This window comes from Myiozetetes cayanensis, unplaced genomic scaffold (assembly GCF_022539395.1).
Source record: "Myiozetetes cayanensis isolate MyiCay16 unplaced genomic scaffold, myiCay2020 scf43, whole genome shotgun sequence".
In the NCBI taxonomy this organism is placed as follows: domain Eukaryota; kingdom Metazoa; phylum Chordata; class Aves; order Passeriformes; family Tyrannidae; genus Myiozetetes; species Myiozetetes cayanensis.
Window position 1 is genome coordinate 120018 of NW_026087665.1, and position 576716 is coordinate 696733.

The window sequence follows — 576716 nt, forward strand, 5'->3', positions numbered from 1 at the left end:
TGTAAAATACTGCAATATTTCACAGCCACTGTGACAGAAACTGGCACAGGGGAACATCTACAGAGTCTTCGTTCACCCCTGTGCAGAACATGATTTATTGAAGGCTGGAGCTTCACGAGGAGCATCTGAACACACGAGCACCACAAGTAAGAACTCACTTTAAAGTTGAGTCATTTCCTATAAATACACTGAACATAACAAGGATTTAGGCATGAAACTGTCTGTACTAGTGTTTTAAGAACCAATTTTGTATTTTTTTGTACACTTGAAATACGTGCCAGGCTAATCTTAGAATGCCTTTTCAAGCTTAGCAAGGTCAAGTAAGTGCTTTGTGCAATCACACACCTAAGTTGTATTTAACTTTTCATTAACTTTTCAGTGGGCTAAAAAATATGCATAATTCATTTCCCTGCTGGTTTTATGTAACCATAGGATAAATGAATAGGAGAGGGGGAAAAAGATGAGAGATTGGTGAAGTTTTGTCATGTGTTCCTGCCACTGGGAAACCACTACCACTGCCAACTCAGAGCACACACTCTGTGGCTTCATTTTTATTCAGATCCCAGTAAGTTATATAATTAAAGGAATATTAATCTGTACTAAGTACATCTGCTCCAACACCCCCTTAGAATTGTAGAACTTTGCCATAATTACTGCTTTAGTATAGACTCTGATTAATATATGGCATTGCAGCCCATTAAAAGTAAGTAGTGAGTGTGTGTAGTCTGTGAGAAGTTTTAAGCAGTGGATGAAGGTCTCCTGGTGTCTTTTTGCTGGGCTATGAAAGATGTTTGTTTTCCTTGATGGGTTTACTCTTGTACAGTAAAACAGACTTTTTTTTTTTTATTATTCTTCAAATATTGTATCTCCATACCTGGGTTTGCTTTCTTTGTTTTTAAATACCTGAAAATACACTTAGGACTGCCCTCATCTAAACCTTTAGCATTCACCTCAGTGCAGAAATCCCTGGGTTTTCCTTGCTGCAGCTCCCATAACTCTGATCAAAAGTGCATTTTCAATTCTGCCAGTTGTTGGAGACTAAATGCAGACACAACTAATGAGCATTGGTTTAACCAGAAATAAAGCAGAGACAGCAGGGAACTGAAAGAGGAAGCAGCGATAACTTAATTTCCAAACCCAAGCCCTGCGTGGCTCCTTCCGCTGTTCCCAGCACACTCCATCTCTGGAACCTCCACTCTGGGCAAGTAACTCCCTCCTTTCTTCATCTCAGAGAAAACAAGGGAAGAGTTTGGAGTAGCCAGAGGTATTAGGGATAAAGCAGTGATGCTCATCCCAACCTGTTAATTCCTGGTGAAAACGTGCCGTGGAACTGCAGATGGGAGGGATTCTGGAAGGCTCAGGGACTTTTTTTAGGCTGACCAGTCATCCCAGAACTGCTGTGGCGAGTCACAGAAGGCCTGACAAGACCACCCACCATGAGCTTTTCAAACCTTGTTCCAGCTTTTGTTTCCCAACACATCCCAGTTCATTCCTGCTGCTGAGATCCCAGCTTTCCAGGCATAACTAGGACAGCTGCCTGTGTGTAGTAACCCTTTTATTTGCCACACACCCAGGAAAGATGGGACATTGGATAGTATATATTTTTTTTTTAATTCTGCTATTCAATCAGAAAATTGGGTTTTTTTGGTAAGAGATATAAATCATAATATATAAAATAATTACTTCTCTCGTTAAGAAGTGTTTGTAAACAAGGACAGAGTTTGCATCAGCCTGGGAGCAAGAGCAGACTAACAGGAAAATACTGTTTGCAAAGGTGTTGCAGAGAAACTTAAAATATGTAAATGCCATTAGAGGAGAATAACACTTCTCCCAAGGACTTGTTTGTGTGAGGGTTTCACTCACATATAACAAAAAGTTTAAACCATCTCTAAGAGGTAATTAAATCTTAAAGCTTCAGGGGCTGGAGGGGAATATTTCTGTATGATGCATTGGTATGCTGTGTCAAACACTATCCCCAAGGTAGTTTTGATCCAATTATTACTGGAAATGCTAAAGATGAGGTAGTATTTTCAGGATCAATAAGTCTGCAAGAATTCAGATCATTCCAGAAAAGCATTTTAAAATGAAGTTCATCCCTATGTCGATCCATGATTAATTAGAAGCTGTGTGGAAAGTTATACTGAGAGAAAAACTGTGGTTTGGATGCTCCTTGTCAGCATCTTGCTGTTGAGAAAGGTCAGGTTTAAAACTTTAAATGGCAATTTTCCTAGGGAATAGGAACAAGAAAGAAACTTCAACAGCTGTGTTTGCTCAGGGTGGTGGAGGAGAGGCTGGTTTCACTCCTTGGGGTGGATTCAGCAGAGCTGAGGCTGGAAGGCACCTCCAGCTTCCCTGCTCAAAGCATGTTCAACTCCAGCAGGTTACCCAGGACTGTGTCCTGTTGGGTTTGAGTGTCTCCAGGGGGTGAAGAGCCCACAACCTCTCTGGGGAATCAGATTTCAAAAAAAAAGAACCACCAAAAAACGGGGCTTTTGGTTTTGAGGTTTTTAGATGGAATTTCCTGGGATTCAGTTTGTGTCTGTTGCCCCTTGACCACTGGGAAGAGCCTGGCTCTTTATTCCCTGCCATTGGGAATTTGGCCACATGAATAAAATCCCCTTGGTTCTTCTCTTGCCCAGGATGAACAGTCCTGGTGCTCTCAGCCTCTTCCCATAGGACAGATGTTCCCATCCCTGCTCCCTCCCTGAACTCCAGTAAGTCCCTGTCTCTCTTGCACTGGTCCCTGCACCCCAGATGAGCGTCCCCCAGCTGAGCAGGAGGGATGGATCATCTCCCTGCCCTGCTGGAAATGCTCTGCCTGATGCAGCCCTGCCTGTCTCTTTTGCCAATATTGAAGAGCATTTTAGATTTTTTTTTCCCCTCTCTTATCTGAGGCAATGAGCTGACACTATAAATTTATTCTGATGCAATTAAAATCAGAATTTATTGGCTGAGAAAAAAAAAAGGCAAGTAGTTTGTAACTGGGAGTAATTTTTTTGTCTCAGAGGTCTAGATCAATTTAAATCAATGTGTTGTTGAAATACTACAAGGAAACAAAAAAAGCTGAATGAAGAATAAGAAAAGGGTTGTAATTTTCTCATCTATAATGTGATCTGTGTCCACATTTTTTCCTTTGTGCTGTTTGCAGTCATCACTAGAATATATGCCCAAGATCATTAGACAGATATACGGATTTAATTCTAAAACAATGTGAGAGATTAATTCTCAATTAATCCTTACGTGTGTAGTCACCTTAAATTCCTCTCCAGACAGTGGAAAGATGGAAATTATGATTCTGAAGAGATGGCTGAGGAGATCTGGAATGCCATCTGGATGTACTTTTCCTTGTGTCAGATTTATATATATATATGTGTGTATATATATGTATGTGAGGGCACACACCCCAGAGTCTGAGAATGCTCCAAACTTCAGCACCATGATCCACTCTAACCAGTGCAAGCCTCTGCAATCCTGACATGATATTAAATGTACAGGGAAGATGCTGGTAAGAACTTCTTTTAAGGATTAAAACCTGCAGGAGGGACCACGTGCAGTGTCAGGGCTGGCCATGCCGAGGCCACAAACTGCCTCCCTGCTGCTGTTAAACCTCCCCAGCTCCTGGGACAGCACATCCCATCAGGCACACGGGGAATTGTGGGGTTAATTTGGGAGTCCTTCGCTTGCAGCCACCCAGGCCCATCTGCATTTGCCAGGGATGCCTGTGATCACCTCACCTCGGAGCTTCTCTGTTGGAACTGCTCAGAGTTTCAAGGTGACTGTTTACAGAGTGCAGTGGAGAAATGAGCACAACATTCATTAGCAGAAGTTTTTGGCTAGAAGCTGGGAGAGTGGAAAAGCAGACTTCAGTGTTGATAAATGGCAGAGCAGTGTAACAGCATTGTTAACTTCCTTTTGCAGGGACACGGGTCTCCTGAGTGCATCCAAGGGCTTCCTGATTGTTTTTCCTGGCATCTCTGACTGAAAGCAATCACTCACTTAAAATGCACGCTGGCAGATTCGCCTTGCCCTGGTGCTGCTTTTCATTAAGACTTTTGAAGTCTGAAAGGTAAGTGGGCTTGCTGAAAAAAAATAGCACAGATGTCATTTACAGCCTTCAACCCAAAAGAGATGCTGTAAGATGTTCTTGTTCTCAAAGCATGTGAATTCCTCTTACCCAAAGAGCAGCAAATTCAATCTGGTATTTATAAAATGTCCGCCAGGACCACGTTTGGATTCCGTTTGCCTCGCTAAATTCACTTTTGTTTGCAACATGAGTTCTGTGTTATTGATAAATATTTTCTTTTAGGTATTTTTGTGGAGTGTTTTTGCTGGAAACTTCTCCTGAAACCCTTGGTGACAACTAGTGTTTTAAATCAATTATTCTGTTTCCCCTTGGGAAACTGCTGTAGACAGCAAGACTGACTTTTAAATTTATAGGAACATTGAGACAAGTTTGCCAATACTCAGCTGGTTTTCCAGCACTGACCTTTAGCTGCTGCTTTGTTTTCACTGGGGTTTTTTTTGGATTTTAGTCTTGCTTCTGAAATGACCCACATCCCATGTCCAAGGATTTAATGCCTTCCACATCCAGGAACTTAACTACTTGCACTAACAATTTTGCAAACTGGTACCTATTTTGTTCTATCAGTATTTTTCCTTGGAAACCAAAGTAAAAAAAAAAAAAAAAAAAAAAAAGTTGAAAAATCAAAAAGGAAGAACTATGTTTGTGATTATTTTTGATTATTATAAAGCTAAAAGTTGCCTTCTTTTTTTCTGAATTGTAAACCAACTGTGCAATGACTTAACACTCAGTATTTCACCATGTTTTGTTTCTCACAGTGTTTTCAGAGTTTTTAATTCAACACTCATGTCCTCTTTAGCATTTTCCTTTGTGTTCTTTCTTGTGGATAAATACATTCAACAAAATATGTGAGTTCTTCTTAAAATGATGTCATTCATTCTAAAACTTTAAAATTTGCCAGCTGATTTCCCCCAGTAATCTGTGGAATGCGTGTTATATAGGATTTGGGATTTTTTTAAAGCAAACTTTGTGTAACTTAAGAGGATCCTCTCAAAGTGTTGCAAAAAAGGTCTGAATTTTGCAAAAAGCTTTCCCATAATTACTCTATGCATGTAAAAGGTCTTTGTGACTGTGAATGAGTTCAGGGGTCAAAAAAGTTATTCTGCCCCCGCTTACACACATATATTCAGTAGATTCTGACAAAAAAGATCAGATTATTCATCTGGTAAACTAACTTGTGGCCCTTTCTGAAAATATATAATCATAATATTATGATTCTCTCCATTCACCGTAGTCTTCTGAGTTTTATTGTGGTGGGTTTTGTTGATTGTTGAGGGGGGGTTAATGTAATTTTTTTTTCCTTTTTTTCTAGAATAAAGGTGCTGTGGACACCTCCACTGAGTTCTAAATGTGGCAGAAAATGGCCTTTTATGTTGTTTCTGACTTGACTACGTGCTTCTGGTTGCAAGACCATCAACTTTATGCCAGGTTCAACAAATTACAGCTTGAGAATTCTTTTTGTCAGGGAGGAACCAGATTTATTTGGTAGAGAAATCAATTGGTAACTTTCAGTCAAGCATATTTCTAGCCAGGGTCACTGGTGCCAACAGCACAGGAAGGTTGTTGAGGCCCTATGTCTGTAAAATTGCTTTGAACATCAGATGCAATTTGAATTCCCTCTACTTTTTGCCTGGCTGAAGCTGGGCCACGGCAAGGTCATTTCATGCAAGTGCAAACATAATGTGTGCTTTGCACCTGACTATTTTTGCTTTCATGTTGAATTAGAACAGTGAAATGATGCTTGCAGAATGTCCCAATGTACCTAATAATCCTCTGGTAAACGTGGGGTTTTTTTGCTTGTTTTTTTTTGGTTTTGTTTGGGGTTTTTTGTTTGTTTGTTTGTTGTTTTTAAAATAACAAAAGGGGCAGATTTTTGTTATCTTCTCCCACAGTGCAGGTGATGTTGAAACATTAAATGCAGAAAGCAGCTTCCCCATGCTGAGTGCTGTGAGACATCCTGGCAGCGTCACAGAGTGTGTCCCTGACACAGCCTTTGTCTGTCGTTCCCTTTGCTCCTAAAAAAGCAGAGGTTTAGGACTGGTTGGCTTCTTCCCTGGGAGACTGTGATGGGAGGGTGTGAAATTACTGCAGGAGATCACAGTGGCCATTCACAGGGATATGCTTTCGAACTCTATCAGATGCTGGACTCGTGCCATAGTTTGGTGCCATATGATACCATGGGAGTTCTTTCCTAACAGCAACCAGGGCTAGGACTGGACAATCAGGTAATTAAATGTCCAAATTTGTTACGAAAGAGTCAAAACTTCACACCTGCAAGTCCGATACGGGCACTCCAAATATCCTTCCTGCTGCTCCTGTTCCACACACGTTTGTACCGCTCCTCATACAACATTTCTGCCTGCTTGGTGAGGAATTTTGACAGGTTTTACCTCTGCTCTTTGCTCTGCTGAACCGTGTGCTGCCACATTTTTGGCAGATCAAGCATTCTTCACTTCCATTCTCAGTGTTGCCATTTGGTACCCACACCACTTCAGAGGTAAAGTCTGTAAGAGCAAAAGGGTTCCACGGGATGGAAGAGGTTACATTTATGTGGTATCAGAACGTCACAGTTATGTGCTTTGATGCACTCATCTATTTTTAGAAGTTCCATAAAGGATGCTGAAATAAAAATAGCTATTTCATCCTAACATAATACAGCCAAACTATAAGTTGCTGAACTGGCCTTTCCCTGAAATTCCTCCTCTGTTTTGTTAGTGTGGAAATTAAGCTCCAGGTTGTGGAAATGATGTGAAGCTCAAACCTGAGAACCGTCTAACAAGGATAATTCACTATTAGCTTATTCAAACTTGAGGCAAGCTTAGTGCCAAAGTGTTTTGTGCTAACATGATCTCTTTCTCTACATTCTTTTGACCTCCACTATGCATATATTCCCCCATTAACCAGGAAAATGAGGAAGAATTCAAAAGAATTGCTAAAACTCACCTTAGAGAGATGCAATGAATTTAGGAAAAAACACAGATGGTCCTGATCTCCAAAACATGAGAAGTATTAAATTTTAGTATTTAGTTGATGCTGTTATTGTTGACATCATGCTTTAAGTAATCTTAAACCTGTACATAACAGGTTGAGTTCCTAAAAGTACTGTAGTAAAAGAAGGAGATCTTCAAAGGAGAAAAAGAAGTGGTGAGACCTCTGTCATGTGGTCTGTAAAAATATAAGGACAACTTCTAAAGCTGGCAGAAACGTATGAAATTCTACTTCACTGTTTGCATGGGGAAAGATTTCCATAGGCAGAAGGTATTAAAATGAAGAAAGCTGCCCTGTCATTGCTTATCTCAAGTGATAAATGGCCAGACACTTCTGCTATCTCACTGGGGTTGACAAAATCAGCCATAGGGGCTGAAGATGAAGAGGAAGCAAGGAAAGTAATAATTTGTACTGCTCTGGTGTTATGAATGCCAGCTGCAGTGGCTGACCCGCTGAGGATGTTATGATGGGAGGAATCACATGCTTGGAGACTGTCCTTCTGTGTAATATTTAAATCCCGAGCTCTGCACTGTGATCCTCAGTATTTAACAGGTGTAGTTGTGTGTGGAATTAGCATTTCTGGGAAAACAGTCTGCAGGATGTAATGTTTTTATGCAGCACGGAATTACCAGCCAAGTGTGTTTGCAGGCAGCCAGTAGGAATGCACATCTAATGCTTTTCAAATGGTGCTCCAATCATCTGCTTTAAATGATTAATAAGCACAGGCTGAAAATAGCACCACATTTACCTAATGTTTGCAGGATTATTTTTGTAAACATTTCATTCAGGCTTTCTCTGCTATCTTTCTAAGCATTGTCAAAACAGAGATGCTGCTACCCTTGAGTAGTTTTTCTCAGTTGGTTTGATCTTTGTCATGACCCAGGGAGATGTAGCAGGGGAAAGCACCAGAAATGTTGATTCTCAGTTGACAGTAAGCATGTGGTTTAAGATCAAATGGGAAAACTAATCTAGATATTTGCAGAATAGTTACAGGTTTCTGTTTTTCATTCCAAAGCTGATAACTGAGCTTGGTGAGAACTGTAGGTCTGGATTTTGTTAACGAGCTTGTCTGAAAGCGCTACAAAAATATGGTCACAGCTTCTCCTGGTTTTAAATAAGTCAGAAATAGGTTTTAAAGATGTGGAGGGAATTGCACTTTTGTTACGTTGGCTGTCCTACTTTTTCCTGAAGTCCTTGCTGAGATAAGGTTGAGACTGGAATTTAAATGGTGTTAAGGAAGAAGCCAAGATAGCAATCAGAATATAATTAACAGTGTATCATCTCTCCAACACGCAGGGCTGGCCAGCGCTGCTAGTCACCAATAAAAAGTGGTGGAAGATTTCCAGTATTCCAAGTAAGACACTAGTGTTGTTTGCTGTAGCAGTCTACAGGTGTTGTATGATGTGTGTGTATCCTTTACACCAAAAAAAAAAAAAAAATCCCCATCCTATCTGCCAATTATGTTTTTCTGCTCTTCAGAAGTCGCTCTGTTTCAGTTCAGCCTTGGAGACATTTGGTAACTGGTTTTAACTCTCATGGTGAAAAGATTATGTGGCACAAGAGAACTGTTATGAAATCAACTTTAAGCATATGTGTAAAACCAGGATGGTTTAATTAAACACCCAATATGAAGTGCTCTGGCAATGTTTCAAAGGTGACATCCTCTTTTTAGCAACGTTGTGAGCAAAAGTAGTATTTTCAAATCTAAGTTGTGGGGTTGAGTTTTATTACTAATTTTCCAAAAGTGGGGTGTTTAGTTGCTTAGTCTGTTTAATGCCCATCACCTGTACATTGTACTTCTTTCAGCAAGTGAAAACACAGATACGTTTTTCATTTTCCCACAGCTTCTGTGTCCCAGGGCGGGACTCTCCATCTGTCGGAATCAAGGTCAGGCCTTCCCCTTGTGATTTTTGGAGAATTCGGACTGAAAACCCGTGAGAAAAGCGAAAGAAAGGTGACGGTGTCAAACCTCTGCTACCGAACGGGTCGCGGTTGAGCCCCTCCGGCCGAGGCGGGCTCAGATCCGCCCTCACCTGCGCGGCATCACCTCTCGGCATCCTGCGAGCCCGCGGAGGGTCCGCACAGCCCCTGTGCGGGGGTCGCGCTGCCCGGAGCGGAGCGGGGCGCGGCTCAGCCCGTCCCCGCTGAGGGGAGCCCCAGGCCCGCCGGGGGAGGCTCGGCTCGGCTCCGGCACCTCGCGGGGTGGGGAGAGGCGCTGCCCGGCCCCCCTCCAGGGCTTTCCCCGCTAAGTCTGACGGAGCCGCCGCCTCCCCGCCCAGCGCAGCGGCCCCGGCGCAGGAGGAGGCGCCGAGCGCGGCCCGGACTCCCCGGGCGCCGCCGGCAGGGACAGCGGCGGCTCCGCGCTCGGCGGCTCCGCTCGGCTCCGCTCGCCGGCTCAGGTAGGAGCGGGAGCCGATGGGGTTGGGGGCAATGGAGCGGCGACCCCCGCGGCTGCCCCGCGCTGGGGTGTGACCTTGAGGGGGGCGCGGGGGGCGGCGGGGCCGAGCCCGCCCCGGAGCGGCGCCGGGGGGCAGCGGGGATGCGGCCGCGGGATGTGCTGGGGCGGTGGATGGATGGATGGATGGATGGATGGATGGATGGATGGATGGATGGATGGATGGATGGATGGATGCAACGTGCCGGTCCGCTTCAAGCTCGCAGGGGCAGGAGAGGGTCGGGAGGCGGCGGTGGCCGCGCTCTGCCCTGCCCCAGGGCTGGGACTGCCGATGCTGGAGCCCCCCTCGCCCGCCTGAGGCACCGCGGTCCCCGGAGCGCCCGCGGCACCGCGCCCGGCGGGAGCAGGAGCAGCGCCCAGTGCCAGAAGGTGATGCTCCCCTTAGAAATATCAATTTGAGAGGGTCAGGAGGGAGGTTATACCCCTCAGCCCTGCTCCCTCGGCGGGGCTGATGGAAGGAGAAGCCCGCCCGGGAGCGCCGTCCCCGGCGCTCGCCCAGCGCCTACGGCTGAGCTCTGCCACCACCGGGGCTTTTCCCCCTTCTTTTTCACGAGGGGATTTAAACGCTGTACGAGCGGCAGTTTTCAAAGCCTCGCAGTGCTCCGGCGGGGCGTTACGGGCACCTCCGAGCCCGAGAAGTGCGGCGGGAGGTAACTTTGCCCCGGTCCCCGGCGCACCACGCAGAGGTGCCCCTGGACGCCCGCTGAGGTGGCCGCTGTAGTCCCGCTCGCCACCACCTTTGCGTGGATGTCGTCAAGATGTGCTTTCCTACTGTCACTGAACATAATGGGCGCTTTTTTTTTTTTTCCCTTTTTTTTTTTTTTTTTCCCCTCTCTCTAAAATCTTGATTTGGGGACCGTACTAGAAATGGGAAAGAAGGAACACTGTCTTCCGTTATGTGTCTTTGAAAGACCTCTTGACTTGTAGGTGGAGGAAACCTCTCCTTTGCTGAATTAAACTGTCCAAAAGTTTACTTCTTTCCGTGTGTTTCTTGCTGATCATTTTTGCTTGTGGGTGTTTTCTTCCCCATCTTATTGTGCCCTTTTATCACATTACACCAACGTAATCCTGTGCTAATACATTCTTTACTTTCTTTTTATTTAAAGCGTATTTTGTAGTAAAGTGATATTTGAGAAGCATGGATACCAAGATAAGGTGCTGGGAAGATAGGCAAGCTGAAAGCAATGGTGTAGAGTAGGACTTCACTGCTGCTGAAATAAACTAAAATGTAAGTTTTTGAACGGTGTGAAAGTTGACACTGCTGAAACTCAACTCCCAAAGAGTAAAAAGATACCTTTTTAAAGAATACTGGTGTATGGCTGGTAGATACTGCGAGCCCTTAGTTATGTAAGCAGTTCTTTGAGTGGGACTGCATGCATACCATCATGTTCTCAAGTAGCACTTCGTTTCTGATCCTGTCCCCTCATCTACATGTGACTGATTTTCATGAGGTGACTCAAATAGGATTCAGCATTTTCATGACTTTAATGTGAAGAAGTGGTTGCTTGCCTGTGTATATCTGTGTATCCTGCTAATAAACTCAGTATTGTTTTTAATGACTTCATGACCTAATACTAAGCTCCATTTTCAAAGTGAAGATTGCAGTAAGTTCTTCCTAAAGTGAAAGAATATGTATTAAATGTTCAGTTTAGGGTCAGTATGAACATCTTCACTTTAACATTTAATGGAGTGAATGCAGAGTTTTATGCTACCTTGAATTCCTATCTGATATTATGACCAGCATTGTCCTTTGCTCACATGCTGTAAATCCAGGACCTCCTGATTATCCAGGCTATTGGATGTGATATTGATCCAAATGCCTGGCACGTTTCTCTCTCCAGACCACGTCTTTTAACCATTCAGTTCCCAATTTCCTGATGATGCCAAGCACATTTCTCTTGGCTTTGACAAGTTCCATGGGGAGATGATGGGTACATTTCTATGGTGTGCTGTAATGCTGTCACCCTGATAGGATTCATTTTGGGATAACACGGTGGGGGGACCACTATCATAGCCAGTGGGTTGGGTTTGGTTTGGTTTCCCCCAAATGGCCACTTGGAGATGTCTCAGGGTCCCCCCCAGTTGTGTGAGTAGAAATTAGGGCTGTTTGTCTGAATATTGATAATCCTTTAAGTGCTTGCTTAGAGTTTATCTATATCAACAAACACTGCATATTCTGGTTATTATGGGCAGTTTAAGGTACAGTAAGTGAGGTTGAAAAGAAAGTTCTGCTACTCAAAACACCCTGAAACTTGCATTGTAACTTCAGAAAAGGTGCAGGATATTGGCTGCAGTTGGGGAAAAAATAACCTCTGTTAACCACGGAGAAAAAGCAGAGCAATTATACAAGAGATAAGTGATTGTTTTAGTGACAGTCTGATGGGAGATGATAGTGGAGGAGATAATTGGGAACAGGACGAATGTTTACATTTAAACAAAATTGTGTGACTGCTGAAATCTTTTAAAATAAACATTTGAACAAAGTTCAAACTTCTGATGAAGCTAACCACTGGAATGTGTGTGTCAGACTGAAGAATTCTATTTAAAACCAGCTTTACATATTATGTATACTGTGCAGTAAATGTCAACAATTCACAAAGTTCAAAGTGGAACTTGAGCTGTCCTTTGAAAGGAAAAAAAAGTAAAAACTAGATAAATATATGTGCAGACTCTTTTTAAGTATAGAAGTGGCAAATGCAAAAGGATAGAATAGTTACAATTATCTGAAAAGAAAAAAATCCAAAGTATGTGAGAAAGGAAAAGTGAGCATGAACAAATAATATTAATGTATAATAAGATGGTAGAAATGACAGTAATGTATGTCACAGTGGCTGAGATACATTTTGGTCTCATGCTACAGAATTATCAGTTAAATCAGAAAGGCTTATTTTTTGCCAAAGCCTACTCTGAAAAAAAGTGTCCTCTTCATAAATGGAGTTATTTTGTAGTGAAATATTTCAGGCTTCCATTTTACAGGTGTGACCGAGTCTTCACATTTATGTGATCCAGTACAGCACATCCTGAGGGATGTGTAGCTGGCATAATCCTGAGTCACTCCATATGCATCAGCATGGATTTATATCTAGAGGTCATCACGTAAAAGGCCTTATTTTTACATATTTTGAAGGTTTTGTTCAGAATTCTTGGATATTTTGTGACGTATATATAAAGTAGCTGGTGTGCTGCGGGGACACCCTCCACACTCTGGAGTGTAAAGCAAAAAAGGTTCAAATATTTCATATTTAACACAATGGGAAGGGTGTTTCGGAGGGTTCATTGTTTACCTTTAAGACTGCAGAGAAGACATTTCTGAAGAGCCTTTTCCTCCACTCTGAATGCTCAGGTCAGTGCCCTCATGGCCTCAATAGCAATTCCCTTGTGGGAGCTGATTTATCTGCCTTCAGCTCTCTCTCTCCTCTCATCTAAAGGCCTTTCATTGCTGCCAGCTTTTGCAGTCTTCCCATCACTCCTATTCCAAGGCCATACATCCCAAGAACTGCTCAGCTCCCCCAGGTTGCCACTTTTGGGGTGCCAAAGGCTTGTGAAGGCAACGCTGTGGTGCAATGGCCGAGCATCCATGAGAGAGCAGCAGCAGCAATATTGTGCATTAGGCAGTGCAGTTGTCATAATAAAAGCATCTCTGTTTGCACAGTGAATTTATTGATTGTCTAGTGGAGCACCTTTAAAAAGTCATAGCACTGGGTTTTTCAGAACCAAACCTGCCTGCTTTCACTGGTGCTTTTCCTGCCTGCAGGTCGCAGTGGGATGATGTGTGCACTGTATGTGTATATGGAAACCAATCACATGGGTGTGCAGATTCCCCAAGGGGAAGGGGAATTCGTTGAAGGGACAGGATCTGGAACTGCAAGGCCAAATTACATTTCCCTCTCACACCCACCAAACCCTGCAGCAGGGTGACCTTGGATGCACATCTCAAGTTTTGAAAACCTTTGTGCATGGTGAAGCCAAAATGCTGCAGCTGTCTCTGTTCAGCATTTCTGTTTCTAAGATTAATAAGTCATTAATTCCAAAGTGTTTGGGGAATTGCCTTTAGCCCAATTTATTTTTTAATGTGCCTTAAATAACTTCTGTTGAACTTTATGAAAATTATGTCTACTTTAAAATCCTGGAGCAGGGATGAAGATTGCTTAAATGTCCTGCAGCTGCTGATGTGTGCTCTGTACCACCTGTATCTCTTCTTGAAATGGATTAGATTCAGGAGTTCTTTATTGAACAGGAGCTTTTCCTTGGTGGTTATCAGTGAAACAAACACCAAGCATATTCCTTTAGTTATCTCATTATGAGCAGGAGATTCCAAGCCTCTGGACAGCTTTCCTGTGCAAAAAGTCACAGTGTCACCTTGAGTGTATTTGCTGATCATCTAAATTCTGTCCTGCTTATTGAATAGCAATTCTTCAGCAGTAGAAGTTATTCCCACTAATGGGAAATCTTCCATCATGGAAGGTGTGATTGGATTCAGCAGAGCATACAAAATAGGGCCATATATCAGGCAATCCAGCATTTCATTTTTTGTGACTCAGGTGCTTTCTTGGTATTATAAACCTTTCTGTAATGTAGTTATTGTTTAAAGAGGCAAATACTGTTTAAGAGGATTGAAATAACAGGAATTTTGTTTTCAGGGAATGTTCCCTGTACCCCAAACTGAAAACTTCCAGTGGGCTGATGGGTTCCTAGAAAGTATTTTAATAGGGGTCTCAAAATATTTTTAAGCAGCAGTATAAATGAGGAGATTTATGATAATCAAGCAGAAACATATTCTTTGCTATCATCAGATTTCTCAACAACTACTGAAGCTTAAAGTAATTACTCCAGAAGAATTAACATTTATATTCTGTCATCTGAGGAAGTGGATCTGTGCATTTTTAGGTGCTGACCTACAGTCACAGAAAAAACAAAATGGTAGTTTTGACAAAAAACTTACACAATAAAAACTAATTGGTGGCAATATGAGGTGTATGTACAACTACTTTGCTGCACTGAACTTGCAGTCTTAACTTCAAATGCAGTGTTAATGCATTACTTTATTCTACAGTCTGCATGTTCTAATGTGTGAAGTGTTTTACAAGCTTTAAATCAGTTTATGTGAACTAAAAAAAAAAAGACTGGCATGAGTTTTGGCCTATAAATAGTAGAAAGTAATTGCTTGAAAGGGAAATGTCAAAATTTTATCTGGAAAAGATCTATTCCACGTTTGTTGTTTTTTTTTCTTAATTAAAGTGAGTACCAAGTGTCCAAAAGCCCTGGCAAAAACTGGGCCCACTTTTTGGTTAAACATACAAATGCTACAAGGACCTATCTGGAAGAGGTACAGTGATTCTTCCCGAAAGGTTAAATACTTTGAAAAATTAATGTGCTACACACTGCAGCCCCGGTGATTCTGTGTCAAGTGCTAAAGACTTTGAGAGCAATAGGAACAAGAAAATGCCATTATGGCCTGTGAAGTTTGGTGTTGATGGGTGTGTTCCCTCCAAAAGATACAGTATTACATTGCTTTTTGTGTGACCCAGCAGTGTTCCCCTCATATTTTCCCTTGGCACTGCTGACATTTATTGCTCCCTGGCTAAATAAGATGACAAGACAGAGTTACATTTACTATGAATTTTTCTTGTGATTTTTTTTTTTTTTTTATCCCCCACTCAGGCTTTGCTAGTTTCTGGACAGTAGAGAAAAATGGAAAGGTTACTCTGTGTGTGGCACTCCTGTTAGACATCCTGGCGTGACAGATGCCTTTTTAAAAATACCATTATACTGTTTGTTACTCACAGTCCACAGTGGCTTCCAGATCCCTTTCAGCAGAACTCAGCTTATCTCTATTTTGTGTTTCCACCTGATGTCTAGATTTGTACTTTGTCTGCTCACACTTCACTTTTCAACAACTTCTTCAATGCAATAAGTTTTATTTTGAATTTTGGTGTTGTTTGTTTGTGGACTAAGGTGATCTGTTTACATCGCAAACATTTTTCCCTACTGGAATTTTCTAATGTGTACAGTGAGTTGTGAATGCATTCCACTGCCAGTGAGTTTTGTGATCACTTTTAATGTGGGTGCTGGTTTGCTTGGTTTTCTTTGAGAAACTGTGCACCCACTAAGCTGCAATTTCATATCAGCCCCCTGCCAATCTGCAACCTCATATCAGTCTTTACACTCCATGAAAATATCATGGCCAGTTGCTGAAAGCCTTACTGTAGACAGTCTAACCTGCCTGGTACTGGGCTGTCCTTCTGCAGGGGCCCAGTTACCATATCAAAAAGGAAATGTCATTGGTTTGACACCCTCATTATTTTCAGGCACTTAATCCTTCAGGTGATGGTTGAACTTGTTTCAGCATTTTCCTCAGTATAAAGGGGAGGTGGAGTGGTTTGTGATTCCTTGAGTTAGACCCTCTTGTCCTTTTGAAGCTGCACACTGGTTTTGCCTCTCCATTGTCCTTTGGGAACTTCACCCTCTGTGCATTATTGAATATAATAGCTAATGTTTGGGGATGGCTTTAGGGAATTCCCTAAGTACTCCGTAGTGAACTTCATCATTCTCTCTCAGACTGAGTATGTCTGGCTTCTTTTGATACTTTTTAGCCTATTCTTTTTTTTTTCTTCAGGCCTCTAATCCTGTCCTCTTGGTAAAAATCACGTTGGAAAATTTTTTGCTTTTCGTTATCCTTTAGATGGAGACATTAAAAGAATACGAAGGAAGTACTGAATACTTCAGCTTTCTCTTTGCCATCTGTTATTTTCTCTCCTTTCCTATTAAATACTAGAGTCTCTGCTTATCTTTGTCTCCCACTTTTTTTTTCTGTTGTATTTATACATCCTTTTCCTATTGCCTTTTTATGTCCCTCATTAGTTGTTGATCCTTTTGTGTGTTGGCCCATCTGGATCAGACCTGAGACGTTTTTTCCATTCTTTTCTCCTTGTCCTTTGTTAAGTGCACTTGTTTCACCTTCTGTACAATCTCTACTGAGAGTCAAAGCCTTGAAAGACTCTGGGTGTAACAGTAACAGTCTCTTACAATGTTCCTGTATTCCCTCTGCACTGAGAATAATCTGTTGCACTATTTTATACGTGCTTTGTCGGTAATTATCAGTTTCCTGAACTCCTTGATCATCTCTTCAGGAGACATTACAAATCATTTGAGGGAGTTTGCTGAAGTTGTTACCCTGAATTGCACTTCTTTTTTTGTGCTTCCTTCACATCTTCCTTTCAAGGTACAAGTGAGTTCTCTTGACTTGTGATAATGCTTACTTGAAATGTATTGCTGCCCTTAAAAATCTCAGCCAACGTTTTCCCATTCATCAGAATAAAATACAGCTGCAGTGTTAGTAATGACTTCCATGTTCATACCTTTATCTTGTTAGCACAGCTCCACTTTCATAATATCCCTTGTTTCCTCCTCCAGGCAGCGTTATGAAAAAATGCATGTGTGTGGTGGGATGGAGAACTAAGACTCTGAGTGTTTTTATTTGCTTTCTTAAGGGGAATTTTCTCCCTTCACACAAGCTGCTTGTCTTTGCTGGGCTGTTGTTTTAGATTTATAATTAAACTGCTACAATGTGAACCCAGCCTGCATGTTTCAAGGGTTAATTCATCCCTGCTTGTAAAGCTCCTGGGAATTTTGGGTGGAAAATGCTGCTGTAAGTGCAAAAGCACTGTTTGTGTCTGACAGATATTTGTGATGTTATACATCAAGAGTATTAAAGCCACTTCCTTAAACAGAAGGTTTTTGCTGTTCTTCTTGAGGGCACCATTCTGAGAACCTTTGCATTTCAAATAGAAGAACCTGCCTGGAACCGAATACCCTGCGTTTACAATTCATCCTGCTCCAGGGAGGGAAAATAGCATTTGTAAACTTAGCACTAAACGTTGTATTCTTGTAAAGTAACATCTATGGCCTGATTGTCAAATAGGTTACAGATAATGCAGCTGAAAGGTTTGATGTATTAACAGCAGGATTTTTAAAAAGGGGAGGAATGGAAGCCAAATGGAATTTTAAGTCCTGTTGGCTTGTCAATGGAATTTGTGCATCCTTAAGGTGGATGTTTTTGAAAACAGTACTCTAAATTGGTGACTAATAGAGATCTTCCCATGATAATGGCTTACAAGTTACCATTAATAATGCAGCTGAAGGTTATTGCAGTCTGATTCAGTACCTCCTGAAAATGGTGAAAAGTTTCTCTGGGTGGTTTTGGTGGCTTTGTTGTTAGGGTGCCCTGATGAAATACTGTGCTTTTTGGGGATGGTTTTGCCCATCTTGGTAGCCAGAGGTGAAAGTCCTGAGTTAGAGGAGAAAAGGATGGTGGAGCCTTTGCTGCTGTTTATGTGCAAGTATTTACAAGGATACACAAGATCCTGTTCCCCTCAGCGTGGGAAGCACCAGGCAAAGTGAGTCTCCCTCTGCCAGCTTTCCACAGCGAAAGCTCAGGGGTGGATTTCCTTGGGAAGGGGAGTGGGAAGGGGGCTCTGCAGCGGCTCTGCTGTGCAGCACAGGCTCTGCATCAAGCACCAGCAGCAGTGCCTGCCTTCCCTCCCTCCCACAGGCACGGCCGGTGCCGCAGCCGCTGCTGTCACACACCAGCGAGGAGCTGGAGCTGCCTCTTTTCATCACTCCTTCTCTTTCTCTGCCACCTCTCGTTTTAGCTCTCTCCTTCCATTCTCAAAAAAAGTCAGGAAGAATCCTTTCCCCTTGAACCGTTTGAATTCCTAAACAGTCTTACATTTGCTGTCACTTTGGATGGAAAACTTGCCTTTTCCAGGGATGTCAGTTAAAAACCTAACAGTTTGATCCAACCAGATTTTCAAGCATCCCAGAAGCACAGCATTGTCTTTGGGTAATCTGTGTATAGATAGTATATATCTGTAGGGGACATGAGGTCTGTAAAAGAACATCACTGGATTGCTTGTATTGTCAGTAAAACAGATAAAATATTTAGAGATTTTTAGGGAGATGTGGATTTTTTTTTTGTTATCATACCAATGTCTGTGAAAAGACACTGGTTAATCAAAACAAAGACTGGTGAAAACATGTTCATTAACACTGAAAGATGAGTTGATAGGTCCAGATCCCTCTGCAACAGAGTTGTATTTTTTAAAAAATGAAAATACAGAGGTGCTAGTGTTGAGCTGGAAGTCATTCAGAAGTATTTTTGTCTCCTCACAACACCACTCAATGCTCTTTGCAATCTGCCTCTGCAGAGAAACGAGTGTACAACACTGATGACTTTTCAAGAGGAATAAAATTCTACTTCAGCCACAACTCTGCCTGAATTCCTATGTGGAATGGAGCATTGCACATGGAAGGACTCTGGAACAAGTTGGATTGAGCACTTGTGGGTGCAAATGTTGTTTGGTTCTATGTGAATGCTTCAATGCTTGGGGTGGAGTGGGATGGGATTTTTCATCATACAACTTTTGGCTTCAGAGCTTTCCTGCCATTCAGCCTCTTTTTTTTTTTTTTTTTTTTTGGTTATATTTCTGCACAAATATGATTAAAAAAATGTTATTGGAGGAGCTCAAGATGTCCATTCTGATTTGAAACCTGTGACATCTGGAAGAAAATCGTAGCCCTAAAAGCTTTGCTGTGTGAGGGGAAGGTATACAGAAGAAAAAGCCATGGGATGACTTTCAGTGTTGAACAATAAAACCAGAACAAAAAGCTTTCTATAAATAGTAGCCTGGTCCCAGTTCAGTGAAGTACTTAAGCATATGCCTAAATCTCTCCTTGTTCAACAGAGCACTTACATGTGCATTTGGATTCTGCTGGAATGAAGCATTAAACATCAGGCCTAAGTGCTTTGTTGAATTAGGGGCTGCATCTGCACGGACAGAGCTGGTGAGAAGGATGATTTTCTCCACAGACACAGGGTGTGTTGTGGGCCTTTGTGCTGTAATCTTTTCTCTTAGATTTCTGATGTTGTGCACTGACCGGTTAACGTGGAGAGCTACTGGATGTGAAAGTTTCAGGCAGCGATTGTGTTCCGATATTCCGGAAAAATTGTGTTCTTTTGTTGCTTGCAGATTGATCAGACTTACTGACAACTGCTGCCCTTGTAGGACCTGTATTATCTACCAAAGTTGAAGTTCCAGTTTCTCAGTACGACGTCTAGAGTGAGGATTTTCCTCAAACATCAGAGAAGCAGTTTGTGCTCAGCAGTTCAAAGCACGGGCCTCTAGCCCCAGGTACCCCCAGTGACACTGCCAAGGAGTTTTCAAGTACATGTAGAAACCACCTGGCTCTCAATTTTAGGGTTACCTACATAAGATCTCTTTATTTTCTTAGAAAATATTTAGCCCCTCTTTTCTTGTAATGCAATTTAGTTGACCACTGCATTTTCCCCAAAGTTTTAGTCCCTTTTAAAACAGAGCTCCTAACTATTTTTGGTCGTCTTGTCTCTGGAAAGGCTTCACATAGAGTTAGTAGTGGTTGTGGTGGCTGGATTGATCAGAAATTGATAATTAGAAACTGTGATGAGGCTGAAATAATGAAAATATAGTGCATCCTGTTTTTTTATAACATGGACATACACAGCTAACCAGGCATTTTTTTTTTCATTTGTAGGAAAATGGAGTTTATAAAATGTACATTTCCACTGAGATGGAAACTTGAGTGTGTCACTCCCTTGTCAGGGATTTTGAGATAGAGATTGGCTTTTGAGAAATCTACTCCCAGTCCCTGCTCTGATTGACAGCACAGCTTTCACATCTCAGATCACTTAAAATTAATCAGCTCAGGATTCCCCAAATGTATATTACTTATGAGACTCACCTTCACAGCTAAGGGTACTTATTAAAATTTTTCTTTCCAATGGAAATCTGGGTGAAGTAGTGAGTAGTTGGACTGCTGATAAAACAGAGTTTTGACTGAAAAATATTCTGATATTTTAATGAAACAAAATTACCATGGTGATTTGGTGTATATATATATATATGTATATGCATGTATACATATATATATATATATGTGGCAAGTGGATCTAGAAGACCACTTTCAAAACCAGTCTTTGAAGTACTGGGACTGCTTAAAAAGAAGTCTGTAGGGCCCAGGTCATCCCCAGTGCTAACTGCCTGTCAGTCCTAGACACGATTCCTTTGCTTTGTTTTCTTCATATTCTTCTGCTGAACAAGTCTGTTCAACACCTATTTTGTGTGGGTGTATTAAGTCCCCACCAGGAAAAGCACACTGTAAGAATGGTTAATTCAAATGTTATACATTTGAGCTGATTAAAGAAACTCTAATCTGGATCCTTATGTAGGAAGTTATAAAGGACTTTCATAATTTAAACCAGATCAAGTCTGTAAAGTCATAATAAGCTCACGTAAATCTCCCCAGTGTAATAGTTGAAATATTTCAGTTGTATAATTAAAAACACCCCTCTGTAAATATCTGAGTGAAGATCCCTTGTTGCTTTACACTATATTTGATTAGAGCAGAGGCAGCTTTGAAGAAGGGCCATTTTGGTCTGATCCAAAGGTTGGCTGTTACAGGTCCTGGTGACGTCGTGGTGGTCTCTGACTTCATGGGCTGCATTTGGCACTCTAAGTTACACAAAATGTGCTTTATCTTCCTGAACTTGGTGCTGAGTGAAGGGCAATTTCTACAACAAGGGTCAAAATATCTACTACAGATGGGATCAAAATACAAAACTCAGTCTGCAGAATGACTGCTGTTAAAATGACTGAAGTTTCACTGTGTGATGTAATTAAGCAGGTTGGTAGACAAGGGACTAATGAACTGCTCTTTGTGAAATTTGCAGATTGAGTAACTTCCAATAGGATATTGCTGGGGAAACACTGGATTAGACTGGAAGTAAACTGATGAAGTGTTTGATGGTCTAATGTTGGAACCACAATGAGCCAAACCAGTTCTTTTAAATATAACTCTCTATCAAGCTTCCTCTTCACTGAGAAGAAGTTCAGCATTTTAATAAAATATTCCAGAGCTATTTTGTTAAGGTTGCATGGCAAATAAATTCTTAATTATTTAGTCATTGAAGGTGCCAGAGGCCTTTAAATCTTGCTTCCAGGAGAAGGAAAAATATTTTATGCTATATATGAAGTACCAGTAGTAATTTTAAACACAAAAAAAATTTATAATTTTTGATCAAGAAAAATAATCCAAGAAACAGAATCAACTGTTCCTATTAGAAAAAAAAAACATTTTCAAAAAAAGGATTTTGTGTGTGTTAGGTGATATTGTGAGTAAAGTTGAACAAAATGGTCATGCTTATTTAGTTAACAAAAATATTTAATAAAGGAAAAGGTAGTGGGGGAACATGAACAGTCATTAATTCCTTTGCAGTGCCTTCTGTGCATTTTCCTGCAGAGAGCTTTCAACAGATTTTAACCTAAGCGTGGCTTCATCAGCTGGGTACATTCTCCTCTCTCCCTTCCTCCACCTCCTTGGGAAATCGAAATCAAATTGCATTGTGCAGCAGATTAGCAGAGAGTTGAGTAATCAACTTGCAGAGGCAGTGATGACCTGGAAGCTTGGCTGAAAGTCCCCCCTCCCCCAAATCCAGGGCCGTGGCATTTTCCTGGCTGCTTCCTTTCTGTTTGAGATGACCTACAAGTGAATATGGAAATGGGTACAGGAGAGAAAGGGTGGAAATAAGGGAGGAAAAAATGTATCTGTCAACTCAAACCAATTTATCCTCTCATTTCAAATTCTTCCTGAATGTGGAAGGCAGGTTTCCTTCGGCTGCATTCGTGGATCAGCTCCTGTGTGTCTGTGCTGCTCTCTTGCTTTAGCACGATGGGGTTGATGGCAGCTTTTTGTATTCACTGTTCTCGTTCTTACACAGCAGGATCGGGGATGTTAAAGGGACAGTCACAGTGCTCAGAATAGCTTTGCTCTGAGAAACTCAGAACAGTTTCAAATTGTGGGGTTTTCTCTTTCTTTTTCTTTTTTCTTTTCCCTTTTTTTTTTTTCCTTTTTCTTTTCTATCCCCAGTCTATTATCCAAGATAGTTTTTTTACCACCACAAGGCTTGGTAGGAATTGAAGTTCTTCCCAAATCAGTCCAGCTGTTGTAATCTTTGCTGGATTCATAGAAATAACACAACACTCTTATTAATTCTATGAATGGTTGGTTGAGACCATTCTAAGGTAAAGGCTTATATTTAAATACAACATACATTAAAGATGCATACTATGTATTTATTAACATGCACAATCATGTCTTAGCTTTCTGAGGGACAAACAACTTCTCCTGTATGTAAAACTGGGAATTACAAGGAACTTCTTGTGAAGCACTTTCTACCTACAAATATTTGTGAAACCCTGTCCAGCTCTAAATAATAAGGCAGGCTGCAGGTGGAGATGTGATCTTAGAAGACACCAGATTCAGTGAGGATGGTGCTGGAATTCTCTAGCCAGGGAGACACCAAAGAGGTGTGCTTTTTATAGGTGAGTGTGGGGCTGTGATGTTACTCACACATTATTAAATTAATTAACTTTCTGTTTCTGGCACAGGTTTTTCTGTGCATCATCTCTATTGTATGTGATGTTTCCTTGCAAGCTGTAGCTCCTGGAGTTAGATAATACTGCAAAAACATCCTTTTTGTTTAAAAAAAAATCCTTCATAACTGCACAGAAAGATATTTAAAACTGCCTCTAATGCTGCTTTAAAAAGGAACAAACCCTTAAATTTGTTTATTTCTTCCTCATTTCTATAAGGAATGAGCTGATTAGGATTTGGTTTTGTTTTTGTTTTTTTGTTTTTTTTTCAATTTCTTGCTAATAATGTCCACAAGATAATTCTAGGGCTGCTTTGGAAGCCAGTTCTCTGCTACAGGAGGACTCAGCATTAGTACAGCTGCAAGAAATTCCTGGTGTGTAACGTTGCCCTTTTAATGTTCAATTGAGAGTGTAAAATAGCATTTAAACTCACTGGGGCAGGAAGTGCACGGAAAGTGGAGTATCCAGTTGCCACCAGGTTTACAGACACAGAGTCACTTAATGAACTTGAGAAAAGTGGCTTGAAAATGAAGAAACTGCCCATCTGAAGTCTGAGCCTTGATCTGCTCTGGGGTGCCGTTGTACTGGAATAGATTATAGAAATTAAGTTGTAGCATTTGGCATTTTCCTGTGCTTGAAAAAAGAAAAAAAAAGAGAGCTAATTCCTCTAGAAATTAAGTCCAAGTTTTATCAGATTAGTATCTATAAACTTAGTATTGAAGCCCTACAAACAAGACATTTTTATCAGCTGTGTTACATGGGGCTCCACTGTGGTTATGGTGAGGAGAAACTGATGTTGGAATAAACCCTCCAAAGAATAATTCTAATTGTAGGCTTAAACTTTCAGAGGATTCACCTTTCCTGGTAGGCTATTTTAAAAAGATAGATATATTTGATATATATCAAAATACTTTTTAGGGATCAGCAAGGTTATAAAACTAGGTAGTCCCAGATTAGGATATCCTATAATCTGTTTTCTGGGCAGCCTCAGGAGTGAAGGGGATCCTGTCTGAGCTCGTTTTTCAGCACAGTGGGGCTGACTTGTGTGTACTCTTGTGCTACAAACATGACAAGTATCTCTGCAGACAGCAGAGTTTGGTGTATTGTGTGTGTTTTCACTGGGAGAAGTTTCAGGTCTGATGACGGTGTGAAGTGGATGAAGGCATAAAAAGTGGATTGTATTCCCAGGGCTCTCTCAAAAGAGCATGCAGGGAAATCCTTGGCTGAGTCTGCAGTTCCTCTCAGGTGGGGAAGAGCGTGTTTTGTGTCTGCCTTTCTCAGCATCCATCTCTACTTCCCCTGACTTGCAGCCCTGGAAACTGGAGGAAAATTAGCATTTAGAAAGCTGGGCTTGCACAGGCCACTGGAGCTGACAGAATGACCTGGGGCAGCCAGGCAGGACAAGCAGAGGAAATGCCTCGACCAAGAGAAAGTTTGTGGTTTGTGGTGTGAGATGGGTGCAAAAGTGTCACTGCCTCAACTCCCCCAAAAACCTGCACAGAAGCAGAGGGAAGTGGCAGAGCTTTATCTACAGGTGTTTTGTGTTGTTTTTTTCCCTGTTGGACTGAAGATGGGCCACTGCTTAAGAGTCCTCTGTGGGGAAAATGCCCAACAGACCTGAAGTGTGTGTGTGTTGGACCTGCTCTCCTGTCTGAGTGTCCAGACTTGCTCCAGGTATGGTTTTCCATTTCCTCGGTGTTCTGTTAGCTTCAGGCTAAATGCAGATAAAGGCAAATTCCTGAGTGCATTTGGATGGGGAGGGCTTGCTCACTCCTGAAGAGAGCACAGATATGTCCTCATTGTTTATCTGCTTCTGCATTTCTGATAAATCACTGCTTTGCTTCAGTTTTTCTGATCTGATAGTTCAGGAAGTTTCTCATGTGGCCGTCACTGGACCAACAGAAGGGGAATAGACTGACAATCTACTGCCATGTTATTACATTACAGAAATTATTATGAATAAATATTACCTTTTACAGATAATTAGTGCAGAAAATAGGTAAAATACTTGAAAATAAGCACTGTTACCAGGGGCAATAATACTGCTAGGCAGAGATATTAGTAATGTGTGTCAAAAATCACATTTTAATTACAAATGTTTTTAAGAAAACATTGGTAAGTTATTCTTCTTTTGCCTCCCTACTGATGAAATGATGTCTTGTAGTTCCCCTGTAGAAACAGAGAAGAATACAACTTTTTCAATAATTGTAGGGTAGGAAAATGGCAATTAAGGCTGAATGTGATTCCAAGCTATTGAATATATAAACAAAATTGTCCATACATCTTATTTCTAATGGTCACCTAATCTCTGAGTCTGTATAAACAGACAGCAAGTTTCTCCTTCCTCTACAGGTCTTACAAAAATAAGCTTTCCTTTCAGTTTCTGCCTTTTAGTGTGCATTAAGTACTTTTAATTTTCAGTACAGTTCCTCTTTGTGTAGCTGTTAAGAAAGATGATCCATAAAGATTTATAAAAAATAATTATGGAGACATTTAATTGCTGTTTAAATTCTTTTAACATAGACACAAGAATTCTCCATGGAGTCATTTGGTTGTGTCTGTTAACTCTAAAAATTCACTTTCTGCTGAGAAAGTGCAACTGGCTCGGAAGTGCAACCAGCACCAACCTGGCAAAGCTTTAGAGCTTGTTGTAAATCTGTCAATGCCTTTCAGCAAAGATTGTAACCTCAGATTTGTTTAGTGCCGTTCGTGTCACATTTGGAACCCCACGCCAATGAGTCAAAACGTTTCATGGGGTCACGGTCAAATTTAGAAACGCCAAGTTTTAAAGTAAATGATGTGCATGAGAAGAAGAATGACTTGTGGGAGCAGAGAAGAGAAACCTTTATGGAGCTCAAACAAGCCAAAAGCCTCATGAATTCCAGGCTCCAGGACAGGGCTGTGCTGTTTGCAGGGTTACCAGGTATTAATTACCAGCTCTCCATACATGGCAGATTTAGGGAAGCCAAGACCCCGATGCATTCTGCCTCACTCTCGGCCGATTTTCCTGTTCTGGTTGATCTGGTTTTCGGTGCTCTTTGATTTGGCAGAGATGAGTGTGTGTGTGTACAAACACAACATCGTTTAGTTACAACTGGGGGTAGGTGGGGAGTGTGTGAATGCACATAAACACTCACAAGCTGCCCTCAGTATCATTTATTTAATACCCAGAGCAAATAATATTTCTGTTTTATTTATCCTGGGGGTGCAAAGGGAATGTTTTCTTCTCTTTGTTTGTTTTAGGGGCAGTAGGCTAAATAGTTTTCTGAAAGATGCCATTTCATGACTGACTACTGAACAGAGCAGAGAAACATAGCAGAAGTGACTGAGGAAATTAGCAATACATCACATTTTCTTGGCATTTAAATATTTTGTATTTTATGAGATTGTTTCGTGTGTCTCCCTTGCCTCTTGCTAATATGTTTGACATTTACATGCACACCACGATAATTAAAGTGTTTTTTTCTGGCCTAGATGTTGTAGAAATATAGTGCATATTTATTCTTTGCATGTGGACATAGACTTTTATACATGAGTACTTAGATTTCTGTTTTTCTTCTCTGTTTTGGGTTTTCACGTTTTGGTTACGAAGGTATTAAGAGAAAGAATAAATATCACATAAATATCACATAGCTCTCAGGGGCTGAGATGTTGCTTGGACCATTCTGTGGGCAAAGGGACCTCGGTCAGTTTAGCAGTAAATAGATGTTTAAAGCAGAGGGCTGAAAATAAAATTAGAAAGTGATCACTAATTGGCATCCTGTTGGTTGGCTCAGCAAGGGACTACTGAGATAGAAATAATATTTACACAGGGCCTGGGTACCAGTGCAATAAAAAGGAATAATGACTGAGCTACTTTCTCATCCTTGGAAGTGGCCCTTCCACTCCTGGGCTGGAGGTCTGTTTGTGTGACCCCTGCCCTCTGGGACTACCTCTGCTCCAGGTAAGTGAGTGACTCCACAACCTTTTATCCTTGCTGAAATATTAATTATTTTTAGCATTCCAAACTAGGAGGAGGCAAAGTATAAATGCTAGTTGTTGAGGAAGGGAGGAGTCTGTAAGAGAAGACCTCAGAATTCACTATACCAAGCAAACTTACAGCAATTTTGGTTTTTTTTCTGCCTCTTTCTTAACTGTTTCCTTGGCCCATCCTCTCTCTGTATTCCTAGGTAAGAGCTTAGAGGAAGTTACATTCATGTTGCTCTCACATTTTTTCCAGCTCAGCCTCTTGGTCAAATATGACTTAAAGAAGAATTGGTTTTAGTCACGACCTCTTTCTCTTACTCCTGCACTGCCCAGCTCTCCCCAAGACACCCTTATTTTTTCCTGCTGGCTGTATTATCACTGATCCCATTGACTTCTGCAAAATATTCCTCTGGTAAGTGAGTGTCATTTGGAGAAATGACATTCTCTTTACTGAGGTTTTCAATCGACTGCAATTTGACTGGTTTCTCAAGAAAACTCAGTCCGTTTACTTCCAGACTGCTGCCTGATAAGTGATATGGACAACCCCCTCCCTAAGGACTGAAAGTAGGAAAATCTAAGATGCCTATACTTGTTTGATCATAATCTAATTCTCCAAATGGATTAAAAATCTAAAGTGGGTATTATTTTTAGGCTTGTCAAGAAAAGCACACATGCATAATTCAGATTAGAGTGTTTCCACGCTCTATGGCAGGGGCTTTCATCTGAATAAGTGCAGCTATTTCTTCATCCAGGGCATTTCCCACCATCTGATTATTGCAGTAGCTGTATGTGCTGTTTACAACGTGTACAGTAAAAGCAACACATGTGCTTTTTATCTGACAAGTGGTCTAAAAGCTCTCTTTGTTTGTTTTACTGTAGTCAGAAATTCTGCTGTTGCAGACTTGGATTAAAATGGTTTGACTTTGCGAGAAATACTTAACGAGGAGTTGCTGAGATTAAATTCAGGCAGGGAGCTGTCAGTGCAGAGGATGAGGAGAGGTGCAGTGCAGAGCTGTTGGTCAGCTTGGGTAGGTTTTCCACAGGCCACATACTCTTTGTCAAAAAGAACCCAAAAAACCAACCACAACAACAACAAAAAAAATCAGGAGAAAATGTCTACCCACAAATTTCTTATTTGCATATTCGTCTGGGCATAGTCCTGGCTCAGACTTGGAGTCTTTGTTCCTTAACTTTCATTAAAATCCTGTGCTGCTCAGTGAGCTCATGGCAGCACTTCTCCTCTCTGCACTCCTCCTGGAGAAGGATCGTCTGTAAATCACGGAAATGGCATCGCTGATTGCCACAGACTCCTAATGGAGCTGGAACTCTAACAGTGATTCATCTTGGGATCTGCTCAAGGTCTCCAGATATGAAAGAAAGGAGAAATAGTTTGAATTGTAAAGAGAAAGTTTTGCTGAGGATTCTCAACACTCCTTGAAGCCCACTGAGCAACTACTGCAGATGATCCGTATTGTCTGTCTTGTGTTTTTTTTTTAATCTGGCTTCCCAATTAACTTTGTCTCCCAGTGATACATGGGGAAAATAAGACCAGAGTTTTGCTGGTACATTCAGGCCCTGCAGGTATGTTTTGCACCAATATCCAGAGGTGCAATATACAGAGGATTTTCTTTTTATTTTTTTCAAATTTGAACTCTCACAAGAAGAACGGCGAGGGATAAATGACTTATCTAGAAGATCGAATTAGAATTTCCTTCAGGAAATGTTTTCCAAACACCTCTAAGCCTGTCAGAGAGGAGGAATGACTACCAGCTCTATCAGATAACCCACAAAATGTCATGGCAAAATGCTACCTCTGTGTTGAAAGGTGGTTACAAACTAAGAATGGAGCAACTGAATTGCTGTAAGGGCAATGTAACGAGAGTTGTGTAATCTTCACAAACCTCACAGTCAAAGAGTGAAAGTGGGAGCTGTCAGAAAAAAATCCCTGACACAAGTGTGTGGTGGGCAGTGTCTGCTCCCCTAATGCACCACACTTTTGGAAGCAAGTCATCTCCAAACCACAGCACCTACGAGACAGATTCCAGGATGTACAGTTCTCATCAGGGCTATAACCAATGTCCTCTACTCCTTCTCCAAAAGTTTTTAAGAGATGTAAATGTATTGCTCTGCCTGCAAACTGAAAAGGCTCCAAACTTCCACTGCCGGTGAAGGAGAGAGAGGGGAACTGGACCTGAGGCAAACAAAAATGTTTTGGTGAAATAGGATTAGTTCTTAAATCTCAAAAAAGCTTGTGGAGTCATGCAAAACAGAAAAGAGAGGTTTAGCCTGCATAGAAACAGAATCACATGAGTGCAATATCATTCAGACTTTCGCTCATGTGACATTTGGTTGTTGTTGGAGACAAATCTTTGAGAAAAGAAGTACAGGAGTTTTTATAGATAAGGAGCTCAGTTCCCTTAGGTTTCTGCAGGACGTGAAATACAACTATTGCCAGGGGGCTGACGTGGCAACATGGCAAACACTCTCCTAATTTGTCTGCACGTGTGTTTCCTTTAAACAGTGAGTTGTTATTTTCTTGTTTAGGGGAATATGTTTGATTTGTGGGCTGGAACAGCACAATGTGTCGCTGCGAGTTTCGAGAGAGAACGACAAGGCATGGGGAAAATTGTGAAGAGCTGCCACAGTGAGATAAGTTTGAAGAGTCTGATCCTGGGCAGAGTGGCTGGAGAGGATGAGATTTATTTGTGTGTGTGCAGGAACCGCACAGTTTCTTGCAGACCTCTTTGAATAATTGTCCACATCCAGAGAGCACACTGAAGGCTGGAGTCTCCATGGCCATCAGCACCTGCAGAGTGCTCTGTTTATTATGCTGTGCACAAGAAGGCATCGAGGATATAAAACAATTCCTGGGGCTCAGCTCCTCTCAGCTGCTTCCCTCTCCAAATGAGTGCTCTGTGCATTTGGACTGCACGAGTGTTTTGCCTTAGCAGGTTGCTTGTTAGTTTTTCTTAGTGTTTTTAAAAACCTGGGGCTTGCCTGGAATAAAGTTTACTTCTTCAGCTGATTCAAAGGAGGGATAAAAAGTTATCATTCTGTTTCCTGGGGTAATGCTGCACCTCCAGATTGCTCAGCACAAGACAGAGGCTGTCAATTGTGTTGGAGCCAGTCTAGATAATTCACACAAATATGGCAGAAGTCTGAGGGAGTTCAAATGGCAAACCCTCCATAAAAAGGCTCCTTTAGAATGAAAATTCTCATAGTGCTGCCTACACTGCCTCTTCACTGAGGCCTGTGGCAGCTCTTGAAGGCACTTACATTATGTAGAGGGCCAAAGACCAGAGAAAATCCGGGGTCAGTGTCACAGGTGTCAGAACAGGCGTTTTGTTCCCTTCTTTGCACTTGATCTTTCTCCAGCATCACCTGGCATCTGTGCTGCCTATGTGGGGTTTCTGCTGTGACTCCTTCACCTCTTCAGCACCTTTCTGAGAAGAAATGAATCAATGCCAGCACTTTGAGACCTTCCAGACCTGGTAGTTCTAAGGAGGGTCTGCAGTGCACACTTATCTCTTCTTCGGTCTCTTGTCTCTGTAATTTAGAGACAGTGGAGCTATGGTGGGAATATTTTGTTCTGTTCATGATCCTTGCTCACAGTGTGAGTTTCTAAAGAGCATTCTGATCAAAACATGGCTCAGACTGGTTTCAGAAGACACAGGAAAAAATGAGGGGCTAAGGAAAAATGAAGTAAGGAGCATTCGAAACTCATTTTAAATTCTCACATTAAAAGCACTGCTGGGAAAAGAAGGTTGATAAGTTGCTGAGTGTGTCTCTTGTAATTAAAATTTGGTTTCTTGGTATTAGTTTATAAAAAACCCTTCCTCAGTATAGGAAAAAATAAACCTGCCTAAATCCCACTGCCCCATAAGCCAAATGATGTGCTAACCCCCAGATGAGAAATGGTGATACCAGTGTGGAATGCTTCCCAGGTACTCTTCCTAAGAGGCTGGCACATCCTCTGGCAAGGGGACGTGAGTCATAATGACTCCTTTCCTTTGCCTAATAGGTTGTGCTTGGTTTTTCAGTCCCCTTCCAGTGTGACAAAACTCCAGGTTCCAAAAAACACCCTGTATGCCTTCTCCTGGCCCAGCTACAATTTGAACTTCACCTGAAGGAAATAATATCCTGGTGAGGAGGTGATTTTGTTTTTCCAAGCGCATCTTACCGTGTTCTCCTAAACTAAATGAAGCTCCTGAGCACAGCTTCTTGTAGTTTCCTGGTTGTTCTTAATAATCTGTTGCCTTGCCTTGTGTCTGGTGCTGAGGTAACACCTTGGCCCATACTGGATGGAGGGTTGATGTCTTCTCAGGCATACACTCAGTTTTCTACCAGAGGCAGGGAAAGTTAATATTCTTAAGTTCCTCTCTTATGAAACCCATGCTTGAAGGGGAAAAAAACCATGTTTCCTCTGCTTAATAATTCTTGCAGATAAGTAAGTCGGCTCAAAGGGGTCCCTGTTTTGATATTAAATGAATGTTTTATTTAAGTGAAGTAATGTCACCAGCTGTGGATCACTTGGTGGCTCTGCCTTGAACATTTTCCCCTTTGGGTAGACGTGACTGACTTTTAATGGCAGGAAGGGTTTATTTGCATTGATCCCACAGTGCTGACCTCAGGCTAAGTGCCATCAGCTGTGAGTTTAATCACATCTGTTTAGATGGATTTCACATGGTCGATGGGAAACGTTTTCACACCTTAACAAATACTGAAGCTTTCCTTACTCTTCCTATAAAACCAGATGGCACCACAACAGAAGCTGAAGTTAAAATGCCTTTTTTTTTCTTTTTTAGTGAAGAAGTAACCTCTTATTTCAAGCATGAGCTACCCAATCTTTGGAGCCACCCAGTGTTTTTGGCTCCTCCTGGGCTGTGCATGTTTGCTGCAGGACAGACCGGTTCCCTTCCCTGCCTGTCCCAACAGCCACAGGTGGAAGCTGAACTCGAGGGAGACACAGGTGGAGGTGTTTCAGAGTTCAAGCCTGGGCAGTCACACCCTCACTGCTCTGGAGGGAGGGCACAAACCAAAATGGGTTTAATTTGGCTCTCAGGACCATGTTGTGCACTCGACTGATCCTGTTATTTGGAAACAGAGAATGCTGAGGGAAAAAAAAAAAAGGAATGCTAATTAAGATATTACAAATGAGCAGTTTTTCTATACAGCAGATTAAAACCGAAGCATGGCCAGCAATAGGAGCAGAGGGAAGAAAACTGCAGGCAGGTATACAGCAGTGAATTTGCAGGTATTCCTCTGAAGTTGCTGCCATAGTGGGCTGGAAGCTGGGATGGTCTCTGGGATGTCCTTTCAGAGGGGAAACAGGATACGGTTAGAGAGCAGCAAACATTTTCAGCCCCCTGCAGATGTCAGCCAGGGCTCTGAGAGCCAGGAACTAAAGCAGAGATTATCTGAGTGTGGTGGGGAATTGCCTGTATGTCTCCAGAACAAGAATTTTAGTTATTTTAGCCTAGTCAGGAGAAACAACCCTGGTGAGCAGTTGGGGTCTATCAGATGAGTGATTGGTCAGAACAGGGAGAAATAACTTTTAAAAAACCAGCACAAACCCACTGAGAAAGGGGACAACCCATTGTCAGGCTGTGTGTCTAATGGCCAGAGCTCACCTCACTAGTATATGAACAAACACACCAGTTGTTGGCTTCTGAGGGCAGGAACTGACATGAAAAATCAAAACAGTCCAAAAATTATTCAAATCAAAATGGTAAAAGAAGATTTTATTTCACGGAATCATCTAGAACGGGAGGCCAGGCTTCTTGTTTTCACTCATTAGTGATTTAAATCAATCACAGCTGACTTGAATTAGGTCAGAATATCACCCCAGCTGCTTTTCCCTCTCCTATTTGCTCCCTGGTTTCTCCCATTTCCAGTGGCTCTCGGCAAGTGCTGGTGGTGAGAGGGCACTGACACCCAGCAGGGGCTTAACTGAGCCGCTGGAAACCCCAGCTGGTGTGCTGAGCTCACCGGGGTGCCATTTACAACGGGGAGAAATTCGAATTTGCAGGCAGTGATGGGCATTTCTTGCAAAACTTGGAGCTATTTGGACGTTCTTGTGCCAAGCTGCGAAGAGGAGGAAAGAAGGATGTGCAGAAGTTCCCTTTCTCTGTTCCCCAAGGGATGGGAAGACCATCAGTGAGGAGGTAGGCCCAGTGGAAATGTTAAAACTCTTGAGACTGAACTTGTTTTGTTCTCCTCTGGTCTAGAGGCTGCTGTTCGTGTCTCTCCTCCCCTCTCTGTTTGCAGAATGTTTTATGGGACTGCCATTGTTGTTCTCTGGCAGCTGATGTTGTAATTTCTAGCTGTTCTCACAGTATATTCAATATGTTTCCAGTCAGTGGGTTTCAGCTAAGGAGATTAGTTGCTCTTATAGAATGCTACTGGACAACATTAATACTTGAGAATTATTGTGTAAAATAAGGTTTAGGCTCCCTGGGTCGAGGGTGGTAAGCTGTACTTTTTTTTTTTTCTCAAGTGCTTAATTTTCTTGTTTGCTCCAGATGGATGGTTTCAATTGGTTTCAGGCAAAGGTGTTTCTACTGGGCATACATAATGCAGAAGCTTTATCTAGAAAAAAATATTTTTTTTTTTTACTTTGCATGGTTATGGATGCCACAAAACCCTCTAATTTAAAACTATTGCAGGTATTCTCTGGTGTTTTATTTCTGTAAAATGATTTAAATGCGTACTGTAGGTGACAAAAGGGATATCTTGGTATTTTATGCTGTCTTTTAGTGCATTGCTGTGAATCAGTTTAACCAAATATTTGCTTGAAAACCCTAAAATAGCACCTTATATTTCCCTTTTGGTGTAAATGGATATAATTTAATTTGAGTGAATCCCTTATCCTAAAATTAGCCCACATTTTACAAGGGTAGCTCCAGGTTGCCTGTTGGTGTAATTTCTGGCGAGCAGGATTAATACTTTGGGAATTTTGCTTGCAAAGAGCAAGAACATGGATAGAAATAAAAGCTTTTTTCTGTCTTGACTCTCCCCCCCACACCACCTTTTGTACCTTTTTCCCCAAATACCTTGCTCAGCACACAGGTTTTCAGTGTGTGTCTGCACTGGGTGGGAGCTCCCTTGCAGTCCTCCAAGGAAATCTGATTTTGCAGTAGTGGAAAAGGCTGGGTTTGAATTTTTTTTATACTTTCAAGGGGTTACCTCACCTCCTGGTTTTTGTTTTGCTCAATATATGCTTTAAATGAACTTTTCTGTGTGCTGTGGTGGACTTGAGTGCCTGGGTGAAACCTGGCAGTGATTGATTCGTGGTGGCTGAAATGGCTGCAGGTTCAGGAGGAGCAAGATTTGTTGGGAGGGGGAATGAATTTTATCAAAGCTGCTGATATCACTCTAAGTGGTAAATTTTAAAGTGTTGTGTGTGAGTGGGAAGGCAGAACTAAATAGAGCATAGGGGTGGCCTTAAAAAACCCGTGCAAAATTTAACTCTCAGGAATATAGTCCGTGAAACACTTGCTTAAAGTAATTTTTCTTATAAGAGTGGGGCAGAGTAAGAAAGAAGATGAAAAACTCAGTTGTGTAGCTTTGAAATGTCTTTAAATGCTTCTTTTTAACTTCTGGCTATAATCTATCTTTTTAAGTTTTTACTTTGGACCAAAAATTTTTACTTATAGTGCAGTTTTGCTTCTCTTAGAATTCAAGACAAAAAAAAAATAAATTAGAAAGTGTGGCAGTTAAATGTTCAAGTGGCTGTTAAAAGGAGCAAAGTATCACTTGTATGAGTTTCCAGTTCTCTGGTACCACACTTACACACATGGCTAGTCAGAGTTTTTGTTGAATTTTGCTGGGGAGTGATAACATACCAACTTTGCAGATGAAAGGTGCAATTAGAGACTTTTTCCCCTTACTGTTCTTGCCAGCATGGGAAATTCTGGTGCTTGTGCTGTCACTTATCAAGGCACTGCACTGAATTTGCTACTTTTCCAGTGTTTTTATGGTGCCCAGAGAAGGTACAGGGTGAGCAGGAGAGCGTGGCCAGCAATGTTTACACGTGCACTGAACACTCCCAGGGATATCAGTGATATTTTGCTCTTTCTGTGAACAGTTAATGTAATATTATTGTTGTATTTGCACATTAATACTTTTATCAACCATCGCTGCCTGTCTCACAGGGGATATAAACCACAATGTGTTTGAAGAGGTAAAACATTTGTGTTGATCTCTAACCCTTCAGCACCACTGATTGTTTATACAGTAACCAAACCAGCTGTAAACCCAATCACTGCCGATGTGGGAGGCTGATTTCTGTGCAGTTGTTAGTGTGAAATACTCACTGGTGGTAGCTGATGCCCAGAGAGTGAGACAACAGCAGAACAACCTGATATTATGGCATATATCAGGGAAATTTTTTACACTCACCTGCACAGAACTATGTCACCAAACTTGTTCTCATATTTGAGATGGACAGATAACCCTGGACATTCATCTGGCCAGAAACACCATGTGTTCTGCTGTCACTCTTCTTGCAGCCAAGGAACTGGCATTGTTGCTTGTAATGCTGCTTGTTCTCTGGCAGTGCTGGGCTCTGCACTGTGGCTTTAGGCTCTCCTGCCTGAGCTGGCACCCAAAAATACATCAATGTGTGCCCAGACAAAGCTCACTGTGCGTGTGCTGACGCAGGAGGCCGAACACTGTGGCACTGAGAGCAAGCTGAGATTATTAGACCTGTACTGAACTGGGCAGGTCTAATCTGTGTTGTAGCACAGGCAGCATAAACACTCCTTTGATTATGAATTGTTATGTAGAGGTGCTCAAAGCTATGTGAAAAATTCTTTCTTTACAACAAAAAGCCCACCCCGAGGGAGAGACTGGTGCCACCCAAGCCAGTGCTTACATTGGCTCAGTCCCTTCTCAATGTCTGGTTTGTTTCCGTGCTCTCTGTTTGCTGAGAGACTCAAGACATCCTCTTTCTGCAGTGGGAAACGAACACATGGTTTTTTTTTTTTTTTTTTTTTTTTTTTTTTTTTTTTTTGAGGCTTCAAGGAATTGAACGCCTTATCCAAACAGAGGTTCCAAATCCCTGTTAGTGATATTCCAGTCTTGGCATTTCTCTGCTAGCCATCACTTGTCAGTGGTGAAGTGAGTACGTGTGCGCTGTGCGATCGCACTCGGGGCTACGTAGGGCTTAGTGCGTGTTTGTCATTCCTTTAACCTGAGGATAGAAGTAGGTTTGTCCCTGAGCCTGGTAGATAGATTTTTCTGAGTTGTTAAACTTTTCGTTTCTTCAGCCAAGTATTCTCTTTATGTTTAGACGTGTGTATGAGTTCTCATATATCTGTCTCGCTCCCTCTTCTCCACTTAATGGCGTTTTGTTAAGTGTGTGTTGTAGAAAGCCCTTGGGTTGTAACAGGGCACTCACAAGGGGAGGGGATGATCACTTCCCTCATCCTTTGCCTTATCTTCACTTCTGAATTGTCCCCTATTGAAGACCGTGTTCAAGCTTCAACTATTGAGTTGACATCTACTTAAGATACAAAGAATATGGTTTTTTTTTTTAGCTATTATTGTTAAAAAGGGGTTTTAAGATCCAGGACAAAAGAGGGGATGTTAAACATCCCTGTCTTGCAGAGAGCTCATTCAGTACTGATAACGCGCGATCAAACGAAGATAAGATGTCCACGCTCTGTCAGCAACCTCAGCCTCCCGGACTGGTCGGAGATAGGGTTTTTAAACACTGCTTGGGTTTGCAGCGCTTAGGGACGCAGCTCCTCACAGGGCTGCAGCAGTGGCCTCACTGCTCACATGGGGGTGCCTGCGTTTGGCTCGGCGGCGTTTGAGTTATTGAACAGAGATACGCGATGCTGTTGGTGCGGGGTTTGGGGGAACGCAGAGAGCGCGCTCATGGTTGGATGGGGGAGCTCCAAATGACGCCAGCTGGCCTGGGTGGTGACGTCCCCATGGCAGCAGGACCCCAGTGAGGAGGGTCTGTGGCCAAAAACTGGACCTGTCTCAGAAGTTTGGGGGTCCCTCCGAGCCCTCCGCTTGCCGCGGCCGCCAGAGGGGGCCGCTCGCCCGGGCGGGCCTCGCTGGGCGGGGATGGACGGGACGGGACGGGGGATCCCCCCGGACCTTCTGGGACCCCTCGCTTCCCACGCCCAGAACCCGTCGGTCCCCCCGGTGCCGACCCCTTTCAGCCCCGCCGGGCTGCGCTGCCCCCGCTGCTCCAAAGCCCCGCTCCGGGTCCCGCGGCGCGGCGGGAGCATCTCCCCCCTCTGCCCGCCGTGTCCACCCCAAACACCGCCGAGCTGCGAGCGATGGGTCTGTCACTCCCCATCGTGGCTTTATGTCTGCCCTTCCCGCAGCTCCCCGAGCTGACTTTGCTGCCGGAGCCTCTGCGGTCCCCCCGCAGCACCAGCGCACCCCGAGCCGCGACCCGCGGGGGGTTCGGGTGCCTGGAGGAAGGAAAGCCTTGCGAGGAAGCCAGAATCAAAGCAGACATTTCAAGGTCCCTCCTGCCCCGTTTATAAATCTTTTTTTTGGCACCGTCTTAATGGTGTTTTGTGTCGGTAATCTCCGAGTTCCCAGATACCCGGTTTTCACGGTGTGTAATAAAGCCCTCGGTGCTGAGCGAAGAGCTTCTTATTCGTCTTTTAGAATGCAAACTGCAGGATGATGTACCCATTGAAAAACAAAATTTGCACTGCTCCGTGCTGCCATTTATTTAACGCCATATGGAAGGAAGAAATTTGACCTTTCTGATTGTTGCACGGTCTCCTTGAAGCAACTCAAGTCACCGAGTAAATACACAAGGTTTCTTTTTCCATAATCTGTTTTCTAGCATAAAACTGCAAGTGAAAGCAGCTGATTATATTAAATCCAGTTACAACTTAATAGCTTTGTGGAGTTTTCTTTGCATTTCTTAAAAAATTCCACATGCAGGGCACATACTGAGAGGAGATGATGGCAGTGCAACACCTGTATCCTTCGTATAAGTATTCTTATTATGAAACTTAAAGCCAATCTTTTAAATATGTTTTTTTGGTTTTGAATGTTATTGATAAGGGTGCATCACTATGTTATTAGTTCCCAACTAAAATGGGAGGACTATGACCACAATTTTATTTTTTAAAATATAAAATAACTGTTATTCAAAAGAAAACTATAGGGCTGAAACTAAGCATCCTACTGATATAAAACAGTGAGTGTGTTTCTTATGGGGAGAGAAAAGAGAATATATTGGTTCTCAGCTTGCTCTGTTTCTGTAACCACTGCTGCTGTCCTGTCTGGAAACATCAGACTCTCTGCTACACAGAGTTTTTGCCATCCACTGCTGATTGTATATTGATGAGCATAAACATTTCTTATAATCTGGGCACCTTTCTATTATGTGCAGCATTACTGGGTAAACAAACTGGTGAGTGGCCAGAGGAAGGTGGAATTCTTAATTTTTTTTCTTTTAAAGTTGTAGCCAGAACTTGAAAGCTTTCAGACAGATACTGTGGTCCAAAATCTGAAAAGTTCATCTGAGGTTTTTGAGAGATGTTCACAGCACTTTTTAGAGGAGACAGTTTAAAATTTCTCTGGCTCTGGGAAGCATCTGTAACTGGGCATCCGAAGCACTGGCCTGTTTCAGAATCAGAACATGACTGTTCTTTCCAGTTTAACTGTGATGCATCTGCTCAGCACACTTAAATTGCTGCCTCATTACGTGACAATTAATAGTTTTGTTGATGTTTATGTACATATGTTAATGTTTTCCTCAATATCGTCAACCCCATATGCATATTATCGATGAAATGAATTTTCCTCCCAGTTAACATTTCTAATGTAGCATAAACATAACTGTTTGTTTAAGTTTAGGCACATTCTTCTTTTACATCACTACAGCTCCTGGTTTCACTGAAGGCTCTATCAGTAAAAATGTGATGGGAAGCTGCCTCCAAAAATGTGAGTTACATAACAGGTAGAAATCCTCTTTGGCTATAAAATATTTATTCAGTATTATGTAAGAAAATGGAAAAGCTTGGAGGAGGAGAAAGAAAGGGGGGAAAAAATCTAATATAAGATTTGAGTGGGAAACCAAAGCAGATAAAATCTGAGAAAGTGAGCCTGGTGATGGTGGAAAGAGTCTATTTAAAGTTTCCTTCATGACTTCATCATTAATTCCCAAAGTTTTCAGGCTGATGGGAGAAAACAAGTGCACAGGATCTGAGCTTTCTGGTGCGCAGCTCTCACGTATCCTCAGGCTTCAGGTACAGTAAGAAAGGCCTTTTATTTCCTCCACAAAGCTTTTGTCACGTTATGTGGAGATCCAGTGAGACTTTTTTCCAGGGAAGCGTGACTGAAAGCTCCCTGCCCTCCACATCACCATCCACCCACCTGGCCTTGAGCCTGCTGGAGGCACCTAGGGATGTTTGAATACCTGAAGAGATCCTTCTCCCGTGGGGCAATTAACACTTGCAAAAAAGGACCATATACTCTGTAAAGTAGATACCTTTAAATCTGGGGTTAAGGAAAGCAAGTTCTTCAGCCTGTGAGTGAAGTCACAATGCTCTCTGCTTTCTGTGACTGGGCCAAGGCTTTCCTGCTGGCTGTTTTCTGGATATCTTGGAGCAGGAAGCAGCTCCTGAGTTTGCTTTCTCTCGAGACGGAAGATTTGTACATAGGTCTGTCTTTCAGTGGATATGCCCAGGTTTTCCCTGTGTTGTGCAGGCAGCTGAAGAATATTGGCTTCAGTATTTGCAAAGCAGACATTGACCTTTTTTGTCGTTGTTCTGATTTTTTTTGTTTGTTTGGGGTTTTTTTTGTTGTTTTTAATTGAGAGAGTCATCCTATTTTTCTTCACTTTTAAAACCTTGTTGGTTTAATTAACTCTTCAATTTAAATCTATGGTGTAGCAGGAGGAAAAGCCTTCGTGGCTTTAGCAGTATTTTTCCTTCATAGTTGAGTTTGCTGCAAGAATTACAGTGTAAAGCAGAGGTAAAATATGTCCTACCTGTTAACTTTGTACGTGATTGTTTTTAAATATTTGTCCAGAAAAGTAGGGCTGAGCTCAAGTGGATTGGATGCCTTGGTTTGAGTTGCTGCATGAGCAAAGGATTCTCACTGGGGAAAAGCTTTGATTCTCTTTTCTTGCTGTCGAAGCACATGATGATGAAAATGAAATTAAGTTGTCACAAGCAAAGTTTGGTGAGAACTCATCTGCGTGCAGAATAACTCCTGTAAGCATGACATCTTCATTTAAACATGTTTCTGACACTGCACGGGGAATTTGTCATGCAAATGAGATCCTCATTAGGAAGTAATATTTTTAGAATGCTTTAAGCAAAAATAAGCATGTTTTCCTAGAGGCTTTCTATACATACATAGAACAACTCTTTAAAAAGGGAGATCAGACTGGACATGGTTGTGTTAATGTGAGACAAATGTTTTCCTAGGTCATCTCATTAGGAGATCTAAATTTGGAGTTCTTACATGATCCACCTTTCACAAAATGTTATGCTTTAAAGGCCTGGGCTTTAATGTCTACAATTCAACCCTACCTGTGCAAGATAGCAAGGGGCTGTTGCTTTTCTGCAGTGCACCACTGGATATCTTTTCTGATCGTTTCAGACAAGAAGAAATAGGTCTATTTTCTTGGTTTTGAGCAGGGTGACATACAGGTTCTCTGGCTGCTGAGAGCCACACATGGATTCTTCACTGGCTTTGTGCTTCCCTCAAAGGCTTGACTAAGTCGAGCGTGGCTCTGCATTCGCCTTAATTGTGTTTCTGTTTGTCTTGTTTTGTAATGTAGGTACTTTTGTGGGTAATTTCCAGTCAATTCCAGAAGTTAAGGAAGTTTTCTGTGTGTCAGCAGGAGGAGATTTGACTTTGCTGATGACATAAAATACATGGTGTCAGTGCAGTCCCCTGTGGTGTGAGCAGCAGCGAGCGGGAGGTGATAAGAGGTTTTGCTCAGTGAACTGTCCTACCCCACTGCAAGAGCCAGAGAAATCCTTTGCTTTGTGAGGCACTCAAGCAGTGTGAGGGACAGAGATGATTAAGGTGTATGGGAAAAGTGGTGATAGAAATCAGGAATTCAGGGCACTGGATGGTAAGAGTGACAAAGAGCAAATTAATTAGTGCTCACATCACATCATTTGCTGCTCTGACTCCCTTGTTGATAAGACCAGATAGTTATTATTAAGGAGAAGCAGTTTGGGTGAACTTATAAAGCTATAAAGAAGGGCAACTGATTACCATGAGTGTTCAGGGTTGGTGTCAGTCTCCTGTGAAACTGATAAAGTCTCAGAACTGAGATGATCTCTGGCTTCTGTCAGCCTGGACGCTGAAGTATCGGAGTGTGTGAGCCCTTCTGCTCTGTGTGCTTAGAAAATGGATGATTGATTAATGTGGACACCTCTCCTCAAGTGAAGCAATCAGAACTCTTGTCAGGTGGATTTGGGTTCTCCTGTTCACCTGGAAGGCTTGAGAGGGAAAACCTGGGAAGTGCCGTTCCTGGCCAGAATGCCTGGTGAGCATGTATTGCACCAATTCCACTGTTGATCCATGTCTGTGTGGAAAAGCAGTACTTTTATTTTCTTCCAATATAGATTCTGAAATTACTGGATTGGCAGGTCGTTGGTTTTTATTGTAGTCATCTGAAAAAAACCAACTGTGAAACTTCTAGCTTGAATAACGTAATAGTTTCTTACTACTCTTATATTCGGTTTCATGAGGTTTTAGGTTTGCTTTCAAAAGATGAGGTTTGGGTTTGAGTGTGTGCTTTCACCAAGAAAAGCAACACTTCTTGCAGCTGCTTAGATGGCAAGGAAACAAATGCAGTTACTGTTCAAGAGGGTGACATTCATTATAAGCTGCACTCCCTCCTTGTTTGAGGAGTGCTGATGTCAGAGGTGGATATTGCACTTGAGTGGAGCTCTGCATGCAGGGAGGGAAGCAGCAACTGGACTGGGGAATCTGGTGACCCAATGGAAATGAGCAGAGAACTGCATGAAATAGGCTCTGCTCTCTACACGCAGTAATTTTCACCTGGTGTGGTTTTGATTTTGTTCATGGAAATGGAGCTTGTCTGTGTGCTTTAAATAGCCACTTTTTTTTTTTTAAAGGAAATCCATCATTAATTCCCCCTTCAACTAAAATTAAAACCAAACAAGCAAACAAACAAACAAGTCAAAATAAAGTAAATCCCTCAACCCCAAATAACAACCACCCAACCACCCCTTCCCAAAAAACAAACAAACAAAAGAACTGCCTAAGCAAGCAAAAAAACCCAGTGAAAAATCCCAGTGCCCCACTCCCTGAATTTGGCTAACTCCAGGCACAATGTAGTAATAGGGATTTTAATTGGTGGAGAAGAAAAATGGAAAGTTTATCATCTTGTTAACTCATTTCCCGTGGAGGAAAATACTGGATAGCACTTGTTACAGGACCAATTTAGCATTGTTGAATTAAATATGCATTTAATATATTTATATTTGAGAACCCAGAGGTAAATGGCATATATATGAACAGAGTAGCAATGCACACTCAGTCAAATCAAGGCATTATCCAAAGCTGGATTCCTGATGAAGGCAGGGAAAACGGAACAGAAAAGGGACTTTAGGGTAGATAGAAACCCTGATATGAAAGGAAATGAGAGGTTCAGGCAGGTATTTGTGTGTGTCCATGGGAAAACACATCTCAGCGTGGTACTCTAGGACCACGTGCCACCTGAGCGCTGCTGTGGATTCTCACGCTGGTTAATGAATGTACTTTCCTAGAAAAGTTATTGCCTTCTGAGGGGGCCAAGCCCGTGTCTTTGAGAATGTGATGGGAGAGATACAGAGCAGTTGGGACCGTAGGTGCTGCATTCCAGGCTGCATTCCAGCTGGCAGGCACCTGACACCACCATTTAACTTACCTGCAGTGTTGACAAAGGTAATTGCAGCATTTCTGAAGGGACAAAAAACCCCCATTGCTACGGCAGTGAGCTCCAAGGGGATTCCTTCCTGAGCCACCTCAGTGCAGGTGGGACACAGAGCTTGTCCCGTGTAGCCTGGCTTTGTCACCCGTGGTCTGCTCAGGTCCTGCAGGCAGCAGCAAGAACAGGGTGGGCTATTGGAGGTGCTGCAGAGAACATAATGATTGTGCTGTACAGAATCACAAAGGTTTCCTTACTCCCCTTGCTTGTGGTCTAGCACATGAGGGGCTGCACGAGCAGGTGCTGATGTCACCTCTGTTATTTTAGATGAATATCTGATGCCAGACTGTGCAAGGGCAGCAGAAAGCTGCCTTCAGAAATGGTGAGCCTTGGAGGCCTTGGAGAATATGCCACTCTGTGGATTTACTGTTAAGATTCAACTTTGGTGATTGATTATCCTGAAAGGATGAAACCAAAAGCATGTATTTATTGAAGGAAAATTGAGAATGAATGTGATCCTGAATAGAAAGGTGCTATTTCTTTGAGGGTAATCAAACGTTCTGAGATGTGGATGACTCAAGTCTGGTAGCATTTCTAAAGACTGTCAGAAGTCACAAAGTGTCTGTCCAGCTAGAAATGTATTGACAGCAAAGATCTTCTCCCTCCAGTTATGGCATCGAGGGGGACAGAGCTGCCTCACTGACACCAGTGCAGCAGCAGGTGAATGACTGGCCTTGGAAGAACACAAACTGAACTGGGACAGGATCATTTCTTCAAGGTCAACGGCTGTCCTGGGGTTCAGGCTCGGTTCCTTGGTGCTTTGGTTGTGCTGTTGCACTCTGCTGATGCAGTGCTCAGAATAAACAGCTTTTCAGACTGGGAAGCACAAGTGACAGAAAATGAATTTTGTTGTTATGCAAACACCTGACAGCAGGAAGTGCACAAGAAACACATCCTCTTGCTGTCAGGGGTATTTTTGGGATAAGGGGTGCTGCTGATACAACTAATTTAACAGCATGTACAGCAAACTTCTATATAGGGGCTACTCAATCAAATTTTAGTGATTGCTTTTATTAATTAAAAGCAGTAATCTTATAATTTTTTCTTGTAAAATATGATCATTAAAAATAATATCTTAATCATGCAGTAATTAACCATGATCACAGACTTCAGTCTGTAAACACTCCAGATGCAGGTACTCTCAGTAAACAGTAGGTTACCACAATAATTTGTCCTGGGTACTCCAGGATTTACATTTTCCTTCATGCTCGCTGCTTAATGAGCGTCAGAAAGTACAAATCATTTTGAGCAAGGACACTCAGGTGTATTTGATGAGAATTTAAACTTTCCCATAGCAGTTCATTCTTTGAATTCCCATACCAAAACTAATCTGGGAAGCTGTATTTTTTTTATATTTCAGGACAGATTTCCCACGACCCTGACTATAAATAAAACAAGATTATTATTTCTGCAGGCTGATTCTTTGAGTAGCCTGAGTAGTTTTCATGGATGCTTTCTTAAAATTAAAGCAAACCAAAAAGAAAGATTAATTCAACTATTTTTTCCCTCCTGTTTTCACGCATTCATTGTCTTTCTGTGAACTGAATCTTAGCCCTCCAACTGAGGCTGTGCTGACACAGCATAACATTTGGTTTTGATTGCTTGCTCTTTGGAAAAATTGATGGTAAATAAGAGGAAGGGTAAGACTTACAAAGTCAGAAACAAAGATGAACGAGGCTATTTAACATTCAAGACCCGAGGCTGGTCCATGCTGTATATAAGTCTGCAATTCCTATTTCTCAGCAAAAAAGCTGAACTGTGGCCCATGTACTCGTAGCTGGACACTCTGCTAAGCTGGCCACAGTTAAATTTGGACAAGGTTAAATGCAGGTAAAATACAGTCTTAAAGAGATATGCTTTCTGTCATTTGTCTTTGATGCATTTTCAGGGGAAAGGTTAGATTCTTATTGCCAGCAAGATACTGGGGAAAAAAATAAAACAACCGAAACCAAAGGAGGAAGCTTTCTGGACTTGCTCAGAAATGATTTATACTTATGGTGTTAATCTGTAGATTTAAACCTACACGACAGATCTGTGTGGGATGTCTTTCTGTCCCTGCTGGCTGTCGGGAGGAGGAAAAAGATCTTGTGCTCTGAATTTACTGACTCCTTAATGGAAAAAGGTAACACAGTATGATTAGAATATTGCATAGAATCATAAGTAATACAAATTCTTTAATGAGAATTTTAAATTGGAGGATACTAACTGCAGCAATACTTCTGATGCTGCAATCCCCTTAAGCAAAGGACTTGACTCTATTTTTTATTGCCTTTTTTTTTATTGTTTGTTTGCTTTTGTGTTTTTTTTTTTTGTTTTGTTTTTTTGTGTTTTTTTTTTAAGCGTTCAAAAGTAAACAAGGCAACCAAGTGGGGGGATTTGATGACATTTTGTAGAAGCTGGTGGCCTTGCTTGAAACCTGTTCTAGGTGACCCTGCCTTGTCAGGGGGATAGGACTTAGATGATCTCCAGAGGTCCCTTCCAACCCTGACTGTTCTGTGATTTTATGGAAGCTTTGAGCTGAAGATGCATTAAAGGCAAAAGTTTTAAGTCCTGTAAGTAACATTCATTGTTGTGGATTAAGGTAAACAAGGCAGGATTCAGGCCTTTGCAAATACTTCAGTGCAGAGGTTGGGCAGGGGGAAGGACTGGAGTTCATGTGACCAGACCCTCCGCTCCTTCCTGGCAGCAGTGAGATGTTGCAGGAGGATGAGGAAGCAACTGCGTGGTTGGGATCTTCTTATTTACAGCAGTAAACCCTGGGGATGGGAAACCAGTCAGCCCAGAGCAAAGAGGAGCAGTGCCAGTGCTTGTTTAGCCTGCATGAACACCAGGACCGGCAAAGCAGCTGTCCTGTTTCACCCCAGCACGTTGATACCCGAGCATCTATGAAGGGAAAGAGCCGAAGGATTCCTTCCTCTCCCTCAGCTCCCCGTGGTGTGGCAACTGGGATGCAGCTGGAGCAGCCAGCAGTGCCAGCTGCCTTCCTTGCAGCACTCTGTGAGGCAGGAGAGCTGCTGGAGACTCGGTGGTTTTATTTAGCCTGTTCTTGGGCTGCAGGAGCCACCAGGAGTAGCAGTGAGGCAGGTGGGGCACAGCAGTGTTTGTGTTCCAGAGCTGGGTTAGAAGAGTTTTGAGAACCACCAGGTTGTCTGCAGAGCACGGTTTGGTCGTCCTTGCTATGCCCTAATGAGGGGTTTTTGTTCCCAAGAAAAGCATTTTTCTTGTTGGTTTCCCGGCCTGTCATCTTCTCTGGTCGGGTTTGATCTCACTGATTGCTTTCAACTTGCGTATTTTGTCAGACATTCTGTGGCAGATGTTGGTCAGACCTCAGGGGTAGGAATAGGTGGGAAAAGGACACTCCTGTCTTGGGCTTTGCCATTTCTTCTGAACTCCTCCTGTTAAAATTGGAGGGGAGTAATTCTTTTCAAACGTGTTCCTCTCCATAGATTTTGTGTTGCTAGGTGGTCACCAGAAATATTTTCAATGCCACATTTCAAAGTATAATTGTTACTATTTGCTTTATTAAACTGGTTTTGTCCACCCCCAAATGAGTCCAATAGTATTTCAAAGGCTTTTTTTCTTTCTAGTTACGATCTTGTGCTTGGACTTAAACTAGAACTGCCCTGCTAATGAAAACTATGTGATAAATACATCACTGCTTTGGACACCTTTTGTTCTAAGGACCATGGCAATTACTCCATCTCCAGAGCCTTAATCCATAGAAAATGCTGTTTTCTTTGTGCCACTGACATTGTGAGGCTTGGAGGAGAAACCCAGTGATTTGTTGGCACAGAGACATTGTGATTCCTGAGTGCAGGTGAAGAACAAAAAGGAAGTGTTTAGAAGTTTCTATGTAATTACATTTCTATAACTTAGATAATTTTCTGTTATTTAATTCTATATTTTCTGCTGCCCATTTGAATGAGCTTTTCCTGTGTTTGATTGTAGATTGTTGGTGTTTCAAGGTCAGGAAGTTTGAGGTGCTCCAGCCTTGTAGGTTCTAAAGGAAAATAACTCGCAGCAAAACTGGCCTTGACTACAGATGCAAACACACAATAAAACAATCCCCAGGATCTGCAAACTTAATTTAGAATGCATAATATTTCCCAAGGAGCATTTTATTGTTTTGCTGAAGTGGAAGAGCATATTGTTTATGTCTTTTAATTTTTAAGAGCATTTATAAATTTATTTTTTAACTGGTACTTTGTTTTGTTTTTCAGAGGTTTGGTTGAGTTCCAGTTTTTAATTCCTTATCAGGTCATGTTAAGATTGACATCTCACCAGGCTTGTTTTTGATTCACCTGGTTATTTTTTAACAGTGTTTTCTGTTATACTTATTTGCAACAGAGAAAACAAATAACTACTTAGTGGAAATTGTGTTTTGTGTTTGTCATGTCACCTCTATTGTATCATGTTTACGGTTTTGTTTTCTTCTTCTGTTCTTTTGATTAGCTTTTCTCCAAAAGAAAATACTTCAAAGTTTAATTCTAAACCACAATTTTCTCATAAAAATACCCATCTTGTTAAATATTAGTATATAAGATTTAGGCAAACTCTATAACCAGTGTTGTATAGCCATTTTCTGATTTTTTTTTTCTGAAGAGATTTTTCCATTAATAAAAAATTAATGTATTTTCTCACTTTATTTTTTCTGATTTGCCACGTTCATTTTCATGTATTACAAATATGTTCATTTGGAAAAGCTAGCAGTTATTAAAATATTGTAACAGAAGCTGATTTTGGCAGTTAAGTTGCCTTTTTTTTTAGCCATTTGTTTGCTAACATAGTTCGTTTTCCTTTGCCTTGGGCTAGAGAATTAATTTTGTTGTGCTGGGGTGAGGAGTCATTTGCTTAGGCTGTTGTTCTATCAAAAGAGGTTATGAAAGCAATGAAAGATAGTGAGTTTGGAGATGAAAATAAAAACCTGAGCTGTGTCTCCGAGCGTTTTGTGAAGCTCTGTAATGCAGAGCATCTGTAACGTGGCACTAAACACTGGCAGTCTGAGATGAGTCCAGGGCTTTAATGGGAAAAAAGAGCCCGTGCTTTGGTGGAGGGAATGGGGGGGTTGTGGTCTCATGGGATCATTCACTGGTGTTGACTGGGGATAACCAAATGCCTTTCTCTGAAAGGCAGAGGTTTTTGTAGGCAAAACATTGAGATGTGTGAGGGTTTTTGTCTTTTAAGTTGCTGTTCAAGTTGCCTGTGCTGGAACAGCGTGTTCTGCTTTGCTTCCCACACACTGACCTGGCTTGGAAGGGACCTTAAAAATCATCCAGTTCCACCCCCTGCCATGGGCAGGGACACCTTCCACCAGCCCAGGCTGCTCCAAGCCCTGTCCAACCAGCTCTTGGCCCCTTCCAGGGATCCAGGGTCAACCACAGCTTCTCTGGGCAACCTGTACCACCCTCACAGGGAAGAATTTCTTCCCAATATCCATCTAACCCAGCACTCTGTCAGTTTGAAACCATTCCCTCTTGTCCTGTCACTCCAGACCCTTGTCCAAAGTCCCTCTCCAGCCCCTTTGGGCCCTGGAAGGGACTCCAAGGCTTCCCTGGAGCCTTTTCTTCTCCAGGCTGAACAGCCCCGTCTCTCCCAGCCTGTCAAGATCAATTGTGAACTCCTTGATTTAATTTTTAGTGCCAAGAGTGACTGATAGAAACCAATTTCTTTCAGCCAAGCCTGTCCTGATAGACAAATTGTACTTCTGGTGTTTCTGCAGCAGCAACTAACCCCACCACTGTGCATACAATAGTTTTGTTGCTGTATTGCAGTAGGTGTGATTTAGTTGTTTGTTGTTGTGGTGGTTGTAAGTCACAAATGTAGATTAACATCTGTTTGCAGGCCTTTTGTAATACCCAATTTTGTAATACCCTCTTATTGAGGCTCTGGATTTTGTCCACCATTTTCTGAATGAACCTTTTATCCAAATAATTTCGTTATGTTTTTTTTTTTTTCTTTTTTTTCCATTTAATCTTGGTGTTTAAAAATAGATAATTTTCAGACATCATTCAAGCCTCTGACTCCATGAAATTTTAACAGATGTGACAGTTGAGAGGCTCTGTAGTGGACAACGATCATTTATCAGGCAATGCTTTTTAAGACCTGCATTATTATTCAATAATTAAAAATTCACAGGGGTGAAAAGATACCTTCATAAATATTTTATTCTCTTTTTTTGTTGTTGTTTTGGTTGTTCTGCCCCCCAAGATTTAAGATGGTAATACTTCTTATATAAAACCACTACCAACTATGGGATGATTTGCTGTGGACAATTCTTGTGCCAAGGTAGGCAGTGGGAGACGAGATTTAAGGGAAGGGCTTAACATGCTGAATTGTTTCACAGACTGCACATGGTCATATTTTTTTGAGAATGAGCAAAGAAGGAAATACTTACAGTAATGTGCATATTTTTCTTATATTTGTTGAGAGTCTGGGAAAGCTTTGCCATTGAGTGGAGTTAGGAACTGCTGGAAGAAAATGCATAACATCACCATAAAATAATTGACCAATGTGCTCTAACTCTTTGGAGATACAACTGGCTGAAGTTCTGTGTGTTGTTTGCTTAATTTGCACTTCTTTATTACTTCTGTTTCTACCACAGAATACTGAATATTCTTGGGGTTTTTACGTTTGAATAAAAATCTTCATCTCTTCCTTACCTTCCACTGCAGAGTTTTTAGCCTTTTGTGTGTGTTATTAAAAAGCTGTTTTAACATAAATTCTTTGGGAGGGTGAAGCTGCTGCCTGTACTTTTCTGTTCAGGGACCATATAGCCACAATGTTGTCAATGGGAAGAAAATGCCCCAGTCAGCTATGGCTGGAATACCTAGAATTCCAAATCACAAGCCAGTAAATATCCAACTGGTTTACACTTGGTTTGTTGTGTCACTGGAGAAGTTGGATCACCTTTGTTGTTTAGAGTTTTGCAAGTTCTGGCTTGAGCATCCTTGGTGCTTTGTTGATTTCTATGCTGGGACAGTGAGAAAAACAAATGGGGAACTGAATTCTCCACTGTGCTTGGGAGATTAAACAGGAAAACTTGTTGAAAAAGTTCTTTTGGCTTTCTCTGAGAAATACAACTCAATAAAAGCCTTTTATTCCTGCATCTGAATATAACACTGTAAGCTACTCAATGGAACACCATATACAAATGTAAGACTTGCAGTATATATATCTGTTTAGGTTAGAAAGATAAAGTAGATATTAGGAAGAAATTCTTGGCTGTGAGGGTGGTGGGGCCCTGGCACAGGTTGCCCAGAGAAGCTGTGGCTGCCCCTGGATCCCTGGAAGTGTCCAAGGCCAGGTTGGATGGAACTTGGAGCAATCTGGGATAATGGAAGGTGTCCCTGCCCATGCCAGGGGAGTTGGAACAAGATGATTTTTAAGGTTCCTTCCAACCCACACCATTCCACGATTCTGTGATCTATATTGACATAAATTGGCAGTAGAACATTTGTGTACAGAATTCCAAGTTTCCTTTGATTCAAAAAGATTATTTCAATATTTTGTTTCATCCAGGAGAGCTGACTATATCTTGGTAGCTTGGGGAAAACAGCTGCTGTTTTTGGATGTGTTTGTGTGTGGTTTTTTTCTTAGTTTTTGCTGTTTGACAAGCTCTTTCCTTCTGCTTACAGCCTTCTAGTCCCATTTTGCCTTCTGCTGTTGCCTTTCCACTCTTCAAGAATCTTCTGGTTTCTTCCCAGGTGGTGATCTACAAGTGACAGTTTGGTTTGGTTTTGACCAGCTCACAGTAATCACTATTGGTGTGCAGAGCTCAAAATCTTTTAATTTCTGACCTCATGTCTTAGAATATTGACTGAGTCATCTGCTTTTACTGTTTTATGTGGAAAACCCCCCATTTCTTCAACATCTGCTGTAGAAAGGAACATATGTATAGAAAATTCCTGAGAGTGTGCATGAAGTATGACAAGGCAATGGCTTAAAAATCTCTCTTCACAATTTAATTGGTAAAAACATTGAGAACAGAAAAGACTTCTTATGAATGGGAAAGACTGAAGAGGAGTGGACGTGTACGTTGGATCAATAGCTCTGCCATCTCCTCCCTTGTCAAAATCTACTTATTCCTTTTCTAAAGCACAGTGGAAGTTAAAAAATGAATGTGGGTGAATAATGCTTTGTCAGACGTGTAGAACAAATGGGTATTTTCAGCAGTGTATGAGAGTCAGGACTAGTGAGACAGGACAGAGTTTATAGTCAGGGAACTAGATACAAAAATTCCAGTAAGATTTTTAAGAATGATCTCTCAGGTTATTTTTCTCCTGTTCCCTTAGGGGAAAAAAAAAATCAACTCTTGCAGCAGTGGAGCAGCAGATGAGAGAATTGATGTGGCATCTTGCCAGAGAACAGAGCTTGTTGCATTGACAGAATATATATTTCAGCTGAATGATTGATTTAAGCTGCTTTCTTCCTGGAAATGTCACATTTTAGTAGTAGTACATTTTGGGGATGGTAACTGATACTTAAGATAATTGTGCTACATGGGTACTGCTTTCTTTTTTTTCCCTAAATGTCACAGATGAATACTTAGGGGAGACCTCAAGCCAGACCTCTTAGGTTAGAACAGGCTTTAGCTGGATCCTGTGTTTCACTGGATGTTGCATTTGAACTCCTCTCTCTGGTCTGTGTGAACTGTGAATATTGTAGATGGACCACTGTTACATTGTGGATCCTGCTTTTAGTCTGGAAAGCAGCATTCTAGTTTTAGAGCAGGTGTGAGAGAAGCTGCAAACGAGTGATTAGTGAAGCTTTGTCTTCCAAGAGTATCCACTTCCAAGTGCAACCACTTAGGCTCTGGTTTCCTTTTATTCCCTGTATACTTGCTGCTCCAAGTGGCACCTCCTTGTCAGCTGCCCAGTTCTGAAAATGAACATTTACTGTGCTCATGGTTTTTTTTAAAATGTACTTGCTTTGTTTGCTGGAAGATTCCAAGTGGCAAGAGATTGTCTGGATCTCGACCTTGGAGATCTCTTTTTCCTGGGATGAGAATGATGCAAACCCAAGTGCTTGGTTTTTTTTTTCCCCTGGCAGTTTGGGGCTGTGGAGATTGGATCTCTGATATTCTGGGCTTTCTCCTCAGATGGAATAGCAAGGCTCTATTTCAGGGGTACTGCGGGGAAAGTGTGATCCTCAGAAAGCTCTTCTTGAGGAAGGAGGAAAATTATTTTAGAAAGCTGATGAGGCAAACTGGTAGAAATTAAGTTGGCACACACCATGTAAAGAAAAACTGATCAGTTGAGAGAGAAAATATGCCAAAAAATTAGAAAATAGTTTTGTTTGGTTAGATGTAATGTCTGTTGTCAAATACTAAAATTTTTTTTCATCTTGCAACCTTGAGTGAATGAGTGGCAGAAGAATGCAAAAACAATTGACATGTTTATTACGTTCTTGTGAATTTTGGCCTGGTATTTTCTTCCCTGTTCGTCCTTCAAAGACTTCTAATAAATTTAATGGTCCCAGTTGTAGAGGTTTTAAAATTGAGAGGAGGTTTTTTACTGCTTTTGTTGAATCCACCTCAGCCAGAAAAGCTAATGCCTGCTGTTTTATGGGATTGGTTTTTTAAACTGTGCATGCTGGCAGAATAAATATTCAGGAGACAATCTAATTTTGTTTGTGTGTATATATGTGTGTGTGTGTATATATATATATACATACATAGGCAAGGTTGGTTTTTTTTTTTTCCCCAGTTGATTTCTTCTTGGTAGAATAGTTCTGGTAACTGCTGTGGGATGGGGATGTGCTGTGCAGTGAGAATTTCCTCTTCAACCTCTCTACTGGTGAATGTAGAGAGCAATGTTTGCTCTGACAATGCATTTGTGTGTCTATGAAAGAGGTACTGAATCGTCCTCATTGTGCTGCTGTTCCTCTGAACCTATTCACCACTCAAACACTAACAAAAAAAAGGCATTGTGAGAGGCAAACACTTTTATGCCAACATGACAATATTTGAAGAAGATCATCAAAGCTGTTTGTTCTGCTTTACCGCTTTCACTTTGCCTGCAATTCGGGTCTTCATTATGAAGCAAGATGGTGTCTGAAGCATCGACTGTAAAAGAGGTTAAAAAAAAAAAAAAAAAGCCAAAATAGATTTGGGACTAAAACAGCAAGGGGATTGATAAGGGCTGGCTGGAATATTGTTGGCTGTGCAGTGTGTTCTGTGAGTGTTCATGAGCTGTTGTGTGTGTCCTGCAGGCTGTGGCTGTTGGATTTGGAAAAGAAACATCCTGAAACCTTGAGCTGGGAATGTGTCTTTATATATAAAGACACATATATTTAATAGTTGGTTTTGCTTGGACTTACCCTTCATAGGAACAGCCTAGGGATTTTTGTATTCCTTAGAATAGTGCCTTCATGTAAAAGAATGATGCCCCTGCTTTGTCTGTAGACCCAGAGTTGTTATTTAAACAGTGCAATTATAATGCTTGGTGAAACCTTCAGAAGAGCAGAACCCCAAAAATTGTTTATATGGCAAAAAGTAGAAGTAACAGTGAAGTACCAAGAGAGAGACTTTACTAACAGTAGAACTCCTTATGTCATGTTTTTGGGAGGTTTTTTTGTTGGTTTGGTTTTATTTTTGTTGTTGTTCCTTCAGCCTTTTGTTTATCTGTCAAAATCATAGGTCATATGAAAATTAAAAGTACCAATAAAAAATGGCCAGAGCATTTGCATGAGCAAGAAAGCAAATAAAGCGTATTTATAGGACATGATTCTGAATCCTAAATTGAAAGTTGTCTTGATTTCTGATGGGCTAGGGAAAGGTGTGTATATATAGAGAGAGGTGGGCTGGTTGGTTGGTTGGGGTTTTTTTTCAGGCTTAAGATTCTGATTTTCCCAAGAAATTTAATACAGTATAAGATCCTGTAACCACTGACACTTTGAATAAAATTGTATTGAAATAGATTTGGAGGACAAACAACCACAACAAAAACCCCCAAACCCAACATCCTAAGGCCCAGCCACAACCTGCCTGTGGGACACAAAGCTTTGCAGTTCCTGAACTTGTGTTTGGAAGGAATAACGATGATAAGAATAGTATCAAATCTCTGATTGATTATTGGGTTTTTTAAAATCAACTGCTTAATTAGTCTTGGAAATGAAGAAGTCAGCATTAAAAGAAATATTTTCCTGCAGGTGTCCTGCATGATTCAGTGTGATACACACAGGAGCTGAAGTCATGCTTAGCAATCGTTGGTCTTACACAATTAAAAGCTTTGTTGGATTAGAGCCATTTTGCAGGGTACAAATAATATGAGTATTTTCTACTTGTTTGTATTTTGTATATTTTTCTGCTGCCAATCTTCTAATCTTCGTGTCTTTGGGGATTTTGTGGAAGTTTTATAGTGGCTGCCTGACAAGCTGGACAAATAATTTATGATGTCTTTGTAAATGCCAGTTAATATTTGTGCTGTTAACACCTTGTTCGTTTGTTTGCAATTCTAATCTCCAATTCTCTTGGAAAGGAAAGGTATCAGTAACTGCAGCTGAAATTTTGATTTTGACCACATCCAGTGGGAAGTTTAAATGTTCTCATGTAAGTGGCTGAAGGCCCCAAAACAGTCTGGCTTTACAGACTATGAGTATGGGACACTTAAAATAAAAAGATCCCCAAACTCGACATTTTTAAACTTTTAATAGTGATTTCTTTGATCCAAACTATAATGTTTTTTTAGCAAAATAAAACTGGAGAGGAAGGATGGGGAGGTGTTTCTTTATTTGCTGCAAATGCTCCCTAAAATAGTCAAACTTTCTCATGAGACAGGAGGCTGTGTAAAAGCACTGGAGGTTCAAACAGGGAGTTTGATGGTGCTGCAATGTCTGACCAAAAGCCTTATACAGTTATTCCCAAATGTGGTAATAAATTCCATTATCCTACTTCCTTTTCAATATGTAACAATTGCTTCAGTTTTCACCAAACTAAGTGTATTGTTTAAATACACATAATGGCTACTGAAAAAACCTGAGATGGCAGGAAGAAAGGGGGAAGGATAAACACTCCAGGGGGGAGTGGTAATGATTTTGCTACTTTGAAAATGACTGCGTTTTGCCACTAATTTTCCTGAATTCATCACTGAAATTCTTTAACTAAAACATCCAATATTTCTTTTTTTTTGGGGGGGTGTGTTTTTGTTATAACTGTATCCAAAAAAACGGATTTGATGTGGAATTTTTGCCTGGGGAGAGCTTCATTTCAGCTGTTTGGTCTCCTGAGAGAGTTTACTTTTTCCTTGCACGTAAATTAAAATCTTCCCACAAAAAGCCACGAGGACACCCTGGGATGTGCCTGCTTATCCTGCTCAGGGAATGCTTGTCCCAGCCACTGAACTCCAGTGGGTTTGTGTCCCCTCACGTTCTGGTTTTGTTTGTGTATGTGTTTCCTGGGATGTTACGATGGATGTGGATAAGTCGGATGGAATCTGAAAACTGTAGTGAAAGGTTAGCTGGTCTCTTAGTGCTCAGTGGATGTGGTAAGTGGGATTTTAACACAGCTGTTCGAATGGAATATTTACCCAGCTTATTAGGAGGTGAATGGTTGTTTGAGCTGAACTTTGTCCCTGTGCTTCCAGGTTTCATAAAGCACTTAATGATTACTGATCCAGCCATTAAATCCAGATGATTTCAGGAGTTGAAAGGGAATGTTTTCCGATGCCTTTGTTTAGTCTGTGTTCAGCCCAGAAGGTGGAATGTTGCTGGACACGTAACCTGTGCTCTGTCCTTCCTTCAGATGTTCAGATTGCAGGTAACACATCTTCATTTCCACCCTGTGAGCAGTATCTGATAAATGGTGTTGAAACAGAGGTTACCTGAGGAGTGGATGAGTTGCACTGATGGTTGCTTGGTAGTTCCTTTGGGTTTAGATGCAGATGTGTGACCTGTGAGCCTTTCCCATCTGCAGCAGGGCAAATGCCTGGGGTGTTTAATATCTGTATGTGTCCAGCTCATCTCTTTAACCTTGACCTGTGTGAGACTGCAGGGCATTGTAGCTGGGCCACAGCAGCTCTGCTGCTGCAGGGGTCATAAACCACACGCTGCAGCCTGGATTGTGAGAGAATTCCATGCAGGAAAGGGAGAGGAGGATCAGAAATGTGACATAAACCCACGTGTCTTTGTATATCATGAGGGAGAAGTGGGGAATAAAAATTCTGTTCAGTACTGCTGCCTGATCTAATCCCACTGCAAACTCTGTGGGAAAGGTTTGATATTCCTGTCCAGAATTCATGCTTATATAGGTCAGAAATATTTCCTCTCTAGCCCCAAATTAACCAATTTATTAGTGTCAAGATCAAGACTTGAAATTATATTTCACTTAGGATATTTTCCCCCTGTTCTAATTACTTCTAAAAAGGAAGAAAATTAGGTGTAATTTGGAATTCAATTGCCAAAACATTCACTGGAAGAACAGTAAGATTTGAACATGCAGTTATGATGTACTACAAGAATAAATGTTAGACTAAACTTTTCACTTTTTTAGCTGTGTGGTGCTAAATTATTTATCTGCTACTGAAAGGTATTGGAGGCAATAGATTTAATGAAATTATCAACTGCATCTTAAGAAAATCAAGAAAATTTCTTCCCATGCTTCTGAAATCAAAACGAGAACATAAGTGTTCATTATTTAATAGGAGGTCAGAGATTATAAGGTAGATGAAAAGGGTGATTTTTATATGTTTGGAGTGATCAAGAAAATATTGCTGGTCACTCCTGTTTGCTTGCTTTGTTTTCTTGCAGAATTTAACCTGTAATAGGAACTAAGAGCACCCTCTCATCCCATTATGTTTTATTTAACAATTTTATGGTACTTTCAGCCATTGCTTGTTCTCAAAGTTGTATAAACTGAGAACTTGACCTTTCCTAAGTAAACAGTTGTTTGCATCAGTTGGATCATGTGTCAGTTTTGTTTTCCACATTAGTCTTTCTCACCATAGTTCTGACAAACCAGTAGGACTAGTTTGTTGTTTTTTTTTTTTTCTTTTTAAGAGTGTTCGGTTGTTTGTGCTAATTTGAAATAATGAGTTCATCAACACCCTGTGATTGACAGTGGTAACACAGATTATTTTCTGGTGATAGATGAAATACTGTCGCACTCTACTGCCCCCACCTCACAAAGGAAAACTGTGCTAGTTTGGAAAAGAAATCAACACAGTTTAACTTCCTGAGAAAGTCTGGGCTGCTTTTTAAAGTGTTTATTAAACTGGTTGTGGCTCTTCTGCTTGGGTTTCAGGCAATTTGTACAGTGATTTTTAATGAGCTGAATAATGCCTTCCTCCAAGGAAGGAGGTCTCTAGTCTCCTGGAGAATCTGATTCCTTTCAAGGTATTTTAATTTTTCTTCAAATGACTTTGGGAAAACTGAGTTCCTGTGTGTTCTCAGAGGTTTTCAACTTCTGTGCTATTTTGAGCAATGCCATGTGATTATCTAATAATGTTTAAAAAAACCCTCCACCTTCTTAATATTTTTCTATCAGAGAATCAGATACACAAAGTGTGACTTTTGGGCTCATTTTGGGCTGATATAATTATTTTCTTTAATCCTGAGTCATGAAGCTTTGGGATTAAAAATAAATAGTCACTGTTAGTTTGTTGTAGAAAATTAAGGTACTATTAATCTTACATGGAAATTATTTATTTGTAGAACTGCTGAGAATTAGGTTTCTTAAATGATCACTCCAAGAGGTGTTTCTGTCTCCAGAAGATGTGGAAAGGTTAGAGGTTTAAATCCCACTACTATGCTGGGGAGATGAATTAACTTGCATCTCTTGTACAGTGAAAAAGAGGGTTTTGTTTCCAGAACTACTCAGCTGTGGAGCAGATAATGAACTGAGCAACCAATGTAACATAAATAACTAAAAACCAAACCCCTTTAATTCGGGTAAATCTGCAGTCTGTGTTGTCAGGCCAATGATTGCACACTTAGTGTAACTTTACAGACTCATGGAATGGTTTTGGGTTGGAAGGGGCCATAAAAGATGATCTGGTTCCAACCCCCTGCCGTGGGCAGGGACACCTTCCACTGATGTCTGAACAAACAAAATGTCCTTGCTTGGAGAGCTGCATTGGCCAGAGAGGAACAAGGAGTCTGTTTATTGCTCCTGCATTAATTCAGAGGTTTTGCTTTTTGCATTAACAACAGGGACACCCTCCCTCTCTTCCCCCCCACACTCCCTTCAAGTGTGGTTCATAAAAGAAAGGATATTATCGTTGCCCATGTTGCCAGTGGTTCAGGTACCTGCAGCTGAGTCAGTTGGAGCAATAGGAGCTGATAAGCAGCTCTGAAGGTACGCCAGGAAAAGATCTTCAACACCTCTCCCCCCTCTTCCTTCTGCTGTAGCAGCACTATCTCTGTGCTAGATAAAGGCCTTCCCCCACAGATCGATTATCTTCATCCCTGGAGAGAAGCAGCCAAATCCATTAATTATTCCCAGTTCCTTTGCCAAGGGAAAGCAAGAGCAATAGTCAGAGAAGCCATCTATTCTAAAATTTATTTTTAATACATTAATCTATCACATTATTTTAAGAGGTTATCTACTGAACACTCTGTTTATTTGTTAGTTTCTTCTAAAAACATCCATCACAATACACGTAGCACTATTCAATGGATTTCATTCCTTCCTTATCACGTCCTTGCTCACAGATCTGTGTTTGACGTCCCTGAGCGTTGCTGTGATCGTGCTCCCACACTGCTAGGGACTTACAGAGAGAATTATGAGGTGATCAGGTAGATCAGGCAATTTTTTTTTTCTTTTTAATTTTTATTTCTGTAGCAGGAATTATTCATCAAGGTCAAGCGTTACACAGAGAGGAATATGGTTGGTTGCTTTGTTTTATTGGTTTAAATACAGAAGAAATAACCCAAGATGAAATTTCTTTCAGGCTTTACAGATATCTTATGATATTTTCCTCAGAAAAACCTGTTCATCTCCTGCTGCATTTTGATATATTGAATCTTCCTGATATGCATTTGCACTTAGTGGATGAGAGTCTAAACTGCAGTACGTGATAAGTTGCCACAGCGAAATCGCTGACATATTCACCGCTGAAGCAGGGTTTGTGTTTATTTCTCTGAGAGGGGAAAATGTGGCTGGAGTTGTTGTAATATGGTAATGCTGCCCTTTTCCTGACTACTGTATCAAACTTCTTCTCATGATCAAAATCAAAGCGAGCTTTGCAGCGACAGAATCTGCTCCTTTTACTGAGAACCTTCAGCCTGCTGCCAACACTGCAGTCGAGGTGGAGGAGGTTGCAGAGCTGTGCAGTTGATGTATCTGCCCAGAACTATTTTTTCAGGAGATAAAAAATAACTTTTTCTGATATACTTTTTTTTCCCCCCTCAAACAGATATGTCTGATTTATTCTGTCGTAATTAAGCTTATCTTTTGGTGGACAGTGATAAACCCGAAGATTGTACTCTGAGACTTGGCAGATGGCTGTGTGCAAGCAGTGGCTGCACACTGAAAAAAGAAAGGGATAGAGGAATTAATCCCCTGCATTTCTTCTTGTTTTATTTACCTAATTTAATAGTGCTTTTAATACTTAGTTCAAAATAAGTCTGAGAATTAGGATTGTTGAGCCTGGAGAAGAGAAGGCTTTGGATTGACCTAATTGAGACCTTTCTGTACCTGAAGGGAATGGAAAAGAAAGATGGAGAGAGACTATTTACAAGAGCCTGGAATGATAGAACAAGGGGCAATGGCTTCAAACTGACACAGGAGTTTTAGATTGAGTATCAGGAAGAAATTCTTCCCTGGGAGGGTGGGCAGGCCCTGGCACAGGTTGCCCAGAGAAGCTGTGGCTGCCCCATCCCTGGAAGTGTCCAAGGCCAGGTTGGACAAGGCTTGGAGCAACCAGGGCTAGTGGAAGGTGTCCCTACCCATGGCAGGGGGTTGGAATGAGATGAACTTTAAGGTCCCTTCCAAGCCATCCCATTGTAGGAGTCTATGACAAAACCAACTTGCCCAATAAGATCTGCCTAGCGAGAATCTCTGCCTCTTGCTAAATTTTAAGAATGACTTAAAACATGAAACACAATGCATTTCTGTCCCTTCTCCCACAGCTGATATTTCAGAGATCTCTGAGAGCAACAGCTGGCAGCCCTCCACGAAATACAGCAAAGCTGGCTGCTAAACCCCAAGTGGCAATACAGAGCTCCCCAAACCAAGATTGGTGCCTGGTGACAGCATTGCCACTTTCCATCCCACCTGAGTGGGTGAATGTTCTAACCCAGCCCCAGACTGGCAGCAAAGCTACCAAGAAGCTGTGGCTTGAGCAAAAGCAGGTGTTACCTTGGATCTGGGTGTTGTCCTGCAGCACTTCTCATTACTTTTAAATGTTGAGTTTTAGGGAGATGAATCTGTTCCAAAATAGGTGAAAAACAGGACTGTGTCAACCCTGCAACAGTTATTTCTCTTAACTAGTCTTAATAATTTGCATTAATTCCCCATCCTTCTATTTAAAAGTTGCCATTATATAGTGGTTTTCACCCTTTGCCATGCAAACCATAGTCAGACATTTCAAGGCTGCACTTACTCCCATTGCAGAGAAAGCTGCACTGCAATTAACTCCGCCTCACAGTGTTCAAATCTGAGGTTGCATCATGTAGTGTTATGGCTTCATATTAGTCTGGTAACTATTTGTAGAAGGAGATGCCAAGAGAGGCACGTGTGCAGTGTAAATGCTCTCTTTGTGGTGTTTAGTAAGGAGTGGTTTGCAATGTCACACCGAGGTCACGCAGTCTGAGCCGAGCGGGGTCCTGAGCACGACGCTGGGTGACATTTAGTGTTGTCTGAAGGTTGAGAGTGACTAAACATTGTTTGCCTTGCTACCCTGTCCTTCCTGGGGGAATATCTTCAGCTTGTTTCTGCTCCTTTTGTTGAAATGGATGGCACATACTGTGCTGCCTTCTGTGTTCAGCAAAGCAGGTGATGGGGAATGGCTCTGCTCCCCCTGCCCACACAGCCATTCGTTTTCATTAACATGCAGCCAGCTCTCTGCTTGCTGTATGATTTGTATAAATGACTGACTTTAATTTGACCTCCTGGAGTGTGAAGGGATTTTCAGCCTTCAGTTAAATGTTATAAGTTGCTGTCTTTCCTGGAGTGTACGGGGAGTGGGGACTGATGAACCATTGCCGCTGGAGAAACACCTGTTTGAGCTCAGACACGGAGCTGGGAGTGACAGAGCTCAGCTTCTCCATTAAGTGTAAAATGGAAATAATGGTAGATTTATAATAGTTAGAAGGAGCTATCTAGCATGGAGGCAGCCATTTATTATACCTGTTGTAATTATAAGCCTGAACTTTGATATAATTTCAACAAAACAGTCTTCCACTTGGATCCTCGGGATGTGTTTCTTGGAGATGTGAAGTGCTTGAACTCTTTCAGGTGCTACTTCCAGTGTGCTGCCCTCATGGAGATGTTTTACTGACTGATCCTGTGTAGATTGTAGTGTCCTTGAGGATGGCAGAGAAGAGTTGAAGTGCAATGCCAGCTCTGCAAAGGCCAAAAGAAAAACTTCAGTGGAACTGGGACGTTGCAGACACTGAGGGAGTGACAGGAGGGGAATGCCCTCAGGAATTGCCAACGTTAGGATGAGTGGGATCACCTTGTTTATGGAGGATTACAGGGATAATTCAGTGAGCCAGGCCAGAATGTTTGCAGGTGAAGGGGCAGAGGGCAGAAGGAGTTCCAGCTCTGCACTGGGAATCCTCTGAGTTCCAAACGGGCACGCTCAGGAAGACGGGAAAGTGGAGACAAGACTTGTCACTGGTGGTTGCTGAGGGACAGGGACACTAAGATGGAAAACATCATTCCTTTCTCATGGTAAAATATTGAATAGCTCTTAGAATATTGAATTACCTCTCAGAAAATGAGAGGTAGAGGCTCTGTGTGAACAGACAGTGCCTTCTGTTTCGTAAGGATTTTGTTTGCGTGTTGAGATGGTCCTGCCTTTGTCAGAAGGAAGACTAAAATTACAAGCTGATTTCCATTTTAAAGGGAGAGATAGAGGGCATGGAAAGAAAGTGAAACTCTTGGGAGCTTCTTGAGGGTAAAGAGTTGAAAAGCTGATTCCATAGGGAGTAAGAAGTTGTGACCTTAGTCACTTGGAAACCAACCTGGCAGAAAAACACCAAATGTGGGAGGAATCTATTTTGCTCATAGATGAGGTACTAAAAATCCCCAAACTCCCAACCCCAAATGTCTTTTATTATTTTACTAACTTTAAAGGTGGTGATAAAATTTTTTATTTATTTTCTTTGTAAAAATTAACTTATTTCCTCTCCAAATTTGATGAGTGAAGTGAAAAATTTTTGATAAATAGTGGTTCTTATTGCTCTTTGGACTGTACAGACACACATGGGAACATGATCCCCTGCTAAGTGTTAAATACAGCCCTGTGCCATCACTACTAATCTCTGTGGCCAAAAAGCAGAGTGTGTTATTAACATGAAGACACTGAACATTTTTAATTTGCTTAAATGTTACTGAACACTCTTACCTGATTTTCAGTTGGATTGTGAATGGTGGTGATTTGGAAAGCAGCCTGTGGTTATTCACCAGTGCCTGTGGTTGGTAGTTGTTATTTTTGGTATTCACTGTAGTGGATGTTCATGGAGAATATTTTGGTGAAATATTTCCAATCCGAAGGCATTTTTCAAATATAGTTTGAATCTCTAATTTTGAAACAGTCCAAAATAGATGCAGCCTATTTTTTCTACATCTCTCTGATATTCTGTGCTTTAATCAGGAAAAACTTTTCATTTTCTTGGGATGTCTCATGTGCTGGGTTGCTTTGTTTTGACTTTCTTACCTTTAAGTCCTCTCTTCAAGTGCTTCAGGTTCGATGAGACTTCAATAATGTTTAGAATGGTACCCAGGAATGAAATGACATTTCTGTCAACACCTGCATTTTCCTCTGGGTTTGTCCTTTGCACTTGGAATTGGATTGACCACCTCCAGTCTGCAGAATTTGCCTTGCTGGGAATTCTTCAGTTTATCTTCCTTGACTGCTTAAGATCTAATTGCATAAATCATTTTATATTAATTAAGAGCATCTAAACCAAATAGCTGCAACACACACTCCATTATTTTCAGCCATCTCTTTTGAAAGGACTGTAAACCAGTGTTTTGTAAAATGACTTTTCTCTCTGCTTTTGCCCCACATTCTCACATTGGGAAATACCTTACACACCTGGCAGATTTCCTAGATATTTTACTTAAAAAATCAATAAAAGAGGTTTAAATTCCTTCCCACAGAGTGCTTTAATCTGTGTTAAAATATGGTTGTTTTTTTTTTTTCACATGGAGGATGCTGCAACCTCCTATTCATCCATATGAAAGTTTTCTCCTTTTACAGCTGAAAATGGGATTTATGTGCTGGCTTTGCTTAGATATGAAGTGTTAATTGGAGGTTATAATTTGATGTACATATTTATGATAGGCATTTAGATACTGTGGTGTGATGAATGCTAAACACTGAGCACACACAGATGCTGATGTGAAGGCTCTTGGTGCTGTTCTGTCACATTTTTTTTTCCACTGGTTTTTTTTTTTTTTTATAAATATCTTTGATTCTGTAGAGCATCAGGGAAGGCTCACTTGCCATTTACTCCGTAATTCTTGGAAGAAGCTCAGTGTTACTGGAATGCTGAGGGAATATTACCAACACCTTGGGTTTGACAGAATGAGCAGTGACAGGGTTACAGGTGGTGGTGGTGATTTTCCTTCTGTGAACAATAGAGGATGATGCCTCTCACTAGAGAGAAGCTGACAAGCACATAATTTGTGTATCTCTGCTTGTATGTCCAATTACAGTGAAGAAAAAAGAGCCTTTTCACCCAGAATATGCTATAGGGATTCATTTGTTTAATGTGTGTTTAGTTCAATAATTCTGTGAGATCCATCTTGTGATGGGAAAGTTTCCCCCCATTTTAGTGGAATCTAAATTGAGATGGTGCTGAAGATCATATGCATGGAATTCTGTGTGGTTCATTAAAATAAGCTATTTTGGGAGGTTTTTTTTCCTGGGCTCCTGAAAAAATCTCCTGTCACTTAACAAACCTTAATGCTTGGCACTGCATTTTGCTAAGATTACATTAGTACTGTCTTTCCTTTTGTGCACTAACAAATTCTCTCAAAATGTGAGAAAAGTGCCTGTAATCTTCCTTTACCCTTCCCAAATGTATGCTCTGGTTCTTAATCCATCTGGAATTTTATAGCCACTGGTATCATTGTCTGTGAACGTTCTACATGGTCTCACCCAAACAGCCAAGAGATAACAAGAAACTTTTGTACTTTGAGATTCACTCCATTATTGCCTCAATTATTTTCAAGTACTGAGCTGATGTGAAGGCACCATTTGCACTTTTGAAGAAGAAAATGAAGAATTCTTGATTTGGGCATGATTAGCCAAAAACTGTCTACTGAAAACATAAGTACCTTGAAGGGTAACTGAAGTTATGGCTCCTTTTAAAAACATTTACTATATTTCAGTTGTCAAGCACTGTAATAGCACCATAACAGGGAGGATTATGGGATAGCTGGTTCAGTTAATACGTGCTCTGTTGCTGCACTGAGCAGCTCTAGTGATTTAATCTGCTGGGTTAAATCAGATGCTGCCAGATGCAATTACAGGTTTACCAGCACTGGTGGAAAACAGGGTTAAAGTGCAATGATTTCTATATGTTTTGTCCCACAGGTCACATTTATGTGCATGATATTGTGCTCTGGGCCTATCCATTCTAATAAACATTTTATATATTTTGTAATGTACAGCAGAGGCCCAGTTCCCATTAAGTTAAGCAGATTGTGACAGCTCTACCCTCTTGTGTATGATGTGTCTATAAATTTGTTTATTGTGACATTGGGAACCTTTGTTACCTTAAGGCATCACTGTCTCTCTCTCCTCTATTACACATTTTTCCTAATATTGCTGACTTTTATCCTGAGATCCTTTTCTTCCTGGGCAAAGGCTGTAGAGCCCGGCAAAAGCTGCTCACCAGAAAAAAATCTGTAGGAATATTTTCATATGCACATTATTGCTACAGCTATTACAAGTTTAATTTCCAGAGCTAACATAAAGTTAAGGAAGTTATGAATCAATGGGCTACTGTGTATTTTTATCATCTCCTATTGCTTGGTATGACTTCAAACCATCAATTCTTTATATTAATGCACTCAGTCAATTGTATGATAAGTCTTACCACTTAGCAGAAAGACTTGTCTAGATATTACATTTACTCTTTGTTTCTTAAAGCAGATAAATTATACTAGGATGTTATATATTATATTTTACACCTAGATTATTCTTGGAAGTTAGAACTTTGCTTGTCTTTCATATGTTTGGGAAACTGGTGCTTGACCCATTTCCTACTTGACACATTTTCCTACTTAAATTTCATAGCACGTTATGTACTGATTTCCTGGGATGATTTAGACATGACTCCGCTGCAGCTGATTAAATAATTTCTCATCTCAAACTTTTAAAAATGCAAGCATTGTATTTACTCTCCTTCTGGATCCGACAGTGCTTGAAAGAGTTTGGTCCTTCTTGTGGTGTTCCCGAAGCACCACTTGGAACTAATTCAGCTGCGGGCTCATCCCTCCTCTGAGTCTAAATGTGCTGCCTCCAAAACCTGGGTTCAAGGGAAGAGCTTTTGTGCTTTTATTTCTCCTGGATGTAGAAAACTTTCTTGCCATTTCTTGACTCTGTCCTGTGAGATTCACCTTTTCCCTCCTGCTTTTGCTGGAACCCCTTTCCCTTCACGGGCTCGAGTCCCTTCCTGCTGGGACACACAGAGTGTGGGCTTTAAAAATCCTTGGAATTGGGTGCTGTTGAACTGAAATATTTCAGGCTGCAAGGCCAGCAATATTTTATCAGGAAAACCATGCAGGTTGAGGTTTTTTCCAGCCTTCTGACAAGGCTTAGGGTTACGGGATTTAAATCATGACAGCCAATTTTGCCGACATTAATTCTAACAGTACTTTTCCTTCCTTCGTTACCAGTGAAGTTAGGGGGGCTTTGCTGCCTTTGCTTCAGATGCTTATTTTTTTGTTTCACAGCCTGTCATTTCAAATTGTCAAATATTTGCTTGTCTCCTGTCTGGCTGTAGTGCCAGGCTCTGTGTGTAATTTGTGTTTGTGTATAATTTACCCCTGATGCTTTGATGCTGTCACAATGTGTGTAACATGAGCCGTGGCTTCCCCTGCTCCTGCTTCACCCTTTAACTGCAGATCATTTGCTGTCACTCACTTGGCATCTCTGGGAACTGCAGGAGCATTTGGAATTAATCCTAAATATTATAGGCTGGCTGTGCTCTTTGTAACACTGCCTTAAACAAGAAAGCTGCAATCTAGCCTGAACTCGGCCTGTTCAGGAGAAAAGTATTTACTTGCCAAGAAATTAAGAATTTTTAGCCTTATATTCATCAGGTTTTATGATGATACTTGCTGACAATACCTGATTTTTATCATTGACTTGTGCAATGTTATGATGAAGTGAAACATGGTCTGGGAAGTCAGTTTGCACCTTGCAATGACCACAGGAGGGTGTCTGAACATCTGAGCTATTAATGCAACTCAGACTGCATAACTTGGTTTCTCCTGGACATTTGTGACTGGATCTTTGGGAGGAGGATTGGAGTATTTGAGTTTCAAATGCTTATATGTGTCAAAATCAGATTTTGAGTGTTCCATTCTTCTCCAGCCTGCAAACTCAAATCTCTCACTGACACTCAACTATTAAATGACTGAGGGTGAAATATTTGGGTGCCTGTCGTTGGGAATCAAATCATGAAGAGGTAGCCCATTTTTCTGAAGTTTTCTGCATCAGATTTGATTGATTTCTTTATTTGTATACAGTGGTGGAAATTGTGGCTTGCAATGACTGAGTATTTGTATTTGAGCAACAACAAAATATAAATGGAGATTTTTAAAGGACCTTCTGACTCTAGTCCTAAACAAGCACAGTGACTCAGTGTTCTGCACAGTACTGGTTTTCTTTGGAGGCAGTTCCATATCTGCAAGTTTATTATTTTTCTTTGTGCATTTTGAATGACTTTCAATCATCATCAGAAGGTTTATTAATTTTTTTTTTTTTGGGGGGTGGTGGTGGTGTGAGGGTGCCTTCTGACGCTATTTTCTGTGTCTGTGCTTATTTCAGTACAACTCTGAAATTCTGGAAGTTTTCTATGTATGTCAGGGCTAAACTCAAGTCAAGTTGGATGTTCTGGAATGTTTCCAGGTCCTGAGCCCACCTGGCACAGGTGCAAACTGCTCAGAGGGGACAGGCCAGGATCTCTCACTACATCCCTCTCCATTTCTCAGTGTTTCTTTTATCCAGCTCAGAACAGTGGTAAGAACAGTGTTTTCAGTGTCTTTTCATCCATTACAAGACATTAAAAGAATCAGTAGAATCCCAGTCCTACAGATCTTCACCCAAGATGACTGTGAGGTTTCCCTGTCGGATTCCGTCTTCTCAACGTCAGCTCAAGTGTTTTCAATCCCTGTTTCCATGTGTTGAAACACTTCTCTAACGTGTTTCCTCATTGGAATCATAAGATCTATTTTCTGTTTGCTATATATTTGGTTTTTTTCCTTGACCCTCAAGGCCAGGAGAAGGCATTTCTGTCCCTGCCAAGGCTTGGTTACTGGGTAATGAAGGAGAAGCAGTTCCTTGGGTTGGGGGTGGAAGGATGCCCTATTCTGGATTTGTGTTTCCAACACTTCCAGCTGCATCCCCTGTGAAGTTCCAACCCAGTGGTGTTCAAAAGGAAACCACATTATCACAGTTCCTGCTGTGAAGCTGTAGGGAAAGATCATAAAGTATTATAGTTTGTAGTCAGTCATGTATTAGACGGTTTTTATCCTGAAAATCTGTTTAGAGGCATTTCTTTTTCTTCCTCTTGTTTCTGGCAGTCTGGAAGAGAAAGCCCTAACATTTTTTATGTGCTTCTGGGAATTTCATGCAGCTGAAAATGATGAGCTATGGAAAGGAGCAAAGTTGAGAAACAGTATTTAATTGTTCCTTGTGTTACCCTCTCACCCAGTAAATGCTCGCCACGCATCCTCGGGATTGCTCAGCTAATCCCTCCTCCTTGATTTGTGGTGCTGATGGCTTGGGTTTCCATTTGCAGCATCTGTAGTGACACAATATGGGACTGTGGCCTTTTCCCACTGAGTTTTCCCTGCACAGGATTGCATTTCCCACCTGCTGGGCAGAGGGACCCACGGGCACAGGGAGCTCCTGAGCTCAGCACCAGCTGCCACCACGTCTGTGTGGCATTTATTGGTCTGTAGATGTAGAAATCTCTTCATTGGCTAAAAACCAAGAGCTCTTGGTTTGCTCCATACCAGCATCTTTTACCAGGATGTGGCATTTTTCAATTCCACATTCTAGAATATGAAATTTAAACAAAAGGGGTTTTCTCAGTGAGACTTGTGCCAGTTATTGGTTAAAAGCAGCTCCTGTATCCACCCAGAAGGAACCAGTAAAGGCATATAGAGCATGGATTAATCCACAGATTATTCCTTTTATATGCTCTAGATAAATACTGCATCTTTTAAAACTTTTTGACATCAGGAGAAATTTAATTCAAATTATTTATATCATAAAATCACTGTTGATAATAAATAATGATTTCTCTATAGAAATCCAGCTGCACAGGCTAAAATGCTCTAACAGATTTATAACGCTTTTGAAAAGAGGTTTTCTCGTCTTACTAAATGCTAAATGATAGTTTGATTCCGAATTTGAAGTTGTCCTCTTAAAAAATCTGCTGAAGTGAAGAGCCATCACTCTTTACTGAGCAAAGAATGCATTATTAGTGCACGGAACTTGGAATGTATTCTGGAAGATTTAACTTTAAACAAAACAATGACAAGGTTTGATTGTTTTTAATTTTTTTTAATTGCACATTTTAAAGGGCCCTACATATGTGGTGATGTGTTATATTCACTGTATATAAACTGAAATGAGATAACGTAGCTCAGGTTCATTCCTTAGCAAGGAAGTCAGCAAAAAATAGCTCAGTGGAAATTCAAAACCTCTAAAGGCAGTTAGGGTCCAAAACTTGGCATAAATCATAAACACTGTTTCTTTGAATACATTTTCAAAAATTGAGGGACCCTGGAATTTTAATCATTACACAGTCAAAGATCTACTTGGACGTTGGAACTGAGTTCCCATCCTTTGGAATCAAATAATTGTCTTAGTGGAGATTGAGGTCTGCAACTGGTGGTTTGTATGGGATATGAATTGAGTAGATGACATCATAGCACTGGTGATAGAACTGTTGACCTGAAGATTACCTGATAATTTAAAAATAATGGTCTGAACTACCTGTTTTTTGAGAATGCAGATGCAATTCCAGCTTCGTGAATAACAAAGTTTTTTGTGTTGGTTTTTTGTGGTTTTTTTTTTTTTTTTTTTTTTTCCCTCAGAGAGAGAAGCCAGCCTTTCTTGCATTGGGGGGAGGATCTGAGAGAGTTAACCTAAAGTGATCATAATTCAAAAAAATTCCATAGTATTTGGTAAATGATTTGTAACTAAAGTACAAGTGCTAGAGGGCTTGAGGCTGTAAATTCAGAAGTCAGATGTGTGTGTGCAAAACGCAGGCAGGAAACAGGCACGTCTGATTTTTATCTCTGATAAGAAATTGTTTGAAGTGCCAAACATTGCTAAAATAGCTCCATCTCTGTCCCACTGCTGGGAAAGTTTAGATCCTGGATCTGTAGCTTCCTGACAGATCCACTTACAGATACTTCTGTAAATGAATCAGCTGTGTTGCTGTGGTGCTTTTGCCTGGAATTTCTGTCTGTTGGGCAGTTTATCTGAGCAAAGAATAAGGCCTGTGGTGTTAAAAGGTCTGTAAATACCATCCGCATTACTGTAAGTTTTCTGTGGTTTTGGTTTATTTGGTTAGGTTTTTTTTCCAATAGAGTGGTGATATGAGCAGGTGAGGACTGTGGATTGTTCTGACCCATCACTCTAAATAATTACAGACCTTCCTGAACTTTGTCAGTGCTAACTTCATTAATTTCAATAATTTTTAGCTCCTTGTATTTTCCACTTGTAAGTAGGTCAGGAAAACTAAATTCTCTCTTGCTGTTGGCCATGGATAGCTTGTATTAATCCTGAAATATCTGCTTTGGTTTTATAAATACAAGATACTTTCAGCAATACCTGAGTTAGCACCGTGTTTTTCACGTGCCCAGCTGGGGACCTTTTGTCTTAGAACCTAATGGGGAACTGCTGCAAGATCTTCAACCCCAGAAATCCCAGATATCACCAGAATCCCTGTGTGTGTGTGTCAGCTTGTGGAAGGAAGAAACTAAAACTTCATATAGTCCTGTAGTGTAAATAGCTGTACACACTGTTTGCCAAAAGGCAAAATTAACATATTAGAGACACTTAACTGACAATGTGTTGTTCTGACTTAGAGTGATTTGCTTCAAAATTAGGCTCAACAGTTTTGGTTCTCTACAAGCTGTTAATTAACCTGAGAAAACTGTTCTCCAATTAAAAAGGCTGGAGATGGTAATTGGGACTTTTTTTTTTCCCATGGCCACTGTCTGGTCAAACCAGAATGGTTGCTATCTTTAGGCATGTGAAGAAGGAGGTGTCTCTTTCTTCCAGTGAGTGAGAGGAAAGAGCAGATGATTTGGAGAAAGCTGAAACATGTAATATCTTATTTTCCTTAGCCTATCCAGAGGAGATTATCCAGAATCAGATGCTTTATGCAATATCACAGTAGTACTGCAAGCCTGAAGATAAGAACTAGAGAATATTTAGGTAATTTGGATGAATTCAGCTTGGTTGGGTCCAATGAAAATACACTGTTTGCTATTTAAGGAGTTCTTTGAAGTGTGTGATTTACTGCCGTTTGACACAGAGAATTTGTCAGGAGGAAGAATTCCCAGAGTGCTGAATGGTGTGGGTGGGTGGGAAGCAATATTGCTTTGCTTTGTAGGAGGGTAACGAGGGCCTAACTGGGTATTTGGAAAGATGTCAGAATGGGTTTTTTAAAAAATGAGTTTACCAGTACAGGGAGGACAGATTTTAATAAAGAGTTCTCAGAATTTACTGAGAACCCACCTCCTTTATGGCTTTGAAAGGCTGGCTGGAATAGCAGAAGAGGGGAACACACAAATGTGGCTTCAGCAGGGCCTTTGACATGGTCTGTTTCGATATTTTCAGAAATAAAATCTGATATAGGGGGAATTACTGTGAAACAATTACACATTTTCAGGGGAACAGCCAGTTTAGAAGAATATTCAGAGTTCCCAGTTATTCACTGTGTAATTGAAATAGGTCACTCAAGAATATCTTCTGGGTCTGATTGTTCTGTATAATTTTTTTTAATTAACAAATTGACACCAGAATGAAAAAAAAAAGTGCAACTTGTAGTGCTCCCTGGATAGATGGGGATGCAGGCTTTTTGCACAGCAGTGCCAGAATTAAAATTGATGTTCACAAATAGGTGAAATAAATAAAAACATTGAACAAGTTGAAAAAAGGAAATGTATTAATTACTATTGCAGGTCAAAACCTAGAATAAGAGATCATTTGGTTAGCAGGTGGAGAAGGAATTAGGATTAAGGCAGAGAGCAAGATTAAAGTGAACTACAGAGATGACACTGTTCTGTCTTAAAAAATTATCAACCTGGGATGTTTGGAGTTATCCTTTGTCAGATCCACCCTCAGAGCTCAGGAAGGCTCCCTTGGCTTCTAATTTGGGCTCTTTAAAAAAGTGGAAGAGAAGGGAAAGCAAAGGAGAAATAAAATATGTGGGGAAATAAACCCTGAAAGAAATGGAAGAGTAAACTATCAACTGGCAACGTGAGAATCCTTGTATTTGAAGAATCACAAGAGGATGGTGACCCAAGAAGCAGAGCAGGAAAAGTCATCAAGAGTTAAGTGTGCAAGGAGGATTTAAATGGGGTAGGGTTGGGGGGAGGTGAGGGTTGAGCTGTATTTGGAGCTTGAAGCAGCAGAGTGGGAGTTGTGTGGGGGCTGAGTGAGGACTGGAACTGGGTCTGGGGCACAGCCTCAGGCAGGCACTCCAGGGCTGCTCCAGTCCATGTTCTGCCCAAGCTCCGGGGAAGGACAAGGACCTTCCAGCCTGTTGGCTTTTCCAGGGGAGCAAACCCTCACCTTGCACTTCCCATGTGGCCTCTTTGGCTCCCAATGTGAGAAATAAAAACACAGATTTTATCACAAACAAATTTTATAAGTCAGGAAACTTGTAGGTGTATCGTGAAGTTTTAAGGTACCCAGTGCTGCTTGAGCTCCTCGTGGCTGGGATAGGCAATTTTAGGCACATGTAAAGCTGGAGAAAGGGCCTCTTAAAAATTAAAACCTTTTTGGCCATTTTTGAGCACAGGGGCCTCTCCCCATGTGCTGAGAACAAAGGAGGATCCATCACTTTGACAGGGATTACCTTGCAGCCAGTTGGGAGGAGGGGAACATCCCCCCACCCCCCCTTTTAGAGAAACGACCTTTTAAGACAAAAATGAATATATTAAACTGACCTGAAAGTTGTAAAACTGTAAATGTGCAAAATTTAAACAAAGGGGGTCTTTTCCTCCCCGGGAGGTTGGTGGAGGCGGACCCAGCACACCCTGCAAATAAAACTTTCCCTGTCATTACAGCTCCCTTGTTTCGCAGGTAATCGAGTATTTCTAAATTCAATAACGAGACATTTCTCACTCCACTGCCTTAGTGGAGGGGTTTAAGGGAAAAGGAAGGGAATATTCCCTAAGGAAGGGCAGCAGCTCTTTTCCCACTGGTCTACACAAATATGGGCATCGTGTTCCTTTTTGGAATATCCCTGCATGGGCATAATGGGAGAACCTCAGGCACGCTCTGAATTTTACCCTTTGGTGTCTGGAATGTTCTTTGAAGCTCTGTGCAGCGCTGTTGCATCCAGTAATTTTATTGTTTTATTTTTGAAACTCCAAATGAGCCAACATAACGAGCCAGCATATCCACATGAAGTTTTATTTTTTGAGTCCTTTCATACTGCTGAGTCTCTGCTGCTGCATTGAAAGGTCAGAGGATTGAGCACTGAGATTGTCTTAGATTTAAAGGGGTTGTTTCCAGATATTGGGTTGACCAAAGGTGGCTCTGCCATTTTACTCAGATCTTCAGAGCTTGGGATTTAAGCACTGAACAACCCCCAGACCCCTTCTGTCATCTACAAGCTTAACAACTTCACATCACTTTTAACCTATTTGCTTCACCTGCACGTTTTTGAAGTCTAATTGTTTGAAGCTGTCAGAAGATGATGAATTTGTGATCTCTGCTGGGGGAAGGGGAGGAATATAATTATGTACCACTTACCAGAACGAAGAGGCATTTACAAAGCATCAAAGCAAACTGCAATGCCTTTTGGATACGAAAATTAGTCTGAGTAATAAAACAGGTTATATACTCAAAAAAAAAAAAAAAAAAGGCAAGCTGAGGAATTCTTTTTAATGTAAGTCTTTTCAAATGATGTCTGTTGAACAGCTTGTAACAACTTCACAATCTATGCTGGACTCACCACGTTTCATTTGATGCTCTCCCTCATGTGAATTAGCAAAGACACTTTTTTATTTCTTTTCTTGCTGCTTATTTCAGGAAGCCACACAGTTTTCTTGTGATCTGAGCATTTTTTTATTTAATTCATTCAGGAATGTTTAATCTAAATAAATATGCCATTCTTTCCATTAGCCCATGCTCATATATTTGTGTGATCTGTGTTTAAGCAGCTGCTTAAATCGCTGCTTGCTGCAATATACTAATAATGTCAGACAAAAATTAATTAGACAGCTTAACCACCCAAAGTAAACTATTTATTTCAAGTTACCCTTATGTTTACTACTTTCACATTTAAAATCTCTCATGTGACTGTGACTTGGACTTTTGCCTTTGCGTGTGGTGCATTGGGAGAAAGCGAAAAATTTATTTTCGGAGATTCTTGTTAAATTAAACCTAATCCTGCTCGTGTGCTGAATCCAAAACTAAGGAACTTCGGGAGAAAAAAGAGGCAAAGGAAGAATGACAAAGCAAATGTATCACTGATATTTTGAGTTATTCTTAAGGATCTCAGCTGGAGTGGTTGACAAAGGCAATGACTGGCAGAATGTTAACAAATAGCAAATTCTTGTTTAGTACTGAGCAAATTATATTAAAATCACACTGAGAAATGTTAAAAAACCATGTTAACTCGGGGGAAATGTAGCCTTAATGTCAACAGGATGGACAGGCACGCCAGATTTATTGCAATTCTTTATCAATATCTTTGCATTCCTGACAACCTGGAGGAAGGAGCTGCAGGGTGAGAGCTGCCTGTTGGTCTTTTGCTCCCGAGGCTTTTGTAATACCTGAAATAGTTGCCAAGTACAAGATTCTTGTACAAATCGTGCAGACAATGGTTTCTCAAGTTGTTTGCTTGACCTTAACCCATGGAGAATATTCAGGAGTGAGATTGGACTGGTGCTTGACACGTGAAGGGCTCAATTTCAGCTCCATTGAAGTTCTTTAGATGGTTCAATGTTAAGAGTTGAGAGCTCAACCTACCTAAGTAAACTGTTCTACTTTTCCTTTTTAATAGTTAAAAATGTATATAAAAAATGCATTTCTGCCTGTGGATTCCTCTTGTCCTTTGGAATTCTCTGAAGCAGCAATCCTGAAACCCTTTACATTTACAAGGTATTTTATTTTTTTTTTCTCCAGTCAAAATTTTCGGTGCTTTCCAAAGGAGGGAGCTCAGAAGAACCTTCAGGGTTTGGCTGTAACTTTGGAGTCTGACAGAATGTGTCTTCCTTAGTAATAATAAAAGTTGTGGATGGGATCTTTCAGGCTCAGTCAGGTATTGTGTTGGTTCACCATACAGGTGACATTCCTCCCAAAAGGGTTGTCAGAAATAAATGGCCAAGAATCTTGATGAAGGAGGGGAATAAAAATAAACAGTCCTAGATCATAAATATAGTAAGTAATTTACAGCTGGTTTAAAGTTGGTATCTCTAATTATAATTTTATATAAATAAAACCTACTGGTCTTTACCATCTGTGTTCTGAGGGAAGAAGGAAGCTTTTATAAGGTACTTCTGAAACAAGTCAGACTTGGGCAGGGTGTCTTTGCTTTACATGACCTTTCATTCTTTTCTGTGAAAAAAGATTAATAATCTGATGCTCAGCTAAAGGGGATTTGAATTTTATGGTTCCTTTGGTTTTTACCTCACTGGAATGTCACTTTAAGAACAGTAAAAATTATCTATTCTGTCAATCTTTCTCAAATGTGTGTGGGTTGTGTTTACACTTAGTTAACAACGTTACTATTTCTTACCATAATATTTATTAGGAACTGCACATATTAAAAAAAACCATAACATGGGGCTGGATCAGCATTATTCAGAATTAATGTTCTGTATTCAGAATTACTGTCCTGTAACATTTGCCATTTGAACCTGTCCTAACTGGTCTGCAAATCAGATAACATGAAAAACTCCCTGTTTCAATGAAAATAAATAATAGCAGAAACAGATAGTGTGGGTATTTCTCCTGAAAGTTTTCTGATCTTTTCTTTGGAATAATGAATAACTTCACTTTTCTCCCTAGCAGTTCTCTGCAAGCAATTGCAATAGTTTTCGTAGTGCTGTATTGAGTTTTCTTAAGCAGAGGAGCAACTTCTGTGTGATTTCCCCAGGCAGAATAGGAAGTTAAAAGTTTTTGATAAAGGTTTCATAAAATATGCAGATGAGTGGCTATTGCATTTTTATTTTTCAACTTGTTCTTTCTGAGACAAAACTTTTACTTTCTTTGCTGAAGCTTTGTTTAGTGGTATATGTGTTTATGGGTGCATGTCTACAGGTATTCTAAGTATTTTATGTGTGTATATATATACACATGTTCATAAATCCTTTATTTTTCCTTTATTTATAGCAGAATGTTTATTGCTATTCTTAAATTCTCTGTATTTGGGTTGGCTTCTCTTTTCCATGGCACAATTCCCAAAATCACTTGGGCAAACAAGTCAATATTGGCCTCAAAAGATTGCTTCTACTTCCACTATTTCACTGTCCAAGCAGAACAAAAAAGACCAACATCTGGTCGTCTAATTTGTTGGATTTTGGGTGGAAATGTGTTTTTACTTTCCAGCTGTGCTTTGAGGATCCTGTTGGCTCAGGTCTGTGAGCTTTAGTCAGCATTCCTGGTAGGAATGGACCTGCTGATCCCTTGTAGGTCACTAAAGAGGGTTTGTATCTCTGAGAGACTCAGGGACAGTGTTTGGTCATGGGGGTTTTCCACAAATGTAGGTTTGGAGAATAAATCTGAATTTGTACAGAGTTCAATTAGAAATTTGTATTAAGACATTGTTAATATCATTCTCATAAATGATTCTATGAGCAGCAGATGCAGTAGAAGGAATCATTGCTGCTCCTGCATTATCTGTTTTCTCCATTCTCTTCTGGTACATTTTGCATGTTAACACCATTTCTCATCCCAGTGCTTCGGGGCTTGGTGGAGGGAGATGTAAACACAGCCTGTCCCAACTCAAAGAACTCTGTAATTCTACAGGGCATTTATGTGAACTAAGAGAAACTTGGTCTATGGGAAACATTTAGAAGTCATTAATAAATTATTTTCACTTCTAGTGAATGTGTGAAAGAGAATGGGAAGGGGAAAGGATCTTTGGGAGGGGGAAAGGGTTTGTGGATAAGATGAGACTTATACTGGCTTTGCTTGACAGGCTGAGAGGTTGAGCTGAGTCTGGAAACTAGAATGTGCCCTCATGCTTAATTTTACTTTTTCTGGTCTCTAGACCTGGGGGTTGAGGGAGAAGAGCCAAGGAAGGCCAACCACAGGTTGACCTAAAGAGAAATGCTGAGATTTATGCCAATCTTGATGTGATCAGCTCTGACGTGTAGTATTGTACCTGTGTGTGTGAGGCACAGCAGAATGATTTTGCTATTTGTGCTGGGTTTAAAAACAAAACAAAAGCACTTCTAGCTTTGAAAGGTAGTGGGAAAACAGTTCCACCTCTGCTATATAGCATTAAATATTGTCCTTTCATGTAGTACTAATAGGGGTGGTTTTTCTGGACACAGACTTACAGGGCTGGGATAGAAGTGTTAGATCAGGAGGTGTTTTCTTCCTGTTTGAGCTGCTGCTCTGCAGCAGGAGGGAAATGTTGAAGGTTTTCATTGCTGGATATGTTTGCATTGCTTACTATTTGCATGTCTTTATTGTCTTTGGAGCAGAAATATTTTCATTATAAGCAACTTCTTGAAACACCAGTAAGGATCATGGTCTCATCTTCCCAAATGCTATTTTCATGCATGATGCTACTCAAGACTAATATCTTTAATATTGCTTAAAATTATTCTTGATTAAATATACTTTCTATTCTGCATTTACTATAGAATTCCTCAGATCCAGCCAGAAGGACTTGACAATATTAGGAATAGTTGCTGCTCCTTTCGATTTGTTTCTCTTTTCACGATTGCCTTGAAGAAAACATAACTGTGTAAAGACAATAAAGCTGTTTGTTCAGTGATAGTGGTGGGACTATTAATATGAATTTATTGCTTTTTTGGAGTGGTTCTTAAGGGCGCTTTTGGTTTAAATTGATTTCTTAACCGTTCTGGTGCTGTGATTTAGCAGAGTTCAACCCCCACCTCCCATAAAGGGTTTTTTTGGAGGATTTGTACTCGGCTACCTTCAGTGGTGTCAGCATTCCCACTGGAAGGTCATCCTTGCTGCACTGAAACGTTGAGACCGTTGTAGCTGCAAAGAGCCACAGTCACTGAAGGGTTTGTGGAGGGTGAAGCTTTGCTTTGGTTCATTCACACAGGGGATGGGAGCAGGAAATCACACAGTCTCTCAAAGAGGTAAGGATGTGCAGAAGTCAAAGAGGGAGAGAGTTGGTATTACTTAATTCTAGTAATAACTAATGCTAATTAATGCAGCTGAGATACTTTGTAGATGGAATTTTTCATATTTTTAAAAATACGCTGAATAGCATCCTGGAAAAGAGGGTGTAGGGTGGAACAGATAACTGTTGTTGGTATCCTTGGAAGGATGAAAATAAGTATCAGTAGTAAATATGAATTCTCTCTATTCAGTGATGGCATAGGGATCTGGTCATCCCAAAGGAGAAGTAGAATTACAGCAGAAATCATTTTCCAAAGACAGGATTTCGTTTGCTTGCTTGTATTTTTTTTTCTCTGCCATAGCTACAAAAGCAGGCACATTTTGTCTGATTTTTCAACACAGAGGGGAAGTTGCAGGGAGGGGACAGTGATAGAAAGTTTGCTTTCTTGTTTGGAGAACGTTCTTTCAAGACTTAATCACAGATGGATTCTCTCTGTATGATGGAATATTCCTCAGAAGTTTACAGAGAACGTGGATTAATGAGCGCAGGATGGCTTAGTGAAGGGTGTGCCCTCAGGAGGAAGAGGGGAAGTGGTACTTGCATATGTTGTGAAAAACATATGCAACTAAATTTAGCTCATACAAGCAGATTCTGCTTATTTTGAAGATTGTGGGATACTTCCAACCTTGGATCAAAAAGGGCATGGGAAGATTTTTTTTTCATTTCTATTTGGGCTCTTGCATCTCTTTTTTTTTCTTTCTCCTTCCCCCAAAGAAAGAAAAAAAAAGCCTCTGAACAGAAGATAAATTATTTCTCTGCCTACACTTGTATCTTAGTGGTCTGATTTTAGCTCTGTGTCGTCATGCTGCAAGATTAATTGACATATGCTGGTTTTTGTTTTTAACCTTCTCCGGTTTTATGCAGCAACTAATGCTTCTCTCCCAAATCTTAGATTTAACTGTGAAAGCTTAGCTTATTATCCAAAACAATTTCATCCCTGTTCTTTTGAAAAGCAGGGACTTTAGAAACTGCTGTTTATTGTGGGCAGTATATATTTTGTGTGTTTTGGTACTAGTACTGCTGAATAGAAAAGGGAAGGGATGGTTTAATATTTGTATGCTAGCACTTCAGAACTCTTGTTAACCCTTTTCAGTGGGTGTGCTCTGATTGTAGTTCACAGAAATACAGTGTCAAATTGACCTCTTCAGTCATTATTTTCAGAAATTATATTTCCCCCCTCTATTTTTGGTGAATTTGAACAATAAAATAGGATGTATCATGAATATCATGAACCTTGCTTTGATCTGGTTGGAAAAGCATTGATTGCTTTTCTTTTTGAGAAGAAAATATGATATTATAATTGCATGTCTCATCTTGAAAAGGAAAAAATATTGTACACTGATGCTCTTCCATATTCCAAAGTGTATAATTTCTTCCCATAAAAGATACTTTCTCTCCCTGCAAGTTTTGCTTTGCACGTGGTGAACTGCTGCCTTTTTGTCTTATGCTAAACAAATACCAGTTAGTTGAAACAGATTTGAAGATTTCTAATTGTTTATAACCTTCTTATAGAGTTGGTGACTATAATATCTTCAAATTCTCAGGGTTTGTACCTTGGATTTCCAAATGATAAAATAAGCTTGTTGGCTGTTCTGAAGGTTTAGAAGATACCCAAAGAATTCCCTTTCAGCACTTCATAAAGCTGTTGGTATTTCTTCCTTGACAGCATCTACCCTTAGGTGTTGAATTGAAAGATTTTTTGGCATCTGGAGCTAAAGGGGTTTCTAAGACACTTTTGAAGAAGGTCAGTGAGGAACGCTGAGTGGCTGTTTTTAGAGGTGACTCTCTCAGCTGCTTTTACAGCTTGTCCTTTGTCTTTGGAGTACCTTGTTTTACAGCGGGACTGCTGAAGGTTGAGTCAAGTTTGTTCAGAGCTGTATCCCCTGGAAACACACTGGCAGGCGTGATTTAGCACTGCTTGTCTTAATCCTGTACATTCCTGGCCATGGCAGGGCTGCACACTCAGTAACATTTCTTCCACGCTGTACTTTGAGCATTTAAAGTGTGCAAAGCCAAAGGCATTAAAAAGCTGATCCGAGAAATGAGCTTTTTTTTTTCCTTTTTCTGTATTGTAGAGAAAACCTTAAGAAGTCTCACAAAGAGATTATTACATAATATGGAACTATAGCTTTGGAAGAGGCTTAAGAATTAACCTGAAACGTGAAAAATGTATGAAGTGACACAACTATTTTCAGCAGCACTGGATTCTAGAAGTATTTGGGGCAGTTCGTGCCAACAGTCCTGGTACATGAAATTGGTGTGCAGATAAGCTTCTTCCAATGGCTGCTTCATTTAGGCAAAAGGACCTCTTTATGACCAACCTTTTTCTTATCAGGACAAGCTTCTAGACAAATTAAAAGGTTTCTAAAGCAGTAGTTATTCAGTAGGTCTGTAGAGATGAAGAGGGCACTTTCTTTTTGTATGGGTTTTAAAATATAAGGGCTTCAGGCAGACCTGCTGGCAGCAGGCACTCAAATGGTTGTCATGTCAATGTAAAAAGGAGTAGAATATGTTTTATGAGGGTCTAGTTATTGCTTTTAATGCAAGAGAATTGTAGCTGGACTCTGGCTTAGTAGAAAACCTGGATTTCATGGAGGTCAGGCCTGGTCCACACTGGACATCATTATCTCTCCAGTCCTGCTTTTTCAGGAATCTGGACTAAGTATTTCAGTAATTTAGATAACATTTCCTGCACCAGAGCTCTGCAGAAAACTGAAACTAATTCCTTAGGGAATTCTTCACCTCAGAGCTGGATGTTTTGGGAGATAGGGGAGTGGAAATGAGTGTTATCACTCTGTTGTATTTCGTGGTACTTACACTAGTATTTATGATGGTACTACCACAATATTATGACATGTTGTCTCAATAGCTCTGAGGAGAAGGGGAATCACTCCTGTCTACAAAGAGAAAATGAGTCATGCAATCACTTGAGAAATTGGGAGATCTTGTGGAGCAGGGTAGGGAGTCAATACGAGCAACACATCATCTGACTGAGTGCAGCTGGCCTATTTCTCATGTTTTAACCCATAAGCTGGTTTAATTTTCCATCAACTAAACAAAAAAATTGGTTCAATAAAACGATTATTGTTTAAAATTCTGAGTCGGTGAAAGGAAATATTCCAAATAGTGTTCTTTTCTTGAGACAGAATCTGTACTTTTAGAACTGGAATGAAGTGAGCAGAGGAGGAGTGGCTGTTCCTAACTCATCTAAAATGTTATTTAAGGTGGTTGGTTTTGTTTATTTCTGCTAATTACCAACGTTTTATTAAACGAATAAAACTAAAAATAGTTCTATTGTTATTTCTTCCATGGAAAAATGTTGTAATGGTTTGAGTACCACCACCCTTCTTCACTTCTTCCTTATGGCAGTGCTGGGCACTGTTAGGCTTTGGGAAAGCAGGGCCAGGCAGGAGGAAGGGAGCCCAAATTGCTGGGGAATGAGCACTTACAATAGAATCTGTGTAAAATCCAGTTCATAACATTTCTCAGTGTTCCTTCCCCCCAGATATTGAAGTTTGAACTGAAACCATCACGTCTTCACTGCTTGCAGCTGTTGCTCAGATGCCAAAACGTTCTCTAAAGGCTGTTTAGTTACAGAAAATGTGGGGTTCTGCCCATGAACGATTGGTTTCTCAGAGTTTCAGTAAATACACTTTTTGGAGAGAAATTTCCATTTTTTTTAAGAAGGTTTTTCCTTGCTATTTTAGGCCACCTTAGTTTTGGAATAAAGAAAAGTTGAGAGGTCTTTCAAGGGCAGACCCCTTTTGTTGCCAGATTGGTGTGGTGGAGTGTGAGGGAGAAACTTCTAGTTTGAGAGTAGAATCTAAAGCACCTTTTGCAGCAGGTCCCTAAACTCCTGAGCACAATCCTCAACCATTTACTCTGGTCTTTAGGTCTTGGCCATTTCAAAAGAACTGGCATTACATCAAAACACACTGTCTTGTTTGAAGGGAGGAATCAAATATTATATTCAGTATCCCTAGTGTCAGATTTGGGACCTAGACATGACATTATTGCATTTCAGATTATTAGTGTTGTATGCAAGTTTGTCTATTATTCTACTGTCATAACTGCATGTAAATTAGAGGGAAATTAGACTGAGGATCTGAAAAATCTCTGTTAAATCAAATTTTCTATATGTGAAGATTTTCCTGAAAGGAAGCGTTTCTACAACCTTTAAATCAATGGAGTTTCAGGGATAGCACACTTGGTATAAGATAAAGTTTAACTGCCAGTCTAACTCAGGCTTTAAAAGTTGTATTTGCTTTGAGAGAGAGATCCATTTAATCCCTACAGACATTGAGCATCTTGGTTTACAAATGTGTCACAGTTTTGTGTATCAACAGGAACTTCCAGCTGAAGTTAAAAAGTGTAGAACAGTTTGGGGTTTAAGGGACCTTGAAGTTTATGTTGTTCCAGCTCCCCTGCCCTTCCACTCTCCCAGGTTGCTCCAAGCCTCGTCCAGCCTGGCCTTGGACATTCACAGGGGTGGAACAGCCACAGCTTCTCTGGGCAACCTGTGCTGGGTCCTCCCCACCCTCACAATAATGAATTCCTTCCCAATATCCCATCTAGCCCTGCCCTCTGGCAGTGGGAAGCCATTCCCCCTTGTCCTGTCATTCTGGGCTCCTCTCCCAAGTCCCTCTCCAGCTCTCTTGAAGCCTCTTTAGGCACTGGAAGGGGCTCTAAACTCTCCCTGGAGCCTTCTCTTCCCCAGGCTGAACACCCCCAGCTCTCCCAGCCTGGCTCCATAGTGGGGGTGCTCCAGCCCTCAGAGCATCCTTGTGGACCTCCTGTGGACCCACTGCAACAGGTCCATGCCTTTCTCTTGCTGGGAGCCCCAGAGCTGGGTGGAGAACCCCAGGTGGGGTCTCACTGCCACCAGTGACACTGATACCAAGTAATTACACTGATCCTTCGTGCTCGCCAGAATCGAGACTAATCTTTGAAAATCCTTGTTCCACCAAACTGTTATGTGTCATAATGGTTTATATTCCACTTGACATCCTTTCCCTAATGGAAAAGCTGTTAGAGACTGAAGTAAATAGTTTGGGATAGGGTGGATTAAGTTTTTCTTCAAATAATTACTCCCTGTGTTTCCCCGTGCTCCTGGTTGGGTGGTGCATAAGGGGGGGCTGGGGAGGAGCAGTGAGAACATTTCTATCCTCTGTCTGGAGGTCATTGTGTGAAGCTTGATTTATACAAAATGCATAATCTAGAAACACGCTGCTACCCTGAGCTTGGCAAGTAATTACTCTTTGGAGAGTGAGTGAGTGAGCAGCTGAGCTCTTTCCACAGCTGCAAGTTGGTGTGTCACCTGTGACAGCAAAACCTCCACTGATTCCTCCTGCAAACATCTCATCTACAGTGTTAACTAGCCTTAGTTATTATTTTGTTTCTGAAACTGCTCCATTTCTTGCAGCAGCAAGGGATAATTATTGGCATTTGCAGTGAAACTTTCTCTAGCACGATTTGGGGGGGGGAAATCTGAGCTTGAAATTTTTCAGAAATAACGCACTTTGACGTGGCTCTGTTGTGTGGGTGTTGTGCAACATCAAAGCGAGGGAATCAGGCCTTCTGTGCTGAGATGTCAGTAGGTCAGTGATAGTACATTTCTCTTAATCTTTTAATCATGAGATAGCTCAGAAAGAGAATCTAATGTTTTTATGAGTCAGAGTAGTGTCACCTCGTCAAGAGCGTTAACTTGCAATGCTGTCAGTCCTTTGGGAAGTCTTTATGTATTAACAGAACTTTTTCTGTTCTGGATTCCAGCAGCCATTACCTTGTAGTTGTAGCTGTGAGGGTTCAGCACATCCAGCAGGTTCAGGTTGGGTGCAGAAAATGCACAGCACGGGATCAGGGAGCATCGGTGAGAAATTCTGTTGGCTCCAGGTCACTAAAGATTCTGCAATAAGTGCAGAGGAATGATCCAGCTGGCCAGGACTGCATAACAAATCCATTCTTTTTATGGCTTTTAATTTTGGTGGAGACTTGTGACAAAACTATTTTTGGCTGAAAAGTTGAAATTCATTGCAACCCCGAGTGTTTGTGGAAATGTGTCCTTTTGAAATCCTAAAGAAACAGACCTTTGGAAAGGGCTGGTTTCCTGCTGGCTCAGCTTGGCTTGGCAGGCTCAGGCAGAGCCTCCATGACATTGCTGTGATCCCCAGCCCCAGGAGGGCTGTGGTCCTTCCTTTGAAGGTGTCAGGCCATGGCCAGGGCTCCCTGTTTCCCAACAGGTCCTCACAAATCCCAGGTCCTCACCTCCTCCTCCTTCTGCCTGGCTCAGTGCTTGCCAGGTGTGCCCAGAAGCCACTGCTGACTCTTAGAAATCAAGCCTTGGTTGTCATATTTTTCCAAAATTATTTTGACTTCCTCTCCCTGTGGGAAGTTTTGCAATATCTGCCTTCTGTTTTCTGGAATTTCTTGCTAAATAAGTTTTCTGTTCCCATTTTTGCAAATGCTGTCATAGATGAGGGAGGGAGTGACAACTCTCTTGCTCTCAGAGTTGATTTAGCCGAGTTTTAAGTAGAGAAAAGAAGTTAAAGTAACGTGTTATTCGGTCACATGCACAGCTTTGGTTTGGATGGAGGAATGGCTGGAACAGGAGTGAAACATGGGGTGCATGGGGCACTGAATATGTGACAACCCCATCTTGGCACTGAATCACAATAATTCCACCTTAATATTTACAAACTACGTGACTGAAGTGCATAAAAGCAGCATTAATCCCAGTTATTCTAAATGTAATTATTTTGCAAGTGGTTTGACTCAATGAATAGTTTCTAAAGCCATAGTTTTGTAGAGTCATAGGGACCAGAGTCATGTCCCTCCCAAGTGACATTTTGGCATACATAAACTTGGTTCAGAGAAAGTAAAACCGTTTGTATTTGTGCACAGACACTCTTTTATCCTGGAGGGGCTTGTTGCTGGAATTTCTTGGTGAGCTTTCCACACACTCACTTGCTCAGAGAGCCCAGCACCTTCTGCTGTTTTAACTTTGTTTTGCACCATGCTCTGTGTAGCAGAGTGAGCTTCACCGCCCTGAATATTTGATGTTGTCACTGGAGAAGTCCCAACTGGAAGGTGCTTATTTAATGATTTGTTTGGACACTTCTTAAGAAAGGGACAGGTAGGGGTGAGTGTGACCTGCTTTGAGGAAAGCAAGAAGCTGGGAGGTTTTTATGAAATTTTTTATGTGAACATTTTTTTTAAACTTCAGACATTAGGAGTTCCAAGGTTTTTTTAGCACGTGAAGATTAATGTTTTTTTTACCAGGTGTAGAGTTTCATTTACATGAAATATTTTATAGCCTTGTTTTTTCCAGGTTTTTACAGAGGCAAAGAAGTGCAGACATGTCATAAGGCAGGTACCAAATACTTGTGCCTGACTGTAGAGCTCAGATAGTGAAGCCTTAAGTGCAATTATTGCTGATCTGAACAGAAATTGTGAAGCATCCTAAGATATGTAGAGGCTTGAACTGCTTTTTCTAAACTATGTTCAGTCATCAGTCCTTCATTATTATGTGTTCCAGAGGTTATAGTTCTGTTTGTGACTGTTTCTTTCAGTGCTTTACTAGATTTATTTTCAATTTTATTTTGGTAAATTAAATTTTAGCAGTTTCTTCAAAGTGTTCATAGAAATGCTTGAATGTTACACCTAGTTATGCACTTTGAAAAAAGGAGAGTCTGATGAAAGAAAAAACTAATGTGAATATCATGAAAATACTTCACAAAAGGTTGTTTGGATATACATTTCCTGGTGAATCAGCCTTTTTGTTACTTTTGTTTGGGTTCATGGTGGTTTTTTTGTTGCTGTTGTTTAAAAGCCTTGCTCACTTCAGTTAAGTCAGTTTGAAAACAGTTTTAAAAGCAATTCCACATCAGTTTTCATTTCCACCTTTAAAACTGAAGTGTTACCCATCTGTACTGCGATGGAACACAGAGGTTTTAGCCCAGGAAAAAAATAGCAGAGATGATAAATCTGAAGAGCTCTCATGAAAGAAGCAGTTTCTCTAGGACCTCTCAGAAATCCTTTTACCTCTGTGGTGCAGAGCACCTCTGCACTCAGCAGGCAGCTCTGCAATTTCACAGATATGTGTCTTATCAGAAAAGCAATAATTCTTATTATAATAAGGGGAAACATTAAGGGCTTTTTCCTTTGAAGTATATGATATTTTCTGTATGATCTGATACCCTGCGTCAGTGGAACTGTTGTACTCGCTTAGAAAAATGGCTTTTTGTTGAGCTGGCTCTTTCAAATTTAATAACACCTCAAGGTGTATCTGCCCTGTACCAGCCTCAACCCTTCTGCCCTGTTATTTTCCTTATGTCTCAAAGAACCTTGAGACAAATTGAGAGTGTTTAATATTATTAGCCTTTTAAAATAATGTATTAAAGCTTTCATTTTGCTTCAGAACTGATTAACTTTTCTGCTTTACTATTTGCAGACCATGTTGACTTAAACCCAAACCAAACAAAAACAAACCCAACAAACCAAGCCCACTGCCTTTTTTTTTTGAAGTTCAAACAGGAATTTGTTGTTTTTGCTGGGGAGGGTGGATGCAGTTCTGTTCTTCTGAGGAATCTTTGGTCAGCCCCTTATAGGCAGCTGAGGTGGTTATTGCTCTATGCTGACAGCAGTTTGGTAGCTGATTTTTTTTTGGCTTCTGGGAGGTTTGGCTTAAATGGCTGTGCTGTTTTATTCTACTTTTGAAGTCATTCATCTCAACTGTCCCCCAGCTCTAGAGGGGCCTCTTGGAATCAGCACCACCCAAAGTAAATCATTTAGCTCAGGTCAATCTTCAGCTCCATGGCTTGGAGAAGACAGGGAACACCAGTTTTATTTTATGAGGGTGCTGTGATGTAGCAAACCATCTCAAAGATGAGGCCAATGCTTTTCCCTGGCACTGGGAAAATACAAAACCAGAGAGATTTCAACTTCTCTTCCCCCTACTGCTTTGCTGGGACTGTCCTGCTCTGAAGATTTCTTTACCACAGCCATTTATTCCTGGCATTCTTTCTCCCAGATATTGCCACGATGGTCCATGGGAATGACCATTTTAGGAACCCCTTTGGAAAAAACAACTGATACATAAGCAGCTCTGAACCAGAGATTGAAATCCACAAAAACACCTCTAAAAGTGTCTCTTCCCTCTTATATCAATGCACTGTTTCCTCAAAAGACTTCAATTTTTATTTAGCCTGGAACTAAGTTTAATATTTTCCCTTCAATAGCGGGGAGTTGCTTGTTCTGTGCTAGTAATCCCATTTTCCTTGCAGTTGTGTAACGTGGCAGCCAAGGTATTCTTGTGACATTTATAATCAACAAGAATTCAGATGTGCTTTAGGGCACTGTTTGGTTTTTTCTTTTTCCCCCGAGTAAAGTTTTTTTCTTCACTGCATTTGCCATCATTTTTGGAAGAGAGAGGAAACATCAGTGTTTGACAAACAGCACTGTTATTTTTTCAGTGGGAGGCACTGCTTGAAAAATGTGAAATAAGTTCGGGCAATGAGTTCTCTTCTTATTCATGGATGAGAAGCTGTTCTACAGATCGTGCCTGTTGATGTAGAAGATCACTTAAGGGCTTTGTGATGTTCAGAATAGCACATCTTCATCCAACAAGTGAGGTATTTCTGCCTGCTGTCAATTTATTTTGGCTGGAGTGCAGCTGATCAAACTTCTCTGGGACTTAGGAATGTGTAACAGTTGCTGCAGGGAGATGGATGTTGCTCCTGGGTAGGAAACTTCTGTCAAACTTGGAAGAGGAAAGGTTCTGGCAGTAACAGGCCCCTACAGCTCAGGAATGGTGCTGGAGTAACAGAAGGATGATTTGCCAAAACTTCATTTTGGCCTTTATCACCAGAAGAGTGTGAAGGAAAGAATTTTCTTTCCACCCACCGACTGCAGCAGAATTTGTCAGCACAGCAAGGAAGTGTTCGTGCAAACCAAAGTTGTTGTCATGTCAAGAAATGCCAATAATGTGACACTTGTGCCATTGGCCTTATAAAGCCATCCCAGGATGGTAGCAATGGAGTCATCCCAAGCAGATGTTTCTGTACATACTTGCATTTTTATATTATAATGAACCCATTCCTTAAAGGTAGAGAAATAACAGTGTCCCTGTTAAAATTTTTTGTTGGCAGTATGGTGGGCTAATCAATTCATGTGTTCTAGAAAGCAGGGTTTCTAATTAGTCACTAAAAGTGGTTTGGTTTTCATTTTAAAATCCTTTGAAGGCCATAAATGGGCTTAAGGAAAAAACGTGTTATTTCCTCAAAGATGTATTTCTTGAGCTCAGTTATGTTCTCTCATCATTTATTTTGTGCTGCCCAGGTCTGGTTAGAGGCTGGATAATACCAGTCATTGGATAATAAAGCCCATTGCAGTGCCTTTAGCTCATTTTTTCAACAGGATAGGCATTTAGGATTTGAATCTCCTATTTCTCTCTTTTTTTGAGTCTGCAACTTTTCAATCCTTTCCCTTCCCTCTTCTACCACTCCTGTTCTTCTCCTTTCTTCTCTCCTTTCTTATGAGTAAGATTTTGCCAGAGCTCCAGAGGATTCAGCTCGGTGGGGTTGAGATACAGGTCAAATGTATGAATCAGATACTTAAAACCCAGGAATGATGAGCTCCAGGATAATACCTGGAGTACATCTCTATCTGTCTGCATCACAGCTGCTCATACAAGTATTGGTCAATAATGCACAGCTCCTTTTATCTCAGGTTTGATGCTGAACTAGCCAAGAAAAATACTGTTCTTGCTCCTTTCCCCTTCCTTTCTGTTTTCACTTCCTTGAAAATCTTGACCAAAATGAAGATGTTGCCAACAGGCTGTACCTGAAGTACTTCTCTATTATTAGACAATAATTCTAATGAAGTTATAGCTTTGGGTCATTTCCATACATTAGATATATTTAAAAGTGTATACTTATTTAATTTGCATAATTAATACTTATATGAAACTCTCCTTTTTTTGAGCTCAAGTCTGTTGAATGTTAATGGAGTTGCATTTGCAGTGTGCTGGGGGAGATCAGAACTGGGGCTTGCTTTGATATGTTGTGGAGCAAAATCCTCCAGCAAAAGCCTTTGACTTGCATGTGTGTCAGTGTTGAAACCCTACTGGGAAAATGAGCTTTGCCTAAGCCAGAAAAAGCTGCATTTCTAGACCTTGTAGTGTTGGTGAGGTCAAACAAAGAGCTGGGTGCTGCATATTGCAAAGTGTTCTAGAGAAATGTTTGACTGATACTGTGTTAAAATCTGAGCTGCTAAAACCCTTCAAAAAATGATGCTGGTCTAAAACATTTCCTGAATTATCTGAAGGCTTTGAGGAGTATTTAAATTTCCCTTGTCTGTTGTAAGACCTGAGGTGGGAAAACTGAGTGTTGGCTTTTAGATTGTCATTGTGTGGTACACTCCTAATGAGGCAAGATAGGTGATTTTGGTGATTAAAAAAAAAAAAAAAAAAAATTTTTCTTTATTAGATTTATCAAAAAGTGTCTCCCACCAAGCAAATTTTTGGTATAACCTCTCAAGTAATTCCTGTGATCTCAGTTAGTGAATAAGTGACACAGCCAACCAGTGGCAATGCCAGCAGAATTTTGAAATGATGTTAAATGGCATGAGAGCAAAATATTTACCCTCCTTCCTCTGGAATATTTTATGAAATAAATAATAAACAGTGTAAGTACTGAATGGGCGTCACTGGTGGGCAGAGCAGTTTTACTTTGCCTATAAAATGTTGCTTTGTGATCTGTTAAGATCCTTCAGAGATCTCTTTGGTAAAAAAACTCCTTAGTGAGACATGAAAAAAAGTGGACTAAAGTAGAAGAAACAATGATGCTTTTTATTTGTAAAATATGGGTATATTGTATTTATTTGTAAAAGATTGGATTATACTGTTCATCAGGGGGATGGCAGGTAAACATCAGTGCAAGAGTTCTCTCATGTCTCTCATGAATCAGCCTTGCTTCAAGAAGGACGTAATTTATCTTCCAGAGTGGCACTAAACAAAGCTGTGGGGGCTGAAATAGGAGGGGCTGAAGGCAACAGTGAGACCTTGCTCATTTTATGTGATAAATTAGCCTCAGGAGAGTCCCCTCAGGTGTGGAGGATATTACAAATCTTTATGAAAAGAAGTGCCTCCCAAGATCTGAAGAGGAACTCCATATCCATGGTGTGTTTTCCTGCTGGATGCTGTTTCTTGGTGTATCCTGATACATGTCCATGTGTCCCTAAACCTTTGGATCCAGCCTCCAGCTCTTTCTTTTCACAGCTGTAGTGGCTTTTCCCTTGGCTGGGTAGAGACTTGGAGGGTTAGAAGGAGAAGGGTTAACTTGCTATGCAGGTATTACAGGCACAGCCCTATTTGTAGGTGCTATTGTGAGAGTAAGGCTGAACTGTGATGAATTAGGTAATTCCCTCTCACATGAGAAGAAGAATGAATTCTTAATAGCTGGGAGTTGGAAGGCAACCTTATTTAACAGGCAGAGGGAAAACTGCCTCCCAAAAAGGCCCTGTCAGATTCCCTGGCTTGTCAAACTGTTTTGTGGAGGTGGGAAGCAGGTGAGAGTCTGATTGAGCAGCTTTTTATGAACTTAACCATATCCATCTTCCCTGTGACTTCAGTTCTCTGGCCTCAGCTTACTTTTAAAGAGAAATCATTATCGATCCACCAGAATCTTTCTTTGAAATGATTTTATATCCTTCTAATAAGGAACTTCTCTCAAGTAGGTTATTTTGCATTGATTTTTAAAGCATTGCAGAAAACACAAACTTGCACATCTCACCTTCTCATTTGGCAGTGGAGGAGACTGCTGAAGGTGCTGCATTTGCATGTGCTGGATGTAGGGAGAAACACTTTAATGCTGAGTTCCTCCTCAGGAAATTGGTCTGCAAAGAGAAGTTACCACCTTTGTAAATGTTGGTGTGTGTTGTTATTGGAATAGGCCCTGGGGGGTAATACAGATGTGGTAGAAAAACTGGAGGGGACATAAAAGGCTTTTAAAACCTGATTGGGGAGCCTCGTTTTTGTCTTGGAGCGACAAACAAGCCTATTCTTTGTGCATTTCTTAGGGAGAAATGAGTCTTGGGAGAGTGGCAAGTAAGAGCCAGGAAAAATCTTTTGCAGTTCTCTTTTTGCCCTACGAGTCTCCGTTCCAGCCCTTCAAAACTTCATGTTTATTTTTATCCCTATCTGGGACTTCCCATGCAAAGCTTTTCAAAGTTAATCCGTTGTTTTTTGCCTGCTGGGGCCTTGCTCTTGGATTCCTCCTCTGGAAAGCCCTGTAGCCTCCTTAGGAAATGCATCTTCTTTGTCTTGGGCAGGGTTTGTACAGTTTTAGGTGCTGACACGGTATAATTAAAATTGAAGAAAGTAGGGAAGGCGTTTAGAAACACTAATTACTGGTATGTCAGTAACAGAATTAGTGGGAAGTGAGTATGAAAAGATAAATCGTCCTTCTGTGAACAGCTTTAGTAGATGTCTCTGCCTATGGGCTTAAAATGTTTTATGTTTGAGCTGCAGGACCACAGATGTGTACCTGTAGCTGCCAGTAATGATAAAAATTCTCTTAATCTCAGTGAGGGATTTAGCTGACCTTTCCTTTCCATATTAAACACTCATTAATTAATTGATCACACATTGATATGCTGGTGCTTATCATCCCAGTCCAGCGTGGGTGGTTTCATCCTAAGAGGTGTGGGCCATGAAGGCATCTGGGAAGGTCTGCTCTGGGCTACCAGCAAAAGAGCCCTTTAGCTCTGCTGAATATGGATGAGCCTCCCTTGCTTTTTAGCCTTAAGCCTGCAGGGCTGTTTGAACATTTTGGCAGAACTTGGTTTTCCAGGATCAAAGAAACAGGAGCCAAAGCTTAGCTCTGCCCTGGATGCTGGTCCTGCAGGGTGGCAAAGGAAAACAAATAATATTCAGTTTGCTTTCAGGGTCTTTAAAGCTGCTTGTCATTTCAAAACAAGTTTATAGTCAAGTAGTGCAGGAGAATAAGTGAAGAGAGGGGTTTTTGCCTTTACTTCTTGGTTGGTTGGTGTTTTTTGTTGTTGTTGTTTGTTTGTTTGTTTTTTTAATGGAAGATATTGTGCATTGTCTACTGAGTTTTCTTACTTTTTTTTCAGTGTTTCAGTTGAGCTGGTTTGATCTCTGTCAGATGTGTATGATAATTATCTGAGGGTAGTTACTATGCCCTGATCATTCAGCTTTGGCAATCAACTTTCACAACCTAAAAATTACTATTTAGATTTCAAGAAATCTTTGAGACCACAGGTCCCCTCACTGAAGGCTGTTAGTCCCAAACAAGTGCAGGCCAGACTTAGAGATCTCACTCATTTATTGCTGCACAAAGAGTTGAGAAATCCCAAATTGCTGCCTTGCTGGTTTATCTCCTTCCTGCCTGTGACCTTGGTCTCTTTTCTAATGTGTTGGGTTTTTTTTTGGTGTTTTTTTTTTTTTTTTCTTTTGGTGGTGCAGATAGACTGGTGTGTTTGTTAGGAGCCCAGTGTTTGAACAGCATTAGGGACTAGTGTTTAAATGTCCATTTAGGTTTAAAAAAGCTTTATAAAGACATAAAATGCTCTACAAAAACTATGTACTTTGATTTTTGAGGACTATACAAGCCCCCAGTGCCACAACTCCCCCACAACCCAGTGAGTCAGGTGCCTGTACCTTGGGGAGGAGCTCAACAAACAGGTTAGAGAAACAAGTGTCACTGTGTGCAAACACAGCTCAGCCCAAATTCTGATTGTGTGAAATGGAATTGAGCGCTGGAAAGGTTTGAAACTCTGAGAAGTATCTGATCAGCATAATAAAGTCTTGGGAGCTGCAGATCCTTTTGCCTATTGGAACCAGAGTCGACGTGAACTTTGTCTGCACTTAATGATCCAAAGGGAAAGAGGGGGTTCTGACCCTGTAATGAGTTTTGCACGGGCTCATTACCATTTAGACAGATGGGATACATTAGACTCCCCATTTCTTGTTTCATTGTAGTAATAAATGGTGGCTTTTTTATTAGTGTATGCTCATGAAACACTACAATTTTTATTACGCTTCAGTGAGATTTTCAAGCTGTCACTGAAACGAAAACAACAACAAAAAAAAGGCAAGTTATTGTAAAACTGAAAGAAGATTTTAACCGTGTTCAGTTTGGATTATCTAAGATAATGTTTAATTTTGCCATTTCCCCTTCCCTGTTCAGCAGCTTTTCCCAGGATGTTGTGCTGCTCCTCTGTCCCTGGGCTGTGTGCAAACCTCGTGGGCTTTGTGCGTGTTGCTCTGCGAGTGAGGGTGGGGACACATGTAAATGTTAGTATTCTAAAAGGAGCTCCACCCCGAGGCTTCAGGTGGTCTCTTCTTTTCTTTGCCTTCTCCTTCACCGCCTAATCCATTCCTCTTGTGCAGTCCTTGCATCTGGTGTTGAGATCAGTAAATGTGCTGATTGTCTGGCAGCTGCTGTTCTCGGCAGTGAGATCTGGGGTTTGATTGCTCCATTGTGGTGCTGAGCACTTGTGAGCAGCAGCTCCCGGGGGGGGGGTTCGAGGCACTCGGGAGAGCTTCCATCTCATCTGGGCCTCCCCCCTGGCACATCACCTCTCCTTTGATCCGTGGCTCTGATTTAAACCCATTTGCTGCGCGGCAAAGGTGCTGCAGGAACAATAACTTGAGTGAATCAGTTCATAAAGCTGGAGGGGATCGATCTGTGTCCTACAGAATTAGAAATTACTGGCTTGGAGAACAGTTTGCTGCTCTGACAATCACCTGCTTTGTCTTCACATGCAGCGCTGAGGTTTTAATGCCTTAACGTGATAAATGCCCTCCTTGTCAGGAGGGTTTAGCCAGGTGGGGGTCGGTCTCTTCTCCAAGGAACGAGTGGCAGAACAAGAGCAAATGGCCTCGAGTTGCACCAGGGGTGGTTTATACTGGATATTAGGACAAGTTTCTTCACAGAAAGGGCAGTCAGACATTGGAACAGAGCGTCCAGGGAATCACCACCCCTGGGAGTGTTCCACACACGTGTGGATGTGGCACCTGGGGACACGGGTTAGTGGTGAACGTGGCAGTGAAAAGGTCAGACTATTCATTTTTATCCTCTGAGGGGGGGAGCAGTTCCTGTCACAAATAGCAGGTGTTGAGGAAGATGCTTCCCACAGATGTGCTGTGGTGCCGTTCAGCTGAGACCCCTGATGTCCTGTTCACCTCAGCTCAGGTTCCACCGGGGGTAAAAATCCCGGTTTGTTGGCTTTTTCTATCCTTTGTTTACACCAAAGTAAAAATACAACATATTATAATGAGACAAAGCTTCTTTAGATGCTACAGAAGAGCTCTCTGAGAAGGAAACATTATTGCATCTCACAAATTAGATACATGGACTGTAATGGAGCATTTCTCATGGAAAAAAGGAGGAATGCTTTTTTTACTTCCAAGGGAAAATGTCTGCTTCATGCAGAGTATTCTTTTGCAATGGGCTCCTGGTTGTGTGATATTACAATAAAATATAAATTTACCATTTGTCAGGAGTGGGTTTGGGTCACTTGGAAGCTTTTTATTTTGTTAGTTTATGGGGAATAAAGGCAAGTTAAAAAAAAAAAAAGATCAAGACCAAGGCTACTGTAAAGCTTGTTACTGATTTGAGGGGGTCATTCTGGAACAGTTTAAATAAATGGACTTGCTTGAAAAATCAAAACAATCACCCTCTTCTTCCTGGCTCATCCGAAAATTGGCCATTTAGTGCTGAGTGAGGCAGGCAGCTCCTTCTCAAGTAGTGAGAGAAAGAAGTGAGAGTGGAGTGGAGTAACAGTAAATGTTCACTACTCGGCTAAATGTATAAATACATAACATAGGAGCAGAGAAATGTTACTTAAAATTAATGCATTCTTGATTTGAAATGTGGAATATTGTTATATATGACTCTGGTGGGAAATTTTATATGGTTTTTTTTTTTTGGCCTGTGGAAAGAGGACTATTAAAAAAATATGTCTTTTTATGTCAGAATACCTGGGTCCTTGTTAACTATTTGACTCCATAAACTCATGCTGGAGATTGATCTAGAGACAAGGGCCATCTGTCCTCAGTAGGGAATAATCAAACTGCCACACAGGAATGTTTTAGGTACAATGGTTGAATGGACCATGATCAGCTTGGTCCCCTGTGGATGGAGAACGTTATGGCTTTTTATATGCTGGAAATAAATCCAGCCTTTTTTGTAACTATGTATTTAGTGTGCCACTATAAATGTATCAGTTAGTAAATATAAGGTGCTATTCATACCAGAAATATTTGGGGGAATGTGTTTCTTGGAGTCCTTGGCACTTAACACAATTTAGGAGGTACTGTTGGGAGGTGAGCTCTTACTGTTGAGAGGAAATGTCATTATAAAAGTGTGGTAAGATTGAAAATATTACAAAATTTTTGGGTTTTTTTTGCCTTGGCAATTTGTATTTATAGTTTTCTCTAAAACAACTTGAGCAGTTCTGTGCTTTTCTGCTTGTGGTAGGTTTTTTTTGTTGTTGTTTGTTTGTTTGAAGGTCAGGTTTTATTTGTTTGTTCGTTTTGTTTATTTTAAAATTACATCTCAAAACCAAACACAGAAGGCTTTGGGGTGGCCTAATTGAAGCCTTCCAGTGCCTGAAGGGAACTGAGAAGAAAGATGGAGAGAGACTATTTCCAAGGGCCTGGAGTGACAGGACAAGGGGGAATGGCTTCAAACTGACAGAGAGGGGGTTTAGATGGGATATTAAGAAGAAATTCTTCCCTGTGAGGGTGGGCAGGCCCTGGCACAGGTTGCCCAGAGAAGCTGTGGCTGCCCCATCCCTGGAAGTGTCCAAGGCCAGGTTGGACGGGGCTTGGAGCAACCTGGGCTGGTGGAAGGTGTCCCTGCCCATGGCAGGGGAGCTGGAACAACAGAATCTTTAAGGCCCCTTCCACCCCAAACCGTTCTGTGATTCTGTGAAACTGTTTATTTGAACTTATTCTCACCTTTTTATTTGAAGATGCTTCTTATTTTTGAAGACAAACTCTTGCCTAAACTCAACTACGTTGAGTCTATCCTGTTCCTAAGAAGAAAAGGGGATGGTAATGAGAGAAAAGTTATAAAATTAAAAACCAAACCAGGCAAGAAAAGCTGTTCCTGTGGTGCCTTCAACTCAGCTGCTGAAGGGCTTGGGCAAAGCTCGCGGTCCACGACCTAACTGCTGAACCGTGATATTTCCCCCCCGATACTCCTATTTTGGCTGAGAGCAGATGATTATTGTTGAAGTTTGTGTCTCTTTGGCCTGGCTGTGGAAGCAGAATTCACCAGCTGCTCTTGGGCAGTGTTGATTTTGTGAAACTGGTCATAGCTAAGGATCATGAACAGAGATGTTTCCCAGTTACCAGACGTAAATTGTAATGGAGTTAGAGAAAAGTAAATGACTTCTGGTGGAAGTGAAGAAAGGGTTTGCATCGCTTTTTAGTTGTAGCTTGTTAGTGGTGTTAGAGTTACTTGCTGGTTGGAAAAGCAGCTATCCAGGGTCGTTTTTGTAACCCTATTAGAAGATGGAGAAATGGCTTTTCTGGTACCTTAGTAGGTGTCTGAGGAGTCTTCTTCAGTTCAAGCAGTAAATTAAGCCAGACTGCAAAACAAACCAAAACAAAACATTGCTTGTGTTTGCACATTATATGTATCAGAAGTACCCCTGAGTAAAGCTTTTTTCATGGCTCATTAACTGAGGGAATGGTGACAGCAATGGGTAAAGGCCTTGAATTTTTATCGGGAGGGATCCATATGGGGAAACCTGGAATAATAATGATGCCATTACTTATAAATAATAGGTAATTCCTAGTCATACCAACCTAAGCAGTGTTTGTAGGGGTTCTAGTTTGAATTTTAGGGCCAACTATTGATTCCAGCCTATTTTACTTGCTGCAAGCCCAATTTCTACCTTTGCAACTAGTCACTAAAAAATGACTCTAATGTTTTGCCAAGCTTTTATTTGTTGTCTCATTTCTCCATGTTGTGAAGACTAATAATCCTGATTTGTATTTCTATCCAGCTTAGTTTGGCATGTGGGTGCTTATTGTATAAAGCTGAATATTTGGGATCAACTGGAATTTGCAGTAATCTTGAAGTATTTTCGTTATCCGGTAAACTGATGTGGTAAACTTGTCTGAGCATCCTGTGCATACCTTTGGAAGATTCTCATGCACTTGGCCACAGCTGTGTGTGTTGTAGGCACTGAGGATCTAGATGCTGATTGTCTCAAACAAGTGTCAAAAGTCTCACCAAAATTTAACACGTCCCTTACAATTAATTACATCCCATCTCGCAGTTTAATGTATCTTCATTTATTCTGTGAATGACACACTTTACAAAAAGAAGTTATTCATGGCCCCTGAAAGACTTTATGAATAACATTTTTGCATGTGTTTGCATTTAATGTCTAATCCCTGGTACAACTGAAATCACATTACACTTGGTTGATGGCACTGGTTTTATTCCCTTGGATCCCTCTTCCATTTTCCTCTTGTCACCATGCACGCTTTATCAGAAGAGGAAGACAAATATATTACAGAGTTATAACATTTAAAACAGTCTAATTTTATGTCTGTACTTCTTCAAGCACTTATTCATGTGCTTAGAAATTATCTTGAACAATAGCTTATGTTACTACCCACTCTAAACTAGTGTTGTTTCCCCTGCACAGAAACACAGTCAGTAAACCCCAAAATCTTTAATCTGTATTAAAGGAATTTTTTTTTTTTTAATCTAGAAATTTTACAGAGGTAAAAATAATAATAAAAATCAGCAACAACAAAAAACTCACCAGAAAATATTTAAGCTGAAATGTGTTCTAGTGCTTGTGAAAATAGTGGTGATGGACAGGTATCTTGAGATAAGGTAATTATTGGGAAACTAAGCCAGCATGGTCATCCTTTATGCTCCTGCACTGAGGAATAAAGTTGGTTTTGCCCTTTTTTGTCTTTCCTTTTGCAATATAGTAAAAAAACCCCCATTAAACCTCCCCCCCAGTAAGGGGGAAGCAGCACAGCTGGCTCAGTTTTGGCCTCTCGGAACACGTACGGAACAAACCTCCGGAGAGCAGAGCGTGTTTGGAGGGCAGGGAGAGGAACTGGAAGGGTTTGGAAGGCTCTACTCTGCTCCTGGAGCCCGTGGATAAGTGGGCTGGCACTGTGGCTGCAAAGTGCTTTCCGTGGGAGCTGGTGAGTCTCCAGAGGGGGATCCTGCCAGTGCCGTAGGAAGAGGTGACACGTCACGCCCAGGCCTGGCCGGGAGAAGCCGCTTTATCAAGGCAAGAATTTTTCTGGATCTGTGTGTGGGTGGCTTCCTGCTGGAGCCTGAAGAGCCGTCAGCAGAGCCTTTTTGTGACAATAGTGTGGGGGAAAGCTGTGCAGGAGAAGTCTGGAGAGCTAAGAAATGTTTCAAGACGCTTTCTTTCACCCTATGCTCAAAGACCAGTGTTTCGCCTTTGATAGAAGAGAGGTTACAATCACTTTGGTTTTAGGAGTAGTATTTGGTGGTGTGCTCCAGTGGATTCTTTTTTGAAGATCTTGCAGAGAATAGTTTTGTTCCTGGGAACAAAACAATATTCCTCCCAATAGCTCTTGTAAGGATGCTTTGGAAAGTCCATCCACGGATGGTAAAAGGAATAGTTTAGGAATGGAGTTACCTGTCAATCGCAAGGAATTTTTTCACTGGCATCTCATTAGATTTGAATAGATAAAATGCCCTTTTGTCTGCTTTTGAAGTAAAAGATTTCATCTTGAACCACTTTGATACATGCCATGACAATGATTTCTGTATGTTAGTTAATCAAAGGAAATTTAACTGATTGCTGATTTGAGTCATAGGCATTAATAAAGAGGCAAAGCATATTATGTCTGTATAAAAAGACAGTGGACTAGCTTACAGAGGAAGCTGTGTCAGATTCCTCTTGCCAAACAGAATGGTTTAGCATGAGGACATCTGACATTTTTGCAAATTGTCATTATGGTGCTGGCATTATTCACATACTCCAGAATACCTTGTTTAATATTGTTGTTGCTATTGAGAAAACAGCTGCTCTAACGCTGCAAGATCAGAGGAAGGATTCAGATACAGCTCATCTTCTGCAGATTTTTTCATATCTTTCTACAGTAGCAAATATCACCTTTCAGGGTTATAATCCTGTTCCTTGTAAGAACTGTTATTTTAAATTAGAGTGGAATAATTCTGCCTGTACTACTTTGGAACTCCATTAGGCAATTTTCAGTCTGCTCTGACTAAATTTTTGTTGATGACATCAAGACAGAAAAAAGAAGGGAAAGAAAAAAAGAAGAAAAGGAAAGATGGTGACATCTAAGTAAAATTCTTGTGGCTGGGGCTAGAGATGATTCATCAGGCTCATTTCCTTTTATCTGCACTGGTTTTCTGACCTGCATCATGAAAACTCAGGAACTCTTTCTTTAGAAAGAGACAAAAAAACAGTAAATGAGAAATGTTAAGGAAGATGTTTAAATTCTAATAAATCCAGGAACTCTGAGGTGGTTGCTGAAACCCGACAGTTTGACAGCCCCGTAGGCTTTACCTGTAATATTTGTTTACTTCCCTGGTAATTCTACATCTGTTTATAAACTCTGTGACATAATTCACATTCTTAATTGCCTGAATGTGCTGCAGCAGCAATGAGGGTTCCCTTCAAAGATGGGAAGTTGTTTTTTCAACTGAAAACTCTTTTGGAACTACCTGTGTGTGTGACAGTCACTGTATTTGTAACGTGGGATAGAAGGACAACACTCCTTGGGCCAGCAGAATTCACTATCTGCAGATTGCTGTGATGAAATTGGGATAGAACTGTGTGTTTCATTTCATTTCTGGAAGAACTCTAACACATCAGCAATCTTGAATGTTCAGTGTTTCTTCATGTCTAGGGACAGCAATTTATTTGGTGCAAATCCTGTTTCTTTTTATTTATTTTTTTTTTAAATCTCTGTAAGAGTGGGACTACAAGTGGCAAGATATCTTGCAATAGTTCAAATTGTAGCATGTGTAATTAATAACAATTTGTAATGAATAATAATTGTGTATGGTTACTAGAAGTGATGGGAAAAGCAGTTATCACAGCTACACTGAGCTCAGTTCGAGAAAGTGTTGGGAAGTATCTTTGCATAAATCATCTTTCCTGGAAATGTTGTCACCATACTTTTCTGCTGCTTTGGAAGACTTTAACAGAGTAAATGAAGTAATTTGTTGGTGAAACTTTGTCAGAAAAGAAGTTTAACCACAGCTGTGTGTACAGGGAGGTGTAAACCTGCTCTCAAATCCTGAATGTTTGGATGCACCCAAGGAATGCTCAAATGACTACCTAGGGACTCTTTTAATCACTTCTTCAGTGACCCTAAACTTTTGGTCCAGGCAGGCATCCCAATGTGATGAATCAACTATTATGAAAATCCTCCATTCTGTCTGGAATGCAAGTGGGATGGTCAGGGCAAGTGACTGACTGAGCCCCTCTGGATCCAGCAGTGATTCAGTGTAGTTATGGGGTGTAAATGACTCTGGATCAGGCACGTCTGGGCTTTGCCTGGCACTTGAGCTCAGACCTTCCCACAGCACAGTGCTGTGCCCACCACACAGGCACTTGGACCTGTGCCCCAAGCCATGTATAGGAGTAAAATAAAACCCCTTGGTGAAATGCTGGGGGTGCTTCTCATTCTCTAAATTCCCAGGAAGGTGCTCCTGGTTGGGATCTGCCTGCCTGGCAAATCTTGTCATTTGTGTTTTATAGCTCTTTCCTGGGAGAAGATGTTTAGCTGAGCTGCAGGTTATCCCTTGGCAGGCCTGGCCTATGGATATGACCTTGCTAGCCTAGGATTCACGCTCTGCCAGCCACCAAAACAAGATGAGAACAGAAGGGGAACCCCTTTTGTTTCTTAGGCTTGACTTGAAGTGCATGCATGGTTTTCTGTAGTGGTTGAGAGAACCTCCTTCTCTTGAATGAAGTTATTTTCCTGTGTTCATCAGCTCAGAATATTCCCAGTGATATTCAGGTAATGAAGAAGCAGAAGGAAGCACAAAAAAAAAAAAGAAATTTCCTGTTCTTTAATACTTGAAAAATAATGGCATGATCCAAACCCCCTGCTGGCATGGCCTGTGCGTGCAGGCAGAATCACGGATGGACTTGTGAAATTCTGCTGTAACAGCAAGTACAGCAAGGGCTTAAACCTATTTGTTTGCATTACTAAAAAGGTTAACACTCTTACCAGACACTTTGGGTTTAAGATTGATTCATCTTTCCTGCATGAAGGCTCGCAGCACTGGGAGTTTTGGAGATATGTCCAAGTTCAGTGCTTAGGCACAGGCTGAACTGTTGGGTTAAACTTAGTGCAGTCCTTTGCACCAGAAGAAGATTGCAGGAATTTTCCTTCCCCTGTGCATGGAGCAGTCTGGCAGCGTTCCTCTCTTGCAGTGTCATAAATGTATTTACAATAAACGTAGCTACCACATTCTCAATGCACATTTTCTGCCTGGGGAGGGGACAAGAGGGTGATGCATTGCTAAGGAAATCTGTGAAACCTCTAAAGAAATGTGCTTTAATCAGCATCATTTGAGGAGGGGACCTTCTTTCCCCCCTCATATTAATTCTCTCCTAAATGTGGATTTTAATGAAAAACCTTGAAAAATGCTTTTGGATATTTTTTTTTTTTCTCTTTTCCCTTCAGTCGGTCATTTATATTCTGCACAGACTAGAATAGCACTGTGGGGGGAGCACTTAAATAGGGAGAAGATATTTGTCATCTGTCACACTCTGAAATTAAACTTTTGATATCGAGTTATTGCCTTAGAAATAACTTCAAAAAATGTACAGGCAGAGAAAAGCACACGGTGGGGGAAGCTGTTGAACTAGTTATTGCATAACACCCTTTTAAATCCTCTGTCACTGAACAGAGTCTTTAAAAATATTTCTTCATGAATAAAAATAAAAATTACATTCATACAATACAAATTTTTATGATTCCTTGACCACTTACGTGGATTTTTTTTTTACTTTTAACAAAATCACAGAGAGGAGGCTGAGACTCCCAGAACTGCTGCAGAGATTTCTAATGAGAAATTGATATTCAGTTTTATTAAATGCCTTGGAAATTTTTGTAGTACATTTGCATATATCAAGAAATTAGAAAGGAAAGAATGAGTCCATGTTCATCAGACAGTTAAGGAAGTACAACTCAAAAGTACCAATGGTGAGTTGTACAGACAGAAAGCTCAGAGGAATATCTGCTTTTTCCTAATGCCTGCAAGTGGGAAGGGTATTTGGACTTTGGTGTGGCACTCCTGCTCTGGGGAAAGATTTTGGAGGATTATAAATGAGATGAAACAAAGGAGCAGCTTGTCCACAGGGCTGGGAGAATGGAACTGTTCCTTGCTGATGAGTTTAGGAGCACTGAGGGAGAATGATGAGCTCCTCTTCCCCACAACCAGTTTCATTTAAAGCTGTTGGGTGGCTCTGCTCGTTAAACCTGCCACTTGTTGAGATAGGAGAGCAGCCTTCAGAAACAAGAAAAAATGTCTTGGTTTTTTGTTTATTTGGTTTTTTTTTGTTTTTGTTTTTTCTTCCTAATAACTCCTCTCATCTTTCAAATATGATTTACATTTTTTCCAAATTTTATAAGACTTGAGTCTGATTTCTTTTTGAAGCAGTTTTTATAGGGTGTTTATTGTACAGCCTTAAACTGTCTAGAAGTATTATTGGATCACTGAACTGATCTCTGGGAGAAAACATTTGTGTATCTACATTGAATACAACTGTAAAGCTTTGTAATATCATATAATTTTTATTATCTCAGGATTCTTCTAGCCCAGATAATCTCCTAGAGTCAGCAAGTCAAATTATTAAAGGAATTGGTAATAACTGTAGTTTATGAAGTGCTGGCAAATAGAAACAGTGAAGGAGTTTGTGAATAAGCTGGGTCATAATTGTTTTATTTTCCTTGATATTGTTTGAGTTCTGCTACAAATCCAGCCCCATTTGTTAGAAATGAAATGGAATATTTAGAAAATATATGTCTAATACGACTGAGGTCAAGATATTACTGTGCCTTTTGAGCTAGTAAATGTTTTTATAACCAAAACAGTCTCAGAAGAACAAAAGTCTGATCTCCTGGGATGTGAGCAATGTTCAGGCAAATGAAGGTCGGACATCACCTTGAGTCTTTTGAAATATATGGCTTTGATTCCAGCAGTTAAAATCTTAAATCCCCGTTTCATTATTTATTTTAAGGCTGAATACCTCTGGGGAACAAAGATGTTTACTACTTGAAAGACCCCTACATGATGGGTTTTTTTTTTCCTGTTTTAAATCTACAGTAGATGGCCTTTGAATAAAATGCATGATACAGAGCAATGTCTTAAACTACCAACCATACCCAATATAGTATGAGCCAACATACAAAACATTTTTAACATCAAATTCATCTGGATCCATCGTATGATTTGGGTAAAGTTAATTCATGTTTGTTAACATATAAAATAGTCATTGGATGAAATACTTGCATACATAGTGAGGATTGAAGTCAGAATTAGTTTCTTATGTGTTGAATGCCTTTTTTTATCATTCTAACTCTGCCTTGAAAATAAGGTAAAGAAATACAGAAAAAGGGAAAAAAAACACCCAACATAAAACCCAAGCCAAAACCCAACCCCAAGCTTTTTCCCTCTTCCATCCAGCAGAATGACACCTCCACTGACAAAGCATCCCCCAGGAAGTCTGCAGCACTTTGTGATGTCTCAGTCAAGACTCTTGTGTAGCACTGGGCACAGTCACTGCCAGATGTGGCTGTGACATTGCACAGTAACACTTCTGTCCTCAGCTCTGCTGTCTTCTCCTTCCCAGCACCTCAGGTCACTAATGCAGCGAGGACATCAGTCCTCTCAGATCTCCAAGCAGAACAAATGGGATTTTTTTTAACATCCATAACTTTCATGACCAAGTACAGCAGTGTTGTCTACTTGGTGCCCACAAGCCGGTTCTGGCTTCAAGAGCAACTCAAGGTGCCAGAAATGTCACTTTTATTTTAATGTCAGTAATTTCACAGAATCTGCTGAGTTGGAAGCGATCCACAAATGTTGAGTCCAGCCTTTAGCCCTGCACAGAACCATCCCCAAGAGTCCCACCATGTACCTGAGAGTTTCATCCAAAAGCTCCTTGAGCTCTGTCAGCCTTGGTGCTGTGAATATTTCTCTAGGGAGCCTGTTCAGTGCCCAACCACCCTCTGGGGGAAGAACCTTTTTCTAAGATCCAACCTAAACCTCCTCGGGCACTCCAGGCCATTTCCTCAGGTCCTATCACCAGAGAGAAGAGATCAGTGCCTGTCCCTCCTCTTCCCCTCACGAGGAAGTTGTAACTGCAATGAGGTCTCTCCTCTGACTTCTCCAGGCTGGTAAATGAAGCACAAGGTCTGCAAGTTTCAAAATTAGGTTGTTATTAGTGTTTACAGCTTGCATTTCTAGCGAGGCTTTGTCTGAGCCCCAGAAGAAGCTCTTTAGAGGAACGTTTTTGACTCATTTTATAGAGCAAGGAAACCCATCACTTGTTGCTTTTGCAGTTTGTCACCTGCTTAGAGAGGACAGTAGACGTGCCACAGGTTTTGCTGCCTGTCTGTTTGACATCCTGAGCTCTCACGGTGCTGTCAGTTTTGGTTCCTAATGCTGTAATTACAAACACTGAAACCCCGGGGACTTCTAAGAGGAATGAGGTGAATTTTACAATGTAACTTGGAATAGTACTGCATTTGTGGAAGGTGGCAGCAGTTGAAGGTGTAGTTCAGGTCTGTGTCACTGTTGCAGGGGGGTGATAAGGGGAAGACAAATCCCTCACAATCACCATTTAATTAAAAAAGTAATAATTTCTCCTCCTTCCTTGGTGTAATGTATTTTCCAAATATCAGTGTGATTTCTTCCTCTTGTCCTCCCTGATTCTTAAATGCTGTGATTTCATTTCTCCACCAGCTTCAGTTGCAGATGGTAGTTCATTATGGGCTTTTTGCTAATGCCTTGACCTCATACTGTGTATATTTTCTGCTAAAGACATGGCATGTGGTGCTCTCTGGTCTAGTTTCATTCATTCCGTGTTCAAACATCAGTAAACTCTGTCCTGGGATAGAAGAACGGAGTGGAGTGGGGGTTTGAGGTCTCTGCCACTGCACAAGATGGATGCACAGGCCAACAGCACCCATTTCCTCCCAGAGACATCCTAACACAGCTTTTCTTTATCCCTGCCCCACCCAAAGCTCTGCCACCCTTTGTATAAACAACAACGTCATGCCTGGTTCAAAATCTACATCCATGACAACTTCAATAAATTCAATGTCTTTTCTTTTAAGAGATGTTAGTGTATAGAAGCAGCATTCAAGGACATTTAGAGAGGAAGCAGAAAGAACTCCACTGGTGCTGCAGTGAACCTGTTACTGAAAATTGTTGTAAATTGAAAAACACAAAGCATCTTCATACTGTAGCTTGGTCAGATCTAATTTTGTCTTTGTTTGATGTTATGCCTAATACTGATGTTATCTTTAGAATTTTAAGTTACATTTTTAGTTCTTGTGGTGACCGTTCTCTATATTTATATACATGTGTTGATGGAAAACGTAATTTTCAGCCTGATCCTCATGGATTTGTGCATCAGGATAAGATTCTCTCACTCTTGCCTGTGCAAATTCCATTTAAGCCATTTTTCGTGAGCTACATAGAACCACAGGATGATTTGGGTGGGAAGGGACCTTGAAGATCATCTACTTGCAACCCCCTGCCACGGGCAGGGACACCTTTTGTCCAGTGGCTGAAAAGGAGTAAATGAAATAAGGGAAATAATGGAAAATCTTAACAATCCAATTACAAGGGTGCACATACTGAGTAGTGGAAAATACTGCAAGTGGAAAAGCTCTTTTTAGGTGCTGGAATAATTGTATGTTGCTTGAAGTACACGCCTGGAACAGTTTAAACAGTTATTAGAGAGTGTTGCCAGATTTTATCACTGCAGTCATGCATAGAGATCAGCGATCCCCGTGCAGCGCTGCAGAATGTGTCAATGAGGTGCTCTTACTAAAAATAAACCTATTGAGTGCTGTTCCTAATTGCCACGGAATACTGGGTAAATGATAATGATTTTAGCAGTACAAAGTCGACTCAGAAAAATTTAACGGCAACATCACACGGGAGTTTTTAAGAGGTGATAAAATAGTTTCACGCTTTCTCCTCTTGCTTGAGCATTCAGTGGTTAAAATGTAAAGCAAACAAACAAGAACCCATCAAACAAAAAACAGCAGGATGAAAACACCGGCTGGAGGTGAGGGGAGGGACAGTGACTGCACAAGCTTGGAGAGCTCATGTTCAGGGTCTTGTAAGAAGGCACCGTGCAGTGTTTTACAGGTGTCACTTTGCATCAGGAAATCTGCAAGGGATACATCTCTGAGTGGCTGCATCCAGTGATTAATCACCCTCAGAGTAGTCTTGGAGCTGTTGTAGTTATGTTCTTGTATCATTTGCAAGAAGCAGGGATGGGTTCTGGTTGTGTGGAAACACCTGGTGGGGTTACAGCTCTTGGAGTCGACTTTAACTGCCCTGACTGATGTGTTAAAGCCACTTAAGCAGCCCAAAATATTAAGAGAAGTGTTTGGGAATTTGTATTTAAGAAAAACCCCAAAAAGTTTTCAGAACCTTTGGCAGCAGTTGAACATCCCAGAGGTGACTGATAGAGGGCCAAAGGAACCTTTTCCTCCACCACAACTTTTAGAAGGCTCCTTTTAGTGCTTTGAGTTTCTCTCATGCCCTCGCACCCCAGACAGAATCTGTTTGCTCTCTGGTAAGAGACTGGTTGTTGGTGAAGAGTCTGCCATTGCCACCTCTGCAGCAATCCCAGATTTTTAGGATACTGAATAAATGGGAACTCATACCAGTTTCTCTATAGTTCCATCTTCAGTTTGACTTGGGAAAGTGAAACCTTTTCCTCGGCAAAAGCAGCCTTCAAAATCAATAAACTACTTTTTCTTTTCTCTAGTAAATTCTTTGATTATCAGTTTCTTTATGGTTATTCATATTTTCATCGAACTGCAGCAAATGTCTGATTTGCAGGCACAGTGAATTTCTGCTCCAGCAAGGGTTTAAGCTATTTAGGGAAATGAATGAACCACAAAGGTTTTTTATTTAATGATAAATTTTGTATGAATATAATTTTTTTCATGAGTGACTGGCTTCCCTAGATCAAACTCCTTCACAGGGAGTTGTACAGCAATATGCAGTACCTCTGACAACTAAAATTTTCTAAAAGTCTGGGAATGCCAGTTCAAAGAATAAATAAATATTGGTCTGGTGGAGCCTTAAGTAATCCCTGATCAAAGCAACAATGCAGTTTAAAATTAGCTCTGATTACTGCTGGCCTATGGTTTTATCCTCCCCAGTCTGAAAATGGTGAGCCTTTACAGAGTGACAGAAACATACTGAGAATACTGATCAGACATCCATTTTAATTTATCACCCCAGTATTTGGGCCCTTTTATGTTGTCCTGAATTTATACTCAAAACCAGTCTTGTAGAACAGGAGGTTTAATTAAATCCTTTAACCATCAGGCAGAAAGACCCTTTTTGCAGTCCAAGCCTGCAGTAATAGGTGTTGGATCTGGGATGTGGACAGGACACAGCCCATATTCCCATCACTGCATCTGTGCTGCCTCCAGTCCTGCACTGGGAGTCGCCTTCTCACTCATTTAATTTACTTTCCATTGTTTTCATCCCTACTGGTAAAGTTGTTCTGACCTGCTGTACTTAAAACTCTTGTGTTTGGGTATTTTCCATCAGTGTTTCTTCTGATTTGCAGTTTGATTTTTTTGAGTTACCTGCAAATAATCAGGAATGGTATCCAGTGCCTGGATTGCACTGCCAGTTTATGGAGAAGGTGGACTTGCTTTTGCTTAGCTCCAGCTCTGTGTGTGCAATTCCAAGTGACAGAGCTCTAGTTTTAAGGCACTTTCATGGATTTCCACTGCGGGAAATCTCAGGGATAAATGTGCTAAAGTGATGTTGGTAGCCCGGGTGGTGGAACAACACGTTTGTTTTGGAACTACTGCAAGCATTTCTGTGAGCACAGGATGAAAAAAAGACATTTTTATCGCTTGTAGTAATTAGAGACCATGACACTTCTGCCAAATGGGTTAGGCTTTTTTTTTTTTTTCCTTCCAGATTTCAGTGTAATTCTTGATGTGTCACCTCCCTAACTTAGCTTTGCCTCTCAAAGAGGTGCCACTGTCCTTTGAATTTGTGGCAGTGTTCACAGCAAAACTCAGTGACTCAAAGAATTGCTTTTTGGCTGTTAATGGCACAATGTGCAGTCACTTTGGAGAGGAGCTGCTGCTGTTGGTGGATGTCTCTGTGCTGAAGCTCTTACAGGGTGTCACTCTGTGTTCCTGCACAAATCTCCCATCTTAGGGAGCCCATTCCCTGGGCACTGGGAGATGCTGTTTAACAACACTGACTGCTGGGCAAGTTGCATCTTGGCAAATACGCCCCACACGCTGTTAAGTCTCTGCTTACTTAAAATCATCTCCAGAAGGGTTTTAAATAGATTTTTTGTTGTAAATTCAATCCTGTCGTTAGGTTTGTGAACCAGAGGGGTACCTGTGTCTTTGTCTTGATGTAATTCTTGTAAGAGGTGTTTGTTTTCATCTCCAAAAGTAACAGAGTGAAACTCTCGTGTGCCCTGATTCATGCATATATTTATTTAGTAAACATATCCCTTTCAAAATATTTGATTCTAAGGAAAATGGAGTTTATCAGTCCTGTTTAAGGCTTACAGACCTGAGTGCTACTACAAAATAATTGTAAGTGGCAACAACTGTAATAGGTTTTGTGTCCATTATTATTTGGATTTTTCTGGAATTAGACAACTTTTAATGCTTCAGTTATATTGGAAGGTGTGTTAGATTTTGCTTTTTGAGAGTGTGTTATATTTTTATTTTTTTTAAGACTCACCTTTAAGTTTCCTGTTAGGGAGTAATAAAGAAGAGATCAGCTTAATTTTATTAATTGTGCAATAAAACCATTTGGTTCTAAATAAACCCAGATGTATTAAATGGCTGGACTGCTTTTTTTCCTTTGACTTTACATTCCTTATATTCAGTCAGAATTTATATTTCCAAAATGTAAACTGTTCTTTTTTTATTATTTTTCCTAGGTCTTGCATGCTGTGGCACAAAGATTGTGTCTCACTCTGCGCTATGTTCATGGTAAGCCTCGTTCCATCTTTTTATATTGCAGGGGATGTTCTGTTGTTTTATCAGTCATTTGAAATGAACATAAACACATGCACACGAATTTAGTCTCTGTGTTCTCTGCTGAGCTAGTGATGAATCTCCAACACGTTTTGTCCAACATCCAGGGCAAAATGAGTTTTAGGAGTCTCTGAAGGACCTGGTGGTGGCCTCAAAGTCTCGATGGCTGTGTTACAAATTGCAGGCAGCACAGGACAGGATAGATAACTTTTGTGGTTTTAAGCAATGCAGTGTCACCTTAATTCAGGACAGGCCCCCAGATGACAAGATATACAAACAGTAACACAAGAGGCCCATCTTGGGGTCCAGTGAATCCCATTTTATCCAAGCTCTGTGTCCTCAGGCTCTTTATCTATGCTAAGTAGTTCTCCATGGCTGCCAACTTTTTGGCACTTCTTAAAATAACTCGGTTAAAAATACTTCCTAAACTCATTTTATATAGGCAAAATAAGCTCCTGTGCTCCTCTGAAGCAGCACATGCTCCTTCTTTTTCCCTTCTCTTCCAAACATTAGCAAATTACCCCTTTTATTATGATAGGAGAGGAACCCAGCTTTTGGAATTAAGCCTCGCATTTATCAAATGGTTTCCTACTATGCTCTGCTCTTTTTTGAGTGGTTAAGCAGAAAACACCTTCTCTTCTGTATTTCTGGGTTTACTGGTACATATTTTTCAATTAATTATTTTTCCTCATGCTTTTTACTGAAGTAGCTGGAATCCTCATGGAGTTCCACTGCTTCCCCTGGGCCCCCCCATTTTTTTTATTCTCCCAAGTTCTCCCTTACCTGTCAAAGGATGTTTGAGCTGCTTGGTGACCTCTACCTCTGAGAGCAGAAGCTAATGAACAGCTTTCTCTGACTGATGGGATTGGGGATGTCAGAGGAGCGGCCAAGGCTTTAAGGGACACAGTCTTTTAATCTCCTTCCCTGGTTCACCGGAGTTCAGCAATCCGTTGAAAATGTGCCTTATTGAGCTGTCAGGGTAATCAATACTCCCCTTCAGTGAAGCTGATTGGTGTTTCTCAGAGTCCAGTCAGATTGATAAACGTGCTGCTGCCTTCATGTTCTTAAACATAAGAATGTTTAATCTCAGGATACTCGCTGACATTTTCATAATCATCCCCACTTCCCAGTGGGGCTCGTTTGGTTTGCAGGGTCTTGAAGAGCCCCTGGTGAGGGTTTATGGGCATCTTTGTAGATCTTGACCAGGGACAAGGCCCTTTCTCAGTTGCACATTAATTAAATTACTTATCACTCTGGAACAAAAGAGTTGATGCAAGAGCAAAAGCTTAACATCTGTCAGGTCTTTTAATGCCAAAATTTCTTTATTTCTTTTTTTTTTAATTTTTTTTGGTAGTATTTTATACACTTTTCCTGCATTCCAGCAGCTTTCCCATGAAATGCATGAATTTTTTCCATACTCTCCTGTACAGCACTGTGATATCTGGAGCAGTTCTGCTGGTGCTTGCTAGAGGTTTGGAAAGGCTGTGAGGATCTGAGCACTGACTCTGCAAATTTAATTAATCTGGGAGCCCCAGAGAGGCAGTTAATGGCTCCATTAATAATTTCACTTCCTTATATTCTCAGTTTTAAAATACTGAACCAATATTTTGTGCTCTGAGGTGTGATGAAAGCACCTTTCATTCTAGCAGGAATCCTCTGCAAGCTTTGCAGATGTTCTCTGAAGGAGAGGTTCATAATTTTCCCTAACACAGTTACTGCATAAGGCCCCAAACTTGGCATTGTTTAGCTAAAATATTTTTTACAACAAATCCAAGAGTCTGTTGTCATCTCGAGGGCTTATAGTTAAAGTTTACTAATGTAAATTGTTTTTGAGTCAGGCAAGCCTGACAGTATTATTGTCTGCCTTACTTTTTAAAACTCATTTTAGCAAAGCCAGCACAAAACCCCAGATGAATTGAACTATAACTTTTTCTGATTTTGATGGAAATAATCATTTTATGATGTCCAATTTGTCTTTAATGGTTCTGAGAGGCAGAAAATTATCATTAAAACAGAGTATTAAAACTTCTGCATACCAAATGCTTTTTGAAAGGGGATTGTAAATCCAGTCCAAAAAGTCTTCATAGCTAAAATTGTTTGGAGCTTCCTTTTGTTTCTAATTTATATTCACAAGAACAAATTAGGATAAAGCAGCAATGAGAAGGATAGATTTAAACTATCAGTACAACTAGTTTTAAAAAAGAATATCAGCTTACACTTCATACTTTTGAATCTGCCACAGCACAACTTTTCTGCTTGCACTCTAATGGCAAAGGGTTCTGTCCTGTATGAAGAACTGGTGCAAATATAAATGGCTTTTCAGCTGGGATTCAAGGGTAAGTCGTACATCTAGGTGCATAAATACAGAGTTCATCTTTTATTATCTAACATATGTTCACTCTGGATGACTTTGAACTTTTCAAAATAGTTTTATCAGTTTACCAGCAACTTCTGGTGTGACACAAACCCTTGTGAAGTGCCCAGTTCAGTGGGAGCTCCCCCTGGCACGTGGGTTGAGCCAGGCATTGTTATTCACCTCCTCATGGATGGCTTATCTGATTAGCATGGTTTGGACATTGCAATTACTGTGACTTGCTTGTCATCTTTTGTCCTCTGTGATGTCATTTTTTATTAGAATTCTCTAGAAGAGTGCAGTTTATGGTGCTGAATGCAGTGGGAATAAAGCCCTGCTGAGTGCAGGGAGTGGTTTCTCTGCTGCTCATGACCCTTGTTATGTTCCTTCCATCTACCCCAGAAAGGCCTCTTGTGGCAAGAAGGGGTTTAAAACCGACCTTTTGAAAAATGCTGTGTCTAAATAAGAGTTGTCTAACTTTGCAGAAATGGGGCTTTTGATTGCAGGTGTTCATAATTAGATTAATTTACAGCGCATATCGAGCTGATGGAGGAGGCATGGAAAACTGACTGAGAGCTTATCAAATTAGCCATTAGAGCAATTAATCAGACAGACCTGCACTGTTTGGTTTCTTTTTTTAATCATCATCCTGAGCAGTGTGCTTTCAGCTTCTATTAAAGAAGGCATTCAATGCAAAGCTGTGCTTGGTGAGGCAGTCCCTTGTTGTCTCCTTGTGCTGTCTCTGTGCACAGTGCCACAAAACTGCTTCCAGAGATCCACTGGCATTCCCAAGGCTCAGAACAGTATCTTGTAACTAAAATAATAACAATATTAGTAATAAAGTATTCATAATTTCCCGTGAAAGTGTCTGGGCTCTGCCCTAAATTCCTGTATGGAGATAATGCCCTCCTGCCTCACGGCGGTTGCTCCCTCCTTTGGCACCATCACACCAGCAGTTCTAAGCTGCATAAACTCTCAACAAAGGGATAATTTAGTATTGGTCTAAGTCAGAAAAAATGTAATTTTGGGAGTTTATTATTCAAAAGTTTTTCGAACTGGCTGGTGGAATTCCCATGTAATTATTTAATTATTATTATTATGGGCTGGGAACAGCACCTCTGCAGTGTGTTATCCTCTCCAGCACTAAGTGTGCAACATGGACATGGGATTTGATCTCAACAGTAACTTGCCAGTGAAAGTGTTCAACCAGAAAGTTCTTGTTGCAATGTGGTAACAAGTACCCATGGAGGTGTTTAAAAGCACCTGAAAATGATGCTTTTAGCAAGTTCTTTTCATTTCTAAGCAAGTTCATTCAGTGTGGGGAGTGTTGGGCATATTGATATAAATTTTTCTTCTTTCTGAATCCATTTGCAAATGATCTGGTATTTTTTAGATTGACTTTTCCTGCCTTTCACTGCAAGAAAAAAAAAGGGGTTTCGTAAGGTTATACCAAGAATGCTTTTTCTTTGTCTCATTTCACAATAAACCTCTCTGGTAGTTGTCAGGTTTGGCCCTGACAAATTGGACTGAGGCCCCATAACTTTGATGTGGAATATGGAGCAGTGATGTCTCTCTAGACATGACCTTCCCAGTTTGCTTTTCCTTCTCTTCAAGAGGTCAAATTATTTCCTTTCCCACATGCACAACGAATCCTAAAGCATGTCAGAAGAAGGGGAAGGATGAGAGTTAACACTTCTTCCTCCAAAGCTGAAGAAAGATTATTGATGAGAATAAGACTCTTTTAGGATCTTCCTAAATGCTAAACTGCCTTTTGTGTAGAGTTTAAATATAAGTTACTTATCTTAAATTCTTGTAAATTTTGAAGATCATTCCTCGTGTCTTGCTTGAAAAAATACCCAATGAATGCTCTACCACATGAACTTTGGGTATTTATATTCAGGAATTTTATCACAACTTAAAATGCTGCTGTAAAACTGGTTTCTCCTCTTTATAAATCCTCAACCATTTTATCTTAAATATCCAGAAATGAAAATCTTAACCAGGGTTATCAGCTTGGGTCAAGCTTTGAAATCCCTGTTAAACATTTGGAGTGATATTTTCATGCCATTAACACTGAACACTTCAAAAACCAAAATGTCCAGTGCTTAAGAGTTCTTTTGAAAATTGTAAAATCCTTGAACAGGTGAAGATTAAGAGGAGGTATTTGGGTAACTATTTTAGGATTTTGGTAGATTGATCATCACATTTGCCTTCAGAAGATAAAGGATAGATCTAAAACCTGATGCATGTTACATGTAAGCTGCACTTTGTTTTATATTTCTGGAAAAGTAGTCTCTCATTTTTTCTGATGAGTTTCTGCCCTTGCCTTGATTTTTGAATCACTGAAAATAAGTTACTACTTCAATTTTAAGCAATATGGAAAACTGCCAGAAGAAGCCTGTAAATAGGAGTAATTAACACCCATCTCCAATGTTCCCTTTCTCTGCTTGTTTAAATACAGGATTGCTGTATCTAAAAGCATGTGAAAATATTTTAGACAACATGTATGTGCTTTCAACGTGCTTGAATCCCATCAGCTGTTCCTTGGGAAGGTTGGAGGGCTGTACTAAACCTTATCCAAATTACTCCAGTACAAACCTAAACCAAGAACTTTTTCATGGTTTTTTTTGGTGTCTCTGAACAAGTGTAAGGTCCTGGATGTGGCTGGTAAATGGATCAGTAGAGATGAAGGAATGATGGATAGCTTGTGTAGCTAAACACGGCTTCTGAATAGCTTGTGCTTGTACAAACTCCTCAAGTATGGAACTCCAGGAGGGTATTTTGCTTTGTGGAGGCTCGAATGAGTTGGTTCTTTTATCACTGTCAAACAGAAACTGACTGTATTTCACTGGTAAAATACTGTGTTTGCAGCAAAATGTCCATTTGTTGTGGTGTTGGTGTCTAAAACCACTGATAAGACATGACTTAGCTCATAAACCATCAGTGTCACTGCTGGGGAGTTGGAAGCACCGTTTCTGCACTCACACACTTGGGGGTTCTCAGTTTATTGTGCCATTTTTTGAAAAATAAGCAGCATTTCTGAAGTGTGGAGACAGAGCAGCCTCCACTCTCTCTGAGCCTGCACACAGCAGGAATCCTGACAGCACAGTTTATGTCTCCAGTAAGAAGATGTCACTGAGAAATTAAGACACAAGATCAAAGATATCTATTTGTTACATCTTTGTGATCGTTTTACCACTGGTGATGTCAGGGTGTACTTGAAGCTCTGGTCCAAGAGAGCACCAGAACTCTGAGCTGTGCTGCAGGAGGAGCAGATCAGAGCCATAATGAGCTCTCAGCAGGTTTTTTTTTGGGGGGGGGAGATGAGAATTGCACTCTGCATAGAGCTGAGCTGTGTTGGTGCAGACTCAGCCACATGGGCTGGCTCTGCTTGTTTGGGGCTCTGTCAGCTCAGAAAATACCCATGTTGTGTAGGCAAAGGATCTCTCCCAGCTGTGAACCAACTTGTTTGGAGAACAGGGAGCTCTTCTCCACGTGGTTAAATGTTCTGAAACTCAGATTTCCCCAAGTGTTTCCCCATGGACATCTGAAGCAGCTCCCTGACTGCTGTTCCATGGGGCACTGCAGCTCTCTTTGATGCACAACGAGCCTGGTCATGAATCTGAAACTACTTCTGCCTTTTGATTTTTTTTTTATTTTATTTTCCAATGATGTAATAAAATGTGTAAAATATCAGCTTGAAAAAAAAAAAGGTTAAGGAGCCATAGGAATAGGGAGAGAACTCATATTCTGCATTAATAATTATATTTATGCCATTCTTTTCATTTCATTGACTCTGTTCCACTGGAGGCAATATTTTTTTACCATTCCAAGTGGTAAAGCTTGAAAAGAGGTGATACATTAATGGTAGTCAGGAGTTATAATCCTTCTCAGTCTTATTTCCTATAGGACATATGCCATTATTTGCAATTTTGTTTAATACTTATTGTAAGTTTGGCCTAACTATTTATTATCTTTCACAATAGCTTGTGTGTCACATAAAGGATGTATTTTGTCCAGGATGCTTAATCAAGGTCAATGTTATTTTTGGTTTGGCAATTGGGTTTTTTCCTTCCCTGTGAAGTATATTATTTTTCTTTGAGAACCTTGATGTTGTGGATGAAAAAGCTGTATCCAGTAAAAAGAAGGTGGAATAAATCCCCTTTTATAATGGTCTGAGGTTCCTGGCATGAATACATCTATTTTTATTTTTTTTTAAACTTACTGTTTTCTATCAAGTAGGAATACTTTTATATTTGCCTAAACACTGCATCAATATTTCCAGCAAAATAATTCTTTTCCTCAAATTTCCTTTTTAATAAAACCCAGCCTCTTTGAACTCCACAGACCTCACCATCTGTTACTCAATTTTCACTCCATAAAATTTTGCTGACATCTGTTTAATCAAAAATATTTTTTTTTTATAGTCATGGAGAAATTTAGTTCAAACTCGGTATTACACCCTTCCTATATGCCAAAGAGAAAATACGAAAATAATGAACTTATGGGAGAGGGGAGGAAAACATTAAAATAAGTCTGTTAGCACTTAGGGCAGCCCTGGGACCTGGCAGCGATGGGGGAGGGTTTGGCCTCTCTGGTTTGGTTGTTCTGCTGAGGGTTGTGGGTGCTGCCAGAGTCCCTGCAAGAGCTGGATTGATCATGAGGAGCAAGAGCTTCTTTCTAGTCTGTTTTTTTTTTTTTTTTTTTTTTGAAGGAAATGAGCAATATGCAGTTTGTGTCTCTCTGTCAGTCTGGTTATTTGGTTATCTGTCAAACTCCATTAGGAGATTTTCATCAGAGCTGTGCCCTGACAGACCCTTCCCCTCTCCCATATGGCATTAAAAAGTAACATATTTTTCAAGCAATAATTTATAACGTTTGATAATGAGGTAACTATAGATTTTTGTCACTGTGCCTCTTGGTTATCATAATTTCTTATCAATTGTATGGGTTTGTTAAGGCACGATATGTTGGACCATATACTCTTGATTGTGGAGAACTATCAGTATTGTGGCTTTTCAGTTGTTTATTTTCTCTGTTGTTATTGGGGTTGTTGTATAGGCAAACTTTCACTTCCAGAATGATTTAGCTGTTTGTTGCAGATTTATTTTGTTTTGCATGCAAACTGAATTGATATTTATGACTGACTAATACATTTAGAATAGTGGTTTTTAATTGGATCTGCAGCAGAATATGCTGATTAACTTGAATTTAATGATGAAGAGCAATGCTTTTTAAATTTTTCATGCAGATCCCATTACCTGCACAGGTCATATTTATTAAATTGAAATTATCTCATATTTTAAAATAATATTTTGTTCCCTTTCCTAAAGAAGAAAGTCAAGTTGCTGTCAATTTTACTGATTAGGGTAGACAAAATCAATTGAAATGAAACATGAGTATCATTTTGGAATGCTTAGAGCCCTTCCCTAATTCTTTATTCTCCAAGATACTATTTATCTACCTTTAAGTTTTCTTTATTCAGAGAGGTTTTTATTAAGATATGCTTGAAAGAAAAACATCTGGAAGCATTCTCTGGTTTGTTGAAAACCTTCAGATTATTTGGAAGGAAAACTTTTCAGCTGATCTTTCCAAAGCCTTGAGAGCAAAGTGAAAGCAAAGGCGAAATGCCAACGTTTATTTCTTTGGGGTTTTCTGATGGCAGATTACAAGGGATGGAGTTAGTTTTCTGGTCATTTTGCAGATGGTTTATGGTAATGAACAGGCTGTATAAGTTTAAACTCATATTATAACCAGAAGAGGTTTGGGCTGGATGTTAAAAACTGTTTGTTTTGTGGCCGATGAAATTAGATTGCCGTCGTCTTGGCTTGTAATGAGATCAGCAGAAAAGCGAAGCAGCCTCTCTCAGCATGATCTGTGTGTGCTGCTCTTTCAGAAAGCATGAACTGAACGAACTGAGCTTGATCTCTGCTGTTTGCACTGATGTGGAGGTTTGGTAGGACTGACAATGCAAACCCAGTGCTTTGGAACCTCCGAGGGGCAGGGCGAGGACTGGAGTGTGGCATCACCTGCCATCCCATCCAGGCACTGCTCTGTCATGGAGAAACACTCTCCTGCTTTTTTTTTCTTGCTCAGCTCTATCTTTTGCTGACATTTTGAACAAAACAAATTAAACTGAACCATGACAGGAACATAAGGCATGAACTCAGGCTTTCAATTGACGAGGAACCAGAAAAATAACATCTTACAGTGTCTTACTCCTCTCCCCAGAGCAGGCAGTTGGGAGGGTCCTGAAAAGCTTCTCCAACGACAAAAAGCAGGAGCATTTCCCAGGTGCAGCTGATGGCTCTCCCCCTCAGCAGATGCTGCTGCTGCAGCCAGAGCCACAGAGGGAGAGCTCAGTGTGCTGCATTGCAGGTGGAGGGGCACTGAGGAGAATTTGGTTCTATTCTGACTCCAATTTCACCCTCATCTTTCCCTTATTCTGTTCTAATCCAGCTCTTAGCCTACCCTTGCTCTATTCTGTTTAAGATCACAAAGAGCTCTAGGAGATAGATGTACCAGGCTGGGAACCTTCCCTGCTGCAGTAGAAAATGGAATAAGAATCACAAGGAAAAAGCAGCTGGTTTGGGGAGGAAGATTTTGGGTTGTTTGGTTTTTTTTGTTGTTGTTGTTGTTGTGTGGTGGTGTTTGTTTGGGCATTTTTTGGTTTGAAATAGAATCAGCTGTCCTGCAGAACCCTTTAGAGAGCCGAGTACTGCAGCAATCCATAGGTAGGAGAAATCCAAGCAGGATCAAGCCCCTGTTACCAGAACTTGTCTCCTCAGTGACAGGCAGTGGAACGAGGTGTTTATTCAGTGTTCCACGCTGAAGCTCTTAAAGACTGTTTTATGACAAGGTTCCTGTTACAGAGGACCTTTCTGATGTGGATTGAGGTAGCAATACATGGAATATCACCAACTCTTGCCTTAGAGATGAAGCACTTCCAAAAATCAAGTTTTGCCAGCTGAGAAGAAGCAGCAGACACGGGCAAACCAGAATGTTTTGATAATAAACACGTTGATTTATTTTAGAAGGGTTTGGAGGAGATGGTAAACAAGCATAATCCAGGAATCCTGACTGTAAAAACTTCAAGCTTAGGAAGATAAATTCCGATTTCCTTAAGGATATAGGCTATCACAATGAAAGGATAAGTTATACCATGAATTAAAACCTAATTAGAAATTAGAAATAAAGTGGGGGAATTAAATGGTCTATTACTAATGCTGCAAAAGTGCTTCTAAGATGCCCTGGGGATCAAGACTTTAATGATGATTTGTTAGTGAATTGCCGAAGTTAAGAAAAAACTTCAAGTTTGCTTGGGAGACTCTTCCTGACACTACAGAATTTTCCCTGAAACAGTGCATTTTCAAGGTTTTTGTTTTCACATATTCAAAACAGACACTTTAATGATTGGTTTTGTAATTAACTTATTATTCCTGCTTTTAATCTCGACCAGTTTTTAAATATACCCTATGAATTCCATATTCATGTAACCCATTTGCTTATTAAAGTCGATTTCCCCTCAACCTCTTAATTAACAACCTGTTTTTAGACTTGGTGAGTTTAGGGTTAAAAATGTGTAAGGATGTGCTTCCCATGGGATCCAGTCAGTGAAGGAATATATTCAGTGCCAGAGCATGATGCAAAAAGTAAATTGCTGTGAGAAATTGTTTCCTGGGTGCCACTGTCACTACAATCTTATTTTTTTTTTAATTTTTTTTTTTTTTAAATTTTTGCTTTGCCTTGACATCAAATGATCTCATTCTGGGCTTTGGTAGAAATTTGGCTTGAACTTCATTAGGCAAAGGGAACTGCTCTTTCACTGATGGAGAGATTTCATCTTGCTAAAATAGTGAAATTTTGACCCTGCACTGCACAGATGTTTCTGTGATACATCTGTGCCCAAAGGTGGCACTCTGTGACTTCCTTAGGAGCCTCTTGGAACTGTTTTGGTTTTTTTTAAAGAAACCAGTGGTAATACGTTGCCAAAATTGTTTGAGTAACAGAAACATATTTTTCTTCCCTCCTTCGATTTAAAAACAAAACAGGTGTCTTGATTTTCACACTCCATGCCTTTGCCAAGGTCTAGAAGTGTCTCCAAATAATGCTTCCAACATAAGAACTGTTGGAGCAAGTCCAGAGGAGACCATGAAGTTGATAAGGGGACTGGAACACCTCCCCTGTGGAGATGGGATGGAAAAGTTAGGGCTCTTCAACCTGGAAGAGAGAAGGTTCTGTGGAACCTCACAGCACCTTCCAGGACCTAAAGGGGTGACAGGGAAGCTGCAGAGGGATTGTTCACCAGGAACTGGAGTGACAGCACAAGGAGCAGTGGGTACAAACTGACAGAGAGGAGGTTTAGAGTAGGCTATAGGAAGAAATTTTTCCCTGTGAGGGTGGACAGGCCCTGGCACAGGTTGCCCAGAGAAGCTGTGGCTGCTCCATCCCTGGGAGTGTCCAAGGCCAGGTTGGAGCAACCTGGGATAGTGGGAGGTGTCCCTGCCCATGGCAGGGGGTGGGACTGGATGATCTTCAGGGTCCCTTCCAACCCAAACCATTCTGTGATTCCAAATAGGAAGAGGAGCAGTGAGTGTGGTTGTTTCCTGGTCTGTCTCCTGATTTCCACAAGGAGCTCCTTGATGGGAACTTTTCAAAAACATTCCAAGCTTGTGGACTGTAGCCCTATATCACATTTTGTGCATTGTTTGTTTCTTTTTTAAGGTCATTTTTCCAATCAAACTCACCTTTGCAATCGGATTCCTGATTTCCACCACTCCCCCAGGGCACTTCTAGAGCCTCCCTTTGTGAGCAGGTGAGGGAAGAACCAAACCACGTTCGAACTGAAAGTAACCTCTTTTCTCCTGAGACCACTCCCACGCAGTTCAGCCCTGAGCACTGGTGGTGGAGGATTCACAGGGAAGTTTACACCCACCTGCAGTTGATATTTCTGCATTCCCCCCTCATTCTCTGTTGGTTCATTGCTAGAGGTCCATGCTCAAGTGTTCATGGGGTGAACCACGCAGGGCAGCTGAACCATATGGCAATGCCATCTCCTCGTGGGATAAATCAGGCACAACTCTCTTATGATGGATTTTAATTTGGAGTATCAAAAAATTTGGAGGATAAAATGGCTTAGAAGTAAAATTTAGAAATTACTTTTCAGTTAGCAAATTTTACCTAAAAAAAGGCACTCTGTGTTGCTTTTGGTGTGTTGGTCTGTTGGTGTTTGAAGAACCATATGAGAAACTGTGTAGAAAAAACACAGAGAGAGAATAAGAAAGATAAATTAAGATAAGAAATTAAATAAATTACTGCTTTTGAGCTTATGTTGGTCTGTTTTTAAAACACAGAATTTTGCAGAATGGTCTCACATTTTTTTTGTGTTGGTTTTCCACCCCAACTTTGACCACAGCTTTTTGTCAGGTTTGACACAAATCCTTGATTCGTTTTAAATACAATAATTGTTTTCAGATGAACTTTTATTGAAAGATATTTCCAGTTTTTATTTCATGGCTGATTTTTAAAACTTTGTGTTAAAAGTGAAGTTAAAAATGTATGCAAAAATATTAAGTGTCCTTTTTCTTTATAAAGTTAATGGAAGGTATTCACTTTACTCTTAGGTATGGGAGAGAATGGGAACAGTTTTATTTTTTTCTATAAGTAGTAACTTCATGGGATTATAATGTCATATTTCTTGATAATACATAAGTGCTTTTACTCCTACATGTACCTTCACAAAATGTAAATTTAGTGAGTCACATTCAAAGTACAAAGGCACTGGGAGTTTGAAAGATTATTTTGCTTTATGCAGCAGAAACCATTATTTGGTATCAAGCCCCAAAACTTTTAAATCATCAAAGTTAGAGAAGTATTGCAATAATTATAGTAAATACTGTGAGTAAGCTACTCAGTTGATATCTAAATTTAGTTTATGAAGAGAATTAATGGACACTTTTGTTTTACATTTGTAGAATAATTTTAATTAGAAGCAATTAAATAAAATTACATTACTCCAAAGTAAATTGCTGCTTTCTAAATTTCTTTAAATCTACTTATATTCCATTAGGATGTGAAAGCTTACTGTAATTAAAGTTTGACTTGTTTATATTCTATAGGAAGAGCTAGAAAGGAGTTCAAGGAGTTGAACTTCCTTTCCAAGTGGAAGGGTTTTACTGGATTGCAGACTCAGACTCCTCTTAATTGCAGCATTTTTTTCTCCAAAGCATTTGTTACTACCCCTGTTCAAGCCAGGAGGCAGAGCTAAATGGACAACTGATTAAGCTCTGTTCCTAAATGTATGGTAATGCTCATGGTGTTGGTATCATCTTGATGTTTTATAAATTTGATATTTCAATTTAAGGAAATCCCTGAGCAGAAACGGCTCCTAAAAATGTATGCACAGGAAAGGTTTCCACCGAGACTTTTCAAACACCCTCGTAACAGTGACTGCGTTATGTCCCACATCAAATCCCTTCCTTCCCCATTAATATTTTAGCAGCTTGCTTTTGGCATAAATACTTGTTGGAAAAGTCCAGGGACAAAGTAAGTCCCTCTAAAGTGTCTTTCTTTATGTGCTTTGTGACTCAGCCATAGGTACTAAACAGAAAAGGGAGGATTCTGTTCCAGAACAGAACATCTGTGAGCAAGCACAATGAGCATAAAATAGGAGGTGGGGTGTCTGGAAGTCAATTTTATGGCCTGAACGATTTGAAGAAAAAAAAATAAAAAAAAAAAATTGCTTCTCCAAAAGCCATTCATGGACAGAAGGGAGAGAGCTTTCTGCTGCCAACAGTAATTACAGCTTGAGGAGGTCCTTGCCAGTCAAAAATGGAAGTGAACTGGCCCAAATGTGTTGGCCACCTCTTTTAGGAGTGTAAGAAAATGTTGTTTTGGCACTTCCATCTTCAATTGCCTTTCCACCTCCCTGAATGGGGACTGGCAAAGGAGCTCGTGCACGGCAGGCATTGTTGAGATGGGCAACAGCATTTAGTGCACCTTTCAACTTCTCTTTTGTGTAAGTTCTCAATTTTTTTGGAGACAAAGAATAGGTTTTCACACAAAGAAGTGTGGTTTTTCTAATGAAATTGTCACTGCTGTCCTGGCTTTTGAATATATTCTCTGTGTGTGCCTGCATGGACCAGTGGTAGTATTAAGATTCAAGTGCTGGTAGCTCCAATATGGAAAATGAATAATGCAAGTGTGGTTGTAAATAGGATTAAGTTGGCTTTTAAATGATGTTTTCAAAATTATTATTGTGGTCTTCTTTTTGTTTCATTTTTTTTGTCCTTTTCTTCTTTGTGAGTCTTGACTATCCAAAGCCAAGAAAGAAAAGAAGAAACAAAAACCCAAGAAGAAACAAGTTGGCAGCTTTTTATATAGTACAGAGTAAGGAACTTTGAGCTACATTTTAAGACAATTTAGATATTTTTTTTTTTCATCTGTTCCCCTTTGCATTCTCATACCTTTGTCTCCTTGGAACCCATCCATATGATATTTTTAATAATAGGATCAGTAAATTCTCTGCTGCCAAATTCTCCTTAGTCTGTAAAAGCTTTGGAAGTGTAGACCTGAGTCCACCTTGCTTTTAGTACAGAATAACTTGCTTCCCCTGGAAGGAGAGGACATACAGAACCAGCAAATTAACACACACCATATCTATATATAATATAAATATATAATGTATAAAATATATATTTACACTTAACCCCACCTGTTTTGCAATGTAATGGGCTGCAAACAACACAAAACAATTTTGAATTGTGACATCTGATGACGACCTCTGGTGTAATCATAATATGGCTGTAAAGAAAAGAATTTACTGGCATTTAGTCCTTGCTATATTTAAGCTGCAACAGGTCAAACAGCTGTTGTATTATAGTTTGGTTTTGAGGCTGATAATTAAAATGAGTAAAATTCAAGTCTAAGAAGTAGCTGGCAGTTAATCTATTAAAATAACTTGAAGGTAGTAGGCAGACATATATTTAAGTGCTCTGAATGATGTAGGTATTTTTCAAATGTTGCCATGGCTAGAAATGGACAAAAAAATGCCTGTTTACATCCTACTGAACATGCCTTTTTCCATGACAAGCTGTTACTCAGGAAGACAAAATTGGGGGATGATGTTGCTGCAGAAATCCCAGTGTGGAGGTTTGCTGTGGTGTCTCTTTGGTGTGTCATTGCCAGGTGCAATGGTTTTTCCACCTTCCTGTCAGGAAGGCAAATTTCCAAGTCTAGGAGAAGCAGCCAAATCTGATGGATGTTTTTATGGTTTGTGCTACAATCTCCATTACTGGACATAAAAGTTCAGTAGTGGAAAAAGTCTTAATGTTGTACTGCAGCGTTGAGTAGTCTCATTTATTTAATAAAATCAATGTAGTAGGAATTTGCCTCCTCCTCTGCTGACAAAGGATTGCTACATCAAAGACAGAAAAGCTTCTTATCAGAACTATAAACATCACTTCTCAATATCCTCTTTTACTCTCTTTTTCCCCACCCTTGGGAATGGCTTGTGCCAAGCTGCAGAAGAGCAGCAGTTCCAGAGATCTGCCCTCTGTAGAAAGTACACGAAAAAGGAGGTTTATTACCGGGACTATAAACTGAAACATTTTTCTAATGTGATCGTGGATGTCCTTTGTGTCGTGTATTTCCTGTACCTGAGTACATTTTGATATTGTAGTGAAGTCTACCACAGTTCAGACTGTTAACAAAATTTAATGCTTATTTTAGTCACTTGGCAGCAATACCTTTTTTTGCCTACTGATGGCTAAAAAATCTATTGCTCAGGATTTACTCTTTTAAAATTATTTTTTCTGTTCTTGGTAAGTAGAACGTTTTCCATGGAAACTTTGCCTTCCTTTCCCATCTTCAAGGATTAGGACCAGAAAGTACAATCTAAAGTATGACTTTTATTCTTATTACTTTTCTTCTTGTCGCGTCAAATTCGTGTTATAAATGAAATACAAGTAAAATAGAAAATTTTTAGCTATATTTTATTCCATATTTTTTTCTGTTGCATTTTGTGCGTGTTACATAACATGATATTAAGCAGACTGTGTTCACTTTGTATGAAGATGATGGTTACACGCCTATGCAAATGAAGATTTCAGCAGCTTTTATATACTGTAATTTAATGCCAACCTATTTACCTCTGGTTTTATAACCTGTAAAATAAGCACTATAACATAGGGTATAGCAGAGTGGATAATAAGAGAGGTTTTTTTTGTTTGTTTTCATTATTTAAAATTTCCTTTAATGGTTTTTTGATGAAATTTCCTCAAGCTTTATGTGAAGTCATCTGTCGTTGGTTTATGCTGTGCTGGTGACTCAGGTTAGCTTGAACTTCCAACTCCCACCTTGAGTTCTTAATGGTATTCAGTTTTCATTTAATCATAAATGAAACAAAATCTGCATATCAAGCATCCTTTTTGGGTCAGATAAAACCACTCCAGGCTTTTCTAATTTTTTTAAAATATGAAATGATGTAAACTTAATCATGTTGCTGCTAGAGCTTGATCATCAGTCCTGCAATCCTGAGAGCTCTGAGTCGTTATGAGCCAAGAGTATTTTTAAAAGAGGAAAAATCATTACAGGTGACCATCCTTCTATTTAAAAATTGAGCTTGGGGCACCTTCAAATTTAAGAGTTGTTTCTAATGTCTTGGTGAGGGAACTTAATTTAAAATTCCCGGGAGGCAGGACGGGAAGTTGCAGGTCTGTGCAGTGAAGGTGCTCAGCTCTTGTAATGAATATCACCAGTGTTGAACCTTCCCCGAGCAGAGCGTGGGGTTGTGACTCTGCTGTTTCCTGCACCCACCAGGCCCTGCCACCATCCTGGGCTGAGCTGGCCCCACAGCAGGTCGAAGAAACAGAGAGCTGAAAGAGTTTTTGTGTTTGCAGAAGTTTCTCCTGATAACTCAGCCAAGGACTCCGCTCGCTACTCCTTTAATAATCTCTTTTGTAGGCAGCTCACTGAGTGCTAAGAGAACTTGACGGTATTTGGAAACATTTCTGGGAAAATTCCAGCCACTCACAGAATGATTGTAATCAAAGGGTGTGATAGTGGCAATTAGAAATCAGAGACTGGGGGGGGGGGATCGTAGGAAATGGATGATGAGAGGACAACCTTCACTCTCAGGAGTGCTCATTCTGAGCCTCACCTTTTATAATTTTCCTGAAGACTGGTCCAGAATTCTTAACTCTTTTCATCCTTTGCCACATGTAGCGGTTTCTGAGCAAGGATCCTCTGAACTAAAGGCTCCTCCAATCTATTTCATTGTCAAGGTTATCCCTGCAAGTTCTCTTGGTAATGCTTTTATATCATGGTTTAGACTTCAGCCAGGAAGTGAATGTTAAAGGAAAATCCACTTCAGAATGATGGAGGAAAAATCTCTAACTAACCACATACTTTATACATCGAGGCACCTATAAAGCTATTCAAAAAGATTTAGGGAAATGAGGTAGACTGGTTTAAATTTTCTTTATGATGATACTGCAGAGCAGTTCATACAGATGGTACAAAACTGAACTTCCAAGAAAATAGATGCTCACAAAAAAGCACATTGCAGACCAGTCTGCTTCATTTTCTATCTGTAATTATTGGCAATTTAATCTGTTGCATTGTTTGTAGATAAATATCTCTCTTTGATTTGTTCAGTCAGTGCTTGTCTCAGTTGATGGTCTAATGAAATTCCAAGATAAAATGGTGTTTGATGCCCATGGCAGAGTTCTTGCTGTAGTGCAGTCTCTTTTATGTTCCCATTACGGAGCAAAAGAAAAAAAAGAGAAGAAATATCCTCCCACAATCACTCAACATTTAAGGAGGCAATTCAAGTTCTCTTTTCCATATTTCATCCAAATCCATGTAGATTTTTCGAGTCTGCAGAGGTTGCAGTTCCTTCCTGAAAGGGAGAAGATGCATTTAATTAGTTGATGTTCTTCTGACATCAATAATAAACAAACCATTATGGTGTATTTGTGGGTTTTGTTTTGCATACTTGGGGTATGTGTGAATATGTGTATTCATATTCTGTTTTTCTGCTAAGCACCTAGAATTCATTCAGAAATAATATATGGAAGCATTAATCCTTTCACTAAATCATTATCTTTTATTATTACAGGGTTTTATATATATATATTTATGTGTGTATATACACCCTGATAATTCTTACCCTTCTTAGAACTTGATTATTATCTTCACCCTCCTGTTTAAAAATCAGTCTTGCAATTCTGTGCCTGCCCTGGGAAAGGCAAACCTCCTTGGAAACATTCTCACCCTGGTTCCCATCCCACTCTGTTGACGATGACCTCTTTTCTTTTAGAGGAAAGAGAAATGGAAGCTTTTCACTTGAAGGAATATGCATGCAATTATTTTTTTTAATCCCTGTGTTCTCTCAGCTGGCTCATAAAATTGGAACTAAGGGGAAATCATAGAATCCTAGAATCATGAGTTGGAAGGGACACTAAAGATTGTCTCATTCCAAGCCCCTGCCATGGGCAGGGACACCTTCCACCAGCCCAGGTTGTTCCAAACCCCATCCAACCCAGCCTGGAACACTTCCAGGGATGGAGCAGCCACAGCTTCTCTGGGCAACCTGTGCCAGGGCCTGCCCACCCTCACAGGGAAGAATTTCTTCCCAATATCCAATCTAAACCTCCTCTCTGTCAGTTTGAAGCCATTCCCCCTTGTCCTGTCACTCCAGGCCCTTGGAAATAGTGTCTCTCCAATTCCATGTTGTTCCAGCTCCTCTGACACATGCATGAGTTATAAAGTCCAATATCATGAGATCTCAACCATCATAAATATCAGATTATTGATGAAGAAGCCAAGTTTGATATTTAGATTAAAGCCTGCCTATGATATTTCTCTTCATTGCAACTTTTCCAGTCTGGTTGTAGCTGGGAAGATTATAACTGTGTGGAGATTCCCTGAATATGTATCTGCTAATGCTAAGGACCTCAAGGCATTATTTGACTTAAATGACCAAACAAAAAGTGAATTATTTCATTTGAAGATGCCGCTTATCTGCTATAAGATCAGTGGAAGTGCTCAGCCTAGAAAATCTAAAATTTGTGTTGTGCAAATACTGCTCCTTCTTCCCTGATGTTCTGACACTTTGGGCAAGACTTGTGTTACCCACTTAGTGAACGTCAGCACTGGGGGAGCAAACCAGCCTCTTCCTACTCAATTTATTCAGTAAATCACTGACAGGAAAACGAAAGAATCGCTCCCAAACTCCCTCCTTTGGATTTCAATCTGAATTTCAACTTGAGTGTAGATAAGATGGTATGAATACTTCAGTGTTTTAGTGACACTATCTCCAAATTCTGTAGACATTTTTATGTAACCACATGAAAGGGGCACACGTGCAGGCACGATCACATCCAAATATAAATGGGATGTGCTTTGTCTTCTAGAAAATGATGACAAACCATGCTAAAAAAAAAATGTTAACACATTGTCCTTTCCAGCACTAGGTAAGCTTGAATTGATTTATGTTTTTTTCCCCCTTGAGTATTGCAAATGTTGCAGTTTAAAGATGTTAAGGTCAACTAAGTTTATGGGGGGAGGTTGTGTTTGGGTTTTTTTGTTTGATAAATATTCTCCTGTGTCCATAATGCTCATGATTTGTTTTGTTTTGTGGGTAGAAGGGGAAAAAAAAGTTAAGTGACTTAAGACTAATGATAGTTTTACTGTATCATCACAAGTTCTAGAAAACTTTGTGTCTCAATGGCAAAACCTACACTCCAGTGTGCATCAGAGAGCCCATTTCAGTACAATCACATTTGCTCTGCCGCTCTGTAATTCCATACTGTTCTGCCATTAGTGCCTCTCTGAGTTAGTGAAATCCTGACCACTTGGTGAAGAAACTAATCCAGACAGGAATTCAGGATTAAGGATTAGCCGAAATGTGCCGGGTCTTACAGAAAATACGTATTTTTCATTTTTTTTAGAGTACCAGGAAGCTTTTTTGATGGTAGAACTCTTTATGTTAGACATCTGGGGAACTATTTTCTTACTACTACTCCTGTGTGAGCACTGATGGATGATTAGGAAAATCAGCAAGGATAGAGAAGAGGCTGGAAGAGCTCAGCTTGGCATTGAGAACATGGGAAAAGTCTTTGATCCTTTGTCTTCCACATTTCCCCTCCCCTCCCTTAGTTTCTGAGGAGAAGGACAGTTGCTGATTTTTTATGTATAATTTTTTTTTTTTAAAGAATCTCCTGCTGAGATGATTTTTTTCCCCTCCCCTTGGTGCTAGGCATAAACTCTGCTTCTTTCTATCTTCAGCTCCCCATCTGTTAGCAGAAAGTGATGAGTCTGAAGAAAACTGCTCTGGAAAGTAGGGTAGCTTCCCTCACGAGGAGGTGCTGGGAAGGCTTGACAAGTTCACCATGACCATTTGCCTTCTTTGTCCTCATTGGTAATAATCAGAAAATGGCTTTTTTTTTTTTAATTACTTTTAACTTGTTCAAAATATTTGTCCCACTGGAAAGAATAAATTCTTTTAATTCCCGTTGCTGGGCTTATAATAAATGTAGTTTGTTGAGTTTTCTGTTGCATATGTATGATTTCTTGCTGAGTTTCCAAAGAGGAAAGGATCTCAGAAAGAGACGTGTTGAGAAGGTGATTCATTCCCAAAACCTAGATTTCTTCTCCTGACTTGGTGCTTCTGAGTGGGGGGAGGAGAGGGGAAAATGCAAAACTAGAAGCTGAAATGGCTGAGGAGGAGCTGCAAAGATCTGGCAGTTGTTACCCTCAGAAACATTCAGATCAAATCTGTTAGTGTGTCTCTGCATTCATTCCCCTTTTTTTTCCTCTCACATTTCAATAATTCTTGAATCCTGGGGCCAGTTTTAGTCTGTTTGGCAGGTGGAGACAGAACACAGGGAGTTCCTGCCAGCAGGGAAAGCAGATGACCAGGCTGAGGGGAAAAAAAGCCCTAAGAGAAAGGCTGATGATCCCTGTTGAATACCAAAAAGCTGCTTGGGAATAAGATCTTCTGAAATGTCACTAATTTGTGAAGAAAGCTCCATTTTAATCCTGCCGACTGTTCGACAGCAGAGAAGCAAGCAAGGCTTCATTAGCTTGGCCACTCACAGAGGGGGTTTCTTGATTTCTCCCTCTCTCAGTTGTGTAACCATTCCACATTCCTGGTGCCTTCTCCATGGCTTGTCAGTGCTGGCATTCTCCTCTGGCCCAACTTTTAACTTAGTTTTATTTAATTAATTTGAGCTCTTGCTGCTCTTCCAGCGATGTCCAGCCCTGTGCACCCTCAGGAAGCCATGGAAGGTTTGTGGCTTTCCTAACAATTAGACAAGAATCTCAACAATATTGGAAATCAGAATGTTACTTATTTTTTGCATTGAAAGCTTGGATCCTGTCTTATGTTCTCATGTATCTTTTCTGATTCCAGATCTCCTATTATCTTATCCATGGGCTCTAGAGGACACACTGGCCTTTAATTGCAAAAGCTTGTGTTCTGTACAAATTTGGATTTCTTTAATAATCCTAGTGTTACTTTTGTCTATCAGGGAGCAACTTTTCTTATTTCTGTAGTTTCCACTTAATTATTTTCAATAATAATGAAAAAATGTGAAGCCTTGTTATTTTTCATTACTTCAAGGCAGATACTTAATAATTCTTTTAACAAACCTGATTTGATTTCTTCTTGTATTGAAAGCTGATTAGCACCAATACATTGCTTAATAATAATAATGATAATAATTAAAAAAAATATTATGCTTTTATTTATGGATTAATTATTTTTAATTAATTGAAGAAGCAGAAAGCTCTATTTTTATATTCACATTCCTGACAGACTGGCAGTAGCTACACATTGTCCATGTGTGTGCTTTTCTTGCTCTCTGTTTACACCATTACTTCAATAGTGACAGGATGGTACTTGCTGAATTTCTCTTATACCCATTAAGCAAGTGCACAAAATCCTACTTGTAGGTATATTTTGCAGCCCCAGACATTTTCCAAGTTGCAGGATGCCCTGGAGTTTGTGGGGTGGCCCTTGTGCTCACACGTGGGATGTGCCTTTTGCTCGACAAGCTGTTTGCCTTTCATGTGGTTCCATCTCCAGCTTCCCAAACTGTCCTGATACTTTGCTTTCCATATTCTGGCTTATTGTTTTGTTGGGATGTTTAATGACCATGTAAAGGGTGGCCTGAAATATTTCTGAGTTTCCTCTTCAACCTTTTTAGGGAATATATAATCCTTCTTGGCACCTGACCTTGCTTGATATTTAATTCTATTTAGCAGTTCACTTGTAACAGCTGCTAAGACATCGTGGTGATTTCAAAGAAGACTTTAGACATTTTGTAAGGACCTCTCTCAGTTAACTTCTTTGGACACTCAGCATTTGTAAAATATCTCAGGGTTTAGGGGGTTGTGCAGTGGAGCCCCTGCACTGTGACAGGGACAGTGATGCAGTTCAGCTGCAGTCGCTGACGGCTGGTGGTTAGAATAAGAAACAGAGATATTTGAAGTGGTCATCAGTGCTCATTGGGGCCTAAACACATTCAGGTGTCCAGCAATGAGGTTCCTGTGGCCCACTGATAGTTCCTGCTGTGTAAATTCCTAACTGAAAACGTGACTCTGATTCCCTTGGGTGCGTTTAAAAGAATCCCCTTAAGCCGTGGTTTAGCTTCGTCCATTCCTTGCTGTCTGATGAGATAATTTAAAACTCTGATGTCCTGGGTCTTTCAGTTCTGGAAATGATGTTCCCACCATCAGCCTGCTCACCAGGAGCCCTTTTAGCAGGACATCAGCTGTTTTGGCAGGAGCTACCCAAGGCTTTACTCTTTCCTTTATGGATCTGGGTGCCCGGGGTGTGTTTGGGTTCCAGCAGGGAAGGTAAAGGTGCAGGCTGTTTGTGAGACCTCTGGAATCATTTCCATTCCCTAAATACAGCCCTGGGAAAAGCCTTGAGTTGTGCTAAAATTGAACTGAGTACTCTGGAGACAAGTACCTGACTCTGCCAGTGAGATTCACTCTGGGTTTCTTTATGTAATGGTGGATAGTTCACACATTGCTGTCAGGTAGTTATAAACCTGCTTTAGCTCTCTTCTACACTTGTTTTACATTTTCTTACTTTGTGTTTTGTTTGTCATGCTAAGCCCAGTGCTATAGAACACAAAATATTTGGTTTTAACAGGCATCGGGTACAAGACTTAATCCAGTTTCAGATCTTTAAGATATATTTTGATATACAGTTTAAAACAGTCCTCTTCTGAAAGTGGGATATTCACGTAACACCCAGGCTTGGGGTCATGTGAGGTTCTTATTGCCCTTTGTTATGTTTTTCATCGTTTGGTTGCAACTTTGTCACCTATGTCCCAAAGCCAACTTGCAGCAACCTTGTGTTCCACTTACATAAACTTCATTTCTATATTTAATGAAACTCGACGTCCTGCCCAGAGATAAATCTTTGATGCACTCTGACCTGCCTGCATTTCTATTACCTGTGTCTGTAAAATCACTGTCTAATAGTAGTAAATAAAAAAGAAAATCCTTGTTGAGAATATTTGCTCAGTGAGCAGGGAAATCACTTTTGACAGCTAGAATATGCATTGGACCTCAAGGCAAACAAACAGAAAAAGAGAGGAATATATATAGAAGGGCTTTTCCTTTCTTCCCAGTACTGTAAGGGAGGTTGATGGGGGAAAGTACAGATGAAAAATACAATTAGATGGCAAGATGCGTTATGTGGCCTAAAGCACATGTAAGATTTTCTCATAAGAAACAGTCGATTTAATTATGTTTATAGAAAGCCAGGCATGGGAGAGATAATGAATCCATACTGTGGCCAAAAGGAATTTCTGTGCCTGTAATCCTGAGTGGTAATTGATTTCCTTCTCCTAAATGATCCTGGCGAGCTACTACTTTATTCTGTAACTTTCTCTTCCTTGAGATGTTCCGAATTAGGAGGCCTGCAGGCTAAAAATCCCATTTTCGGTGATTGTTTTTTTCCCTTTGTTCCTTTCCTCCTTCCTGCCCCCTTCTGCTTACCTAACTGCAGCTCCCATCCCAGCCAGGTAGTCTGGCCAAAATAGCTCCTGCCATCTGGAACAGTCACTGTGAACCACTCGGTGACTTCCTCTCATTTCAAATGTCAGCTTGAATCTTTTCCCCCTTGCTTGCTGCTCCCTTCATTTTCTTTTCATTTCGTTATTCATTATTCAACAAGGTGACTGTGGTGGTTGATTGTGTTGATGTACAGTGTGCATGAAAAATGCTGTGCAGGAGAGAGCTCTGCTCTTCCTCCTCTGTCTTCCCCATTATCCTGATCCACATCAGGGTCTGGTTGCTACTGATATGTCATCTCTCCTGTGAGGATTATAATGATGTATTGCAATTATATTTAGATTCAATAGGAGTGCAGAGCTGTCTAAATTTTCTTTTAAAAGATGCAAAGAAAATAAAAATTCAGGCAAGCCATTATTTTTCAATTAAGATCATCTTTTTCCATATCATTCCCAACACTTTTTTTTTTTTTTTTTCATTTTCGGATGTTTGGTGGGTTGCTGAATTTTTTGATAAGCAAACTAAGCATTGCTTTCTTACCATGAAGGTTATTCCTGTCATTGTGCAATTAGACGGGAATGTTTTGTCAATTCTGACTTGTTTTTTAAATAAGCTACACTTGTATTTGTAGAGTGGTTTGAGATCATGCTCTAGGACTTCGATAAGGAAAAATCAGGAGTGTATTAAAATTGCACTGAGTTGGTTTAACAATGACTGTAAGGCAGTCTTCTGAATAACGATACAAATGTTTTAAGGTGCTGTTCTGGTGGGTGTTGGGGTTAGGACAGGGCCAGGCTCAGAGCTGACAGCACAAGGCTCTTGGTGCTGCGTTTGGCAGAGCAGGACAAAGCACTGAGGTCTGGAACTTCTCCACATGGCTCTGCCAGCAAAACTGAGTCCTTGGTTGCTTGGGGGCAGCAGTGACAGAGTCCTCGAATGTCTGGTTGTTTTAATGGTCTGAAGAGCAAAGTGGTTTTTATTAGACCCGTTTTCTTGAGCATTTGCATAATCTCTGAGTTAGAAATTAATAATTCATAACATGTACTTTAGAAGTTCTCGTTTTGTTGAAAATTAGGGAGTGACATGGGATTGCCTAATCCTCCTTTTAGGTATTTGTCCTGTCCTTTTGAGTTCTTTACACTTTGGCAGCATTCACACAATACATCCAATGCCTCAGACTGCAGCTATAGCTGTCTGACATTTTCCAAGAAGGATTTTTAGGGTGTAATGCATATCCATAATTTACAAAGGGCTATTTCCATTCCAGCTTTCACTCTGATGTGAAATCCATCTTTTCTGGGTCAAAGCTTTGATACCAGTATGGAGTTAGGGACAATAAATGATGATGAGGGAAGGTTACTAGTGAACAGAATTTTAGTTTCTAGGGCAACTTCTGGCACTGAGATGTTCCTGCTCAGGAGGGGAGTTTACACAAACACAGAATCCTAGAATGGGGCAGGGACACCTTCCACTAGCCCAGCTTGCTCCAAGCCCCATCCAACCTGGCCTTGGCCACTTCCAGGGATCCAGGGGCAGCCACAGCTTCTCTGGGCAACCTGTGCCAGGGCCTGCCCACCCTCACAGGGAAGAATTTCAGTTCCCCAGAGGTGACTTCATTTCTTTTCTCTGGGACCCAGATTGGTTGCTTTATGTCTATGTTACCTTCACCAGAGAAGACTTCACTAATGACCTTCCTATATTTTGTTCCCAGGTGTCTGTCCTTTTCCAGGGAAATGTAGATCTGACAACTCACAGTCAAAACTTACTCTGTAAAGAAACGGGGTTGCTTAAAGAATTGGGAGCGAGACCTTGAACTGCTTTTGGCATTGCCAGGGAGGTGCTGGATACCCCCCTGCCGTGTGCCAGCCCTGTGAGCCCTGAGCAGGGCAGGCAGTCACAGTCTGTACCCTTCTGAGCTGCTGTGGTGTCTTCCCCCCGTGCTCCAGCTGTGCTGCAGCGAGAAACACGGCAATCCCAACGCCCAGAGAGCTCTGGCCAAGCAGCTGCAATTTCCCAGGAGGCTGGAAGTGAAAGGGGAAAACTGTAAACTGTTTGCGACTGGTCTTGCTGCAGCAAGTGTACGTTCTGTGTGCCAGCTTGAAACAAACTTAACCTTATATTTTTTTTGGGTCTTTGTGTCTGCTCCTTGCACGTGGAGCTCCTGGCTGTGTCCTGCACTGGGCAGTGGAGACACTTCACTCTGATGCTCTCAGCATTTGGATGTATCTTTTTTTAACCTTTTCCTCCTGGAACAAGGTCAAGAGGGTTATTTTTTCATTTGCCCCAGTATTAGGCTCCTTCACCTCATTTACAGCAAACCCTTGGGGAGTTATGCAGACAAGGAAATCCTGCAGGATATGGAAGCTGCTTTTTTTAATTTTAAAAGGTGTTAATTTTAAAGGAAGAGACATTTGGGCAGTATTATTACTTGTATAGAGCCTCTTTCAAGTACTGGAAATCTGGAATAGTCTCTGTATTTCAGAGGCAAATAAAATTTACCTTTTTTTCTGTGAGCCATGTTGAATTAATTGGAAAGAAATGAACCTGTTATTTCTGACCGACTCAGATTGGCTTAGGAAGGCTGTTTGAAAGGTTGATAATTCTGAGTGGGGACTAGGATGGCATTTTGCATGAAATATCTAACTTGTTAGTGGTGATTACAATATCCAAGTCAAGCTGATGAGCTTTGTGCAAGGCCATCATTTAGCAATCTGCAGCAGCTCACTGAGTGGTTTTGGTTTTATTGGTGTCTTTGGGTAACAGTCTGAGGGAAGGGAAGATTGCAGTGTCCTTTTGCAAAGCAGACAGTAATGGCTGCAGAGAAGCAGGAGACTGTGAGAGCTGTCTTGGTCACAATGAATCTCTGAGGGGACTTTTTAAAATACCCATCTATCACATTTATTCGGGTATTAGTTCTGCTGCAGTGTCCAGGATGTGCTGCTTCAAATGCTCACAGAGAGTCTGTAGAAGGCACCACAGCCACGCTGCCTCTGTGGAGGGACTTTGTAGGGATGAGTGAGCAGTGGGCTCAGCTCTTTGGGAATGTGCTGCAGCTCAGGGCTGTGAAAGTGCCCTGCTTTTCCTGTGAAACAGTGTCAAACACCTCCTGCAATCCACAGAGCAAAGCGACTCGCGTGGGACTCCCTCCCCCAAGTGTCCTTTTCAATTAACTTGACTGAAATTGGAGTCAGTTTTGAACTCAGTGCCTTCCTCTTAAATATATATATAGGGATATTCTGTTATCTTTCTTTAGCTGCTATTGGGGGTAGATAAAAAGCAAAAAGTGTTGCATTTGTTATTTTTGAATCAAAAAGCAAAGAGTAAATATGTTATAAATAAGTACAAATACTGAATATAATGATTTGGGGGTTTTTCTTACAATTTCTTGACTGCAGTTAACAAAATGCCCTTCTCTTGGAAGGCTGAGATAGGGATGGTGCCTCAGAATGGTGCTGCCCCTCCTCAGCATAGTGCTACATTTTAATAGGTTGTGGCATTTTTGAAATAAATAAATATATATATGTACATCTGACTCACCTGCCCCATTTGTTTCCCTGTGTAACAAGTTGCTACATTAATTTCACGTTTATCCTTTTGATCGCTGAAAATAGGGACAAATATTCTCACAATCTTATTTACCTGTGGTATAAGACAGTGCTGAATGTACTGGTCTTCCTTCCGCCCTTGAACACTTACTGTGAGGTCTCATGCATCAGCTTTTCCCCCTGAAGTGTTTTCTCCCTTACTTTAAATATTCAGGATCCTCACTTGACTAAAGACGAGTGTCACTCTGCCCTGAGGAGCGTAGGTGTGCCATTGTGCTTCCTCCGGCTCCCAGCTGCAAGAACACGCTTGTCTAGTGAGCCATTGTCTTATTTTCCCACCTGCTCTTTCCTTAATTGCCATAAATTCCAGAATTACAATGGTACATGGAAGATTTGGCAATTCAGGGCAGGTCCTCAATCCACCAGCATATGCACATTGTTTTGATGTTTACCTGGCTAAGCAAGGAAGTGCCTTTTGAGTCCCATGAGCTTCTCGATCATCATGGAATGGTTGGAGTTGGAAGGGACCTTGAAGATCGTTTTCTTCCAACCCCCTGACATGTCAGGGACACCTTCTACTGTCCCAGGTTGCTCCAAGCCCCATCCAACCTGGCCTTGGACACTTCCAGGGGTGGGGTAGCCACAGCTTCTCTGGGCAACCTGTGCCAGGGCCTGCCCACCCAACAAGACCACTTGTATCTTGCTCACTATTTATGGTTTTGTTTCTCCATCAGAAATAACTCCCAGCTTTTATTTGATCAGGAGCTGAGACTCGTAACAGGCATGTGCTGGTCTCTGTCCTTAGGGTGCTGTGAGTAGTGTTAACCTCACACAGTTTGGGTCATTTCCTTGGGTATGGATTGCCTGGGAATGTTCATGCATAGCAATCCCTGCATTATTACATTTTTAACATTAGCACGTATCAGTGCCGCTTCAGTCCCACTGAGCACGAAGGCTAATCCACATTCCAAAAGCAAGTAAATGCCAAGAAAAAAAATTGACATTTACAACAGGATCCTCTATTCAAATTGTTTATTTCATCCAAGCGTGAAGCTGGATTAAAAATTGCTTAAAAATAGTGTTGCAGCCGGGTACTCAAATAATGCTTTGGTAATATTGACAAGCACTTGGGTGCTCAAGCAGTGCCTGGGGACATGTGGCCTTTGCTGTATGATGGGCTTCTTAAAATCACTTCAAGTTGTAAACTTGCATAAAGATTTAAGGATAAATGCACTGGCAGAGGTTGCCCCATCCCTGGAAGTGTCCAAGGCCAGGTTGGACGGGGCTTGGAGCAACCTGGGCTGATGGAAGGTGTCCCTGCCCATGGCAGGGGGTGGAATAACAGGATTTTTAAAGTCCCTTCGAGCCCAAACTGGGTTTCTATGATTTTGAACTGTGTGTAACTTTGCTGTCACAGTGCAGATAGTCCTGAGAAGAAGGTACTGATCAACAGCAACCCCACCCAGGGACCCCAGTACTCCCCAGTGCTGAACAATCAGTTGGGATTTTTAGTGTGGTGTTTGGTCTTTAGTTTTGTCCTGTGTTAAATTTGTCATGTGCTGGTGATGAGGTGATGTCATTTGCAGGTGATGGGGCAGGGAAAAGATCAAGCTGCTCCTTTATAAATGGTACATTAAGGGAAGGCCAACAGGAGACCCTCCTACCCATCACAGGAGATTTAATAACTTGGTGCTGCACAGCAATTTATGAATCTGTCTTACACATCTTTGTATGAGGTGGAGGCTGGATCCCAACCTCCCTCTTCTTTCCTTGGGTTTTTGGCATTCATTAGGAGCTCAGAAACAAAGCTCTTCTTTTGTCTTTACATTCTTTTTTCTTCCCCCTCTCATATATATTAAGAGAGTTTTCCTGCAGGACTTTACCTCCATTATTTCCATATATATTTAAATTTTTTGCCTTCCAGCTTCGATTTTTACAGTGCCTAAATAAAAATTGGTTCCCATTGTAAACTTACAGTCAGTTTGGTAATGTAAGAACTTAATATTATATAAACATGTTTCTTGCAAGACAATTTGTTTTGAGTGAAACCATATGCACATGTTAATGGGAAATATTTTTCACACTTCTGCTTTTTTGCCATTCTTTGTATTTGTTTCAATATTTATTAATAGCATCCTTCTGAAACTTCTCTGATGAGAATATATAGCAGATTTTTTTTTAACTGGAGTACAATTTTAAATGTCTTGGACGTGATTCCAAACAGAGCTGAACGAGAGTGAAATAATATGTACTCTCTGATTGGTTATGTAGCAATAATTACACTTAGTGACTTTCCTGATATTATATAAAGTCCATCAATAAATTAATTATCATTTACTTTTTTGTGTGTAAATCAATCCTTAGGTACTTTTCACTGGGGAACTTGATATATACTGACCTTTGGGTTCTCATCTCGTTCTTTGGAGAGGTTGCAGCACTCATTTGGACAGCTTCCCACCTTTTTCCTACAGCAAACAGTTGCATTAGAAGGGTAGTACTTTTGGGGGGGTTGAAGTTGTGAATTCTGACAGGTTTGAGGTAACCTCCATTGCCTTCCAACATGACACTGCATTTTGTTTATCCTGTAAGTCGTGTCTCTGGAGAAAAGCTGCTTGGCAAGCAGTGCTTGCTGTGCTGGGTGTCTCACACCTCAGTCTTCTGGGGAATTTGGTGTGGATGATTGTTTAGCTGTCAGCACTGGCTGTCCACTTGATTTACAGAATACTGCTTCACCCTCAGGAGATGTCTATCCAGCTAACAGGCAGCTGTGATTGATAATTAGGGTACACACCATGGCATGGTTTGGGTAGGACATTAAAGATCATCTCATTCTACCCCCCTGCCATGGGCAGGGACACCTCCCACTAGCCCAGGTAGCTCCAAATCCCATCCAACCTGGCCTTGGACACTTCCAGGGATGGAGCAGCCACAAGTTCTCTGGCCAACCTGTACCAGGACTTCCCTTCACCAAAAAGGAAACCTGACTTTCTTCCTTAATACAAGATATTTTTCTACATGTTTATTGCTAGGTTTAATATTTCTTTTTATTTTCCTGGTATAGGTGCCAGAATTACTAGTCTGAATTTACCTATAAAGCCACTATAATCTTATAAAATGGGAAAATGAATGACCCTTCCTTCCCCTCTCCCTGTTGCTCCAGTCACCTGCACTGGACAAATCCTCCCCTTTTCCTGTTCCTTGGCAGTTTCTGCCTCTGTGCAGCAACTTCTTTTAGACCAAGTTTGCAGGTTGCATGTTACACACAAACCTATTTTTATAAAATCATTACTGCAGCCCAAAATGTGGCTTCAAGCTTTAAAATATCTTTAGTTCTGCTTTAGTTCTTTTGGATTTTATGCTCTTGATACCTAACAGATTTTTTTTTCCCCCAAGTCCTCCTCCTCCTCTATTTCTTTTTAATCCTGCTTTTACATGCAACACTCCTTTGCATTTTATTTTTTTACTTAAGTTTCTGCCCAGATGGAGAGTTTTATATGTTCTTAACTGTCAGGTTTTACTGGGCAGGGTTTTTAAAAGCAAGGTCAGTCCATGGGAAGTTCTGTTATTCCTAATGAAGGATAGGTGGCACTCTTGTTATTTTTGTTTGGGCCCCTGAAATAAATTAGGTGTATGTACTCTCTCAGAAAGATTTCTTTTTATAGAGTAAGTGCTTTAAAGAGTGGTTTTTGAACATTGAAGAGGATTTTTTTTTTTTTTTTATATGAACATGTACTTCAACTGCCTGAGTTTGTGACTGGATCACAGTATTCTGTAGGAAGGGAAAGTGTTATTTTTATGAAGACCTCATGAAAAAGTGCTCAGCTACATGGGACTGGCTCGTTTGTCATATATAAATTTTGGGGTGTTTATATTTTCTTACTATTTCATTAAGCAGAGAAGAAAGTCAACAGAACCTTTCAAGTAATTTTAACTCCAGTTATGAATACCTTTACCCTTTGTACTTTTTGGTTAGTTATGTATTTGAAATATAGATTTTAGCTGGCATGGTGATCCTAGCACTGCTGAATGGAAGGAAATGGCAGGTTAGCAAGTGCTGAACAGTCTACAGAGCCTTTATTTCTTACACCAGGGAAGTAAATACGTGTTGCCCTAATTCTGTCAGTTGATTGGAGAATTTTTCACATTTGTGTGTTTGAGGCTTCTCTCTTAGGATGTAAAAATCCTGAAACATGGAGAGATACATGCTGGTAGAGGTATGAGTTTGTAGATGTTTTCTGTCACTTTAAAGGAAGATTTGTTTCCACTTTGTGGAATGTTTTTCCCTTCTCTGACTCCATGTGCAGCCAGAACGTGGTTCCATGGAGGTATTTTAACCTTGGTGCTTGATTGCTGCAAATCAAATCAATTTTCTTATTCCTGGGGGGTGACAGCTTCATCTGGCTGAGACCAAGTGATTTGGTGACCTCAGACCTGTTTCTCTTGATCCACTTGTCAATCAATTGATTCTGTTATTGCTCTGCCCATAAAGGTGCCCTGTGGTGGAAGGGAAAGGGGAGGAGTGGAGTTGGAGTGAGCAGAGATTAGAAAAGTTTCCATCCTGCCTCTGAAGAGAGTATGAATCTCTTCCACATGAATATCTAAATATTCAATATTTTGTGACAGGTTTTTGCCACGTAAAAACATCTCTGTGATGGGGTCACAGCTTGTCCAGTACCACAGGAATGTCTGCCCTCTAAGCAGAGCCATTCCCAAGTTCTGAACCTCCTGAAAGGCTACCTTGGCTGTGCTGTCCAAGTAGAAAATTAAATAGGTAATGTGGAAGGAAAGGAGATGCTCATTATAGACAAAAAGACAGGTTTGTGTGGTTTTCATTGAACATTTCCTGGTTGGTGTTACAACCTAATCAGAGCATAATGTGCTTTGTATGGTTTTATATGTTAGTACAATGCTTAAACTTTAGTTAACCACAGTTTAGATTTCTTGACACTGTGCTTTGCTGGTATGGCATGAACTTAGCTGAAAGGAAATCCTTCTTGAAAGAATTTCCAATCTAATTTAGGTTTTAGATATCTCCACTTTAAAATATTTAGTCGGTATGTATTCACAGGGGAAAGAGTGCTTGATTTTAATTTTCATAATGATTGAATTATAGAATTAAAAATTGATTGAGCAAGCTATTTTGTTTTAATGGGTGAAGAAACACATTGTAACTCGGCAGTTTTATTTTGCAGTTTGTATTTTTGGTGCCCTCCTCTCCCATGTAACACGGGCTCAGGTATTACTCATCCCTCCCTTCTTCTCCTGCAAAGTGATTTGGATTTTTTTTTTTTTAATCTTTTTTATTTCAATATCCTGAAGTGTTTGATTTGAAGAGTCTCCAAAGAAAAATCTATTTTGGGTCAGGAAGTTTTCTTGATGTTTTGGATAACATTTACTTTTACTTTCTAATGCCAAAACAGCTTTCAAGCTGATGCCCATTATGGCAAAGAATTTTGTGGTTTGTATAATAATACAAGTCCCAAATGGTGGCAGTTATTGAAGTTAACACTTTTTACCCAACTGTGGGAGTGCCAGCATCTTTGAGAGATTCCAATTTTGGTTCTTATTTATGCTTGACATTTAATGTGCTTGACATTCTGATTATTTTACACCTACCTAATTTCTTCTAGCTCAAGGGATAATGACAATATTTTAAGCATCTGTGAAGTGTAGCTGTGTGTTACTGAGCAGGTGCAACACTACAAATGGAAGGAAAAAGTCCTTAAACTATCTCTGGAATCATTGTTTTTTGTGTTGCCTATCTCAGGGTCAGTTAGATTAGTTATCAGTTTGGTTGCCAATATCAGCCTTATTAATATTTAACGTACTTTTATTTACCTATATATCTATTTGTGTGTGTATAGATGTGTATAAATGACACTTGGGCACAATACTGGACTGTGGGCTTACATTGTGTCCTTTGTGAGGCATTTGAGGGAGAGATTTCTGAGTAGTTACTGGGAACTTATACTTTTCCTAAATTTAGAATTAAAATGGTGCTGTAAAATAACAACCTCAGTATAAAATTCAGCCCATTAAACCAATCTCATGTGTCCATGGCAAATATTTACTACTGGCATGGTAGAACTTAGAAACAGCTGTCCTGTGCCTTGGTTTACAGATAACTGGGATATAACATGAGAAATACATGGGGGAAAAAAATTACCCAGTTGATTGTCAGTGTACTCTCTGTGAAGTCTTTGCTCTCTCTTTGTGACATAATTGTATTAGTCATCTTTTTGAGCTGTATTCCCATTTAATACTCAGTTCCCTGTGGTCACATCAGGTTTTAGGCTCTTTTTAAAAGGTTAAAATGGCTATCAGGGAAGAGGAAGCAGGAGGGGAACAGTGGGAAAATCAGGCTCTTCAGAGAAGTGCAGCTGGTGGCCACAATTTCCTTTTGTTTCATGTACTGGGGATCTTGTGCTGCATTGAACTGTTGTAGTTGTGGGAAAATCGATTACATGAAGAGTGGTGAAGAAAAGTTAAAATACTTTATTTTATAGACTCATGCAGGGACATTTTAAATACTTCCCCAAGTCCTCACAAAACAGTTGCCATGGCCCAGCTAGGGGGGTCCTTGAAGCAGCACTGACTGAATGGGTTATTGGAATAATTTTTAAAATTCCTTTATTTTGCAATCTTGCCACCTGCTGGTATACTCTGATAGTATAAAATTTGGTTAGAAACATGTCCCAAGAGTCATATTTTCTTTGGTAGGCAAGATCTTAAGACTGGATCATGAGTAGGTTCTTCTTTCCATCATGCAAGTTCAGGGTGTTCTTCTTTCTCTGTCAGTGCCCCATGTCAGGTGCAGTGCATCCCTTTGCATTAAATATAATGGAATCATATCCTAGGATCATGAGTTGGAAGGGACACTAAAGATTGTCTCATTCCAAGCCCCTGCCATGGGCAGGGACACCTTCCACTAGCCCAGGTTACTCCAAGCCCCATCCAACCTGGCCTTGGACACTCCCAGGGATGGGGCAGCCACAGCTTTTCTGGGCAACCTGTGCCAGGCCCTCCCCACCCTCACAATAAAGAATTTCTTACTGATATCCAATCTAATCCTCCTCTCTGCCAGTTTGAAGCCATTCCCCCTTGTCCTGTCACTCCAGGCCCTCATAAATAGTCCCTCTCCATCTTTCTTTTAGGTTCCTTCAGGTGCTGGAAGGCCACAGTTAGGTCATCTCGAAGCTTCTCTTTTCCAGGCTGAACAATCCCCATTCTCTCAGCCTTTCCTCATAGGAAAAGTGCTCAACTCCTCCAGTCATATTCATGACCCTCCTCTGGACTTGCTCCATCAGGTCCACACCCTTCCTTTGCTGGAACCCCAGAGCTGGATTCAGCTCTGCAGGTGGGGTCTCACCTGAGCAGGGCAGAGGGGCTGAATCCTCTCCCTCCTCTGCTGCCCAAGCTGTGGGATCAGCCCAGGGCATGGGAAGTTTCTGGGTGCTGGGCCATGTCCAACCTCTCACCCACCAGCACCCCTAGGTCCTTCTCCCCAGGGCTGCTCTCAATCCCTTCCTCTCCCTGCTGCCACTGATTTCCCCAGACATGAGGGAAGAGAAAGTCTAGAGATACTGTGTGGTCCTGGAACACTGCATTGTGGCTCATTGATCTTCAAAATATATTTGAAATGCAGTTTAAAAGGGAATGATGTCCATGCCCTGAAATTCCCAGATAAAATTAGGCAAACTGAATTGACCTAAGTAATGGTAAGAATGCTTAAGGGACGTTGTTATCCCAGAAACAAGTACTATAAATCCAAGCAATATGGAACTTAAACGTATTTAGGTAGTTTAAACTTTCATTTGGGCACAAGGTGGAGACTGAATCAAATCCATGACGTGCAAAACCTGACATTGTTTAACTTTTAGCAGCAGGAGCATTGGGAAGCTCACTCCTTTATGTTAATCCGAGATGAAGCAGATGTGGTCTTGCTGGTGTCTGCAGGGAAATCCTCATCTATAATACAAGATGTTTTCACATAGTGTTCAAAGGGCATTAAACAATCCAGTTTTTGCAAGCTGAATCCAAAGATGATTTACTGAGGGGTGTGATGAATTGATCATTAGCTGGAACTTACGAGTCAGAAGTGGATGTTTTCCTTACCCAGAGTATCCCCTCCGGCTCTGCCATATGCTGTTGTTTGACACAAGAGCAACTGAATATATTTCTGTGTCTTGGGTCAAAAATGGTATTTGTGCTGGAGCTCAGTGGTTCCCTTTTAATACAGAAATATGAAGAATTTATTTCCTTTGATTTCTCCTTATGGCACAGTGTTGGTGTGTTCCCACATGGAACCTTGCATCCAGTCCAGGCAGGACTCTTCCTCCTTGCAGCGCTGCTGCCTGTCATTTCAGTGCACCCGCTTGAGCATCTCTTATGAAACCAGTCACAGTGTCATTTATTCATGGTGACATCAGTATGGTGACCTCAAGACCTCTCAATTATTCACTTGCAAGTTCCTTTGTCATGCAAGGAAAAGCAGGGGAATCTCTCCCCTCTGCTGCCCTCCCTCTCTCTGCCTTTCCCTCTTGCACAGACACAGAACACACACAGACCCACAAAACCCTGACCAGCTGCACTGCTCCTCCTCTGCCCTCTCTGAAATGAGGCAGAGCAGCAGATACTGAAGCCACCACGATCAGCACTCCCCATTTTGGTTCCTGCTGCCTTCTCCTTCTTGGCTGTTTTCAGCCTTAAGACTTCCCCTTCCCACTTTCCACCTCCCTCTCCTGCTTCGTTTTCTGTATTTGTCCTCTTAGTACTGAATATTACTAATGCTGAGTAGCTGTTTTGGAGCAGCTTTAAGTCCTGAAGGTTTAGAGTTATGTTCTTCTAGCTATTTTTAAAGATGGTGGGAATTATGACCAGTTGTAAGTCTCCAAAGGACTGTGTGCATAAAAAGTAGCATTTATTTACATAAATGAGAGGCCAGAGAGGCTACAGCTCTGATAAATGGATGAGAACGAGAGGTTGTTGGGAATGAAGCCCATAGTTTCCAGCTTTTAATTCACATCTTTAGTCACAGAGCTAGAACTTTTTAATCACATTATTTTACTGCAGAAATGTCCGTAACTATTTATGACACTGGATGTTTGCTCTTGGATCTGTTTCTCCTGTGGGGTATCCTTTAGATCAATCCTTGTTTGTTCTATTAATTTGCTTAATTCTCTGGGGTTTGTCAAGTCTAATTATCTTCTTTCTTTCTTCCAGTTTTGAAATCAAGATTGATTAACCAACAGGAGAAGACCCAGCTGGTTATGTGACTTGGAACCCTGTTTATGAAGCGCTCGTTCGTTTTCACAACACGACAGCACTGTAAGTTGTTTTTATCTTTTTCTCCACAATTAAAAAGTTGTTGTTTTATCTCAGTAGAAATTCTAGAAAATTCCTGAGGAATTCAAGTCTGATTGGTTAAATACACTCTTAATTTTTGGCTTAGTGACACCAGGCAAGGAAATAGAAATGCCTTATTTACTTCACCATTCTACTCACCAGAGATTCACCTAACGATGCTACTTATGGTTTTATATCATTTATAGAGAGCTTCCCTCAGTCAAAAAGATCAATCTGCTCTCTCTTTACGCCGTGTTGAATGAAGTGTGGGATCAGTGGATGTGACAAATGTATATTTTGGACTGCATTGATGGTGGGTTATGTAAAGGCAGAGGCTGTAAAGCAGGTTCAGGAGGAGATGGCAGTGCCACTCAATGGCACTTCTGCAGCAGCTCTTGCAGAATTCTAGGCTCTCTCCCAACCCCCAGACCCTGAGGTTTTGGACAAAATTGCACTTCCTCTGTACTTGATTTAGGCAGTGTTTTCCCACAATTACAAATTTGTTCCTCATAAGATAAACCTTCAATTTTTACTTGCAAAATAGACCTGCACAGATAAAGTATCAGTGTTATAAAAGCAGGAGTGAGGATACCTGAATGAAAGTTCCAGCAGTAATATTGCATGGCTTAACTATGGTTTGGTATATATATCATGAACTATGTTTTATAAAGTAAAACTTGATAAAATCATGAGATACAGGTGGAGTGCTGACTTGTACATCACAATATATGTGGTATGAATCTTATCTTTGCCTTTTCCAGCTGTGTGAAAATGCCCTGCCCAAACAGTGAGGAGACTCTTGTGTCTGTAATTATGTGCTGGGGGTTTTAATTATTAAATTTTAGTAGCTTCCACTTCAGGTGTGGGGCAGCACCAGGTTACCTCAAGCTTTCCTTCAGCTCTAACTGCACTAGAAGCCAGGCAGGTTGAGTTGGCTGAACTTCATAACCATGTCAAAATGGCATTGCCCACCTTGCTCTGAATGTATAAAAATTCCATTATTTTGTAAGTGAAAGGAACAACTTATTTAGGTACTTATTCTGAATTTTCTGTTGAATAGCAAATGATTCTAGTGACTTGTAAATGGTGATACAATGCACATAAAATCTGTATTTTCATTTGTTGCCTCTCTTGTTACTGGAGGTTCATTCACCAAGAAGGGAAAATTAGGTATAATATTCAAACCATTATAGAAAAAGAGGAAATAAAACTACCTACTAAAATAAGTTTTGGGGTTATGAAATAGTAGAACCAATGAAGAAAAATGAATAAGTATTCACTTTTAAATAGAGTTTTGTACAGTGAAATATAAGCTTACTTCTGATTTTTATGATTGCAAGGAGATGTCTGAGCAAATTTGCTTTATGGCAACAATAAATACATTCCCAGTATGGTAATGAGATTAGTTAGCTTGTTATTAGGAAAGAGAATCGCATTTACTCTTTTTTTTAACAAATAAACATTGGAAACAAAAACACAGCAAGAGTACCCTGTTGCTCTGGGGTGTCTGTTGATAGAACCCTTTCTCTCCTATGATGTGTGTGGAAACAGACTTAAATCTTGATATGAAAAGCACAAAGAAATGAATGATACAGATAAAAAGGCTTTGCTGGTTTTCCATGAGTACTTAAGGAAGTTTTCCAAGGAATAGAGCTGTAAGGTCTGTGTAGCTGCTGTGGAGAAGACTGCACAAACTGCTTTTAGATTATTTATTTGCTTTGATACTGTATGCTATAAACATGAAGTAACTTATGAAGTTGTTATGAAGTTTATAAAAATAATGACTCAAGGGCTTGCCCTCTTTTGTCACTAATAATTTCCAGCTGGATTTCCACCGGGGTGATAAGTGTACCTGCAGTTCTCACCTCCACGTAAATGTTTGCTGGGCTCCTTTAGCTCAAACTAATCTAACTTAGATCAAAATGTTCTGCTCAGTGCCCATGTTTGTTTTTTTTCAGTAGAGAGCAGAATGAAAAGATGGTCCCAATGACTGTGTGTGGGCAACTGCAACATCCAACCACTGCAGGGTGCTCAGCATCACTTCTTGCTGACAGCCTGTGACTGCAGCAGTTTGGCACCGTTGCTTTAATGAAGGTTTTAATAGGTGCTACAAGCTGTGCAGACCAAACATTGTGCTTGTCTTTCAAAGTATTAGCGATTCAAGCTTTCATTTTATGCAGAAACTCTTAAAACAAGTAGTCTATAATCTATTTGTCAGACATTCAAATGTCTGTAAGAGAGTGAAAAGCTAAGACAGACTTACTAGAGAGGCGACTTCCTTAGTCATTCAGCTATTAAAAAACCAAAAGCCTCCTCGAGGTTTTGTTCTTTATTTCTTTTTATTTTTTTTTTTTTTTTTTTTTTTTTTTGGCAGAGAAATAAGTAGAGTTTGAAATACCGTAATTTTCTCTATTTCTGAGCATAATCCACAATAGTTTTAATTCCTGTTGTGGAAAGTAAGGTGCCAGGCACAATCACACAATTCAGCACACTTGTAAAAATAAAAAATTGTAACACCCTCCCCCCCCGCCCCAAAACAACCCTTCCTAAAGCACCCTCTGCCTTCAGCCTCTCACACCCTGTTCCAGAAGGATATAATGGGCTGACCCCCTGGATTTCACTGTTTTATTTGCCTCCCAGCCAGAACTGAGATTCTGTGTATGTAAAATGTTGCTTGTTCCCCCTGATGAACACACGGTGTCTGTTCTGGTTAGACCTTGCCACCAGCTTTAGATGACAGGAACCAGGAGGGGACACTGCTCTGGCTGTGGGAATGTGTCTGGTGAGGCCTGGAGTGCACAAGGATTGTTTCCTGCAGCTCTTGTCCTCTCCCGAAGATATTCCCGTATGAAATCCTTCCCGCTTTTGTTTTGTCATTCCCGTGATTTATCAGAGTTATTAAGGGAGATACTTCGGGTTGTGCAGTTATTTCTGTGCTCAGAACTGAAATCTCAGCTGGAACTGGGATGGGAGAAGCTGAAGAAATGGTTTTATCTCCAGCACCATGTGCAGCTCCACCTGCATTTCACCTGTAAATGCAGGGCACTGGGAAGCCACTGAAACTTTTGGCTTTTCCAGTAGTTGCAACAACCTTTGGCAAACTGCTTTTGTCACTTCTCCCACCTACACTGGAGGAAAGCAGCTGTACCAGCAAAGTGTGGGATTATGAGCCTCACTTGATTGCAACTCTTGGCACAAATTACACATCAGTTCATCCCCGAACGATGGCATCTCTGTCAGCAAAGTTGGGTTTATAGGGGTGAGGTGGGACAGTCCCATTCACCTGTTTCTATGTTACTTTTCCTGGGATTGTCCCCTGTGTTTTGAAGGGGAAGAGGAGCATGTTCCACTTTCTGTCACTTGTTAGATGTGAATATGATGATATTCATTCAGAGGAGCTGTGCAGAAGCAGAGTAGATTTGTAACTCCAATTACCTGTGCAGTCATTTTGCACAAGTAAATTAAATATATCTGTGAGTATATCTGAACTCGTGCTCCTTTGAAGAGCAAACTTGCTTTAATTAAACAATCTTTTCCTACCATCTGAAGTTAGTGACATTTTATAATCATACAATTGCTGCTTAATTTCAGTTCCACGTTATTTTAATAGGTCAGTAAGGGTGATATTACAACATAACTCTATTCAGTGAGAGGGTAACAGTGAGACAACAGTTCTTGCCTGGGGTTTCTCATCAGTAGATCTTGAAGTGCATTAGAAAAAGTATGAATTGTTCTCTCTGCTTTGGAGATGATGGAACCTGTGGCCCTATGAGGTCACCCAGCACGTCTGTGTAAACCTCTCTTCCTTTGTTCTCCTGACTAAACATCCCAGTGCAATGACTCTCCTGAGCAATATATTAAAATACAACATGGAAACATGAAAGCCAAAAGAGTTAATGGATCTTAATGGAATAAAATTAAGATTTTTTTTTAATTTGGAAAAAAAAAATGTATTCCTGCAGAGTTCTGTGCTGTGTGTGTGCTGTTCGAGTCATCCACTGGATTTGAATGCATTAAACATGAAGTTTACATATAATGTTAGTTTATTTTCTTATTATTGGCTGTTACCCTGGGATTTAAATATTTCTTATCTGTCTTGGTGTGAAATAGTTATTGAAAAATGATAAAAATCAGCAGTGCCAGTAGCTGATTTTCCCTTCCACACCAAATGCATTGCACTTGTCTGGTAAAAGTATAGAGGGTGTTGGTGCTCCATGGGGTTCTAAGGAATTGGGTAAGGTTGGAAACAGCAAATGTCAGATGAGACTTCACTAAATGCTGATTACTGATGTAATTATTTATTTCTTACTTACTTTTGATGCCCTTTTCTGTTCTAAAAGTGGTTTGGAATTGTTGAATATCTTTAAAAAGACAAGACCTTCACAGTAATAACAAAAATATTTTTGTAATATTAATTTTATTATTTTTTTATATGATGATTTTAACTTTGCCTTTCCTATTCATACAGTGGATTTGCTTCACTGCCAGCAAAATAGCTGCTTTGAGGATTGGCATTTGATAATTTGGCATTAAGTTGTTAATTACCTGTTCTGAGAGGCCTTTGTGTAGTGTCTGCTCTGGCCACATCTGAGTGGTGGAGCTCCTTACAGGTGCTCTTGGATATATTTTCCTTCTCTGAGAAAAAAATGTGCTCCAGAGAGTAGCTGCAAATGACCAGTTCCTCTTGACTTTGGAACAACCCTTGATAATACCAATAAATCTCTTGTAATCGATGAGCAGCCGCTGTCCATGAGGTGAAATTCACGTCTGTTCCTCGCTGCTTTAGGGTTTCTCTTGGTAGGATTTTGTAGGCACGTTACTGGATCATTTTACAGCCTCCTGGCTCTTCCCAGAGCCCAGATGAAGGCTTTTCTGCTGGTTTCTCCTTATCCAGAGCATATAAAATGTGAATTTTCTTAATGTGAGGGCTGAGTACAATTCAAATGCTAATATGTAGAAACCAAGCCTCACAAAGGAGTGTGTTAACATTTGTCTTTATTCGCTCTGTTTCAAAGGATATGTGCCAAGTCTTGCTTGACACCTATCACACACTACATTGTACAAATTCACCCTTAAAGGGAGAGAGAAGCATTTGCTTTCTGCATAAGTTTAAGTCTTATGATCCCATGGAAAAGTGAAGGTTTCCTTTCATGACCCCACCTGAGCCTGCTTTGCTGATTCCTCAACTTTCTCCCCCATTCACGTGTTAAATTTCCCTTTTTCAAGGAGAACCTGAAATGAGTACACCCAGCAGAGACTGGATCTGGGATTTACTTTCCAGCTGACATTGTTTTACTGTTTTCCTGGGTGCTAGAAAGTCTCTCATTTACTTTTGTGTTCTTTCCTCTCCTTTTCAAGTTGCCCTGCAAGTGCAGCTCCTTGCTGAGATCAGGCTTAGCTCAGTTTGGACAAAATACTCATCCTTTTTTTACCTAGTTATTATTACAATGTCTATTATGCTCTTAGATCTTGTTTAGCAGCTTTAAATTTTAAACCTGTGCTTTGCCTGCTGTTGTCCATGGCTGTCAGAATTTCCCTTGACTTCAGAAATTGTGCACTCTTACCCAAAGCAGGAAAATTCCCTGTTTGCTTTCAGTTTGATGATCCAATCCTTTCCTATTTCAATCCATTTCCCTGGGGGGTTCATCTAAGCCAGTGATATTAATACCTGCATTGAATGGGTATTTGATACTTTCCAGTTTTTGCAGGATTGTGTAATCCATTGCACTTCCTACACATCTTTCCCTGAGCTGGAGAGTCCTCCAGAACAGCAAAGGAAGCTCGAGAGGAGTTTGTGACCTCCCTCCTCACCCTCCCTTGGTCACCGTGGCCAACTTGTGCCCCAGGCTCAGCCCTGACTTCAGGCTCCTGCTGTCTTTGTTCCTCACTTCTCTCTTCAGTATTCCAAGATAGAGGGTTTAAATTTTTTGGCTTCTTACTGCCTATTTGGATGGACTGAGTGACTTGTTTTTAAATCTTGTTTCAGATTTCTCAGTAATCTCTCTCTGCAGATGTTGGTGCTTCAGCACTCAGTGAAGTGATGCTTTGCTTTTTGTGTGTGTAAGCAACACATGGTCTGCAGCCAGCTCCTCAAACTCACAAAATATTTAAGAATATGTTTAAATGCAAGGTCTTACAGAAAATGCAAATTTATTACTTATTACTTTTCACTTGATTCTCATGATAGATTTCTGGAGAGTGCTCTCAGGCTTTTTTTCTCGGTGCTATCACTACTTTGCCTTCATGCTTATGCTAATTTTCTTTCTTTGCCAGAACCCCATAGCACTTGTTATCAGTAGCTACAATTTCCTGCCACCTGTGGTGGAATATATTTCTTCATTATAAGCTTTTTGCTTCTTCCTCAAGTTTTGTCTTTGATTAGCTGCTGTGGAATTTTTACTTGTCCTGCAAAACTTAATTATCTGATAGATATGAAAATTGCTGCTTCTAGGTTGTATTGGCCCAGATCACTTAGTGGTGGCTCCTGGTACCAGTACTGAACTGAACTGGTATTAAATTCAGTGCAAGAGAGTGTGGTGGGAGACTGGGTTTTGTGGGGCTGGTTTTGGATTTGTGTGGGTGGGTTTTTCCCTCTTTTCCTTTAAAGTGAAAGAACACTGGAAATGCCAAGGCTCAGTTCAGAGTGACTTACCTGAACTGGGTTGGAATATAGTAGAGATTTATAGTAGAAACTCAGACTTTTTTGGTCTGAGTTTGGTGAACATTTTCTTAATCTTATTTGCAGCAACTTTACATCCCTATTTTGGGGGTTATGTTTTCAAGGATCTCTTCAAAAATGAGAATGTAAGCAGAGGTTTACCACTCACTATTAAATCTTAATGGAGTGATGTGCTGTGAATCCTTCTGCCCAGACCCAAACAAAAGAGGACATAAATTACACCAGCTACTGGCTTTATAAATGCAAACATTATATTGCTATAGTCCATTAAATGGACATTTCTGTACTCAGTTTGAAAAAAAACACAACCTTTTTATCTCAGGAACAGCTGCCCAGCTCCTCATCTGCAGTCCAGAGTTTCTCCTCTCCATCAACATCATCTGGAAGGGGGATAAAAACCACGGATTTGATAGAATGTGATAAAAAGCAGCATGTGTGTATATGAAGGAAAATGTAAATTACACTGAATTTCCAGCGTCAAAAAGGGGACTTGGCAAGTGCAGATGTGCAGCTTCAACACTGTAGGAGGAGAGAGAAGAAGTGGTTTTGTTTCTTTGTGCTGAGCTGTGGTGGAGCAGCTGCTGGGAGCTGAGTAGCAGAGATGAAGTGGCACCGTAGGTAAAACTGCTGCTGTCTGGGATGCAGGAATCCATCTGATGTTTGCTGGGAAAGGAGCTGCTGAGCAGCAACACTGAGGAGAAAAAGGGAGGAAAGAATAAGTTTCTATAATCTTTATTGATCTTGGCTCTTTTGAACCTTACCTATCCCTGGGATATAAATTACAGCTGGGAGAGAGTGAGTCCATTCTAGTCCATGCTAGGCTTTAGGAAATTGCTTGGATTAGTCACTTTAAGCCCATTTATGAGACAGTCCAAATACTGAAAAAAACTACTGGAAAAGCTGTAAGGATGACCTCATTGGGTTCCCCTGTGCCCACTTCTCCCAGATACTTCCATCAGCTTCTGGGCTACCACTCTCCCCTCAGGAGCTGGGGCTGATGGCCTTTTTTTGTTGTTGTTTGGTTGATTTGGGGTTTTGTTTGTGGGGCTTGCTGGGGGGAAGTTTGGGTGCATTTCCCCTCCTTCCCCCCAAACCTCACTGCTAAGGAATTCTTCCTTCCTTTTCCCATCATCCCACAGGTCCCCAGAGTCCCCAGTCCCACGGGAGCAAGTGATTCCCCACTGGGAATGTCTGTCAGTGTTGTTTGAGAAACCACACACTGAAATGAGAAAGAACTTGGTGCCCAGTGAGCACAAATGGAACTTTCAAGTAGTAAGCTCTTTCCTGGAAGCAGTTCTGTTTGTCAGTGGCCTCACGGCTGGGGTGACACGACAGCGGGGCACACATCTGGCAAGGTGGTGAGATTATGGGGGTGACTCAGTCTGTGTTTTCTCATAAACTCTTTTTTTCCCCCCCTCCAATCCCATGAATCCTCAAAATCAGGAAAGGCAAATAGTAACAAGGCAACTTGTTCTTTCTGTATCCAGTTCAAGAGGGGCTTTGGGGATCAGATATCACACCTGAACCGGAGTTTATAACGACCAGGAGTGGGTCATTTTCAGGGATGATTCAGGGAACCACGGAATTTTGATGCAAAGTTTGACAGTTTGGTGGTGGGTTTTGCATTTTAGTGGGTTTCCTTTCCAAAGAAAGGAGAAGGAAAAAACCCTACCTGATGTCTGGAAGTAAAGAACCGGCTCGATTTTCTTGGTATTTCAGAGCAGAATTAAAGAACAGCAAATTGGATTTGCAAAGGCTAAAGGAGGAGGTTGCAATACAGTTAAGCATGAAATCATTAAGGATCAGGGAATTTTCTGTCTTGTCTTCATGGAGTTTGAATTGATTTTGATAAAATATACACTAGGTAGAAGAAAAATTAAAGAAAGCGAGAAAGGAGGAGAAAGAGTCACCCTGCAAACTTGAAAACTTAATTTCATTGCAATCTGTTTTTGAAAGAAAAATGGCAGAAATTGAAGTCCCCCAAAACATCATAAGAATTTTGCATACTGAGAATATAAAAAGAGCTTTAAAGCACTGGTTTTTTTTGCAAATGCATGTGTGTGAGTACACATGGGGGTTAGTGTGCCTGTCCATACCCACACTGCTATAGTTCATCACCAGCCCCAAGATACAGTAAGATTTAAACTTGTGAAAAGCTTCAGTTGTTTCCCACCTGTAGCCTCAGTTTAATCCTTTGGCTTTGCTGCAGTAGCTTTGATCCTTGCAATGGTGTTATTTCCACTCCACCCCCCCCATAAACTCTGTGTGTGACAAAGCTTTTGTTACTTCTCTAGTCAAATTTGAGTAAAACATAGATAATTTTCACACTATAAATTTAAAAAAGAGGGTAATTTAGATTTTTCCCCCTTACTTTGCTTATGAAACGCTTGTTGTGCTCACAAAATGCTCTCTTTGATTGTCCGACATCTTAAAAAAATCTTGCAATGGTGGTTCAATCCTTCTTGAAGAAGAAGAAGAAGAAAAAGAAGTTGGCAACTTGCATGAATGATTCATTTTGAGCAGCTATTTTGGGGGTCTGGCATCATCTGAGATATGGCTTCACATAAAATAGGTGGGAAAAGGGTAGTTTATATACCTCCTCCACCCAGCTATTTAAATGAAAAATCCATAAAACTCCATCAGCAGACTGTAACTGGGATTTCTTTGGAAAGAACATACTTTAAAAATACAGTAGGGGAAAAACATGGAAGGATCCCGGGAGCGGGGAATGGTGGGTTAAGCGGGAAATGGAGGAAATCCTGTGGGCAGTATCCAGAGTCACACTTGGCTTTGAGCCACAGATGTTTGCCGTGCCTGCAGATAAAATCACCCAAAGCAGCTAAAAGAAAATTAAAACTGCAGCCAGGCAAAAGATGAGCTCTGCAAATGTTCTCACACACGAAGCAGAAGGAACCAACCGCTCTCGAAAGCGGTTTGGGGGCTGTTTTTTGCTAGTTGGGAAGGAGGGAGAAGGAAGGGAGAGGACAGGTCTTTCACTAGGGAATGAGAGCTGGATAGGATGAGCTTTCTGGGTAAAACATAATCAGAGAAGTTACTTCCCAATGAGAGAAGTTAAATGTTTCTAAAATGTGACCTTAAAAAAAAGAAAAATCCTAATATTTTGCTTTGGTTAACAGTCAAGTTATTTTTATTGCTGTGGCTACTGGCTTGAAGTTGCTGTTAGTCTGTTCTATACTGTGTAAAATTCGACGTTATGAGACAAAAAATACTATGATTATATTTATGACGACTGTTTGTAAAGCACAGAAACAAAAGCCTCCAATGACAAAGCACTTTTGCTCATATATAATCAAAATAAAGTAGTACATTGAAAAAGGTTTATTGCAGCTTTGAATGTGCAGTGAATGAATTTAGTGAAACTTCTGGTACACTGGGCTTGGTTATTGAGAAACTGGTTATTGAGAAATAATCTAAATTTCTCAATGCAGGAGGAAGTCATGTATAAAATACAATTGTATAAAACAGTATAACCCCACAATTTTAATAATAATTTTCACTCAAACTGTGAATAATATAGTTTTAAGGGTTTTGTTTAATCTCTCTCCCGTGCTGTTTTTCTTATTTATTTTTAGTCTTCAGCTGTAACTTAACTCAGGCAAAAGTCCTGAGATGTCACACTTGCAGAGTTTGACCAGTCAGCTATGAATATTCACTTTTTTTTTTTTTTTTTTTTGGTGAACAGGTGGGATGCCAAGTCTGTGCAGAAATACTGTCATAAGTATTTCCTTCAGTACTTCCTATGTTCTAGTCCTTTTCACAGCTCTCCTTCCATTTGGGACATGTTTGGTGTAGGAAATGTATGTTCTGACAAAATATTTGAAGGTGAACAAAAGGGAGTGTGTTCAGAGAAAGGAATAACTTTATCTTCTTCAAACTGTAGAAATGCCTGACATGCTTGGTGTGCTCCTGTGTTTTGAAGGGAGATTTATAGATGCAGCATTAATGGATGAAAGAAAGTTTGGATGTAGAGAAAATTAAGTCCCGTGTCTTTCCTGCACTCTTCCTTCTTATAGTATTGGTGTATTTGATTTCTTCATATAAATTACTGCTTCAAAGAATCCTCTATTTACCAGCAGGGCAGGATGTAAAAGGCAGCTACAAATACATCCTAACCAATTTGAAGTCCTGTGACCTCTGGTGGTGCAGGTGGAATTCACACCTTGCTGAGCGCTGTCAGAAAGCGGCCCGAGCTGGCAAAGGTTGGTCTTTCTGTTGCTCTTTAGAATTTTGGGTGGACAAGGATTAAGGTTTGCTGTCTGGAAAACAGGAACTGGTCTCAGTCAGGGTCAGTTTTGTTCTCTTAGGTTACTTTCCAGCTGGTGTTGGTGGTTTTCACCAGCAATCAATGAGCTGCCCCCACGTAAATCATGGATTGTTGTGTGAGAGGGGTTCTTTTCCCTAACAAAGCTATAATGAATCGAAGGGAATCTTGCCAGTAATTTTACAATGCCAGTCCCATGGAGTTCTGAGTCAGTGCTGTAATTCACAGTGCTTATAGAACTTCATTAAACATCACACCTGTTAATTCCCCATCAAACTGAGGGACAGCGAATCAAAGCAATTTAATAAGAAGAAAAAGGACTCTGCCATGAGACCTCAGTGATTCTTTCCATGTCTTCAGTACATTCCCTGGGATTATTCTGCTAATTTTCCACCTCTGGTTGTTTGTTAAATTGGTTTATAAGGTCATATTGTAAATTGGACTGTAAATTGTTTGGTACCAGAGTTGTCTTGTTGTGTGAATTTTACTAGACAAATCTCATTTGCCACAATACAATTAATAGATGTTGAGTTGTCCTGTAATCTAAGATTTAACAACTCTTTCTAATAGATCTTTAAAACTTCAATCTTGTGAGTTTTATTTTTTCCTGAAGTAGTGCTTTAACTCATATTCAGAAATAAAAGAAAAATCTCCTAGAGGCAATTCTTTAATACTTTATGCAAACTCCTGTTGCAAAATAATCTATATCTTTACTGCAACTGATTTGAAAGTGCAAAAGGTCAAAAGTGTCCTAATGTGTTTTTGAAATCCACGTGTCAGCACAGCACATTTCAGAAGGGCTGTTGGGGCTCTGCAGAAATTGCATTTTTCTTTTGATTTTAATTTTATACCTGGAAAGGATTAGGGGATATTCATTTCAACTGCTGGCTGAAGGGTAAAACAGAAAATATATTTAGAATGGAAGGTGCATATTGGAACAGATATGGACTCAGAGGGATGTAGTATAAGGAGATATTTATATAGTTTAATTATTTTATGTGAGTGATGTAAAAAAAAATTATAGCTATTTTTTTTCCACCTACTGTACCAAACCTCCATGTTTTACTTGCTACTGGTTAGTGCAGTATTATTCCTGACCTTGTTCTCAACTGAAGGGACATCTTACATAGCAGAATATCATCTAAACCTAAACATAATTTCCTAGAAAGCAACGTTGAGTCTTGATTTATTTACTCATTCTGCCTTTCCATCTCCTACCATTTTACCAGAGCTGCTCCCTGGTGATAGTGACCTTGCAAGATGACAGATTAATTCCAGTGTTTGGGAATTTGTGCAGGCTGCTACTCAGTCTTGCCTTTTACAATATGTATATGCAATATATAGTATTCTTTAACTCATTAAAACAGTTTAATTTGTACAACCCAAACTCAAATGCAGCAAAAGCTTTAAAAGCTCATCCACGTTTTTCCTGCTCTCCGTGAATCCTTTGCCTTGAATTTCTTCAGTAGCACAACGAAGCAGAATTCACAGGCAGATTATGGTGCCTGGCTGTGAGACACACCCAAAATGTGTCACAGTGAACGAGTCTGGGGGGTACAAATGTCACCTTCTTGCTGTGACCTGTCGGGAGGAGCTCCCTGTAGAAGGGGCCTCGTTGCAGGGCAGTGAAATTGGGCAGGTCCCACTGCAAAAGTCTGTTGTGGGGAGGTTGTTTGGTAGCCACATCATCTCCAGTCCTCCTGGCTCTCCCAAAAGTCTCTGTGATAGTTTAACTGCTTTGATTTTTAATCAGAATGGCTTTTGGGAAACTGCTTCCACTGACACTGATATTCAAGTAGCAATTTTAAAATGGGATTTTTTTAAAACAGAAGTTAAGGAAACTCTTTAACCGTTTCACAGCTCTGTTGAAAACCAGTGTAGAGTTTGCAGCTGACTTGGTTTGGTTTGGTTTGGTTTGATTTGTTTGTTTTCGTGATGGATCCATCTGGTTGTTATAAATACACGGTACAAAAGGTGCTGAAAGGAACATATCAACAACTGGGAGTGCATAACTTCATTAAACATTAACTTCAGAGTTGAGACTATGCCAATATACATTGTATTTGCCATTGTTGGAAATATTAGTAAAAAGCCTTGAGAACCAACTAGAGAAAGAGGCTAAAACTTCTGAGAGATACAGCAAACTCACTTTTTGGCACCGGTGCACACCACGTAGTCTCCTGAGCAGAAATGATTTATGTCTGATTTTTCACAGCAAGTGTGCACCATGTATAGATGTTCTCCCCTGGGACATTGCAATCGAGTTTAATAGCTTGAAATTGGAGACACTCTGTGGTCAGTGAGGAAGGATTATCGATGGCATAATTACCTTCCTGTGGAAGGGGATTATTTGCCTTGAGCACTGGCACGTGTGTGAGGTTTGGTGAGGTTGGGACTGATGAAAAAATGGGAGTTGGCCTTTTAGTTTCACCTTCTCTTGCAGTCGTGGTGCCAGTCCTGCCCTGCCCAGGCTCTTGCACTCGCCTTTGAGCTGATCTGAGTCCTGCTCAGGCTGCAAGGAGGCAACAGCTCCAGGCTGGAAGCAGCAGCAACCACCTAAAGCTGACTCTGAAGGAAAAGCACTTGGAGAACAGTTTCATTCCTCCCTTGCTGCCCATCTGAACTTCAAAAATTAGGGTGTGTAGCTGATTTTGGTCAAAGAACTACGTATGTAGCAGATGTGCTCCATTCCTTCCAGGGACAGCAGTCACACCATAAGATTCCATGTAATTTTAGCATTTGGATTAATATCCAGTGAATGTTCTGTGCTTAATGCACTTTCAATTACATTTGCATTAAAAGGAGAGGCTTCAGTTCTTCATAATTCCTCTCATCTTTTTTGGTTTTTTCTTTAAGAGAAGTCATTACTGCAGAAAGCAGAATCAAAACTTCTGTGTCATTGTGACCTTAAATTTGCATTTCAGCCATTGCACCAGTTGGCTTCCATTCTGGATTTTCTTTTTCCTGGAGCTGATGGGTATGACCCTGCTTTCCTTGGGCAGTGAGAATGGCCTGTAGCTGAAATGAAGATCCATGAAGGAATATTTGTTGACCAAAGTAGAAAAAGAATCCCATTTCCTTCTCCCTATCACTTCTTTCCTGCATTTAACCCTGTGGTGAGATGGGTAGGAAAGGGGGAAAAAAAGCAGAATTTTTTTTTTTTAAAATGGAGCTTCAGGAAGACTGAAATAAAATTTCTGTAAATACAAGTTTATGAAATATCCCTCCCTGAGGTCAAAACAAACTCCAGTGGTCTCACATGAGGAGCAGGGACCCTGAGCATCTGAGGAGGAGGAGGAGGATGTGGCACAGCTCTCTCTGGCAAGAAGCAGTTCTTGGGTCTGCTTAGATGTGCTCCATTTGGGCTAAAGGAGATGCTTAACTTCAAAATTGAAATACTTCATGCTTTGCATTGTAAAATAGTGTTGTAGGAACCTTTAGAACCTGTGTCCGAACAGAAAAATGAAAACAAACCAAAGATTCCTGCAGCTTTTCTGTTGGATAACGGAGCAGTGTTGACTCTCCCAGAGACAGAAGTTTGGATCAGGAGGGTTTATTTGTCACCCCTGAATGAGAAATACGAGTGTGGAGAAACTTCAGAGCAGGAGCAGACACACAGCTGTGCAGAGGTTAACTTTGGGAGTCTTGCCATGCCTCATCTAATGTGATAATTACTTTCGGCACCTTTGTGTCCAGGCCTAATTCGTCTTGCAAAGATGAGGTACTAATTTACCACTTAACCTAATTCTTCATGTGCCAAATAACACAATTGTACAACGGAAACTCAGAGAGGTGCAAGCTGGGAGTAGAGAATGGAGGCCAGTTTCTTGGGCAAAAGCAAGAATCTGAACAAGAAAATGTGCAGGAGTAGAGGGAAATTCTGCCTCAAAACAAGCTGGGCTTTAGCAAAGAGTCTTGCACTGGGATCCCAGATTTTTTACGAGACGAGTACGATTCTCCAGCAAACATTTGTGGATTTCCACAGAGGCCATGGTTCAGGCAGTATCTCCAGGCCATTGGGGGCATTTTATGGTAGGCTCTATAAAGTTACATGTTCCTAGTTAATTTTTAGTTTTGTACTATTGCCCAGACACGCTTTGTGCAAATATGCCTGGGTCCAGGCTTAAAAAAAAAAAAAAAAAGGCAAACTCAGACGTGAGACAGTGCAGTGTATTTGAAATAGGAGTGGCACAAGTTAGTCCAGATAAAGAGGGGAATATTTAAGAATTCCCAAGGTGGCAGAGACTGTAATTGCTCCTTGGCACCTGAAGAGGAGATCTAAAGTGTAGTCGATAGCTGTGTTGATGCTTTCTCCATTAACTCCTCTGTGTGTGAGTTATGTTTACAGTTGAATAATTGTTTATATGTAAATAAAGCTATTTCAGCTTTCTTTCCCTCTGTAAGGACAGTTTTAGCTTAATTATGTCGAAGAGTTAGTGTGGGGAGCTGGGGGATGTTCATCTTGTGATTCATTTTAAATTTGCTTCCTGTGTATCTGTGACTTACCACTCTTAATTGAGTTGTTTTCGGTTTTTTCCTTTCTGCATGGAAGAATGTGCACTTTTTCCTTCTGATTTTAATGTAATAGGTGACATTTTTAGTCTTTCTGGAGAATTAAGTAAGGGCAACTCTAGCTGCTTTTCCAGGCACCCAGGTGGGTTGAGATACCGCTGTCATTTTTCGCTGTGGATGTTTGAACAACTGCAGAATCGCTTTAGAGTTAATCGTATTGTGGCTTTCTAACGGCGTGAGAGAAGAAAAATCATGAATTAATCGCTTCAGTGGACCTTGGCTCCTCTTACAGCAAAGTTTCACTCTCCTGCAAATGCTCGGTATTATGTCAGTTCCCTCGAAGTCATTATCACCTACACACTGGGTGTCAAGTGCTGCTTTCTAAAGAGATTAGTACCTTTTCCTCCTCCTCCTCCTCCTCCTCCTCCCTCACGCTTGCTCAGCTAAGTAGAAGAAAATCCAAATTACCGCAACCGTACAGGATGGGAGATGGAAAATAATGCCCTGATTTGGTTGCCGTTTCAAGGAGAGGAATGAGATAGAGGATTTTATTCCTCCTCACTAACACTTTTATGCTGACCTAATTTCACCTGACGTCAGGAGGTTTAGCATGGTAGGTCAGAGCGGGGCTTTAAGTCTTTCAAACCCTCTCTGCGCACCCAGAGTGGTTAATTAAGGAAACGGGTGCTGAAAGCAAGGCAGAACAGAAAAGCCAGGTATTTGCTTTCTCTGGGATAGGGAGGGGAAGCAAAATGCAATCACAGTAACAAAAAACCCCAAATCCTAATCAAAGGGGACTGTGAACCAGGAAACGATTTCCCCCCCCCTTTCTTTTTTTTTTTTTTTTTTTTTTTTTTTTTTTTGTCTTTGTTGTTTCTATAATATAACTACCCCCGTGAGAAGGTTTGACTAATTAGACTCAGTTTTTTGCCAGCCACCTGGCAACAACCGCTCACACCTCTCTTGTTACAGCGTGAGTTTGCTGTTTTTTACCAAGCAGGAGTGGTAAAACCAGAAATCACAGATTAATTAGACAAAAAAACCCCAACCAACCAAACAAAAAAGGAGCAAAAATCCCATTTACTTTGTTGCTATCCCATTCCCTTGGAGATTCCCTGTGCAGACAGCGAGGATACCCAGAACAGGAAAGAGAGGATGACAATGGAAAAAGTTCATAAAAAGATCCCAAGCAAAACACATTTGAAACAGTGATGAAGGGATATACCTGCCTTTGTAGAACACAAAGAACAGCAGCGTCCTTTGATTTCAACTCTGTTTACAGGGGTGAAAGAGAGACAATAGAACAAGATGTTGGGAAATAGGACGAACGGGATGCCACGTGGAAAACTGGAGGGCAGGGGGAGGAGCGTTTTTTTTTTTTTTTCCTCATCTCTTGATTTGTTTTAAATTTCCAGCTAAGCACTGTCTGGATCTTCCTGCTGGAACCTGCACAACTGTAAAAGCTTTTATGTTGTCCTTTGCTTGCTATTTAGGATGACAGAATCATAAAGGTTGGAAAAGACCTCCAAGATCATCGAGTCCAAACTTTGTCAACTAGATCAGGGCATAAAGTTGTTTCTTGAACACTTTAGCATTCCTTTGAAAGAAATGGCTGAGATCAAGATTCCTGCCTTCTAACTATTCCTGCCTTTAAGCAGACTCGTGCAGCCAGGACTGAAAGATGTTGTGTTTGGATAATAGATCTTGCTAAATAACAGCCTGGGCTCCTTAGACTGCACATTCACGTTCTGTGGAGCAACAGGACGACAGCAGCAGTCTGGGCAATGGTGTTTCAGTGGAGTTTTCATTTCAGGGTGTTTAATAGGTCTGTTCCCCTCATCTTTTCTGGGGGAGTTTGATGGTTTTGGAGCAGAGGTTTTTAAACCGTGGTGCTCCTAAAGTCACTGAGCCAGTACCTTTGTGGGTGGTGGCTTTGCTGCTGTCTCTGCAGCCTCATCACTGTGTTCCCCCCTCACCCTGCACAGGACCTTGTTGGCAGGAAGGTCGACAGTTGTTGTGGGTTATTGGCAGCTCCTCCACACCAAGTGAGCCCTGGCAGTGGGACAGTGGGCAGAGACACAGGCACTGCACTGGGATTTGGGGAGCAAACAAGAAACAAAGCTGGATGTGCAGCCAGTGAGGTCCCATTGCCAGTGAAGTAAGTTTGGAAGTGCATCCCTACAGGAAGCAGGGCTGTCAGCATTGTTTAGTTTTTCGAATTTAGTTTGAATTTGATATGGAAAACATATGAGTTTTTCAAATTTAAATAGTGGCCATATAGGTAAACCAAACTCCTCAGATCAGTGCTTGTTACTAGGAGCTCCCAGAAGACAGGCTGCATAAAGATGGTATTAGAAAAAAAAAACACCTCAGCCTAATATTGGAGGATTTTTATGGCATTTCTGAAGCACTGATCTTAAAGGTTTTTTCCAACCTAAATGATTCTCTGTGTAGAGATTTGAGGAGATGCTCAATTCATACAGAAGTTCTACATTCCCTAAACAGAAAAATTGTGTATGCTCTGAAGTGTGTCAGGTTTTGTTTGTGGTGTTTTTTTTGTTTGTTTGGTTTTTTTTCAAGTGATACTAGTTGAAATCTGAGGAAGCAGCTACAATTTAGTTTTATCTCTGAAGAGATCTGGAAATATAATTTAATTAATAGGGGTAATTTTTCGTACAAGGAGCAAAGAAGATGGAATGTGGAAGGTAAGCCAGAAAAGCAGGAGTTGCTTCATAAGATCAGAGAGAAGAGCTGGGGTGGGGTTTCTTCGGACCTCACTCTTTATTGACTTCCATACTTGATAAGTCAGTTGTCTGAGAATTGACCAGAATGTGTGTAGGTTAAAAATTGGGCCAAAGGCCCCTTGAACAGTTTTGAGATTTTTTTAATCTATGAAGAAAAGAGAAAGTGTTCAATGTTTCACTGGAAAAAGTCTGTAGTCCTCCTCAGCTCTGTGTGGCTTTATTCAGTAAAACGTGGAAATTGAATTTACACCTCTGAATTTTTGCTGCAATGCAATTGAGTGCAATAAAATTCCCCAGTGCTTTGACTACTTAATATTTATTTATATTTACCTGGTAGATTGTATTTGTCTGTGAATGACCTTCAACCCTGAAATATTATCTGGGCATTTAGCAATCTTCTGTTTGTCCTCACTGTACATTTGGGAGATGATCTATCATGTACATGTGCAGGAAACGGACATGGTGAAACTAAATCACTCGGTCAAGGTTACAGGGAGAATTTGAGATGGATGTTGAAATTAAATCTAGATCTTCCTAGCCCTGAGCTAATCCTGTTGCAGCATGGTCACCCTCTATTTGAAATCCCCTCTGTCATCACTGGCTTGTTTGTGGCTTTGGTAAATTTGCTGCTGACACAAACTCTGGTACCCAACAGGAGACACTTTCACTGAGAAGCTTTAAACAAGCAACCCCTCTCCCCCACCCAATTTATTGAGCAGAGTGAATCCCTACTTCTTTAATGCTGTGAAGAATTTAGAGTTGTTAGGCAAGTGCAAATTCAGGGCTCAAAAGAGCCTCAGTTGATGTTTTAGATGAATGGAGAGGAAGCACTTTGTTTGAGGTGGTGTTTCCACAAAGTATCCTGGAGATAGTTTGAATATGAGGAGTAGAACTGAGCTCAGAATGGAAGGTGATGTCCTGGCTGTAGATCTTGGTGACAGCAGCTGCTACTGAAGGTGCAAACACAGGGGACACAATGCCTGCATTGCTTTTAGGAGACTGACCAAATAATTGGGACAGTGTGGAACTCAGCACAGATTAATTGCTCAGTTCTTCACTCCAGTATTTTGTCAGGATGATATAACTGAACATAAGCTGTGCTAACTTTCATTCTTTTACAGCTAAATATACATCTCTGTAGTCTTGTTGAGCAGGAGCCGATTGTGTGGTGATGGAGAGGCAACATTTTATGTAAGGCGTGTGTAGGAGATCTGAGAGATCTCCACAGGGATCTTATTAGAGCTTATAAATGTGGAAATGGTTATTTACAGACAAACTATAGAGTGAGAGAGGAAAGGAGTAAAGAATCTGAAGGTCACTCTTGCATTACCTCCAGAGAAGAGCTGAATATCACGCTGTTTGTTCCATATAATCTGGAATTGATGCCTGATTTCAATAAGTGCCATATTTATAAAAGATGGGCTGTTGGTTTGAAAATCAAACTTCTGACTAAGTTCATTCTTGAGGTCTCAAGCCTTTAAAAAAAATGAGGAATCCAAAGAGCTCTTTAAAGTCATCGCTAAATCTTTGCAAAATTGTATCACTTAACTGGGTTCTGGGTTTTGTGTGTCCAATAACAAATTTTTTAGTTCTTCTCGCTCAGTGCTCAAGTCACTAGTTGTGTTTTAATATAATTGCTTGGAAAACCGAAGTGTTAGGCTTCCATTGCCTTGTAATGGTTTGACATTCCTTTCAGAAAGATTGAAATCACTAACTTGCTCCTCTCATGCTGATTCTGCAAACACACAGAGTGTATTTCACTGGTGGAACACCATTGCAATCACTTCCCCTATTCAAATTGCCCAAATAAATCATGTGGTTAGGTTTTCTCATGAAACAGGAGAAAAAAAGCCGAATTTTCTTACAAGTGAGTTAATTTTCCTCTTTGCAGGCTGTGATTTCAGCATGTTTGCCCTTTGCTTGTGGGGATTATTATTTTTACATTCAAGGAAACATAGGATCCAAAGCTTGTATAAATTAAATATCCTGGTGTAGATCCTCAGCTTTATTTCTGTTATATCTCTGATTTGTATTACTCATGTTTTTCCACTGGATTCCACATCATAATGAGGGATTTTAGATGATTTCCAACATTATCCTTCATAAACCATGGTCATCCTTCCTTCCAGTTTATTCTTTCCTCAGTTGGTTTAGAAATCCCTTCTTTCCCACCCCTTGAAATTATATACTCTAAAAGAAATTATCTTATTCTGTTTATTAATAATGTGATAAGACCTTGAGTTTATTTCTGTGTAATTATATTTAAACTTATTTTTAGTTCAGACTGTGACAAAATAAGTGATGTCAAACAAAATTATGTTTTCAGAAGCATCAGAATTTTTTCACGACCCCGTAGGGAGGAAGAAGGGGCATCACAAAGACACTTTCTCAACTATTTTAGAGGAATAAAGGAAATGTTATTTTTAATTTTTAACTCCCCTAATAACAAACAATCCTTCTTATGTCTGTATATTTTCTCTGGAAACTATTGTGGACTCTGGAGGGCTTTGCTTTCTGCTGGAATTGGCAATAAGACTTCAGGTGACGTTGGTGAGGGGTGGGCTGCGAATCTGGCAGGGGATGGGTGTTTTGGCCTTTAGCATTTGCATAGGACACTTATTTGGCTGTAAAATGGTCTTTCTGACAACCAAGGGATGTACCATTTTCCTTTGGCACCAATTCCTTTGGACAATTACAGGACTCTGTAGGTTCATCAGCTCCAGGACTGGTTGAACAGTGCTCTTGTCCAGCACCGTGTGGAGACACTACGATTTTTTTCCCAGTAAAGCCTGGGAATGCACAGCCTGTTTCCTTCCTAGCAAGTTAAACAGCTTTTGGGAACAGAAGGTGTTGTAACTTGCTCTGCTGAGGGCACTGAACAGGAGGTGGATCAGGCTGCTGGAGGGCAGTACTTGGGCAGCTCAGTGGGGTCAGGGAGAGCAGGACAGGCAGGTCCCTCAGCTCGGGAAGGGGGACACTGGGGGTGCCCCCCTGGACTGCTGCCCATGCTGGGGGTATCCAGAGCGGTCATTCCTTAAGGGGGACCCCGGGATTTCTGTAAAACAGCAAATATCAAAGGCTGCCAGCCTCTGTAAAATGTTCCTTTGAGAAATCATTGCCTTTTTTAAAAGGATAGCTGAGCTTAGCATTCAGGCATTTCTTTTCACAATTAGTTACTGGAAAGTCAATGCTAAATCATCTTAGTGCTTTTCAGAAGTTTTTTATTTGAGTCTTCTTTCCCATTCACAGAAGTTACAAAAATTCCATGTTTTAAAAAGTAGAAAATGTAGAATTCTGAATTATGTTTCATTATATATTTTATTATTTTATCTCTTACACATAATTATGATCTTCCATTGTTGTTCCTGAACTAGAATTAATGAAATGGCAAGAGGGAAAAAAAGAAACCTCAGTGGGATTTAATTTTACAAATAATATGCTGAGGGTTCTCATCACTACTTTATCTAAATATAACACTGTAAGCATCTCTGTTGGTTGTGAATAAGAGGATGTTTGAAAGCTGCAGCAGCTCTCAGGAAACCCAATTTTCCTCTCCACAGATCGAAGTTAGGAGTATTAAATATAATTAATATGGAATAGCTGTGTTTAACTGTTTTATGGTATGTGAGCACAGAACATTTAGATGTCTTTAGTGAAATAAGTTGAGGACACGATGCAGGACTGCACAATTTATTTTTATCCTCAAGGTCAACTAACATCTTTGAACATTGTCATCAGTGTGCAAGAAATATAGGTCTTAATCCTAACCTTGAAGGTAATGGTGTAGTTTCCCTGTATACAATTATATTTACACACAAGTACATGCATTACTTACTGTCTCCTTTTCCTTGGGCTTTTGAAAATATAAGCTGGATATTTTTAGAGACTGGTATGTCTGACTCAGAGAGCTAAACTAAAAGATACATAACTGAGGCATGCAGTTCATTTTTGTGGGACAATGCTGGGTAGAAAAAAAAAAAAAAGGACTATTTGTATAAAGAAATTATTAGGGAATCCTTCCAAATATAGGAATGTCTACTAAGCAATGCGAATTCAAGTGGAATTTGAGTAGGAGCTGCTTCTCTGATGGTGCTAGACACTTTCAAATTATTAAGCTGAAATGGCAGATGAATGCTTGCTAACTCTAAATTATCAGACCAGCCCATGCATAAACCACCTTGTGACAGTTTAAACAGGAGAAAAGAATTATGCATTTCTGGCTTTGGTTTAAAAGTGCTTTGAATTCTCCCCCCTCACCTTCCCTTCCTTTGGAGTAAGTTAAGCAAACTTGGCCAATTTATTTTCTCAACCTTCTGGTTCATATTTATTTACTAATGATTTCCTTTTGATTATTGTTATTTTCACCCATTGTACATGTTGATGGAGATCAGGATGTGAGGCTGATCTTCACAGATTCATCAGGTAAGGGTATCCTCCTGGGCACAAGGAGGGTGGCACTTTCAGACAGGCAAAGGCTGTGGGGATTTTATTCCTGTAATCTGCACCTTTATGACTGGACATTAAGACATCCAACAGATTTTTTTTTTAACAAAAACCTTGCTAAGAGATCACCTCTATGAGTCAGCCCTAGAAAAAGGTGATGATGATGTTACTCATCCAGATGGACAAGTTCTGGACGAGGCCTTGAGTTCTGGGCTCCCAAATTTGCTTGCTGGTCCTGGAGCACTTCCTGGTGGTCTCTGTAGTCCTGTGGAGGGGAATGTGGCTGTAGTTGTGATGTGAGCTGACAAACAGCCCACAGGGAAATACAGCACCATACTTTTGTTTTCCCCTGCAAAACGCCACGTCCTGTTCTTTGTGCTTAAAACCGGTTGTTGCTGGTGCAGAAAAGAGCAACAATTCTGCCTCTGAAGAAAGGGAGTTAAAAAGGTATTCAATAAATCATTCAAACTTCATGGTCTGTGCTCAGAGGTGGGTTAAACCTGGCTGTGATCTACCACGGCCAGGAGCTGCATTCAGTGATCCTGGTGGGTTCCCCCCAACTCAGGATATTCTGTGAAGTAATGAGAGTGTTTTGGGGTTCTTTCTTGTTGATTATTTTGGTTCTTGTATCCCCTGCCTGCTTTATAGCATCCCTGGGGGGCAGAGGAGGGGCTGCCTTGCACTGTTTGCCCCTAAATCCTTTCTTGACCCCCATCTGACCAAACACAAGGAATTTTTTTAAAACTCTTTCTGAAGGAATAGAACTTCTCCTGTTAGTCTTGGCAAGCCCTAAGCTCATTTACTTTGAAAAATTCTGATATTTTGGTAAAATTGTCATAACTATTGTGTCATAGTATTGAATCTGGGGTTAAGAAACAGTTAACGGATCTTCATGACATGGTTCAGTCCAGAAAGCCAAGCCTGATTCCCAACCAATTTTCATTTGTAGTGCATTTTTATTTCGTATACTGTGTATATTTATTGCAATAACATTTGTATCAGATATTTATTTTAATATTTAAGTGTGAACAAATGTTTTTGTATGAGTTGTATACATAAATTTTCTACGCCAATAATTCTTTAAGCTTTTATACTGTAAAGCTCATTCTTTGCTAAAGGATTTCAAGCCTTTTTTCAAATCTATATAAATTGTAAATACACATTCTGAGTTCTTTCAGTAGCATATTCATGCATAAAAGCCACAAATTGCCATTGTGGTAATTTCAGATCAGGTTTGGCTCCATATATGTTTGAACTCTTGGAATGGCTGTTGTTAGAGGTATTCCCAGATACTCCAGTGGAACTGAAAGGAGAGATTTGTTGAAGTTCCCACATTTTTTGTGTTTGCTTTGGCTGAATTGCAGCCATTCTGTCAAATCCTGCCACGCCAGGGAAGGACAGGACTGCTATGAACTGCTTTGGAGTGCACCAACACATTCCAGCCAATTCCAGTGAAACCCTTGGAGGCTCTGGAGTTACCACAGAGAGAGGGTGGCAGTGCCAGCCCTGGTGACGTCAGCCAGCACAAACTGACTGTTTTATTTTCCAAGGTAGGAGGCTGTGGGACGGGGAAGAACACCTGAGGTTAATAGTGATTTATTTGGCAGGTTGGCTTCAGTTTCTTTTTTCCACGCAAAGGAACATCAAGAGCTGATGTCTTTAACTGGGCTTTGTGGCCCTGCAGCAAGGGGAGCCTTGGGGTGTTGGGACAACCCCCTGAAGAGCCTGGGCTGGCTGTGATTGCTGGGATGGGGCTCCTGGATGACCTGGGAGCTGCCCAGGTGTGCAGGTTCACCATGCAGGATGATTGCCAGCACCAGCTCACTGATACCTGCAGCTTAGCAAAGCTTAACAGGTCAGATTGCTTTGCCCACTAAGCTAAACATAGACTTTCATCTTGTTATATTGGAAAAACCCTCCACACAACACAGGTAATTCACTCAAGGTGACTAATTGCTAGGGATGATGTGGTTGTATCATCTGCTGAGCTATCAACAGTCCTTATTTCACAGCTTGCTAAAATTCTGTTAGACCTTTTCAATTGTCAAGAGTGATTGAACCTTGTCCCACTGTTATATCCCTTTGTGTTAATAATTTGCTTTTACTAGAGTAATAAATAAGGGTGATACAGGCTTCACTTCTTAGCCATTTGTGTCAGCCTAATGAGCTTTACAATGAGGATATCAAGGTATGTATGAAAAGTCCATATACTGAAGAATGAAAGCTTAAAGAATGTTTTAAAAGGAGGATGCATTTTCTTAATAATATTATTAACAGACCAGGTTTGTAGTTTAAGTCTGTGCTAATATTTCTTGCTGTCTAATCTGTCTGAAGAATGAGTGTAACAGTTGAGCAGTTGAAATGGAATAATGCTGGGTTTCTTTTTTAAGGTGCAATCCGAGGTCATAGCGTGGCCTGGCTATGGAAAGGGGGTACTTGACTGGAGATTCATATCCATATCACAGTCACACACAATGTCATGGTAGAGGATCCTCCTTCAGGTGCATCCTGGTCTTAATGTACTTTTCAAATGGCAGAGAAGTAGTTTCCTGTACAGAGGGTTAGCCAGTAAGAAGGAAAAACAACCTCTATAACACTGTGGTAGTATTTTGCATCAGTGATATCAGGAGAAAGTGTTGAGCTAAAATTCTGATCCAGACTTCCCTGGTTGTTTCTGGGAGAACAGTTTTGGTGTGATGCAGAGATGAGTCCACGTAACCCTCCTCCTCATGCAAAGTTTCACCCCTGTTTCCAACCATCCTTCAAAGTTAGGTCGTTTGAAATTTGTAATTTGATGGGAACTGATGTGATCCCTTTTAATTGTATAATCCTGTAATTTGACTTGAAATTAATTTAGATTAAATTTCTAATCTCCATCAGGACCAAAAAAACAATGTTATGAGACTGCAGGGGAAAAGTAACAGTCCCTTCCAGAACACAGAGAAGGGAGCTCATAAAGTGGAAAGCCATAAATGACTGGAGTGCCCCTGCTAGTATCACTGTGTTATATTAAGTAAAGTTTAATGCTAGAAGGCAGCTGGCACGAGTCCTGTTTTATAAACTGGCCCATTTGTGGGGTTTAAATGCATTCTAAAGGAAAGGGTGATTCCTAAGCACACTGACTATCTCAGTCTTCAGTTCCTAGAAATTGTGGCACCCTTGGAAGGTTGTTCTTCAACCTGCTCTTGTTAGGCCAGTCTCTGGGTCAAGATTTGTTCTGTGTGTCAACAGCTTCTCTCATCTACATGTGACATGGAAGATCCTGTCTTTAAACTGAAAAGAAGGTGGAATGCTTGTATAACAGTTTTGATATTCTTAGGCACATCTTAGACTGTTGAGATCATGGAGAAGCTGGTTACTTTGGTGGGTTTAGGTTTAGCTGTATCTGATGTTGCAGGTACAGATGCCTTTGGAGGAGGTTGTTGAGATGCTTCCCTGTCATTGCTGTGGTTAGGCTGTGGCAGTAAGCCAGGTTTATTTAAACTTTATTGTGAAGCTCAGGCTTATTAGTGCTTCTTCCAGCTGGCTCTGCTTTCCTTAGGCTTTGTTCTTCTTGGAGTGGCCTAATGGCTTTTCGGGTGATCCCGGGAGTCTGGTTTTGTTTTCCAAGCACTAGCACTGTGGCAGGGAAGGGGGGCAGCAATGCCAGCCCAGCCTTGCAGACATCTGTCTTTTTGGGCATAGCTTTTAGGTGATATGAGAAAAAAAAAAGTGTATTCATCAGATGGTAGAGATTGAAGGAGGGGAGGGAACTGCAGTGGTGGCTGCCTGGTAGTTTTCCTTTCAGATGTTGAAAAAGTTGGGATTCTGGTCAAGGAAGTGGGCATATCAGAACTGCAGTAATTTATCAGTCAGAACAAGTAATAATTTATACACTGTGGTAGATAAATAGTTCAAGGCAACCATGAGCTTATGGTTGAAATCTCACAGAGAATGGTTGGGGTTGGATGGGACCTGTGGAGATCACCCTGTCCCACCCCCAGGAATGCTGCTCATGTCCTGGGCTTCAGTACTTCCCTGAGCAGACTCAGGTGTGTCAAACACCTTCCCTCCAAGGTGGGAAAGAGTTAACCAAGCAAACAACTTCCAACTGCTGCAGTTTAAACCGGTGAATATACTTATTTTATAGTTAGGGAAATTGAAGCACAGTGGGATCAAGTGACGTACTAACATCTCATAGGCAAGAAGCAGCAGGGCAAGTCCTTGAATTTGAGTGTTCTGAGGTCCCTCTCCTCCACTTTTTTTATTAGGTCATGTTGCTTCCCAGGATAACAACATGTTTGCAGGGTTTGGAAATGCAAGCTGTTTCTTTGCAGAAATATTACTGCATGATGTTACCAAACTGGAGAAACACCCAGGCTGAAAACAGATTTAATTCTTGTTTTTAAAATGTAGCAAATGAGATTTAAAAATATGAAAGGCTGCCAGTCTGCTGTTCTAGTTTAAGTATCTGGGTTGTGATTAGGAAAATATTAGAAATCTGCTACTGCTTTCCAGTGCCATTCCTCTGATTGGACAACCTCACCAAAAAGGAGGTCTTGGTCCCCAAGATCCTGAAAGAGGAATTAAAATTATGTTCTTTCGTTTCCTGTCATTAATTATCTCGTAAAGACCTTGAAATGTGCTTATGATGTCTATCACCAACACATATGGGATTAGATTTTTCTCCAAAGAAATTAGGTAGGCTCTTTGTTTTGCCTCTGAATGTGAATTGTCTGTTGAACTTTTACTGAAGAAGCAATTTTTTCAAGTTGCAATTCAAACTCAACAGCTTGGGTCTCATTCCTTTCACATCCTGTAAGCGTTGTTGTGTTTTTTAAACTTAGTCCCAAGGATCATCTCTCTGTTTTCCATTCCATTTTTCTGCTCCATTTCCACTCCTTGCCCCCCAGTTAAGGTGTTAAATTGTTCTTCTACCAAAGCTAAATAATATGAGGCTGGATACTTTAATAGGCATGAAGATGCACTGACAAACCCTCATTTCAGGACAGGCACTGTTCAGATGGTTTGTTGCTTTGCAGTGCTTTGCTATTAAATCTGATGATGAGATATCTAGAAAAAGCATCAGCCACCACTGCAGCCATTTTGAGTTGCACCTGCTGAAAGCCAAGTGAATTGGAAAATATGACTCTTTTTCCCAGTTGTGCTCCAAAAATAATAATCAAGAAAAAACCCCAACCCCTTTAAGTTCTGAGCTCAGAATGTTAGAATTGGTATTATTTGCTGGATGGTCCATTTTTTGGGGGATGGAATTGCTGTTTTTAGCTTTGGTTGTAGGGTACTGGGGTATCTATCTGGATAGCAGGTGTTCCCTGGGATAATGATCTTGTAATTTTGAGGGTAGGGAGCATCGACCAAGCCCTGCAGCTGGAACCTCATCCTTATTGCAGCAACTGGAGAAGTTCCTGGTGTTTACCTGCAGCAGTGCTGGTGTCCTCTAGGATGGCCCTGCTTGAGGGAGGTTGGACCAGAAGACCCTCTGTGGTCCCTTCCAGGCTGACCCATTCTGGGATCCTGGGAGATTCTGTGGTGTTCAGCAGCACAAAGGGTTTGCAACATTTCTGAGGAGTTGGCATTAAGAGCTCAAAGTAGGGACATCCACAAAGGGTTTGTAGCATTTTTGAGGAGTTTGCATTAAGAGCTCCAAGCAGGGACATCCACAACTCGCCTCTTCCTTCACAGCTCCTTGGTTCACAAACAGGGCCAGCCTCCAGCGTGCTCCAGGACTTAGGAGCTCAATTCCTGCTCCAGAAAGTTCATCTTCTGGGCCTGAGCTCAGCATTAGTGGTTGGCCTCCTGCTGCTACAGGATGGTAGTGTTGGGATGGGCTTAGAACCAACTCTGTGGCAGTAAAAATACACACAAGGCTGTGAGCAGGCTCCAAACAGATGAGCCAGAATGAGTAGAAAAGTTCATGGTTTGCTCATCTCCCTGTGTACTCTGGTGTGTTAGAGGCCTGTGTTAAATAAGCACTGGGAATACCCATGTGAAAAATTGGGTGGATTTTGTGTATAATAATATATTCAAACTCAGGTTTTCATTTCCTTTAGAACTATTTTTTTTTAATTATTTTTCTCATTTTCTCATTCTTTTGCTTATTCTGTTAATAAAAAATTAGAATTAGAGTATTTTCTGGTATAGGAAGTAGGGTTCTGTATCTGGTCTGAAGTTTCTGTAGTGACACACAGTCTTTCAGAACAGCTCTCCTCAAACTGGCAGCAGCCAAATGTATGGAAAAAGTTTTTATGCTGTGTTTCATTTCTTTAAACTATTCCTCTCTTTTCTCAGGAAAGACAGCGTAAAGAAAAAAAGCCATCTCTCATGCATTTTGGTACTGTGTCAATCAACCTCTTATTGCTTTTCAAATTATCTTTAAAATTTGTACCAAAAAAAAAAGAATTTCAGTAGCCAGATAATTACAGATTATTTCAGTATCTTCCTGCTTTTCTGACAGAGCAGTAGAGGTCACCAACGTTTTTGGTCTGGGACCTAAGCACAAGACATTTAAATAGAGCACTTTTTTTGCTCTGTTACTGTTTTGTTCAATGCTAGAATTCAGTTTGTGCTGCACTGCACACTCCTTGCAGCTGCAGCTTGTACTGGAGGCTTGCTAAGGAAAAGGGGACACGTCTCTCTGCTTAATATAACCCAAAGTCACTGCATCCACCGTCCTGGCATGCATGTAATTGCCTGTAGCTTCCTAATGATAAAGGCAGTTTCACATGAGAAAAATCTGCATTGATCCTAGTCCAAATTTACATTTTACTTCATTAAAAAAAAAATTGATCAGCATAGATAAAACTCCTGATCAATGGCCTTAGCGCTCTCTCTCTTTTTTTTTTCCTTTTTATTTTTTTTTTTTTTTTTAAATAGCTTCCATTTTGGTGCAGTGCAGACTTTTGGTTTAACTGGCTGAATTGATATTCTGAGCAGCGAGTAAGGCAGGATGACAGAGCATCAGCACAGCTACTCCTATTATTGCTCAGGGAGGTGTGCTCACTTGCAACTGCCCACTCTGTCCAAGGCAGAGTGAAGTCATGAGCCACTGCTGTCCTAGGATGCTACAGAACAGATCCCAACTTTTATCTGTACCGTTTTATACGTTCTTTTCCAAAACCATGATATTTTCCCGTGTTTAGTCACTGTCAGGACTGAATGGTTTGAGGGAATGAATTGGAAGTTGAGGTTTGGACGTGATACATGTACTGATCTCAGTTTGCTTTGAAAGAAAGAAAATAATACACAGAAATGTTATTTTTGTGTATTATTGTTATATTTCTGTGTATTATGTTGTTGTTGCTGATGTTTCCGTCTTATTTTTAAGACTTGGGTTTATTTTGCAGTGCCATAACATGGTATTCCATTGAAATAATAGCCTTTTACATTTCTGAGTTCTGGATTTGCTAAGAACTCAAAATGACAGGTACATACATAATAACTCAGAATTAGGTGGTAAGGAGCTCTAAATAAAATGCAGTGATTCCTCGAAGTGTAGGGCTGGAAGGAAAAAGAAAGAGAAGAGCAGAGAATTGCTCTGGCATGTTTGTAATGTTTGTATGGGTTTACAGCGTATGCTGATGTGACCAGACCAGATAAACAGGGAGCTATTTAGTGTGTTCCTCCTGTATGGTTTTGGATTTCTGGAAGGCATGGCAGGGACACAAACACAGCACAAACGCCACAGCCCTGCAAGGATTTTTTTTTTTTTTTTCTATTTTCATTAGAATCAACATTGTTCTTATATAAAGAGAAAGCGAGCAAGGGAGGGGAGAGCAAGCTGTTATCTTTGCAGAAGGTGATTATGAAGCAATTTGCAGCACGGACATGTTGCCGTTGCTGTCAGGGTGGAATCAGTGATCGGGCACTGCGGGGTTTAAGCCCCCGCCGCATCCTGCGCCTGCTGGGGGGGTGCAGGGATGCGCCGCTCCCCTCGTTCCCCAGGCCCCTCTTCCTATCCAGCCTTTCATCCCCCCTCCCTCCCTCCCTCCCCAAACGACAGTGATAGGACTTGACAGCCCTTGTCCTTGAAGGTTTCTCCCGCTCCCGAGCCAAGTGGCATATTCCTGGTAGTTTGCCATCTTCCGTTTTTGTCATTATCCCAGGGGAAGCATTAAAACCGCAAAACAAACAACATGGTGGTTCAGTCCGTTTTTCCCCTCGCGGAGAAGGCTCCCCCGCGCTCTCTCCCGGTGCCGTAGGACCGGGGCCGTGCCGTAGGACCGGGGCCGTGCCGTAGGACCGGGGCCGTGCCGTAGGATCGGGGCGGTGGGGGCAGCGGCGGTGCGGGGATGCTGCGGCCGCGCCGCGCTCCCTCCCCGGCCCCCGCGGTGGTTCAGTCTGCAGAGGGGCTCCGCGCCCGCCGCTCCGCTCCCACCCCGCGCTGATGCCGAGCCCTGAGCCCTCCGCCGGGTAAACCCCAAACCGCGGTGGATTGGCGATGGTACCTTAGCCAAGTAAGTAGCGACATCCCCGGCATGGGAATTAACGATGATGAGGATGATGATAATAAAAGATCTTTCCCCCCCTTTCCGCTCTGAGCTTGTTTATTTGGCGATTTGCTGCTGGGGATGGGGCGGGGGGGGGAGAGAGGAGAGAGGGGGAAGGCGCCAAGCTGATGGGGGGAATGGTGTGGATGGAGGCTGAGTGATGCATTAGGTTTTGGTTCATGCCCTGGGAATCTCTGCAAAGGTAATGCTGCAACTCGTGTAGATTATTCTGTAAGGTCAAAGAGAAACTGCATAGCTAAAAGGCACTCTTGCATCAGAAAGCATTCGCTGGGCTTCGGTAGGTTGAAAATTCAGCATGATCTTGTTGTTTTTTGAAGCATATGGGCTTGATTTTGATTAAATCGGTGCTTTAGTGATGAGGAAAACACGTGGATGGGATTTTGCTTTTATCATTGCTGGTAAGAATCGGATGTGCCTTTTTTTTCTCTTTCAGAAGTGAGGTGCAGAAAAGACACTAAAATGTGAGCAGTACAGTTTGACTGTTGTGTTTTTTTCTAAGTTTAATGTTCTCTTATGATAGACAAAGGTATTTCTTGTCAGGAAAATCTGTAATCCTCAGCTGGGTTTCTGTAGGAGAGCTGCTTATAGTTTTTCGATGTGTTTGTTGGAAAGTAAAAGGACACACAGGTTAAATGCCCCAAACATTACCTTTCTATTGAGATGGGTTAGAAAATACTGTGGAAGAAACCGGGAATTTTCTGCAATTCCTTTTAAGCATGTATGACGTTTCCTATGGCAAGGTGGGGAAAAGCTTTCTGAGGTACAATAACTAAGAATTCTGACAGACAGACTTTTATTCTTTTATTTTCATTAAAAGAAGAATCAACCCTAAATCCCCTGAATGCCGCATGGAAAAGCTTTTGGCTTGTTCATGAAGCATCCGACGCTTTAAGAGAAAACATAAGATTACAGGAGTCATTTCCGATTATGTAAAGGGAGATTCTGTGCGTTTGATCCCTGCCTGCGGCGCTGGCAGCTCATCTGCCCCGCTCCGGGCAGCGCCGAGCTCTTCCCCAGCCTCCCATTTCCCGACTTGAAGTTGTCCTATCCAAGCCGGGGCAGTTCCCTGTGCGTTCCAAGTCGGTTCCCAGGGCTGCTGAGGCGATGGCTGTAGGCAGTCCCAGAGCACGGAGGCAGCCAGGAGCAGATGCTTAGCCCGGTGCTTCCCATACCTTCTGGAAGGTGAGTATGGAAGGGGCTGAAAGGGAAAGGTCTCTTCTTTCATGGTCAAACTGTTCATTTTGCATCCCGAGAGCTGCGTGCTCCTTAGGACTTCTGGTGGTTTGACCTCCGGATTGCATTCAGTGAGGGGCTCTGCTAAAGGATTGCAGGGATATTACACAAGTTGGGATGCCTGGAAATAGATGGCACGCTCCCTGTGGGAAAATTGTGCTTTTATTGCCGGGATTTGAGGTTAATATTACATATATGTGGTATGATTTTGATAATGAAGGTTTATTGCCAGTCTTTGCTTAGGAAAAGGATTGCAGATCTACTTCATAGTCCACATGTTTTATTTTTAATGCTGAGATGCATTCCTGATTAGCATTTAATTTGTGAGAGGTCATCCATATGCATGACTAGCTCTTGTACCTTGCTCTGAAATAACTGTTTGACTCAGGTATCCAGCAGGTCTTTGATCACATACAGGTTTCACTTTGTTCATGTTCCTCTCATTTTAATTGAAATTGCTACCTGTGAAGAACTGTTTCGTATTTTCCCTGTAGTGCTGCTAAAATGACTAAGTTTGTGAATAAGCAATAAAATAGGGTTTGTAGATAAGTTGTGTATAGCAATGCAGCATGAAGGTTTTTTCCTTTTATATTTGTTGTTGGTGTGTGTGTCTGCCCCCTTTTCAACCTTTTTGTACATCTTTCTGTGGAGAATTGATTTTGGCCCATATTAATGGTAAATACGCATTAATTTTCATGAAAAAGGTCTTTTTTTTTTATTTTTTGGATTGTTGCAAATCAAAACTGCTTGATACTTCTCACGCTTTCTGCATATATAAAAAGGTTGCATGAATGTATATTGGAGCAGCTTGGAAGAGTTTCATGCTTCTCAGTAGGATTCCAGCTTACAGAAGACATGGTAATGATGAACTAGGTATCATACTGCTCTTTTAAGAGCTTCCATGAAGTCACTTTTGTGAGTGCTTTTTTCTTTAAAATTTCATATCATGTATCCAGGAAACAGCTTTGAAGGATGATTTTTTTCCCTGTTTCATCTTCCCCCAGCATTTAAAATATGCAGCTTATCTTTTCCAGTGCTGTTGGATTTGGGATGCAACATTTCTGAATCGTACTAAATATATATTTATATATATATTCCTGTGTGAATGCTGCAAATGTGAGCATATACTCTGCTAATACATAAGAACATTACAAGTGTCTTTGCTTTTTTTTTTTTTTTTTTAATTTTCATCCTGCAGTTCATATTGTCAAATGTCAGTTGGGTATGTAGTAATTCCTTGGTACATTTTGGAATAAATGTAGAAGTCGTGACCTTGTAGCTCTCTCTCCCACTCACTGAAACCCCATTACACTGCAGTAGGACTCCAGCAGCTGGTAGTTCTGGAAATTCAACCCACCTCCTTTAATAAATGTAAATACTTTTACAGGTTGGACTTAAAATAACGTTCTGAAGGGGAAAAAGTGGTTTATTTGATTAACCTGACTGTGAAACCTTGTTGAGAATAAGCTTGCCTTTTGCCAGGTTTTTCATTATGTTTTCAAGGAGAGACAAAGAAGGATATTACAGTTCACTGGAATTTAGCAAGTACTGCTATGCCTTTCTGGCTGATTAATTACATTCAGATTATACATTATCTGATCAAACAACCCCCCGATTACAATGACACGTCTCCGAATAATTTCAATACGTCAGTCGAAAAAAAAAAGGGGTTAAAAAAGCGCCAAGGATTAAATCATCTGCTCCCAGAGAGCTGCTTTTGCTGAATTGCTACATTAAAACGTGTCGCTGGAGCTTCAGGCAGCCTCTCTCCCGTGCTTCCAGTGGGATTCTTCCCTGGGTGAGGCAGGAATGACTCCGCTCTGAACGGAGGCTCCTTGGCAGGAGGGCTCAGTCCAGCGAATGGAGCAACAGAGCTCTGTGTGACTGGGATAGTTCCGGAGCCTCTGCAGCACCTGCAGTCCGGGAACCTCAACTCACATTCCTCTTGCCAGGGCTGGATCATGCCCAGCAGGGATGCTCAGCGCTGGGAGGCTCCATAGGATTTATCCCTCTCTCTCCCCCTCGTATACGTCGTGTCCTAAGGTAATTTATCCTTAGTGGAACGGTTGCATAAGAGGACAGGATTTCTTCCCACATTCACTTCGTGTACTGGAATTTTTTTTTTTTTTTTGTATTCCAGTATTTCTAAATGATACGTAGGCTTAGGTGGGTTATATAAATATATAGGCTTTTAATTTCGTACATAAAGCCGTGAAGAGGATTAATAGCATTTTATTGTAATCTTTCTTTTAAAGTTTGGTGCCCTTTGGAAGGGAACAAACATATGGCACAGTTTTAAGGGCTGTGGGGTTTTGTGTTGAAGTTTTACTGGTTTTACTCATGTTTGGAGGGGAAAAAAAGCGTGCTTTTATTGTTATTTTTTCTTGATAGATGATCTTGGTTTTTTTGCCTTAAAGCTGGAGATTTGCAATTGAAGAAAAAGAATCAATTTATAAGGGAAGGGTTGGGAATGAAAGTGTATTTTAAAATGGCCTAAAATTAGGAAAATCATTTGAAGAGGCTGCCAGCACTGAAAAATGCAGGACATGTTTCTCCATAGCACTGCAGATGAGTGAAATATGGAGACTCAGAAGGGCTGTGGAATGCCTGCTTAGATATCCCAGTTTGCAGAGTTGGAAAATGGTAACCAAGTTACAAAATACTTCCCTTCTACCACATTGTTTGTGAACAAGTTCGCTCTGCTGGTGATACGTTTTTTTTCTCTGGTTTTAAAATACTGATTGCACAGTTAAAGCATCTCAGGACCATGCACCAGGCTCTCAGAGAATCCTAAAAGCAGCTAACAGGAAAACCTAGAATAGGACTGACAGGATGGATTGTTATTTATATGAAAGATTTTGTGCATTTTTTACCCTTTGTCTCCTTTCCACACATGGTGAGGGTGAAATGGGTGGAGAAGCCAGCTCATTTCAGAGCCATGGAATAGCTGAGATTGGCAAGCACCTCTGGAGTCCAACCCCTCCTGCCCAAAGTGGAGTCACCTATAGCAGGTTCCTCAGGAGAAATGTCCAGTCAGGTTTCAATTATCTCCAAGAATGGAGACTTCACCACCTCTCTGGGTAACCTCTGTCAGTGTTTGACCACCCTCACATTTTTCTATCTTTAAATGCATTTTTCTGTGTCTGTTTGCTCTCATTCCCTTTTTTGCCTTTCACTTGGCACCACTGAGAAGAGTCTGGCTCCATCTTCTTTCCTTCCTCCATCAGGTGTTTATACAAGGTCCCCCTGGGCTTTCTCTTCTCCAGGCTGAACAGTCCCAGTTTTCTTAACCTCCCACCTGCGTGCCAGGTGCTCCAGTGCTTTTGTCACCTTTGCATCCCTTCACTGGCCTGGCTCTAGGAAATCCATGTCTCTCTGGTACTGGGAGCCCAGCAGAGAGCAGAGTGCTGAGTGAAGGGAAGGGCTCCTGAGGCAGCCCAGGAGGAGCCCTTTGCTGTGAGGACACATTGCTGGCTCATGGTCAACTTTGGGTCCACCAGGAATCCCAAGGCCTTTTCTGCAGAGCTCCTTCCCAGCTGGCTGGCCCCCAACCTGTCCTGCCTGGGGCTGTTCCTCCCCAGGGGCAGAAGTTTGCACTTCCCTTTGCTGGACCTCCTGAGGTTGCTGTTGGCATGTTGCTCCACCCTCCGTGGTCCCTCTGGGAGGCAGCTCAGCCACCTGGTGATACCAACCACACCTCCCCATTTCATGTCATCTGTGGACTTGCACAAGGTGCTCAGTCTTATCATCCAGGTCATTAATAAGACACTTGGCTGCTGCATTGAGAGAAATTACTTGGCAGAAGAGGATTAGACCTTGAACTGCAGTTTCAAGATTTAGCCCAGAACTGAACCACTGTGTTACTACAAAATGCCAAAAAAATGGTCCGTATCCTGAGTATGTTTATGGTTAAGAGAGTGGAAGTTGCAATATTGAATACCCAACATATTGCATCAGCATCCTAGAGTTTGAGGATGAAACAGAAAAATCAGTGATTCAGATTTACCAAGAGCTTATTTTATGTATTAAAGAATGAAGACTCACAGCTGATGAAGTAATTTCAATTGATAATTTCGTTCACTGCATTTCAATTAAAGTGAGTTAAAAATAAAACCATATGAAATGAATTAAAAATAAAATGAGATTTAGTCCAATCTGATTTGGATCTTGCTGAAAAATCTGTCGCACAGAATAAGGAAACAGGATAGGGAAGATGCTTATCTGGTAGATGTTGGGCAAAGAGCTATTTCTGTAGTCACTGCCTGTCCAGTTCACTGACCTTCCCACATCCTGACCTCTGGAAATTAGTTAGGCACTTGGAGTAAATGACACTCCTCATACATACACTTCATCTGAGAAGGCTTTTACTTAGACAAGGGCTGTCTCAGTATGATAAGTTATCATCCCTGCTTTTGTTTGAATTGTGCTCCACAGCACAGTTCAGTGTAGGCTTTGTACCTCAGTTTAGATACAGCACTTTAAATGTCTTCAACGATTTCTCTCTCTGTATAAATGACAATTCCCAGCCCCTGCCACAGGTGAGGCAGGGAATGACAGCCCGTGCTGGGCTTGGGTACTGAGGTTCATTCAAGATCCAACAAGTTTAGAGCTTTTATCCTGCTTGATCTCACACACAAGCTGTCCCAGGCATCCCCCTGGCATCGGTCTCCATGCATCTCAGAATTCCAGGATCTCCCCTTACTTCCAAGGTCTTTTCTCCACTCTACACTGGTCATTCCTGATGACCTTTTGTGAGAGTCCACATCTTTGGGGAGCCCATTTGTTCAGCCTCCTCTTCCTTCTGGAACTCAAGGGGCCTCAATTTCCCAAATCTCTGTAGTCTGGGCAGAAACGCTGCACGTGATCAGCCTCTTTGGTGGTGCTTTCTCATCTCTCTTCACTAATTCCATGCTCCACTGTTATTTAATTCCAGGTATTATCAAAACTTGCAACCAGCCCAGTCAAGCTGTAACCAGCAAGGAGCAGGTTTATGCATGAGAGTCAAACATTTTGGGGCATATTTACACCCTCCTGCACATCCAGTTATCTGCTGCATTCTGCACTGAAAAGTTTTTCACCTCCAGCTGTACCAGGCTTCTCCACAAATGGGAACGGTGAGGATCTCCATTCCTGTTCCCTCGATTACCTCAGCCCTGGCTTTTCAAACAATCCACAATCTTTGTTCAGTAGCTTTCTGTGCATTGGTGGACCTCGAGAAAAGAGCGAGGCTTCCCAGAGGTGTGGTGGCTCTTTGTTTTGGCATGTGCAATGTATGGGGTGGATGAATACATTGTAATGGTCGTGCTCAGCACCTCACTAACCTTGACACCAAGGCTGGTGCTGATGAAGCACAATAAAAATACGCTGCTACTGTTACGACTTGTCTTTCAGAATGGTACACCTTGTGTCACACAGGTAATTAGAAGAGAACAGTGTTCCCAATAAACTGCTCCAGTCTCCTTGGGAAATGTGCAATCCCAGATGTCAGCAGGCAGCATTGATTTGTGTCCTTTGTTAAGTCAGTTTGAGAAGAAACTCTTGCCCTGGCTGAGGACAGCTATTTAATTTACACTGCGTGCTTGCCACGTTCCTTCCCCCTGCTTGAACTGCAAGGAAGATTTCACATGTTGTTCTAAAAATATATCAAAATGATGTTTGATATTAAGGGACCGGTGAAATGCAATTACAATGAAATAATGACTTCGTGTTGCTTTTCACAATGAAATGAGACTGTCATCCTCCCTCCCCCAGTGCTTGAAGCAATACCTATTTATAAGCAGTTCAGCTAACCTGGGACATTTGAAGAAGAATTGCACACGGCTTCTTAGATGCAATGCAAATTGTTGCAGTACCCAAGGAGGACATTTGCATTATGGTAGGAACTAGTTGCCTCTGTAATGCTGTAGTGGTGATTGTTATGCAGAGAACTGCAGGATAAAATGGTAGTGCTAAATCAGCATTGCTGAATAAGATGGCTGAAAATGCCATGAAAACAAACCATTGGAGCAGGAGGATTACACAAGGAATGATACGCCTGATTTCCATGCAAGACATCTCCCAGCTTTCTCTACAGGCCTGGGGACAAGCTCTTAGTTTTGCAGGTTATTTTCTTTGGTTCTTACAAAGTTTGGTGCCTCTCTCATCCCCCACCCTGCATCATTTTGCACGAAGCAGGACATATCCCTTGTCACAGAGGGGCTGCCTTGTGTGCCTTGGGTTGACCTGAAAGAACACGAAAGGGCTGCCCTGATATTTCTATTGCAGCATCAAGAGTTCCCCTTCAGGGCACAGAGGCTTGGATGATGATGTTTTATTCCCAAGTTTATGTGGGGAGCTGTTGGTCCTCAGGGCACTCTGTTGATGTGTTCGCTCCACTGTTTGCAGAATGGTCTGGTCATTTGATTTTAAATCCCATTTTGGTTCCTCCAAAATAGGACTGGGTATTTCTGTCTGTTCTGTGTAGTGCCTAAATATCAGAGATGGGTATAGGATGTGGAGGGGTGGGATTTATTTACATGCTTGGGCTGAAATGGGGAGATGGAAGAGGAGAGTATTTTCCAGGCCTGTGTGATATAACAAGAGGTGACAGGGATAGGGACCACTGGGCCCATCTCAGATGAAGTTCTCTGGATGTGCAGGTGGCACCTGGCTCGTGCCCAAGCTGGGGGGCAACCTGGGTGGGCCAGCTGCTGCCTGGGGCTGGCAACAGGCTTGACCTTGGGGAAGGGAGAACATGTGGATAGAGACAAACTGTGCTCAGGCTGTTTAAAAAAAGGTGCTCTTTGCTGCAAAGCTTGAATTGCTGCCTATTTCTTTGGTTATCTTTTTATGAATCTTAATATAGCTGTTCAATTTAAGCATCTAGAGTTAGTATGCCATTCTCCACCTTGTTATGGATCCTGCCCTCCAGCAGTGTTTACAAAATAATGAAAAAAGAACCAGCAGTCTGAAGAAGGGACATATAAAGTCTGCAATGCAGAAATAGGATTATATATTTATCTGAGTTCTCATGTAGACAGATGATTAATACAGTACCAGCTACAGGGTTTATAGCTTGGTGTATCATTAAGGTTCCCTGTAACTGTAATGTGAAAAGATAATAAATTAAGTGTCCTCTTCCCTGCCCTTGTCCTCCTTTTTCTAGTTTAGAAGTACACTTAGAAGTTTTAATCTGAAAACATGATTCTGATACCAGAACTGGGGATGGAAAGAAATGAAACAGAAAATGGGAGACATCTGAAGTGTTTTTTCCCTGGAACCTTTTTAAGAATTAAAATTGAGTGCACGACGTCTTAACATACAAGCCTCATTTACATATCTTCTTTTGGATTAAGAGAGTGTCTTTAAAAATACTGCAAGGAAAGTATTTTTTGGTTTTTTTTTTTCTTTTCCCCCCACTTGTTAGAGAAAACCAGAATATAATTTCTTAATCAGCTCCAACCTCCTCCTAAGGAAATCTTGTTCCCCTGCTTTATCTTATCTGGAGCAGATGAGAGCTGCAGATACAGGACAGGTTAAATTTTTTATTATCAATAAGGTAAGTAACGGTACTTTTAGAGCTTTAATTACCAGGCCCTGAGAGAAGAATAATTGTAATATTTAAAATAAATCTGAATTAGAATTCTGCGAAAGAACAAATGTTAAAGTAACTGGAAATATACTGGGAGACAGTGACTGCTGAGGTCCTCCTGTGGTCCATGGGAATCGAAGAAGATCAGGGTCTGTGACTCTCTAGAAAGCCTCTGTGCTGGATTTATCACGTGAGGTGAAGCAGAAAGCCTGACCCTGCTCTCTTTAGGCAGAGCAGGACCCAGGGGTTGTGACAGAGGTGAGCAAATCGAAGTGTACAATCAGTGCTGGAAGTGCTACCACTGACACTGGAAACTGCAGATGATTCCTGCAATTAGGGCGGTTTCCACTGTGCTTGAGAAGAGCTCTGACCATTGCTGGATCAGGGAAGGGATAAATCCTTCCACAGGGAAAAGAAAATATGTCTGTGTGTATGTATGTATGTATGCATGTATACATGTACGTCTCTGAAAGCACCCAAGGAGAGAGCAGTTGTTATGAAATCCTTTTTGTTGTTTAGTTTACTATGTAGTTTAATTCCATTCAAAGTTAATCTTTCAGTGGTTCACTTGAAAACAATACCAATTTTGTACTCCCTCCCACACACAAGATCCACTCCCTTCCTCAGTAATTCTTGTTTTGACCTTACAGCCAGTTCTTTAGAAACTTTCCTAACAGCTGCCAGATATTTCTATTCAGGAGTTACCCTCAGGAGCAGCACATTACCATGTTGGTCTGCTTTTTCTGTTCATTCTCTAGTGAACAGAGAGCCTCAAAGCTTGAGGCCTTGGTTAATTCCAAATTTTATATGGATTTGACTTTCTCTCCCATGATTCCACTTTTTTTTTTTTTTTTTTTTTTTATAGCAACCAAGTTCCACCACAGCAATAAGAAAACAAGTGTGGGAATACTTGTGGTTGCTTGAGATAAAAGTTTCTTGGGAGCTATGGAATTCATTCCTGCAGAAGATTGAACAGGCTGTGGAGTGAACCACGTACTCCATTAATTCAAATAGCACAAAATATCTGTGGTGATGCCCATAAGGGCTGGATGAAGCTGCTTTTAGTTCAGTTTTGGAAGGAAGAGGGAGTGGATCCTACTGCTTTCCACCTTCTGAGGAGAGCAAACCAAATAGAAGCATAGAAAGAGGGATTCCCTCCCCTTAACCTATTATTATATGACTTATAGTGAAGATTAATCAGCTCCCACGGGAAAGGCAGAAGGTGTGATGTTCTGTGTGTGTCCATGAGAAATAGCCTTGTAAAGAAAAAAATTACATAGATCAGTGGCACTGGTTTGGAGGCTTTTTGATCTGCTGTAGAGGATGGGAAAAATCTTGCTGTAATGAAGGTATTTCTGAGGATCTCTGTTATTGGTGGCCAATTCTATTGTTTGTCTTGCTGCAAACCGAAGTCCTGACCCTGGCAAGGCTCAGGGATGTTTGTGACAGGAGTTTGTGGCTCCAGCTGCTCGAATCTGCCGTGCTGGAGTTGGGAGCAGGGTTTTATGGCACAGCTCTGGTCCCTCTTCACAGACATCCCAGGAACAGGGAGGATCTTACCCAAGGAGTAAACAGATAAACAAGCAGAGAGAGGGAAATAAACCAACTGTGGTGCCTGAACATCTGATTTTACAACCTCTTCAGTGCCTCCTCAGCACACGCAGGGAGCAGCACAGCTGCTGGCGACCTGTCCTTCATCTCTCCACACAACCTGCACGTCCCCAAAGCCTTTGGCAGGGCTATGTCTCCCTGGAGCCTCATCATCAAAGCCCAGCAAGGTTGATTTTTAGCACTTCATCTCTCTTAAACATATACCCACAGGAGAAAGGTAATTTGCTGCGTGTCTTTGCCAGACTTTCTGAGATGAGTTATTGAGAATTAAGGTCGTGCTAGTTCAGCCTGGCAGCTGAGTCCCCGTGCTTGGGTTTCTCCATAACTGGTGTCTCCCCAGAAATCTTTTGTCTTGGATTTCTTGCCTGACTGTGTCGTGCAGTCTTTCCCTGCTTTTCAGACTGGTGGATGTATTGGTTGTTGTTGCTTGTTGATCTTCTTCAGCATCATCTGCCTTCATTAGCATTTTTGAACAAAGGAATGAATCAGGATAAATCACAACTAATAGAAATATAGGAACAGATTATCATTTTGCAAAGCTGAACTCTCTCAAAGGAGATTACGTATTTAAATTGAACAAATGCAACTTCATAAATAAACTAAATTAAACATCATCTAATTTTACTTTTGAAGCCAAGCAATTTTAATCCATACTCAGCTTCTCGTATAAATATTTCCCAACTCATTTTTATTCTTTGAAGCATTCTTATTCACATTTAAAAACCAAAAATGTGCCAAATTGAACCATAGTTGTGGATGCTGAATAAATGTAAAAGCTTGGGTATATTGCATAATAATCTGAGAGTTGGCAAGAGGAAGTGATTGCTTTTGTGAGTGTCCAAGTAGTAGTATAAAAATGTTTTTTTGAGAACCTGATATTTGTCTCCAAGGCTCTCTGACTGATGACACGCCTGAAAAATCCTTTTTATAAATCCCTTATGTATAGTTCAAAAGGAAGCAATAGATGACTAGAAATCTATCTGTTTCCCCAGGGAAAATTCATGCCCAAACTGTGGTGGTACAAGCATTACCCAGCTGGTCTGCACTGTGAACAAATTCCTCTTCATAGATGGAAGAGACTTTTTACTGTAGAACTAAGTCTTAGAACAGGGAGCATTGAAACACCCCAAATATGTTACTCTGTGATTAGAAATTCACTTTATCAATCATCTTATTAGACAGGAAAGAACCTTTTTAAAAAATATGTGGTAATAAGGGTCAAGAATTCTTGTTAAATGTTTCAGGTAGCGTTCACAAAGCTGAAATATAATTTCAGTCCACCCTATGTTCACTCTAAAAACCACAATCAAAAGCCATTTTCCAGAAATAGCCTTAAATGCAGTTCTTTCTCCCTGTTCATTAAATCGTTACGTGCAGTTTGCAGAACTGACCTGTCCAATGACTTTAGTGGCTGAAAGGGGTTGACAGTGGTTTTCAAAAATACCTCATTTCCAAGTAAATCAGATTTAAGATTACCAAGAACCTTTTTTCTTTTTGTCTAATAACTTGATGATTGAACAGAACAAAAGAAGTGAAACAAATCTGCATTTTTTTCCCTCTGGGTTGAATATTAACCCATTTATTTATGTAATTAATCTCTAGTGGCAGAAAACTTATAGGTAAGATTTATTTTCGTATTAAAAATCACTGAAATTGCTAGTTTTGGCAAAAAAAATCCCGATTTTCTTACTGCACTTATATTTTTCTGGGAATAGCTGAGTAAAACCTTTCCCAATATTCGAACTGAGCATTTGCTGCGTGTAGGAACAACAGAGCAGAGCTTCAGAGATTTGGAAATCATTGCAGATTAATGAGTTTCGTGGGGGAAATGCACAGGTAGGAAATACTTGACGCATAGCTGAGTTTTTCAGCCTTGCTGCTGAAGATGCCTTTGCTCTGAGTGCCCAGGGCCGAGCACAGACCCCTCGTCAGATGCTGCAGCCGTCGCATCAGAGGACTTTTCCTGCTGTAGATTTAAGCTGCTGTGCCAAATGATGTGAGCAAGAGCACTGCAAGGACACTGTGACTCATGCAGGCTGTGTCTGTGCTGAAGGTCTTGCTGGCAATAAAGCTGTTCCCAGTCTGTTTTTTCCCCAGTGCTGCTGGAGGGAGGGAGGTGCAGGCTCCAGGAGGAGAAGGGATGCTTTAGGCCAGTGCTCGTGGTCATCTCCAAAGCCAGCGGTACAGAATGGGAGCACTTTAATTACTGAATTTCTTCCTCAAAATGCAAAGCAGCCAGAAATGACAAGAGGAAAATGTAGGCTGGTGTTGTTTATTCCATCTTCCTTCACAAATGAGAGTTCTGGACAGGTCTCCTGGCCAGGAATTTTGTTGTGCAGCAGACAAAAAAAAAATTATCCCCTTGGTTTCTAAACACATGCAGTTCCCTCTGAAATCCAAGTGAATTGCTGGTTCCCTAATTAAATGTGCAGCCCTATATAGAGGAGGGTTTGTGAGGATGGTGCTGCATTAGTGCTGCTCCACATTTTCAGGATGTCCTTGAGAGTGTTTACAGGGCTGGGGAGATGAGGAGGGATAATTTCATTGGGAGAATGCAGCAAGAGGGTGGTTCAAGGGATGGATAAAGACACTTTACAAGTGAAATATTTTCCAAGTCCTGCATCTTGGAGATATCACTGATGTACAGGTACTTGTCCCTAAACTATGTGCTGTTGACAGGCATGGGCTCCTCAGGGTGGGAACAGTGGGAGATGTCAGGTGCAATTGGATATGTGTAAAAAAATGGGAACTATTAGTGTTTCCTGCCAGTAGTAGTTACTAGACAATTCTTTCAAAGCAAAGATTTGGCCTAATAGGTTTGGTATTTTTAGGTAGAACATTCACCTGCAGAGAAAGAAACATAAAAGGATAATTTAATGCAATTTGTCAAAACAATATTTTGCCTCTTCTTCTCATGTGGACTGTAATAGTTGTCTTGCCACTGAACTCCTGGATGCATTCCAGTCTTTATGAATATACCTGTTATTTTGGACATGATGAGGTTCTGTCCTTCATCTCAACTTAATTGCAGATTTTTGAATATTCAAAATCATCTAAACATATTGCTTACAACTAGAAAGGACTGATAACTCCACCTATTTTTAAATAGGCAAAATAGAACCTGATCTTTAATGGTTTAACCATCATCACACATAATCAGTGTATTAATCCTTTAAAAACTAATGCTTCTCAAATAGCTTTTTTTCAAATTTATTTTGGTAAGGATTTGGTATTTGAATAATCAAGGCATGGAAAGTGTGGTGCTGCAGAGGATTCAGGCTAAAATCTCACTTGGTCTAGAACATTAAATACTATCTTGGGCACAAAATATTAATTTTTTAATTAAAATCTGCGGGGATGAATCATTCCCTACCGCAAGGTAATGTACTTGGTTGCAACTCAAAATAACCTCATCTGAGCAAATGTTTCTAATCAAGGGGAAGTAGCCTGGTATGATGCTGCAGAATTGTTTGCTGGGGCTGTGCAAAAGAATATTTTCAAGTGTGTGTTGCTGGCAGTTGGGGGGTTCCCTGCAGTAACTCCGAGGAAGCAGCTGATTCTCTAAGGAAGTGGTGAGCGTGGGGTTGGGTGAGATTCCCTGGTGCCCTTTACTGGGATGCACGTGCACGAAAAACAGCTAGAACTGAACTTCAGGATTGGTGTCAGATGCAGGTTGTGTGAGGAGAACTGCTGGTAACTGAAGGCCTGTGACTGGTGATGTTATGGCTAGGAGCTGCCATCAGGAGATCTCTCGAGAGGGAAATATTTAAATCGAGGGACTGTGTGATTCTCCTCGCACAGATCTGCTGGACACGCTGGATCAGTGGCTGAGGCCAGTTGTGTGAACTTCAACAAGCACAAGCTCGAGCACAGGTGCTGTGAGGAGAGGCTGAGGGAGCTGGGGTTGTTTAACCCTGTAACTCCTGAGCTTCCTGCAGAAGAGGAGGCTCAGGAGAGACCTCACCACACTCTACAACTCCCTGACAGGAGGGTGGAGCCAGGTGGGGGTCGGTCTCTTCTCCCAGGAACCAGCAGTAGGACAAGAGGGCTCAGTCTTCAGCTGTGCCAGGGAAGTTTAGGTTGGATATTAGGAAGAAATTTTTTACGACATCGGAATGGGCTGCCCAGGGAGGGGGTGGATTCACCATCCCTGGAGGTTTTTAAGGTGAGATTGGAAGTGGCATCAGTGCCATGGTCCGGGAACCATGGCAGGATCAAGGGTTGGACTTGAAGATCTCGGAGTTTTTTTCCAACCCCATTGATTCTGTGATTCTAAGGCCAAGTGCCTTACACTGTTTTAACCTAAATTATTTCGTTCTAGTAGAGCTACACTAAATGAAGCAGTGCACATTTGTGTGTTGGGTGCATCTGGATTAAAATAGCCAAAATATTTCTGAGTGAAAGATTTGTGGGTTATCCATTAAAAAAAAAAATCCACATTAAAGAAACTGAATGGAGAGAGAGGGAACTAACTCTGTCTTTCTTTTAGGTTTATCTCTAGATTAAAGAGAAATAACACAGCTGGAATTCATTCCTTGTCCTTCCTAAAAAATTGGGTTTCACATCTTTCTCCGTTAATAGAGTCCATTGACTTTCACTGCAGATATTTTATAATAATTTTTAAAGTTTGTGAAGTGACTTGTTTTTGAATGGATGGTGCCTGTTTGAATATTTTTACAAGCCTCATTGTGCTGTATTTGAGAAGTGTAGTTTGACTGTGTGACACATGCAGTCTATATATTTTTAATTTTATTAAGTCAATCATTTTTATTATTAACTATTATTATTAAATATTTCCTGTAAATATATATCAAGAAACAGAAAGAGGAATGCTCATGTTGGGCCAAGAACAAACCAAACTCTGGTAGCACAGGATGTTGAAGATAAATCACAGACCTACCAGACTTCAGAGTGCTGAGAGAGGGAGTGGAGATGAAGTGATTGCTACTCACGAAGTAGAGTGTTCATCTTGAGGTGCATTTGGAATTTTCAGAAGTTTCTTCTCATTTGTACACTTTGTTTCAGGTCCTGAAGAGCTCCTTAGTTTCACTTTTCCTTTTCAAGCAGTTGATTGAAACTTTTTTTTTGTTTTTGGTAAAATGGAACTGTGATAAATAATTTAGGTATGTGGCTTATAGGTATCACTTCTCTGCAAGTGAAGATATTCCAAAGCTTGACATTCCATTCCAAGTCAATCCAAGCCTTTTCATATATCTGCTCTTTCTCTGAATATTTGGAAATATGTAACACATAAAAGAGAAAAAAAATTCAGATTATTTTTAAAACATCCATGAGCTGGCCAGCAGATACCCCTTTTAGAGTTACTTCTTTTTAACAGTATTTTCTGGACAAAACAGTATAACTACCCCGTGCATTTCAACCATGGGACAAAACCTGCGGAAAACAAACTAAGCAAATCAAGGTGGACTATTAGATCAAATTCAGAACTGCAGCCTATGTAAAATATGTGGTCATAATACATCCATTGTGTTGGTAGTTTTTAAAATTTGCAGACAACATTAATATAATCTAAGAAATTCATGTGTTTGGTTGGTTTTTTTTAGTCCTTTGAACTGGTGTTATTATTTTCTTTCTCCTTTTCCCTTGGCTGTCCAGCAGAGCTGCCTGTCAGGGCTGTTCTCGTTTGTCTTCACTCAGAAGAAACATAGAAACTATTTGCAGTTTATGATTTATTTTATTTTTGGTCTTTTTTAGTTTCATGTTCAGAATATAGTTTCTTACAGAGGTAGCAGATGAATCTTTCTTCTTCTCTTTGACCTTAATTTTATTTATATTCTGTGGAAAAACCCTGGGCTGCTTCAGCCAAATCAGTTCTTGAGAGTTCAAGCAGTGTGGTACTCCATGTTCTTCCACTGTTGCATTTCATCTCATGTTTTAATTTGCTTCCTATTTTCCTGTAAAAAAAAGTCTCTTTTTTGTGTTTCTGAAGATTTAACTAGAAATCTAGCTTTAAAATATGAAACAACCGTCAAAATCCAAGTTAAAGGTTCTTGTTTTGTATGGCCAGTAGATGACAGGGAAAGGAAAAAACCTAAAATATATGTTAGAGGCAGAACTGGGTATTCTTATAAAGGTAATTTTTTATTTTTTTAAGTAGTATGTATTTATGTAAGCAGACACTTTTGAAAATGAGCTGAAGAAGGTCTGTACAAATACAACCAACACCTTATGATGGTGTTTATTGATAAGAGAATATCAAATACTGTGCTTTGGTAACACCTTATGTGTTTTAGTGTGTGTTGCTGGAGCCACCTGAGTCCTGTTTTGGAAGGTCACAGACTCGATTCCTCTTTGACTTTAATCACCCCAGTAAATGGGTTTTGACTCAGTTGAAGGGCATAAAACAAGGATTAAATCTTAATATTTGAAAATAAACATCTTGGACCTTCCAACAGTGGAGCTTTCTGTTGGCAGGACTTGTGCTGCTCCCAGCCCTGCCAGACCCTGGGTGGCTGTGTGGGGTTGGACCCTGTGAATGATGCCATAGATTTCGTCATCAACTCTCCTGGCATGCTTTCTCTTGAACATTGTGCTTGGCACTTTTAACATTCCCAGAACATTTATTGACTTTATGTGTGTGTGTGTATATATGTATTTTTTTTTTTAAAGATTTTATTTTATTTTAAGGAATGGTTACTGAATTTCCTGACCAGCTTTGAGCTCTGAATGGTTCATTGGAAGTTGAATTAAACATTCATTAGCTAAAATATAATGAATTATACCATATATATAATATAATTTATATACATAACTCGGTTAGCCACGATGGCAAAGCGGCCCTAACTCTACCAGGTACCATCATTGTGCTTTTTTTTTTTTTAAGAGAAAGGAATGAAGTTGTAAACAACAACATTTCTCCTATAGTGGCTTCAGTGTTGTTGTCTGAACATATTTTAAGGACTGTGAAGGAGAACTAAATAGCCATGCAGTTATTTGTAGTTTTAAAAGGCTAAAAAACGGCTATGAAAAAAGAGATGAATATTCCTAGAGAAGCATAATTTAAAAGGTCTTGGCAGTTTCCTCTCTCGGTTCCCTCTCTGTGACAGCTGCTGCTCAGCAGTTTTCTCCTTTGCTTAGTCTTGAGGAGCAGTAATGGGGTTTAGTTTGGTTGCTTTGTTTCAGCTTTTTTTTTGTTTGTTTTCCTTTATTTGTTTTTTTTTTTTTGAGCGAAGCTGAAAACAAGCGGTACTTAGGAACATCATTAAAGCGGATGGGGGAAGAAGCAGGTAATGCAGTGTATTTTGTTGGGGTTCTGATCTTATTGTGGATTTTTCACAAGACCCACATCAAGTATATTCTCAATGAAGGGCTAAAAGGCTAATTAGGCAAATATATCATTCATTAGGGATGGGTAAACCTGTCTAAACAAAATCTAAACAAGATAACAGAGTGCTCCAAACTGAAGCTAAGCAGAAATCTTCTACATTGAACCCAAATCTAAAGGAGCTATTTGGCTTAAGTCAACTTTCTGAAGCTCCATCCAGATTTAGCTCTTACCAATCATATTATTGCCTTTCAACTCACGAGAGAACCATTAGGAACGTTTTAATAGTAGTTCTATTTATTTTGCGTCTTTTATCCGTGGTTTACTCTCAGTGTGTTAAGATTGACAGGACTGTTAATTTACATAAACACGTGGCTAAACGAGTTGCTTTACAAGCAAAGCAGTTTCTGAAATAGGGCTACCTCCAGCTGGACCTAAATGAGTGAGTTCTGTCTCCTCCATGAACTCGGTTGTAACATGAAAATGAATTCAGAACTTGTCAGGGGAAATGGGGATGAGGCAGCATTACAAAATCCTCATGTCCTGGGGAGGACGTGTTATAGTGCCAGGGAAAGCCTTCTGATCAAATTATGGAGAAGGAAACTTGTTTTCTGAGCATAACCTCTAATTTTGCCAGTGTATGGATAATAAAACCCAACCATCTTCTGCAATAAAATGTCAGCACTGTATTGCAGAAAATCTACTTTGTTATTACAAACAGCCTATGCTTTGTAGTGTGTTAAATGCAGAAGTGTGTAATGCTTTCAGATACATATTCATACCATGTATATTATGATTCACTTGTTAGAAATGGGAAATATCCCAAATTATGCTGGTTATGCCAGGCCAAAAATAGTTTAATTTAATTGTGCATTACCTCAGTTGTTGCAGTGTCAGGGAATAAAATAATCACTTAGGAAACAGTTTTGCAGCAGATGACCAAAATGTTTTATTGCTCAATACCAATCACTGGATTAGGAAAATGGATTACAGCTGGGAGTAATGAGTTCCTAAAGCCCCTGAATGTTATGATTTCTGTAAATATCTGCTTGATTTCATTAACCTTGAACATTCTGACAAATAAGAACTGTAAGATTTGCCTTCTCCCAATATTTTGTACTGAATTTACTCCGTGTATTTATTAATATATGTGAGATCTAACTGGAAGTCACTCAAATGACTGTGCTTGGTTTTGAATAACTGGTAGGAGCTAAACAATTGCTGTACTGGAGCCAGTTACAGTTCTGCTTAGACCTGCTACTCAGCAAGTGAAGAGGGATTTTGTGAAACAATAGCATGAAAACTGAAAAGACTTTGTTTTTAAACGAGAGCATTGCTTAATATTCAATATGTATGATGTTTTCCTGCCAACAATACCAGTTTTGAAGGTTTTGCCTGTAGTATTCTCTCACTCAGTGGAAGTTCAGCTCTGAAATCAGGGTGCAGATGCCATCCTGAAATTTTTGAATTAAGTCTCAGCGCAGTCCCTGAGAGTTGAATTCTTTTCTGTGAACCTGAAGAGAGTTCACCGCTGAACCAGTACAGGAAAATGTACTTATTTCAAATTTATCTGTTGAAAATAGTGAATATACCAATGACAAACCCTGAGTGATGTGTTGTACTATTCTCACTTGCCCGACCTAAAGGTTTGAATTTTTTGTTCCTCAGGTGTGAATGATAAATTATAACTTCCATATTGGTCCAACTGGAAAACCAGTCATGTGGACATAAGCTCTGTGGCTGTGTGATTGTTTAAAGTCACGTAGTGAAAACTATTCCATCTGGAAATGGGAAAGAAAAGCATTAAGAATGGGGTTGGTAATTAAGCTCGGTTTTAGGGAATTCTCTTAAGGGGTAAATGATTCCCAGTGCCATCAAGCATGGTATATAACTATAAAACCCTTCACACAACTTTCTATTTTGGTGGATTTTCCTTTCAAAATGCTTTTGCTGACCAAGTGAACAATATAGCATTTAAAATAAACCCTCAGGGCTGGCTGGTAACTGGGTGGTGGCTTCAGTGTGCTCACTCAGGGAACTGGTGATGGGAAGGCTCACCGTGTGTCTCCTGCTGTTAGAGCAGCCTCTGTTCATTTGTGGGTGGCTTTGGTTCCAGTGTCAGAGTAAGGTCAGGCCCGGGCAGCTTGGTTTGAAATGAAGACTCTGATTTTCTGTGTGCTTAACATCTCCCCTGACTCTGTAAATGGAAGGTTGCAACTTCATTTAGTTGCCAGGCAGCAGAAAAATGACCCATCAGCATCTCCCTGTCCGCCAAAACCCACTCTCTGTGTCAAGGGTGTTACACCCACAGATACAGCAATTATGGAGGGAGAATAAAGAGTGTGAGTGATGTGGGGAGAAGGCAAACCCTGTGTCAGCTTGGCTACTGCAACCTCTTCTGAAAATTGATTCTGGACTTTGTGCAGCAGGTCACCAGGTAATTCAGACCAAAAATGGGCATTAGACAGCAGCATAAGAAGTGCAAAAGATGGATGAGCTTGAGGGACCTAAATTCCACCCCCTCAACATATGAAAGAAAGGGATTCCTGTTGAGATCAGAGCTGCAGACACAGCTGCTTCTGATCCACCTTGTTGTCTCATCTCTTGGTTCCTGACATTCCAGCACCTGTGGGGAAGGCATCACATTGTCATACTTTTGCTTCAGAGTTTACCAAAATTTTCCCTTGAGAGATCCTGTCCTAAGTACAAACCCATTCCCATTTGCCATCTTCTATTCCTGAATTTTGCTTTTGACCTAGATTGATCCTGAGTCTTTGTTGTCCTACTGGTCAGATCTTCTTTGTGCTGCTGAGGGGGAAAAACCAGGAAGGAGTCGCTGAGTAACTTCCCAGATTTGTGTGAGAAACTTAAATGGAGGGCAGTGAGCTCTTTCTGATGGGTTGCTTTGTGCAACAGCTGTTCCAAAATCAGCACAGGGTGAGAAATGGATGTCCTACTTCTGGCTATTGATTTCCTCAGGAATGTTCTTCTGTTTGTGCCCTTTCTTCATGGTTCCACTTTGTGGTGTGTGTTTGAAAGTTTTCACCTCCTGACAAGACAATGCATTATTTTTCTGTATAGCTGGCTGAGTTCCCTTCCCTTCTCAGTGTCTTTTTACCCTCAAGTCAGGTATTCCTACTTTCAAATTTCAGGCTAGATTGACTTTTGGTAATGAAATTAATAGTAACAGGATTTAAAAAGTTTTAGGATCTGTTGTCCAACGTTGTTTTAGAGGCTAAAAATATACAGTGAACTCCATGCAGATTTTATACAGAGAAAGGGACTGAGCAGATCAGATTTTATTGGGCTACCATCAGACTGGGTTTAAATTCTGTACTTTTCCTTTTGCAAACAAAGGTTGAACTGGCAGAGGGAAAGGTAGTGAAAAGAAGTCAAGTGGTGACCTGTCTGCTCATCAAAAGCTGTTGGTTTGCAGGGTTTACACTCCAGTATTTCTAAAGAATTCAGTAACAGAACTGTTTGCCAGATCACTGTGATTGGATTTGGGATTACTGACCTTTCTCTCCTAAAGACTTTCTGTTGTCTTTGCAAGCTTATTTTTGCAAACTCTGGCATAATTTATGAGGGTTGATAGAGGTTTCAGTCTTTAGATGTGTTTTCTCCTGAGTGATTTCTGTTCTCTTCTTAAATGATTTCTGAAGATGTCTCAAGTGAGGATTTTCTGAATGAGAAGTAGCAGCTAATGTATAACTTTGTACTGTAGTTACTTTTCTGCACCTATGAATGTATAATAACATGTTTAAATAGATGGTTTAACACTTGTGCTTTATTTCTTTCGGGTTCTGAAGAGTTTAGGTTTAGTTATGACCTCACAGTTTGATTTTTCCAAAATGAATTTATAATTCTGTTTGGTTGGTTTGTTTGGCTTTTTTGTTTTCTGTATGAAAATATCATCACAGAGCTTCTATGGGAGATAGGATCATAGAATGGTTTGGATTGGAAGGGACCTTAAAGATCACCTCATCCCACCCCCTGCCACGGGCAGGGACACCTCCCACTATCCCAGGTTGCTCCAAGCCTGGCCTTGGACACTTCCAGGGATAGGGCAGCCACAACTACTCTGGGCAATCTGTGCCAGGGTCTCATCTCCCTCACAATAAAAAAAATTCTTCCTTGCATCCAATCAAACCTTCCCTCTTCCAGTTTAAATCCACTGCCCTCTGTCCTGTCACTGTGGGGCCTTGCTAAAAAGCCTCTTTTTTTTTTTATAATCCCACTTTATATATCGAAAGACCACAGTGGGGTCTTCCTGGAGCCAGAGGATGCTGCTGCTTTGAAGTATAGAAATATCATTCATAGGAAAAAAAACAAACAAACTACCTTTAATTCAAAAATCTGGGCACAGCCTGCATTACAGTGTGGGGGGTGAAGGCATCGGGATGGGTTTTCACTCTGCACCGGTGTGGATGCTGTGAAGTACCAAAATATCGGGTGAAAGAGAAGTGTATTAAATCTATTTGTTTATTCTTTCAGTAAATGTGCCTCTCTGAGTAGTGGCAACAATTCCTTGAAGTTACAGTGTCTATGGTTACGACTTCCTTGGAACAACAAACAACGGAGACTGAATGAATGGCTTTTCCAGCCAGAAACAAGATCTTTTACTGTGCCTTCATTTTCTTATTAGTGAGGCACTTTCAGAGGAAGATTGAAACTCAATACTCTATTTAAGTTGCAAAAAATAGATATAAAAGGTATGTTTTATGTTTCTTCCTGTAAGAACTATGTCCTCAATGGCAAACGCACGGAATAGCAGAATACAGATGTCCCCAAGATATGGGCATTTTAGTATCACTTTTTTAATTAAAAATACAAATGAAGCTCAAATGTGGGCTGTGAGTTGTGGAAGACCAGTTGTAGGCTGTGTGCACTCATGGCCAGGGAGTGTTGCTGTCCCAGCCCTATTACATAAAGAACGTCTAAGCTGTTTCGGACGCTTAGTACAGCCTAAACGGGATAAACAGGACGGAGTAAACAGATTACTGCAGTGTTTATTGGGAATTCATTCTGATGTGGAAAGTAAAAGAACCATTAAGAGGTGTATAAATAGAGTGAAATGAAGAGGTGCTGTGCAGCAGTTGAACAGTTTCCGAGTTAACTGAGCAATAACTGCAAAGATTTCTCTGAGGAGAAGGAGGAAACAGTCGGCTTTGCTTAAGTACCCATTGAGATAAATATGCTTTCGGTTTGGAAGGTATGTTTTCAGCACTAAGGATTAAGTGGACTTGGCAGTTCCTCTGAGCTCGACATTGATATTGTAATGAGCTTTAAATAGCTGATTCCCAACTCCTCCTGCTCCCTGTGCCCCTGAGGTCAGCCCCAGGGTCACACTGGATATCAGGGAGGTTGTCTTCCTCAGACATCCCGAGGGACACGTCCCCAGGTGACACTCAGACTCCTGAAAATCTGTCAGTTCATCATGACTCACTGGAAGTGCTACTAGCTGAGGAGAGAGCGGGAATTACACCAGTGCCATCTGTTAGAAGCCTCCTGCTCCCTCCTGGCTGAGGCTTCGGTGTGTGAAGATGTGGATCAGGTTTTCAGGCGAGATGACGTCGCAGAAGAGGGTGGTGAGATGTGCTTCTGCTCAGTGTGAAGAGCAGGTGACCAGACCACACAGTCCTTGTGCCACTGCAGTGACCTCCCATTTCACCGTTTATGTAACGATGTCATTTCTTAACAAAAAGTGCCACTCTCTCCTTATGCGTTTGCACCATTTCCTTCCAGAGCACCCAAGGTAATTTTAATTTCTGCAGTAAGAGTAAGAATGTGGTGGGTTGTGTTCTTTTTGTTTGAGATAAGCCAGCTTGAAAACACAGAAGCAGAACTGGACTGGTATCTGTTTAAAAAGGATAACCCCCCCCTCACGTTTATCATACTTGAAGAACATACAGAACCTTGACATTTCTGCAGTGAGATCATTGTGCCTGCTGTGTTTGCAGATCTTCATCAAGAAAACAGGCAGAAGCAACCAGAAAAGAGGAATTCTGTGGAAATATTTGAAACCAGGGAAAGTAAATGCAGAATCGTTCGAGTTAATGCAGAGAACAAACCTAAATGAAAATAGCTTTTCTTAAAAAAAACCCCAAAACAAACAACTTCTAGCCAAGCATGAACCAGACCAGGCATTTTTATTCTGAAACAAATCCAAATCATTGCTATAATTCAGGAACAGTAATTCCAGAATAGTAAATTTGGATCATCCCCAGTGTGGTGAGAAGAGGTGGCTCGGAAGGTCTGTGCTCCCAAGGGAAGTATCAGCAGTAATTTCCCTCCAACATACAGGGAAGTACAAGAGTATTCCAAGAGAGTACCCACTTCCTGGGAGGCCTGTTTATCAAATAAATATTGTGACCTTATTTCTCATCAGTTGTCAGGGAGTGGATTAATTTTATAATTTGAATTGATATCTTATTTCTAATAGCTAAGTGACCTTATGGTTACCTTGCTGTAACCCATTTAGGATACAGGTGAGGGATGGGACAACAAAGTCCCCAGGGACATTTTCCCCTACTGTGAGGAACTTTGGAGTAGCTGGCTGTCAAATGTTCAACTTTTTAAGTGGGACACTAGAATTCCTTTTACAACTATTTCATTTTTTAAGGAGAATCTTGTGCCTGTTCTGTGGAAAAAAGCCCAAGCCAAGCAAACCTGCACACCCCCCCAGCCTTGGAATCGAAGGGATCTGGAAAACTGAACCTACTTTTTACCTGGAGAGGGTGACTTTCCTGCTGGACTGAGGACTTTGCACCTCTTTTGGAACTAATTAAAACTACAAATAGAAATGTTTCCAGCTCTGTGTCACTTATCTGTAATTTACTCTAAGTTTGAACTTCTAATGTTTGCCAAGACCCATGTAAAAAGAACTATTTTAAAACTGCAACAAAGGATTTTTAAGTCTCTCCCTGGAACATCTCCCTGCAACTACTCTTGTCAAAAATTCCAGTGAGCATCTTTGCTGGTTTTAAGGTTACAATGGACACAATTCCAGATGTTGTGGAATTTACCCTCAGCAAAATTACCCTAGCTCCTAATGCTGATTGTAAAGGCTGTGTTCTTACAGTTCCTAACCTGAGGAAACAGCTGAGATGACAAACGGTAGTCAATAGTTACTTGAAACCTAGAACCCAAATTTCCGTGCTTTGCATGTGTGTGTGATCCAAGAGGTACAAATGGTGACTTTGACATTTAATCTTTCTTTAGATAGTTTGTCACGCTAACAGTTTTTCAAAAATTACTTTTATTTTCTTGAAAAACACAGGTGTGAAATATATGACACCCAAAGAGCACCCACTGTGCTTTTTTTCAGCCAGATGGTCAAACCTGGGGTTTGTCATGTTAAGCTGGGAAGTGACAGTTTTATCTTTGCTCTTTCCTTTCTTCCTGTCAGTATAGAACAAGGAGGGTTGAATATGACAATATTCTGTGCCTGTTTTTTAAACAGTGTAGGCACAAGGTGGGTTTTGGAAACGAATCCCCTGTTGAATTGGCACGTTCAGTGAGGAGTGAACTCGCTGCAGTTGTGCATTTCAGTTCTAACATGTAAACTGGTGTCATGTCAACATGTTCCCAGTTTGTTCAGGGTCCAACATAGAACGGTTTGGGTTTGTTTTCCTTCTAAGTTAGAGGCAAATTGCTGGACCAGAGCCCGAGTAAGAAATTCAGACTCCTCTGACCTGAACCAGAAACTTGTCCCATGACCAGTGTAACTCAGTCTCAAGTCACATGTCAGGATATTTTTTTGCATTGTTTTAATAGAGATTTGTTTTTTTTCCCCCAGACAGACTCAATAGTTTGAGAAGTAGCGGTTTTCTGTCGTGGAGCAAAAAACAACAGACCTTTTCAGCACATTTTAAAATCACTTTCTCCGTGCTAAAATATTCTTTCAATGAAGAAAAGTCCCCCCTGGTGCACGTTAGAATTGTGCTGAGGGTTCCTTTGGGCCGCTGTAAGAGATTGTTGGTCAGTTTGTCTCTGTGGAAGTGAAATAGGCCTGTGTGAATTGGCCTGAACTGCTTCTCAAGTTGAGCTTGTGATTCAAACAGGAAAATACCTTAAGAAATAGATTTTCTTCTTCTATACTGTCTGTTCTTATTTTTGTCCTTTTTGAGCGTGAGATTAAATAGAAAAATGGCATTTATACAGTTCACTGATGCTTGCAAGAGCTTTCCATATCAGAGTCACCCACTCATAATTTATGTATAAATTTAAAGATATTTACAAATGTTCTGTGCTTAAGTGTTCTTGGTAATGGTAAAGCTTCTACTTTTCAGAATGTATCTCTTCAATTTTGTGACATCTTAAGCTGTTCTAAAAATCCTTTTTGCTGATGTACAGAAGCATAAAATGCTGGACAAAAAGTGAAGGGAATTTTTGACAATTTCTCTCTTGTATTTTTATTAAATTTGTGAGTATTAACATTTTTTCTCCTTCTACTGGAAACAGCTTTTGTTGAGATTTTCAAAATTATTTTAAAATGCCAGTGGTCAGCGTTTTCTATTTCTAGGTTTTACTAAAATGCTCATGCAACTAATGCAAAAGGATTACATTTAATCTGGGGGGATAAATAGGAACAAAATAAAGTGCTTTATTATTATTAACATATTGAACTTTTAGTCAGTAATATGGAATGGTTGCTTTCATATTAATCTCAAATCTCAACAACAAATGGTCACCTTGAGCATTTCTGAAATCCACTGGGTGAAGTGAAAATTAACTTGTTTGTTCATAGTTCTCTTCCTGAAACCTTATTACACACTCTGCTTGTACCCAAATTCCAGCTGTGTGGCAAGTGCTGGCACAAGAGATTGGTGGGGTTTTTACAGTAGTTTCTCATCTTCATTCATGTACCTTTTCCTGAAGTCAGTCTGAAATGTGAAGAGTGACTTTTCTTGTGCTGTTACATCTTTAGAAGAGCTGATATTTTAATTCTGTGTTAAGTATATATGTATATTTTTTCCCACTGTGTTCTCCTGGACCAATAACATTCGAGTTTTCAAGCTGTGGAGTGGCTTCCATCTTCCATGGTTTGATGCAAGATAAGATGCTGGCAAGGAATGAAGAATAAATATTTCCTTCTCCTAATTTGCATTAATGTGTCACTGGGGCAGAATATTTTCCCCCAGTCCATTATCTTGCTCTCAGTTCACTTCTTGTTTACAAGCCATGGTTTGCAAAGTGGCTCTGGAGGAAGTGTTCTGGGATTTTGGTGTTTGTGGCACAGAGCTGCCATGATAAAGTAGATTGAATGACTGTTTGTGTGTGTGAAACACTCCTGAATTTATGAAGCGCTGTCTGCTTTTATAACCTGAGAGATTTTGTTCTTTGGATAAGGGCAAATCATCTGTGTCTTTGTGTTCCTACATCATCTTCTGAAAAAAATCTTTGTATGTGTGTGTTTTAGTGGTCTGAAAGGAGAACTCCGCAGGTTGCATTTTGCTTTAGAAAGTGCTTTGCCCTAATGGAGGTTATGCAAGATGCTCTTATCCTTCCAGGGTGGTTTCTCCAGGAATTCAGAGAAGCAGGCTGTGAAAGCACTGCAATCCTGGGGATCTCTGTAGCCCTTGGTTCTCAGAGAAAAAGAAAAAAAAAAAAAAGAGGAAAAATTTCTGTTTTGGTGACTTGTATTTAATGGTTTTAGTGATGTGCCTGAATTTCAGAGAAACACAGTAATTTATTAAGCAGCAGTCACTCTCAAGCTGTAAAATGTAAAGGTGGTGGTGGTTCTGTCTGATCTGGCAAGTGAAGTTGCAAAATGTCCCAGTACTCCCGTGCAGACACTGGTGGGAGCTGGTGTTGTGCTGCACTTGCTAAAGGGTGAGCAGCCCTTAGGCTCCCTGAGCCATTAAATATAAATATTTTAAAGAGAACAGTTGCACCACTCAAGTAACTGTGAAACATATTTCCTAGAAGCGACATTCACTGAGATGTGGGATTCCCAGTACTGGAACCAGCTGTAAATTCTCTTTTGCTGAACGATTTATTAAGAAGTTTGCCTTAGTTTTTTTTTATTCTGTGTGTGTGTAGGATTTTTTTTTTCTCCATTAAAAATTGTTAGGATTTTTTTGTCTTATAATACAACTGGCCCTTCATATCCAAACCAAAGCAGATATCAAACCATGCAGGCCCTTTTTTTTTTGGTGAGCAAAGTGCATAATTGGGCAGTAAGCAGCTGCTGTTTAAGTTTCTTGGGAGACATTTGTTTGCAAGTCAGCATTACAGGGCTTAGCAGCTCTGTGAGCTGTGTGTCTTCCATGGCTGTAAGAGCTTTGAGAGGAATCTGAAAGCTTTCAGGAGCTTGCAGGGCTCCAACTGCTCTGTTAGTCGAGGCTGATTTCTGACCCACACTGGTCTGGTGCAGGAGGTTTTTTCTGTCAGGTGTCCTGTGTGTCTGGGGTTGTTCCACGCTCAGCAGAAATTTTGGGAACTTCCTACTTAACTCATTCCAGAAAGCTTTGTTGTTTGGGATTAGCAGTCCTTCTTAAATGAGAGGAGGATATTTTTAAAGCTGTGTTTACCTTTTTGGTCAAACATCTGGGACATTCTTATTATAGTTTGTATATTTTCATTGTCATAATTACGGAAAAGCCACGGTGGGTGAATGAATTTGGACTGTGAGAACAGTAGCAACAGCACACAAATACGATATTGTGATATGATATCCTGTTCTCTTGGGTAGGAGATGTAACACAACATGTAATTAAATAATAATTTTACTGAGGTTGGCAGCCCCTGGTGGTCTAGCGGTAAAGGCGCCGCGCTATCACCGCGGAGACCCGGGTTCGATTCCCGGTCAGGGCCACTCCCGGGCAGGTGGGGCTCGTTAGCCCTTAAAGGCAACCCACCTACGTCCTGAGGACCTCGCTGCCACCGTCCAAGCTCGCTTGGCCCCGGCAGATGAACCTTAGGATTAAAGGGTGGGCTCAGTTCCGCGCACACTGTGTCTCACCTAAAAAATCCAATGCGCAGGCTGGAAGGTGGAAAGACCTTCCCCGGATCTTCGCTCGCGAAGACTGGCGATTATTATTACTGAGGTTGAAAGGGGTTTTGTATCTTGGACTTCAGCTGTTCTACCTACCTTAAAAAGCAGATGAATCACTTACAAAAAGTGGTTATTTTGAAAAAAAAAATTTACAAAGACTTAAAAAGTAGAAAACATTTACTTTTAAAACTTTTGTCTCAAGTAGGAACTCTGTTCTTAAGTTGTAGAAAGATTTGTCATGACAAATGCATTTGGATGAATTTAGACTAATAAAGTTACTTGAGAAAATGTTTCATGTGACACAACCCAAACTTTGTTATGAACATTGAACAACCTTACAGATAAAAGAAATGTGTGCAGATCAATAAAATATAACAAGGGTCAAATTTTGGGGCCTGACTTTTATTGAGTTCCAGTTGATGGTTGATCTCAAGAAGTCAGTGGAGCAAAACTTTTTTGTCTTGGTTATTCATCCCAGTTTATGGCAAAACCCCCTTCTCCCCATGGCCTATATTTCTGTACCATGGAATAGAATCATGGAATGGTTTGGGTTGGAAGAGACCTTAAAGATCATCTCATCCCACCTTCATGCCATGGGCAGCGACACCTTCCACCAGACCCTGGTGCTCAGAGCTCCAGTCAGTTTGGCCTTGAGCACTTCCAGGGATGGGGCAGGCACAATTCCTCTGGATAACCTGTGTATTGGCTCAGTTCCCAGCTGTCCCAGGGAGAAAGGGACTGATTGCTGACCTGCCTTTCTGCCTGTCCTCAAACTGCATCAGAGCAGAGGCTGCTGCTGAAAGAGGCCAGTCAGTGGGTACCACCAACTTTGGGGGCACCATTCATGATGTCAAATATATTCAACCTGAATAAAGAAATAGTATTGGTAACATCTGTGCTTGCACATTAGTTTGCATTATAAGGATGGTCATCACTGTATTACAGTTTTTTTTTTTTGCAATTATCTTTAAAATCTGGAGTCACAATGGCTGCCTTGCACTTATCACTTCCCTTTGGGGGCTGTAACGTGACACCTTCATAAAATATTACTGCTCAGTTGCTATCTATATGTCTGAAAAATGTGCTGCAGGGGGATGTCTTGGATACTGCTGCAATAGCACAAAAAAAAAAAATCCGTGGAGTTGAGTTTGTTTTTACCTTTCAGTAGATGAGGTCGAATTTCCTTTACACACGCAGGTTTTGGAGCACATTATTTTTGGGGGAGATGTCTGTGGAATCCTGAGGTACAGCAGACACTTGGTTATTAAATGCAGAGCTGGGAGGTGAGTTTTTCATCTGGCCACCAGCTTATGGGGTGCTTACCTCACAGCTTTTTCCATAATTTATAGTTCTTACACCTTTTCAGCTCCGCTTGCAGAGGATTGGTGAAGCAAAATTGCTGAGAAGATGAGAAAAGGAAGGTCTGGTATAAAGGTCACCCCTGAAACTGTAACAGATCCAGCTGTATTGATTGAATCAAACCCACTTCTTTACTTCAGACTTCTGCTAGACAGGTTTTGTTTAAAAATAGTAGTTTCTTTTAGCAGTTCTTTGAAATGGGCAGTTTTACTCTTGAATTTGAAATGACATTGCTAAATTTATGGAAAAACAGGTAAAGAGTGGCCTACTTTTTCTATCACCCTTTTCCCACTTCATTGCTTCCTAGTTTTTTCATTAATTTAGTTCTTATCTACCTTTTTTTTTTTCATGAGATTGTAGATTTTAAAATGTTGCTAAAAGTGACTTTCTGATTTCCTATAGAGAAAAACCAAGTTCAAAAACCAAAAGCTTTGTATGGCTTGAGAAACAAGTGGCCCTTCCCCCAACCAACAGGAAACACCTCCCCAAATCCTTTCCATCAGCTCCATTCTTCCTTATTCATGCCTTGAAATTGCACTCTCTCCTTTAATCTTATATCTATGCCTTGATACAATGATTTGTCATATTGTATGGATTTTTTGTATCTCGTCTTACATAGAACTCGTCAAAGAAATAAAAATCTGATGCTACTGCTACACATTTCCTAAAAGCTGCTTGGACAAGAAACAATGTTCTATCTCTTCCCAGAGTTATCTAGGCCAGTAAATTAGATTTAGGTACAGGAAAAGATGTCTATATCTGCCTAACAAAGACAATTTCTGTGATATAACGTGATTAAAACATTCAGTTAATCTGAGTTTCAAGCAAACTATAGAGCAGTGGCAAAAGTGACTTTTCCAAAGTAAATCCTTTCCTAAAGGAATATCTTTCCTAAAATAATATCTTGATATTTCCTAAAGTAATATTTTTAAGTGACTTCCCTAAAGTAATACCTTGAATGTCTCTTTCCTACCCTGTGAACCAAATTTCTCTCCTTTTACTTCTATAACTTTTAAGCACTCCCCACTCCAACTGATATTTTTTTTTCTCTGTAAATTTAGATAAAACAATTTCAGAGTTATTCAGAATGGAAAGTATCACAGAGGTAAAATAAATAAGTTCCTTTAATTCTTAAATCAAGCCTCCTTTGCTCAGGTTGAGAATGGCTGCTGGTGAACACTTATATCCTCGAAATTGCATAAAAAGTGTTTATTTGTATAAAAGTCATGGTGCCAACAGTGTCTGCTTTGAAGTGACACTTCCCTGGGCTGGAGCAGCCACTGATGGGCTCTTCCTCCCATTAGCTCCAAGCACTCATTGTTCCCAGTTATGGACACAGTGGAATTTTTGGCTGCGCTGGGTGCACTCTGTGCTTTCGCAGGTCACGGTGCCATTTGAATAATTGTGTCAGGTATTTATTGGTGACTTTTTTTTTTTTTTTTTTTTTGCCTGCTGTACAATATGTGCAAATCCTTCCTGAATCAGAGTTGCTCTTCAGTAAACCCAGTTAGGAATGACTGGAGTGAGGGGAGTTTCTTGTGGGTGCATGGAATGACTTGCTGAGCAAACTGCGGTGGTTCACGGAGTCAAGTCAGAGGCTGGGTTGGAGTGTGAGTAGCTGTGAATTGTGAGTATCTTCCAGGATGCACCTCTATTTATGATGCTTAGCCAAATCAGTGTCAAATGCTTGGAGGACACCAGTAAAAGATGTGCTTAATGTGTGTTTTAGTTGTGCCATTCACAAGGCAGACTGGCTTGAACGTTCTGGGCTTATAACGACGTGAAACCCAGCACCTTATCGCAGTTTCAGGGCCTTATTGCTCAAGTTCTTGGCTGGACATGAAAGATGAATAAAAATCTGTGTTTTTTAAATATGCAACAAATAGATCTTCATCATATTTATCACTTTCACTGAAGAAATGAGTCATTTTGCTAAGAGCAATTGCTTCTCAGTACTTAAGAAAAATACTTTGTGGAGGTTGCACATTCTGCCTTCATGTCAAGGTGTAACTTTGTTTTATTTTGGATAATTTGCATGCTGTGAATGTACTGTTCAACAAGTTGCATCGTGCCATATTTTCTTTCTGTAATATTTCAGAATTTCTTAATTGCCTAGATTTTAACCATTTATATTAATAGTTGGGTGAAGGTATCTCTTAATATTTTTTGAGTCTCTTTTTACACTCACAAAACTAAGAACATGGCACTGTTAGTGTCTTCACCTGGAGGGTCTGTACATGTGAAATACTTCTTTAGGTTCTGATCAGTCAAGAATGCATAAACTTGTAGAATTTGATCTTTTAATGTAAAACTCCAACGATACTTATTTTTAATGCTACAGTATTTAGACTATATCACAAGTCTTTATTCGAGTTATAGGAGAAAATGTTATGCTTTACATATATGAAGATGTAAAAGATTCAGCATTTAATTTCATGACTTTTTAAAGTGTGACAGTGATAAACATAATTTTCCCCATTAAAATATAGTAGCTTTCACTCAGATTATTTCAGAACTGAAAAAGCAGCACTAAATCTTTCTTACTTTTGTATTTTGTAATTAAAATTTTATAATTATTTTCTTTTTCTAATCAAAATTCCGCCTTTTGCTGATGGGATAAAATGTTTGCCTGTGGTGGAAGTTCAATGCCTGATGTTAGGACAGTGAGATGTGGGTGCTGTGTGGAGCTGAACCTCTCCTGGCTCCTGCAGGTGCTCTCAGCAGTTTTGTTGTTCAGGTCCATTTTAATGTGAGGAGAAACAAGGAATTAAATGATGGATGTTCAGAACACACAGAACCAATATGAACTTGGAGTGGATGTGTATATATATCCATCTATAGATTTTCTTTCCCATCAAAATATTGCTTTGGTTTGTAACATGGCTTGCTGCTACTTGTCCCACTTCTTTTTTTGTGGACCTTTTCTCAAAACAAAGCCGGTAAGAACTCTCTTCCCCTTTTTTCTATTCCTTTAATTCCTCCAGTATTTAAGTTGAGAGTAATAGATCAATATATTTGTGTTCATTATGGAAATAAACCCTGTTACAGTTCAATTTGGGCAAAAATTAACACCTGGGTTAAATGGTGTCTAAATCTCTGAAGAGAAGCTGAAAAATAGGAACACTGACTTTGCTGCCTCTCTTTTTCTATGATGTTTTAGTAGTTGAGGGGTTCAGTGAGGGAGGCAGGGATTTCATCTTCTGCTTGATCCCATTTAGTCCACTATCTCTTATTTTCCCGAATATTTCCACGACAGATAACTTACCTGGTGTTCTGGGCTTGGTGTGAAGACTTTCTTATTTTTCTTTTTTTTATATTTCACCTATAGTACTTAAATAAGTGAAAATGGGAGGCAGGGGTTGGAACTCTAACAGCTTCCTGTCTTTCCAGTAGCATTTCCTAAGAGTGGTCTTTTAAAGTCACTGTTTCTGGTTTCAATGCTTCTAACTTCAGTGGCTCTTGTTTTGCTTAGTTTTGTACATGCTTACATTTGTTTTGTTAGTGAAGAGCTGTCTTGTCTCTGGCACGATAGCCTGAGGTGTGCACAAAGCCCAGGCTTTAATTTCTTGAGTAGGCAGGGTGCATTAAAAAATGAGGAACACAGGAACTGACATGGCAAAGGAATCTTCTTCCTTTGCTGTCCTCTGTTTTAAACCGGTGAATTCTGCCGGTTTAAGCTACCTGGAATGGAAAACTGCACAACTGTCAGAAACACCATTTTATTTTTCAGGATTTGTTAATAATAGAAAGCATCTACCTGCTGGTGTCCCCTCCTCCTGGTGGTGTGTTCCCTGTGCTGTGTGCTCTGCGCTCAGGAGCGTGGAGCTGCTCCTGTGCTCTTCCAAGAGAGTGTGTGCAGTCAGCTGGGAAGGGGAGAGGGACAGAGGGATCCAGAGGGGGTGGAGAGAAGGAGGAAAGGTGTGTCTCTTCTGACACACGTTCAGACCACTCTGGAGGTGTAGTCTTGGGTGAGTACATCATACCATGGTCATTTGTGCCTCCTCGTAACGGGGAGCTGTGTCTCACTTGCATTATTTATCTGCTGGTTCAGTAATACAATCCCAAGGGCTGGAGAATTTCAGGTATGGGAGATGAATGCTTTTAAGGGTGACTTTGGTGCTCTGCTTTGCTGGCCATCAGGGTTATTGGATGCTTTGTGTTCTGAGGGAAAGTACATGAGCAGTGTGGATACCGAGTAACAAGCTGGGGTCCTTTTAAAACAGATCTGTGGGTTTGTGAGAGAGAGAATGTCCATTATTAGTTTGCATAGCCAGAAGGCAAATGATAATTGCTTTGAAAATGTTCCCTACGTTGTAATTTTGGAAAGTATGGTAATAGAAATGATTATAATGGAGCTATGTATGTAAAAAAAACCCCTAAACTATTACTGGTTTTGCAGAATTTATTACCTAGTGTTGATGTGGAACCTGAAATATTAATCAGCTGCTTATCTTCTCTTTAACAATTGTCACTTAACATACTTTTTAGTCAATTACGAATGCAATGCTTTGGGATGAATTTCGTGGACAACAGTAAATGTTTGATATTACAAGGAAATATTTGGAAAGAAAATAAGCAGCTTACTAATGAACGTTATAAAATAATGCTTATATTTGCATAAATTTCTGTATTGAAAATGTGCGTCCTTTCTATTTAAACATAACCTTTTAAAAATGCATTCAGCACCAGCTTTTGCCCTGTCAGAATTTCACATGCACTGCTGTTTCATTCCTTTCTTGCTTTCAGACCTATATAACAGCTGTGAATTCTATTTGTCTTTAACTTGAGCTTAGGCACCATAAGAACAATATTCAAATATTTATTTTGGAGGTTAGAATATTTCTGAACTAACTAAACCTGTTAAATGAGTGAAATCAGATGAAATATTTTAGCAGAAAATAGAGTTCATCGCTATTCCTGCTCCTTATCAAAAGCAGGGAGAGAAGAAGATAGATGACAGTAGTATTTTTGATAAAATACATCAACATTCTTCAAGTTCTCATGTTTTATGGAGTCAAATTTTGTTTATCCTTGTATTTGGAATAGATTTACTGTGCAGTTATGGCTGAAATTCAAACAGTACCGAATGTCTGGATGGGGTGATATTTTTGGATTTGCAAATGCTTAAATAAATTTTGCAACTTCTTTGGAAGAATTAGCTGAAAAGGGATTCTCAGAAAGACTTTTTTTTTTTTGAAGGATTCAAGTTGCATGTGAAATATTGGCAGCCAATCTGTCATTCATCCATCTATCTACCTGAGCTTTTTTCATTCCCTGCAGAGAGACAACCCATACTTTTAAAAATGTTCCTATGTGGGCAAGTCTGTGAAACTGAATTCTGCCTGAAAATACCCAGAGTTGGTAAAGCGTGGTTATATAACCGGTATTGCATAATAATGCATTTAATGATATTCTAATAGGAGTTTACTTTTATCACTGTTTCTTCAGGAGAAAAGGTTGCAGGGATGTGACTAATTACCCTCCTTCTTTAAGGTTATCAGCTGTCCTCATTTTCAAGGACATCCCTTGCTAACAGGGACAACCCTGGAATCTTGGAGGCTTTATTGAAAATGGGGCAATGTTCTAATTTCAGAAAAAAAAATCCCCTGTCAACCAGAAATCTGAGCAGCTCCAGAGCCTCACGTGGGCTCTGAGGGCATCGCATCTGGCCGGAGCAGGACCAGCCCTGGGTGCCTTTCCTCTTGGGAGAGAAAGCTGTGGAATTACAGAGGTGCTGCAGCAGCCAGAAATCCCACTGCTGGAACAAGCAGTAGTACAGATAGAGCAATCTTCCCAGGTTTAGGTGGAAAATAAATTCATTTTGTCCTCAGTTTTCCCTCTCTGTTGCTTCCCTGTGGCTACAAAGCTCCCAACAAGTCATGGGAATGGGTCAACCAAATCGGGTTCATTGTCCCATTCCACTTGAATGGAAAGACCAGGCAGCAAATGTTGGAGCATTGGAAGGAATTTTCACAGAGGTTGAAGCTAAATTTAAAGGAGGAACAGCTCTCTGCGCTCTCTGTTCTCAGACAGTTGTCAAAAGAAAAAAGTGGGTTTAAGAAGCGCTCAGATTTGCTTGACGACTTTGTTATCTCTGTACTTGAACTCAGAATATTTTAAATGTGTTTTAAAATAAGGAAGCTCCGGGATTATATAAGAGGTTAGCCAAGTACAACACAGAGAAAGATGCAGGAAGGATTAAAACCTGAATTTACTCTGCATTTTAAATAAGTTCTAAGGCATCTCTGAGTGTTTGTATATCCAAAGGTGTTTCCTGTGAAAGAGGTCACTCAGTTCTGCCCCTCTGAAATAGGAATGTCTATAAGGGCATTCCTGGATTTCATTGAGGTTTCCTATACTTGAGAAAATCCCGTGTAATGAAGTGTTTTATTGCAATGAAAACTCCCTAGTTTTCCTAGCACAGAGAGCTTAATAAATCTGAGGGCTTCAGCAGGAATCTGTTAAAATATAAGCTCCTTGACTTTTCTCAAAATAGCCTTCATGGCATCTGGGATTTCTGCACCTTGGGTTCCAGAGCTGCCCAGGTCAGCAGCTCTCCTGTAGATGGAGAAGGCTCAGTATGGCATTTAAATACACAGTCACCACATTCAGCCTTGTAACCCAATGTGTAAGTTAAATAGGAAACTACATGCATTTTTCATGTATGGAGGTGTGTCAGGACACATGGGAGACTTTGGTGGTTTAAAATGAATCACCAGCACATACCTGGTGTTTGCGTTACAGTGACAACTGATTTTGAAAATAAACAATTCTAGTTACTGTAGCTTTATTTTGTAACAATGTCAATACTTGGTGTCAATTTATCAACAGCTGAATGGGTTTAAAAGAATGTAGTTTTTTATTTACAGCAGCTGACTCTTACCTGGGTAAGTGACAGTTCTAGTGTTCCATTACTTCCCCTTCTGTCATTTTGCAGTATAAAATTTCATGCATCTGCCAGCTCAGTTTCTCTTCTTTGTTGGAAAGATTTCGTGTACTCCCACTTCTTGTAATTAGAATAATGATGCAGAATTTTCTCAAGGTTAAGAAAACTGCTGGAACCACAAAATTGAACACGAGCAAGCTGTAATTGCCTGGTTTCTTATGTGAAAATCTGAAACTCCCAACGAATTATGATAGTTTTTGTGGGGAAGGTGCACTCTTAGGATCAGGGGAAGTGTCAGTTCTGAACAGGTGCTGATCACTGAGGACCGAGCTTTCAGCTGAGGTGAAGGGACGATTTTGCTCAAGTTGGAGCCGATGTGCACCAGTGAAAGCACATGTGGAACTATTTTTAAGCTCTTATTTAAGTTGTAAAAATCAGCTGAAAATTGTTTGCCATTTCTTTAGTAATTAAATAGGGATCACTCCAGTGATAATGCACCATGTAGATTAAGTCCTTCAGTTCTCATTGCTGCTAATGGGATTTGTAAGTGCTGCAAAATCCATATGCATTGTAACAGAAAACTTGTTTGAGAGTGCCTTGGGAAGCCATTCAGTCTTTATTTCTGAAACTTTGGGTGACTTTAAGTTGCCCAAATCCGCTCCTAATTGGATTTGCCTTTCAAAGAGCGCTGCTCCAGGCTCCAGAGCCGGGTGCTGTGCGTGCACACAGGTGTGTGGTTAGCAGGGTGTAAATGCTGGTCACATTTGGACAGCACAGCCACAGGACTCGGTGCCTGACAGGTCTGGCAATAGATCCCAGAGGCAGAAGTGAGGGTGTTTGTTTCTAGCCCGGGATGGCACGAGAAAGCCTTGCTGCAGAGCAGTGTCAGGAGCTTTCCTTCCATCTGAATTCCATGGAGAAGGCCTGGATCAGTTGTAGCCTCTTTCCGTCTTCTCTCTTGTGCCGCAGATGTTTGGAAAAGGTTTAAGGGCATCTCCTGCTCTCTATAGACACTTTCCTGACTCCTACATTCTCCAGTTTCCCCACTTGCCTAATCTTTCCTGACATGTGATATGACAGCAGGGGCTCCACTGGGGCTGTTTCCACAAACCCCATCTCCAAGGCTGCTGGAGTTGCACCACTGCTGCCCAACTGCTGGGCATGAGATAATGCTGTGAGACATTTAAGAGGTAAATTTAAATCCTTTCCCACGCTAAGAGATGCCACCACTCGTTCTCTGTGCTGCCACCTGCCTCCCTGTTGCCTTTTCTAGATGTGTGCTGATTTGATTTTGGTTAAACATCACAGTGAATGACTTCATGTACAAGTTCTCTCTTTACTGATACTGTGGCCCAATGAAGTACCAAGTCATTTGATCCTTTGTTTTTCCACCACTATAAATGACTGTTACACACTTTGTAGGACCTTTCCCCAGCAGAGCCCTTCTGCATAAATTGCAGCCTTTAGAAAGTTGGTTGAGTTATTAATTTCTGAATGCTGCTCTGATTTGCTTTTGTTTGTCTGTATATGCCTTTACCAAAGCCTTGTTTTTCCAATTGTGTTTATGAAACAACGTTAGAGGTGATTAATAATCTGCTGCTGTCTTACTTTGATCCTGAATGGTCATGCTCTGTTTTAGGTATTGCATTATCTTGTATAATATAAAACTTCCAATATAGCAGAAGTTAATATTGCTCTGAGTATTTCAGGGAATTATGCAACCTGCTAAAACTAGTAAATAATTTTTTTTTCCTCTGACAATCGAAATTAATTCTTTTTAGCAAGGCTGTCTTGATAGCACTGTGAATGGAGATTTGTAAATGCACCAAACTCCTTCACTGATGTGACTCAAGTCCTTTAATTCCAGTATTTTGTGGACTGAAGGAAAAAAGTTTTTAAAACAATCTCTTTTATGTGGCTAATCCTATATATAAGAAATGTAGTTAATCTGTATTTGCAGCATTTGACCTTGAGTTTCAAATGTGTGTCTGAAAATGCACTCCAGGATTAGTTTTTGATCAAATGAATGGGCTTCATTTATGGAAACTTTTTTCGCCCTACAATGCCAATATGAAAACTTATTTTTCATTCTGGAAATGAAGTTCTATTCCCAAGGAGTTTGGCAAATTGCACCCAAACTCATCATTTACTCTTAACAGTACTGTGCAAGTGGTGGTGTTGTGTAAGCAATGAAAGCAATCTGATGTGGCAGCTGCAACTTAACTGCTATTTGGGAGATGCTTGAGCCAAAATGTCGCCATTAAACTCTTTAACAATTACCATCTTCACTCTTTTTAACCTCCTTGCTCTGTTTAAAACTTGTGAAATTGTATCTGGAGTGCTGTGACCAGTGTCCCCCAAACAGGACAGACAGTGGTGACTGGAGGAAGCCCAGTAAAGGGCCACAGAGGTAGGAGAGGCTGAGTGGGGTGGGGTTCTTCAGGGTGGAGAAGAGATGGCTTAGGTGGATGTGATGTTATTTTTATTCAGTCATCCATTGAATATCCAGTGGAGAGTTATAAAAGAAGGAAAAGTCAGATTCATCTCTGAGCTTCACAGTGAAAGCATCTGAGGTAATAGGTATGAGCTGCAGTAAGGGGAATTCTGGTCAAATATAAATAACTCTCTCACCAGGAAGATGTTCCAACATGGGAACAGTGGCCCAGACAGGGTGGGAATCTCCATCCTTGGGGATGTTCAAAGCTCAGCTGGGCATGACCCTGAGTGAGCTGTTCCACATTTGAAATTGGCACTGAGTTGGACTATATGACCTTCAAAGGTCCTTTCCAACCTAGATCACCCTATAGTTTTGTTAGGAATATTAGAGAAAAACCCACAAAAACAGCCCCCCAAAAAAGAGATGTTTGATTTGAAGTTAATTTTTGAAGAAGAAAGTCAGGGAAGTCTGAGCCTGTGTTTTTGTGAGTCGTGTCCCAACACTTGGTCTGATGGGATCTCTGTGAGTGTTGTGCCACGGAGTCAGTGGCTTCTCTGTCAGTCTTGGAACATTGATTTGAAAGGGCAGTTCATGCTTGGCTGTTGTTATGGGTTGTTATGCCTTCTGTGTGGCCGACTTGCCATTCTTTCTGAAGTGTTTACATTTTTAGATGATGAATTTGTGGTTTTATGCTGTTTAAATCGACAAGCAGAATTCATCCAGGTAGGAGTAAAGTTGCAGAAACAGGAGAAAAGAGTGAAAGCAGCATGGTCCTGTCCTCAGGAACTCAAAAAATGTTACAGGTGTAGTCCCCAAATTCTTTCCCTTCAGACATTTTAATGCAGTTGCTTGCAAGAGTGACAAATGACCTGTCCCAAATCTCTAGATGGGTTTTCCATTTGCTGTGTGACATTATATAAAAGTTAGGGTAATAAGAAAAAAATGTTGACTCCATCTTGACTGCTTGAGTCCATGTGCAGTTTGACACTTGTTGCTGCAGTGTTATTAGAGTGGTTCTTAATTAATGTGTTAAAGCACCTTTCCTGCAAGTGTCACCTTCCATTAGGTGAGTTATGCTGCAGTGGGATTAATGAGGGATGCACTATAAAAGAGTAAACAATACATCTGATAATCAACTTGATAATCATTTATATCTGAGGGGGAACTGTGGATAAAGAGGAAAATGAGCTACGATACAAATTAATGCTCAATTAACGTGAAGGTGGAACTGCTAAAAAACAGGATGGGCTGATTAAAGTCACAAGGATAAAAAATTGTAGGTAACTACTATTCCCTCTCTTTTTAACAGGAAAATTGGTGAGGGAAGTCTCACTGTAATTCTGAGGCCTTACAGGTGTCACTTCATCCTTCAGAGGCCTTAGTGGATAGGATGGGCAGGGAAGGTAGTGGTGAGAGTTCAGCCAGCTCAGGTCAGAGGGATCAGAGTGCTGGTTGATTCTGGAGCAAGAGCTCTGACAGTCAGGAGGCTTCTGTCTTCTTCTGGGGGGAAGGTGGGAAAGAATTAAAATAAATCATTTTTGACAGAGGCAACTTGCTGGCAGAGTAAGACGTTTGTTAACAAATCCCAGAATCACAGAATCATTTCAGTTGGAAAAAACCTCTGAGACATTGAGTCCAAACTATGACCAAACACCAAGAGGTCAACTAGACCAGAGCACACATCCAGTCTTTCCTTAAACACCTCCAGGGTGGTGACTCCACCACCTCCCTGGGCAGCCCCTTCCAGTGTTTAACCACCCTTTCTGTGAAGATATTCCTCCTGAAATCCTTCAGTACAGCTCCTTTCAGTGCTGTTGTGGTGTTTGCAAATGTACATTACATAATGGTCTTTCCTTCTGTTCTGTCCCTGTTAGATAAGGGATTTGATTTTGAATTTTGACCCTTATTTGAAGGGTTATTTTCATAGCGTTCCTTTTCAGTGTTTTATTCTGATAATGGATTTGTAGGTACCTGAGATGGACTTCAGTTCTTGTTCCTAATGCATCAGCTAAGATGTTACAGAACCCTTGTCCACGAAGGGAAGCTTTCTTGCTATGAAGTTGCAGGTTAATGCACTGCTAAAAAAATGATCTTGTGTCTAAAGTGCCTTGGAAGGCTAACTGTGGGAGAGAATTTTTAACAATTAGAGTCAGTTCCCTGTAAGAGGGAGGCAAAACTCTGAGGCTATAATCCAAAAAGGAAGTCTGTGCAATTTAAATAAGAATCTGGGGATAAGACGCAGAAAGTTGTGAAGATCAGTAGTGCTGAGTGAATTATTTAGCAAGGCATGGGAAATAAAAAGATTATAGAGATAAGAAGTAGAACTAGAGTTTGAAATGTGTCTCCATCAGCAAGTCATTTGGTGCATTAGAGGCAGATCAATAGGTTGAAGCAGTCAGCGTTGAGGCCTCTGTATCTGTGGAGGTTTCATGTGGGACTGGATTTAGTCTGAGCCTGTGGGCTGAAAGTGCTCCCTGTCTGTGACTGGAAGCTTTCCAAAGGCCCCTGATTGTGTCTGATCTGTGTGTGCCCAATGCTTCTGGTGTGAACCTGCAGCAGGGCTTCTGCTTTGTCTTTTCCCAAAGAAATCTGGTTCCTGAGCCCCACAGCTGCTCTGCAAACAGAGCCATCACACAGGCACAGCCATGGATGGAGGAGTGACTTCAAAACTGCAGCGTTGCTCAAAACCAAAATGTGAATGTAGGGCACAGCAATGTCATCTGGCTGGGAAGCCTGTTGTAAAAATACATCATCTTATCCTCTGCTGGAGAAGAGGTCCTTCTCTCTTAAAGTGGAATTTATCATAATAAACTATATTGGGTTAAATCCATTTTCTTTGAAGTTGATGGTAAAGCTTCAACTGATTTAAATGGGAGTAGAATTAGACCAACACTGATCACTTAAGGGAAATAAAAATCTAGGCTAGAGAAAAGGCAAAGATCAGCTCTGCACAGATACAGAAATAGTTCCTGTGTGCTGTTCCACTGGTGGCTCCTGTGTGCTTTAGTATGAGATGGAGGGCTCATTTCTAGGGCAAATGTCACTGAAATCATTATACTGAGTGTAACCAGTAACCAAGTTAGTGGTTACTAGCTGGGGCATGCTGGTGTTGTGCAGACCCAGCTGCAGCCCAGCTCTTCTCTCTGTGGACATTTTGGTTTCAGACATGGCCAGACCTGTGAAATGCTGCACACATGACAGGCCTCGAGGAGCCCTTTGCTTATCAGTAAAAGTTTAATCTCCATGTTACTGCTCTTCAGACTTGCCTGACAACTTGTGAGGACCACTGATTTCAAACTTAAATACCTTGGGATTCGTAGTGCTGAGATACTAAATAGATAAAGTGCAAGTGGACTGAAAGCCTTCAGCAAATGGATGTATCAGCAATGTCACTCCCCTTTCTCCTGTGCCATCTGTGCCAGCAGTGTTCAGGTCTTGCAGGAGGATGGCACCTGCAAGCTGCCTGTTTTAACCTGTACTGTCAACAGCAATGCCAGTGCAAAGATATGTGTGGTTTGTTAGTCAGGCCGATGGTGCTGAGACTTGAGGTCCTTCTCAGTTGCCGATTTGCTCCTTATTTGCTTTTATTTTGTCATGTTTGGACAGCCTTTCTGCTCTGTTCTGGAACAGCAGAGAGGCATCTCTCTCTCACTGGAGTAAATGAAAACAGGCTGTTTACGAGGCTTTCTGTGTCTGTGTGCTGGGATGTCACTCTGGTGCATGAAATGTCTTACACAATAGCAATATAGCTGTGCTTATAATGTGACTCTGGGGAGCAAACTCTGTCACAAGGAATGACAAATCCACCAGCGTTTCTTATGCAATTAAAATGGCATCTTATCTTCGCGTGATTCATGTTTCTTCCTCTCGAGCTGGTGAGCTGTTCCAAAGAGGAAAACGCTCCCATCTCTTGGTCCTCTGGCTTTGTGCATCCCTGCTTTGGGTGCCTTTATACTGATATAACCCTGGGGATGTTTTAATCATGAGAGAAAAAGCGCTTTGCGATCCCAGCCCGACTTCCTGTCTGCTCTGAACTGCAGCCTCAATTATATTAATCTGACTGTTGCCTATTTAAGCATCGTGATACATCTTGAATGACAGTGGGGTAAACAGATTCAGCAAATAAGCTGTTGTTCCTGTGTGCCTGCAAGTGGCAGATCAGGTCAACCAGAGAAGCAGCTAAACAGGAGCACACACACAGCTTTTTCTGTGTCACTGCCTGCTGCCCATGATGTAAACGAAGAGCCTGAGCACGCAGAGTGCCACAAGGATGTTTTTCAGGCTGTTAAAACGAGGTGTACATGCTTTTGGCAGCGCTGGGGTGACCCTGGGGAACTGCAGCTTTGAGAAATGGTTTAATAAATTCCGGATGGATGTACGTTTTTCCTATTTGGATGTTTTCCTCAAGGTCACTTGAGTTGCTGTTACAGAGATGGGAAAGGGTCTGTTCTACTCACTGTATTTCCACAGGAGCAGAGTCCCAAGTGCTGAAAGTAATTTTTTGACAATGGAATACAAATATTTTTAAAATGGTTGGGCTAGAACTTGGTAAGTTGGGTTCTTGTAAGAAGTGACGAAAAGCAAGGTGAACATCAGGTTATTCAGGAGCACCTCCAAGGAAACATTTTCTGTCCATTTTCAAAGGAGGCAAACGATGGACACAGGAAAATATGTGAATAAAATTGGCTTTATTTAAAATGCTTACCTAGAAAAGCTTTGCACTGATTGACATGGAGTGCTTGGGGTTGAAATAGGCTGGGGCAAGAGGTTAGTCCAGAACTTGGCTGAGTTGTTCATTGAAATCAGGAGTGGGTGGATGTGCATCTTGTGATAGCCTGTGGGTTAAGTGCATGCAAATCAGAGATGTGGGTTATGTTTTGATCAGTTCTGCTTAATTTCCTGAGAAAAGCTTGTATTTTTATTTTTTGGGGGGGAGTTGTATTTGAACACGCAAAGATTGTGGTTGGTGACTCAACAATTTCCTTTCATTATCCTGGAGATTGTGGTGAGGGTGCTCTCTCTGTAAGATTCCTAATTTTTTAAAAAACCACATACAGAGATTGCTTAAAGTTATCAGAAATATAGTAATTTTAGGTCTCTGATGTCTGAATTAATTCAGATGGATCCACAAAACATAACCAAGAAAACTGAATCTATTGCCAGGAGGTCTAAAGCTGCTTCTCTAGAAAATATGTAGGAGTTGATTAGTGTGAAAACCTTGGAAACAACTGGATTACATTTTTTGTTTACTTGCAGATTTCAGGTATTAAATCAATGCAGGGGGTTTGAGTCAAACAGATTAATCATGGAAATCCCAGTGTTCAAGACTTGTTTGTCTTAAATTGGTACACATTGTACACACCATGCCACAGATATGGTTAATAATATAATAATATTACTGCTTAACAATATACTTAATGATTTTAGCTCTTTTAGACACGTTCAGCACCAGCATGGATCTTTGGAGAATTTGGTAATTCCTTGTTACCACTTCTACCTGTAGAGGGAGAGATTTAATTTTATTGGTGCGTTTGTGGAAGTATCCACATCCATAACGACACGATACATTTCTTTTGGAATCCTTTACTTGGGAAATATTTGTGGACCTGTTGTCAGATTAAACGATGTGGCTTTCCAGCAGATCCATGATCCGTGGTGATGGGTGAATTTCCAAAGTTTAGTTGTGACATGAAGAATTCGGTTTTATCAAAAACATTTTGGTTTCGAACTGGGAATCAAAGCACTGCAGGAACCAACTGATTTTTCTGTAGCAGTTTTTTCTCCTGAAAGAGATTAGAGCCCAACAAGCCCATAAAGCAATGCATTGTGGTACTAGATGGAGCTTAATAAATGGGAGTAATCAATCTATCTTGGTGTTTTGGGGGGTATTTCTCCCAAATGTCTCGAGATACCTCTTCAGAAACTCCTTTTTAGGCATTTATTGATACTCTTGGGAAATGAACACAAGTCCTGATTTCATTTTCAAATAATCACTTTATAGTCAAAAGCCAAAACATTCTGCACTGGTTCACTTTTTGAGAGGTAAAATCAGCAGAGTATCTTTTTATTTTGTTTTACTTTATTTTGTTTTTTGTTGGTCTTTTTTTATTATTTTATTTTTTATTTAGGAGAAGAGAAAATATGCTAAAAATATAATAAATTTCTTAAGTTCTCAATATCCCCAGAGTAGCTCTTCTTACAAGAACGGTTATTGCTTTTACTCTGTTATTTTCCAGATCTACTTGGAATCTGAAGTTCAAGGTGTCATTTCTGGGGAATGCATAATCAACAGCACTTAAACTAACTCAAACAGAATGTTTCAATCTTTAATTGTTAATGGTGCATGTTGTCTGAGTTATTCTGGTAGTCTTTACACACACACCCTCCCTCAATCTCCAAACCCAGGTTTGGTCTCTTCACAAGCAGTTGTGAAGTTTGCTAAAGATTTTAGAATTTGGAGTGTTTTACAGATCATTAATGCCTGCAGTCTTCTGAAGTGGAAAAACCTAGGGGAAGGTGGGATATTTGGGTTCAACCCCCATTCATTTAAGAATTGAGCAGAAGTCTCAGCTGTGTTGAGAATATTCCAGTAATAAATCTGTAGAATTATTTTTACAGTTTCCTTTGCTGTCCATTAATTCGATGGTGATTTGGGTGACAAAGCAGAACAGTTTCAGCTTTTGAGACTAAAGGCAGGTTGTGGTCTGCATGGGGAGGTGTAAGACCTCAGCTGGCACATCAAAGTGCAGTTGGAAATTCTCACTGCTGGCCACTCATTAGCATTGCTGGCTGAAAGGAGCAGCGGGCCCTGTGCAAAGCCCCCCTTTGGTCACATCAGAGATGTATGCTAAGCTAAAATTGCTGGGTAATTGCAGGCAAATGGTGCAATTTGACTGAGCCACGTAAGACTAAGATGCTTTTCTACCAGCCGAGGTAATGTAGGAAAAGGCAGCTCTGTGGAGCTGTGGGAAGAGGCTTTTGCTGCTCCATTTGTGCTGTGCTGCCATTTGATGCCCAGGTTGTACAGTTATGTAGGAATTCACTCCCCAAAAAGAAAAGAAAAAAGGTAGTTTTTTTACTTTACCTCCCCAAATAGACTCCTTGTTTATCTTGCAGAATATATACAGGTCAACAAATTATATATTGGAGTTTATTAACAGTATGGTTATCAAGTCAAGTACGCAGGATAATTTAGAAGTGAAATGTATGCATAAAGAAATGCAAATTGACCCAGTGCCACCACCATTCAAAAGAGACAAATTATTTACCAAATACTTCTACAGCAAATGTGTGTAAAGAAAAATGAAGCCTCCAACCCCCTAGCCCAACAAACAAACAGAAACTCCAAAACCCCTAAACAAAAACAAAACAAAAAAAAAAAAGAAAAAAAAAAGGAAAAAAAAAGGAAAAAAAAAAAAAAAGAAAAGATGTCATCTGGTATGTAGTTTATGAGTAAATGGTGGTCATATTCCAAAATGGAAGGTTTCCCTGAGAAGGCTCACTGTCAACCTCTTGCAAAAATACCTTGTCAACTCAATTGTCTCTGCTTATCCCCATCACCATGGCTGAGATGAGGAGGGAGCTGTTCCCCAAACGGACAAGTAATTTGCTGGAAATAGATTTTAGATCAACACATTTGATTACAAGGAGAAATCAAGCTGAGATGGTGCACTTTGTGCAACACAGGTCTATGTTCTCTGCAAGAGACATGGTTAAAATCAGCAAACAATCATGCTCTGTAGCAGCTGAGACATCCAGATGGTCTCAGTTTATCCCTCATTAAAACACACTTCAGTGTTCCAATCTTTAGATAAAGATAGGCTTGAATAGCTGTGGCAAGGCCCATATCCTAAAAGAAAGGTCACAAGCATTTAGAGAATTACAGAAAATACATCTCAAAGCAGCCCAGTGCCTTAGTTGTGTACCAGTGTCACAGAATCATGAACCACAGACTGGTCTGGGTTGGAAGGGACCTTAAAGATCATCCAGTCCCACCCCCTGCCATGGGCAGGGACACCTTCCACCAACCCAGGTTGCTCCAAGCCCTGTCCAACCTGGCCTTGGACACTTCCAGGGATCCAGGGGCAGCCACAGCTTCTCTGGGCAACCTGTGCCACGGCCTGCCCACCCTCCCAGGGAAGAATTTTTTCCTAATTTCTAACCTAAATCTCCCCTCCTTCAGCTTAAGCCATTCCCCCTTGTCCTGTCACTCCAGTCCCTTGTCCAAAGTCCCTCTCCAGCTCCCTCAGAGCCCGTTTAGGAGCTGGAAGAACTCTAAGGTCTCCCCAGAGTCTTCTCTGGGCTGAACACCTCCAACTCTCAGCCTGTCTCTGAAGGAGAGGTGCTCCAGCCTTCCAATCATGCCACTGAAACCAGGCATCCTGCAAGCTGGGCAGTGAGATGGGTCAGCAGAGGAGTGGGAAAGCCCGAGGGCAGGTCCTTCCAGCACTCCTCGTATTCCACAGTCTCTTGCTTGTCTGGCTCTGGTCTAAGTGGAATCACACTGAAATTACTGACTTTTGGCTTTTCTGTGGCTCTCAGTGCTCCCTGGTTCCAGTGATAGCCTTGGAATTGACGCTACTGACGTAAATTCCTGCAGTTGGCAGCAGCACTGCAGCACGCTGCTGAAAGTGAGTGTGTGTTGGTGTTGTGTTCTACAATTGCACAATACACAATTTACAGTTGTGTATTGTGTTGGTGGTATTCACACAGACCCCGGGAAGGGCTTGTGAACGACTTTGTACCTTCTCCTTCTGCCCTTACTTGAAGGAGGCAGCAGAAGGAAAGCAGCTGGAAGCACCTGATCCACGTGTCAGCTGGGCACAGAGTGCCATGATACTCATCTCTAGCTTTCCATCTTTCTTCATTTGCTGGGGAATTAATGAGGACTCCAGTTGTGCTGAAATCTGAGTATCTGCTGAAGGGCTTTGCTGGACAGGAGTCTGTGTATCCTGCAGCTAATTATGTCATTCATTAATCTATTATCTATTGATGACGGGCAAGAGAGAGTCACTGAGAATGATTCAGAGCCTTCATGACAATTCTTAAAGTATTTATTTCCTGTACTTTGATAATTCCTGATTACTGTGCTGCAGCCATGCTAAATCCTTATAGGGAGTTATGCTTGAGGTATTCTTAGAGAAAATTCCTGTTTCTTACTTGTTCTCCTGGGTTTTTTTCCCATATATGCACATAGCTAATGTAGTTTAAGAGATGCAGAGTAGAAAGATTAATCTCTCTTCCCCCTTGCAGCTCCTAAAGAAAGTTACAGCTTTACAGCTTCAAAAGAGAACATTTTATTTTTAAGTTGCTATTAATAGCACAGAAAATTAAAAGCTCATCATGGTTAGGATGAGATCCCGATTGAACTTGACAGGGAAGAAGATATTTAATAAAAGTACCAGGCATGGTGATGGCTTTCAAATAAATCTGTGTGTTAATAGCTAAATTATGAGGCGATAATCTGATGGTCTATTTAAAAATGTGTTTGTAGGAGGATTTTTGGGATGACCCCACAGATAACACATGGTTGTTGCTATGGCCTGTCCTACTGCTTATATTTTTTGGCTAATTGTATGATTTTAAGGTTGGCCAGCAACATTCTACATAGCTGTGATCGCTTTTTATCCATCAATTGATGTCTGCTGCTGTTTTATCAGCTTATTTTTCTGAGCCACCAGCTAGGATAATGTGCTTGAGGGAAAATTATACCCTACATCAGTGGTTTTGTTACAGCATGTTGTACATTATTGGTAATTTGAATGCACCCAGATAAAAATAGAAAGGTTAAGTAGTTTTCCAAATGTTGCTTCTGTGAAGCAGAAAGAGAGTGGTGTCTGTACCATATACATTCTTGAGGGAAGAGTGGGTTTTTTATTTTCCCTTTCAAAACCACTTGCTCAAATTGATGCTTTCCTTAGAGCTGAACCCAAGGAACAGTTTGCTTTGGAAATCTGTCTTCCCCAAACTCTCTGGTTTTGTTTTGGTTTTTTTTTTTTTTTTTTGTTTTTTTAATACTTCCTGAGGAATTTTTGGATTTAATGAGCTGGTTTTTAGCACTAATGTACCAGTTCTTACCACGCATGAATGTCCTGAAAATGCCTTCCCGTGGGCCAGGTGGCGTGGGCTGGTGCCAGGGAGAAGGAGCTGAAACCCAACGGTGCCCAGTGCCCTCTGCAGCATCCCCTCAGTCTGTCAGCTCCTGTGCACGGCCTTCACTCTGCTCCTTTGTTCCTCTTGCAGGGCTGGTAAATGTTTCTGACCATCCTCAGATGTTTTTGGCAGGTGGGAGCAAGGCCACGTTTGTGGCTGAGATATTTATGCAGGGCCTGCCCATGATTTCTGTACAACTGTAGTTTGTCGTTTCCATTCCCAAACAATTCCTTGATTCTCTGTCTGGGAGAATAATCACTGCAGGGAAATCTAACAAAAAAATTGGCATTTTGATAGGGCTGACTGATAGACATGTACTTTTAATCCTTTGTGAATGTCCTATTTAAAATCACTGCAGAACATCACCGTGTGTCTTTCAGCTAATGCCCACTGAGATTTAAAACCTCCTTTTTGGCCGCTCTCTTTCTTAAGAGTGACCTTGCCTGACAGTTTCTATTGTACAGCAGAATCCTGGGGGGATTTTTTTTTTTTTTTTTTTTCCTCTCTCTCATCCTTTCACATGGATTTATGTGGTGCAGACTCACCTCTCCAGCAGCTCTGCTTCTCTTCCCTTGCAGGGAAGATGTTCGTAGCTATAAATCACCGTAGAGAGCATATGTTCATATCTGATTTTCTTATAGATTAAGAATTTGGTGGTAGATGTTTGCTTCTATCCCCCAGGAGCGATTCTCTTCCTTCTCCCCCCTGATTAAAGAGAACAAGAATCACGTGTGTTTTTTGTAGCAGGTGATAAAAACCAGGAAGGAGGGGGGGCTCTTGGCTTTGCTTTCAGCTGGGGAACAGGCAAGGTGGCTGTTTCTTTTCTTCCAAACCTGGAAAGAAACTCTAACCAAATCATCATTTCGATTGCATTTTCTTGCTGTAACTTTGTATTACCTGTAAGATGTGTGCCAGCTCGTGGCCTGGGATGTTTGCATTTGAAGCTGGAATTCAAAGCTCTCCAGGTTTGGATCTCTCTTTAGTAGCAAAGATGGATAATTTCACCTTTTAGAGTGAAATTTTATAAGGCTTGGCATCTTGGTGCGACTGTAAAGTTATTTATGTGGATTTTTTTGAGAAAAAAAGAAAGCTTTTGAAAAGTAACAGCTTTTGTCTTCTACCACATAACTTGTTTTCCGTAGAATGTAGCAAAGCTAAAGAGTTATTTTTCTTTGGTGTTTGGAAAGTGATGCACTGAAAGTTCTGTGGCATAAAAGAAATTTAAGCAGATGGTAAGTTTTATAGGAACTTTAATATGTGAACTGGTGGCTTTCAACTATTAGTAGTTTAATTTTTAGCGATTTATAACCTATTAAAGTTTGATTTCTATATTTTCAACATGATCCTTTTGAGTTTTGAGGAATGTATAATACAGGTAGGCAGGATAGGTTTGGTTTTATACATTTAGTCAACTAAAATGGTCTCTTGCCACAAACTAAGCAGGTGGCAACAAAATCTCTCTTAGATGGTCCTTGTAGCACCAAACATAGCTGTTAATTATAATTTAGTCTCTCTACTTTCATTTTAGAGAACTGCATCCCACCCCAAAACCAAAATAACCTGATCTTAGGTAAAGATTTTTTTTTAAATAAAAATATCCAAAAATTCATTTTACTTTTAACAAAGTGAAAATGTACGTATATATGTTCTGAAAAGAAGATTAAAGAGGGCAGTTTCCTTTTACAGCCATTATGGGAATGTTGCATATGAAAAATGTGCCTCAATTCCATTTGCATATATTTCAAATATATGCAAATATATATATGAAAATATTCAAATATATGTGACATTCAGTCATTTAAATAACAATATATTGGTTGTTTTTTTAAAAAACTAGATTATTTGCTTTCATAGTTTGTGTTCTTTCTGTTTCATTATTCTGCTTACAGTTATTTTGTATGGAATCTGGATTTTCTGAATCTTATTAACAACCAATGGTGCTGCACTAAAAGCTTCAGTATTGGTTTCATGGCTTTATATCTTTATTTAATAGCATAATAAGATGCTTCTGACAGTGAAACTAAGGAGGCAGAAGATAGGACTGCAAATTTAGACTGGAAGGGAAGTTGGTTTAGTTTGTTTGGGGTAGGATTTTTGTGTTTGGTCTTTTTTCCCCCCTTTTTTTCTTCTTTTTTCCTTTTTCTTTTTACTGGACTAGATGTTTCTCTTGGGAGTTTTGTATCATGCTGCAGCATTTCATTTGCTGAGCAGTCCTATTTCCCTGAAAAATATGAGTAATTCCTGGAAAAATGGTTTTCTCTGCTTTCAGTCTTGAAGCCCCTCTTAGATAAAAGACATTATTGTATGGGTAATACTGAAATTAGAGCATTTTTGGCTAAATACAGCAATCTGATTCTATTTTAGTGTGGCTGTGCTGTGGTCTCTTGGCTAAAGGTCTGTTCATCTGCTCTGATTTTCTTTACTTTTATAGAATGCCATGACCAACAGTAGTCAGGCAATCCTTTTCACTGCTAATGGTTGGTTGATTTATGTGATAGATGCTGACAGAAGAACAGAGGAAACAGCAGAACAAGGCTGGGGTTTTTGGTTTTTTTTTATTCCCCCTGAAAGTGTTCCCATGGATTGCTGTGTAGAATTTTGAACGTCTATCTTAGGGATGTGAGTGTCAGCACTGATCATACTGCAGAAGTGTGGACTTAGAGGGAAAAATTGGAAAGGTCTTTTCTATGAAAAACATTTGGATTGAATCTTGCCTGTAGATTGTTTATATTGCAAGGTATTTCCAGCAGGTTCCAGAAGAAACTGGGTTGCTCCCTAAGCAATCAGCTACACCAGGAGTATTGATATTTAAGCAGGTGTTTCTTGTAAAATAATCAGCTGCTGGGACTTTCACATGCTGGATGTAATTTAGGTTTGGATTAGCTGTTAGGAAGAAATTCTTCACAGTAAAGGTGGGCAGGCCCTGGCACAGGTTGCCCAGAGGAGCTGTGGCTGCCCCATCCCTGGAAGTGTCCAAGGCCAGGTTGGATGGGATTTGGAGCAACCTGGGCCAGTGGAAGGTGTCCCTGCCCATGGCAGGGGGTGGAATGAGATGACCTTCAGGTCTCCTCCAACTCAGGCCAGTCTCTCTTCTGTTTAAGAAGCACTAACCTTTCACCAGGCACAGAATCACTGACCCTGTTCACTGGCTTAGGCTCAGTTTCTATTCTGGTTTCACCCTTACAGTTTGAGCTGTTGACCCAGTGAGGTTTGCTTTGGGTGCTTTAACCTCAAAGTTCAGGATAGGACACACCAAAATGCATTTTGCTGCAGCTGACCAGTTCTGGATTTTCTCGAGTTTTTATCTTCTCTGTTATCTCATAGCCCTGTACTTATGGAAAACATGATACCTGTCGGCTTTTTAACAAAAGTAAACCATCAAAATTATATTTCACACCAATGAGAGCTTTTCTACCAGAATACAGATTTCCACTGAAGTACAGATTTGCTCTTCATGCTCCTAATAAGGCAGCAAAAGGCTCCCATTTTTCTCCAGCTTTAAAAGTAATAATGTGCTGGCCTCCTTAAGTCTTTGTAACTACTGGTATGACAATGTTCTATCCAGTGCTGGAAATATTTCTGTCACCACTTAAGAACTCCCAAACCAGCAGTGGATTGATGCAACCCCCAAGGTAGAGTCAGCAGGGAAGGTGTGCTGTGGCACAGGAATCACGAAATGAAATGGTAATTTATTGATTAAAAGGCTGATAGATTGTTCAGACAGGGGTAAGATTTCCTTAGTTAGTCTCAGTTTTTAGGATTAAAAGTTTCTGTAAAATGTTGTTCAAAAATCTAAGAAAGGAGGGTAACAATGAGCTCAAGGTATACATGTACTAATCATGCTATTAAATATTTGGGCAGTCTTAAGGTATGAAGGTTAGAGAGGCCATGTAATATTTTTATAGTGAAATGATCAGTAATGGACTAAAAAAAGTAACAATTAGGAACCGAATTCAGTGTCCATTCTCAACATAGACTGAAAAGAAATCCTAGATTTTTAGGTGTCAGCTGTTTTTAATTAGACTCTGTCAAACCTAAGATTCTATTTGTTGGAAGGAGCTGGACAACCTATCTCTTTTAAGACGTTCTGGAGAATTTGCTGATTAAAATGAGATATAATCAGGTCCAAGGCACATAGACTGTGAAAGCACAGGCTTCTCAAACTCCCTTGGAAGTGTGTGCCTCAAGGTGACCATGTCTGCTGATGGTAAAGGTCATGTGGTAATTCAGAGTCTAGGTTTAAGAAATCTGGTGGTATGAAACAAAGGGCAGATGAAAAAAACCTTCATCTTTTTAGTGCTTATGTTTCAATGATTTGCTTTTTAAGGAAGCAAAGTAAAGAAAATATCAGAGTTGGAGTTTGGGGAGTTTTGGGGCTCTTTTATGTGTAGGGTTTTTGATCCTTGGCTTGATAGATACTGTAATGGACTATAGCATAACAATACATAATATTTTATTGTAATTATATATAATAATGTAGCTTAGTTATATACACACTTATATAATATATAATAATATAATTTTTTAGGGGAGGAAAAAAAAGGCATCTCAGTTGAATGGAAAAAAATTTTGACAATTTTGTCCTGGAGATGATGGTGAGGAGCTTGCACCTGATCACTCCATTTGTGCAGTATCACTGCAGTGTATCTTGCCTGTGTTTTCTGCTAAAAAAAAAAGGTTTCTCCCCACATCCCCCAGCTCTGTAACTGAATAGTAATCTGTGCTGGATCCTGGCTTTGTGCTGGGATTTGTTCCTTAGCTGTCACCTGTTTGCTTTCAGAGCATTTAATTTAGACTTTTTTTCCACGTCTACTTTATTTAATGATATCTGAGTGTCTGAAGTCTGAATATCCTTAGTTTTCTTTTTTTTTTCTCAGCTGTGTTTTTGATTAAATTGATAACAGTTGGTGTTCCTTGGAATAACTGTGCTGTGTTAGTCTCTGTATAAAATCAGTGCAGTTATACATGGAAACAGGAATTTTCTGAAGCTTATGGGGTGCAGAACGGGGCTTTGTTCAGTGCCAAAAATACAACCCAAAGAGTAGGACTATGTGGTGTGTAGGAAGGCAGCGAATAAAAGAAACCCCATACCTGCTTTACAGTGTGGAATTGGAGCCTTGGGAGAACAAATAGCTCATGAAAAATAACCTTTCATTTCATGACTGAAAGCAAAGCAAAATAAATTCATGTCAGTACGAGGAAGACACGAGAGAGAGCTCTTAAAACTGGTGAATGGTACAGACTTCACTGGAAAAATCTCTTTGCATAGCAGGTCATGTCCCTGTGAGCATCTGGAATGTCTTGTGGGGCTCATCCCTGTGGGAGCAGGTTCCTGCAGTCAGCAGCTGTTGGGGTGGGCTGTGGTGAGCCTGGAGAATTCCAGAACTGGGGAAAATGCTCAGGAATCGGTGATCCCAAAGGTGATTTGGTTCCTCATCCCAGCGTGTCTGCTGACAGCATTCCCAGAGTGAGGACCTGGCATCAGGAGCGGAAGGTTTTTATTTGCAGGAGCTGATCCAGTGCCCCAGAAGTCACTGATAGAGTCATTTCATTGATTTGATGGGGCTGAATTGATTCCTTTAATAGTATTTTTGTTCCCGTCAGTAGTTCATATGGCTTTGCTGTAGCCATTTACATGAGGAACAGTGGAAAGCAGATTTGGTATCAAATTATAGACTGCATTACTGTTCACTGCAGCAGGCACTGGGGGTGGTTTTGTTTCACAACTCTAATTTTAAGTTGCCCTCAGTTTACCAGTACAGCGAGGAAAAAAAGTCATCAAAATTGTGCAAGAGTTAGAATCTGTTTGATAGAAATCCTAGGTAAATAGGTTTATTGTATAACTGAAATTAAGGATATTTTGTACCCCTTTAATGAAGATTTATTTTGTGACATTACCCTTTTTGCCTTCAAATATTCAATGGTGTCTCACAGTAGGCATGGAATCCTTTTTTATTTATCCTACCTGATAGCAAAACTGGTACAAGAAGTCCAAGCTGACTAAAGGCATGGGTTCCTACTAAAAGGACTGAAATAATTATTGTGAGATTATAATAGGTAGGGGTTTTTAATGTGTTCATTCTGTAATCTTTTTAAAATAATACCTTAATTGTCTTAATGTCATCCTATTATCAGGGGAAATACATTTCTGTCTAAGAACTACAACCGAATGAAGCATCCAATGTCTCATTTGTGTGTGCTCATCATGAATGAATTATCAGAAAATCACAGCCTGGTTGGGGTTGGAAGGGACCTTAAAGCTCATCTCATTCCACCCCCTGCCATGGGCAGGGACACCTTCCACTAACCCAGGTTGCTCCAAACCCCGTCCAACCTGGCCTTGGACACTTCCAGGGATCCAGGGGCAGCCACAGCTTCTTTATGGATGCACAGATTAACTTAAGGCACTTGAAATTTATGAAGAAATGTAAACATGAAGTTGGGAATATTTTTCAGGCAACACTTAGTTGCAAAGTTCAGTTTCTCTTTCTTTATCCACTCTGGACATTTGGGTATTAAACAAAAATGTCACACTTGTAAAGGTGCCAAACTGCTTTTATTCGGATGGTAGTTTTCTTTAGTTCTTTCTGCATCTTGTGCATTCCTGATAATTAAGCTTCAAAGCCAGTTTTTGTTTTAAGAGAGTGTGAGTTTGAGCACTGATTAACTTTGTTGGCTGCTGGATAGAGAATCCAATCTCATTCTGGTCCATAAAGATTATATTGACATTCTGTCTCGGACATGAAAAGAACAAGAAATTGTAAAAGGTGCTACAGCTGGGCCATACTTGATTTATTTTCACACATCTGGAGACTTCTATAGAGCAGGTTATGGTTTTCTTTCTCAGCTGTTTCCACCTTGCAGAGGTCTGCTGGCAGTTTTCATCCTCTGCAATGTGTTGTCAACCTGCTGCTACCAGCACCTCTCATCAGAGTTCGAGGAACTGCAGGCAGAAAAATCCCCTTCAGATGATTTTGCTCAGACTCAAGGGAAAATTCCATTAAATCTACTTCCAATCCTGTTCTATCAAGGAATGGTGTCTCTAATGCAGTGAATGCAGAGCAGTCTGGTTTTGTACCTTGTGCTCACTTAAATGTGACTCTTCAGTGCTTTTTTCCCCCTTACTTGGGGAGAAAACAGTCAAATTATGAATATATCCTACCTTTTTAATTTACTGTGAATTATTTATTTGTCCACTCTTTTAAGGGCTGTGAAAGGCAAGTCTTGTGATCCTGATCTGGTGAAATCTGGTTTATTACATGGCTATTAACTTTTCTGCCAGTAGAAGTCCAAATGAAATCAAATGTCAGAATACATAGTGATGATATCTACATTCTAACACACTGTGAAAATATTTACAAGCTTCCAAGATGAGACTTTTCCTGATTAGGGAAATCAAAGAATAGTTTTCCCAGCAGGCCTGCAGTTAGCTCATCCAAATTGCTTCTGTTTTAATTGGCATGCATTTCCTCTAAGCAGCTAGAAGATGAAAAATATTTGACTTGGGCTCTACAGGAATGGAAGCCTGTTCCTCCAGACAGAGCCACTCTGGAAAAAAACCCAAACAAAACAACAAACCAACCAAACAGCAAAGTCTGAGTTTGTAGTGCATTTGTACAACACATATCATTTACAAAATCCCAGACCAAGGTGAAGACTTATATTCTGACTTTTTAATAAGAAAAATAAGGGCAGTCTTTTTCTCTGTTTTTCTAGTACGTGAAGTCTTTTGCTACCCAAGGAGGATCTAGGTGGGCTGCTATTTTGTCCCTTGACCACAGCATATTGTTGTTTTCAAACTGCACTTTGTGACTTATTTTTATTCGGTTTTCTTGATTCAGGAGCATTGGTAAGAATAAGTAAGAAGAAACAAGTGACTGCTTTTGTCTGGGAGAACAGTCCAACTTTGTGGGTGAAATTAGTTTCTCACTTACTGGAGTTTTTACTTCTCTTTTGCTGAACTTGTCTAAGGAGGATCATTTTCCCTATAACTTGTTCTCCTGGTGGATGATGAGCCCAAATGTACCCAATGGAGGATGAAATGATGCTGTGCTGGGATGGTGTGAAAAGCTGCGCTCTCAGAATTTGGGGGTGGTGGCTCTTTGTGCTCTGGGAGGCATTTGGTTATAAGTTAAACCCACTGACCACCACCACAGATAGTGGTCACTGGATTGAAAGAGATTCCATGGATCTTGGGTAAAAGAGGTGGAGAGATTTTGGCCTGGAGGCCCTGAAGGGACTCAGGGCACATCTGAAAGGGAAGGGAGTAGTCCTTGAGCCCACTGGAGGTTTTCCACTCCCAGGGCAATGCTGAAACCTGTGGTTTGCTGGGTCATGTTCCCTTTGACTGCCAGAGCTGTTATTCCCCAGGTAGTTTAGTCCATAATGGGGGGATTCAAATCCCTGGTGAACTGCTGGCAGACTGATGCTACTACCAGTGAAAGCAGCACCCAGAGCCTGAAATTCAGCTCACTTTATTTTTTAGTCCATTAGCGTATGAGATCCTGTTCGTTGTTTGATTTGATTGAAAGCTGTGTCAGTATCACCTGCTTTTTTAACAGCAGGATTGCTTGGTAGTTCACCTATGCTATATCTACATCTGGGAAATATCAGTGTTGTGTGTTTTGTAATATAATCCCTGTCCTAACCTCAAAAAAAAACCCCCCAAAAACCCCAAACAAACAAACAAACAAAACTCCACCCAAAACCTAGTGCAGTACTTGCAGATTTCTTGTGGATGAGACTTGTGGAAGTTTCACCCACTCCTGGTAACTGGATGCGTTCTGGGAGATGCAAAGCCCCTCTGATGGGAATGCTGCCATCTGCCCGCCACAGCTCTTTTTTTTTATTACTCATTCCTTTTGTTTAGAGGAATATTCCCACCTTGGGAGGGGTGAGGTGGTCGTGTGGCAGCCGTGCTGACCCAGCACACGCCCTGGCAGGGTGCCTGGGCTTTTCCTGAGGGAGACTCAAGGATCAGATGGAAGCTGCATATCTTGTTCCACGGGATTAGGGAGATGCATTATCAGTGAATAAGGTCAGTCACGCTCTGTGCTCGCTGTGTTTTACCATCTGCCTTTCAAAAAACGGGGGGTGGTGTTTCCTTGGTGGCAAAGCATTAGGTTAGTCGTGAGCAGCACAAACTCTGAGGGATTTGTTTTTAAAGCACCGAAGGAAGTGTGAACTTCGTATTTGTTGTTTATTGGTTAATATTTAATTGAAGGTGAAATTAAAAATTAAGCAGGAAAATGACTCATGCAAAAAAGCAGCAGCACTGTCTTGCTGTGGCTGACAAATGACAAAGAATTTCTAAGAATAGAAGCAAATATGTTAATTTATAGTGATGGCACAGTGAACCTAAAGAGATGCTTTGATTGAGAGGGATGGACATATCCCACAGAAAAACCATGTAGAAAAAGTCTTTGTGTTTAGAAAGTCTTTGTGTTTAGTACCCTTTACCTCATGAATTAAATCAGTAGATGGGTCTCCTCGGAAAAGACTAGTAATTATCTTTTGTCTGTGGTGTTATAGAACAGTATAGGAATAATTTTATTTTATTAGAGGAATGTTTAGAAAAGCTCACAGGACTAACTAGGACCAGGTGAATAGTGTGGGAGTTTTGCTGCTTGTTTTTTTTTCTTCTTAACATCATGGCTGTTTGAGATGCCCAGTTTTCAAAATCTTGAAGTGTATTTATATTAGAATAGATTTGTTTTTAATATTCCACTGGAAGTAAATAGTAACCTGTTATTTCAGCTGTCTGTCGTTATTATTGATGTCTCACAATGAGATCTCAATCTGCATTTTTGATGTGACTGTCAGCAGCAGCTTAGCACGGATGACACACCAGGAAGGGTCTGAAAGGCTGCTGTGAGGAAGGAGGAGCTCATCCCCAGCGGAGGTCGTGGCTGTTCGATGCCCCTCGGGATGGAGTCTGACTGGGCATCTGTGACATTCATGTCCTGCGATTTTTTTCTGAAATAATGCTGCAGGCTGGGGCTATTTCTGTTCAGAATACTGATCCACCCTGTTTACAAACAGATAAATAGTGTGAGTCAGGTCTTTTCTGCGTGCCATCCATAGGGAATTACCTAGGGGTGGATTGAGGCTGTGAGCGCTGCCCAGCACGGAGAGCTTAACGTGGTTGACAGGGCACAACATCTCCTTGACCATTGATTGACAAATAAAGGCCAATTACTACTTCTAGTTTCTCTTTGTTGTTCACTGTAAGCCACATTTTGGGCAGAAATTCTAGTGAACGTGAAAAGCAATATGTGAGATGCCGGGTGGCAGAAGTTCTTAGCACTAGAATATATATCAGTTAATAGGAAAGAAAGGTGCAGCAGTGTTCTGTAATATCATAGTGAAGCTGGTACTTCCCCTTTTTTCTGATTTTTTTGTGCTTGTTTGTTTTTTTGGGTTTTTTTGTTTGTTTGTTTGTTTCTTTTTTCTCTCCACAAAAATCAAAGAAATGTTGAGTTTTGAAGCTGTAAACGAGAGGGCTGGTACAGGTTGGCTGATCGAGCAAGGTGTGTTAGGCAGCTCTAAAGCAGGCAGTGCCACTGTGGGCAGAGGAATTAGTGCATCCAGGGGGCCTGATTTTTGTCATGTGCAGAGCAATGCAACAGAGTCAGATAGTGGAAATACCAAGCCTACGTGCTGTGTCAACTATACGTGGGTGGGAGATTAAAATTGTTGTACAAATATCAAACTGGGACTTCAAACACATCGGGATCCTCTTTATGTGCTTTATCTGAGTACTCATTTCCACTGTGTATTACTGTGCCTAGAAAGTTCAACACATGCCCTTTGCCTGTGACAGGTTGGTCAGTCATTAGGCTGCTGGTGTGCCCTTTGAAAGATCTTTTTTTATTACAAAAACTATTCTGAGACCTATAGATTAGACAGTGCACTCTCACTAACCCGCTTGAGGCAAAAAGGAAACCTTTAATCTCTTTTAAAACTCTGCATGCCAAATATAATAGCTGGTTTCAGCAGTATTTAAAACCAACTTCATTAGAATATGGCAAGGGGAAACAGGTTTTAAAGGCTGGTTTTAGCAAGTAATCAGCTGTCTCCCAGATGGTCCAAATGGGACTTGTTCAACACTGCACATGGGGGGAAAAAACTGAAAATAAAAAGGGGGGAAAAGAAAAAAGAAAGAACCCAGCACCACCCTGTGTGTGTGCCTGTGGGTGCTGGGCACAGGACCCAGTGGGTGCCTGGCTGAGGAGAAGCTGTGGCTGTTCAAACCCAGCCACTCCAGTGTTTTCTCTTTGCTGGGCTGTGTTCCCTTGCACAGAAGGCAAGGCTGCAAGATGTAATGTATTGAAATGTATTCTGCAATTGTAATGCTGACTCCAGTTTTTTTTCCAGCATTTTCACTCTCCTTGGGCTGAAAAGTTTTCTTTAACCCATTACTAAAACCAGTTGTGTTTAATCCGTTTGTGTCACCTCCCAACCTTTATCAGAGGCTCTGTTCTGGTCAGAGGACAGCCTGATGTGGCTGCAGGGAGCAGAGCACGTACTGGAGGTGTATCCTGCATGCCGGACTGATCGTTTATTTATTAATATTCATGAGTCATCTCATTTAGCGGGTGCTCTTGGGACTCGATTAAAGTGAGCGGCACTGCTATTGGTGCTTTGGCTGTGGAGAGCTTTATCTCAGGCAGAGCTGGTGTGTTATCCTTGCTGTGGATGCTGCAGCACCTCACAGGACATCTCACCGTGGCTCTGCACAGCCTCTCTGACATGATGAGTCCACCTGCCATGAGGGAACACATTTGAAAGTCACCTTTTGTAACGCGCTGTCGCACACTCCTGTAATGAGTCCTTTCTGCTTGTTCCCAAAGGTCCAGAGGAAGAAATGACCATGTAGATTCCACAGCTTGGGTGCAACATAATGGGAAATGGTGAATGGAGTGGAGCTGGTCTGCAGCCTTGAAAGCAGCCATTCTGCAGACCGCTAGTCAGTCAGGGACACCTTGCACGCCAGAGGCATCCTCCACGTCGCTCGCCGGACACACCCTGGATTCTTTTTAATTTCTCAGATCGGAATTCAAGATTCCTCTCCTTCAATTTTTAAAACAGTTTTAAGATTGTATCGACTACCACGAGTGGAGCAATACAAAACCAGCCACCATGGGTGACATGACAAATAGCGATTTTTATTCCAAGAACCAAAGAAACGAGGCCAACCATGCGGGAGAGTTTGGGTGCACACTGCAAGAACTGCGCTCCCTCATGGAACTCCGAGGGACAGAAGCAGTAGTAAAAATTAAAGAGACATATGGGGAAACAGAGGGGCTCTGCAGACATCTGAAGACATCACCAACAGAAGGTAAGAACTTTTCGCTTCACTTGAATCGGGGCACTTTGCGTGAAGTGCTCCCCAGATAGCGAAAGGAAGAGGTTTTGATTCAAACCTGAACAGAATTCTCATGGTGCTGCCATTATTCCCCCAAAAATAATAAACCAAGGGTCTTCAAAGAAAGGAGATAAAACAGCCTAGCTGTAACTAAAGCTGGCAGGAGAGTAAAAGAAGTGCTGTTTGTTCTAAGAGGTAAATGCATTAATTCCTCCTTAGAAGGCACACACAACATCAGCACGTGTTTTATGGCATTGCATGGAGACTTTCACATATATGCTCTTGGAGGTGAGAAGGTGCAAAGTGGTTGCTTCAAGAGAATTTCTAGGTATTTGGGCATCTTGAGAGTATGAAATGACCTTTTGAGATGCACATTATGTTACTTTGTAGGTCAATTTGGGTTAGGTATATGTATTTATAGAGGTAGCTAATCTTCACTGTGACTATAGATAGTTTTGCTTAAATTATCAGTCTGATTGTGTCAATGTTTTTATTATTTGGACTTCTACTGTATGTGTAATGAAACTCCTTACTTTCTTATGTTTAATAACACCAATCATAACTCTTTAATATTTGTTCTTCTAAGTGTTTTTGAAGTTGTCTACCTGATCATCATTTATTAGCCCGGGTTTTTTTCAGTGCTTGTACCAAATATGTCCCCATAAAGCACTGGCAGTGACGGGATGTTTACCCTCCTCATGCAACTTTCCCGATCATGAATCTTTCTGTTTTAGTGCAGGTACAATTCTATTTCATTCTAAGAATTCTATTTTTATCACTGTATTTGCATCTCCAAGGAATATTAACACTTTTGGAAATTAAACAGTCTTTCAGTCTATAATATTTCTCTAGTCTTGTAAAGTAGCCAAGATGTTCATTTTAGGCGCTTTTCTTTTTCGAGAAGATAGAAGTCTTGGCTTTGTTCCATTCTCTTCTTTCTAAAATTAATCATTTAGTTACCTCTCCTGTTTAAATGCCTCAAGAAGTCTTGAATTATTGGCACAATCATAAACATGTCAATTGTAGTGTAATGTTCTAAATTACAGCAGTTGAAGGGTCCCAAAGGAGCAGCTATCAATGTCTCATCCTCAAGAAAATTCTTCCCACTTGATCATACACAGCCTCACTACTATTTAACCATTCTAAATCTACAAAGCTGTGAACTGCACCTTTTCAGCAGAGGATTTTCAAGCTGATTGTGTATTAAAATGAGCAGCCAGCTTCAGTAGCACTTCGGCAGTCACGTGCAACCTTGTGTTCCAGAGTGACGAGTGGCAAATGGAACACTGTGTAACAGATCTCTCCCTTTTTCTAGTCTTGCCCAAATATCTGATCTGTCAGACAGGCCCTCTTTTCCTGCAGGGAGATTGTGCTCCCAGGAGGAGCACTGAGATAGGAAAAGCAGACCCTGTCCCTTGTCTGGGATTTGCAGATGCCCATCAGTCTTTCAGAGCTGTTGTACACAAGGGAACTGACTCTTCAGAGAATATGCAGCAATTCTGGCATATTCCTGGCACATCTGGGGAGTGCCAGACAGAGGTACAGGATCTCTATATTTACATGGCAGAATAAAAACTGATTTATAAATATCTCATAGGGACTCAGCATTTTCAGGATCCCTCAGCACTTGCAGAACATCAGAGCCCAGGTCTCAGCTTGGGTGAGCCGAGTTCACTTTGGTGACTCGAGTAAAGTTTTGCCAGCTCATTCTATTGGTTACCTGGTCAATGTGAACTTCAAAGGAGACGTTAATTGCATTATCTGTTCAAGTTATGACATCAGGGAAACTTAATTCCTCGTACTGGAACAGAGCATATGGATCCAAGTAGTGTGGCACGCTGACTCCAGCAGTAATCTATATCTGATCCTGCAGATAAGGTAACTTTCCTCTAAGCATTACGTGCACTTCATCACTTGTGCATTAGGGAAAAACATTTCCAGCTTCAAATGGCAATCAGCATAGCCTTGGAAGCGTGAAGACTCTACTGGGTTTTAATTTGAAATGAGATCACATAATAGGAATTCCCACGCTAAGTTTACATCTTACTTTTCCTGGTTTTGCTTGGAAAAAATTGTTATAGGAGAGAATCTGCCTGAAATATGTCTTGTCAAAGTTGGAAATTTTCACGTGGGAGAAAGTATCCATAGCAGAAAAACTCTGAAGGTTTATGACAAATATAAGCATACGTTTAGTTCCAAGTCCCTACCCATTACTTTTTGTGTTTCCAAGCTCTGTGAAGAAAGTTAAAATAGAGTGAAGAGGATATTCTTGAAGATGTAACTATTCTTAGAGGAAAGAAACACAAGCATTTCTTATATGGAAAAGCAGCAATGATGTGCAAATAAATTATTGACATACATGGTCCAATCTTTTGGTATTTGCAGCAAACCCCCACAATTTGCTGCTGTGCCTGAGCATCACTTTTCCAACCAACATCTTTTTTGGTGGAGCACAGTTAACTGAACTTCCTTTATTTTTCATGCTTTGGTGTTTGCACCTCCTGCACAGTTTTATGGGGAGTAATGGAATAAGCATTACTGCAGGACACGTCTTTCAAGGAACCAAGTAAAGTTTTGCTGAGCAAGAGTCCTGAGTGAATATGAATGAAACAGCAAAAAAGAGCCTAGAACTTAGTTCTTCCCAGGCTTGTAAACTCTTTCAGAATTTATCTTCTAAAGTCATTGTAATTTTGTGGGATGTGGCTGAAGTAGTTATTGGAACAGGGGAAAAATGTTTCCTGGCAGCAGGCACGTTGCAATTTGGTAAAATGTGGCCTAATATGAATTTACTGGTTTGCTCAATATTTAGAGAATAAGTAGTAACGAACCCAGAGTTTGCTCAGCAATTCATTTCCCATGTTAATATTTCCTGTAGCACCTATGGATTGGTAGGATCAATCACTTACCCTCAAAGTGCCTTTTGAAACTCCTGTTTGAAAGGCTTTGAACCTCTCCAGGTAAGACATAGGTGTAATTTAAATGTTATTTACACTGTTGTGAAGCTACACTTAGCAGTGCTTTCTGAACTCCTGTGTTAATTTAGTGTGGAGCTGTAGAGGTCTGCTGAATATTGAGCAGAATAATATTTGCATGCTGAAATAATTAATAATATTATTATGGATTACAAGACTTCAGACTCTTCTTTAAATTTTCTTTGATTGCTTCTCTAGCTATAGATACAGCATGGATCCCAGCTCTCAGTTATGCCTAAGGGATTTCCTGCATTAAAGTGATTATATTATAATGAAAAGCTCCCATTTAAGTGCTCATAGAAAGAACCTCCCCACAATCTATGGAAATAATTTATATGAAAAAATACAAATATGTGTCGACTTGAATTTTCTTTTAAAAAATATTTATATTCAGATTAGTTTCACTTTCATTATTCCAGGAGTGCAACAAATAAGCAGGACCTAGCTCTGTCTCTGCAAAACAATGCTGAGTGCCCCCTTGGGCAGAGCTCTGATGGCAGCTGTATAATTTTCTGTGCAGTCAGAGTCTTCGAGGCCCACTGGAGCATCAGTGATACCTTTTGAAGGACAGCTGGTAAAGTGTGATGAGTTAGTTGGGTGAATCCCCAGTGAGGCTGGAATCCACTCTTTCCATTGCTTATTTATATTTACCCACAATTTTGTATAGCCCCCACCAATTTACAGTAAGTTTTTCATCTACATTCTCCTCACGTTATAAAGATGTTTATTTCTTATAGCATCGTTATAGTGAATTAAATTCCACGGTTTCTTGCTTAAAATACTTGAATGCATTAATTTCCAACGTGGAACGTGCTTTGAATAGAGAATATAGAAAATAAAAAGGTTTTAACTTTAGGTCTCTTAGGATACTGTAAAAAGGCTTTCTGGAAAGACACGATATCAATTGGTAGTTGAGTAATAATATTTCTAGTGCAGAAGTTGACTTTTCAATCATTAGAACTCCCCTTAGTTGAAACAGATACCAGAGAAGTTGCTTTCTCTTTTCAAAAGCGTGTTTGTTGTGTGGGAGATATGGACTGAGTATCTATGAGGCCAGCCGTGTATTTATTCTTTAATTATTGCAATCTAAAAAGCCTTTCACAATTATAACAATGAGGTAAAAGATGAAAAAAGACTGAACACGACAAAATTAACTCATTAGTTTTGGTTCCTTATGCTTGCTACTATAAAAATGCACCTTTAATAAATTAATGTGTTTTGAAGCTACTCTTGCTGGTCCACACTGAATTGAACTTAGGTGCCCTGCTCTTTTAAATTAGCTACAGATATGTAAGGAATTTAGGAAGAAATTGGGAAAGGAGTGAAAGGTACTTGAGTCAGACAAATATAAGTTTAAAATAGAAATATAAAATAACGGATTACTAGAGACTGAAATTGATAAAACCACACTGAGCTTTACTTTATGAAAGTAAAGAAACTGGTAATAGCATAATTTTTGCTGTTGTTAAAAGAATACACTTAATCATGCGTAAACCACCAAATAATATCTGGAAGTTCAATATTTTCTTAAGCTATTTTAAATTTAAGGGTAGGGTGAATTTGATTTATATATATATATATATATATTTGACTGATTATATAATTTTTTTAAAAAGCAGAATTGCCAGCTGTCTGAAAGTCGATTTTTAAGATTTTCTTGGTGATGTTAAGCTGCAGCACTTTGGAAATCTTCAAAGCAGCCTCTTAAAAGCCCTGTAAAAGCAGACCCACTCATCCTCTCTCCGGATCACCACACTGTCTAATTCCTTATTTGTGGTGTCAAAACATCTCTTGCAGTTCGGGCCAATTTGCCAACACACCCAGGCCAGAAGCCAAGCTCCAAGTACACATCTAGCCCTTATTTGTACATGTTCTCTCCACACGGAAGGTTTGGTTTGAACAATGAAAACAGCCTTCCCCATGAAAAAAAAAACCAACAAAAACCTTCAGCATTGTCAGAGCCAAGGCCTCAGAGGGGTTTTTTCCTGCCTTGCATGGGAAAAAAACCACAGACAAACTTTAAACTCATATTTCACCTAGTTGTTCATGCAGCACCAAGTGTGGTTGAGCTGGTGGGAACTTGCAATACCTTGGCATTTCTCTGGAGGCCATCAATGGACACTGGTTGCCCCCTGAGTGCCCCAACATGCTCTCAGGGATCTGGGCCTGGCAAAGTGACCAGCACTTTCCCATGAGAGCCTGGCTGGTTGAGAAGGAATTGGGATCCTGGTTGCTCCTTCATGTTGAAATTACTGATATGAATCCCAACTGGATTTGTGCTGCCTGGAGGAGAGGAGGCTGTAGGGAGACCCTGCTGTAACCTTCCAGCATTTGAAGAAGGCCTATAAGAAAGTTGGGGACAAAATTTTTAGTAGAGTGATAGGACAAGGGGTCATGGATTTAAACTGAAGGAGGGTTGATTTAGATTAACTCTAAGGAGGAAGCTTCTTACAATGAGGGTGGTGAAACACTCCATCAGGATGCCCAGTGAGGTGGTGGATACCCCATCCCTGGAAACATTTGAGGTCAGGTTGGACGGGGCTCTGGGCAACCCAGTTCAAGATATCCTTGCTCTCTGCAGGGGAGGTTGGACTAGACAACCTTTAAAGGTGCATTCCCACCCAAATCATTCCATGATTTATCTCTGAGGGCATGCCTGGGGAAGCTGGAGGGGTGCCTGACTCCTGGGGATGAGTGGGAAACACAGGAAGGGGCACAGAGCATTCATTTGGGCCTTCCTTTCTCTACCCTCCCCACTGACACCTGGGGACTCCTGCTGCCTCTGCTCCCTCTGCAAGAGCACTGGAACACTTATTACTTGCTCTTTGCAGCTCTGTTCCACGGGGAAACGCTGGCTCTGACCCACGTCACACTGAACATCATTGTCACAGTAGGTCTTTCAAGACTGGGAACAGATGGAAAAGATCTAGGCAGGATGGTTGTGTGTTAATAGCTCATGTGAGGCAGGGAGGTTTGCTTTGGCTTACAGAGCAGTCTCCAGGTCCCATCCAAAGGCCTGGTAGAGCTGTAATACTTGGCCTAGCAATGCTGAAGTTGGCTCCTGTGTCCTGATTTGTCCATCAGCACAGTGCCATGCAGATGTTCATCAGGGCTTTCTGCACTCCTGGGACCCACATGAGCTCTGGGATTAAAAGGAATGGCTCTGGACATTTGAGATTCCTGCTGTAGGCAGTATGTTATATATCCATAAAATCCTATCTACACGTGTAATGATCTGGAAGGAGTGCATAGGGCTTTCTTGGCAACTGCACTTACTTTCCTTATCTAATATTTCCATTGTTTGTATAATAGAACAGCAAACATTCTTCCAAAGGTTACCCAAACACAAGCATCTCAAATGAATGGCTTAGATTTTTCGAAGTGATAAGTCCAATTGCATCGCTCATTTTGTTTCTGGGTTTTGGCATGTCGTGCCACTTGCTGATTTACTTTGGCTTTGTTCTTTTTCTTGTGGAAAACTGGAGAGGTATTGCATGATGCATTTTCCCCATAAAGCTTTAAAAAAAAAAAAATTAGTTTAGATACCTGCTCCTCTGAGAATCCTAAATGGCTTGCAAAAAGGTTCTCTCTGTGTAATGGGCATTGCTTAAAAGTAAGGCCAGGAAAGGAAGAAAGTCAGTGAATATCTTCTGCCTGCTCTATTCAGGCAGCATCAGAGATTTTCTGAGGTCAGTGCTGATTTATTTATGTGATTATCCAGGACATCATCTTCCCCTCAATGATTATCTTACCTCAGCAGGTGCAACACTTAGAGAAGAGGCTATTTTTATGCAAACTGAATTCCCTTTTCCCTTTCAGGCAGTCCATTAAATGCATGCAGGCAGTGTGTACTGCCCACAGACATACCTTCTGCATCTATACCTTAGGTTTAGACGAACAGAATAATAAATGGCACCTATTTTTCACAGGACTAGTGTTTGTTCATTGTAGTTAACTCAATCACAGCTACAATGCGTTGTAAGTCATAGGAAAGTCTGGCTCAGCAATTTTCCGTAATTCTTTCCCTCTTTCCAAAGAGGTTATCATAGGTTAGCATTCCCCATAATGTGCTGTGCCACAAGTTTCTCCTTGATCTGAATGCAATGATGCAATACAGTAAAGTCATTTTTTACAATAAAGTAAATTGCAAAATTAATAGGTGACGGAAACCCAGTTGCCATGATACGGGGCAGCTGATAAATCAGTAATCTCATTATTAGAAACAGTGGTTTGGGTTTGTTGGCGTAACCAGCTTATTCCTTGTGGGAACAATACGAGGCCAGATTTTCAGCATGCTGGCAATGGTGTATATATGATGATGGGGCAAGTAATCTGTAGGTTCCATAAACACCGCTCGTGACGTCAGCTCTCCGAACTGCAAAGCGGGATTACGTCGGTGGTGCTCCCTCGGCAAAAGGCAATTAGGCCTTTGCTTGGAGGATCAAAAAGGGGCTGTTCTGTCACGTGAGCTTTCACACACGTGTATCAAAGTGGGTTCTGTGCTGGGAAAGGCAAAGCTGAGCATTTTATCAGTGGAAGGGCCTGAAAGGAGGAGCGAAGCTGCTGAGCTGCAGCCTTTCCTTCCCGAGGCGTGTCCGTGTGCTGGGGACAACCTGTGTGAGGGCAACAGTGCTGCAGGGGAAAAGAATCCTTGGTGAATACCTCACTTCCATGGTATTGCAGGGCTTGGAAATCCATAAATATATAGAGCCTGTCAGCCTTGAGTGAGAGCTGATTTATCTTCATTTTGTTCTTGTTTGGAGAAAGCTGCAGGAAGAAAACAAAGTCCATTATACCAAATGAATAATCCAATCGATGTAGCCAGTGTGCCCTTGATGAAATTAGGCTTTGTCTTTGCAGTGCATCAGAGAGAGTGAAGGGTTTTTTCTCCTTATTTTGTCGGTGCCCTGTGGAAGCAAACACTTGCCATGCTGTGGTTTTGTCCTGTTGTGACTGGCCCTGCCAGGAGACACAAGAGCACAGCTCTGCATTTGTTGTTTAGAGTGAAAAGAAGTGCTCCCTTTTTCAATAGTGCCACCTGAGAATTTAAAGATAAAACAGTTACCTGCATCTCTGTTGGGCATTCCCAGGTGTTTTGCCAAGTGCTACTGCTAGCAGTGATGCTGCTTCCAGCTGAGCCATGGAAACTGGAAAATTTTGCTGCTGAAGTCTCTGTAAGGATCATCTGTGGGTTGGAGAGATGATGACAATGCTGTTCTTCACAATAATGAAATTTTTAACATTTTTTTTTGGTCATTCAGCAGTGCCTTTCTGTGTTTTCGTGAAAGGGGATTATGTTATCTTTTGAAAGAGAAAAAGCTTTTTGGAGAAAATGGAACAGTGGCTTCAAAGTGCAAGTAAAAGTTCATTAGTCCTGCAAGCAGAATTAGCATGACTGAATGGTCACTTTTCATGATAACTTTAATTAACAGACTTGGGGGAAGAGCAGTGTTAGGTGCAATAATGATTTCCTGCCTCCTGTCCCTTTTGCAGTTGCCACTTATCCTTTAAATCTAGACTGTTCAAATTTACTCTTTCCGTTTGTTTTCCAAGAAGTCAAAGGTTGGTGGTGTTTGACATGCCTATTTATAAAGGTGAGTGGCAAATAAAGCCAAATATGTATTTTTGGCAGTAAGATCAATGTGCTTCCAAGACAAACAGATCTGCATTTCCTCAATACTGATTTCCTTTAATGTGAAGCATTTGTATATTCTTGACTTGCCTTCTAAGTACCTCTAGAAATTATTTCTACTCTGCCTCTAGTAATTTTTTTCCACATCTATCTAGATGTTCTAAAAACTATACCTGCAGATCCCGAAAGATGTAAGGACAAAGCAAACTTCCCCACACATCCTGAAAAATTGATGATTGCCTCCGATACAAAGAATCTATTTTCCCAGATAATAGAAGAAATATTCTGGCACAGCTTGCAGCATGGTATAGTAACTTCAATTTTAACTTGTAAAGAAGGAAAAAATCCTTTCAGAATGCTCATTATAAGTGCCATTCCTTGTCCTTGCCTTGGAGCAATGCATTTCCATGTCCCATCGTTTTTGCCAGTCCAAAGCTTGGCAGTTGCAGCCATGGATTATATTGGATGCAGAGGATTTTGGTAATGTCATAGAAATAGCTGGGTGTATGTAGCTGCTATTTCTGTCACAATAACATTTACTAGCCCTTGTTTCCTCTTTGCTTTCAAATGAAATTCTTCAGGGGCTCTTTTCCTGTGTGGATTGTGAGCTGAGTCAGTTCTGTTAAGGCTCAAACCTGAGTTTCCACAGGCTGTGCTGCTCCTTTGATTACTGGTTTTGCATTTGGTACCAATCTCTCCTCCCCACCACTTCCAAAAACCATCTCTTTCAGTGTGGGGACAGCTTAGGTATGGTCCTCTAAGGCACAAAAAAGACTGAAAAAAGGAGTATTGGGAAGCAATACCAACTGAATTTATGGAGCAGTTCAAAAGCTGTCGTGGTTCTTTTCTTCTGATTAGCACTGGAGATGAGGGAAAATGGGGAATAGCCCACTCCTTTACAGGAGGGCTGCAAAAGGAGAGCTTGCCCTTGAATACAGGTACAAAATAAGAGAGGAGAATTTTCCTAAAGCATTCAGTAAGTGTCCTCTTAACTGCAGCAGAATTTCCCTTTGACTCCATAAATGAGGCCCAGCTCCTTGGATTCTGTAGGCTAAATGCTGTTTCCTCAGGATCATGTCAGCATTAATGCAGGAAGACAAACGTATGGGAATGCTCTGAAATTGCAGTGCAATTGTGGAGTTATAACCTTAGTATGAGCATTAGTCCAAGCACCCCACTTAATTCTTTGCTTAAACAATACAACAAATCCACTTGTACTTTTTTTTCACCATTTTTGTAGCAGTTTCAAGCACTGACCTCAGTTTGGAAGCTTGGGTGGCAAATCAGGACACTGTTTGTTGTTTGTTCCTTGGCACAGGGCCTCAGTTTTAAAGGAAGGATGATTCTTTTCTGAGCCACTGGTGTTTTTTTTTTTTTTTCCTAGTTTGCTTTTGTTTGCTTTTTAATCACACCCTGAAGCGTTTTTGCCTTCATTAAAAAAGCCCTAAAGTAATAGGCATTGTTGCATTACATCATCATTCTACTTTGCCAGTAGGGTCATGACTGCTGCATGGTTTTACATGGATAGCAGAGGTCATCCAGCTTGACATCTACAGCCAAAATATGTGCCTATTTGTGAACTGTAGGGTCACAGGTGACTTTTAGCCTGTGGAAACCTTGGGGAAAATCTCTCCTGTTCGTGATAATCGACCCAAAGGTCAGGAGAGTGAAGAGATCAGAACACGCGATTGTCACTATGCAAATTATTTAGTTTTTTACTTACAGAAAAAAACCTCAAAAAAACCTTAAAGACACCCTTGTTTCCTACAGAAATATTGTGTAAATTTGGAAAACTATACAAGCATCGAGGCACAGCTGGCTCTGTGCACCTCTCACGTGGTGCTGGGGAGTCCCTGGACCTGGGACTGCTCCTTTGTTCTATTGTTTTCTCAAGTCAGTGAGTTTGGGTGGGTTGAGCAGTGCAGGGACAGTCTGACAGAGCTCACCCTGCCTCTCAGCTCAGTAACTAGTTAAGTGTTCAGAACAATTCCTTTCCAGACTTCAGACATAATCTGCTGAAGGAACCACAGGAGTAAATTGTTGCTGATTACCAGTGCTAAAGGTGCATGAAACAGGAGCAATGTGGCCCCACATGAGGCTGTTACGTGAGAGCTTTAGCTGGCCCTGGGAAGTTAAATGTGCATATTTTTGATGCTGGCCTTGTCTGTCTGATGCTTGAAAGCTACAGGTGCTGAAGGACTCTACAAATAAATTTTAAAAATTTACAAGATAGCTAAGGAAAATGGTATAAATACATCATTGATTTTGTTCCCAAGGAAGCCTCAGTGATTGTATTACACCTTCTGCTGCTTTACTTGCCTCTAAACATGAAAGCTAATCTGCTGCAACCCACAAAGTAAAACCATAACCTGAAACCTCAGAAGTGAACTGTCATCCAAGCCCCCTGTGCACACTGGGTCACACAAGGGATGTGCACAGTATGTTGTATTAGCAGAGAAATGAAAGCTGTTTTAGCTGAGTAAGTGCCAAAGGGTCAGTTCTGTTTTCTTCAGTGAGTTGTTCCTGGTTGGTTCTGTTTAATGCTTTAGCATAGCTGAATTAATTTGCTTAAATAGGAGATATCAGATGGAAGAAGTCATTAAGCTCAAATTGTCTTATTCACTGTTTTGAAGTGGCCTCTTAGTAGAGGACAAAAAATGCACCCAGTTCCTTAACATGTGTGTGCATCACTGCTCTAAAATACTGAGTGCAAGCTGAGAATGAACCTGTGCTCATCTTTGTGTTGAATGTTCAATAAATATCTTTGAAGAAATGAAGTTTTTTTTTTTGCCTTCAGTCCCGAAGAGTGTGCATAGTAACAGATCTGGAGAGTTTGAAAAGGTGTAAAAATAACTTTTGTGAGGATAATTGTTTCAGCATTAGCAACAGATGGAAGACTCTTAGGGTAAAATCAGTAAGGTTGGGGTTTTTTTTCTACCCCAACCTAGATGTTATATTTAATGCCTGATGTTAATGCTATTTAACAAGGATATATCACTGTGACCTGTTTTGCCATGAGGTGCTGGCAGTGCTTTTTGCAAAGGTATTGGTGCTGGCATGAACGTCAGCAGCTTAAAACCGTGGAGAAAAACACTGTCCCACTGACTTGCTGTGCTGTGGCAATCAATGCCATCTCCTGGATGTGAAAACCTTGGTGTCTGTCCTGTTCTGCTCTCTCCCATAAATCTTCCCACGCTCAGCAGCTGCTCCAAGGGACACTTCACCTTGCCCTGTGGACCTGAGACATCCCTTCGGGGCGATGCCAGCCCTGCTCCCGGGGAGTCTCTTGCAAGTCACTGTTTGATGTGCGAGGGTGACTCCTGGCATCCTTCCCTGGAGAATCAACCCAGTGCTTTTGCAAGCCTGTCATCTTTTCTACCTAGTCATGTTCATGCAAACTGTATTTTAAATGAGAGATTTGAAATGAATGTCCTGATTCTGGGACCCAACTGGCAATCCTCTGGATTTCTTGTTAGATTAGGTCGCTATTTTATAGTGATTGAGGGATATCTTCCTCCCTCTCTTACCTTTATTTTGAGTCATTTAACTTGCTTTGTTGCTTAAAAGTCCTGAATTTCATTTAGGGGACTTCTTCAGGCCTCGTTAAATCTTCTTTGTATCTTCCTTAAAAGATTGGGTTGTATGAGGTTGCCGTGATATCTTTAAGAAGAAATTTGAATTTGCATTTGAATTTGGGAAAAGGAATGAGGGGAACAGACTTAGGTTTGTTTTAATTTTGAAGCATTTTGCAGAAGTTTATTCTTTTGTCAAAAATTGATAGCACATTTTAGCTGCTGGGGACTGTCCGTGAAAGTTGTGGTCGCCTTGTTGGATCAACGAGTGACTGGTTGTGACTCATTGGAACAATCAACAAAATCTCAAGATATTTAATGTCTGTAAGGTATTTATTCATATTGCAAATCATCCACTTTTTTTTTTTGTTGTTGTGCTGTTGAGCAATTGCATATGCTGGTGTGAGTGGTCCGTGATGACAGAAATGTTGCCCTGATAAATTTGAGTAGTGTGGTTGCCCTGCTGTGAATATCTGTATTTTCCACATCTAAAATTCAGTTCCCCCTTGCGGACTCTTCCATGCCTGAATTTAAGCTTAGAGACAATCTGAAACAACAAATGCCAAAGTTCTAGTCTTTCCTGTTTTTCCTTTCTGAACTTGGGCCTTTTGGCCCAACTACATCTCCCTTATCCGCTTAGGTTGTTCTGCAGTGGTGGGGATCAGTTTGACATCACCTGTACAACTGGTGGATTGTGACTGCATCAAGTGTTGATTCTGGGCAGCAGATTTTGATGTTGACTGTTAAAAGCAAAATAGTTCAGGATGACTTTGATTAAGTATCTTAAGATAATAAATACAGCTGATAGTTGTGAGCTGGGTGTATGGGATGGATGGTCTGCTGTAAATGCATGGACCGGTTCCCAGCTGAAAGTGTTTTAAGACCAGCAGTTATCTTCAAACTGGGCTTGTGGCTTAAAAAAAAAAAAAAAAAAGGAACTTTCATACCATTTAAAATTATATCAGTTTTTATTTCTGGATCTTTGGAAAAAAGTTAAACCTGTTCTTTACTGGAAAGGCTGTCAAGAAAGGTATTTATGTAGGAAATTAATTTTGAAAACTTCTACCAGTTTTCAGTCTGTGAGATAATTCTGTGTAAAAGTTACAGGCTTTTCTTTCAGTGTTTCAAATGACAAGGAGGTTTGGCTACTTGTATTTGTGTTTTCAGACATGCAAGAATTGGGTTTTTTATGTTCTGGCCCCTCACTTATCCCTTATTTTGTTCAAGCCAATGATGAAATTTTTATTTCTTCCTTAAGAAAGATAATTAATTTTTTTTACTTCGGGCATATCCCAAAAGTTTTAAGTACTTTTAAGCAAAGATATTGTTAATTTAACATTTAAAGTTATTATACAGTCTTTTAAACTGGTGAAGTTTTATAATATTGTGAAAATTAATGGATTTTGGTGTTTTGACTCCTTAATCTACTGCAAGAATCTATCTACTCGAAGAATCAAGATGCAATTATAAAAAAAAATAGTTGTCAAAAGACTTCAATAACATGATTATTGTTTTTGATAGGAAAAGATGGAAGGAGATAAGGTATAATATGTTTAAAATACCTTTGTTTCAAGTCAATTGTTTCCCACTTAAGGCTTCACCATACTCCTTAAAAACTGCTCAGGGTAATTTTGGTTTTGAGAACTGGGAGGAACTCTGGAATAGCAATTTATAGAACCTTAATTAATTGTACTGAGTTCAGTGTGTAAAGCAAAGCAAGCCAGAGAGCATTTCTATTGGTGACCAGAGACATCCTCATAAGAGCTCCTTACAAATCCGAGTTTATAGTGACAGCTTTGTTCCTGCCTGAACAAAAATGCTCCTGCTTTCCCATGCAGTGTCCAACATCACAAAGGACTAATTGTAAGTAAGCCTCAAAAACTGATCAGCATAAAATGAAAGAAAAAAAAGTAATAATAATTTAAAAATAGCCAAATGTGTTTAAAAAGTGCCACAGCCTGCAGTGCATTGGAGGTGTTATGAAGGCTGGGAAAGCAGAAAAGGAAGTGTTGGGAAGTGAAAGTGCAGCACCTTGTTCTGGGATGTGGGTAATCCAAGGATTCCAACACATTTCTAATCAGTGTGAGCTGCGAGGGCATTTATAGCACGTGTTGGCAGCAGTAAAGACTAGATAATAGTCTGGCACTGAAGTGTTCAGCTCAGTTCAGAGCAGCCTCACTGGAAAGCCAAACACTGGTTTATTCAGTAATCCAACAACTCAATAAATAAAGGCAGTTGGCAAGCACAGCTAATTAATGAGCACGTCCCTGTCTTCTCAGAGGTGTGCAGCTGACGTTCCATTTAATATCGAGTCAGGATGTGTAAGTAAGGTGAGCTGGCAGGCAAAATTAATTAATGCATTCATCCAGTTTACCAAAGGCTACAGCCTTTATTCTATAGCTTGTGCTGTGCTTGGAGATGTTTTGCAGGAAACGTGATGGCAAATTTCACCCTGCATCAGCTTTGGTTCTGTTTGGCTGTTATTTACAGAGGGTAAAAGCAGCCCAGTTCATGCAAAAAGAGTCCATTTGCATGATCTTCTCTGTTGTGTGTGTAATTAATCCAGGAAAAACTGTTGATGTTTTTTTGTTGGTTGTAGTTATGGGGGGGGGGGGGTCCCTTCTTTTTTTTTTTTTTTTTTCTCCTTTTTTTTGGCTTAACTTTTAAGACAAAATTGCCTTTCCAGGTACAACCTGTTAAATGCTCAGATCTAACTGGGGGTTTGTAACTATGATAGCATGGTCCTTAACAGCCTGTAGACTTCAATGCAGCCATCAATACTGCCCTTAATAGCCAACAGAATGGACCACTATTTATTCAATTTAACTCCTTTGTGCAACAGGGCTGGGTCCAAGGTGCTCACTAGGGAGGAGAGAGTGAGTTTGCTTTTCCAGAAGCATCTGTCAAATAAGAGAACCAAGTAGGCCTAGGCCTTTATGTACAGCTGTGCTTATCATCATCAGACAGGATAGTGCTTGAAGTTATCAGCTAAGAGTTTATTCACTTGGAGCTGCTTTCCAGCTGGGAATCTGTTCCAATTCACTGCTTGAGGCTGCTCTTCATACTCATCCTTCTGGGCTGGATGTTGGAGTTTCACTCTAATCCCTTTGAGGAGAGGGAAAATACAGAAATTTCAGTCTGCAGAAATACCCAACAATTTGACCTTTCCACACATCTCTATCAGCAACTTGCCAGCACCTGAAGAGCTGACAACTTTGTTAAAGTTGTTCTAATAAAAGAACCCTAAACAACCAATCTGCCTAAATAAAGCACTGAGAGTGCCGGGCTGGCAGGCTTAGAGGAAAATTTTTAGGTATGGATTAATTGTATCAAAAACTATGTCTGACAGGGGTGAGATGGATCTTCCTCGGTGTTATGTTGACTTAGTTTTGTGTGTTCTGCTCAGTGCAATTTAATGTGCTGTCAAACATCTTTGAAAATTGTTTCTTGCTTCCAGTTTGACTTCTGATGTCCCAAAATAAATACAGATTTTTTTTTTTATTTCAATTCAACTGATTATGTTTAGATGGAGTGAAAATTTAATCTTTCACTCAGAATATCTTCTCTAAACACTGATAATGCTAATAATATTGTATACATGATGTTTTTATAGTAGCTGGCTCTGAAAAGTAACATTTTAAAGTGAGTATGATATAGTTACTCCTCTCTTTCCATCCATCTTCTGGCAAAAAGAACCCCAGAATCTTTAAAGGCAGCAATAATACTTTTGGAAAAGGAAATTATTGAAATGCTTGAGAATATTAAGAACGTCTGAGAAGTAAAATTGAAATGGGATTTTATTAGAAGATATATTAAAAAAAAAAAGAAAAAGATTAGTCAGTCAAAAACCATGTAACCCTTTTTGACTGACCCCAAACCTGAAAGATTTTCCTTATAGCAGGAGAAGGAACACAGAACCATAAAGGACAGACTAGATTCCCAAACTATTTTTTTTTTCAACGCAAAATATGAACCACAGCTGTTCTAGAGAACGTGGGATATTTAGTAGTCTGGGTTGACAAAATTACCCTCATTTGGGGAATACCATGTTCGAAGGAATTGTCTACAAAAATATAAGTATGCAGAGCAAGGCAGAGGTGGCTTTCATTTTAAATCTTATCGTGGTCAGGACCTATAATGGATTTGTCTTTGAACACTGCAGGGATGGGGCTGCCAAAAAAGAGACCAATGTGCATTTCAAACACTGGAAATATTGGCCTGATTTTATAAGGCAGCACTTACTCCTAATTCAAGTGCTTGTTCTTCATAAGCTTTAGCTGCTTTACACAGAAAGGAACATATTTTACTGTGGCTGTTGTGGTTTTTTTCACTCTGACATAAAACAGGTTCTGAATGAGCACTTCTGTCATGGAAGTATTGGAGCTGTTCCTGCAATTCAAAAAAGGCTGAAGGGAGTTCGAACAAGAGTTAGAAGTTTTATAACAGACAACAAAACAAAACCTGGAATGGCTGTAAACTGCAAGAGAGTTAAACTAACATCTGGGACACCCCAAACAAGCACTGTAAGATAACTTGCAGGCAAAGATAATATTCATTTCTGTGATTTTTTTTCCACTGCAGTAGGGTCTGGGTTTTAGTTCATGTAAACCTGCATCAGCCACCAGATGAAAACATCGATTTCCATGGTAAGAAAGAGCTCTGAAAGTGATCTGTGAATGAGATCACACCTGAGTAGGCTTTTAAACTTCTGAACCTTGGGTTTTCATGTCTAGATTTTAAGCTCTGGCTAGTGTAGAGTAGGATGGCATTAATTCTGGAACACCCTGTTTAGAGGAAGATCAAGTAAAGGTGGTGTTTGAACAACTGATGAGTGGGGGTTGCCTGCATTACTGAATAACTTAATGATGGCTGTCTGGGAATGCTTTGTTTCCATGTGCACTTTATTGACCTGTAAATGGAAGGAAGACTCATTTGCAAAATCCATTTGCAGCCCACATCAAGTAATTTGCTTTAAATTTCAGAGCAACAGGTGTTGCTGAAGCAATCCAAGTTCTCAAACTGGCGTGGGCACAACTTGGGTTATGCTTGGCTTGGCTGGGTAGGAACAAGCACAGATCTAGGAATGGATATTTCTTCTTTTGATAAATAGAAAAGGGGGACTGTCTGCCATTTACAGATCAAATTTTCATCACATGGGATCGGTGGGGATGGGGTAATTGTATTGCTGAGATCCGGAAAAATCCACTACAAGCGTAGGACTTCAGAAAAAGGGGGTTTTTTAAGTCCTACCAGCTGTTTAGTACTGTTGTAATGCTTTGTATCTGAAAAGGCTTCAAAGGAAAAATGGACAAATTACATATCTGCATGACCACATGGCACTGGTTCCCAAGATGTTGTCATTCTTGCTTTGTGGTTTTGTGGGCAATAAGAGAAGTGATGGAAAACTTTAAAGTTTTCCAGCCTTCAGAGATGTTAATTGTTACAATGGACAAACCCAGCAATGTGGTGATTAGGAATTACTCTCAGGAGAGTTTCCTGGAAGAAGAATCTTGTCTTTTGGCTGTTTTGTTCAGATCGTATTCAAAATTGTGTTTTTCAGCTGTTGTTTCACAACTAAAAGCACTTTTGCTTCCTTCTTTATTCCAAATAACTGTTTAGTTGCTGTGCATTCTGAATTTTGTTTTTATGAAGAGGTGCACTGAGTTTCAGAGCTGTACATTTGTACTGCTTTTCTGGCCATCAGCTGCCTCTGTTCAGCCAAAATTACCCACAATATGGTGCCTTCCTCTTCTGTCTGTTGTCTTACATGGACAAAAACTGTGGCAAGTTGTGGTTTTCACTGCAAATGTTGAGTCAGCTGAAACTTGGAATGGTGAATTATAGATAAGTGCACTCGAGAGGGTTGAGGTGTTTGTTCCCAGAACTTTATGATGAGAAAGATGCCTGAGGAAAGTTGTGCCTTGAATAATGGAGAAGCCTGGGCTCAGCACGAGGTGTCCTTGACATGCATACTATCAATATTATTGCTTGACGTCAGGGTATGTCTGTGACACTTTCGACTGGAATACACCTGAGGAAGCTGCAGGACTCTTCTGGAAGGCAAAAAAAATGGTTTTTTGTGGAGCCTTTTCAGAATATCCACCTATTGCAGCCTGTTCGTTCTTGAATTTGGAGAGACATTGTGTACAGTGTGTGTTACCCCAGGGATTGCTTTTGGATCAGGTACTTCAGGGTTGGACCAGTAAAGCATTTTTGATGCCACTCAGATTTGTCCATATTCGTTCTGTTTGAGCGTTTTGCTGGTTTTTTGTTAGTGAAGTAGTGACTAGTTATACTCCTCCAATAATATTTGATTTGGGGGGATCAGTGTTTGAAGTAATTTATATGCAATAGTATGTTTGAAGTTCCTGGCTTAAAGTCAGATCATGGGTTGTGTTGAAAGAAGGTAGAAATGTCACATTTTCTATTAAACTAATGAAGTAATTTATCTGTTAGGATATGAAACATAAATCTTGCTTTCTTTCACACAAACATTTCAGTTGTTTAGTACTAAGGGAAGTATCATCGATTTGCATTTTACTACAAAATATGGAATTATTTTAAAGAAAACCTTACGGCAATATTGGAAAAAAGCAGGGAATAGAACCCTTAAAAGTAGGGAATAGAACCTTTCTGAACCCATTCTTAAGCCTTGTTTATTATTATTAGCCAGGGTACCAGCAGGAGAGATGAAATCTTTCCTATCCCATATTCAGCCTCGTCATAGTTACCAGCAACTTAAGACAGGTTATTACTGCCAGATTCAGATGGCAGTTCCTGTTCTTGAAGTGTCAATTCTGCACACTTGTAAGACTTAATTCTGATGAATCCTGCTTTTGTTTTGTGATGTATTCCCCAAATCCTAGTTGTTTAGAGGCAAGAGACAAAGCAATATGCCAACAGTGTAGTCCAAAGGTGAATATAGTTAAAGCTTCTAGGGCAGTACATGGGTACTTATCTTTTCTATACTTCATAATAAAAAAGATTGTTTGTTCAATTAATTTCCAAGAACAACTTACTATTATTCTAGTAATTCTTAGCTTTACACTGTGGGCAAAATTCCTGCAGAAAGCCTTTTATGTGGAAAAACAGTTGCTCTTTGTGTATTAGAATCCATGTTACATTTGATGATAACAATGTTATCTTTATTAAATTTCCTTGTTGTACCTTTTGATTTATAGCCCTCTATAAATCCTCATTTTAAAGTGACCTCTGATCTGCCTCTGATCTGGTACTGTAAGTGCTCCAGCTCTGATACTAAAATGTAGGCTAAAATACCAGAGAGTTCCAGTTGTGATCCAGAATCCTGGGAAATGGGAATTTGGAGAGAGCAGTACTGAACACGCAGCACAACATTTCCTGAGGGGATTCTTCCCCTGGATTTTTCATATTCTAGGACATTGTAATTTTTCTTGCTTTTTCAGCAGTTTGCTCAGGTGTTTTTATTGAAGGACACTCTTTGGAACCAGGAGAGGGTGTCTAAGGCCAAGCTGTGTATGGGTTAGATCCTGCTCTTTATAATCAAGGGTGTACAGGGCATGGTGAGGCATTTTGGCTTAATCCAGCACGAGCCTGGGGCTCCTTTGCAGGCTGCAAAGCTCGTTGAGGAGCTGAATACTTGGACAGTCAACCTTCAGGTCCCTTGCAAGGGAAGGAAGGGTCTAACTGAGTGTTCTCATGAAGGAAGCAGGAAATTCTCGATTTGGTTATGCATAACAGGAGAGTTGAAAGAACTGAACTGAATGCTGAAGAACAAAACAAATGCAGAGATCCCAAAAGGAAATAGAAGTGCAGGTGAGCTTGGAAAAGTCCTGCCCACAGCTGGGAACAGCTGGGGGAGAGGCTCCAGCACGTGCTGAGGATCTTACAGGGAAGAGCTCCCTCACAGCACTTTCATGGATACTCCTGAAGGGAAAAAGGTGGTTGAACCGGGCCTTTAAGAAGATCTGTTTGTTGAGGGGAATTAAATGTTGCAAAATGGTGAAGGAGATAGATTTTTCTCCTACAGACTTCTGATAGTTACATAGGAAAGAACAACTATCTATCAATCTGAACAGAATTTAAAACTCAACTGCTTCTGCTGTTCACAGCATTCCAGGCATTTCCTGCAGCAGCCATAGGGCAGTGGAAGAGAGCAATTTTATTTCACTGTCTCTAAACCTTACCAAGAGATGAGGAAAAATTAGGAATTGCTTAAAGCAGAGCTGAGAATCTTATAAATCTAATGAAGGGCTGGGGGTGGGGGGAGAGTGTTGTTTATATTTATCTCCTTTTAGCAGCAGCTGTTATTGTGCAGTAACACCACAATATTCTGTGTAAATACTGTGCTGATACAGTTGATTGAACATATGCAAAGCTCTTCTGGATGTTTCTGCATATGGCTCTGCTAAGGAGGATCCCTGAGCTCCTCCCTCTCCCTCCTTCCCCCTGCTGCTCTCCATTAGGATTTTTTGGACACAGTCAGTTCTGCAGGTCTTTTGTGCCACCTTTTAGTCCCATCCTGAACATCCATATGGCTGTAATTCAAATATCCCTAACACATATATAATGTGTTACAAAACCAAAACACAGGCCCCAGAGAGTGATAAATAAGATGTGACTTGCAAAACCAGAGCTGTTGGCTGCATCACTAGTCCTGGGTGCATTTTACCTTCCCCCCCACCAAGAGCAACCAAGCAGCTGCCTCAAGAAGCAAACTGAATGTCATCTTGACTCTTTACCACTTTTATTCTAACCTGGAACAAGAGGACAACAAAGGGAAAAATGTGTGCCTCGGGACAAAACTTGCCTGTTGTCGTGAGTTAACTGTTAGCTGGTGAGAGAACATTGGAATACTTAGAAATCCTTCTATAATTAGAGTTTGTTCAATGCAGTGGCAAGGTCAATGCCTTGCTCCTTGTTCTGAGTGCAGAAGGCAGGAGTATGAGGGTGTTCCACTGTCGCAGCCCGGGTGAGGGAATGAGATACGGACAGCACAAGGAGTTCGTCTCTCTGTTGCAGGCTTTATTGATGGTCTGAGGAGTGACGGGTGCTATCGCTTAGCCGAGGGGAGGACAGGCCTTTTATAGGGTCTGGGGTAGAAGGGACTAGAACTTGGGAGGAGTTTTAAGATTGACATGGGGGTACAACCAATAGGGGAGTCACAAACTGTATGACGTAACCATAAACCAATCACATTAACTGACAGCATTAACCGTACCGCCCACACTGCGGCAAATACTAACCTATCAGGGAACGGGAAATTTCAACCAATCAGGAGAGAGCAAATTCATGAGGGGAATAACACATTCTAATGTAATATAATTAATATAACCAAAATACAACATTAAACATCACTTTAAACTGTTCAAAACACGTAGAGTCCATGAGTCTATATCAAGTCCTTTTAGTATTTAGTATAAACAGCTCTCCATCTCTCGTATTTTTCTCTCTCTTTCTTCTGTATCTCGTCATCTCCCCCTTTTTTATTTTTAAAATCGTAGTTTTCATTGTAGTCCGGTGGCTGAACTTGAAGGATGACTGGGTTGGCTCGAGGAAGGCAATATCTCTTAAAAAGAGCAACTAAACATGACATTAAACAAAGTACAAATATAATTGAAAATAAAATCGAAAAGCCAATCAGAATTAGTTGTCGGGTCCAATTTGGTAATGAAGCCCAACCAAAGCCTTCAAACAAATCTTGGGTGTGCCACTTAGGGTCTTGCTTTATCTTTGAGACTAATTGTTGTATGGTGTCAATATTTGTCTGAATTGATTTGGAATGGTCTGAGAAGTTTAAGCAACATAGGTCACTAAACTCCTGGCAACCATGGTTATGTAATACCAGAAGGAAGTCTATTGCCGCTCTATTATGTAGTGAGACTCCTTTTAAGGTCATGGTGTCCTCTAATAATTCTTTTAAAGTAAGTGATGTAGCATTTGCTTCCTTAGCCATCCAGCATGCCATGTGACTTAAAACTCCTAATGCGTGATCCGTGGCTATGCCTGCAGCAAAGAAAGAGACCCAATAATCTTTACTACTAGACCATAGCCATATTGAAGGATCACAGTCTGAAGATAGAGGAGGTAAATAATTTTTCTGCGGGAATTGTGTTGGTTCAGGTGTATTTTCCAAATTGCTAGACTTCAATAATGGATTGTCAGATTTTAACAATGGAGAATTTGTGTTGTCAAATTTAATTTGAAAATTAGAGAGGTGAAGACATGCTGGAGAGCTAGGAAATGGTGGAAAATTACTCTTTCGATTTGGATCAGGGCTTGGTAGATTTACTTCTGGGTTACATGAAGGAGGGGTATTGAACCTGGGAGGACGGGAGTTCCTATTGAAACTAGGAGGACGAGAGTCCCAGGCTTCCTCATATTTTTTTCTGTTCCTTCTAAGAATTTTTGCTGTAGAAGAGGTCATTATTTGTCTCTTTTGTCTATTGCGGGAAACAGGTCTGATAACTGTTGAATTTATTTCACCTGGTAAACTGAATTTGAAAGGATGGAATAATGTAATTTTGCCAATCGTGCAAGGACCTCCTTTTGGGTTTGCAGGAATACCGTTCCAAGCCCTCTCTCCGCAAATCAAAAAATCTCCTGGATGTAACTCACGAGGTCGGTACATCGGACCCACTCTGACTACTTTTGAGTCCGTCCCATTACACCATAAGGACACGTTCCTGTAGATTCCTTTTTTGGACGTCACATCCAACAATTTATCCTGAAAGGCATTAGGTTTTGGTACAAATTGTATGCAAGTGTTAGTAATAGCTGTACCTAGCAATTCGAATTCAATTACCGATTTATTTGTAGGTGGTGGGTTAGTGTAAGTGTCTAGCATTGTCTTATTCAACGGGATGCCAATTAAACATGTGGAAAAGGGATTTGCAATGTTATTTGTAGCTAAACAAATGGTATCTGTATTTGCCTCCTTTGCTAACTTGACCCAGATATTATCTCCTTGGCCCATTGTCCAAGGTGGCATCCTTATCGGAGCTGACTTGGTTACCGGACTCACGATCACAAGAGTTATGAAGATGACGATGACATGTCTTGTTGTTGCGGGGGTTTGAGAGATATGCATTTCAGCTTTTCTTGATGGATTCGCACTCTTCTTATCGGTACCCATTCCATTCCAGTATCTGTCAAAATACAAGCGTGACCCTTTCCCCAAGTTATAAGAGGGAAAGGTCCAGACCACTTTTCGGTTAAAACATCTTTATACATCACTTTTGCTTTGATTGCAGATGGATCAGATTTTGTCTGAAAATGTTTTTCAGCTGGGGTTCTGCAAAGGGGAGTGTCATTATCTTCCAATCTATTTAAAAAATTTAAGACATACATTGCCTTGTCTAATCTTTCCTGGGGGGACAATCCCAATGTTCCTCCTTTTTGTTTTTTAATTAGATTTTTTAAAGTTTGATGTGCTCTTTCTACTATCCCTTGACCAGTGGGGTTATGGGGGATACCTGTAATGTGAGTAATTCCCCAATCAGAGAAGAACCTGGCAGTGTCTTTGGCAACATATGAGGGTCCATTATCTGTCTTGATGGTATGAGGAACTCCCATATGTGCAAAGGCTGCAAGAAAATGTTTTTTAACATCACGAGCTTTTTCACCGGAATGAGCAGTAGCTACGATGTATTTTGAGAAAGTATCAATAGAAACATGAATAAATTTTAACTTTCCAAATTCATTATAATGAGTAACATCAGACTGCCAAATTTGAAGAGGCTCAAGACCTCTGGGATTTACGCCCTCTAATTTCAAAGGAACTACTGCTTGGCAATCAGGGCAACCTTTTAGAATCTCTTTGGACTGCATTAGTGTAATACCGAATTGTTTCTGAAGGGCTTTTGCATTCTGATGGAAAAAGCTGTGAGAAAGTCGCGCTTGTTGTAATAAATTTGGGATAATGGAAATACCTGCCAATTGATCTGCACATTGGTTACCTTCGGCCACTGGTCCGGGGAGAGTAGTGTGTGAGCGAGTGTGAGTAATAAAGTATGGGTGGTGTCTGTTTCGAATATAGAAAAGGAGAGAAGTGAGTAAATCAAAAAGAAGTTTTTTAGAAACATGTTTTAAATATGAATTTTCAATTCGAGAAACAATACCTACTACATATGAGGAATCTGAAATTATATTAATAGGTTCGGAAGGGAAAAGAGAAAACACACGAACTACTGCAGAAAGCTCAACTAATTGTGGTGATCCTGGTGCTTTATGAATATTTTGTTTCCAAGAATTACCTTCCTTCCAAACAGCAACAGCATTTCCTGTCTTTCCAGAACCATCAGTGAAAATTGTTTTTGCATTTTTGATAGGAATATGTGATAGCATAACCTTTAAATGAATTGGAATTGGTAAGAGTCTTTGTAAAAATTTGCACGCAGGAATATGAAGTTTATATTCACCTAAGTAATCGGTTGTAGCAATTTGAAAATCAATAGAAGTTTTAAGTAATTGATCAAAATGAGTAGAAGTTAAGGGAAGGTAAATAAAGTCTGGGTCTTTCCCACAAAGTTCAAGACAACGCATACGTCCTTTAAAACATAACTTTGAAATCATTTCAGGAAGAGTAGTGAGGGTTTTAGAAAATTGGTGCGGAAGAAAGAGCCACTCCCATAAGCAGAACTCCTCATCATTGTTATAAAACTGACCAAGAATACCAAGGGGTTGAGTGTTATTCAGAACAATAAGTAAAGAAATAGGTACATCAGGTAACATTCTACAAGACTGTCTATTAGAAATTCTTTGTTCCACAAGTTCTAAAGCATGTTCAGCCTCTGGAGTAAGCGACCTGGGAGATAACAAGTCGGAATTACCTCTAAGTAAATCAAATAGGGGATTCAAATCATCTGTAGTAATACCCAAAATCGGTCTGACCCAATTAATAGCTCCCAAAAGTTTTTGTAAATCATTTAGAGTTCTGATATTTTTCCGAATTGCTATAGATTGAGGAGTTATCGTAGATTCAGTAATTTTTAACCCTAAATATTTCCACGGAGATGAAGTTTGAATTTTGTCAGGAGAAATGTGTAACCCATTTGAATTCAGAGCCGAAACAATAGATGCAAGGGTAGTTTTTGTTTCTTCGTCTGATTGTGCACAAATTAAAACATCATCCATGTAGTGGAGAATAATTGATTTTGGAAACTGAGACCGAATTGGAGAAAGAATGTGTGAGACAAATAGTTGACATAAAGTAGGAGAGTTTTTCATCCCCTGGGGTAGAACTTTCCACTGATATCTATGATGGGGTTCGCTAGAATTAATTGATGGAATAGAAAAAGCAAATTTAGGAGCATCAATAGGATTTAAATAAATATGAAAGAAACAATCTTTGATATCCACGACAACTATGGGCCATTCAGCAGGTAGCATAGATGGAGAAGGCATACCTTGCTGTAATGTTCCCATAGGTTCGAGGACATTATTCACTTTCCTAAGATCTTGGAGTAGTCTCCAAGAACCAGAGGATTTTTAATAACAAAAACTGGTGTGTTCCAGGGACTCGTTGAGGGCTCCACATGACCATTATCCAATTGCTCTTGAACCAGATTTTGTAAGATTTGCAGCTTTTCAAAGGGTAAGGGCCACTGGTCAACCCAAATTGGGGTCGACGTTTTCCAAGAAAGTGGGGAAGCTGCAATTTACCAGTGACCCGATTTATAAATTTGAATGAAGCCCCATGCCCCACTGCACCAAGGAGTCCCTGCCCCACAGCGTGAGGGGAATGTCTAAAATAAATGGGTAGATGGATGCCGACTTGTTATCAGGACCTAGAATCTGAATTAATTTAGAACTCCGTAAAGGAATTTGAGAACCGCCAACTCCACTGATATTAATAAGGGTTTCAGTTGCCTCCCATAAAGATGGCCAATGTCTTTTTGCAAGAATAGTAACGTCCGCCCCCGTATCAATTAAACCTTTAATTGTCACAGACTGAGGCTGATTACTTTCAGTGTGCTTAAGAGTACAGGTGAGAATTGGACGTGATTGAGAAATTGATTGTGTCCAATTTACTGTTGTTTCGTTTTGTAATGTGTTGTTTAAGGTAATAAAATATGTAAGAGGAATGAGTGTAGCAATTGCATCCCGACGAAGAATTTGAACTGGTGGATTAGAAACACTAATTGGTATACAGATGTTATCGGGATCTACATTACTCAAAAGCATGGGTATAATAATTATATCTTTTACAAGACAAATAGGATTAGATATTAGTAAATAAATTTCTTCAGACACAACAGATTGAGAAGGTATAACCCTTAACAACTGATCTTTATCCGTAAGAATTGTAATAGGGGAGCAAGGATACAAAGAGATACAATGTGAATTGTCAGTATCATCAGTGAAATCACAAGAAGGATTTAACTCAGAGAAAACTTCTTGTGAGTTGTTTGGGTAAAAGGGGAATTTGGTGTCTTCGCGCCCCCTGGGCGCTCGCAGGGCAGTTTCCCGCCTGATTATTTACACATGAAGGAAGATTATCACAGGAGCGAAAAGAGACTTTACGTTTCAAAGCAGGTGACTTCGGTGGTAAAGGATGACCATTAATATCTACCACAGATCTGCAATCTTTGGTCCAATGTCGACCTTTACCACACCTTTGACATGGTGTTTTAGGCAATACAGGTGTGTTAGGTGCAGATTTATTAATTAATTGAGGACATTGTTTTTAAGGTGTCCCTTTTGTCCACAATGGAAACACGAATTGGGACCGGAAAGAGCTGCAGCCATTAGTTTTGCTTTATGAGTGTTCGAATTAATATATTTACATGCCTCAATCATCTCAAGGAGAGTTGGATTTTTTAAATATTTGAGGGCATGTTGACATTCTTGATTTGCATTCTCAATAATTAGTTTTTGAAAAAGAATCTCCTGTGATTCTTTTTGATCTACTTGTTTAGCAATTGCTTCTTTCAGTCTGGTGATAAAATCAACAAAGGGTTCATCCTGCCCCTGTCTAATTAATGTAAAGGAAGGGGCAGATGCATAGGCATCTGCAACCTTTTTTACAGCTTGTAATGCAAGGTCTCTGGAAATATCTAAATATTGCTTTTGGATAGTAATTTGATTTTCCCTAGCAGAATAAGGACCATCACCATACATCATTTGTTTGAAGTGATCAGGAGGAGCCTTTTTGTGTGTTAATTTGTCACTAACATATTTTGTAATCAAGACTTTCCATTCATTTTCAAATACAGAATTTTGTACAGCTGTTAATAATCCTTTAGAAATCATTCGAATGTCATAAGGAATTAGTGTGTAGGCCTGGAATAAGGATTCAAATAAGCCGATTGTAAATGGGGCTCCAAGGCCATAATCTACTATTGCTTTTTTAATATCCTTTAAGATGGGATAGGATATCGGGGTCCAGTGTGGTACAGGCCCATCATCGAAATAAATCGGAAAGGCCTTTAGAAAGTCTGTGTCACCAGCCTGTAGAGCTTGGGCCTTACACTCTTTCCATACATCGGCATGTGAAACGAGCCTCGAGGAGCAGGCCTTTTGCCGATCAAGGGCGCCACCATTTTTCCAGATGTTGTTATCGGAAGTGCCCTTAACACCCTCTCTATCTGCATCCTCGTGACCATCAGATAATGACGTCATTGAGGAGGTGTGGGTAGGTGAGGAGGGCGGGTCAGGGGAGTGTCGAGGACGTGGCTTATCAATGACGTAATGTTCCCGCGCTTTGGTTTCCCGCGCCGAGCTGTGTCTCCACCTCCCTCCCTCAGACGCGCCGCCATTTTGTGGAGCATAAGGAGAATGAGCCCGAGAACGTTTCTCCCCGCCATTTTGTTTTTTAGAAGACGAGTAACAGTCCCGAGAATACCGATGAGGAGACGAAACAGGAGAACTAGAATTCTTTTTCGTCATCTGGCCTTGTAAGGCCATCAGAACTAGTCTCCAAGCGATAAGCGCAGAAGCAGCTCCCGAAACACCTTTTTCCTGATCCGACCAAATGTAGAATCCAATTTCATCCCAGTCTCGGAGATTAAAAACATCTGGGACGTGTTCTTTTTTATTATCTAACCACCGTGCCAGTGATTTTAAAGACTTTTTGTCAAGTGGGTGGCCATGTTGTAAAATAAGGGCTTTAAGCTGCTGGTATTTAAATCGTTGAGAGGTGGACAAACGTGCGCCCATTATTACAAAAAGTCCACAGAACTTCAGTTGTTCGGGGTGTGGAAGTAGGGGATGGAGTTAGGGCTACCCCAGCCGCTCACCTTCTCCTGCCGGCAGTAGGAGGTGCGAGGGGAAATGACAACATCCAATCGTTGTCCGCCGTCCGGCTGGGGGTGGCTGCCGGGAAGAACACCAAACACCTGGGTCTTCTGTATCCCAGAAGAGTACTCTGGAGTTCCCTCAGTGTGAGGGACCTACAACAGAGACTCACACGTGGGCACCATATGTCGCAGCCCGGGTGAGGGAATGAGATACGGACAGCACAAGGAGTTCGTCTCTCTGTTGCAGGCTTTATTGATGGTCTGAGGAGTGACGGGTGCTATCGCTTAGCCGAGGGGAGGACAGGCCTTTTATAGGGTCTGGGGTAGAAGGGACTAGAACTTGGGAGGAGTTTTAAGATTGACATGGGGGTACAACCAATAGGGGAGTCACAAACTGTATGACGTAACCATAAACCAATCACATTAACTGACAGCATTAACCGTACCGCCCACACTGCGGCCAATACTAACCTATCAGGGAACGGGAAATTTCAACCAATCAGGAGAGAGCAAATTCATGAGGGGAATAACACATTCTAATGTAATATAATTAATATAACCAAAATACAACATTAAACATCACTTTAAACTGTTCAAAACACGTAGAGTCCATGAGTCTATATCAAGTCCTTTTAGTATTTAGTATAAACAGCTCTCCATCTCTCGTATTTTTCTCTCTCTTTCTTCTGTATCTCGTCATTCCACCACGGTTCACAGCTGAACGCATTCAGAGGTACTTGACCGCCAGGGAAGGAAGATTGGCCCTGCAAATCCAGCTGCTTTTTTTGAGTAGGAAGGAGATGCTTGTGTGCAGAAGTGATTTCCAAGGTCTCTAGGGAAACACTTGCATCGTTATTATAACTATTCTGACTTCAGAAACCGAAATGTTTTCAAACAAACAAACAAACACAGGAACCCCCCCGAAAAACAACTGTGAAAACCAAACCAGAAAGGTGCTGCTAGGAAACAGTTGGATGGCCTGGAAATATTGGTGCTGATCACAGTCATGCTTTGCTCCTGCTTCTGATTATTTTTAGCTTAGAATTTGGTTATTCCAGAGCTGTGTAAGGGCAATTGTTGAAACCACACTGAAGTTTTGTAGGTGTGTGTATCTGTTATGGATAGACTTGTCTGAAAAGCAGCTCAGCACATCATGTATCTGTATGGAAATTGCTCTTAAGACTATGGGTTGTTGTCTACAGTTTTGCTTCGAGCATGGTGCTTTTATTCTGCTTTTTAGAGTAGCAGCTTCACAATTGGAAGTGCAATTAAAAATTCATGCTAGTGAAATGTGGTCATTCACATTTGCATTTGGATATTCCTTAGCACTTATGGTATTTTATGTTGATGAATAATTACTGTGAAACAGGATGGTCTTGCTCTTAACTCATTCATAATCTTCTACCAGGGAATAAAATGCTGATTGTCTGCCCCACAGAGCAGATATGGAGCAGGTTTTATGGTATGACCTGTAGGTATTTGAAAGGATTTGCTGTGCTTTGAATAGTTCCTATGAATCCTTTTCACAGTTCCAAAGATTTGTATGGAAATTCTACCCATTTCATAACAAAAAAAAGAAGTGAACAACCCTTCTACCTTGTCTTTTGACACTTTGCTGTTTTTCCTTACCATTTACATCCTAATTTGTGCTGCATTTGCTTCTTGATTCACTTGCTCCTTTGCCCATCTCAAATGAAGGCAAAGGATTTTGAAAATAATTTACCTTAATGTATCATTCCTAAGAGTTAGGCTGCTCAAAGTGAAGTAGTGAATAAAAGAATTTCTTAAACAAAATTCCATCTTCAGAGCAGGCTGATGAATGCAGATATAAGGAATAAGTTACAAGCACTTGTAGACCCAGTATTTCCTAAAATATAATGTTGCTAATACGAATATTCTTACATATATATATATATATCAGACATAATTTGTGCATTTGTCGTGAATAGCTTTCTAGTTGGTTAGATGAGAGGACTATTAAGGCAATAAGGTAAAAAAAGAAATAATCTAGTTAATAGTCATCATCCCAACAGCTGCTTTAATGAAATACTGGCTTTAATAGTCCTGGAGAACTGTGTCAGTCCTGGGGAATGGTACAGCTTTGTCAAAACAAAGAACCTTGAGGGGAAAAGACAGATCTATTTTCTCAAGATCGGTCTTTCAATGGAAAGAAAGAGTAGTCAGCTGCTGTGGGCAGAGATACACTGAGAATGTCTTTTCCAAGGACCCCTGAACAGAGATGCTATCGGGATATTGAAAAGCACCTCATTACATAATCATCAAGTTGAATGAAAAGGAATTTTGCACAATCTTTAGCATGCTTTGACTTCTGATTTGGTAAAATATGCTAAAGTTCTGTCAATGATCCTTGAGTCATCAGTCCAAATTCTGTGTGGTTTAGAAAATGTCATGTATGGTCTGCTGGGTGTTTGTAATGCTGAGTTTATAAAATTGGGCTTAATCTTGTACTGTCTAACAGGACAAGCTTTACTAAGAATGTCTCTTCTCCTGAGATTTCACTAATTTTATGCTCTGAAGATTACAGAGTTTTCGGTGAAAGTGAATTCAGAAACTCCTTTATGGAGAGTTGACTTAAATAAAATGTAGATGGAGAGCACAGTTCTAGCATGTCCTCTGGTAAAACATTTGTTCCTGTCAAACACTACCAAGTGTCTTTGTGCTGAGGGCAGCAGGGCATTCATGGGACAGAGGCATGACAGTTTTTCAAAACCATGAGGTTGTTACGAGGAATGTTTCCCAGATCCCTGGAATTGTGTCAGGTACAAGGCAGATATCTGCAGCGTCTTGGAAGCTGAGCACGTGCAAAGTCGCAGGCTGTGTGTGGTTCACATCAGACACTCCTTGGGAGACCTTCAGAACGGTTTTGAGCATTTACTTAATGTAAAGCACAAACACAAAGTTTGCTTAAATCTTGGCATGTGCCCAAATGGTTTAATTGGCGTTGGATCATCCATAGGGAGAGTTGAACTGGGTGTTAAGTAAAAAGAAGGTTGTGCCTTAACTGGCTCTGTTCTGGAGAAGAATTAATTGGTGCCTGAGAAATGGTTCATCTGTGGTTGTTTTGTTAAAGCCTTCCATGCTCTGTGACATGAGCAGGGACACAAAATCAAGACTCTGTTCATCCTCTTTTGTTCCAAGGTGACGCTGCTCAGTGTACAGGGATTTCTGCTCTTGTGCTGTGATTACAACAAACGAAGACTCCAAAGCCTTCCTGTCAAGCTGTTGGAAGTGTGTGCGCCTTTAAAGCTGGGAATGGGAGTATTTAAGAAAAAGAAAAGTCTGCATTTATTGTTTGAGATCTGAAAAAATAAAAATGAAGCTGCTCATGCAAGTTTTTCAAAGGTGGTGGAAGGGATTCAGAATTTTGATGGGTCCCAGTAGCCTTTGGTGAGAATTCTGTTTTGATGTGATCCATTGGGATGACTCTCTTTGCATCTTCTACAAAGCTATGCACAAAATGTGATGTCCAAAAGCATCATTAAGAAAATTAAAATTTGTAATCCTTTACTAAGTAGTTTATTCTTTGGTAAGATGCAGTTTGTCAGAAATTTGTCATCGCATTCGAAGTTACTGATTCGATTCTGTCAGCCTGACCTTATTTCCTGTTCTATATTTGCAACTGGTGTCAAAGGTTGCACCTTAGGAGGCACTCTGCATTCCTGAAATCACATTAGTGATGAGTTATTTAATCAACAGCACTATTTAAAGGTGTTTGAAAGTAGTGTTGTGCCACTACGGTTGGGAGTGAGTCTGTGTGAGGTGTTATAGACATGTGCAATGAATAGGGATTAAAAAACCTGTAGGTCTAAAAAGGGCAGTGGAATGTTAAAAATACAGGGAGATGGAAATCAAAGAAAGTCACTAGCTGGTTGCTACCTTTTCCTGAGGCAGCTCTATCTACTAATTACCTGAATTGTCACTGTATAAAACAGTGTCAGTGCCTTCTGGTCTACTGTCTCTGACTTCTCCATCCACCAGGTTCTAGGTCTGTCTTTTGTACTGCTGGGCATGGTCACTCGCCCTGTACTTTGACATTTTAGACCCACCCAGGGTCTAAAGATGTTTTCTGAAAACTATGAAGAGCCTTCAAGGCATTGACTTTTTTAATCTACACTTTTGAGCACGTGAAACTTTTTGCACTGTACAGAGGGTCCTGGCTGTTGTCTGTGCAGAAACAGAGGACACCCAGTTAGCAGAAGAAAATATTGAGAAGTTTCTTGTTGTAGCTCAGATCTTCATTTTCCTTCTGGGTAGTCTACACCCATGAGACAGTAGAAATAGCTTTGTTTTTCACTAGCACTGTTTTTTGCATGTAGAGCAGAGGAAGAGAGAGGGAATTCTGGTAGTGTTTATAAAGCTGCCTGGCCAGAGGATACTCACTGAGAGGTGATGGTCAGGAATCCTAATGGTGTTTTATCAAATTTAAGTGAGACAACCTTTTAATCCACATTCCTAGAGGTACATTTACAACTTTCGGAAGCAAGCAAAATCCTGGCCTACCCACTTTGAAGAGGATTTGATAACTTATTATGTATTCAACTTCCATGTGGTGCTTCACATATTTGTTGTCTGTCTGTCTCATGACCTTATTTGTGGGATAAAGGTGGCAGTGAACATGGAAATTATCGTAAATACTGAGTATATTTGAATGGGAAGAGCAAATGAATGGCACTAGATAGCAATGTTTATTGTGTCAAGTCTTTGGGATGTCATTTATGTGTAACTACTTCTAATTAGTGCCATTCAAACCAACTCAAATGACTCCAAAGCAGATGCCAGTTGTTGCAAGGGATGAGCCTGGATACTTGTCATTTTGTACAGTCAACTGGCACTTAGAGCACTGACATCACTTCAATATTAGAGATGGAGGAAAGGTTTCAGTACTGGTGTAATTTTCTCTTAATAACCTGTAATTGGGTGGCTGCTGCTTCTTGGACAAGAGTTACCATCCCCTTGGGCCTTGGTTACTCCTTGTAACCAGCAGTATCTTCCAGTTCCTCCTCTGTGTCACCTCTAGAAAATGGGCACCGTGTTTTGTCCTTGTTGGGAGCAGCATTAGAGGATGGGAAACATCAGATAAACATCTAAGAAGGAAAGTCTCCCGTGCTTGAAATTGGGGGATTTGCTCTTTCTTGGAGGAAATGTGCTGAAAAATAACATAAATTAGTGACCATCTCAGCCTAAACTCTGGTGATAAATCAGTTAAACAGAATCATTCAGTGATAATTCTGCTTTTGATTTGAACGCAATTTATAAACACAATCAAAGAGCAATATAGCTTTGTGTAAATTGACATCCAAATAGCAAGGCTTCGCTTTGTAACGATACTCCCCCCACCCTCTAAAATTGCCTTTTATTTAATTAAGGCTCTCCAGGAGGCTGACACTCTTCCCTGGCTGAAACAGCAGCTGTAGTGCAGTGATGAACCTCAGAAAAATCCAAACATCCCTGTGACTGCTGCGAGTCTTGGCAGAACAATGGAAAAGATCCTCTTGGCATTGCTAAGAAAACAACCTTCTGGCTTTTACAGCAATTTTCTCAGTGATCACCAGTGGGGGTTTGGATTTTAAAAGCAGTAATTTGGGATGTTTCCCTAATTCAATTTAACTTGCTCTTTTTCAGAGAGGTATTTAGAGCCACGCTCAGGTTACGTTTGCCAGGGTAGTGATGAGAAAGCCTAAACAAGATTGAGACAGCACCACTGTTCAGGGCACAGCAGGTGGTGTGGGGTCAGGGTAGGTGCAGCAGCCAGGTTGTGATCCCAGGAGCACTGGGATTAACCTGCCTTGTCTAAGCTCTACTTTCTCTTGCTTATTATGGAGGGTGCAGGGGTGGTAATTGCTGTGCAACCTGGTGACCTGGGGTCAGGCTGAGTTCTGGTTTATTTTTCTGTCTTACAGTGAAGGAAGGACTCTTAAAAACCGAGTTGATGTGATAGCATTGATAACACAGAGTACAGACACAGTTAGAATGACTTCATAAGGAGAAGAAGTGAGGTGGCTGACATATTAGCACTTCAGGAAATATGAAGGATATTTTGAGGCTTTTTACTTTGTGTCAGGGGGGTTCCTTGGTTCCATGGAGTGGTGCCAGTTCTCACAAATGTTGTTTCTGAATAGCTGCTGTTTCAAGGCCTGCTTTGCTTTGCCCTCAGGCACTTCACTAATTTCTTTTGGCCATTCTGAAAATAGATTTCTGTTTGAGGTGCTTAGGTGAACCAGAGGTTGGTGGAAGGTAGAAGGCAGTAAATTAAACAAGGATGAAGTTTTATCTGTAGTATGGATTGTTGAGGAGTTCCATGGCATAATCCTGAATTGTGGACAGAAGGCTTTGGAAAGCTGCAAAAAAAAGATTTGGTGGCAAAGTGGTCTGGAAGGTTGATTCTAATGAGCACTAAGTATGATGGTGTAGAGTTCCCCACAATGCTGGGAATACTGTCCTGGCACCTGTCGTGGGATGTTGTCCTGATAACACAGGGAAGGACTCTGTGATTACCTCAGGTGGACATTTGGAGCTGAAGGAGTTTGGGAACTGTCTCCTAAGCTGGTGGGACTTGTAATGCTCACCTAGAGACATCAGTTTCTTTCTTAGTAAGTGGTAGCTATTCTAGGAGTTCTGCTCCTCTGTACAAAATGATTCAAATATTAATATGTGCTATTCTGCAGCCCCTCTGTAGAACACAACTGTTTTAGAATTTGAGTGAATGATTATTTTTTAAATAGGAAAAACTGCAAAATCCATGCAGTGGATGAAAACGTCTCTGAGATAACTCATTCAAAAACAGCTCTCTTAGGTTAAAGGTAGACAACAAAGACATTTTGTGGTAATCGTGTTAGGTTTGGACACGAGGATTGTGCCTCCTGCTTGTACTTGAACCTTGTGTGCTGTAGGGAAGCCTCAGGAACGATCATTTCCATAAATTAGCAGTATTCCTTTCATCCTCTGTGCTGAGTCAGGGCTAAGATGTAACAAAGGGGGATTAACAAAATTCTGTGAGTTTTGAAGCACATGAGTGTGCAAGAGTTGTCAGCTGTAAAACTGGAGTGCAACATGGTTTGCCCAAGAGGCACCAAGTCCTCACACTCCAGACAATAGACTTATTTCTACTTGATGAGGAAAAACTCACTCTTGGCTTAACTCCACTGAAGTTAATTTCTCTGACAATAAATTTGGCCCAATATGTCAATACAAACTTAACTCACTTGTTTTCGTAGAGATTAACTCAACAGCATCTTATGTATGCCCAGAATAATTAGTTTACTGCCTCTTGAGGTTTATTTAATTAATTTAGAATGCTTTCCATTTAGAAGATATTTGCTGCAGAAACAGGTCCGTTGGAGATAAGAGAAACTGTAACTACTCCCTCAATCTTGTGCTTGACTTGTTGGAAAGAAAATACTTGGAGCAGGGAAAGCCATTTTGTTAAAGCTACTCTCTCTCAGCTTCTTTTTTTTTTTTTTTTTTTTTTTTTAATTACAGCAACCTGGAATGGTTTTCTACCTTAGAATAATATTCAAATACATGTGTTTTTACCTTTTAGTAGTCCTGTGCTTCCTCTGATCAGCTAAGAACCCTTGCCATGCTTTGTGAAATTTGTTACAGCTTCAGAGAAGATAACTTATTTATAGGAAAGTCTTTCAGATCTGCAGTCAGACGCTGAATTTTTAAAGGGAGGGTATGTGTCAGAAGCTAAATAATTAAGATCCATGCCTTCTCAGCATTTTATTTCAAATATTAAATATTACATAAGAGATTTTTTTTCCCCCCAGTGGAAATCAAGCCTTTAAAGTGGTGCAGCCTCAGACAGAAAATCACTGTATTGTACAGTTAAATTGATACACCTCGAATCCTACAACTAGTTTTAAAAAAAAGGTCTTAAAATATCTCAGCATTCTGCACCTTGTTTCCACTCATCCCTGTTCAGGAATGTGATGGGAGGTTGTGATTTTGACATCAGCTCACCCTTGCTGAACGCCCCAGATGGGGGTCATTGGAAAGCTCCAGGAAAATTTTAAGCAAACATTGGTGTTTGGACCAGCACAGGTACAGCCCTGCCTGGGGCTTTCCATCCTCAGCTCCCCCAAGAGCCGGGAGATGAGTATCCCTGCACTGCCAGCGTGGGAAACAGGTAACTCCGGATGCAATGCAGCCATTCGGTTCCTTCTGTTGTAAACCACTGTCCTCCGCTGGAAGGAATTAAAACTGCACTGATTCTCCTCCAGACCTCTGCTGCAGACTACAAAGGCTTTGCTCAGCTCGCTGGCAGAGCAGTCTGATCTCATCCTCGCACCTTGCATAAATTTCTTGACGTGGCCATCGTGTTTAAAAACCAGCTGAAGCTTTAGGAGTATTTCCCTAAAATTTCGCTGCAATTTAAATAGATGCATTAATCCTATATGCCATGGTGCCCCAGGAAAGGGCTGTGCCAAAGTTTCCTTCTCTAGCAAAACCCAAGCAATTAAAGGCACCAGCACAAATTTCCACCGGCTCAGATTCCGGACCTGTCTCTGTTTTCCAGACCTGCAGCTCAGTGGTAACGTTATCTGGCACCAGCAAACTGCTGTTATCTCCTGTCTCCCATCATCAGAACACAGAGCTTGGTACCTGCTTGCCACTTTCTCTTCAGTAAAAGACTTGGGAATCTCTGGTTTCCATGAGGAATCGTGAGACAAGGCTTAGGAGGTTTGGTTGTAGAGGCTGGAGCTGGTCCCATCCTCCCCCAGCAGTGACCTGCCTGAACTTCCCCAGGCTGTGTGTGCACTTGTGCTGCTATCTCTGTGGGGTGGAAAACCAGGGCATCAGGTTCAGCTGATGAATTACTTTCACTTAAAGTTGTTCCTATCCTTTTGCATCCTTTGCAAAGGGATGTGAGTGTGTTTGAGTGGAGTCAGTACCTGGCTCCCAGCTTGCAGCTCAAGTTGTGATGTTAAACAGGTGTAAAATTCCCCAGTGGGTCCTCTTAGGCTTCCCCATGTTCTGGAATTCTTCACATTTCCTAGCAGCTAGGAATTCAATATGACCTTCAGTATAGAAGCATTTTGTATATATATATATATATATATATATATATATACAAAGAGCAAGTTATTTTAATAAACAAGTTATATTTAAATGCTGCCCTTCAGTGTCATATGTGATCTACATACCCCTGATGGTTTGAGGGTTTCTCCCCAGTTCCTGTTCGTAGGAATATGAACAGATGTGTGCAGCAAGGTCACGTTTGCATCATTTTAAAGCTTCCTTCTGGTATTGGGAGGATTTTGGTCTTGAAAGTCTGTCTGTGTGCATATGTGTGTGCCGTGTGATTCACTTCACATGCCACTCTTCAGAGCAGTGAAGTGTTGTTGACAAGCTATTTCTCGTTGTGTGCGAGTTATTTGTCACTGATTATAGCCAATGCAGATGAAATGATTGAGAATATATCAAGATTAATGCTGAGCAAATCCTGGAGAGCTCGCTGCAGTGAGCTGGAGGATGGAAACACTGCTGTCCTTGGCTCTGGTCATTCCTGTTGCCACAGCCTTCTTCAGCCATCCATCATTCCTTTCTCTTGGGGATCAGTTTTAGATGCAGAGGAGCTGCCTGGAGGATGAGACAGATCTCTAGTAGGAGGAATCTGTTTTTCAGTGAGTTTTCAGCATACTCAGGATTATGAAACATCAAAGGGAACTCGCATGAGCCAAGACAATGTTTTAATATCACAACCTCTGCCTGTGCTACAGGGGCTGGAGCAGCTTTGGAGAGCATTTCTGTTGCCCCTGGGAGCAGGTGCAACTCACCTGCTTGTATATTCAAGGATCATTTTGCACCCTTACATCGGCTGTTTGGGGCTGAACGAGGATGATGACTATGGAAGAATACCCTTAATAATTCTAAAAGCTTTTAAGGTGCAAGTACTGGAGGGTGCTGTGGAAATGAGGAGGCAGCTCAGGCATCTCAGGGGATGCTGGTTCAACATCAGCAGATCCCTTGCAGAGCCTGCAAGGCTTTCCCTCAGCTTTGGTGGGTGCTGTGCAGGGAATCTGCTTCTGCTCAAATGTAGCCCCCTCTTCCCTTGTGTGCCCCAGGCACCCCCAGAGGAGTTGCTGGCTTTGCACCTGCCCTGGAACCTCTTCACACCCACTTCATCCCCTGCTCAGGGTGTTCATCCCTAGATTTGTAAATCAAAGTATATAACTGAGCTGCTTATATCTTGTATTTTTAATGGAGATGTTGAACTCAAATTGGATAAAATAACATTCTCTATGGGGACTTCAGATTTGAGCCCATTTATAGGGTATTTCTTTTCCCTTATAAGTAAAGTAATTTTATTCCTTCATTTCTATTTCCTTTATTTTTTTCTTCCCCACACTTGTCTGCTCCAAGGAGCACAAATACAGGAGTATTTGATTTTTGCTGCATCCTGTATTTCCAGGAGATTTTGTGGCAGTAACCAGCAGTGTAACATATCTCTAGAAATCTGCCCCCCAGTTTCTCGACTTATCTAACATTTATCAGTGTTCAGGCACTACAGAATTTGACCTTTCTTGCTTCAAGGTTTGATACCCACGGTTAGTGCTGTGAAGCCAAAGAAAAGCCAATAATCAGTCTGAGTTCTGACAAAAATATTTCAAATGCTTTTTATTGGCTGGAATAGTAAATTAGCCAAGGAAAAGTATTAAGTGGTTCTCATTGTAATTTTTGATCTGTTGTGTTCTTTAGCCAACTTTTCCATGGATATAACTGAAAGGAGTGAGTCAGAATTGTTCTACCTACTCACAGATTGCAGAGTTTGTGTGTTGGTTGTCCCCACGTGCAGAGTTACAGCTGCAGATCCTCCTTTATGGGATCTACAAGATTTTACTGTTACATTCAGATTGTAAAAATCTTAGGAATTTAGATTTTTTTTTTCCCCTGGTGTTACAACTTTTACAACCTCACGTGAGAGAAGTTATGAAGTCTTACAAAAATCAACCCAGACACTGGGACCAAAACTGAATGGTAAGAAAAATTAGAAGTGAACTTTACACCAGAGATTTTTTAACTTTCAAGGGTTTTTTTAGGGCTTTTGTTATAAACCGTTTTCTTAATTTGATTTTTGAGCCAATTTTTGTAAGCAGCATCATTAGAGAGAATAGATTAATAATTTACTAGTCAGTTGCAACTTTTTGCCTTGCATATATATATATATTTTATACAACACTGTAGTTACCTTCGTTGGAAAAGGAATGAATGTTCATTATTTAGAAATTACCTTAGTCATACAGGACAGTTTGGTAACTTTTAAGTGCATCCTGTGTTTTCTAAAATTGCCTTTATTGGGATCTATAAGGTTATAAATGAAATAGCACTGAAAAATCCTGGTTCCAGGCCAGGTCATACTTGATGCTCTGGTTAAATTGATTTGCATGAAATTGAGTGTTAAGCCATGAGCATGTGACAGTTTAACTAAAAAGAAAGATAAATATAAAATCCCAGAATGGTTTGGGCTGGAAGAGACCTTAAAAATCATCTCATTCCACCCCCTGCCACGGGCAGGGACACCTTCCACCAGCCCAGGTTGCTCCAAGCCCTGTCCAACCTGGCCTTGGACACTTCCAGGGATGGGGCAGCCACAGCTTCTCTGGGCAACCTGTGCCAGGGCCTGCCCACCCTCCCAGGGAAGAATTTCTTCCTCACATCCAATCTAATCCTCCTCTCTGTCAGTTTGAAGCCATTCCTGCTATCCTGTCACTCCAGGCCCTTGTGACAAGTCCCTCTCCATCTTTCTTGTGGGCTCCCTTCAGGCAAGACACAGAACATTTGAAAATAGCTAATGGGTAAAAAAAAAAACTACCATTGGGGGAACACATTAATAAGAGGAGCCTGTTTGCTTTCCTAGGGTTTAGATCAGACAGGGATTTTTTTGTTTAAGTCCAGATTCGTTGTAAATTTTCAAGAAAAAGAAGTACTGCCACTTGCTTTTGCAATGTTTTGCTTCCTGGCTGAGAGTTCTTATCTGCTGCAAAAGGGAGTGTGAGCTGTGGGCAAGAGGCATCTGCTAAACAGCAGAATTGTTAGAAATCCTCATTATAACTGAAATAAGATTTAAAATGAGATAGAAATTAATACAAAACACCTGCAACAGTTAAAATACTTCCACAGTTACTTAAGTCCCTCTCTGCATGTATCTTATTTTCTCAGCTTCAGATCCAAAAGTCAGTGGCTATTTATTTTCTGATGGTATTTAAAGATAATTCTCTTGTGCTTGTCATTCCTAGAGGTTTGATGTTTTTTCCAGGTTCAGAGGTTTATGGCATGAGGAGATCCAAAATAGAAGACCTTTCATGTGATCTTTCCAACTGCTTGTATTTTTAGAAATAACTGGAAGGTAGAATTAGTTTTCTGAAAGTTTCAAAAGCAGTTGTATCCTCAACAAGAGAAGTTCCAAACTGAATCCAACATGTCCATTAAAATAGTAGCTTTACTCACCCTTAATTTTGTGTTGCATGTTAGAAAGGAGAGGTTTAAAAATCACAGTGCTGCATCCTCCTCATACTTGTACATTAATTCTGAATAAACTGCATTAAATTTCTGTGTTAAATCAGTTTGCTCACAAGGAGCTGTAGAAGCATCGAGCTTAGGAAAAACTGATTTATACCAGTGTGAGCCATGCAGGGCAGTTCCATTCTCTGGAGATGGATTTCCACCAGAGTCTGTTCCTTTGTTGTAAAGAGATCATACCTTTTTGTGTGAGTATAATCTAAAAAAGGGGGAAAAAAAAGGTTAAATGCACTTAGATGGTTTTCCCATGTGCACATGCTGTGAGTCTACACCAGAGCTTTGTGCTTCATGTTTGCCATCAGTGTTCACATCTGTGGCTTGCCCCTTCCCTTGCATCATCCCTGTGGTACCCCTGCCACGGCCCCTACATTTGTGTATATTCTTCCCATCTCTGTTTACATAAAGACATGATGATGTGAAGGACGTGTGTGAGCTGAGCAAGAATAAACCCTCGTGACCTATGGCCTGACAGTCACTCTGCAAACTCTATGTAACCCATGGAGATTGGTTTCTTCTCTTTTCTATAGGAATAAAAACTTCCTGAGATGAACAAAAATCCAAACACTGGAAACACCTGGGCACGGAAGGGTCAAGAAGGATTCTGGCTGTTGATGGCTTGAGCATTATGTTATGCAAACATCAGCTCTGTAAAAGCCCAAAGTGTGTGGCTGCGTTTGCTGTGAGGATAAACAATCCTCGCTACGAGGATAAACAGAACCTTTTGACCATCCCTGGCTTTTGTACAGACCGACAACGTGCAGACCTCTGGTTGCCACAGAAGTGCTGCACGTTAATAATTTTAATTTCAGGAATTTTCACAGCACTGATGATGTGTTAGGTGGGTGCTTGCACACCTACACCGTTTGAAGGCTTTTATGTTGGTGCTAAATGTATTGTTTAGCAGTCTGGATGCTTTAAGCTGTGACTTGTCACCCTCTCGAGTTTCCAGCTATTTGTTGCCACCACAGGACAGCTGTTTGTGTAACTGTGCTTAAAAACATATCTGGAAAAATGCCTGGCTGGCTCAGGAGCTGGATGTAGGGTGGGCAGGGGACAGGATGCATTTCCCCATTGGCTTTGGTACCACCATTGCATGTGAATTCCAGGGGAAATGAATTTCCCCTGGAATTCACATGCAATGGTGGTACCAAAGCCAATGGGGAAATAGATGTCCATCATGACTTGCATGTAACGTGGCATATGCCAAATTGAGGGGGAAACTCCTTGATTTTTCAATATGTTTGTGTTTTGCTGGTCTTCCATCAGAACTCAAATCCCCATTGTGCCAGACAGCAGCTTATTGTCTAATCACAATTTGTAGGCAGCGAGTGGACATAGGAGAGGGAGAGAATAGGAAAAGCTTTGGTGATACCACACAGATCATAGATTTATTAACATTATTTGGGAAACTAGCAATCTAATCACCACCTATGGTTTCCAGGTAAACAAATATGTTTCAGAAAGCATCCTGCGTTATCATTCCCGGAATTAAAGTTTTTGGACAGCTTGCTTCCTCTATCCAAAGGCAATTTCCAGACAGAATTTTACTATTCAAAAAAGTCCTCATGGTCTATTGCAGCACCAAAATACTTGGGGCTCTGTTTTCTGCCACTAGGGAAATTATACCCCAAAGTTTCCAGAAATTTGTACAATATTAAAGGAGTTCCTTTCTAAAGAGCAAATATCCAATGATGTGGGATGTGAAGAGCAAAGCATCCTGCAAACAGCTTAATTACCAACCGTTTTGCAATTTGTTATTTCCTCCTAATACTGTATGATTCAAATCCTTCTTGCTGTGCACTTTCCCCCTTCGAAGTGGTTGCTTCTAAGGCCAAAGCTTGTTTTTTTCCTCGCAGATAAATGAAACTGAACTGAGAAAGTGCTTTGGAAGCCAGGAAAATTGAATTGTAGATGCCTCTTTTCTTGTTTTTAAAGAGCAGGAGAGCTGATCTGATTGCCTGGTGTTCCTTCCTCCTGCCCCAGGAACCTCCCTCTTGTCCCTGTCACACAGAGGTGATTCAGTCCCTGTCGCTCTGCTGGGTTTGGTGGCAGCACAGCGAGTGCTGTAGCAGTGAGTCATGGCTGCAGAAAGCCATCTCAAGGACAAGCCAAGGGTGTTGGAGGCAGCAGCTTCAAAAACCTGGGATTCAGGACTAGTTCAGCTCTTTTCAGCCTCAAGGAATACGACTGTAAGGAGCTGAGGCTTCGGGAGGGAAGATGCTCGTTTAAAATCACCAAAAGCCAAACCTTTATGTGCAGTTTTGTGTTGGAATTTTGTGTTTAGGTGCTGTGACGCTGCAGAAAGCAGTGTTACATAAAGCACAGCAGCTGCATTCTGTGTTCAGGGGCAGGGGGAAGAGCATGTAACCAAACCAAAAGCGGAGTGCCAGAGCAGAGGAAAACATTTTAAAGGTATTTTATAAGAAAAAGAATTTCTAATTGGGGAGCTGACGTGGAGCTTGATAACTGCCCCAGCCTGGCACTGGGGTTTTTTTTAATGTGTAAGAAGATTTTAAATAGGATTTACAACTTGGCAATTGCATCTGTGACGTATTGGCCCTGGCAAGGGCAGAGTGCAGCTTTTTTTGGGAGGAAGGGCAGCTCTGCCCACCCATGTAGGGAAAGGGGCACTTCCATGGCAGGGCCAGGCACTGGACTCTGAAACGTCTGCTTTCCCCTGCAGCAGAACTGCTGCTGCCCTCAGAACTGAATCAAGCTCTAAATTAGGTGTTTACAAAGCAAAGTAGTCCTAGAGACATCTGTATCCTCACTGCAGCTGGAAATAGGTGCTGACAGCAGGTACCCAGCTCAGTCTCCTTGATATTTAACCACTAAGCTGGGACTAAGCCCTAGGTGTGGGCACAGACAGAGCCCTGCTGGGGCTTAGGCAGCTACTGCTGAAGCCCAAGGTCCTGTGGCATTGCTATCCTTCCTTACATGATTGGGGTTAGAAGGTTTGGTGAGCTTTGTGCGTGGTGAAGTCAGAGGCAGTAAATGCTAGCGCTGCAACAGGCAGAGCAAAGTCCCTTTTAGTGGGAGACCCAGTGAATCCACCAACTTCCAAAGCATCATTTTTGGAGAAAGTTGCTCTGTGTCTCTCTGGTTATATGCTGATGGTATTAGTTGCTGTATTTGGTTAGTTCTAGAACACTGGTTTTAATTAATTTTGTATTGATAAGAGCAGATTAGGTGGACTGGATTGATCCGTTTGCATCAGTTAATATCACCTGTCATCTTCAACCAGTGACAGAGGAAGCTTTTGACATTTTACAGATCAGGTATTTTGGTACAGGTGAGCACAGGGGGTCATGGAAGCACCATGGAACATTCCCATATCCATGTTTTTATCAGGGCAGACAGTGGTCTTCGTGTGTGTATCATCCTGACTGCACGTAAATAAGAGCATGGTAGATATTCATCTATGAGTGAAAAGCCTGTGCTTTCATAGCTTTAGACTACAAAAATGAACAAACTGGACGACTTAAAGATCCCTTTCAAGATCCAGCACCTTTCATCTCGGGTCACTATGATCGAGTTCAGCCTGACTAAGGATTACCCTTTCACGGCACATCAGTCCAGTGCAGAAGTAGGGGGAAAGGTGAGGGGATCAGGCATAATTGCTACTCTTGTTGAATGAATTGCTCAGATATCACAATCTGAATGAAATTGTAATACCTTCTCACTTTTACCAGACAGGTCTGATGGGTGGGAGTTTGGTAGGTCAGTGTAAAAGGAGCTTGAGTTTCCCACCCTGGGCTGTATCAGTGCTCTGAGGGTTGGCAGGCAGTGAACTTCATATGCACTAAGCTTAATTGCAAAGAAAGGCTGTGACACAAGCAAAGCTCAGGAAGTTAAATGATTAATGCTGTTAGAGTCTTTTTATGATCTGCAAGCCTGTTTCCACAATAACAACCACTGTTGATTTTTCTAATAAGGAGCACATAAACGGAAAGACATATTGGCACTTGCTATTAATAGTCTCACGTAATTACTTTTGAAGTTTTTTTGTTGTCTGCTGTTTTTCGTGATCGTTAAACAAATAGAGTACTTTTGTTGAGATTTTTCAAAGTCTTGCAACAGGAGTAATCTAGTGTTTTCTCAAAAGGGCTTTTCTTCAATGAGGAAGAAATAAGCCTGCCAAGTACATAGTGCTCCGTGGTCATCTTTGAAGACATCACTTCTGACAGTATATGGATATTGCTGCATGCTGATCTCCCAAAATTTTACTTTCTTTATGCTCTTCATGCTTCTGGCTTAAAAGGGCAAACAAACCAACTGCTACCCCCCTCAGAGAGGTGTATGAGGTTAAATCTCAGTTGTGGCCTCAGTGCACAGAGAGCTCCCTAAAGGGATTAAGAAGCAAGAGAGTGAGAACTATGATGAGCAGTGGGAACTCAGAGGGAAGAACTATCTGATATTTTTCAGTGACATCAGTTTCTCTGAGATAAAATGAATGGGAAAATGAGGAATGTGGAAAAGGAAGATCTGTTAGGAGGGTCTTCAGGAAGAGCAGCAGACACAGGAGGCACGTAAAGAGACAGAGAAAATAGAAATACGTTTAACAAAAAGGATATCAGAATTAGGCAACAAACACGCAAAAAAAGTCTGCCTTTTAGCATCCTGAATGTTTCAGCATGGCCATCCAGCTCATCTCTGCTTATCATTTACATAACCTGTAGAAAACAGATGCATACTCAAGATGTCTGTCTGAAAGGAATGACTTCATCCTCAGCCCTGTTAGTTCAAGGTCTTTGCACTTTCTGTTTCCATCACAATGATTTCGTAGTATGGTAGTGCTATCAGTGCCATTTAAACTGATAACATTCTCTAAATACTGCTCAAGCATACGTGGAAAGTGTGTCTGATTGTCTCTTGTTTGGTGTTAATGTGTGCCATGCTTGAGGGATGTATTAATGAACCTTTTTTGAAGCCTGCAATGACAATCCTCTAGGCCCGGTCCCTTCATTAATGAATAATGATGGAACAGAGCAGGCATTGGGTCACTTTATCCTTTCAGAGTCCTGAAGAGAATGCTGCAATGCAGCTATAAGCAAGAGGGTTGTACACATGACAAAGTGCTTTTGAATCCTAGTCTGTGTTTCTGGAACGTTTTGGGTTTTAGGAAGGTTGCCAGATTCCCAAAACATTTTTCTTAGGAAAGGAATCTTTTTTTTTTTCTTTTTTTTGCTATTTCAGACAGACTTATTCCAATGTCTTCTATTCTACCAGCTTGGAAACGTGAGCTTCAGTAAAAATAGAAAGTCACTGATCATGCTGTATTCAGCAGCCATTGAAAAGGACTTGGGGAGACTTCTGTTTCATAATATTTGTACAGCAGTTGGCTTGTAGTAATTTGCATAAGATTTTGGACAATCACCTTACCATGAATTTGGACTGATTTTCCCCAAAATATTTTGTGTGAGGCAGGAACCATGCAAGAAGAATAACCTGACAAGGCAAGGAATTGCACAAAGAAAAGCCTATTCTCCTGAAAGGGAAGCATTTGAAAAATCAAAATAGAATTTCCAAGTGGAGTTACTAATGAGACAAATGAACACCTCTAGGTTAAAGTAGGAAAATGTTTTAAATGCTCCTTTCCTTGGGGTAAGCATAACTGGGATAACTTCATTTTTCAATCTCTTCTGGTGTAAAGTATGTAATTAATTCCCTAAGTAGTTGTTATCTAAATCTATGCCTCTGTGTTACATGATAAAAGTATTTGAGTGCTTCCAATTCTGCTCCCTTTTCATATAATTCATATAAGAACATTGTGTTTAGTTGCTTTTTTTAATATATTTTTGATTCTTGGTCTTTTTTGTTTCTTTTTAGTTGCAAGAATTTATTTCTAATTTGGCAATGTAAATTATCGTGTTCTCTCGTTGATGATGTGTGGCTTCAGCTCCCAGTTTCCTCCTGAGATCACGAGGTGCCTGTCTCCAGCAGCAGCTTGGAGATGCTGAGGGGAAAGTGGTCTCAGCAAACTCAGACTGAGGGATTTGTCTATTCTCAGCTGTGGATTTCTTCTAGAACATCTCTTCCTGATTAACCATTATGGATTAACTCTTTGGGCGGATCTTCTTACTTTGGATTAAGAGGCCTCTGCCCAGGATGAAACAAAGTGAGGAATTAATGGGCTGAAAGTCAAACAAAATGGCTAGAAAATATAAACAGAGGTAACTGCTGTGCAAGGAAAAGGTTTAAAGCCATAAAGGGATTAAAGGACTTCTCATTTGAGACCTTCTGTTAACTAAAACAGCTGAACTTCCACATGTGTAATGAGGGTTAATTAATAACTGTAGGGGGGGCATAAAGAAAACTTGATTTTTGTTTACTCACTGAAACTGCCCAAGGATGGCTGTTAACAGGAATTTGGTGCTTTTATTATAAGGCAATATAATATTTTGATTTCTGACTATGTGTCTAACAAAAATTTTTTAGTATTTTTACATCTTTACATGTACATCCATCATCTGCCTTTCCTGTAGACTTAAGTACAACACAAACTCAAGGGAACAAAAGTGAAAGAAGCTGTAAAATTCCAACCAAAGAAAGCAACATGAACACTATTACAGTGAGTGTTTCACTTTCTCACACCGGACACATAAACAGAGTTTGGAGTCACTGGGCACTGAGAATTTAGCAAGGCAAACAAGCTCCCTATTTCCCCATTTTCTAGATTAAATGGAGAAAGGACAGCAAAAATAAGTCTCAAGACTTTTCAGTCTTTTGGCAATTAGTTTTTTTCAGTCCACAAAAGCTGTCCAGGTGTCACAGAGTAGAGTGGGGGACTCACCATCAGTAGCAGGGTTTTAGTTGGGATGATGGAACCATCGGAACAGGAGTAATATTATTATTCCAAAGAGTTCCCAACCTTATACAAAGATAATAAAAATTCCACAAAAAGTGGCAATGCTTTCCTTACTTGTTTTTGGTGGGGGTTTTTTTGTTGGTTTTTTTTGTTTGTTTGTTTTTTAATGAGAAAATATAAACTGTGACCAAAGTAATCCCAAGATGTACTGTGGGATACAGTATTACTTTATTCTGATACCCACATGCAGCAGAACTCCATTAGGAGCACAACACCCACAGACATCTCCTAATTTAGCCCACAAAAAAGCCCAAAAGAATAGACTCTCTCTTCTGTGAAGCATGTGTTGTCAATCACCTTGATTAGCCCTCCACATAACTAACCTAATCTGAATACAAGAATCACTACTGTAGTTCTGCAGATTGTTTTCCAGAGCAAATCAAATATTAAATTATAAAGTAAGAACCTCCAGCAAGGTGTTCCCAGTCACCACCTGTGAGACAGAAGCAGCCAAGGACTCCATATATTTTTTTATGCACACCAACCTGGTCCCACTCCAAAAATCCAATCTTAATAGAAATATTCCTGAACACGTAAAATTTAACAAAGCTTTGCTAAACTGGAGGTCCAGCAATCCAAAAAACCCCTGAAAATTGCTCAACTATAAGGAAATTCTATTCAAAGCTGACAAAAGCAGGAAAGGCTCCATACTCAAATATCTTCACAGATTTGGCCATTTTAGCTAAGTGGTCTTTATGTTAAGAATGACTTTCCCAGTCTTTTGAATTTTGTGTTCTACAGTTTGAGAAGTTGAAAACTTTGTGTGTTCTTTGGCAAGTGCACTTTCAGGAGAAGGCAAGGATGTAGTTCTGATCAAAGCCCTGGCACGAGTGTGCTCACCTTATAAAAGCTCAGGAATTTGTGTTAGACACATCAGCAGAAATCAAAATATTATATTGCCTTATAATAATAGCACCAAATTCCTGTTAACAACCATCCTTGGGCAGTTTCAGTGAGTAAATAAAAATTAAGCTTTCTTAATGCCCCCCAAAATAACCCCTACAGTTGTTAATTAACCCTCATTACACATGTGGAAGTTCAGCTGTTTTAGTTAACAGAAGGTCTCAAATGAGAAGTCCTTTAATCCCTTTATGGCTTTAAACCTTTTCCTTGCACAGCAGTTACCTCTGTTTATATTTTCTAGCCATTTTGTTTGACTTTCAGCCCATTAATTCCTCACTTTGTTTCATCCTGGGCAAAGGCCTCTTAATCCAAAGTAAGAAGATCCGCCCAAAGAGTTAATCCATAATGGTTAATCAGGAAGAGATGTTCTAGAAGAAATCCACAGCTGAGAATAGACAAATCCCTCAGTCTGAGTTTGCTGAGACCACTTTCCCCTCAGCATCTCCAAGCTGCTGCTGGAGACAGGCACCTCGTGATCTCAGGAGGAAACTGGGAGCTGAAACCACACATCATCAACGAGAGAAATGGGCAAAATGAGTCCAAGGGTGTTACACAGGTAACAGTGTGTGTCCTGTGTTAGGTGTTTTGAAGGTCAAATGATTTCAGTGCTCCTGAGCAGTGGGGTGAAATCCACTGGATTCTCAAAAAGCATCTTCTCATCTTTCTATCTCCTCCCAAGTTGGGTATTATGGGCATTGGGTATTACTGTGAGTGACATCACTGCCACTTGCAGGAGTGACTGTAGCATCTCATGCTGCTCACAGATGGCACAGTGATCACAGCACCGTGTTTTCTTTGGCGTTCTCACTTTTTTAAAGTACCTTGAATGCTCTCCTGAGCACGCAGCAGTGTGAGGTGCACCAGAGCCAATAATCTGCCTCTGCAGAGCTTGGAGTGAGTGCAGCACTGTGCAGCTGACAAGCTGACATTACTCACAGGAAAAATGGGTGACACTGACAGAGAGCAAGGAAATTAAGAGTTGCCAAGTAGCAGCACTTAGAGGTAACACCTCAGAAAAATGCTGCTCGTTGCTATCTGGTTTATTTGTTTGGGTTTTTTTAAGTGAGGGCGTGAAGGAATCGCACTACAGGGGCCGACTGGGCAAAGTGGGTTTGCTATTTCATTTTGACTGTCTTATAAACATCCCAACAACATGTTTCTTTCTTCAGAATATAAGATTTCTTCTTCTGTTACATATTTTCATGTTAAAGATTAAAGCATCTGTATGAGGAATGAGCTACTTAACCTAAACCTTCTGAGCCTTGTATAGAAAAACCTCTTTTCCATGCTGTTGTTATTGTGAGAGCATATGTTGTTGTGCTGTGTTACTTTTAACATTTCCAATAGGCTTCATCAAATAAATACGAACTCCAGACCCCTGGAACTGCTGATACTAAAGAAACTGTGGTGATTGCAGCAGCAAATAATAGTAGTAAACATTCTTCATATAGGACCACATGCTTTCTCTCCGTGAAAGAGGGACTTTCAGGATACTGCATGAGAGCCTCATGCTGGACTTAGAACTCTGTCTAATGTGTCTTGCATAATATTTTCCTCACTCAAGGCCATGATTTCCCAGTTTCATGTGCTTTATTCCTTGGGCAGTTGCTTTCTCAGATCACTGTGGCTGTCATCCTGAGTGGACAGGCTCTGTGGAACTGAACACAAAATCATGAGGAGTCTTTAGGAAACCCAGGCCACATCACCCTGAAAGCACATTATGGTGTGATAAGGCAGCTAGGGCTGCTCCTGGGACCTCTTGAGCTATATTGGATTAGTCAGGTGGCTGCAGCTTCTGGGATTTTTCACTGACACCGACGTCCTTCGAACATAATGTTGAACTTGCATAAGTTTGAGTGACATGAAGTAACTCCAAAAACCGTGATAAGGAATGGGAAAAAATCAAAGGTGAAGAGGTTTTTTCACTTGCAGAGAGCTGACAGTCCAGCAGCAGTTTTTGTAATTGTGGGCTCTTTTTGTTCAGGGTTGCTCAGCAGGAGTGCCCAGGCTCAGTGCCAGTGGTCACACTCACACTGGTGGCATCTATCGGTGGCCATGTGGACTTGTCCTTTCTTTCTCTTTTGCTAGGACAGGATCCCATGCACAGTCCCTGTGGTATTCCCTGCTCTACCGTGTGCCCTCAGGTTTGGTGGTGCTCACCTGTTTGGCTGCACTTCTCCAGGGCTCAGAGGAGCACCAGCTCACAGACAGCTCCAGCTGGCAGACGCCTTCATGGTCCCTGTGGACCATGGCTGATGGAAGTGTTTCCACTGGGACACTTGCATTTCCCCAGGCTGTGCTGTATCCACACAGTAGCTGCCTCTCTAGCAGCCAGAGAGGTTTGCTTGTCAGCAGTAAACTGTGGTTTGGGAACAGGGATTCACAGATTGATTTCAGAGTCTCTTTTCCCCTCCCCATCCCCTGTAGTTGCCACTGGCAGTATGTATGAAGTGGTGAATTTTTTGGAGGGCCCAGGGAGAATGGTGGTAAGTGCTTATGAAGGTATGTTAATTAAGGAGGGCTCTACACTTTGACTTTACTGTGTGCTCATTTATTCTTTGATCTTTTTCTTGTCCAAGACCTTGGATCTCCTCTGTTAAAATTACACAGTTGCTCTTTACCATTACCTGATTGACATGTTAGTGCCTTCCAAGCCTGATCCCACAGAATAGCCAGCAAGCGTGGCTCAGGAGGTAGCCAGGGATGCTTGATTTAATTTAAACATTAGGGATAAGAAAAAACTTTCATGTTATCTGGAACAATCACATTATTATAACTCAGCATTGTAACAGCATTCTTTTCCCCTATTTCCCTCATCCTCCTAGTGACTGTCACTGAAATGGTCCCATCTTACATATCTGTGTTTCTGTGGGAAATCAGAGCTGTGTGGGTAACCCATAAACCTCTGCAGGGGGCGTTTGTACAGTCCACTCTAAATCCTAATGTTACCTTCTCTGGGAAGGAAATCCTGGCTTTGTTTTATTAAGCAAAAAAGATGTTTGAAGAAACTGTCTCAAGGTTTTGACTACCTGGAAAGGGGAGCTGGGGGAAAGATACTGCTGCATTCCCTCATTCTCTCTCCATCTCTTATAAGAAACCCCAATACCATAAACAAACTGGGAATGTGTGATACTGAATAAACCTGAAGTATCCAATGTCTGTGGGGCATCCCACTGGCTTGGTGTGGTTGGCTTGGCTGCAGTAAAACCCTTTCATAGCCTTTAGGTTACCTGTCTCGTGGTGCCAGATGAAGGTCTGCACTGTTGTTTATTTGTCAAACATAACTAGGAATTTTTAATGACTTTTTATGCTGTGGTTGGTGATGGGTGGGAGTTGGATGGTAGAAATACATACTGGATTATGAGTATTTATTAGTATTGCTGCCTAGAATCTGTAATGACGTTATTGTACTTGACACTACATCATGATAGAACAAAAGAAAAACATCTCCAGGAGCCTGGGGTACCCAAGGTGAGTCATATGGAAATGGTTTGATCATTCTCAAATGGAATAAGAGCTGAAGAAATGATTTCTGGTGGGACAATTCTCTTCCCTCTCAACAGCCATATACTCCCCCTGACAGCAGTACTTCTGTAAGAAAGAAATCCTGGTTCCTCTTTCTTCATCCTGGACCTTCAGCTCTCGTTGAATGTTTCATCAGCCTTGGCAGAAAGCTTTTTTTGTTCTGTTTAGTCAAGAAAAATATTAGTTATCTGTTACAAGCATGTCTTGCCTGTAATGTTTGATGTCTCGTCTCTTGCCCCAGTGCTGGCTGATGTTCATGCACTGCACATAAGTCCAGTCATCAGATTATTATGAAATCATAGCATGTCTTTCAGATGAGTGGCTTTTTTCCGGGGCTATGTTACAGTCACTATGGAGAACCATTTCTGGTTCTGCTGTTATTAGTCATCATTATGGTGAATAGTTTCATTTCAGAGCAATTCCACTTTAAAAATAAATCAGGAGATGAACCCAAAACGGTTAGATGGGGAAGTGAGTGAAACATGTCATGGAGCATTCATTGCTTCTGGGCAGTAATAAACCCTGCCTGGTATCTCGCAGCTGAGTGTCAATCAGGAATGCCAGGAGATGAGAATTTACTCCCCAGAACTGCCACTAACCTGTCTGGGGCAAGAACTTCAGCCTTTCCCTGCCTTGTGGGTGAAGTTTTCTAGCATTTTGACAACTACAAAGAGCTTGAGAGATGGAAACTAATTGTAGAAGTGCAAACTGTTCTGTATCTGCTGCGAAGATTTACGTAAGACGTTCAGTCAGTGAGAACAAAATCATGGAATTTAAGAGGTATTTCTCTACTTTGTGTGAGTTATAGGAGGGGTTTTGCAGTCAGCTTGTTTCTTCCCAGGTGCTGAGGAGTGACCCCTGTCCTGTGGGGTGGCAGAGCTCCAGAGGGCAGGACGTGGTGACTGGGCCAGTTGTTGCTGTAAGATGAGAGAGGGAGGATGATTAATGAGGAAATGGAGGGGGGAGGTAATGAATTTCCTCTTTCTGTGCTCCTCTCTGCTGTATGTTGGCTGTTTAGATCTGGTTGCAAAGCATTTGGCTCAAGGAGATTCTAAGTCCAAGTGGACTCATAGGAATACTTGCAGCAGCAGCAGCTTAAAGCTTACAGGACACGTGCTAGATGACTTGTAATGCCAAAGGCTTTTAGCTTTTGGACAAATTTCTTAACATTTCTGTAAAAAAATGTATGCAAGTGATATTAATGAAAACAAGTAATGAGATTCATTACACTCACAGACAGCTTTGTTGTCCCAAGATTAGAAGGAAATTATTATTCGTTGAGGTTCATTCGCTGGTGAAATTCCAATTCACCTTGCTGGAATTAATAAATGCTCTAATTAAACCCACTTTTATTGATGGACAGCATTCTCTCAACTGACTTTATTTTAATATGACCTGAGCAGAATTTCAATGTACTGCTTCAGACATCTTTTTCAGGCCACTTACATGGTAAAACTGGGAAGTCACAAAGGCATCCATTCCAGGTGTGAATATTTTCACTTGGTGTTTCACATCCCTGGTGTTTGTTTTGCTTGGTAAATAGTCCTCTTGTGTCAGTGTAGTGCAACATGTGTTTTTGTGGTATACTTGGTACCAAAGCAGGGGTTTCTTTACTTAGATAAACAAGAGTCATGAAGAATTCATGACTTAATGAAGGCTGATGTTGGATTACATCATAGTGTGCCTGATGACATCATTACACACGAGGGGCAAAATAGACCTTCCTCAGCATTTGATCAAAACCATAACAGTTATCCCAGTTTACTGTGTGTCTCTCTTTGCCTTCCCCAATTTCTTAGGTAGGAAGAGCTTCTAAGGCAGACCTCAGCAAGTAAATCTGTTAGTTCCTAGCTATTGATTTGAATTGAAAATTTGACATTTTCAGCCCTGTATTATCACTACACGCGTAATACTTCTTACACAGAAGTGGAAGAAAAAAAGCCCTGCTGTCACTTCTGGCTTGTTGGACAGAGAAAAGCAGAACAGTGCCCAGAAATCTGCTTCCAAATCCAGAGATTAAAATCCCACTAAACATGTTGAATGGGACTGTGGGTTTGAATTTCCCACATTACGAGAGCAGTAACTGGGCAAATATTTCTAATTCACAATATAAAGATGTGAGAATCTCTGCATGAGACACCTGAGCCAGTGAGCCTGGGCAGGTTATACTGAATCTTTATGTAGCAGCAGGGATGCTAGGGGCTGTTTCAGAGTTAAATGAGAAATAAGGCAAAGAAAAAGGCAAAGAAAATGAAATAATTGCTGAGGTCATACTTTGCAGTGGTTTGCTTTTCAGTTTCTGTGCAGACCTGGCTAATGCGATGGTGGGATGCTCATCATCGGACAAGAGAGTTTGAGGTTGGGATGACTGGGATTTTGGAGATAAAATATAGGTCTGAGTTCTCACAGGAAGAATTCAGGGATGTCACATGGAATTGTTGCTCCATATTTGGTTAGTTCACTGACCAGAATCGTCGGCTTTCCTTTGCCTTCCTGTCCACAGCCTTTCCTTCCTGTGCTGAACAAACCTTGCATTTGAAGTTACTATGCTGTGATTTTTAAAGTACATTGTTCGCATGTTTTGCTCTTTGAAATTTTTACCTATTTTTCTGGATCAGTCAGAAAACGTATAGAAGAAAGTTAATAAGCAATGAGTGGTATATTTGCACAATTAGTGCAAATGTAAATTCTCCAGCCTTCAGCTCATAATTTAAGCCAATTTGAAACATTCTGTTGCAAGTTTTATGGTTTTTTTTTTATTTTTTTTCATTGTTGCTTTAGTAGTGCTGTGCTTTTGCTATTTTTGCAGCATCAAAATCATTCTCTGTTTGTCATGCTCCATTTGGTTGCAGTGGAGATGGCTGTCAGAGAAATACAATTTTCCAGGCATTAATTGAAACGATGGCTTTGTGTTCAGCGTGCACCAACTGACAGATGTAGATAAGGAACAGAGAAAATTCATTAAGTGGCATTTCTCCAGTTTTTTGTTCTTCTTCTGCCTCCCAAAAAAAGCAAAAATGCCAGATTAAATCATAAATGCATTCAATATTCTGCACAACATTGTAGAAAATGTTTTCTATGCAATCACTTTCATTCGACCACAAATTTCAAGTAAATTTTGGGGAAAAGTTTTGGAAACTGAAACCTTAAGAAATTACTCAGGTGCTGGAAGCATCAGTAATAAATTTTCACAGTATTTCTTGAATATGTGTATAATATTTGTATATAAATTTAACCCAAATCCCCACATCCATTGTAAAACACTTTGATCAAGTAATATTGCACAGCTTTGACCTAGAAAAGCACTTAAAAAATAAAATACATCTGCTTGTGTGGAGAAATGATCATAAATCCAGACAGTCTGTGACTTACTGTCATAAAGAATATAAGATGGGTCATACAGAACATAAGACTGGCACAGGCTGATGCTTGTGCCAGTAACGTGTGAAGTCTGAAGTCATATCAAACTGGTATTGCCATTCATGTTTTTTAGTCCTCATTGGTTCTTTTTCAGTCCCTTAGATGTTCTATATCATGATATTTTAAATTACTTTTATTTGCAGTGCTCTCATTGTCACAGGACTCCTGGGGCAAGCGAGAAATAAAAGTACAATATTCAGTAGCAGTGATGAAGTCAGTGTGTGCAATCTGAAAAAAACCAACATAAACCAGTCTAGCAGCAGGAAGGCCATCTCCTGGTCGACAGTACTGGTGAGGACAGATGTCCCTGTCCAGCCCTTGCTGTGCTAATTGACGTGTTTGCCATCTGTGGTGCCTGTCAGAGCAGCTCCCGCAGCTCTGCCAGGGCCACGGGCAGCCCCAGCCACCTCTCATCCTCCCCAACAACCCAGGCTCGCTCAGAGCACCTTTAGGACTGTTTCACATTTCTGAACAAACACTTGGAAAAGATAAAGAATGCTCCCCTTGTGTGTTCTGTCAGCAATAACAATGTGAATTTATGGAAGTTTTTTTAAAATAAACATCTCGTGCTGCCTCAGATGCTCAGTCCCATTTTCAGGAGCTGCATCTCCCTGTGTAACTTTGTCCCCGCTGGAGGGGAGTAGGAGGAACAGGCTCTAGGGGGACCAGGGACAGCCCCCAGGGAATGGCTGGAGCTGTGCCAGGGCAGGCTCAGGGTGGATCTCAGGGAAAGGTTCTTCCCCCAGAGGGTGGTTGGCACTGAACAGGCTCCCCAGGGCAGTGGGCACAGCCCCAAGGCTGCCAGAGCTCCAGGAGGGTTTGGACAACGCTCTGAGGGCCAGGGTGGGATTTCTGGGGTGTCTGTGCAGGGCCAGGAGCTGGACTGGATGATCCTTGTGTGTCCCACCCCAGGACCTTCTGTGATTCTGTCCCTTTCTGACCCTGTCTCTACAGTAGTGCTTGGAACTGTTATGATCTGATTTCATCACGTGGTCTGTAGATTTCTTCATTCTCCCCTTTCCTTTCTCTTTCTCAATTTAGGAGTTTGTCTCTGGCTTTCAGTGGGATAAAAAAAAAAAAAAGCTTCAACATTTTGCTGAATGGGATTTTGAGTGTTGGCCAGGCCTCTGGAGAAGAGAAAGTGCTTGGTATGAACTGAACCTTGAATTTAGTTTTCTAGGATTTGTAAATGATTTACAAGGAGATAAATTTCATTATTAAACATGAATATACTCTGTTTTTTAGATGAGACGGGGTGAGTAATTTCCCCAGGACACAGACTTATAGAAAAGAGTAAAATCACATGCATAATTTACTCCTGTCTATTTGTGGTTCCTAAGAAAGATAATATTTATTAGGAGAAATGAAAGAGTGAAGTAAAATTTATGTCTGAATTCCAACATGGGTTATGTGGACTTTAGTCTGGAAAATGATGACCATGGATACTTTAAACTCGGTTTAATCTTCAGCCTTATGGTGCCTAAATAATTTTCGTCTCAGAGAAAAAGCAGCAATCTGAGCTCCAGTGCCTCTCTTTTGCTTTGGAGGCCTCTCAGGATGTAGGTGTATTTATATAGACCTTGTAAACACGGGACAGGAGATGTGTGCTTTGCATTCCCTCCTGACAGTGAGGTACAACATCAAAGTCATGAATTCATCATGTCTCGGTAAATGGGATGAGGATTGTTGAAAAATGCTGGAGCAATTATTTCCTGTACCATTCCAGCCCTCCCTTCCATGCTGGTGAGTCCCCACTCACGTGCTGACCTGCTGGAGCTGGCCCACCACTGAGCACATATGTTCTGTGTTGGAAAACAGGCATTTTTCCTCTTCCTTCCATTCTCAAATGTGCTCTACCAGTTCCTTCTGTTTCGGGGTTTTGTGTTGCTGCTTGAAGATGCACGAGATGCAAATTGCTGCCCCCACAGCTGTCAATGCTGCCCATGGAAATTTTTTTTATGGATGAAGTCAGCTCTGTGTAGGAGTAGGTTGTGTTTTTGGGGGCACAGTGCAAATTGTGCGTGTCCTTTTGACAGGTCATATGAGGAGCAGCTGAGGGAGCTGGGGGGGCTCAGCCTGGAGAAAAGGAGGCTCAGGAGGGACCTTCTCACTCTCTACAACTCCCTGATTAGAGGGTAAAACCAGGGGGAGGATCAAGCCCTACTCCCAGGTAACAAGGGACAGGACAAGAAGAAATGGCCTCAAGTTGTCCCAGGGGAGGTTCAGGTTGGATTTTAGGGAAAATTTCTTCACTGAAAGATCTGCCAAGCACTGGAACAGGCTCCCCAGGGAAGTGGCGTGGAGTCACCATCCCTGGATGTGTTAAAAAAAAAATTGCAGACATGATGCTTGGGGACGTGGTTTTGTGGTGGACTTGGCAGTGTTGGGTTAATGGTCAGATCCAATGATCTTAGAGGTCTATCCCAACCTTAATGATTCTATGATTCTTTGACTTTTAGTGAAAATCCTTCCTTGCACTGAGGGGCGTTACAGGCCTCTGCAAGCTGATCAGACTGCACTTGTTTGTTTTTTGCTGAAGGCTTGTCCCTATGTCAGATCCCATCAGCACTGAGGGACTGCCCTGCTCTCTCCCCTGTGCTACCCTAACTACTGTCACCTGTGTTGGGTCATCAAAAGGCAGCTATCCCATGGCTCAGAGCCCGCAATTCCTCAGGGAAAAGGGTTTACCCTGCCTTGGAAGCTGCCTGGCAGCTCTCAGAGGAGTGGAGAGGTCTGGCATGCTGTTGTTTGAATCATGGGAGATAACACAGACACATTTCATGACGGCTGGAGGCTGTCACAGTGTCACTGAGCACTAGGTACTGAAAATTAAATGAAGTGAGGTAATAATAACTACAGCGTGCCTTTATCTGGGGGAGAAGGGTTGTGTTTCTTAGAAGCTGAAGGTAAGATGAAAGTTTGATGAGTTAACCAAGAGCCAGCAGCTACCCAGCAGCTGTAATTATACACCTGGAGTGAAAGGTGAGTCACTATCTGCCTGGACAGTGGCAGGACTGATATGTTTGGAAAAGCATCGCTTTCATCTTGCAGAAATAGTGCTTGGGCCCAGAGCTGTCATCTGAGAGGGGACTGACCAGCAAGGGACACTGCTGGGGACCATCCTGGGCGACCCACACACCCACAGTGGGGACTCTCAGCACTTTAGGACCTGATTGGTGTTCCCTGACATCTTGAAGGTGATGTTTCCAGGGCTTCCCATTCCTGATGTACCCCGTGGGTGGTGATGGGCTGTGGGACAGGCAAGGACTCATCCTGACCTGCCTGAGCTGAGGAATCCTTCCAGCGTGGGGTCCACGCTTTGCTCTTGCTCTCCTGCAGGCACCTTGGTGTTCCTCTGAGACAAGCCCTGAACTTCAGTGTTTTCCAGGTGTCATGCAAGGGTGAATAAACATAAACAACTTTACATTTCTATCACATTCAAAACCTGTAGCTTTGTAAGTGTTCCAGCTGGGTAGGTCTCTTCTCCCAGGCAACAAGCGATGGGACAAGAGCAAATGGGCCAAAGTTACACCCTGGGAGGTTTAAATTCAATATTAGGAAAAATTTCTTCATGGAAAGGGTTGTCCACTATTGGAACAGGCTGCCCAGGGAGGTGGTGGAGTCACCAACCCTGGAGGGATTTATTTAAAAGACCTGTGACTGTGGCACTTTGGGGATGTGGTTTAGTGGTGGCCTTGGCAGTGTTGGGTTAACAGTTGGATTTGATGATCTTAAAGGTCTTTTCCAACCTAAAAATTCTATGATATCAGGTATTATTTGGCAGATATATGTAATACTTATTGCAGTTTTTTATACTGCTGAGACAGACATAAGTTTTTGTTTTGGTTTGGTTTTTTTTTGTGATTTTTTTTTTCTTTTCCCCTTGTTTTTGTGTTGTGTTTTGTTTTTTTTTTTTTTTTTTCTGGAAGGTCACTAGATGATCATACTTTAATATAATTAAAAAACCCCTACCCAAGTGGGTTATTCAGCACAACCACTCATTCCTATCCTGCATCCTTAAGTTGAAATTATCTTAAATTGAAGCATCATTCAAAATATGTGCATTTTTATGTCAGTTTAAGCAACCATACCATTCCTTCTTCCCTTTCTGTGCATATAGAACCTGTCATTTTGTCTTTTTTCACGTGACAAAAATGGGGTTCAGTTCATTCCAGTGCTGAGTTGCAGCCCATCTGCAACCAGAGAGGTTGCTTTGAAGCAGCACAAGACGTGATTTATTGATTTATACTTTGAGTTCGTCGATCTGCATCCAGAACAAAGTATCATCTTCTACTGGTACTTCTAAAAGCTGCCAACAGCTATTCCAACTTCATCCCAAATATCATTTATTCCTGCTTTATGATCTATTTTCAGTAGTCACTGCTTACATTTGCATATGTATCTATGTACATAGGTCTTATTAAAATATATCTCCTAATTCAAAGACTTTTTTGTGATTAAACCTGGCGGGAATTTGTATTAAAAGGAGCCCATAAGAATTCTGTTCAGAACATAAAGACAAATCATCTTGCAAAAGCAAAACTTAAGTGGAATATCTACCTGTTTGTTAATATGCCATTGGTGACACAGTTTGTAGCTTTCCTTAAAGAAGTAATTTATAGGAATGCAGATACAAGTGGGCATTTACTATTTCACTGCAATTTGAATTTAATTTCTCTTATTTTATTTACAGGATTAGCCGGCACTGCTGCGGACCTAGAAAAAAGAAAGCTTATTTTTGGAAAAAATTTTATACCTCCAAAGAAGCCAAAAACATTCATACAGCTAGTCTGGGAAGCGTTGCAGGATGTGACTCTTATAATCTTGGAAATTGCAGCCATCATATCTCTGGGGCTTTCGTTTTATCAGCCACCTGGAGAAGGGAATGAAGGTAAAAACTTTTTATAGAAGTCATCTGCGTAAGTTTAAGTAAAGCCAGTCCTTAAATCAATCTCTATCTCAAAGCAATTCCATCAGCACTCTCCAGAAGGTCACTAACAGGAAATTTCCATGTGGTTTGTTCCTGATACCGTTACATCTGGTGCTGACATATTTTTTTTGGTACCCTGGCATTTCTTTTTTTTGCAAATCCTGCTCCTTGTGACATATGCTAAGAAAAAAAATCATAATATTCTTATCAAACGGGAGTATTTTTGTTACTGTTTCCACCTCTGTGTGTTTGGTGTTTATTTCATTCATCTTGAGGGGTTGTTTATCACATTATACAGGAGAAATATGTAATTGCTTATGTAACTGATGTCTCCAATCCACAGGAACATGGACAAGTCTAGTTTATACCAGCTGAAGACTCGAACTTTGTGAAATTCACACATTTTAGTAATTTTAGTGATGGAGCTGAGGCTTGTGAGCCTGGCTCAAAAGAGAGTTTTGGAGGCAAACTCATGTTACCGATAAACCATTTTCTGCAGGGTCCTTCTGTGATGTCTGGGCAAAGCTTTAACACCCTGCCTGGCCCCCTCCTTTCTTCTCCCCTTTTTCCCCCCCTTTGGAAAGTACTCTTGAATTCACATGCTTAAAATACTCGTCCGTCTCCAGAAATGCAAGATTTCCATTTCTGGCAACTGATCCAGATTTTTTTTTTTTTTTTTTCCCCCCCTCCTGCTCTCTCCTAGACTTATAAAGCTGGATAAAACATGCTGTGTGAAATGACGTGAACAGCTTGGCAAATGCAGGAAGAATGTCTTCCTCTAAATATAGCCTTGAAATGCTTTTTACATTTGCTGCAGTTTCCTTTGGCTGCTTTCCTTGAAGCCCCTTCCTTCTTCCTTTTCCATTCACCAGCAGAAGGAGCACATAGCCGTGCACAGCTCTTGGATTATGGTTCTTTAATCCTTTATATAGAATTGGGAATCTTTTTATTGCCTTCTCACTGAATTTTGAATCTGTGACTATTGATTCAGCAGGTGTTCAGTTTAGGCAGGAAAAGATAAGGGAGACATTTGTTTTTTTTTAATCAAAAAAAATGTTATTTATTGCTGTTACCTCATATAACTGGTCATGGTAGAATACTTTGGGGACAATATAAACAATGAATGACACTCCACAAAATTATTATTTAGTTTAAGCTTTTTTTTTTTTTTCCCCAGACATGAATGTAGACTACCCTCATATTTTATTTTATTTGCTGGGAAAGGAATTTATAAAATAGGATTTTAGCAAGAGAGGAGATGTGTCATCAGACAATTTTTTTTTCCTTTTTTTAAATTGTTATTATTTTGATACTGCACTTAAAATATTTCTTTTCCCTTGGGGAGGTATGACACAGCTGAGATTCTGAGATAGTCTGAAAAGCTCAGTAGCACAGCCTGGGAAAATATGTTTGTGTTTTCCCACAGCACATTATTTTATTCACTGGTTGCTGTTTTCCCTAGGTTTTTAGGATTGTTTTCCTGGAAGGTTTTGCTCTGATTTACACAAGGAAAATAAATCAAGTTAGTGAATATCTTGAAATGCAGCTTTTCGAACACATTGTAAAGGTCCTCTACATTTTTGGTACTCTTTATTGGAGCAGTTGTATAAATAATTCTCTTTCCTTTTAAAATTAGTATATCATAAAGTGCTGCCAAGGAGACCTTTGGTTTATTGGTAGATATCCTTTTTAAGAGTCCTGAACATTGGAAAATGGACATATTAAGCTTCATTTTTGCCTTGGTAAAGTGGGGAGTAATGACACTTGAAATGGATTTGATGGTTTTGCATAGCATTCAGTAACCACTTACAGAATCAAAAATACATAGAATATCCTGAGCTGGAAGGGACCCACAGGATCATCAATTCCAACTCCTGGCCCTGCACAGGACAACCCCAAAATCCCACCATGTGCCTGAGAGATTTGTAGACTAACGTTGAGTTCAGTTCAATGAAGGTTTCACGAAGAAATAAATGATTCTGGTTTTTCTACACTTAAGCAAATTTACTGAACAATATAAACTGTTCCTGGAGTTGTCCAGGAACGTGGATTCAGAGCAAACACAAGCCTGTCAGGAGATTATAGTTCTCTGAAAGGGCAGCAGCTTGAAAGCTTTATGTCTTGTGAAATGTCTGAATCCCATATTCATTACACACTGATCCATCTGTGCACTGCTGTTTTAAAGGAGAATATAATAAAATACAATATGTGACATCCTTGCAGCAGTTTGAGTTATGCCCAACCTCATTTCCCTGAGGTGAGAAGGTAATATTACCTATGGGATGTAATATGGAATCCCTACCCAGTGACTGGAAGAAGTGACAAATGTCCCTTTGGGAAGCCTGAAAAACCTGTATTTTTCTTTTCTGAGTCTTCCCAGAAGGAAAATTATTCACTGAAACGTACGTTTATTTGCAAGGGTTATGTTTTTTCTTGGAAATGGTATATTTACTTCTGGCAGCACAGCCTGATGTTAGGAGGGGCAGCTGGCATGTCTTGCTAACTCTCTACTCTTGATCTTGTCCAACTCCTCCACTCTCTTCTTTAAAAGTTTCTCCAGCAGTTTCTGGATAAACTCAGTAGTTGTGCTGTGCAGCCCCTTGGCAGTGCTCTGGGGGAGCAGGTGAGAGGCAGTGCTGATCCTGGTGCTGGATTCCCCCTGGATCCCCTCCTGGCAGCAGTGTGGGGGGGCTGTGGTTCCTGCCCACAGCTGCTGAAGGTGGTGCATGGGCTCACCAGGTGATGGTCAGCTTCCCTGGAAAGAATTTCTCTCTCTAGATGATCCTTAATTGTTTTTTTTTTCTTTCCTCTCCCTAAAAGTTGTCAGTATTTAATTTTGCTGGTTGGTGGCAACATCAAATACAGGGCTTGTGACTGGTGAGTTTGTTTACAGCTCAACAGAAAGTCTCCTTCGGGCAATGAGATGCTATTTATTGGTGTATGGTTGTTTTACAGCACATAAGGTGCCTCCTCTTCCAAATTCTAATTTTTTTTTTTTTAATTAAAATCATTTTTGTTTTGAAAATGAGTCAACAAGACTGTTCTTTCCACGCTAATTTATTCAGCAATCACTGATAATAATCTGAGCTCGCCAGTTTAGGGCTAACTTGGAAAGTTGTGACCACCTAAAGTGACAGTCTGTCTTTGAAGGATTAAGGGATGAAAATAAGAGACACAGTGCTGGGAAGACACAGTGGCAGGGAAACACCATTTTGTGTATTTTTTAACTTAGTGTACACTGCCTTTATATCTAATATATTTATAGCTGCCTTTCACATATCCTCAACTTTTCTCTGCCAGTGACCTTACTTAGTATAATAAGTTAAAGTCACATTTATTTTCTAGAATTAATATAACTCTTTCTTTTAGGGCTCTTGAAACCTACTTGTGACTTTTGATGCAGTAACAGAATTAGCATTTAACTGTTTTCTGCAGTTTAAGTGCAAAATATGTCTGTCCTGATGCTTGTGAAGGGGGAATACATTATAAAATCTGCACATCCAAAAATGTTGGATTGCATGAACTGCTTCAGGAACCTTGTGCAAGGGAATAGTCTCATTCATGTACTGAGTTCATTTTGCTGTATAAAAAGCAGCTACGAGCTCACAATTCATTTTCCATCTGCATTTCTTAGATTAGTCGTTATTTCCCATTTTCAGCTATTAATGTTCAGACATCCCCACGTTTAAGTCCTTCAACTGTAGCATAATTGCATTTCCAAGCATCTACAACACATCCTGGTGTTATCTTGGGGACAGTAAGTAGATTATTGTGCCCCGGTCACACTCAGTTTACACTGGTGGAAACTGTTGTCATTTCTGTGGTTTTGAGGTATCAGTTGTGATATTGCTCAACCAACCTGAACTGGAGGAGTAATAATCTGTTGGTGAAGTTTCTGTTCTACTGCAGTTCTTCATTTATGATATGGATGTAAAATCCTGGAAAACACGATTTCATTTTCTGGTGCAATCACAAAATCTGATCTGAAGGAGTCACTGGGTAATAGTGCAGTTTTATTGCTTCTCCAGAAACTGCTTTAGCTCTTTCATATTTTCATATTTCTTAGCAAGAGTGAAAGTTTCAAGAATGTTGTTCTTAGAACTGGAGTTTATTTTATGATCTGCTTTGCATTCCCTTTCACTGTCTGACAGGCCATTAGAAGCAATCGAGAACTTCTGCATAAATTCTTGTCAGCCCCGTGGCAATTACTGCTCTCGTTACTGATCCACGTGGAATCAGTTTTCCACTCTTTCAAAAAAGTGCAAAACTGCTACTGCCTTTTAGTAAATGAATTTTGAGAGAAAATTCCCCGTGCAGATGCAGCTTCTACTACAGTGAGGATCACACAGGGGTGTGGCTGAGGCAAGGTAAAAAAACCTGTTTGTGTCCTGGGTTAATGGATCATAGACTGTTCCCTGACCCTACCAAGTAGGTTCAGGTGTATATATGGTGTATAAATAGGTTTTAGTGAACATAGGATATCCTGGCTTCTTTAGTGTTACTCCATTTGAAATATTTGCCTTTTCATATCAGTTTATAATGAAATAATTTTTATAAACAGTTTGTAAAAAAGTATCAAGTGCCTTGTTTTTTCTGTATGAAAAGTAAGAGCTGCTTCGTGAGATCAGGTGTTGGTCTCAAAGTATTACATTGCTTGAGGAAAGGAAACACCCTTTAGGAAAGAGTGCTTAGGCTCAGTCAGAAATCCACCAAGGGAATGGGAGTTGGAAGAGCTCCTCTTGGTTGCTCCCAAATCTCTTATTTTGGCTGTAGAGCTGCAAGATCCTTCCTGGTCAGTTATTGGGTTGTGGTTGCTTCCATACAGTCTGCCCAGCAGGATTGTCCTGGTTTGTTGCATCCCCTCCATCCATAACCGTGTGAACTACCTAAAAATTTTCAGAGCCTTCTGCTGACACCTTCAGTAGCTGTTTCAGAGCCCTCCTGAGTCCTCCCCCTTGTTTTTGTCTTCAGGCCTTGCATCACATGTAGCTCTTATTACCCGGTTGCAAGAACTGCTGATGTCAACCCCCAACAGTCATTTGCTGTTTCCATGAATGTAACAAACCTTTTAATTGTTCTTCCTTGAATTCTATTTCCTTATGTGGATTACAAAGAGGGGAGGGAGAAGGTAGCCTGGGGTAAGATGTTTTTGGTGTGAAGCCCTGGGCATGATGTCTGTTTTCCAGTGTACGGCTTTTTTTGCAGCTTAGGGGTGGGGGAAAAAAAGGAAAAGTCTTTTTGGTTGAGGCAGTTTCTCTTAAAATTCTCAAGGCAAAACTCTATATTGAAAATGAAGTTAAATGAGTAGTTACATTTTAATGCTTCTCAGCAGAGCTTTGCCTGGGTTACTTCCCCCTTACTCATGCAACAAGTTGATGAACTGGAAAAAATACAGGAACAGGAAGTGGTCCCCTGAAATTTGGTCCTTCCAAACCTCTTGTTTTAAGCTGTTGGTGGTGTTGATACATTGCTGCTGCTCAGGGCTATGGCTGAGGTGCCTGCTGGCCTCTCATGACTCACAGGAGACTTTATTTTCTGGGCTTCACCATTCCCTTGTCTTATGATTCCTACGACGTGCCACGTTGGTCAATGGGGACAAAAGTAGGAGATTTAAAGCAGAAAGAATATCCAAAAACTGGAGAGAAGGTGCAGCTGGTCCACAGCTCCTGTGAGGATGGTGCCTTACCTTGTTTGTGGCACAACTGTCCTGTGCATCCCTGTACTGATGGAATGGGCAGCAGGTCACAGTTAACCAGGGAAGTGCAAGAGCCAACGTGCTCAGAGGTGCTGGAGTCACCAGAAAAAGTCTTCCCAACAGAATCCAAGGCAGCCATGGGATGTTTAGGTAAAGAACACTGTAAAGATTGGTGTGAGGGGAAAAAACCTGAAGCCACACAAATTCCCTGTCGCCTTGTCCAGATCTCTGGTGTGGGGTCTGAAACGCTGCTCTGTTCCCACTTTCTCCCAGGTTGCTGCCTGGGGAGTTACTCAAAATATATTTCTTGACATTTCATGACATTGAGCAAGTCTGGAGAATTAAGTCACAGAGGGAAAGATTTGATACAGTGCAGGGATTGTGGAAGGAAGTGGAAAAAGTAAAAATTCTGTTCATATTGTAAAGACTATATATATAAAAGAATATATATATGTATAAAAGAATATAAGCAGTTGACAGCAAACTTCTCTTAGTTAGGACTGAAAATGCTGAATTTAATACCAGCTAGCTTGAGTTTCTCTGTAGTTTATAGTCAGTACTGATGTACATTAAAAAACAGTGTTTCCACCAATTTGGGTCAGCCCAATCCTCCTCCTTGCCAGTTCCCTACCCTGGATGCAGATCCTGCTGGAGCAGAACAGCTGCAATAGGCTGCTGGGCTTCAGCCTAAGCTCAAGGGCAGTGTCATGTTATAAAGATATTATGTCTGTCCTAATTCCCCAGCACTCATTGTAGGTATTCTGGAATCTCTAGAATTGAAAGAAACGCAGTGTAATAACAGGAAATTAAGAAGTTGCTCCTTCAAAACATTTCAAAATTCTGTTCTCGTGGACAGCATCTTCTTTGTCGTTCTAGTTCTCAGCTTTCCTTAGATCAGGTTGTGGTTTTGCTCCTTTTCACGTGACATTTAGGCTTCTAAATGGAATGTCACCCTGATGACCTATAGCAGACATTCAAAGATCCACTTGCATCCAGGGGAAAATAAGAAATGTCACCTTTCTAATAGAGCTCTAAGGTCATGTTAACAGTGCCATTAATTCTTCTGTATTTGCACATGTAAACAGCTGAAGTATCTCATCCAGCTTTTAACCTTTAACATAATTTAGTTTTTTTCTTTATTTTTTTGTTTGTTTTTTTCTCTATTTGTTTTTTCTTATTTTTTAATGAAGGTTACTTCTTCCCCACTATTGCCTATATTTCCAAATCAGCCAAATTCTTGGTTTCTTTTTATCTTCAGATTCACGTGCAGGATTTTTCTGCTGCTCTTGCACACATTTCTCTGCATACAGAGAAATTCTACCTCCATTGGAGGGTGCAAGGAGAAACCTCAGCCTGCCCTGCTGGAGCAGCAGGTACCAGGTCTGTTAAGAGTAAGGGACAATGGAGAGGAGGGATAAAACCCAAAGCCAGCCTTGGCACCATCACAAGAAATAGTGACCTGTGGGCAGCTCTTGGAGGTTAATTTATTTGATTTCTTGGTATGCAAGAGTTGTGTGTTCCCTTTCTGTTTGGAAAGAAAGCAAAGCCTCATTTCCAGCTTCCTCCCAAAGACCAATCCTGGGGCTTACAGGGAGAGCTGAGAGGTCTCTGTGATTCAGACAAGGTGGGAAGGGAAGGAAAAGACCCTTTCTGTGCTGCCCTGCATGTCAGGACAACCTGACCACATATTTGAGAAAATTCCTCTTATTTTCCTCCCAGTTTTTAAACTATGATTTTCTTACCTTTGGTTTCTTGCCAACAACTGTGACAGAACCACATTAATTCGAGTATTTTTAGGTAGATGATGTTTTGGAATTGCTCATTCAGCATCCAGTTCATAAAAATTTTCTTCCCACTCTCACAGAAACACTTTTCTTTTTTAGAGTTATTGCCCAGATCATAAACTTCTTATATTCTCTTTCCAAGAAGTATAATATCTTAGCAGACAGGTTTTTTTTTTTTTTTTTTTTTCTTTTCTTTCTGGGGATTCTAGCAATCTTACATTTTTTTGATGAAAGGAGCTTTTTCTTAAATTATTCTTAAATAAACACACCAAATGCCTGCTGGGGAAACCTGGAAATAGATTCTTGTGTACGTAAACACATCTTGGCTCGGGAGCAACACGCAGGTGTCGTTTGGGCAGGAAGCAAAGTTGGAACCAAAACACATCCCAGGATTAGCTCTGCAGGAGCTCTGCCATCTCAGCTGGTGTGGGCAATGGCACTTGGTGTCGTGAAATTCTGTGGTGGCAGTGCAGCCACTTCCTGCCAAATGTGAACATGTTGGGTTTGTTGTTCTTATCTTTAATAATGTTGACTGTTTGTGTTATTTTAACCCTAAAAATGAATATTAGTAAACCCAGGCATGGCTCAAGAGTTCATTTAAACAAGGAATACCCACCTACCCCCTTTGCTTAAATGACCCAGGGGAATAAACTGTGATTTTAAAAAAAGGGAAAGCACTGAAAACTGAGGAACTTTAACCAAATTTAATTAAACTGAATTAAAAGTAACTTGAGATGAATAACCACATGAAAGTCTCGTACCATCCTCTGAGGAATTCAGTTCATTTACTTCCTAGTGAGACAAAATGAGCACAATTAAAGAAAAGCTAATTGTTTTAATGCAGCATTTATAAATTTCTGCCTTGTCGTTGCCCACATCCGGGATTTCATCCTACATTTCCCTTAGCATTTTAATTCAGGAGGGTTACCTGCATGCATAATGAAGCACATTCATTTTTTAAATCCTTTGCCAGACTTTTCCATGCCAAGAGTCTTGAAGGGCTGATTTAAGATTCTGGGACACAAAGGGCTCCACAGGAAAATATTGCATGTATCTCCCTGTCTCTAAAAATCTTCCTCCTTAAGTTCCATTAATATGCACTTAATCAGTTTGATTAATGAGTTCAAGACTCAGAAATGAGTCAACTGAACAAAGTTAATTTTCTAGTCTCTGTGACAGCTTTAGATCTTAATTTTTCTTTTTAAAGCCATTTTGCATGCAATAAGGTAGATTACATTAAAATACATAAACATATGCATCATAAAAATCTAGTTTGGAAGGCAAACATTAATGTTATTTTGCAAGTCTCTTAAAATCATAGCAGTGCACAGCATTAAACAACTGTAAATCTTTTGCCAGCCCTCCCAGTTATGAAGCCAATGTTAAGATGAAACACTGATTCCACAGCTTGAGTGTGTACTCTTTAAACAATGTCTTAAGAAATATTTTTGGTGCATTGAAGATCTGTCATCTTTCTAGATCCTCTCTATTATGCAAAATGCACTGGAGAAAATATGAAGCCTTCTTAAAATGAGCTGAGATTCCTTCATTTTAATCCTTTGCAGTGATTTGAATCCCAATTTTCACCGTGTTCCGTGGACTGTATCAGTACAAAGCAAACCAACCCAGCAGCCCTGAACAATTACTAAAAATATTTTCAGGACTTTGCTGCAGATGTTGAAAACAACAATAATTGGCAAACATCTCCAAATCTCTCGTATATCTCCAGAGGTCAAGGGAACAGCTTGTCCTGTAATCCTCACTGTCAGTGTCAACTAATCACTCTCTGGCACGGCAGGGAAATCTCGCTGCCACTTCCGAGCTCCTGATCTGTGCTGTTTGCAGGCTGGAAACACTGCTTTTCATTTTGCAGGACTGTCAACCTTTTTCCTAACACAGTATAATATACCAAACCAGCTACTTTGGGAGGTTTTAGTTCTAACTTCATTTTAACCCTTAATTAGAATAGTTCAGAGTTACACACCGCCCCCCCCCCAACTCCATTTGTCTCAGAGTGCTTTCAAATGACGTTGTTTTGACTATAAAAACCTAAAGTGTGTGTATCATTCCATAAGTCTGCATAGAGTGTGTTACATAATGTTCTCCAGGCACTGAGCAATAAGAAATCAATGGAAACCCCTGTTGGATATGAGAGGGTATAAGGACCACACAACCTTAAGAGCTGATGTGTCCTAATAGGAATCCTTTATCGTCTTTGCAGCTGAACAAATCACACTGGTCCAGCTGTCACTGCACCAGAGGCTTTCACTGCGCTGTCCAGGGAGGAGAATTCTCAAGAGAAGCTGAACTATTAGAAAATAGCATTTTTTTAATATAAAATAGACTAATCTCAAAAGTATATAGATTGTTTTCAGAGTTATGAAAACACAGCTTTGGAGGAGCGTCATTGCACACCCTCTAATTCTTTCCTCGTTCTTTGTAAAAATTAAGCCACGAGATTCCCAGAAGGATTTTTTAAACCAGTCTAAACAGTCTGTCAGTGCAAGGGATGAAGCAGTTGGCAGCCTGGAAAATAGGAGAAAGTATCTGCCCTTTTAAAAACAACTTGTCCTGCCAGAACCCCCCATTTAACCTCCCTCCTCCCCAAGCTCGGATGAGGTGAAGCAGCATATGGCTTCTAGTGACATTACTCCAATCTGTTTGGTTAAAAAAATTTAGTCCTTTTAGAATTTACTTGGAAAAGTATCTTACTTTTTAATTCCTGCCCTAAATCCTACTTCAGTGCATGGTCTAAATATCCAGGAGCAGAAAGGAGAACAGGTCTCGCTGTCACCAATGCTTGCCTAAGGCTGTGTTCACTGGGAGAAGGTTGTGCCCCTTTGGGTTGGGCATTACCTGGATACACCCTTGAATTTCTGAAACAGTTTTGCTTTTATTTTCTAGATTAAAAGGAAGGGACAAATTTAGGCTGGGGGCTCCAATATGGGATGAATTGGTGAGAGTCCTGGATGATGTGTGGTCATGGAGACGTGGGCTCGGGCTGGTTGATAGAGCCAGATGGAACCTGGTGCTGGTGTTCAGGTGCAGCTGCCAAACCAGTCAGAGCACAAACTGAACCTGTAGGGCTTTTCCTGGGGCTTTGCACCCCTGTGTTTGAGATAATGCTCCTGGAAGGAGCACAAAAGCTCAGGCAGTGCCCCAGCAGCCACCTCTGGTGCCTCTCAGCTGGATTGTGCTGGGGTGGTCATAACCCTGGCTATGCTGGCAGATTTATATAGTTTCATGCAGACTGGATCTGTAGATTAGGGGAGATAACATCCTTTTGGCTGGCTCTGTGGGGTGGCACAGGGGTGCTCTGCAGCCGGGGACCAGGGGAAGGTGATGCAGGGGCTCACCTGAGCATCATCCCTACACTGTGTGACAGCACAAGCCTTGCTGGCCGTGTTTGCATCCTGTGCAGAGCTCAGAGCTGCGTTTACTTTGAGCTCCCAGCCCTCCCTGTATGAGGAGCGTGGTGCTGAGGGGAGTGCTGGGTATATAAATCAGAGAGCACTCCAGTCTCTGTTCCTCTCTGACCTCCTTAATCCCAGCAAGAAGAGGCAGGAGATGAGAAAACCGACTTGGGGATCTTGGAGCTGGTTTAGTCTGTCCCCGCTCTCAAAAGCAGTATCAGCAATACTTAAGCCCTTCTGGACAGCCATTTATCTTACTTATCTTTAAAGGGTTCCAGTGATGGAAATTCTGTGTCTTCCCTGGATAATCTGTCTGAGTTTCCATGCAGTGAGGCAGTAATTCATGGTGTATAACCAAGATGTCTCTTGTAAGAATTTAAACACATCGCTGCCTTTTTATGTTTTACATGGCTGTGAAGACCAATTTGTGGTATGATATTTCCAGCCATATTTTATCTAACTCAAAGACAACTTGATTATAAATACCAGTGCATAGTTATTTGTGGAAACTTACCCAGCTTTTTCAGTAGGAATTTGAACAACCTGTCAGCAGTACAGAGGAATACAAATATTACACTGAATTTGAAAAAGGGAGGCAAAATATTATCTTGAAATTATTTACCTGGTGTTTAAAAAAACCAAAAAAATTCTCTCAAACCAATGAAAAAAAACAAAAGCTCTGAAAACATCTCTATTGTCAAGAGTTAATAGCTTATAAAGTAAAATATTATAAAATACAAGAACACCTGATGTTTTGTTATTTGATTGTGAATTAAAAATCAGTTTAAATTTAGCAGCTTTAAAATCTCAATTACTTGTGAAATTTGCAAAATCTGTTATTTTTTAACACAAAGCATTTTTGGATCAGGTTCTAGGATTGCTTTACAGTTTCAAAGGAGGGTGCTCATTGCCAACCAGTCAGCAGGAGTCAAGACAAACCATGTTACAACCCAAAGTCTGCATGTTCTTGTGGTTCCTGTCTGTTGGTGAGTTTGAATGAGAAGGAAAAATTACTAACTGGAAAAAAATGTTGAAGTACAGATGACTGAAACAAAGCAAAATCCCTTTTTGAACAGGAACACTGTGATGACAAGGAGGGTGTACAGAACTTTGCTGCTTTTCTTTCTTCCCAGATATCTGTAATCAGGTACTGTTCTGGAACCTGGGGAGAAGACTCTTAAAATCTCCAAACTGCAGATGCAGTTGAGGTTTTCTTTTGAAGTTTAATCAGGGGGAGAATAGAACAGGCTCCCACCCTGCCCAGCTACACCTCCAGGAATAAAGCACAGACAAGGGAGTGTTGGGTGTTACAATCCCCATGTCTTAGATCTAATGCAGTAGAATTAATACTGGGTGTAATGACACTCAATTATACTGCTTTATAATTATATGCATCTGTGGGCACCCAGACATATGTATGTGTTAATATATATATATGCATATTTTCATGTCTATATAGGCATATATGCACAGGCACATATTTATGTCCTATCAGAAAAGTAACAATTTTAACAACTAATTTCAATTTATTTCTGTTTTGTGTAAGTTCTGCCTTTTCTCTCTAGGATATGCTGCTCCTCTTGTTTCAGTTCAGTATGTATAATTAATATGCAGGATAAATAGAATGTACATTCTAAATAGAGATTACCCTCGTTGCCTGCAGCTTTAGCTTGCTTTGGATGCATCTACGTTAACATTTTAGTTTGGATCCAGAACACCCCTCAGAAATCCCTTCTTCTGTCTGTCCCCAGTGAATATGCTGTGATTCACATTACAGGATGATTTTTGGGGAGCGAGCCAGCTGGATTTGCATCCAGAGGGGATTTCATCCCATCCTTTGGGATGAAACTAAACAGAATCTAGCAACTCATTTCCTTAGCATGTAGATTTGCACTGTAAAACTTCTTTTATAGGGCCACACTAGTGTTGGTAAAACTTTTTAATGCCTTCTCCTGCAAGACGTTTTGATACAACATTTAATCTTTTACTGACGTGATTTTTCACCTCTTAAAGCTTTATAGCACAAATGAAATGAGAAATTTAATGGAAGTAATAAACACTCCAGTTTATGAGGGGGTTTTGTGGCTGAAGTCTACAAATCTTCCCTGTCTTCTTTGAGCAGGTTTTCTTGTTCTCATGAGCGTGTCTGAGTGGGGCAGTGGCAGCATCAGAGGAGGCTGAGGTGTTTCAGGAATTGGCTCTGGAGCACATCACTGTAGCCTGAGCTCACAAGGCACTGCCTGGATGCTCTGCTTTGTGCTGTTTCCCACCTGTGTTAGTTGCTGAAGCCACTCAGCTGCAAATTTTCTTATCAGTGGCTTTCCAGCTCTAGCCTATACACCTCTGAGAATCCATGAATTACTGTGTAGGGGCCTGTTAAATCAGTAACCTGTTCTTAGTAACCTCTCTCTGCAGAGCTTGTAGGTTGGAAGGAGTTGACAATTATTCTCTAAACAGCCTAGGTGTATCACCACTTCATCCCCTGTTCCACTTGGGTCTTTTTAAAAGCTCTGGTGAAACATTTGTCAATATTTCCAGGCAAAGCCAACTCTTTTCAATTTTGTCTTGCAATTTTTTGGTAGTATTTCTGTTATATACTCTAAAATCATCTTGGTTAGAACATCTTGTTTTAAAGCACCAAAAAAAAAAAGAGTGGGGGGGAATATTTTTGGAAGCAAGTACATTTCATTTATAGTAGAGCACAGTCAAAGAGTGATGGAACAGTACAAGCATCCATTACTCAGGCAGATGCTACCCTAAAAACCTTCCTCAGTGATTTGCTCTTTTCATCCTTCTGCTTCAGACAGAAAGAGAGAGGCCTCTCTTGATAAGCACTTCGTAGCTGAAGCATGAATAAGACAGACAGCTCTCCATCTGATTATGTATTTATGAATTATTTGTTGTTCTCTGTCAATGTTAAATGTTTCTCATAGGTCTATTTAAAGCCGAGTGCCTCCATGAGAGCTGGTTTGCTGTTAAGCATTTATTTATTTTCACGGGTTTCTGTGTTTCTTGGTGCTTTCAGTGATCTGTGATGAGAGTGGGAGCTGAGGAAGTGTTCCAATCCTCCTCTCCATCCAGCTGTATTTAGGAAGTACTGGAAGTTGTCAAGGATTGCTACATGAGAAATGGGAGCATTCTTCCTGTTTTTAGAATCCAACTGCAGCTTTAGCTTTCTGACGTGTTTGTACAGAGCTCCAAACTTAGCAGATTTTCTTGACTATATATATTTTTTTCTTCAGCCATTAGTGTTTAATAAGGCTCTTCTAAGACATCTTTATCCCAGTAGCATAGGCAGTGTTCCCTATGCCATTTTTTTCCCCTAATAGCAAGGTTAGAATTCTAAATCAAACTTAATTAAACTTATCCAAGTGAGTAAATGCCAACATATGGGCAACCACTTCACTGCTAATATCAAGCTAAAAAATTCTCATTTCTTCCTATGGGTTTTATTCATAATGATTTGTTTGCATTGGCACCATAGTCTGTTCCAAGTGTGGTCTTACAACACTTGATCACGAAGAAAAGGCATTTCTTTCCCTCCTTATTTCCCCCTGAATTACCCAGTGCCATTTATATCACCATTCCACTTCAGCAAATCAGAACTCATGCAGTTCTCTGGAATCCTAGTTCCCTACATTGTAAATTCAGTTTATTACGTACATCTTTCAAACTGAATTTGTCTTTTGCATTCAGCTTTGTCATAGTCAGGACATTTAAAATATAACTTGAAAGGGATGCCTTGTTTGTGCTACGTGTTCTGCATTCAAATCACTGTAATGCAACGTACACCTAAAACACTTTTCTGGTGGGGTTAAAGCAACTGAGTTACCTCCAGGTAGAGTTTCTGAGGGCACCAAGGCTGGATGCTAAACAGGATTTCACAACAAAGTATCGATATGTAATTTTATTCTGCATTGGAATTGAATTGAGAGCTTTCAGTTTGGGGTTTTTTTTTCTCCATGAAAAACCCTGAGAAAAGAGCCCAAACTGAATGACCAAGCAAGCCTGTTTAAGAGTAAGACCACGTGCACCTTGTCTGCCTTCCTGGATCAGTGACTTAAATTTGGAGAATTTTGGAGCTCTGGTTTTTATCTGTCCTGGATGAATACAAAGAAACCTTCAACCTTAAACAGAATTTTCCTTGTGGACATTGGTATTTGTACTGAAATGAAAAGTTATGTCAGAATCAATTGCTAAGGACAAATGTATTTTTTAACATTTGATTTTTTTTTTCAATATCTCTATAGAGACAGTTAAATATTAATGAGTATCTGTTTCTTTATGGAATAGTTATAGGTCATACTAAAAGATATAAAAACTGTTTGTAGCTTTATCTTTTCTAGAGAAGGTCACTATTAAAATTAACCCAGCACAGCCTTCCAAATGCTTACTCTTACTCTATGGAATATATTGTCCTGGATTGGGACCCTGAGTGTTTGACTCACAGTTTTTGCTTCTCTCAGTTAAGCCCTAAATTATTAATTACTTACAGAATTTAAAAGAATTGTTATTTAAAAGATTATTTAATTTAATTGTTTTGTTTAGTTTTTAAATAATTCTTTACTACCTCATAGGTTTAGTAATGCCTATGAACCTCTTTATGGTTATTTATTATTATGGGGGTAAATATTCTTGATGCTGTGCAAAAACCCTTGTTCTGCAAATTCTTAACTGGGTTGCAGATATTTAAGTAAATGCAACAGCTCCTTTATAAGTGTTTTGATAAAGATATGTTGCACTGCTTGTTCTAGAAGCTGCTATCCTTGTTTTTACCATATTCTAAAATGCTTCTAGATTATTCAGGGTTGCATTAAAATTTTAGTACATGTTGTCTTTTCTAAAGCTTCCCTATAACAAACTCCTGGGTTCTTAGTTTCCTACTTTTCTGGCTGGGTATGCACTCAGTCTGTCTGTCTTTCTGACTCTCCCCTATTTCCTTTGAACCCCTCACATTTTGAATGAGAGAGAACAAGGGAGGTTCCTTCTGCTCATCCAACAGTAGTTGGGGGTTTTTGTGTCAACTGGTATCTTCACTGCAAGGTGGAAATGTGGTTTTGCTCCCCTGTATCCAATCCATTCTATGCTGCTCACAGCACAAAGTGTGCTTAGGGAGCAAATTCCTGACTGGATGTCAGGGATCCAGAGGAATGACATAAGTTTAGGCTTGAGGAACAACACATTAAGAACCTGTAAAATGCAAAATGTGCACATTGTGTCATAGGGGACCTGCAAATGAAATAGTTGTTTCATAATGTAAAGTGAGCTACATCTGCTTCCTACAAATCTGTGTTGGACTGAAAAAAAAAAAAATTACATCCCCCAGACGCCTTCCCTTCATTAAGAGATGTGAAGATCACCCACAAAACTGGGTTGCTGTTAAATATTGCTCATTAGATAGATTTCCAGGTTGCCAAGCACGACTTAAATCTCAACTGAGGACGTGAGGTAATGAGCTGGAACTTTGGGATGAAATAGAAAAAAGTCTTCTCACATATCCTCCAGGAAGAGATTCTCCAGAAATATTAAATTCTGTAAGTAGAACTCAGCTAGGACGTGACCTTGCAAGTGTGGTTGAATAACTGCACTTGAATTCTTGTTAATAAACACAGGGAACAACTTGCAAGGTCTGGTTCCTACATTTGAAAGCCGTGTTTTACCTTTCGAATTTGTGGTTATATTTAACAGACATCTCTAGCCCTGAGCAATATTCAGTAAAACTGTAGCAACCCAATGTCAAGGTTTTTCCCTTGCAATCCCTAAGAACAGGACTTGTGATGAAAATTCCCAATTTTTGCCCTTCTCTACTTTTTCTATGGCAACAAAAGGAAGAAAAAATAAATATATAAGTATAAATATTACAGAAGCAGCTGCTCGGTCCTGTTCTCTTCCATTGCCTTTGGTGGAGTGAAGATCCCACCCTTTTGAGTGATCTTTCCAAAATACATTTTCTTGGAGGTGCCAGGCAGACGAATCTTGCTCAACAACATCTCTTGAAGCTGAGAATTTTAATTAACATTTCTCTGCTCACGAATGTTTGTGATCAGGCTGAGGAAAGTCTGAATATATATATGCTTTCAGGACTTGCAGTTTTGTTTCCTTGCATAAATATGTTGAAAATGTGTAAATATTTAATATTGAGCTCTAAAGTTGACAGTTACATAACTAACCCACAGGGACGGGATCTCTTTTTCTCCCTCCCCGCCCCCACGGAGTCCTTACATAACGAGCTGATGCATCACAGAGTGAGGAATTCTAATATTGTTTTCCCATACATAGCAAAAAAACCTCACTTTTTGGTGAACGTTGAAGCCCCCTAAACCTGAAATGTGTGTGGTTTCAGCGCCTCATACTCATAAATCCCTTCTGTGGGGCCGCTCACGGAAATAAATGCGATTTTGGAGGGCACAGTCTTGACTTACTGCAAGTATCTAGAAAATGCTTTTCACAGCTGACTCGGCCCTTGGAAAATGTGTGAGAGATAGAAATCTAGAAATCTTTACTTTTTTTTTGAAGTTCATGTGGTTTCTGGACCTTTGCTTTAGCTGTGGCTCCGTGGTGACACTGAGCTGTGCCAACCAGGGGTCTCGCTGCCTTCGCTCTGCCCTTATGGAAGTGATTCAACATCTCATGATGCATCGTCACAGGGAGGATCTGGGGCAGGAATATTGGGACTTCAGCAGCTGGCAATCATTCCTTGCACTGATTTTGTAGCAAGTGCTACAACTCAATGAGGAATTTTAAGAAATAAACATTACAGTATCAGTTGCCTTTAAAAAAACCTTGTTAATGAGAGGAGTTTATTATATTTATTGCATCATTTTGGGCTATTCCTTTTCTTACACAATTTAATCTGATAAAGTCAGTAACATCACTGGTGATGTTGGTAACAAGAGCCCAGCTCTACTAATGAAAAAACTGTAGCTTAGAGCTGCTCAATTTGCTTCAATAAAATCAGCACTGGAGCTGCAGCGAAGGAAAAATGTCTTTAGAGAAAGCGATTAAATAAAAAGTTTCTGTCATGGGAACTGTTGTCTTTCTGATGACAAAACCAGTTTGAGTGACTAAAAAAATTACCTCTGGGGGCGTTAGGAGATTTTCCTAGGGAATTTAAATGCCACAAGGTATTCTCAGCTTAAAAATAGAAAAGTGTAGGTTGAAATGAGTAGCTGAGAGGTATGTGCTGTAGGTTGGGACTTAGGAATACAGATGTTCACAGATTTTGAAAAATGTACTTTTTCTGATTTAAAAATTACTGTGCTGCAGCTTAAGACCATATAGTTTGTAATTATAATCATTATGTTATTCAAAGCAGCTGTAAGAATCTCTCCTGTATTTGAAATTTTAAACAGATATTCTTTTTAGCTGCACTGTGCCTATGTGCTTCCTTCTGTATTTGCCCAGATCTGGTGGATTTTGTAAGAAGCATATATTGAAATGGTGTTATGATATTGAAAGCATTCCTGTTGCCAACAGGATATGAGCCTGAGAATCTGTCAGATGATGCTGTCTGGCTATTTGTGGCCTTTTCCCTTTTTTTTTTTTTTTTCCTTTCCCCCTTTCTGGCTTTTACCGGATTGAAGTGATTAATAACATCAAACAAGTTATTTTCTCCTGCCAGTGACAGTGATGCTTCTTGCTTACTGTCTTCCTGAAGTGCTTTAACTTGCTCCTGTGTATCCTCCTCTCCTTTCTCACCTTCCCCTTTTGGCACCAGTGCCTTCAAGTCTTTTCACACAGTTCCCTTCCCCTTTAATATATCCTGTGCCTTCCCTCCTTGTCTTTTTCTTTCTAAACTTTTATATATAATTAAAATACTGCTAATATAGAGTAGGTTTCTCAGGCTAATTTTGAATTTACTGATAATTAGGTACATAAACCTCTTGGCAGGTTTTTGGGCAGATTTTGAACCCACAGTTCCCAATTGCTGCAGTCTTTGATGAGATGGAAACCCAGGCTGCTGTGACTTCAGATGAATAACTGTGATGCTTTGCAGTACTCTCCCCTTCTTTTTCTCCTGAATCCTCCTTATCTTTGGATTTTATCTTCCTTTCATCTCTCTTGTATAGAAAACTTTTTCAACAGCCTTTGCTGACCTGCTTTGGTCCAGTTTTAAGCTTTTAAAATTCAGTTCTCCTTCCACAAGGTTCTGGCAACGTCCTTTCAGATATTTTATAGACACAATCACCTGAGTCCCCTTTTGTGTTTCTGAGTGTTCTCTGAGGCTGCCCTTTCAGGTCCTCCCACTCCTCTGTGGGGGTCCAGCTCACCTGGGTGTTCCTGCACACTTTTGGAACCAGCTGATCCATTTTGTGGTTTCACCTTCTCTTTCCATGCCAAAGGAGTCCCAGCCCTTCACGTTCTTGACTTGCAGTCGGACCTTTAACATCAGTTTCAAACCTCTGTGCATTTTCTGTCCTGGGAGGATGAGACTTTGGGGCATGACACACATGGCAGGTGTTCAGAATTCCGGGAGGAAAGAGCTTCACATCCAAAACTTGTTTACTTCTCCGGAATTGGGTTTTCTGACAGGTAGGACCCATGTTAAACCCAATTTAAAATGAGTACATCACAATTCACAATGAGTACATCACAATTCACTGTCTTGGAATAAAACCCTGCCACAAACCACATATGCATCTTAAAAATTCTTTTGTGATGCTTTCAGTCTGTGCATTTCAGGAAAGTCTCAGGTGTATTTTTTTATAACATTGAGAACCCTGTGCTATCCGTGAAAGCAGAACAGCAATCTTAGACCCTAATACAAATTTTTAAAGCTTATATGAGCAATCTCAATAAACATGAGATGCTTTAAACTGTATTTTGCTACTTAGACATATTATTATGGTGTCTTTCATGTGTCTTAATTATATTTCTTATTTTCTTCTTATCCATGAAGTCAATACTGGGTCACTCTAGGTACTGCAGTAAGGACAGACAGTATAAGTGGATAGCTGAGTAATATTTTTGAGTTTTCCCCTTATGAATAAATACAGTTTCTTCCTGTAAATTTATGGAAGTCGTTCTAGAATTTCTAGAAAACCCTGTATGATATAATGGCAGAAGAAAAATTAAAAACCAGTTGTTTTTCTTACACATATAAGAAAACATTTGACAGATGAACCAATGGAGGTGCAAGTTTCCTTTTTTCTTTTTCCTATTAAAAGTGAGTACTTCCAAAACAGTTTTTAAGCCAGAAGATCACATAGTTCAAGAAAATGTTTCCTGACAGATAGGTCATCTCCTGAAGGGCAGGTTGCATTTTAAAATCCTACTTGTTTGTAAATCTGTGTTCTAGAAAGAATCTGTTCTGAAACTTTGCTATTGGAAGAACCAGAGAGTTATTTGCTAGAGTTTGTTCCTGTAGCAAAAACAATGTGTATTAAATTATCTGATACTTTTAGCCCATCATTTCTGTGTGACTGTAAAAAGCAAAGGTAAAATTTTGGGAATGTCTGATGATCAACTTGGTGAATCATTTGGAGAGCCTGGTTTTAGTTTTATTAGGCCAGAGCCACAAAAAAGAGCAGTTTCATTTTTGAGCTGCTGTTACAGACCTTAAATACTCCAAAGCCCTGCTCAGCTGCTGCTTGAACTTGGAAGTCTCTGATCCTTTACATTCAAACTCCTCACGTAGCCAAAATTCTGCTTCCTCTAAACCCAAAACCTACTGAAAAGGAAGTGCTGGGCTCTCACTCCTAGAATTTCTTCCTCCCCTTCTAATACCTCTCCTCCCCCTGAATTTATCATTGTCAGATTGAATGAAAAGAAGGGAAATTAAAGGCATTAAAGGTTTTGGTTTTTTATCATTGGGTTAAAGAGAACTTCTTTAGGATCTGAAAAGTTATAATCATAAATTATTAATCAGTGTGGAAGCTCATCAAATTTAGGGGCCCTTTGCGAGAGCTTGATCTCAGTTCAGTCTGTTTTGTTCAGATTTTCTTTTTATTATTTTATTTTTCCGGCTGTAACAAAATAAACTTTTTCAGCTGAAGGGTGAATTATGTTCTTTGCTTTGATTGTGCATAATCTATGAGGTATCTACGGGTAAACACAATTCCTTTCATCTTAATGGTAGCATCTTGTATTATTTGCATGCTTTGTGGTACTGTTTATGTTGACGTGGAGGTCGGTTCTGACAATACACAAACACAAAGTTAACTTTGTTGCTCAAGTCAATGAATACTTTTATTTTTTGCTTGGTTTCGCTAAATCAGGATTTTTTTTTTCCTGAAGGGGCTTGGAAATATTATTTCCCAAGCCTTTCCAGGTGCAGTGTGTTCAAGTCCTGGGTTCAAGTGCACTGTCATTTTGTTTTTCTGACACATTTCGTATGCAGGGACCAGGTCTATTGGTTCCTTGGAATAATAACAATTCCTTTCTCAAAACTTCAGCAAAAAACTTCAGCTTTTTTCTGTAGAGAGAGGATATTCCTTTCAGCTGATATTACCATAAAGTGTTCATAGCCATACTAGAATTTTTATAACAAAGGAAAAACCCAACTCGTGTCTTTCAGATGGCTGGGGGTTTTTTGGGGTGTGCTGATTCAGGTCAAATTAAAACTTGTGTAAGTATTACATAGTGTAAGTTCTTGATCTTGTAGAAAATACCACAGCATGAATTATCAGTACTCCATGTGCAGGAGTCAAAGCCTTTCAGTGGAAAGTCTGCTACAGAATAAAGTAAATAAGTAACCCCTCAGTGGAAATGCCCAATACCACCTTTATTGACCAGTCTACATGAAACTGGTGTCAGTCAACCTGGACCAAGGGATCACCATGGGAAACAACACCTCTTTGCACTTTTGCACAAGCTGGACTAAATTTTAACCATCTGAAAAGGAAATAAAGTCAGTCTTTGGCTGTGGCTGGACCAGGTCAGCTTTCTTTTGTGAGAAATAGAAGAGGAAGTATGCTCTTAAAAACCAGAATATTTATCATAATTATAAATCATATTGAGTGAAAAATACTGATAGTGAATTCTGATGTCATATTTGCCAAAGCAGAATTGCTTGTACTAGGAAAGCACTTAATACAAACAAGGCAAAAGTGAAACCACTGATTCAGAAAAGGAATCTAAAATCTAGCAGACCAGTGAAGATGATCAATAATAAACAGAGAAAAGTTCATTAGTGCTTCCCAAAACATTCTGCTGAAGGAGGAAATTGAGGTTTGATTTTGAAGTTTTACCACTGGTATTAAGTAGCTTAAGGCACTGAACTTAACAAAAAGTTGCTTAATTTCTTTCATGAGTGCTATAAAAATGGTTTCTTGTACTTCATATGAGTCATCAGTCCAAGAGCATCCCTGCTAGGAGAGCCCCTGCTCTTGGGAGTGGGCTTTGCCTTTCACTCAGGTGAGGTCTAAATGCAAAATGCAGAGAACTTTGCCAAAAACTGCGTTTATTTTAATTTTCTTCCAGGCACTCAGTGGATGTTCAGTCTCATTTGTCTTCCTCTGACTTTTGGTAATTTTGTTATTGTTCATACCCGAGAGTAATTACTCAGCTGGTTAATGAATTATGATGCTTTTGTTACCGGGAAGTCTTTGTAACTTAAAAATAGAAATACAGATTGCTTATTAATTCCCTCTGGTGACAGCTGACGAATATACTGAAATTAAACTTTAGTCATAGGTGGAAGAGACATGGTTGCTAAGGTGCTGAACTCCCTGGTACCTGGGGAGGGTGGAAAAGGGATGGCAAATGTCCACCTTCATGAAAAAGGAAGAGATTTCTTCCTTGGTCACTCAGGGTGGGAGTCTGTGCTGTTCAGGCTGAGATCTTCTCTCTCCATCGGGTGGGATATCTCTGGACTGAGTGATTTTAGTCCAATATTTCTTTTAGGTCTTCTGTCATTAAGAAGAGTTATATCAGCTTTATTTTGTGAATACTATCTAGGAAGTCTGTTTAAATTTTAATTGCATATCGGAAATAAATAATTGACGTATGTGTATAAAGTAATTCAGAATTAACAGTTTAGAATTAATACGTAGAGTGCATTTTTAATACTGTTTTACTTGTGACAGAATTAATATACTTGCAGTTCTATAAGCATACCACTGTATTTCTCTGGAATCTCTAGAATCTTCTTGTGTAAGGAAGATTGATGAATTTATATTAGGCTATTATTTTTCACCAGTGTTCCCTAATACATTTCATTATCACACTGAAATATTTACATATAGTAATACCAATATATAATACCAACATACTTAGTTCATCTCAGCATTTTTGTAACAAGTGTTCCTTACAACTATGTTTAGTAGAGAACATTTAGAAATTGCATTGAAAATTATTTGTTGAATCCTTTTAATTTATTTAGGGCAAGGAGGGGTTAATGTTAATTTAGTGCCATTGCTTTCCATTGATTAATGTCATTCACTGTTTTAGTCTTTCTTGCCACTTTCAGTGAGTTGTCCTTATTTCTGCAGATGCTTCATGGCTCAGGCAGAGCTATCAGCCCTTCTGTTAGACAACAGAATTGGTGCTTTCTTTTTCCACTGGTTTAGTTTGGGTTTACCAGTGGTGGGTTGTTCAGCAGAAAAATTAAAAGAGCTAAAATTTCTATTGATTTCTTCTCTTTCTCTTCTCCACAGACATCTTTATTGGTGCTTTCTCTCCACTCTGCCATATTTCATATTTCATTAGGAGGCAGCGCCTGGAAAAAGGAGTTCCATTCCTTATCCTTGTTGTCATTTCCCAGCAAGTTTTCCTTGTGACAAACCCGACCTTCCCCGAACTGACCCTCGGCGTTGTCTTTGCAGGGTGTGGTACTGCAACAGGAGGAGCTGAAGATGAAGGTGAGGCTGAAGCTGGCTGGATTGAAGGTGCTGCCATCCTACTCTCCGTTATCTGTGTTGTCCTTGTCACTGCCTTCAATGACTGGAGCAAGGAGAAGCAGTTTCGGGGGCTTCAAAGTCGTATTGAGCAGGAACAGAAGTTCACTGTTGTCCGAGGTGGACAGGTTATCCAAATCCCAGTGGCAGAGATAGTAGTTGGGGACATTGCACAGGTGAAATATGGTAAGTTCTGTCAACTGGCTGTCTGCTTTTATGGGCTTTATTTCTTCTGCTTTCCCTTTCCAGCAGGACAGACACACTTCACTGGAAGTGATTTAAAAGACGGGGTTCTGTGATGTCAACATTTTCATGGTAAGGTAACATTTGGCTGTTAGGGGGAAAGGAAAACCAATATACCTACTGTAAAATTGTAGTAGGTAATCAATTTTATCATTGTAATCTTCACTTTTTGCTGGCCAGGACAAGAACTCTTCATACAAAAGTAGTTCTCTTTCATGGAGGATTTTACACTATTTGGAATTTTTGGTTTCTATCCAGATAGGAATAAGAGGAAGTATTTTAAATGCTCTGTAAAAGGGAATTGGGGTCTCTGTGCTCACCTCACTTAATAAACTGCTCCAGATCCAGATGGATGCTGTAAGTTCCCCCAGATCAGATGCCTGATAATTACATGTCATCAGGAATGCCCTGAGCTCCAGTGAAGTGGAAGACTCTCCCAGGAACTCTGTGCACTCTGTGCGTGTGTGAGTTGGTAAATTCCAGCAAAATACCACTTCTCTCAGCCATCAAGGTTCTCCTGAACTTAGCTAAGGGCTTCTGGAGAGGGGCAGGGGAAAGGGCAGCTCGACTGTTTATCAGCCACTGCTAATTCCTGTGAAGTCTGACAGAGAAACCTTGTCATGAAGAGCACTCCCCCTGCCAAACCTCAGTGACTGGGATGTTCATGCTATGCTAAATATGAGGTATCCTGGTCCTCAGGTGGAACTAAGCAAAAAATACTTGAAATACAAACCTCTTTCCCTACAGCATTGCAGCACTAGGGCTAATAGGGACAGAAACAGGAGCAATTCCTTCACTTTTGCTTTCGTTGGAATTCAGTCGTTGTCAATTGTGTTTTTATAATTAAAATAATGACATAATTATAGAAACAATCTTACTAATGCACAGTGGTTTTCCATGACCGTGTTCTTACCCAAAGGTGATCTCCTACCTGCTGATGGGATATTTATTCAAGGAAATGATCTTAAAATCGATGAAAGCTCCTTGACCGGAGAGTCAGACCAGGTCCGCAAATCTGTCGACAAAGACCCAATGCTGCTGTCAGGTAAATCACTGCTGAGTTGTGCTCTGCTTTGCCCATGTTTTGTTTTGTCTTCATTTTCCATGCCATGAGGTTTTGGTAAGCCAGACACAACGGATATTTTGATCACAGACTTGTCTGTTTGTCATTTCAAAGACGTGCTGTTGTTTTTCGGTGGAGTGCAATTATTTCTGATCATTGTACTTATAAAGGCAGAGAGTAATGAAACACTTTCAGAGGAAAAGGAAAGTCTCAAGCAGGGAAATAACAAGTGTTTTAATTCATTGTACTTTACTTTTAGTTTAACCATTTAATTCCAAAGCCTTTAAACACTTCTTGTGTATAGTAGGTAAAATAGAAAAAGAAACAATGTGTTTAAAAGCAACTGGATATACTAAACCATTTTGAGCTTCACTCCTGTGACAAATTCAAGTTATTTTTAATGTTTGTATACTGAAATATAATTCTATACAGTAAATCAGTTAAACAGAATGTAATTTTTTAGTACTAATAGGTCATTTGTCAGTGGACTCCAGCTGGGACGTGATCACAAAATAACAACCTGCAGATTTGTAACAATCATCAATGTGTTATAAACTGAAAGAGCCCTTTTGAAATACTCCAGTTTCTTTGCTATAAGGAAAGAAATTTGTTATTATGTTTTTAATGCAGAGTTAAATTTTTTACTCTTTATTTTTCCTATGTGATTACAGAGGAAGTGTAGAATTAATGTGATATTTTAATAAACACTGCACACACTTTTGTTCCATACTTACCCTAATACATTTTGACTCCTGCCATGTTAGAAAATCCCTGAACTCTATTTGCTTAGGAACAGAATTTATGATTTGAGACTCTGTCATGGAAGAAGTTGCCTGGTTTAAAAACAGAGTTCCTGTTTAATGCTGGTCTAGACCTGTATTTTCATAAAACTTGTTTAAAGAAAAAAACGCCAAACCAACCTCCTGCAAAAGCATCAAAGAGGCCTTATATTTTCCTCTTATCTTTGCACCTGGAGACATCAATAAATTATCTACAGGTAGACTTTTGGAATTAAGACAAATATTGTCAGGATGGTGCTTGCCATTGTTCTCCGTGTAATCATCTGCTGGAAATGAAAACAGTTGAGGTTTGACAGGAAACGTTTGACTTACAGCCACAGTTTGAGTCTAAATTTAGTAGAAGACAAACACCCAGAGTTGGGAAGTATTATTTTCACCACTGGCACCTGAAAGGGTGGTTTTAATATTCAATCAGCTTCAATGACATAATTAAACTAAATGAGTTTCTGTGCTTAATGTCCTGTTTAAGCATTCAGATGGCTGTTTGCTGTACTTGGGAAGCAATTCTTAGAGTACAAGTGCTGCCTAAAGCAGATGGTCCATTTCCATCTGGACGTGGCACGTGGGGTACCACAAACAGGAATAAAGACCCTGATGTACCTGGAACCAAGAGAAGCAGCTTCTCTTCCATGGTTCCACTGTACTTCTGGCTGGAACATTTTCCTTCTTTTGGATCATTAGCAGGGATTTGCATGCAGGGTGTGGCACAAGCCACTGCTGAAACATCTTTAGCTTAAACGAGACCATGGTAGCGTTCGTTCTCTCCAATGAACATGTATCAACCAGGAGATGAAGACAGCTTGGGAACCAAACCACTGCTCAGCTGTCTTGAGCCTGATGTGACCTTTAAATTTCCCACAGATCAAAACTGGCAGAAATCCATGAGTCTTAAATAAAGAACTTTTCAGTGGGAGTCTCAGTATTGCACACCCTGCAGCATTCTGGGGTATCGCTTATTCTAGTAATTAACATTAGAGCTACCTTAGGAGGATTACTGCTTACACCTTTTTTTCCCCAGTTATTTAGATTAGTCTGATGAAGGTATGAAGGAGGTTGATAAAGGGGCTCACCTAGTGTAGTTCTCACTGAACTGAGGCTGGCAGAACATCATTACTTTACCCTGACTGAACTTTTAGCACCGTCTGGTTCCATCAATGTGCAACAAGGATTTGAAAGAAGGGGAACAGAGCTTAGTCAAGAACAAATAAACCAAAGATATCTCTTGGTTGTGGTGCTTTGTTTGGTCTCGGAAATAAAAAGGAAGCTTAATTAAGTAATTGGGCCAGATATTACCTGGAACAAAATAGTTCTGATTCAGTCTTAATTCCCTGCCAGAAAGCCCAGAAAATATTCCAAACTTGGCTTCTGGCACAGCAGAATTTCAGAACCAAGCCCCTGACTTAAAAAGTTCTGAATTATTTGGATATATTAAATTATTTGTAGATGAAGACTTTTTTTTTCTGGAAAACTCTTTTTTTTACACAGAGGATATTCTGATGGTTGGTTCACTTTATTATTAACTTCAATTGCCACTTACTAATGGCAGTGACTGAACCAATTGTTTAGATGCCTGTAGAGAATTTTTGTCTTTTTCTGTCTTGGAATGTTCACCATTTATCAACATTGAATTAAATACTCAGCATGTGAAAGAATATATTTTACTACCATGGAGTCTTGAGAAGGAAAGAAGTCAGTAGAATAGTTCAACATGAAGTTGAAATACAAGCTTGTTGTACAGACAAGTGAAAAACATGCAACCACTCCAGAGTTCCATTTATATAACAACAGCTGATTGAAGTCAGCCAGCCCAATTCTGTATCCAAACAAATGTAATTATAATTCCATTTAAGTGGGGGAATTGCCAGGGTCAGGTTGAAGGAGGTTTAGTTCTTTGCTTCATCTTAGGTGGTAAAGAATTTTTCAATAGTGCTAGGGGAACATAATCCCATGATAAATTAATACCCACTCTAAAACAAGCTTTTCTGTGCACCTTGACATTTTTACAAACCTAAACATTAGGAAAAGGTTCAGAAAGGCATTTCTGTTAAGACATTGTTGGCTTTTCCAGATGTGCACGGGTAAGTTGGAAATGTGGGTGCATGTTTTGCTAATAAAACTGGTTTTATAGCATATGTTATATGCTGAGATAATAAAGAATATGATTCCAAAATGGGAAATAAAAGACATAAAAGACACCATTTTATTAAAAAGTGTAAAGACTCAGGGTTTTTTTAGGGGTAACACAAGGTAAACACAGCAACTGAATTGTATCAGTGGGTATCCATCGGGGGGGGTGTGACATTTTTTGAGGACATTTCTGCCCAGTTTTTCAGTCCAATACAGAAGAATATTCCTTAGAACAGAAGAATATTCCCAAAACAGAGGAATACAACTAGCAAGTTCTTAATTACAATGTATTTTAAATAGTGACACATCCTAAAGGAGGTTCCTCTGAATTTCTGAGTGAAGTTTCAGAGATTTTTTTGTGTACTTGTTCTATGGTTTTTTGTGTGGCCTTCCTAATTTTTATGTTTGTGATGTTTTGCTGGAAACAAAAGACTTCTTAAGGAATCAAATTTTATCTCGGAAAGTCATAGGAACAGTTCTCAGTGCACTGAAGAGGACTGCTGCTTTTTGTTGTTGTTGTTGTTTTGTTTAAATACATCTGGCCATTAGTGCATTTTTGTTTTTATTTGGCTTATTACTGCTGAATTTTTCTTAGTGTTCTGATGAGATATTTGTGCTCTCAAATTAGGCTCAGTGCTGACAGATGTTCTCTCTAATCTGTGTTTCTGTTTTTCCTTTTAAGAACATGGGAGATTTTGATTATTTAGAGAAAGATATTTTGATTATAAATAGATAGTTGCCTTGCTTACTATGTTCTAGCACAGCAACTTGATGACCTCTACTAAAAAAATGGAATTTAAAAAAAATGTGTTGCAAGTGTGTGTGTATATATATGTAAAACATTGATCTGTTTAAGGACACCTCCAGATATCTTTGCCTTTTTCAACTTTTGAGATAAATCAATAAATTTATATAGATGAGAATGAACTCAAATTTTTTTTTAAAAAAAAAAGGGAGAGAACAAGATCTTTCAGGTTTAGTAGATCTGAATGCCCAAAGAGATTCTAAATGGGAAATTAATTGCATTCTTTGCAGTGAGGTGAGGATCTGAGGGTTACAACCCAGAAAGCAGTACTTGGTTTTTTTCTCAAGGCTTACAGTTTGGGTGTTACACTCTATTTTCATAGTTTCCAAACTATTTCTTGAAATACAGGGAGGAGTATTTAAAAAACACCCAAGCCCAGTAAACATTCAATCCTAGTCTGCTCTGACAACTTTGTGTTAAGAAATTATTGCTTTTTCTCTGTGCTCTCACAGACATAATTTTCTACTAATAAAGTATATAATATTAAGTATATTTTAATTAATAGCTTCATCTCTCAGAAGTTTCTGGTCATTATATATTTATTTTTCACCCGTTTCATAGGAGCACTACAGATCTTTTAAAATTCAGTACCTGCTTAGGGTATCTCACTTCAAATAGTTGAATACTACTTCAATAATGACCTTTTTGTCACTTTTTGATGCCATCCTTGGTGTATTTGTTCAGGGTTTTTTTACCAAGCTTTTAGTAACTGACCTTAAAAACATGTGATAACAACAGGTTGTTCTTCCATTTAATGCTTTTTTTTTCCTTCCAAAAATAGCCAGTGTGCAATTGCATTGACTGACCTTTTTCAAATCTCTGTTATAAAATTTTTCCAAAGTGTGAATCAAAATAGTTTTGATCAGGAATTTCTGTTTCTGATTGTTTCCACAACTCATAGCTAAAGGCTTTTAAGGAGGTTTTTATGATCTTAGATGCATCTAACATTTGAGTCAATATACCAATAAAAGCTATAAATCATTTATATTAAATAAATCAAGAAATATTTCTCGTAAGGAATTTATTTAATGTTACCTAGTTAAACAGAAAAACTCAATGTCCATGTCAATTTGATTTAGAACAATAGAAATCTCTCATACAGAATTTGTTATCAATATTCTTCTTGCTATTTGGGTATCTCCTGATTTAATTAAATATCTCCTTAAATGTTTTTTTGCTGTGTTGATTTCTCAAGTTTAAAGATGCAAAATGATCTTCAAAACTATTTTTGAACTCTGAAAAGAGATTTCCAAAGTTACAAGAATTAGCTGTGTGAAGCTAAACTAATATGTTCCAAGAGGCAAACTTAAAAAGGGGAATCTGATGTGTTTGGTTCAGGGGTGTGAGAGCTAAAACACAATAATTTTTTGTTGAGAGTAACATACAACAGAGATTATTTTAGTTACGTAGTTATAATCCCCTCAGTATAGATTTTTAAAGTGTAACAAATATCTCCTGGTACTATAACAAGAGTCTTGCCTAATTTTATTTTTTTTTAAGTTATATGTGACTTATAATGTGTGTTTTCAGGTACCCATGTCATGGAAGGCTCTGGAAGAATGCTGGTGACTGCTGTGGGGGTGAATTCTCAGACTGGCATCATCTTCACTTTGCTGGGTGCTGGAGGGGAAGAGGAGGAAAAGAAAGATAAGAAAGGTAAATTCCACAACACATAAGGATGCTCTTAAGAAAGCTCTTGGCCTTTGTGCAGCCAGAGCTCTCCTCCCTCCCTGACAAATAAATACGATTTTTAAAACTTCCTTCTTTAATTTTTCTTTTTCGGACACATTTTTATCATCACATGTCACACAGAAAAACAGCAGAGGCTGTTAACCAATAAATGCATTGGATAACGAGATGTTTTTCCAGTGTGAAATTGCAGACTCCCAGTACATAATTAAATCTGAGGGAATACATGGGCATGCTCCCTTTGCCGTGGCTTCTCTACATGAATCCATGCTCACCTGCAGCCTGCTAAGGTTTGGCTCTTGTGCATTTATATCTATGTAATTTTTTTATTTTTTTTCCCCTAGGAAAAAAAGCCCCTCTTGGCCATAAAAATAAAGATGAGATGTGGCTTTTTTGCTAGCCCAGCTGTTTAATGTCAGTGACTGACTTCAGAGGCATTTTAATTTCTTAAGGTGTAAAGGTCAAACTAAGAATAGTAGAAGACCAGAATGTAGCAGTAAATGTTAGCAGACAGTTTAACTTTCATGTCCTGTATCAGTTAATGAAATCAAGAAGCCTCTTTAGACTTTTCACCTTATTATACTGTGATGTCATAAGCTACTGCTAATTTATGGGATGCACACTAAGCAGAAATGTGATTTAATGTCTGTCCTTTCCAGTTTTTGTTCCTAGTCTTGTAAATTGTTCTGCATTCAGAATTTCATTCCAAGTCTGTCCTGAGAATATTTATCTTTCAGACAGAATTAAGGGCCAATGAATATGGGGTTTTAGATATTTCTGCTCTTTCTAGTGGGTCTCTCTATTAATAAAAAGACACAGTCATAGCTTTTCTGAACATTCTACTTGGTATAGCAGAATAGGATACATAGATAAGAAAGTAGGTAAGAATATAGGTAGGAAAGCCAAATTTCTATGGTTTTCGTGGCCTACAACTTCCATTTCTGAATATTTTCAACAAGTGGTTGCCTGATATATAAATATGTATTCAAGAATTGACTCCCTGTTACTCTGAGGAAAATCCCTTTTTACTCAATGGAAATGTTTACCATTTCATTTCTGCACAGAAATGCCCAATTTCTGCAGGACACGGTGAGTTCTATGAAAATTCAAGAGAGAAAGACTGAAAGTAAAAGTCTTCTAAGTCAGGCTAGTTTTGAACATACCTTAGAGTTTGTTCTTGCTGTAGGAGAAAGATTCCAGACCTTTTGAGATCTGGTAGGGTCTCTCCTGGGGGTGTCTGGGGGTTCTGTAGGTGAGAAGGAGCAGCTTCAGTCCCTGTCTGATTGTGATAACAGCTCTCCTTGGTTTAACTGGGCTGGCCTCTGGATGTTGCTTTGCTCAGGACACTGGTGGTTCCCTCAGGTTTCACTGTGGATAGCCTGGAAAAACAGGGGAAAAGAAGTCAGGGATGGCAGAGTAGCACGCTATAGTCATACCTCACTACCCAGGGACAGAGATTTTTACAGAGGCCTGTTGGAACTGTGGATGCAGACACTGAATGTAATTGAATCTAATATAGAAAATACATGACACGGAAAATACCTCCACGTTTTCTGGCGCTGCTGGCAGCTTTGTGCTCGTGCAGAGCTGGTTGTGCATGGAGGCCCAAACTAAAATAACATAAACCTACAATTCTCTGAAATCCTGCCAGTCATAAATGCTCGTTTTACTCTGTGTGGGGGTTGTGCTTTTATTGTTCATTAACATTGTGTAAAAATCATCATGCAGGTGGGAAACAGGAGGATGGACAGCAGCCACCAGGTAGAGTAAGAATTGTACCACATCAAATAGAAGGCTGAGGCTTTTAGCCAGTGAGCTTTGGTGCAAATCAGGGGTGAACTGCTGATTGAAATAATTGTCTTCGAATCAGTCCAGTGAAATTAAAGAATGATTTCAAATCAACAGGATTGTTGGTGGCAAACTTTTTAGTGTGCGCGCATTGCAAATCTTAACGTTAAGTTTGAATAATCAGCTATTCTCCAGAAGTAAATTACGAAGTGTTGAATGTTGGAGTCTGTGATTTGCTGTGAGCAATTCATGCTGTGCTGGTTAGTGTGGGCATCCGAATGGAATGACAAACAAGCAGGAGTAACAACACCAGTTTAAGTTGTCGGCATCACAGTAATCAAATTTGCAACTGAAATTTTCATGAATGCGCTTGCACAGGGTGTGTTCTTAAATCCTCTGTGCTGTTTGTTTTCTCCTCCCAATTAGTCACTTGTAAATAAAATCAGACCGTTTTTCTGGAATAACAACCCAGTACGGTGTAAAACAACCCCTGTGGGGCAAGTACTGAAGAAGTTCGAGAGTCTCAGTCAGGACTCATTGTAGGACTTGTGTTCCATTGTGAGCAATTAACCCACAGAAACAAAGTGAAATTAGTTCTATCTGTTATTTGTAGAGACGAATTTTCCCAACTCCAGTATAAAAACCATAATAAAATGATAAAAAATTTTTCAAGTTTTTTCACTTTCCTGTTAGGAAATATTTCTTGACCAATTTCTCTAATATGCAGATAATTACTGAAAACAAAAAGTGTTTGTTTTCTGATGCTTTTTTCATTTCACCACAAACCAGGAAATATGTCACATCTATTCTGTCCATTTAAAAGAACTCATTATTCTCCTCAAGGCTATATTTGCCATTTCCATATAAAATATGAGGAAATTTAATGTTTCTACTCAGATCAATATGCATATTAACCAGGTGATGGCAGGTCATAGACTGAGCACACGTTAGACTGGAATGTATCAGTCATGACACATCATAATGTGCAACATTATATAGAATATAAACTCTATAATGTTTAGTACTATGTAGTAGTAGGTACATATATAGATACAATGAATATTTTAAATGAATATTTTAAAGCTACTCGTGTATTGTGTAAATTAATTAACTCAAAAGGAAACATTTCAACCATTTTAATATTTGCATAACATTATGTTGAAATACAAAAAATAACTTGTGAAAGGACTAAAGCAATGTGCATAGTGCTGTGTAGTCAGTTATCATCAACTTTTACTTTGGTGTTTCTTGTTTATTTATTATGATTATTGTTATCATTATTATTTCATGTTTGAGTTTTTACCTTACTTTGTAACACCTTTACAGCGTCATTTTGCTTTTGAAATTTTTGTTAATTAATTTAAACTGTTTTGATTTTGGAGAAAAAGTGACATGGATGTTTTGGGTTTTTTCGTTCTTTGTGAGCATTTGTTCATGTTGTTGTCATTATTTATTATTTATTGGTTTGTTTTTGTTTTTGTTTTTTTTTATCCATTATTGCTCGGTAGATTCTTCCCATCCCTCCTCCCACCCTCCTTCAGCCACAGATGGTGCAGCAGGTGCAAATGCCACTGATAATGCAAATGCCAGCTTAGTCAATGGTACGTCACTACCCCCGGCGTGTCTGATTTGAGAGATTTCTCTCCTGACTGTGTCACGTTCCCCCTTCCCTCACAGCCTGCACAGATGTTGTGTGTGCCTCTGATTCCCCTCTGAGAGATCCTGCTCCCTAAATTCTGCAGTAGCTTATCGGAGATGCTACAATTCGATTCCCACCGAATCGAGCGCGGCAGAGGAAGAACGAGGAGTTGTGGTCTATTTGCCACTGATTAAAACTGCAATGAAAGGTGCAGTGAAATGTAAGCCTGGCTCCAAAACCTTTGAGTAGATTCACGTGAAGTTTCATTGCAAAACTCTTCACTCGTTTCTCAGCCTAGATCTGAGGAGGAACACCATGGGTTATATCTGCTTTTCCTCTGGTGTGGCACTCTCACAAATAATCATTTTAGTCTCCAGGTAGTTCTGAGGAACAGTGCTGGGATCAGGAATCTGGCTCAATTCCACCTAACACTGCATTAGGAACAACTTTTGCTGCTTTGAGCATCTGTTCCACAAGCAGCTGAGAAGTTTTGTGGATGTTTGTGTATGCCCTCAGTGATATCCTGCTAAGCCTGCCTGTGTATACTAAAACCAAACTAAAAAATTACTGTAGTCCATTTTGACTGTCTCTCAGTACAGGTTCTTGACCTCACTTAGCATGCAGATATTTCAGTATCTCCTTCTAACAAGTCTGATACCAGTATTAAATTGAATTGAATGGGTCAATATTAGTCTAGGCATCAACTGTATTTTTCTGCTAATCAGATACATGAGTCTTTATTTGCCATAGAAACCTTTCCCTCTTGTGCAGAGCCAAAAGTACTGACAAAAGTAATTTTACTTTTCATCATGTTTGTGATAGAATATTTTTCCATGCAGGTCAGCAGTCATTGCATAATGCACATAAATGAGAGTTTCTGACAGAAATACCAACTGCTAAACAGGGACTAAGATGTACCAGTGCAGTGTCTTCTTTAAAGCAGTTACATAGGAAACATTTGAACCTATTTTTAAATATTTTTGTTATAATTTAAAAGAAACATATAACCAGATTTAAAACTCTGCTCCTGCATAATCTGGAAAATTAGGATTTACAATTCCTACATCTCGCTGCATGACAGGAATATTCATCATCCTGGTTGCAGATTCCTTAGAGACCAAGAACTGGGAAATTAATGATGAATGTTTCATTCTTGATTCTAGCACAATTTTACTTATGAGTTTAAAACAAACATACACATACAGAGTCTTCCCTCCTTCATTAGCACTGGACCCTGCTGCATTTCTGCTCAGCCCTGCAGGGCACAGAGTTAAGCCCCTCTGAAGTGCTTTGCTGGAGAAGAACCAGTGCTCAGTGGGTCCAGGATGGACCCTGTCCTAACCCAGCTCTCAGCAAGCTGGAGTTGCCTGGTAAATACCTGTTGTGTTTGGTCTTGATGCCTTGAACCTAATTAGGAAATTGAGTTCCAAGGGATATTAAATCAGTAGTAGGTGATTTCCTATCCTCTCTCCCAACAGAAACAATGGTTACTGATCCTGTTTATCTTGAGAGATTCATCCTCGCTGCTTTTCTGTGCACAAAGGGTAGAAAGGCAATTTTTTTTGTTCAGCTGATTTGGTTTGGCTTCTGAGATGAGGCAGTTCAATTAATTCTGCACACCTTGGATCAACGTGGTTGAGGTGTGATGAAACTCATCCACAAATCAAAAAAAAACCCAAACCCATATCAGCTACTGTGCCATTTCACCTAAAGTCTGATACCTTTGTGTAGAAAATACCATCAAATAAGAAAAGAAAAATTATATACTTGAATAAGTGTCAGGCTCAGGAAATGTTTGTTACTTGAAAATCAGCCCATTACCATTGCAGATAAAATATTTTTATTCTTAGTTGTCAATATACAACTGACGCAAAAGAAGTGTTTTGTTTTCAGTCAGTGAGCCTATAGTGATGAATTCATACAGTTTGTGACACAGCCCATGTATTGAAGGAACTGTTATATATAATTCTGTTTGGTTCTAGGAGTTGAGATGAAAATATATCAAAATGTTGGAGGTCTCTTTCTTAAAACTATTTTAAAACTATGGACAATGTGTTCAGTTCTTGAAAGGTTACAAGTTAAGGTTATAAGCAGAGCAGAAAATTTTGCAGAAAGGTAGTAATTCAGGAAAACTCACCTAATTTCAGAACATTATATTTAGTAAATGTAATTTAAAAAAATTAAAATCTGGGAAGCAGCAATGACTGTTTACAGCTTGTTTATCCCAAATTTGATTTCCTTCCAGTAGAACAAATTGCCCCAAATTTGTTTTCCTTCCAGTAGAGCACAGCCACCTTCCTCAATTAGGATTTCCAAGGTGGGTTGTTTGGGGCTTTTTTGGTATTTGTATTTCAAGGAATTTGCTGCCTGAAATATGTATTCAGAAAATATAGAAATAGTATAGAAATACCATGACATACACAGAGAAATGTCTCAGCTGAAATATTTTGTGTCTACTGTAAATCCTGGTTCATGGGCTGAACTACCATTCAGTTCCTGCCAAGCAATTTGCAGTTTTAATGTATTTCAGAATATTTCCTGAATTTTAAGTGAAGTTATTTAGTGAGTCCATAGAAGAATTAGCTAAAATTTTCTATTTGAAAGAGTGGAATCAGATTTTATTCTTTATTAATGAACCTGTGTTTTACGAATGCTTTGGCTGTGCTGGAAGGATTCCTAATGATCCACTTCAGACTCGTTTGATGTCCCTTTGCCCCCAAATCTATATTTGCAGCACGTGCCTGGTTTTTCTTGCTGCAGACTATAACTGACTTGGCACAACAAGGGGCTTGAACTCATTTTCTTGCAAGATGAGACATTTTGGAAAATCACAGGAGTATTTTGCATTTTTTGTTCCATCGCAGCACACGAGAACGTAACTCCGTTATTTTCTTTGGTTTATTCCAAGCAGTTCCTCCAACTTACAAATAATTTCTGATGCCAGCAATAGGTCTTTGTTATTCTGTCCCACTGGCTCTTCATAAAGAGCTGAGGTAGGTGAAGGGGAGTCTTTTCTCTGAAAGTTCTTGTCTGTTCTAGTAAAAACTTAGGCAGTAATGGTGCCATGAGTTCTTTCCAAAAGCCAGAAGTTGTAATAAACCAAAGACAACATGCAAAACATTCCATATCCAAACTCAAAACCTTCAAAGCAACTGCAGAATACAAGTTATATTAGGGGGGCTCTAAATTCCATTCCAAATATTCTGATTTTTTGTTCCTTGCTTAGAAAAGTGATAAAAAATAAACTCAGATTCCTCCAGCCCAAACACTGTTCATTTTACTTATTATTCAAAAGGAAAAGGAGGAAAGATTTGCAGAACTATGTAAAAGTTTATTCTATTTTGAAAATTTTTTCCACACAATATTATCAAAATATTAATAAATACTAAATATTTTAAATATTTCTAAATCATGTACGAAGATGGGGTAGCATTTCTTGTCCTGGCACTGCCTGAAAGGAGAAAGGATCTCTCAGCAGTAGTGATTCTATCACCTTTATTTCTGTCTTAATTTCTCCCTTTGTTCATAATTTATAGCAAGGTGTAGCCTTAAAATTCTTTGGAACAGAAGCATTCTGTTTACTTTACAGCATCCTTTTCTTTATCATAACTACCCAAATGACCTATTCTTTGTTATTCTCTCCAAATAATTGGACTGTAATTATCTGTGATGACTTTCCCCTCCATCCCTCAATAACCTAAATGCAGCAGGCTAAGAATATTAAGAATATATTCTTTAAGTACCTAAGTTTACATTGTTGTTAATGATTGTTTATTTTGTGAACTGGTGTTTTTTACATCAATTGATAATTATGATACCCCTTTTAAATTGCAGATATATATCCTAAAGTTACATGCTCTGATTTAGTTAGAAAAATAACCTCTGTTTGTCTTTCCCAGTTATGAAAGACATGTTTGGGTTTTGGTGGTGGTTTGTTTGTTGTTGGTGGTTTTTTGGTTGTTTGTTTTTTTTTTTAAAGTTTAAAGATTCTTCCATTATAATTCAAGGTTTTGAATTGGACTCTGCACAAGGAGCTCTAGAGCAGGACACGGAGCAGACTGTCTGCTCTAAATTAATATTTTCCAGTTCCTAAGGAAGGCTTTATGCTCTAGCCAGAAATCAGAGTCTCCAGAGATGCTTTATGTCTTCCAGTAAATTTATTAAAACCCCTTCTAAGAAAAATAGCCACTAGGCAGGTACCAAGTCCAAGTGTGCCCTGAATGCAAAGATTTTCCAGGGAATTTCGCTGTTCAAATGAACTTGGTTTAGCTCAGGTTCAGAGAGTCGTGTCTTGGGCCAAAGCATAAGGCTTTGGAAGACAGATACTGATGTTTTAAAAGTCATGATATAGCCAAGGTGGGGACAGAATTAGAAATATCGACAAGCAGGGGATGGTAAATGGTTTACTCAGCAATTCAGGTGAGCACTGAGGTGATTAAAGGTCACGAGATGTCCTTTCCTTGGCTGTAGTTCTGGGCTTTGGAGTTTCTCACTGTGACACTGTGGCCTCTTTGTGACAAATTTGTGACTGATTTGACCATTTTTGATCTTTTTTGAGAAGGCTGTTTTTAGTGCTCTCCCATGTAGTGAAAAGACAAACGTGCAAAAAATTCAATTTTGCTTCTGTTTATTCCCAGCAGAGAGTGAAAAAATTAATGTTTGTGGGAGTCAGAAGGGCAAGATGTACCTGCTGTCACATTTTTTAATAAACTCTAATGACACATTTCTTACCAGAATGTGACAACAATCCCGTAAAGGTGTTTTAACTTAATTTTCCTTAACGTTTTTTATTGTGCACTATACATAACCACAAAAAGAGACTGCCACCCATGCTGATTGCAATATTTATAATACTTGAATAGTCCTTTCCATAAAATCATATATTACTGTGGAAGTTTCATAAAGGATCCCACCAAGAAATTTGGAATACATTTGAAAAGTTTCATTTGTTATTCTGAATAGGAAAGTTTTGTATGCTCTGATTTGTATTTCACCATTTTTGTTTCAAACACACTTTCCAATGAAGTATTTTTCAGTTTAAAAAGGCACAAATGACTAAGGACTTTAGTGCAGTAAAACTGTATGTAGCCGAAATGTTAAATTGGAAATTACAGATAGAGTTGGTAAATCTTTCTTTAGGATAATTCTGAATATAGGATGAACCCCTGGCACTTCTATTTACAGAAGTAATTTGCTAAGTAATACAATCACTTGAGGAAGATGTAATTTTAAAATTATATCTGATTTACCATTTTATTTATTTTTATATATATTAACACTAGTATTTCTCTGTTGTCTCAGTTTGCTAAAATAATGAATTTGATTCTAAGAAAGTCGTATGCTGGTGGACCACAATTATACCTGCCAATTTTTTTAACTCCCAGCCCCCTGAAATATCAGTTCAAGAACCTTATTCCAATTCAGCTTTCCATTAGATTCTCTTTATTGGTTTCACCCTCTTAAATAATGCAAGTTCCTCAAAAAACATGTGCTGATATTTAGTCTTTACCATGTTAAAACACTAGATTTGACTGCAGTTCCTTGGATGTGTCCAGTTAAGTTAGCCATTGTTCTAAGTGACCGTGCAGAAACAAGGGATCATGATTCCGTCCCTGTAACGTGTTCGTGGCTTTTGTCTGCCCATTTTATTTGAATTCCCATTTTCATGTTCTGTCTTGGGTGAAGATTGTTTACTGTCTGTTGTCTGTTGAAATTTTTCGTCATATAGGCAAAATGCAGGATGGGAATATGGAGAACAGCCAGAACAAAGGTAATCTTCTTTCATATTAAGGAGGTGGTGGATTTTATTTTTAGCATGTAGTCCAATTCTGTTCAAAAGTAAAGTGAAACCCTGTGATTTGTGCTTGTGTGTGAAAATGGCCCTATTGTTCAAACAGAATGTTAAAAAGCCCCACAAACCCTAAACAACCAAACCCAACCAAAAAAAAACCTACCAAAGAGATTGTAACTTTCAGAAGCTTGATATATCAGGTGTTCAGGAGAGGAGATCAGTATTTTTAAGGTGCCATTCACAGATGTTACTTTCATCTCACAAAGCTCATTTGAATTAATTTTTCCTGTGGAAGTTACGTATGCTATGTATTGTTAGTGATTTTCCAACCCAATTTTTTTTATGTCTCATCCTCTTTTGTGTTTAATGGTGTCATATGGACATATTTTCTTTTGAAGTGACAGGGTAAAACAATAACAAAAGGAAACCTTAAAGCCCAAGGGTTACTTAGCAATGTAAAAGGCAATTATAAGGGCAAATAACAGGAAGAGTAAGGATCTTAGGAGTTTCTTATTTAATATACCATCTCAGGAAGATTGAAATAACTATTTTGCTTTCTCTGAAGCAAAGTGGTGGTTCCTTTGTTATTCTGTGAGACACAGCTATCGTGAGTTCTTTGGGTTATACCAAATTAAATGATAACTTTCTCTTCTCAGATAATGCTAAAGATTACAAAGGTGATGGATCAGAAACTAAATAGATAAACTCATTTGCTAATGGTACAAAACTACCAAATAAAATGCTGTTAAATGAATAATCACTGGGGTTAGTTAGACAAATTAGATTTCCAGGTCAAATAAGCATGGTCTTGTACAATCTCTTCATGAATGTCAAAGCAAAGCTATTTCATTTCATTCTATTTAGTTTCTTGTGTTCAGTACAAAACAGACACATACACATATATAGACTGCAATGTCATTGCTTTTAAGAAACATGATACTAAAATAAAGTTTCCTTGTATTAGCATTCTTTCAGGAAAGGATGGCTCAGCTCTTAAATGCTGTGTGCTTTTTGTGGGACAGTGATGATTCCACCAGCATCAGACCCCATGGATAAGTCACTCGAGCACTGAATGCCAAGGAAACTTTATAATTCTGGTATTATCTAGAATAGTGGTTTGCAGAGCGTGGTCCCCTGGTCACTGAGGTGCCTGTGCAGCCCAGAGAAGGGAGCACAGATCATCTGGTGAATGATCCTTACCTTCAAAATGCTTTTGTTGGAATTACGATTGCAGGGGTGCATTGAATTCTGTGCCACCCCAAAAATTAGAGGAGTACAAACCATCTCTCTGCCAAAGCATCTGGGCTCTGCTATTCTAGGAAATGCTGCAGTGCTGACACGCTGTGACTTGCCAAGTCATTTGCAAGACATGGAGTGATATGTATGTGTATGGCACAGAGTGTCATTGGTGGTTTCAAAAACAACGGATAAACCCAATGGTTTTCCTGCTCCTTGTGGGGTGTGCCATGGATGTGCCTGTACCCCAGGGGTCCCACAGGGCACCTGCCTGCCCTGGGAGTGGAGGGTAATTCTGGTAATCACTGTCACAAGCAGCCCCTGCAGCAGATGTTGCTGATTGAATTCAGTAAGTATGAACACAGAGCTAAAAAGGATGAAGAACAGCTCTGGAGTAACAGTTTTGTTCTGCATTATCAGCCAAGCAGCAGGACGGGGCTGCTGCCATGGAGATGCAGCCACTGAAGAGCGCAGAAGGGGGAGAGGGAGATGACAAGGACAAGAAGAAATCCAACATGCACAAGAAAGAAAAATCTGTCCTTCAGGGAAAGCTGACCAAGCTGGCAGTCCAGATAGGCAAAGCAGGTATGGCTGGGGGACTGACCAAAAAACACGGTGTCAATGAGACCTAAGCATTGCAAAGTAATTTTATTTTTTTTTTTTTTTGAAAGGGACAGGCCTTTTTTACTCCAATATTTAGAAATGGGTCACCATAAAACTGTTCTAAGGATATAACCTGGTATTGACAAACCTTTCTTCCTCTGAAAATTAGCTTTGACTGTCAAGAAGCCAGAAGCTTTGGGCAACTTGGATTGTGATGAGTATTTGAATCAAAAATGAAACATAGCTTTTCTCATAGTTAATATTCCCAAGCACAATAATTACATATTTAATTTCCTCTCCCCTTAGAACTTCGAAGTACACAGTTCCAGAATCTCTATAATCTCAAAATATCACTCCCACAGAATTTCCCTCTTATGGATTCTGAAATCATTCTGTTCTCCCTTAATATCCATGTTCCTGCCTTCTACCCAAGCATGACACAAGTGTTGACTCTTTTACCCAGAACCATCTGGTCCCTACTGTTGGAAGCAGCACTTCTTCAACATGTAGGTAGAAAGTGAAAATCTTCTGTGATGGTGCAGAGTTCATTAGGTTTGTTTTTCTAGTGCTATTGAAGAGATTTTGGTCTCTCTCCAGATCCTTGGCTGAGGTCCTACAACAGCTTCCTCACTTTACCTCTGCTCTATTTCCCTTACCCTTCTTCACCAATCTGATTTCTACCCCACATATTCCTTCCCCTTCCTTTTTAACTTCATTGCAGTTGGTTGATCACAGAACCCCAAGATGCCAATTCTCATTGCCTGCAGAGTGTGTGACTCAAAGTCTGTGGTTATCATCCCTGATATGCAGTCGATGCTGTGCCTGATTTCAGGCTTTTCTCCTTTGTTTCCCATGATTTTTAACTTCCTAGATTAAGTACCTTTCTCCATTCCTTTGATTCTTGTTCTCTGATATCTCAGCAGGCACGTGAATGTTACTGTTAAAGTGACTGTATAGGGACTTCTTACCACAACCTGGCAACTAACATGAATTTAATTAATTGATTATGGTCTCCTTTGGTTTTTCTTTGTCATTGGGTAATCTATGGGGATGTCGTGTGTTGTCATGAGTATTTGCCTGTATAATATTTTAATGGATTTTCCTGTATCCTCTGGCATATAATGATCTCCCTGACTCATCTGTTTCCTGTCACCCTTAGCATCCTTCAACTTACCAATTTTTTTAAAGTGCAGTCAAGACATGAAATTCGCAGTATTCTCCTTCTACTGCATGATCCCATTAGGGAGAAATTAATTTATTCTGAAATGCAGGCTTAACTGCTTCACAGAAACCTGCCAAAGAGCAGTAATCACAGTGAGGCAAAGCTGAGGCTTTTTATACAAATAAAAACTCCAGTAGAGACAGGAATGAAATTGTGGAGGAGTAGTGCTATCCTAGCAGTCTGTACCATTGGGAGAGCATATTAAGTGCTTGGGATCTTTTGTGAATTCTGTGAAACTTTTATTAATGTCTCTACTTCCTTTGAATCTCTCCTCACAAGAGTACACACTTCATGCATGTCCCTTGGAAAAGGGAAACCTTGGAAGCATCAGTATTTATCACATTTTCAAGAGACTTAGTTCAAAATTGTTCTGTGAATAATTCTCTGTTACTGCTCCCTTTTATTCACCCAGATACATCCCTAGGGCTTTTCTAAAGTATTTTATGCAGCAACATAAACTGTAGGAGGCTGTTTTTCTCAGGTCTCCTAAGATACATTTATTAAAGAGAAAAGTGAGTGTTTGAGTATGGATAGACTAGTGATGTGTAAAAGGTGGATGTTAAAAGGACAAGTATATGTTGTGCCAGGCAAAATCATGTACTGAATTGAAAAAACCTTGTCTAAGTGACAGAGGAACTCCAGGAGAACTGGACTGGCTGGGAAGTTTTCAAGACAGCAATAAGACAGTGCTTAAAAATGAATGCAGTGTGACTCAGTAGGATTCAGGGTTTCTTTATGGACTGGAATGTAATGCTGTTGTAATTATATTATAGCAGTGTCTCTTCTTGTACACTTGTTCATTAACATCACTATTGGTATTGGTGAAAAACATCACATAGAATAAGAAAATAATTTCACATCAAATTCCAATGCAGATTTCTAATTCCTGATGGTTTTAATTGTGTTCTGTGCTATAGTAATGGATTATTTCTCGTTCCAGGTTTGGTGATGTCTGCTATCACCGTCATAATTTTGGTACTATATTTTGCCATTGACACGTTTGTGGTCAACAAGAAGCAGTGGTTGCCTGAGTGCACTCCTGTCTACGTCCAGTATTTTGTTAAATTCTTCATTATTGGTGTTACTGTGCTCGTGGTTGCTGTTCCTGAGGGACTTCCACTTGCTGTCACTATTTCTCTGGCTTATTCTGTAAAGGTAAGAAACATTAAAAATAATCATGGGAGAAAAATGCTGTTTGGTCAAGTTTACCAGCGAGTTGGCCCTCAGGTTTTATCAGGTGTGACGAAACCTGGTCTGTAAATTATGTGCTCAAAATGTTATTGAGAGTGAAATTGTTTTAAAGTAAACTTATGTTGAAAGTAGCTAACAAAAATGTGAATACATATGTTTTCTAATACACCTCTTTAAAACCACACAGTGCAGGACTATCAGGTATTAGAAATACCTATTTGATTTCCAAAGAACAAGGAATTTATGGAGCAGAATTTATTCTGAGAACAGCCCAGGCTTTGGATAGGGAATAATTTCGTATTCAAATTTTCTTGTGCAATAGTACAAAGTTTTGACAAGGATTTGAAGTCTTCAGGAACGCTTTACAAAGAAATTAAAGTTTCACTGAAGCTTTCAAGTACTTTTCTGAAATGCAGCTGCAGTTCTTTGAAGTCAATGTAAATGATTCTATTAGGAAGCTAAAGAGGATTAAAACCCTGGACTTGTGGATTACTTTATGGGACTTCTTTAAACATTCTGGGAATCTTAGACGAAGATGAAGTAAAGTTTATTCCCATTTAGCATGTAAACAAATTATGAACTTTAGGAAGGAATATCTGGATTTCTAGGAACCCAAATATCATAATTATTAGGGGGGAAAAGCCCCACATCTCAAAGCTGAGAATTTGATAATAAGGACTGTAGCTGCTTTTAAAATATTTTCTCATTCTTCTTATGTCCTTCATCTGACACCCCTTTTCCCCTTTTGTTCCCCTCTTTTTTCCCTTTTCTGCCTTTTTTCTCCTTTTCCCCTTTTTCCCCTTTTCCCTTTCCCCTTCCCCTGGATGTCTAGTCCACCTGTGTCCTGCAGCATCCTGGCATTCCAAGTATTGCTAAGAAAAAAATGAGTATTTGTTATACTGATAATATTTTAAAAATGCTGTTATTTTTGTTTTCTTTAACTAATCTTTGCAATTTCTTAAAATGTATAATATTGCAAACAACTGTGGAACCACTTCAGTTTATTAAAGGCAAAATTATCTCAGGGATAATCAGAGCTTGGTTGTCTGTAAAAAGGGTTTGGAATATTGACCCAGGCCAAAGTTCTAATTTAGGGAGCTTTATGTTTTCACAATCAACACAAAACACATCCTCCCGCTTTTTATAATTGATGTTAAAAATCCGGCAAAGCAAAACCTTGAAGATTTTTAATTTTGTGTTGGTTTGCTGTTTTGTTTTTTTTTTTCCCTTAGAAAATGATGAGGGATAACAATCTGGTCAGGCACTTGGATGCCTGTGAGACGATGGGAAATGCCACAGCCATCTGCTCCGACAAAACCGGCACGCTGACGACCAACCGCATGACGGTTGTCCAAGCCTACGTTGGTGATGTCCACTACAAGGAGATCCCTGACCCAGATTCTATACCTGCCAAAACCATGGAACTGCTGGTTAATGCAATTGCTATCAACAGTGCTTATACTACAAAAATTCTGGTGAGTAGGCTTTTTTTTTTTTAAGTCAAGAAAAGAAAACGCAGCAGAAGGAGGTGCTGGGATTTTTTAAGCCATGCTGGTTCCTGAACATCCTGTTGTTGATTATGAAGTGTTAAATACTGGTGCTGCAAAAACTGTATGTTTTATGGCTTGGGGTTTCTTATGGGTAGGCATTTACAAGGCCATGCAACATTTAAAAATCTCCCAGGTTTGGTACAGATAAATTTGTTAGCACAACTGGTTCTTACTGAGACTTGATATATGTAAAATGATTTCTGTGTGTCGGAGAATTTTCAATTGATTCTCAAATATGACAAATTGGATTGGTTAAATCAGTGAGGTTAATGAACTTTATTCCTTCTGGTTTCAAGTGAGTTACATCCAGAAGTATTTAATTCAATCTGTAAAGGAGGCCAGAATAGAAATATCCATTTTGCTTGTGGCATTAGGTTCTTCTGCACAGAGCTAATTAAGAGACTGAAAAATTTTGCAATTCCAATAGATTTGTTCTTTGAAAGGTCAAGCTGAATTTTAATGTTGCTGAACAAGTAGGTATTTTTTTTTAATTTATGAATATATGTATTGTCCTTTTTATAGTTCCATGCTGAGCTACATAATACAGTCTTGAATACACTTCATGTTTGTTTTAGAAGTAGTCTTTTAAAATACAGTCACAGAAAACAAATAGTGCTCTGTGCTTGAGCACACACGGCCTTTAAATCTTTCTATGTAAATATCTGGATAATAATAATAATAATCCACACTGGGAAGAAAAATGTTTAGAGAAACCTCACACAGATACACAAAGCGTGCTTGTAGCAAAGGTGGTTTTGAAATGAATGCTCCTGAGGATTGTTTGGCCAGGATAAGTGTCTAAAGCTTGGCACTCTGGAAAGGGCAATGTGGGGAGAAGCAGCCCCCGGGGCAGCTGGAGCCAGTTCCTACACACCGAGTGGACAGGGAATCAATCAGCAAACCCTCCATCAGCTCTGGAAGGTGCTGTGCTGCCACCTCCCAGGTGGAAGCAGCCAGCAGTGTGATCACACCTCTCCTGTCCTGTAGGGACACAGTGGACTGAGGCTGGAGCCAGCCCTTTTCCCTTGGAATTCAGGCCCCCTGGGGAAGCAGAGCTCATCCAATTCACCCTCTCTGGATCCCAGAACAGATTTAGGTTTCTGAGTGGGGAGGCATCAGACTTTCCAGTCATGTCTCTGAATTATTGAGTTTAATGTTCTGTCATTTTTCTTGTGGTAATAATTTCATTTAACTGAAAAATTTCTGGTCAGTAGTAGTTCTAAAATGGTCTTAATGTAATTTTGAATTTGTTTGTTGTTGTTTGTTTGTTTGTTTTTTAACTCTGACTTGTCTCCATTTCTTTGTTTTGAAATCAGTTATGTGTGCATATTAAAAAGAGTCAATATTTCACCATCTCAGTACTTTTTAAAATATGCACAGAGACTGATCTGTGAAAGTGATAAATGGGTGAAATCCTCTGATTTCTGGATGCAGATCAGATAACTGCTTGAAGTTAGCTGTGTAAAATTAGTGGTGATTTTTAGCTATTAAACACCATCATAAGGTAAAGCCTTGTGGTACAGCCCCCCCGAGAATCACAGCTCCAATATCAGAGGAGATCATTTCACTCATTGTTTAGAACAAACCGAAGCTGAACTTTGAGACAAGGTGTTGTTCCATAGCCCATTTTAAATCACCAATAAATGCAGTAAAAATCACCTGGGGGAGCTGTTTCCAGGATGAAGTCCACAGAATTATTTCTCTAGCTGCTAATACTGAATGCATCCCTGTGTTTAATCAAATTGTGAATATCAGCTCCAACCCAAAGGGCATGTAAGAGTTGTGTCGCTCAGACTGAGTTTTGCATATTCTATTTTTGGCTGTCTAGTTATGCCTGCGCCAGTAAATTGTGCTTTGTATGAACTTCTGTTCAGAGGGATCACATATGGGGTGATAAAATTAGCCAAGATGCTCTGCTGAATGAGAAATATTCCCTCTTGCATTGTCTTTTGATTAAGGGGCAATTGAACCATTGATAAAAGTATAAAAAGAAAATAATATCAGTGCTTGGGAAAAAAGATTCGAATTTCCCTGAGAAATTAAACACAAATTATTCCAACTGAACAATGGCATCATTAAATATAGTTCTTTTTAAAGCATTCCAAGATTAAGTTACTGAGTGAGCTGATTTTGCATTCCATTAACTTCAGAGCAACTTTAATGCTGCTTTAATGCTGTTTATGCGAAGCTGCTCTGCATAAAACCTTTCTTTCCAGCATTCATGTTTTGGATAGCTGTCCCAAGTGAAATAAAATTAGACTTCATACATTTTTGCATGTGAGCTGTGATGAGGACTGTGAAGCATCTCTTACTCTGAGAGCAAAAATTTGCATTTTGGGAATACTTTGATTGCACTCAGAGCAGAAGCACATTGATCTCGGATATCATAGAGCAGTAATGAAATAGAGACTCCAAACACCAAAACTATGGATTTGAACTTTTCTGTGGAGCTCTTCCTTGCATAATTTCAGTTTTAATTAGGAAGGTATTTCTTCTTTTAATTTCCTGAAAGCTGTCCTAGGGCATTGGGTGGGTTCTTGTTAAGAAGACATCACAATTAGCATTTAGCTGAGTGATCTTCAGCACCAGTGAAGGAGTCCCAGCTGACCCTGTTATTATCAGGAACTGACACAGGTATTTCATTTGGTCCTTGATGGGTGCACAGGGAGACTAAAAGCTACTTTTCCTGTATTAGGTGAATGTCTGGATCTGCAGCAGGACTGTTTTCAGTGGATCTGGAGCTTCATTTACTGCACTGGCACAGTGTGGTGGCAAACCTTTAACTGGGCGTCTCAAAGGGAGAGATGTCACAGGAAAATGCCAAACATTCCCTCCCTTCCACAGCTGCTGCCACCTCAGGGAATGAAGTAAACATATGTTAGTCTGTATGTTAGTAAATCTTAGTCAAGTTATGGATGTGACCTGGTAAAATTTTTGGAACAAAAAGGCCTCTGTTGGATAAAACCAGGCAGGGAGAATGAAGAAAAATAAAAATAAAACAGTTTTATTGCAGCCACAACAGGGTTTTATGTGCAGAACAGCACCTTCATACAGCACTATAACATGTAACTGGATGATAGTGAAGTTACCAAGGTTGCTACAAGCAAATTCCCACCATGTTTGTACCACGTGGAACAGGGATGATGGATCCACAGCACAGACACAGCCACTGAGACTTACTGGGAGAAAGGAAGGTGTCAATTCACCTTCTTCTTTTGGGTAACGACTGGTGACTGAATATGTAGTGAATAATCTTGTCAAAATAAGTGAAACAAAATTGCTAACTAGCTTTGGACAGGAAGAAGTTCAAGGGATTTTGGCACAGAATTTTAGTGTTAACTCTGAAGTTGTTTTGGGGGGAATATGGATATTTGGAAGTTTCCTACCAAATAATTTAAAAATTTGAGGTGTAATAGGTATTCCATACATTTGCCCCCATTAATGTATAAAGTTATTAGTGATGGAAAGGAGGATTGAAATGCCATCTTTTAAACAGTAGCTGCTTGTGGCTCCCTAATTCTTGTCTGACAGAGCACAGACCTTTCCTTTTTTCTGTCTATATTATTATCTATATATAAATTATTATTATATTTTTCTGTCTACTTGTTTATCTCTGTGTGCATATGAAGCCTTGTTTTCCATATAGAGAGGGAGGAGACCATAACTGTTTAGGAAAGATTGTTTCTTTCATTTTAACAGAGCTGAAAACCCAACAGATCAGATGATGCCACACATATCAACAGAAAATAAGAGTATTTATATGTCATACCTAGGAGCTTTATCGTAGCTGTCTGCCAAAGGCAGTCCTGTTAAATGAAACTGCTATTGTATATCCCTAGAGTTCTCCTTATTCAAAGGAGAACCATGAGAAAATATCTTTTGACCTCCAAACTACACTTTTAGTTATTTTTGCATATGAAATTGGGATGATAATTTTACGCTCAGGTTTGGTTTCCTGAAAAGCTACTCTCAAGCTCTTTGTTTCTTGTGTTAAAATATAATATACACATAACTTGACCATTTATTTTTGCTGCACTTGAAGGTTCAGGTGCTCCCTTATTTTATTCAGCTTAGTTCACATTCTTAACAGTGTCTGGGGTCAAAAAAGATTCTTAAAAGCACCCTTCACCAAAAACACGTACACAAAATGTGAGGAGAGAAATAGGGACAGAAGCAGTAAAAAAAATTAATAAGTACAGATTGAGGAAAGCTTTCATTTATGATAAAATTAAATGACAACTGAGTCAGTGGCCTGGCCTAAATCCTGTTTTATTCCTCCTGTAGTTGCCTACCATTAACATTAAGGCAGAAATACAACTGGCAGCTCCAACTGGTGCCTTAGAGTCTATGAAAAACGTCAGTCATTTACCAGTGGCCATGAGAGAGCAGGGCAGCTTTGGGGATGAAGAGACACTGGAAGAAGGAATGAGAACTCTGGAAAACTGTTGCAGTGAGGGCACATTGAGGGGGAAAATGGGAAACCTGGAAAGCGAGGAGGAAAGCTGATTCTAACTTGGCAGCAGCAGAGTTTGCACGTGTTCTTCCCAGTTCCTCCCCCTTTCCAGCTTTGTGGCTTTCCCTGTTTTACTGCATCATGTTTTCTCCACACTGATCCCAGCTTTGTCCACAGGGAGCACTGCAGTGGTGGTTTTGGTGTGGAAGGGCTTGAGGGAATTTTGGTGACAACCTGAGAGCAGTGACTACCCCTCATAACTTGTTTTACTTCTGCTGTCTTTCCCCGGGCGATGCTCAAAAATAAACTCTACCTTTAGATAATGTGTCAAGATTTCACTAACTTGTGTTTTAAGGATGGGAAGGAGAGAAGTGCTGTTTGACAGCTGTTTTATGTAAGGATAGATCTGTGGAATGTGTTACATAATGACACTGGAAATCAGTGAAGAGTAAGAAAAATATCTGGAATGAATTTTTTCAGCTTGGCCCTTGTAGTGGTACTGGACCAGCTTGTTTCTGGTGTCATCTGGCTTTGGATGAGGGAGACAAGAAGAAGGAGGAATGGGCTTGAATCAGCTTTCTGTGTTGATGCTGTGGAACACATTTGGAATGGCAAAAATCTTTTACTTCTTGAGTAATTAAAACCATCCAGAAAAATTCACAGGAAAAATGTGCTGAGAGGAGGAGGCTGATGAGCTGGTGGAGGAATTCAAAGATACCATTTTTTTTCAGTGTCTGAAAAAGAATACAGGAGTTTGTACGAACTCATGAACCTCTGCTCCAGGTTTTACAGTTTGGGTTCTGCAATCTCAGGGGTACAGTAAGTTATTAAATATACAATACCAGGAGAAACACAGAGGAAAATCTACTTTGAAGAGAGTCAGTGCATGATTTTCAAAGTGAAACCTTCCAGCAAAGGAGGGTTGGATTTTGGTCAGTAAGGGTGTCCTGTGAGTCAACTGACTTGTGGTTAATACTTTCAGTCTTTTATTGGCTTTCAGCACATTAATTTGGTACTGGACATTTGTGAGAATTGTATATGCTCTTGTTTTTGAAGGGTTCAGTTGGTGACATTAAAATATTGTCTACACTATTTCTGAATCTCCAGCAAAATGTTGCTGAGCCATTTAAAATGAAAAACTTCTTTGATTTAATTGGAAATTGATTGAACTGATTCCTAAGCATCTGTATGTTTTGTAAGAGGTTTTATTTCATAGGCAAAATTATTCCCATCATAGGTAAATTTATATCTTTATCTCCTTTTTTGTATGTTCCCAATGTTATACAACTGTATAATGTAGCTATAAATTATAGATGGGAACAAACAATGCAGGCAAAAGCATCTTTCTATATATAAGCCAGACAGTCATCATAAAAAAAAATAAAAAATCCCCAACAACATATTCCTTAAAACTTTTTAGAAAGCCTTTGGTAAGCATTTTCTCAGAATAACTTAGGCAGAAAAAACCCAACCTAGAGTGTCCATATTATTTACTGTGTAAATAATAATTATCAGGGATAATGGATCATGTAGTTAATTGTCTCTGCTTCTAGGAGTGGCAATTAGCAGAGAGTAATGATCTTCACACATCACTTGCCATTGGAGTTCTGTAGAATGAGAGGTACAAATACAGCTTTTCTCACTAAATTAGCTACTGACTTAATAATTGAAATAACTGTGTTTAGCAAAGACTTGCATGGGATGTGTCATTATCCCAGCCATGTGCTCTCTGCCATCAGGGCACTGGGGCTTTGTCCTGCCAGCAAAAAGCTGGGTTTAAATAAAGTCTCCTTTTTTGGGAGCTGTGAGGTCAAACGGAGTCAGCTGCCCAGAAAGCTCCCGGATTTGCCTGAGCAGAGGGGGATTAGGGAGCAGGGATGGGAGCAGGGCCACCCTCTACATCTGCTGTTGACATCGGTGCACGCTCTGGACGCTGAGGGTTTCCAGCAGCTTGTCAGAGGCAAGGGGGGGGTTCCCTGCAGTGTGGCAGGAATTTTATAGGTAGAAAAGGTGAGATAAATGTGTTCAGACAGAGCTCATCCTTTCGCTGGATCACCCGTTATCCAACAACCTGTAATTATGAATGAGCTCTGGGCATCAGGGTTGAAGCTCCTGCCAACTCTCTTCCTTAGTTCCCAGTCAGCTTTCCTGTCAGAGAAAGGGGTGACTGACCTCCCTCAGCAACAAATGGGCATGGGAAGAGAGAAAGGAGGGATAAATAAAATAACCCTGCAATGTATCATGGAAGATCATTCCCATACTACCTGAAAGTTTACCTGAAAGACCAAATTAAATTACATTTCTTTATTTTCTTTCCTCATGTGACAGAAAACAAGGTAATAAAGCCCTCCTTCATACTGACCTTCTTTGCCTTCAGAGTTTGGTAGTTGCAGATTCCTTTTATTCCTGTTGGAATAAATAATCACTGAAAGATTATAAACAGGACTGACAGTCACTTGGAAGCTTTTTGTTACCATAATATCATTTCATGCACTAGATTTTTTTTTCCTGCTTGCTTGTATGAAAATGAGTAAATTAGATTTTTAACTTATGATGCAACCATTTTTTTTTCCTATTACCTTGCAGAGAGTTTTCTTTTATGTTATTTATCTTATGTTCATATTCTTATTTTTTACTCATACTGGTATAAGATGATTTACATATGGGGAGTTACTTTCAGCTGTTTACAAATACACCTGTTGATGAGTTCAGGCTTTAAAAGTCAATGTTTCCTACAGGGCACTCCACAGTGTTTTCATCCAGATTTATAAATATTGCTTCTTATTGCCTTATCAGTTTTAGGATATATTTTTTTTAAACTAAAATATATTGACAATGAATAACTTTAATACATCTTTTCATGCCTCTGATACCCTACCAAGATAAAGTCATCACACCTTGGAGCTGATGGATATGCTGCTTAGGATGTAGTGTTATCATTTTTTAGGGGATATTTTCAGGGAGCATGTTTTCCTGATGGGAGTTTTGTTTTACATGAGTTGGTATAAACCCTTCAGGCACGTCTGTTTTAATGCAGGTTTTCTTTGTGCTTTTGATCATCAGGAACAGGAATGTAACACCTTCAAATATGGCAATTTAATACCAATTTTATAGAAAACTATAACGGTTTTAGAATCAAAGATACACCAACTGGCGTATTAGAAATCAATGTGGTGAGTGAATCACCTCATAATGAAATATGACATTAATTTCCTTTCACATTTATGTTACATAAATATATATTTTACAGAGTGTGTAGTTTTAGTATGTTTTCTTTTTACTCTCAGAGCTCCAATGTGGTTTATTCCTCTGGGGAAAAAAACCCCAAACAACAACAAACCACCAGAAAACCTCAACTGGTACAATGCCTGAAGTAAAACTAATCAGCAACACAACTTATGACAGAAAACACTGTGCTAATCTCGGAGCAATAACTGGCAGGAGTCACTTTGCAGACTTGAACAAGTTGACTTGTTCATTGCTATTCTTTGAGAATGAAATTGAACTTAATAAGATTTATTACACTTCTGTTAATGTAAGCTAAGTACTGTGTTTCTTTTAAGTCACAGGTAGTTCTAGAAAGTTTGTATTAAATATATGGGAAAGTCAAAAACTATGATTGAATTCTGGTCCCTGCTGTGTTCTGCAGGTAGACCCCACTACTAAAATTTCTGCTTCAAGCTTCCAGTTTTCTCCTCTTGTGTGTGAAGCTCTTGGCTCCTCTGGGTTTCAATCAATCACATTTCTGTGTTATTTACAAGTGAATGTGGGAAGATGTCCAAAAATCATGGTCTTTCTGCTTTTAGGGGTGGTTCCAAACGAGCCAGAAAAATCCCCAAGAATGGGTGGGATTCTGACGAATTGTTACCACTGATTCTGAGCAAACTGTGAGGGGCACTGGCTTCTCCAAGGCACAGGACTGCTGATGGATCTGATTTCTCAGGGGCAGATGACTTTGCCTTTTGGCTTCCCTCTGTCATCTGCTCCAAAAAATCCTTTTCCCAGCTGGAACCTAGCAGAGGAAACAGAACATTTTCTAAGGGACATTTTTACTTAGTCAAAGTCATCCAGTTCCTTATCATCACTGAAGAAATGACTGGCAGGCTTTGGCAGACACCTGCTGGAAATGGAAAAACTAAGCCTCCAGAAGTTATAAAAATTCAGGACACCTTTAATAAGCAGTTCTGTGAACCTTTCTCAGGTGTGTAAGTGCAAACACAGAGCAGCAGAGTATGCCTGGCTACCAGTGAATCCTTATGGAGACACAGGGACATCCTACCCTTCGGAAATTATGGATGAGTGTCAGAAGTTGTCGTTGCACCAAGTTGGTCATGGTTCCAAATGAAAGTATTGAGCGTGTTAAACAGTTCCAGTGCAGATTTCTTATGCCATTGTTATTTTTCTGTTGCTTCCACCTATTTAAGTGGACAGAGTTCAGCTACTCTAAAATTTGCTTCACTCCAGAGAAGAAGTGTTGTCAGTGCTGGTTTTGTAGGGGCTGTATATTTGGAAAAGGCGAAGGACAAGATTTTCTGGGAGAATTTTGCTGTAAAGAAGGACAGGATGTTCAGGCTTTCCATCATTCCTTACCCTGTTTCCTCCTGAATGAGTAATCAGGCAAAAATTGGCTGCAGTTTCAGTCTGCTGTTCTGCCCAGCAAAGGCATCATTCTTGGTGTCCTGACAAGGAGAGGGACTGGCCAGAGGACTGAATTTATTATGCATCTCAAACATTATCCCACCAATCATGCAAAAAAAAATCCCTCCTAGAAAATATTAGATAAACATCACTATAACATATTATATCCACTTGAGCTCATCCATTTGCCTCCTAAAAACCCAATATCCAACTCACCAAAACCAATACAAAAATAGTTTCAGCTGATGTGTGCTAGGAAAGAGAGTACATTTTGTATGATCTGTGGAATATCTGCTCTCCATGTTTTCAGTCTCATTTAGAAATGGATGCTTGAAGAACCCTTTCCCTTGCTCTGGAAATGAGTACTATTAACAGAGAAGATCTGTAATTATGATGGGCTATAATCAGCAGCTTCAGTCAAGTGAAAAAAACTTCCTTTTTCGTGTGGCTGGGTTTGCTCTGCACTTACTAAACTTAGCTCCTTAAACTGTACAAATTGGTTATGACTCTGGTGCAACCAGAAAGGTGGTGACTATTCAGACTAATAATTTCAGTTTGGACTTTTTTTGGCTTTGATTTGGTCTCTCTAGAAACTTAGTTTTCCTTGCTGAGGTATATTTAATAGATTTTGGGGGAGAGAGGGGGGCTTGGTTGGCTGGTTGTTTTTTTTCCTGTTCTGATTAGTTAAAAAGCATAGAGGAGGTAAAGCAAATTGAAATGAGAGTTGGTACAGATGGTGTGAAATTCATGCACAATGGCTGGTTAAAAGCAGGCATGAGATGCACTTCAGACTAATGGTGGAGATGGTTTTAAAAATGTGATTATTTCAATTAAGAGAGTTTAATAAAAGAGTGAGGAGTTTTGCTGATTACACGTTCAGAAACATTAAATACGGTTTTCATAGGCAGCTTTGGTGAGAGAAAGCCTTGAGATGCAAGGAGGAAAACTGTTAATAAATTACCAAAATGTGTAGTAGAGTGGCTTAAAGGGCATTTTCCGAATGGACAGTTGCTACTGTCCATTGCTATAACTGAAGATACTGTCACTGCTATAACTGAAGAAAATGTATCTCTATCTCCATAAATCTAAAAGATGAGGTTTCAGCCCTAAAACAGATGCTTTCAATGTTGGCAGCTCCCAGGTGAATCCCTAGTATTGGTTTTAATTTGGAAATAACAGTTTTTAAACTGCAGATATCACCTTGAAATTGAATTTTCACTACCTGATCAGCTCCACACTGTGTGTCCTGTCTCTGTTTTCTTTGTCTGCAACACTTTTTACTAATACCAGTAAAACCTCAGTTTAATGGATCGAAACCAGGTAGCACTTGTTGGTTCTCATTATGGAGGTACCAATTACAGTTCTGTCATTAAGTGCAAGTTCTCCTTTGCACTTAGTGAGAAATGGTCAGCTTGTTTGTTGGTTAGGACGATGCAGCAAGTGCTTGCAAAATATACGGAGCAAAGAATTAGAAATTTATGAAATCTATAAATTTCTGCTCTTGATTTTAATCAATTTGGTTTGGAAATTGTGTGTTTGTGTCTGCAGTTTGTGTTCTGGCAATTTTGGTAATAGGGGAGAAACATGCTCTTGCTTTCTTTATAGCTAGCTTGAACTGAAACCTTGCACTTAAGACTATATTTAAAGTAAATTGGTTGTTAAATAAAGTAAGTTAATAACAATTGCTGTGGCTAATTATTTTGATTATATAGGTTACTTGTCAATAGTTCGTGTTGCACTTAAACAAAGCTGGAATGGCACTGGATTAAATCTCACAGTTGCCAGTTCCCTGTGGCTGGACAAAAGGATAAGAGTGCAGATTTTTAATGTCCAAATTTGGAAATGGAATACGTAATTTTCCAAATTTAGAGCCAAATTGTCATTAAATGACATGGTTTAAGGGAACATATAAGTGGTTTAGATCAATAACAATAGTGCTCAGGGTGGTCAAATATTGGCACAGTTTGCCTGTAGAAGTTGTGGAGTCTCCCCCCTCTGAGCATCTCTCCAATTTTTAAAAAATATGTACAAAACTAACATATCCATCTTTGGCTGTAACTAGTAAGAAGAGGAAAGAATTTGCATGTTTGCAGCAGTATTTTTTGCCTTTTTTTTTTTTTTAATGAATCAGAGGTAAATTTATCCTTCAAGTTAAAAGGGCAATTTAATTATTTGCTATTCAAATTAAGGGCAAATGTGTAAAATTGTGTCTTTGAATGTGTAAAAAAAGGTGAGAGTCAACGAGAGAGGGAGCAGGGACTGCCCCACCAGCCTTTCAGTCTGCTCTTCATGCGTGATTTCACCTTCTTTCAGGATCACTCTTGGGGGAATTTATGGGTGGCATCATTTTTTCCCCCTTGTTCCTGTTATTTGAGCTGAAACAAGCAGGAGTCCATATTCACTGAGCCACATCACTGCTCAGCTTGGCTGTGTTGATGGGAAATGTCACACTGATACATTGCATAATTACAGCTGCCCCCATTTTATGTGATTATTGCCTTGCTGGTGTTGCAGGAAAGATGCTTTTGGATCGAGTTATATCTGACTAAATTTGTATCCACCTCAAGCGGAGATAGTTCTGGGATACCACAACGTTTTGTTACTTATGTTGTTGCATCATTGTCAGGTCTATCTTCAGATTTTAGGAAAAAACATTCAATCATTATCCTCCTAAGAAAATGAAATAATTATCCTGCATCACAGCTCCTCTGGTACAGGAAGCCTTTGAATATCCCACAATTGTTGTGGTAGATCTAATTATGCCCTTGTACCTGGATAATTCCATTGCTCCAGGTACTGCACAAATATACTCTTTCTTGCACCCAATGCAGTAATGAGCCAGGAACTCCTGTTGCCATTTTCCTGGGAAGTTTGAGCAGATCCGGTAGTGAAATGGTTGTTAATAACCATGAGGGATATTCCACAGGGGGTAATTCAGGGGCATTGCTCATGTGTAGAGAAGGCAGCCCATGAACTCGAGATTAACAACTTACAAATGCATAACTTCATTATTAAACAATTTTGTTGGTGATATTTTTTTGATCCCAGCCTTCCGATTTTACATCTCTTGTGAGTGTTTCACTGTGCTTTCATTTTAGGTTGTCTAGATGTGGAATGAGTTAACAAATCAGTCACTCAGCATCTGGAATACGTTGCCTTGGCTTTGATAGGCTTGTGATGGTGGCTCCTGGTGCCTGCAGTAAATAGTGAGAACTTGAAGTGACTTAAATTTTCCCAAGAAACGGAGCTGCTGTGGATATTAGGGTTTTTTGGGGTGATGGGAAGCAAAAGGAATTAGCTGCTATATCCCCTTTTCTTGTATTTTCAGAACAGAAATGCAGGAGACACGTGAATACAGGACAACACTGGAGAAATTCCAGCCATTTATTTATTTATGTGATCTATTTATTATTTACCTCTCTACATTCTCCTTTGTTTTAGTCTTGTTTTATGCTAGGGACTACTGCTGATGTGATTGATTACTGACACACAGGGCGTAAATGGGTGCAAATCCATTTTTTTTCCTCTTAATCCTCTTCCACCCACCAATTGTCAATTCAAACACCTTCTGTCCTCCTGCCTGTGATAGTTTAAGTGTCTAAATCATGGAGAAAGAATTTATATAAAAAAATGGAACAGATTTGATAACTAAACCCACTTTTCCTTTTGCCATCACCTTTTTGATGCCACCTGTCTGAAAATATGTGGCACCATTAGAGATGAATGTTGTCTTTTTTTTTTTTATTTCCCTGACAAGTCTCTTCTCTGTAAGAAACTCTTCACAATCAAAGCCTATAATGTTTAATCTTAGTTGAGCTGCATTAGCATTTCCAAAAACAAATCACATGCCACCCTACAATATTTTTCTGGCTTCTGTGCAGCAATGTGTGAGACCATTATGTACCATGTGAAATAAATCTTAGTATATTTAGAAAATATGTCCAGTCTTGGTTACCACAGCACATACAACACCTGTTAAAGGGTTCCCAGACAATTTTTGTTGTTTGGTTTAAAGCTAAATTCCAAACATTTGTACAATAGGCCTTTGTAATTATAAATGTGAGACCAAAAAATGGTGCAGACTGGTCAAAGTCAGGAATTCAGCAGCTCGCTGTCCTTAAGGAATGTGGACCTCTGGTTCTTTGGAATTGGAGTCCTTTGCTTGAAATTGAAATGAAGTAAAGGAAGAGGCCTGTATCAGTAAAATGTATAAATATTTTTAATCCTCTGAAGGCAAATTTAGTAAAATTTAGTACATTTGGAGATAAATTTACTTCCTGATGAACAGGCATAAAAGTGAATGGCAATACCTACTTCAGTCTGCTCAGTGGTGTGCAAAAGAATAAGAGAAAACCATCAAACCTTTAAAGTTTTAACTGTTGGGCTTTAAGTGCAGTGAGTGAGCTCAGGACAGCATGTACAGTCATGCACTTCTGGTGCCAAAGTGATTACACAACCAGCTCCAAGTTGTTAACTGTTCTTTTCAATCCCTTATGCTGACCCCAATTCAAACTGACTCTTGACTTTATTTTAGCTGAATTTCGACAGCATTGTACTTTGCAGTGATGGTTCTGAGCTGTGAAATAGCACGTATGTTGTCAGGAAGAAAGTTCCTCTCTGTGCTCTGTATAAACCAGAGGCAACTTCTTACTCAGTAACACGAAAACACTCAAAATTCCAAACAGTCCGAGGATAAACTGTAATCTTCCTCATCAGTCAAGTTAAAAATATTCTTTAAGGTCTGTCCTCAAGGGTTGCAAAGATCAGAATCTGCACAGATATAAAGGCTAATTTTTATTCCTGGAGACTTTATGGAAATAAATTCATAGCATTTTAATGGGGCACAGCTGATGCCAGGTGTTTGTAGTGAAACTGTTCTTATCAAAATCCATGGCTTTTGCCTTTTTCCAATCTTCCTCCCCATCCCACCAGAGGGGGAAGGGGTAGTGAACAAGAAACTGTGTGATACTTGGTTCCCAGCTGGGGTTAAACCATCTCTCTGGCACTGGAATCCCAGGGAAATCCTAAATGCAACTCGACCAGCTGATGGCTGAAATTACTGTGTTCTCATTGCCAGCACATCTTCTGAAACTGTTTCCCATTTTGTAATTGGAAACTTTATTTAGCCAAGTGAAGTTTTCTTAATCCTTGGCCAAAAAGAGCTCCTTTAATTCTGAAGTTTTTTTCTAAAATAAACAGTCATTTTTAAATGGTTTGAACAGGTTATTTTTCATTTTATATACATCATGTTTAAATATACATTTAATTCCATTTTCTCTTTTGTTTGAGTAAATAGATTATGGAATGGAAATCTTTTGCAATTTAATGTTGAAAATTTTTGTTTTTCTCTATTTGTTGTGATTCTGAGTTCTAATAGAACACTTAATAAGGGTATAATACTCTAGGAAAGCTCATGTTTTATCTTAATAAATTGGTATATTTACAACCATCATTATTTTAAAGGAATAGTTCGATCTGTAGAACACAGGAGAATTACAAAAAAACAAATTAAGACTGTAGAAAATATGTGAAATCCTAACATTTTAATCTGAAAAGACTACTCGGGTCTTCTTGCAAAGTCATCTCTTTCCACATCAGAAGGGCCAATGAGAAAAATGAGGTTTAGAAGTGTTATGGTAAAAATGAAAGCACTACAATTTCCTGAATCTAATTTTAAATATTGAAGCACTCTATAAATTACACCCACAGTTTTATCTTTCTTCCTTCTTAAAACTCATTTATTAGTCAATTATTTTTCAGTGAAACAATTCTGAAAATTCCCTTCGTAATCCAAATTCACTATCAGGTCAATACTGGCTTTGGATTGGTATTTTTAAGCCTCAGTAACACAGCTGTACTTTGACCTAAAAACCTATTTTGATCTGGTGGTTGTAACAGCTCTTATTTAAACATCTGTCCGTGGTTTCTTTCACACGCAAGTATTTGCTCATAATTGAATTGTTGCTGTTGAATAATACAAATGGCTTGGAGGAAACATTTGGAAAAAATTTGGCAAGGATCAGTGGGAAAATCATGATTGGAGGATGACACTGAATCAGTGTCTGGATGCTGGTAGAGGATGGTGGAGTTTGTAGCTGATCTGTGCCTTGAAGGAGGTCCTTCATGGAGCCCTTGAGAAACGTCACGATCGACCGAGCTCCCACTGGCAAAGCTCAGCTCAAAGGCTTTCCCTCCCCTGTCCTCAGAGGGTTTTCATTCTCCGAGGAGTCAGTGAAGTCATTCCTACTTAATTATTCAAAACAAACCCTTCTGGCCTGCCCTGGGAATTGTTTTCCAGGTGCCACGGATGGCATTCGGCGAGAAATAAATTTAGATCCGGCCCAGCGTGAAAGTTTCAAAGGCAGCAGCTTCTGTAAAGGGTTGTCAAGAACAATCTGCAAGGAGGCTGGGTTTGGCATATAGATTTTGAGCTGAAACAGTGCAGGGAAGGAAGTGCTGTTTGCCAGCTCTCACCACCATATGCTTTATTATAATGTGCTGTACAAAGAATATGGAGGCAGCAGCTGCTCTGGAGGGAGGTGGCCACTTGTTAGGTTTTGAAACCTTTCCGAAATGTCTGTTCCTTTTCTTTTCACTGGTGTTTTTTCCCCTGCTTACGTATTTGCATTCAAAAGATGTTCCCTAAAAGGAATCTATTTTTAGGCCGCAGTAAGAACAGGAGAGGGTGATCTACTTTTTTGCTGAAATAAAAGATGATTTTGGAAGGGCTCTGATATTCAGTTTTTTTGTGTTGTGAAATGTGGGCAGATTTTTGTTTTCTTGATATCCATTCACGTCAAGGCATGATGAAATCATATTTATAAATTAATTATTGTCTAGGATTGGATGTCTTTCATTGTTTTCCATGCATGTTCTAGAGGCCTGATCACATTCACATTTAAGGCATTTTCAAGATTCACTGACTTCAGTGGCAGAGACAAACAAAGCATAAATGAGGATTTAGGTCTAGAATAGAAAAAGTTGAATATGATATGGAAAGAGAAATTGATCTTTCCCAGCATTTCTACCCAGGCAAGGAAGTTGATGACTGTTCCTTTGAGAAACCTGAAGTCCTTGGCATGTTTCAGGAACTGCGTGGTTGCAATGCCATGAAAATGAACCTTATTTGTCTAAACAAAACTGTATTTTAAAGAGTATTTTTTGACACCTAACTAAGAGTTTCATATCCACTGAATGCAACTCCTTCCAGATACTACAAGCACTTGCATTTTGAGTGAGGGATTCTTAAGTGAATTTGAGAATCCACTGGGAAGTTACATCACAATATAATGAGATTATAGCAAGACGAGTTGTTATAACAGATAATAAAACTAATATATCACATTGTCATTTTTACTGCATGGTGGTCTTTTACATTGACCCCTAAGTAACACTCAAATGCCATTGCAATGCCAGTGTGGCCCATGTAACTCAGTAAAAATGATGGTTCATAGGGAAGAAAGGTGTTACAATCCTTTTTGGAAGGATACATCTTTTTGAGACAAAGATTTTTAGGTTATTATTGTTCACCATAGATGCATTTCTCCGAAAAAGAGATGACATTAATCTACCTGTCACCAGGTATATGTTCTCTTGGTGATAGAAGGATGGTTCACATGGAGAAATTCATGTTCATTTGCTTACTTTAGTTCTAGAACAGTCTACTATTATCTGTCTGACCTTCATTCTTCAAACCAGCTGCAGTTGGTGGTTATCTGGAACACTTACACACTAATGATTACCTAAAAGGTCCCCTTTTCCCTCTTTGTGGCCATGCTTGTAGCAAGAATCCAAATCTCAGCAGAATTACTGATTCACCATTTGAATCATTCCCTACATGAGCCCTCATCCCACTGAGGGATGACGTAGGGAATTCCATTTACTTAGGGATCCCATTTCTGATGTAAACTGGATTTTAAAGTCTACAGTGAAACTAAACATGAATTCTGAATATAGTCCTGCAAAATGTGAGGTAAATGTTTAACTCACACTGAAAATGATGACTTACAGTCTTGTCTTGAGTCCAACCCAAATCTGTTTTCAGTGCTCATTAAAGCTGTGAAATGACTTCTTGTTTTGGTTCCCATAAGAAAAGTTTTAACCCTAGCTTAAGGAACACTTTCCTAATTCTAGTGAGCATAACAAAAGTTATCAACCATCTGTAGTTCACATACTGGGCACCTGAAGTCAGTTTGGAGTATTGACAACACAGGAACGTGTGGTTTGGGGTGTGTTATGATTCATTGTACATGAACTGTTTGTTTATATTTTGGATGTGAAGGTAAAGCCTTCTTTGTCCTAGAAGGACTGAGAGTTATCAGGAGTTGCACAGTGTTTAGACCACTCATTTCTTTTCTAAATCAAAGCTTTTCTTGTCTGAAGCAGCACACTAACTGTGGTAATTCTAAAAATGGGTACTTTTAGATGTAGACCTATTTTTTTACTGTTATGATTGGACGCACATTTATTTTTACATGAAGATGCCTGGTAGGAAAGAAAGGACAGCACTTTCTTTAACTTGCTGTTATAACCATGAAAATCAGCAAACCAATGTCATTCTAAGCAAGGGACAAAAGGAAATCCTCAGTTTACAAGTAGAATTGCTTGGTTTTGAGCCTAAAGAAAGTCACTTCATTTTTAATGATGTATTGCCTGACCATCACAAGCTATTGAGCTGCCAGTGGCTAATTTAAAAGAAAAGAAATGCAGGAGACCAACGAAACATTTCTCATTGTGAGCAGAGATCCTTCAATCCTGTTGGAGCTCTGTGGATTTTTTTTTTCCCTGCTTTTAAAAACTGGAAGATGTGTGGCTGCACAGTTTCAGATCTTAAACTGTACACTGTAGCTTCATTAATAGTCTGCTGCTTGTTATTCGAGAAATCAATGTCTAATTCTTTTCTTCTCTTCAGCCTCCAGAAAAAGAGGGTGGGCTGCCTCGCCAGGTGGGCAATAAGACAGAGTGTGGCCTCTTGGGATTTGTCCTGGATCTGAAGCAGGATTATGAGCCTGTTCGGAGCCTCATCCCTGAGGAGAAGCTCTATAAAGTTTACACCTTCAACTCTGTAAGGAAGTCGATGAGCACAGTTATTAAAATGCCAGATGGCAGTTTCCGAATGTACAGCAAAGGAGCCTCTGAAATTGTCCTCAAGAAGTAAGTTCAGTGGATTAACTGCCTTGTTTTTCCAAAATGCAAAACATTCTGACACTAGTAAGTGGGAATTTTCAAATTTGGAATTTACTGCTTACACCAGAAATATGACACACTTTAGTAGTGTAAGGTGTTAATGCTCTTTTCCAATTTTTTTTTCTTTTTAAAGTGCTCACTCTTGCAAAATTGACCTGTTTGTATTATGGCTGCTAAAAAATTGGGTCTAATTCAGTAGTTTACAAATGGATATTTTACACTTAACTCCTTTGGGAAATAAATATTTTTCCATGTCAGTATAAGTTTTAAGCCCATTAATTACGTGGGTTTTGAGGAAATAACGGACGAAGGGCTCTTGGTGTCTCTGTGATAAGTTACAAACAAATTCTCTCTGATATTTCAGTAGTGAATCTTCCAGAAATTTCCATTAGAGACTTAAAACTTGCCTTCAGGTTAATGTTAACTGAAATGAGCTGATACAGGAAAATACTTCTCAGTACTCATTCAAACACCCCATCATTCTTTCTTCTCAAATAAAACAGATGTTCCAGGATCCTCAATGCAGCTGGGGAGCCTCGTATCTTCAGACCCCGGGACAGGGACGAAATGGTGAAGAAAGTCATTGAACCCATGGCCTGTGATGGACTGAGAACCATCTGTGTGGCTTTCCGAGACTTTTCCAGCAGCCCAGAGCCCGACTGGGACAATGAGAACGACATCTTATCCGACCTGACTTGCATTTGTGTTGTTGGCATTGAAGACCCAGTAAGGCCGGAGGTATAGCAAATCCTTAGTTTGTAAAGCATTTCTCAGAGGGCTGAACACCAGCTGGATTTCAGGTTTCTTACAGGTTTTATCTTATCTTATTATAAATTAGTTCTGTCAAAGAAGATGTAAGGGAGCTTTAGAAATAGGCTTTGCTTGATAGAAGGCCAAATAATTAACCTGATAAAAATCAAGTATCAATCAACAGATATTTAAATGAAGAAATGCGGGGCTTTTTGAACTACAGGATTGAGATGGCTTAACCTTCTGTCAGGGAGCAGTACACAGGAGGACAGCAGAAGTTTTAATATGCTCCCATATATTAAAGAATTTTCCTTGTAGTAATTCAGTGCTGTGCAACTCTGCAAGCTGAGAAGATGTGTAGTGATTATAATTGCCATGACTATAATGACAACATGCTCATTTTCTCCAAAAATTTGATTTTTGTGGTTTACTGTAACAGTTGCCACTTTATTAATGGTCTTAAAATTGTACCTGGTGACTGCTCAGAAAAGCTTGCTTTTAATATATTTGGACAAGGAAAGGCTGCCGTGGAAAGGCTGAAGGCTTCATGGGTACTGCACTTAAATGGCTTCTAGAAATATGACTAAAATTTCAGCTCAAGTGAGAAAATCAGTATTAGGTGTTCACACTGAAAGCATGTGCCTGCAACTACACTTGTAAATTATATTAATACCAAGGGTAGAATAGGAGGTAGAAACTGTTCTGACCTATATATATATATATATGGTGCTTGATAATTAATGGTGGCAGTGGAGAATTAATTCAATTTTAGAGTTTAGAAGCAGTGACAGAAGGTAAGTCCCAGAGCTGAAGTGCTGAGTGTACAATCCAGGTGTTTCCACTCTCTTTGCTCTGCTCCTGCTGTTACTTCAGTACATGATTAGTGGCTGTGGTTTGCTTGGGAGTGAGGTCATTGAAAGATGACTCAGATTTTTTCTTGTGGGTTCTGATGCTGCACAAAAAGTCGTTTGTTGCCCATCTTTGTCTTTTTTGATTCTTCTGTCTCATTTGACATTTTTGCTGGATCTTTTTTAACCATGTCTAAATTTTTGTGTTTGGTTCACTTTGATTGTGTTTTAATTTTTTTACTAAAACATGAAAAGTGTAGATATTTCTGACTTATTTCCCTGACTTCTTTATAAAGTAGTTATAAGAACTGTAACTTTGGAAACCAACACAATACAGCTACAGGTACCAACCCAACTGTTCTTTACCTGACAATGGACCTTGCTGTTTTGGTTTTTTGTTTTTTTTTTTCAATATCTAGGTTATAATATAAAATAAACCTAGTTTAGGTGAAAACTGTATGATAAACTCCTTATCTCCACTAACACCAGATAAACAGCACTCACTTTATCTGTCATCAGATGGTCTTTTGCTGCTAATCCATCCGTCCCTGTGCCTGACATTGCAAGTCTTGAAAAATGTGGGAAAACATCCTTAAGAAGTTGGGTCTGCAATGTTCCTTTAATGCTTTAGCTCATAAATACATATATAACTCAGAAAGATTTTGTCAGTGACCACTGGAACTGTCAATGAGTCTTCTATCCCTCCAAAATCAGTTCATGATCCATGTTAGAAAACAGCTTTAAGTGTGGTGACGTGTGGTGTGGCAGACTGAGGGATTGTGTAGCAGTGGGATTTGCAGTTATTATTGAAAATAGCTGCAAACTATCCTTTCATGTGATTATTATGAGTGTGTTTTGTAAGAGAACTGCTCTCTTCTTGCAGGGACTCATTTCTTTGGAGCTTGAGGTAAAAGTGAATAACGCCGCTAAAAATAAGAGGTCAAATCTGACTGCTATGTAAAGAATCAAAGGAGGTGAAGGCAGGAAAACATCTTATTTCTAAAGAAATATTTGAATAATGTATTGAATTTCTTGTAGTTTAACACCAAAATATGCAGCAAGACTTCTTACTTCATTGCAAGACACACAATCAAATATTTAGAATTTCAGAATTTTACCAAATGTTGGTAAAACCCATCTGGGTTTTGGGACTTTGTGTTTTGTTTTGTTTTTCTTTTTCCCACCTTGTCCCTTTTGACTGTTTCAAAGGGATAACAGCATCATGGGAACATCTAACACAATGTTTAAATTGCATCTAAAACAGTGTTTAAATTATTACTACTATTACCACTCTACACGTTAGTAAATGCAGTAGCTGTACCATAGGAAGAAGAAATGAACCAAAAAACCCTGGAGCCAGAATACAACTATAACATTCAGAAAACCTGCCTAGATATGGAATATATATGAAATCTCCATTGTTGATGCAAATAGGAAGATGTGGAGCAGTTATAAGGAATATCAATATTTTGCCAGAATTAAGCCCAAATCATTAATGGAGTCACCACTGGAGTGTATGAATTTTCAAGGTGCTTTCTGTATGGCAAAAAAACCCCACACAAACCCTTAAAAATTAGAAATACAGCTGGATTTATCAAGCACTACTTGCCTGATATTTATATACTCTGTATGTGTCTGTTTTTTTATTTTTCTTTGATAAACACACGAGAAGAGAACAAATAAAATGATGTCTAGTTCCTGCAGAGATCCTCTGTTGATTCTGACAGCCTTTCTGGCTTGATTTTAATGAGTCTGAACTGCCTTACGCTGATTTGCCAATGAACACCCACAGTCTGTTATTTCTGGGAGATGAATGTAAATCGCTTCCAAATTCTGACGTTTATTTGTCACCTGATTCAGGAAGATATTCCTGCACTGGATACTTCATGCCTGCATGCATGCATTGGAAGTTTTTCTTTGCAGAGAGAAAATAAACCAAGATATTGTACAGTGTGTACTTAAACTCTGCAAAACTGATGGAAAATATCTGCTTCCACTGCCCACTCAGTCTGCCAACACTCTTTCTCCCTTACAGCAATAAAAAAAAATATGAACAATATTTTAACTGTAATTACTGTACACAGTATTAAATCAGATACCACCCACCAGCTGTCCAGAAAATGACAGAAGAGGAAGATAGAATGATTTCTCTAGTTATATGCGAGTTTGAGATAGATTTGAAACTGGTTTGTCCTCCCATGACCTTATTTAATAGGACTGGCACTTTGTGGGAATAGACCATTTTTTTTTTTCTGTTTGCACTGTAATTTATTTTTCTCCTTCATGGTTCATACACTGTTCTGGTTTTCCAGATAGTCATCTAAATCTGTCATGTCCTGTGCACGAGGGTCACCACAGTTAAAGTGGATACTAAGGGCATTTCAAATTGACAAATGGGATATAGTCAGGATTATTAATGTGGCAACTGGGTAGATCAGGAGTCATTTGCTTAAGTAATAGATTTAATCTGATTGTACATTCCTGTCTAGAAATCTATTTCATAATATTAAAAGGCTTGAGGTCCAAATAATGCTTCCAGGGTACAACTTGCGGGAAGAATATTCTCGGTGAGAGATGAGGGAACTGGAAGATAAAAAACTCTGTCCCTGAATTCTTCCCTTTGCTTCTGTAACTTGTATTGACAGAGTCATTCTGCAAACAGCACCTTCTGGGGACACATCCTGAGAGTGGGGTGATTTTCCTTGTAATCATGGGAAAAGTACTGTTATGCTCCTCAGTTAGGTGTTGGTTTAGTGAGGCATTTTGGAAAAAAAAAGCTTCATAACTGCCTGTAAAAAAAAATATGCAGAGGCATGGTGTGAAATTATTCACTGATTAGAATAACCATTATCTCTGGTGTGGTTGGAGGGTGAACAATTTCAGTCTGAGATATTCAGCTTTTGTGGCCCCAGGAAATCCTTAGGAGCGCAGGATTTGCCACTCTGGCCCAGAGCGAGGGTTGTCACTTAAATGCAGTTCCCTGCCCTCAGCAGTGTCACTTCCTTGTGGCCATGGAGAAAATCAAAATATCTAGAAATGCACAAAATTAGCAGTGTAAGGTTGTAGATGGTGTCTCCTTGTCTTAACATTTTTTTACACTAATAGATTAGATTAATCCACTCTAATTGGCATTGAGTTCTGCAATATGCTTAATATCTGTGATGGAGGGTATGATCAGCAAGGTGCACTGAACTGGCAGCAGAATATAGATAGGTTTTCATATAGTAGCCAGTAATGTCCATTTTATTACCCTTTCTAAAATAGTTCTTATAAAATATTTATTTATACACAAAACACACACACACATATATATATATATATTCATCTGTCCTTTACTGTATTCTGTACTAAGGCAGTTCATTTTCCCATAGCTCTGTGAAGGGCTTCAGTCATCATGGTGAGCCCTTAGACTCTTCTAAGGTAAAAATGAAATTTAGAGAAGTGGTGATGTGTTGAACATGCTAATTTAGGCTGTTCTTGATGTGTTAAACACATTTCCTATTCTTCCCTGTCAAATAATATTGCTATTTTTGTCTTGAAGAAATCATTCTTTCATAATAATGTGAGAATATCCTGAGATAGAATTAGTTGGTTAGTGATATTAGTTTATAAATGATTGTGAATTATGATATAGTTTAAGGGAATGGATTTTTTTCCCCCATCTGAAATTGAGCTATAGACATGGAGCCTTTCTATAGGCTTCCTATACCCAAATACCTTTATTAAAAGAGTTTTATTTAAGTACTAGGACTTAATCTCCCAGTTCTTGTACATTTTAATTATAAAAATCTTTCTTTTTTGAAAAAATATAAGCTGTATATGATGCCGAGTCACTATACAGCTTCTATATTAATCTCACAGACCCTGTTACACACTGAATACTCTCTCACTGTGCAACAGGAAAAGTTAACCTCATGTAGAAAGGAGCAGAACTAAAGTCATGTTTTGTTTTTGAGGTTTTGAAATACATTAGATATGGATGTGATTTTAAACTCTGATGTTTAGAAATTTCACCTGTTGATAAGCATAAATTAGTGTGATAGTGCTAAATTACAATAACTGTAAAAAATAACCTTATTGAAAGAAAACTTGGCTCAGAAATCAAATAATTGTCTGTATAAAATATGTGTGTTTTCCATTCATATTTCCATGTGTGCTTGGCTCAGCGTGCTGTACTTTACTGCTGAAGGTCAATAAAGCTGCAGGGCACTCATTTGTATTCCAGTCAGGAGAAACTTTAGGAAACTGATCTAAAAGATGGGGGTTTTTTTGCTGCTTCGTACAAGGCTTGCCTTGCCCATGGTGTAACCTCCATTCCCTGGGAGTCAAGTGACAATAATGAGCCATAACACGTCTGATCTCTCTTTTTTGCCTCATGAATTTCCTCACCTCAAAATATTCCAGTTGGGAACACCTGGATGGCACTTCCTCTCTTATCCAGGTGTTTTCTTTCCTGCTCTCTTGCTGTGGTAGGTCCCAGAAGCCATAAGGAAGTGCCAGCGAGCTGGAATTACGGTCCGCATGGTCACTGGGGACAACATCAACACAGCCCGTGCCATCGCCATAAAGTGTGGGATCATCCACCCGGGAGAAGACTTCCTCTGCCTCGAAGGGAAAGAGTTCAACAGAAGGATCCGAAATGAGAAGGGAGAGGTAATTCAGAGTCTGAACCCATGAGTGTGTTATTAAAAACCAGTGAGAGCACCGCAATATTCCACCCGCACTGGCGCGTGCCTTGGATCGGTGAAGGCTGCTTGGAAAGGTTGCTGCTTCTTTCTACCCCCAGCCTTTTACAATTCAAAGCAGCAGTGAAATTTCAGCCTTTACTTTTCCTGATGCAGTGCCAGTATCAGTTCAGTGCTGGTCTAATTCTGCAGTTTTTAGACCCAGAACTCTGGTCTACAAGAAATCAAAACTAAGCACATTAAAGCAGGTTCGTAGTAAGGAGGAGAAGGGGCTCCACAGCAGTTTTGCTCCTAAAAATACAGTCCGCTCTGAAAATCAGCTCCTCACATTTCTTTAATTTATTTCACTTTATCTAAGGTACTCACATTAATGATTTGCATAGAAATCTGTTCTTCTGAGGATTTTAAACTCCTCACAAATGATGGAGCTCACGCACAGGATATCGGAAGTCAGCTCTAAAAAAGTAACATCTGTGCTGCCTCTTTGAGTCCATCATTAATGAGTGGACACAGTCATTTACTCCTTGAATTGATGGAGGGAATCCTGGGATAGTATATACGGCAGATTTGTCCTTGTTCCTTTGCTGTACAGAGAATATTTTGCCATCATTGATGCCAAATGAAGGATTAAAATGAAGAGTAAAGCAACAAACTTGTAAGCATATTTGATCAACTTTGAGAAGTTCCCCCGTCCTATATCTGCAGTCATGTGGAATTATTCATAAAGATGTTAAGAAAGTCTAATTAGATACTGTGGCAAAATTTACCTGTGTTAGTCAACAGCTGAACTCTGGTAGTAACAAACTGCCTTTTTTGACCTCGATGACTGTTGTAATTTCCCTGTGCTTTTGGAGAAAAGTTGCAGGTTTGGGTACTGAATTGTCAGATACATGGACACAAATACGTTATGCATTTTGCTAATCACAGGTTAATTGTTTTGGGGATTTTTTTTTGTGTGTTCCCCTCCCTCCAGATTGAGCAGGAGCGGATTGACAAAATCTGGCCAAAGCTCCGGGTTCTTGCTCGCTCGTCCCCCACGGACAAACACACTTTGGTGAAAGGTGGGTGCAAACTGCCTTGGTGGCCTGGAAATTAATGCCACAGTTATTGCAGCACATCATCTGCCCTGTAAAAGCTTTTACTGTCACAAAGATATCTGAGTTGTTACCTTTGATTGCACATCTCTCCATAATGCAAGGAAGTTTTCTCAGTAACCGGGTCACTGCTGTTTGTGCTGGACCTCAGCCTTGAGATGGAAAATAATAGGGAACTCTTTTGGCAGGAGTAGGAGAAATACCAATAAGATGTTTGGCAAGTAGATACAGGCAATCTCATATTTGCCTTGTGACTTTGAATTGGACTTGGAATGAGGCTCTAGATGGGAAGGGAAAATGTGTGTTTGCTGGTCAGAAAGCAAATATTGTTGAGAAACAGGGTGTTACTCATATAATTAAGAGGGGACCTAGATTTTATAGTCTTTGCCTATAACTTTAAGTTGAGAACAAGAACAATCTTAGGGAGAATCAAGTCTCTCAAGTGCATCTGTTCTCCCACAATTATTTTTAAATATTCCAAGCTAAAGAAACTTTTCCTGTTACCACAGCAGATTTTGAGATGGTGTAGCTGGGAGCTGCCCCCATTAGCATCACATGAATGGAGATTGGGATTTTAAGCCAATCCCCTGTTCCTATAAGCTCATTAATTGTATAATTTGCATTGGCTTCCTTTGGATTTCTGGCTGTATTTTTAGAGTCTGTCCTGTAAAAATTGCACCATACAAATTACACTCTCTCACTGTGCTGTCTGCAGATGGAATGCTTCTGTAAAAGAGGGATTGGTTGACAGTCTTCTTTATAAAGCCTTTTTCATAACTGTAACTCGCAATTTTTGATGACTTGACATCTTATTATGTTGACTTCGAAGATCACACTTAAAAGCTGATGAAATCAGTTTCTTATCAGGAAAAACGTCATTTTTGCCATGCTGAGGTGGGGGATTGACACAGATGGAAGAACCATTGGCAGATGGTTGTTTTCTGGCTTCCTGATGAAGAAAGAGATGGATTATTTTGCTAAGGCCCTGAAAAGTCTGGAGAGCCCCTTTTAGCAAATCTTGGAGGAGCTAAAGTTCAGGCTAAGATCCAGCTGATCTGTTACACATTTTCAGTTGGTTGACTACTTAAACAGGGATTCACATTTCGATAGGGAATCCTCTGGGTGTACAAGGTTTGCCTGGTATGACTCCATACATGACTGATTACAAAGGCTTTTGAGCATTATGGAATTTTAAAAAATGCCTGAATGTCTTTAGAGCAAAAGCTCCACTGTGAATTTGAAGACTGGATCAGCTGGGTCCTTTTGGGATTGAAACCCAATGTGTGTGAAGAGCTCTGGAAACACTGAAGTTCTCCTGAACAATCCATATCTTGTAAACCCTGGCATTGATGCTGGATAGGGCAGGTGGAGACAAACAGTTTAATCTCTATCTCCTCCTTTTCCATGCATATTTTATGTTGTCCACAATTTATTAGTATAGTAGTAAAACTGTGTCACTTATAAATGATATAAGTATTTGGGGGAGGTGTGCTGGAAAATATTTCACTGATAGATGTTGAGGATTGAAAATGTTTGCAGAGTACGCCAATATAAAAACAGAACAAAGTCAGCTTCCCTTCACTTGTGTATATAAAATGCTGACTTGGACCTCTTAAAGAACAGAACTTGCACAGCCTAATAGTTTATTTGTTTCAGAATCACAACAGTTTGTGTTTCATTAAGTGGATCAAATAAGTCCCTTGGGAGTAGTCATCTGAATCGTTCAGGATTTTCCCTTAAGAGGAAAATGAAACCTTTGCCAGGGAAATTGAAATCAATAGACGGCTGAAGGGAAAAAAAAGGCAAGAAATTGTTGATGTTTTATAGCATATGGACTTTGACAATCCCAAAGATATTTACTACTGAATGCCATGTGCCACGGATACAATTAATGTTTTAAAGATGTGGCAAGGTCAAGTGATAGAGCAATTAAGTATCTAATAAAGTTCAAGAACAAATCTGTGGAAATCATGATGGAATTTTTTTGGCTGATAATACTCCAAGGGCCATTAAAAGTTACAAGGAACTATTTAAATGTTCACTAGTTTTGGGCCTCTTGTTAAAATGTTATGTTTTTCTCAGACACTTGAGGGATCAAGAGGATTTTCTCTCCTTTGATGTATTCTATCTGCTCTGGGCTGAAAACACACATCAGAAAATAAACTTTTTCCATATTTAATTTTTAATGACACACAGCTGCTGGAGGGAATATTTTTTTTTTCTCCTTAACATAACACAATCCCACCCAGCAAAAGAATCATTTTTATGTTTCATTTTTTGTTTTTACTACTGCTAAGGGACTAGAGAAAGGCATTGGTTCAGCATTTCAGGCTGGGCACACGGTTGCTTTCAAATATTTATGGCTTTGAAGTAGAGGTAGATTGGAAAAAACCCACTCAAAGTGGTTTATATTCACAAGCTGTTTAAGTGAAATAAAAATCTTAGATATCTCAGTCCAACTGAAACACAATATGGATTTTAAGGCACCTGTTGGTGTTATTTCTTATGTTTTACCTGATTTCAAAATATAACAAGTAAAAACACCTATCATTTATACTGATGTGTCCTTATAATGCTATTGCTAAAATAATTCCAAATTGTCATTTTTTAAAAACAAACTGTGGGAAAAAACTCTTTAGTGCTGATGGGAAATATCATCAGAAAATATAGAAGATATAGAAGATAGAGAAGATAAAAGAAATATTCACTTTACCAATTATATATATTTTCCAATATATTCAAATTAGACTGGAATTATTTTTGTGATATTAAAACATAATTTTAAAATTGTTTCATATTTATAAAAATATTAATATTTATAAAAATATTTCATATTTGTATAAATACTAAAATCAGGTCTTCTCATGTAAGGTTGGTTTGTTAACAAGCAGAAAGGGAACTTTAAAGAAGAAAAGATTTGTAATAATTACCCTTAATTACTAAAATATTTCAAATATCACTGCATGGGCTGGTATTATATTTGCAACCTCATTAATGTCCGCATGCCATGAGACTGGGTAGAATAACAAAAATACAGAAAAGTGTATTAGTTGAAATTCTAAAATTAAATATCAGCATGTTGCAAATTGCAAGTGGGTTTGATTCTCACGGGGGAGAAAATTTCAAAGGTTATTTTTCTTCAAATTCCCGTGAAGAAATATTCCGAAAGTTCACCTGTTCCGCAGTGTAAAAACTTCAACCTGAAGCAAAGGACATAAAAATAGTTTAAAGGAAGCAGGAGTTCTACTGTATTTGAGTGTGGAGGTTTGTGCTCTGTCAATACAGCCAGGGCCCTGCAGGTTGTGTGAAGTGTTGGGGTGGGAGGCACTGGTGCCTTCAAGGTTCCCCTTTAGGGTTTCAGTGATAAAACATGAAGCACGTGATTGCTGCATGGTTAGCAGAGAAACCCTGGTGTTTTAGCTGTGTTCTGCTCTGCATTCTGCTATCCTGAGCTTTGGGGGGGACTGTTCAGTTAACATTTCCAGTGCTGTCTGTGCTGTCAAATATAACACTTCCCATTAACCTTTAAAGCTCTATCCGTGCACCCACTTAAGCCCGCAACTAAAATGAATTTGAGTCTCCTCTTTCAGACAGACTTTCTAAATTCCTCCTAAATTAACAAGGAGGTTTGGCAGTATTAAAAACTAATCTGGAGAGAACACGAACATGAAAATATATTACTGCGTCTGGCTGCGTTCAGCTTGTCAAAGAAATACAAATCTGTGTGAGCGTCCGGGAGGATCAGCTCTGCTAACACCTGAACTGATGTGCACCTTTGAAATGCTCAGCTACAGCTGAGTTTTTCCTGCCTGCCTGTTTTGAGTTAATCAGTTGAGACAGAAAGAAATATCTAAACCAGGATTTTTACTTTTTTTTTGTTCTCCCAGAGCCAAGGTTTTCTTACTGATGCAACTCTAAGGGTGACAACGCAAGCGAGGATTGTTTAAATAGAGCAGCATTTGTTCTGCAATAAAGGGAGTACCTGAGGCTACATTTGATGGTTTTGATCTGAGTCACGGGTATAAATAGCTCCTTGTTAAAGAAATGGAAGAGGCATTGTTGGTTAATATTCTTTAAATTATTATCCTGAGTGCATTTTATTGAATGCTTTCTTAACGTTAGATGGAGGGAGGTAGGAGATCCAGGATAAATTCCAGTTGTGTATGCAGTGCTGGCACTTTTTATAGCAAGCTTATGCATATAGTGCTCTTCTTGACAGCTCAACTAAATATGATCTTTCCCCTCCTCCAGAACAAGCTGCTTGCTCTGAAAAATGTATGCCTTATGCAAGTTCCATGCCTCCTTCCCAAATTCCTGCCACATCAGCGAAATCCCTGTGTGAAACACACTGTAATGTTATGCTCCAGGTGTGTTCCTGTGGCTGTAGAATAAAATTCTTTCTGACAGAAGAAAGTCATGGCCAAACAGCTTAAGATGAGGGAATTAAAACAGCCAAGGCTTTTTTGGCAGGAAGCTTTGCTGAGAGTTTAAGAATTCCCCTGATGCGTGTTGCAAACCTGTTTTGTTTTTTTAAAATACTGTATGTAAACATCCAGCTGGAGTAAAACAGTTTATTGTGAAGAAATTTCTTTAATGTTAGATATGAGTAATTAATACCAAAGCTTCTTTTTAACTACTTAGAATAAGTGGAAAGACCAGGGAATTTTAAAACAATGGCCATTCTCTTTCCTGACCGTCTGTTAGGTCATGTCCTCAGTTCCATTTTTCACTGAGCAGTTGATCTCCACAGCTCAGAACTCCAGAGGGAGGGCCCTTACTGGGCATCCCTCTTCTCTTTGGTCTCCTTACACTGTTTGTAAATATTATGTAGTTGTAAATATTATATATTACTCAATGCTGAAGAAAATCCTTGAGGTGAAACCTTATCACAGCCATGAACAGAATGGTGTGAAAAACCACAAAAAGTAAATGTGTTTGGAAGGAGGTGAGTGCTGGAAAGAAGACAAACATTCAGCAATGTGAGGAAGGGGAAGGAGGAACAGATTAAAAAGAGCAGGCAGAAGCCAAGGAGCATAAATACAGTTGTGATAAATCCTCTGAATCCCAAATAATCGCTACTGCTCCATTTTAGAAATTTGCCTGACATACAAATGACAGTTTTGCAAAGACCTTCTCTCTTCCCATGGATAGCACTGGGACCCATCCCTGCAGTATTGTGCCATGCATTGCCATATTTCTGATGGCACTGCACTGCAGCTCTGGGGCTCAGATGCTGATGGTAACTGAGAACATTTTATCTCTACTTTTCTATGGCTGCTGGTTATGAAGTTCTGTGATCTGGGTTTATCCCAACTGCATAGTTTGCTTTTAGAGGTGAAAATTACTACTAAACCTTGAGAATGACTACTAAACCCTGTAAATTGCTTAGGAGCATCCAGCAATTGGCTGATGCAGGGCAATGGTAGTATAGTCATCAACATTAGTCACTATTTATAGCCATTTATATCTATTAGGAGATTATTAGAACCTCTTCAGCTTGATTTGGGTTGTGCTCCCATTTGGAACCCGGTTGGCAGAGGATGTCATCTTCCTGTTTTGGAGCAGTTAATACCTTAATGTGTCAGAGATTTAACAATTTTTTTGTTCATAAACTTAAACTGTTAATTTAACATCAAAGAATGTGTAAATAATAAGAAGGGAAGACCAAGACAATGTTTTTAATAGTAATGAGAGACAATGTCCCTGTTTATTTAGTAATACCAAAGGCAAATCACCCCAACAAAGTGCAAGCTGTAATTGTAAGATCTTATCAGAATAATGAGCCGTTTATCTGAGATCATACTCCCAATGGAAAGGGAATAGGTTTTTTTTTTTTTCTGATTTTCCTAAGTCTGAAAAATACAGGGCACTAACTGCTTCCACACTGCACTGCAATCTTCTGGTGCCTGATAAGCCTGAACCTTGCCAAGAGGCAGCTATTGCACTGTAATCTGCAATTTCCTATTTCTGGTTAGTTATCTGATATGTGAGTGAGTGTTTTTTTCACAGTAGAGTGAAAGCTTTTCACACTGGGTAGGTTTTTGATAATTGTTTTTAGAGGTTATGACTTCGTGCAAAATGTTTTAGCAAAAGGAATTTTGTCATTTCTTGCCCTAAGTTATTAAAATGGAGAGGTGTTCTTGTATCCTACACGACAGTCCTGTGTTCTGGACTCATATTCAAATGGACTCTGATATGGAAATAAAAACACGAGTGGTGAATGATCCACATCCTATTAAAAAACTGGGCTGCTTCTGTAGCCATAGAAAAATTCTTCATTGCTTTCCTTACTTTCCCTATCTGCATAAGTGGAAAATACTTCCCTGCAGGCTGGTTGTGTGAAAATTGATTCACCAAATGGGAAGTGCTTTCTTTTCTCCAACGATCTCAAATTGAAAGTAGAAATTATTTTATTATGTCTATTTATTAAAACGTTTGGCTCCAGAATTTAAAGAATTATTTTATACCTTCTTAATCGTTGCTTGGCAGAATTGAGCATGGCTGTTGAAATGCTCGTCTGGCTGCAGCTAAATAAAATTCAACAGTGATGTTTCTTATCTTTGGGTTAAACTGACTGCCAGAAGGCCTCCTAGTAAAGCTGGTATTACAATTTGGGCACAGTTTGGGAGAGCCTTAAGCAACCATAAGTCTTAAAATTGTAAGTCTTTGGCTAATCCTTTCCATATATCAGAGTGCTGGGCTGAGATGGGTTTACTGTGACATATAATTTTAAATAGCAAAAACCTCCCAAAAGGACATAATGAGCTGATCTCATTCCCTTTGAAGTCAGTGCAAGTTTTGTTGATGTGTTGATGATGCAGGATCAGAACTTTCCATGTAATTTCTAATAGTGATGTCTAGTAGCGTGAGATAGTGATGACAGTGCTTTCATCATTATTTTCCTTCAAAATCAACTCTGTTAATCTCTGTAAGACTTGCGTGGTATTGTGAGCTCTATATTATCCAGTCCCTGCTTTTTTTTTTTGAGGGATGTTTTATCTTGCTCGTTACTTTCCACCTGTCTGTGTACACACTCCTGTCCGTGTTTTGCAGGTATCATTGACAGCACACAGGTGGAGCAGAGGCAGGTTGTAGCTGTGACCGGGGATGGGACCAACGATGGACCAGCACTTAAAAAAGCTGATGTTGGCTTTGCAATGGTATAATCTCCAGCATATTTATTGATTCTTTTGTGTGTCATTATAAATGTGTTGACAGAGGTTTTTCATTCATTAAAAGTTAGGTTGCTTAGATGTTACTTGTCAGTGAAGCAATATACTGAAGGGAGCGAGTCATGTTACATCACAATCCTTTAATTTACTGTGTCAGATTCACTGCTGTTGCATATTTTGATAAGTTTTCCATACTTTGCCTAAGGTAATTCTTGGCTATGTGCAGAATCCTGTGTCCATACAGAAAAATGAAGTGTTTTCTTCCCAATACTGTTTAGCTTTGGTAAAATCCATCACTAAACATAAAGATGTCTTCCAAGTATACTCTGACTGTATATATTAAGATACATCATTCTAATTTTTGTTACCAGTTCTGATGATGTGTATTTATAAAATCATCAATGATAAAAATAACTCAGAAGATCAGAAGTCATTAAGCTGATAACTTAAAACACTCAGAACTATCATCACATGAATTCCACTGTCAATTCCCTTTTCTGCATCCTTATTCACTTCAAAAATAGGCCAAATTAGCTACATTACAGCAAATACAAAATGCAGAATATACTCAGCAGCCACTGTTACTATGCTGGGAAACCTTTGCACAACTGGGGACTTGGAAGGAGCGTGAAGGTTGGAGTTCTACCCACCCCTATATTTTCTAATAGGTCATTTCATTCCCAATCGATTTTTTTTTTTTCCCCCAGGGTATTGCTGGGACAGATGTTGCAAAGGAGGCCTCTGACATCATCCTGACAGATGACAACTTCAGCAGCATTGTGAAGGCTGTGATGTGGGGCCGCAACGTCTACGACAGCATCTCCAAGTTCCTGCAGTTCCAGCTCACCGTGAACATCGTGGCCGTCATCGTGGCCTTCACCGGGGCCTGCATCACCCAGGTGAGGCAACCCAGGGCCAGACCCCACCACACTGCATTGTCTGAGGGGATGGTGGCTCACACTTGATCCTTTGCAAACAGCAAATACCCTTTCTGAAGCTCTAAGCATTTTAAATGTATTTGGGATTGAGCTGCTGAGTGTTGAACAGCTGTTGATGTAAGGAAGTGTACTAATCCATTTTCTCCCCAAAAAACTTGCTGTTTCTTTAGGAAAACTTGCTGTTTCTTTAGCTTTCTTTAGGAGCTGTTAATCTTTGTGCTGCCTCCATATACCTCCCTGCTTTTAATTGCATATTATTGTCATCCCTGAACCTGATGATAGGACAGGGTCAGGCATTGGGAGAAGGAGGAGGTTGTGTGAATTTGCCTTTGCCTCTCAGAATGTTCCACTGTTAAATATGTGCTTTTGATGCATTATGGAATGGGATTATTATTTTCAAGAGAGCAGTACTCCCACATGGGAGTAATCCCAGCAGGGGATCTTTTGGACTGATAAAAATTATTTTGTTGCTTTCAGGCAATTCTTTTTAATTCCAGATGCAAAAGACAAACCAATTAAATGATACATAGTGTTGGACTTTGACATCTCTTTCTTCCTCTCCATCAGTCCCTCAGTGCAATCCAGGTTCACATGGCACACCTTTGAGTCTTTTACAAAAAGCATACCTGAAAGCAAACCACATTTTCTTACCTTCACATTATTGCTTCCTGATTAATAAAATGCAATTTTCTTTGCCCTAAGGAGTAAAAAGGGTGAGTTAAGTAGAGTATAAGAGTTTTGTCTTTCAATAGAAAATAGGAAAATGTGGGTTTTAATGCTGTCACTGCCTAAAATAATATATATTTCAGATGCTGCAGGCAGGTGTTGTTACAAAATGCCTCCCTGGATCGAGACACAGCAGGGGAAAGCTGATGCTTCCCCCCATGGTGCATCACACAGATGCCATACCTATTCCACAGGTAGATTTCACCTCCTGCACACCTGAGCAAACCAATGAATAAATCATCAGCTCTGCTTGGGGTAAACTGACACTGTGATCATGGAATTGATACCTGCAACCAGAAACCCAGGAACCTTCACCGTGAGGTGAAACTTCTCCTACGCCCTGACTGACATTTCGAGGCCGTGGTGGTGCCTTGTCACAACTGAGCCTGTGCTGAGGGACGAAATCAGTGATGGTGAAGCAAAGTTGAATGAGTTTCCCTTTTCCCTTGGGAAATATTTTCAGGCATATTGAGAAAATGTTTAGCTGTGAAGTGATTGTTGCTGATAACAGAAGGAAAAGGACTAAATCTCTGGGAGATTTTTATGAGTGGTACAAAACCATACAGGAAAAAAAGGGCTTGGGTGGTACGAGCAGCATCACTGGAACTGAGGCAAGTGCTTCTTTTAAAACCCTGTTTTATAGACAGCTTTTATTCAGATGCTGCCTAATAACATTTATTTAAGGTGAAATGTGTTGTGTAATGTCCAACATCTTCAGTTGCTTTGTGAAAGGACAAAGGGAAATACATGCTATTCACTAGCTAAGGAATTTCTTTTTTATTCCCAGAGAGGTTAAACATTACTGAATCAGTGCAAGGACTATTTTATATCAAGTCTAGGTGCATGTGAAGTGTGTAATCAGTGCAAGCATATTCCCCTTTTTAATTTCATCCTTTGAATCATTCCATTGGCTTCTAGAAGGGTTTGGATCAGCCCCAGTGTATTTATGTTGCCCCAGTGGTCTGTAAGTCCATCACTGAGCCTGCCAAGTCTGTTGCCCCTGTTTTACGGGTTCTAATGGACACTCCCAGAATTCCTGTATTTCTTTGCAAGCAGATTCTTAAGCAATTCCTTAACTTGGCAGTAAAGATGCAGATGCAGAGGAGAGGTCTGACAGGAGCTGAAAATGAAATGGTGGCAAAAGAGCAGCAGTTGTTTCCTCCACCGTTGTTTCCACTCCACAGCCTGACTGTGGATAATCTCGAGCAGCTCTCGGTTCTGTCTCATTCAAGAAGGATTTTGCCTCACCAATGAACATTATTGTGTTAGGCTTTGACTCCAGCCAGCGAGAGGACATTCTGTTTGGCTCATAAGCTTTACTAAAAATTGCACTTGAGAACACACTGTACCCTCTGGTTGCTGTGAAAAAATAGCTCCAGCACAAAATGCATGACTGTACTGAAAAATCTTGCATACAACACACACACAGATCTAAATCTGCAAAACTGGGCACAGGTCTTCACTTGCTATTTTGACTGAAACCTTTCAGTCCTTATCAGACAAACGAAGCTAAAATCTGTAGTTTCCAAAAGACAGCACAGCTTCCTGGGACCTTCATTATGAATATAGAGAAAGTCCACGTTGGACTGAGTTTTACTTTGCTTTTAGGTAGTCAGTTTGGCTTTCTTTGACACACAGAACATGGTTTTAGTCCACCACTAACATTCAGATTAATGAATATTACACAGGTTATCTTTTTGGGGGTATTTCATCAAGTCTAGAATGACAAAAATCCTACCTAAGTAGGATTTGTTCTGTGCTTCCTGATAGCACCTCTCAGAAAATCTGTTCTGCAGTTCAGAACCAGCACACTGGGATACTTGTAGGATGAAACTTTCTTTACACTTACTCTTTTTGGTTCCTACTATTTGTGCTTAAAGGAAGTACAAAGATAATGAAATCTTTGCTTGGACTAATTGATTTTTTTTTTTTTTTTTACAGTTGGCTTGTGTTTTGCAACTCAATAGGCTTAATTTTATTCAGTCTTGATCCTGCAGTTGCACTGGTGTACACGTAAATCTGAGTATGTGGTCATCTCCCTGCAGGACTCCCAGTGAAACCACAGCAACCCTGCATTAATGAAGGGTCTAACTGTGTGAATTCCTGGTATGAGTGAAACCATACCAAGGGGCACCCAAAGAAAGCATTGCCCATGCAGGAGATGATTTGTTTGGTCCAGAGCACCTTAGGAGGGCCATGGAGAGGCTTAAGAAAAACATTAGGCAGAACCTGTGACCTTTAGTGGTCATTTTAAGAATCTACTATTTCTTTTCCAGATAGATTAATCAAGTGAGGCTCCTTGCCAATTTAGTTTAATTAGGTTAATTTTAAATAACTGTTATTTTATTATTTATCTACTTCATGCCTGCTTCAATAAGATGCTGCTGTTAGAGAGCACCTACAATATCTGCTCTCTCTGTTTTGTCCTGCTCTGCTGTTTCAATAGATATTTAACCACATGTGCAGGGTGTGAGTGACCCTGTGTGCTGCTCCAGTGTTATGTAAAGATTATAAAGGAGTAGCAGAGGGCCCTCAAATAAGTTATTATGCAGACTAAAAGGGACCAGTGCAAATGGTCATTTGCTATTCTCTATCATGGGTCCCAGCACGAAGTCATGTTAAGGTGACAGAAATCATATTCTAAACAGCATAAGAATTACAGATGCAGTGTCACTTGCTGACAGGCTTAGCAGAGCTGCTGCAAAAACTACCCCTCACAGGGATCTAACTTACACTGGGCCCTGTTTCATCTTTACAGCAGCTCAATCTATAAACCACAAGTTCTGAATTTTCAGCTGATAATGAACTTTTGTGTTGTGGGTCTGTGATTACGTAAAGCGTTTAGAGATCTGGGTCATGCAAGAAAACAGAGCTTAAAGCCTCTGCTGAAAAGCTGAATCAGGAACACTCAGTCTGTGGCTGCATTGGTGCTCTTAATTTTGTGTTCAGTGCATGCATAACACCAGCGATGAGATCACAGCTCTGGTCCCATGTCAGTGCAGTTTGGGTGGCACAGTGCAGCTGAGCCAGATTCATTCACCTTATCTTTTAATTCGTCTGATTCATTTACCTTTCTCTCTGTGTTGCCATGTGCATACTTTTAAAGGGATCAGGGTTGTCTTGACCAGTTTGTGCATAATTGTCCTTTCTGTTCAGCAACTGCTGCCCCAGGTTAAACCAATCGTTCATTTTTCCAGTGGATTTCTGAGAGAACAAATCTTGGATTCTGACTTCACCCTCTGAATAACAGCTTTGCAGAGCCCTTGATTGGTTCGGTGAATGTGGTTCTTTGGAGCTCTGCCTACGATTGTTGTGAGTTTTGCGCTTCCAGTGAGTCATTGCTCCACATCTCTGGGTGTCATATAGAGTTCTATACGTGGCTTTAAAAAGCCACAAGGCTCATCCTGCTTCCTGTGTCCCCCCCCACAGCACCAAGGAAATATTAGGTCATTATGTTTGGAGCTGCTAAAAGTAATCTGGGCATGAACAAAATAAAGATTTTAAAATGCAGTTCAGTCAAATGGAAACGGGTTTTTTTTACTGGAACTACAGAGCAAATGGGTTTATCTCCGTGCCAGATCCTGTCTGTGTCTCCAACTGCTGAGGCAATGTAACTATTCAAAAAGGTTGCACTGAATAAAGGGAAGACAAAGACTGTGTTTTAACATTTTACATTCAAATTATTGTTCTTGTACTTTGAGAAAGACTTAATGTTTTAGCAGGCACTAGGAACTGAAAACAGTGACTCTATAGGACATTATGTTTGGGAAATTAAATGTTAATTAAAAAGCACTGTAATATTGAACTACTGCATGAATCACTGATTGTTTTTACAGATCTTGTTCCAAAAAATGAGGATGATCTATACTTACATGTATAAGGCAGTAATTTACATGGTTATAATGTTTTACTGCAGAACTGTATTTGGCAAATCCTAAAATAATAGCACGGACAAATTTGAAAAAGCTGTAATATAAAATCAAAGTCTGTACTGTTTAGATTTGTTTTGGCAAGGCTTGGAGGCGTGGAAACAGAATTAAGGATGCCACTTCCATACAATTAGTAGACACTGTGATGCAGCAGCAGAAGTGAGGGCTAACATTTCTTTGCATTAATATATAGAGAGTTAACCTACCAGAAATGCTCATTTTTATGAATCTGTGCATGTGTTCCGTAACAAGTGGGAGTGAAAAGGTAAGGGTGAAAATACCTTTTATTCCCTCACAGCTTGTCATCTAAATCAAAAGCAACAAGCTCTAAAATTTGTGAGGCTCTGCATGTCACAAAAGATTTGTATTGTATTTCCAGCCTTTGGCGATTTTTACTTTTAAGTGTTTCCAAGATGAAGTGTAACATCACTTGATTTAAGGGACATTTTCCTTTTACCTCTAGGTCAATGCTAACCTATTCCAAGGTCAAGTGGAAAGGAATTTGATGAATAGGTGGTGATTTTGGGTGGTTTGCAGTTTGAACAGCTCTCATCCCCAAAGTTTGCATCCCATTTGCATAAGGGACTAAAATCTGTAATGGAAGTCTAAACTCCTTAGCTGACATGTATTTTCCTCAGTTTCCACCAACTAATCAGAAATCAGATAGAGCTGCAGTGGAAATTTCATTCCATTGCCTGCCCAGACTAATGTGTGTTTAATGTTTGGGCTTCAGCCTAGAATGAGCTCTCACACTTGACTGAACAGTGTAGCACTGCCAATAATAGATAATTATTAGGGGCACCATAGCCACCCAAAGTGATTGGCAGTGTGAAATGGTGAGAACATGTTGTTGCCAAAACTGATGACTGCCAATTACAGTTGTGTGATTTAGAGACTGAAATAATCTGCCTTTGCGTTGTGCTGGGACCATGGCAGGCTCTGATAGACACCTGAATATCTGACTATTTATTAAGCATAGCAGATAAAGTCAGTTTTATTGACACAGAAGTCAGCACATGAAGTGGAAATTGAGCTGTTGTAACATCCCAACGCAGAGAATGTTTCTCAAGAAAACTTATTAACTAGACAGGCAAAAAAATATGACAGGGAAAATTGTTCAGCAGAAAAGATGCTTTCCTTTTTCCCTATATACTATGTCACATGTAGGACCTCTGAGGTCTATCAGCAAACCTCTTTTACTGCATGTACTCTCTTATTTTGGAGCCATATGTATTAATAAAATAAATGAGGTCTCGATTTGGAATTAAGTTTGTCCTGATCACTTTTAGTTTTTTGGCACCTCTAAAGACAAAAACATTTCCTGTTTCTGCAGCTGCACACCCAGTGAATGAGCTGAACTCTCCAGATAAGCCCAGTTAATGCATAACCCATAACCAACAGGTCAAGAATCTGTTAATGCTAATCTTCCTCCTTTCCATGATGTAACCAACCTGTAAGACTTAGAAACAGTAGGTTACCTTTCTCCATCCCTTTGAATAAGCCAGAAGTGATCTTTTTTCTTTAAACAAGTGAAATGTATCAAAATTTGTGTAAATGTTCTGTTAAAAATGTGTTTCAAGAAGAAATAATATTTCATCTCAAGGGAGAGTTGAATATAAATGAGATCCACCAGAGAGTGAACCACTTACCCTTGCTCTCCCTGTGTACTTGGGATAGTGAATGTTTTTTGACCCATATTATTTGAAAGCATTTCATTAAAAGTGAATATTTAACCCTTTTAAGGAAAGGGCAGGGTTCTTAAAGTTTCTGTTGGGTTTGCTTTGCTTTGTATGCCATTCCCCTAAATTTCTGTGCTTGGCTGCTGCAGCACCATGGTAAGGTAGTGCCCCAAAAGAGCGCTCTCTCTTCCAGCTTTCACGCTGCAGATTAATTCCATTTCATCATGAAATTTGTCATACCTTATTACTTTTGAGATTCTGTTTTCCTGATAAAAGTGGTCTATTTGAAACAGGAAGCAGACTTTACTAGTGCTGCCTGTTTTCTGTCAGGTCTGAAGGCACAGGAGGCTGTTGGATACAGAAAAGAACCTCATTCATTTTTCCTCTCCTGGGTCCTTGGAGCAACTGCATCAATTTCCCCTCAGAGCTGCCCCAGTGAACTACACCTCCAAACTTTATAACAGCTGTCCAGCCTCTCCTGAGAGCTGTGTTTGCTGTATTTAGTTACTTCTGGGGTTTTTTAAACCTGACCTAGAGTCCTCTGTACTATGGCCATGGATTTTGTGTGAGGAAAGAGCTCCTTCTAGTGACTGGCGAGCTGCTTCAGGAGCTACATCCTGCATCCTCACAAATAGGAATATTTGGGTTTTTTCATTCCATATCCATAATTCCAAATATGCTATCCCGTTTCTCGTAAAATAATAGTGTCTGCAATAAAAGATTGTCTTGCTCTTGCATATTTGATTTGGTCAATAAGTTTCAGAGTATTTTTAACATCAAAATATCAGGCTTTTTTTTTAATGTTGGTATTGTTTTTTAAAGGTCTTAATTATATATATCTTGATATATCAAGATGTCTCTGTAATTCTTTCATAAATTTTTAATAATTTCCAGGTGTTTCTGAAAAAAAATTAAAGATAGGTTATAGCAGAAAAGGGAAACATTACTTTTTAAACTGTTTCAATATAATTTTTCTTTTGGCAAAGAAACTCCCACCTGCATTATCTAGTTCCCTAAATTCAGCTGAGATTTTAAGCATGAGGTAGCAGAGAGTACTGTGATAAGTATTAGGAAGTGTCACTGTTATGCTCTGTAAGAATTGTGTGATTGCAAAGGTTCCTGGTTTAAATGACTGCAGAGGAATCATTTCTCTTTGAAGATCATCGATCACAGATCAATGACCACAGCTCATTGTGCTTGCCCTGATTCTGGTCTTGCAGAGGAAATATAAGAAAGGTCACAGTAGCTCAGGCTGGGTATTTCTGTGTCCTGCCTCAGCCCCGCTGGAAGAAACGACATCCCAAATAAACAACCCGACAGCCATTATTTTCCTGGTGAAATATATCACTTCCTTAACTGTCTCCACAGGACTCTCCTCTGAAAGCTGTGCAGATGTTGTGGGTCAACCTAATCATGGACACCTTCGCCTCCCTCGCCTTGGCCACGGAACCCCCCACGGAGGCGCTGCTGCTCCGCAAGCCCTACGGCAGGAACAAGCCCCTCATATCCCGCACCATGATGAAGAACATCCTGGGCCACGCTGTCTATCAGCTCACCCTCATCTTCACCCTGCTCTTTGTCGGTAAGAAATCGTTCGACTTTAGGTAATTGTTGGGCTTAGACTTAATTGTTGCTTGGTTTGGAAGCTGTTGTGCAGCTCAACGTGTCAAAGTGTTCTTTAATGCGCATTTATTAAGGCTGTCGTAGTGATACAGCTCGTTCATGGGACTGCAAACACAACAGATGGAATGGGTTTAGTCACCTTCCACGTGTTGTTACCTCAGTGGGGTTTTTTGCCTCCTCACAAAATGTAGATTTGGCAAAAGTTTGTATCAAAACACGGCAGGGAAAATTATGTTTTGGTAGGAGTATCTAGGCCTGCTTCTACACTGAATTTTCATGTTGAGACCTGTAATCTGGAGTGGGCATGTAACAACAAATTAAAAAACCCCAAACCATAAACCAAACCACAATAAAAATCAAGCTCCATTTTCCCAAGGGCTGGAGAAGCTCTAATCAGGAGCAAAACGTTTGCCATAGTCAAGAAATAATGTTGATCTTAAGTAGTATAGAAAGCAAGTAATCAGTATTAAGTGATACAAATAACACTCTGCTTTGACATTTAATTTCTGGAGTGGATATTAAAAGGGAACAAAGAATCTAATTTATTAGATTACTGGATTCTTCTTCAGGCCTTGCTAGCAACGGATGCTTTTTATAGGTTGTATTTTGGAGAGGGGAGGGAAGGAGGAAAAATGTTCCTTGCTGCAGGGAATAGTAGGAGCTAATAATAGATTCTGTTGCTCCACAATAATAAGTGAACTTGCTCAAAGGACTGATGATTTTTTCAGTTGGGTATTGTCTTCTTGCCACTATGTCATTGCTGTTAAATTGCATGTGTTGTCTCTCAGGTTACTTTTTTTCTTAAATATACAGACTTCCAGATAAGCTGCAAAGGGAAGTTTATGATTTTTATTAGGTTTTTGAGCTCCATTTTGAAAGTCTTGCTCCACCTTATCACCATCTGGCAGCTTCTTTGGGATGCTCAGAGGAGGTGATGGTCTGTTTGCAGTGGAGTTACTTGAACCAAAATAATTGCCAGGTTTTTGAAGAGAGGTGGTCTGTAATACTGTTACACTCACAGTGTATTTTGAGAATGTCTAGCAAGCCTTAAGGAAATTATAATATTCTCTAAACTAGGTGTAGAAAGTCTTGGTAATTCATGTTGTATGAATCTTGGAATGAGAACTTCTGTGAACTTTATGGGGAGTTATAATGGCTTTTTGATGAGTTTTATGGTTTAAAATCCTTTATACTAAGCCAGATGCAAAGAAAACCAGGCTTTTCCATCCTTTTCTAATTTCCTGAGTGTCTCTGGAAAATTCATGCACACTTTGAAGGATACAGCCCAACCAATTTTCTGATAAGCCTAGGAAATAGTCTTTTCCTTTCTAAACTCCACGAGGCTCAGCTTTGCAGTGACATGATGTTCTAAGCTCAGTGCTTTGATAATTAAACCCCAATTAATGAGAATTATGTCTGTTTTGATCAAATAATGCTTCCTTTTTTTTGTAGTGGGTTTCTGTAGGGACTAGTACATCAAGTTTTTCTCTTTTTTCTTATCATGTGGCAGAAATGCCTTGTGTTTGCACATACAGTAATGTCTTGGAGACATCAGGCACATCAGAAATCCAGAAGTCACTACCTAGTCCTGTCAGGCTGTAGTATACAAAAAAAATCTTAACCTCAGCAGAAAAGGCATAATAAACTAAAAGCTTTGCTGTAACCACCTTTTGGAACAGGTTTGGAAATAAAAAACTAATTATGGATTTAACCACTGCCATTCCACAATAGCAGCATGTTCTTCTGTGCCAGCTGAGTGATGATTGAGTTCAGCAACTGAGACTTAAGGACAGGTGCCCTCTCTGAGGGAAATATTCACATATTTGTGTTTGTGTGTGTATGGAATGAGAGTAAATATATGTAATTTGTGTGTATTTATGAAAGATAAAACCGAAATATCTTTTTTTTCCTTTATATTTTTTCCTTTAAGGTTTGTATGTAGTAGGGGGAACGTTTCCAGTGCTTAGTTACCTCTCTGGAGATGTCTAGCCTGCTTAAAAATCTCTGCTCTCTCACAGTCTGTTTTGTGGTCTCATACCATGTTACTGATGTATTTGTGACATCATAGTCTGCCTTCTGTCAAAAGACAATAAGGCAATTTCTTTCTTTGGAAATATGCTCATTATGCCCTGTGACTTGAACATGAACTGCTCAAATATCCCGAGGCAGAAAAACTCTCCCTGTTAACTTAGCTGTTGGAATTAACAGCCTCGGGAGAAACCCTGAGGAAACCTTTCTTCTTTCTGCAGAAATTCTGAATATAATGCCAGTGGGAGAGCAGAAAAATGTTCTAGCTTTAATTTGCTTTTATTAACAAAACACTGGTTATTAAAACTAGTGGTATTGTGATAATCTTCTGTGCTCTTATTTAACTCATTATTTACACTTCCATGTGAATGGCCCATCCTTACATTACACTCTTTCAATGGCTGGATGTCATCTGTGAACTTTGTGCATTAGAAGGGAAATGGAAAATGGGACATGAAGTGGAATGTGCACTTGCAGCCCAGAAAACCAGTATTATCCTGGGCTGCATCAAAAGGAGAGCGGCCAGTAGGTCGAGTGAGTGATTCTCTCCCTCTCCTGCCACCTTGTGAGACCCCACCTGGAGCACTGTGTCCAGCTCTGGTTTTAATCTGAAAGAGGAAAGGTTTGAATGGATACAAGGACACACATTTTTTAACAATGACAGTGGTGAGACACAGCAGCTGAATGCCCAGAGAAGCTGTGGATGTTCCATCCTTGCAAGTGTTGAAGGCCGGGTTGGGTGGGTCTTTGGGCAACGTGATCTACTGAAAGATGTCCTTGCCTGTGGCAGGGGGACTGGTCTAGGTGATCCTTAAAGGCCCCTTTCAACCCAAACCGTTCTGTGATTCTGTAAGAAAAGAGGTCTCTTGGGTGCAAATATCTTTTCCAAACTTACCTCATTTTTGCAGTTACCTATCACGGGTTGTCATCTTGCTTTTTTATTGATCAGATCTACAAGTGATAGTGAAAATTATCAAAATAAAGAACAATGCCTGATGCTGCTCAATCCCAAATCTATTTTAAACCACGGTTGTCTGTACTGTTTACCACTGATATCCTTCAATGGTTGTTATAAAAAGTTATGCCACACTGGATTAGTAAATGGGTAAAACCTGCTGAAGAGTCGCTGCTTCGAATTACTGCAGAAAACGGCAAAATTACTGTCATCAGAAGGAATGACTGCTCAGAATAATTACTGCTGGTTAGAGGAAAAGTGTTACTGACAACTTTTCCTAGGTGTACTGAGTTATTAGCTGAGTCATCATCTGAGAAGCTTCTTGCTCAGGAAGTTGAGCTGTGTTTTACTCACTGCTGCAGGAAGGCAGCTGGTAAAGCAGAGTGTGGAGGGCAACTAAAGTGAACAAGGGAAATACAGACCTGGTTAATTTATTCTGGTGGAAACTCTTGTTTTTGTCTGACACCCAGGTGAGAAAATGTTTAAGATTGACAGTGGGAGGAATGCACCACTTCACTCTCCTCCTTCAGAGCATTACACCATCATCTTCAACACCTTTGTCATGATGCAGCTTTTCAATGAAATCAACGCCCGGAAAATCCACGGCGAAAGGAATGTCTTTGATGGCATCTTCAGAAATCCCATTTTTTGCACTATTGTACTGGGTACATTTGCTATTCAGGTAATGATTTGGGCAAGAATTAGCTTTTTCTGTGTGTTTGGTTTTTTTTAAATTTTAAATCTGAGTGCTGCAGGAGGTAAATTTAATAGTAAACCACCTATTTTCACAGATTTTCTCAATCAAGTGTTCAGAATAGAAAATCATATGTAGCCCCATTAATATAACAAAAATTTTGATTACTATAATCAGGTTAATTCTTAAATTAATCTTAGCATGTCAAATAATAACAGCCATTATTTGCTGATATTATAACTTGTTTTTAAAGAAGAAATTGTTCTATAGTATACCAGCAAAGCGTTTTAGAGTTATTTAATACTACACAAATAGACAAATTTTCCTTCAAGTACCTAAAGCTGAACTGTTCTTCCATTAAATGCCACTGCCAAATGCTACTCAGTATTCCCAGGAATCCTTCTTCTTAATAACAATTCCTCACGTTCATCCCCTGAGTTTGCTGTCCCAGTCAAGTGTGAACATAATTACAGCAATACATTTTCCCCAAAAGGTTGTAATTTTTCTTATATAAGAACTCCAATTCCTCCTCCTGCTGGCATCTCCATCCATTTGCTGGCACCTTTCCCGTGCTGGATATATTTGATATTAACTTTTAGAAATCCTAGAGCTGAGCTCTTTCTCTCCTGACACGGCTGCTCAGTTCTGCAGTGGCATCCTAGCAACTCAGGATTGGGACCTTTCTCCTGGAAGGAGTGAGGAGGAGGATGGAGCTTTTGGAACCTGGGCTGCAGTGGGTTGAAACAGGAAAGGGAAGCTACTTGGTAAATTAAGAATTGGAGAAAGGGCACCAGTGATAGGCAGTAGGACTTGATAGTGATGATCCTTAGTTCAAAAACATGGTTTTAATACCATGAACTAAAATTCTGGTGGTTTAAAGCTCTGGTTGGTGATTTCAGGTTTTGCAGGAGCACTACTAACAAGAAATATCAATAATATCTGATTTTCAGTTAGTAAAACCTTCCCAGTGTAATAAGGACTAGAAACCTGTTCAGATTCTCTGTGTGTTGGTTATCCTGCTCCAGGTGTGTGGTTTTGCCACCCTCTGTCCATCTATTGTAGCACATCTCTAAGTGTGCAATAAAATGTCAATCAGAGGGAAAAATCTGTTTTACAATGGACATTCCAAAGTGACATCAGGGTCAACACATCCCCAGCTGAGAATACTCAGGAGCTGGGAGAGTACAGGGGGACAATTCTGTTTTGATCTTCCTGACCACTGTTAGATAGATATGAGGCTAAGATAGCTTAGTCTGAACTGGTATGGCATTTTCTGACCTTTAATTTAGAGTGCATAAGTTCATGTGGTTTGATTTTTATTTTTTTTTTATAGTGACTCAGATTCTGCAGCTTCTTGTTTGGTTGGTTGGTTTTGGTTTTTTCCTGTTTGCTTGGTTTTCCCACCACCAAAAAAAAAAAATATCACCTCCTTACTTTTGTGGTTTTCTTTGTAGATAGTCATTGTCCAGTTTGGAGGAAAACCATTTAGCTGTTCTCCCCTGCAGCTTGACCAGTGGATGTGGTGTGTATTTATTGGATTAGGAGAACTTGTATGGGGTCAGGTAAGTGAGCATTCAGGAACATGCAGATCCAAAGCTCTGGTATTGTTCATAATCCTCCCATACTGTGGTTTCCTTGATGTCTCACAGTGTCCTGGGTAGCACAGATTGAAACACAGCTCTCTGAGAACTTCAGGGATAGATCTGGTAGTAAATGCAGTTAAATTAATGTCTCATTTGAAATTTCTGTTATATCCTATGTCATCATTAGCTAATACATAATTATACATAGATGTAAAAGCAAATGTCAATGAGATCCTTAAATCAGTTGGGATTATCTGTCTGGGAGTAATAATACAAACACAATCACTATTGATAAAATAGTACATTACTCTTTGAAGTACAAACACATATTGCAAAGTTAATAATAATATTTTTTCATCTTTGAATGCATTATTAGTATATTAAAGTTGGTGCCACCTGATACAGTGAAGCAAAATGTGAAGTTACACTTTTTTCTCTCAGATGTAAAGATACTTTTAGATCAACAGTTTGTCACTAAGAAGAAAGAGGGAAGAAATTGCCAACTGCAGCTGAATGCTGATGTGGTTCTGATGGACTTGTAATGAAGAGATGATAGGTTTCAAAACTGATTGTTTGCTCTCTTATGGAAAAAAAAAATAACTTTTTGGGCAGTTCAGAAACAAGCTCAGAATCAGAACAGCTTTTAATGTAAATGTTGCTGAGGGTTCTACTGCAGTTATTACCTGAAGGTGGGATTTAAGTTATGATGTAGCAAGAGGAAGATATAGAATTATAATCTTCAAAAGGAAAGATTACTTTTTTCTTTCAACTGATTGGAAAATACCAACTTTCAGATCATTCAGCTGTGAAGAATTTCCCACAGCCTTTGATCAATGTTGTTATATGTAGTTATTACATAACCACTGAAAACTAATAATAGTATCAGCATTTGTTTTCAATTTAGTTCCCAAGCCTTATTGCAAAATATTAGCCATTAAATTAACACAGGTATTGGAATATTTCAATAGTTTTGTCACTGAAAAGAAAGCAAATACTCACACACACACACACAAAATTAAAAAAAAAAAATCTTTCTTTTGTGGTTAGTATTTAGAGACCAGAAAAGAAAAAATACAATCTGTCCATATTTACATGAGTCACAGTCTTTGACAAGTCCTCTCCTCATGGAGCTTTACTGTGAGAGGGACTTCTTTTCCTTTAGAAATGCTGCTTTTCTTCCTTCTCAGCCTTTTCTCTCCTGCCATGACTAATTCTAGCTCAGCACAAACCACATTTGTTACCCTTTTTTTTTTCAATCCACATCCTGAAACTACTGTTCTTATAAACCACTAAACCAATCAAGATTTTCAAGTTTTGATGTCAAAGTTGGCACTTTTAAAAGCAATTTAAGGTGAATAGTTTTTAGGAAGTCAGCCTGAAATGCTTTGAGGGACAGTTTTCTAACAGACAGCCCTCATCGCTTCTGAAAATCAAGACTTTCTACAATATTTCATGGTACATTTCCAGAATTATTGATCACACTTTAGAACTAAGATGATTTTTTCTGGGAATAATATTTTTTTTCCTTAATCTACATCCAGTCTGTTGAGTCTGCCATTACCTGAGCTGGGCAGGTCTGGGAAAACAGATGAACTCACAGCCATGTAAGCACCCTAAGGAAAAAATTAAAGCAGAATTTTATCTTATCTTGGCTGAGAGAGGTCATGAAGGAGAGCTTTGTTCTGGGGCACAGAATCTCCACCCAGTCCAGTTGTTTCTGTGTGCATTGGCTTGAAAGTTCTTCATCACCATCAGCTTCATCAGATCCCAAACAATCTGAAGTAGCTTCTCTCTGTAGAGTGCTGGCATTGTAGTGTTTTCAGAGCTGGGAAGCTGAAGGCCTTTCAGTAAGTATTTAAATCACTAGCACTTCTCTTCTGTTTTGTTTTTTTTTCTCCTCTTCTGTCTTTGCTTGTGTCACACTCATTCATTAATTTTTGGGGGGCTTTTTTGTTTGGTTGGTTTTGGTTTGTTTGTTTGTTGGTGGTTTTTTTGTTTTACATTTCTTTCACTACCTTTAAAATTAATATCTAAGAAGTGATCTTGTGGATGATGAAGTTCAAGGAGACCCTGAGCAAACTCAAAGGTTTATTTTGATACCTTTCCACATGTCTTTTCTGTATCCATTCCACTTTTCCAAAACTGTCCTCACCAACTCTGCTGCAACTGTCTTGATTCTCTCTTCATCTTTCGTACATCTGGGCTTCAGAGATGTGATTTCTGAACTGCTGAAAGCAAGACAAACAGAAAAGAAAACTGCAGCACTTTTGTGCTAAGTGGGTCTAATAGTTAACTTTGTAGGTGAATTACTTTAGGTGTCCCAGGTAATGTCTTGTTTACATAGCCAACTGCTCCTATTTTTATTCAAGCCAACAAAATAAATCAGAACAAAGAAAAAAATGACTGCCCAAGAGGGCAACACTGAAATGGATTTAAAATAATTGTGTTATTACGATGTCTAACTACAGTATTTGCAAATTTTTAAGATTATTAGCTATCTCATGTGCTAATTACTTCCAGGGACCGCTTGGGTGGGCAAACAGAATTAGAAGAGGGGTTGAGCTAATCAGAATTTATTAGTAAGAAGGTCACAGAGTAAGCCCTATAAAAAGTCCAACAGGGAGACAGTCAGATCCACACCTTCCAGAAACCTCAGTTTTGGTAAATGCCAGGAAAACCATTTCAACTTGCTAAAACAAAGGGAAGCCGAATCCACAAACCAATGTGATGTAAGATGATTCACAAGCATGAGATGCAATGAATTTTCAGCTTCCTTTAACATAAATGACTAGAAATGCTCCAAACTAATTGCAGCAGTATCAATCTTGCAAACTTTTTTTTTCCATTATGCCATTAAAATACTTCTCTTTTAGTTTTTTTTTTTTTAAGAAAGGATGACAATTTTCCCAGCCTCGAACTTGCTCCACAGCTGGGTATTGCCAATGTGGTTTAATGTGGTTCATTTTTTACATAGTAAACTAAGTATTTCTGGACTAAAATGGAGTTGTATGAGTATAAAGTACTATTAGGACTCAACATTCCTCTTTTATAATGAGCATATTATTATACTGTTATTATTGAATGAGGCTTATGTTTTCAGTACTTTTTTGTAATTTTAGGTCATTGCAACCATCCCAACAAGTAGGCTAAAGTTTTTAAAGGAGGCAGGGAGGCTCACTGAGAAGGAGGAGGTCCCTGAAGAAGAACTCAATGAGGATGTTGAGGAAATCGATCATGCAGAGAGAGAACTTCGACGTGGACAAATTCTCTGGTTCAGAGGGCTCAACAGAATCCAAACCCAGGTATGCTAAAAGTAAATGCCCACATGGTCAAAACAAAAAAAAACCAAACCCAAAGAAATGCTTAATCTGAGATGAAGGCAAGATAATGTTAAAAGGAAAGCCCCCAGAGTGTCTGTGTGTGTGAAGGATGGTGCTTATGAACTGCCGGGCTGTTTGCAAAGGAGGAACACGTGGAAAATAAAACAGGTGAACTCAACAGAAGGATGTTTGTAAAGCAAGAAGGATAAATTGAAAAGATTATAGAATGAGAATCTGCAAAAATAAGAATATGTGTTTTGGGGATACTGTGAATGGACGGTCGTTTTCTACTTCGGTGATGACGGGACATAAAATAGTGCTGGAAAACATCAGCTGTGATGATGTTATGAAGGCTTCCTAAAACACAGTGTTTTATTTTGTCAGAAATATATTGTTGCTGCCATTTCTGCAGCAACAGAGCAATTTAAATTGTTGAGTCTGAAGTATGAAGTACAATTTGATTTAAAAAATAAATAAATCTGTTCCGTTCTGGCACCACCACAAATATATCCTGATTAAAAGGAATTGGTTTTCTTTCATGTTAAGTAGTGAAAAATGTGGTTCTGGATTTATTTTTCGTAGGAAGGGCCTAAGAATCCATTAAATATTGAGGTGTATATGTTGGCTGCTACAGATGATTTCTTAGAAATATCTATCCTCAACTTTTGCTAAATACAAAAATCCACTTTGCCCTGAATCATGGTGCTAAATATAGCACAGATTACCTTTGCTAGGAAAATTTCTCCTGGAGTGCTAAAAAATTATTTATTTTGCCTTTTCCATTGCAGTGAAATAGTCTTTTATTGCACTCAGGTGTGCTCTGCTTGATCTTTTTAAAATCAAGTATTTCTGCTGGCTCACAGAAGACAGCAGGTATCAGCTGTGAGTGTTTTATATGAGGCTTAGGAGGAAAAGAGGTGAATGATTAAGATTTTTTGTTTTTCTTTAAAGAATTTTCATCTCTGAAGATTTGGGGGGTTGTTGTCATCCAAGATAACAGAACGTTCTGTTTTTTCCCATCTACAAATTGATATCTTTTTTTTTTTTTTTTTGACATAAAGATGCAACCACGTATTTTACAAAAAAATAGGGAAAAAAACCAGGGCAGTGGGATGTCTTTAGTGCATCCACAGAGCATAAAAGAGGGTGGAAACTGGTGGTAGAGAGATTAAGGGTTTGGGAATTTCCCCAGGCTCTGTGGTAAGTGATTAAATATGGATCTCCAGCTTCAAGGTTTTGTGTCTCAACTCCTTTAGTCAGCAGCACTCGTCATCAGAGAAAATTCAAACTGGCACAGCATAGAGGTGACAAACAGGTGCCCAGGTAATGGTGATCTTTGTGGAAAGATGATCTCTAAATGTGCATTCTTTTCTTCCTGGTGGCTCTAGGAGCAGTGTTGTCTGTTGGCATTTCTGTCAGGATGTCTTTCTGGTTGTGGTGAGTGTAAACAAGCACAAAAACCCCCAAATTACATCCTTTCAAGTCCTTTTTCTAGTCTGAGAGGTAGCTTTTAGTTCTGCGAATCTTTGTCCACTTAATTCACAGATAATTTTTTCTTTTATACTCTTTAAAACTTAATGAACATTAATTATATTTCTTTGCTAACATCCATCTTCTTTGTTTCCTTTCTGCTCTTAGTCGTAGAACTACCTTCAGTAGGATTTATTATTTCTTCTCTGCCAAGAGGCCTCTGTGGTGATTTTTTTTTCCCCCCTCGTTGTGTTTACTCAGTGACTTTGATTTTTACCTCCATTTCACATCCGTGGAACGACAATGCAAATAAAAAAAAAAAAGGAAACGGGACAAGAGATAGTCCTGAGGTGTCCACTGGAGAGTGATTGATGAACTTACATGCAGGTCAAATTAGATCCAGTGCTGGATGGACCTCGAGCTGAGCACATCCTTGTGTGCTTTGTGTTGTGGCCATCCCAAGGAATTCATACACTTGTACTACGTTTCTCAGGAAGCCAGCTAAAGAAGAGCTGATGGAAGAAGATGAGGATGTCTGTAGCATCCTTGGGGAGCTGGAGGATTTGCAAGAATCCTCTGATGTCTAAGGCACTCCTGGAGATGCGGAAGGAGAAGGTAGAGCATCCCCTCGCTTTATATATATATGAGGATGACAGTAAGACCAGGAATGAACTCTAGACTCACAACTAGTTTGATCATTCAAATCCAATTAAGACCAGTTTCCACCATCCTGTGCTGTAAATTAGGCTATTTTTGCTTATTTTTCTATTCAGTCATTATTGGACAGAAAGCCACAGCACCCAACAAAAGCCTTCAGTCCTAAAGCAGTTACAAAGCATCTACAGTAGTGCTGGAGTTTGTTTTCAGGTCTCCCTTGCAGTGCTCCAATGCAAACTCATCCAAATGGACAAAACTTTGCAGTATTAAAGACATTTCTTTTTTGCATCCTCTCTCAGAGCACAGGATTCAAACCTAGAGAAGGGATTTCCACTGAGGCTCTTCACACTGAAATGTCAGACCTATTTCTATGAAGACATGCATGAATTTACTTTAAAGAAATGAGTATGAAAAATGCAGAGAACCAAGTCAAGGACTGGCTATTGACTTCTGATTTTCTTCTTTTTTTTTTTTTTTTTTTTTTGGTCTACTTTTGGTCCCTCGGATATTTTGTTGTGTTGTAATCATACTGTAAGGATTCTCTGGATGGATGAGTGTTCTCATTCTCTGAAGGGAAGAGTGTTTTTCCTTAATAACTAGTTCTCTCAGACCACTGACATGTGAATTTTCACAAGTGGCTCATCTTAGTTATTTAGGCAAGTTTGAGGGAGATGTAGAAGTGGTCTGAAGTTGCATAAAAGACTGGACTTTTCAACCTTGGCTGCTTTTCAGCAACTTATCCCAAGTCTTTGTTGCAGTTCTCACAAATTTTTGGTTCTGAAGGAAGAGACAAGACTGATCACCCCCTCTTGGAAGGTCTAAAGCCTTTGGAAAGGTCACCAGGGTCACTTCAGGCAAAACTGCATAATCTGAGTAACATCCAAAACATCTTCTTAAGTTGTACACTGAAAATTTTCTCCAGTCACCTCACATTTGAGAATGGAAACTTTGTGGAGTGTGGAGATTAGAAAACTTTTCCAGTTAAATGTCAGATTTTTACACCACCGGTCTGATTCTTTCCTCCTCTGCTTCGTTCATCCTGTAATTCAGTTTGCTTTGTCTTCATCAAGTGGGAAATAAGTGTCTAGAAATGTTTTGAGAATAAAAGAGAAAACAGAAAAATATGCAGGAGACATCTTAACAGCTACTTAAACAAAGATCTTGCCTCTTCAGATACTAAAAAATACACAGAAGTGCTGTATTGCATTTTTTTCCCCTTCCTTTCTGTATTAAAACTTTTCTCTTGAGCTAATTCAAACCCTCTAGCAATGAAGGTCACTCCTGGCAAGTGGTTCTGAAGTTAGATAAAAAGCTAGCACCTCATTTTATAGCTTTTAACACAGAAAACATGGCAGTAGACATGCAAGTGGAATGGAAACTGTTTTATTTCATTCTGAAAGCTTTTTGGTTTGATTCTCTTCAAATTAATATCCCCATTGGAGATGAGGTGAATGAGACCTGGGTCCTATCATCATTAGTGACAACAGAAATGCTTTTTCAAAATGAGTTCTGCACTTAAAAAAAAAAAAAAACAAAACACAGAAAAAAAGACATGTTCTGCCAGGATTATTCTGTCTAGTGTGAGATTTTCCAATTTTTTTTAACTGCTAATCACGGATATTTTTATTAGCCGTGCACACCTAAAATATGTGGAGCTTCTAGAGTATAAAACATACAGAAACATGAGACAGGTGGGAAAAATTTCAACCTTACAAAGAAGCTTCAAAAGTAGGACAATACTTTTTTCTCCACCTAAAGGCCTATAATCAAAACACGACTGCATCCTACATTTTGTTGGAAATTTCTTAAACTTCTCATGATGTATGACTTTATCACTTACTTTCTTCTTTTTAGCAACTTGCATTATACCAAATAAACTCATTGCTTTGTAATTAAACAGCTGCATCTGAATTTAAAATGCAGCATTGTTTTCCATGAACTCTTTCTTCTTTGTCATTTTCTTGATTGAGAAGAGAAACTTTTGGGCCAAGTTGTTCTCCTCTTTCTTGGCTTCAGGCAGAACAAAGCCCTGAATGTTCAGCTTTTAAGATTCTGGAAAGGTTGTCATCCTCCCACTGTGAATTATATTCATGAAGATCTGTAGTTACTTTCTTCAGGAGAACAAGTAAATTACATGCCTGTAATTCTTGCTCTCTGAAGAAACTCTTAAATGCAGATCTTCCCTTATCTTTTCACTCTTATGCTGAGGTCTTTCAGTCTCTTAGGGAGGCATTTGTACATCTAGAAGTGCCCTTTGGCTCAGGATTTATCCTCTGTGTCTTCCACACACTTCATACTCTCAGCAGGAGTCTTTAAAACCTTTTTTTGAATGATCTCTTTTGAAGAGTGCTCTGTCATCTGGGGTTTGTGATGAAAACCCAAGATCTGTATTTAATTCTACCCTTGTACACTGAGGATTTCAGGTGAGTATTTAATATACCACATAACCAATGGTTTGAGCCATATGGCTTTTTTTTTTCTAGATGCCAGTGTGAACCATAGTTAATGATTCCCTTGTACCCCTATTCCATATGCTAACTCACCTCATATTGTACAGTTTTGTTGGTTTTTTTAATGTGATTTTTTTTTTATTGGACATGTAACTCTGCTGCCAAAACCACTACAGTGTTGTGGTGACTGCTTAATCCTGTACAACTCTGAGTGTGCACATTGAAATGGGTGTGGTAATCGGGACTCAGACAGAGGGCCAGTGAAAAAATTGTGTAGTAAAAGTTCAGTGTGACAGTTTTACAGCAGCAACCTCTGATCCCTGTTACAGCTGCCTGTGGTATGATTATTCCCATAAAAACGTGCAGGAAATTAAACAAATGAGGTCCAAAGATAAGATTATGGGAAGAGAAACATCCCTACTTTAAAAATCAGCCATACCAGCTGGTTTAAATCCTAAGATTGACCACAGCAGAAAATAACAGCCAATTTCTTATAGTGCTTTCCATTTGGAAAATTTAGGAGGGCTAAAATTTGGATTTGTGTTGTTTTAATAGATAAATATACTGCCACCACTTTACTTTCTCCCAGCTACTTTCTAGGCTGTGTATCTTCAGAAATCCAGGCTGCAGGATCCAGTAACAGTGGGTTACTTCAAATGAGTAGTTGGTTGAATCCCTCTGATGGATATTACTGCTGTTTGTCCTGTTGTGGTTGTACTAATGGAACAGAGGGGGCATTTTGGTGTGCAGGGATTTTTAGGATATATTTGTTCCTTGATTATAATCTCCTGCCAATCCCTGGTTTTACGTTTGTACACAAAGCCTGCTTTTTGTCAGGTTATGCTGGTGATGAAGAATGCCTTGAAATACTCAGCTCTGGTTTTAACTCTTCTGTGGTGATGAATAAAAGCACTCAGGAAGGTATTCAGGATGGATATATCAAACATTGAATAACACAGACATAAAAATAACAAGTAGAAATTTGTAATGTTGTTTGCTTCAATAGTAGATCTGGTTCTACATAGTTTTCTGTGTGATTTTAAGTCCTCAGTAGAAAGATAAAATATTAAAATTTTTTAATCTCTAGTTATAAAAAGTTATTTATTATAACTATATAACTAGTTCTAACAAAATATTTATTATCATTATGCTAAACTTATACAAACTTTCTTGATAGAAAAAGTAAAATAGAATATTGGAACACTTATTTTACCAAACTAGTGTGCTGATCAACCCTGGTTTTGTAGACAAAATGGAGTCATATTTTGAATATTAAAGTTTTCCTAGTTTGTTTGGGTATCCTCCCTATCTCCCCCCAAAAAATTCCAATTGAGTGACTGAATTTTCCTCCCTCTGGAAGAACACCTGGAGAGTAATAACAGCATAATTTTATTCTCAGTAGGAAAAAAAAAATTGGAGATTAGTTATATCAAGTATTCCAGTAGAAAAATAAATAAATAAAAAAAAGTGGAGATCAGTTAAATCAACTATTCCAGTTTATTTTATTTTAATAATAGATAAAACGGTTTAAATTTTTAGGACTGTCACTTCAAATCTTCTCGTTGTTTAAACTGATGCAGCCCCGCTGCCTCCTGTGGAGCTGCTTCATTTTATCCAGACAGAAAATTTGAACCACCTCCTTTCTGAGAAACACTACAAGGGACCGCTTAAAAAAAGCTATTTATTCCGAGCGACGTAAAGCTGTGTGATTTATTGTTTCTCGTGATTATTCCTGTCAGTTAATGCAACTGTATCCATACTTTAAGCAACTTGTCTCGTTCTTTCCTCCGTTACAGATCGAAGTAGTCAATACTTTCAAGAGTGGCACTTCCTTTCAGGGGGCTCTAAGGAGACAGTCCTCCGTCACAAGCCAGACCCAGGATGTAACCAATATTTCTAGCCCTAGTCACGTATCGTTATCCAATGCTCTTTCCTCTCCTACCAGCACCTCTGCTGCTGCGGCTGGGCGTGAGTGTGTATTCTTAATGCATCAGACCTACAGAGATGCCAACTTACCGTAGCAGTCACTTGAGACTCAGCTGCTCTGCCCCTTCCCCTTCCGTCCTGGTGATTTTTAGCACCTCCCCAGAAAAAGCGGTGACATGGTTACTTTGTGTACAGCAGATGCTCTCAGCCAGTCCTTGCAAGTTTTGTTAGCTTGCTATTAAAACAGGAGTTTTTAATTTATTTTTTTAGGGATTTTTTTTTTAATTATTTATATCCTGGAGGGAGGTTAGGTGAATGAGACCTGAGTCTTATTAATGACAACGAGAATCCTCACTGAAAATCTGTTCTGTGTTAACAGTCAGAAAAAAATGTCTTTACTGCCTCTTCTGTTCTCCAGTAAAAATCAGAAAAAATGTTTCTACTGCCAGGACATAAGGACTGGTGGGTTTTTTTGGTGTTTTGGGTTTTTTTGTGTTTTTTTGTTTGTTTGTTTTTTAAATTGCTAATCACTGATATTTTTATTAGCTGTGCACACCTCAAAAATGGTGTACACAGCTTCTAACTTCTAGAGTGTAGGACATACAAGACAGTGCATGAAGATTCTGATTTTATTTGAGGCTCCTGTAGCATTTTTTCTCAGTTTCACTGGATGTATTTTCTACTGCTCATGGAGGATGTACTTTAGATGATACTGCACATATATTAAGCAATACAGGTTGTCAGATAAAAGATTATTCCATCTGGAAGACTGAGTGTAACACAGGTCACTCATGTCCAGGAAAGATGTACAGGAAGGAACAAGGAATTAAGAAATCTAGTTTATGATTCCAGGCTGAGGGATTAAACTTTACATCAATGGTGAAAGAGTAGATTTGTTATCTCTAAATTCACTGGCAGGTAAGCATTAAGGCAGAGGGAGCTAGACAAGTTAAAGGACAATGTTGAAACAACAAAATAGACATGGTAACAAATTTCTTGGAAGAAGCAGGTGTCTAAACGCTGAATTCCTGACACAACCTGCTTTTGGATGCAAAACATCTGGTGAAGAGGTGCTGAAGTGAATGAAGGAAGCTTTGAAGCAGCAAATAAGAAAGGGCTGCTTCACTAACAGAAAAATTCCAGTTGCTCAGTAAAAATCTTAAAGATGTGACTCTGGGTTTAGATTTTTATTTGGTCAGGACTGTAAGCAGCTGTTTTTTATCATGGTGTAACCAGCATTCAAAGAATATTTAAATTTATAGGACTCAGTTTACAAGCTTGTCACACGCTTCAGAAAATAGTGTGGTATATTCCTCAGGCAAGTTTTAGTGAAAAGTTGGCCAAAAAGACAAGAAGCCAGTCCTATCTGTCTGCCCAACACAGAGAGGGAAGGCAGACAAGAGAAAGACAGAAAATTCCAGAACTCCTGGAGAAAAAAAAGGAAGCTTGACCTTTCCATTCTGTTTGAGCACAACCCCCATCAGAATCTGCCCGTCAGGCATTCAGACCTGCAGTAGAAACTTTGTTGGACTTAAAGGAGAAATTTTACTTTTGCTAGGAACCCAAAAAATGCCATTAAGGCTCCAACTTTGGAAATTGTTTCTTGGAGATTTTTTGTGTATTCTCCTGGTTTCTTTCTTGGGAAGTTCATCCTGATGACTTTGCCCCCAACAGCCCCAAGTGTTTGAGGGCAGCAGCAGGGTCAGGAGAAACCAAGGCAGGGCCCTTCTGTGCCGTGGGCACTGGAAATGTTTCTGACACCTCCATGTTCCCTCATTTCCACGCTGAGCAGGGCACAAAACACCAAAATACCGAGTCTTTCCTCCAGGAAATGATTGCCTGTAATAGCATTTCTACATTTGAGCAGGAAACAGAGAGCAGCTCGTTCTGCTGTGCTAAGTGTTACAATGACATGCTGTGGGCAGCAGTTGGAAAGGATAGGTTTAATAAAATGAAAAGAGATGATTTATCTTCCCTCTCTACTCCCCACTGCAGCAAAGCAACTAAGAATTGAATAATTTTCCATCTTGAGAAAGACATAGGTTAAGGGTTGACGTTTATTAACAGGAGAAAGCATAATCTGCTACAGCTGTTGTCACTTTTTATTTGGGGAAATAGAACAGGTCTGCAGAGCTCAGTTGTGGTCATAACCACGTTTATCCACTAAAACAAAAACCAGATGATTGATTTGTTAAGATTCCCAGAGATAAGCATCTCCATTCATGAGGGAAATTGGAGATTGGGCCTTTAAAGTGGTATTATTTTTAGTGTTAGTGTTAGTATTTTATTACCACGGTAGAATGCCTGTTCAGTATTAATCCAGTGTGTGCTTTGAATTATAACAGGGAAAGTCCTGATTTATTCATACAAAGACACAAACCTATGGCTGACAGTGGAAAAAAACCCCAAAAACCGAACAAACAAAAAACCCTCTATGGTTTGTATTTCTAAATTGGGTATTTACAATGGATTCTTATTATCCAGAACCTGAAAACCTTTCCTAATCCAAATTTCAGAGAAATGGGGTTTGTTTTTGTGCACTGGAGTTTTCTGAGGAAATTTCAGATGCAAAATGCACACCTAGATCTCTTTTTTTTCAGCCCTGTGCTTAAATTGTGTGTGGTCAGGCAGGACTGGCTTCTTTCCTTTGAGCTGAAGTCAGAATGACTTCAACCCTAAATCATTATCTTCTTCATACAGGGTGGAAGGCAATGATGGGATAATTTCGATAACTGTCCTGATTTTGAAGCCTTTCCCTCTCTTAGCAATGTTAAAAGTACATATAGATAGACTATGGGGAGTATCCAGGGAAAACCTTGAGTACAGCAAAAAAAAAGGGCCTAATACTTGAAAGGGCCCCATATGAGGTACTGTCAGGAAGGTTTATTTTCAGAGAACTGGTGCTCAGCACGCTGCAATAATTGGGATATTTCAGGTGTCATTTTGGGCACCCAAAATAGAGAGGTTCTGATATCAGTAAATAAAAAGAAAATAGGACTCACCTGATGCTCTATTGATAAGAATATGTAAGTTTAATTTAACGGAGGATTTATGCAGTCCTTTGTATTAAAAAGCAACACAATTAATATAGTTCATTGTGAACTATATTATAGTGAACTATGTTATTGTGAACTATTTTATTGTGAACTATAATATAATTTATTGTGAACCTCACCACTCTGTGAGATTTCTTCTGCAGGTTTATAACAACATTTCGGAATGTTTTAAAAAACATATTTTTTCCTAGCATTTTATGGCAAATTATTGTTTGATTCAAAGGTTAGTGCAGGCTTAAAAAGAAATCTGCCTGTCAAATGGTAGTTTGCGAAACAGATTAGTAATTATTACCTGAAATTTGAAGGCATTCATAAATGTGGCCCATTCAAATCTTTCCTAAAGTCGTGGAAAACCTTAATTAAAAGCAATTTAAACAAGAGAATATTTAGCACAGTATTAAAGTTTCCCTAGTTATGCTGCTGATATTTTTAGCAGTCATTTGGTGTTTTTGCCAATAACAAATTACAAATTTCTGTATGTCAACATCAATTGACAGCAATGAGTCTCTTACCTCTTTTGAAAGACATTGCAGTCTTAAATAAAGGAGGTAAAAAATTCTGCAAAGTGAAACCTGGCATTTTGATAAAATGAGAACATTCATTGAAATGCAAACTAAATATGCACACCTGTTTAATATGCACACATTTAAGCTACAGAATATGAAAATATGGGAAACTTAAGGTTCTTTATGCAATATGGTCCTGGCCAGGTTTTGAGGTCTTGTTGTGTCATGTGCATGAGCACACAAAGAGATACACACAATCATCTACCAATTGGAAGCTCTTACACGACAGAGTTAAGCGTGGGTTTAGTTAAAGCAGTGGTGAATATGTATTTTATATGCGTTTCTTTCCCTATTTTATTTTGGGAAAAAAGAAAAAATCAGATCCTTGGGGCAATGGAGCTACTTTTTTTACTTTGGAAGCACGGAAATAGCAACACAAAATGTTAATTTGTTCCTTAAAATTGAGTATATGCTTAAAGCCTATGTTGCTTTTATAGGTAGAGGATGAGTATATCTGACTGTACACAAAGTAAACAAGTTACCTTTTATCCTAATCTGTTTATAGCTGTTGTTTATGTCATCAGTAGGTAAACCCTGCAAAAGAACACAGTTTCAGATTTTCCAAGAAAGACACACATTTAATATTCCTTTTTAGCTTGCCCTTCCTTGCATTCTCACACATAGTTTATATTCTTCCTAAGTGGAAACAGTCAGAAACTGCAGGTCCCTTACAAAAAGAACTCTTTTTTTTTCATAAAAGGTTATAATTTAAAAATATTAAGTGTAGGAAGCATTGGGGAAACAACCAACAAATCCCACCAAAAGGCAACCTCCCAGATCGTGAACCTGCTCGTAATTGCAAGTTCCTTTTCCTTTGTTCTGTTGAGGTCTGTCACTTTTATCTGAGATTTTTAGGAGTGAGTATTTAGTGGAATCACATACAACTTTTTATTACATTAACTCCAGCAACAGTGGCCTCAACCAAGGCACTTGTATGGGTAAGACAGGAAAAAATAGGGAGTGATGACTCCAGATGTTATAGCAGCAATGAAAATCTTAGCAAAGCATCACAAAACAATATTAGTAGTATTTGTCTATCACACAGATCTCTAAAGGTTTTTTGGGGGTTTTTTTTATTTATTTTTTATTTTTTGATTGGTTAGTTGGTTTTTGAAAGGGTTTTTCCATGAGAGCACAGCACCCTTAAGGCTGTGTTTTTGCTCTGCTTCCCTTGTTGGAGGGGGCTACAGCCCTCAGATTTGGGGGCTAATTTGCATGGAAAGACAACCTTTACCATTCTCCCTTTAATTAAGGAATAGTTGACATTTATGAGACTTGCCAAGGAACTGTCATGTGCAGGTAGAAGTGTCACAAATGCAGCGTTTGCTCAGAGGGGCACAGGGGCTTGAACTGTCATTTATAGGTAGAAGTGTTACACATGTGTTTGCTTTGCATTGGCACAAGGCCATGAGCATCTGCAAATTGTGTCACACTAATGTAAGACACTCAGCAAGCTTAGTTTGGGTGCCTCTCACAGCCCATTTACTAACTGATAATTTTAAAGTCAGCACAGTTTAACTGTTTGCAACCTGCTGTGTATGAAAAGCTTGTGCTTTCTTGTATATTTAATTTTGTATCAATGTAGCCATCGTTCAGCTGTACAGACTTCACAGCTGAAACGTGAGATAAAATCTGAAGTTTGAATTTTCTCATGAAGAAAAATGGGGAAAAAAATTATTTTTTTAAAAAGGCATCTGTTTTAATTGATGTTAAGGCAAAGATTATTGCCAATACCGATCTGTATTCAGATCACAGGCCAAGTCTAGTGGGCATTTTCTGTTCAGCATGGTATGACAATCACAGGAGGAAATGGAACGAGCAGAACTTAAACCAGGTCCACATCTAAAATCATATTTATAAAAGTTGCATCATTTGGGACATCATTGAACTAGAGACAGAGATTACTTTCGAGGTTAGAAGTTCCCACTGGTTGTTAACCAAGGTTTGACAACCCTGGTGGGATGTGCCAGATCAAAATCAACTTCAGTATATCTTCCCTGAAGGATAAATAATTAGGTTTAGAGTCTAAATATAAAACCAAGCCCTCAGCTGGAGATGTGACATGGCAGGAACCCAGCAACACATTCTTTCAAAGGGTTGAATGAGAGATTTCAACTTTGCCAAGTCTGATACAAAAATGTCAAACTCCATAATTTTGAAAGAATCCTGCAATAAAGAGATGTGTTGTGGAAAGGGGAAAGTCTGCATATGTTCTGCTTTTATACTCTAAAATACCCTAGCACTCTAAAATACAGTGGAATTCAGCCATGTGGACCTTTTGTGAGATGAGAATCAGGCCTATGTAGGTACCTTGCTGCAGGTGGTTTGACTTCTCAGCAGCATTTGCTGGATTTACTGCATATTTAGCTGCAAAGAGAGTAGCATGGAAAATTTTATGCATCTGTTTCACTCATTAAAACAGAAACCTAAATTTTTCTAAAATTTATTGTTTGGGTTTTTTTTTTTTTTTTTTTTACTTTATATTTGAATTTGCTCAACTTCTGCATCACACTATCCAAAACACACTGGCCACAACACTTACAGGTGACTCCACTACATGCAGTATCTCCTCCTGTGGATACCTAATCTGATTTTACTCACCTAAAACTGGGAGGACTCAAAAATAAACAAATACACTGAAGATGTTTTCCATTTCAGAGCTTTACATCTGCAGTAGTACTTGACCAGACTCCTTTACCTTTGTGTAGCTATAGCCTTGATATAGAATAGTATCAGTTACACATAAGAGTTGGCATCTCTTTACAAAATTGACCTCTTGTTTACAATTTTATACTAATCACCTTACTGATCTTTCAGTATTGAATTTATTTGCTGTTGCAGTGCCCTACTCTCTACTGTCTGAATATTAAATGTGTTTGTTTTCCCAGAGGGCTAGAGAACATTGGACAAAAGGGTTCAGCAGGAGAGAGTGAAATAAAAAGAGGTTGTGAGTCTTTAACCTTGAGCCTGAAATGAATGTGAACCAAACTCAAGATACTTGGCTTATATGAAGCCAGGTAAACATTCGAGTATAAGCCCACACACTACCAACCATGATATATCTGTTGATGCTTAACAGGCTTGGTATATTTTGCCTAGTTGGTTGTACTTAGGACTGAGATTCTGAATATCATCTTTTTTTCTTCTAAAGGGAAAAATTTGTAGTATCTAAAATTCTATTTCTTTTTTTTTTTTTTTTTTCCTTGCCTGATGCAGTATAATAAATCTGACTTTCAAGGTGGGATGACACGGAAGAGTTTGTTCTATTACAGCTCCAGAGAAGAAAGAAGTGGAAACTTATAGCAGTGTCAAAAATGTCCTGAAGTGTTGTCCCCACAGTCTTTTGTTTAAAAGCAGTTCATTTTTTTTTTCTGTTGTCTCCATTACTGTGAGAAAAGGGAGCTGTATCACACTGTTTGTCTGCCCTTGGCATTGTCAGTATCATGAAGAGATACCATTTACATGAACTCTACATAGTTCATACTAAACCAACACTCCCTGGGTTCTATCCATCATGGGTATGTCCCTGCTTTTACATGCTGTACAGCCATAAAAAAACCCATTTGATCAAGCTCATCTGCTTTGTTTTATCTTATCTTCAAAAAGAAAAAAAAAAAAATTATGTGGGCTTTGTTTCAGCAGAGACCATAAACATTTTCCACTAGATATTATTTCAAACCTTGAACTCAACCATGTATGAAAAGAATTCGTTGCTGTTGGGCCGTGGAACTCTGGGTAAATAATATGTTTTTCAGTTCTTAAATGTGGGAGTAACATTACATATAAGAGGAATATAGTAATGTTAGATAATAAGTGATGAGACAGAAATTAAAACGCCACCTTTATATGCCCACAAACCTCTAGTTTCATTTCCACAAACAGAAGAAGTAAGTTTTTGTCCCTGTAAGCAATAATTTGATAGACTGGGGGACAGACTATGAGTGAGATTTTGAATTATGTTGTAATGCAGAAATTCTGTCACTCAGCGAGGTGTGACACTGAAAAAAATAATTTCTTTTTCTTCCAGATGCCAAGATAAATATGCAGCATTTAAAGTTGAGGAGGGAGCTTCTTCTTAAAGGCAAAATTAATGGAAAACAATTATACATCTCTGAAACTGCAGAGAAATTTTAAGAGAAGAAGCTGGGATTCTACAGCTCCCTAGTGAGGAAAAATATTTAGAAGTCTAGTTGTAAGTATTCCCACCTTAGGGGTGAGAATACAAAGGCCAAAGTTTGGCCCTTACATTACCATTGTGTTCAGACTAATTATCTTATGTATTAGTGGATCTGAACCAGTTCTAAGCTAATATTTCCAGTAAAAATCCATGTGAACAGATAGAACTTATTCTAGGAACACCTAAATGTTCCTGCAGGACTCAAACAGTCCAGGCCGAAATTTAAAGACACCGTGCAACTTGTTGAAAAGCTGTGCTTTCATTGGATTCTGCTGAATCTGTTCAAGCATAATATCAAACCTTTTTATGTAGGTAAAAATTTACCTTCACTAGAAAGAATCCAGCTGGCAAATAGAACCTGTGTCTATGCAATAAGAAGTGGCTGTATTCAAGAGAACAAAATCATTATGTTAATGGAAAAGCTCTAGAATTCAGCTGCACCTGAAAGAGATGGACTGGTGTTTGTGTTTAGACAGCAGAAATAATATGTAGCTTTGCAGAAAATGTCACCTTCTCAGTCCATAGTATAAAGTAAACATGTTACAAAAAGTTTCCTGATTTAAAATAGGACAATACAGTGACATGTTTTTAAAGGTGCCTCAACAGTCATACTATTTTTCCTTGTCATTTAGACTAATTACTTTGCACTTTAAAATATGAGATAGAAAGGCATAGGTAATGAAGGAATTAGTGTGTCACCTTTTCTCCCTGAGTTCAAATACTGTCTTTAGTCATGCAGATGAATCTCTTATCCCAGTCTGTTTGCTCTCACTATACAGACCCCTCACCTGGCACAGAACACCTGAGATTCAGCTCTAATTCAAGCCCTGATTTATAATTCCAGGTGCTCTCTTATGTACACTGGGTGATTGTAGTGGGTAAAATTGATTCAGAGTTGATTTGTTTATTACTGTGCAAGACAATCTTCCCTCTTGCACCTCTGCCAGCCTAAAATCTTGTGGTGTCCCAAGGTCTGGATAAGCCGTTCTGTACCACTCCAATCCTCTTATCTCCAGCATAAGCAGTCACATGAACTGCTTTCTGTACCGTGCCCTGCTGTTACCAAGTGGATGTATAAAGAGAAGGGAGAGTGTTTGGACTGACCAAGGGCCGTGCATCTAAAGGTGGCATGGCTTCTGCTTTAAAGATTTTTAAATGATGAATATATAGATTTAGAGACCATAAGCAAAGACTGAGTTCAAAGAGAGAAAAAAAACCAAGTCAACCTCTTTCTGAAATGTGCTGAAATTCTGTACAACTTGGCCAGCTCCAACCACAGGATCAGCTGGACCCCCCCCAGCTGTAACACTGTGACTCCATGCCATGACTAAAACGCAGTCTGCCAGTTAAAAGAGGAATTAAAGCTTTCCTAATTAGTGGGTGTATTAGGCCCAAACGAGCAGCATATTTACATGTGAAAAGTTACACATGCCAACCACCAAACCATTTCAAATGTGTGTGGAGCTTTCACGATACCTGCTTTGCACCTTTTCTGCCTCTGCCTGTGTTTTAGTGTCCCCTCTAAGAAATGCTAAAAATCTGCTCATGGACTACATGGAAGTAGAAGGATAGAACTCATACTTAGCCATAAAACATTTGCCAACAGATCACATTTTGCCATCCTGTTTTTTCCTCTCTGCCCCTCCACCCCCTTCCAAAAAGTTCTGTTTTTTTCAGCAGTCAACCAGCACAAACCTTCACTTCTTTTCAGAACTGGTAGGTCACTGGGACACACAGACAGCATCCCTCCCTTTGCCCACCCACAGAGGATTTAATGTTCCCCTCTCCTCACTCTGTTCCTCTCATTTCCTACTGGGAAGGCACTGTGCACCATCCCTGACAGCCTCACTGGCTGAGTCTGGATTTATTCTCACCTGTGTTCTTACTGTCAGGTGCTGAATGGCATTAGATTGCCCTGGCACAAGTCAGCTGACCTAGTTTAAAGACTGCATATATGGCACCAATTGTGTTGCTTTCAACATTTAACTTTACACTTTTACAGCTGAGACACAGAAATGAAAAAAAAAAAAAAACAACAACAACCAAACTTGCTGTTAACAGTTCAATTCAACCCAACAATCAATACATCATTTTATTACATGTTTTGATATTTTTTTGAAAGCTAAATGGCTAGAACAGTGGGTCTATACTCGAGTGTTTACCTCACATATGCATGAAGGAAAAATAAAAGTTGGTTCAACGATACTATGTTCACATTATCCAGGCTTCCAAGTGTAGTTGTTGTGTGCAAGTTATCTCTGTTCATGTGGTAACTGTGATTTTATTTTTTTATTTTTTTTTTCCCCTGTGGTAGCATGATTACGCTTAGTACCTTGTCTGCTTGGCTTTTTGTGCTCTTGGCTGCATCCATTTAGATTTTGCTTTAAAACATTGATATTACTTATAAGTTTTTACACTTGGCTCCTGTGTGTGTCTCATCCGTACCCATCCGACTGTGTCCGTGTTCTGTGCTTTTCTGTTTGTGAAGTGTGATATGTTATGTGTAATGGTTTTTTTTTTTTAACAATACCAAAAGAGACTTTTTTAATTTAAAAAAAAAAAAAAAAAAGCCTTTCTACTTACTCACTGCAAAAAAACTATCAACATGCATGGTTTTTACATTTGCATTACAATTAACATGGCTTGTCTTTTACTAGGGATGTACCACACGAGTGGACCTTGGCTTTCTTTAACCAGTACTTCCCATCAGTTCTTTGATGGCTTTAAACCTGATTTATTTTAATATTGCAGTTGGTACAGATATTCAAAATGCACATAACTTGAGCCACTCGTTTATGCATATAACATCCAGAGACTTTGGACTTCAGCTGCCTGCACTGCCCCTAACCATATGCTACATTTTTCACAAAGTATTTATTCTCTAACACGGTGCTGGCCCTGGGCAGGTTCCCCCTCTGACACCCCTCTCTTTTTCTCCCCCCAGATCCGCGTCGTGAAGGCATTCCGTAGCTCTCTCTATGAAGGTTTAGAAAAACCAGAATCTAGAACCTCTATTCACAACTTTATGACTCATCCTGAATTTAGGATAGAAGATTCCCAGCCCCACATCCCACTCATTGATGACACAGATCTAGAAGAAGACCCTGCTCTCAAGAAAAACTCGAGTCCACCGTCTTCGCTGAACAAGAACAACAGTGCTATCGACAGTGGAATAAATCTTACAACTGATACAAGTAAATCAGCTACCTCTTCTAGTCCAGGAAGCCCAATACATAGCCTGGAGACATCACTTTAGCTGAAAAGGTCACTGCAAAAAAAAAAAAAAAAAGAAAAAAGAAAAAAAAAGATTAAAATTAAATAAAATAACCCCCTCCCCACAGCAACCGAAATATATAAATATATATATTAAAAACACTGCTGGCTGAAAAGCTGTTTGAACTCTTATTCACTCTGAGACAAGTGAATGAATTGTTGATCACAATGGTTTTGGGGAAAGAATGAATGGCTGATTTACATACCCCCCTGTTCCCTTTCAGAAAAACAAAAACAAACAAAAAAAAATTCCTCCTGCATGAATGTACTGTACACTGCTGGCCCTTCTTTCTCTCTTTTTGTTTGTTTTTATTTCCTTTTAGGTTTTGTTTTGGTTTTGTTTTTTTCTCCTCCTTAAGCAGGAACTGCAGAGGACTTCTTTCTGAGGCTATTTATCCAATTCACTGGTCTGTGAGTTTTTTGAAATGCTTGTGTGGCATGGACTCAATTGTATAGATTAATTTAAATAACTTTTTTGAAGTTGCGAAGCTTAACTTGCACAGTAGATTTGCACCAGTTGGACAGAGGAACTTAAACATTTATGAGACTATATATAGAGATATATACATATAAGTATATAGATAATTAATTATATATATGTATATATCTATCTATATATATATAGTTATATATATATAAAGTTTCTTTGTTGGCATGTTGCCTTGTTTCTGCTCAAATTGCTCTGACTATTTTAACTTATTTATGTCCTAAAAAAGAATGTAATTTGTTTACAAACCTGTAGATAAATATCCTTAACTATTTGTAGGGTTAAGAAAGCACTTCCTGCCGAAGTAGTATAAAAATGGCTCAGCTCAGCTCATTGAAAATGTCTGTAATATCGCACCCTGGATATTTTATTACAACCGTGTTCTGATTTCTGCCTGATTTTATTTATTTTATTCTTTCTTTTTTTTGTTAAATAATGTAGATACTGCTAGTAAATAACAAAAGAAGCCAAAATATAACACATTGGATGTAGCATTGTGATCCTATATACAGGGAGGTAAACCAGGCTTCCTTTGTTTCAAATAAAAATCAAAATGATCAGGTTCTCTCTTTTTTTTTTCCCCTCCTTTTTTTTTTGGTTTTTTTTTTTTTTTTTTTTTTGGTCCCTCTGATAATCTGCTTGAACTTGTTTTGGTGCAACATCCGATAATGGAGGCTATTTCATTCTTTAAACATGCAGCAATGGCTTCCAAAGGCATCTTTAGGGAGATATTAAATGAGTTTATAATTTAAAATAAGTTGTATTTGGTTTGTCTATATGGAGATAAAACAGATGTTAAAATACTGTGATATACGGTGTTTAATCCTTTTCAATTAGTAATTTAGGCATTTATTTCCTTATTACTTGCAAAGTATGGGCTGTTGGCATTTTGGATGAGAATCACTGTAGGTTGTTGCTTTGGTTTTTTTTTTTTTTTTTGAAAGAATAATATAATTTCTGCACTATTAGGACTGAATGAATCTTTATTAATTGTGTATTGAGATGTGCTTTGTGTGATTTTTTTTCTTTTCAACCAAGCTTGTCTTCCTGTAGTCACAAGGTATACTGTAACACAGTAATACATTATTTTACCTTGAGCTTTCTACAAAGAAAGCTGTTTTGCAAACCTGCAGTACGGGAGGTGGAAAATATTTTTCAAGATGGTAACAGCCCTAAAAGCTTAAAATTTATGAGCTTATATAATTGCTATGTCAACCACTTGAATGCTAAGCACTTTGTGGATCACAGATTTTTCATAAATAATTTTTGTATTTAATATAAAGTTTGCTTGGAGACTTTTCAGCATATGATCTTTTCCATAACTGTACAGTGCAAAAGACATTTTGAATTACACAGTTGATTCTGCCAGGTGTGTTGGAGAACACTCTCAAACTAGCTTGATAAACCGATTTGTTGAGGTATTATTACTGGTTTGTCTTTAAGTTGGCTGGTAAAGGGGTGCATCTCTGCAGTCACAAGAACTAAACCAAGCCAGAACGCTCCAAACCAAGGTTAGACTCATGGCCAAACTGCAGACTGAACTGATCAGATGTTTTCAGGGTGCATCAAGACTTATCAGCCAGGTAAAGTTCTAATCAGCTTGACTTGCCAGCTTCGGACTTTTGAGTAGAAGCTATTGAATGTTTTTGGCTCAATCGTAGTTCGCTCTCTGATCCAAACTTCTCACTGACCAACAGAACAGGCCTCTGAAGGCACTTTCAGCTCTCTGTTCAACAGATAGTGTGACCCTTTTCTTACCAGTATCAAGCTAGCATGAAAACATAATTATTTTAGCTGACTCCTAGCAACGAAGTGATTAAAACTCAGTCAGGATTGTTCGCTTTGTAAATACGGTGATTAACCTTTGTACAACATGTATTGGGTTTCTATGGCCTACTTGGGATATCATGTTCAGAAGAAAAAAGTGTTATCTATTTACAGGGAAGCCTCTAGCTTTGGACTTGGATCATCTACAGAAGCTATTAATACTGGAACAATTTATTTTCAACATCTTAACACTGACTGTTTGCCTTTTTGTTTTCGAACACTCTTCATATTTTTTCTTTTTTTTTTCTTTTTTTTTCTTCTTTTTGTTTTTTTGTTGTTGTTGGGTTTTTTTAAATTTTCCTGTAGGAGTACCCCTCCCTAAGGTACCATTTGCAGACTTGAAAACTGTTAAGAAAATGTACACTGCATTCTGTGTATATATAGTAAAACATATATAAACTGAGATGCATAGAAAACTTGGGCTTTTGTGAGCAGAGACTGTGCTTTATGTATATGATAAATGATAGACTTTTTTTTTTTTTTTTTTTTTAAAGCAGAATAGCTATGACCTTTCAACTACAAGTCGTGCATCACAATTCCTTTCTTTTATTGCTTGACCTCTCTGTGATGGGAACAATGGATCAAAAACCAAAATGATCAGTTTGTTAAAATTCCCTGCAATATATAAATGCTCGCTCTCTACGTACTGTACTTAGCAGCATGAGATTTGTGGACAACAATACAGTGGTACATTGGCAATCCATCCCACTAGGGGTTATTAATATATGTTCATTCATCTGTTTTTATGAATTTTTTTATCTAGACAATAATTGTAAATAAAGAACTTACTCTGTCTGTTCATTTAATACTATGCAAAAGGTTATGCTTTCTATTGTTATTCTTATTCCTACAGTGTGATGCTGGAATGTTTGTGGTTTCAAAAAAAAAAAAAACAAACAAAAAGACAAAAGTAAGTAAAATATGTGATGTAAATTATTTTATAGTTTGAAACAAAATGATAAAGTTTTACTCTTGCTGCTTTCTGTCTAATAGATCTCTCTTGGCAGGAGCACAAGTGGAAAATTTAAAGAAATAAATTCACAAAGCAGCATGAACAATAATGGTCTGAATGTAACAGCTTTCTTTATTTTCACCTGAGGTCATTAGATCTGGCTCTGGATTCCCACTGGGATATTTTAATGTAAAGGTATCTGTAAATCTTTGGGATCAGGCACTGAGTCAACCAGGAAAGCTTTAATTCCTGCCTGGCTGAATCAGTGCAATGCCCAGAAACATACCCTGGTCTGTACAGTGGTGGGAATGGTTGATGGGAATACTGCAGGGAGTTCTGGAATGACTGTGTACAGAATAAGTAAAATGGATGAAGTGAATTTGCTTATGAAAGAATTAGTTTAATATTGGCCCTCAGACCAACAGATCTGTGAGGCTGTTTTCGTGTCACTGACCCAGATGAGGTACCTCTGCATTTAGATTTTTCCAGCTCTCTCTCTCTCCCTCTGTCACGATCAGAAAAAAAAGTCTTTGAAACTTTCTAGAACTGGGGATTTCAGGCCAGGACTCATCCTGCCACTTAAGGCTTTCAAAACTGTGCATATGCACAGGGCAAAAGAAGGGAATCCCCACTTCTCAGTTCAGACCCTCAGCCCAGGAGAGTTCCTCCTCTTTTTTTTCAGCTCAGGTTAAAGCAGTTGTTCCCCAAACTTCAATGCAGTCTGTGATGATGAAGCATTCTTGCCTTTTGGTTGGAAGTTATCCAAACAGACAAGCTGTGAGGTGACTGTCATGTAATCTCATTTTTAAAGGTGAAATGCTTTACATTAAAGATTTTCCCTTCTTCTCACCCAGATTTCCAGCTTTTACTCACAAATTCTGTGTGACAAGTAATATTTGAAAATGAAATAGTACTACACTGTGAGAGAAGATACATAAGAATGTATCCAACACAGTAAATTCAACAAAAAACCTCAATAGGAAACAGTTGTTATTTAGGCAGCAGATTTCTTGGATTAATGGAGCTTTAGAGCTGCTTTGGAGTTCAATTGTTTTCTGCTTTGATTTTGTGAGCTTGGTACAGGCAACAAGCAGAAAATATTTTTCTTTTAATTCTCTGTCACTCATTTACCTCCTTCCTACACACATCACTTTATTAGTCCCTGTACTTTTGGCAGGACTCTTCATCTCTGCCAGAAATTATCAGTGATGAGGCATTAGTAAGAAAGAGGACTGGCATTGCTCAGTGTGTTTTAAACACTGTGAGCTTCTGTGAGCTTGAGCTGCACCCTTTCAAGAGTGTTTGTGGAACCCTTGCACAGCCCTGCAGGGATGGGAGCTGTTCATGTCAACTTAGAAGAATAACAGGGATGAAATTCCTTTGCCTCAGACATGAAGCTTCAGAAAGGCACGTGGTAATTGAGGTTACTGGTGCCTCGTGGTGAACTCCTATCCTAATTCAAAATGAGAATACCAGGTTTCGTGCTAGGATGGCAATGAGGGTGACCTTTTTCCAGGGAAAAAGCGGGTGCTGATTTGCCATGAGGTGCTGTGCTGATAGAGGATGGGGAAAATGGTGCATAAATAGTGGGTGAAGGAGAAACAAAGAGAGAAAATTAGGAAAAGGAGGAAGGAATTGCAGGTGCATATAGTTTGCTATCTACTGAAATGAAACACAATCCTAATTGTTTGTTGTTGGCTTGATTTTGACACTGAGTTCTAATACAAGAGATACTCAAATAGTATTCTCTGTCTAAAGGCCTTTTCCAGCTCTTCCCATACTCTTGAATAGGCTGAAGTTCCCTAAGTAGCTGGAAAACACTGACTTAACAAAACTCCTGCTCAGCTGCTGCCCCAAACCTGACATTTCTCTGATCAGAAGGTTGACAAGAAGTAGATGATCTCCAGCAGCCCTGTCCAACTAAGCATTTGGTGTTATTCTCTGAAGTGAGAGTGAGTGGCACAGTTTGTGGTGCTGGTTTACTCCAGTGTAGTGGTGCCCTGTGTACAGAGGCTGGGAGAGGACCAGGGTTCAGCACTCCAACCTTCCTCTTTGGTGTTACAATAATAGCAGACTTGCTTTGAGGAGCCACAAAGAGGTAAGCAAGAGAGATTTCCCATTTGTGTTTGTATTCCTGCAGCAGTGTGAGACTTTGACATAAAGAACACAATAATAATAATAATAACAATAATAATAACAAAATAAAATTTATTCATGGCTCAGATTTGGACTGGTGTTAAGTTTCCCTGGGCTATAAACTGCAAATCCATATTTCTCATTTTCTCAGCACGTGAAACTCATTTAGGTAATGGTCAGGTTTGATCAGCACACTGATATAAGAGGTACTGAGAGAGACAGAGGAGTGTCTGATTTTATTTGTCTTTTTACAAGCAGGTATTAACAGGCTTATTATGATCTAACCTTACGGAAACAGAAGTATGATTAAATAACTTATTTATTAAAAACAAGGCAAACTCTTGAAAAACACAACCCAAAGGAAATATTTACAGCAACATTTTCTCCCATATGTTCAGACAAACTGATTATCCATGTATCTGGGAGACTGGGTTTGCCTGATACCAACTAAGTGTTAAATTCTAAGTAAAGGAATGTGTTCCACTTCTCTCTGTGATGGATTTGTTTTCTTTTCAAGCAAATTATAAAGCACTCCCCTCTACTCCTTGTGTGTGTGCATTTAAGACTCATTGGAGTTGAGCTGGTACAAGCATTGCTGGTGCAAGCAAATAGTGTTTGCAAGAACATGAAAATTAAAAAAGCAAGTTATATAGCTTTCCTGGAAAAGATGTATAGAGTATTTATGGCATCTGTTAAAGATGACCCAACATGACAGAACAGTGAGGGTTGGAAGGGACCTGGAGATGAATCCAACCCCCTGCCCAGGAAGGGTCACCTACAGCAACCGACACAAGAACGTGTCCAGGTGGGTTTTAATGTCTCCAGAGAGAAAGATATATGTATATATAAAGCCTCCTAGTGCTTTCATCAATGGGTTATTTCAAGTTATTTCAGGCTCAAGTTTTTCAAAGAGGTATTTAAAATGATTTTCTAAAATTATTAAGGGAAAATAAATATTATTAGATGATATCATATTCATATGACAAGTCATCTGAATAAGTTACCAATGCTTTCTCATCATAGCATGTATAATAGTTAATTTGATACATGCTTGGAATTATTTTATGGAAAACAAAGATTATAAGAGGAGTATGTATATATAAACACATAAATAGTGCTCTTTGGGAAGGAAGGGAATCAGATAGAACCCCTTCTGTCCCAAATAAACGTGCTAAATGCCCACAACTACTGTACAACCCTGTGATAACCTTGCTGTTCCACCAAAAAAATCGTGTGCTCTCTTATGTGCCAGCACTAGTCTTCACGCAGTTATGAGGTCTGGAACTGACTGGTTTTTTTCTTCTTTAATGTTTGTATTGTTGTTGGGTCATTTCAGTTGCTTTCTCTGCAGTTCCAAGCAAGGGCTGATCACAGAATGAAGCCACAATAGATTAAAAAGACTGTTCAATCAAACCCCCAAAAAAAACAAAAAAAGAGGGGTGTGTGCAGGGATAATTGAACAGATGCCTCAAGAGCTCCCTCAATGACAGAGCATTCAGTGGTTTTGGCTGTCTTTCTGTCTTGCCACCTATCACAGAGAATTATGGTTTCAGAAGCAAAACTGCAGAGTCACGAGCATCTGCTCAGAGGCTGCTGTAAAGCAAGATGGTTTTGTGCCAGGCAGATGCTGACATCTGACAAAATCCCATCACACTTCACATTAAGGGACGTTCCTGCTGGAATCATGAGCCAGGCTGGGCAGACTGGGGTCTGCAGAGAGCACGTGCAGCATTGGCTGCTCCTCGGGGAGCCAGCTCTGGTTACATGAGCACCTTTTTTGTGGAGTTTAATGGACCATCAAGAACTGAAGTCACATCTAGTTGGTTTTATTATCCTATTTTCTGTGCTTGTGAGGGATTTGGATATTTTCAGTATTTTTCTATTATGTTTTCTCTGCTATTACCTGCAAGCCCGAGGTGATAAAAATGATTGGAGTGAAATATGCCTATTTCCTTGCATTAAAGCCAACAGCCTCCTCTAGCCCATAACTCCTGGATGTAAATTGTATTTTCACTGTATGAGAAAACACAGAGAAAAACCACTGTGTTTGAATATGCTGTAGGGATGAGTCAATTGCCTTTCTTTTCATTTTCATGTATGAGGACAGAAGCCCTACCCAATAATGCCAAAGCATTTTCTCTCCTCAGTGTTCCTGCCTGTTTGATGCTGCCAGTACATTTTGTTCCTGAAAATTTGGAGGCTGATCTATGATGTGCCACTGGCAGAGCATCCTTGTGCTAATAGTGAGCTAGTAGAGCACAGTGGAAATCTGCCATCCCTCCAAACAGCACACACTGAAAATAATGGCTGGTACAAGTCTTCTGATACAACTCTGAATTACCTCACATCAGAGGAATATTTTCCTGCCTAGTTATAGTCAATAATTAAGATTTTTTTTCTTTATCAATTGAGAACCCCAGCAGTCTCACCACCCTTTTTAAGTGTTCAGTTGTATTACTGAATCCTGAAATGTTACAATTTGAGTTTCCTTTCTTCAGTAGTTCCCATGATGCACGTGCTACATTTCACAAACCATGTATGTACTAAAAAAAAAAAAAGAAAAAGAAACATTCCTTAGGTTCCCCAACAATCTGAGATTTGGTGGGGAAAACAGGCAGGTAGTTAAACCTCATCCTGAATGATCTCTTCTTGTAAATGCGTTCCACAAAACATCATTCAAAATATTCAGAGTAAAAAATAATCTAGCTGGTTATAGAAAATAGCTACTGGTCATTGGATTATCCTGGGCTCAGAAAACACCTACTTTTGATATTAAGACTTTGCAAACAATATTGCAAAGGAAAAGAGAAGAAATCCTGCTTTTTAGTAGGGTTGCTCCAGAGGCTGCAAGTAAGTGGCATCAGAATGGCAGAAGAGTCACTGTACTGAAACCGAAACACAGGTAATTTTGAAACAGGGGAAAAAAAGCTTCATTTTTTAAAGAAAAATGTAGCTCACACCTTTTAAAAACTTTTTCAAGCCTTGAGTAGCTGCAGCTGAGTTACATGCTAAGCCCAAAAAAGTACAAGTGTTTGAAATCGTGTGATGAGGGGACCACCGGCATTTGCAAATAAAACAGCAGGTGCCAAGAGGAAATCTTTTAAAGGTGTCTAGAAAGTACAATGTATTTAAACCAACTCCTAAAATCAAACCTCTCAGCTACACTATTTGTACTACTGCCTACTCCAGATTTGTCTAATTAGCATCTCTAATGAGCACCAGAAGCATGGAGATTGAAGGGTGTCTGGAGGAGCTGCAGGTGTGTGAGCTCCTCAAGCTGCAGCATTGCTGCAATAGCAAACAGGCCCGTGAGCAGAGGACACTCCTGGGGGAAGACAGGGAGGAAAGTTCTGGTGTTGTGGCAGCATGAACAGCTCAGCCCTGATTTGCTGACAAGGTAACAGGAGGAGGAAAGGGGAGTGCACAGAGTTTTTGTTTCTTGGAAAGGCTGGGTGGATTGATGCACTTCTGTTCAAACACTCTGTTCTTCAGGGTTGGTTCGACCTGCAGTGTGTTGTTAATCAAGTTTTGGAGAGACTAATGTGTTGTTCCTGGTGAAAGTTGGTGACTGTTGTCTTCTGCATCCATAGACACTCCCCCCATCCACCCCTGCTTTGATTTACAGTCTGGCACATCCCTGCTCTTTTCGTGTGTCTTTATTCTGCCTCTTGTCATTAGAGACTTGCAGAAACTAGCTGGTAAGATCTCGGTTTTTCTGGGTCAGAACAGTGCAACAAATCTCCCCTGAGGAAATACTAGTTTTATTCTCTCATCCCAAAATCATGAGTCCCTTTGCTAGCAATGAGGAGTGTTCACTATAGAAACCTAGAACCACAAAAATTATTTCAGTTCTTTGGAATATTATTTAATTTGTTGATACTGATTTTTTGCTTCCAATCTGTGACGTTTTGAAATTGCACTCGGAGACCTGTAATTGAAGCAGTTTCTATAAATAATGAAAAATTAGTGTTTCAAATTTAATTCATTGTTCTGTGGCTTTTGGTATCTCAGCTGCTCTTTACTTCATCTGTCAACTGATAGAGCACAGGCATATTTTATTTCTTTTTATCCCTTCCCTGCTGTAAATTCTCCCAAGCACAGGTTTTCCCATTTATACCATCAGTGTCCATGGGTGCTTTTTCAATTTTGTTTAATAGGCAGAAGGCCAGGTAAGGGTGCATGAGAACTATGGACTTGTACTTCAGTTTTGTAGTTGTTTGCTTTTTATGTTATCTTCAGTGATGTGGAGACACAGAGTATCTCGTGAGAAGCCATGTTCAGTGGTTAAAAACAATCCTTGAATATAATAAAAGCAAGGCAGAAATTAATGTTATGATGCACTGTTGCCTTAAGAGGGAGGCAGAATTAAGGTAGGAATTACTTGGAGTGGAAATCAGTCAGATGCCAAAGATCCTTCTGATACAGCTTAAAACTCACAGAAAAACTGATCTCCTTCAGACTCTGTTACTGCTCATTCTTGTGCTTAATCTTAATCTGTCTCTCAAGAAATGTTGATGCAAACAGTGTGCTTAGTATTGATGTTAAATATTTTTAAATATTCTAAGGACAACAATGTTTTCGTTTAGCTTTAAAGGAGATTTTGGGGGGTCTGGTTTTTATTTTTTTAGAACCTTTTCATACATAGTGGATCTTTCACTGCAGTGAAAGTTTCAATCTGTCATCATATTTCTAGGAGTAAATTCTGTGTTATGTTTTTCAACCTATTCTGCACATTACAATGCTGAAATAAAACAATATACAACTAATTTTTATGTGGATCTTGTGGCATTAAAGATTGAGACAATGCTACAGCAATGCAACAAATTGCTGCCACAAGATTTATGTGTTCTGGAGCCAGACACAGGGAAATTTTTCTGACTGAAAAATAGCTGATTTCCAGTCAGAGTACACAGATGCGCTTTTTGATATGGTAAGGCAAAAAAATAAATAGCGATGCTACATTTCCAAAAACTGTGGTGATCTCTTCTTGTCCCTGCCATCTCTGACAAACCCTCTGAGGCTTTTGATGGAAAAAACTGATATTGTACATGTCGAGTGTCACACAAAGGCTTGTAAACCTGTCAGATTTATCCAACAGCCATTAACCTTCACAGCACTTCTCTACAGAGAAACAGCTGCAGAGGGGTGACAGAAGGGGCAATGGACAGAATATGATTTAGAAAAGCATCTTTTAGACCCTTATTCCCTCAAGATTTGGGTAGCATTCGCTCCTAATGTTATAGAAAGTCTGTGCTTCGGATGTGAGAGGTGCAGGAGAAGAAACGTTCTGCTGCAGTGGAAGGACAGTGTCTGACTGATGTCATCTGAAACACCATAAGCTGCTTTTGTTTTAAGTATCAGACGGCACAACAGAGCCTGGATGTGTGATAATAACTGCAATGATTCCCCACGTTCTGTTTTCGTGATGCAGATGCAACCCTCTGATAGTGGCTGCAGTGAGGGGAGGGGGCTTTCTTCACCCTGCTATGAGAAATACCCTTTCAAACTGAGCTGACTGTACAGCTGACCCATCCCAGGTTTGAAGAGCGTGCCATGAATAACAACAGAGGGCAAGAGGGTAAAATCAGCAGGGTTCAGATTCTCCTCACACCCACGTTGCACAACACTGATGTGCAAACATTTCTGTCTGTCCCTCCGAGGGGTTAATGAACACCCTGCACACACCAGCTCCTTCCACCACATCAGCACTTCTGCAGGGAGAAGGAGTGATGTGCAAATTATCTAAACCTCATCTTCAAGCTGGATTTTTATTTCTGTAGGATAGAAATGTTGTTCACTCACCCATTCTGGGCGACCTCAGCAGAGATTAAAACGCAGCTATAAAAGAGCCAGCACATTGGAACTGCATCTCATTAACGTCATTTTGTGCAGTCCACCACCAGGAAAATGGCAGATTATCACTTGAAACACTCTCTCTTCAAGCTTCAATAATTCCCAGAAAACTGCTGAGCTTTGAAGCACTCTCTTAGATATTCACTTCTTCTGATCAAAAGGAAAGGCTGTTTCTAAGACTTGCTTTTGCTTCCTGATCAGTTTTTCTTCTCCTCTTCTACCCCTTTTGGTTGGTGTGTTTTTGGGATTTGTGTGGTGTTTTGTTGTTGTTGTTTTTTTGTTTGTTTGTTTGTTTTTTAGTTCTGGGGGGGGGAATTTTGATTTTGACAACCTGTTTATCAAAGTAGAACAACCAAAAATTATATCAGGAGATTAGGCACCTATTCAGGAGCTGGGAGGAGGGAAGGAGAAATGTTTGTTTTTAAAAAAAACCACCCAGACAAACCATGCTCAATAGCAATGCAGATGGTGATACAGATTTCTTTGACTTCATTTCTTTTTCAAGGTTCTTCTTTTCCATTTGGCTTAAATATGACTTCAGAAAAGACTGATGACTGAGTCATATATTTTTAAATCTTTAGAAATTACACTTAAATCTTTTCTACACAAAAATTAATTAAATCATCCGTGTTGAGGACAGGAAAGATGAACAAACAAGTTCATCAAACAATTCTTCTTCTTCCCCTGAGCTGAAAGACGAGGCTTTTTCAAACCCAGCAATTGTTGTCTGTGATTAACAATGTTCTGCAGAGGCACTGGATCTGCTGGTAGCACAGATAAGCATCACACACATCACAAACACCACTCCAGAGGAGAGAATTCTGTTACTTACCCAGAGAATTAAAAGGACACCAGAACATTCAGGTGGACCCATCAAGAAGTCTGGGGAGCTGCAAGTCGTTGAGGCAAAGGATCTTTGTCAAAATGGAGAATTCTCTATTGGCTTGCAGAGAGTAAAGAATTCTTTTTGAATTCAGGACTTTCAGACTGTAAATTGAGTTTCCACAGCCAGAACTTTGTGCCCCAGGTACAAGAATGCAATGCTTCACATATCATATAAATGTAGTGTTAAGCTCAGAATGGGAACACTTCTGATCCTTTCAAAGCAGGGGAATAGCACACCTTCCAGCAGGTCTGAATTAATTTTTAACCATTTAAACAGACTAGATCCCTTCTTATCTTTTAATTGTATTTTCTTATCATATTTTTAAATGCAGACCTTCAAATCTACCCACTTGTTATGCAGATCATCATAGCTTAGTTTAACAGCTGCACTTGTGATTCCACACCTTTAAAGATGCAGGTTGTTCTGTTGTTCCATACCTTGCAGGTTGTTTAGTTTGCTGAAAACTTTGTGACAAGGAAACATTGGGACAATGCAGCTTCCAGCTGGTAGAAAACCCAATAGGATACCTATCTGTCTCAAAAATTATACACTCCATGAAGAAATTTAGGAAAATTTACTGGGGGGTTAGTGTTAAAATTTGAGTGAGAGATGCAGAAAACCAAAATAGTGAGGTTGGTTTTTACTATGCAAGGAAAGGGGTCTGGCAAAATGACTGTAGAAGATTCTTTTGGACCAACAGATTGTTTGGAAAGGAACTGTTGTGCTGTAAAAGTGTTATCTAGGGGTGGAAATGCAGAAGCAGCAGTGATAGCTAAGGAAGGGTCTGAAACCTGCTTTGAGTTTCAATGTCTCAGGGGGTCCTTAACCAGATCTGAAGGAGAGATGGACTTGGGGCTGGTGAAAATAAAGAGAGAGAGAACCATGACCGCAAACTGCATCGGTGGATGTGGCAAGTGTTGGAATACAAAAAAGCTATGAGGGGACAACAGAAGAGGAGCAGAAGTATTATTAGATTTGTTCCCACTGTGGGTTTCCATCTGGGATGAGCAAAGCCTCGCTCAGGGTTTAAGTCAAGAGAAGGGAGTGCAGCAAGGAAAAGCAGGATCTAATTATGGAGAGATTATGGAAAACTGCTTGAACTAATGATGAAATTGTTGCACCTGAAGGACAACAAAAGAGAGTTGCTTTTAAAGCACAATAAGGCAATTTAGGGTGATGGTTGCCTTGTGGGGGGGTGCCGCAGATGGCTTTGAATTGTTAAGGGGTAGAATTGGTGAAGCCAGGTTGAAATCTGTCAAATTATGAGCTACATTTTGTTCGAGGTGCATGAGCTGAAACAGAGCTGTCAGCCAAATATGTGGAAAGCCAACCAAGAACTGGAAGAATAAAGGATTTTGGCAAGTATCCATGCAAATAGGGAGGTCTGGTATTATTTGCACAATTAGCTGGGGACTGTACACATCCAGGTGAATGGATGGGACAGAAGGAGACATTCCTGTGAGGGGGTAAGAGGGATGTGTGTGTAAGAGGGGGCAGGGACAAAGAGAACTAAAGGAACTTCAAGCTAAGATTGGATTAGGAGTGTTGCCTGTTGTTTGCTTCCTACTACCCTTAGGAAAACACAGCTGATGTCAGATAAAACAAAGAAATTCTAGAAATAATTTTTCTCCTTCTAAAAGGGTTAGGCCCCAAGCTAACTCATCTGTCCTTTTTAAAGCAGAGTAAATACACTTTCAGGGGGATCCTGACTTTGCTTGTTGCAGATGTTTATGTCAAGTGATTCTCTGTGAAGTTTATAGTTAAGAACAAAATGTTCAGACCCACCCACCACTTCATAGGACATATTCACAAACCTGAGAAGCTCTAACCTTGTCTCTTATACATTAGAATTCAGAGGTTAGATCAGTTTCTTCCCCAGTTATTCCAAGAGATAACTTGCAATTGATATTTCAGTGCTCGGATTAGCCACATAGTGTCACCCTAGACCATCCAAAAGTCTGTTAAAAGGCATTCTGCAGAATCACTAGCTGGGAAAAGTTGCACTGGGAATAGCCTGGGAAAATGTTTCTGCTTCTAAATAAATTAACAGGGTTCTCAGGTGAATCTCCTTCGTCCTGTATGACACATCTGTAGCCAGAATCAAACTGTCTTCAGGTATTCATGACATTCTGGATGAGAACCACTGCAATGCTTTGTGCTAATTGTCATCAGCAAAATGCATTTTGAAAGTTCCTTTATTTCTGAGCTCTTGGCCTCTACACTCTTTATATTTAAAGAGCCAGTGCTAACTGTGTCGTTTCTGGTTTCTAGTGATTTCATGTCATAAGTATAGTTTTCCCAACTTATTTAAAATATGACTTAGATTCTGAAGGCATGCATATGGTTCGGAATGGACAGGTCTTTAGGTTTATTCCACTGAGTTACTGTGATGATTCTCCAAAAGAGATCCCAAAGCAAAACCTCCTCTTCGACTTCGTTATCTAAGGATTCTGAGAATGTTTGGAATAGAAATTGATTTTTTATTCCTGGCTTCCATTTGGCCCATGGAGCTTTCATTCAAAACGAAGTTGCTCGTTTTCGGATTTAGACCTAGATAATGCAAAAGACTTGAAAGAGCAATTGTTTTTAAAATATAAACTTACCTTTTTTAAAACATAAAGCAAAGTTACAAAGCATGGCTGAGGTCATAGGTCATAGGATATCACGTTGGTTGCAAGGAAATTTAATGATCATCTAGTGCCAACCCCCAAGAAAATACCTAAATCCATAAATACCAGCAGCAGGCAGAAGGTTATGGACATTTGGACGTGGAGGGAATTGAGACTCAAAACCACTCTCCACAGCAGATGAATTACTAAAAATATTCACAAAAGGTACCACTTATAAGTAACAGACACTCCTAGTTCAGATAACTGGTACAGAATAGATAATACCTCAGGCCCTCTTGATAGATAAATCTGACTCAGGGCTTCCAAACTATGGGTGATGATGGATGTGCACCTTCCTTTCTCTGGATTTTGTTAAATTTTCCCTAATTATTTGCTATATGCTCAAGGAAATCAGTGAAATTGGTTCAATCAATTTGAGTGAGGTTAGAGAGAGCTCTGTTAACCTGTTTATTCATTTTTACAACTGCTAATGAAACAATGATGCCATGGAGAGATGAAGTCACCTTTCATTTGATAGTTTTGGCTGCTTTCCCTTTGAAAAAGATTGATAGTGATGATAGCTAGAATTTAAACAGAGCTTTTTTTCTCCTTTCAGCAATAAAAACACTCTCCTCATTACTAAATAATCATGTTACTGTGTTTACATCACCACTTCTGTTCTAATTGCTCCTCACACGGTGCAAGAGATGACACACCCAAAAGGCAGGAAAACAATCAGCTCCTGCCCTGCTGAACTGTGCTCCAGACCAAAAAAAACAAAGGATCATTTTTAGGGCATCCCAGAGGTTCCAAAATCAATTGATCAAAAGCCTGCTGCAAAATTCAGATTTACTTTGTGCTTATCTTTTTCCAGTGGAAGTGGGTGAAAAAGGGTTACTTGAATATAAGGACTTTGCACGCTGGGGGGTTTTATGTATATTTAGTTTTGTTTAGTGAGTTTGGAATTTTTCTTTGGTTTTTGAGGCATTGGATTATTATTTCCCTCAGATGGGATATTTTTAGTGGGGCTAAGTAATGAGTATTTTGAGTTTTAAAGACAAGACACCCCTTGAATGATATTTAACTGCACTACTGATTCAGGCACCACGAGATACTTTTGAAGCCTGTAGGCATGGAATTCAACTCTGAAAAACACCTTTGGAAAACTAGAAAAAGCTCCAAATGACAATGAAAAGCTTCTTATCTCCCTCTCCTTGCTGTCAATCCTGTTATCTCTGAAGTGCCTGCTCCCTTTCCACTCTCCCCTCTCCTTTTCCACCAGTACCCACAGCCCCTCCTTCCCTCCACTCATCTCTCTCCAGCTCTTGATGTCTGGGTTGCTCCCTGAACTTCACACCAGACCCTTTTTCTCATGGAATGGGCTGGGCTGCCGTTGAAAATGACTCTTTAAAGTCCTCTGATAAGTCCTAACCCCACTGAGCTCACTGGCAACAAAGGAAGCAGGGTCTGAAAAGCAGCTGGAGAGGAGCAGGGGTCTCTGTGGGGACCATCTTGGCCCCAGTAGAAAGTTTTAAATTTCTCATCCATGCATAAAATCTTCTATAGGAAATAATATTTTTTTTTCTTAATATTACACTGCTCACAGATTGGTAAAGCAATGTTTAAATTTTCCCCACAGCATCAATTCTGAGCAGAAACACTTTATTCTAAAATCCCCAAAGTTTCCTGTGGAGGTATCAACCTCCCAGTGTCTCTTTTTGAATTTGTAAGCAGAACACAGGCTGCAAAAGAGTTTCAAACTTTGAAGAGTTTTCTGATTTCCAAGCCACTGCATTAAAAATATTCTTCTCTTTCAATTAAATCTTTAAATGTGTAATATAAACGTAACTAGCAATGCTGATCCCTTTTAATTCTGTTTTAAATTGTAGGAATTGCATAGGAAAGAATTTATAGGAAAAGCCCTCCCACTCTACCCTTTCTAAGAGAGTAAATAATGATGGATTATCAATTCACCACAAAGGGATGGATCCTGGCCTTGGATTTGGCCTTCAAATGTCCTTATTTCCTGGGGAAAAAAACAAACAAAAAAACAACAACCCTCCCCGAAATTTCACCTGTTTGCTTTCTTCTGTGTAGGCTGATGAAACCATCTGTTGACAGTTTCAACTTGAAAAAATGCAGTTAAAGTTTTGATTTCCATTCCTGTGAATTCTTTTCAAGCATTTTGCCACTATATTAAATTCTGGGGTGTCTCTACTCCTAAGGCTCTTTTCAAGGCTCACTTGCAACCTGCAGTAAAACCAGCTGAATAAAAAGTCAGACTAATGTTTTTGTCAGTAAAACCTCCACAGAGATATTACATGAATGTGTCTCTGCTTTTGAACAGAACACAAGAAAGCAAGAGTTTTTCTAGTAAAAATTTTTTAACCTTCATGGTACAGGCTGTAAAACAGACAGTGAATTTTGCTCAAAATACAAAGATATTTACCCAGATGACCTACTTGAATCTTGATTCCCTTTACCCAGGATGACAAATTAAGTGTGTTCAAATAAAATTACGTGCTTAAGCCCTGTGACTTTTACATCCCTTCCTAAAGCACAAATGCAATTCTCTTCTTCCCTTATTAATAGGGGTCAGTTAATATCGACCACAATATCAGCTTTCATATTGGAGATAAGCCAGGAAGCATTTGCAGTTCAAATGTGATATCCACTAACAATGCCACTTGTAAGAATGGAAATTCACTCTGAGGCTTGACAGATATTAAGTTATGCCTACAAGCTGTGCAGTATCTTGCTTGGTTTTGAATGTGGCAGGAGAGATGATGTTCCTTTTCATTAAGAGTCCCAACACAACCAGCTTAGCCTATTAAAGTCCCTGCTGCTCTAAAACACATTACCAGGAAGTATTTCCCTACAGAAAAAAAGAAAAGGGTGAAATCAAAAGCAAATTCTGAGTCAGTAAAATAATCCTTCTGGGTTTTTGTTTGTTTGTTTGGGTGGGGGTTTTTTCCTGATAAGAAAAAAAATACAGCTCTTGGGAATCTAAACAGGTATTTCTTGGCATACAGGTCAAGCACAGAGCTAAACTATCTTCAAGTAGATACTGTACTGCCTTCACAGCAGTAAATGGATGTCATCAGCCTGGTTCAATCAGTTCTTGTGTGTATGTTGCAGTGGGTTAATAGACATGTTCTAGTCATGGTAATTTTATGCTTATGACACTCCTTTAAGGAACAGCTAAAATAGAACTGAGTTGTCTTTACATTCCATTAGAAAGGCTGAGCCCACCTTTTCACTGGGAACACCTTCTGTATCCTGTCCAAGTGTTGGAGGGGTTGGTGAAACCCAGAAATTCCAGTGAGGCTCAGGCTGGGCAGAAACGAAACTCCTTCCTTTTCTCTGTCCCTGCACAAGAAGATGCCAGGTAGTTTCTGCAAATCAGGTGATTGCTCAATTTACCATTTATTCTCGTACCAGTTTGAGGAGAGTCAAAGACCTGAAGATTTCCAATCTGTATCAATAATTCCTTCTGCATAAGTTACTGTATCTGTTGGTGATAACCATCCCATCAGCTGTGGCTCTCTGCTCACTCACTGACACTTCTCTCAGGGCTGAACTGGGAAAAACACTTTTCTTTCAGGATTAACTTTCCAGACAGTCAAGGTTAATCTAGGTCTTAATATGTTTATTTAAGTCCACATCTCTTGTAAGTTGTGGTAGCTGTTACACCAGTAGTGGTGACCACATCCCCTGGGAACATCCCAGTACTGCTTCCTTCCTTTAGCACCCTGACCAGAAGATGCTGATTTTTTTAGGAGTTTCTGTCCTTGGTGCAGAAAAATTGCTGACTCTTTGGCCACTTTGTGTCTTGGTCCTTGAATGATCTCCTAAATATTTGTTTCCAGGGTCTAAACACACCCTCTGTTAAACAGATGCCTCAAAGCCCTCTTACAAAAATAGAAATCCTAATTTCTAACAAAACAAATTAGAAATGGTCTAAATTTGTATAATTTCAGATTTATAGGCTTAATAAGGTTTATTTTCACTATTTATTTCAGTTTCAGTGGATTTCTTCACCTTAATTACAATTTAATTTGATACTCTGTCGAGAATTTAATGCTGTCATTTGTTGTGATAGTGTTGCTCACCCAAGGAAAAAAAATAAACAAACATTGGAACAAAAAATGAAAACCCACTGGCCACAGCTTAGAAAACTCAACAGGAGACATACCCAACTTAATTAATTGCAGCTCTGCACTCATATGTAGAGATTTCAGTGCCATCAAGATTATTCTGGCAGTTCAAGTCCAAGCCTGACGACTTTCCAGCTGCTGAGTAGTGGTATTTATTAACAAGTAGGGGGAGAGCATTCTTCAAGAATGACCTTATTGCATTGAAATGTTCTCTGTAAATTCTTTCCTCTTGGTTTTAGCAATTCACATGAACTGATAGCACCGTTTCCTTTAGGTGGGCCACACTTTTAAGTTTGTTCCATCTTTTCAGCATTACCACACTCCTCCCCTCAAGTGCAGTGCCCAGGTGCTCTGCAAGCTGCTGAAAGCAGAATAAATTGAATAGTCATTCTCTGATTCTTTTTTTTTTTAATGATAAATCAGCCATAATGTAAATTATCCCTTCAAAGAATGGAAAAAATCTAAGTAAAAGCACCATCTAGGGGTAGCAATTGTATAACACCTTTGTTCCCTCGTAAACTGCAGCAATTCCACCCCCAATATAATTAAATTAATTTGACTGTGCCATATATTTACTGTAGTTAATTCCAGCATAGATTTATATAATCTATTCCACTCATGTTAGGAATTATATATTTGTAAATATAAATCAATACCAATCAGGGGCAGCAAATTATTGCTGATTGATGCCTTAAAAAAAAAAAAAAAATTCTCAGAGGCCAAAAAAAAAAAAAAATACCCTGCAGTTCATGATAGGAGAGTATGTGCTCAGCATCATAGTTGTTTCCTTGGAAACAGGGAATCACATGATGCCCAGTGCTGGTGGAGCATGCTCAGTGCATAAATAAATCAGGCTAATTTCTCTCCTTTTGTTCTGAAATCTACCCCAGGTTTGCTGCTGTCAAGGGAAGTGCTGAAAGTGCCTCCATTTGCCCCACATGGCAAAGCCCAGCCTGGGTGACTGGCAGGGCTGGGGAGTGGTGGGGATAAAGCCTTGATTGACGTGGAACAAAACAACATGAGTTTTTTCCTGGGGGGAAGTTCAGCCTCCCTGCGTGTAGACTTTCAAAAGAAACCTCAGCAAAATTAATTTCACCCAGTTAGAAGGGAAAAATCCCCCAAATGACAGATCACAGCAGCGAGCTCGTGTCTGCCAAGGCAGATAAACTCGAGTTCTCCTCCGTCGTTTCAATCCTGTTTGTGACCTGCTGCTTTTCCCTGTTTATGGCCTCGCTGTTCTGACAGCACTTTAATTGAAACAAGAAAAAAAACTCCCAACCATTAGATGGGGAAAAATTCACAAAATAAAGTGCTCTGTCCTAGCAGGATTTTTTTAGTCTGTTTTTAGAAAGGGAGTCGTTGCTTTAAGATGGAAAAAGAATCTCATCTCTGTACTGCAGCTCTGTTGGTTGGCATTTGTACCTAACAGTGTGTCTTGAATACATGATGAGCCATTCACAGACACCCACAAGCTGGTGGAGTCTAAATCTGAATTTATTCAAGTCCATACTCAATCTCATTTCCCTAAAGAATAAGACCTCTGTTGGAGCTCACTTGAATCACACTTGTTTTTCACTGCTAAACAGAGGTAGGGGTTTTGGATGGTTGTTTTTTTTTTTCAGAAATGGCCAAAACTGGAACCCCATATATACGTGGTTTTATATAAACACACATGTATAAATAGATATATATGTAAAGAAAAAACCCACATAGGACTGGGGTTACAATTCCTTTGCCCCTGTTTTGTAACTGGTGGTGTTGCTGGACGCAGTTTTCATAATGCAACTTTTCCATACCTTACATTTGGATCATAATAAGGGAACTAAGGAGGAACTCCTGAAAATCCTTTTCTTTTTTTTTGGTGGGGTTTTTTTTTGTTTTGTTTTTTTCTTGTTTAGCTCCTCCTTGGAGCTTAAAAGGATGTGCTTTCCAAGTGCATGCCAAGTGCATCTTTTTATAGATAAAACAGGCATCAAGAAGTAATTGGGGAAAACTGAGTGTCTTTCTTCCTGTCCCCAGTAATCAAACCACGAGGGCTTTCATATTCAAAGGCTATTGAACAGCTGAGAAAGAGGAAAATCTGGGATGTTTAGTATTGTATTAAGGCCACAAAGGAGGGAGTTGCAGGAAGGTTGCAAGGCTCAGGGTACGGACAATCCATCAGATGGCGATGGAATTGCTCCATGGGGGTGCCAGTTTTTGGGTACAAGTTGGAGCCACTGCTGTTCTTTACAGCACAGCCAGCTGTCCCTGTAAGCTGGGGAGCACCAGGACCTGCTAACACAAGGGGCAGTTCCTTCCTTTGCCTGACATTGTATTCCCAAATTCACAAGCCAGGCTGCTCCGACAGCCGTGCTCATTGCTGGGCCAAGGCAACATCCAGATGGAACCAACGGGGAGAAAATAGTTTTAGGTTGGTTACACCCACCAAGCACAAAAAGTCCTTTCCAAACATGGTCTTTTAATGACCTGTGTAGTCCTTTCTGTTCTGTGTTCCGTAGTTCTGCTCTCTAAGCTGTGGAGCTGTGTCTCCATAGGCTGTGTCTCCACACAAATCCACGCTGCTGGTTTTTTGGCTGAAAGTACAGGAACCTAAAGACACGATTCTGTTGTTCTGCAGAGCCTGACAACAGCTAAATGTGTGCTAGAAACACTTCTGTGTTCTCAAGAACCATCATAAATCTTTGCATAGCCTTTACTGGCCACCAAAACTCAAAAACATCCCAAAAGAATAAAAGGAAGCTAGAAGAAGAATTTCAGAGGCAATGGTAATGTTTGTAAGAAAAAAAGAACTGTTCTAATACTCTTTTTCCAGATATTTATAATTTTTAGAAATATTGAGTAAGGGAGGAATAGTTTATTCATCATAAATGTGGCTGGAATGGTGGAAATTCTACCACCTCCTGTTGTAGATGTTGTGATTTATACTTTTTCTGGTCATCAATTCCTAGAGAAGAAACCTCTGGAATTCTCTCTACTGGAGTGCTCTCATGTTGTAACAAATACTTCCCACTAGCTCAGAAACAAGCAAATGTAGAAAGACCTTCCAGCCTTTCTGGCTGGATTTTCTCCTGGGAGATTTTTGTCTGATTTTTGACCCTAAATGTAGTGCATGTTTATTTGTACAAAGTACAGTTATATGAATGACTGACTTGGAGCATCCTTTTTATCTCCCCAGATAGAGGGACTTGCAGCTATCCTTGGCAAATTCTGTAAACACATTGAAGGGAGCCCATAATTCCCTTAATGTCCTTATTTCCCAGTCTTCAAAAATATTTTATTGACATGAACTATGCAAGTTCAACACCAGCTATTTTTAATTTTTTTCTTTTTCCAGTGAGGAGCTGGATGTTTTTACTTGGTTTATTTTCTGCTTGTTCGTTTCCACAAGTAAAAACAAAAAGAGAATAAATAAAAAATTGCTGCTCTAGTTGAACAATCCCATAACTTTGGAAATAACTGCAATTCCAGTTTTAAAAAATGGCCATTTGTGAGTCTGCAGAGCTCCAAAGGCTCGTCTGCTTCTGCAGCTGATTTGCAGTTCCATTTCCCATCTAGTTTTTATGGTTTGCTCCACAGTTAATTACATTGTTCTATTCTATCTGTGCTAACACCCATAATCTTACAAAACTACTTCCAATTTAAACTTGTCATCAGCAATGGGAACTTGAATTGCACATGTTGGAGGGCTGTGATCTTCAATACATCAAAGTGAAAGCAAAGGAAAATCAAACACATTGTTTGAAATAAGCAACACAACAGTTTGGTTAATGGAATGGCTATAGGCTCCTGTCAGTGAGTTTTAGCAATATCTGCAGTTAATTTAGGTTTTTGTCTCAGCATAAGATAATTCATCCAATTGAATAATCAAATGTTTTCAGTTCTCAAATACCAGTTTGGTCTTTTGGGCTTTTTTTAATCAAGTGTTCAAGAAGAATATTCATCTCTTAGAGCTAAGTGACTTTATTTATTTATTTATTTAAACTTTGTCTGATTCAAAGCAGCTGGTTTTGCATCAGATAACAGTGGAATTAACACCTGCATTATATTTTTAAATATAGTATGTTTTGTGCAATTCAATTTCATTTTTGCAACGTATTTATTTCTCTAAGTTGTCCCAACTTACCGATGCTCTGAAGACAGCCTTTCTATATTTCTGCTGTGGTTTTAAATCTGAACACAAGACATACTTAACTGAGCTTTATTCCCTTTTCAAAGTAAATGAAAACAGGACTTTTCCTTGTAAATCATCTTGAAAAAGAGTGAGAAAAAGCCTCAAAGTTGTGTGACTAAATGGTGGCAAATTGAAGTGCTGCTCCTTGGCTGCAGGTGTCACTGAGCTCAGTTCTGACAGAGCCAGACCTGCCCAGGGTGGGACTGGGTGCAGCATAATCTAAGTCAAAACAACTTTCCAGGACTAGAACTTCTCTCAGGTTCAGACTCCCCATTGCAGGAACAATTCTGGCAAACATCTGAAATTATTTTTTTCTGCCACTTGTTACTGGCAAACCGTTCAAAACCAGAAAGGGTGGGAATCACAAGCAGCTTACATGGGGTTTGACTGATTTCATGAAGTATGCAAATGAGTCAACAATTTCTAAATTTGAATGATTGACAATGGAATTTTGTGGGGGGAGTATTTCTGTTTAAGTCCCACCTGGAAGTGTTCTGGAATCACCTGCTGTGGGTGATGCTGCCTTGGCAGTGGGGTTGGAATAGATGATCTCCAGAGGTCCCTTCCAACCCTGTGATTCTGTGGAAAAATAGACACAAGAGACAGAAGCAAGATTAAATTTGTGGGTTACAAATCTAGGAATATAGCCTCTAAACATTTATATTATCAGGCTCAAAACCTAATGTGGAAAAAGAAATAGTATATATTTCTTTATTGATGAAATTTTATTTTCTTGAAGTATTACGCCCAAAGAAAAAGCACAAGTTATTATATAATATAACAACTCTTGGTGCCCTCTCTTTAGCATCCCCAGCATCTCCACTCCATATAAAACAGTTTGGACAGTTGTTTTTTCGTTTGTTTTGCTGCTCAGTCAGCTCTAAATCCTGCAGAGCACCACTGTATGAAATGCAGGGACCAAACCTGTGACCATCCCTGGAAATGGTACAAATCTGCCTCAGTTTATGAATAAATTCTCTGCTCCACTTGAGCTATACTTCCCTTTTGCTCATCTTCTCTTCAAACTTTTGCTTCTGTAGGTCTTGCTTCCCATTGTTCAGGTATTTTTTGTATTCCTCTGAATAATGATGTTTATGAATGTTCAGACTAAAGGTAAGAATTTGGGATCAGGACTAACAAAAAATAACCTTGACATGTCAGGTCATGAAACACAGTAGAAAAAAAATATGAAAAAACAGGAGGAGATTTGAGTATGTACTTGAAAAAAGATTTTCCTACCCTAAATATGTTTTAAATCTACTTCACATAGAGGCTTAATCTTTCTCTCCTCCTTGGTCTTTGTCGGTTGGTCAGGTTTTCCTTCCTTCCAAAAATATTATAGAGAAACTTATTACTACATAGAAGGAATATATTAGTGAAAAGCTAAATTTGAGTTCGCAAAAAATCACACTCAAATAAAAGCACAACTTGTCATATTACAACTTGTCATGTTGCCCAATCTGTGACAAATTTGTGAAGTTCTAACTCTCTTACACTTGCAGGTCTTAACTAGACTAGAATTTTTTTCCTAAAGTTGGTCTATAACTCAACCACCAGTTATTCACTTCCATGCAGTAATCACCAGTAATTTCACAGTATGAATATCACTAACATTCAAATAGCCAACTTGAGGGAGGAATGTTTTCCTTCTTGGGAAACTTCCAGATCTGTTTTTGGAAGGAATTATAGTTTTATCTTGGTGCTTGCCTAGGCTTGCTCCTGGTATGATTGACTGAGGTACTGTGCAGATGGTAAAGGCCACCACCAGAGTAGTGTATTTTGTTGCCATGACCTTATTGTGCTTCAAGTTAACATGCATTTTAAGTATTATAAAGTAATTTGTAAATCTGAGTTATTACCAGCACCCTGCAAACCGATAACAATTGCATTTCCAGTGGTATTCTCATCACTAGTTACCGTTCTTATTCCAATACAAATTGTAATAATTAAGATTCAGGCACATGACATAAATTGTCCCTGGTATTTGGCAGGTTTGTGCTACTGAGCAGGTGCTGCTGCATAATCACAGCTCTGAAATGCCAGGCTCTAGTAACTCCATTTTCACAAGCACACCAGTGGAAGCTGCTGCCTTGTCTAGACCTGTAAAGTATTGAACATTTTTTAAATGAATGCTCATTTATAAATATTACAGACTATTTTATCTGATTATCACAGCGCAAGTGTGAGCTGGGTTCTTTTATTCTTCAATTTAATATGAATTTTAACAGAATGAGAACTCTGAAGACCTTCCCAAACAGAACAACCACTTCTGCCACCACCTGTCTTGTAACATTTCTGATAATGCTAGCCCCCCATTTCCTGTCCCCTACACCTAATACAGCTGGGTTTAGAGGCAAAAGAATGGAAAATATTAATAATTTGCTGTGCTTGAATTACCTTCCAGTTCAGGGGAATTAAAAACTGGGTAATGGCATAGTTGATAATTTAGGGATGGCAAGTGCAAAAACCCTGAGCACAACTCCCAGCTCTGGGTAACCCTCCTGTGCCAGCTCTCAAAGCTCTTACTGAGTGGCACCAATGGCCTTGTTCTGATCCAACACTGTCTCTGTTCTTCCTGTGACCTCTTCTTCCACCTGCTGCTGTTCCACTTGAGTGCTGTGCAGAGCAAGTGCACCCTGGAGCAGGAAACTCAGCCTCCTTGACATTCTCATAGCTGCAAACACTCGGTGCCTGGGTTTCACAGTGGAGGTGCTGATCACCTCACTTCTCCTTCTGCCTTTACTGTTATCTAATTTTTTTTCATACAGATGGGACTTATTAGTGATAAAATATAAATGTTCAGCTGCAGGGTCTCCTTTATGGCTCTAAATACTGAGGCATAGAAAGCAAAATCATAAGTCCTGAGAGTTCTCAAAGCGAGTTGCAGCCCTTGAGGCGTGATGTCCTTTGGATTTTGATTTGGCAGGCTACCTGCCTTCTGGGTGGTCTTAGGATCTCCAAGTCCTCTGGCAACTGAATGGACTTTTTTTCCAAAGCAACTGGCCATATCCTCTTCTTTTAAAAGTTATTCAGCCACTTCGTCCTTTCAGTTTCACTCAGGAACTCTATTCTAGAGAGACTTTTGGTGGTTCTTAATTCACATGGACAGAAAGCTTCTAGTAACACTGCATTATGCAAAATCTTCAACAAACACAGAGGGGAGGAACAAGTTAAATATGTTGGTAGAGGAAGAAGGATGTTTTTTAAAAGTCTCTGGACTGAGCTCAACGGAAGTTTCAACTCTGCCTCTCAACTGCACCTCTGAAATATTTATTTCATGCTTCGCTCGCATAGTTCCATCTCTTAAACAAGGGAGATGTTAAAGCATTAATGTATTTATTCTGGCTCTGTTGTGTGCTCACAGGGAGATAAGATAAGAAACCTCACACAAATGTGGCATTTTAGCAAGGGGTATTTAGCAGGGAGACATGTCCTGTGGTGAACCTGCCGGGGGGGAATTCAGGAGAAGGACTGGGAGCAGAGGGGAACCAAGTCTTGGCAGGTGGTGGTGGGTACAGGCAAACCAACAAAATGCTTGAACAGACTTCCCAATGTGCAGGTGTCATTTCTCTTCAAAGTGGACAGGATCTGCAACGCAGATGGAGCAGCAAGTGAGGGTGACAGCTTGGAAGTATTTGCATCCTACAGCCCTCCTGTCCAGAAAAGAAATGGTGGAGAAAACTCCTGTTTGGTCACACAAGGAAAAAAACTCCAAGGTTTTTATCCTGTAAGAAGGATAAAACCCCTGAGAACACTTCAGTGTTACTGGCCTTTTAAAGGCACTCTTTGCAAAGTCCTAATCCCAGCTTCTAAGTAGGGTAAAAATGGAACTAATTTCTGCTGGAAACATGAAACACTGAGGCCAGGTTAGTATTAGTATTTTCCCTGTTTCTACAGATATTATATGTTTAGTAACTTAGCTGTGTTCTGAGAAATTGGAAGATATCTCAGTAAAAACGCCATAGTTGACCCTTTCAGAGAAGTTTTTAAAGTTATGATATAAATTCTGAAATCACAGCAAGCATTCCCCCTTTTCACTGTCACTCTAGATTGTGTAACACATTACTGGGACTAGAAAAAATGTTTTATTAACATTTCTTTAAAAAAATCTGCCAATAATCACTGAAACCTTTAAAAATATCACCAAATGCTTTTGTTGCATCACATTCTGATCACAGCAGAAAAGCACTTGACAGTATACAGTGGTGGGATCATGGCACTGTGTTTTTAAATGGTTTAATTATAATTTCTGCAGTGAGTCTTAATATACCATCTTTAGGTAATAGAAAGCAATGACCCTCTAACAAATTCTTTAGGTGTAAATTACTTTAATTCTTCATTTTCTATTAAACTTAAATGTGTATTAAGACCGTGGTTAAATGTGGAGATCAGGAATACCACAGCAAATAATCAATGGGAACGATTAGGCCTCTGAATTTATGTGTTCAGCCTGACTCTAATCTACCTCATTTATGGTTCAATGCACCCCCTAATTACCCTGCTTGGAGGAGATTTATCGTGTAATTAAAAACTGAAGATGTTTCAACAAAAAAAAAGAAACCCAAACCAAACCAACAAACAGGTTCCCAAGTGATGTTCTCTATTATATTTATAATTTTCTCATTTGCACTGAAATCCATTGTCTGGATGATTACATTTCACTGTAATCATCGTGTATCATAAAACTGTAGCATCTGGAGTTCAATTTTGGAGAACAGGTTCACACTATAAATGCAGTTTTTTATCCCGAGACTTGTATGATTTTGAACTTTGTTTTCTACCAAACCCAAATAACTACTAGAAGTTTATCTATCTATGACCATGCCTACAATATTTTCAAGTTTTCTCCTTCCCCCAGAAGAGGACCCACATATTCAGATAAAGCTAAAATAATTCAATTTTCCTTCCTGTCTTTCAATCTTTTTGACTGATAGGCACCAGTCATTTGGATCTTATGATTCTCAGACAGAAATAGATATTCTGAAGAAGAACTACTCCAGTTACCTAACAAATAATTTGAAATGCATAGAGGCTTAATCAAGTACTATGACGACCTGAATTATTATTATCATCCCCCAAAAGTGGCTGCTAAACGAAATGAGCATCACTACAGGAAACATATTAAACAGTCAAAGTATTTCAGGAACCAGCATCTTGCCCAGTTTATGATATATAGCCACAATAAAATTTTAGAATAGAAAATTTAACAAAATTTTGTTTTATACGTAATGGTTTCTGAATAGCCTGATTGCTGAGTTCCTGAAAAGGAACCTCCTGGGGAAGGATCTGTAGAGTCAGTCCAGTGAGGAGCAGCTGAGGGAGCTGGGAGGCTCAGCCTGGAGAAAAGGAGGCTCAGGGGGGACCTTCTCACTCCCTGCAACTCCCTGACAGGAGGGGGGAGCCTGGGAGGGGTTGGGCTCTGCTCCCAGGGAAATAGGGACGGGACAAGAAGAAACGGCCTCAGGCTGTGCCAGGGGAGGTTTAGATTGGGTATGAGGAGGAATTTCTTCATGGAAAAGATTACTAAATATTACAGGGGCTGCCCAGGGAGGTGGTGGAGTCCCCATCCCTGGAGGTGTCCAAGGAAGGACTGGATGTGGCACTCAACACTCTGGGCTGGGGGACAAGGTGGGCATCGGGCTCAGGTTGGACTCGATGGGCTGGGAGGACTTTTCCAACCTAAATGATTCTGTGATTCTTTGAGTCTGGAATTTTGTGACTTGTCTGGAGGTCTGGGCTTCTGGCAGCCCCTGACTACATCTCTGGGCTGTTCCTGCCTTACTGGGGTGCTGTGGGACAGGGTCCTGGCTGCTGATGCTCCTTCCATGCAGAGCATATTTTTGCTTCCCATCCCTTAGGGTTTAGAAAGCCCGTGTAGTGTCCTGGCACTGGTTTTCTGGAGTTTTTTTTTCAAATGACCTGTTAGACTTTAGTACTTCTTCCTTCATACAATCCACTTTGCTTTGTAAATCTTGAACTTGGTAGTATTATAACCTCTGCATTTATTTCAGCATGTACTACAGAAAAGCAACTATTACTTTTTACTTTATTGCCTTTTTTTTTAGCAGATTTACATTTCCTGATTTGGCATGTTTGTAATTATCCAAATGTTTTTCCATTCCAATTTGCTGTTTTCTGTCTTTATGCAGCTGCATTCGGATTCTTACCAATTTGCCATCTCAGATTGTCAATAGCCCAGTTCCTTTTGTCCATGCAATTATTACACTTTTTTTTTTGTTTCAATTTAAAAATAAAACCCAAAAAACACCCCCAAAGACCCTCAAAAACCAAAAAACTCCAATCTAAACCAAACCAAAACAAAAAAACCACACAAAAAAATTCCAAACCTGCAAGCTTATTCTTGTGACTCACATATGGGGAAGAGGACAAGAGGAAGAAAAGGGTATGATTGAAAAGGAGTCAAAGAGAGGAAGAAAAATACACAGCTGAAAAAGAGTCAAAGAGCTAAATAAGAAAATAGTTACACTGGGGAAGGCTCCTGGTATACATTTTTCTTGTGTGAAATATTGCATATGACTGAGCTGGGGAGAAGGAAAGAGTCAAACCAGAGCAGTACAATGATCTCCCATCCCTTCTGTAAGTAAGGAATTCCTGATCTGTCCTCTGTGACTTATGTGGTATCAGAAGGGGTGCAGACCAAATTCTTACTGGCATCAGACACTAGGATGGAAGAGCCATGGGAATTGACGATGAAACTGGAAGGATTCTTCTTCCCTTGAAGTTTTTAAAGCTCTCCCCAGCTATCTGGGGACAGTGAATTCTGATGGTTTTTGACAATGTGAAAACAAACAGGTGGATTTTCCTGTGTGGCATCTGCAGTGTACACAGCTGGCCTGCGCTCCTCTCTTGAGCCACCACGTCCTCCCAGCTGGGACTGAGCAAGGAGCTCTTCCTGATATATTTTCCTGAGGAATATTGGTTTGCTCAAGCTTAACACTACTCTGCCTTGTGTTTCCTCTAGCTGGCTATTATCTTGGAGTAAATAGTGTGTAATCACCTCTCTGGACCTAAACATGGCAAAAGCTCAGGCTGCTCTGGGTTTCAGATCTCACACATACACAGGAAAGGCAAAGGCTTTGCTTTTTTCCCCTTGTCCAGGGAAAAAGGAAAGAAGAAAGAGCCAACAACTTGCCAGCCTACAAAGTGTGATGGCATGAGACGTTTGTGGAGGCCAGATGGTGGTAGATCACCACACAGAGTAATGATGGCTTCATTCTTTGCACAGGTCTGATCAAGACCAGTGAAACAGGGAGCCCTAAAATTGCTGTGCTTTAATAATTCTAGCAGCTTTCTGAGAGTGCTTGCTCTGCTCCAGAGTTAATGCATAGAGTGACACTTCTCTGCTGCAGTGGATTTGAATATGCAAAATGCTACTTCCATCAAATAAGCAGAAATTTTACACTAGAGATGCAGAAAAATATGCAAGGGTTGATTTCTTGACAGTGTTTCAATCAAGATGATGTATATTTTAGTGAAGGGAAAGCATCTGCATCTTCAGCTTTATTTCTCCTGTTGATTTTTTGCTGCCAAAGCTAGAAATTGAGAAAAGTTCAGTAGAACTAAAGTGATGTAAAATGACTGTAAACAGCACTGCCCACAAAGGAAGGTTTTCATCGAAGCCTCAGATTCTACCTGGTTTCAGTGACTCAGTTTTGCTCAGTGTTTCATGGAATATTTAGAGCTCCAAAGTTCCACATCCAAACATAGATAGAAAAATAAATACATCAATTTTTAAATTTATTAAATAATGATCAATCTCCTGCAAAGAGCAGGAGAAACTTGCTATATAGTTTGTCATATCTTGAACTTAATTCAGTAGGGCAGTGCTTTACAATCCCACATGCCTGTGAAATTGGGGTTCTATAATATTTTGCATTTCTTTGCCTCAAAAAGAAGAACCATGAAATTTTGGCAGTTGCTGAAACTGGATGTTTAACTCAAAAGGTTAGAGATTTTTAATCCTTTCATTTTATTTCCAGTGCAGCTAATTTGCCTTTTTGCAAGTATCCTAGCAACCTTTTTTTCCCTCCCCTTCCTCCAGTACCTTAAAGGTTAGGTAAGGATTCTAGAGAGATTGGCCTAAAATATAAAACAAACTGACAGAAGAACATTTCTTAAAGGCACAATTTGCTTTAGTAAGACTGTGGCAATTCAGACACATTTTCAGGGAGAGGGGACAAGGAGCAGAGAAACGATCCTGAAATAACTTTCAACAGTTTATAACTCCTTCAAATATTAGGGTGAATAAGGGCTTAACCTTCACAAACAGCTACCTCAGAACTTGGGAGATGTGGAGGCGAGTCCTTCAGGATAATATTTGCTGAGATGAAAACTTGAAGCAAATAAAAAACCAAACAGTTTGTTGAAACATATTCGAAACCAGAGTTTGTTCTGCGGCAGCAAAATATTTACAGCCAGAACTGGGAACTGTCAAAATTCTCCTGGTTTTTTGCAGCTCTGCTAAGTTTAATATCAGCAATACAACATTCAGATGGCATTAACAAACATCATTTCCTCATCAAGCCTCACTTCTGTGGGTGCAGATCCCAGCAGCTGTCGGGCTCACTTAGACCAGGAATTAAACTCAGTTTAAAGTTAAAATGCTGGAGGTACTCGGGTTACCTTTTTCAGCTCCAAGCTTGCTCCTGACCTGCTGGAAGGTTTCAGCACAGCATTTCCTGACTGGCAGGCTTTATTTAGCCATTTATGAAATTTTAACTACTTAAGTCAAAAGCTGGTAGGTCTTGGGCATGACCACAGGGGATTAAGCCTGACTAGCCCAGCACAGCCTCTGTTATGTCAGTTATACAATCAGAGGGACTTGGGGGACTTTTTGGTGTGTTTTGGGGATTTTTTTTGGTGGGAGGTGCTTGTTCTTTTTTTAATTTAGAGACCAGACGTGCTCAAGATGGATGCATGTCCAATATTAGCTTTTCCAAGTATTTCTGCTTTTTGTTTGTTTGTTTTAAAAGTCTTTTAATCATTTCTAAGCATCATTTTATTCCTAGACCTCCGTAAGCAAATAGGTACTTGAAAGGAATTACAAGGATGGCAATTTTTCAAATAAAGCAGGGATGTAATTAAAATTCTACTTTTTAAAAACATTATTAAATAAAATTCCACTATTTCAGAGTAAATATACTTGTTTTAAAAGGCTTTCATTTTTAAAAAATGAAGATTTCTTTACTATTTCACAGCTTGAATAATAATAGTTTGTACAACCCCCGAGCCTTTACTCATAGTAAAAGCATTTATGGGTTAGTGCTTTACAAAAAACTTAGACCTTCTTAGGCCTGTGTGCTCTCAAACACAGATTCCACCTCATCTGACCACTCCAACCGGTCGAACTTCAGGGAATGTTTTTTGGGGAAAAAACCCGTTAATTATGAAAATGAGCCACCAGAGGGAGCCTGTACCTGTGCTGGGACAGATGTGATCCTCTAGGAATAAAATAACCCCACCCAACAAGCCACAAAAAAAAACAAAACAAAAAAAGAAAAACAACAACAAAAACCCAAACAAACAAAAAAAACCCACCCAAAACAAATAAAAAATGCCCACCCAAAACAACTTTGCTGTCAGACAGATTGATCTGTGTTAAATATGCTTTCTGTGCTACCTGCACGCCTATGCTACAAACTGGCAGCTTCAGCAGCAGCCATGGGTTTTTTTGTTTGTGGAACGTTTAATAAATCACCCTTTTCTATTCCCAAACTCGGAGTTTTACCTTTCTCAGCCTGCAAACCGAATGCCACCATCAGGAATCAGCCCCACTTCACTGTTCCTCCCCAGACCACCAGCCCTCCCACCCCGTGTGTCCTGCAGGCTCTGGACTTGCTGCTCGTTTGATACAGGGATGTTCGTGATCTGTTCCTTGCCCAACAGCTTGGAAGTGGCATGGAAAAATAGCTGGGAAGAGGAGCCACTGTCAGAAAGGGTTTGGGAAACCTTTTCCCCCCTCACATGCTTTTCAAGGCACCATTTGGATGAAGGAGGAGTGTGTTGCAGGAATGCGTTGTTAGGGACAGGGCACAGGTTATACAGGTGATATTTAATAAACACTGCAACTAGTAAGGTTGCACTTAAGAGCCTTTTTAGAGGGTGTATTCTATCCATGATCCACCGTTTGCTTATCATGCAGCAAGGTTGCTCAAAACTACGCTGCTGCAAACCTGATAAATCCCAAGACCATAGAGGAAAACCTCAGCTATTAAAGACTACCTGAGCTTGCTCATCGTGGCTTCAAAAAAATTAACCCCCAAACCCACCCTTCATGTTTTCCCCTCACTCTTTAGGTTCATTGGTGTAATTGCAATCAAAGACCTACTGACAGAGCACCAGAGGGGACCAGAGAATGGAAGCTCCTTATTATCCTTAACCCATAACACGTGTCCTCAAAAGCCGAAGTAATGAGGAGATAAAAGCTGCAGTTGGTGTTTGGATTCCTCTCCCAGCTTCCCCCGGGGGGAGCAGCGTTGCCGAAAGCCCCTCACGAAGGTGCAAAGGGCTGAAGGAGCCAACAAGAAACATTTACCACAAGGAAATACTTGTACCTGCACGTCAGGCACAAGGAAATGTTCTGTTTCCCACCCCTACTCCCAGGAAACGGTGCGGGGATTTGGCGCTGGGGAAGCACTGCTGCTAAAATTGACGTGAGGAGTCTCCCCTCCTGCCTAGAGACACGAGGTGAGAGTTTTCCCTGCACACTGTCAGTATAACTCAAAGTTTTCCCCTACTCTGTTATTTGGAACGGGCACATGAACAATGTTTCCCTGAGATTTTGGGGTTTCTCCCTCTCTCTCCGTGGCTTTCCCTGGGGTGATGTCCCGGTGTCCGGCTGTGGAGGAGGCTCACCTGCACCCCAGGTACAGCAAAGGTGGGCTCTGAGATGAGGTTGGATGTGATTCCTGGTACCTGGGGCTGTCCAGTTCCCACCTGGGAACTCTGCTGGGGCAGGACTGAGGTGTTTTGCTGAGTTCTATGCTGAGGGAAGAGGCTGTCAGCGCACCAGAGAAAATACCTGGACCAAATCCATCCCCCCACCCCAAACCCCAGTCCACATTTGTCCAGCAGCTCCTCAGGCATCTTTATCTTCACAAGCAAACATAACTTTTATGAGTTGTGTAAATTCCTTCCCTAATTCAGCTGATAAAAGGCAACTAAATACCCTGAGTGCGTTTGGATTTCCTACTCTTTCCTGTGTGAACCCATGGACTGCCCATTTGCTGTATATGGGGTTTCACTGTTGAGATATTGTTATTATTATAAGAGATGAGTCAAATTGGGTCACCTTGGTCGAAGAGGGAGAGCTGGATCCCGTGCTGGTTACTTTGGGAATTTCAATTGATATTCTGTGGGCAGCTTTGACAAATAAAGGGAAGAATGGGTGATTCTTGATTACCAGCACTTAGTGCTACCCAGAAGCTTTTGCCTCTGTTTTCTCGTCTATGAACCATCCTCAAATTCTGATTATAGTTATTATGCAATTCATCAAAACCAAACAAGCATCCTGGTCTGACTAGATAAACAATGGGTCATCACTCTGCAGCCCCAAAACTGAAAATGCTGAATCTCCCAGGCTGGTAGCCCCTGGCAAACGTCAAAGGAAGGGTGGAGGGGCAATTCTGGGCATTTTACACTGCTGAAGTTCAGGTAAATTCTAGGAAGCCCCACTGAGGTTTCACTGCACGTATAAATGAGGCTAATAAACCCTCCTATTTCATAGAGTAGTTTTAAATAGCACTGGAACTCCTTGCTAAATTCAGGGCATGGTTTTCTAAGCGTGGTTGCTGGGATTCTACTGCTGCCACAAATGATGGTGAGGACTGCCAAGGGCTGCCTGTCTTTTTGTGAGTGAGAGATCTATTGTTCTTCATAACATTTTCAGAATTTGAGAGAATGTGATCATTCAATAATGCCCAGTACCTCTGACAAGTGGTTTGGCCTTGGTTTCTTAGTAATAAAATGGGAGATGAGCCTGTCCAGCAGGGCTTGCATAATCAATAGGTCCTCAATTGAGGTCTAAATGTCATAGCCACTTAACAGAAACCACTGGTGTTTGGAAGTGTAATGGTGTGATTGTTCATTTTAAGGGTTTATTTTTAACACAGTGGCAACTGTGCTGTGTCTCAGAGCCAGAGGTGAGCAGAGGAAGTACTTAAGCACACAAAGTGGGCCACCCTAATTTGGAGGGCAGTCAGAAAATATTCCTTTTTGTTAATATCTGCCTGCTGTTCTTTGACAGCACTGTCCTTATCTATAGCTTGGCTTCATTTAATAGGTCTGCAATTTACCTTCCTGCTTTTACTACCTCATTAATCCCTCTTTAGTTATTCTGCTTTGCTTCCAGCTGCAAATACTTCATCTATTTCAAGGGGGTTGCAAAGGTAAAATCAGGGAAACAACAGACAAACCCTGCAGTCTGATAACAACCCTCACCACCTCAGATCTTGCAGTCAGGAGGACATGTTCCTTTCTAGTTCTGCAGCACTGACTGTGTTCATATGATGCTAACAAACACAGAACTGGTGTTTTTCCCTCTGTGTGCTTTCTTTCCTTTTATTCTGCTCCCTTTGGAGAGCCTGCAGTGACTCCCAGAACGAATCCCTTTCAAGTTGCTATCTGTGTATCCTAAAAGCAAACAAACAGCACGTTGCAGAGAGTTGCAATGAAGCAGGAGCAGAGCTTGGCAGAGGCTGCTGTCAGGCTCTCTGATCTTGGTAGGTTTTCAGTCTGGTTTTCCAAGCAGAGCAGTGTGTGCCTTCACGGTAGATGGAGTTTGCCTCTCCGTCACTTTCTCACTGGTTTTAAACCAATTTACTAAATCCAAACAAAATTTGACAAACTTCGACGTTAAAAAGTTAAAATATTAAGGGTTTGCAAAATTCTTGAAAGCAAATGGAAAGGCAAAGTAATAACAAAGTAATTCACACCTGGAACATTGAGTAGCTCAAAGATGGATGTGAGTCCCTGAGTTAAGTGAGGGCATGGGGGAGGTCCTGACTGCTTGTATCTAAACAACAAACCTGGTAGTGTACAAATAACATTAATTACACTTAAAACAGCCTCATTCAGAGACAGAAATTAATGGATTCTATTAATTCATCACCTGCTGTTAGCTAGAAGCAAAGAAACTGGAAGACAGCATTTGGAAAGGCTTGTGTAATGTGGACAAAACCATGATAAGTAGTGAAATTAGAACACTGAGGATATTTGCATCACAGGATGCCTGGCAGACTCAGTAGGAGAAAGTGATAATATTGGTGATTACAGGGGTCAGATCAACTGAAGAAAATCCAGTGTGTGTGTGTGTATGTTAAGGTAGAAATGCTGAAACAGAAATGTAGGAGTATCAGGAACACTGATGCAGGATTTAAGTGGATTTTATGAGGAAGCAGAAATATGACTGGGGGCAGACATGATGACCTGAAGGGTCTGGTTTAGCCAGGAATGATGTGGATGTTGTTTCCCACTAAGGAAGTAGAATAATAGGACAGAAAAATATGAGCATGGAGAGAGCAAGACTTAAAAAGAATAAAGAGAGGTTCTTAAGTTTGGCCCAGTATTAAATCTGCAGAGTTTGCATTACTTATACACTGCATTAAACACACTGCTATGTGTGCCCAAACCTGTAAGAACATCAGAGATAACATTTGTTTTTCAGTTTCTGGTTTCCATGAGCACAATTTTATTGTTTGGTTTTTTTTTGTTTGTTTGTTTTTTCATTCTTTAACTCTTTTACACTGGGTTCTGATAGGAGCTATTTGGTTATTTTGACCGGGAATGATTGCTGGATACCTCTTCTCCAGTCCTTTTCCATCTATTCTTCAAAAATATATTAGCACAATTATTTTTTCCAGTCATCCAGACCTGTCCTATCATTTGGAGTTATTAAAAATCTACATTAAGAGTTTGGCTTTTGTTACTACTCTGTTAATACTCTTTTTTTCATACTCTGGGCTAAGGATACTGTCTCACTATCTGTCTGTCCATCTATCTATCTCACTAATACTGTGCTATATTGGCACATTGTTAGATTTATCAGTATCATTTCACTTCAGTTCTTGTTAGAGTGGACACTTTTTTGAGTTTGGAATACCTCTATTGTAGATTCATCAATATAAAATGCACTTTTTTAGTGCTGTTTGACTGACCAATTCACCATATAATGTCCACACTGAAGTTCACTATGTTCACAACCCTTCAATTCTTATTAACTGTGAGTATGAGGTCAAAAAATGTATTTAGTGTAGTTTTATGGAATGGAAGATACAGAACCACCCATTCATCTTGTGCTTCATTCACTAGAACACTGATTCTGAAGATAATTCCATTTCAAGGCTTGAAATCAAGAATGGCTGGTTGTGATCTGGAATGGTCCTGTCCCTTTCCTTCTACTTTGGTGTGAATCATTTCTCCATATATTCATATTTTCATAAAGGGACAATCCCAGAGCATCTTTTCCAAGGTTATTCATTTCATGAGTAGGGCAGCTGAACAATTTATCTCCACATTAATAAGGGCTGAGATTAATTATTGTCAAATCTTTGTATTTTGTATTAAATTAGGTATTTATGTTTATTATTTTCATCTTGCCACAATGACACAGCTTTAATACTTTTCCAGTTTGCCCTTCAGAAACAGAGGCACTGGATGTGTGTTCATTGAGCCTCATCTGCTGCTCTCCAGGTCAGGCTGAGCTTCTGCTGGGAGATGATTCCTCCTAAAACTCCCCCTTAGAGCTGGAGAGCTGGAACAGTGAAACAAACCCTTCATCCTGCAAGGTTCCAGTTGAAAGGAAAGGGTTTGCTCATGACAGGACTGAAACCCCAACCATAAAATCTCAGGGATGAGGGAAGAAGGTAATTTTTCCATATGTTCCAGAGGGGAATTATAGGTACAAGTCAGTGTGTTGGATGGGGTGCTGAGGTGCTAATATTTAACCTGAGGTTGTAGCTGGTGTCTTGGTGGCAGCACTCAAATGTGTTCTGTTCCACTTGAAGCTGTTCTACTCCTGGTGAGCCAAGACTGACCTGGGCATCACTTTAGGTGCCTGACTTGTAATGTAAATGCAAGGTCTACAGTTCATTTTCTTTTTTAAAATGCCTTTTCAGTGATACCAGCTGCTCTAGATGACTGCTCCTCTTCCTGCTAAGAGAAAAAAGTGTGTTTAAGCTTCGAATAAACCCCATTAAGCTTCTCCCCATTTATCCCAGTGATTAAACTACTAGTAGTGTATTCCCCTTCTGCCTTTCCTGGTGAGAACACAAAGGGAGCCATTCCAGCGTTTTCCTTTCTCCAGTGAGTTTCCTGGCTGCCTGAAGCAATTTTACAGCTCGCAGCAGAGCCCTCCTGCTCGGTGTCAGTGCTGATGTGCCCCGTCACTGCTGGATCCCTGCCCACAGGCCTCAGAAATGCATCCAGTCCCAGGATGACACATGGTCTTGGCTCTGGGAATGCAGAACAGACTTTGATGATATATTCAGCTTCTAAAAATAACCTCATCAGGTAGCTAGCAGTTCTCTTCCAAGCCCCAGCTCAAACACACAGTAGCGTGATGTACTGGCTCGCTCTGAAGCTACTCCATTTCTTCTTCTTTTAAGGAAGGAGAGTGATGTGGGGAAGAAAAATTTATAAAGCTGAATGTAGCTCTAACTTTAGGCAAAGAATAGCTTTTTTATCTTCAGGCCACTTAGTTCAAGGTATTTAGGTTTGTAACAGGTATTTTTGAATTCTGTGTCTCAATTAGCTTTTAATTAAATGAGTGCAAGTAATATAGATTTCCTCATGCATCTTACCTCTGGAAAACAAAGTGTTGGTCAGTCTGGGAACAAAAGTCTAAAGTAATGAACAATGCTAATAAGCTTTTTTTGAAGCATTGAATGGATGACTGTAATTATGTCTAATAATTCCTTTTATTTTTGTTTGTTTCTGTCTTCCAGACAGCATCTTTGGATATACTGTGGTAATACGAGTTTCCACATACATGTTCTCTAATTATGGAGAAGTAACAAAGCTTAATATTACTTTTAAAACATTGAAATGGAATATTTCTATAGTCTAGTCATGTGTAGCAAGGCTAAGCAATAATTCATTGCTCCTAGTGAACCTACCCTCCCACATACTTCTGTCTTTTCCTGGTGATTCCCAACTTCTATGATGTTTCAATTTTTTTTACAGGCCATAACTTTAGAGGGTCATGCATTCCACATTCAAAGATCAGATTATTTCACAGGGAATATTGCAGGATATTTCTTTTGTGCTGGATATGTATATCTTTCCCATAAGGCTACCAAGTGTGCTTATTTCTGTACTCCTGTCCATGGGTATACTTAAATTATTTTCACATGACTGAATATTGCTTTGCTCTTCCAGGGAAGACTTCTGTGAAAAGTAGCATTTCCTTTCCCAGTCTGTATTTGAACACAGTCTTGATTTCTAATTCCACAACGTTTTTTACCTTTGTTTTTACTTTGGGAGAATCTCAGTGTGGCTTGGGGTACTGGTGCTCAAAGATACAGCTGAACCACATGGAAAACAGGAATACATCTGTTTAGTGGCATTCCTAGTTTTCCAACATGTATGTAGGAGAAAATTGGAAAAGAAATATAGAATTCCTGTGTCTAAGGAAGTTAGTCTGCATACTGACTATTATCATAGGGTGATTCCCACAAGCCAGTTCTGCTTTTTCCTGGGCACAAGGGGAACTCTAATTAAGCAAAATGCTCAGATTCAACCTAAAATTCTGTTAATGAAATTTGAAAAACATTGTAACAGTGGAGCACCAGTAGTTTCAGAAAAACAACACAGAGAAGAGGGTCCCTTTAAATCAGGAAAGGTAATAATTTTTTTTTTTTTTTTAGAGGAAATTAAAATACAGAACAAGAAAGCTGCTCACTCAAGCTCAGATTGAGGTCAGGATTATCTGGGATTCACAGCAGGGGCTGCAGGTGAAGTCATAATGTGCTCAGTATTTTAGAGCTACATATAGATGTTCAAAAGAGGCAGAGTGGAACGAGGCTGCCAGTTCCCTCCAGTGGACAAACATTTGACCAGGCTGTGGTTTATAATATCTTGGCATTTTTGTGGTGCCTGTTCTTTCCTATCACAGTTTGTATGTCACCTCCACCCACAGATTTTCTGATGTTACTACAATGGGATGTGATGGATTTCCAAAGCAGTCAGTGGTGGGATGTTTCCCCTCGGTAAATTCCAGATTCAGTGGATGTATTGTTTGACTGAAGTTGAACTTGATCTCACATAACTTCTCCTTTCTTCTCAAAATGTTTATCTGTGATAGGGATGTTGCCTTGCCAAGTTTTATTTTCCTAACTTGCTCTAACCATTGTCTAGATAACATCATAAACAAATGCAAAAAGATCACTCCCCGTCTTCCCATTGCCTCCTGCTTATTACAGCCATTATTTATTGTCTGCAAGGAAAATTAAAACTTGCAAAGAACATTATGAAGGTGGTTTAACATTTTTCTTTGTTGACAGCAACAGCATTTAGAGATATTCCTGTAGTGATGGGAAATTGCAGATGAATTATTAAAAATATCTCCTGCAGCTTAACAGTTGTGGTTTGGATTTAGATTGTATTTATTATAGACAGCCAAGGGTTCCTCTCTTTCCTGATGTGTTCATCAGGCAAACTATACAACTTATATTAACTGGCTTTAATATACCTCAGCTAAAGTTTTCTAAACAGTTTGTTTTGATGTAACTTCTGCACAAGATACATGGAAAATCTGTGCCCAGGTAGTCACCATACCCAGTGAATCCTCACTGAACAATTATTACATGCAACCATTTTTAGAGAAGACAAAAAACCCAGCAAATTCCATTTCTTCTTAAGCAGACTTAATCTACATATCGCTATTTTTTCAGGTTTCTTTAATATGTTTATATATAAAGCATGTTACATATTAAAAAATATCTGTGTGTATTCTTAGATTGCTGTGTATTTCAAATTATTTTTCCATGTAAAAAAAACTCCTGATAACTCAGAAGACTATTACCAAAAGAGGTAAACAAATTGCAACAGAACTCAACATGGTCACAAATAATCTTAACTGTGATGGAAGTAAATAAATGAAGCCATGGTATGAAATTACAAACAGATCAAATGGTTTTTATTGACCAAAAATAGTCCCTTATTGTCCTACAGAGAATTGAGCTTGATACAGTTTTTGCCACAGAATAATTACTTGTAAACCTCATCAAGCTACTCAAACACACAATAAATAGGCTGTGAGTATAACAGCAAATGTGTGGATTTAGAAAGAAAACATCCCTCAAGTCCCGCTCAGCATCAGCAGGATTAGCATTGAACATGTTCCAGAAGATTATAGGAAACAAAACCCTTTTCTGAATATTTTGGCAGAAAGAAGCCAACATTTTCTGGAGGATCCAGCTAAATGGCTCTGCCATATTCTAATTTTCAATATTTTTTTTTGTTAGTTATTCCTGGTCTTACCCCTTTACTGTAAATTCAAACCCTCTATGGCCAGAGCAGGAATGTCCCTTTCCAAACCCCAGTTCAGAGCTCCCGATGGGTCTGCCAAAAGATGCTTCAACTAAAAGTAAAATAGACAAAATTAGTAAAGGACATAAATCCCTATCCTTCCATCAGGTGATATTTATAAGCAATGCTTGATATACATATCATGTTTTGAGTGTTGGTTTTGCTTGACATTTTTGATCTAGCAATTTTCTGGTTGAGAAGCAAGTTTGTTCTGGCTATTTCCCCTTCTGATTGAAAGAATATATTTCACCCTGCTAGAGGTGGAATATCTTGTTTACCCATAAACCAGAATATCATGAAGCCAGTTCATAAAAATCTTTTCTGAGAGCGGTGGAAACATTTGAGGAGAAACTCATTATTTCTCTGGCATGCAAATGAAGTTTGTCAAGGTTATACAGCAATATAAGACTTGGTGTTTAGTAGCAGTTATTCATAGGTAAATATCTCATGGCTGAGGAAATGCTTCTTTAAAGAATTATGATGTAAGGAATCCCTTAAAATATTTGAGTTTTCAGTGGGGTAGTGGGTTTGTTGGGTACTTCCATTCCCTTTGGCAGCTCCTGTAGGAAAGTCTTATGGCTCTTGGCTTTGTAGACTAAGGATACAAAACATCCTTTTATTCATTTCTTCTCATCAAAATGGTAGTTTTGGTAAGAAGCAACTGTGAGAATGAAATATTGCTTATTTTACTGGGGCTGATTGGGATGGACTTGGTTTTCTCTGCAGCAGCTGTTGTGGTGCTGCATTTCTTGTGTGTGACCAAAGGTGCTGGTAACACAGGAGCGTTTCTGCATTAGTAGCTGTTCCCATCTGGCTGGCAGTGCTGAGGGCTTGCTTTTGCATCACTTTGGGGCTTTTTGTGTTCCCCCATGTTTTTGGTTGTGTGTGTGTGTGTGTTTTCCTTCAGACGTTAACCTGTGGGGATTTTTTTCCCCTTGCCTTTGCCCTTCCAGTTTCCTCCCTCGTTCTGCTGGGATTGGGGTTTCTCTGCCAGCTGGGGCCAGGCCACCACCTCTGATTTACACCAGGAGCTCTTAATCCAGACTGGGCTGCTTTGATCACCTGCTCTGTCCACTTGCTTTGGAATGAAACCTGTAGCACCAGGGATGCCACCAAGAATTGCAGCTTTGGCAGTGCTGCCAAATTGCTGTCCCTTCCTCTTTTCCAGACAGTTTAAAACTGGTTTTTGCATTTTTATGCACACAGTCTGGGAGTGGAGGGAGGATGCCTTTAACCTTTTCTCAAATGTAGGTATATTTTCATGATTGTGTTTGTTGTTATTGTATTGGTATTGTACCAGTTACCTGACAGTTGATGTTACGTGCTGCAGAATTCCTCTTGCATTGGAGATAAAACCATTTTAGGACATGACATCTTTACCCCGTTGGCCTCTTCTCAAAGTCATTTTGCAACATAAAGCCCAGATCTGAATGTCTAAATTCTGCTCTGAATTTCTCTCTATATAATTGCATTTGAAATCAACAGTGTTATAGATTTTTTTTTTAAAGTGCTTCCTTTTTTCTAGTGGTATTTGCACAACACTGACTTGCCACAGGCAGATAAAAGATTTGAGGCCACAAGAGTCTGAGAGTCTGTGTGTATTGCAACTCTAATATTTGTGTGCAAATTAGTTTTAACCCTTAATTTGGTTTTAGTTATGCCAGAAGAAGTTATTTTGAAATCTTTTTGGAGGTACTTAAATGGTTAACCATTCATATTTGCTACAGGATGAAAATAATCTTTTCCTCAACTTGAAATGAGATGAGAATAGTGGACACTTGCTACCAGTAAAAAATAATTCTCTGTTTGTTTTAGCACAGTGGTTCCAGAGGCTACAGTGGGAATAGTTGTTCATGTCTGTGGGTAATTACTGTGTAAAAAGAGAATTCCACCTTTTAATTGTTAATAGATGTTGTCATTTGGATTTCTCACATGTTTGGAGCCGGGTATGTGTTCTAGCCTTGGAGGCCTGGGGCTGCAGTTAGTGGTATTTTGGGGAACAATGACAGTGAACATGCAAAGGAAAGATGGGATTTATACAGGACAAGGCCACAGAGCAATTTGGTCTCTCAAGCAGTTGACAAATTCATGATGCTCTTCACGAGAAGCCCTTGGAAAATAAGAAAGCAGCAGGAGTGGAAGCAATTTCTTTTTATACATTTTTTTTCTTCATATATCAGTCATGTAATTGGATCTGAAAATGTATTGAATTATGTTGTTATGAACATAAAGCACTGGCAGGTCTGACGTTATTGCATTCTGGTTAATGGAATGCACAGATTTGTAGTTTCTCAGTTTACCCCGTTTTTGATTAACAGCAGCAACAAAATGTGCATTACTGGAGCATAAGCAGAATTATTGCTGTTTCCCAGTAGTTTTGTTCCTTGTAAAAGTGATAAACACAGAGGCAACTTGTCAGCTCGGGAATTCAGCAGGAGGTGGGGATGTTTGGGCAAAGGGACTGTCTGTGCTCAGCAGACACAGTATTTCCGTGGCAGTGAACCTCCCAGGAAAGGGTTGGGGAATGTTAATGACTTTTAGCGGGTTTCAGTGCGAGGGATGTGCCTTCTGGGCACTTAGCAGGAGCAGCCTGGGCTCCACTTTTACACACGTTTGTGTTTATAAACGGATGTAGTGGCATCCTAGGTGGTCCAGGGCTGTGTTTGGTTTGCATTGATACTTTTATCTTCCTAGGAAGTAGAAAAGGTCAAACAGTTAATGAACTTATTTTAAGGAATATCAAGTCCTGTTCCAGCCAGATATTCAGCTCTGACAACACGGGGTTGCTGAGCCAAGGGCCCATTTTGTTGTCAGGCACCTCCTGCTGAGAAACCCATTTTCCAGACAATAAAGTGCCCACTCAAGTGAAGGAGGGGGGTGGAAAAAGCTGCTCCTTAGGAAGGTCTGTCATCAGACCGATGTTTAAATAACAGCATGTACAGAGTAACCTCTAAATTATCATCGAGTCTGTGATATCTGATCGTGTTGCAGAAAGCAGTTTTCAAGGAAACAGGAGCAATATGACCTGGTTTTTCCAGCTGTGAATTTAATTCACTGCTGCAGACCACACATTTGAAAACAAACATAAAGTTCCCTACTGCCAACACAGGATAATTTGACAACAGGAGGCTTTTCTTTTGGGAAAAAAAAAAAAAAGTTATGCAACAAAGATTTAGTTATAATTTATAACTCTCAACCCTTTGAGGAAACAGAATGAATCTTCTGAGCTGTTTCTGGAGTCAGTGATTTAAGCAGGTCCTTTGTAAAAGGTAGCAGGGAAGTAGCACTGAGTTACTTCTGGTTCGGCCAGGTAATGAATTCCCGTGGGATTTCTGTCTCCCTGTTGCCACATCTCTCACTAATCAGTCTTGCACCTTGTCCTTGATGAAGTAAATTTTTTTTTTTTTTAATATTTGTTTTCCATCCAGGGGAAACTGTTAAATTAGTCCAGCTCTGATATCTGATAGCACCCAAACACTGGCGTGAAAACTCAGCTTCTGCCACTGGGGCGAGGCTGTTTGTGACACAGAATGCTCCGTTTGCACAGACTGGCTGGGAAGGTTTATTAGATCACAGCACATCTGCTCAGGGTTCGTGGCTGGTAATGAAAATGGGCAAGTTTGGCTCCGTTTCTCTTTTAACTGCCAAGATTTCGTTCAGCTCTGTGAATCACTCCTTACAGCAATTAGGCAAAGTGCTCCCAAGGTAATGACTTAAATAAAAGTAGTAAGTCCATTCTTCAACGAGAAATTTCTGCTGTTTATGGTATGTTTACAATCTTTAGAAAGCACCTCTAGAAACAGTGTGGAACAGAGTAGAAAACTGTCAAAAACTCCATATAAATAGTACCTATGACACTTAGGAAGTGGTGCCAGCACAGCCTCATTTGGAGCACCTTATTGTAAATCAGACAATACTAATGAAAAAGGACAGTGTAAACTGGGGGCCCATTTTCAGAGGATCCCAGAGTGGTTTGGGTTGGAAGAGACCTAAAGATTACCTGTTTTCAACCCTCTGCTGTGGGCAAGGAAATTTAAGCCATGAGCTCCAGAATTAATTGTGTCTAAAAGCAGATCTTCTACACTGACATCTTCTCCAATACCCATAAATTGTAGAGCTTTCGTGGGCTTTTTTTGGGTGTTGGTTTTTTGTTTTATGGGGGTTTTTTTTGTATTTTTGAATATATTTTAATGTAGTCTCAAGCAAAGAAACTAAATGGAAAATTGAAATCCAAGCTTTCATTGAATTTCTCTGGGTTTTGGCTTTGACCTGTTTTGGTTTTGGCCTGTACAAACTGCATTGTCCATCTGACAAAGAGAAATGCTGTTCTTGTAATAAAAAGAACAAGGTTTTGAGCAGATATCAGGTGTTTGCTAATCTTGATAGTCTAACACACATAAACCACTTGGCAAAAAGTGAATATCTTTCCTGTTAGTATGTGAAGTAGTACACAAAGTATCAAGATTTTGCACCTAATCTTGAAGTTACCTTGAGCAATTAATTTCAAAATTGTAGTGCTAGAGTTAAAAAGGCACGTAAAATATTTATGGTTTACATTTATAAGTAAGTTTATTGAGATGTTAAGGAAGACATTAAATAACATTAAATTATGCAGTAAATATTGTTAAATATTTTAAATAATAGATACAAATAATGGTGTAAGAAAATACAGAACTACTTATGGCCCAGAGACGTGTTTCAATCAATTAATGGGAAAGCTGTGTCTGATTGCATTGAGGTAATTATGCCTGCAAACCAATAATAAAAATTGTGCTCTGAGAGGCATTATCAAGCATTAACTGAAATGAAGATAAAATGCTGACAGGGCAATCCAGCCTGAGAAAGCTGGACTATTTAGTTAAAAAAAAAAAAGAACTGAGAAGTCTTGGAAGTTATTACTTAAAATCCCAAAGCTTTGTGGAAAATGGATAAAATATTCAAAGAAGAAGAAAAATTGGCCTTAATTTGTCATGAGAGTTTTAGGCATACAAATGTTTTGATTTATTGCTGTGGAAAGTCTTGGGAAACATTCCTTGACTGTCAATATTCTGTCAATAGGGACTGCAGGGATCTTCAGTTTTGGGGCTATTTTTTAAATGGCCACCATGTCCTACTATGGCTGTTTAGTTTTCAGTCTCATATTTAGAACTGGAATGGAGTTTTCAGGCACTAATTTCTCCATACTTGAAGGATGCCCCAATGAAAAGGAAAGAGTGGTGTAGTTATCTAAAGAGAGTTTTATCAGGAACTGCTTTTTAAACACATCCCCACCCCAAATCCTTAAACAAAGCAAGTAGCATTATATTCTCCCTTTGCTATAATTTTATGGAAGTCTTTTCCATTTGAGTAAGGTTTTGCCATAAAAGGGTTTGGAAAGGTGGCTATGATGGGATGAGGAACAACTGATGAGGAATCATTTGGGAAAAGGAATTTTAAGATAATCTTAGACTGAAAATATAAGAGGGGGATGTAAAGAAACTGTCTATAAACAGATTACACCATAATGCAACCCTTTCTGTCTATTTTCTACAAATGTAGACATAAAATATATCTAAAAGATCTAAATTAGAACTGGAAACACAGAAATTTTAAACACTTTTTTTTTTTTTTTGGTGAAATTTGAGAATGGAGGTTTAGCACTGTTAATTATTTTAGTTTCCTCATAGTTGTAAATGTAGAGTGAGAATTAACTTCCAGTCAGGAATTAGAATAAGATGATTTTTGTAGAATGGAAACTGTAGGTTTGGACAGATTTTCAGATATTTTAGCATACCTGACAAGAGCTGACAACATCACCTATGTTAGAGTAATATCTTGTAAAACAACAGTCTTCATGAAGGTTAAACTATTTATGGGAAAACAGTATTCACTGCAGAACTTAAGTGTGTGTTAAGTTTATTGCATTTTACTACTACAGTCTCTTCAAATAGGTTGTCTTATTTGAGATACAAAAATGTCTCACTTGCCTTAACAGGAAACTGTAACTTTTATCTGCTTCAGCTAAGGATAGGGTGGTGAATTTTGAAGGTGGTAAAAGGAGTTCCTGAAAGCCATTATACAGATTAGGTGCCATTCACTATTATGGTATTTTGACCTTTACCATCAGATTTTGAATGCAGCTCAGGAACTTTCTTTGGCCTCTTCATTTTAATGCAACCCAAACGCTTCCTGAGCGAGCCATTAGGCAGCAGCCAAATTTTGTTTTAATCAAATGGACTCATAGATGGGTTGTTTTCTGTGTCTGGCCAGGATTCTGATTTGCAAATAGAAAAGGGGACTTAAAACTTCAGGATGCTGTTAGCAAAGGAGCACTGAAACAATTTGAGAAATCATGTAGGGCCACTGGGTTAAAAAAAATCTGTGTACATGAGAGTACATTTTGAACAGAGTATACAGTTAGGAAGCTGTGTCAAGGGAGGTTTAGGTGGGATATGAGGAAAAGGTTCTTCCCCCAGAGGGTGGCTGGGCACTGAACAGGCTCCCCAGAGCTCCAGGATTGTTTGGACAACACCCTCAGGGACAGGGTGGGATTGTTGGCGTGTCCTGCAGTTGGACTGGATGATCCCGGTGGGTCCCTCTGAACTCTGTGACTCTGTGATTCACTCACGTGTAACAATCAGCACAAAATTCAATCTGTGTCTTGCTGAAGGATGTCACTCCCCTCCGTGGGTTCATGGCACAATCATAGTCCCACAATAATGGTCAGTGCACAAAATCCAGTGTGCATTTCAGCTTATAGTAACATTTAGTACACTGTGACTTGTGTCACAGTTCACAAAATCCATGTTTAATAGGTGCAGTCTGTCTTGCAGATCTGTTGGCCATACAGCAAGTGAGCTTCAGTTGTTATTTCTTTGGGTATCCAAGCAGTAAAGTAGAAAACAGCTGCTTTGGAAGCTCCATCTCTGCATGAAAACAGGTATTGCATCTCCAAGTTTTTATTGAAGGCAGGTGAAACCATCCCTCTGTGTCTCCAGGAGCTCATCTGCAGAGGAGAGACACTGCTCTGTTCCTTCTTCAAGGCTCTTGCAAAACCCTGGGCTGAATTGGTAAACTCTTAATAAGCTTAAGCAGCCTTCTTTAAAAAAAAAATAAATCAACTTTTAGAATTGAAAATCCATTTAACACAAGCATCTGAAATGTAATGCTTTCTTATCATCACTAAAAAGGGCCTGAAATTAATTCCACTAAGAGCTACTGCTCCAAACCTTTACTGCTTATCATGAAAACAAACCTCGGAAGAAAACCTTGCCTGATTTAATTTCTTTCGATTGTGTGTATTTCAGCTTTTCATTCTGCAAGTAATGTTAGTAAAGAACTGGGGAAACTGTCAGGCTTTCCAGAAAGATAAAAGCACTTGCAGACACAGAGCTCTATCTCCTAAGTCTCGGCTGCTTTAATCAACCCAAAAGTCAATGGCTGACATGCACAATCCCCTTTCAAACTGCAAACAACTAATTAAGTGCCATATTTTGTCCCTCTCCGGTAGAAAAGGTCATCTTGGGAATTTAGTTCCTGAAAATTTTACCTTTAGGCCCCAGATTCTTAATTTCTTAAGAAATTAATTTCAGGCAATAGATGTTGAATATGCTGAAAGCTTTTCAAATGATACACTGGTGGAAAAATTCCTAGTATTTCTATGCAGCATATTCTATAGCCAGGAGAAAGCTGAAAGGTTGTAATTATGGATACATCTGCAAATGAAATGTTTCTCTTCAGGATGCAATCTTTCTACACTTAAATGATGGTTGATATCAGTAACAGGTGGAGAAGCTGATTGCAAAACACAGACTGAGGCTCTCAGAAGTTCTACACTTGTTAATACCAGGGCTAATGAAGACCTGCTATATGTAAATGCCTCTTCTGCTCTTACACTTCAGGACATTCAGTCTTGGCTCCATCAACAGAGACTTTCCAGTGGGACAAGTAAACATGACACCTAGTAAGGAGACCTCAAGCTGCTGCTGTCAGTGTTATTAGAGTTCTTCCTATTTCAGTTAACTAGATACTCCAAGCCATGAGGAAATAATGACCAGAACAATAATCAGAAAAAGTTAAACTTTGACAAAAACTTGTTCTTTTAAATTGATTTCTCACATTCTTCAGTGTAAGGAATTTTTACCATCCAAAAAAAAAATAAAAACCAAAAAACCAAAAACAAAAACAAAACTAAAAACAAAACCGAAAACCAACCAACCAACCAAAAAACTAAAACCAAAACCAATCAAAAGTAAATTTTAGAGAAAGAGTTTAAGAAGTAGGTACTGCTTGGGGGATTACCTTCACCACACGTTGTGCCTCAACTAAGAGATGATGGTGGGAGCACAGAATACCAACTAATTATTGCCTTCCACTGAGCAGTTCTACTGCCTTTCCTAGTACAGTCTGTAAAAAGAAATGAGCCAGAGGTCTTTTTTCTCCTCTTGGAAAACCAGACCTACATGTTTCAAAATATGAAATGTCTCCTCTCTGCATGACACACCTCCTATAACTTGCCCTACAAACACCAGGGTATCGAGGAAGTCAGACCTAAGTTTTTGGCATAAGTTATGCATAAAATGACCTTCTGGGAAATATCTTCATCTCTCATGCCTTCAGTTTACTATGGATGAGGCTTGGTGTTTCTGCTACTGTGATTCTACTCTGTGCCAGACATTTGGAAAAGAATTCAAGGCAAGTAAGTGTATTTTAAGCTGCTCTTTGTAACCCAGTCAGATCCTGGAGGATCAGCCTCAGCTTCCCTGTAGATAGGAAAGGAACAGAGATGAGAGACAGAGAGAGTAGGAACTATTAGAAATGTCCTGACTCATCTACATAATAAATAACTCTTCAAACCTCTGCTTTAAGCATCATGTTAAAACAATTTCATTACTTCAAAGTTTCAACAAAGTTTTCCTATTGGTAGGAATCTACCTATATTTTCTTCTGTGCCTGAATCATAACACCCAAATAGGTGCCATCCATGTCTGGAAGTGCAGCAGCAATTCCTACATGTCCCCTCTTGCCCTCCCACATAGCCATTGTCAGGCTCCCGAAATCTTTGCCAGCCAAGTAGGGATCCACCTGCTGTTCTTTTTCCTCTGGCACAGCTTTGCACACCCAAATGGGGTGTTTGCCTTTTTTACTCCAAGGTTCTTCTGCCACTGATTTTTCTCTGTTCACATTTAACAAGTCATTGAGGAAAAAGAATTGCCCAGCAGGTATGAAATTATGATATGAAATTATGAACAATCTGGTACTTCTGTGTCTTCTCCACTTGCCTTTGCAGGGGACTGGAGTCTGCAATAACATAGCCCCTTTTTAGCTGTGAAAGACAAAGCAGGACTGGCCCATGGCTGTCCTTTTTAGCAAGTGAGTGTCATAAAATGTGAGAGTATTCTCTTTTTGGCTCTTGAAACACTGAGATGTTGCTTTTGCTGGGCATACTGTGGTGGGGTTTTACAATTTATTTTCCTGGTCTGCCAGCTGAGTTCCATTTTGATGTAATTTCAGGTTATAAATCTACAGGTATTGTCTTGAGGTCAACTAAGTGGTAATTGGATTGATGATTGTGAATCAACTGCTGATAATTCACAGCTGTAAAGAAATTATTTTAGTAAGGGGAGTTTCTTCAGTACTAAAGTACTGCAACATATTTAAAAACAATAACCAAAGGAATATCTTTCTGATTAAAAATACAATGGCAAAAAACCAAAAGCAGTAGAAAAAAATCTTTGGATACTTTTCAACACTGCACAGAAATGCAACTTGGCTGGAACATCTGCAGTATCACATCATCTGCTCTGCAGGAGCCTTGTTGAAGGCAATTAATTGTTAATTAGTAATGTGCCAGCAGACAGCTCAGGAAAGGATTGTTTGCTGAGTTAGTCCAAGTTGTCATATGTAATTTATGTGATAGAGCAGTTGCAGTAGCACAGTGTCTGTATGAATGTCCTAGGGCTGTTTTAGGGAACTTGACATACACTTCTTAAACTCTTGTTCCAGTGCTTAAATGCTGACAGTGCTAAAATATAACAAAATACTGGATATGATAGGGTGTGTTTGATAAGAGTTGATCAATATTATTCAGACAATTACTTTATTGACATCCAGCTTCAGGCAAAGAGATCTCAATAAAGGAAATATTCTGGAAATATGGGACCTCTTTTTTAATTCTGAAGGAATACATTGCCTATTTCAAAGACATACCAAAAATAGAAAACATGATTGAGTTGAAATTTTTTTGGGGGATGTAATATATATTTCTTATTATTTTGCATTGGAGTGAGAAAAGTAAATCATCTTCTCTACAGGTTGACCTGTCTTTTGGAGCTTTTCTCCAGTTTCAGGTCTAAACCTGAACCAAACCCCTCCCTCATTCACATCCTAGGATCACATTTCTTATGGTGACTTGTTCTTGTTCCTTCTAACGTATTTTAAAATGACATTTGCCAGACTGTGCAGTGTTGCTGCCACCCCTCACTGAGCACGAGTATTGCACAGGTCACCATGTTTGGGAGGGACTGGAAGATTAAACACTGTCTATAGGTAATCACACTGAGCTTTGGAATCAGGACAGGAAAATTAATTGTCATCAAGGAATGCATGTATATATATATATTTACACTTCCATATTTATTTACTTTAGCTATTGATGATTAGCTTCATCTATAAGCTGGAAAATATACATTTGTTTTTAGTTACTATGCTACAGACTCAGCCTGAAACCCAAATCGAGTTGTGTGAAATTCCAGGATCAATACAGCCTGGCTAGGTGGGCTGTTTGTACAGAAATGCACTGGAGCACTGCTTAAACCTTGTGGGAGATGTTTCTTCCTGTCAGGTTCACTCTTTCCTACATGAGGTGTGGATTTTAAAGTTAATTTTTTTAAATTTTGTAAATCCCAGCAGTCTCCCCACATAAACCTGGAGCACACAGTGCACAAAGCAGTGCCTGCTTTCTTATACAGAAGAGAGAAGTTGCAGAGGTGAGTGCTAACTCCTGGAAGTTGTGCATAAACCTCACTGATGGGGGTTCTGTCCAAGTGCTGGCTCTCTGTAAAACTCATGTTAGGAAGCTCAAGATACTGAAAGATAAAATGTGTGTAACAAAGGAAATATGGATCTCAGACTGACAGCAAAGGACAAGAAAAGGCCCCCAAAGGGCAACATCAATAGATGAAAAAGTGATTTTTGCTGCTCCCTTCAATTCTAAATTCAGCATCTCAACCATTGTGTGGCATGGGCAATAAATTAGATAGAGAAATATCTACGATGATAATGGTTAAGCCTTTCTAGATAGAAGCCCAACAATCAGCTGTTGCTTTACTTAAAGTTATCTGCAACAAATAAATCTTTTTTTCCCCTTGCAGAAAACTGATCAGGCACAAATCAGACAGTCAATTGCTTTGTGACAGAAGTCCATTCTGTAATAGAACAGCTAAAGGCATCTTACATGGTCACAAATTGCTTTGTGATTTGAGGCTTTTGATCCGAAATATTGTGTCAGATTGTTGTCACTAATGAAATCCTTATTGTATTTCTTTGCTTTTGTGTGGCTATTTACCCGTGAAGAGTCCAGCTTTGTGAAGCCATTATAGAAAGGCTTGTGCAGATTTCGCTTACCTCAAATCTAAGCTGAAGTTTTTAAATCTGGTGAGGGTTGTTGTTCCCTCCTCCCCTCAACTATACTGTCACAGGGTTCTGAATTGCAGAAACAACACAGAAAATAACAGAGCTACAATAAGGAGAAGAAATGGAGCCAAGGCCAAGTTTTTTTAATTTCTAAAGCTGTTATCACACACTTTTGCTGCCATTAATCACTTACATGGATGTTGCATTGATCTCTCTATTACCTGTGTTGGTATTTCCACACTTCTTCAAAGTATGGACTGAATAGAAATCCTAGAACAGAACAAATTAATGTGAGCTCTGATAGTAACCAAAGAGGCTTGGATAGAGTGAGGATTCCTCTGGGAATATATATGTACATCTGGGCCATGTATTTAAGCATCCTGTCAGAGTCACGTGGGAATGCGGCTTTTCTTGGAGGTTGTTTACTCGTGTTACTCTAGATATAAGTTCCCTTATGTTTATTAATTTCAATTCATAATCTAAAGAAATGCAGCCTTAGAACATTTGGTATTTCACAGCACCAAGCAGAAACATCTGATTTCCACTCCCACCCCTGTACTTTCTGCATAGGGTTGTAAAGTGTTCCTCGGGCCTGTGGAGACAAACCTGAATAAAGCAGAACTTGAATTGCTTTGTTAGGGCACAGCATTTTATTTGTGGGGCCTTAAAGGAGTGGTAGTGGTGGTGAGTAGGCTGGGGACAACACTCTGAAAGCCTCCTGCAGAACTGATGCTCCATTATCAGGAGCAGGCGAGGCAGAAGGAATCTGCTTGGACGTAACTGGAATACTCGATGTGTGATGCTGCAGGTCCTTCTATAGAATATTTACTGATGTTTTAGGAGTAGTTATTGTTTTTAATGGTAACAACCTTATGATGCTGGTAGTTACTGGTCTCCTGTCTTACAGTGCCAAGGTTGCTGTCATCCCATCACTGAGCTGAGCTCTGATTGCAGGTCATGTGCAGGTCTCCCAACAGGCTGGAAAAGCAGGCATGAATTCGTGATGAGGAGCGTGAGATACATCAGTTAGTGAGGGAACTGAGACACAGCCTGTAATCCAGAGAGGTTTTTTTATTGCTATAGAGAAGACTCCACCAGAATAATAATTAAAAACAACCCAGGGTTATCAAACCTTTCTAAAGTTTGTGAAGTTTTCTGTTGCAAATAAGGTGCTGCATTTCATTAAAGCTTTCACAAAGATTAGCAGGTAACAATTACTTCTATGAACACTTAAACTGGTGGGAGATTGAATGGGAGTCAGTGCAAGAATACAGCAGTGGATAAAACACTTGACACCAGGAATTAAACTTTTCAAATACTGAACAAATCAGCACTGATTAAACACCTTTTTCATCTGCCTATAGACTGTCCTTTGCAGCAGGACCCTTCAATTTGGTATCATTAGTCTATTTGAAGAAGACTGGTCTCTCCCTTGTATTGAACCATCAGTCAAATATTTACTGTTCCTTAGCTTGTCTCCATTTTTAGAATTATTCTCAGGAATGAAATGAGAATTCAGTTTCAGCTTTGATGTTTAAGAGTGTCCTGTTGAGCCTGCTAAACCTGGCTGGAATACAGAAAAACAGAGTCTGTTTTGATCTCTGCTGAAAACTAAAGGAAGAAGAGGGGGGAGAAAAACAAAACACCAAAAAAACCTCAAAGCTGAGTTTGGTTTCTGCAAAGCCAAGTTGGGAAAAATTGATCTATTCCATCCTCAATTAATGAATACCAGCTGCATTAAAAAACCCCACCCAAAAATCAAGCCCAGTGCTGGTAATGACACCTCTGGGAAGGATGCTTTAAAAACAAAATCAGAATTCTGCAGTTTTATCAGCTCTGGCAATTTTTCATTTGATTGGTGCTATCTATGTTGGTATGAAGAAGAAATGGAAGAGCCTGGTAGGTGCAAGAGTTTATGTGACAGAGTTGACAGAGAATGCAGGATAAGGCCTGAGTGCCTATACCAGTGACATGCATAACTTATAAGCAAAATTCTAAGAACTTAAAGTAGGAGCTTCGATGATAAACACTCTGAGGCTGCATGTACAAGAAGGGTATGATCCAGCTCTAGGTTCCAAAGTCAGCTCAAGTTAATATAAAATCTATCCATGGGCATCTTTCCATTGTCTTCCATTAAGCAGTGGTAACAGAATTCCCATCAGTGTGAAAAGTCCATGGGGAACTAGAGGAAGAGGGAGAGAATTCACATGGAAGAGCAGGTTGTTTCTGGGGCATCATTCTCCAGCATGCCTAAATGGAATCCCAGATTTAGGAGACTCTGTTCCAAAGCACATCTCCTGGAGCTGCAGAGCAAAGCCTTGGTGATCATACCTGCAACTTAGCGTGGATCCAAGGGAAGATTTGAACCTGGAGCCTGACTTGGGTCCTGCCATTTGCCAAGGAGAAACTGTAGAGATGAAGAACTGAAGAGGTATTTAGTTTGGGTTGAGAAACCTGGGCTGGAAATGAGAGAACTACTACAAAAATAAAAGGGCATGCGGAGTTTAACAGGTAAAAACCCTCTCTCTTTGAGACATTTTATTTAACCTGAAACAAAACTGTTTGTATGCATAGGAGGAAGTAGCCTCCTATCCTTGCTTCTCTTTTAGACTTATTTTGCTTGAATTTTAAGCCAAACCCGGGTTAGAAGTGCCCACACGGGCTGCTCTTCTGCATTTCCCTCCTAGCGTAACTCGAAAGCGCCCACGATGTTTCCACACTTTCCAAATGTTCCCCCTTAGGTTTCTTTTTTATCCCGTCTGTCCCCTTCCCCCTCCGCCCTTTCCAGCTGAAATCGGTGTCATGTGTTGCGGTGGGTTCCTTTTTTTACCCCGCCGGGCCTGCGCTAGACCCCCATCCCATCCCACCCCGGGCCGGGCGGGCTCTGCGGGGCTGCAGGTGCGGGGCGGGCGCTCCCGCACCCACACACGGCACAGCCCCCGCCGCATGCGGGGCATCCCCGGCCCGGGGGGGAGCGGAGAGCAGGGCTGGGAACCGCCCTCAGCGCCGGGAACAACCCGCAGGGCTGGGAAGAGCCGGCGGCTCGGCCCTGGCTGGTCCCCGCGGGGCGGGCGAGCGGAGGCTGGGGATGCTCGGCTGGTGATGCTGGTGGCGGAGGAGGAGGAAGAGGAGGAGGGGGGGAGCTGGCGGGACAGCCTGAGGTGGGCGGAGGGGGGAGGCGGGTGTTATACCATCGCTCCGGGGAAGGGCTGAGCATTTGCAAATCCCGGCTGCAGCGCGCGTGGGGAGCATCCTACCCCCAGCCGGGCCGGGCAGGGCGAGCTTCCCTCGGTCTCCTAACGCCGTCCGCCTTATCCCCGCCTTCCCCTGCCCGCCTGAGCCGCCCCGTGTCTCCCGTGCGGCGGAGCGCAGAGCGGCAGCCCGGGGCGATCCGCTCGGAGCGCAGCGCTGAGCCACAGCCGGCCCCTGTCCCCGCCGCGCAGGCACGGGCAGAGCCCTGGGTGAGTAGCCCCGGAGCTCCCCTGCTCCTCCAGGCAGGCCAGAACCGTCCAGGCCCCCGTCTTCCACATCCCCGTCTTCTTCTGCTCTCAGCTGGGCTCCTGCAAGGTGCAGCTCATCTCTGTCCTCTGGTAGGTTGGTCAAGCTGGGATCCTCGCTTGGGGAGGGGTTTTTGAAAGGCTTCGCTATCTGCTGCTGAGTTATCTGTCTCAACCTGGAAATCAACTCCTTCTCTCGTATATAAGCTTCTCTTTTCCCCACCTTTTCCTTTTTTACCTGCTTTGCAACTTTTCCAGCTTCCTTCATTTGTATCTGCCAATTTACATAGGCGATAAGAAGCCAATGACACGCTGAGAGACTTTAGTCATTGAAGATCAGTACTAGCAAGTGTCTTAAAACACCCATGTGTTTTCCTTTTGTTCTACCCTAGGCTGAAAAGTCATGACAGCTGAAAAGACTATTCCTATAATTAATGGCAAGCCAGAAGATGCTTTGGACCCAGAAGCCTCAAGCACCAACCTTGTCCACAGCAACGATAAGAAAGTTCATGAAAGAGGTCACTGGAACAATAAAGTTGAATTTGTGCTTTCTGTGGCAGGGGAGATTATTGGGTTGGGAAACGTATGGAGATTCCCATACCTGTGCTACAAGAACGGAGGAGGTAAGATGGCATCATGTGCTGATTTACTGCTCACCATAAACGTGGGAAATAAACAGTTAAGGACGCTTTGCAGTGATTTATTGCACTAGGAAGAGATACGAGCTCAAGCTTTCAGCATATGTGCAGAGAGGGAATTATAACACATCTGACAACTAAGACAAAAGTCATATTTCTCTTTCCTTTTCTGCAAAAAGAAAAGAGGTTACTTTTACGAGTTGCTTTTACCTTAGTAAATGGCTGTATTTTTTTCCGTGAGATTTTTGATGTAGAAGAAGCCAGTGTTCCCTTAGAGTAGTACTGTCTGTGTTTTCTTCTGCATGGGAATACAGACCCAAGCATACTTCCATAAGTTTTTCTGACACAGGAAAGAATGTAACAGTTTATTTTTCAAGTAGAATACTTTGGAGACGATGAATATTTTTTTCTGATAACGCTACAAAGACGAAATTCTTTGTCACGTGGAAATTTTTGTAACTCAATGTACTTGTTTTCTTCCTCAGTGCTTCCCCTTCTTCCTACAGTAAAGTAGGGGAAGATGTCAAAACTAATGGTTGCTCAAAGAAGAGAGCAAACCCTAATAAATTTAAAATATGAATGCTACTTGAGAGAGAAAAGAACAGACTTAACTTGTGCAGAAGTAAGAACACGTGGCATGTAGTGGTCATAGTTAAGTGTAAACTGTGTAAGATATGTGAGAGTTGAGAATAAGCACATCAGCTGTGACTTATGAAGCAATGAAGAAAGAAGTAAATTTAAAACTTAGTTTAGAATTCTGTGGACTGGGTTCAACATTCTTCCCACTTAAGGCAGTGTGAGTGTAACAGCACAGGCTGGGAGAAAAACCTGAATGTTCAGTGGCTGATGTGCAAAGATCCGTTCCAGGATGGGTTTCCTTGCTAACAACGCTTTGCCAAATTTATTTTCCCTGTCCCTCCTTGTCCAAACTCAGGGATGGTTTTGGCCCATTTTGTCTGCTGTTTCTCTAAGACCAATAGTGCTGTGGAAGATCTGTTTGTTTGTAGCACCTTCCTCTATATATCTGTACCTGGGCAAAACTAAGATAGCAGGAGTTCACCTCTTTCCAGAATGACGTTACCAAATACTGCTGTTAGTGCATAAATATTAATATGCTGGGTATGATATATGGGACAGTTTCTTGTTGATTGTCAAAGTGTTCCCAGAGAACTTTTGGAAGAGTTAAAAATAGAAATGTATTTTTGGTGTGTAGTTTCCTTGTCCACATAGCCACCTTTCTGTGTCCATTTGTATGTCTGTGCTACCTTGTCCAAATGTGATGCTATCATTTTTTAAAGGCTCTAACACCAGGTAGAAAGAATTCTAATCATGGTTATGGCTTATTTGAGGAAAAATTACGTACTTAAATATCACATTGAATCACCACTCTATCCTTTAAGAATAGCATTAGTGTGTGTGATCTAAGTGGTTATGTCCTGGCACCTCAGGAAATTTGCCATTGACCAGTTTTATTCAATGAAGGCTTGGTCTGTGACCTGTGGCTTTGTAACTTTCTGGGGTGCCCTTGTAGAATTAGACCAGAGTTTGTTTTCAGTGTTTATATCTGATGCACCAAACTACTTAGTGTGTGGTAAGTGAAGACAATGGTAAAATACATGATCTGGTCATGAAATAACTTGCTAGATACAGAACAAACCTGGGAGCTGTAGTGTGGAACTTGAGAGGTCTGACCTCCCTCTGGCACTTCCTCTGAGTCGTAACAGGCAGTGTACGCATAAGCTTCTATAATTTTAGGTTTTTCTTGTAGATATTTATTTGGAGGTTTTAGGAAAATTAATTTCTTTGTATTACAATTAGACATTTCTTGGAATATGATCTTTTTTACAAGCAGGGAAATTTTTTGATTGATTTTCATGATGCATACCTGTGGTAGAACAGTGTTGGAAAAACAGTAGAAGCAAACAGTTTGGATTTCAACACGTTGCCATGTTAAACTCACTGTGATTGTGAGCTGGATGGGATACTGGCCAGCAGTTCACCTGGCTTATACAGATCTTCCTCAAAACAATATGCACAGTGAATTACACAGAGAAGTCATGTTTTAGCTGTAAGGATTCCATTCTTTGTGAAATCCTCATGAATTGCTTGAGAGGCAGATGAGATTCAGCTACAGGAAAATTTCCTGGCTGAGGGAAGAGACTGCTGGTGAAGAGATCTCTGGTGCTGTGCTGGCTCTGAAGAAAGAAACTGCAAGTGAAAGCAACTGGTATTAGTGTCTTAACTTTCTAATCAAGGTGACTAAAGCACAACAGTTGTTACTGGTTGTGTCTGAGTTTTGATGTGGTTCATAAGCTGTTCTGGAGTTTGCTGTGGGCATCTCACAGAATTTTTGACGCTTTGTTATTTTCCTACAATTTCACATTAATGTTTCTAGCTGATCAAGCCAAATCCTGCTTTCCTGGTCTTGTAAATAGTTCCAAAGTCTGTTCCATGATCTTTATCATCAGGCTTATATAAACAATATACAAAGGACTTTTTGGATTTAATTTCTTCATTCCTTCTTTCCTGAAAAAACAAGGAAGAGAAGATAGCATAGACTGATGTGGTGATGATCAGTGCAGAACTTCATGGCTGAGCAAGACTGTGATCTTTTCTGTGTTTGAGAGACACATGAGCAGACTTTAATTTATGCTGGGGAACTTTGATCTGGCCTGTTTTAGTCCAAGACACTAACTTACAGGTCAACTTTTGATATTTGGGACCAGGAGTAAACGCTTCCTGCACTGTCAACTTGATGCCTGAGAGAGGGCTAAGAAGTGATTCTCTAAGAAGAGAATTCCATTACTAGGAGAATTCTCACTGTGCTGTCAAGGAACTGCATTTGTTATAACCAACACCCACTCACTCTTCCCTTGTAGGTGCTTTCCTCATCCCATATGTGGTCTTTTTCATTTGCTGTGGAATACCAGTATTTTTCCTGGAGACGGCCCTGGGACAGTTCACTAGTGAGGGAGGCATTACATGCTGGAGGAAAGTTTGCCCTCTATTTGAAGGTAACAAACTGTTCTGTGTCCTACTGCAAAAGCATGCATGGAACTTGGGGTAAAATGAAATAAATTGTATCAAAATCGAAATTAAGATATGTTTAAAGTAGTAAGCATTTGTTTTTAGATTACCTGAAAAGTAGCAGTTTTCTCTCGTGTCTCACTGTTTGTTGTTTTTTTCTCTAGGCATTGGCTATGCTACCCAAGTGATAGAGGCACACCTAAATGTGTATTACATCATTATTTTAGCATGGGCTATCTTCTACTTGTTTAACTGCTTTACTACAGAGCTTCCCTGGGCTACCTGTGGGCATGAATGGAATACAGGTATGACCTCAGTAGAGATTATCCCTATACAACAACCTGCCAAATAATTGATTCATATATTAAAATGCCATGAACAAAACTATTCCTGAAGAAAAGGCACTGCAAATGGGCCAATCACATCCCATGGTAAATGAAATTTGGAGTGAAACCTTATTCATATCTTTTTGGTTTAGGTCATTGTGTAAGCATTTGTTCCTGTAGAATATAAGAAGAAGATGCAGAAGAAGATGGTTTTGGATTTTTTTAATTCTGTAAGATATTCTGACTAAATCCCAAGACTCTTATTTGCAATCATACCTATTCTCCCCAAACACAGCGAGTGAATTCTGCTGCAGAGAAGGACCTGATGACAGGCTGCAATCTTGCTCTTTCACTCTAATGAAATCAAGGAGGCATTTGAATGGAGAGAAAAATACTAGATGTGAATCTTTGGATTTGCTCTTTTAAATGCCAGGTGTTGAGGGATAATGTTCATCAAGCTGCTTCTGGAAATTTAGTAGCAGAAATAATCCTTACAGCATGCAAAGTAGCCTCCTGCATGAACGATGAGGTGTTTGTGAGGGTTTGCAGTATAGGGCTCTTCATCTGCCTCCTCTCATTGACATTTTGATGTGTAATTCTCTGCTTATTGCATTTATAGATCACAAACACCTATGGGGAGGATTTCCTACCAGTGCCCTCATTTCCATGTTCCTGGATTTTGTGTATTTATTCCTTAAATCACTGTCCTATTTCAAACCACGTACCAACTGTACTGTCTTTTGTGTTTATTTGTTAAATGGTCGTTATAATGGCCTTTGAGCACACCTAAAACTGCCTGAAAGGTTACAGCTTATGTTAGGGAACTAGTCCTGGGCCCAGGGGATGTGGAAAGCTTTGGTATCAGTTCTGGCAACCGTTGTAATTCCCAATCCACTGACTCAGTTTCTCAAGGTGTCTTTCGACCTGAGGGGTTCTGTTGGCCCTTGCCACTGAACTGTGCCTTTAGGAAGTGTTACAGGAGCAACAGTCCTCATGGATATTTTTCTGGGATGAGCCTGTGGTCTGGTGATCAAAACACAGTGTTGCACATACAGCAAATGTATTGTAGAATGGTGGCTTCACAGGATGCGTGAACAAGAAAAAATTTACTTGCATGTCAGTATAACAAACTCTTTTCTTTTTTTTTCTTTTATAGAAAACTGTGTGGAGTTTCAAAAACTTAATATGAGCAACTGCAGTCAAGTCTCTTTACAAAATGCCACTTCTCCAGTGATGGAATTCTGGGAGTAAGTGCACATGAAACTTATGTTTGATCAGACTATTCATTATCTTCCAATAACTCAACTGTTTACACTTGATTAGATACCTTGTAACCCTAAAGCACTGAGTGATGGGAGTTCAGTTGGAAATTTTCTTATACACCCAAAGAAAGTCAGGATGAGGGGTTTTAACTCTTTTTTTTTTTTTTTTAGAGGAGGGTTTTTTTAACTCTTTTTTTCTACAAGGAAAAGAATTCCATATCCTGAAAGAACATAGAACAAAGTGTGCCACTTGCTCGGGAGCTTGGCTCCTGCTGCTGGAGGAAAGAGCCTCAAACCCATACTAATGAGGAGGCAGAGGTGAAAAAAAAGGAGGAGGATTTCAAATATTTTTTATTTTTCTTTTCCAAATGTTTCTTACCAGTTTGAGAGTTGCATCTTCATCCCTGTTTCAGCTAACTAATACTCTGTCTTCTGTATCTCATTATGTTTTAAAGCACTATGTAAGTGTTAGTTATTCAGCTGGAATAATGGGAGAGTTTAACTCTCTCGTGTCCCCTGGATTCTGATTTCTAGTTAGACTGTTAGAAGAATTTTACATCTTTGCAAAGTATGGTCTGCTTTTCTAGTGGCCTTTTTTTTTTTTCTCACAATAAATATTTAATCAATGCGGTTCAGTCACATATTTGTTTCTTGCAGGGCCCAGTGTGTGTTCAGACAGTCAGAGAAACGGAATGTTACTTTTAATACTCAGTGATCTCACAATTTAACAGGTCTTACACAATTCTGGGTAACTAGAATTTCTTCAGAACCTGTTAATTTTATTGTTAAGACAGAACCTTAGTCTAAGGTTGTATGTTCAGAGCTCTGTTTTATGTTCAGGACAGCAACAGCTACACTTTGAAAGAACCGTGAATTAAGAGTGTCCTTGAAGGGGAACTCTACACTGACACAATTACCTTGAATATTAGCATGTGCTATTGTCTCTCTGTCTTTTTGAACCTCTATGTCTTGCTACATCAGTTAATTTAGCTTTCGTTGGCAGTAGTTGTTGCTTGAGTAAATAATACTGTTTTATTTAGAAATAAAATAAATTAAAAAACCCCAAACAAACTAAACTATGCATAAACTCCCTCGGTAAAATTGTAACTTCATTTTCTGTTAAAATTTTCAATAATCTGAACACATCTGAAGTGTTAAATAAAGCATATCAACTCTACCCACTTCCCAGATAACGTTTCAGAATAAACAAGAGTTTCTCAGGTGGCACCTTTTATTGCTATGACTTCATCATTTTACCAAAAATATCTTATGGTTCTTTAGAATAAGTAGAATTAAAATTTCATATAATTAGTGTAAATGAGGAAAGTATTTTCCGGTACTGACTTTATTTATCTGCTGTATTTTTTTACTTATTCAAAAATATTCACAACTCAGCCATTGGTGGTAGCTCTACTTTTCCAGAGAAGTAAATAACATTTAATTCAATTATATGGAGGGCACAGACTAAGTTTTATCTCCTCATGTTTCTAGGGTTTTGTGGGGTTTTGTCAGTGCTCATCTTTGGATTACCTAAATTCCTATGTCAGTTTATTTTGATGCACATACAGATACATTTTAAGCATGTCCCTTCTCAGAGTCCCCTAGAAATGAAGCCAAACATGATTCTACAGCTAAAGTTGAATGAAAATTACAGTGGGGTTTAAATCCTTCAAATCTGGGGCATATTTGCCTACTTGATTTTGGCTGAGTTAGGAATGGTTTATGAAACTAGAAGGGATAATCAGATTTAGACTTTTCTCCAACTTGTTTTACAGTCTCATTTATACAAAGTTGAAAATACACACTACTACACTTTAAAAATAAAAAAAAAATTAAAAAGAGAAGTTAAAAAAATAATTTGTCATTTATTTGGAACTTCTTTCTTTATTGTGCTATGGACAAACTTTTCATAATACCAACAGCCTGCTGGCTAAAATAGCTTAAGATATTAAACTTCTCTACTTTCTCCAAGCAAAACCAAAGTTGCCCAGTTTTTTACTCTTATAAAATAAATGTAGTCCCTTCCTGCTGAGGAGAAAATTGTTTGCCTTTAAATTTGTTAAAATTTAAGTAGGTATGATGCTGCACATCTTCAAAATTTAAAATAGATATGACACCCTCGTTTGAGAATGAGCTTTAATAAGTATCAGGACTGATGTTGCATTAAAATAACTAATTGGAATTAAGAGAAGATTGTAATTTATTATGTGTCATAAATATCAGATATAAATGCACAGTGGAGGTTTTTATGTATAGATGTGCAATGCAGATCAGAGAGTAATTAATACAAAGTAACCTAGGCTAGTTAATTTGTCCAGAAAAATCACCACCTAATCTGTAGATAAGTGTTACCAGCAATGTTATTTCACTTAACCAGAGGTCTGGTTCCTGTCGTGTTGCTTTACTACTTCGTAAATTCTGATGCTGGGAGCGTAAATTTATTGAAAGACTTGTTGAAACAAATAGTGAGAGGAAAGTTGCTGGTGTGGACTGCACTGAGCGTCTGCTCTTTGCTATTTTCAGAGCTGGTGTTGACAGAGTGTGAGAATCCTCCATCCCCAGTCCCAGAACTGAGTTCATTTGCATAAGGACCAGGTTCCTGACAAGTAATTAAGGTGGTGCCTGTGAGGGGAAGGCTCTGGGTTTCTTCTGAACAACCCTAGCGTTCAGAACATTTACGCTTTGCTCTCTGCCGTGCCAAGGCTGCGATTGAAATGTCTCTAAATTGTGGCCCCATACAGCCAAATTATTGTGTGAGGGGTCAGCTGTGGGGAAAAAAAGTTTGTGGCTTTTTGTGTGTTTTGGGTTTTTTGCTTTTGTTTTGGTTTTTGTTTGGGTTTTTTGTTTGTTTTTTAAATGACCTTGTCTTGTTTTGGGGGTTTTGTTTTGGTTTTGTGGGTTTATTTTTGGTTTTTATTGTTTGTATTTTAATTTTTTTGTTTGTTTGTTTTTTTCTGTTACAATCCAATCTTGAGTTAATCTGTGGATTAGAGTGGTAATTATTGTGAATAGTGATCCTATTTACTTAGTGAATTGGCAGCTCATTTACACGTAGGACTGAATACTGCATTTGTAAACTGTCAGGCTGATGTTACAGCTTTCCTTTGACAGCACGTTGCCACAGTCTTCTACAGTAGCTACAATATCTTCAGGATTTTTTTTAATTAAACCCAACCTAACAAGAAAAACGCTTGAGCAAGCCTCAGTAATTCCCCAGAGCATGTTTTAGCAGTGCTGTGTGTTGCTTTGAAGCCCAATGCCCTCAGTCTGAGAGTTACCAGTGCTGAGGGATGCACAGGTTGCTGTGTATCACACAGAATTTACATTATATAAGTGCAGGGGAACAAGTCGGATTTGTTTCTTTAATGTGCAAAAATCAATACAACAGGCCCAAAAGAGTGTCTTTATTTTTGGCTTTTTCAAAGCCAGGAGTCTTCTCTCTTAATTTGTGCTACTGTGTCTTTTTCATTATCTAGTCTGTAAGACTCAGCCCCTATTTACTCGTGACTGGAAGCAAATCCAAGTCCTCAGCTGGGCTGAGGGTTGCAAACAAAGCCTTCAGCCTTTCTGCTGAAATATTTGTAGCTTTTGTTGCTTCTGTGGTCTTGGTTACTCCTAAATCTATTCCTCCAGTCAAGCAGCTTCTCACCCAAGTGCAGTGATGACTGAGAGGATGTTTTGCTGTATTATGAAGCTCCTCCGGCCTTCAGACCAAGAGTTCCCCTTTCTCAGGTCTGTACAGAGGATGCTGCCTCTGATACTTCAGCATTCTCCACCTGCTCTGATAGCTGGGTCACCCAGAGGCTTAATTATTGTCCTGGATGGATTGTTCTTTGTTTAAAAAAATAGCAAAATACCATAGAGATAAATACTGCACTAGGTCCTAAATGCCTTTTGCTACGCTCAGAAGAATCTCATTGCACGTGCAGCAAGTTCAAAACTTAAAATATTTTTATGAGCCTGCAATTGATAGCTACCTGTCTGCAGCTCTATAGTGAAAAGGGTCTGATCCTGCTGGAGGAGCAGCAGGCAAAGTTTGGGAGTTTGGACACTCTTTTCTTGTTTTCCTACTTAAAAAAAGGCTATGGCTGTTAATGTTTTAAATGTGAGCAGACTTGCCACTGACCACTGGTATCAATGTTGACAACTGGGAAAAATTAGATTTAATGATTTCTTACCTTAATTCAAAGGCCATAGCCTTGAGAAGTCGCACATTCCATCTGCAGGTACAGCTTTTTAAGGTAAGGAGCTAAATTGGTAAAAAATCACTTCTTCAAACTCTCTGTTGCTGTGTCTCAAAGGACAGGCAAGAGTCTGAAACTTCACTTTTCACTTCTTACTGGTGCCAGCATTCAGAGAATGGCCTGTTCACTCCCATTTACGGCCTTTCCCTCATCCATTGTTTAAGGATTTTCTAAGAGAAAATAATAATCATAGTTTCAAGGCACAGAACATGAAATTTTTAGTGTCCAAACTTTAAGCAGTTAACAGTGGCAGCTGCAGTGTGGATAATTCCTGATATGTTAAAGCAGCCCAATGAAAGACAGCTGTGGCATCAGGTGAGGTTGTATTTACAGCCTGGGAAGCAGAACAGAAAGGAGAAGGATACTCTGCTCCATTGTTTCTTCTGCTTTCCTAGGAGAAGAAATTGCCTGGCAGGTGTGGGGGGCATCAGCCATGTCTGTGTGCTCTTTTGGCAGCTACTCAAGTCTGTCACCATGGTCAGGAATTTGAGGTTTCCAGTGCCTGGGAAAGGAGCTGGACAGAAAGAGGACCCTTGGTTGATTCCACCTCAATAGTTTTTTTATTGGCTGTATAACAACAACTTAGTCCTCAGTTAAAGAAGGTCTAGTTGTTGGCCTGTCACTCTCTGGAGAGGGTGACACATCCTTAGCGTTTCCAAGTAAAGCCTAGTGAGGAAAAAAAAAAAACACATTGTTTTTGTCTAGGGAAAAGAAAAGGGGCTGTTCTCAGCAAAAAGGAAAAGGCACAAACCCGTTCCTTGCAAAGTCAAAAAGAGGTTTTTCCTGTTTCATTCAGGCTGCAAATGAGTGCAGGAGTCACATTGTGGTTAATCCCCACCACACTATGAGAAGTCATTAGCAAGTTGAGCCCGATCCTGCAGTGCTCAGTACCCAGAGACCTCCAGCACCCCTCAGAACCAGGCCCTTTGTGCAGGCCTTGTAGAACACTGAGTTGTGCCAAACTCGCTTGTTGCTGCTCAGTTCATAAGAGGCCGTGTGAAAATTGCTTTCTGTTTGGAGTCATGTGAGCTCTTCATCTGGTTTTGCCTCAAGATCACTGACTTTTTCCTGAGCTCAGTTGAAAGGAGTGAATGGGATAGGTGACAAAATGCAAAGTGGATTTCTTCTGTATTGAGGGATGAACCCTAAATCAGGAAGATGAACTTCCATGTTTTTTGATTTTTGTATTGAATACGGTACATAACAATTTTACTACGGAGAAAAAAAATGACCTTAGAAATTGAAAAGTCAAGTATTTGTGTATTAGGGAATAATAGAAATGATGTTGTGCAATTTTAAGGTCACATCTTTTATGAATATGATCATCTTGAGATGAGGAACTGCCTAATATTTTGTCAACATATCTGCTTTGATCTCGTTAGAGGATGGATAGGGAGCAAACACTGTGCAGGTATTCAATATTTGTTCTTTTTGTCAGCAGAGCAGGAACCTAATAATAATGAGAAGACAAAATGTAAGAAAATGAACAAAGTTGTTGATTTAATCAAGGCTTCTTCAGCTGCTTGTGGTGTCTGTGGTTGTACCATCAGGGTTTTCTTGATTATTCATCCTCACAAAGTCTCAACAAGTTCAAATTGTTCCCATTTTACAGAAGGGGATCTGAGCTACAGAGAGAGTAAACGTGCTAAGTGTGGGGGGTAGGGCTCTTTTTTAGCATTAAGATTGCACAATTTTTATTCCAACAAAGGAATAAGAAAATGTATGAAAGTCAGCTTTGGCCAAATGTTAATATAAAGTTACTTAATTGAAGACACCATCTTTGAAACAAGTCACTGCTATTTCATTCCAAACAAAACATTTTTTTTTGTGTGCACTTGAATAAATATATAAGGGGTTAAAAAAAATGTAGTAATTTTTGTTGTCTTTAATACCTATTTAGTAACCTCTCCTTTGTGTGGTTTTTTTGGCAAAAAATTTAATATATGCTCCACTTTCTTGCATGTGTTCTGTACGGATTGGGAACTTCATTGTCCTCTCTTGAGCTCTCTCAGCTTTGTATAAAAGTTAAATAATCATGGAGTATGGACTGGGATTTAATATCTAGCTTCTCAGGGTGCTGCCATGGCTAGAACTGGACAGGATCATTCTCTCACTGTCACAGGAGAGAGAGATGGTTCAGATTGAAAAGGTTACCTGAGAATAATCGAGGGGAGACTATTCTGATACTTGATACGTTAATAGTTAGGCAGTCCAGTTCAGGCTTTGTGGCAAAGAAATAGTTGTTTATCCACAGCACTAACAGGAGAGAGGGAAAACTCTGCGGGAGCCTCCTGCAGACCAGCAGGAGGTTTGATAGCTCAGGAGTTCTCCTTAGAACCTTTGGGCTAAAGGAGGGCAGGGAAGGTGGGTTTCCAGCAGGATGGCTGAGCTTTTTGCCTGTTTCCTGTCCTGGCCTCTTCTCTAAGTTTATGGAAATCAACTCTTCACTCCCCATGTTTCTAATCTTGGTTCTTTGAAAGGTCTCTTCAGAGGAGCCTAAACACTGCCATTCTGCTGGGACAGGGGTGAGCTATCACAGGGCTGATGTTAATTCCTCAGTTGATGTGTTAATCCCTGATCCATGCTAATGCCTGCATGGCATTCCCACCACAACCTTCCAGTTTAGCATCATTCCTTACGATTACATCCAACCCTGCCATTCCCAAATATGCCTCCCACTGCTGCCTCATCTTTGGGCAATTCAGTTTAATCTCTTTTCTTGGGCAATTCATTGTCTCCTGACTTGTCTCTAAATCAGGTATAGTTCTGTTTCTCACCTCCAGCCACCTAGTCCTGATCATTTTATCCAGCCAGTTGACTGCTCCCCAAACTTACACTTGGTCTCCAGTTTTAACTCCCTAAACACATTGCCTCTTCTCCCCAGATTCCTTGGCCAGCTAATCACAGACTGCTCTTCCTTCTGCTTGTTGCTCCTCCTCCTCTCCCCATGCCTGTGAGCTACTGTGATTTGTGCTCTCCTTGTCCAGACAGACTCACTCCAATTTATCCAGTCTCCCTAATTCCAGTCCTCCAAGTGTTTTCTTCTTCCTAATATTCTGTAAATTATGCAAAGTTAGTAAATAGGCAGCTCTGTAGTATTTTTATGGAGGTATCTAGGAAGGTTTTTTCCCATCTCTTGATGAGGTCTCTTGGTAATGTGTGCATTTCTTTTTAGTTTAACTATAAGGCTGTGAGCTTATCACAAGAAATATTATCTACTTACGCCTGTGCTTTGGATGCAGCCAAGAACTGCCATTAACTTTTTTGGAAGCTAATCATCATAAAAAAACCTTTGTTTAAACAGTCTGGAACAAGTCTGAATAAATGCACTTGTATCTGAATACAGGATTTTGTAATGGAAAGTTTTAATTAATAAAAACTTGGTGTTAGGAGACAACTTCATGGTTTGGGAAAAGTAACTCTAAAATGTTACCAACTCCTTTTCAGTAGTTGTACGTTCTTAAGGTAGTGATAAGCTTTTATTTTATTGTGGAGGTACCATGAACAAATTTAATATCTAAATTGCCTAGTTATTTAGAATGATACTGTTAATTTTTTATGAATGATATCTGAAATATTTCACTATCTACTACTCAAAATGCATTTTGGGAATTTGTAGCGTTTGGTTGGTTCTTGTGTTAAAATATGGGAAAATTTTGGCCTGCAATGTGGGCAAAAATAGAAAGCACATTATCGTAGAAAAGATCATACATGAGCTCTTTAAAATATCGTTTAGTTACAGACTTGTAAAAGTTCTAGCAATGAAATTATTATCTACTCATAATTGGAAAACATACACAGGAAAATGAGTGAGGTGCTTAAAAAACTGACCTTTAGAAGTTGCTGGCTTAGATATTCAGTTTTGCTGAAGAATGGTTAATTTTTTTTTAAAGAATTGGGACCATTATGGACATTTTAAATATTGCTATTAACATAGGAAAGTGTGTCTAAAGACATGTATATCTGTGTATGCACTTTTTGCTGTTATAAGGAAAGAACTCTATGAAAGAAGCACAACTTGCTTGCAGGGGTGAATTTAAAAAAAAAATAGCAAAAAGTTGGTTGTGCCATGACAGGCTTGGCCAAATCAGTCAATAGCAGCACATGCCAAAATAACCAGGCATGTTTCTTCTAGCTTTGCCAGAGGCTTAATTGGTTTCTCTGAAGTTATTGGTTTGTTGTGTTTGGGAGGTTTTTTGTTATTTATGTAAGAAAAACCCTCTCCTGACAGGCCTCCTTTCAGTTGTCTGGGTTTGTGCAATTATAAAAGCGAGCTCATCCCCTCTCCATGAGTTATCTGCATCCTCCTACAAATATCTCAGCAAACTTTAGGTCTAGAAAAACTAAAAGCACAACACTGTGGCATTTGATGCATGAAACAATTAGTCCCTCCTACAATTCCCCTAAAGAAGAGAGGTCCTGCACAGGACAAGCTGAAAAGTTACATTCACATTTTACAGAGTTGCCCACCCCAAGAACTATTTCCTTCCCCAGTTCCCCATGGGAATTGGATTTGCAAGACTAGATGTGCAAACAAATTGTATGTAACTCTTCCAAGACGTATTTTTCAGTACCTCTGGAATCCTTTAAATGTGCCTGTGGCTTTGTAAATAATAGACTGCTATTTTCAGCTGTCCAAGAACGTGTCCATTAGATTTTCTTCCTGTCTTGAAATTGAGAATCTGAAGGACTTTGGTGCAGGAGATTTCAGTCACATTCATCTTCTTGGCTATCTCAGCATGGGGATTGTGTCAAACACAGAGTTCCATGCAATTAAACAAGCCTATATCTATTTTTGGCACTTGAAAAAAACATCATGACAAGAGAAAAAAAAGTTAGGCACTTTTTAAATGCATTTTTTAACTATAGCTTTGTAGATTCAGGGCATTAACAGAAAGAGTGGTTTCTTGGGGTTTTAAATCAAATTAAAGGAGAGGGTTTTTTGTGTGCAAAAAGTTAGAGTGAACACAGGCTGGAAAAAAACAAACAACAAAACAAAAGAAGAACAACACTTTTTTTTTTTCCCACTATTTTCCATTACATTTTTATATAGCAGCAAAATTGTTTTGCTGTGTCAGGAGGACTTGCTGAGGAAGACTCACCAAATACTGCTATGGAATTCTTATAAAGGCTACAGAACATCCATCAGTGCAGGCCTTGAAACAGGCATAGTTGTCCTCTGTGTGGAAAGGGAAATAACTGATGGCTTTCCAAAGTCCCTTCAACAACTACTGTTTAAACATTTTAACTCCAACTGTTGGGTTTGGTTTGCAAACAAAAAACTGAACCGGTAGAATTTACCTGAATCTAATTAAGAATCATGCTGTAATTTACAACTGGTATTTTATGAAGAGACAGGAGCTGTACATGTGGACAAAGGATTTGGGACCTCCCAAAATAGCTCCTGTCTGTTGGCAACTTGCTTTTTTGCTCTTTTGACCTCTAAGTTTTTCTTTATTACCTTGTTACCCTGCTTCTTTTCATGTCTTAGGTTTTTTTTTTTTTATAACTAGGGTTATAACAGGGCCAGTGATTGTGAGAAATAAGTTGACAGAGTAATTTTTTCAATTTTTAAAATTTTTTTTGGCCAGTCAGGTAATGGTTTTATTTTGGCCTGTTCTGTGTGGAAGAGATAAGAGCTTACCATCACTTTTTACATGAGTTCATAGCCAAGAGCTCACTATGAAAGACTGTTTTACAAGATTGTGCAATAGTTCACAAAATTTTATGTCTGTAGTTCTCATTATCAACATCTAATTAATAGTGCACGACCAAGTGCAACTCTACAGACTGTCTAAAAGGCTCAGCACAAATTTTGAGAGTCATCCATTTCTTCTGGGTGCTCGCAGCTGGTGCTGTGTGCTGGGCTCATTTATGCCACTCAAGGTGAATAAAAAGGGAGATTTTTGTCACTGGATGACTCCTTCAGAGATGAGTAGAGGGGAAATTGTACAAAGACTGAAGGAGTCATTGGATATACTGAGAGAGTACCAAGAAACTCTAAAGCAGAGGTGAGTGGAACAGCACAAAGAAGTTATTTGACAGGGTTAAACACTCAGGCTTGGTTAAGAAGAAGTTGCCATGACTTCAGTGAAAGAGGTTGAAGGAAAATAGGTCAGGAATGGTTGGAGAAGTGGGGTGTTCTGTGTTGATCCATCGCTCTCTCTCTCATGCAGATACACAAAAACATAGATGCATAAAAAAATGAAAAAGGTAATATATGTATACACACAGTAACTGCTAAGTAATGCCACATTAAATTCAGATAATTTAAGTGCTGACTTTAATGAGACAAGGCTTGACACGAGAAATATGTGTTGTTATTTACAATAGCAAGTTTTACAGAAAAATCTGCAGCGGAAAGTTTAATCTTTTTAATTTAATGTGCACAGAAATAGGTAATGAATGGAGCAACATTCAACCCTATCAGAGAGCTAAGAAGAAGGACCTAGGCTGAATAGCAGCAAATATGGCTCAACTAGAAATAATTCATTGTGTTATGTGTAGGTCACACTAAATATGCTGTAAGAGGTAAATATTTTAGAGCTGTGCAGCTCTAGCTGAGGGATTCTTGCTAATGTGACCGCTGGGAGTTGTCTGTCTGCTGCTTTGAGAAAAAAAACAAAGTGTGGAACTAAATGGATTTCCAGAAATGAATTCTTACACTTTGAGAGAAATTTATTGGAGATTCTTTAATGTGTAGCCTCTAGATTATCTTCTAAAAGCTGAAATACGTCTTTCTAATAATTGAAAACTGATGGCTGGAGAGTACAAGCAGGTACCCAGGATAATTTGTAGCACTTTTAGAAACTGATGGATGGTATAATTTCTATTTTAGAGTTTACATGAAACCTTTAAAAAAGAGAGGTCTGTAAGGTGCTGAGTCTGTATCCCTTGCCAGTTCTGGATATACAAGTTTCAGAAAAGTCGAAGTGTCAGCACATGTTGACCTGCAGTGAGAGTTTGACACCCATCCTCTGTCTGTTCAATTCATATGCTTGTAGTGACTAAATCTGCTACAAATTCACTGGGAGTTTGTGTTTGTTTACCTTAATAGTTGTATCCATGCTCGTTCTGGAGGCATTTCAGGAATTACCACACTGCTGCACTGGTAAAAAAACCTGACACAACCAGCTCACTTTTAGTTTCTTAAGTACTGGACTAAGTATTCCTAAGTATTAGGGGGAAAAAGAAAGCCTGAAAGAAAACGCCTTGAAAAGAAATCATTCTTTTATCAGAGATGTAGGTCCTCCAAATGGTATTAACACTGTCAATATGTTTACTCTTGCCCATGTCATCATCTGAGCTGCTCAGCGGAGGAAGCCAAAGCAGGGTTCATGCACTGGCTGGTGGTGCAGTGGGTCTTCTGAAAGCTTTTCCCCTTCACTCCTACCAATTCCAGATTGTATCTCTTGGATGCAAGTGAGATCAGAATCAATCTAATATGCAGCCTGAGTCACATCTTGCCACGTTGGGAGAGCCTGCAGGAAAGATGGAGAGAGACGGTTTGCAAGGGGCTGGAGTGACAGGACAAGGGGGAATGGCTTAATACTGACAGAGAGGAGGTTTAGAAGGAAGAAATTAGGAAGAAATTCTTCCCTGTGAGGGTGGTGAGGCCCTGGCACAGGTTGCCCAGAGAAGCTGTGGCTGCCCCATCCCTGGAAAAGTTCAAGGTCAGGTTGGATGGAGCTCTGAACTTGGTTTGGTGAAAGGTGTCCCTACCCACGGCAGATGATTTTTAAGATCCCTTCCAACCCAAACCGTTCTATGATTCTGTTATACTCTGGGGCTTGTAGTTATAAGGGTTATCCCTCCTCAAATATATGTTCTCTTCCTGTAAAAGGGAGAGGTCTCCCACGCATTTTTGTCCAAGTCCCTTGTCAGGTAGGTCTCTTCTAACAAGAATTTTCCTCATACTGTTAATTTTTGCTCAGAGAGTGAAGCTCAGAAATTTGACAGCTATTTTTCAATATGCAGTCCTGTAATGTATAGAAGAGGCTGTTTGATTTATGTGTAAAAGCTGAAAAATTACTCCCAGCTTTGATAGTCGCTGTTACATAGAATGTTCTTTACCTGTTTTCTAAGATAATATTGTACCATTCTTTAAGTTCTGTGTGTCAAAAGATAATGAATCACACCAGAGAAGAGAAATTCTGAAAAACAGAACAAGTAAGAAATGCAATAATAAATTGACTAGAGAACTAACAAGACTCTTCTTAGGTTCATTTTACTGAAGGCTAATTTTTCTTTTGACTTTGTCCTATATGCAATATGTATATTTTTAGTAAGAAGTTGTGAGAGGCTTAGAAAGTAAACCACTAGCTATTTGTTTCATAGAGTTTTATATTTAGCATTCAGCATAGATTTTGTTAAAGTTTATCATGTGAGTAAGTAAGTGGAGAACACTGTCTCAGATCTTTAGCATCTTGTGTGCTCTGTTTAGTTCTGTCAAAAGTGTAGGTTCCTTCTAAGCTGTTTCTTTTTCACCTGTGACTTATGCAGTCTGGATGCACGAATCAGCCTCTCCCAGATCAGACAACAATTAGCACAGATTAGACAGGCACAGGGAAATGTTGCAGCTTCCCTAAGGCATTTCAGTATGGGAAAGCTTCTGTGCTGTCAGCAGAGTTTAGTGGTTTAATAGGACGAAAGGAGTGATTTTGCTACCTGAGAGATCCCTTAAAGCTGCTGGAGATGAGGAGAGTTGAGGGAGCACAGACCTGAGCACAGAGTAGGTCTCAACATTCGATTGTCAAGATTCAATATGAGATGGTGGAAAAGCTGCAGTGACTCAGACAAGAAAGAGCCAAAGTTGCTGGTGGTGTAACAACTCCAAATAGCTGTTTCTAAGCCATTCCTGTAGTTGTATGGCTGGCTGATCAATAACTAACGTGCCACAAACACATTAGATAAGCAGCTGCCTCTGACCTCTGTGACAAAAAGAACGTCACTTTTTACTCAGTTGTGTGTCTCTGGCTAACATTTCAACCTTTCAGCGTGTCTGCAAGTACTGCAGTGATTCTGGTGTTGTGAATGAAGCTGGTTTTGTGACTGCTAACTGGCTGAATAAGCATCTGACAGTGCAGCAATTCCCAGTGTGGTGGTTGTCCTCATGCAGGTGTTTACCAGAGCCTTGGATGCTGGCAGCTCTCTGCCCTAAGCACTCCAGGCACCCACAGTGGGTTCTGGTACGTAGAATCTGTATCCCACCATTTTCAGAGTTCAGAAATATCTGCTCGAGTTTCTGCCTGTCAGAAACTATACTTGCACAGGATCCTTGGATACATTGGGGTATGAAATAAATAAGTTTTCACAGAAATTATATAGAACACTGGTTGCATGAAATGCAATGAGAGAAAGAAACATGACCATTTAGAAAACATGCCTTTAGAAGGAAATTTAAACTCACTTTCACACAGGAATGGAGAATGTCTTGAAGGTGTTAATACTTTTCTACTAAAAGTAGAAATCTGTGCAGCACTGACACTCAAGGATATTATGCTTTTTATACAGGGAGCTCAGCAACAAGGTTCACGAGGTAAATATGGACGAGGTCTGAAAACACAGCAGGGATGGAAGGAGCACACTAAACATAAAATAAGAAAGGCCATTCTACAGTAGCACCAGCTAGTGGCATCATTTTGTTGTCCTTTCATCCCCCACATAATACTCTGAGGTCAGAGTCTGGCTCAGAGTAAAAAGAAACATTGCCACCTGTGTTCCTGGCTGGGCAGATACAGATGGAGAAGTGACCTCAAGAGGCTGTTTGGGTGGTTTTTTTGAAAGAAAAGTGTCTTGGACACTGCTCCAAAGGAGAGAGGGAACATGAAGGGACCTTCCTCAAACAGATTGAATCTGTTCTTCAGCTCTCCAAATCATGAAATAATGCAATAAGTACCCCAGTACATTCCTTTCAACAATGTGCTGGTGGCTAATAATCCTCTCTTCAAGAGCCTGGTACAGCTCCTCACAGTGGAACACTTGAAAAAAGACACTCTTTCTCAGGAAAATGCACTGTTCTCTCAGCCAATAATACAGTGCTGTGAGCTCTCAGAATGTTTGTTTTCAAATCTGGATGGAAAGGTTGCTTTTCAACTAGGAGTGTTCAGGAGTAGCAGCGATCTCCTAATATGCTCCTCTTCAGCAGTTCCAAAAACAGAGAGGCCCTTTTTCTTCTCAAATGTACTCAGCTTCTAAATTTAAAGGCTTTTTAGTACATTCTCAAACAAATTAAAACCATTATGAGTAAGTATATAATACCTATTGAAATAATTTCCTCGTGGGATTTCATCTTTGTAAATTTTCCTAGGGGTTCACGTGCAATGATATTAATTGAGAAAACAGAGGTAACCCTTAGCAACAGTATATTCCTGGGATGTAGGTAGCTAAAGGTCCTTCAATGTTGTCTAGTTTCTTGCTAGGTGTGTGTTATTTTGTGTTGTACCCAAAGTATGCTGAAATTTGTTTTATGGCTCTGTTATATCTTCCTGACTGTCCACTTTTACTTTTTTTTTTTAATCCACATTTATATTTAGAAACAAATTAAACTTAAGGCTTACAATATTTGGTGATACCAGCAGAATAAATCTAGACTGTAGTGATAGTGTCATGATTTTGTTCAGTCCTCCTTAAAGAACTTTATGACCAAACCTCAGCATTTCTGACAGCCACCCTTCAGAGATGTGTCCTATTATTCCACTTAAAGTTATCTTTTCTTCATTAGGCTCCTGTAACTTTTATCACTTTTCTTTTTTGTTACATGTAAGAAGGAGAGAAAAATCTCTCTCCAGTAAAATTTAGTCAGTTTTATTGTGTGTGACCAGAGGCAGTGAAACCTTCAAGCAGAGTGTCTTTGGGTGTGAAACACATTGCAAAACCACTCTGGTTGGGATTTAATATTCTATTTACAAGCAAAATGTCCTGTGTAGAATTAACGCTTTGCTACCACTGATTACAGCCCTTGCTCTGGTTTGAGTTAACCTTTGCTTTCCAGACCCACCCTAACAGCAGCGGAGTTTGTTTGCTGCAATATTCTGCCCAAGATATTCAAATGCCACCAGTCCTTGGCTCCTTTCCCGGGCTGCTGGATGGTTCAAGGAACTGAACTGCTGCGTATTTTTAAACAGCAAAACACCCCCCTCATGCAACAACAACAAAACAAACTCTATACCTACAATAAATATTTTCAAAGTTTCATCAATTTCTGTTTTCAAGGAGATCCTAAAGTATTTAACGATTTGTGTCTTCAGTGCAAGACAAATCTTTCTCACAGTGATGTTTCCCGTGGTCTCATGTTGTTGCCAGCACACTCTGCCTGAAATGGCTTGTACTAACCAGGGATTTTATGTTCTGTGGTAATTCAAATGGTTACCTACAGCTGCCTTCAGTTTGTTGTACTGACAGTTACAGTGGCTTTTCTCTCTTGAGGAATATTGTTGATTTTTTTATTTTTACTTCTTTAAAAAAGTGGCAGTGGTGAATTCTAGTGATAAAGTTTCAAGACACTTGGATGAATAGCTGTTAAGATATTTCTCATTGAATTATGAGTATTTCACTGGAAGATACTCAGCTTTAGTAAGTCTCAATATGTGTAAGGACAGAGTTATTTCTTTTCACCCAAGTATGATGCAAACCAGCTGAATTACAGAACTCACTGGAGACTTCTATTCTTCAAATGTTTGCTATTTCCAAACAGAGAGGAGACCATTCAGTGCTGGTTTTACTGCTCTTGTTCATTCTGTGCATTCAGAGTTGAGGAGAACAAGGTAGTGTGAGGGAACTTGCAGGGCAGGAGAAGAGGATGAAGGCCTAGAGGAAGCTCCACTATCTTTTATTTTTTGTTGTCTGTGTGACTTATGTAAGGTCATGGCAGCTTTTGGATAGAAGCCAAACAGCTGAGGAGCAAAAAGCTGTGATCTGACCCCTGACTACTCCAACCTCACTTTTTACATGCAGGGGAGAGTCATGTATTTTTAAAATGCTTCCCTTTTTGGTTTATTTAAGTTGAATAATAAAAGAACAAGGGCAGATACGAGAGTTATCTACTGTCAGACTTAACTGAGGCTTTGTGAGAGGAATTTCATTTTCTGATTGCCTGCTCTTCTCAAAACCAGCGTCCACTCCTGCTGTTCCAAAAGGTTTCAGCAGGAGAGTTTGGGAGAGCTGTGTTGTACCTGCTGAGGAAATCACTCCTGGCCTCTGGGCAAGACTTTCTGCTCCTTGGATCTATTCTTTGCATACATTGTACGTTATAGTTTAATTATAAGTTGTGGACTTGTTGCTGCAGTAAGGGAAACACTAACCCTTTGTTCTGCTTGAACAAAGGAAATGCAAAACAATTTACAGCACTTCGGTGTAATTAAACACTCATTATGGTGCTAACAATTCAAGGAGATTGGCACCACCTGTCTTCTTTTAAATAGGAGCAGCAGGGATAATTGTGTTGAAGCTATTAATTTGCTATTTACTTTCTATGCCACTCTTTACAAAAGTAACAGGCCGAGATTTCTGGATGGCTAAAGGAGGTGTCTCTGATATTTGGGACTTCTCCCAAAGCATTCAGAAAACCCTGAGCATTGACTTGCTGCAGGGAGCTCCAGCAAACTGGTCCAGGGAAGAGCAACGAGGCTGGTGAAGGAACTTGAGCACAAGTCCCATGAGGAGAGGCTGAGGGAGCTGGGGTTGTTTAGCCTGGAGAAGAGGAGGCTCAGGGGTGACCTCATCACTCTCTACAACTCCCTGACAGGAGGTTGTAGCCAGGTGGGAGTCGCTCTCTTCTCCCAGGCAGCTCTCAGGAAGACAAGAGGGCACGGTCTCGAGCTCTGCCAGGAGAGGTTTAGGTTGGATTTTAGGAAGAAATTCTTTACAGAGAGGGTAATCAGGCATTGGAATGGGCTGCCCAGGGAGGTGGTGGATTCACCATCCCTGAAGGTTTTCAAGATGAGACTGGATGTGGCATCAGTGCCATGGGGTGGGAACCACAGTGGTGTTGGATCAAGGGTTGGACTTGGTGGTCTCAGAGGTCTTTTCCAACTCGGCTGGTTCTGTGATCTTTGTCTCCAGCCTTCACTGGGAATCGTGTTCTTGAAGGCAAAGATGTCTTTTGGTGTGTGAAACACTTTATTTGTGAGAGAGAAAGTAATAACATTTATTTATGAGGAAGTTGTTCTGTAGTCAGGGAAGGACAGTGTAGGAATTGAATGGACACTTATATAAACATAACCCAAAAAGCCATAAAAAACCCTGGTTTGATTAAAACATGAGGAAGTTTGTTTGTTATTCTTTTGCAGTGACAATAAAGCTGAATGACGGAGGTTTTCATTTCACAATTTTGTTTTGGTTTTCTTTATCATCTTAAAATAATATTATTAATAAGGTCGTACGTGACTTCAAAATGAGAATTAGAAACTTTTTAAGCAAAGCAAGAGTTAAAATTCTTTAGGATGCTCCTGCTTGTTTTGTGAGCTTCTCTTGCTTAATCTGTTTGTAAACTCCAAGCTGAATTTGTGCCAATATCTTTCCAACCTGCATCTGTAGTCAGTATATTAATACCTTTTAAGTTGAATAATAAAAGAATAGGGGCAGATATGAGAGTTATCTACTGTCCGACTTTTCTTATCATATTATCCCACTTTTTGTCTTGGTTCTCTTGCAAGTAACACCCTATTCCAGGTGAGCTTAGAATTCCAGGACTTCTTTTGTTTTTTGAATGGGAATTTGTAAAGAGGGTGGACTTCATCCTAGGTAAAACTCCACATGATATCATCTGCCAAAAATCTTTGAAAATCTTGAATGTTCAAGTATCTCTTTCTGTACAATTATGACTCAATAATGTTCTTTTCAATTCTAGAGAACAGATACAAAATATGCTTCCTCTTCTTGATTAAAATCCATCCTTCATTAAAAACTACTTCTCTTCATTTTTGCCTGCATTTTGATGACAGTTCTTCAGGTTCTTTGCAGGTCTGTGCTACCTGAGAGTGTTCTCTGCTAGAACGCTTCTCTCCCCCAGTTAGATGGTGGCAGAAGCTTTGAAGAATATTTATTGGATAAGGAGGAAATTTGGATGAGGTGACAGCAATTTTACATTTAAGCAGGTAACACTTTGTAGTTCAAAAAACTGAGTTAACACCCTGCCCTTTCTTTTTTCCTTTCTTTTTTTTTTTTTTTTTTTTTTTAACTGTGAAGATCTTCCTCTGTGTTCTTTGGAAAATAAGGAGACAAACCTTAGGGTTTAGGGGTTTTATTTGGTTTTGGGTTTTTTTTGTTTGTTTGTTTGGGTTTTTTGTTGTTGCTCTTTAATCTGTTGAATTCTGTCCTCCCTTCAGCTAAGCAGGAAACTTTTAGGACATATGTTATGAACATTTGTGTGCCCCCCGGGGCTGCATCAGGAGCGGCAGCTGCAGCTCTTGGAGTGTGTGAAACCCTTCACAGGCTCTGCAGCATCTGCACATCCTCCTGAAAGACCTTGGGCGTGGTTAAACCTTTTCATTTCCCCACCGTGTCACCAGCTGTTGGTGTCTCTCCATCCTTCTGCTCCATCACTAGAGGCAGGTGGAGGAACTCCCCTTCACCCTCAACCTGCTGCTTGTAAAAGCAAAAAGGAACCCCACCCCAAAAAGATTCCTCCCCAGGAAGCCCCAACCTTTATTTTAGGCGTGGCCTGGAATATTGTGATCATATTTTATATCCCTGAATTGGTTGCCTGGGACAATAACTGAGTCAAATACAAAAGGAAGAATTATTTCATATGGATAACTGCAGGTTGGACCTTTTGAAACTTAACACTCAACTTTTATCCTAAATATATTTTCCTGCAGTTAAATGATCTGTATTCCTGTATATACACATTACACTGTGATCATTGTAGGGTTTTTAACTATATCAGAGTACCAGTGGAATTGAGTTAATTTGTTTTTTGTGGGAGGGAGATTAATGCAAGTCTAAAGTCCCTGAGGTTGATACCTTGAAATACGGATTTCAGAGAAAACCTTGCTCAGGATAATTTATGTGAAGTTGAGTGTTGAAAACTCTGATGGGAATGTTGTCTACATGTGCATCTGTTGCTTTATGTTGTTTAAAAATGTTTGGGTGTTTCCAAATCTCCAAGTGTATGGAATTTTAATCCATATCAATGTCACATATCAGGTAAATCTTATTTGTAATTGTTCTTGAAAATTGAGATTCCTCAAAAAGAAAGTATTTTAATGATCTCTAGAATTTCTTTCAGGCTTGAAAATTGAAAAATCTCAGGAGAATTCTTAAAATATTTAGTGTTATAGGGGTAACTTTTTGCTCTTGCTTACAACCTTTTCATCCATACAACCAGGACTACTCATGTTTTATTTACAGGCTGGTAAATAATTGACATTTTGTTTAATCTGAGTGCTTATTTGAAATAAATAAGTAATAATAATAAAAAGGATTGTTTATACCCCAGAGAAGAGCATCATTCTTATGTTAGAAAATCATTCTCTCAAATAAAATGCTAGTCCAGATTTCTGCAAATTAAAATTTAATTCACTTGATTTTTCAGTTCCCATAATATTGTTTAACACACACACAAACAGCCTCTTCATTCTCTCTCTTTACCTTGTTTCCTAAGTAAGGAAATAATTTAACCCCACTCAGTGACCTGTGAGGCGTGTTCATAAAATACAAAGATTTAGGTTTTTTTAGGATTGACTGGCTAGTTTTTCAAATAATAAATGCAATACATATTTTTGCTAACAACTTTTCACAAAATAAGGGCTTGCTTTTGGAATATTAACATTTTAGAGTTGGCATTTCCTGAACAAAGTGTCTGGAAAACATAGTGATCTTTGACGGCTTTGAAAAGAAATATTTTAGTATTATAGTTCCAGATACAAAAGGAAATTAAGGAAAGTAAATGATAAAAGGTAAAAATGAAGGTTAGAAGTTTTTTTTCTGGAAAACCAGTAAAATGGAAAACCCCCCCCCACATTTATTAACGAAGTGTTTTATTTTAGGCTTATATATGTTGGCAATTATTTCAAACAAATTTTTTTCTTTGACTCTATAAAAAAGCTGCTTTAAAATCTATTGTATTTTGTTGCTGACCTGATGTAGTTAAACTTTGTAAGCAGATACAAAATCCACCCAAAATATTCGGTTTTTTCCTTCTCTCTTCCTTCCCACCTTGACATGGTGCATTTTGCAGTCAGTAACTAGGAGTCCTCGTTCGAAATTATTCTCCTTCTATCCCAGTGCTGGTTTTCTTCAAGATAATCATCTTTTCCTTTCTTTCTTTTTGTTTTTCTTTTTTTATTTTTCCCTCTAAAGGCGAAGGGTGTTGGCAATTTCTGATGGAATTGAACACATCGGGAACCTGCGCTGGGAACTCGCCCTGTGCCTCCTCGCTGCTTGGACTATCTGCTATTTTTGCATTTGGAAAGGGACCAAGTCTACTGGAAAGGTGAGGTGAAAATCCTGAAGATTATATGATTCTTGTTCTCCAAACCTGTGTTGTCCCTAATAATGAAATCTGAAGAATTGAATAATTTAAATAATAATTTAATAACCAGAATCGGAACAGTTGAATTCCACACGCATTGCTGTGAGTGACTACACTTGGGGGTGTATAAATTGTAAAACTAATTGTAATCAGGACTCAGTCATGTGTTTTAGATTGTTTTGTTTCTCTTTCTTTCATGATTTACCTTTTCCCTAATCCTGTCAGGTGAGGCAGGTTGGTTTGGTTTTGAGTTTAATTTATTAGGTGGGATTACTGGCCAGCCCTTGAAGCCTGAAATCAGCACTGGGTCCTGTTGATTTCTGGGCACAATGCATGTAAAAATTTGAATTCTGCACCAAACTGACAGGAGTTCAAACTCTCAGTCTCACAAAAGAGTCACACAAGGGAGTTTCAACACAGAGGGAGTTTGGAAACACAAATGGAACATCGAAAGCAGAAATAGTGAAAGCACTCAAAGGCAGACAAAAAGATGGCCATGTTATGGGAAAAAAAGAAGAGTATTTAGTACTTTTTGAGTGAATGCCATTCAGTGCTGGACACCCAACAGAGAGACACTGGTTCACAGCCTCAGCCAGTCATGGGATGATGGAGAGGTTGCCCCTGGAGTAGAATCAGACAGAGCTCTGAGTAGAATCTATGAATAATCAACTACACACACGAAAAGAGACACAGTTCTGGAGGGAGGATCTAAAAAAAGCACTGTTTTCTCATGTGGGAACCAAAGGGTACAAGGAAAAGCTTGGTGGATTGCAACATTCTGTACATTTAATTTTCAATTGTGTGTTAGTTTGGAAGGTGTGGTTGGCTTTTTTTTGTTTGTTTCTGTTTCAGTGGCCCACATTTGTAAATTTGAAACTGTTTGAAACGTAGTGGGTTTTTTAAATTTAGAAAATGTCAGAGAGAAACTTTTCAGCTTTGTCAGCCACACACACATATCTTTCATACTATCAGAATTTTGGCTGAAACTAATTTCTGGATTCTGTCTGTATTTGCCAACTGTGTCAGTCAATCTGGTACTGCATTTTGCACACACAGATTTCTGCAGCCCACTTTTATCAAGTCACTGCAGGAAAAATGCTGAGAAAGACTGTCTAGGGATATGCATGAGCATGAATAGTTTAGAGGAGAGAGGGGGAAAGATCCTAAAGAGAGGAATATAGCGAAGCAAAAAAGCGATACAAGGGAATGACAAGATAAATGTCCACATGCCTTTGAAGTGTGGGCTCCAGGGAGGGACAGGAGTCCTTGGGACTTGTCTGAGGAGCTGCAGCCTGGCAGGGAGGAAATAAAACTGAGCCAAACCGATTTTTTTAATTTTTTATAATTTTTTTTTCTCCATCAGAAAGGATGTCTGAAGATGGAAGTCTATTCTACCATAGTATAATCTGACCCAGGGGTGCAGGGAAAAACACGGCGTGTGGCTGCACACGCAAGGCTGGGCAGAGCTGCTCTGTGCTCCAAACAGGAGCAGGACTAGAGCTCCTTTGCTGGTAGGAAGAGGCTGTAGTGATTTTTAAAAAAAAAGATATATTTGAGATTTCTGCAGTTTACATTCAGAGTTTTATTGTTAAGGCATGAGAGTCTTTCCGTCTGTGTCGTTTCCTCAGAAATAGGTCTCGGGTCTTGGAAGTAGTTAACTTGTTTGACATTTTATTTTTCCCTCTTTATTTTTTTCTGTTTTTCTTTTTCTGATAGCTTGACTAAAACCTCAGCTTAGTGGTAGATGGAATAAATTGTATTTGATTTCATTTCAGTATGATTTTGATAACCATCTTTCTGATGAGATCAGGAGAAACAGCCTGAGAAATAGGTATGTCTTGCCCATTTGAAGCTTTTCAACTAAGCAGAAAAAAGCATAGTCTTGCTTCAGAAGTGCAGAGAAAATGGAAATAATATCCAGTGTTCAGCTTTAGAGATCTCAAGCTTAAAAAATTCAGATATCAGGGCTCTGTAAGAGGTAAACCCAACACACATTTGCACTCTTTAAATCAGGTTGACATGAGCAGCAGTTCTGTTTCCAAGGTCCTGAGGAATCAGACTGGTGGATTCCCACATTATTTGGGATGCACTGTTTAGATGTATTTAAGAATTTTAATGTTTTTGCCACTTATTACAGCCAACATTACTGGAAATCTGTGCCACGTCACTGCCCTCCCAGCCCAGCTAGACAGAGACAGCAGTCAGGTGTTGTGGATGCTACAGAGGAATTAAATGTTCCAAAGTATAAATAATGGAGCGGATTTCTGGGCTGCAGTTTCCATTTCTGATATATTGGCATTTATGAAATTCATATTTAAGCTCATCTAATCATGGGCCTTCCCATTAAATTGAATTCATTATGTTCTCATTTCCAGGAAACACTTAAAAATGTCTCCTGGGGTTTTTATCATAATAATAAAAGTGGGTTTAGACCACTTTGTTAAATTAGTGATATACTTTTATTGGATTGAATAATTTTAATGAAACAACAAATTTATTCAAAGCATACCCAAGGTTTTATGACCTTTGGAAACATTTTTAAAGGAAGGTGTCTGTGGGACAGAATAGAGAGAAAGAGGACAGGGGAAACAGAAGGGAAATGGGGAAGGTGAGAGAGAGCTTCATCTTCACACAGTTGTGCTCTCTGAAATATTCAAGAAGTGGATTTACTTTTTTTCCTTTTTTTACTCTGCATTCTAACACACAGAGGAAAAAAAAAAACAAGTCTTAAAAGCTTTCAAAAAATAAACCCATCCTTTTCCAACCAGCACTATCACAAACCTCTCATCTCCTCAGACTATCACTATTTAATATTTTAAGATATTTAATATTTTAATATATTTAATATGTTAAATGTAACATAAAGTTTAACTCCAGCTGAAGTGCTTATGACACTCCTAACAAGGTGTTCCAAACTTTGCCATTACTGTTCTTGAAATTCAGTACTTTCTCACAGAGCACTTCAGCTTTTACATTCCAACAGATGTGGAATATCAGAATCATTTCAGGTGATTCTGGCAGCTTTCAGGTGAAATGTATCCGTGCCTTTTCAGAAGTTTTCACCCTTAATTATTCAGTCTTGGTTATTTGTATGCTGCCTTTCACACCGAAAATGTTGCACAAATGCAAAAGGCAGATTCTCTGAATGAGAAAATCAAATTCAAAGGGGAAAAATACGACAATGTAAAATTATCGTGATGTGATGTGATGTGTGTGTTGCAACTTGCCAAGCTTGGCACTTTCTGAGATCCATCTTCTGGAGAAGTATTTTCAGTATCAAAGTGTTTTTCAGTACAGAATTAGTATGGAATCAAATGCTTCCAAAGATGAGGAAAGGGTTATGGAGAAGACAGAAGGAAGTTAATTTGCTAAAGGTTTAAGTTATCGTCCCAGTCTGTGATTATTAGGGCTTGGTTTAGTATCTTATTTTTCCAGAATATTTTTGGTTTCTAGCCATGAGAATTCTGAGTATTCCTGTAATGTACATCCCTACATAGTTGCTGAGCCTTGCTAACATATAACATTACTAAAATCCTCAGGTACAAGGGGACCAGTTCCTTGGATCTTGATGATCCATTTATTAATTTAACTAAATGTCCTTGTGCTTTAAACCTTGAGAGAGGACTACCAGAAGCTGGTAATGTATTTTTCCTAAGTTAGTTACTGAAGGAAGTAATTCTAATATTTTCCTTTTTTTTTCCTTTTTGTTTTCATGAGAGTGTGAGAGTTTTTTCAGACAGTGATCATTCCACTGAGCTTACAATCACACCTCACTTTTAGCAACTTCTGCCCAATACCTTTTGACCTGAGGAGTCAGCTGGACTCAGAAAGGCATTTTAAGTCTGTCTTATTCACCAGGCCATTCCTTTCCTGCTCAAGCATCTTGGTTACCTTTTGGATGCATCAACACATCCCTGTCTTCTGCTGATATTGAAACCCTGTCAAGGACCTGCATTTATAGAATCACTACATTGTGCAGGTGGAGAGGGATCTTGGAATGCCTCTTGTCCAACTTCTTGGGCAGAGAAAGTTCAACACTGAACTTGAAACAGTCGTCTTGGTGCTTGACTGGTTGCACCTTAAAAACCTCCAAGTTCAGAGATTTCTCATGTCTTGGGGCAGTCTCTTCCAATGCTTAATTTCCCTCCTAGTCTGAGTCATTAATCACTTCTTGTGGGTTTGTTCCAATATTTAATTTTGTTACTGATTTATCCTCTTTTTTTAATACCTCATTATATTTCTGTTATTCACTCCAGACCAACCCCTGTTTTTGTATCATCTGTGTTACTACAGAGCATGGGTTTGAGCATCTCTAATTACTGATGCCCACAAACTGACTTGAAAAATACTTCTCTGTTAACAAGGCAAATAAATAGACTCAGGGAAAAAAATAAGTCAGCATATTCTGATTTGAAGACTTACAAGAACATTGTCTGTACTGTCAGGATCCTATTAGACTATCACACTGCTTGTATGACCATTAAGACAAATACTCATGTAATTTTGAATGAGTTCTCATTAGTATTATAAAGATAATCCTGTGCCAGAGCTAATCCTAAATAATTCTTCCACGTTGTTTTGTACTTGCCCACTGGTTGCAGGCCAATATGTGATGAGAAATCCTCCCCACATTATGCAGGACCATCTTAAAAGAGGGAAAAATGTCATAGGGAACCATTCCTCCAATTTTTCTGGAGCTAACCTATGTCCCACACTGATAGACTTCAGTAATCACTGAATATTCTTCTATTCTGACTTCTGAATCTTTAGATCCTTTCTTACTCTTGGTGTTCAGTTCCCTGAAGTTCAAAGGAAACAAAGAAAACATCTCCCTGTTTGAGACTCACTCAAAAACTTTTTAGGATCAGGATCATCTTATCATTGGAAATCTGCATGAAGTAGTAAGAAAACCAGGTTTATGAAAAAATATAAAAATAAAAGAAAGGAAAATACCAAAGCCATAATATAAGAGAATAAATTTTTCAATCCAGACTAGAAATAACTCTGAAATCCTTCCAAGACTTCTTTTTCAACCTGATGAAGTCTCCAAGAAAGTGCAAAAAACCTCCAGAATTCAAGCATGTCATCACACAGGTGATGTGTGTATCAAAATGTTTTAAAAGAATTTAGAGCCTTTTCTTCACCACCTATAGAAGCTTCATTTTGCAGCAAATGACATTCCAGTAATTGACAGTTAAATTTAAGGAACTGAAAATAAAAGTGAGGTGGTTTTTTTTCTACTGACTGACTTGCAATAAAGTCATCACATCTGTTATTATAAAAAAGGGGAAAAAAAAACCCAAATCATGATGCTCAGAAGAGTAATTTTCCATTTGAGAATTCATCCTGCTATTAGAGAGTGTTAACTTTATGTTGTTTCTCCACTTGATGTACTTTCAAACTCCCATGGGGAGGAAGAGGCTGAGAAATCCAGAGGATGTTGGTGAAAGGTGAGAGTAGGAATGTTGAAGAGACTCCTGCAAAAAGCTGGGGATGTTGCTCTGAAACAAATCATGATTTTTTCAGCTCATAAGCAACCTTTGAAGACATCTTGCACTCTGTCTCATGAAGCTTCTGACATTAATATGGTTCTGTCTGGCACTTCCTACCCCTTTTCACTCCGTAGCTTCTCCCTTGACCAGAGGGCACTGCTGGAAGGTCTCACTGTGCTCACCTCTCTGCAAGTGCTCTGTGAGAAAAAGCATTGACACAGCTCCTCCCTCTGCATAAACATGAGTTGCTAAGATTCTTGATTAAATAGCAAGTCAAAAGCTAAAATAATAGACTAATGATTGCACAGTATCTCCTCATGAAACATTTATGGCTTTTCTCCTAATTTATCAGTGGAGAGCCTCGTGTTATCTGTTGCATCTCTAAAAAGGATACCGTGCAGCTTGCAGTTCATCACTGGAAACTATTAGAAATGACCTTGGGAGCTTTCTTGGGGATGTAGTTGTTGTACATAAACAGAAAAGGATGAGGTGGTCTGATGTTTTACTTGTCACTTCCATTATTCATTGAAGTATTTCACTTTCTACTATGACACCAGTGGAAAAATTACAAACACCTTAGGAAAGCACAGGACTTTCTTTTCTCAAAGCAGTGCTGCTTTACCTACCACAAATAAGCAGGATATTGGGTTGAATAAGTGCAAGTGATGGCATAATTTCTTATTCAACTCTAATGCTATAGATTCTTTTATTTTTCCTCTGGGTGTGCAGACAGGACCCTGTCTCATTCTAAATGTGACATTTGCAAACTCGGTTAGATTCCATATGCCCTTCCAGATGTTCCCTGGTTTGAGTATTTATTTTTAAACTCTACATGCAAAACTTAGACAAGAGTCTTGGAGAGGCTACTGAGGAGGGTTTTAAGATGTACTTTGTGAGGGAGCTGGGGTTGTTCAACCTGGAGAAAAGGAGGGTCAGGGAGGACCTTCTGTTCTTTCCAACTCCTGACAGGAGGGTGGAGCTAGGGGGGTGTCAGGCTCTGCTCCCAGGGAACGAGGGACAGGACAAGAGGAAACAGCCTCAAGTTGTGTCAGGGGAGGTTTACATTAAATATTAAGGAACATTTCTTCACCAAAAGGGTGATGAAGCACTGGAACAGGCTGGGCAGGGAGGTGGTGGAATCACCATCCCTGGAAGTGTTCAAAAGGATGTGGCACTTGGGGATGTGGTTTAGGGGTGAACACAGCAGTGCTGGTCAATGGTTGGACTTGATTTGGAGGTCTTTCCCAGCCTTAATCATTTTATGGCACTTGGAAATGAATTTTGTAACTGCAAGGCTGTTGTCCTTTTTGAAGTTCCTCACTTAATTATTTCCACTGATCATTTTAATTGGCTGAGCTGAATGCACTGAAGGGCCACTTGAGTGTCAAGACATCTTTTTGTAAGTCTATATTAAATATATGTGTTAAAAACCTAGAGATAACAGAAAAAAAGTAAGGTACAGCCTGTTTGGCTGGGGCATCTTGACATTAACCTAATAATAATGATAGAAAAAGGGCTTGGTAGGGAGTTTTGACATTATTGTTAATCTGTGAATGTGGTGGGCAGGAACAGTCACTGAAGACTGTACCATTTATAATGAATAAATGACATAGCCATCAAAACCTACTAATAGATACTTATTTCACACCCACATCTTAGCAAGGTTTAACTAAAGGTGGAGAACCTGGGCTTTTTTAATTCTGCACTGATTCTGAAGGCTACCTGTCCCAGGTTGTAGCTCTGAAAGGCCTGAATAATTCAGTATAAAATAGATACCTGAGCTGTTGGAAGTTTATTCCAACAAATCAAACTCTGCACTAGGTATTACCAGGAAAAAAAAATAAAGCTGCAATTGTATTTAACTATTGGTTACATTTTATTTTGCATTTTTCTGTTGAGGAAAATCCCCAGAATTTATGTGAACAATTTTAAAATTCAGAATATAAGCTCTCAGGCTCTGGCTGGCTGAGTGTAGGGTCGTGTCTCAGTACTGAACACCACATCTTTCCCCCTTAATTTGTTTTTATGGTCCTGCTCCCTCCTCTACCTGCAGGAGAGTGTGGGATGGTTTATGCATCTTTCACTGTCCATCCCCCAGACAGCTTCATTATCCAGACACGCTAATAGTAAATTATTTTCACACACCCCCCCACACCCTCACAGCTTATATTTCTTTTTATTTTGTGAATGATTTATACAGTTCTGAGAAGTTCAAGATTTGAAGGTTTCCTCCTTTGTTTCCAAACTTCAGCTTTTTGTTCTAGTTCTGGGGCAAACTTCAGTGCACTCAGTTTGAATCCAGCTTTAGTGCCTTCAAAATAATTTATCATGCTATTGGCAGACCTGAATAGTGCTTATATTTCTGACTGTGGATAATTCTGTAGTAATTGAGAGGACCCAATTTTACATCTCTTTCATAGCAGTGCCTCCCTCTCGATGTCAGAGTGCCTTCTAATTTACAGTTGTGCAAAAAAAGGACTGGCATGTGGACCTAAACCAAGAAAAAGAACTGAAGAGAGTATATTGATCTGCTTGAAAATAAGAGCATAAGGAGAATTCAGTATATCAAGAGTAATGCAGGAAAGAAGTAGGAAAACTGTTAGGATTAGGTTGTTCATTTTCCTTGAGCTGATGACCTGCAAGGTATTCACTGTTCTCAAAGATCCCAAATTCAGAGATGGACTCTTCATACCTTTTGCCCATCATTTTCTCTGCCCTCCCCTCAGGAGTTAAGCTCTGCTTGCCAGCGGTTAAGGCTCAGTCACTAGTCCCAAATAAAATTTATTTCTCAATAGCAGGCTATATAAAGGTCTTAATGGATTCAATGAGGCAGAAAGAAGGACTAAAAGGACAGAAGCAAAAAAAAATAAGAGAAAGATGTGTGGAAGGAAAAAAAAAAGAAAAAGAAAAAAAAAAGAACTAAGGCCCATTGTAGGAGCCCAGGAAAAGGAACTGGGCAGCAACGATTGTATCTCCTGAAGTGTCTTTTGTTTTAGCCTGAAGTAACAGCAAAGAATAGCCCTTCAAGGAGAGGCTTTAACACTCTGTCCAAGACTGATCTCTGTATTCAAAGGGGGAAAGTAGAACATTCATGAGATGCATGCAGAGTTCCTGCTCTCCTCCTTCTCTGTGTGAGGTTTGAAAACTATTTTTTTCTCCACTCTCCTGTGCTCTGAGCATTTAAGGACATCTTGGATTTGTTAAAAAAAAAAAAAAAGATGTTTGTGCCTCTCTGTGGTTTCACCAAATTTGTGTTTGACAGCTGGGGAAAGTATCAAATGTTAAGCTTAAATCAAAATCATGCTTTCATGGTCTCATTTCTTCCCAGTTGCACCTTAGCAGCAGAGATCCACTTTTATATAAATGTTTAGACTGGATCTAAGCCCTGACCCACAACTGAAGCAAGTCCAAAGTGTGTCTCAGTGCACTGAAAGACAGTTCAGGGCACATGCAGATTGGAGTTTTTGGACAGAGAAATCTGGCCTGTCAACATAGTGTATGAAAATGAAGGGGGGAGGAGGAAGGGGGCAGAGGTTGGAAGTCCAAATGTGATATTTGCAGTGGTAGTGCAGTGAAATTCACTGCAAAATTAAAGGGGAAGCCAAAAGGCACAGATTAACATTATAGGTATCTCTATAGGAGAAAAGGACTGGTTGGCTGCAAGTAACATATACAAGTTATTTTTTCCATTTTTTACCAAGCATTCTTAGCCCATTATGAAAAAAATAAATACACTGACCCAACAAAGAGATTTTAGAAATATGATAGTTGCAGTCATTTTTACCTATTCAACCTCCTAATGGTTGTTTTCTCCTTCCATGGAACTTACCCTTCCTTGTCAACTCTCTTCCCCCAGCCCAGAAATCAGTGAACGATTCCACCCAGCAGAACACAGAACAGGAGCCAAAGCAGAAGTTGTTCTGTTTATTGGGATCATTGGTGATGCACACATGTCAGGGCTCATTATTCCTCCAGGTGCTCCCAGCTATGATTTACACCTGCTGTGGTTTGTTATGAAGCTGCGTTTCACAAAACTGTGTGGTTGCCCCTGTCCTGGTCTCTTTATGTGTGCACAGAGGATATTGCTTGTGTTGAATCTTAATTTAATGTGTTTGAAATATTCCTTGCACTTTGTGCTCTTGCTTAAGAGATCTCCTTGGTTCCCCAACTGCAATACAGAAACAGGAGCCTTGGTGTCCATTTGTAGCTCTGACTCTCTCAGTGCTGTTTCAATTGCATGTTTTTTCAGCTGAAGTGGAATAGATATAATCCCCTACTCTCACACAGGTAGTTTGTCCTCAGCTGCTGCTCATTATTTGCAGTTTGCAAAGCAGCTGTAGGTGTCCATCCCCACGGCACTGGATGCCAAGGTTATGTTATATCACATTTCTACCAGCAGGAAGGTGGTCTCTTTGGTTTCTGCAGCCAGCATAGGCCAGATTTTTGGCTTTACCTACAATGTGAAGACGTCTTTGTAGCACAAGTTTTGGTTACAAGGCTGTTCTTGGGAGATTTACAAACTCTGATTCTGAATCCCACCCCAGTGTCAGCTCACGTGGAGTGAATCCAAACTCACTGTTAGGAATGGAGTGCTTAATGAAATAAATTGCCACACGAGCAACAAAGGCAGCTCCAGGCAGCTGCTGGTGCTGTGCTGGTAACTAAAACACATCCCCAGGAGTGAGTTGGCTGTCTTGCACCTGCTATTCACTTCTGCTGCTGAGCAACTGAAACACTTATGTGGTTAAAAAAGAAAAGAAAACCCTCAAAACATCCTGTGTAAGCTCACAGAAAGTAGACCCTTTCAATGTCTACAAAACAACGAGTAGATAGTTGTGTTGTAGTAAGACACTGCTCTTAATTAACTGTAATAAAAAAATTCTCTGAGTTCTGTCCTGTGGGTATAAAATGTGTTCATTGCTATCTGAGAGAACTCGCTGTGGCTCAGGTCAGTGAGGATTTTTGTGGTTTGGTTTGTATGTGTCATTTACTCCTGGAGTGCCTTCCTGGGGTCAGAATCTCGGTGTAGCAAGTCTTGGATGAAAACAGTGAGATGCCTCAATTCCACTGAGACTTTGCCTTTTCACCCACAGAGCAGTCAGTCAGGGATCTCTGCTGGGCTGAAGGCAGAGCAGGGAGATCAAAGCATTTGCCTAAAAGAGAAAAATAAATCTGTGGCAGTACCATACTCTTCAGTCACACTGTCTTCCAGCCTGATCTTTTTATCATGTGACTCCTCTCATTTTTCCTTTTCTTCTCAGACTGAAAATCTGCTCAAAACCACAATGAACTTGGGTCACACTGTCAAACCTGTGTCCTACAAGTCAGCCTTGAGGTGATTTAGAGTCTGATTGGTAGGGAAGTTCCAGTGCAATAAACCTTTACTCAAGGTGTGACTACCTGCATCCTAACAGATGTGGTAGCTATAGGGAATGGAAATGTGGAGAATGAGGGTCTGGGTGATAAGGACACTTGTTAGTTTAGGTGATAAAGCTATTTATTATACTATTTTGTTGTACATAGTGCAGAAATAGTATTGCAAATGCTTTCTGGTGAATACATTTCTCAGCTGTGTCACCATGGTGATAAGAGCTCATATTCCTCAGTGGAGAATGGAAATTGGTCTGTGATCCTCTGGGTAGACAAAAACGCACCTTTTTCAATAATAAACGATGAGCTCTTTATTTTCCTCTAAATGTCTTGTAATTCTCAGCAGAATCATAGAATGGTTTTGGTTATGAGGGATCTTTCAGGGTCATTTAGGCAACACACAAGGCAGTTCATAGAATCACAGAATACCCCAAGCTGGAAGGGACCCACAAGGATCATCCAGTCCAACTCCTGGCCCTGCACAGACATCCCAGCGATCCCACCCTGTCTCTGAGAGCGTTGTCCAAACCCTCCTGGAGCTCTGGCAGCCTTGGGGCTGTGCCCACTGCCCTGGGGAGCCTGTTCAGTGCCAACCACCCTCTGGGGGAAGAACCTTTCCCTGAGATCCACCCTGAGCCTGCCCTGACACAGCTCCAGCCATTCCCTGGGGGCTGTCCCTGGTCCCCACAGAGCAGAGCTCAGTCCTGCCCCTCCTCTGCCCCTCCCAAGGAAGCTGCAGACTGTGCTGAGGTCTGACCCCAGTTTTCTCCAGTTTCATGATTACAAAAATTACCAAAAGGAAGAAAAGCTGTGAGTGTGCTATAGGGATGCCTTCTTTCCCTGCCAGTTTACAAATCACTTTTTCCCCCATCATTTTCTGCACAGGATTAAATAATTCTGTGTGTGCTCAGAAAACCGCAGCACTGACTGACAAATCATTTAGAGGTGGCCACTAAGATACCTGCTTGAGTGTTTGGAAGATTGATGGACCACATCTCAAAATACATTCCGTTTTCAAAATACATTTCAATACACTCCTACTGTAGTGACGTTTCATGTGTTTAATATTTGCAGTTATTTAAAATGTCATGCATTTATTTGCTGACTTTTCATGTGTGCTGCCCACAGGGTTTCCTCACCTCCTTGCCAGTCAAGGCCTGCATGGCCGTAGTAGGCTCTGGTCAATATATTGATTTTTGCTGACTGAGACCTTTTATCTTTTTTGGCTACATGAAGGAGGAGTTCTAGCTGGGAAACCTCATCTATGCCCTATTTTGGGTTGTACATTTTATCCACTTCCCAGACTCCATCCAGTAGTCTTTTTTTCCTCGGTGGTGGTTTTCATTTGGGGAGGGGGGGGGGGTGTGTTTTGATGTTGTTTGTGGTTTTTTGAGGTTTTCTTTAAAGACAAGTGAGGAAAATCAAGCAGAACAGGAAAGGAATGTTTTGGTAAAGCTCTATTTTTTTCTTTACTGTTCTCGGGATAGGAAGAATGAGTTGGCCAAAAATTCTGAGTTCATGCCAATGCACATTTAAGCTCTTATATGTTTTGGAATGACAGGAAAAATCACTACTACCCTGTTCTGACCCTTGCATCTCATCTGCTTTAGAGGTCAAACACTTTTAGAATGTGTCAGGACCTAATCAGTGGTGCCTGCAGCGAGAACTGCAAGGCCTTTTCAGAGAAAGTAAGAATTTAAATTCATGTAGTGCCTTATTTGTCCACCATTTCTGCCGGTGTGAAATCAGTAACACAACTGCAGGTACAGGTGCTCATGTGGGATAATTCTGACCCACTGGAAATTATTTTCATAGAAGTGGGGCTGTCCTATATGAGGAATTAGTCATCCCATATTAAACATTTTTTAAGCAAAAGGAAGGCTTCTGTATACATGTGTAATTAATATCAGTATCTGTTGTGTATAAAAGCAAACTAGATGGCACTCAGAGGTCTGAAAACCCTGCAAGGTTCTGGAAAGGAACAGCTTTGATTTATAAAAGGTTGAACATTTTAAAGGACTTTATAAAACAGAAAAAAAAACAACCTCGGTTGATTAATTAGTCCTAATTTATATTTAAAATTCTTCCTGACTGATTTTTTTAAAGTTGACTTTTACTTGATTAAATAGCAGTCTTTAATTTTGAGGTATTTGTGGCTCTGCAAATTCCCTGCTTGATGTGAGCTCTACATAAACACTTGGCTTGCAGTGATGAGCTGTAGCCAACAGGCTGAAGTTCACTTCCTTCTCTCCCTGCCCACAACCAGAGGGCACTTCTGCCTCTTTGTGCACTTGAATGTTAAAAAAAAAAAAATAGCATTGCAGTTATAGGGTGGCATTATTTCCTTTGCCATTCTAGTTCTAGGCTGGCCCATTTATGGTGGAGATAAAATAATGAACTTGGATAATCAACTTCAATTCAAGCCTCTTCAGGGTAGAAAAACTGCCAAGCCCAGAACATACACCCCTCTTCACCAAAATGCTCCCCACCCTCTGTGTCCCGGGGACAATAATACCGTGATTGTATCAACAGCTTGCTGCTTTTGTATTTACACTGCTAGAGCCCTGCCTGCTTGCCAAATTGTAGTGCTCATTTTGCTAAAGATTCCCTGCAACTTTCTGCATTTCGAAGTGACACTGCAAACCTCCACTTGCTTCGCAGAATTATTTTGGGCACAGTGTGTTTACAACTGTTGGAATTTTTGCATTAGCAGTGTGTTAACAGCATATTAACAGTGTGATAAACACACTTTCCAGCTAATGGAGAGCACACTCTTAGGCATGCTAGGGTTGAGAATTGTTGCAGCCTTTATTTTGTTCATCAGTTTAACTCCTCTGAGGACAGTTGGTAAGTGTAGGATTAATGCTGATAAATTTTGGAGACTGAGGAAGCACCTGGAGGATGGAGGTTATTGCACTGAGCTCCTGAGATTCCTCTGAGTTGTATTTAAGATAGGTAGTAGTCTTCCTACTAGGAAATAAGTCTTCCTCTTCTCCTCCTTTAGCATTTAACAACAGCAAAAATGTAGTGGCGTTAATGAAACAGTGTGTCCAAAAAGTCTTGTGGTTTCTGAGTTCAGGCTGTGTCCCTGTTTTTAGGCTGGCAAGGTTAGTGTGGATTCACTTGGGAATCTTATTCTACATTTCAGAGCAGAGTCACCAAAAACTACTGAAAACCTCTGGGCTAGTTTGTAAGCTTAGAGTAAGCATATAAATAGATTCCTCTGAGCTTTAATCTAATAAATGAAACATTTTTTTAGGACCCGAGGGAGCAGTTGGAGCTGTGTCAGGACAGGCTCAGGGTGGATCTCAGGGAAAGGTTCTTCCCCCAGAGGGTGGTTGGCACTGAACAGGCTCCCCAGGGCAGTGGGCACAGCCCCAAGGCTGCCAGAGCTCCAGGAATGTTTGAACAATGCCCTCAGGGATTTTTGGGGTTTCCTGTGCAGGGCCAGCAGCTGGAGTTGGATGATCCTTGTGGATCCCTTCCAGCTCAGCATATTCTACAATTTTCTTGATGCCCTGAATCAAATTTTACTACGAATTTGACCAAGGCCTATTCAGACTGTAATGGGTTCTTGAAATATGAGGAACTGTGATTTAAAGACATTCCTTTAGGATCCAGCACACTGTTATGATTACTCCCACTTTTTTTAAAAGCTGTTGGCACATTATTTGTCAGTGATTAGGTCATTATTAAGCTCTGCATGTATCAGGAAAGAATCTGGGTATCTGCATTTACCATTATTTAGTGCTCAAATGCAGGTGCTCACATAATTAATTTCAATTATGTGATTAAATTAACTGCTTCTACATGTTATAGAGGCATTTTGGGTGTTCTGGTCCCCCTAACTGGGCTTTTCTGAATATGTCTGCAAGGAGGGAAAATCTGTTCCTGTGGTCAACAAATGAATGTTTCGGGGCAGAATCTGTTAATTAGAGAATTTTTACCCAAATATGTCAAAGTCTATCTTTGCATTTGGTCTAGACAGTATAATTTTGGATTAAATAGGAGGCCTGTAGACTTCATCAAAAGAAACAACAAGCTAGAAGAGTAATTTTAGCAGAACAAAGACAGATCTTGATTTTAAGGGTCCTGGGCAGCCAGCTGTGGTAATTAGCTAGGAAATAGTTTCAAGTGACAAATATTTAGAAAACTTGACGCTGCTTAAGGAATACTTATGGGGAGAAATAGCTCGTCATCTGAGGGAATTGTTCTCTCTATTGAGCTGGGAATGTGAGCTGCTGCAGTGCCTCGATGCTGTCTGCCCTGGGTGCTTTCTCACTGATTTCCCATTTTTACCTGTACTCCTGGGTTGGTCAGGTAGAGGCTATTTTAGAGCACTTTTGGCTCAGCCCTTCACCATATTTTTCTTCCTCTCTTTTGAAACTTTTGACCACAGGAAGGCAGTTGTTTGGTTTTTTTTTTTTTTGAACACAGAATATTTTAGATGGAATTTGGGAAGTGCTGAAAAGTGTTTAAAGTCAGACCCAATGCAAAGAGTAATTCTTGCTGCAAAAAAAAGATATGGAAAACTTTTTCTTCACCCATTTTGAATGTGGCATTGAAGCGTCTAAATAATGACTTTCACTTGTTAAAGCATTTTTCATCCTAGAGATATCTTCCACACATTCAGTAAGGAGGATGTCAAATCAAAATGAAGTAGAATGTGGGTATTTTGTTTTTATTGACCCAGTGAATTTGGGAGTGAAGCTTTCATTTCGTTGTAAGAGAAAATGTTTCAGTGTGACTCAGACTTTTGTTTTCCTGTTTCTTGCCTTCACCACCATGTGGGTAAAAATAAGGACTTGCAGAGCTCTGCCAGGTACCAATTTTAATGTGTCCCAGCCAATGACTTCAGTGTGGTATGGTATTAGTAGTGTTTATTCCTTTCTGCTCTTATTATTTCATGTAGAATCTTTTGCTTCCTGTGATCACCTTGCATTTAACAAGGTTCTTGTACCCCTTCACTAAGTGTCCCCTCCTGGCCCTTATTTTCTGGCTCATCTCACATTCCCAGTGATTTTTTTCCTGCTTTAATACTTATTCTCAGCTCTCAGATCTCATTAAATTTTCTGAGCTGTTGGTTTTTGAACTTGTTTCTGCTCTGAGTGAAGCTGTCTGCACTCACACATGAGTCAGTAGTAATTTAGAAGAAATTCTGCAGTTTATAGGCAATCTGGTTAAGGATGGTTTACTACATTATTCTGGAGTAAGATTCCCTCTGTGGATAAACAAAGATGACAAACAGAAGATAATACTGAATGAACCTATAAAACACCAAGAGAAAATAGAAAAATCAGCCATTTTGCTGATTCTATCCCCCTACCCCTTCCAATCATACAAATGCACTCACTTGGTTCTGTTGGGTTTTTGCTTTAGTTTCTTTTTCTGCATATGAAGTTTTATCTTTAAAACATAGGTTGATCTAGAATGCTTTCCCCCTTTTGACATGTTTTTTTAAAACCTTGTGAATCAGCTGTCATTGCTTTATACTGTTTTATACCTTTTTTTTTTTTTTTTTTTGTAAATCCAATTAATGTGGAAAATATCTCTTTCCAGTTGGCATTTGTATGTAGAGTCAGACCAGCAAAAGCCTCTTTTTAAAACAATGCTGGATGGAACATTTCACAGGATACCATGGCATTTCAAAAAGAAAATGTTTTATAGTGTTATCATCTGCTCTTAACATCTAGGAAGTGAGAATTTGTGGAAGTGGCAAATATGAGTGAAGCCAAGATGTCTGGGTTGACTGTGGCATGTAGGACTACTTTTAAAATGTTGATGGAAATCGTGCCCCAATTGGTGATACCAAAGTGTGTCTACACAGACACCAAATGTTGCTGCTTTCAGTCTAGTTCTTTATGGTCACAGTGGCACTGAATCAATGGGCTAAATCACAGCTGGCTGAAAACACTCACTGAAATATAAGGATGAGGGGGTATGGGGTCAGGTTGGATTTTCCATGTGTATTCATATACAGTCATTATTTAATATTATTTGAGTTAAGGCAAATCACTGTCAATTCCTGCTTTGATACTACCTGTGTTTATAGCCTGATGGAGCAACAGAGGACTTTAGGGGTAGGAGATTAGTGGGCCAGGAATTTTCTGAAGCATTGAGTGAAATATTCTTCCATTTATAAAATGCGGTCAGTTCAAACAGTGCAAACGAGTTTGAACCTTGCAGCTTGCAGGAAAGAATTCCCTCAACTTCCCAAGCCTCACAGCTGTGCTTTGGTCATGGAATTCTAGTTCAGGTATGTTCTAAGCATGAGCCAAGCAAAGGACTAAAGTTCACTACTTCCTATTCACACAACTCAGATGCTCTGAAGCTTCTCATGATCTTTATGGTGCTTCCTCATGAAATCATTGCAAAAGTACCTAAATATCTATACAATTGACCTTGAGTGATACAGACATCTAAGTCTCTTAAGGTTTTGCTGTTTAAACTTCCAATACTTGGTATGAAATATCTGTTCTCAGGATCTTCGGCCTTACTGTACTTTCAGTTAAGAACCTCAGTGTAGTTAGGAGTGGTTAGATGTCCTAGTAGATGCCTTTCCACATACTTTGTATGTCTAAATATCTTTGTAAACTTGTCTTTCAGCTAGTTTGCAAAGGAGAACTCGGTGCAAAAACCAGCATGCCAGAAATTTTTATTTTCTTTCCAACTGCTTCAGCGTTGGCATTGCTCTGACAAGGGTTTAAAAAAAGCAGTTTGAGCATTGGGATGCAAATTAACACACCAAGCAATTAAAGTCAATTAAAACAGGATGCAGTGTAATTAGAAACAGTTGTGTTCACATTGATATTCAGAGAGGTTCGATGTGTTGAGAGAAAAGAGAACAATTCAGGAAACTTTTAATGCCTACAGATGTGATGATGATACTAATAATGGCACTGATTTTGAAAACGCCCCATCCTCCCTCACCTCGTGAGCTCTTGGAATGCATGAGAAAATGAGAACTGATGCCGTGGAATTACTGGGAGACTCCAACACCACCTGCAAGTGGTGCCTTCTCTTCCCTCTGAACTCAGGGCTCTTACCTGTGGCAATGCCAGAGAAGCTGCGGTTCTGCAGCCTCATTAATTGTGTAAACATCACCACCATTAGATTGTCAGCAGTGTCAGCTGGCTGGGGAAGGGTGTGTCTCTCCCACACCTACTTCCTTGGTATCTCTTTCACTGTTGTTCTGGATATCTGCATTGGTATCAGAAATGCTAAGCCAATTGAGTTGTATTTATATTCCCTTTCTGCATGGCAACACAAAGGAAAGGGAGAGTCCTCCTTGCTCTGAAGCTGAGGCAGAATTACCCTGATGAAAAAAAAATATACAGGAGGTTGTGGTCGTAGCACTTGCAATTTTAATAGGTGTGGATGGGCTGGGGAAGCCATTTGGAAAAGCAAACAGAGGTATTTGACTCTGCAAGCCTGAATTACAGACTGGGATTACAAAGGTCCCTTCACCAGACGTCTCTTGGGTGCAGAGGTGAGTGGTTGGGGCTCTTCCCTGATCCAGCTGAGTGAAGAAATACACCCTAAGGAACCTGGGCAGAAATGTGCCTCTGCAAGATTGCATTCTGTTTGCTCTGGTGAAATGTTTCTAGGCAGTGGTGGGATGGGCAAGGCAGCAGAGGATGTGCTGCACAGCGGGGTGGTGAAGGAAGCACCACACAAGGAAATGTTTTCACAGATATTCAGGTGCAATACCTCTGGTGTCATCAAATGGATGTGTCTGCTGGCTACCCTCTATGAAAAGCATCTATTGATTTAAAACAAGTAGGAAAAAATAGCTGGCCAAGGGGTAAATACAGAAACGTGAAAACCATTTCTGGCTATGCTGTCCTTTCCACCCAGTATAAGACTCAGAGCAGGACCGTGTCCATTCCTTGTATTTCTTTTCTAGTTCTCCTTACCTGATGATCCATTTCTATCTGAAACTTAAATGTGTGGAAACAAGTTCTATTTGAACTCAGCCAGGCAGATCAGTTTGCCTTTCCTGATTGATAGTCAATACTGTAAGCAGTGGGATAAAGCTTTCCATCTGGCATTGTACTGACTTGGGAACCCATCAATTCAGGTGCCTGAGATCTATGGGATTACAATGGTGGTCTCCACTTCCTGGGAAAATCATGGTTTGTGTTTTCAAAAGGGATAAGGCACCTGAAAGATAAGTGGATGCTTAAAGTCAGTGAGAGTGAAGTGTCTAAATGTCTCTTCTGATTTTAAGTTCCTCCATTTGTGAGTGTACCTGCCCAAAGGATCATTTCGTGTTTGGGGTTAAATACTCAGCATGATCTGAAAATCAAATTTCAGCTCATTAGTTATGAAAATGTGTTTAAGAACTCTTTCATAGGTCCATTCTCTGATGTATGGTTTTCATTCACATAGGTATGAACCTTTTGATTTTAAAATGCATATTTTTCAGGGCCATACAAGTTGTATTTTTCACCAAATGATTTTTTCCATTGTTGTAGCTTGTTAAGTAATTTTGGCTTGTGGAAGGCAGATGTGTGAGAGTATCATGTCACATTACAATAAGGACACCTACTCTTCTATAAAGAATTGAGGAGATTTAATTTTAAGGTAGTTATTGTTTAAAGAAATATTGATAGTGACATGGAATTTATCATTTAATCCATGCCTGAGTTTGAATAGCCATGTACTGCTCTCAGATTTTTTGACTGTCAAATGGGACTAAGTCTGCTCAATCTTTCCTTGGGAAAACATGACTTCTTGCAGCTTTCCAGAACAGCTCAGTCATTCCTCATGTAGAGAATAAATTGACTTCTAAATTAAAAAAAAAATGAGAGCCATATATGTGAAAACAGAAAGTGTTAGGCTTGAGCATCTCAGAAATTTTGCCTGAAGGTGCTTTGTGTGGTAAGGTTTCCCTTAGCAAATCCCAAGGAGAGATACACAGCACTGGTCCTTTAGGCTTGCTGAAATGTTTATTCCTCAAGCACAGACATGCAGGCAAAGCAGTCTTAGGAGGTGACAATTTAGTGATTACCATATATTGTTCTATAATGCATATAATTAATTAACTGCTCCTATGAGTCCATTTCCCTGCAGCTGTGTTTGGAATAGTACGTGGGTTGGTAATAGCAGAGTGTGTGGTCACCTGTCACCCAGGGAGAGTAAATAATATACTTACAGAGAGCTTCCCAATCTCTCTCTAAAAAAAAATTATTGATCTTTCCTACAAGACATAAAGAATTCAGAAGGGAATATGTTGGAGGACAAAACTGCACGAACAAAAGCATCAAATGCGCTTTTCCACCAGAAAAGGACTTGATTGGTTTGTTTGTTTCTTTTTAATCTAATGGCCAAATGGATGTGGAAATGAAGCTTTGTTGCAGCTGGAAGAAAATATTTCTCTAAAGTTTGTTTCTTCTCACTAGGTTGTATATGTCACAGCCACCTTCCCCTACATCATGCTGATGATCCTCCTGATCCGTGGAGTGACGTTACCAGGTGCTTCCGAGGGGATAAAATTCTACCTGTACCCCGACATTTCTCGGCTCTCTGACCCACAGGTAGGATCGTGGTCCATGGATTTATTTGCCTCTCTGACTGGGAAAAACTGCAAGAGTTTCTTTGATTTTGAAGTTTGAATACAGGTGATTGCTGGATGGTTGTTCGTAGTTGGAGGTTCGGAAATGTGGATGAGGCTTTAAAGCCATCACTGCTTATGTGTGTTTGATTTTTTTAGTTCTATGATAAATGAGAATTTCCAGAACTGTTCAGTTGCAGTTGGTGCTTCTGCCACTGAGGAGAAAGAGCATTGCCACTGATTGAACAGGAACAGGATTAACTGAGACTTAACCATTTTATGGTTCTTTGTTCATTCTAAATCTCGGTCAACATTAGTAGAGAAATTATTAATTGAGATGATTGCTGTCTTTGAAGTAGAAGTCTCTGCATGCAACCAAAGATGAATGAAATACTCAAGCCAGGAACTCTGCCTGTTTTGTTGTTCCAGAGTAGAGTTGAACATGGGAATAATGGATTAAGTTGTGGGGTTTTTGCCAGTGACAGATAAGGAAAATAAAACAGTTACTATGTATAATTTGTCTGATATTGAAGAGGGACAATTACAAGATCTCTATAGAACCTGACACGTTGAAGACAGTATTTTATTTATCTGGTTTGGCAATGTAAAAGGCACTATACAGTGTTACTCCTAAAGCTATTACAATATTAAATAGATCCTGAGGTGGAGATAGAAAGGAATTTGGGAATATTTGTCAAAATGAATTTTTTTTAATCTGCTTAGTGAAAATATGTCAGCATAATCTCTCTTTTTTTTTTTGTCTCTGCTTACTGTAAATGTGTATTTTGTTGCAAAAGACAATAGAGGCGACCCTTTCCTTGAAGTTTCTGAGAGGACTGACTTGTCTAAAGTTTGCTTTAAGCAGGTAATGTTTCTACAGAAGAAAAAACAAACAAACAAAAAACAAAACAAACAAAAAAAAACTAAAGTAAAAGACTCATTTAAAATATTGAAAACTTTAGTTGAAAAATTAATCACGTCGCCTCTTTTGGCTTCAACAACATTTCCATCATTCTGTGTCAGCACAGGTGGGAAAGGAAAGAGGGGCTTTGGAAGTGGTGTTTGAACATCAGATTTCCAATGTCCAACTTGCTTAGAGATGGTCCCAGGGCATCTGAGAAATTAGCACTGTACCAGAGGAAAACAGCAGGATTCTCTGACACAGTCCCAGTTATTTGTTTGCAGTCACTCTACTTTCAACTTAACCCTCGAGTGTCTAAACTCGTACCTGAGACAAGAAATTTGTCTGTCATAAACTCATCTGAGAACATGGGTGGCACTGGTTGGTCTTGTGCAGTTCTAGCTGGTGTTTGACCCACTGTGTGGTTCTGAGAGCTGGGGTTACCCTCTGCCTTCAACACTTTCCAAAGATGTGGCATCCACAGCTTCTCTGGGCAACCTGTGCCAGGGCCTCACCACTCTCACAGGGAAGAATTTTTGCCTAATATCTCATCTGAACCTACTCTCCTTCAATTTGAAGTCTTTCCCCTTTGTCCTGTCACTACATGCTCTCCTAAATTCTGTCCCACAATCTTCCCTGTAGCTCCCTTCAGCTCCTGGAAGGCCACAATTACATCACCCCTAAACCTCCCCTTTTCCAGGCTGAACAATCCCAGTTTTTCCAACCTTTCCTTGTAGGACAAATGCACTCCCCTGTACAAATAGGAAGCAGTTCTGCTTCTTAAGTGTTGGTTCCTTCCCTTTTGCAGTGGTGGACAAGGGGCCTGTTAACAGGATTTTACCCTGAGCGTGGATTTTTCTCGTGCCACTGCCACCCTTCCTTCTGTTTGTCATTGAAGGAGGGCATGTAAGCTTAAGGGACATTATTGTCAGCTACAAGGGGGGTTTATATGCCTATTTACTACCCTGTTTCCACTTGTAAAAGAAGCACGTCGTTACCATGACAATCTGCAAAACACACAGTATTAGTGTAGCAGTCTGGGAAGCACAAAATAACTTGAGACACGTGTGTGTGTCTGCTTGTCCCACACATATAGCTCAGCTAACTTCCCTAAAATGCCTTTTGGGATGCTTTAATGAGCCAAATTCCTCCTCCAGTTCAGGGACAAGTTGCTGTACTTCAGCCACGTTATTTTAAGTACCTTTTAGCAGGAAAGAAGTTGAAGTAAAAGACAGAGATGGTGAACACTAACACAAGATGAAGTGGTTTTAGAGAGTTGTTCTTGCCTTGGAGGAAGGCTATTCCATCAAAATGGAAATATTTTGCTGGGAATCATTCATTCAAGATTTGAAGAAAGGTTTCAGAATCGTGCGTGGGACCTCTGCTCAGTTTTCAAGAAATAAAGGAAGTTCAGCTTCTCAGTCCTAAAAATAGAATTTGGCACAACTATTTTTACTGAAATACAGCATTGGTTCAGGTTTATTGGAACTTTTAGTGCTCACAAGATAGATCTAGAGACATTTTCCTTTTTATGGCAGTGTAGAACTTAATGTGGAGCCCCTGGTGGTCTAGTGGTAAAGGCGCCGCGCTATCACCGCGGAGACCCGGGTTCGATTCCCGGTCAGGGCCACTCCCGGGCAGGTGGGGCTCGTTAGCCCTTAAAGGCAACCCACCTACGTCCTAAGGACCTCGCTGCCACCGTCCAAGCTCGCTTGGCCCCGGCAGATGAACCTTAGGATTAAAGGGTGGGCTCAGTTCCGCGCACACTGTGTCTCACCTAAAAAAATCCAATGCGCAGGCTGGAAGGTGGAAAGACCTTCCCCGGATCTTCGCTCGCGAAGACTGGCCATTATTATTAGAACTTAATGTTCAAACTCAAATGTTTGAATAACCCCCCATTCCACAAACCTTTTCTGAATGGATTCCTGAGCTTTTTGCCAAGAAGCATGTAGAGGACAACAGAAATAACCTTGAGATTTGTTCTTCTTTCCATCTTTACTCTTGTTTTCTTTTGCATTTACTCCACGATATCAAAGCCTAAAGCATGTGTAGTATCAGAGGTTGTTTTCTCTTCAGCTGGAGGCCTGTTTCAGTACCATTCCAGGATGGGCACTGTGTCTGCATTAGGAGAGTGGTATTTGAACCCCAGTGCCGACTGTGTTTTGCTGGGGGGAATAAATAAATTAAGTTTCTCTCCGAGGCTCCCTTTAGTTTGAAGTTCTTGAATCTTTTGTCTTTGTGTAATTTGCATTCCACAGTTTGTTAGAGCCTTGTAAGCAGCTATTCATCTGCCTTTTCAGCCCCTCTCAGCTCTCCAGGGCTGTGCTCTCCATTTCATTTTTATATTCTCTCTCCAGCAGACCGAATCCTCTCGGTCTGAAAATGCCTGCTTTTGTCCTGTGTGTCTGTAGAGTTCATCCCAACCACTTCTTGTTGTAACAGAGGAAACCATAACAGTCTGAAGCTCTGTTTAAGCCTCAGAAACGCTTTGCTTCATCAACACTAAGGTCTCAGTAGCCTTCATGCTCAAATTGCCTTGAAATGCATCCCTCTCCCCTGATCTGGATGATACAGGTGCTGTTTGAAGCTTAAATGTGGGATCTTTGCTGAGTTATAACTCGCACAAAAGAAGGGCTTTTTCGAGTCAATAGGACTGTTATGGATTTTGTATGCAAGTCTGACTCAGATCAGAGCATGGTTCTGGTTGTCCCTCAACAGATTTGAGTCATTTAATATGTAGTTGTGCTTGTGTGTGGTGCTCAGTGCTCCTTTTTTGGGAAAATGTTTGGCTCTTTGTGATAGGATTTTACAGACATTTGTACATGGAAGAGGTTGAATGGGTTGGGTACTAGCAGACATACCAGTTTGATGGATCAGGAAGTTGGACAACGATATGAAAAACCATACACATGTAAATTTAAACTCCTCTGTAGCAGTGGACTCTTAAAATGAGGAGGAAAATAGAGATTTCGTGTTTATTGTGTGTTTGTATCCTAATAAGTGGCTGAGTTACTCTCTTTTTTCATTAAAAATATGTATTGTTTTGATGAAGATACTCATGATAGCAGTTGTAGGGATGAGCATTTCAACACAGACAGAATTGCCCACTCCTCTGAACAAGCTGGTGCTTACCAAAATCTTGAACAAATTTTACGTTACAGCTACCAGAGTTCACTCTTAGGTAGCCATGACTGTGCATGTGACTGTGCAGGGCTTCCAGGGGTTTCCATGGGCATTCCTGCAGTGGCTACTCTGCCCAGTTGGAAAATGGCTTCCAGAAGGACTCTTTCCATAAATTTGAAATTTTATTGTCTGGACTGTAGCTCACTGGACCTTCCTTCTTGGACCTTCATAGTAATGAGCATCAGCCTAACCTTAAAAAGCCCTTACACTTAATAGGTTTATAATGCAAAGGTGACTTTCTTCCCTATGTTGCCCTCTAGCTCAACACGTGATTTCTTCCTGTATTTTTCTATGTGGCACTCAGGCTAACTTTTCATAGTCTGTGTGTTTGTAGAAAAAGGAATATGTTAGTATATTGGATATCTGATTTAGAGAAAACACTTTGTTTTTTTTTTTAATTGATAGAAAATAGCATAGAATAAATGCTGGTAATATTTTTCTTGAAGGTTGTATTTTTCCTTATGTACTCCTTAATTTTTAGGTTAGCATGAGTTTATTTGGCTAGTTATTCCTTCCTTAACATGATCTTAGTATTTTTCAGCATACACATAAAATTCTACTTTTTAAAAGTTGCTGAAACTGTAAAAGATTGCTTTCCAATTCAGCTAACTACAATATACATAAGTGAGAGACATTTGGGAATACTACACAGATGCAGGGGCAAATATTTTCTTAAATCCTGATCTGAAAATCCAAACTGGAAAAGCACCAGGGAATTTCTCTTCCCTTAACTTTTCATTTCCAGTGTCTGGGAACGCTGAGTTACCTCAGCAAGAAGAAATGAGCCAGAGTGATTCAGATTTAGGACTTGCAGCCCTGGAATTGAGCGACTCCCACAATCCTATCGCCACCTCGAGGCTGAGTGAAGCCTTTTCCAAAGGCAGAGGAAAATCCTTCCTGCCTTTGAAACTGGAGCAAATGCCACTTTGAAACATAAGTATTATGTCGCTGCTTTCTTTAAAGATAAACCAAAAAATATTGTAGAAGGAATTTTGATCTTATTTTTGGGTGCTTTCACCCTCAGAAAATCAAGGGAATCCTGAGTAGTGGATTTTCGACCTGTTCTGCATCTAAGCATCCTGATCCTTAAAACAGTCACCTAGGAATTTTCATATGTTGGCAATGAAATGATGTCTAGTTGCTTGGTAATTTTGGGATGCTTTTGTTGTTTTGAAACATGATAAGTAATGACCTTAATGGTTCCATGATTCCATGAGTGAGAAACTTGTAATTAGAATTAGAAATTATTAGAGATCTGATTAGAAATTAGAAATTAGAAATCTGCTTCAATGGGTTATATTCAATACTGGATAGTCAGCCTAATTTTCAGGCAGAGTCCTTGGAGAAGATGTTCAGAGGCAGGTCACAGGTCCCAGATCTTACCACACTTTTAATATCTCTGATTCTAGTCCTACTTTCAGCAATGTACTGCATTTTTGACTATAATAAGATTTTGTACAGACTTTTTTTTTTTTTTTTCCAAAAATAAACAACCAACATTTAGTTGGTATAAAATAGCAATGAGAGGAGGATGTCCAGTTCCCATCACACTCGTGCAGTTCTGCAAAAAGTTTTGGGATTTACTCTTCTCTTTCCTACCAGTTTCTTCCCATTCTCTGTGTTCTTTGTTCCATCAGGTAGTGACTTTCTGAAGCAGGGAGTTGTGATACACACACGAGTTGCAGTACATTGAAAAACCAGCAAAATGCCCTACAAAGGGCTGAAAGTATGAAAATCCACAACTGAGTTTATTATCTGTATAAGCAGAACTCCAGCTTTGCACATGTATCTTTGAACAAACAGTCCATTTGATGTGCAAACTAAATTTCAAACCATCCTTTCAGTGAAAGGATAAAAGTATTGCTGCTGATTGTGAGGCTCTTGTGTTGCTCACAAGAGTAGGTAGGAAACTTCTACCCAAACTTTTAAAATTTAAATTGGAAAAAGAATGATTTCTTTCTCCAACTCTGCTGTTCCCACCATCATTTACAAATTACTGAGGTATGAAATTATAAGGGAAGTCCAGATATAGCCCAGTACAATACTTAGAAACATTTTACCCTACAATACAGCTTATAATGTTGACAATGAGGAACTATTTCATTTACTTTGTACTACAGCTTTTGCATTACAGATTATTTATGTGGTTTTAAAGAGCAGGAAGACCAAGAAATTGCAGAGGTGCTTAACAAGGCCCTAAATTACTCCTGGAATGGATTCTATTCCCATTTTTCCCAGAGAAAGCCTGAAGGGCAAGTCTGAGAGCACATTGCATTTCCCCTGCTCAAAGGCACATCCCTGGTGTTCCCTGGAATGGAATCTGCATTATGGTGATTGGGAACCTGTATTTCCAAAGGATGGGATGAAAACACCTGGGGGCTTTTCCTAAGACAGAAGGTGACTCTGTGATGCCTGGAGCACCTTAGTATTTGCTCACCACACAAGTTTTGGCACTGCAAAGCTTTTGGGTCTATCGAATGCAAAGGGTTTGGGTATATTTAAATATGCTGTGGGAAAGGCATGATCTAAATTTCATATATCATTGTTGTTCTGTTGGGGTGTGTGAGTGAACACGACACATCTTTTCACGCCTCAGCAGGCAACGCCGGTTTATTCCTCAGCATAATATTGTGTCTATTAATTTTTATGGAGCAAATGTGCTTTCTGAAGTCCAGTTATTGCTTCTGGGAGTTATTTAAAGCCCTGAACAAACAGTTTGCCTCCTCCTCCCCATGGTTTCTCCTTGTGGTTTTTGTTTTTTTTTCCTATTTCTACACAAGCAACAGCGAGCTGAGCAGGCAGGAACAGGTTTTGGAAGTGAGAAGAGACTTGTTGAAAGAATGGGGTCGTTTTGTAATTTCTCTGGGACTTCTGGGCCACATGGAATCTCTTCCAGCTGTCCCTGCAACTCCTTAGCAACCGTGGCAATAGAGAGACATCATCTGAGTTTCAGGGAAGCTCTGATTGCACCTTAATATTAGACTTTATGACCGGTGTGATTTGCCACTGGAGGGAGACAGGATCCACACATTTACTCAGTGTATTGGCATAGCAGGCAGAGATTTTTCACTGGTTTCATGATGGCACCTGAAAAGTAGTACAAGTGAAACCTGAAGAGCCATTTGGTGCATATATTAAATAACATTCTCAGGAGCATTTAAAGAGTTACAAATAGTACCAATGATTTCATCCTGTCATCCTTTAGAAGTCAATTCTTCTAGGAAGAGAAAAGCTGTTGTTAAAAATACATGATCCAGATGAAACTAAAAATTGGTACAAAAAATGCAAAGCGATGTATGGATATTAATGAGGAAAGAGTAACAGGGGAGCTTGCACACAGTGAAGCAAATAAATATTCCATGCTACTTCTGTGACAGTCACAAGTGGGTTTATGATGCCATAGAAATAGAGGCACTGGAAATATTCAGTTATTTTTAAGAATTGCTAATAGGATTCTCATTAATCCTGTTATTCCAGAGAAATGAGAGAAAAAAGTAAAAGAGGAGATTACTACACCAGTGGAATGATGTGCAGCTTGCAGAAAATCTGTGATTTACTGTTTAAAAAACTGAGTATTCCTAAAGATTATTCTTTAAAGACCTGTACAAAAAAAACGCTTTCTAATCCCCTTGATATTTGTGAGGCTCTTTCTATTTCCATCCTAGAACTGGAATAAACAGTTGAATTCTCAAAACAATCCAACAAGAAGGCTGGGCAAGCCTTGGCAGAAGAGTGTAGTGTGTGCACACCCCAACCTGCCCTTGCAGAGGTGCCACTGTAGGGTTTGGAAAGGTGCTCACCTTGGGCTTCTGAGGAAATGGAGTGGGGCTAACACATTCTTTCCTCAGAAGTAGGAGATTGGTACTGAATTTTTTCTTGAAAGTGTTCTCTGAACTCATGGAGATCCAGACTGAGGAGGCAGAAAGGAACAGGTCAGGTGCCTCCCTCCAGGGTGGGCACTGCTGCCCGGGCACCTTGCAGCTGCACGTGCCTTCCTGCTGCTCCTCCTGCTCTTCCCTCTTCCTGTCGGGCTCTTTGTGTCCACCAGCATTTAGTTTGTGTGGTACTCTGCACACATATGTGATTTACTGCAGGGGAAGTGTGGGAAAGAGAGGAAAAAGTGACAGAAAGCAAGGAGCGGGGAGCTGGGAAGAGGAGGTGGGAGGTGAGTGGTGGCACTTGCTGGCACACTGCCCTAATGTATGTGGGAAAACAAGCTGCTTCTCCCATCATGGACTGTCACCAGCAAGGACCCTGATCCAGGAGAGCAAACTGGGAAGGTGGGGAGATGTGTGTATTGGTAGCTGTGACTTTCTGATGCTCTCCACCCTGTCTGTACTGAATTGTTGACTAATCCTTCCTTACAGGTAAAGATCTTAATTGTATTAGTGTGGTTTTTGCTTAGGCCATGGAAGTTGGATTGACTCTGAACTGCTTTACCAAGCTTTGAATATTTGTTTCTGCCTTATGCTGGATAAAATATTCATATACACACTACAATTATATCATGAAAATTACCCCAAAGATAAATTATAAGATGGGATATAGATGTGTTTTCTTAATGCCAGGTTCTGCTGTGGTGCATTGCATGACTTGGAGATACAGTTTATATTCTGTCTTAAAAAGTAAAATCTCCTGTGGTGATGTTAAATTCCAGAAAACTTTGTAATACAGGAATTCCTGCAAAGGTCATTAATATTTTTAGAGGTATCTTCCTTAACTGTGTTCACAGCCTTAATTTCCATCTGTTAACATTATTTCCCTGTATGGATGTTTGTAGACAGCTACTTTAAACACCGAGGCTCAATAAACTGAGCATTCTGGGACCATTTGCAGCAGAATCCTGGCTGCAAGAGTAGCTGTTTGTGCCACTGGAGAACAGAGGCAATACCATGTGCTTTGTCACACCAGTGCCAGCCCAACGCTGCTGCCTCAATTTAGGGCTGTAAAGAAAGAGAAGGGGGGAAATAAAAATGCATTGAGCAAATGTGTTACAAACTTGGCAGGAAATCATTAGATGGCAATGCAGTTTGTGATAAAGGTTCACTGGTCTTCCACTTGTTTGTGGTCAACTCGTGAATTTTTCAGGGAACACTTGAATCGAAGTCCTGTGCTTGCATACTGATATTTTTACAGGAAAAGACCCACAAAACATTTCACACAGACAGGTCTTTAAAAAATATTTTTATTTTAAGCAGGTGTTTTTTCATTTGTTTGGGGTTTTTTTAATTATTTTTACTACTACTACAGTTTGAAACCAGATCTTGCTTAGGTATTAAAAATCAAATGTTTCATTTAAAAAATAGAGAAACAACATTTGAGTTCTCAGAATAACCTTTCAGTATTTGACCAAATGCTTTTACTCTTTGCCACAAATTTGCAAATAATGCAAATTAAACTGAATCTCCATTCTCCTGTGAAATTACACATTTCATTAATGTCAGTATTTTCAGTAACTCCCTGAGTGTCAAGAAGTGAGGTCCTGAATACGGTTCCTAAATGGCATTTTTTTTATTCTGGTGCTTTTTTTGTCTTGATCTCAGCTTTACTTTACATTTCTGCCAGCACTGTGGCATAAACACAAGGTTTTCCACTGCCCAGCTCTCTTTAAAAAGGACCAGGCTCACAGCAGAATTTCACTGAATGTTGAGTGGCTTGTTTACTAAAATTTGCCAGTTGGGTACACAGCTCCTGTCACTCTAAAAACAACTCATGCTTTTAAAATACTCTAAATCCCCCTGTGTAAAATAATAAAACAACATGGTGACTCCAAGGGATGTTCACAAAAAATATAGTGTAAGCTGATACTTTCCCAGCCTGGAGGTCTCAATGAACTTGTTTATCCATCCATGAAAGTGAGCAGGACATAGGTGGGAAATGATTGCAGCAATTGAAGCAATGAGAAATGTGCAGGTGGGGAAGTGGCATTCAGTGAGTTCCTGTCTTATGAAGGAATGCAGAAAACAGGGCACAGGATGAGGGATTGTGAACTAAAATGATTTGTTCTGTGTCTTGGTCTTCACAACAAAGCAGGTGGTCCAGAGTCATCCTGTTGAGCGTGGCTTGTTCTCCCACCCGTGGAGAGGGAAATGTTCACCCAGCATTTGCATCAGTCCAATAAGTTCCTTTTCTTGCTGGAATGACCAATGTCACATCCAGAGCAGAGACTGGTACCTCATCTTGAGTGGATGAACCAGAGGCTGAATAACACAGGGGCAGTTTACTTCCATGTGTGTTTTGAGATAGGAATGAGTTCCAGTACTGGTATATCACCGATAAATGTATCTTTGTATTTATATAACTCTGCTTACCTGCAGATTTTGAAGTAGTTTTAGGTGTTTGGGGGTTTATGCTCTGACTGGAATTTTTATTTCAGTTGCATGGTCATACACACGCAAATAGAAGTAGGAGATAATACCAAAATATACCCGTGAAGAATGCCAGACTAAATGAGTTGGCAGCAAGTGGCAAAGGGCAAGAAATAAACAAAAACACAGTCTCTTTTTTGTCTTTTTGCCATCCTGTTGTGCTGAGCGCTGCAGATTAGAGATAGCAGCCTTCAGGTGGAGGAGGAACATGGAAGAAATGATTCTGAGGAACAAACAGCATCAAAGATATTTGTGGGTTGGAAACACCTCTACATCTTTCTCTGCTCCTGGCTGGGTATGAGGAAAAACATTTACCAGCACGTCAGCTCTGAACACCTCAGATAAGCATTTCAAATAAGCCCAGAATCTCAGCAGTACATTGTTTGTTTCCCAAACTAACTTCTCCCAGACAAATCTGTTACAGGGAAGAAGACAAGCTTATACCTGTAGGTCTAAACTAAATTTGTTTTACTTTGCCTTTCTCCATCCCTGCTTGTATTTATTTATAGAAACTACCCAAGGAGCTCATTTTGATTTTTAACTCTGGAGCTGAATTCTGTTACTTGCTCCGTACCTGGTGTGAGCTTCCTTAAACTGTCAGTGGGAATCTCACTGACTTGTAAATAAGAACAATGAGAAATCTCAAATGCCCCTTTAAAAAAATTTAAATCTTAAGACCTGGGATTGATTGGATAAATTGTTGCTCTGAGCTTGCTAGAGCAACCTCAGAGATTCTTGGCACATAATCCTGGGTAGGTGCCAGGCTCTTGGTTTGGCTCCAAGCGAATTCTAGCTCCCATTCACCAGCAATTAACTCTGAGACACAGAGTCAGCTGGGACATCCCAAGTTATCATCTTTGCATCAGTGCAGAGTATGAGGAGAGGTGAATTTAAAGCTTAAATTAGTTGTTCTACAGTTCTAGAAACGCCAACATTAACCACTGTGGCTTGCTCTGTCCTTCATCACTGGTGAAAGTCAAGAAAGGCAAGGCTGCAGAACAAAGAAGCAGAGTTTCTGTTTGTCTTTGAGGGCTGCAGTAAATAAATATATATGGTTTTATGGCATGCACTTACAGAGGAGGTCACTGTAATGCTCTGTACTCTGAAACAATTTACTATGGGGCAGTGCTGCCACAGAATTGATATTCTGAGGGCTTAGCTGGGAGGTAACAATGGATTCTTCCTTTTGCCTCCTAGAATTGCTGGGGTTTTTTTGACTGAGAAAGATAAGGAATATAAAACCTTTTGAATATGAAACCTTGTCTGAATTAATTTTTGGCTCCTTTGGAGAACATTCCCATTGCATTGTACTCCTGTCGTTTGAATTGTGATCCAGTTTAACCAACCAGATCATAATTGGAATTTATTGGTTTGGTAGAGAATTTATTGGTTTTAGTCTTTGCCCCAGGATCTGGTTTTGGCAGCAATGGAAAGAGGACAGTGGGTGATCTCTGCTCTGATTGAACATATCCATGCTTTCATTCTGCATTTATATTCAAATAAATATCTTTTATGCAGTAGCTAAAGTGAGAAAAATGTTTGTGCTTTAGTGCCTTGAGAGGAATTTGAATCCTTTGCATTCTACTGTCTTCAGTCATATTAAACAGAAAATGACAGTTCTCAAATGAAAAGAGGATTTAAGATGTTTTAGTCCAGTGGTTAATGCTCTAGGATACCTGTAAGGCATTCATGGTTTTCTGAGGCAATTTTTGCTGAGTTAGGATGGGATTATCCACATCTGTAGCTTTGCTGAAGGCTGAGTGACTGAAATGTGATTAAATTATAACAAAATGATATACTCTCTTGTCTGTCCTTTTGGATTGCTGACCTATATTGTCAGTACCAGTATTTGAAGGAATACGTTGCATGAGATCTGTGTTAGGAGATTATTATTTAGAAAAGTTAATTAACTTTTAATAATGTCTTTATTAGTATTTATTCTGCCTAAGCATTCAGTTCTTATTATGCTTGTGAAGGGCAATATTTAGGCTATTATGTGGGCAGTGTGAAATCAATGCTGTCTTCAATTAAGCATTTCTTTGTGTAACAGAATGGCAGGTCAGAAGTTGCCACTTGGCATCTTTAATTGATTTATTAAACACCAATTTCACTTGAAAGATTTTCTAGAGACATTCCTGGTAAATTTTAAATGCATTTTTTTCATTTTTCTTTTTGCACTTTAGGCAATGAGTTGGTTGCTTTTTTAGTAAATAAAATATAGATATTATCTGGAAGCTGGACCCTGATTTTGGGGGTATTTTAGAAAACTTAGTAGTTGGAGTAGCTGTTCAGAGATTTGTATTGTATTTGTGATGGTCTTAAGACTGATTTGCTCATTAAATAGCAGTGGTAGCTCTGCAGGGCACTATATACCCAGCAGTCACTGGTGGGCTGTATTTTTTTTGTGAAAAGGCAAAGTAAAAAAAAAAAGGAAAAAAACCTTTACACCCTGTCAAACATGAAAATGGAGCTCAGCCCTCCTGGTTCTGCAGCCAAGGCACCATTCCCTGTTTGGGTGGCAGTCAGCCAGGAACTCAGGAGGTCCTCCTGGAACCCTGCCTCGGGTTTGGCAAAAGTCTATAAAAATGGAGATGTAGTGGGTTTAGAAAAACACAAAAGAAAGTGCTATTTCACACCGTGAATAAATGGTGGAACTCACTGCTAGAGGATGTGGGAGGCTGAAAGTATAAATTAATTCCATTATTTATGGATGGGTCAGTTGGGAACTGTTAAACACAAGAGTCCACATACAACTTGGGGTTCCAGCTTGTTGCTGCTGGAGAGTTTCTGTCCAGATTCCAGTGACAGGTTCCCTGTCCAGGGGTGCCCACCCTGCAGGTGCAAGTTCCTGTGTGGCTACTATAAAATAAGGTGAAGTAAATGCTTATTTGCATAGAAAATAACACATTAGTGGCTGGTTCCTACAGAAATTACATATTGTGTAATTTATATCCTTAATCTTTGGATGGCAATTAGTCATCATTTTCATTATCCTATGGATGGATTGGTGAGGGAAGTTGTGCCAAAAGTTCTATAGGCATAGAAATATAATAGTCATAATAGTCAGTTTAGGTACTGACTTTATCAGGTGTCAGATTAAGAGAATTATAAAAATAAGTGCAAGAAACTAAATAATATTAGTAGTGTAAGAAAATAGAGACTATTTAATGGAATAGACAGTCAACTCAACATGAGAATTTCTTCTGCAGAACAGGGGCAGTCAAACAAAGTTATTTGAAAGTATTTAGGATTATGCTTTGCTTAAAAAACTTACTTAGAACAAAGATCATATAGCCCAGTGTGCTGTCTCCTGTAGTGGGCCCAAGAGGATTCCTAGGGGGATGTATGATCTCTGTCTCTTGAGTTCTTTGGACAGCCAAATATTTTCAGCTCAGGTGATTTCCTGAAGCCTGTGTGACTTTTCATGTTCAGAAATCCCCCATGGATTTCCCTGCCATGAAGTTTCCTGATCTCCTCTAGAGCCCATGAAGAATCTTTGGTATCCCCAGTGTGTCCTGGCATGAAGTTCCACAGGTGTGTGTTAATTGTGTCAGGAAGAGCTACCTCCTTCCATTTGTTTGGAATTGGATTCCAAGAAGCTTCACCTGATGATTTGAAAATTCTTACACTGGAAGAGACAGTGAACAAAGTGTCCCTCTTCTTACTTACCTTCTGACTCATGACCTGTTAAACTGCACTGACATCCCACCCCAGCTGAAGAAGCCCACTCAGCCTGTTCCATGCAGAATGACAGGATAGTTGAGGCTGCAGAGCACCTCTGGAGATCTTCTACTCAACCTTCCATCCCAAAGCAGGTGCAACTAGAACAGGTTGTTCAGGAGCAGAGAATTACTTAGGTTGGAAAAGGTCTTTAAGATTTAGTCCAAGCACACATCCAGCACTGGCAACTCCACCAAAGTCTGTGTCTGGTCAGGTTTTGAATTCTCCAAGGCTGGTGACTCCACAAGTTCTCTGTGGGCAACCTGATACTCTGTTTGATCTCTCTCACCCTTAAAGTTATTTCTTAAGTTTAAATGGAATTTGCTGTGTTTCAGTTTGTGCCCTTTGCCTCTTGTCCTGCTATCAGCACCACTGGGATGACATTGATTCCCTCTTCTTTACTCCCTGCAACCAGGTGTTTACACACATTGATATGATCCCCTGAGTCTTCTCTCCTCGTTTGAACGGTCCCAGTTCTCCCAATCTCTGATTTCAAGGGGGATGAAACAGTCTCTTGGTCATATTTGTAGCCCTTCACTGGACCTATTCCAGTCTGTGTCTCTCATGAACTGTGACCCCAGCACTTGGGGGTGCTTGGCAGAGTAAAAGGATCACCCACCTCTCTAAATGGGCTTTTCCTTGTGCTTAGCCCAGGATCCTGTTGGTCACCTTTGCCCCAGGGACACACTATTAGCTCATGGTTAGCTTGTCCTCTAGGACCTTTCAGAAGATTGTCCCCTAGGGATTTTTCCATATCTGACTTTCTTAAGTCACAATTGCTTAATTTTCTAAGGAGCCTTTGGTGACCAGTTTTTCCCAAACACTTTGGTAAATCAAAATAGGCTTCCATCACCTTCAACCACGTGGTTGCCAACCCCTTAAAAAAAAAATCAGGAACAACAATATCTCTTGGAGGAGTTATTCTTTTTTTTGCAGTTTCCAAGCTCTACCAGCAGCTTCTGTCATGTCTCAAATTCTGAGAATAGAAGGAGCTGGCTGTGGAAATAGAGATAGATGAATTCTGCACTGGTAATGCTATAGAAACTTGATTGGTTTCTTAATTTTTGAAATGCAGCTGCTAGTGGCACGATTCCAGCAGCTGGGCCAGACTCCAATGTTGAGGTTCCTGCCTGTGGCACTGTGCCAGTGTAGCTGAGAAGGGGAAATATGGTCTTCACTTCTGGGCAAGGCAACATTCCCGATTCCAGCTTCATTTGCCTTGGGGCTTTTCTGCCTTGGGCAGCAGCTGGAGAAAGGTGATGCTGTGGGTTGGGAGCTGTGCTCTCCTACTGCTCACTCTGCTCTCCAGGAAGAGACAGAGGCAAACAAACAAGAAAGAAAACAGGTGAAAATGAAGAGCACATTTTAAGAGAGCTGTTTCCACTCTGCCTGTTCTTGCCCTGTATTGGCAGTGCCTGTCTGCACACCCTCCTCCAAGGAATGGAGTTGTTACACCTCACTGCAGGATGCAACCTGAGTAAAAAAATACAGTATTGGTGCAGAGAACCAATTCACTTACACATATCCCTTGAGACAAACTCTGCAGCTGAACTGTTCTTTTGGTCAGGAATTGATGAGATGTTTGTGTGCATGTGCAAAAACAGAATGAACACCTTGGATGACCTAAGGTCATGCACTGACCTGAAGAGGAACACTGTCTTTGGGACAAGCAGAGCCTCTGTATAATCTTATTTTACCATATTTATTATAATTATTCTGCCACCTTTAGGATTCATTCTGCGAGAGCTTTGCAGTCAAGTAAATGTTTTGTTGTGTCAGGGATTTCTCAAGTGAACAAAGCTATAATGAGCATAGATAAACTTTTGGGGGATAAACTTTGATTTTCTGCTTAGAAAATTTAAATATGTTCCTGAGGGCTTCCTTGTTTGTTTGTTTGGGGTTTTTTTTAGATTAGAATTTATAGCATCCATTTGATTATTCCAACACAGCTCAGCTTTAAAATCTTTATAATGATGAATATTTTTTTTTTACTCTGCCTATTGTGTCCTCAAGCCCATAATTTTCTAAATGTTACATGACAATAGTAGAATATTTATGTATGTGTATATATTAACTCTTCACATATTTCAAACTTTATCTTGATAAATATTTCTGCAAGCAAAAGAAGCCAATAAGCCAGTCCTTTACCTGCATTTCTTATTTTCATGAATGCTAATGCTGTAAAAACCAGCAAGGTAAAATCTTGGCCCCTGGAAATTGAGGGGAAAATTTCCTTTAAGTTTTGTGCCCTAACATTGCAAAAGCTTTACCTACTTAAATTGAACTGTAAAATTTTTAAGCATTCAGCAGAGAGGCAGAGGATTTTTTCTCTGCTGAGTTTCCTTTCCTTTTCCTACTTTTTTCTTTAAACTATATAGTGCTAAATATAAGTTTACCTCAAACAGGGAAATTTTCACATGGTGAAGTAGAGATTAATTATGTTAGGGGTGAAATATGTGACTTGAGTAGAACCTTCAGGACTCAAAAGTGGTCTGGGATCTTCAGATCCCACAGGACTCACCGAAAATCCCTGGGGAGTCCTGAGGAGCAGATATTCCATTTGATATTAGATAACTTACTGAGGAACCCTAATGTAGAACTTTTAATTCCCCAAATAAGCAACAGAGAGAGAACAGGCCCCTCTAAAGGGTAATTTATCCCACATAACATTGAGTAGCTTCTGAGGAGGGACCAATCTGTCCACTTTAGCTGCAGGAGATCCACAGAGCACATTTTAATTTAACCCCCACATTAGATGAGGGGCAGACAGGCTGTGCATCAGAGCTGGTTTATAATCACTAATTGGAAGGCACAGGACCCTTGACTGACTCAAGAATGCTGAAAAAACTCCTAATATCATGATAGTTTTCTGGGGAAATGATGCTTTTGGTGTGTCGCCTTCTTTGATGGTGCAGATGGTTTGTTCTACGGGCATGAATCCACTCTGGGAGCATCTTTTGGTGTCATATCAGGCACAGATATGACTGAGTGGGGAGAGGGACTGTAAGCAAGATTTAGCATGTGTTGCAGTTATTACTTTGAATAATGCACAGCACTGAGTTACTTCATTAATATGCCTGATTCCTTTGGATCAGCATTCTACAGCAGTAACTGTTTAAATAATATCACATATACAATACACAGCATTTCACTTCTCAGTCGAACTTTGCCTCAGTCAGGGTTTATGAATAATTTTAACACTCATCAGTGGTTACTTGGACAGTATTTAACTTGCAGAAATGAATGGAAATCCCTTTGTGGGAAACTTGATTCAGTATGAGGCTTAGGCTGTTTTCAGTCAAAAGAAGAATTTGAGATCAAACTATGCTTCTATAACTCTATTTTCTTTTGTTTCAGACTCTGGGGTTTTTAGATACTTTTTTTTTTTTTTTTTTAAAGTGCAGTTTGTAGGATAAGTATTGTTAAGATTGCTTAAAAAGAGTCGTTGAGAATTATTGTTTTTAAAGACGTTAGATTAAATAGCGTCTCACCTAACATCATATAACCTAAGTATAATTTCCTCTTAATTTCTGAGTGAAGTTTTGAACAACGATTCACTGGCCAATATTTCAGGTATCAGGGCTGGGTACTGTGTTTAGTATCTCCATTGTTCCAATATCTCCAGCTTCAGGGATGCTTAATAAGGAACTTAATAAGGTAAGAGGAGTAAACAAAAAAGCTGTTGGGGAAGGGTTTGTTTTGTCCCTATGATATCCTAGTCAAGCTGCTCTGTAATAGCAATTGGGTATCTTGAAGTGAACAACTTGCTGAGAGGAAATAGAACCCTGCTACATTTGCTAAAACCCCTGCCTGCCCCTGAAAACCTCAAAGCAAAACCTCCTCAGAGCCCAGCCTTCTGGCAAAAGTAATTCAAACAGAATATTTGAAGAAAGAAGACTTTAAACCTCTCTTGGTTTGGATTCAGAATACTGCAGAAATTAGTCAGGGTGACCTCTCTCATCAATGCCTCAGTGCAAGTGAGTGTAAATATTTTGAAGCTCCTCTGAGTGCTTTATGGTGTATGTGGGAGCTGCCAAATATCTCATTCTGAGAGCGTTTGCTGGTAGTGTTTCAGTGAAGTGGAACACTAATCAACACCCTCATTTTAAAAATTAGTTAACTGCACTTCCTGCACTCATTTTAAAAAATTAACGTCTTTATTTATCATATTTATAGGAAATGACATTAACACGCTCCCCAACTGACCTGGTAAATTCTGGTATCTCTGAGACACTGAAAAGAGAAAGGCAGTGGCTGTTCCTTGTGCTTTTTTTATATCATACACAGAATGAAAAAAAGTCCTTTTATTCCCAAATGCCTGAAGCTTTATGTAGTGAAAGTGTAGGAGAAAGCAAAAGTTTTGATGCTTTTAAGACACACTGCAACAGAAGCTCTACAGCACAACTGGAACATGGGGATGCTCAGCAGTCAGTGATTTCACCTTCCCAGAACGTGGGATCATTTTCCATTCCCAAGAACTGTCAGTACAAACAGCTTCACCACAGAGGCACCACAGAGACCAACCATCCTGCTGCCCTGAACTCCCTGCATTTGGACTACACCTACAAGAAATGAGTCAGTGAAAAAGCACATGCAGCTCCCAAGAGATATTGTGATTCAATGGCATTTTACCTCTTATCAATACCTTTTTAAAGAGGTTCCCAGCTTGCCAGATTCCCAAATTCAAGCTACTGAAGGCAACTTTAATTTCTTGTTGCTCAGACACAAAACAAGTGTTCCAGCTACGATTTTCCCTCAAGAAATTATGTTCATTGTAGGTACATCATTGTTTTTATATGAGTAATATCTCTTGAATATTCTGTGTACCTTATACTGTCATGCCTCTCCTTATTGTGTGCTTCAGAACTAAAATAATGGAAAACTGGAATATATTTCAAGGGATTTGAGTTCTGCCCTCAGAATAAGCTGACTGGGAAGTGAATCCATCGCCTGTGGTCTCATTCCTGTCTCCTTTGTACCTGAGTGAAGTAACTTTGAAGATATCAACTGGCAAACCCATAATCAAAGTGAATTGCAGGCTCAGAAGATTGAAATTGAAGTTTGTAAATCAAAGACGCTTTTCAAAACCCCCAAAACCTTGCACTGGGTTCTCTGCCCTTCCCACAACCCCACTCACCTGCTCTGTCAGGGGGTGTTCCAGCCCCAGTTATCTCAGCCAGCTCTCTGCAGTAGAAAGGGAATTTGGGATAATGCTTATTTCTCTTTTTTTTTTTTTTTTTGATGTACATACAATCACAGAATGGTTTGGGTTGGAAGGGACCTTAAAGCTCATCATGTTCCAACTCCCTGCCATGGGCAGGGACACCTTCCACCAGCCCAGGTTGCTCCAAGCCCTGTCCAACCTGGCCTTGGACACTCCCAGGGATGGGGCAGCCACAGCTTGTCTGGGTAACCTGTGCCAGGACCTGCCCACGCTCACAGGGGAGGATTTTATACCCCTCAATCTGTGTGAACACACACAGGAGCACAGAGCCAGGGAAGTGCAACAGCACCTTGTGGCTGCTCATTGTGGAATCAGCCAAAGAGAAATTAAGATATCCCCAAAGTTTTGGGTTGAGGAGCTCAGGAAATTAAACTGGTCTCGTTAACAAACAGTATTTTAGCCATGAGGAGCAGCGAGAGGGAGTAAAAGGATTCCTCCTCCAAGCCCCTGAAAAATCCTCAGTATGCTTTGCTCTAGCATCTGACTTTCCACGTTGGCTGCCGACACAGAAACATGCTACTGGTGTGGCTCCTGCCTTGAGGAAGGTCCTGTCCCATTTACACAGGGTGGTACTTGGCTGACAACTATGCCCCGGAAAATTAGCATTTAAATACGTGTAAAGTAATCCGAGCTATAGTGTTGGTCTCCAAAGGCAGCAATGAATAAACAAAACTGCAAGTATTTAGGTCCTTCTCCCCCCTCAGCTTCCATTCTCGGAATGAATATGCTGTATTCAGCCCGCCTGTAAGTAACATTAGCAGAAGGTAGGAGAGACACTGCCTAGCAACCCACAGAAATCCCAAAGAGAGGTGGAAAGGAAGTGATTTTCATGTAATTATTCACTTCTACAAAAGCCGTTGTCAGGTAGACACTAGAAACATAGCTGTTTTATTATTCCCCTAACCTACTTTTAATCTTTTGAGAATCACTACCATTAAAGAGAGGGAAAAAAAGAGCTTAATTCAGCCATTTTCTGCCCGGTCGTTTAAGTTGTGTTTTCCTGCTCTAATGAAGGCTGTGCTTTCAGAAGCTGTGTTGTTTAAAAAGCCCTGGGTAGTAAACTTCAGAAACAAACCCACTCCTGTATCCAAAATTCAACATTTTTGTTGCTGCTTCCCCACAATACACAGTTCATATTTTGTTTTGGTTTGGTTCCCCGTTTAATGGCATTTCCCACTGAGCTGGAGAGAGCAACGAGATAATTATTTATTTATTTGTTTTCTAAAAAGGCATTTGGGGACAGGGGGCAGGGGCTAAAGAGCTTATTTATTTTAGGTAACATAGCTGGTGCCAGTGTGCTTGGATCCAGCAGGTTTTTTTCCTCTGCTTTTCTCAGACAGGCACCCCAGCTTTGCCCTCAGCCACAATTCCTTGGAGCTGACTGAGGCTGCGTGGAGATAACTAAAGGATATTTTAGTCCTATTCTTGCCATCTGGATGAGCCTGGAGGAGTTGAGCTTCACTTGTACATCACACTAAATGCTCTTTTACATCAATGACTGTCAGAACAGTTGCCACTTCAAGTAGCCCCAGGACAGGCACATTTTCAGTGGATAGTCTGATTTATATCCTTATTTTTCTACATCCACACTTCTAGCAAAGGTTCAATAAATGTGGATAGGAAAACAGACACTGGACATTTACTTTTAAAGGGGTACATTTAATGGAAAATAACTATATCAAAAGTGTGTTGAACGACTATTGAAGGTGTATTTTTTGGGGCATCCTTGAGGACATCGTGAAAATTCTCAGAGGCTTTGAGCTGTGTCTTTAGTTAAAGTAACATTCTACTCAGAAAAGTTACTTCAAAGTTGTAGATAGAAACTAAAAATAAAAATAGTCTGTTCTGCTCACTGGTTGTTCCAAGATTTCAGTTCCAAGCGAGAAGTTGTATTTTCCTACTCAGCAAAAAGGTTTTTATTGTGACCCCGGGTATTAATTAGTTTAATTTTGTGAAATAATTTTTTTGGTCTGATTTCTAAACAAGTATGTCTTTTTATATTAACTCTGTTTAAAAGATCTGTAGGGTTTTTTTAAAACTAAACATATACCAAGACTATTCTATAGTCAAATATTAAAAACTATGCAGGTATAATAACTGTGTTATTATGTTGGAAAATGAAAATAGTAAAGTTTATTGTTCCCTCTTTGATTTTGCCTGCAGGATTCATTGTAACAAGATACATTGTCAGGAGAAGAGCAGAAAGCATGCAAGGAATAGGTTTATTCACTTGGAATGTCTGCATCTTCCGAGTGTTTGGGTTGTTTTTCAGAATAGAACAGAACTTTGCCCTCTGAGATCCTTATTTTGGCAGTTGTACAGCTCAGACATTCAGCTGATTTTTGTGTCAGCTGCTGTTGAAGAAAAAATTCAGCTGATTGCAAGAGAGTGGCTAAAGGATAAATGCAAGCTGGTTACTTTTCTTTTTCATGCCTTTGAACAGAGATTGCAGTTGATGGCAGTGAATTGTCTTTGCACTTTGTGCAAGGAAATCTGAAGGCGATGCAAGTGTGGCCTCTGGGGCAGATATGGTGCTTTGGCCTCTTCTCTATCCTTTTGACAAGGCATCCTGCATATCCTGCACTGAAAATATCCAGAATGGATATCTGTCTGTGTTTTCTGGTGGGATGTCATGTGAATGTGTTGTGGTTTTTATTTTGATTAGCATATGAGGAACATAGCAAGTGCCAAACCTCCCCTCAAAGCCACACAGAGACCTGGTGCCTTCCTCCCAGTGTGTACATACCCAGCCTGTTTATCATCCTAGTGTGTTCTCCTGCTGTTGTCAGCTGTGCCAAACCATGCCCAGGAGAACAGGTTGTGATGTAGTTGAGTATTTTTCATAATGAGGAAGCCAGAAAAAATTATTTTTATTGGAATAAGATCAGAGGGAATAAGATCAACATCCTCCAACTCTGCCTATTTTAGCATTTTTCTTGGAAGTAACAGTCATATATACACGGGAATGCAACTCATAGCAGAGGAATGGAATAAGCTGTAATTTAAGGAATGATTCTTACAGTTGAACTTCACCCTATGATGTGTAGGCACTCTGCAATCAGCACAATAATCCTGGTGTTGTCAGAAGTTTATCTCAGTGACAATATTGTTTGATCTAAGGCTGGAAAAATAGTCTTGGTGAATGAAAAATGGTAAAGCTCACTGGGAATCTTCAGGCTGTGTGGCACTGTCCTGTGGCAGGAGAGTGTGTGTTCTCTCTGTTCTTAAAATCAGAGTATTATTCTGAGCAGCAGAGTCCTGTGGCTCTGGAGTCCTGTTTGCTACAAGGAGGAGTTACAGTCAGGAGCCTCAGGAATTGTACCTCAGCAAGTCTTTGTGTTCATTATGTATGAACATGGCTTGTTTTTTTTTTAAATATAGCCAAGTTATTCATGTTAGTTCCATATGTACAATCACAGCTATTTTTATGAGTTTCAATGTAAAACAAAGGCCTTTTAGTCAGGGGAGGAAAGAAAGGTTCCAGGTGGACCTCACAGAAAGGTCAAAACATCTTGGTGGGATCTGTCTCTCCCTGTGAGTGTTCTCTGAATGGTGTGTGTAGGCTTAGCACAGGTGCTACTTCAAGATCAAGACTCATATTTTATAGTTTCTTCCAGTCCTGTCACACCTAAACCCTTTTGGCAGCAGGTTGTTTTATTCAGGCATTATTACTGTGATGAAATTCTGCAACTATTCTATGCCCTTACCTTGAAATTTCATTTACTCTCTCCTGACAGCAAAGGCTTTATTTTTAAAATTCTCCTCTGAAACCAAAGGCTCTTTAAAATACAAACACTGCTGAGATTCATCAAAAAGTAATGAATAATTTAAATTAAAAGAAAACCTGAAGTGATTGCTTCTTCTCTGATAACAAAATGGGAAACAAATGACTGTCAACACTTGGAACATCATGTTTTAAAGAACGAGTGCAGCACTAAACTGGCTTGTGAGGGGTCCCATATTTTCAGAGGGGCTTTATGATGGGATTGTCATTAACCACCCTGTAGTTAAGGGTGCTTTGAGCTTTGCAGCTCGAGTGGGTGTCCAATCTCACTGTTAAAAATGTGGAAAAAAAGGTGCATATTTATGATGATACTCCCCTGGGATGCAAATTCCAGCCAGTACTTAGGCATCAGTGTGCAATTAAACCCCCTGGGTTTTATAGGAATACTCAAGGAAGCAAACTGAGCCGTGTGGGTGCAAACATTAACAGCCCTGATGTGCATCATTTCTAACAGATCTGTCAGCTGGGGGCTGTAGGAAAGGCCATGGACAGACAGATCAACAATATATATATTTTGTTTAGTGGGAGAATCTTCAGGGTGCTTGATTGTTGTTCCTGTCATACAGGGAGAAACTTGGATGTCGGAGTTCTTTTAGCTCAGCCATTGCATTGAAACTCTAAACTGTCACCTGAACAGTCTCACAATGATTTTAATACCATTAAGAAATGTGTTCACCCTAAGAGCTTGTGCCTCCAGCCCCAGATGAGCCTCAGGGGCAGAGCAGTGCAGGCTGACCAGGGGCCTTTGGACTCCAGGGCTGTGACAGGGAGGTGGGAGATCCTGGATGGGGATTTGAGCACACAAACATAATTTCTGCCTATCACATTTCTAACTAACCCCTCCCATTTCCACTCCCTGTGTCCTCAACGTGCATTTTAGGCATCTGGCATTTTTCCTGTGTGTGTAGGCATGCTCAATGAGACAGGATAATGAAATTCCATGAGTAGCTTCCTAGCTGAGGTGTAAAATGATGCTCTTCAGGTGACAACATAGTTTAAAAAAAATCCCCAACCTAAATATCTTTTAGGAGGATCAGATTAAAAATAGCTGCCTAATTTTCCCGTGTTCCTCAGACACAAAACAATTTTACACCTTTCGAGTTACTCTGTTGTTTGACACGACTCTAGAAGCTCGTGGAAGTGCCAGTTAAAGTCAGTTTATCCTGGGAGATATTTCCTGCAGTCACGGGAGGATTTCATAACAGCTGCACAACATGGTATACAAAATAGAAACAGAGAATACAGCAAGTAAAGGGAAGGTACAAAGTCAGGGAAAACCCTGGAATTTAATTATATTCCTTCAGGGGAGCAACACTAATTTTTATTCCATGCATTTTGGAAATAATTGATGTCAACACACAACACATTTTCCCTAAGGTCTCTGCTTTATTTGAGTACAGCACCAGCTAAGCTCATTTCAGGACAGTTATGCAATATTTTGTTTTATCCTTTTCACTCATTGCTTGGCCCTGTAAATGTGTCACATATAGAGCTGGATCATCACAAAGAATGGCTCAGCCTTTCAAAGTGACTTATTTTCATAAACCTCAGTTATTTTGCTTTCAGTGTATGGCACAACCCCATCTTACTGACATTGAGACTAAACTGAGAGAACCTCATCCTTGTTGGGATTTTCAGTCTCAAATTGGTTTTTTGTGCTGCCTTTTTTTAAGTTATTCAAGACATGCCTTCCATTCACCATAACTGCAACAGTGAGTGCTCAGTAACGTTGCACTTCACTTTGGACACCAACTAAAAGAGGAGAACCCAGTCAATGAACATTCTCAAAGGTTGGTTGAAGTGATTTATGGTCATAACGTCACACAGAAACTTTAGAGCAGGGCCACAAAAAGAACTGAATTCTCCAGGGCAGTGTTCTGCTGTCTTCACTGCAGCACAGCCACCTTCTTTCTTCTTTATCCTTCATTTATTACATGAGCTAAAATCATGGCAACAAAGGAGGCAAGGGATGCTCCAGACATCAGGATTGGCCAGCTCACTTCATCTGCCCGGGCAGAGAGAAAAATATTAATGTAAATGAAGGTTGTGTCCTAGACTTACACACAAGAAGGCCAAATTAAGGTTACCTGGGCTGATTTCATATGAGGGTGTTGCCAGCTGAACTTTGCAAACTTTGCTCTTTTAGTAAAAAGTGCTCCTGCTTGTTCTGTCTTGTGGGATTGTTTGTACCAACATGAGTTATGCTGAGACTGCTGGGTGTGAGCTCATGGTGTGAGTCAGGAAAGCTGTTAATGAAGTGTGGGAAAGCCCCAGAGTGGGGATCAGGGCACAGACAGCTCTGCTGTTCCCTTCCCACTCAGAAAATGGGAAGTGGAGACACTCACAGTCTCTCACTGCAGTGCCTCCTTCCTACCTGGAGAAAGCAGGCAGTACCATAAAGCTGAGGCTTGGTTGTATCCTCTTCTCTCTTTGGGGATGGAGCTCCATTCCATGGGCTTGGTGAACAGCCCTGAGCCAGCAGGAATAATTCCCATTCCAGGAGTGGGAGCAGTGGCTGTGCTGTTGTGCTCAGTGCATGGCCAGAGAATGGCTGTAATGGGGGTGCAAAAATGTGAGCACAGGAGATACAAAGGTTCTGTCCTCTGGCATTGGGGTTTTTTTAAATATTAGGGTATAATAAAGGTTTAGTGCTTTAATTTTAATCTTGTTTTGGCATGAAAACCTTTTATATGAGATGAAAAAAAAATACCAACTGCATGGCTTTGAAGTGTTGGCATGGCTGGGCTTGTGGCAAAAATACACCAGAGTTAGCCCAGCTCCCGGGTTTTTCCAGCTACCACAGCTTCCTGTGGTTCCTAAATTTATTTCCCTATTTCCCACTTTGTTGATCAGTTTTAGCCATTTCAGAAACCTGAAACTGAAGTATTAATGGTGATCACAAATTAAATGTTACTGGTTCTCTGAGCATACAACCCAAAAGAAGCTGTGCTGATTCTATTATCCCATACAGAAAATAAAATTCCTTCCTGTTTAAACATCAGCCATAAGTTCTGATGGAATTTCTAGTGCAGGAGTATGACTGTGTCATATGATGTGATATAGTGCAATGATATGGCTCTTCAGTCTAATTGAACTTCTACAGAATATGTGAACATTTGCTTGCAGAACAGTTTCTCATAAAGTATTTGCCACTTTTTAGGATGAATCACTGTCGGATGACACGGTGTTTAGAGCAGACTTGTGTTCTTTGTAGGAAATAATATCACCTCTGGCCAGAATTTTATCTGGTTTTCTGTCTGGGTACACAGGACCTCCAGAGGGATGTGCTCCCTGCCCCTCTTCCACAGCAGCTCTGGAGCCTCTCACTTCAGAATCCAGTTCTCCTTTGCCCCCATTTCCACTAGGACTTGCTGTCCAAGAAATAATCACACTTGTGTGGGGCTGGTGGATGCCAACAGGAAAGGCTGTTGCTCATCTGAGTGCTTCACAATGCCCTGCACCAGTGCAGTGTGGAAGAACGGAAAGGGAACGATCCTCGTGCTGATCCAGTTTCCCAGCTTTTGTCTGTGCCTCACAAGACCGTGCATTTTCAGTTGACCTCTGCTACTCACAGCTTTTTGGGAGCTTCCAATCTTGTTAAAGAGCCTGTCTGTCAAAAGCCTTTCCCTGTGCAGTTTTTCCTTACCAAGTGGTGAAACTCTGGGATGTAACCCAGCTGTGTCTTATTCGGTATGACAGGAATGAAACCATTTAAGGCACTGATGTAAATCAAATGTGATCTTAATGTTATTTCTAAACAGAAACACTCGACAGCTCCAGAGACCAAGGTCTCACTTGATCACATGTAAAACAAGCACATCTCCTTCCTATATTTATGAGTATTTGATTGCTGTTATTAGTCACAAAGTCATTACCTGTGTTTCCTGTTTTCCCTCTTTTCCTGCTGCACAGCCATTGCCTCTGGTTATCAGCCTTGGTACTTCTCTGGAAAGCATTTTGATTGCTCTGCTTTAACAAAAAAAAACTTACAGAGATCGTTTATCCCAGGAAATCAGGAGTAGGAACTTATTGGACTGGAAATAATAGTGTAGATGTAGGTTCTACACATCCTTGTCGTGGTGAAACCAGGAGCTCAAAGGGTGCATTCACCCCCAAATGAGAACACATCTAGGCTGGTCAAATGAAATAAACTGCTTTGTTGGAGTACTTTTAAAAAGTAAAAAAACCCAAATTGCCTAATAATGCTCTGAGATTGCTGTGAGAAGAATCTGTGTCAGCTGAGGCTTCCTTTTCCCCTGATTTAGAATTAAGTGTCTGCAACACTTCAGGATATAAATGTTACCATAATGATATGATAAAGCTACTGACTTGTTAAACTCTTTAGAACTTTTATTTGTCAACTCTACAGTGACTAGAACCATGCTTTCATGCCTGATTGGAACCCCTAAGTATTGCTAAAAACCTCCTTTCCCTGGATAAGTTACCCCTTCTCTTTACCCAGCTTAATTCATAAGTTGTCTATGAACAGAACATTTTGTCTTCAGAATATTTATTCACACTAGATTTTTTAATTTGATAAATACCTATCAAATGGGAATGAGGTAAATGCAGATGATTTTATTTAGGTTGCAGTAGCTAACACCTTATAGTGGTAATAAAGCCATTAAATAATTTATGCTGCCTGAGGTTCATCTCCAGAAGTTCTGTCTCACTTTCTACCTCAATTAGGTTGAACCTGTAAAGACCAGCTGAGCTTTATACCCCTGGGAAGGAGAGGGGAATTTCACTCAAATAATATTTGTTTTTAAGGTTGGGATTTGTAAAAGGTTTCCCAGACTCTCTTAACCTGTAGAGTTGCCTCTGCAAATTCACAGCCAATGTATGCATAAGGGTGATTTCTGCTTGACCTTTTTTAAGCACTCCATGTTTTCTGTCCCCAGGTGTGGGTGGATGCTGGCACACAGATATTTTTCTCTTATGCCATCTGCTTGGGGTGCCTGACAGCCCTGGGAAGTTACAACAACTACAACAACAACTGCTACAGGTAATTCCTTCCACACTTTTGTTCTGTTTTTGTTTTCAGTGATGGAAGTGTCCACACACCCAGCTTCACTTGGAATTGTTTCCCTTTTCCTTAACTGTTTGCATGAATATTTATAAGCATTTTTGTAGAACAGAGACCTATAATGTTTTTTATAACTGCCTCAGAGGAACTCCTCTCCAAAAAACTACTACTTAAAAAAAAAATCAAAATGAAGATATGGGCTTTCCTTCTGTAAACCCTGCAGTTCCTTGTCTGATCATAATATTGATTTTTTTCCCTCTGTTTTCCTACACTTTTTTCCGGGGGGAAAGTTGCTGTGGAAAATGATGACATGAGGTATTTTAGTGGAAAATGAGAAATCTAAACTGCATGGGGGTCTTGTGAATTTAAGATTCAAAGATCAAAATGATTTAATTCATTACCATTGCAGATGAATTGTGAACAAGTCAATTCACATCTTTGAATAGGAAATTACTTTTTATTGTCCTTACTTAACTTTCATTGTAACACATAAATATAGACCCTCCCTGGATTTACTGCAGTTTATATTAAAAGTAGCTGCTGTGAAAGATGAAAATACTGGCAGTGCCATCACCAGGCAGTGTTTTCCCCTCATAAATAAGAGAAAGGTGTACTGATGTTTCCTCTAATTTTTATCAAGCTCGGAATTCCTGATCCATTCAGAGCTTCTTAAGGGCTGGTTAACTTCAGACCATCTCAGCAGATGAAAGAGGGAAATGTTCTTGTTCCTGCTTCATGTGCTCTGGATTTGCAGAGCTGATCCAGCTCCCCACTGGACTTGGGAACTGCAGTTCCCGAGAGCAAGTCTGGGATCAGCTGCTGTGTTCCCACCATGGGGCTGGAGTTTCAAGGGATTTCACATCAAGGGATTTCACACGCTATCGACACAGGGACACAATTTTATGGTGTGTCCTTTATCAAGCTTCTAGTCTAGGAGGAAAAGAGGAATGTGAATTTGTCCTGAGTGGATCCACAAAGGCAAGGAAGGAACCCAAGCGATGAAAAGGGCTCTGTGTGCTCAGAGAAGCTCCTCAAGGAAGGCAGCAGGAATTTTCAGCAGTGTCCTGCCCCTCAGGCAGGGAGAGGAGAAGTGATGCATGTCTTGAATTATTCAGGTGATTGGCAAGAATTTAATTTGGAAGAATGTGATGTTTTCATAAAAATTTGAAATCAGTTTGGCCTTCATTCAGGCTCTGATGCCTTTCTACCAAGGATGCTTATAAAAAAATCCTGTTGTCCTTCCAGTGGTTCTTGGGCATTTGTGTTTTAAAGTTTATTTGGTTCACAACCAACAGATCCAGACCACACCCCCCCCTCAATTTTTCTTCCCAAAGTAGCAAAAAAGGACTAAACTGTAGGTTACACACATCTGTCTATAGGGAAAAAAAACCAGGAATTGAGGGTTAGTAGAATTCCTGCAAAGACAAGGGAAGGATGGAAATTAAAATTGGAGATTATAGGACTGGAAACACTTGTGGGTTCCCAGAGAACCTGCATTTGGTCTGTGACTGCCTCACTGGGGGAGGAAAATGATTCTGTTATGATGTGAAAACAACAGATACTGGAGGTGAAGAAAATCCCCTTAGGTTGCCTTTTTTGCCCATTTCCTTGGAGAAATCTGTACCTGTCCTTTGGATATTTTGGGCCGTGGTGCTGTGGTTTTTAGGACTTCCCTGTGAGTGGAGGAATGCCTGTGATCCTCTTGTTCAGTGGGATAGTCCAGCTCAAACCACTTGGACCTTCCTCCCAGACTGAGCAGCAGCCACAGACAGGGGCTCTGAAGGTGCACAGGTTGTGATGTGTCTCCTCCTCCAGCCTTTATCTCATGCTTAGAAACCAGCAGTCTCAAATGTCCTGTGCCATCATTTATAAGCAAAAAAAACAAAACCAAAACTTGTTGTTTGGACTGCATTTGAAGCCTGAGAATTATCCAAAATAAATCTTATCTGCAGAAAGCAGGCTGTGCCAAGGGGAAGCATCATATGGCTGGTGAACAGCCACCTCCATCCCACTGAAGTAGTATCTCTTTTCCCCCCCCTCAGAGGTTAAAAAAATCCATCTTTCTGACCTCTCTTATCGACAGGCTTTCATCACGCTCTGTTTTAATTTCTCAGCACTGAACTCACCAGTTTCTGAAGTGAGAGAGGCTGCAGTGAGAATCCTTCCCCAGCTTATTTCAGAGCTGAAATGCACTGAGAAGGTCAGGAAGGTGGTGGTGTTTTGCTTTGTTTTATCTCTTTGTAAAGCACAAAGAACTTTGTGCTCCTGGTTCCTTTCTTTTAGATTCTATTCAATGGCTACTTTGCTTTAAAGCATCCAAAGCCTATAACTGACCTGGCTGGGAACAACTGCAGAATGCAATTTCATATAAAAAACAAATAAATAACAGGTTAGAATTCTGACTATTTTCAGAAAGTATTTTAAGGAACCTATTTATCCTTGACAATAAACAGAGTTAGAGGGAGTTCAAGCAAGAACTAGGTGTGAACATCACAGGACTGGTCCATGTCTGAGTATTAATCCACAATTTTTTTGTTTCTGGCACATTTTAGTGATTTGTAGATGATGTGACAAATATATATATATATATTTACTATGAAATGGTTATGATAACACAAAACCTTAACAAATATTGGTTTAAATTAACTGTAGCTAAAGTGAGGAGAGAGAGCCAAAGCCTCTCATGGCCCTTTGGCCACGGTTGAGTTGATCTCTCACTTTGCAGCACAGAAATGTTGGGCTGCTCCCCTGCCAGTTGGAATGGGTGTGTCTGATGCTCAGGTGAGTCTGAGCTGGTATCAGGAAGAGCTTTGGAGAGATGTGGGGCAGTGTGGGGCTTGTTACTGAAGGAACAAGATGCTGGACCTGGTCACCTAACTCCATAAACTCATGAGATGAAGTTACAGGACAAAAATACTCTATGAAACCTGCCACAAAACAGAGAGATAAGAAAAGGAGTTTTGCAGGAATATGTGCCAGGACTTTAAAGCATGAATTGCTTCTGATTCTCAGAAAGTCCCTACAGATCCATGACAAAGATGTGAGCCATTATTGAAGCTGTGAATTTTATAGGGTCCTTTCTTGCCACTGATAGTTTGTGCAAAATCTTGCTTCAGAGCCATAGTAGGATGGGAATAAACCAGACTAAGGGGTAAGCTTGAGACAACTACAGGCTTACCTTGTGTTTCAGTGGTTTAGGATCCTAATTTACTTTCAGACATCTGGGTTAGGCCATTACTTTCTCAAGCACACAACTCTCTCTCATGGCAAGCAGCCTTAACAGACTGCCTGTCATGATAAATCATTCTTGCCCCGTCGTCCCTCACGCCTGAAGAGCCGTCTGAGTGCAGGATGTACAAAGATATTTCACTGAGCTCTGGGGAAAAGTCACACTTTTCTGCAAGAAGATCTTGCCTTTTTTTTTTTTTTAAAGTGATTTACTTCTGTGACGTTTCCATTCTGGGGAAAGAAACACTTCTTCACCTTGGCCTTGTCATTGTCACAGTTTGATATGCAGGATATGTTTGTCTGAGAGGCCCCTACACCGTCTTGGCACTTTGCTGGGCACTTTTTCAGGCATGCAGATTTCCTAGACTATCTACAGTTCTTTTCATACCCACAGCTTCTTAAAAAAAGCTATAAACCCTACTAGAGTTGTATTTTTGTATGGATATGTATTGCCAATATAACTGGAATAGAAGGAGCCAGAATATGACCATAGAGTGAATGACAATAGAATATGACCACAGGATTTGTTTTTATTTCTCAGGAAAATAATGATACCAATTTTATATAGTTTATAAATGAGTTCATGCCCTCTGGAATATATTATTGCAACTACTCTGGAGTTCCTAATGCCATTCCTGTGATAGTTTTACATGTTTTCCAAAGAATCCATTGGAAAAGAGCAAACAGGTTTGCAATTCCATCAGTTAAAACACAGCCAGGGTTTTATGATGGTATCCTCCTGCACATGTTTATTCCTGACTGGTTGCTCCCAGTCATAATATGAGTTGGGAGCTTACTCTTAATGAGCAATCAACCTACTGTTCATTCCTGCAGCCTGGGGTTCTGTCAGTCCTGTGGCTCAGTGTATGAAGGAAAACCCCTGCTCTGGAGATCAACAGCAGTGTTTTTTATTTATATTTTCAGAGACTGCATCATGCTCTGCTGCTTGAACAGTGGCACAAGTTTTGTTGCTGGTTTTGCTATCTTTTCAGTTCTTGGATTTATGGCTTATGAACAAGGCGTGCCCATTGCAGAAGTTGCAGAGTCAGGTAAGTTCCAAAGCCGGTTTTCTGAGTTCACAAAAAATGCTCAAAGGTTGTAGTCAAAGTTCTTAATCTGTGCCATGGCTTGTGGATAAGACAACTCATTAGAACAGCTCCTATAAGAAGATTTCTTTACTATTCTTTTGGTCAGACATTTATATGTGAAAAATATTAACATGAAAAAATATTAATATGATAGTACCAAATTCCTAAAGTGAAAGAGCCACTGTTACACAAACTTACTCCAGCTGATTATTTAGCAGCTACACATTGCTGAGTTGTGTTACATCCTCATCTGCATTCTGTTTTCTTTCAATGAGACAGACTGACATCCACAGATACTTTTTCCTTCTGAAACGAAAAATTAGAAAGGATATATAAGGAAAAAAAAAAAGCTGTAGCTATTTAGGTAATGAGAAAACAGCTTTTGGGAGAAGTCTTTGGAAGTACTCAGAGGTCTTGCTTGGTGTATAGAATGCAAATACAGATTTCCAGCAGTCAGATTGCTGACACCCTCTCCTGATGTCAGTAAGTTTGTCTCTCAGGAACAAACACTGAGACACTGTTTATTAAGCATAAAAGTTTTAGTTTTGAGTCCAGAAGGGCTCAAAGGCCCAGCTCTACAAGAAATCAACCATACACATTCGTTATTGGAGTTGGACATCCAGTGGAAATTAAGTGCTGTTTAATACCTTTGTGGGTGTAACATCTTCAAACATCAGTTCAAATTCAGCAGAAGGAAAAGAACAGGGTGCTACCCAAAAAGAAAAACAGGGAGGAAAAAAAATGCTGAGCTGTTGAGGAGAAGAAATGACTCTCATGGAGTTAGACCAAATGAGCAGGAAAACTGCAGAACAATTGGAGCTTCACTAATGCTCTCATGGAAAATACTTCTCTTTTCCTGAAGTGCTCTAGACTTATAGTGTTTTAGAAACTGTACAGAAAAAAAGGCTAAAAGACAACAGTAACTCTGGAATTTATAGGAGTTTTTCACTACTATGTTAAATGAAAAAGCAGTAGTGTGTTAACAGGACTGCAGTGAAGTTGTTGCAGGAGGAGCACAGAGGTGCTCCTTTATCAGTCTGTGATACTGCTTTGGTACCCTGCTTTAAAGGCTGGCTGACTTCATTGAAAGCAGCTGAAAAATGGGCAGGGGTAAATAAAAATAAGAACAGGAGAAGATGAACTAGGTGAGAAGATATCTTAGCCAATCTGGGAAGTTCACAATGTTGTTGGAAAAGTGTTCTATTTTGAAGATGTCTGGAAATATGCAGCCTATGAATTGCTGTTACACACCAGCAGCAGCACTCAAAAGCATGGAGCAGAATAGGAAAGAGCCTGTAGATATTTGCCTTGTGCCAGGCATGGCTCCCAAAATTCAGCTCTTCCCACTGACTGTATTCCTGCACAGGTTGTCAGATACAGTCCTGTCTTAGGAAAAAATACAGATTCCAGGGTATGTTAATAAATGATGTAAGGCAATCACAGGATCACAGGCTATTTATTCAGGGAGGTTGGTACTGCTGCACATCCATCCAAAAAAGCAGAACATAAAACACTGTGAAGTCTTAACAGAAGTTCACCTTCAAACATCCATGCAGGATGCAGGCAGAGTCTTCACCACTGATTAGGTTCATCACCAAATGTTTAGATTCTGAGAGGTCGAAAGTTTGTCAGGGTTCTCAGTCTTGCCTTTATCCCCTCTCATCTGCCTTAAAATAAGAATTGAGTTGTGGTGGGTTGACCCTCAGCAGCAGCTGAGCATCCACACTGCTGTTCACTCCCTCACCCTCCCCAGTGGGATGGGGAAGGGAACAGGAAGAGAAAAAGGGAGAAAACTGGTGCATCCAGAGACAACAGCTTAATAACTGGTGCTTATTGGGCAGCAATAGCCACAATGTTGGTGTCAGCAAAGCTGTGGCACCCTCAGCACTGCACAGGCTGCTCTGGAGGAACTGAACTCCAGCCCAGCCTGACCCACACACAGGAATAAACCATTTCCTTTCTTCTCTTCCTTTTCAGGACCAGGACTTGCATTTATAGCTTACCCTAAAGCTGTTACCATGATGCCTCTTTCTCCACTGTGGGCAGCTCTGTTCTTCATGATGCTCATATTCCTTGGATTAGATAGTCAGGTATGAAAAAAAATGCTATTTAAATATTCTGTCAGATTCCCTGGAATGTGGGTGTCAGCACCCTGGGTGTAAACAGCATCTAACCTGATTTAAAACCCAATACTAACTTAACTCTTCGTTTGAGAGCTTTAATTCAAGTTCCTATTTTAAATCTCAGTTGTGTAGTGCTGGAGATTTCTTCATGATTAACTCTGAAGGCTGGTTCAGCTTCTCTCCAGCTTTCATTATTAACATGGAAATCAGTTTGAACTTAAACAGGGGTGATTAAAATTCACAGTTCAGTAAAATGCCAGTGTGTCTTCTTTCCCCATTTTTAAAGCACTTTGCAATGAATTTTGAAACTGAATATCAGATAGTGCTAATGTAATTTTCTATGGTTTATTTTTACTTCAAGATGCCGTAGCAAGATATATATAATCATATCCTGCAGCAAAGGGACAGCATAGTATTTGTCCATCCTGTGTGAATATAAAAAATGCAAAAGCTGCTTGAAGAAAAATGTAAATTGGGTGGAATTTTCAGCATGCAGCTCAGCTCTTGGCACGGTTGGGTTCAGAAAGTTTATCATTACATACTGTAGAATAAAGCTGGCCAGTGCTTTATTTTGCCTGGCATTTCCAATCACTACACTTAATGTTTTAGTAACTGCTCTTTTTCCTGATCTCACAGCTTTTTCAAAGCCTTTCTTTTTTTTTTTTTTTTTTTTAAATTGAGCAGTTCCTGAATTCTGCTCTTGACTGTTCCAATGAAACAGGCTTTATATTGTCAACTTTTGGGCATTAGTTCTGGTTCCTACTTTAGAAACCTTGCCCCAAAGCCCTGGCTCAGAAGCTCAGGCCTCTTGCTTTTTGCTGATCTTTAAAAACAGTGAGAGTGTTCCCGCACTCCTTATTAGAAGTACCTGGATTGGGCACTCAGTGGCTTTGTGGAACTTCTCTCTTCTGGTAAATGGAGAGAACTTCTCCAAAAACCTGTTCTTTTGTGTGTGTCAATCACCACACCCAAAAGAATTGCCCTCCCCCTCTCTCGTTCAACATCCCTCCTTCATAATGATGCAGGAGAAAGCAAGAAAAAAAATTCCCACTTGGTTTTTTAGAACAAGTAAACCTGTGACACTACTTAAGCCACGTTTGGAAGACTTAATTTTTATTTAAGCCATCTGCTACGGGGCAAATGCATTCTGAGGTAACACTAGTGTATTCAACTGTTTGGATTTGGTGGTGGACTGGAAATCCATAACTTTGGAGTTTTTACTCTGAAAAGTTTTTCCTCTGTGTTTGAGCTTCTACTTATTGAGCTCCCTCAGGGTTCATCCCCTGCCTGTGATGAAACCACAGAAGGGTATTTGAAGGGTCTGGTAGCAAATCCAAATCCAAGCAGCAGAGGAGACACAGATTTCATTTGTGCTTTCCTGCCCTTTGTTACAGTTCGTGTGCGTGGAAAGCATCGTGACAGCTGTTGTGGACATGTACCCCAAGGTGTTCCGAAGGGGCTACAGGAGAGAGCTGCTCATCCTTGGCCTCTCCATTGTGTCATATTTCCTTGGCCTAATAATGTTAACTGAGGTAAGAGGTGCGTTGTTGCAGAGAGAAGGAATTGGAGTTCTGTTTATCACCCCAACGGGTTAAAAGGAAGGACATTTTCACACAGACAAATTTCCCTGTCAGAAATAAAACTGCAAAATGCTTGAGGGACTGTTCTCAGCTACTGTGTAACATCTGAAATGTAAAAGGTCTCCTCGGTTTTCCAGCTGAGCTTAAGAAATATTTTAATTAAAAATACATGGGAAATTCCATCTGCTTTCCACCAGCCAACCAAATACACTGGCCATGGTTTCTGCTGACTTACCTTGGGCAGAAACAACTGTATTTTGGATGGAAAGATCCAAAATAATGGGGTTGAAGTAAAGTGAGAAGAGAAAATTAAAACATCGTTGGTTTTTATGTCACTAGGCCAGGTCAATCAGTGCAGCACATCTCTGAGCTGAAATGGTTTTGGTAAGAGTTGAGGGGGGGGAGGGGGAAGGATTCTTTTTCCCAGACAAACCAGGGTGTTTGCTTTGGGATGTTCTGAACCAAGAATTCCAAGGGTGCCGGTCGATCCCGTCAGTTCGTGATGTCTGCCAACACTGTGTTTGGAAGCCAGGCTGGGGAGGGACTCTGGGATCCTCTGGCACGTGGTAGGAATTCAGCACTTGCTTTTATCACTTTCCCCTCCCAGGACAGGAAGGAAAGGGGCAGGATCCACACTCTCCTCTGCCCATATTTCTCCTGGCTGGACCATTATGGCCTCCCAGTATCCAGCAGGACGAAGGACCAAGTTCCTTCCATGCCTGAGGAGCTGCAGGATGCAGTGCCTGGGGAAGTCTGGCTGTACTGATCGTGTGGGGCCACCACGTGTCTCTGCTGTGCAGTGATTGCAGCTGCCAGCTCATCCAGGGACACTGAAATTCCCTCCACAGGCCTCTCACTGTGTGCTTTTCCAACTGCTTTGTTACTGAAAATGAGCATATTTCACCCAAAAGAGATGTCTGGTGATTTTAACACACTAGTCTGCTGTCCTCAGCACACAAGTCCTTACAACTAAGAGAATAAATGAACTAAACAAATATATTTGGTTTAGGTGCACTTTTAAGGAAAGAAAGACAAAGATGGGGAAGAAAGTGAAGACTAGGACAAAATAAAATGTTATTTTAGTCCCAAGTCTTGCCATACTAATCAGACATCCCTGGATGATGCTCTGTATGAAGCAAATGCAGTTGAAGAGAAGCTTTAAATGTTTATATAATTTATATTTACCTGTAATCCTTCTTACCCTCATTAAGATAAATTGTCTTTGCTATGTAAAATGGGAAATCTTGAAATAAATCCCTCCCACAATGCAAGTGTTGAGCACAGCACTGAAAGCCATATTAATGAGACATACAGATTATAAGAAATGTAAGCATGAAGAATGAAGAGGATGCAAGTTCTCCAAACTGACAGGAAGATTCTTGCAGGAGCTTTGTGGAGTTATATTTTACTGTCTTAGTTGGTAGATCTCTAAGTTTGCAGTTTGAGGTGTTTGCTGAGCCTCACCATGGGCACTTTGCAGTACAGAATCAGTTTTCTTCACTTTTTAAGGTTCTCTTCCACTTGCAGAAAATTGTCCAAAATGCAGTGGATCCCACGTGCTCCCCAAATAGCATTGCATTCAAACTGAAGGGCTGATCTCAAGCCCCTATTTCCTTTACACAGCTCTCTGCAGAGAGAAGTCCTAGAATTCCTCTCTGTGGAAATGCCCTTTGTGAATCTCCTCCTCATTATTTCAATATGGAGCCCCTGCTGGTCTAGTGGTAAAGGCGCCGCGCTATCACCGCGGAGACCCGGGTTCGATTCCCGGTCAGGGCCACTCCCGGGCAGGTGGGGCTCGTTAGCCCTTAAAGGCAACCCACCTACGTCCTAAGGACCTCGCTGCCACCGTCCAAGCTCGCTTGGCCCCGGCAGATGAACCTTAGGATTAAAGGGTGGGCTCAGTTCCGCGCACACTGTGTCTCACCTAAAAAATCCAATGCGCAGGCTGGAAGGTGGAAAGACCTTCCCCGGATCTTCGCTCGCGAAGACTGGCCATTTCAATATAGAATTTATATGCTATAAAAGATGAAGTATCTCTCACAGAAAGTAGTGCAATATAATTCATGTGATTTTAGTAGTCAGGTTATCCATAATGTTACTGATTGAATGATTCTTATTTTTGGATGTGTGTCAAATAATAATGATTCATTTCAGTAATGTGGCTTAAAGGCTGTGAGCTACAGTCACACTTTGGAGTCAGTTTATTCATTTCACAGTCCCTACATCCTTGGAGAGTGATTCTCATAGCTACAGATTTTACCTTCTGTCCCCACATTTTAACCAATCCTTTTACATGTAAATAGCAGAGACACAGAACCAAGACCCTGCATCTTCATGTGCAGCGCCAGAGGATGTCTCCAGCTCGATGGGATGACAGATGAAATTAAAAGCAGGGAGGTGGGAGATCATTTAGGAACAAATCAAATGTAGTTCTCTCCACTCTAGATTTACTACTAAGAAAATCACTAAGAAATTAATATTCTTTGTTCAAGAAGTAATGAACTTGAATAGGAAGACTACCAGGGAACCAACAGACTGACTGTAACTGAAGCATATTTGCTATGAAATATTCCCGCTGGTGCCAACACAATATTTTTTGTGCCTTTCCTCTTTTTGTCTTCCAGGGGGGGATGTATGTCTTTCAGCTGTTTGACTCCTATGCAGCCAGTGGCATGTGCCTTCTCTTTGTTGCCATATTTGAATGTGTCTGCATAGGCTGGGTGTACGGTGAGTGCCTGAAAATTCCTGCTGTCTTTGCTTCTCATAGAAGTTTTCTTATTGTGTAAAAGCAAAGTGGAAGCCTTGTACCCTTATGGAGTGAGGCCCTCCTTGTTCCCATGCCCTGCCTAAAGTCAGGAATGCTTTTTTTTTCCACTCTAAATAAACAAGAGAGTGGAATAGATGTTTATTTTTTCCCCCTTGGTCCTAGTCAGGACTGCCCTCCACCTTCACTGTGGAACTGCTTTGCTGCCTCAGAGAGTAGTCGTGGCTATAAGCCTTTTTCTCTGCAGGATGTGTTCCCCTCCAATTTACAGCCCTCACAGATAAACCCAGAGAAAGTGGACTCCGTGCCTCATCAACACAGAAGGGTCACAGTGATGGCCCCAGCTCTGCTGTTTCTGTCTCCAGCAAAGTCGGGGGGAAAACCCTGCAGTGCTCAGAGCACTCATGGTTACACCCTCCAGCAGTGCTGGCACACACAGGAAGGACAATTTCGCCTGGGGAAACAACACATGAACATATAAATATATCTATATAATGTTCTTTAACTGGGGATGCTCAGACTGTTCAGGACAAGAAGCCCTTTCTGTTTGACATCTCACCCTCTCCTTCCTGCGGTTCATGTTGGTCACACACAGGGCTGGGCAGCAGCCTCTGTGCCAGCAGCACGAAGCAGATGGCAGGGAGCTGTGTCAGAGAGAGGCAGCAGCTTCAGTCCTCACAGCTCTGCCTGTGGTTTCCTCCTCACTGTTTGAAAATACTGGCTGTACCACCTCTTAGTGTACATTCTACATCTGCTTTTCTCTTGGTTCTTTTTTGGGGCAGGCAGCAATCGCTTCTATGAGAACATTGAAGATATGATTGGGTACAAACCCCTGTCATTGATTAAGTGGTGCTGGATGGTCATAACTCCAGGTATTTGTGCAGTAAGTACAGAATATACAAATGATTTGGTTTAGACATAAAGAGGGGGGTTTGTACATGGTTTTATAATTTTGTTGCTAATAATAATTGAGAAAAAGTACCTGTTGATTTGTAGCATATATTTCAAATAAAAATCCCTCTGTAGGTTCTGTAAAAATTGTTAAACATTCTGTGAATTGTGACAAACCTTAGCATGCACGTTCACAGGGAAAGAAATAATCCCAGAGCCCTAAACAAATATTTGCCAGTACAACAGAGGTGGTTTTGCCTGCATAGTTAGGACATCTCGAGTACTAGCACATAGCTTGAGCTTCTCCAGACTTGTGCTGGTTCCTTTGCTGTTCCAGCCTCCTTTCTGCTCTCTCTCTGGGTAAATAGACATTTTTCAAAGGAGACAGGACATTTTTTCTTCTAGTGAAATTAGAAGAGGCCCAAAGCACATCCCATGTGCATGAAGAAGGGGAGGGAACTTGCCCATAGAAGTTGGCAGTATTGGTGCCAGCTGTGGTGAGCTATGGCTGCATAACAGGGCAAAGTTACAAAAGCAGCATGACCAAACTGTCCATAAACTTGATCCCAAAAGCTTCCAGTTCTAAAATACTCAGATGATAAGCAACTGCAAAACCATAGGTGCTGCAGCAGCTGGAGACCCAGGTTCCCTTGGGCTCTGCCAGTTCACTTGGAAACCTGGGAATATTTCTGACTCGTTGTCACCAGCTCTGAAATGAACTTTATCCCTCTTTCTCCTTTACCCACTCTGGAGAAAAGTGCATGGTAGCTGTTCTATATTCCATAAATACAAATGGTCCAAACTGCTTGATTGGTCACCTGTCAAATTTAGAAGGATCTGTTGGAGCTTTGGGGAGGATGAAAGCGTTGGCCTGCAGAACTGCAGATACACACAGTGGATTTAAAAAATTTGAAAATTTTGGCTTTCCTTTTTCATCATGACAGGTTAGAAAGAACACAGCTTGTGTTACTTAATAACAGCTGGTTCAGGGTAGCAAAGCCTAATCTTTCCTGCCCAGGCACTTTTTGCCATCAGAGTGCAGGACTTATTGTCATCAAGAGGTAAATAGGATTTAAACTTGTAATGTTGTTCTTTCCTGTGGGAGCTACTGAGATATGTTGCTTAAGCTGTACATAAAAGGAGATATTGCTGGTAGTTTTTTTTTTCTCTGAGTGAAGAGTTTTGCCTCCTCAGGGAGCCTGGCCTTGCCTAAATACTCAGTCACTACCTTGTTACGCAGGCAGGGTTTTCTCAAACACCACTAACAGTGTCTCTGCTTGTTTCAGGGAATCTTCATCTTTTTTCTGGTGAAATACAAACCTCTGAAATACAACAATGTGTATATATACCCTGACTGGGGCTATGGCATAGGGTGGATGATGGCACTCTCTTCGATGATCTGTATCCCGTTGTGGATCTGCATTAAGCTGTGGAAGACAGAAGGCACTGTCATGGAGGTGAGATATATTTTCAGATTAATGATGCTGATGAAAGAATGGGGCAGGGAGTGTGAATCCTCACGTGTGTGAGACCAGGAATTTATTCAAAGCAGCGATGCCACACCCCTGTTGCAGTGGCAGCCCAGGTTAGCCCTCTCAGTCAGTGCTGGAAAGAGGGATCTGAACTTTCTCTGTTTTCTTCTGAAATCCTGTTGGTTATTTTTTTTACCTTCACTGACTCGAGCCGGTGATAAACTAACCAAACTTTCAGCTTTATGGTGCTCCGTTTCAGCTCAATTCGTAGCTTAAAATCTCTGTAACATCAGCTAAATGCACCAAGGAGGTTTGTACCAGCCGTTTCCTCAGCTCAGCTGCCTTCTTTCCATGGTTTTGGAAACTAATGTTTGTGGTGCCAGGGTTTTCCTCCAGGATCTGGGTAGCAAACAGTCATGTATTTTCTGGGCAGTTTTCCTGTTTACAGTTCCCTGAATGAGAAATACAGGCACATGGAAACACTCAGTGCAATTAACTGACAGTTGGTATCAGGTTAGCTCAGGTTTAGGCTGAGGTTAAGGTTATTAAATGTGTTACCTTTAAATTTGAAAGGTTGTTCATTTCTGTGGGAAGTCCAAAGACAAAAAGTGAAGATGGCAGTAATGGAAGAAACGAGAATATAAGCTTGATTCATCCATTTGGGATATTGCAGAAAAGCCTAATTATATCCATATTGCAGTGACTCCATTTAGCTGATTAAACATGGCCTGGAGACTGCCTGGGAAATCTCTACTGTGGGTACATAAACAAAAAATCAATTTTCCCTAATACAGTTTTCTTAGCATGTCAAAAAGGAAGTTTGCACAAATCTAAACATTAAATATTTCCTTTATGCATCACCCTCACATATTTCTGCAAGTGAACAGTTTTTAAAGTGTGTAATCTGCAGCACGGCAGGCAGGTCATTATCTTGTATATACAAGGATGGCAAGAGGATTTTTTAATCACAGTTGGAAGCTTCTTGGGAAGCCACCTTCCCACAACATCTCTGCTACCCAAGCTGTGAGCTTGTGGATGTTATTGCTAGAAAAGGGAAAGCTCTTAGATGAGCATGGATATTTTTCTTTGTTCCTTAGCTTAACACTGGTGTGTCTCTTGTGTACTTATTTCTTACAGTGTACATCCTCCTACAACAGGAGTAAAATGTGCCCGTTTAACAGGCATTGTGTTGAGTTTCTTCATGGAAAGGGATGTTGCTCTAAATCAGCATAAAACCTCAGTTTGACTTTAGATTTGCCTTCATTCTCTATAGCCTTTGGCCTGGAGTGATTAGTACAGAACTGTGCAGCGTGCAAGTCTGTGGCTGTGACCAGAACAGAGAAAGCACAGCAGACACCCAAGAGAAAAGGCTTTTATAATCAGTCAGAGTGTTTGTCACCAAGAAAAACGCACTGATTTCCACTTTCTCCAATTTTCTAGAAATTCAGGAAGTTGGTTACACCCAGCTCAGATCTGAAAATGAGGGGGAAGCTTGGAGGAGGAGCCTACATAGCAGCAATAAATGACTGCGACGCCAAACTGAAAGGAGATGGCACCATTTCAACCATCACAGAAAAGGAGACACATTTCTAAAAGAACTATCTTTTTTTTTTTTTTGGTTGTTTTTTTTTTTTGTATAAATAAATAAATAAATTCACTTAATTATAGAGGCTGGCTTGTTTTGCACAAAATTTTATTAACCAGTTAATTTTAAAGTGAAAATTGTATACTTGTTTAAAAGTGATTTTTTTAAAATTATAAGTAATGATCATGTAAAAGAAAAAGAAATAGTATTATATGGTCTGTTAGTGATGACTTCTTGTAATATGGTGATTTCAGTAAATGTTCTTTTTTAGAAGTTAGAGGGACCTGTATTATGTGCTGTAAAACTTTTCTACTTTCATTTCGGGCAGGCGTTGATGTTGTAGAGATCTCTGCCTTCTAACCTGTAAGCATTTCAGACCATTTCAGCTTTTCCTGTATGTATATAAAGGGAACCAGACTGCCCTGTTATTTGTCTCAGAAGAAACGAGGAGGGGATGGGGCTGACCTGGAGCTGCTGTTGCATCTCGCTGTGGGTGTGTGGGCAGGACTCAGAGCCTTCCCAGCTGAGGGCAGTGGCTCTGTCCCCTGGCTCTCTGTGATCCAGCCCCTGCCCAGGCTGGGTCTGAGTCCTGCCCATAACAAGGCTCTTCTTTAGGGTGAGTTTTGTGACCCAGACAGCACCTGAGTTGTTCCTGTCGCCCTCGTTCCACCTCCCATCGGCTCCAGCAGGTCAAAAGTGTGGTGGAATGGGCCCACTTCTGAGTCACTGTTTTTCTGGAGATTGGATAGAGATTATTTGCTGCTCTGGTAGGTCAATGTTCTCTAAGAGGATGTGCACTACTTCAGGCAACACCCCAAACCTTTTAATTTTCTTTTAATGTCTGTGTGGCCAGCATGTCATTTTTGGCTGGCACTTACATTCCCTGGAGTGAAATGTGTTTGTTGGAGATCAAGGTTACTTTATAGACTTGGAGATGTTCTGAGGAAAAAAGAGTAGGTTTAGAGGTCTGCATGTCGTGGCCTGTGTCTCTCACTTTATTTACTTGTCCACCCATTCCCATCAATAGAAATCAAGGATCCTGCAGTGGCAAAGAGTAGCACTGCATGTGGGTTTTCTCATGGCACATGGTGGGATTGTTTGGGTGTCCTGTGCAGGGTCAGGATTTGGACTGGAGGATCCTTGTGGTTCCCTTCCAACTCAGGATATTCTGTGTTTTCTCTTCAAGGTACTTTCTAGATACCCTCAGAAAAGGCACTTATTCTTCTCTCCTGAATGGTGTTGAGGCTTGCACTGAAGTCAGAGTAGGAGTCTAGCTGGTGGAAGGTTGGAGTGGTGGTTCTTTTACCTCTAGCAAGATTTCTAGGAGGTCATTTATATATGGTGCAGATGAAGGAATTAAGACAGGAATGTTGTAACTCCTCTATGTCACAAAATGAGCAGTACTTGATTTGTCATATCAGGCCTTTTATTCCATCAGTTGTCTGAATCGACTCCCTCTGATTTAAAACTGATTTTGTATGTGAATCCAATGCCAGGAGGTTGTTCCATAAGGTGTGCAGATAGATGCCCCAGTGCCAAAATCTCTAGACTCTATTTTGTGCTGGGCTTTTTTTCTGGCAATATTTCAAACACTATTATTGGTTCTTGCCAATTTTTCTTGTCCTGTTTTTGTTATTTAATGGTTTTATGAGAAACCTGTGCAGGAACACTGTCCTACACTGCACAGTATTTGGAGGGAGAGCAACAGCCTAAGACAGCCATGGAGAAATGTCATAAAATCTGCTGTACTTCTGCAACTCAAAATCACCAAAGCTCAGATACAAATACCTGGAGTTGTTAGAAACAGAAGTGGCTGCTGGCCTTCTCCCAAGGAAACATTTCCCTAGTAGTCACTAGGTGTATCTAAATACTGAATGCATAGAACTGGACATGCAAATCAGCATTTCTTTGAGACCTTACTGATACCTCTTCAAAAAGAATTTTCATCAACATTATTAAATCTGTTCAATTTTACTTTATCTTATTTGTAGGGGTTTTTCATGTGGCAAGGTGGGAGTCCAAGAGAGAACTTCTCTAGCACAATTCTACTTCAAATACTGTAAGTCCTGCTTGCCTTTGCACGTCTCTGTTGTGAGAAGCTTAGGATAGGACCTTTGGAAGGAACCTGCCTTTAGGCAGGCACAGACCTACAGTCTTGTGCCTGCTGGCCTCCCTCAGAGGGAGTCTGCAGCTTGCCATCCAGAGCTAGAGGGTACCACTGAAAATCACAGTCCCATGGGAAAATAACCCTGGAAGAGAAATGCTCCCTAGAATTGAAACCACAAATGAGATCTGTACAATGAAACAAAGGAAAGCTACTTATTGCCATTGAGAAAATGTCCATTCCAAAACCTAGAAATTTACATTTTTAGAAGTCCTAATGAGTCACAGATATTTTTGATTCAGTGTCCCTTCCTGGTTTTCCTCCCCACCCACCAGAGTTGCAGAACAACAGCGCCAAAGCCACAGATGGGCCTTGGGGTCGATGATGTTCCCTCCCAGAGCAAATGTGAAGATATTTTCTTGCGGTTGAAGAATGTGCAAATATAGATGCAACTTAGGTTATGCTTGGCCTTGGTTTCTGTGGTGTTCCCTTCAGCAATCAGGACTCATCAGGAACATCTCCAGCCCCGTGTGCCAAGAGGTGCAGCCCCACCACCCCCCTGGCCATCCACGGTCACAAAGGGAACCCCACACGAGTTGCCCTCTGAATCAGGACAGGGAAACTTGAGCACTGTAGCTTGTCTGTGTTCTCTGAAGTGCTGCACTCATCCCAAAATCTCCAAAATCTGGAACTCTGTACACTTTGTCTGGAACATGCTTCCTATTCTGCTGCTACGAACCATTTCACCTGTGGCTTTGTACACATACAGGTGGCTAGGTGTGGTCTAAAGCGTTTCACGGTGTTACTGATGTGCTGTGCTCGTACATGTGTGTGCTTAATACCTGACTTGTTTAACACTGTACTGATTTTTAAAAAAAAAAAAAATTAAAAATAAAAAAAATTATTTTTCTTTTGTGGGGAGGGATGTGGGAGGGCAAATTTCCTAATAGGATTTGTGTTTTGTTTGGGGTTTTTTGGAAACAATATGAAAGGGGGGGAGGGAGAGGGAAATGCAAAAAAACCCCCCAGATATCTCATGATGATTTTTTTTATGTGGTAGAAACAATACTGCCCTTTTCTGAAATATCTCCCGTATTATTAAAAATAATAAAATAAAAATGAACAACCACTAAGTTTTATGTAACATTTTACACAAAGAAAGAGTCTGTTTGGTTTTGAAGGGCAGAAGATTTTGTTTACTTTCTTGTTATCAAAAATTAAAGGAAATGGGCAAAACTCATTCTGTGTATTTTAGTTTCTATTTAAGTACTTTATATGACACTCCCGTAATGAAATAAATCATCACAACTACCCTTTTAGGGTAGAAAAATATCACTTCATTCTAAATGGGGAACTGACAAAAAAAGGAAAGATTTAGCAACTTTTTTAAGCTCACCCAGCAAACTTGTAGCTGAAAGAAACCAGCGTCCCCTGATCTCACAACTTCACGTTACCGTTATTTAACATCAATTTAATATTTTAAATTCACGTTGCCGGGGGAAAAACACAGACCTGCTGCTGCTTTCCTCCCCGTGCCCCATCCCTGCCCACTTGTAGCTGGTTTTGCTGGGGCCTCTGTGTCACTGGCAGAATTAAAGCCATGCAGGAACTTCTTGGGATGAGACAACGAGCCTGTGGTTAGCTGTCGGTGCCTCCAGCTCCCTGCCTGGCCAGACAGATGCCAGTGCTGGAGGGAGACACTGCAGGGAGGGGAAGTGCATCTTCCAGCTGCTCCAGACATTACACTGGATTAAAATAACCTCCCCACCATGGCCTCACTCACAGGCCAATGCTCTGTCCCTTTGATGATCTGATTTTATGCTTTCATACTCCCTGTACCCCTGGAGCACCCTGTGCAGCTTTGGGGCCTCCAGCATAAGGATGTGGAGCTGTTGGAGCAAGCCCAGAGGAGGCCACGAAGGTGATGACAGGGCTGGAGCCCCTCTGCTCTGGAGCCAGGCTGGAGAAGAGAAGGCTCCAGGGGGAACTGAGAGCCCCTTCCAGTGCCTAAAGGGTCTCCAAGAGAGCTGGAGAGGGACTGGGGACAAGGAATCAAGGGACAGGACAGAGGGGAATAGCTTCTCACTGTCAGAGAGCAGAGTTAGATGGGATATTACAAAAAAGTTCTTCCCTGTGAGGGTGGGCAGGCCCTGGCACAGGTTGCCCAGAGAAGCTGTGGCTGCCCCATCCCTGGAAGTGTCCAAGGCCAGGTTGGACAGGGCCTGGAGCAACCTGGGCTAGTGGAAGGTGTCCCTGCCCATGGCAGGGGGCTTGGAACAAGATGAACTTTAACGTCCTTTCCAAACCAAATTTGTCCATGTTTTTTTTTTTATATCAAGAACCCACGTACAGGGAAAAAGTCTCACTTTAATACATGACACACTGATGAAAAACTGTGATATTCCACTCTGAGGCACCCTATATTATAGTTGCCTGCAACAGAGGAAATTAAGTTCTTTACTTACAGGCTGTTTCTCCTCTTGACTAGCCAAGCATGGCTATAGTAAGGAAAATGTGCTGTGGGTTTTGACAAAGACTTTTAATTCCTCTCTGGCCGTGCCCACTCCTGTCTCTTGGGCTGTTACACTGCATGATAAACCACAGCCCCTGTTTCTCACAAAAATATTACCTTGAGCTGATGGAGAGAGTCTTTGTACAGCATGATAAGCTCCTTGGCTTTGAAAATAAGGGAGTCCTTGCTGCTGTGGTTTTTTTAATTAAAGAAGAAGCATGAAGATAGTCAAGAGTTCCTTGCTATAAATGGTTATTGACAAAATATCGGGGGGTGCTTTCTACTTCCATCAGCTGGCTGTTAATCCAGTCCATCAGTCCCCTCTCCATTCTCAGCACTGTGGAAAAGGCTCTTCAGCTTCTCTCAGACGTTATTGTAAAACATTTTAAGATTAACACTGAGGGAGCTCTGGCTGATTTCTTTTTATTTAAATGAAAACACCCATTTATCATACTACACAGAGATGACTCATTCCTCTCCCCTTCCCAAAGGGCTCAGAACTGTCTGCAATTAAGGCATGCCATGCTTAAAAGAGCAAACATCAGCTATTCAGGCAGACACCTCCGGGGCCAGTGCCAGGTTTGGCTGCAGCCAGTGACGTGGGGACCGCGCCGTGCTCTGCTCAGCACCCGCACGCACAGGGGGAGGCAGGGAGAGGGGACACAGCCCTCGTGCCTTCACCAGCCTTGCAAAAGCTTTTTTTTTTTTTTTTAGGGTGTTTTTCTTCTTTTCCAGAGAAATCAGTTTTGTTGTCTGTGCTGAAGCTCAGGCAAAAATTGCAAGCCAAAGAATGCAGGACCAGATCAGCAAGCTGAAATCAGAATGAGAATAGGCCAGTGAGACAAGCAAGGGACAACAGATCTCAGATCTCTCTGTGCTCTCTGCAGGCATGAAAGGCTGATGTGACAAGTGTCACTTACATTAGCTTTTAGTTTTTATTGCTTATTTTTATCTATTATTTCCAGAAAGCCAGCCCAGGTTTTGTTTAAAAGTCTCTTCTTATTTGCCAAGCTTTTTACCCAGACTTCACAGAAAACTTGTTGGTTTCTTTAGATACCTTTTTAGATTCCTTTTTCTCCTCCTCCTACCAAGCTTTCAGGCCCACTGCTGCTGTAGGTACCACTGTTTTCCTTCCTCTTCCACATGTATGAGCTTCCTCTTCAACACCACTCCAAATGCAGCCTCTACTTCTGGAATGAAATGGGAAAGCACTGGTGCTGGAGACTATTAGCTAATTGGATTAATTAAAAGTAATTGGCTGCACATGGTGACCATGATTGGGGAAGGAAAGGGTGGGTGACAGAATTTTGTCTCAAGTGGTTTTCCAGCATTGTAACTTCTGGAGTGTTTCACGTGTTTTTGGGTTGTGTTGGAGGCCTTTGTGTGCCATGACCTGAATTGCCAAATTTGTTGCAGGATTTGGGCTGACTTAAAAATTGGATTCTCCACAGCTGAAACTCCCATTTCCAAGCTGAAATTTGAGCAAGTAGTTTGTGCTCTTGCCAGTGTCTGCACTGTGCTGTGCAGGGATGGGGGGGTCCCCTGGGGAAGGTTTTCTGTCTCCACGTGGGAGAGTTGAGGTGAGGGACAACCTCAGCCTCAGGCTGCTCGGTGCTCCAAAAACACCTTTTCACAGTGTTCCTGTGGTGCAGTGGGGCCACCTTTTGGTTAAAATCCGTCTGAACCTGCTGAACTCCTGGGTTTGGATATAAACCCCATCTGCACACCCACTCTTCTACCACCAACTTCCTCTAGTTCTTTACGTGCACCTTTGCAGGCAACGAGATTTGCAAGCCCTTTCTGCAGCTGCATCTTTTTTTTGGTGCAGTTCCGTGCCTTTTTGTCCAAAGCCTTGGTTTTCTGTATCATTAGGTGGCAGCACATCCCAACACAAAATCAGTTTGTCCCCAGAGCTCAGCGACCAAACCAGGGGACAGGGGTTCAAGAGAGGTTTCCTTGGACCTGAACAGTGATGTGAAGGATGTAGTTAGTCTTTACAGAGAGATCTCCTCTGATTAAACTTTTCTTTATTAAGTATCTATAAAGGTTCATGCTGAAGCTGCCATGAGACTGCAGTGGTATAGATTTTTTTAATAGTGGAGGATAATGTGTGGTATAAGGAAAACTGATGACCCACAATATATCCTGTGGAGAAGAGAAGGTAGACCTTCACAACAATTTTTTTTTCTTGGAGATTGAGAGGCACTGTTACCCTATTCAAATTGTCAAACAGTTTTTGTTGTGTTCTCAAGGAAAAATAAAAATCTTTCATGACATTGCCTTGAGCGCAGAACCAAATTGCAATTTCTGTATGAAATAGAATAAAGAAAAAAAGGGTTCCACATTTTGCAATGAACAGACAAATATCAGGTAAAAAATCAGCTTAGCAGAAAAGAGGCAGTAACGTGGCTTTTTGAAAACATATGAGGAAATACTCCCAGTGTGATCACTGTCAAGCATTTGTACTCCTATCTGTGTCTGAGATGGCTTAGATCATAACACAACTAATCCTGATCCGAGTTTTGATTGTCTGCTCAAGGCCACATCGAGGAGGAACATGCAGTTGATACCTACAGCACTTCACTGATATTGCAGGGCCACAACTTCCTTGTTACTGGTTGAAACAAGTGAATTTTAGGCTGTATCAACCAAGGTACAAGGGGACTTGATTCGGGTTTTCTTCAAGTTGTTGTATTCCTGAATGCAATAACACTTCCTTCAGAGCTTTTGGAAGACTTCTGGAAAACTTATGGATCAGATGATCTGAGATGAATCATTTTTCATTTAAAAAGATGCAATATCCACACACAAAAAACAAACTCAAGAAAAACAATTCACCCTCTAAAAACAGTTTCATTCCAAGGCTGCTCACACAAACTGATGTGTGGATCTGTTGCTTAAGTCTAATTACTTTAACACTGAAAATCCAGGTAAAATTCTACTTTTTCAGTTGTAACATTATTCTTTTTCTGTCTCGGTTCCACAAAATATTTCTGAAGAGCCTCTCAGAACATTCACATTACAGAACCAAAACGTGCCCGTTGTCAGCCCATCCTCATTCACAACTGCGGTTCTGCGGTGTTTCATGGAATGTCTGGGAATCAGAGAATTATTAACTGAAGCAAACCTCCTATTAAATTAGGAGAAGGTGTAATTAGTACCTGCAGACAGTTGTGTGTACAGCTGTAGAGTGATGAAGTGCACGTGATGAGAAGGAGGAAAAGGAAAATGGGAGCAAGGTGCAGATATGTATTTAACTGTGCATTCAGTGCATATAAAATAAAGCTTTCCTGGGATTAGCTGTCTGAGAGGGGAAAAAGCCACCTGAGATGGGCCAGCATGTTGCTTAAAAAAAGGGAAGGAAGAAACAATTCACACTGAGGCTCCAGCTGAGAGACCATAACTGGTAGTGGGAGGTTTCTCATCAAAGCAGTTGTGCAACGGGACCTTTTGGGCCTTCAGCTCCAGTTCAGGGGAGTTCTTTGAAAGAGCTGATTAAAAACTGAGCCTGGATCCTCAGGGTTTGTCCAAAGAATTTTATGACTCTGCAAAGCAGCTGCATTTTTGAATTTTTGTCAATACCAGATAAAACTTTTCTGTTTTCTCAATCCCCGCTTCTCTCAATTGTTAGTGCCTCCAAACATTGTTAGTGCCTCCAAGTCTAGTCTTAGATTGAAGTTCTAAGGACCTTTAAATAATCTGAATTTTCCTGTCACCTCTGACTACAATTTTTTTTCCTCAGGCATAAATGAATATGTATTCCTTACAAACTTCACATGAAATTTAATTCCAACACTGTTCTGAATAAAGAGACTAATTTGCAATCCTAAGGTGGCCTTCCTTCCACTACTGCTAATAAACTGTAAAGCATGGTGAGTATTTAAAGCTCCAAATTCCCCCTCCCTTTCTCCTGACAAGCTTGCACATTGATTCTGACATGCAGACTGACAGCTTCATGGCATTTTTTGGAATGTTCCAACTACACTAAGTATGTGGTACTATTTATTTTCGTTCCCCTATTCCCAGAGCAGCCACTGACTCACAAGAAAAAGCTAAGAGCAATATTTGGCATTTGTTTCCTGTTCAGTACAATTTGCCTGGTTCATTAACCTTCTTTATGTAGATGTAAATTCTGAGTCTGACATGGCTATTTTTGGGGAGCATGTCAAAACCAGATTTGTCTGTCTGAGCAACATTTTCTTCTGAAAAATGTTTAGAATTGCTTCAGCAATTTGGTCTTTTAAAGTAAATTTTCTGTTGGATTCTAAACCGTGTTTATGTTCTATATTTGAATCTTTAGCACCAGTAGACTGGGAGAGCAAAGACAGGAGACAGGAGTGTATAAAACACCAGCTGTGTGACAACATCCTGTACCTGTTGAAGAAATCTCTTTTTTAGCTTATGCAACACAGAATTACTGTGCATTGATGGAGACTGAGCATAAATGCTGCTGCCACTTGTACCTGGACAGTGCTGGGTTAATGGCTGGACTCAATCTGAAGGGTCCTTTCCAACCTAAAGAGTTGTATGATAGTTCTGTCACCCCTCGAGATTTTTCCCTGCACTGTGACAAGAACCACGTGGGGAAGGAGAGGGAGGGAGACAAATACATTGGCCTGTTTTGCTGTTACTCTTCAGGCTTTTGTCTCAGCAGTTGTTTGACACAAGCTCTGCCTCCCCACTCCAGTGGAAAAGTTGATGCTGAAAACTTCCCCCGCCTGACACACACTGCTCTGCCCTCGGGCTCACCATAATTTTCCTCCCCACCAAGGAATTGCATTAGGAATTGGCTCCTCAGTGACCTGGCCCTCGGTAGCACCAGCAGCTCAGCAGATGTCTCAGCCCCTGCCATGGCAGAACTGAGGCTCCAGCTGCTGCCGAGGTGCAGTTGGATTTGTTTCATCTCATTTTCTGTCGTGACCTTAAAACTGGCCCCTTGCTCCAAGTCCAGGACTCGTTTTGGTTTCGGCAGCTGCCTGGCTAAACTGCTTTTGGGAGGATTTGGAGACCAGGCTAGAAAGGAAGTACCCCCATAATCCTGGGAAGGATGTGATCTCGTGTAATAACTTCTCCGTGGGAAAGGTTGGTTACAAGGATCAGAAAAGCTGGCAATATATGAAATCTGAGCACGGGATCCCCTCTGCCAGGCTTTCATGCTGTGCCAGAAACTCCTTTCCTGTCCTTCTCATGTTATTCTTTGGGTCACCAGTTTACACTGAGGGTCTGGACTCAGATGGGAGCAAATTCTCCACATCAATGCAAAATTTGTTTCAAATAAGAAATATTTACTGAACTGAGCAAAGATGTGCACAGGGCTCTGTTTTTGAGGCTCTGATGCCATTTCCATCAGAACAGCTGGATTAAAAAACTGCCTGAAGAATGTTTTCTCAGGTTTAATTCTGCAGTTCCCAGCAGAGTAAGAGATTGTTTCATAAATGCATACAGTTTGGAGTTTGGTGAGGGGATGACTTAAAGGTGTCTTTGAAACCAAAGAGCTGGGATTTTTCAGGAGTGGATACCAGATACCTGCTTTCAGATGTTTCAGTCACCCACAACAAAGTGGACTGTTCTACTTTTCTCAACACTAGGTCTTCATTTATGTAAATCTGTGAAAAATCATTTTCTGCATCCTACTTCAGGCACCCCAGTCTGGAGAGCTCAGCTGATTCTTTTCCTTCCACTGTCCCAGTTACTGACCTGATAGTGAAAAGAAATGTTTCTGCAGCTGGAAGTGCACAAATAGAGATTTATCTGCTACATTTTGCCACAAGCAAGAAAACTTCATATGCCACTTGATGTCACTCTTGCAAAGCTTGAAGTCCTTCAGCAGTATAAATCTTTACACTTCCTTGTAAATCAGTGAACAGAATGTTACATCCTTAGCAAAAGGGGGGTGAAATAATATAGAGGTGGTCATATTGGCTGTCCCATGGAGAACACATGGACAACTCAACTGTTGTATCAGGCAAAAACCACCTAGATTTCGTTTTGGTGGCTTTAGTAAACTATTAGTGATGGCAAACCAACATTGAATCTATCACCTGGATGTTTCAGGCTTGCTTTCTAGAACCTTACTTAGCTGCATGGGTTGTTTTGGGCATAGAAGGATGGTAAGTGTCAATTCTCTTTTCCTGTCCCATCTTGTTTGAGAGTTTGTGGAGAGGATGGAAATTGAATATTCAGGAGCAGTTAAAAGTCAGTAAAATCTAACCCTCTCTTCAGCTTCATATTTTCCAAGAGTGGCAAGAAGTTATAGGTCAGTAAATTACCTGCCAAAAGGTAATTTAGCTCAAGAGCCAAGAACGCTGCCATTGTGAGCTTTGTATATGAAATGTCTGGGTAGAGAAGGGAATCATTTGAGAACCTGAGTCACAAATCAGCAAAAGCTATAAACTGAGGGGGTGTGCTCTGAAGACAGATAAGACAAGCATCCTTTCAAGATGCCAGGGAGGGTAGACAAGAACTAAGGTACACCGACAGAGAATCTCCATTAATGAAAGACTGTAGGAATTCTGATAAGATGTTTTAAATTACCCAAGCATAACTTGAGGCACAGTGACTTCTTGACCTCTGCTGAACACTGTGGCTGTGATTCTACCACTGTGTTCTGCCTAAAACACTGACCATGCTCACTTTGACACAGGCTGGACTAGTCCTCCCTCCCTCTTCCACCATCCTTTTAGTCCCACTATGAAAAAAAGTGGGACATGTTTGCACAGAGGATGCAGGCACTGCTTGAACCAAAAGAGACCTACAAATCTCAAATATATCTAATACCTGATACAGATAGCTAGAAAATCAAGTAAGTGCTGTTAAAAATGTAAGTCCTGCAGCAAGCTGGGTAATTTTTGCATGTTGTGCAATAGAGCAGAATGTCAGGGCACTGTAAATTCCATAATTGGTTGACTGAGTCATACAACTTTCTGTATTAATTTGAGCCCTACTACAGATGATTTTGGCATGTAGCAAGTTACTACCTGGTGTGGCTTTGTCTGGGTGGTTGTTCCTTTTGAATTTTGACACCATTGTAGTCCAGGGCTCTTCTTGTAGAGGTGATTGCAAATGAGGTTGCTGTGAGGTTTGCATTAGTGATCTGAGATTGTTTCACATGCCCTGCTGCTGTGCAATGGGGTGACTGTTGTGTCACCCATGACCTGCAGTTGACTTAGTGGCTACAGATGAAAATCTCTGAATTCCATTACCCAACTAATCTCTAAAATCAACAAATGTTTCCTTGATAATTCATAAATAGCTCAACCCTTTTAATAAGTGTCAGAAAGGGGCATTGAATTTCCCCATGTGTCTCTTTATCAGTCATTTAAATGGGCAGAAAAATTGAGCCCTCAGACATTTCCAGGTTTACAAAGCCTCATTTATGCAAAATGCAAGACACACAGACCTCTCTTTCCCAGGAAAACCTCCCAACATATATCTCCCTGCAGCACATGTAATGGCTGCCATCAAAGGTGAGACATGCATGTTATCCCAAAAACATTCCCACAGAGATTTAATGTTATTTCTCATTACTAAGATTCTGCCAGCTCAGGGTCATGAGGTGCCCCTTAAAGGAGCTGAGTGGATTGGTGTGGTAGCCTCTGCAAAAACACCATTTTACACCCATTTAGAAGGACTGGATGAGTTAAGATCAGTTTCAAATTTTGGTTTGGGACTGACTGGGATAAGAAAGGAGAACAGAGCTGAGAACAGAGCAATGCCTGCGTGTTGCAGTCCTATGAACCAGAGCAGGAATATGTTCTGTGACTTTTATGTGGCATCACCTTCTATCCCAGATTCGACTGTTCAACGTGGAAGGATGAAAGGCTGCTGCCAAACTCTTCTGAAAGGAGCCAAATACCAGTAATGTTTCTTTATGGGGTTCTCTGATACTTTTTCAAACACTTAACTGTGGGGGAGTTTGGGGGTGGGGTAGATGTGAGGCAGCAGTGACACAGTGAATGCCTTTTTTTCCTTTTTTTGCACTGGATCCTTGACTGCCACAGAGCTGTCCTGTTTGATTTACCAAGTAATGTTGGCCTCATTTAGTCATAAATATATTAATACCTGGCCTTGCCTCAGTGACTTCCTCCCTAGGGCATTATACGGTTCTGTCTTTCCTTTACTGCTTATCACCAGGGTTTGATTAATACAGTAATAAAAATAAAATAAAAACTCATTTCATCAGGTAGTTGTGGTTTACTGCAAGCTATTTTGGTTACTTTCCTGATTAGAAGCTTGATTACACTGGCTGATTTTTGATGCATTAAACTGCCATTGTTACAAACCACAGCTGGCTCAAACTATTTGTCTTGAATGTCATCACCATGTTACATGCCTGAAGCAGCAAAGAAAGCCCTTACTAGCAGTTCTTTTAGGAAAGATGTCAGCTCCTTGCATTATTTTGGCATTCTTGACATGCCAAAATCTTACTGGGCATATATGGGTTCTTCTTCGTGGGTATTGGCTCTGGTTGAAGCTTTCCTGATGCAAAAGGAACTCAAGAGCTGTCTTGCCTAATATATAAAAATATATATAAAATATATATATACAAATATATAAATATATATATAAAAATATCCCCTGAGTTGGGATTACAAACAAAGCTAGGAAGGAACAAAGTCTCCTACCAATGAGGCTTCTTTTTGCTTTCAGATTTATTTGCCAGCTCTGCCAGCAATACCAGTCCTTGGAAATATCTGTAGTTTTGTATCTCTCAGAAATCTGGATGAACCAAACTCCTAAACAGAAATTTGCAGGCTGAGTGGTCTAGAAAGGCTTCCCATGAAAAGTTCCTTGTGACTTCATGAAAATATCCTTAAGAGATTTCATGAAAATATTCCTGCTTGTCAGAAGTGCAGTCAGATCCACAGACCAAGAACTTACTGCGCACAATGAGCCATGGGATCGTAAATGGGTTTGGGTTGGAAGGGACCTCTAAAGGCCACCCAGTGCAAACCCCCTGCCATGGGCAGGAACATCTTCAGCTACACCAAGTTGCTCAGAGCCCCATCCAACTGGCCTTGTGTGCAGGGTTGGAGCATCTATAACCTCTGGGCAGGCAGTGCCAGTGTTTCACCACCCTGATCTTAAAAGAGTTCTTTGTGTCTAGTCTGAATCTACCATCTTTAAGTCTATTAATTCTACTCCTATTGCAACAGGCTCTGCTGAAAAGCCTGTCCCCATTTTTCTTCTAAACAATATTTATAATTTATAATTATAATTATAATTATTACCATTTGGGTGAGGTCTGCTCTCCACTCAGAGGGACTTCTGAATGCACTCTGGAGTATGCCTGGGGTCAGTGAGCCCCAAAGTCATGGGCACAGTAACAACTCACTGGAACTTTCCTGAATCCTTGAATTCCTGACACCACTGCAGAGGGAAAGAATTTAGCCTGGGTTTTTTTTTATTATTTCTTTATTATAAGTCTCTAGTTATTTGTGGGTTTATGTAAAGATTTCACACAGCTCTTACCAGTGAGAGGCAGGCAATCACAGATTGCAGAGCACGAATATTGTTTTTGGTAAAGCACTTTGTGCTGTTCAAATTCTGCTGAACATTTCAAATTGGAGCTGCTCCTCTTGATACAGGGAACCAGACTGTAGCCATCTTTTGTCCTTTTCTTTAACTTTTTAAGTGGAAAGCTCTAAAAACTTTTTTGGGCATCCTGGTAAAATTTAGATCATTAGTTTCCTCCTCTTGGTGTGTGAAGCCCACACCGCCCAGTAACTTTAATTGAATTACTGCTGTTCCTTTAGGCTTTCTTAACTGACTGAGTGTTGACCTGGCAATACCTGAGGGCTTTCTACCCTTCTTGTAGAAAATCTTCCAGTAGTTTCCCATAAAATGACATCTGTCCACTGCCTACCACACACCATGTATTTCATACAGGGATTGCTGCTCTAAGTTGAGTAACTTGTCATGTTTAGAAAGGTGTTGAAGCTGATGTAAAGGCCCCAGTGGTGATGTGTGTGTCACCTCCCTTGCTAAGGTGTCCTAACAGTCAATGACTCTTTCATAATCTTAGAGGGTCAAGTAATATGGTTCTGGCTTCATCTCACAATCTAATCATAGGAAGGAGCATTCACAGCTCGTCACAGTTCTTCCCAAATAAGATTTCTATTTGAAGTATATATTTAAAAATAACAACAAAAAAAAAATCGCTGAGATTTTAAATTGCAGTTGACTATGGATTAAATGGCCTGCTTTGTGGCAGGCCTTACATAAAACTAACACTGATCACTTTGCAGCAGCAAACACTTTCATTTCATTAATACATCTGAGCTCTGCTACAGGAGACATTCTTTATGCATAAACACAGACAATGCAGTATTTGGGCTACCTGCTGATATGCCAAATGTGTGTCAGAATGAAGAAGAGGTGCAAAAATCCTAATTTAACATTTGGAAAGAAGCCAATAATTTAATTGCTACAGAAACTATAATTAGAAATCATGAACTGTTTATAATGTGTTTAGAAGACTCAAGGAAATATTGATGGTGAACTAGCAGCCCCCTAATACATTTACATGCTAGACAAGCTTTAAGAATTTAAGGAAGCAGATTTCGTGGTGACAGCAGAAAAAACTAAGAAAATGTTCTAATCCTCCATTTCTTTTCATTTTACCACAGTTGGTACCACTGGCTTTTTGGCTGGAAAGATTCCTTTTCCAAAATTAATGTGATTAATTTCTGAAGACTGAAGTAACAAGCCATTGTTAAAGAAAATTTGCTGGCTCTTTATTGTACTTGCACTTCCCTCTGAATCTGGCATAGTTTTACTGATGATAGAACTAGTTTTACTCTCCACTAAAACCTACAGTTAAATCTTCAGCTACCACAGTAGAAACCACCACCACTTTCATCACAGAAGCATTTAGGATTTTGTTGGGACTTACACGAAATTTTAACTTAAAATTCTCTTAGTAAACCATGATCTCTTACCTGCAGAAGTCTTTGCTGGAGAGAGCTGGAAGGAGATGTGATAATTATCCTGTAATAATTATCAGGTGACAGAGCCCAGATTGCAAATGCAGAACACACAAGTAACCCCTGCAATGGGGTGTGTGAATTTGTACACCTAAACTTGGTGTAGGCCACAGACACCTCTTCTTCCCTCACATTAAACACACAAAGTATAAATTTCAAACTTACATGTGAAAGTAGAGTTGTAAAAATACCATTTTGTCTGGGCTGGGGAGGCTCAGAAACACTTAAAGCCCTTGGGCTCATAGTCTGTTCAGGGGAAATACAAGGACCATACTGCCCAGTTACAGCTGGGAATCACAGTTGAAGGCAGCTCTAAATTCCAGACACCAGAAAGGCTGGAAAAAAGATGGGAGTTATGTAGCAAGAGTCTTCATGTGTCAGTGTCAAATATGGTCACCTTAAACAGGAATAATTTAATATTCTCATTTCTTTCAGGCCAAAAGAGCGTGAGATTTAGTAACCTGCCTAACCCAGGTTTTAGTCAGAGTAACCTCACAACAATAAAGTCAATAAATGCAAGTCCCTGGTTTGTTGGATGTTTCCCTGGTTTCACTCTTCACAACATGGTATCCTATGCAGTACTTTTTATTCAGTGTAAGTGGCTGCTCTCCTGGTCTGATGCACTGCTATAAATCACTGATATCTCAAGGCTGTATATTCATATTGTTGAAGTAGACTTGTCTGCTTTTATTAGCCTTCCACAGAATTAAGATGTGTTGCTTAATCTATTGTTAATATTCATGAAATAGTTTAGCAGATGCTTTGGGGGGTCTTTGTCCTCTTTACTGTCACTACTTATTTCATTATAGATTTTTCTTCCACAGAAAGTGAACATAAATATCTTTCTATCAAAGTAGATGATGATATAGGGGGAAGAAGAGATTGAGTGTTTAAATCTGGCTGTTCCACTTGGAAAAGAAAGGTTGGGAATTGTCCTGCCTATCAAGCCAGCAATAAAATGCCTCAGTGTTCCAAACTCTTGATCACACAGGAAGAAGCTGTTGCTATGAGGAATCCTAGAACTCCTGGGAAATGTGTTGCTTTTTGATGATAAAGCAATTTGCTTTAAATTTATTTCAGAAATCATCTGGTAACAGAAGAAATCACCAGGTTTAAACTTCTGTGTTTAAATGTTCTGCTTATGTGGATCTCAGGAAAGATTCAAAAATGCCATCTAAAAATGCCAAATAAAACAAAGAAATTTTTCTAGAAGAAAAGAAATTGTAGAACCAAAATTATAGCTGGCACGTTAGCAAAAAAGTCCACCTGAATAACTTAAAATGCACATGACTCTTCCCATGAGGAAAACTGCACAAAGCACACACAGCCTTCCCCCTTTGCCAGAGGGCCAAGCCAGTCAGTCAAAGTAATGGATTTGTTGGTATACTCTTCAATTGCAACTCTAAATCATTGCTAGAAATGATGAAAAAGATGCAATTCAAAATTCCATAAGCCCAAGGATGAAGGAAAGTAGCAACAAAGCATCAAAAGAAAATATAAAAATTCAAACAAGGTTCACTCCCCTGCCGTGTGCTGGGACACCTTCCACTGGACCAGGTTACCCAGAGCTCCCTCCAGCCTGGCCTCGAACACTCTCAGGGAAAGGTTGTGGAATTTCCATCCCTAGAAGTGTTCAAGACCATGTTGGATGGGGCTTGGAGCAACCTGGTCTAGTGGAGGGGTGAAACAAGACGGTTTTAAAATGCCTTCCAGCCCAAACAACTTTGATTCTGTCATAAAAACCTGTTTTATCATTAAAGGTTGAGGCAGACTGAGCTAATTTTTGAATTAAATCCATCGGTTTCTGCCATGGAGATCCACATAATACGTATGAATATAAATAACTTTGGGCTCTTGAGGTCTTTGGCAGTTTCTCAAAGAGGAAAAATCCCATATGTGGACAAGGGTCCATCTGACTTGTAAAAGCAAGCAGGCCTACTGCTGACCAAGAGATGAATTCACACAAATATTTTACCCAAGCTGTTTCTCTGACCTAGAAACAGCTTTTGACAGTTGTTGCATTAAGTATCCAGTGGTTGTAGAGAAAATTATATACTAACCTTTCCCTATCTCTAGATTAGAGAAGTGTTGAAGTAGTTTTATTTCTGGAAATGTATAATCTTCTTACATTAACCTTCTGCCTTTGTGGAAAGGATTACTTGCACAGAGTAGCTGGGTCTGTGACAGGTTTGCAAGGAGAGAGTGGTGAGGGTGGTGCCTGCTCCCAAATTGCCTCTGCAGTTGCTTAGTAACAGATGCTCAGCTCTCAGGGGACTGGGAGCAGCTCGATTGTTTGGCTGCAGGAAACTGCTGACTCCTGCAATACATCCTTGGACAGCCTTTCCCTGTGGTTGAATAGTGGGGAAAGCCAAAACCCACTGCTCTGAAAGTAAAATGTCTTTTATATATATATATATCTCAATATTACATGTTTGGAGGTTGGTGGACTATGTTCTCTGAAGGCAAGTCTTACTTGGTGAACTCATTGCTTGCTTGCACCTTATCTCCTCAACTCTGGCCTTGAGTCATGCAAAATATGAGAATTCTTATTTGTCAAATTTATTTAGAAAAATGAGCATTTTTCTAATAGAAAAATGTCCTCTGGTTAAGCAATGATCACTTCAGAAAACTCTGAGTAAATCTAGAAAT

At 40.1% G+C, this 576716-nt stretch overlaps 2 protein-coding genes across 17 annotated transcripts; both read left to right on the forward strand.

The window, feature by feature from the left end:
• The first annotated feature begins 9348 nt into the window (after nucleotides 1-9348).
• ATP2B2 (ATPase plasma membrane Ca2+ transporting 2) lies at nucleotides 9349-415778 on the forward strand. Of its 15 annotated transcripts, none has more exons than XR_007630698.1 (26): nucleotides 9350-9468; nucleotides 109032-109083; nucleotides 145282-145386; nucleotides 237956-238443; nucleotides 298816-299013; nucleotides 322709-322966; nucleotides 323943-324068; nucleotides 329349-329474; nucleotides 332804-332896; nucleotides 338663-338704; nucleotides 340382-340546; nucleotides 342727-342941; nucleotides 344210-344452; nucleotides 362530-362771; nucleotides 363308-363542; nucleotides 368876-369055; nucleotides 370061-370148; nucleotides 377235-377341; nucleotides 378061-378252; nucleotides 385994-386207; nucleotides 389702-389913; nucleotides 391380-391487; nucleotides 394628-394810; nucleotides 401202-401373; nucleotides 407842-407900; nucleotides 412075-412220. XR_007630698.1 is itself a non-coding variant. In XM_050330688.1 (26 exons), exons 4-25 carry the CDS (start codon nucleotides 238245-238247, stop codon nucleotides 407847-407849), a joined length of 3606 nt encoding a protein of 1201 aa, XP_050186645.1. In that variant the 5' UTR covers nucleotides 9350-9468; nucleotides 109032-109083; nucleotides 145282-145386; nucleotides 237956-238244; the 3' UTR covers nucleotides 407850-407897; nucleotides 412075-412222. The 15 variants fall into 15 exon arrangements, 14 of the variants coding, with proteins under 14 accessions (XP_050186650.1, XP_050186645.1, XP_050186644.1 ...); XM_050330688.1 differs by having other exon boundaries at nucleotides 407842-407897; nucleotides 412075-412222; XM_050330693.1 differs by lacking the exon at nucleotides 407842-407900 and having other exon boundaries at nucleotides 9349-9468; nucleotides 401202-401288; nucleotides 412075-415778.
• A 53097-nt stretch (nucleotides 415779-468875) lies between these two features.
• On the forward strand, nucleotides 468876-561810 carry LOC126648035 (sodium- and chloride-dependent GABA transporter 3). 2 transcript variants are annotated; one of them, XM_050330695.1, is made up of 15 exons: nucleotides 468876-469233; nucleotides 469533-469763; nucleotides 472658-472792; nucleotides 472970-473110; nucleotides 474288-474378; nucleotides 494940-495072; nucleotides 515378-515512; nucleotides 543611-543714; nucleotides 547888-548012; nucleotides 550029-550141; nucleotides 551569-551706; nucleotides 554379-554481; nucleotides 555301-555401; nucleotides 556696-556866; nucleotides 558322-561810. In XM_050330695.1, the coding sequence occupies exons 2-15, from the start codon at nucleotides 469544-469546 to the stop codon at nucleotides 558472-558474; spliced, it is 1863 nt and encodes a 620-aa protein (XP_050186652.1). In that variant the 5' UTR covers nucleotides 468876-469233; nucleotides 469533-469543; the 3' UTR covers nucleotides 558475-561810. The 2 variants fall into 2 exon arrangements, with proteins under 2 accessions (XP_050186652.1, XP_050186653.1); XM_050330696.1 differs by having other exon boundaries at nucleotides 468876-469104.
• Nucleotides 561811-576716: the final 14906 nt, after the last annotated feature.

Bases quoted from the DNA above. Each gene is read 5' to 3' on its own strand.
- LOC126648035 (XM_050330695.1), top strand. From the start codon at position 469,544: ATGACAGCTGAAAAGACTATTCCTATAATTAATGGCAAGCCAGAAGAT. The intron at 548,013-550,028 runs GTAAGTTCCAAA...CTTCCTTTTCAG, and splicing joins TGCAGAAGTTGCAGAGTCAG to GACCAGGACTTGCATTTATA. The intron at 556,867-558,321 runs GTGAGATATATT...CCAATTTTCTAG, and splicing joins CAGAAGGCACTGTCATGGAG to AAATTCAGGAAGTTGGTTAC.
- ATP2B2 (XM_050330693.1), top strand. From the start codon at position 238,245: ATGGGTGACATGACAAATAGCGATTTTTATTCCAAGAACCAAAGAAAC. The intron at 332,897-338,662 runs GTACGTCACTAC...TTCGTCATATAG, and splicing joins AAATGCCAGCTTAGTCAATG to GCAAAATGCAGGATGGGAAT. The intron at 377,342-378,060 runs GTATAATCTCCA...TTTTTCCCCCAG, and splicing joins CTGATGTTGGCTTTGCAATG to GGTATTGCTGGGACAGATGT.